Raw genomic sequence first — 543656 nt, forward strand, 5'->3', positions numbered from 1 at the left:
AATTATAAATCATTACTCGTTAAATAAATGTCACTTCATGCATATTACAGAGCTCAACTTCAAAGACAATTAAATGTTAAGTTAAGTGTAATAAAAACTCACTCTCGGTAACAAAATAAGTAATCCAAATATTATTTTATTTTAAAAAGCAAGGTTTTTAATTCAAATAAGGTAACTTTCTATTTAAGCAATTATCTACTAGCTACTTTTAAATTTGAACTTATGGCGATTATTCAAAAATATTCCTCTAATATAAAATAAAATTAAAGCTACTTTGTTGGTATGATGAGAAAGTGTATTTTGACAAGTTAGCAGTAAAAAATCAATCAATTTTTAACTGTCATAAAATACCTACAAAATAACATTCAATAGCTACTATTTATAATTCTATAAATTCAATGCTCTCTCGCTAAAAAAAAGAACTCGAAAATCGTGTTTAACAAACTGGACGTAGGTACTATTATTAATATAATAGCCTATATATAACTCGAATACTCGATATAAGAAATATTCAATAAAATATTATGTGAAATACACATGAGCAATTATTGGTCATATTAATTTAATTAAAAAATTGTAATCTTCGCTTAGTTTGGTTTAAAAACAACAAAGTGGAAACGAATATTACATTATTATCAGACTTTAAATTAAATGTTTATTATCGAGTTATATTATTGGTTTTGTTAATTATTTATAAATGAAGTTGATACAAGATAAAATATAATCGTGTTAAAAATTATATATATTAGCTGCTTATTTCAGTTTATGTGATGTTCGAACTTCGTCTAAATGATTGTTTATTTTATTTCTATAGTAATACTAATAACATTGAAAAATATTTCTATGTTTGATGATTCTGTAGTTGTTGTTTAAAAAATAATCTTTTACTACATTATGTTTTAAATAAATGTTTGTACAATAAAATATATATATTTAATTTTAACAATATTTTAATGTGAGTAAATAAAAAATATTGTTAATTCTTTTAATTGTTATTTTATCAAAATTAATAAATCTATGTAGTGATATTTCTTAAAAGAAATAATCGAATAATATATTGTATATATTAACTAACTGTTGAATGTCGATGTAAATTAAGTTTCCTACAAAAATAATCTGGTTTATATATTCTATCAAGCATATTTTTATATTTATTTTGATAAAAGAAGATTCATCAGAACGGCACATGTGTAACAAGAAACTCAGGATAAAACATTAAAAAATAAATATAAAAAGATTAATTTGACTGCAATTAAAGATATTATTTGAAACACCTAGATAATACTCATAAATATATTTTTATAATAGATAACCGTAGCTTAAGACAGCAATTATTGTACTTTTTTTAAATATATAATTTTTATGAACCTACTATTTTGATACAAATTGGTTTTAGCTAATATGAATAATACACAAAATTATATTTTGTTACAAAGTTGGTACCCATCATATTAATTAATAATTTATGTTGTATAAATCACTCATTGGCAATTTTAGTAAAAAACTGCAAAATATAAACCTTAAAAGTAGATGGTGTTTAAACTGAGTTCTAAATTAGAACCGTTTTTTGTCAGAAATGATTTATCATCCCATTAAAATTAATAATAAATCGTAAACTAATATGCAGAGCTGGTTAGTTCCCAACACCGAGTATTAGTATATATTCATATATTTTGTTTTTATTTAAATAAAATTACACACAGTCGAGTCTCAATAACTCGAATTTCGGGGAACTTAAAAATTAATTTGACTTATGTATTTTTCGAGTTGCAAATATTACATTGAGCGTATAGGAATTCGGAATTCCTTAAGGATAAAAAAAATTGAGTTATTGAGGTAAGTGTTATCGAGACTCGACTACATTTTATATTTTAATTATTATACATTTTTTTCGTACCTTATATTATTACAGGCACATTAGAACCAACAATTAAAGGAATCAAAATTGGAAAATTTATTCATCTATCTTTTGAAACATTTCTTCATGAAATCCATAGAATAAAAAGTAAGCTCGGTTTGTAAACATACTCATAATTGTATATAATATCATGTGTATTAAGTTCCTACGATTAATGCATTCACCAATGTTTGTCAGCTGTTGTGATCTATTTTATATTGAACAATATACCAATGAGATAACTGAACCAGAAACCGCGTTTACCGATTTAACATTATCTTATAGTATCAGAGAAATGGCAGGAGTTTTGGCGTAGGTAATTTAAACATAGATTTATAATATATTAACAGCATTACGAGATTTCCGTGAGGAGCATGAGGAAATAATACTAACGGGACGTGTTTATGCATTCAAGCAATTTAGTACCAAACCGGAAGAATATGAATAGATCGGATATAATATTATATACGCCAACTGGTGACGACTGATATTGAAGTTAAAATACAAATCGACTTCTGTACAAGTACAATTGTAATAACTCCGCATAAAGTTTATTCTAATAAAATGTCACATATTCCCATTTGCAAGTATGCGTAATAGTATTATGATGGATGAAGTAAGTCGAGAAACTGAAATGTTGTACTTACAACAACCGCCCACAAAAAAATACTGTGAGTGATATAGATTTTTGCTTTCAAAATGCTATTTGGGTCATTTTAAATAAACATTTTTCTTTTAAATTTAAACTCCACAAAACTTCATTGGTCTCTTAAAATTCAAAAAATAATAATAATATATATTGTCAATTTTGACACATATAATTTATAAAAAAATATATATTTTTATATTTTTTAATTAACCTAAGCCAGTCAACTTTTTCATTTTGGTTTAATTTATTACCTATTATAGTTTGTATACAACAGTATATCGTAAATTATGAATAATATTTATTATAATACTAAATAGATATCTCAATCAAGCATATTATTTATCAACAAACTGGTAGTTTTAATATTATTAATTATGTCGCGTGTATTATTTATAGAAAACGCATACCTACTACAATAGATTTTTTACGGTTTTCATGTCTCGATAATTCCACCAGTTTCCATTCAGATGCCCATAATAATATATCTAACGTTGACCGGATGTTTGGACATTGTATATTATTGAAAAGAAAACTGAAAACTGATATCATTAGGTAGAGTTATACTATGAAGAGTTTGTGGTGGAAGTGATAAAAATAAACCACGATATCAATAAAAACTGTCATTTGAAAAAGAAAAAAATATTTATCTTTATGACTACAGACATTGTTTACGAGTTCAAATCACGCGTAACTTCTATGTTCTATAAAGAACGTTTATGAGTTCTACATGATCGATTAGATTCGATAGATTACCAGTGACATTTAATCACCAATTGAGTGGAAATTATTATAAGTATAAATTTTACATTCTTTTAAAATAAAAATGATTTCTTTGTATTAATTATTTTTCCAAACAAATTATGAGTATTCAATAAATATTTTTTCTTACTAATCCAAACATTCCTAACTCATTTTAATATCGATTTCTTTATTTAATAAGAAACAAAATTTATGTGACGTTTAATTTTTAACTTTTAATATAGTCTTACATTTTACCAACGTAATTACAAAATATTTCTAATTATATTAGGTATCTAGATTCCTTAAACACATATATGATTATAGAATATAAGTGTATATAGTTATATGATTATTGCATATACGTATGAAAATAAATATAATTAAAAAATTCAACGCTTTAAATCATGTTAAAGTAAGTACCAACCTGTATTAATATCGATGGAATATTAATGCTAATTCTAATACTTAAATAATTATAGTTCTCAAATTAAAAAGTGTGAACCGTTAGGTACTTCATTTTGCAGGTGATCATGATTACATACAATTAAATATGCACACATGAATTTAAATAATTATTTCCCAACAGAATATTTTCAACTACCTAGTACATTATTTATATTTTGTATATGTATATACATCTGGTTAAAAATTGTCAAACATTTATTTTTTTTATTTTTAGAGTAATACAAATAGAATATTTTTTCAAAAAATGTCTATCTATTAAAATATTCATATACGATTCAGTATAATAATAATCGCTTAATAATTGCATGATATTCTATACATCCTATAAGTACTACATAAAAGTATAAATAATTCTCGTCAACAGAATTAACAAGTTCTTTTGTACTGTTTTTTTTTATTTTAAGAATATTTAGATGTACGGCATTGCTCATTTAAAAAAAATTAAAACCTATAATAACCAATTATAATAAAATTGTTATACATTATACATTAGAGTACCTTATAAGTTAGGCATATATTAAAGTATAAAATATTATACGTAATTAATGAGTTTGTCAACAATTTAATTTTAGGTTAGTATATACAACTTCCAATTAAAGATTGTTTTTTTTTAATTATTAAAATTTGGAATATGATAAATTTATATTATTGAGTGAAAAAATCTAAATCGTACAAATATTAAAAATCAAATAAAAGCCTTATACCATTTTATGAACTGAAAAACTTCACTATCTAGTCATAACACTCATAACATACATATATATTACAATTTAAAGTGAATAGAAATGTAACCGAAATCGATCGATAATTTATATTTTAGGTACGTGAAAGCCATAATTTCGGTAAATTTTTCTTTCTTCGAAAGCCATCTACAAAACTTTTTGATATAACGTAAGTATAAGTCACGTGCGCAAGTAAATCACGCAGTAGATAGTCAAAATATTATTATCATCAGTTCTCCAGTGGTAAAAAAAATTGTCGATTTATTCTGAACTTTGAATGAAAAACTCTTCGTAAATACGTTATGAAATCGCCGCATCATTATAGTTATGGCAAACTCTAATGATTGTATTTTTTCTAATTTTAATACTATATAGTATATAATATATATTATTATATCAGATGTATTTATGGTTGTTTGATTTTAATTTTTGTTCACTGATTCTAGGGAAAAAAAACCTTACATTCCTTAATATTTATTATACTAATACAACAGTATAAAGGTACCTATATTGGCTATTTGTGTATTATATTATTACTCATTAAGGGGTTATGAGGGCATGTCATATTATAGGGCATATAGGGGTTTTAAGTTAAAAAATTGTTTTCTAATTTTATTATTAAAATATTGTATAGGTAATTTAGTATACCATACCCAACCACATAATATAACACGAAAACATTTCAGGGGGGGGGGTGAACCCACAAACCCCTTAGATACAGCCTTGATGATTTGTATAAGATAGAAACAGAAAATCAAAAATTGTCAAATTCTAAACAGGATTTTTAACTTAACCTTGGGAAAAAATAAAATATATTTTTAGTTCGCACGTACATCTATTCAAAAGACATAAAAAAATTATCAATGTACATGTTGAAATAACGAGTTGATTATGAATGTACGATCTAAACGTTTAATGAAAATCAGTGTGTCTGAATATAGGTATTATTCGTATTTTATTTTATTTTTTATACTGTAGTCATAATCTCAGACCTATGCCATGAATTAGTTTTAGTCCTGATCGCTATACGTCTTATAAAAACATAAACACTTCATAATCGTTAAAGAACTTTATTACTATATTGTGTATTTGAGAAAGAATATTATAGAAGATATTTGTAGCTAATCGAAATCAATGTCCTCGGTATAGAACACAAAAAACACTCATATTGTTGAACAAAGTACTATATCTTTAAAGGACAATACCAAATCATTAGTAGATCACAATTTATTAGAAAAAAAACCATCAACCTTTAAATAATGAACAGAAATGCATTAAAAAGAAATTGCCAGCGTTTCTTTAAAATTAAATCGAATAATTCCTTGTAAGCCTTATCCCCACAAGGATTTCTGTTCAAGTGGCACTATACATATTGTTCACGTTGAGTAAAACAAAATACATATACTTATATGCCTAATACCGTTATAGATGTTATATTTACAACAATTTCCAAAATAATAGGATAGAACATATTCAATTAATTTAATTGACTTCAATTTCTAAACATGTCGTACTCTTAAATTAATACAGATTAGTACAACGTATTTAAACTATACTCAGAATACAATATTGTTTTTACATACATTTATAATTAAAATAAAAATAATTAATTATTATAAATAATTATCAATAATAATATCTAATCAACTATAATTTTAAATCAAGTGAAAGTCATAGTTTACATACTAGTCCTAAATTTTATGCGACCTTTATAGTTCATATCTTATATAATGTTTTATGTCATTTGTTTAATACACTGCTCAATAAAATAAAAACTAACCAGTGTATAAAGTGTATATAATATTTAATAATAAAGTAATCTCTTTTTTTGGTTCTTAGTTGTGATTTTATAAAACAATCTACAGAAAATTTGAATACTTCATTTTTTTGTTATAAAAATATACACCATCATTATCTGTGATGAAATAATTTATTATATTTGAAAAAAATATTCATTTTCAAGAATTCTAATTTGCTTTAAAAATATGTTATTTTGTACAAAGTGATTCACCAAGCACGCTCCCATTTTTTGATTTATGATAAATTTATTCAAATTCTGATACTTGGATGAACTCAAAGACTATGTTTTTAAATTTTTAAACTTATTTGTACCACTTAAAAAGTGATAATATAATATGTTTATACAAAATTGTATTTTTTCAAATGAGATCCTTACTATTTTTTATAGTTAATTATTTAGTGGATACATTTGTTTAAAACGATATATTAATTAAAAATTAAAACAAAGTTTTTTGTTTATTAAAAAATAATTATTTTTAGGATAATAATCCTTAAAAATAGTTAAAAATTATGTAATTACTATCTGATTTATTTATTATACTTGGACAATTTTTACAATACCTATATGAATGTCCATAGATCAATATTAATCATTGCAGTTTGTCCTTAGTACACAAAGTTAAATAACTCAATGGTTTCTTAAAAAAAAAAAGCGAACTGTAAATTATAAAAATGTGAACTAATTTTCTGCATACTTATCTTTCCTAATAATTGTAATCTTGTCAATATTTATACTTCTCAATAGTCATGCCTACTATGTATGATAACGTGTTCCTCAATAGCCTATGTTACAGTGGGTACTTTAATAATAATAAAATAATAATTTAATAATTGTATAAAAATAAATACGTGAAATCAAGGTAATATAAGTAATTATTGTATACATAGATAGTAATAACTGGCCTAAACCTAACAAGCAACCACGGAAGTAAATCAATTTAAAACAAACGATTTAAAATATAAAATATATTGAATCAATACAAAAATAAGTATAAATATTAGCTATCGGGTAGCGCGCGGTGGGAAAATTTTTTTTTTTAGTAAAAGTCAAAATAATATCATAGTATTATAATTTTTAATTATAAGTATAATTATTTTAACATTATAATTTTTAATTTTTAATCCATTATAAAAATATCAGAAAATACGCGACTTTAGTCTTTAAAACCTTATATAAAAGCATTAAAGTATCTATATTCTATATAACATATATAACTGTCTCTTTATCAAAAACATGATAACTTAGTTCTATATTAATAATTATTGTTTATTGTTAATGAATTTACTATATTTTTAAAAAATGTATTAAATATTTTGACATAATAATATTTTTATTTATTTACCTACCAATTTATTTAGTATAAATTTAAAATGTTCAAAACAAAAAATCATCATTATTATTTAATTTATATGTACATAACTTTTTATCAATAATAGAATATACAATATAATCTCATTAATATGGTCTTAATCAACAAATATTACTTTTTTTCTTCCAGTACAGTAATAATAAAAATTAATTATCGTTGAATATTTGATTAATGTTGAGATAATTAAATTATAAAGTTTGAAGATTAAAAATATTTTGGAACACAACCTTATTACCATATAAATATAATTGTTTTCACAGTAAGTTGGATTTAATAATAAAATAATGCAAAAATAAAAATTATGTTAGGCGTTTAAATGTATACGAAAAATAAATGTATATTTTTCTTTGCATTGTAAATGTGCCTGTATATAATATATATAGGCAACACATTGTACAAATTGAGCTGTAACCTATAAATACAATATACGCATTTTCCGATTCTTTCGCTGATTGTAAACTTTTTATTCGGGACAAACAGACATGTATTCTCGTTCACACTTCAAACCAACTTCGATCTAACGATGCGATAAGAATTTTGTAATCAGATTGAATTCTTCTATGTGCCGTCTTGAAAACGACTTTCCAATTTTACACAAATCTGGATTTATATTTTTCAATATTCAAAAATTTACCAAATATTAACTATTTTTACATTATTTATTTAATACTTGTGATTTACACAAATAAAATATGTCAAAACTGTCGGAGTAAACAATTAATTAAGGTGCGAAAATTCAAGAAATGTCTTTAGTTACAACATGGGGAGGCAGGCTTACAATATCATACCACAAAAAAAAAAAAAAATAATAATAATAAAAATAAAACTATTTCACCTAACAAAAATGATTACAAAAAAAAACGACCATGCTTTATAGAATTATTGGATGTTGGTAATTTTTTTATTAATTGAAAAAAAAATTAATTCAAGTCACGTCAAACTTTAATTTACTTAAAATTACACTAAACAAGTACATTTCAAAATAAGTACTAAATAATTGATATCTATAGATATTTATTAACTTTTTAAATATTAACCCGAGTCTCACACATAATATGGAAAAAATATCGTAATCTAAACATTCCATGAGGTTTAAGACCGTAAGAGTTATTCGTGCGAGGCAAGTTTTTGTACTGAATGCATCATCTCCGATATTCTTGGGACTAATTTTCAATAATAGGGGCATAATAATGTAAATTTAAATATATTTTTAAGAACTCTTGTAGCAATATGCCAATATCATATAACGTGTCACATTATACAATGCATATATAAGATACAAATAATAAAAAAAGGTCATATATAATAAATATAATAACAATAGATATTATAATATAAGAATAACCACAATAGTAATTGGGAGAGTTGTGATTGCTTAAAAAAATTTCGAACGATTGTGTTTTATAATAATATAGTAATCGTACAATTCAAACCATTTGCAGTGGTTGGCATACTATACGAGTATAAATGATAATGAAAAAAACTGTATTCTAAACTACACGTTAAGAACACGGAAATATAATTATTATATTATAGTAATTTATCACTTGTATTTTTTTTTTCTATGAATGGTAAGTACTATGTATTGACATTATCACATAACTTATATTATTATATACAGTATAAACATACATTTTGTAATACATGAAAATAATTTTAGTCGTTTTCTACAACTGGTAAGTAAAATGCATGCAAATACGCAAAAGGGTTAGTTTAGTTATATTGTACTACACTATAAAAATAAATAAATAAAAAACTTTCCGAGTTAATATCAACTGAAGATAATACAAACTATATCCAATAATTTTCCATTTCAATAATCTCTTAGAAAAAGTTGGTAGTAACTAATAACAATAACATATGTTGAATATGAATAAATGATTATAAAACTAACAAAAAGGGACATAATTATAATTTAATTGTAATACAGTATAAATATTATGGAATTTAATTAATTATTAACAAATTACGACTTACGAGTATATTTTAAAAATTTTAATATTTTTAATATTATAATTACCCACTATTTGTTTTAAGTAGTTTAGCTGTGGAATACGCTTTATCATATAGCTCGAATGTTTTGAGACCATTTTTAATTAAATAGAAAGATATTTTTCACGTAAATGATAAATACCAATAATATTATAACTTTCATTACTATGACTTTCCTTTTTTACACACTTATTAATCGCTATTGAACGAGTTTCTACCCTAGTTGCCTAGTCCCTAATAGTAAATAAAAATAAAACTATACTATAGCCGCAAAATCATTTTTAATGATTTATCAATTAATATATTCATTAACATACGATTATTGTCATGATGCTTTCGATATTATGTCTCACACTTTCAAGGAATAATAAAATATTTTTTCTACACATATTTTTATATAATTAAAGTATTTTGGTTGTAATCAATTTTAATGTTTTACCTTAATTGAATATTTTAATAATTGATATTAGATATGTCATTTCTAATAAATCAATGAATTGTTAAATAAATCAAATAACCTACTGAGTTCTACTTTAGATCAACATGAAGCAAATATGAAATAGATAAATACATTAAACTGCATAAAGATACTTAAAGTTGTCAACACTCATTACTCAACAGACAATATTACGCTTTGTTTAATCGTAGGTATAAATATTATATGTAATCAACACTGACATTTTTATGTACACATAATTACATAAATATATTATATAAATACAACAATTTAGACAATACCTCAACAAGTTTGACACTGAGTATAAAATAATAATTTGATTTTTCCCCGTCCAAAGAGTAGGTATAGTAATAATTGTTCTAATGGAATTTTTCAGTTTAGATTTTTGTCAAAAATTATTTTGATTATTATCTATAGAATATGAATAAATTATGTTATGAAACTTTTTCCAGAACTTGCTACTAAAAATTTTAATTGGTATACAAAAAATTATTTTCAAAAATAAAAATATATAATACAACAATAATAATAATATAGAGGTTAAAATAAAATTCACTCAATATAAATAGTTACCGTGTAATAATTTATGTTATAATTTATTTATCATTGCAATCATGAAATCGATCTTAGCAAGCCAATACGTATTGATCGTTATTGTAAATTCCATATAAGTTTGGAAAACTATCTTGGCAACGTCATTTGCTCCGACGCTACCAATATAGGTTCGTTATCAAATGTTCGTTGTTCACGGTTAGGAATCGACGTTGGAAAGGATTATATGAAACTTTAAAAAATCATAATTAACTATATGGAGTGTGGTTGTGGTCGGTTCATTTAGTTACTGTTCCCAAAACTAACACACCTAATAAAAATTCGAAAAGTAGGAATATCGCACTAATATACAAAATGCTTAATCATTTTTAAATTTACTAAAAAAAAAATACAAAACAATTAAAAATTAAAGCGTCTCGTAACAACAAAAACATAATATTAAAGAAAACCTTGATATTGTAACCTTGAATTTGTATTAATGACTATAATTAAGTCCAAATTGACCGAATTACCTAAAAATAAATAATAATTATCAAATTTAAATATGGAGTAGGTGTAGGTAATTACAAAAATCATGTTTACTGTTTAACTCTAAGTTCATTATCATAATACTGACTAATCGAAAAACGATGAACGATGTAAATAAGTTTATGATATAAATTATAAATAGACTTTAACAGTTAGAAATAGCTTAAAATTAATTTAAACATTTTGAAAATGTTATTAGGTATCTATGGTAAAGTATAATAATATTATATACTTAAAATGTATGTACTCATTTAATAAATAATAATGAACATAATGATTAATGGCGAAAGTTTCAATCTCCATGAACAATATTTTTGGTATCTACAAAAAAAAAATAACTGAAATTGTTTTTTAATTTTATTAAAATTTGAAATTCAAACCCATGTTATTGTAAACAAAAATCGTGTATAATTATATTAATTATATTAATTAATAAATTATTAATGTTTTAAATAAAATTTCTATAAGAACAAATAATGTAGGATATTTTGTATAATATAATGCTCCAATTTAAATCATTATAATAAGCTTAAAATTAATCTTAATGTTTGGAAAATTTCATTAGGTTTTATATTAAGAGAAAAATCACCGATCGAATTGTAAACCTATATAGTTAAATACTATTTAATACCATCATGATAATTATATTATGTTGTTATACATATTTTGTATTTTCATTATTTGTAATTTATGAGCGTAGGTATATAATGTATATTAATATAATAACAAACATTTAAAAAATTAAAAAATAGTTATGAAAATCATGAAAATTTGATTATTCCGCGTATAGAAAATATTATATTCAAATGTAGTATCACATAATAATTTCAAAATCGATTTTATTCGGAACCTCGTTTCCCTATTACTTAGAAAAGTATACTGGCAAACGGGGGAATCGTTTACTAACAAAAATACTTTAAATACCAATTATTAGATTCACTTTGATGCGCCCTCAGAAAAAGCGATTGAAGTCGATAGTCAAAGCGTGACACAGCCACACAGGGAGACGAAAAAGAATACGAGAATAATAATAATAAAAAAAAAAAAAACACTGTTTTTGACTACATTTTTAATCCAATAATATTAAATATTTTATCTAAGACACGACGGTAACGAGTCCGTCGTCGGATCGCCGCCGACCGCGGAACACGGACGTAGTCGTAGTCGTACACGCGACCGGAGCCGGTGACCGCGGTCGCGTTTACGATTTCCATTGAACAGGGCCTCATGCCGTTCGCCGAGACGGTTAACCGTCGGCGCTGGCCGTGCGGTTTTTTCCGGCCGCGAACAAAGCGCGTTCGCGTTTCCGACGTACCAGGACGGCATGCGGCCGGACGCGGCGGCGGCACCGTCGTCCGTCCGTGGCGCGTGCGCCACGCGATTTGTGCTGACGCCGGTCGGCCGTCGGACCAGGAGACCATCCGGCCGACAGTCGGCCGTCGACGAAGCGACGAACTGGTGCCGGCGGCTGACGCGTGGGTGGACGTCCGAGAACAATGAAAGCGGCCCGTTCCGCGTCCCGCCGTACCAGGACCTCATGCGAGCTGGTGCGCCGGTCGTCGATGCCGTCCCCTTTCGGTTTCACTTTCGTTTGGCGGTCGGCAACGTCACGACTCGCGGACGCCACTCGCGCTCGTGGCAGTGGCGGGCGGCGGATTTTATCGAAGGCGTGTCGTCGATATTGTATATTATTATACTGCAGCGCTATTACTGTGTACGCGCGAACACTGTATAATAACAATAAAATATTACGACTTGTGAGTGATTTGACGATAATATTTTAGACGGGATTTTTATGTGTTTGTTTACATTTTACATACATTTATTCAGATAACTCTGATAAAATCGAGAAAGATAATATAGTACCTACTATATAATATGTATTATGATGTTATAAAAAAAGCTCATTTTTCGTGTGGAAGAAAATCATTTTGTTTTTTTTTTTACTATACATTACCTATACATAGTATCCGTGTTATTCATTAAACTAACATTATATAATAATTAATATTTTAATCGTATAAAATATAATATGTATTTATATAGTTTTTGATAAACTGTTAAATATCTGTTCTACTCGCTGGCCGTCACGTATACTAGAGTTGTATTAAAAGTAAATCGTAGTTTTTAACTTTTCGCAAGCTATGATATTAACTATGAATTTAATCTTATAAACGATGAATCATATTTTTGTATAATTTATTCAATTGTTTTCAATGATTTAATTTTAAAACAAAATTTAAATGTTATTTGTCTTATTGTCCATTTAATCAATCATCTACTAATGTTTGTTGTCTAAATGTATATCTTAAAACTTATTCCTAACTAAAAACTACATCATATTATTATATTGTACATTTTTGTTAAACAACATGAGTAATAATATAAAAGAGATGATATAAAATATGTAATACAACAATAAAATAAAAAAAATACAATTATATCAAGGCAAACATTACAATCTATAAAAAATTTGTTTGTAGATTATATAATATATTAACATATGTAAAATCAAAAATGTTGAAGCTAAAATAATCTGATTTATAGAAGTATTGTATTATTTATTTAAAGTTGTATATTTATAGTAACCCATTCATAATTTCAATAAAAAAAATATGGTCATCGTAACTCGTAATAGATCATATAATATGTGAAATTTTGAATAAGAAAACTTATTCCTTCGCCAAGTATTATACGTATTTTGTTTTTTTCAAAAAAACGGTTTTTCGCTATTTTTCACTTTAAATTTGGAGATATCTCATAAAATTATTATTCTAAATGATACTGCGACGCTCATTTAAGCTGTTCAATGTGTTTTTATATTAATGGAACTTATTTTACACTGTGAAAAATACATATAAGTAGTTTTTTTAGAAAAAAACTGACAACAAGTGGCTGTGTGCTTAATAAGAAATAAAAATTTTAATTTTTTTACGTTTTTATGCTTATACATTCAATGGTCGTCGTAATAGATCATATTTGTGAAATTTTGAATGTGAAAACTTATTCCTTCGCCAAGTATTATACGTATTTTGATTTTTTCAAAAAAACAGTTTTTCGCTATTTTTCACTTTAAATTTGGAGATATTTCATAAAATTATTATTCTAAATGATACTGCGACGCTCATTTAAGCTGTTCAATGTGTTTTTATATTAATGGAACTTATTTTACCCTGTGAAAAATACGTATAAGTAGTCTTTTTAGAAAAAAACTGACAACAAGTGGCTGTGTGCTTAATAAGAAATAAAAATTTTAATTTTTTTACGTTTTTATGCTTATACATTCAATGGTCGTCGTAATAGATCATATATGTGAAATTTTGAATGTGAAAACTTATTCTTTCGCCAAGTATTATACGTATTTTGATTTTTTCAAAAAAACGGTTTTTCGTGGTTTTTGCATTAGTGTTTTTGAAAATTTATGGGCCCTTTACTATTTACTCTTTATTTTGAAAAGTCCAGATGGAAAATTTTACTTTTGACCTTCCCAAAGTATAATTTGTTACCAAAAATTTCAAATTTTAAAATTGTAGCGCTTTAACCTTTTCTTAAAGTACAACGTTATGTATGTAGAAATATATACATATTATAAATTATCTTAAAGCAATTTATTCATTATTTATCTCAGATTATTTAGCTATAATGGTAGTTATACTAAAAAGTAGTCTAACTACAAAACTAAGAGTTCATTTATTATCAAAATATTGCAATCATTACTTTTTCAAGATTCTTAGTTTTATAGTTACTAGTATTTGAAGATTTGGAGAAATTAATTTTTTCTAACTAGTTTAAAGATTCAATGTGAAACAATACGTAGCTAAAATGACTTACCTAATATGTAGTAATATCTTTTTACAATTTTTATCTTTCACTATCTTGTTTGTTATTTTTATTTATATCATTAGTATTTCTTTTTATTTAAAATTTATTATTATTCAAATGTATTTCTTTCTGTTAATAATAATAATAAATTATAAGAAACGTGTTATACAGTGCACTCTAGTGGTTTAATTTCTTAATGTATAATATTGGATAGTATAGTATTTTGCAAAAAAGATGTTCACTGTTTACAGCCCAACCGAAATTGTCAAGGAGGAACAGAATAGTGTTTTTTAAATAATACGACAGTAAACTTTAATTCAATTGATATTAGAAATACGTCACATATTAGGCTGGTTGATAATTGGGTAAAACTTATTAGGTATTCAAAATTGAATCTTTGAATAACACAAGACGCTAATAGTTCATTCACATAATGTACCTAACTATTATTATTTTTATTTCAGCTTAATAATATTTTATTTATCTAAACGTTTATTACATTAAAAGTTTCGAAAGTTTTAAGTTACCCCTAAATAATATGATTTTTTACAAAAAAAAAAAAAACATTTTTTATGTTAGTTGCACACATTTCAGAATACAAATGAAAAAAAAGTAATTATATATCTATTCAATTTTCATAGCTTTACACTAATGTCGTCTCTAATATTTTATAATGTCATCTTATTGTTTCATATGCTTTAAATTTATTTGTAAATGTAATAAAATAAGTAATACAATTAATCAATAGTTAAATATTTAATATTCTGAACAGAGTGATGAATATTGATTTTACAATAGAGTAAATTTTGTTTATTATCTACTGTACTAATAAAAAATGTTTCAAATTTTCAACTTTAGAGTGATATTTAATATATAATTGCATTTAGTTCATACTTTATAGGTTTAAACACTTAGCAGTATATTATTCCTTATAATCAGGAAAAATTAAAAATAAATGTTTACGGTAAACCAGTTTAAAGCACATTTTACAGTTTGCTGGTATTAACTCAAAAGTTAATAACAATAATATAATTTTTATTAAACATATTATTTTATAATATAATAATTGCAAAGTTTTGGGTTACAATGTAGGTAATTACTTAACCTACTGCAAAGTAATAGGAAAATAAATTACATACATTGACATAAAATAAATAAAAACATATTTTTATAAAATGCACTTAGTGATATAGACTAATAGATCATCTTCACACAGAATCCTTTTTTCTATACTATGATATTATTATCAATTAATTAAAATTTAACTAAGTCGTTATCTACTCGAAATCAAATGTACATCAGACCGTTGCCGACTTGTCCACTTCTTAGTTCTTATCATTTATATAAATAATTTTGTACAATTAATAACGGTCTCATACTTCAACAGACAACAGTTTTTTATTTAACGTGCCAAATTTGCGTTTGATAGATCGTTTATGTATTGTAAAACGCTAACGTAAGAACCTAGTCGACGTTCATGACTTTGAGCCGTATAATTATTGTACAGTTCAATCCAACACTAAAATTCATTGTCGGTTTTACTGAACGCAAATTCGCTATGCTGCGCATGAGTCGGAGAGAGAAAAAAAAATATAAAGCAGATGATCAGCAAAACGAGCGAGACAAAAATAACGTAGGTAATACGTAGTGCTGCGGAGGCTGTTTACCGATCAGCTGGCATTCTCGTCCGCGGTCCGGTAACAGAACTGTGTAACCGTCATCATGGTATCCTGTTGTGTGTGGTTATCGCCGGTCGCGTTTCCCCCGCAAACGGTGTCCGACGGACGCGGCCCGACGCCGGCGCTCGCTCACTGAGGCCCTGGTACTCGAAAATCAAAGCCGTGCAATAACTAAGCGCAGACCCAATCGAACACATATTTTTCCATAAATTATTCATGTCAATAACATATCGATGTCCACCGGAATCGAAAACCCGACCGGACGGGATTCTCATCGCTACGCCGGTCATTAATATTACTATTATTATTATTATTATTTTCACCGTCCGGCGCGCAACCACTACTCTCTCTCGCTCGGCCTGTAAACCTGATCAGCTGACTATATAGCCTGGCTGCCAGTGATCGCGGCGATACCGATCCACGTTTTTTTCCAATATTCGTTTACCCAACGATATTGGACTAATTTTACGCCGATAAAAAATATGTTATTTCTTTCCAACTTGTTCGTTGTCTGAGGTGATTGATTATTGCCCAGAAACATGACCAATATAACAAATTACGCTTTAAACGATGACGTACGAGCAAGACGTACCTATAATAAATCAATAAATATAATATAGCTCGCGCCTCAGACAATATTGTAAATTGTCTAAAATAACCAAATAAAAAATCATTTTTATAATATGCGTTATTTTTAAACTTTCGAAAAAGGCAATTGACATATTTCAGCTGACAATAAATATTATTGACAGTAATACAAAAAATATTATTAATGGATATTTTATTTTACTAAAACCATTTTTTCGAGTATAACAACTTATTATTATAAATTTATATTTAAGATGAAAGAATTTTATGAATATTAATTATGTAAATAATCACGGCTGAATTATATTTTTGGATTTTTGGTAATCTTTTGACGATACATATCTTTATTCATATTTCACATGTAAACCAATAAATTATTAAATTGTACTGTCATACGAGTAAAATTTAATACTCTTATTATTGATTATACCTATTTTCGTACGCATGTTATCTATATACGTCGGACTCTGCGACCCAAAGTAGGTAATTTTTCAAAACTCTAAAGACCAATATTATAAATTATATCTATCATTTGAATTTTTTTTAATTGTAATTGCAATAATCGATTTTAAAATATTTTAATATAATAATGTAAATACAATTTAAAATATAAAAGCAATGCTACATTACTATTATTAAAATACCAACCAATCAATGTTCACCGATATCGTGTAAAGATGGTATAAATATAAAAAAAAACTTTTTAAGATTATATTATAGCAACAAAATCACTTATTTGTCAGAATTTTGTATTTCATGCACTAAACAGGTGTTAACTAAAAATAGGTAAAATGCTTAAAATATTCATTAAGAAATTTCAAATAAACAAAAATATGCACAAAAATAAATCAAAAAAAAAAATGTGCGCTTTATACAATTGTTTTCATTATTTATAATAACAACAATTTATCGAAGATCATCACGTACCTACGTCAGTTATCAAATTACAGTCAAAATAAAGAAATGTTCCATACATTTATAATTTTATCGATCAAAAATAAATAAATATTTTTAAAATGAGAAAAAAAAAATCAATACAAAAACAATTATTGAAATCGTGAATTTATATAATGTCTTATCGTTTTGAATATGCAAAAACATAGTACAAAATAAGATTTCGTATATTTGTTGTATAAAGGACACAAAATACATATTTACCGAAATCAGTTTGTGCTATGCTTGATGCTTATTACCGATTTAAATATTACCTATGTGTACTCTCGAGCAAATCTTCCGATCAAATTATGTGCCCTTAAATCAACAAACATTTTATAATAATTATAATAGTACTTACTTTAAACGTTTCGTTTGCTCCTGCAAGTCAAGTATAAGTCATATATTATGTAGGTATATGACATTATCGTGTATAATAATTAATAAAATAGTTATAGAATAGTTATAATATTAGTTGAAACTCAAAATACCTGGTACAATAAAATTAATACTACGGCGATAACGGCGTCCGTGCACGACCGTTCGTCATGCGGCCCTGATGAACGTGCGGCGCACAAAAGCGTGCCCGACCGCAGGCAACTCGGCGCGGCACGTGTCCCGGCACACGACATCGGGCGCTGACCACCGGAGCTCCCGCGGCGCATGGCCCCCTGGTAAGTGCTCACGGAAATGTACAACTACGGCAAAGACGGTAAACTCGCAAAAAGTTGCGCACGTGACGAAAAGTGCCGAGAAACGACGCCGTGATAGTGCGAATGACGTATACCGTAATATAGTAAATATTATTCGAGTACGATTCGCACTCGACCAATGCCCGTGGTTTGTAAGTTACGTGCGTCACATCGCTGTTTTTTAGAAATTTATCAAAAATATTACTGCTGTTGTTGTGATGCCTTACTAAATATCGAATAATAATATAATATTATAAAATAATAAATATTAATACAATTGAATAAGTTGAAAAAAGTATTGTGTGTCTTTTTTTTGAATTTTTTTTTTTATAATTATATTTTATTAAATTGGATAGTTTTAATGTATTACGTTGAACGTTAATTATTTATCGTATTGTCAAATTTCAAACAAAAATTTAAAAAATTCACATCAAGATTATTATAAATGAATTATATTTTATATCAATGAAATATGAATCGTTGTACCTAAACATTGCTAATTGCTTCTGATGAGTTTGATTAAATTACTTGTAATTTTTTTTTAATTTATTATAATATAACTTACTATGTATAGTATATTGAAGAATTTAAGTTTATGATGGGTAGTAAGGTAACTGCTACAGCTATGTAGTTAAACAGTTTAATTAATGTATAATACACGAAAAATAACATGTCAGAAATTTTAATCTTTTACGTACTATCAATCATACTATAAAATTATCAATTACTATTTTATAATTTCCATTATAACTCATATTCACAGGTAGTTGATGTTGAACAGCCGAGCGTAAGAGTCATTAATAATACTGCTAGAAATAAAGTAATGTGTACACATTGTACTTTTTAACTTATTAATTTATAGATTTGTATTATGTGTACATATAAAATGTATTATTTTATTTATATTATAAAATGGTAGTAGTAATCACTAATCTGTATTGGTGTTTTATTCGCATTATAATAATTACTAATTATTATATTATAGTTATCTAAAGATTTGAATTATGGACCACTGATATTAATAACTTCTCTAAAATATGTGAGTCATGAATCGTAAATTGTTATTTTCGTTTTCATCAAATTCAAGATTTAAACAATTATATTTAAGTACAAAATATTCAATTTAAAATACTTTAGCCTATAAAAATATATTAAACAGATTTTTATCTATTTTTCAATATTTGTGTGACATTTATATCTCAATAATTTGAAATGAAAAATGTGTACACAAAAAGTATATATGTTTTTCATTTTCGTCCCACAATTTACTGATAATAGTAATCAGATTACTAATTTACAATATTACAATATAAGCATTTTAATAAAAACACGATTTTCAATATTAAATTTTGTAATTTTTGAACTTCTGTAATTTTTAAGGAAGTATATAGAACCAAGTACAGTCTAGATCTGATTTTTTTAAAATATTTTTTATCCAGTTTACCATCGATCGCACAGTTACTTTAAATTGTATTTTACAAACTATTATTTTCATATATTTTTTTCTGCGTGCGTCCCTGGGCCGCCGCCTTATGTCATCGCAAACCGATAAACTGATATTATAAGTGTTCCGAGTGTTCGTCCGGGTCCGTAGTAACTCGCCGGATACCGATTTCCGACCAGGATGAAAATATAATAACAATAATAATACGTTATTTCGATACCTATATCGTAATATTATAAACTACGTTATCAAAGGAGTTTTCAAATAATATCCGGCGGAGTCGTGTGTACTTACCTATCGTTATGAAAAACGACTACGAAAACGGCCGCTTACTCGCGTGGACGGCTCGCGGACGACCGTCACCGGTTTATGCGACTCTGGTATTCGGAGCCGTCCGAATTTATGCATTGCCTAAGGTTACTTTGCCCCAGTACTCTGCTCGACGCACACTGACGAGTGGGACGACACCGACGGTTGTCGCGAGCGGGTCACGTCCATCGCGCGCCCCCCGACGAACGCCTCGCGCGCCGCTACGCGGGCATGAAGCCCTGGTACTCGTATGTCCGTATTGCGAGTACTAAGACGTCGTACACACGTATTTGACTCGCACACATAACCTACGTCCGCCGCTACTGAAAATTTCCGACCACGCGAGCGGGACGGCGGCGTTGTGCGGCTGACGGCTAACGGACGCTCGACGGTATTATGTGTTTTTTGATGTTTTGAAAACGTTTAACGAATCGAGGGACGTGGTTTGTGTTAATGTATAAAATAATAAATTATTTATTTTTACGCGTTTTATTATCACGGAAAAACGTATAAGAGCAGCTGCGACGAGATATTGTTTTTTTTTTTTATGACGGTGGTCTATAAGATTTAAGTCCGTGCCCTACTAAAATTAACAAAACACGGGAAGGGATTAATCATCGCGGATTAGGGACTAAAATATTTATGGATAATATTAAAGTTTTATCCGCACGGTTTCAAAAGACTACGACGACGACGACGATGACGATTATACGAGTATAATATTATATCGTATTGTGTTTTATTATTACCACTAGTTTAATAACCGACTTTTTTCTTTTAGGTTATTGTGGGCATCAATTTTTATTATTTCGATTAAAATTACGTTCAAATCCTATTTTATTGTTGTATCACAAATTCTTTTAACTTCGAGTATTTAACTTGTGTTTTTAAAAGAAAATGAAATATACAACAGTTATTAAAAAATTGTTCCAATAATAAATCGTATATTATATTATTATAACAAGCTATAGAAGAAGGTTTATGAGTTCAAATTAAAATCCGATCATTCTATACAGAGAATTTTGTTAGACTTTATAAATTGCCTTAAATTAATTTCTCATGCGGCAACAATTTTTATTTTTATTTTATTGAATAAAAACAATTAATATAATAATTATAATACATTATTTACATGTGTATTCGTGTATGACTAACGTTCTGTATAAATGCAATAGATGCTGGTGACATAAATATTACATTATTTATTTACACAAAATATATATTTTTTTTAAATATACTTATACAAATTATATAAATCACAGCAGCATTACTAAATCGCCCGACCACATATATTATATTAATTAAAAAAATTAAACCTGACTTAATGAATAATAATATGTAGAAAAATTTCTAATTAGTAATTACCTACTTAAAATATTGTCACGTTCGTTAACAGTCATCACAATTTATTAAAGTGTTGTATCAAAAGCGAAGATGTGAAAGACATCATCATTAACACATTGACGGATAGTCGTCAGTCAGATTTAGAGATGAAATAATTTATATAAATAATACAGCATTTATGTGTACAAGGAAATAAAAATAAATAAATAAAACTTAAAAATATCATACTATAATTTAAAATTGTTCTTTTATATTATATATAATACTATATTTGATAAAAGTTTCCAGAATAAAATTTTATAATACTTAAATCATTTGTAAAGTGATCAATTATTTTATTTTATGGAATTAAATTATTAGATTAAATATGTCTTTAAAAAAATTGGAAGGAATTATATTATGAGTGGTGTGTTCTGTGAAGAAGATCCTCCCTTATTTACTCTACCCTCATAGAACCGTCTTTGATACTCTTAATCTTTTTCAAATCTTTTGTTCTCAAATCTGCACAAATAAATATATGATTTAATACAGAAAAAAAATACAAAATCTAATTTTATTATACTAAATATATGTACTCTGTATATAAGTATTATACTAATACATAAAATATAGATAAATTAATGATAATGATAATTATGGAAAAGATCCAAATACATTTCGTAAGTTTTAAAGTATTATTATTCGACATAATATAAAGTATCTACTATTTGACTGTACGGTATTCCCTGTTAAAGTGTTAAATTTTAATATTATAAGAATATTATTTTAGAACGAAGTAGGATATACCGAATTCATCACAATAATTTATTATATCTATGCATGTGAATATTTTTTAATTTTATTTACAATAAACAGAAGTAAGTACCTACACTTTTCTGTGCATTCCATAATCTTTTTGATTTATTTATTATTATAGTTAATTATTCGCTCCTAAACACTATTAACATTTAGAACGTATAAATATATATGTATTCTGACATTCTGTCGTTATAATATTATTCTAATATACTTTTGACAAGTCCACTGGTGTTTTCCGCTTCGGATTATGAAACGTGGCGTGCCAGCATATCACAGCTGTCGTGTACTTATGAATAGTTACTTCTATATAAAGCAATGAATTATAAATTCGACGGAAAACGCCATGTGTAGCCACCCTATCAAAGTTTATGTGTATATAATAAGTAGAATAAGTAATTGAGTAATTAAGAGGACGCGATAGTATGAATGAATGAGAAAAATTGTCTTTATAAATATGTTTGCTCATTTCTAAAGTATGGGTTACTGAATGATTTTATTGTAAAAACACCTATTAAGAAAATTGTAAAGAGGCGTATGAATTCCAATTTTCGATATTTAAAATAACTATATCGAAAAAAGTATAAAACTGACATTATTCATCATGATATCTTTTGCGAAGTTTTAAAGAAATAAAAATCAGTTTTAATGTGGAATCAGGTATAAATTTTTTCTACAATTTTGTTCATAAGTATTTTTACAATAAAAGCACTCAGTATACCATATTCTTACTTCTTAGAACGCGCAAACATGTTTTTAAATGCAACTCGTCGCGTATGTTTTTACGATAGGTAGCGCCTTCTTAACAAGTGAAGCAGTTTCATGGTCACTTTTTTTCAGTTTCACAATTTCGTCGTTTTGAACATATATTTCTGGGACCCTAGTCATTATATTGAAAAACGATCGTCAACAAGTGCAAACGACTGCAAATTGAAGGTCATTTTAATAAACTATATCAATGTGTATGTATGTATTTATATATTTAATAAACAATATATTATATATATATTACTTTTCAAACATCTTTTAATAATTTTTTCAAGAGAGAAGTCAATAAATTGTGTTGACAATAATGTCGGACTTACTTAATAATTGAATAAAAGTACAATATATTTTACAGTTGTTGTAACATAGCAATATAATTTTATTATATACTATCGAACTATTGACGTGCAACTTTATTAGATACACGTACGCCGTACGGGTTATAGTCGTTATAGAAAATTGTGTCCAATTAATTTGTCATTTTATTTTTTGTTTAAGTCATTTCGTTAAATAATTAGTATTGAATAACACTAAAAGAGATTATTTAATCATCGTTGATTAAAGAATGGTCATTTTATTTCTATTAACTTATAAATTGTGCTCTAATTCTAAACTGTAATAGTTTGTTTGACATTAGTTGATTTACTACTATTACTTTGAATGATTAAACATATTAATCTATATTATATTGTTTAATAAATATAACTGATTCGAGTATATTATAGTGTATTATAGTGTACCTTTTAAAAAATAAACGGGTAAAATCTTTAGTTATTCCTGATTATTTTATAACCAAATATGTCAATTTATAATATATGTATTATCTGTTTGAATCATATTGACTAATACCTAACTTATAGCATCAGATTTTAATACAATGATTAATTACCCCCATGTGTGGTTTTTGTTTTACTATTTTACTAATGTAAACCGTAACAAATTGAGCTCAGCAGAATACATTGTATGTTATTTGCTTTAATAGTAAAGTGCATTTATTTATTATTCAACCTAAAGGTAAGAATATTATCTATGGCATCTAGGTTTACGACTTTATGAGTATGAAATATTTGCATGAAATAATATTGAAAACTGTATTATTTTAATTTTCTTTTTTTCTTTTTTTTTTGGTATGTTTCACAAAATCATCACTAGATGATCACATTGATTTTAGCCGTCGGCTGATTAGTAAACATAAAATATTAAATAAACATGAATTAAGAAATTGATATAGGACATAGGTAGAACATAAGTTTTGAAATATTTTTAAGTATGTAAAGTATGTTTGTATGAAATTGTATGTAATTTGTATAATGCATTAGGCATGTAAGAAATATTTCATTAACATTTTTAACTTAAACCTTAAACTGAGTAGAGGTGTTAAGTGTTAACTTTACTTTCTTCTATAGTTTTAAATTAAAATTAGTTTTCATTATTTTTCTTTAAAATGAAATACTCTTTATAAGTTTCATGAAATATATCAAAAAAATTAATTTCATGAAAAATATTAATTCTAAATTAGCATCACTTGCGCTTTTTTATAACCTATCACATACTTGTAAGTTTGATAATAGGTCCTTGGCGCTTATATTAAAGCTAACAACATAAAATTGATTCTTTGGCTGAACCCAAGTTTGCTATAATATTGTATATGTTAGTAAGACGTATACATCAATACACCACATGTGGGTACGACCGCGACGTAAGAAATTATTATAATAGAATATGATGTAGCTCATTGCTTGTAAATTATAATATAAAACCATTAATATTTATAGTATTATTTTAATTAGTAGGAAATTATTAAAATAAGAGTTTTACAACATATTAATTAAAATAACTGCGTTTGTGCATATATTTTATACCAAAACATTAAATTGTATTAGACCGTAAAATAGCAATTATTATGTATTATTATTATGTCCCATGTTTTTAACACTGATTAAATTATTAAAAAATTAAAAAATTGAATATGGTAGCAATATTTTTTGTTGATTTTTTGGAACTATTTAAAGAATTGTCCTGAATCGTGCCGACAGTGGTGTATCCCAGAAAAGTAAAGTATATACTTAAATGTAAAAAAAAACCATTATCTTTAAAAAGTAAAGTATATACTTAAATGTAAAAAAAAACCATTATCTTTATAATATTAAACCTCTTTTAGTGTTTGTAAAATGTAATAAAATAAAATGAATAAGAAAAAAATTGTCTTGAATATTATACATTAGTACAATATAAGGCCGTTTTTTCAATAACATAATTATTATCCAAAGAACAGGGACGCTCACACGCGTGCGCATAATGGAAATACAAATAATATTACAATGAATATAAACACATGCCCACATATGTAGTTGTTGTCGAGTCGTTTATTCTCATTTCCCCACCACATGTATGGCTTTAATTGAAAGGACATTATTAAGGCTTTGTTTTATTTTTACTGAGAATTTAATGATTCGAACATTTCAGCTGTAACAGTTGAATTATTTAAGTCTTGCAGGAATGACAAGTTGTTCTGATGATACCACGTTTGTTACAGTTTAGTGTTTTAATTTTATATGTCTCTGAAATTATTTCCGGCTCAACATATGAGCAACTGGGACCCATCGATGTAGTTCGAATGTCAACAGTCGGAAACATAAGTTACGAATGTTTCGAAAACGAATATGATATGCCACTGGTGTTTTGGCATAAGGCCAATTTAGAGTCGAAATTAGCGTTGATCCGTTCTTTGAATGAACAAGACGTGAGCATTAAACGTGGTAAGTTAAAATCTTATATACACTAAATTAGTAATGATCGTGTTTAAATATGAATTGCGAAATGTTCTCAATCAAATTGTTTTTGTTCACGTTGTTTAGAACTGCTAACAGCTGGTTGCAAGTGGCTCTGGAGTTCGGTACCAGGGTTGATATTACTTGAAGTGTATTTGGGAGACCAACTAATTAAGTCTTTTAAAAAGCGAGGAAATTTATACTCTTCAATTATAACTAAAACCAACAGTACGCAATGGAGGTGTGATAATAGCAGTTTTGTAGAACATGTAGAAGTCAGCTTTGAAAATAAAATCACGTGGGTCACTTACACTATTTATTAATTATAATTATTAAGTATAAATAACAGTTGAGTTTGAATATTTAAAATATTTATCAGGTTTCATATTATTCTACAGAAATTATAATTTATCATAAGTAGATATAATATCTAAAATCTAAATATCTAATATTATTGATTATTTAAAAAATATGTATAAAAAGTAAAGATAACAAATTTAAAACAAAACTCCTCTGAATTTATATTTGAACGTATTGCCTACTTACAAGTTGCAATTTGCTTGAATATATTTTTAAAAATTGAAAAATTTTAAACAAAATGCTCTCGCGTGTTACATAAATATATTTTAATTACAATTATATAGGTACGACAACTCGGCAAGTATATCGTTAACCAAAATTAAAAAGATACATTTACGTATAATATTATATGATATACAGCTGATTTAAATGATATAATACTGTGAGAAATTAGTATTAGATTAGTAGTTATGACTTAAAATTATTGATTTTTTTTTTAATACTTAAAAGTATTTTTTTTTAGAAGTATACATAAGTACACAACCTTATGTTTTTTACTCGAATCTATCAAATATTCAAATATACCTATGACGTAATAATTTTAATTGTATTATGTTGTTTGTTTCATCGCGGACCCTGTAGTACAATGCATGTTCATAATATTATAACGTCACATGTACGCTGAAACATAGGTACCTAATAGGTTTTAAATCAGTGGTAACATGTAAGTCAATAGTTAATAGTGGACGTATTATAATATTTTTAAGAGAAAAATGTTTGTATTATTAATGATTATAGAATTAAAATTTCGAAACATTTCTTATTCGCATGAAAATAAGTGGTACCAAGTAAAAAATATATTTAAATAAATTATATTTGTTTATTTTTTTTGTATTTATATTATATTTTATATACTTAGCGAATTTTGATACGTTTGCGCAGTGTTATAGTTGAAGCCAATTTGTCGGCAGTGACGATCAATCAGTGTGAGAAATCAGAAGAACCAAATCCATTCAATGGGACAAACAGGTGCCATCGTACAACCAACTGTACTTACAGGCCTGGCGATCGGCCGTTTGTTGCTGGAAATTACTGGTGCGTGTGCAAACCGGGATATTATTCGGCACTAGATAAGTTTGATGGGGCACTAGTTGAAAGTGAGTTTTGCCATAATACAATCACAATAATGATCACGATTACTCGGCACAATCGAAGAAAGTTCAACTTCGAGTATTATAATATAGTGTAATATACTAATATGTACATTATTGTATAGTGGCTTCGCCGGAAGAAATCGATAACAAATATTCGTGTCACAAGTGCTGGGAAGGATGTGACGTTTGCGATGGTCCTGAGAGCTGTATGGCCAAATTCATGTGGACTCAAAGGTGAGTAATTAGAGAAAAGAAGAAAAATATTGACAAACATTAACATAATATTAAAATAAACTAAAACTTGCATTCAAATCAATATTTTTAATATAATTTATTATCAATCAAAAAAATCTTAATAATGAAAAATTAATAATAATTTTCGTATTATAAGAAAAAAAGTAATCTATTATAATTTTTTAATCGCATTTGCCAGTTTTTTCTTACACTCTGTATAGTTTATAATATATATTATTATATTTTTTAGTATAATGTTATTTGATGTGTTTCAGAGGCACGTTTCTCGGTATTACAGTTGTCTGTATAATATTTACGGTGATATTGATATGGTTCGTCCACAAAAACCGGAGAATCAAAGTGTTCCGAATAGCAAGTCCGACGTTTCTGATAATCACGTTAATCGGCTGCATTATTATGTATTCAGAAGTAAATATGACAAAAAAATAATGTTCAAATACATTTTGATCTCATATGTAGGTGTATTATGATTGGTGCTTAATGGGAATGGGTTGAGAGGAGTTTTAGAATAATTTATTGTACAATCAATTTAATTTTTCTGAATTAATTCAAAATTACGTAAGTAATCGTAGATACTTGAACCTCTTATTATTTAATTTTTTAAACGATGAAATTTTCATAATATTTATACCTACTACAATTTTAAGCTAGTTATATAGCAAATAGCAATATAATGTATAGAAATTACATATTACAGTATTACATTTTTACATTTATTTTGATTTTTTAATTTATGTTTGATAACATTATAAATTCTCGGTTAATTATACAAAAATGAGAAAACACCATATTAAAACTGAAACATAGAAAATAGTGTTCGGGCCTCAGAAGAAATTAATATTTAGATCATAATCATTAACATACATTTTATAATGTGATAAACCATTATTTATAATGCATTAATGTCAGAAATAAATAAAAGTATTATAAAAACAAATTTTTCTCAATTCCCATGTATAATTTATTATTATTATACTGACCACCATGAGAGGGTACACAATATGTCTCAGATACGCCTGTGTACTAAGTACCACAACATTTATACATATATATTAATAATTATATTATATTGTACAGATGGGAATTATGTTTCCTGAATGCACCCAACAGTTGTGTGTGGCTACAAAGTGGACACGACATTTTGGATTTTGTATAACGTACTCTGCGTTGTTAATGAAGACTTGGAGAGTATCGCTAACATACAGAGTGAAATCAGCACACAAATTGAAGCTCACTGATAAACAGTTGCTGCAGTGGATGACCCCGATATTGGTGATAATATTGGTTTATATGGGAGCTTGGACTCTTAGCGATCCACCCCAAGCGGTATTGGAAAAAGAAACGGAAACTAATCTAAGATTTTGGAGGTGTTCGAACGATTGGTGGGACTATTGTCTGGCAGCTGGTGCGCTAAATTTATTGCTATTAATATTAATAATATAATAATGTGAGTACGCTGAAATTAGGACGTTTTCCTCCTGAGCGATATTTTTGCTATAATCATAATATTAATTGCTTATATCTAACCAAAAGACAGAACATGCATTTTGGAAAATTAAAGAATATTATCCGATTTGGTTATTCATCTCATATTATACTCATTGTGAATAACCACGCTTGTTCAAAATAGTGGGAGGAAAATGTCCATTTTCCAGATCCAGTAAAAAATACGCAGTCGCGCGTATAAAATGACAATGATGACAACAGTAACTGTAATGTGATGTCCATATGACTAATATAGGAGAAGTGCTGTTCTTGGCGTGGGGAGTTCGGGTATGTTACGTCGTGCGGAACGCAGAGTCATTTTACAACGAGGCGCAGTCCATCAACTTTGCTATCTACAACATATGCTTTGTGAACATCATCATGATGACGATACAGTAAGATTAAGTCGGAAATATTAATGGTTTATCAGTGTAAAACTAACATTTAATACTTCAAAAAGAGATTGGCACAAAACTTATAAAAGTTTAGAAATACTATATAAGTACCTACATATATATTATACAATGCATAATTGATTAATGAATATGAACATAATTTATAAGTTATAACTCATTACTATTATTAGATGCATATTTTGTTTGATTGCTAGCATAATATTTAATTAAGAAAATTAATTAAAATTGTTTATGAATAAAATCCCTATATAGATACCAATTAAATTTATTGTGATGGGTCAAACCGAACTTTAAAATATTTTTTAAATCTGAACCAAACCTTCATATCTTTACCGAACCGAACCTAGAAACATTTTAAGTTTAACTCAATATTTTTTATCGAATACAAATTAAATCAACCATAATAATTACAATAAATTATATTTTGAGGTTTTCGTATTACTTATTTAACATTTTAAATCCACGTACCTAATTGTATTTACAATACATTTAGATAATTTCATTTTTTATTTTACATAAGTACACAATAAATAATAAAATAACAAAATAGAAATAATATATATATTTATTTTTTAAATATGTATAATTATAATAATTATAAATTATCATGTTTACTAATATTTTTCTAATAATCCAGAATTATGTCTTTGTCAGGTCTACCCAAAATCAATTTTTCCCATTATAATAAATATGATAAAAACAAAAATAGCAATTAATGCAGTGAAATATAATTTTTTTTAAATTATTTATAAATAATCATTATATTTATAAAAAAATAAATTTTGAAGAATTATACAAATATTTACTATTATCTTCAAATTATCGTAGTCAGAAAGTTTGGTTTGACAAATATTTTCAAGTTCAACTTTCAAATAGTAAGAAATGTTTGATTGTTCGGTTCGAACTTTTTTCATATTGAGTACGAATTTCGAACTGAACAGAACGTTAAGGGTTTGGTTCGTTTCGGCTCAAGATTCGAATAGTTCGACCCATAAATACAAACACTTATATTTTATTCGAGTGTTAAAAATGTTATTTTAAACGTCAATATTTCAATATTATTCAATAACCATAGAACCATAATATATTGTGATTAGTTCTTTAGTAGGCTTTTTTAATGTATTGGTGTTCAGGCACACTGACTAATTAGTAACTATAGTAGGGCTCTGGATGTTGAATTTATTACCTAAAACCTGTCTTAAATAGGTACAAATTAGTAATTTTATTTTTTTATTTATTTAGCTTTTTTCTGTTTCCCGACATCGGTCCCAACTTCAAATACACATTAGGATTTATTCGAACGCAATTGAGCACTTCAGTGACCATAGCTTTGGTGTTCGGTTCAAAAGTTGTGAGAGTATTGAATGGCCAAGGTGACCACTGGGATAACAAACATCAGGCAAAAGGCTTAGTGTCATATGAAATGAGTGATATTTGTGAAGAAACTAACGATTTACAGACAGAAAATGAAGAACTCAAAGAAGAAATATTCAAATTAGCAACGCAAATAGGCGTGTTGAAAAATTCATTATTGCATGTGAACAACAGACACTTGAGGAAGAATGGTTGTCAGAGTTGCAATCCAATTGCTTCGAATCAACAGAGCCCTACAAGTAAAACGGGTAGCTTTTTCAAAAGTTTGGGATCTAATAGCTGTTTAGCGCCTTCAACAAGCTCTTAAAAACTGTATACAATATGTAAAAGGAAATACAGGATTTTTATTATTAATAAAATATTTACTTTACAAATATATTATATATATTAAAAAAAAAAGACTTAAACAATTTGTGTAGATACAATAGGTACATACACGCATATAATACAATTTAATTTATAAATATTATGTTTAAAATATTTAAATACATAACGATCCAATACAATCAATCGCTAATTTTTGTTGAAAAAAAAATAATAATAAATAAATATCAATGGTTCTGGTAAGTTTGATTCTATTGCATACAAATAGTTATATTATTTTACATTTCTGTTTTTATCAGTCTTATGTAGATATTATTTTTAATAGAAAAAATATTTATCCCAAATGTCAGTTTATCATTATGTAAAATACAACTAACAATAAAAAAAAAATCCAATTCAAAGAGTTGAGACAAACAATACCAGATAATGTATAGTTTTAAATTTTGATTGTGATTATATGATGGTTAATTTTGAGTAGTAAAATTATGAATTATGATGACGAACTATATTAATTACTTATTAGCAAGAAAAATATGTATGTTTTTTAGGACTAAACACAAAATACAAAATTGTCAATAAGAAATTCAAACGGTAAAATTACACAATTATTTTTTGACACAATGATACTACAACTACATCAAGGTAAATAGAAAAATGTATAATACATTAATACAACACGGTCAACACGTATAAGTTCTTGTAATCACAGTAAAAGGTTTTATGTGATCTACAGTATTCATTAGTCATTACAAACATCTTAATTACTTTGGATCTGTTTCTATCGTGTCCCGTTGATTTATACCAAATGACATAAAATAAATAAACTATAAACGGGACTCCATAAAGACAGATCTAGAAAAAAAACTATCTGAGGGGACGACATTCATTTGAATGTACGACCCACAAACATTTATTTTGTATATTTTTTAAATATTATCTTATCATCAAATCCATCACTTGCACTTATTGTAAAATTATCATTTAGAGATAGTGTAATATGTAATTTATATTTATATTTATTGATTACTTGTATAGGTAATAAAATTATTAGATAAAATATTTTTTTTAATAATTGTGGAAATGTATAATATATATGTGTGGTGTGAGCTTACACCTTTGGATCCATCAATGGAAAGACTTTAATTAATACTGTATAATATATACAATATTTTTCTTCATAATGGCATTACATTTTATAACCCAGATTTACAAGTACACGATATTTAAAATCAATCAAAATTGACTCATAATCTAAATGATATCATCTATCTTTATAGTTTATATAATATATGATTTAACACATTAATTATTTACATAATAATAAAACCAAACACTCTAATAATAAATTATAAGTTAAGAACACAATTATTTGAACAAAAAATTTACAAAAAAAACATGTCAAAAATATTTAGAGATCTAATGAGCCAAGTTTAATGGCTCCTGTAACTCTTGCACAGGCGCTGGAACACATTGTTCTTCAAAATTTTGAATGTTTGCCACCATTGTCACATCTACGTTGCTGGACGGTGAATCAAACTATAACACACACAAACATATAAATTATTATTAATAAAAAACAGAAATTTGTGCATACGATTAAAAATTGTTTGCACAAGACACTGGAGTTCATTAATTGACCAGTGTCCCAGTATACAGTTTTCAGTATGCTGACCTTTTTTGGTCTACCTCTCTGCTTGGGTCCAGGAAGGTGAGCCATGCTGGAGTGCTGCTGCATAATGTGATATCTTAACTTGTCCGATCTCGAGAAACTCTTTGGACACTCAGTGCACATGAATGGCCGTTCTCCAGTATGCGTCCTGTGGTGACGTTGTAAATGTGATAATCTTAAAAACGACAGATTGCAGAATGAACATTGATGCGGTTTCAGTCCGGAATGGGTTTGCATGTGACGCCTGAGATTTTGTTTATTCAGGAAAGTCCTTTGACATGTTGGACACTCGACAGAGCCGGTTAGGTTAACTTTATTTTGGGCCTCTAAAAAGGCTTGAAAATCTACATGGGTCGGCTGGTACTTGGGTTGCGACAATATTGTGGGTTTGTTTTCGTCTGTATGCTCATCCATCATAACTTGAGGGCTTAACATAGCTGAGTGCTCGAAAGACGTATTATTATCTGACGAATCATCCTCACATGGGACTTGGAATGTCCTGGAATCGGTTTCAATTGAGCTAGTGCTACCATTTGTCTACAAAAAAAAAATATACATATATATTATTTCAATACGTATTAATTCGAAGGCTGTTACTAATATTGTACTATTAAATAATTTACCATTTCAAACTTATTACTGGCATCTGGGTCGGAAGGTTCAGATTTAATTGGTGTATAATTGAATGTTGGTTTGTTTTTAGGTTGATCGTTGGATACAGTTTTTTCTGACAAACCTAAAAATAAATTATTATGTTAAATTATTATTTTTTTAAATTTAAAATTAAATATTTTTTAATTAACCTTTAATTTGCAATTCTCTAGCGACTTTTAAAAGAGAACTCAAACTGTTTTCCTGTACTTCAACAGAACCCACGTACATGTACTGACACAGACTCTGCATCTCATTTAAAGTAACACCTCTCATAATTACCGTAGGATGTTTACACGGATTCTCTTGAAAGATTGTCTCAAAGTATGGACTGCACGCAGACAAGATTAGCTTATGCGCCTAATTATAAAAACCATAAAATATAGTGGTCAAGGATTATTAAGATCATTTAAATTATTAATTTAAAATAATTGTGAAGTACATACCCTCAATAGACCATCTTGACAAGCAATTGTTACATCGACAAGAATTTGTTCGTTAAATAGACATTCGAACAGTGCGCGTAAATTTTCCAAATGATTATTCCACCGGAGATGAAATGATTTATTGCCGACTTCCATATCGTTAGTCATCTAAAAAAAAGTATTTTTATAAGTATATTTTTGTTTTAATTTTATAGAAGTATACATTAATTTTCTATTAAACAAACATTTTATAAATATTTCAGTTTTTTTTGTCGTAAATAAATTCTTTGTGATTTATATAACCTATCATTTTTTTTTATTCTCACACTATTTGTTTTAATTATTATATTAATATTATTATTAAAGATAATACGAATTTGATATCAACTGTAGCATTTTTCGGAGAGAAATTTTCAACTACCTAATTTGTATTATTATTTCTAATAATGTATCTAAGTAATTAAATGTATATATTCCGATGTAAAATACGAATTGAATACAATATAATATGTTTCCCGTTATGAATTTCACCATTATACCAAACAAAATGTTTTTAATGTTAGGATATAAAGATACAAATAATTACCGTTGTGTAGTGTATCTCTACATTTCGTTTTTATATACGCCGAACAAAACGAAACATTGACTAGAATTTTGGTCACCCCTGCGAAGTACCCGAGCATCATGCCGGGGGGCCTTGGATTTAGTATATGTATATATCTGTGTATATATTCACACACATACAACACGCGTACACAAGCGCGACGCACATATACATCGTGTGATGCGGAAAGGGACGGGTGTATGGTTGGGGGCGGGCACGCTACAGGCGGGGGAGCCGGACCTTTTTGGATAGACCTGCTGCATGCACGTCCTGACTATGGGGCAACATTATAAAACCTTAGCGAGGGTCCCGCATGTGCGCACCAACGCAGTATAGCTACAGTGTAAAAACGTTCACGGAATTATACAGCTGAATGAATATAGAAAATCAACCGATTCCCCCCAAAGTTAGACTTAAAACCAAAGAAGTGGAGCTGGTATAATTTTTGTTGGACCGTCAAAGTCGAAATAAAAAGAAATTAAGACCGATGTTAAATTTTGATTTTTACCAATTTTATAATAGAATAATCTTACAATAATTGTAAAATGAATAATTAGTTATTAAATATATATATATATATATATATATACACATATATTATTGTATTAAATTAATATTAATTCCAATGTTATTGATAAAATGTTTTATAGATATTAGATATTTATTTACAATATGATTTATAACAAATAATCAAGTGATTCAGATAATAATATTAACGAGCATTTTCTGTTGTTGAAACGAACGCTTTATTTTATTTATTTACTTTATTAAATTATTATATAATACCTATGTCAATGGTCAATAACATATAAATTAACTATTTTAGATAAGATGATTCTATGCTATAAATTTTAAAATTCTTGAATAATAAATAAATAAGATATGATTCAACTGTTAAAAATAAAATTGGTTATAAATATGGATTAAATGTAAAAGAAAATAACACTTCGAACTTAAGATATTATAGCACGTTAAAGTATATATAATAATAGCACATAGTCTCCCGTTATTCGTTGAATTGCATGACGCTTGATTATCATTATTTTACTAACAAGTGATACTGAACTTGGCTCTTCAATCTAGCAGTTCAGCAACCCTTTTTTAGCTTGAAATAATTTTTTTTTTTTGTTTCATGTGTGTGTAGGGGGTAGAAAGTGGGGGAGAACTGCCACGAGGGAACCGTCGTAGCGATCGTTAAAAGCGCGGTCCCCGTATATATATATATATATATATATATATACGCGAGCGCGCGCGCGTGTGCATGTGCGCGCGCGTGATGTGGGGAGGGGCAGCGTAAAAGGGGGATTAAAACAAGGGGGACAGACCCTTTGCTTGGTGACTCAGTGGGGGTATAGGGGGAATCCACAGTCGATAATATTGCATGAAATAATGCAGGGAGAGCCTACGCCACGGAGGGTGAATTGGAGGGGCGAAAAGGACGCGGACCAAAAGCTATGATGGAAAATTATGATTTTTTTTTTTAGAAAACACTCGACGAAGAATTCTTGGATTTGGTCTTTAGATGGGCAAAACTATTGTGGAGAGCCAGAAAAACTGACCCATTAATCAATTTCAACGTTTCAGTTAAATCGAGAAAAAATAAATAAAAACGTCTGACCTCAGTAGGTGGTGTCTATTGAAGGCAAATCGTGCTGTAGATATCTTATGTCAAAAAAACAGGTATTGGTGTACAATACATGCCTACGTATTTAATTCATGACCTGCGATTGTTATTTTTGTTATGGTTAGGTATCATTAGTGAACAGCGTGCTGTCCCTTACCGGATGTGTAGTAATCACTTCAGACAAGTAGACAAAAAGTAACCAAGAAGAAATACAATTCAAAATCTGTTTAGAAAATATATTTGCAGCGTTGTTCATTTTGATGTACGAGTATGTAATATTTCATTACTTATTTACATTATGTGTTTATGTACGAATAAAATAAATTATTATATTTATTAAATGTTACACGTGCTTTAAATTAAGTTTTCTTATGATTAGTTTATACTTTTTTCTAGATTTAAAAGTCTATATAGTTAACTGCAAGTGCAATTATATATAAAACAATTGGGATAGAAACCAAAGCACAATTCATTCACATATTGATAACGATAATCTAATCAATCATTTTTAGTATAAATATAATTAAAAACTAAGTGGTAAGGTTTTAGACAAAAACTAATCCCAAAAATAGTACGTCCACAATTTTTACGTTGCCTTGGTAACGTCTGGAGTGAAAAAAATAAAAGCTCAAGCATTTTTTTTTACATTAGTGCAGCCGAAGGCCATGTATTTTTAGACCTAGCGTTCGCAGCAGTATTTCGGGGCGGAACAGTTATACGACGTCGCCTGGGGTCGGGCACCACGATGGGGGGTTCCTGATAGTGGATGGGGTTACCGGGCTTGTAAACGAGTGATGGAGTGGCAGGAGGGGGGTTGAATAAGGGACTTCCCTCTAGGGGTCTTGTTTTGTCCGTACCGGCACCCCTGAATGCGTATATATCTCCCCCACGATGTTGTGAAACACAATATCGACCCGGCGACCAAAACGCGCTCGCCGCTCTTATATATAGTGCTGAACGAGAAATAGAAGGGGAGGAGAGAGAAAAACCCTCGAAGGAAGCCCCTATACGCGAGATTCCAGGTATTAAGTTTGCGAGCCGTAAGGAAAGTGCGTGTAGGACGCTCCCTTCGAAGCTATATATAACGCGGTTTTAGAGCTTCATATATCATCAAAGACTTTTAGGATTTCAGAAGAGAAAAAAAATCCCAGACTAAATTTGAATTATAAATAGTAAATATTAAATTATTTGGACAAATCTTTTTAATTCATCTAGAATATCATTATATATAAATACAATTTTTTATGTAGAAAAAATAGCAACTTTATAGATTCTTAGAATAAACATCTATTTAAATTTCAAATAAGGGCATCATTCAGCTGAGTAAATTTTCGATTATGTAAATTATGTACGTCAAATTGTACTGGACGCTCGTACCATACGTTATGTACACCAAAAATATTATTCACAACAAGTTATTCTATTGCAAAATAAATACATAAGTATGTATAGTTAAATAATAACTTTGTGAGATTATTTCAAAAATTATATTCTGAGTTATTTTATATTAGTAACTAATGATTTGATAGTTATCGAGTGATAAAGTAAAAAAGTTAATGATATTTAAAAGTTAGTATTATTAAGACGTGTATAATGTATTGATAATGATCAAACATATAATTTATAAATAATATAAACGTTTTTTGCACATATTTTCTTATTTTATTCAATAAAAATTAATATACTATTAGTAAATATTTTGTTTTAATATTAAATCAATATTAATGTTATACATTGTCTAACAATAAGTAACCGATTAACTATTATTATTAACTATTATTAAATACTGTGGTTAATTTATCAGTAAATTACATACATTATAGGCTATTCGAGCAAAACGATTTCTATCACATTCGACATCTACATAATATATCACAAATTTATAATAATTTATTCAAAAATTAAAACTGAATGGTTGATCCAATTCTTAATATATTTTGGTCCTAATACTACTCAAATGAAATATTTTTCATCAATAAAAATTAAGATATTTTTAATTATAATTTTTAAAAACAATTGAATAAAAAATATTATTGTTTTAGACAATTTTATTATTTATTGTATTATAAATATTATAATTATTATTTATTATACAAGTAACTTTTTAACCATGTATGTTAGACGTAAATATAGATATATAGACATATATGCACGGTATATTTTGTATGTTTATATTATATACATTATGTAAATAAATACTAGCTGTGTTTAATGAAATTTATACATGAATAAGGGTTTTTCCAAGTCTCCGTAGGCATGGATTTACTTTTGCATTTAAACGATCTATGCAGAATTTAAGTTTTCTATTTCTTTTCTTTTTTGTTTAGATAGGTATACATTTTTATGTTAATTAACGAATTTTTCACAGTCGTTACCTACCTAATAACTTACCCAACTAAGTATGTTTTTGAACTCATACACCATACAACATTAAATTATAATAACACCAGGACTCAGAAGACCCTCTAGGAGAACTATAAATACTCAGTTATTGTATAAGTATATTTTAATTATTATTATTTAATAGTTTGTACAAGAAGATATTTTAAAATAAATATAATTAATATAATTGGCTCATGCTGTGTAATATTATAAATATTAAATAATTTAGATAGTGAGAATTTCACTATGAGATAGAAAACACTAATATTTTAGTTTCATATATTATAAAATATGTATATAATTAATAATATTTAGTTGTCTATAAGTGTCATGTACATATTACATTTAAAAAATAGAAAATTGATTATTATTATATATTTTCTTACTAAGAAGCAAGCTAATCTGAATTTCTGATGATACAATAAAAGATTCGAAAAGCTGAACAAATTCTCCGTTGATCTATTTAAGTTTGACTTTCATACTTTGTACGTTTTTTAGTTTATTAGTTTTTCTAAAAGTGGGACTTGTGATAGATAGGTATAGGACTACTAATAATGAAGCAAAAGGTTCATTAGTCCCCAATAATATGAAAATATATTATTACAAATAAAATGTAAATTATAAGTATCCCTTATGATATAATATTTAAAACTCCTTACAATACTACAATATATAGTAGCTGTAGCTGTATGTACATACTATATATTATTATTATTTATTTAATTGTTATTAGTTATTAGTATTTATTATTACCCTTAACGATAATACAATATTAAAGCAATATTAATCCGTTGAGTAACGGTCAACCTATTATGTTATTGATAAATTAGATTATAATAAATACGAGGTGAATATCACAAACGTATAGTATATCGATACTAAACGTGTAAAACCAGTTATATCTGTATAAGATAGAATGTAAAAAAATAAGATTAATGAAAACAAAAAAATTTGCTCTATTTTTAATTTTTGATAATTATACGCGTAGGTATATGTGTTCTGGACACGATTACAAGGTCTCCGTTAAAATTATACCCATTTTACCTTGGGTGTCTATTGCAGTGGATATCGTACATGAATGTCGTGTAGATATACTACTAGGTAGATAGTAAGAATTCCAATGACACGTCGAAGGTATACTCGGACCAAATCCGAGAAAACAAGCACTACTATTTGTATTACTCGTAACGTCAATCGTCTAATTTTGTAGGTATCTGGACAATAATAATATTATTGTTGGGACATTTGCGTGTATCTATATGTATCGTATATTAATATTATTTCGTAAAGATTGTAACGGGTGGCCTACTCGTGTAAATGGAAATTTATTACGATGACAAATGGGTCAGCGACGGTGGATTTGGGTGGCGAAATAGCGCGTCTAAGGCCAACAACTGTATAGCAGTTTAGCATATATCGCTCTCGCTCTCCTCCTTTATTCATAACGAGGATGACACTTAAAATATGGTATATTGTAGACATTGGAAACGGGTTCACGATGTCGTTATCATAACACAGTAAAGTATACACACATACATGTGTATTCAGCAATAAACGGACGGAAGAGAGACCGACGACGATATTATTACCATAAGACGCGTTAGATATGCTAGACTGATGATATGGTGCTCAGAAGTCGGAGCTCACTCGGACAGTAAATTTGTGCGCCGATTTTCACGTCAAAACGCAGCGGTGTTATATAATAGCCAAATCCGAACGTCCTTGTCTCGCGACTTAACATTATATTATTGTTATTAAACGTAACTCGTGGACGTCTCAAAAACCACCTTATAAACATAATACGTGCGATTATGTTTTTATTATTATTATGATTACGGTCTGGGTTCCCCGTCGCCACTGACGGTCGGCGCGGTAAAAAAATAAAATCGAAACCAGTTTTGGGGGGACCGGTCCACCACTGGTGCTAGTTGACTATAGTGATGTTAATATTATGCTTTCCTAGGACAACCACCACGGTGTCGGTGTGCGTATCTTTTATAGACAGAAGTGGTGATAAAATAATAATATAATGTTATAACATAAATATAATGCATCGTGAGGTGATAACGCGCACACGTGTCGACACTACCCGGTTCACCTGTTGTATGGCCGTTCGTCGGACGCAATGATCCGCAAACTTCCGGAATGTGCGCAGTCTCCGCCGGAAATAGCCGGTCTGCCCGGTCTTACGATTCCGTGGGTAAATAATATTACGCCGAGCGTGGGTTTATCCGTCATATCGTACAAGCGCCGTATGTACGACGATAAGCTGTACCCACAATATTTCCCGCTATATATATATATTATTACATAGGAATATTTCCGGATTAGAACGCTACGAATATTATGCTGGTACGACACCGACACACACCACTGACCGTGTGTCGTGTATGTTATTATCGTTTTTAGAGAGTAGGTACTCTAAACACGATATATAAGTACTTATAAACTAAATATAATATAATAGTAAATTGAATAGTAGTATTACCTCTGTTTACAGTTCCTCGGAGACGACGGTGTCGTATGATATAATATCGTTATTTAGAAACGATTAGTATTATTATTATTATTACCGTATACGATATATTTTAATGTTATTGATAACACTTATTATTATTTTATCTCGCGAACGGATCCGATTCAACTGCGGGCTAGTGGCGTTTGCGGTGGCTGGCGGGCTGGTGGGCGGGCAGACGTCGGCGGAACGCGCGTGACACGATTCGCACACGTCGGGAACGTTACTGAATTTCACCACCGCCGCCGCCGCCGCCGAACGTACGTGCACGCCGTAGTGGTTCGGCCGCCGGCAACCCCCTCTAGGGTACGGGTCGGCGGCCGTGACGTCATGTGACGCACGCGGCCGTGTACGCCGCCGTCCCCTCTACCGCCCGCGCCGACGGTCGCACGCACGCACACCCGCCGGAGATCCCCCCTCCCACACCCTCGACGACCGCTGCGGAGGGGACCCCCCCCCAGAATGGACGGCGGAGACTTGGCGCCTGTACACGACGCGCATACAAACGCGCGGGCGCCCGCGCTCAAACACACGCACACGTTTTATACCCACACACCCGCACACACGTACACTCGGACGGTGGCAGGTGCACGCGGCGGCGGCGACGGGTACAAAGGGTCCGGACTCGCCCGAACCCCTCCGACGACGACGACGACCCTAAACGCCCACGCCCCTCCGACCGGTGTTGGAAAGTCGGCGGCGATTTTTTCGGGGCGCGCACGCCAATAACCGGTTTTCCAGTCCGCCGGTTCGGCGTGCCCGACGAGGGGGCGAACGTTTTCCCCCGGGGTCATAATATGCTCGCAGCGCGGACCTGACCTGACCCGGAGGGGGGGGGGGTGATCGCCACGGCCGACCAAAATCCAAAATGCTCGGTAACCGCGTTCTGCGGTGTTGTCGCTGCAGTGAAGACGTCGTCGACGACTAAGATAATAATATAATATTATACACCTACATCGCATATTATATTGTAATAGGTACGTTACGAGTGGCTGACCGATTAGTAGAGCACACTATTATTATAATAGGCTGCACTTATCAATTCGCGGGCAGTGAACAGTCGTTATAATATTAACTAGATAACGATGTGATGAACGTTTATGAATAGTATCGTAGCGCAGCACTGTGCGTGTATATTGATGTTATGTATATTGATAGGTGGTGAAATCACTGATCGACTATACATCGCACGGAAAGTTTAGTAAGCTCGAGCACTTGTACATTATTATTTTGAGTCTCGTGCGAAAGTGAAAACGCCCATAACGCAACACGTTTGGAGTGCAATGTGACAATACGACGAAAGATTAAATTTTTAAAGACATTAATTCATTACGCGTTATTAGCCTTTTCGTATGGGTATGTAGAATAATTTCGCAAATTTAATACCGAACCTCGCCAGCAACAAAAAATACCGTGTAGAGATTCCATCGAGAATATTACTTTTTGTGGCTATGTAATTAACATTTGAACATCTTTTTTCTATAAACGTTTGGATCTCTCAACATTGACAGTCACTTCTCGATAATAATAATATATTATTTAAATGATTCGATCCCCATCTGCGTTCCTGAGTAATGTGACAGACTCTTTTCTAGCGCCACCGGCAACCCTAATAGAAGAGTACTATCATGTGTTAATTTATTTATTATATATATATATATTATATTTATGTTTATTTAAGTCGAGTCGTGATGAGGTTAAGTTAAGTCAAAAACTTTCATTATTTGAATTTTGTTTCACCCCTAGGTGTGTTAATAAATAATATTTGATGTATATATATATATATGTACCTCAAAACATTTTTAAGTATAATTTATTTTCTTTTTTCTCGTGATTCGAAATTCGAATTATCAAGATTCGTGTTTATTATGATTCATTACTATCAATGTGTCGGTATGTTTAAAACTCATTGTTGTACAATACTATTGCAAATTGCAAAGGGATGGTTACTCAGTCTGCTTCGTTGCACAATGGTATATAGACCTAAAATCCCATCAAAGCGTGTTATACCAAAGTGTAATGAGTTATGACCTTAGGTGTAGTTAATCCACAGTCGACATTTCACTGCAATAAATATGTATTGTATTATTACAAAATATATCTATAATATTGTAAACATATTTTACTATGTTTTTACTAAGAGGACAACATACTCGCATATTTTGTCACCGTCATATGTACAACATCGCAGATATGCGTCCGGCAGAATGAAGTTTATGTTGATAGTTTGAACTTTAAGCTTAAAATATCTGAATGAATTTACTTATTACTAAATTTAAAGTTTAAAATATTATTTAGGAAATATTAGGCTTTTATCGATAATTCAATTTTAAAATGAGTTACGAGCATTTGTAATTGTATTATTTAACTTACAGTTAAGACTTACTAATAAAGACATTCAAACTGAAATCTAATAAATTGTAAAAATAAATCAGGAAGTCGAAACTTACTCTATTATATTACAGTAGGCTCAAAGGTACTTTGTCATTGAGAATACATAAAGTTACAGTAATGTGTGTGTTAAATTTTAATTCAACGTTCAAACTTATTAGGAAACTTGAATTACATTTTCAAGCCGAATCTATTCAAATTAAAATGTGTTATACATTTTTAACAACTATAGATAATTTGTGTATTTTAACAAATGTTGTCAAAATTGAACTAAAAAACACTCGTACACTTCATCATAAGTCTAGGCTTTATAATAAACTTTTTTTTTTCCAGTAAATAATTTTAAACTTATTATGAGTTTTATTTTAAATTTTTAAACTTAAGGCATTATTATTGTATAATTAAAAATGTATGTATTTGGAATTTCAAAGTAATTTGTGAATTTTCGTGATTAAAAAATATAACTTTTTATAATAGATATTTTTTAACAATTAGGATGTGAACCACATTTTAGGAACTTACCATATTTAATTTCTAAACTTTGAGTTTAAAAATAAAAAGTTGATCATAGTATATAAATTAAAAATATAATTGTTCCCGATATTTTGTTGTTTTTCTCAATTATTTTGAAAAGTATTTTAAAGTTTTGATTTTTGACCAAATTCTAACATCGTTGTTGATGATCGAAGTATTTTTATTTTTAATATTTCATAAGTTGTTAACAAACATACAAAAAAAATTCACTTATTGTGAATCACTTATTTATGAAACCCATCTAACACTCTAATTTTATTTCTTATCTAACTGCAGTTAATTACATTTTGGAGTTTAGTGAGTTTACTCTCTACGTATATCTTAATTTCATTGCTATATATTTGAAAATTGCTTTGGTTCAAATGGTTCAATGTTTATTTGTTGTGCTCATGTACAAAATAAAATAAATTGCGATTGTACATTTAAAAACTTGGGATAAAATGAATAGGTTTTATCTGAATGCTACAATTGTATCAGTAGACAGTAGTAAGCATTTCAATTATTTTAGAGGAAACTCATGTGTAAAAGTGGGTGCGACTCCCTGTGTTACAACGAAATATTGCTATTAAAATATCAAATACAAAATTTAAAAAAAAAAAACATTATTTCCTGAAAATGAATAATCAAATAATCGTACAAATTAAACTTCAAACTATTCGATTTAATTTTTTACGATAAAGATTTAATAAAAACATGATTTCCAATTATTATTCTTATTATTATATATATTATATATTATTATTAACATAAATATCATTTATATACAGTAAGTAATTGTCTTCTTTGATTTGGCTAAAACAAAAATGCAAATGTCAAACAGGTTTATCTGTATCTGAAATAATAAATAAATAAAATACCTTTTTAAAACAAAGCCAACCGAAGAATTTGATTTAGTATTCAATGTATCTGTTAAAAAAAAATACAAATAATAAATATTTTGTCTTAACCCACATTTTCGATTCAAATACTGCTAAGAAATACTCGTCAAATGTATCAAAAATAACTTATTTTATACTATTTTTGTCAACTTGTTAAATGGTAATAACAATACTATAAAGATTAATATTTGTGATTAATTAGACGTTTATTACAACTTCTGAATAATAATTTTTTTAAGACTGGTTTCAATGTGATCTGTATATAATCTTCATCTTTTATAGAAATACAATTATTAAAATTTGATTATTTTATGAGGTGAGGAATTTTTCTTTTAATTAAGATTTGATATTATGTTTAATGATTATTGTGTAATGTTTATTAATAAAGTAAATTTGTTTTAATTTAATATTTTCATTGATTATAAATACTATTTTATAAACAATGGTGTTATCAAAATTGAATCAGCTGAATAGGTAAGCTACCTTAAAATTGGTTAATTACTGTTAGACATTATCTTATGTCCTAGGCTTTATGCGATAAAAAAAATTATTATATTTAGAATTCTACATGACTAAAGTATGGTTAGTGCTTTAATATCTAGAACCTTCCCAATAACTAAATTATTGCAATAGTTAATATTTATTATCAGGCATTGAGCATATTAAAATTAAATCTCATTTTCGACAGTGGAAAACAGTTATTTTATTCATAATTTGTTAAATCCTAAAATTAAAAAAAAAAATTAGCAATTTTTCTGTTTATACATTATATGAATTAATGAGTTAATTATTTAATTTAGGAATAAGATCTTATAATGAACAATAAATGTACAAGTATTACATAATAAATCATAATAAGCTATAAAATAAATATATATTTTTTTTAAATAAAAGTGAGAATACATTAAATTTTATTTTTGATCTTATATTTTTAAACAAATAATGTAAGGACAAATCCTTGTAATGTGCCCCCCGTATTAACTACTAACCAGTTATTATAGAAGCCGCTCATAATATATAAATAATATTATATAGTACATATATATTTATACGTTTTTTATGTCTTAAAACCACTTTATAATGTTATGTTTTGAGATTTTATACGTAAAAAACTATACATATACACTGTGTATAAATGGTTATGCACACTTATGAATATAAATCTAATAATATTATTGTATATAGTTTACAACACATTTCATCAACTTTCTACAAATATTATCGATTTTGGAATTGTTTAATTACTAAATTTTATTCGATGTAAAATAAAAAAAACTTCTTTGTTTATATTTGTACACTATTAAGAAGTTTATTTTGTAAATCTCTTATTGTGTGATTTACAAATTTTGATTTATAATGCGTTACATTTTATTAAATATTTCTGCTTTAAATTAATTTTTTACGAAAGTAAGTTTGAAATATATTTATTACTTTCCGAAAAAATAAGTAATACTTATTAATAGTATTTACATTATTTAAATTATTTTTCCAATAACTATTTTTAGTATGTTTAAAGATAACATTTTTAAAAAATTATATCTCTACCAATCTGCTTAAAAATGTTTTTTTGTATACTTGAATTATGTCCATTGTTCAACAAAGTTTACCATGCATGTCTAGCCGTGTAGTCTATTTATCTATTATACACATATAGACTAATTAAGTATTGATTAAATCAAACTATATTATTATTATTTTTGAATAAAATGAATTAACTCTGTAAAACGTTTTCGCGTATTTAATGTGAAATATAGGTAATATTGAGTTTTACCAAGATCGTATGTACCAGGTACCCATTAAAAAGAATTGAACAATAGTGATTGCTAAACGGTAAATTTCACTCAAAGAACTCAACGGGATATTCTACGAAATAAATCACGAGAGTCTGTTTCTCGTTCACAAACAAAATTTGTTTCTGCGTGCATTTAAGAAGTTTTTTTTGACATGGAACGAAATGAAAACCCGCGTAATTTCGTAGAATTGATCGTGACAAAGGTGGCCCGGAGATTCTTCTGTAAGACGGGATAAGAGAAAAAAAAATACCGCCCCCTTCGGAGTCAGGACGTGGGTACGAACCCTACAGGTCTATTTGTGTGTATACGAGTATTGTATATGAGTGTGTGTGTGTTTATGTGTGAGTGTATTTTTTCATCACGTATAGTTTTACCCTAGGGTTTTTCTCCATAAGCAGACCCCTCGTTATTATAACAAATCCCGTCGATACTTATTTTTTTCTCATTCTTACCAGTGGGTGTATAAATATATATGTTGTTAATACAGCCGGACAGGCATAGAGGCTGGAGGACCATACGGTCAGTCAGCTAATTCGATATTTTCAAATTAATTTCGTCTTAATGCTTCTCGCCTTACTACTAAACTATTATAAAATAAGTAAACGATGACCGCAATATAGGCATTAGGCATATATGATAAACAACAATATTTTCTAGATACGAGTTTAATACTTTATTTGAAAATATATTAAAAATTAAAATATAGGTAATAATATATAATCTATATAGAGATAAGATAACAACATTGTTACATATACTTATATCTGAAGTATAATATATAATTATAATATTGTGTGATACGATTTTATGACGTTTTTTAAACTATATTATTGTATTATTGCTTATTGCGTATTGGTCAATTGATTGTAATATGTTTTTTATGATTATTGTTGTGCTTGAACCTGAATACCTATCATTGTAAATTAAGCATAACAATGTTTCAGATATAACACCTATGATCTATATATAAATTAAAAACGACTTAATATGGCTCTCTGAAGTGATTTTTTATTTTCGTGCATAATTGACGCATATAATTTAGCGTTCTAAAAAATACATTTCCAACGTTTATAAATGGAAACAATTAACTAACTAAGGGCAATAATTGTGCAAATCCACCCGTGTATTATACGCTTTCTAGATTTGCGTATCCATTTGTTGCCGATAATTTTTTCAACAAGTATTTTATTATACGTTATACTTGTTACGGTCTCCATGCTAATATTATACACCACATGGTGTGGCGACACATTTTATACAAATTTATTATTAACATAAACATGCGATGACAGGACTAAGAGCACGGAACGTCTTATAATAAATAATTTAGCCATTAAAGTAGAATCACACGTCTCTTTTGCAGAAAGTCAAAACTTGATGTCTTGTCGATAAAAATCGACAAGAATACATGAATACATTTTCAAGACCACCTCGTATAACAGAGTCGCTAACCACTCCTCATGACAATCATAAAAAAAGGAGACCGAGACGAGAGTTAGACGGACGGTTTGGAATATTCGAGACATTCAAAGGCTGCAGGTCGTAACGCCACTCACGATCTTGATATCAGTATTTTTAAAGTCGGGTCGTAACACCCTTTGAACCTCGTAATTATAAGCTTAAATATTGTAATTTGTGCAAGTCACTATTATAATAAATGTTTTAATATTCACACTAAAATCACAATGTAATAATTCCCGCGTTGATGCATTTATCGGACGTAACATACGTCTTGCAAATTCAATCCGATCGTTTGTCGTTTGTATTGCGGCCGGCGATATTAACATATTATTTGTATCGCAAAATGGGTTTAGCTCCGATAGGTAGTTGAAAAAAAACCAACGACAGAAAATCAATAGGTCAAATCACTCCTCTCCTAATCTACTTGCAGAAAGAAGAACTTGCAATTATTGAGCGCGCGGGAGATTATAGATTGGACTGGGTCGGCCAATTAGCCGTTTAAAAATCATCCGAAACGTATACATATAATATTATGATAATAATAATAATATTATGGTTATGCGTACGGCCCGACAGCTATGTATATACACACCCCTTCTCTAGCCGTGACACACGGCCTATAGTTCGGATCGTCGCCGCGCGTACGTTTACATAATATTATGTTCAGTTGTCGCATACGGTCAGATGTTTTTTATCTGCTGCACTGAGATCTTGCCGCCATACTGTTATAGGTCTCGTAGAGGATTCTGACTTCCGCATCAGCATATAATAAAAATAATATTGTAGACAACGCACGGTCGCGAGCCGCAGCGTGCGATATCGCTCCGGATTTTTAATATATTAATATAATACTGCAGTTTAGAAGTTCGGTTGTAAGTCACGAACGCGCGTACGACTTGCACGTGAGTTTTGCGTACATTTTGTTAAGCTCAATCGACCGACTACATATTCCGACATCTCGTCTCTTACCGCAGTCCTAAGACGTCAAGCGATGTATACCAATACTCTAAATTAAGGAGTCTAGACGTTTGTTTTCATATGTCAGTAAATGTTTTTTTTTTTTTGTTTTTTTTTTTTTTATATAAACTTGTATTATTTAGTTTTAAAATAACATTATATTACGTACAAAACAGTGTCGAATATTATTAGTGTGAGTTTTTTGATAATATATTTTGATAAATAATTATTATTGATTAGAAACTAAACCGATATTTTGGCTTAAAGGCAAACAATAGTATACTGATTAACATTATAGGTACAGTTTTTATTTTTACTCGCTAAAAACACTAAAATATCTTAATCATACTATATTGTTTACTTACACTTTATAACGCGTAAAAGATCTTTTTACCACAAAAACTAAACACAATCTTAAACCATTTAGATAATGATATTATATCTATACAAATAGTAATATATATATAACATTTTGAATGTAATGATGTTATCGATTAAGGATATTTCAAATGTTTTTTCTTATTCTAAATATGGTAAATTAATAGAAAATGCATTGTTATTAACCAATACTGATATAAAAAGGTTTTATTGTTTGTCAATGCATTCCTTTATAAAAGAGTAGAGAGCGTTTGTTTAACTATGTTTTCTGTAAATTGCCATACTATTTTTTCTAAAACTGTAGTCGTAAAAATACTTTACTTTTATAAAATATTGTAAATATTAATTGTATACGACGTAGTAATCTACACGAGTGTAGTATTATTTTAATTTTACTATACGTTATTATTGCGTGATCGCATTATGAAATACTGAATCAGTCGTCGTGCGTATATATTTACCTAAATGGACGAAAACAGGAAAAGGAAACGCGAGTTTTTCGAAGTTAATGTTCGTGCTGTAACGGACACTTTAGATCTATCTATTCAGCCATTTATGGCGATAAAACGCCGTTCATTATGTTGGATGCAAGGTGCTTGGGGCTTTCGGTCGATACCGCGAAATCACATGAACTTGCCGTACAACATAACCACTTATAAACAATTGGTGGTGTATGGATCTTCGAAAGCATGGCCGTCGTTTCTAGTACAGAACGCCGGTGAAATAGTCGTCAGACCTAGACGGTCCAGGGGACATAAATCACTTTGGAGACGGTCCAAAAAGTTCCTAAGAAACTGCGTCGTAAGCGTCGGATGCCAAGTTTGCTTTTGCCTATGAATTTGTAATATTTTTTTTTTTTTTTTTAATTCTTAGTTTTAATGTTTCGTTTCTAATGCGTGCTTACGTTAGACGACCCATAGGTTAGGTTTAGTGCCCCATGCATAAACTATCTGCTGGTCGCTTTATCGGTTGGTTGAATGACGTGAATGTGTGCATCCGCTGAGCCGTTCTTGTTGCCCAAACACCCGTGTAGCTCAGTCGCAGTCTCGTTAATGATATCTTAATCCATCCCGAGTACATTAGATATACAGTGAGTTAAAAATGTTTGTCAATTAGCTACTAATTTTTTTTTATTTTTATTGTTAAAACTATTTTTAATACTTGTTTTGGAAATAATCGTGTACAATAAAACTCGAGTTTAAATAAATACACTTCATATTTTGTATTTAATTTGTTTGGTTAATGCATAGATTAAAAGTTTTTAAGCGATAGAGATTACCAGAAATCTTATCTGTATTAATAGCTATGGAATTTTTATGGTGAATATAATTAAAACATAAATAGTTAAATTCCTAGCAAATAACATAATGCTATACTTAGTGGCTCTATAATAATTTTGGCTTCCATACTTTGGGGCATTTAAAGAATTCTTAAGCAAACAATAAATGTGATATATTTTACAAATAAAAATAAAAATTAACAATTTATTTATCTTAGAAGTTTATATTAGTAAAACAAAATAATTGGGTAAAACATAAAAAACGTTTATTTGGTAAACAATATTGGAATGAAAAGTAATGCACAGTGTGTACATTCTAATATCGACCTCATAGTGTTGAGCCAATCTTAAGGCATTGAGTAATTATTTAGATAGATGGTAAGGTGGACCATATGTGCTCTAAATAAAAAAAAATATTTAGTTATTTAAATTTTCAGTTAAATTTAAGTAAGAAATCACTTACAAGGTTTAAGTGTAAATAACAACACTACAATACCTTCGACGTGGAACTAATAGGCATGTAAACTATTGACTGCATATTAACAATATTAGTTTTGATCTTAAAAATTATTGTAAGATGAGAATATTACATGTCTAACTATTATTCGTCATTACTTTTATTATAAACCATCACATGTTTGACCGGCATGACATATATTATGCAATAAAATATCACTATTTACACATCTGTATTCTGCACATTTTAAATTAACTCAAAAATTCTTATTCCATATGACATTAGATATATACATTATATTTCTATCCTACATTGTCTTGACTATACAATTTATAGAGTTGTGTTTTATACACTCGTATGTCAAATATTTAAACTTGTTAAAAAAGATACACAATTATTAGGTGCCTATATTATTATCATTTATTAATTGATAATGTCAAAGCTTAATATATATTAATATTATATGCATGGCTTTTAAAAAATACGAAATTCGTAAAACATCAGAGTTTAAACTTTAAATTAAACTATAAATTTTATTATTATTATATCTTAACGTCTATTAGACGTACTTATTTAAAAACATTAGTTTAATTGTATTTGTTTATATGCTTCCTACTTATAGAAGTTTAAAATGTTGTAGTTCAGATTATGGTGAATTCTTTTATCGATGTGCTTGGCCAAGTTTGGCGTTTCTATGAGTAATATTATTATTTGTTTTATGGAATGTCTTACCATATATTGATGTATATTATGCGTAATCACTAATTATACACAATTTATAGGTATCTATTACCTATATAAAAAGTTATTTTGAGGCTTGTCATTAAATGAAATATATTATTGATGTCGTTGTATTGGATTTTTTTTTTTAATTTTAATAGAATATTTTATAGTATTATTTATTTAGTTAACACTTGTCTAAACGTCATGTATTAATACCTGTTTTAAATATTAGCTAGATACCAACAATATATGATTGAAAATCAAATATGAAATTACATCGATGTCATTTAAATATTTAATATTATATTATTATATTTAATATAAATTCTAATTCTAATATACATATTGTTTAATAAATAACAGATGCTATATATTCAATATAGGTATATTAGCTTAAATGATATTAACTTTTTTTTTTTCTAAAATATTTAAACTATTATATTTTAAGTCTGGTGTAATGTACAAAATATTAAAGTTTTACTATTTAAATATAGTTATCTATGTAAAATAAAGCTAATAACTAGAGCAGTTATTAGCTTTTTTTAATTTGTAAAAAAAATTAATTCCAATATTATATAAATGTGAAAGTTGTGTATAAAAAAATTATGATTTATAAATTTTATATCTATGAATATAATTTAAGCGAAAATCAGATATTGCTTTGTGCTGCCATCTCGTGGATTAATAATGAAGTAATAGGTTCATGATAGTTGGATAGGTAGTTTAAATAAATACAAGTGTTGTTAAAATAATAAATAGCAAAAATAATTATTACATTCATCTATTTATAAGTTGTGAGTATATTAAAGTAATTATATAAAAACAGTATAATGCAGACTGAAATGCAACCATTTTTTGATAATAAAAATCATAAAATGAAAACAACAATCTTAGGCTGAAAAAGTTTAATGATAAACAAATAGGTAAACTTAAAATTGAAAAACAAAATCAAAACTTTAAACCACGGTTTTATAATCGTGCTTTAAACTAAAACAATAAATAAATGAAAAAAATTGGAATTTACAAAAGTCTTGTTTCTTTTATTTAGATTTTTGGATCGAGTTATAAATATAAATGTATCGTTTCAAATGCATTTACGGATTTAATGTAAACAATTGGATATATTTTCTATTTAACAAAATAGACTACATAAAAATTAGATACGAATACAGAATGTTAATGTTCACTAATGTATTGTTGCTTATCTTGGCTTAAGATGAAGTGATGTTTTATAAATAAATTGAAAACAGTTACAAGTCTCTGCAATTGAAAAATATTTGAGAGTTTAGGTTTAAGTTAGGTTCCTTTTTAGGTATTATAATATTTTATTAGTATTATTCTATGTATTTCAGTATTTAAAACGTTTGAAATTTTAGAAATATGTTAGAATAAATTATAAAAATATTAACACTGAAACAAGACTGTATTATTAATATCTGAATATCATTTTAAAATTGTTGAAAAAAATTCAATCTTACAGTCATAAAAATACGAATATGTGTGATCAAAAATGTTGGTCATTTAGAAAAAAAATAATGTTTAAATTGATTTTTGGATTTTCAGTTAATTTATGAATATTTTACTTTAACGTAATGGAACGTGGTTTGTTTTTTTGTATCTGAATTCATGCTTCTCACAAGTAGTTTTTACGGTAGTTAAAATACATACTCAATTTTTCTTTTATTATTATTATCATTTTAAAATATTATTTTGACGGAATTCATAAAGTTCATAAAATAAGTATTCTATTGATTATTTTTTTTTTTATTATAATAATTATATTAAGGCCTTGAATACATTGTTCATTACCTACAATAGATTAAAGTTTTAGACAATATTGTAAACATTTTCATAATAACATTATGATTAAATTATACAATAATTTTAGTTACGAATCTTTGGTGAGTTTTTTTTATATAATAATAAGTTTGTTGTAAGATCTTGAGAAAGTTAATAAATCTTGATTCTTGTCCGGAACCGAATCCTTCTTTGGCCGAGATGGTATTGATTGAATTTGTTCAAATCTGTTGGTATATAAAATAGGTAGGTAGTTAATATTTATTTTAATACTTATGGTATAAACTCTTTAAAAATTTAATACAAGATTCTTCATGAATTGCCTTTTCTGGAATTAAAAAACCAAGTTTAGCTAATAGTTATAAATATGAATTATTAATTTATGAGTTTATGAAGTTCAAATTTTGATAGAACTGGGTAAATATATTGAAAAATATCAATTTAATTATTTATTATTAAATTATCTTAAATTACTAATTCATAATACTAGTATAATGTTATATAATTTATTGAAATACAGAACTATTTTTTTTTGTGGATTCATTTATTATATAGTCCATAAAAAGTTAAAAAAACACTATGGCTGGAGTTCGTTGTATTCTAAGAGTGATCAATCAAGATAATTAATTAGTTATTATATTACATACATTAGATACATAGATCATACAATTAAATAATATTATAACAAGTACGTATTTAAATGTTAAGCTTTATTAAAATAGTTGTTTAAATTTTCAAACACTTACCTTTAGTAAAATTACTAAAATGTCTTATTGTCTTATTAAGTAAATGTAAATGACGTTTGTTGTTTTTTTAAGGAATTTTAATTAAATATTAATTTGTAATATATTTTATAAGAGCCATTTAAAAGTATATAAAAGTTTATTTTTTTTGTTATATTTAGTCCTATTGGCAAAGCATATTTTATTTTTATTTTTTGAATCCTGGTTGGTTGAGAATCTAATTTGAGGATTATCCTGACCCAGCACGATAAATATTTTTAATTACCCACCATTTGGTCCTTTAGCTTTGACATGCTGGCATTGAATCTGGGCCGTTAAGGTCTTAAATATTTGCATATGCATGCGAAAAATAATTTGAGATTCTATTAAAAAAAAAAATCAGTAGGTTATTGATGCCTTTTTTTATTTCATTGGTCATATTTGATCAGTGTTTATTAAAAAAATTCACAATATAAACAATATACCTAATTATCAAAGTGTTTTTTATAATATCATACAATTTCTAAAAATATTTGTATAATGACTGCAAAATAATTATTGTATTGTATTATTATAAGAAAAATCATACAGATGTGGTAAATACATGAATTACAAATATAAAAGAACTAAATTATGGTTAAAATAAAAATAATATAAAAACTAGTTAAACGTGATTTAATTAGATAAAAATTAAAAAATAACAAAAAATTAACAACATCTAGTTACTATTTAGTAGGTGTAATTAAGCTTGAACAAATAAATATAAAATATAATTACATGCAAATAAGTTATAGAAGATCTATAATCGCATATATAATAGTTAATATTAATAAAATAAAAAACAAATTATAAAAATAAATTATAAAGCCGGGTTCACAGCTACGTTGTCTGTCGCTTTGTACCGTATATTCTGATTAGTCATTGTAAACATGGTATCACGCATTAACCATAATTTACTGTGAGTTTGGTCAAGTTAAACTTTTTGAGATGACACGCAGACAATGTAACTGAATCCCTGCTTAATGTTTACTTGGTTGCTCATATTATTATATACTTACATGAAATACTAGTATGATATTATTATATTATAACATATTTATAATGTCTGTTCAATAATTTAAATCAATTTCATAATATTTGCTGCTATTAGAAAGTCAATAATGTTTATTTCATTGACGGTTGGTCATAATGAAACAATAAGATATCCAGTTAAAGATAAATAAATTATAAAACATAATTAAGACAAAAAAAAGTTGTTATATTAATATTGGGAGGCCTCAAGTGTGGTTTATTTACTGTTATATAATATATGGCCGTTGGCTGACAGACACCATTAAAAGCGCATAACGAGTATAAAAAATTATTTTCAACTGTATAGATTTCCATTAAAACTTGATGAAAATTACTGATCATGTTCTGAAAAAAATTCGAATGACTGTAGCGATTAATGAAAATGACATTTTGTGTCACTGCTGCTAGAATGGAATATCACACTTTAGCTGAATAAATAGATGCGATTTTCATGACTGGAAATAAAATATAACATTGTCAGAACAGATAATATATTTTATTTATTTTAACATGTTTTTGAAGTTCATAATTTCTACACAATGTATTTATCTTAACAGATTTAAATGATTGATAATGTATATTTTTAAGTATTTTGCTTGTAATAGTGCAGGAACTGATTGTTGTGGTGTGATATTACAGCAATAATTATTTAGTGCAATTGTGGTTACGTCTGTATATGCATGTTGTATTATTTTGATTAATTATTATTAATTATTATTGGATTATAATGGTAAAATGGTATCGTAAACTAATTTGTTTGACATAATATATATTATATATATTTTATTCAAATAATAAAAAAACAAAATAAATAATTATTTTTGGTGTATTTTCAATTATTTTATTATATAATTCGACGTATAACAAAAGTCGTGGGTATATATTCCAATTAGTTGCTATGTATATAAAACACACGTGCATAACATTACAAATTCTGCAGGGAAACCAAGACGTCGATTTAAAAAAAAATTAAACATTGATTAGAAATAAATGAATAATGTAAAATTATACCTGTCAAACTAGTGGAAGACCAAAATAACTTGCGCGGAATAGTATTTAAGAAGTATCGTGAATATCAATATACAAGGGAGAGTATATATATATCATATCTTTGGAGACTATATTTGTATACTAAATGTTTAACCTTGTTAGATTTTCAAGAAAAAATGGTTTTAAATTATTTGCTTTTAGTATAATAATAATTATTAGGTACATAACAAACTTAATTGAAATCTGGAATTATAACAGTAGAAGATAATGTCTAGTTCCATTATGGTAATGTTAATGAATAATTGCATTCACTGGACAGCGTACCTTTTTGTACAGTTGCAGTTATAAAAAAATCATGAATGTATAAGCAGTTATGGTGATTGAGCACGGAATACGTCACTTTATATTTATAAATTATATACAATATATTATAATGTCATATTATATATAACTATTAGCCATTAGGCTATACCACAAAAGTATACAAAAACGGATGAATTAATTTTTTTAAGTGGTAATTATACCTCAGAATTCTGATAAGGCTTAAATATTTCATGAAACAGGAAGGTATATAATATATACTACATAATATGTACAACTATCATTTCATTGATTTGTGGTGGCGTTTATTGGAAGAGAATTTGGAGGAGAAGTCTAATTAATTAGTCGGTTAACATATGGGCATTGTGCGGTAGTTGGGTCAGCCGGCGTGTATCAAACTTAACCATTGACCTGAGACCTGAGGGTGAATTCAACTTATTGAAATAGTTCGAAATGAAGTGGCTTAATTATATGACGTTATAAAGTTCAATTACATTTATAGTAGGGTAATCATGGGGTTTTGTTGGTGGGGTTGCAGCTCCAGTGCCGATAGCCGTCAACGACTCAACATGTACCCCTTCATAAGTTGTCTATCTGCGCAGTTATCAAGATTCAGCACTAAGTAACGTAGTGTGTTCACGACGATTAATGACATTTTGATAAATATAATCGTACTGAGATCAAAGATTCTAAACAAATCGATATTTTTTATATACCTATACTAGCTATAGAGTAATGGACACAACAAATACTGCAATAATCGGCAACAGAATTGATTTGCGAAATCGTTTATCCATAACAATTTCAAAGGAAAATATAAACTTAAATAAACAAAATAGTTTCAAGTTTTTTGAAAAAAGATCCGTATTTTACGCTAAATTATAGCTATAATAATAAACACTACTTGTGTATACATTTTGTTCAATTTATTTTAATTTAAATTTATTTATACATTTTTAACTAATTTACCATTTTCATATGAAAATGTCGATAAAAGCTAGTACATTAATTACTTGTATCTTATTTATTTTTTGGTAATATTTAGTCAAGTTGTAAACCCAAAAATATTATTATATTTAATGTAATTGTGCTTATTTACTAATTATAGTAAAAATTTAATGTTGTATAATAATGATAAATTATGCAGGCTGTATAATTTATGATAACATATAAGCTAGGTATTATTAAGTAATACATGGTGTACGTGTACATTTTTAAAACACGAAAAGCCTAGGTTAAAGCCCAAAGGTGGAAACAACAAGTTATTTGTTTCATTCAAAACAATTCGGCGATAAACTATCACGCCACCATTCGACATTGACAGGAACCGTATAAATACGGGTAGAACACTTAGTGATAAACAGAAGGTATAGTCGAAGCTAATCATAGTGCAGCTGGAATAATTATTCACCCATTTGTAAAGGCCGTCGTCGTGAACTTTGTCACAGCCACATTGTCGCGAGTATTTAGTTTCTCCCGGTATTAGTTGTTTTAAAATTGTTAATCATATTAAAAAATTCAAGTGCTTTATTTTAAACAACTTCCTGCCTTTTCATTATTAACTATTTTAAGTTCACTGGAAATCTGCTATGTTGTTAAACAATTAATGTGATAACAGTCACAAGGACACTGCTATCGTGGTTATCATTATACAGTCGTTACTCATTATAAACAAACACGATAGTATGTATAATATACTAATTTTATCATACTATTATACTACTTATTCACTGATAACATAATATTTGAATGTACTCTATTTATAAAATGCCATTTCAAATCTCCATAAGGTATCGAGAACATGGACTTGCGACATGTTATACCTGAATAGTAAATCCAAACGCTTCATTAGATCATAATTGTGTTATGAAATGTACTATAAAAGTATAAAATGTATATAATATAGTATTATAGTCTCACGGAATACCAAAAAAAAGGGTCACAGTTGTGATACGAAAAAGGTCAATATCGTACGCGGAGTAAAATCTGCGTATAAGTGTATAACGTACAAAATAGGTCAAAATCTCCCTCTTTAAACAAAAAATAAAATAAAATATTATCAGTATATTTTTTATAATAATTTCAATTACTATATAAAGTTGAATAAACTAGTTTTTTTATTATGAGTTATTTCAAATGTATGGACCCTTTCCATTTCTTTTTGTGTTTTTACATTATTTGAGTGGTTAAAACTTATCCAGTTTTTTTAGTACAAAAAAATATGCGAAATTGTATATATCGTGTTTGTTAGTTCTATAACGATTTGTCGGTTCAAAGAATTCATAATACATTAAATAAATATCTTAATTTACTACTCATTATTCTGTATTCAACATGCTTATTTCAAAGTTTGAAGTACTAGGATTTGATTTATTGTATATTTTGTCATTGCGGGTTTCTGAAAATTTAAAAATACAATTTATCGAATATTTGAAGGACATTTCTACATAGAACTAGTTAAAAGTTTCAAAGCCTATTGATTATTATTGCTGAATATAATATCTCGTTTTGAGTCAACAAAAATCATTATTTTAGTAACAAAATTATTATTAGACATTGTTTTGGAACATAAATTATATAGAAACAAAATGATGTGAAAAAACCGCTTGGTCTTTATATTAACATATGAATATAAGGTGTTTATTTAGCACATTAATTACAAGATTTAGCAGCATGGTAAAATTAAAACTGGTAGTACATATCGTTGATTTACCATATAAATAACTGTAACGATTGAATTATGGAATATTGTACAAATTTTTACTTCGCTTTGCATTTGCTAACATAAAAATATAAATCGTAGGAACTTGAAACAATCAATTTTTACTTAAATCGTCATCTTGTGTATACGATGAAAATTTCAAAATATTTAAACGAGTATTGTAAGTTTGTCGTAGTCATTTGAAATTCTCAATACATTATATACTTTTGTACTGTATAAATTGATAAAAATTTCAAGTTCGGTCAAAACTACGTTGACACATTAGGAACACTTCGTTAACATATTATAAGGCGGTGTTATATAATTACTACGGTGGTAACGATGATATTAAAAAAAAAAAAAAAAAAAAAAAAAAAAACAATAAAATTTTATAATAAGATGATGTAACAATATAGAAATGTGCACGACTGAGCACGGAGTACCCGACTGCTGATATAATACGGTTACCTCGTCTGCAAATTCTAGTTGACGGCACACAAAACGGCCGCGACAATTTAGCGCGTACAATATTACTTTACTGACGAACGAGACGGACGACAGCCATTCGGTTCGCCAGCCAGCCGATGTGACGTGATTATCAATTATTATTATAATATCGTCGCCGTGGCCGACACACCCACAATATTTTATAATACCATTATCGTACCGCACGGCGATGTCGGTACGGTTCGCGATCCGGTACGTCTACCGTTCGACTCCGCGGCGGTAGTCTGGTCCACTCGCCACGTCGCTGGTTATCACGGTAATATTTTCGTTTGCGAGGCCCATCGGTGGCTCGATACGGTCATGAAATTATAATAATATCGTCGTACGTACGTGCGAAGAGTTTTAAATCAAGTCTGCTTATTGATACATCGCTGCGGAAGTTCCGTTCGCAGACATGCCGCCGCAGGCCAGCAGGGTCATAATATCGTTATGGGGTGAATTCGGTGTGGTCGTGCCGGTCGGCAGGAGAGTGAATTATATTATACTCGTGCGAGGTGTCGGGAGCAGCAGTGCGTTTTTTAAAAACTTAACTTAGACTTTTGCACGAGTATATTGTGGTACACGTTACAAGGGTAAAAAAAAACTTGACGTCTTTTTCGCCTGACAGGGGATGGCGAACTTCAAAATTATAGGTTCGAACGTTCGCCGGAATGACGTGAACGGCGATGCCTTTGTTCGGCAAAATATATAGATTCCGAAAAAGTCAATTTTTACCATTGTGGTTTACTGGGGAGACTTGATAATTGGCATTTCCGCGAGTTTTAAATAAGACGTCATTTGACGGGGTAACATATGTGGGTGGAGTGTACATTTTACAAAAATAATCATGTTATTTGTACATTCGCACGCACATGGGTAGGTATATCGTGAATTATATTCGCGAAAAAAAAAATTCAAATATTATTTCCGGAAAATTTCTAGAAAAATATGTTTTACGACTTGATATAATTTTATTTGGAAGGGGGAAGGAATTTCTTGTAAATTTTCAAAACTAGGTGTGCATGTTCATATGAAAATTGAAATATTTTTTGAACTGTTTATCGTGAATACAATATAATTGATTTTATGATATTTATAAAAAAACACATAATTATAAAATCTATACATTTATAATTTCGTTCTCGATCTTAAAATGTTACCTTCTTATTAAATACGAGAGACTTACAAACAACATATTCTAGATAGCATTATAAATATCATCTTGATAATATTAATACAGAACCATAGTATTTTTAATTATACCTATTATTCATTTTTTGACCTAGTTAATAAAATGTAAGGAAAAATTTTCAAAGCTTCAAATCAAGTATTTCATTTGATGTGGTTTATTTATTAACTTGTACTCGATGATTTATATAAATAAATAATCGTAAGAGTACTTACACAATTTATTCAATATCTTATAAACAGCTGTTTTGTTAAAAAGGCACTAAAGCAAAATACATGAGTGAAAAAAAATGTATTGTAAAAAATGGCATTTACTCTAAAACATACAAATTAACAACGGTACCACAATACAATTATATTTAATAACGTGTACATAGTATTATGTAAACAATATTATTTATAAATTCATAGATTCGATAAATTAAAAAATAAACTAGGCAGTAACATTATTTCTAAACTAACACTATGAATAACGATTTAACATATCGGTAATAGTTTATCTATGTTAAACAATGAAATTGATTTTATATTTTACAAATTATCATTATAATTGCATAACATATATTAATAACTTTTATTTACATAAGGCATATTATTAAACTGAAGTGTCTCCTTAAAATTATTATATCAATTATAGTGATATAGGTAACATGATGTGAATATAGTTTAGCAGATAGTAAATAAAATATGTTGAGTTGGTAATATTATAATTTATAACCAACAGTTTATATTAGGTAGTTAATGTATGTACAAACAAATACATCTCCTAATAAAAGTATTGAGCGAAAAAAGTGTCACAAAATAATCTAAAAAGTTATAAATATAAATGCTGCCTAATTTTTTTTGGTCATACAAAGACATTCAATTGATTTTATGTATGACAAATTTAAATTTATTGAAATTCAAAAATAACTATGTACAGTAGTTGTTTATAAAATGAAAATAATACTTCAAAGAAACGTAGCTTTTGATTTCATAAATACAATTTTTATATTAAAAAATATTTAACACGATTTTAAGATATTTCATACCAATACAATGAAAGTATTATTATTATTGCAGTATTTGATAACTTGCAAACCATATCAATTGATAATATTATAAATTTTATTTTTGAAAAGTAATAAATAGTTTTTATTGTTCAGCAATGTTGCCATTAACTTAGATATTGATTTATACTTTTTATTATTAATTGTTTTTCTTTATGGTAGTTTTTAGAAAAAGATAGTTCAATATTATATAATTATGTAATAATTATTTGTTATAGAACAACGACTGAGAGTTAATATTTCTGGTTAAATTCATTGAAATAGCTAGCGCTATGAATTAGATTTTATATCATTTTTTAAAATTATTTTATCTATTTAAATTTATAAGTCATATTAAATATCTTTTATAATAGAAAATTATGTAAAACACAGTAATAAAAAAAATTAGCATGATAATAAATAAATCAAACGACGAAAAAATATGTAATTTGATTTAATTTCGATTGTGAAATAATATTATACAGGGCTTGATTTTTATTTATTATGAAATCTTAAAAATGATAACAATTACTGAACAATTTCTAACACTCACTTTCGTATTTTGAAATAATTTTCATACAGTAAAAATAGCTCTTCTAAAAATAACACATTATCTTACTCTTAACTGTTAATATATAAAAAAAGTGAACACGGAAATGATGTATTTCGACACAATTTTCGATATAAATCAATGTAACGCTTAAAAAATAATTACTGTACACGCGAGTAACTCGGAAAACCGTTTGCAGTCATGAGTGTCTTCTCGTTTTTAATCTAATTCAGACTTTTTTCTAACATTTTTTTTTTTTTTAATTTTAACTAATTTAATAATACGCGGGGAAAATTCGTATCCACAACGTTTGGGTACATCCGATCGTTTCGCTCGACGACGGTCGTACAATCACGACGGCGCGCGCATTGTTGAAACAATAAAACGGTAACGGAAAAAATGTTAAAAATAAGAAAGAACAAAAAAAAAAAACGACAACGGTCGTTCCGCGATCACCGGCCCCGGTCGACACGCACATAATAATTTTATTATCACTATAATTATTTTATTATTTTTTTACACAATAATCGTCATCGCCGCATCCGGAAAACACAATTTCCGGATCGTGCTAACAGGATCTGACCAACAGGCTGGGCCCGGGCGTGAGCCGATGGCCGACGGACGACGACTGCGGGTCGGGCGTGAACGTCGTCATGCTGATGGTCACGGAGCTGCTGGTCGTCGGCCGGGACGACAACAACGGTGGCTCGGCGGGACGATGTCCCGTGTACAGCTCTTGTCAGTCTGGGTCGTGATGGCAGTCCAGCCAGGCGATCGCGCCCACCGCTAACAGTACGAGGGACGTCAACGTCAGATGAACGATGGCCATCCAAAACAACGTAGAGCTGAAAAATTAACATCGACGTATCGTTAATGCGATCGTGATTGCGGTTTTGCGCAAACGCGCGTTTCACAAAATGCAGACGAGTAAATCATAAGATAATATAATATTATTATTACTGTTGTGTCACTCACACTACAGGTCAAGCTGGTTAAACGGCGGTACCTATGCCCAAACATAATATCGATAAATTACCTATATTATTGAAAAAAAAAAAAATATTTCGTATTTACTAAATTTAAATTTGCAAAATATTGCACGAAGGCGTGGTGTTGTCGTGAGCGATTTTTATTGTTCGCAAACGATTTGTAAATATTTACTGTTTTTGGTATTTGGAATTACCATAATAATATAATAATATTTCTATATCCTCATCTCTCATTTCGACTCTATATACCTAATCCTTTTCTGCGTGTTATTAAGTTATTTACAATTTTTAACTATAATATAGTAGTCGTCTGGTAGGTACTTTCAGGAGGTTTTATCCTGAGACGTATAATCAGTGGTATTACGCGCCGTATTAAATGAGTGAGGCGATTAATGTAAAACAGCGGAAATATTAAATTCTAGAAAACGGTAAAATTACGTTTAATGCTCTTTTTGTGACATGTAGTCGATGGATTCGGTTACAAATCGTTTTAAAGAAAAACACTTTGAAATAATATAATGACATTATAAAATAAAGCGTGAATAATTTGAAACGGAAACATTTGCGATTTTATGGATATAATATCAAACGTTGTTCAAAAAGATGATTAAATATATTAGACGTATACGTATATAAATCGATATAAAATATAAAAATAAACAAAGATTGTTCTAGATATTTCTGATATTAATATCAGCGATTGCCGATTGACTAAGTTTCAGCCTTTAGCACTTTCATAATATTATACATGTAGTGTTATTGAACAATTTTAACGTCAGAAAAAAACTTGAATTTCCGTTTAAGTGTTTATGTGACTGAAATATTACTACATAAAAATATGTATATCTATTTACCTATTTATGTGTATAAAAAACACATCTACACAAACCAAACGTTTATAGTTCCTGAACTGTGGATAAATCAGAAAAAATCGATGCATAGATCAGAGAGATATTTTAATAAATATTTTAACAAAATCAAAATTTTAAAATGCATATAAAATTACATGATGCTATTCTATTATCAAATAACAAAATAAAAATAAAGAACGTCATTTTTTTTTTTTAAGTACCTATTTAAACCTCCACTGTTTATTTTATATTAACAATGTATCATTTATCTCGTTATTTATAATTACAAATATGTGTAAATAATTTTATTTTGAAAATACATTTATTTTTTAACGATACGCAAGAGAACGCCACCAACCTATAAGTTTCTAAACAACCATTTAGCTTGAAAAAGAACCACTATTCAAGCTTCAGTAATGTACCATAGTTAAAAAACCAAATGAATATACGATATATAAAAAAATATTTGCTGTGTCGTAGGTTTTATATGTTTTTTATCATTAACATAAAAAAGTCATTAATGTTTGAAAATCAGTTATTATTATATTTTTGAGTTTAGGTTAGTTTATTTTTTTTAACAAAATAATGTAAAAACTATGACAGAAAATGATCTTTTATTTTTTGCTTATAAATTTAGTTTCTTAACCATGACTACACTTCTCTCCCTTTAATACAAATGTTGTAAGACTATTTTTCAAGTATTTGTTCTATTAATAAATAAAGGTCGGCCGAATGAACTCGAGTGCTTAAATATGTATATATATATATATATATATTTTTTTTTTTTTTGAATACTGATCATAAATACGAATTTAAACTATAATAATGTATGTTAGTGCGTGTGCGTACTCGTATACCGGTCGGGTGACAAATTATTTTACCGGTCGTTGACCCATTTAATATCTTCCACTTAAATGAGTGATAATATCACGACGTTCAGTAAATCGATAGAATATAATACGAGATAAATTTTTATCTTAACGGTTCATAATTATTAATAAATTTTATAAAATATAAAATTGTGAAATATTATTAATATTTTAATCAAATGTTGGTAAAATTATTTTTTAATTAGTTTCATACTTGCATTTTTACACGTACATTTGTCTTTCTATCGATTATTTTCTTTAATACTATAAAATAAAATAAACTTTTAATATCGATTTAATATTAATAATACGTGATAATGATATATTATTATACAGAAATACAGAATACTCACACTTCAGTATAATATCATAATAATATTATACGTATACTTGAAATAATTATGATGTGTAAGGCATGTGTAGTCAAGTAGGTATTAAATGGGAATATAGTTTGATTTAATACACGTATACTTACACCTGTGTCGCTCATAAAAAATTAATATATAGTGAGTTCATAGAAATCATGACAATATAGTATAATAATATAATCTTATTTGGAAATAGATAGAAATTATAATTTTAAAATCCGACGGGTCACGTGTCTCGTGAAATTATGTTTCGTTGTTTCAGACACAAAACGTTATTTGTAATGCGAACGGACAGTCGTGTCGTGTTGTGTACTGAGATTTCACTCATTCTTATATTATCACATATCTGCCTACAGACCAGCACGACAGTCGTTGGCCCCAACGATTATGAGGCCGCTGTTCTGCAGCGGAACAGTCGTCGTGGATGGGGAATCGTAGGCGCGAACGGACCGTCATCAAGGCGTTTTTTCGCGTCCCAACGGCCGTCCAAGAGGTAGGCAAACACGCATACGTAGATTATCCTTCCGGTCGAATGCTTATAAAACAAATACAATTATTATGACGTGAACTTTTTATCATACCACAATAATTCACCGGTTTAGACTACTGTAAACCGACCAGAAACTCGAAACACGTCTATAATCCACGGTCATCTGATGACAAGGGAGGTACCTAACACCTGCGGCTCTCAATCTGGAAACATCTACTCTGAATGCTATAAGCTCCGACTAGAAAGATAAAAAATACTATTCTTCATCCGCCCTTACGAAATTCTTAGTCTTAGTCAAGTCAATCGAGTAATTCAAATAGGTATTAAATACTATCAACTGTAATGCACCATACATTTTAAAACGATTGTATTTAATGTTTATGAGTTTAAAATTCATTATTTTGTCGATCCTACATTGCCCATCATTGTATTCGAGAATGTTCGCCTTTGTAATAATAAAAAAAAAATCATCGGCTTCTTTTAAAGTGATCACACATCGCGATTGACGCAAAAGAACCCTTAAAATGGCCAACATGCATTCTTGTCCCTTATGTAATATGATTAGAGTAGGTCAATTTTCAGACGTAATTTAAATACATTTCCAGAAAAGCTTGAAAATGGCCAAGAATATCAAACTATCCACGAGAATTAATTATACTATTTGTTAATTAATGACATCTTTCAACTTGATAGGTATTCAATTTTTTTGATCAAACACGATGTGCATTTTTTGTTTGTACACAGAGTAATTTCGTTAGAATGTACAATCAATGCTAGTATAGGTAACTATATTTATAATAAAATAATTTAATTTATTAAATTCAAATTGAATAATTTTTAAATCAAATACCTATTGTCGACTAGATGGGACACCATAACACTCCCTTCTTTCCTTCCTTTCTAATATACTAATGCCAAAGAATAAAAATATCCTTTGTCGAACATTTTAGACGTATTTGCGCATTATTAATCCGTATTTATAACACATGCACAACCGATTTTTTTTTGGCGATTTATTTATTCCAACGAAATATCCTGTTTTCAAAAAAGGTAAATTATATTGATTCTTATGGCTACTATTGATACAATTATATATTGCATCGATTCTATCATGTTTCATTTATGTCAAAACAATTACAAGTTCAGAGTTTTAAGCTACATAAAATGTTAATCAAACACCTATTAATAATCAATCTAACATATTATTCATTAATATTCATTATGTATTTACTAATATGTATTATACATTTATACGTGTAATATGATATATTACTTGTAAAGCATTTTGATACTTATTTATTCAAGATTCGATAAAAATATCGGAGGAATTTATACAGACCAGAGATGGTGAATCTGTGATGCACGCGCACTTTTTTATTGTCAAAATTCGTCAATTAATGTTAAATTTTGTTTACACTTTTTAAATTTAAAAAAGGTCATCAAATTAGTTGATACACAGAGAAAATAAAATCGAATAAAATTTTTTATTTGACATGCGGGCATAGAAAGGTTCGCCATCTAATTTAGACTGTCACTTTATTTTTTAATGAATATACTTAATTTATAAGTTTTAATGGATCAGTAAAATTAAATTTCAAATAAATTATAACTATAGTATCTACCTACAGCAAAGTCAATTTATTTTTTTTATAGTTATTTTGTTTAATCGGTTTTGGTGCCTACTATCTAACGTTTTTTTTTTTAATGTTGATTGTAGAATAATTAATTTTTGTTCACTACTTTATAAAGTAAATTAAATTTTAATTGTATGAAATCACTTATTAACAAAACATTCTTGTTTACCGTTTTATCGATAATGCATCATACTTTCAAGTGAAAACAAATAGTGACAGTTTCGACATCAAATAAATGTAAGTATTGGTTTTAGATAATATTATTTACAATGTTGTAATAGCATGAAATGCAATTCTAAAACTTTAACTTTGGCCAGGTTTTATGGAAATATTGCAGTATGCGTCGATAAGATATGAGGAAGTCATTTTTCTGAGGTGAGTGTTTAAAAAGTTAATTTAGTTCTTAATATGTTGTGCAAATATTGACACAATATTTATTTTGTACCTACCATAATTAAGCGATTTACGACTATGGGTATTGATATATTTTGTGAGTAATTCTGGTGGTGCAGTGTAACCAAGAAATAATCGTATTTTCTTACTTATGGTAGTCCCGTCGGCCAAATTATTTTGTGATGCTGATGAGATAATATAACGTCACACGCCTGCAACTCAACTTCTATGGTTGAAGTCATTATTGTTATAATATTCTGTTGACGGTTATTGTGTGTTGTTAATCCGCGAATATAGATACGTGCAACGTACCACGATGAACCATTATAATAATATAATATTTATAAGTCGACTAAAGTCTGACGGGGTTTATCGTTATGTTATATTTTCCACCGTCGGGTGAAGACGTTTTCAAAATATTTCATTTAAGTTACAATGTAACATTAATATGTCATCACATGGGCCTAATATCCTTGAATTTTTGTGACGAAAAAGCGAAAGTCGCTTAATTATATTATTAAAATATTAGTTACGTAAAATTGAGAACCGTGATTATTTGCATCGATCGTGAACCTACACTGCAGAAGTATTATAATTCATTGTCTCATTATAAACAAAACAATTTGCATTTTTTTTTTTTTTAATACAAAATTTATGTTTCGTTTACGCCATATTCTTGATACTACATATTATTTCACATCTGTCGGACGAGAAAAATAGCACATAGATAAGTACATACTGAACGGCTTCCCGTCTTTGATTCCCAAGCGATTGATGGTAGCTGTTTACTCTTTTTTTAACATGCCTTACACGAATATATGTTTTATTTTATTGCACAATGCGCGTAATATAAGTTATAAGTATACCTATGTTTAGAGCAATATTTTTTGAAATAACTCTTAGTTGACATGTCAAATGTGCGTATGACACATTTACTAATGCAAACGTGAGAGGGAGTTTTTTTTTAATATTTGTACTCACAATATCCAATGGCTTGTTTATGTGAATAATAGGTATACTATGTCCATATTACATAGGGTGGATTACAGTGTTTTTATATTTGTAAATTTTAAAGTATAATACAATGGCCAACCTGTATAATTAGATTAGATAGATTTTATTACATCATAATATCTCGTATTCGATTAAGTTCACGAAGGATTTCAACGATTTTCTTCTTATGTAATCGTTGAACTTAATATTGACAATACATTAATTATTTAATATTATATTAGTACCTACCTACTTATTATGAAAATGCTCTTGATTTAATACGTTAATAAAAACGAATGATTAAAAAATGACGGGAAAGAAGCTAATTCATTTATGTTTCTTTAAAATTAATTAAAATCACTGACTAGATTATGAAGATAATCTGACAAAATAAAAAAATCTTTGACTAATTTAACCTATTTTATCATTACGTTTTAACGTCATCTTCGTATAGAAATTAATTGATGTAAAGACCGATCGCCGTAAATTTTAATATAAGTAGACGAAGTGCTTTTATATGTATCATGTGATATTAATATTAAATAAATAATAACTCTACAACGAAAGATCAATTAATACAAAAGCACTTTATATAAACAATACGTTTGAATTTCGGTCGATAGGATAGGTACTCAGTGTTATTACCTATGTCATGTGAGATAGTAAATAAGTAGACAAGCTAATATGAATATTGGTTAGCTGATAACTTAAAGTCAGTCGAGTATAATAATTATACATAATATTATATTCGTTGAAATTATTAAGGTTAAACTATTTTAACAATTTAGCAATTCGTGGATTTTACATATTATATCAGAAGGGTGACTACATTATAACAGAAAAATAAAGCGTTTTTCTATTATATTTAAATAATGCTTTATCAAAACCATATTATATTCAGTAATCTAAATATTAAACTTGGCAAATAGTTAAAAACTTAATAGAAATCAGATACACGCTGTGTCCGTGCATCTCATCGAATTCAATTATTATTATTTAGCTGTTTTCGTTTAAATATGTATTTATTCATGGCCATCCTTGGTTAGGTTTTATAATTACCAGAGTCCAAGAAAAATTGTGAAAAAGTTATTGAATCGTGTTGATTGATCGGATTTCAAAATATTTCGATAAATATTATAGTGTTAATTTTGTTATGGAATTATTATTCCAATAAGTCATTTAATTTGAACCATATAATATTATGTATTTTATTTATACAGTTGTCCACACCATTAATTTATTTTTGAACCGTTTCGACTATTTCGCAAACCATAGTGGGTAAATTTTATTTTTTTATGTTTTGAATGGTAAATGTAAATACATAAAATTAATGACAATTTATATTATATAAATCACATTATTAATCTTACAAATTATACAATGTTGTTTATTTGTTGCTATTTTCGTTATTTATGAACAATTTCTCTTTAGTATCTAAATAAAATTATGGCCATGAAAATCATATATAATTTCTAACTATTTTGGTACCATACTGTCTTTTGATTCGTGTTTCAGTATGTTTGTGTTGGGAAACATAAACTATTGAAAAAAAACTATCATTTATTAATCGTTATTTGACCAGTATATTATTTATATAATTTTAATTAATTAATAATTTTAAGAAAGTTAAATGCAATTCAATATTTATAAAAAAAGAATTTTATTTTTAAACAGCTATTATAATATCTTATGACTACAAAAGAATCAAGTTAGAAAATTACTGGGAATTTTTTACTTTCATCTCCCTTCCACAAAACTAACTACTTCCAATTAAATACCACCATTTAAGTTGAAAACCAAAGCGTTTTATTTTGTCACAAAAAGTGATGATAAACAAAATAAAAAAATACCCCTCATTGTATTATCAATTTTCGTCGTTCCGCTCATAATTCAAAATATCCCATCTTTGACACTTTGAATAAAGTTATTTTATTACATTTAAAAACAAATGTAAAAAAGATGCAAGTATAAGATGTAATTATTAAAAATTAGAGACGACTTCGGTGCAAAGCGATAGAAATTGAATAGCTACCTATTTACTTTTTTTTCATTAGTATACTTTGAAACGTGCGCAATCAATACTAAAAAAATAAATTTCTATCTCGTTATTAAAAAAAAAAACCGCGGTAACCAATTCACGTTTGTACTTTGATATCATTCAGTGTGGCGTGAATGCATAAATAAAATTCCACTTTTGAATACCAATATTATTAAAATAAATTAAAAAAGTCAGTGGATGACCAATTTGTGGTACAGTTTAAAACTTGAATATTTTAGTGAACGTGTTCTTTGGATCTATTATACAAATATGTTAGGTAGCTTCATGTTTTAACAAAATCAGATAAAAAAATTGTAGGAAATTTAATATGAAAATAAACACACGAAATTAATTATAATTAATAATAAATAAATAATTTATCAAGCTTCTAGTCGGTACAGTGACTGAGATTAAAACGTAAAAATTAAGCTACACGGTTTTTGTAACTAATAATTTATACCTATAGTTACCTACATTATACCTTTGTACCCTAACATTTGTTGTTATTTTAAAATATTAAGCTAAGAAAGTCTTGGAATATTCATTCCAAGACTTTCTTAGCTATAAGTTATTCTACAACCACCGTATTGAACATAATTCTAGATTAAAAGTTTATGACATTTGCATGCATATTACAAATAATGATTTAAAGCTATAAACTATCTTAAGAACATTTTAACGATAATAAACGAGTAACTTATTTTTTTAAAGAACAAAAATAAAACTTTGCTGATTTAAAAACCATGTAACGATTATTTTTCAGTTTAAATTATTTTATTATTAAGTTTATTTAAATAAATACACTATAATTTATGGTATTGCTTTTACACTTATTTAAACTATTATTATTATATTTTATTCGAATATTATTTTCTTTTTAAAAATTATACTAAATGTATTGTTTTATTGCAATATTATTTGAGTATAATAATTATTAAGTATATTGTTTTATTGTATTTGAATTTTGTTTACAATTGTAAATGTTTATATTTGGTACGAATAGAGTATTCAATCGAATCTTTTTGTAGTTTACGATTTAAATAACTTGCAATGTATTATGTTATTACTTTTTTTTTTAAATAAATCATTTTCTAGAACTAAGTTGATAATATAAAAGATAATTTCTAAAAATTTTTTAGACATTTTTAGGAAGTTTTTAATGTTTTCAAAGTTTTGTACAATTTATGATTATAACTTTCATGAAGTGTAGTTTTGTCTTTTTTTTTTAACTATTATTTATAATTTTTTAATTACCTTGGTTCAAGTCATTAAGATTAATATTTTAAATTGTATTATTTAAAGAGTAATACATATATTCTGCAATTTTATTTTAGTACTCAATTTATTATATAGGTACAAATTATTAATATAAATTAGTGATTAATATTGATTAATTTCTTAAAAATAGTATTAAAATAGTTATTTCTATATATTTGAAATACATATTAATATGTATAGCTTAGGTATTATATTATAATACATATTACGTCTAATACGATTTTATTGAATTAATAATATCGTTTGAAAAATTATAAAAATATTAATAATCAAATTAAAAAGTAATATACTATAATGCATTGTGTTAAATTAATATTCTCCCGTCTTAAAAATTCTAATTTATAATGTAAATCTATTTTCAATATTTAGATTACAATATTATGTACTCATCATATTATAATATGTTTTATAAATACGTAAACTAGCTATGATGGATCATTTTTTTCTTTTGCTTAAGTTTATATAAATGTTAATAGACTTTTCTATTTTACACTTAAAATATTGAATATAACATGACTATTAAAAATGTATACATTTTAAATTAAATTAAGTAAGAACAACTTACTAGGGTTATATATATTTGTACAAAACATTAACAAACTAGTTACGTCATACCGTCTTTAAAATATATTAGCATGTTAATGCTATTTGATTCTACTATATGTTTCAATAAATAATAAATAATTAATAAGTTTAAATATTAATAAAATTAAATATTTACATTGAAAAATGCATAAAGAAGATAATGTAATTAATATTTTTAAAAAAGTTTTATTTTTGACAAGGCAATGCGAATTGTTTTTTTTTTTCATTTTTATATTTATCTACGCAGCTTATAGGTACCTAAATATAATATCAAGTGTATAAACATTAGATTTAATACAAAAAAAGGGTATTTCTGTAATGTCTTTATTATCGTGGTATTGTAAGTATTTCAACGAATAGTTTTTCACATCCATTAAATTGTAATGTGATTAAATGATGTATCAAGTGGTCATTGAGGTTGAACTACACAAAGAATTATATTTAATATGTTATAGGTTGTTTTTTTAAGAGTGATACTATTTATATAATTTGATATAATAATTTAATACAAAAATTAATATTTTATAATTTTATTGAAACGATTATTACGACAAAATAATATAGTAAGATAGAAAAAACAAGTTATTTAATTTATAGCCAATCGTACAGCTTAAAGCTTAACCTAAGCTTAACTACCTACATGTATTCGTATTGTATGTATTATTCAGCTGTTACTTACTTAGTGTAATAGTAACATAACCATGAAAATATACTTCATAAGAAAACACTCTTAGTGTGGGAAAGGCTATTGTAAATACACAATTGAATTTTAGTATTGTTATTATCGAGTTCGTAATTGTGCGTATTTTACAAAATAGGAAAATTAAATTTGGTAATAATTACTAATATGACCATACGTATATAGACTATATTATGTAGAAACGATAGAATATTATACCTAATTTTCATTATGACGGATTGTTAGACCTACGGGATTAAAATGTTTATTTTCTGCTCGAATCAAAGTTTTAAAATTAAAAACACCATTTATGGATAAAATAGTGTACTAAAATAATTTAATTCACTTTCTGAATTGTTCAGAGCATACATTTTTATACACAGATCCTTGGGCTATGCATAATACGTGTTTAGTATAATCCTATATGTTTATAACAACAATGTTTTACACAATGCCTTTGCTAATAAAGATATATTATTAATGTAAACAATATGATGATAATTAAATGTAAGTACATATACAATTGATAAAAACAATTAGGAACCCAAAATGAAGTCTAATTTTAACATTGAAAATCTTAAACGTTTTTCTATTTCAATGGTTTTTATTATGTTTTGGGACATAACTCAAAAAATATTAAAATATCGATAAAATCTCAATAGCGTGATTTTAAATACTAGCTCTACTTTTAATCATTTTCAAATGTGAATATTATGCAATGATTGCTTTTTCAATTCATAAGAATAAAACCCTAGTACCTTGAGCCCGGGTTTCATAATATGAAATTGGAAATGTTTTAACGTTTGTTTCAAAAAAAAAATATAGAATAAAGAATTATTTACTGCATAGAAATATCAAATAAATACTAATACCACCAAACACTTACGGTTTAGTAAAAAACAATTATCAGTACATAATATTGATTATTCTTATAAATCATGATTACTGAAATACAGAAATGTGTTAATGAAAAAATTTTATGTAAAGGCGTATCCACAAAAATAAATAATAAACTAATAATAAATCACATTACAATATATAAAAACATTATTTAATTGTTCAGTTTTTTATACATTATTTTGTTGTTATGCCCTTATTTTAATATTAATATGTTAGTTACATAAAAATAGTTTTTTTTTTTAAATTGTACCTCTTGATAACGTTTTGAAATTAATTACATTTTCGAAATACAATGCTTTTATCACAATAATTGGGAAATTAATTTTTAATAACTACAGTATATAACTATGTATAATAAAATAAAGTTTGTAATTAGTATATATCAATCAGTACATGTATATTGTATATATTTGTATATTATATTTTATTTCGTTGAAATTTAGATAATATTTAAACAAAAGCATAATACTATTTCAGGCTTTAGTTGGAAATTTGTTATATATATTATTATAATCCATAATACATAAAAGTTTAAGAAGAATATATTATTACTATACCTTATTGCGAAACCAATTAACGTATATTATGTTTTATGAAAATGTATAATAATATGATTGTAATATAAATAATAAAAATGGTTTTTTTTTTTTTAATATCTCGTAATATCCTCGTAACATCTAAATAAAACTATTATTGTGTCTAACAATTATTTTATTTTATTTTATTTTATTTTAACATATAAAAAGATAGTGATTTGAATATTTGATTATGACCATAACGCCGAGTTGTAAAAACGCACACACTTTTTAGTAGGTAACTATTTTATATTGTGTTCGTATTTAATAATTATGCTACACACATAAAATAAAATTGCAGAATTTTCACATTAAAATAAAAGTAGACCTGTACAAAATTAATTTAATATTAAATTTGTAAACATCTGCAGCTAACTTATATATTTGCCAAGTAGGTTAATAAGTTTATATTAGCAAACAACTTTATGGAGTTTATAATTTCATAAAAAGCCTGCTAAAATATTATTTTCGTTAATAGGTATGTAATACATTTGAACGTGTAGGTTAGTTTAAACAGTGTACAAAAAGTATCTCACTTGTAATCTCATAATGATGATTTAAAATTTTATATTACAGTTATAAGGTAAAGTATTATTATTTATATTAAATGTATGTAGTGATATAGTAAATAACTTGTCTAGAATCTACTTTAAATTACATTTAATGTAAATTATTTTACCCAAGTTTTTATTTTAATATTTAATATTATAATATAACAATTTCATTTTGTAATAAAACTGTTTATATTATAAAATGTTAATATGTATATAGATACACTATGTTTTAGATACAATAAAATTATATCACAATCTCTTTTTATTAAACGAATCATTGTGTGTTTCATCATCACATATTTTTGTGCAACAAAAGTTAAAAAATAAAAATAAAAAGTATAACAAGAAGTAAGAACAGATTTCTAGAAAATATTTTACTTAAAATACCTACTACTTCAACAAAACCAAAGCAATGTTGAATAGTTTTAGTGTTTAAGACTTTAAGTTATTGCTTTTTGAAACTACATAACAAGCCAACTTGAAAAATATACGCAATGTTCTCTAAAGTATGCGAGTTAAACTCTTATCAAATTATTCACAACGCGTGTAGATATGTTGTATATAATAATCACGAGACATACAACTGTACATATTATTATATGGTTATGATGACGTTTTGACACTTATTTTAAAAACACCGTCCTGACATATAATAATTGCTCTAAGGTGAAAATACACCGATTTATGAATAGAAATACCATTTTTTTTCTCTCGGTGATTTCTATGTGTAATTTATTATAATGAGTTGGACGACGACCGGATGCGAAATGTTCGACAATGGCACATGCGAGTCCGGCATACGTGAAATACGGCAATTGGTAAATGGCCGTGAAGGGACTCTCTCCGATCGTTAGTCATCCGGCGGTTGCGTGGGTGTGGTAGCACGAATTGTAAAATCGAGGGGGGAAAGTGAGAAAAGTCGGAGATGGTGCCATTGAATTTATCGCGCGCGATTAAAGACGGCCCGGATGGCTGTTTGATCGGTGTGGATGGGGCGCGGGGTTATCAGTCGAGTGTAGTCCGTCCGGAGAAAAACGCAAGCGTATCCAACAGAGAAATTAAAAGCTCTCTCGCGATGCAGACGATTACTCTGAATAGACAAGGACAACGGGGAAGATTAACTCTACTCAAAATCCGTGCCTCGGCGGTTGCCCAACGCCGCTCGTTTTTGGACGACGAGAGATGTAAAGTCGGTTTGGGTTTGGGATCGTGATTAGAATACCGAAAACCGAGGGCGAGAGCTCACAAGAAAATACACGGTTTGCAAAAAATTATATATATACAAATAAAAACTTAGCCCCATGCGTATAACGTGCATTCAGTGACTGTGTGTATATACCGCAGGGATTTAACAAATTTCGCCTAGCCCGTGGGCTAAATGCGACTTTTATCGCATGCACGTCATACGGACGCCGCCAAAAAAGTGACCCTACGTCAGAGATATATGGACGGGAGAAAGAACCGTTTTGTGTTATGTTAACGGACCTTTTTTTTAACGAGTTCAATAGTGCTACAATAATATTATAATACAAATGTGAGCGTTGTACAAGTGGGCGCGAAGTTTTACGTCATACCTAGGGTGTGAGGAACTTGAATAAGCAATTTTCTACAATAAATATTAAATATTATGGTAAATTATTGCATTTTATCACAGCTTGTATAGAAATAACAATAAGATACAGCATTGTGGGTCTCAATCTTTTTAGGGCCACAATTCAATTTTTTCTTTAAAAATCCATCGTCACCCACATGAGTGTACTTTTACAGAGCCAATAAATAAGTAGCTTTAAAAATTCAAAGTTATTACTTTTATAATACTTATTTATACAATTATACTTTATAGGTTTATAATTATTATAGTTTTTTTTTAAATGTGTTTGGAATAATGAGTAGTATGTGAATTAGTGTATGCTTGTTTCTTGCTGTGGTTCATAACAACACATTGCACAGTTTAATATATCATAAACATATCATAGAATCTATATATAGCTTAAAAAATATTTCCTGACTCACTAAAAATGGACTTGTGACTTGCCAGTGGATCGTAACCCAAAGTTTGAGGAACGCTGCAATATAGATTCTGAAAATAGATTTGAATTTTTCCTTACGTCATTGAATAATTTGTTAATCGTAAATAATTATTTTTTAGAATTCATTTGGTGATTTGTTAATAGCGCAGATGCGTAATCGTTTAATTTCCCTTACCAAATATGGGTCAATCAAACAGTTATATTCTGGGAAAATTCATCGATGAGAAGAGGTTATACTGAATTCAGAACACCAAGAAACGCTCAAACATATAATACCATGCCAAATCTACTGCGGACTTTCGCATAGAAATAAAAAAAATAAAAACACGTCTAATAAATCGAAAAATAATTCGTTTAAAATCCTTTAAATTGTGATTACAGCATTTTTTAATGCTTCCAATCATTGGTCGTATTGGTGCCTGCATGCAAAGTGTTTTATTTTACCTCTACCAACACGTTTTTATATTTCATAACATTTTTTCTTTGCACCCAATTTTTAACACGCGATAATTACAAACACATTTAAGAACTGTAGACTATATCAAAGTGGTTTTTTCAACGAACCCGATTAAAGATAACATACCCGTGTAATTCTAAATTATGTTTTTTGTACCTATGCATGAAAAACTGTTATGGGTTACATACCTATATAAAAACATCGTTTGAGTAGGTAAAAACATATAAATTGACATAATTTAAGTGCACACGAACTCAAGTTTTACCGTGTAAAAATAATACATAAATCAACGCCACTATACTCATTACTCGTGTATCAGTCATATATATATATAATCATGAAATTGACTTCCTTTCCGCACAAAAAACTTTATTTAGCCAAACTCTACTGCCACATTTACGAAGTTTCGTGTTTGGTCTTAAAATACAATACCAAATATATTTCATCTCTTGAATGTTACTTGGTTTATATTTTTCTTAAATTTTTAATGTTTTATTCTCTTAGCCATAAGTCCTCAGGAGAAATAAATGCCTCATAATGGTTATTTTTAATGAACAATTCAAATTCAGAGACAGTTTGCATCGTTAAATTTTGATAATATTTGGTGTTTTGCACGTTGGAGTAATAAAAGATATCTTTTTTATTGTAAAAGTGTAGAAATATTACAATTGTAACTAAATTTACATTCGAATGTTTTTTTTACCGTTTCATTGCATTTATAAATAATATTAAAAATAATTTTAATTTTAATGAAAGCAGAAAATAATGAATTATAAAAAGTTCTTGAAAAATTAATTTAAATAACTATATGTAATTTTAAACGACGTATAAAACCATAATACGGGAATAAAAATAAAATGTTAAATAATTGATCACCGAAGTTATTATTTTTGAATAAATCGTCTAAACTATAAATAATAATTTGGTTTTATAATATAACATACATATTTAAGTGATAAATAAATATATTATAATTTATTTTATTTATCTATGTATTAAATATTTAGTTTGTTATTCTCGATTATAGCGTTCATACTATTAAAAAAATGTATACATATATTTTAATAACCATAAAGGTAGATATTTACATTTTTATTTAATAACAACAATAAAATTGTTTTTAAACTTTAAATTTACCATAATGCAATTAAGATGCAAGATAAAACTGTATAAAAAATTTTTTTTTTTGACACGCACTTTTAATTTTTCTACAATATTAGTTAAATTTTAAAATATGACTATTATATTGATTTATTATTGATACTTATTTTTTTTCAATTTCTAACATTATGAAACTATTTTCCAAGTTGTACATCAAATATATATTTTGATATGACGTATAGTTTTTACATTTTGATTTTTATTATAATCGTGGTATTGCTCAAAATTAGTAGTTACCTATATAAGTAACACATAAATTTTAATTAACTTATTGGAATTTGAGGATAACTGTGATTTAAAATCTATTTTAGTGGTATTATTCATATATAATTACTGAAGTACGATATTAATTTTTCTTTGTTATTTTAAAGCATTTTGAGATATTTTGTTAAGAATTTTTAAAGTTTTGAATATTAAGAACTTTTAAATCGTAGTGTAGAATATATAGGTAGTTATTTTGTAAAATTTAAAATTATATTCTCAATTAATCATTATGAATCGTTTGTTATAAATTAAAAACTTTGTTTTGGTATATAATTAATATTTAATATATGTCATTAAATTTATAGCCATGTTATAAAATAAATACAAGTAAACATAGAGAATACAGAATATTTTTTACTTGAAAATTATAATAGATAGCTTGTTATTAGGTATAGTTCATTACTTAAATTATTATTAATGATGTTTTTAACTAATAAAAATACTAGTTCATAATAACTGAAATAATAAACATTATATAATATTATAGCACCTGTATATTTCTAAACATTATATTATATTGAAATATATTATTCAGCAATTAAAAGCGACGAATGACAATAATTACCTGTAATTAATAAATGTTGATTCATTGAAATTACATGAAAATATGTGTTTTCGCACTTTATACTAACAAAATTATCTCTGTAAAATTATTAAAATTAAAAAAAATGTTCAATGAACTATTATAAATTTCAAAGATTTTCTAAACATATTTTAAATTTGAACTCGTTGGTCTCTTTAAACTATTTTTAGAAGCAGAGAAGTACTTGCTTACTAAATGATTATAAGAATATTTAAAAATAAATAATCAATTTACTTTTTGAGATGATTTGTATAAGATGACTCGATTTATGAGTCACGAAAAAAATATAATTTGTTGTTTCTTAATTATACCAATAATAATAATACTATAGTATAATAATAAAATAGTTAAAGTAAGTTTATTAAAACCTGTTTAGTGTTTATATTTTTTGTTTTAAAATAAGAGCTTTGGTGATTGTTTATTTGAATTAAAAATATATTTTAATACAAATTGTTTATATCTAAATAGTATTTATAAATTTAAATCATATATTATTAAATAAAAATGGTTTTAACTAAAAGTAGAAGTAACTATCTACTATGTTTTATACACAGGTCATAGTACCTAAAAAGAACTCGAAGTTATTAAAAAAAACATATTCTGTAAAAAAAAGTTTCATTGGTTCAAACCCGTAAAATTGATCTTAATATACAATGGTCAGATTATAATACAAGCTGCTAACTATAGAACATAATTAATAAGAAAATTTCAATACATTGTTTGATTAATTAGTTTTGTGTTGTCTGAGATAATATCAAATATATTTTATATAATCTCATCTTGGAGGGGGAACAATATTCTGTAAATCTCATAAATAATGTGTATTGACCATGGTACATTTAACTCTCACTAGTACGCCAACTTTACTGTCATACACACACATATATTTTATTATTAATTACATGACATATGATTGCAGTGACATGTAATAATATTCAAATATTGAAATAATCTCTATAGCTAGAGATTGTTGATCAAGTCATTTGCCTTTGAATTTATGATGAGTACCACGAATTCCATTGTAAAGTTTTTACAAAGTGCATCTATATTAATATTATGTATACTTTGTTGCATTTATTGATATATTATGTTTGATTGCACTTTAAGATTTATAGTTCCGTACACATATGTATCTGTGCCGTAAAGGTTGTTGTCTCTGCTGTGCTGCAGTGTATTAAAATTTTTGAAACTTTATGTTATATTATTTTGTTTTATAACTTTGTTATACTATGTAGTTGAAACAACGCTTATTATCTTAAAATAATATGCATACTAAAACTTTTTAACCGATAAACATATTCGATTTATCAAGATTTTCGCTATTATTTTCGTAATTATTAGATACGTTCTAGTTAGTTATCACTTTTTTATGTCTGAGAAAATTTCCATTAAAAGTTTTTCGATTTGTTTTATCAACGTTTGTTTGTTAGGTAAAGGGTAGTATCTTATCGTATTTCCTGTACCATTTTAACTTATTATGCGAATTGTAACAAAGTCATCGTAAAATATACTCTTCCTAGGTGATTTAATGCAATTTTATATTGTACTCGAATGCTTATTTCATTTGAAAAGAGTGTGCTTTTCATTCAATAAAGTGATTTGTTCGGAATTGGAAAAAGGAACCATTTGGACATTAAATTGCTCTGGAAATGGATGGTGATTTTATTTTAAAAAATTGAACAATGATCCGATAGATTGCATCTGATTTCCGCGTCATATTTTATTGCTATAATGTCGATTTGAAATTGAAATTGATTATTTTACTGCTTAAATTGAAATTGAAATTATATATTTGGTGGTTAGATAGTATGTATATAGCAAAAACAAATTCTTTATAAATTATTCTACATCGTGTTACGGCGTTTGATTTCATTTACTAAATACAAAAAATTATTTTCTAAATTAGTTTAATATCGTAATTACATGACATACAGTGGGTATTTATTTTCTATACCAAACTATTATACTACACCTTTATAATACTTATTGGAGTTGTGTATTTTTAAATTATATTTTTAAAAAGAATCTCATAATTGATAAATAACTGATAAAGTCTGTTCGTCGTGCTAAGATAAATATACGTTAGTAATTGTATGGAATGCGATAATGATTAAAGGATTTTGACACATATAGATCAATAATGTACTTAATCAGTAATCATAATAAAAACAAAAAAAAAAAAAAATAGAAAGGATTTTAACTATATTATATTTTTATATGTAAAAGATGTGTATTCTTACGTGCTTTCGTGTTTCGTGGCACATAATTTCTTAATTCTGTTTATTAATTTACTGTTTAAGATATTTAAAATATTAAATGAGAAAATTATACAAATCTTAAAAACACCATGTTTATCTAAATATGGAAAATACTAAAAATGCATAACTTAACCTGCTGTATAAAAAAATCAATTTATAAATGACAAAAGTTAAATACATTTACATAAAATGTGTATATTAAATTTAATAATTCATAATAATTCGCAAATTTCATTTTATAAATAGTACTTTAAAGTTTAAATTTGCATGACGTATTGTTCAACTTTTATACTAGAGAAAATAGTTTCATATTTTTTATACTCAATTACTACACAATTCCTCATGTATTATATTATATTATATTATATTATATTAATTATATAAAAATATGATATTAAATTAATGTGTCTATTGATTATTGATAATTTTTATAATCATGAAACTTTTCACCATTACGGATTTTAATTATTACCTACTATAAAATATTATACATATCATTACTTCTTATTGGTATTTATTTTATTGTATTATAAATATTAAATAAAACACAGACCACAGTTTAGAACGATTAGATAAATAATTTCCATTATTATATTATTATTACTATGAATTTTAAATATGTAGGTAGTGTTTATTATTCAAGCAATAACCAATCTATTATTAATTAGTGGCTTTTTGAAACAAATAAACCAACAAAATTAAATTAAAAAAAACAACAATATTTTCACCTATTACTAATTGAAATATAATGAAACTTATTTATTAACATCGATTTATAGGAATATAATTATTATATAGAATATAGAATAGAATGAAGATTATCTGCAATCTAAATATTATACAATAAATTATATATTTTGTTATTAAAAGTTTTTAACAATATGAATTATGAATCTTAAACTGAAACATTTTAAAAACATTATATAAATATGAAAGTATTAAAAAGTTCATATTACATTATTAATAATGAAAATTTATCGATGCTACAAACATAGGTCAAACAATAATATACATTCAACGAAATATTAATAATAAATGAATTGAATTGTAATAAATGTATTTGAACACTTTTTCAAAATTGGAATCATTTTTTTTTTCAAATAAATTGAATTGAATTTTGAACTAACATAGATTTCTTTATTTTATCTAAGTTTATGATAAAAATTTAAAAAAAAAAAAAAATGAAACAAAAATAATGTATATTATTTAATTTAAGTTATTAATTGATCGTTTTATTAAATACGTCAAGGGTTTTACAACTATACCTCGTTTTTCACAACTCAAAAGTTGTACCTACTACTGAAATTCAACAACTAAAACATATTAGGTACCTATACTTCATTAAAAACGTATTTTAATTTCTTTGAACCATTTACGACTCGTAATTTCCCATGGTTTGTAGTTACTTTAACGAATTCTTAAATCACTTTGTAGAATAAAACACAAGTCAAAAACCCTGTCCGGTAACAAAATTATTCGGAGTTGCGCGACCTTCCGTAAAGTTTTAATAGGAAGTGTTTGCGGTCGCGTGGTGTAGTTTGAGTGTAAGGTGCTTTAACATTATCGATGCGAGGCTCCGAGCCAAGTTTCACGTAAAATATTCCAAGTACATAGGGTCGAGGGATAATTTATATAACCACACTGTCGGTGGTTTAAAAAAAATGTATAATACATCGTGTATTCGACAGACGGTTGAACGGTAAACACTAATCAATACCTAATCATTTATCACTAACTGAGCGGATAGCCCATCATAGTGAACTGATGTTATGCGCATAAAATATATCGTTCCTTACAGTTATTTGTTCATTTAGAAAAACGGGTAGAAAAAAAATCACAAACGATTACCAACTAATAAACAAATAATTTTTTATTGATATATGTGAATGACAGTAAACCTATGATGTGTTACGAGGGATGAACATTTTTAAATACGCATTAAAATTCAACAACAACGCAACTGCATAAAACAAACAAATAATATAGCAGACACATTATTGACACACGGCAGTATATTTAAAAAATTAAAACTAGTAATAACTCGATAGATTTGGATCTTTGTTTTTTTTCCTCAAATGTAAATAATATTTAATGTCGATAAATTAATCAAATGTCTTTTATAATGATTTATAATTGAATTAAATAAATATGTAAATTTTATTGCGTTAAATAAAATTGTGTATGAGATTTCGTTATTAATTTAAGAGGATTTTTATTTTTTAACTCGTTTCTGTAGGGTTAAAAAAAATAATTTTATAACAGTTTTTTTTCAAAAATAATGACTTCAATACTTTTGAACACTACTTTCATATAAATCGCCCATCAAACATACTTAATATTAAACACATTTTTTTATATATTGAAAGGTTATACTCGTTTGTATATACCTATATATACATTATACATACATTATATAATATGTATTATTATTGTATTTTACCGTACAGTGTTAGGTAGTATTAATATTTTGATATAAAATAGCCTTGACTTTTAAATTAATTAAACCGCGAATAAATTAAATCCAAAGCGTATTATTATATTTAGTTTAAACATTGCACGGTTTTTGAATCGTTTGTTTTGTATATTTTTCGTTTACATACTTTTAACCGTTAGTGAACACTGAACAGCATGTTATTTCAAGGTTCGAAATAATTTTTTTACACATTAACGATTACATAAAAAAAACCGCTACGCGTGCTGAAAACTTAATTACATATTTCATAATAGATAAATATTAAATATTATATTGTTAATAGTTTTAATATATGCTACATGATATAATTTACTACAATTTTTCTGTACGATCGTTCCCGTTGAAATAATAATAATACCTACCTAATAATAATCCAAACATTTTTTTTCACAATAAAATGTCTTAAAATGTTTTAAACTGATGTCTTCTAATCCTACTTTTAATAATTTGGATTGTTGAACACGATACGAATAATACAATTCAAACCGTTGGCGTAAGTTTACGATTTGGTGTTCCGGTCACGTTCTACAATCTTAAGAGAATCGGCACCAAGACATGTACATCTTCAGTGTTTGCCTTCGTGCTTTACGCAAAATTGTTAACGAAAAACTACGACAAGTAGTTATAGTTGGGGTCTAACCTCGCGTGACGTTTTTGTTTTGGCATCGAATTCATCGCTGTGGCGACGTCATGGTCGTTGTCAGTGCGTACATGGAATCAAATTGCCGGGAAACGCGTACATTATATATATACATTATATCCCAAAGTGCATCGCTCACGCTGTCCTGCACCACGTCGACACTGTCTAAGCGGCTCTAAATCATTTCCGAAAGACGCTAATCTCACTTAAGATTCAATTTGCCATAGAATTACGAAACTTTATAGCATTCTGTATTTCTGTATCGATATCGGTAAAGCCTTAAAATAACAAACGTATTGATACAAATATGCCACCACCGCCGTTTCATCGATTTATCATACTTGAATAAGAATTTCAGTGTTTTACTTATACGTAAAAAATATGGTTTTTAAAAATAGATTATAGGGTTCGTTTTAGTTATTTTGGGATTTTCTATGCTTATTTTACTCACAGTATACGTTTATGAAATATCAATAAACAATATAGGTATTATTTTCTTGAAATATTGAATTAAAAGTGCATAGCCATCTTATTCAAACGTTATTTAAAACCGGTTTCGTAATTTTGAAAAAAATTGTAAATGTAATACTGTAGCTATTAATTTTAATTGCCAAAATACACGATATAAACACCAATTATTCATCTTCCTGTAGTTTCGTATAATTTATAATAACATTCCGCTGTGATTTACGAAAACGCTTTTAGTGTAATTTTTTATTTAAGTTTATGTTTTTACTCGTGTTTGAAATATTAAAATATTATAATTCAACAGCCGTTTCACATAAATCACGTCATCCGACGTTTTTTTCGGTAAGTTTATTATTTCATGATATGACGAACTTGATCGATGAGTCACAAAATAATTTGTAACTTTGTTTTAGAATTTTATGTGGGAAATTATTATGTCAAAACTACACATCGTTAAACTTGTCATATTGTTTTCATGCACCAAATCTTAAAGATTTGTGATGAACGAAGAATAAAATCATTCATCATGAATTTGCATGCTTAAGTCTCATCGTTTGTAATTTCGAATCAATCAAAACAAGCGAATACATAATTTAAGCGAACGATTATTAAGAATTTTAGAGATATCTGTTTATCCAAGTGCGACGTATCAAAATGTTTAACTACGAATTGTGGTTATTGTAACTTTTTGAGGCACGATAGACGGTGTATAAACTTATTTGTGATAAATCTAAAAGTTGACAACTGTTCAATAATACACGATACGGGCAAAATATTGATGAAAATAATCGTAGGTATCTGGAAATAAAATCGAAAAACATAATGTATAGTAAACGAAATCCATAACACGACTCAAACTTTCAGTCGGCGTTTGTATATATATATATAGAAGTTTATATAACCGTAATACGTATAATATTACCTACACTGCTGTAGTTGAGCGCAATGGTACAAACATTTATGGAGACAGCGGGTCGAGTATGTTTTAACGAGCGCTTCTAAAGGAATCGTTTCGGTCGTTATAAATCACGGTAAGTATGTGACGCGCACTGTATATCAAACAGGTAAGTATAAGTTTAAGTGTGTCTACGTCTCCGAGAGAAAACTGACGGTGTCGGCGAAGGATAAAATAAAGAAAAACCTGCAGCGGAGAGTGCTGCAGCGTCACACAATAATCATATTATATAAAATAACAATAATAATATTATGATATTATAGTGTGCTGCCAACTCTTCTGAGTGTCCATCATGCGCAATAATAATAATGATATTGTCATATCCGATTGGCAAACGTTATGGTATAACGACTGACCTGGTCGTCGAACTGTCGTAGTTGAGCAGCGTACGTCCGGCCCGCGTGAACAGGACCGCGTTCAGCGCCAGGGCGAGCAGCCAGAAAGTGCCAACGGCGATCGCCGATTGCGTGGTGGGCCCCAAAAGTCGGAGCACGGACACTCTCGGATGTCCGGACGACGACATCAGCGTGTCCCTGTACCCGCTGAACAAACGGCTGGTGTGGATGCTGGACGCTGTGAAAATATAATCATGACGATGATAATAATGCGATATGACCGCAAATAGGATATTATTATGATTATTATAATTATCACGCGATAAAAAGTGCCAAATAATGTCATTATACAATATATTATAATATATTAATATATTATCATGCTACAGGTTGGGTTAGCGTACGTATATAATATATAACCTATAATTCGAGGCGATCGTCGCGGTCAGACCGGAATAGAATAAACACGATGGACGTCCGAGAGGTCCGGTACGGAATATAGATATTTCGCCGTGGACGATTCGATAATATAAATATGTTTTGTTTGACCCGAACGTTTTAAATAAATAATACAGTGGTTTTAATTTCCAAAGCACATCGTGCACTCTCGAAAACAAACATTATTTCATATCGAAATATTTATTTTGTACGAACAAAAAATGCTATTCTTATTACATTATAATACGCGAACAGCAGTAGATCTACGTACGTACTCTATACGTTGCTCATATATGTTGTGCAAAGACAAACATTTTAGTATTCGAAATATAATTCGAATAATAATTGCGTCGTTTATTTGACCATTTTGAATATTGCTATCTCCTCCCCCCCCCGCCCAACCGAAATTCTATAATAGTAATTGAATACGTAAGAAGATACACATTATATTATGCTTAGAGTTTGAAAAATGTAATGGTTAATATGCCTAATAAATTAAGTGTATGCGTTTTTTATATTTTGAAGATAATATGGGAACCCAAAGTGTATAAAATATTATGATGTACTTATATTTTGTACAAATTTAAACATTAAATGCTTTCGGATATTAACTACGGTATGTTTTGAATGCTACAGTGTATAATGTTACTTATAGATCCATTCGCTACAACATATACTTAAATATTTATACCGAGTCTCGATACCGTAAAAGTGGAAAATAATGTTAAGTCACCAACACAATTTATTTTTTGTTTCAGAATCAAGCTGTCGATGGTTAGTTTTATCACGTCGTAATAACACGGTAAAATTTTAAACTATTTTACGCCCTTCCCGTGTCATTGAACAGAATAATAAGGCAATACCACGTATTGGTATCAAGTATAGGGTTGGAAAATTCTTGGATATCGTCAGAAATGACTAGTGATATAGTAAAATCTAAAATGCATGATGATCAATCACTATTTATTAATAATTATGTTAATAAATAATGCATATTTCCAATTATATATATTTACACTTTTTGATTAAATACCACACATAGTGCATGATAAGTGAAAAATAAATTAAGTTCATGTTCAGTGACCCTATAAACTACATTATAAAAGAATTGAAGTTTCATCGTGTGTATAACTTTTAGATGAAAGTATAAAATATCAAGTTAAAATATAACAAAAATTTGTAGATAATTTATTATTTGTTGGGTAAATATTAACATCCACTTAACCTTTATATTATCTTATGTTATATATACCTACTTAATTCTACATGCTATCGCAAAAAAAAACGGTGCGTACGAATTGCGTCCCATATAAAAAGGTATAAAAAGGTATAATACTAATTGCGTCCCGGGTTTTTCTCGAGCACAGCTGAATTGCGTCCTCAGTACCGGTGATATCTAAAATGTATAAAGCCGAAATTATTGATTATTATAAATTATTTTAATATTTCCAATTTAATAAAAACGATTACGTTAAAGCTTTGATAAGTGACTTGTGAGTTACGTTTTGTAGATGACCAACATAATTATTGTCGCAGTATAGACGTATAGTGTTAACAGTCCACACGTGCTACATTTTTAAACCCGATTATGGCGAGTGAAATGAATAGTATTTATAGCGAAAAACAACGTGATTTATTTGTAATTGATCAGTATAAATTTCGTTTCCACAAGTACTTAAAAAACAATATTGAACGGTGGTGTTGTTGTAAAAAAACGTGTAAATCTTACATCCATTTAAACTCCGATAATAACGATGTAGTCAAAAAAGTTATTGATCATAATCACCAAGAAGAAAACGAATTATTAAACCGTCAAATCGTGAGTAATAAATTAAAACGAAAAGCTGTTGACGATATTTGTGAGAAACCAAGTAAAATAATTATAAATGAATTACTTAAACATGATATAGATACTTTAACTACATATGATTTGCAATTGATTAGGAAAAATATGCATTATGCACGTTCTTCTATTTTGCCCAAATTACCAAAAAATTTGGAGGAATTACATACCTCATTAGACAATATGAGTGATTTCTTATTAACTAATCGTAATGAAAACTTTTTGTTTGTAAATGATAAGGATTCAAATATTTTATTATTTTCGACTAAAACTAACTTAATGTTTTTAAGCAATGTTGAAACTATTTTTGTTGATGGTACTTTCAAAAGTTGCCCAAGCCTTTTTACACAAATATTTACAGTTCATGGCTTACAAAATGATAAATATATACCATTATTATTTTTTCTACTTCCTGATAAAGAATCAAAATCTTATGAAAAGGCGTTTTTGCACATTTTGTCTGAATGTAGTAAAATTAATATCATATTTTCTCCAAAAAAAGTGTTCGCAGATTTTGAAAAAGCAATACATTTAGCTATTTTATCAGTTTGGCCTTCAATTACTTTAAAAGGATGTCGCTTTCATTTGGGGCAAAGCTGGTATAGGAAAATACAATCGATTGGCCTAAGTTCTGAATATAAAATTGACAGCGATACAAGTAAATACTTAAAATATTTTTTTGGATTACCGTTTCTGCGTCCTGACGAAGTGATCGACTGTTTCACAGATGATTTAATGTCTGTTAAACCGTTAGATGAAAAAATAGATATATTCACTGATTATATATTAGATACATATATACTACCGGAATCTAGTTTTCCACCTTCATTATGGGCAGAATACTCAGCTACAACCATACGAACGACTAATAGTTGTGAATCTTTTCATTCGAAACTGAACGCGATGTTTTATAATGCCCATCCAAACATTTTTCAATTTATAGATACTCTGAAGAGGTTACAAACTGATATTTATATAAAACAACGTAGCACTCACTTAAAGAACCGTACAACATCAATAATTAACAAAGAACAATTTTTAAAACAAGCAATGGCAGATTATCAATCAAAAAAAATTAGTAGATTCGAATTCATAAAAACGTTATCTTTTAAATTTTTACCAGTACCGTAATACTTTTTATACTACAATTTATATTTTTTAATATTTTTATATAGTTACAATTATACAGTTTTTTTTACTACAGTTTATATTTATATATTTTTTAATATTTTTATACATATACAATTACAAATGTAATAATTAATATAAAAAGCAAAAACAATATTTTTAACCTACCTGTAGTAGTAATTATGTAAATATTATTACAGACAGTCCTAAGTCTGTATAAAAATGGGAAGGAAAATATTGTTTAGTTTTTAAAATATACGAGACGTATTTGCTATGCAGTACTTATGCACAAAAAAAAAATTGGGACGCAACTAGTATGAACCCGAAAAATAACCGGGACGCAATTAGTATGACCCCAAAAAATACTTGGGACGCAATTCGGAAGGAATTGTTGCCGCGGGACGCAATTCGTATGCAGCCAAAAAAAAAATAAGTACGTAAATTCTATTACACGATACATGCACTGTACAGTAACTTCTTAGCTTTTTTAACAACTTAAATATTTGGTTATAATTAAATTATGTAATGCGAGTATTTATATATAGATTTTAGTACGCATACCGTTGCTCTATTTTAGTAAATAATATTTATATTAAATTTGATTTTTATTTTTAATATTATAATTATAATTTTTTTAAATTATAAAGTGCCAATTTTAATCGAGAACCCATTTATTATATTATAATACATACGTAAAATATAGATTATAATACGTGGTAAATGATACAGAACGTGCTTGATCGTTGACAGGGTGTATAGATTCATGAGAAAAAAACCTTTAAATATCACAGGTGTCAAACGACGCGTGGGCATGACTTTTTATACCATGGGAACTATGACGGAGTGGTGGACGTGAAAGCTCATACTCATAATTGAAATAATTTTCTTTATGAATATTGCCAATAGAAAAATACTCACTTATATGATATGTTATTCGTAAAAGTGAGTATTTTAACTGAAAACACGCCTCGATTTCTATAGACTGTATGATTGAACGGAAACCACTTACTATATTTTTTTTTTTTTTTTAATAAATTATAAGAAATATGTTGGAAAAACCACTGTCGATTTTCACGATACATACGTCTGACTACACAATATACCTAACAGACAATAAACATTCGACGAACACGCTTTAAATAATATTCCAATTGCTCTATGAATAATCGAAATAACAATGTGCTATCTCTTCTTTTAACCTTATTTATCAAATATAATATTCTTTTCATATTCCATAATTCTTTTAAAAATAATTTACTTTCCTTCTTAGAACAACCCTTTTTGTATATTATCATCATAAATTACTAAGATTGGATTATTTTACAAATATTCCACGCACATTTTTCCTCAGATAGTATTATATAACATAGCACAATATTCTTTGTGACATGTTTTCTTGAAATTCTAACTAATGTCTTATACTGCAGTCTAAAATATTTTATGCTTTTAATGATGGATTTATATTACTATAATTTTAAAATATATTAGTATTCTTATTATTAAAACAATAAAACTTAAAAGTATATTATTTGTTAGGTACCGTTTATTATTAATATATAGTATTATAAAACATGTTCTATGAATAATTTATTATTATACATAAATGACTACACAAATGACTATACAAAATAATCTTTACAAATATTATATCTAACTCTTCTTTAATATATTTATTATTTAACACTAATATTTATTGTAATAGTTAATTGAAAATGGCGTGGGATGAACTAAATAACTTATTCTATTAATATAAAGTATTATAAAATATAGTAAGACCTTTTTAGGACCAATGTTTTATAATAGTTTGAAATCGGGCGGGGTCTCATGCAGATTCCGTGTGCGTAATAACGCAGTTTTCCAGTTTATCGAATAAACCGAAAAATTACGGTTCATTCAATACATTTTTTCCGTCTTATTAGGTTTTAGTTTTCAACTCAGTAATTTCACTATTACTTTATTCGCGCATTGCTATTCCGGGTACCACTTTGAAATACGCGTCATGCAATTTATTCTTTTAATGAATGACCGCTTTTATATATACTCATAAAATCGATATGAGCTGATTTTTTTACTCCGGTCGAAGTTATCTCTAAAACATGTCCATACATTTATTTCTGAACTGAACGGTTTTCGGCCCGCGGGTGCGCGAGGTATGAACGGGACGGCGGCAGAAACAATAACAATGAGTCAAGACAACCGTCGTCGGCCGAATGTGATTTCGCGGCGTAGACGTCGTTGAAAAATTACGCGATCCCTTTAGGATTACACAACGGATATATCAATCCCAACGTCGCCATCAATGACGGCGACGCGCGGTACGGTATAATGGTTTACGCGTTTCGGAGGCTGCGCTCGCGATTGTATGTAAATCCGTTCGACCCGATGTTACATTGTTCAGGATAAGCGGCCCGAAATCGTACCCCGTAGAAGCGCTATTTTATTACACACACACATATACAATATTGCGGAGAATAGGTTCTTTGATTCCGTTTCTCTGTGAGCAGGCGAAATACCAATCATTTTACGAACGGCGATTATATTATTATACTATTGTTTCAGCGCTGTATACCAGACGATCGCGTGGGACACGGCTGATGGTTAATTGCGACTCATCGATTATGCTCTGTATTCCAAATATCTACAAATAGAAGGCACAATTAATATGATTCCACAGCAATATTATGCGATGCGTGTATTGTCCCTCTCCACACGATACCGCAGAAAACACTGCTAATTAATAAAAATTAACGACACGTGACGATTTTATTATCCGTGTCACCGCTGCTGATCCGAGTGAAAATTGATTGCGATGTAAACAAATTATTTTGTGACTTTACGTTTTGTTCTTGCCCGGCCGTCTGCCTTTAAATAATTCGTACTTAAACATTTAATAAAACTCCTCTGTGGTCAGTGATGGTTTTTTTCGTTTTGAATAGCTAACACGGTGGGAACTGAGTTAGCATCACTTCTCCCAAAGCATTACTGTCTTGCAGTAAAATTTTTTTATAGTTTATGTACTCGTAATATTTGAGTTGACTCTTCTAGGTAATTTTACACCTAAATAAGTTTCAAAGTATTTTCACGCGATAGCTGAATAATTGAAATACAGTATTATGTTATAATATAATTATTATTATTGTGTTAAAAACGTTTGTATGTTGATAATTTATTATCAACGAAAGTTTTAGTTTTCTGATTTTTTTTTTTTTGTCTATATTTTATAAAACAGGAAAATACAAATATAATGGTAATGTGTGTTTTGATGATTTGAAATTTATAAGATTATTCAGTGAAATTTCAAATTAATTATCAGTTATTTGAATCCTAATAATAAATACACACACACACACACACACACACACACACACACACACACACACACACACACACACACACACACACACACACACACACACACACACACACACACACACACACACATAAATATATATATATTTAAGTTGAGCAACCACAATTTTATATTGAAAAGAATTTTTAGTCACCAAGCATACGCCAATAGCGAAATATGTATAATGCATCATAGAGTTACAATAACTAAATATGTTTTTATTGATAATTCCAAAACCTTATTGGAGTACCAAAACCCTAAATCATAACCAATATTATATACTTACACGATACATGCAAAAAAGAAATCAACACAATAAGCTCAAAAACACCATTATGAAACAGCTGTGTTATCTTACAAGAAACTAGTCACAATACTTGATATTGTAGCAAAAGTATCGTAAAAAAAAACGTTGCCCATATACAGTTTATATATATATATATATATCTAATATGATATGTTGTCATGTTAAATTTCGCGTTATGTTGGAAAATATTGTTTAGTGTTTTGGGTTTATCTACAACTAGAACATTTTACTGTTTCAATGTATATCATTTTCAGAACAAAATTAAGAAGCAAAATAAATCCAAAACTTTATACTTATAAGGTTTTTAAACAGGAACGAATTGTTTTGTTTCAGTTAAGACTTAAGAATGAAACAGAATACTGAGTATGATTTCTGTTGTCAAATAAAATAAAAAACGGAATGAATTAGAAACTTTACACAAAACATTTTAACTAAGAAACAGCTTATACTATTCTTATTATGAAACAAAATCAAAAGAAGAGTTAAATATAAAACTTAAAAGCAAAAATGAAAACATTTATAAATTAATTATTTTATTTCATGAAATATCATATTATATTATAATATGTTGGTATTTTAGATTATATTTTACAATTTTACAAATAAATAGTACTGCAATATATACATTTTTTAAAAAAATATAGAATATTTGAAACGTACAGATTTTTATTGTTATAAAAATATAACAATTTGCTTAACTAAACTAAACTAGCAGAAAAAAATAAACAAAACCAAATAATATTATATAATAGCTACCTACTGGTCTGAAAACTATATTTTTTTATTTTTTTTTAGTGAGAGTTTAATTGTAAACACAACAGTTTTATTATAAATATTACATATATTTATGAAAAAAAGTATTTATAAATTGCATCCTGTAAACTTTTAAAAGTTATTCAATAGTTTGTTGTTTCAAATTTTTTTATTACCCAATTTACTATTACCTACCTCTGTACTATGTAGTGTGGTTTGTAAGTTATTTTTCTGTTAACTCTCATTTTAAAATATAACCTTTAAGAAATATTTATGAATAGTTATTTAAAAATGGTAACTACAATTTGTGATAATTAATCATTCTTCTTTCAAATATTTTACTTAATCTTAAATCCAAGCGTGAATAAATTAAAATGCGAGGTTATTAGCTGAATCCCAAAACTTTTAAAAATATATTTTATTTTATAAATGCTTAGTATAATGAATATTATATTTGTAAAAACGTTTTTCACGATTTTTGTTTAGTATTATTATTATTATTTTTTTTTAATAAAACGAGTGCTCAAAAAGTTGCACAAATTTTTGATTGAAAAACATATATGACTAACGGTTTTACAAGAAGGAAATATGTTTTTATTAGTTCTTTAAACGTGTTATAATTATTTATTATACGTTTACTATTTAAATATTTTAAATTGTATGCAAAAAAGCTGATGGCCAAAGTCATTTAAATAGAGTAAAAACTTGAAATGAGAATTGTGTTAAATGAAATAATATGATTTAAATTTACACTTTAAGGCACCCATCTCTATTATAGTTATGCGTGCAAACAATAACTGTGCAAATTTCAATGGTATGTGTAGAATGTGATTAAACATAGGTAATTACGTTTCGTACTATAAATCGATTTTGTGTTTCTTAATTTGTTGCGTATGGGAAAAATTCAAAAAATATTTATTGAAAAAAATCCAGATGAAATTGCTCTGCTTCGTGAAGTACACATTGATATATGCCACTGTAATGAATGTGTTATTTATATTTAATGATAAATTAATCCATACGAAAAACGATTTTAAGCGGAAAAAGAGTGTCAGCCTCAATTTCAAGTTTATCTTAAAATGTATTTATATTAATATTTGTAATTTATTTTTACAGTAGTTTGAACTAATTTTTACCAAAAAAAAAACCTAATTATAGCATTATATATTTTTGTTATTATCTAATATATATACATACCAACGTATTGTATGTCTTAATAGAATACTAGAACTATGTTTATAGGTACTTGCATGGACTTTTTAGAGTAAATACTTATCTTAAAAATAGTCTGTATATTTTTTACACATCGTTGTGCATATGTAATAAAAGTTATGAAAAAGTTTTAAATATCTATGACTAATATCTTTTTTTTTAATTACAAAAAAAAGGTAAAATAATTATTTTACATGTATTTGTCTGGTGTCGTGTTAAATTGAACTTCCAATGTCTATGAAAAAAATAGTGCAAATAATATTTTTAAATTTATATGAAAACCAATTACGAGGAATCTTATATTATGTTTTAAAGTTTTTTCAACTTATAAAATGGAATTTATTACTTTTGATCCTCCCAAAGTACCAATAAATATCCAATTTTCTATCAAAAAAAAAAAAAAAAAACTGTTTCAAAAAGTTATAACAGACACAGGAAAAAACATACACATCATTGTAAAACCATGCAATAGGTACAATGGTAGTTTCATTGCTCAGCTAAAATATACGAGTATATTATAAAATTTAAGAAGAATATATACATTTCGTGTTATTTATTTTTACTTATTATAATAAGAAAATAAATTTAATTTGTACACTTATTGTTTTACGTACTTATAATTATTTTTTTCTCTCAAAAATTCGACTTAAAATTAAAGTGAACAACTGACTTCCAATTTATTCTTGAAAAATTACTTTAAGTAGTAACAATTCATGTTTAATATTGGTAACAAATAAAGATCATAAAATATCAAATTGTTGATGTGAGAATTCTTTACTGAACTTCAAGTATAATTTATTGTTACATTTAGTACAATTAAGTTGTTATGTCCTTAGATTATAATGATAAATTATTCAAGTCGTCAATCTTCGTTGGGTTTACATTATTCACTAGTGACGATCTTAACTCATATTAATTGTTCACTAAATAAGACTAATTTAAATTTGAAGTTCAATGTGCATTGTATTTTTAGTTTATTACAAAATTAGTGAAATAATACAATTAGTGTGATTTATAATATAGATTTGTATTGCTTATTCAAATGAATATTGGTATTTTGAAGTATTAACATTTTTTTTTTACACATTATATAAAAGTTTTAAGAAAATTAATTGAAAGTTTTCTGAATATTCATTTTAAAATTAAATAATGCAGAAATCACATTATTTATTCTTGAAAAACATAGATTGAATCGAACCACAACTTTACCGTTAACTGCTTTTTGAACAAAGTTATTAGAGGAGGAGGGGGGTTCGAATAAATGATAACGACGTGAAAGTTTTTAAATCATTCCGAATAAAATCCATCGTAGAGGAAAGTTATTGATAAGTTATAATTAGTAAATTGGCCTCTACTGATATTGTCATTTTCTTTATTGGATGCCTATATTGCAGTAGATTGAAGAAAAATAAATACATTTAATCTGTGCAGGTATAGTAAAAAAAGATTATTTTTATGATTATCAATTGAATTATAAAAATCGTCAATGATACCAAACATAGTTAGTATATAGAACAAAAAGTATTATGTAAAAATTAATTGTGTTTATACATAGGTAGACATACATAATATATATTAGTTTATATTATAAAGTATAATAACTAGACAATGAATTCCGTCGAAGCTCACAATTATATCATGAAATATATTCATTACATTCTAATATGTGTATAATACCTACACAGGTTATTACACGTAATATTTTATTTTCATCACCACAACCATAGTATATTATTACGGTATAGATTGTCTACACTATAAAATATAGACAGTGCAACCGAGTAACTGTATAGGTACTATAATACGTAAAATTCGTCTACCATTTTTAGACGTCGGCTGGCATAAATTACTGAAAACATTGCGTGTAGACCGACACTTGGACTGAAATGCTATCGAAACGCGTACCTATATACGACTATGTGTCGACAGTGATCATCATAATAGTGCGAAATAATCGTATGGATAAATTATTGTTACTTACAACACCGTTCGAATAATTTTCGAGTTAACGATATCAATGCATAGTTTGGACAATCAATATTTTACGACCGTTGATAGTATGCGTATATATACACACACACGATTATATTAAATTGATATTGTATCCAGTCGACGATTAAAGCTCGGCGCCCACCACCACATCGATATAATATAATATGGCATATGTCCAAACCACACTTTGTTTCGCTCCAACAGTTTATGGCTGTCGTAAATTATTAGACATCGTGTGATCCGAATAACCGATATGAGTACCCGAGGGGGGTTTTTATTTTTTTAAAGCGTCAAAACGATGAGGTACATTATATCGACTCCCCTCCTATATAAACGTACGCTATGAGCGGTGTCCGTTATAATAGTGTAGGTTAGTATTATAGTATAGGTACCTATACACTTACGCACGTGTTTGTGCAATAATAATAATAATAATAATAATAATAGTAATGATAAAAAAAAAACATACTTCGCCCGACTAATGAAATAACGTTGTCCGAGGACGGTGTTAAAACGCAGTTGATCAAACACTAAAAATTAATTTATTACAGTCGGCCAAATAGATTTTAATATAGCTGTGTAATATGTTTAAAACGCATGTATGTTTGTACACGAATTCCGGCGATATCGTTCGTTTAACGGCCATATATAGCTCTACAACGTATCAAAACATTCAAAATAATTAGAGTTTTTTTTTTTTTATTTTTTTACAGCTACAGCGTTTTATAACACTACAAAAGGCGGGTTTTAAGCTGAAAATGCAACACTACATAAATATTTTGTGCTATTAACGGATACATTGTTTTTCGGATATAAAATATAATTTATAACTCGCAAAAAAAAACGTTCAGTATTATCGTGGACGTCGGGGAGACAATTGTGCAGCGATCGTAGCGAGAAAACCATCTATTAATTTCCATTTGATTGATGGTGATTATTGGTTGACGACTATTGTCTCTCGTTCGAGACGTTTCTGTGGCGAGTATTCTACACTCAATAGTTTGATGTCAATAATGGTCGGTATATATTCTCCACGAAATAACGACTAATTTATTGTATCGATAAACATTTAAGTAAGGACACGAATTCGAGTCTTTTTCCTTAAACGCTGTTTTTTCATTTTTTAAGCGAAGAGTTTGTTAAACGTGATAAATCATAATATTATATAATATCTTTGTTGAATATATTTATAATTAATGGTAATCTCGAAAATTATCAGAGACATCATAATTTACTGTAATATGCTATTTTGATATCAGTTGTAAATTAAAACGTGTTAATGTGAAATACTATCGTCTATCGTCCTAATATTATAATCGATTAAAATATTTAAGTATTCACCAACTAACCAAATCAATTGTATACGTTTTCAGTAGAATATCGTAAATCGTAGTTTTTTTTAACAATATTATGAATAATATTAAAACCTTAAAATAAATTAGGCACTTAAAAAAAAAATCAAATATCAATACACGAGACAATTTTAATACGTCTGCTATTAATACATAATTATATTATTTTTAAAATAAATCAGAAAAAACTAGTGCCTTTTAGCATTCAATTTTAATCATAATCTACTATCTTATCAACACTTATGCTCATTGTAAAAATAATATATTTACAGATTGTATAATAAAAAAAATTAAAAACAAAAAAAATATATATATATTATATATACATTATCATTTATCAGTATTAAATATAAAATTAATAAATATATGTGATTTTATACTACACTTCACAATTTCGTTATAAATAATGATTAAATGTTATTTTTGGAGTCATTCATAAATATTTCATCTCAAATGATATGAATAGTATAATGATATATTCAAAAACTTAAAATTAATATGTTATTCAACATACATATATTTATAAACTCTTCTTACATATTTTATCGTTACGATATCAAGGTGACAAGCGATTTAACCTAAATCTAAGTTCTACCACGCATCTTATCGATTAAATACATAATATTAAATATAAATCGAATTTATATAATCTTTCAGTAGCTGAAAAATATGTATTAATTAGTCACATCATATTACTCAGTTAGCTTGTTATTAATTTAGATAAAAATGATACTATATAATATTATGTTGTGATGTAATCTCATAGAAACAAAAATTATTTAATTTTATTTATCAAAGAAACAACAGATGTATCTTAAAATTTAAGACATGCGACCTAGTCACGCATGTTCAAACTATATTTTTCGAATGTTGATTATTTCATGATTATGTTGTATGTATTATATTTATAATTACTATTTTCCAACCAATTAGTTAAAGTAAGTATAATTTTATCATTTATCATTTTTGAATTTCGTCAACAAATATAAAAATAAACAAATCTATAAAATATTATAATTTGTGTGAAGTAAGTAGGTACAAAAAATAAAACATTTTATGTTCTAAAGCAATTTACATTATCGTGAAATTCTATGCAACATGATTTATTTTTTACTTTTACAAAATTAAGAATTATATAATAATAATGTGTTGCGTGATCTACACTCGAAGTATTATTTTCCTGTAAATTTCTTTGGTTCAAAGAATGATTAAATGCTACGAATTTATATTAATATGACACTAAAATATTTTTTAGCAATATTGAGACAACATAATATAATAGTTTTTATTATTTGTAGAGAGACTTGAAACTAATTAAATTCACGATCGTCTGAATTTTAATTTGTGTGTCTAGCCTCCGGATCTTGACATTTTTCCTGTATAATTATTAATATATATATACACACATTAATATTCTAAAAATTAAGACTATAAAAAAAATATATATAAAATATTTGCATAGCTATTTACTACGAAAGAAAAGTTGAAGTGTTATTAATTTCTCAAACGAGATGGAATAATAAGCATGTTTAAGTCAAAGTTAATTTCGTGTATCTTAGAATACTTCTTTTTTATTAAAAAATATTATGAATACTGTTTCAAGAAAATTTAAATATCTAATATTATTATAAAAAATCTTAAAATTGTTTTTAATTTAAATTAGAATTTTTCAAATTTATGATAATTAAATACAAATTTGAAAGAGTTTAGTTCATCAGTACAAAACTTACAATATAATGTATAGAAATTTATAAATAGTATGTTAGATAAATATTTTAAATTACAAGAAATAAATGTCAGAATTATTTTTTGTTAGGTTATTTGTTATTATTTATGACATAAATAAATATACTTCGTAATAATATAGGTATTAGGCAACATACTTATATTTTAAATATAATATAACAAACTATTAAAAGGTTTATACACTACTTATTAATCTAGATAATATTAGTATTTACATAATAATAACTCATGTTTATTTTTTCAAATTCAGTATTTGTTGTTCAATATTTTGAATTTCTATATTAAAAATTATTAATTAAAAAAAAAAAAAACATGAGAATACATTTATTTTATATTTCGTGTGGTAAAACTAATTTCAAAATATATGCAGTGCAAAGTGTAACTAATTTAAGTTGTACGAATGGTATTTAATCTATAACATGGTTAATTTAAAAATAATAAATACCCAGATAGATTATGTAAGTAGTAGTATTCTTTTTCTAGAATGATTTTGTTATGACAATTAAAAATTGTTTCATTAAACAGCCCAGCAATAAATTCAACTTAATTATTAGTGGTATAATCATCAATTTTGGTTCACAACTTTATTAACTATGACCCTTTAATGCTAAGTTAACTTATTAAACTTTTTAAATGTTTAACTAAAGTAAATTAAATTGATTAAAACAAAAACATTTTTTTTTTTTACTTTGACATTTTAGGATAGATACTTACATAAATAATTATTTATTCCAATAGTGTTTTAATTTTAATTGAATTAATTAATTTAATAAACTTTAAAGAGTCGTTGATAATAAAGTAGAAAACAAAAATTGATGATTAGACCATCAATGATCAACATCTTCAGAAAAAAACACTTCCAGAATTCATAAAAATAAATAAATAATTGTCAACACTTAAAATACTTAATGCTTAAAAATTTTAAATTTTTATAAGAAAAACACATTTTTTTTATATAATATAATTGTACCGATCCCGTAATCATTAAAAACACAGGTGTGCAACAAAATACAATACGTCTTAATATATAATATATTTAATATTTTAATTATATTATATTTGTTAAAATTTAAATATATTAAATTAATAATTATTTAAATGTTTCAATCATGTTTTTAATATAAACTTTCATGTAGAACTAACATTAATCCACATAAAATACAATAGTAATATTGAATACAAAATAAAATATAAATTTAATACTAATATTTAATCTCTGTATCCAATTCAAAATAAGAGACAAATTGTTTACATAAAATATTTATAATAATATAAATAAAGCATAATATATGGTTAGTAAAAATATGGACTAATTGTATGTTAAACTTCAATTTGATTAGTCTGAGTATTATTTATTGTGAAAATTGTAACAAAAAATGTATCTAAAATGTCTCACTGTTACATCAACTTTAACTGTACAGGTATGTTGTATAAATATATTTTCATCCTATTTATAAAAAAATATTAATAGAAGTGTAATTCAGTGTCATTAAATAAATTGAAGAACCTTTTTTTTGGACCTGTAAGATACTTTGAATTTGACGTTTTTTTTAAATTTAGTTAATGGTGAATTACATTATACTTTCATATATTTTTGTTAATTAGACAAAGAAAAAGGTATAAAGATAAACTAAAATTAAAACCATTTTTAGTAAAATTATTATTCAAAGAGATATTGGTCTGCATATTAATTGTTTATTAATGGACTCTGAGATTAAAATACATTTAGTACCTAGGTACTAATATAATAGAGAATTGGTTACAGTTTGAGTTTTCGGCCAAGCGCCAACACATGATTTATTCGACACCCTAATCATAACGTTCATTTTAAGCTAAATTCATTATTTCAGATAAAATTATACAATTCATTAAAATGCACAAATTATCAAATATGTATATATAATATATTACATAAAAGTTTGAAGTTCAAGTTGATAAAAAATTTTCTGATTCAATAATATTTTAAACTTGATATTCCTTTAAATATTAATACTCAACTAAATCAATATATTTTCAGACCTTAGTTGACAATAGTTTCGCGATAACAAAAGAATTTCAAAAGTATTTAAGCAGAGCTTAATTTCGGAATATTGAACCTATTATATTTGTTTAATAGCGCAATTAACTTGATCAATGATATCCTAAGCTTTTCGTTTAATATGTTTAATACAATTATTATTCTAATTAACTAAACTATAACATCTAACAAAAATTTGATACTTTGATAGTCCAAAAAGAATTTAGAGTATATTATTTTATATTTTAGACTCTGGGCGGAATTCAGAATAAATTCATTTTTTAAATTGATCTTTATTTTAATTTGATGACTTGACTACTAACTATACATACGTAATTTACATTATTGTAATTAAGTATGTCATGTTTATTTTGTTAACATATTGTACATACATATTATAAACAATAAACATACAATTTTTTCCAAGGTACGCTAATATGTGTTAGATTGTTATTATAGTGCTAAAAGTATGATATTCAGAAGCCAGGATGGGCAGAAATATCAGCATTTTCATCAGACAACCATATATCAGCCTGGTGAATTTATAGTTACCTATATATTTATATAATCTGATAACAATTTTTTTTTAATTTAAAATATCAATAATTGGATTTATTTTCCATCTTATCACTGAAGTTTTATTTTGTTAAATATTGTCGATTATATAAGTAATTTGTATTTTAGTTCAATTAGTTTCCGTTGACAAGCACAGAAATATGTTTAAATGAAAATAAGTCAGGTTAGGATTGATAATTTAGTGTATTGTTTACTATTTCCAAACAAAACTAACTTAAACATTTTATTTGACAATTCTGTAGCCATTTTGCAAATGCTTGTAAATTGGTTTTCAGAACTAACAAAATATTATTTTTCAGGTCAATACCATGAAAATAAAATCAGGACAGTATAATTTAATAGGGGTTCTGTAAATTTGCCCTTTCTGACCTTTTGCAATATTTATAAAGCAGATTGTTGAGATATTAAACAATGTATGTATATAAATTATTACTATGTTTTCTATGTTTTCTTCACTTTTAAAGGCATTTGTGTATAACTCATCGACATTCGTTTGAGATACGAATACACATTTCAATATATATTTATTAAAAAAGTATGTGTATGTTACTGTCCAAATCTAAGTAGAACAATTGTTCATAGTAAGCATTGACCGGAAGCTGTATACAATGCATGTAATATTTGGGGAATGTAAATTATAAACATTTAGTTCCCATATAAACTGGTCATTATAATACTATGACTGGTATGGTCATTGTGTATAACACACAGGTATTAAATGTATAATTTTATTTTAGTACCTTATCATTAGATACGAGACAGTTTCTAAAGATTTGAACTGAGAAAAGAATAATTTAATAATCAGACACGTTATCGAAATTCATATTTTTGGTAAGGAACTAATATATCTAATGTGTAATTATGAAAGCTTGGTTTTTAAAGCATATATGCTTTTTTTAAGTATGAGATAGAAATCTAATTTTTATACATAAATTCGTTTCAGGTCATTCTGATTCCAAATTAACCAATTTATTTTTGATTTTTTGGTTTTTTTTTTTTTATGTAAATGCATTTTTTTTTTTTTGTTTTTTTTTCAGTTATTTCAACTGTATAATTTGTATGTGTTAATTGTGTTACTATAGTAATGATAAAAAATTGAATTAAAAAAAAAACGAAAAAACCCAGAATATGTTATAGGTATTTCGATATCGGCTTGTTTATTAAATGTATTAAACGTATAAATTGTCGATCTACATATTATAGGAAGCAGTATCTATACGGTCAGTATGCCTATAACATCAATATCGACCATTTCAAAAATTTAAAATTTAGTGTTGTAATTTGAAATCTCCTGTATAAAGTATGCACCAATCAATTTAGTCGATGTAGAGAGTCATTTACTATGTATAAAAATATTCCGTCGGATAATATAGAATCAGTTTCTCTACTGTACATTTAGAGAAGCACTTGGTAAGTCATTATTTTTTAATTTAAATTAATTTTTCAAACTTTTTTATTAATTTATATAGCTAGTTCGTGTTATTTTTTAGTCATGTTATTTTTTTTTTGCTTTTTTTAAAAATAAATGTAATTCTTTTGACTTATTATGCTTTAAAATTCGAGCCCTAGTAATTATTAACATTTGTTTGCAGTAGAAAATGGAAACCACAAATTAGGTACAACCAAATGTTAATTACAACATTATTATAGTAAAAATCAATTTACAATTTACAAAGAACGATTTTTTATTATTGACAATGTATATACCGGACATTTAGTTATCAATTAGGATAGTAGCTAGGCTGATTTCCTACTTAGAAGGCTAAGGCTATATAACCACTGCACTTGTGGTCAAAAATGCAAAACAAGGTGACGCAAGTGTAAAGCTGCTGAAATTTTATACATCTCTACATGCCATAATGACAATACGCGTCAAAATAAATAAGTATAATATAATTCATTTCAATATTTGTTTTTATTTAATAATTCAATTTTTTTAAACAAGTGTAAAATACAATAGGCATTACATTTAAATCTAATATTTTTATTATTACACCTTATTATTAACTTTTTCTACTTGGCACTATCATTTTGGTCATTGTATACAATATCTATTCTATGTATATAATTATTATCCACATGGCTTGAAAAGCTCGGGCATTGTATACAACTACCAGTCAGTGTTTACAATGACCATTTTCCCACTTGGACCTTGTAACATATATATTATAGTATAAAGTGTATTTTCTTTTAGCAGTGAGTTTAGAAAGTGTTTATATTAAATGTTCATATTCGCAGAGATATATTTTTTTTTCATTACTTTTTAATATTTTACTTTTTCAGTGTTTCTAAAATTGTATTGTTTAAAGATGCAGGGTTGTTTACGGGTAGATTATTATTTTTGTTGCAATGATATTTCGTGATTTTTAAACTCACAAACTCATCATGCTAACAGTATTTTTTTTTATTACAAAAAAAAAATATTGGTTAATGATTATACAATAATATATATGTATACTATAGTATTAAAATAAATATAATATTTTACAAAATTATCTTAATTTTTGGTAAATTATATTTTTTATATTGTTTTTATTAAAATACAATTTTTTTTTCTATATAATACGTTCTAGTAAATTATACATTAATAGACGTTTTATGTTTGTTTAATCTTATTAAATTTTATAATAAATAATGAACAACGTGAAACATTTTATTGTGGTAACTCGAGCAAAAACATTATTATCGTCAACGTTAGGTAGGTAATCCCTGGAGTATAAATTAAATATTTTTCATTAATATTACACAGGAATAACGTAGAGAATAATGTTTTAAAATGTTTAACAACTAAAAATAATTTTTAAAACAATAATTTAAACTTTAATAATAATTAATTATATTTAACTGTAACATGTAACCTGACGAATTAAGGTTAGTGATAATACTTTATAATGTCCAAGTATAATTTACATACTATTTTATTACTGCTTTAAATGTTCTTGAGTGTTCTCTATCTTAATATTATTATAGTATTTCTTATGAAAAATAGTTCAAAACTTTAAGTCAAATGAACAATTAATACAATTGATAAAAAATGAAGATAAAATAGGTACATTTATAATTTATAATGTCAATGAGTTGTAAAATAAATATAAGAATATAGTTTCTTTATAAGAATTGTTATTAAACTTTTATATTTATTGAGGTTTATTTTTCTGTATAATAATTATGAAAAATACAACAAAGCTAAAAAATAGAAAATGTTACTAATATGAGCGATAAGTTTTTTGTAAGATCAACTGAGTAATTTTTATATTGTGTTTCGTCTTTGTTTAAAATATGATTTCTACTCATTTTTTTTTATTTAAAATGAATTTTTTGTTCCATTTAAAATTAAGGTCTTAGAGTTAACGAAGTTTTCGTATACATTTTATAAGAGTAGAAGTGATGAACCTGATTTATTTTTCGGGGGTTCTTTTTGGGCATATATTTTTAAATAAAAAAAAATATCTTAAAATGTAATATGACACTATTGTTGTGTACCGTATGGCGTATATATGCCAAATATATTGAATTCATAACTATATTATTGTCATAGTATCTAGTTCTAAAAAATTAAATATTTTTATGTCAACTCAAAAACGTCTTACATTGTTTTAAGGATAAAAATGAATATTTTTTTTTATTATTATTCCATGTGCAACCATTTTTAATTTATTATACATATTTTACCTTCAATTATATCTTAAAACTAAGTGAAATAATACTAATTACGAAGTATAATACTATTCATATAATTTTCGAGATTAAAAAAAAAATATATTTTATATTTTATTTATAAAGTAGCTTAAATGTTTTTTTTTTTTTCATAACATTAAAGGGATCATGTAATATAAATAAAATAGTATAAAAATTCGAGTATTAAAATGTAAGTAACCCTACTCTAGTGTTACTTGATAATATTTAATTTTGTATAATTAAAGACAATATCAAAGACCATTGGTTTGCCTGTAGAAAAAAGGATAGCAAAGTTTCAAACTATTATTATAATTCATAACATACACTGATGTGCAATAATAGTTAATGTGTTAACATGTTAATAATGTATTTATATAATTAATATAATATAAATTTATGTAGCACTAATGGCAAAGTTATCGACTCGAAATAAAGATAAATTAGTTCAATGAGTTAAAGTATGATCTGTAGTATTATAGTGTGTTTCAAATATTCCATTATACCCTAATTATCACCATTGTGTAAACCGATATAATATCTTAATGAGATTTTATTCAGCAATAATTTACAAGAAAATGTATGGATTTTAATTTATACAAAAGCTATCTACAATAGAACCTTTAAAAAATATTAAAATTATAATTCAACTAAAATTAAAAACAATTTAATAGCGTACGTATTAGTACAAGACCATTACATAATAATTGGCTAGTCGAGAATTTCCAGATACACGATCATTGATCCAATCTGCTTCAGGATATTAAAGTGGTTAATTGGCATAAAATTAAAATTTAAAACTGCAATATACATACTATAATATGTATATGAGAATTCAATAAAAAAAAAAAAAAAATGATTTTTAGGATGAATAACTTTTCTAAAAATTACTCAATCGAGAAATATTTTGATTACGTGATTTATGACAACACTGTAAAAAAAAGTTTTAAAATTGCAGTTATAGGTACAAAATAAATGTTGTGTAAATATGACACGGTTAGTGTACATACATCTACAATACTCATAAATTTACTTTCGCATAAGAATATATTTACATTTTTTATGATTATACATATTTACTTTATAGTGTATTGGCGTGAATTATGGTTATACAAATATCATACGTGTAAACACATTTTAATTAATGATTCTCTGTTCACATAATATATAGAATATCAATGTGATTAGCTTTAAGTAGACTCACGTAAAAAAATAATTAAATTGTCTGATGCAATAAATGCAAGCGTTATGAATAAACGATACCTACTTGAATATTGATTAATTTAATTCTTTCAATGTGTCTACAATCATACTTGTAAAATGTTATGGATTAAAATATTGTAAGTTTATAATGCAAGTATTTAATGGTCAGTTACAGTTACGCAACAATTTCAAATTATAATAAATTTCAAACAATAAATTGTTTTTAATTTTTCTTTAAAAACATAATAATATACCTATTATTATTTCATTCATTTTTAAATAACAAAGTGTTTAATTCAAAACAATTATTTTGATAAAAACTAAATCTGTCATAGGTACTCACGTCGAATTACATAGAACAAAAAAGAATTCACAGTTACCTATTTTACATTTAAGTTGTTCTCAATTTATAAATTATAGTTGTTACTACAACTGACATGTTGTTAGTTTGAATATTCAAAATCGAGAACAACTGCAGTGAATACTTTGAATTTTTTTCTCGGTGTAGTGTCGTTTCTATTACATTTTTTTTTTTTTTTTTTGTTGAATATAAAACAAAATTCGTTGTCAATAAAATAAGTATAAAAAAACCCTCAAGGACGGTAGTTGCAATGTATTTTTTCTTTTTTTATCTCGTTATACGTGCGCAAAAATTGCCATTTTGTCAACACCCATGGTTGTTATTATTTAGTTTACATCTTACGATCGGCATTTCATCGCAAATGTACTGTCGCTTCATGGACGGATGGTGGAGGTAGAGGAAATACGTCTTTGCGTCCGAGTTACACTCGCTTTGGAAACTCAGATAACCGTATGCGGGCGGACCTAACGAGCCGTACGGATATCGACAACCCCTCCGCTACGTATAGACGTCTTTATATATTACGCCTAACCTAGTTGCTAGATCCTTACACAAACCGTTGTCGTAAACTGAATGCCGATCACCACTTTAGATTACACTTCGGTAAATGGTTTACATAACTCAAAAGATATACTTTCTATATATAGCTGTTTAGTGCTTCGGCATAGAAGACAAATGACGAGTGTGCTTTGGATGATTTTTTTTTTTTTTTAAAAAAGATGAAATTTTCTATAGACAGTAGATAACCTAATAATCTCAAATGGCTGCGGGTCCATATTAGCGCTGCTGAAATAGGAAGCAGCATGGCTGAAAAATTAAATCGTTAAACAAACAAATAGAAGTAATATAAACGAATAAGTATCATGATTTTTTATTCTAATGTCAGTAAATGTCACACAAGAATTAAATAGCTTTTATTTCCCTTTTTTACTTTGTAAATATTTTACCTTTGATTTCGAAATAGAAATGGCAATAAATGTTTTGGATTTAGAAACTACTGACCGGGATGAATTCCTCTAAATTGTCAAATAGCAATAAATTATTATTGCTGTGTGTACTTACTCTGACATAATACCTATATATTATAATGATATATAATGATAGAATATTATAAATTATCGTGCGTTAATATTATTATAATTAATAATAATTTAAAATCATTATTTAATACAGAAATAACAACACTTACAGTAAATGATACAATTTAAAATTAGATTTCTGTTTGATAACTTCTTTTACTTTAATATTTAATTATGAGTAGTAGGTATAATCTACTAGTTCTGTAAGCTGACAGTTTTCAAAATTAAATCAAACAATTTGAAAATTCCATTAAGACTTCAATAACTGAGAGTGAAAACCTAGTAAATAATAATAACGACAACATTGTCTACTTAATACTTCAAAAATAAATGTTAACTAACGTTGTTAAGTATGTAAAATAAGGTATGTTTTTAATAGGTGCAACAAAAACAAAATATTACGTTAAATATAAGACCAATGAGTAGTGATAATATGAATATTAGACTATACGAGAAATCAGTCCAGTTTAAAGTTAAATAACATTGTATATTAGTCCGACAAAAATTAATGTAAGCATAAACTTTTTGGTTAAATCTTTTAATTAGTAATTTTTCAGAGTGATATTTTAGATTCTTAGAGAAGCGATAATAACTGTACCTATTAATTTTACAACGATATTTATTTCTGTTCTGTCTACCATCACTTTTAAGGTAAGGTTCCAAAACAATTTTTTTGGCCTAACTAAAAATCTAATTAACTCAGGTATTTTAAATTAACACCAAATGATAAATGTTTTTTTTTAATTTTCCATACATAATACAATTTTCAAAATATTTAAATTTTTAAAGCTATTTATAGACATTTAAAATTTTTAACTTTTTTTAAATTTTAGTTTTGATTCCATAGAAATCGATGAAAAATTCTTCATGAGGTCAAAAGACTTAAAAATGTAATCAAACTTCAATTTTTTTTTATTCTAATTATTTAAAAAAATTAAAGATACAAGGAACGATTTCTTATAAGCATTTTAAGTTTAAATTTTATTAAAATAACTGAAATTTGCAAATAGTTTTGTAACCCAAGTATTTAAAATACATAGGTATTAACACTGTCAATTAAATTTTAAAGACACTTCAAGTAGAAATTTGGACGAAATTAGATATTTAACAATTTAGTTGTTAAGTTAATTATTTCGTTGTAAGACTTGTAACTTGAAAATGTTATAGGTCATAGGTACTTGAAACATTTAATGTATTATATATAATATTATATTTAATACGTACCATAATATTTTTGTATGCAACGTTATTGGAAAAAATTATACTTCAACCTATTGTATTATTAATAGTAAAATAAATAATAATAATAATAAAAACTTAAATAGCAACATATATAATACATCATAAAAAATTGTTAAATAGACAACAGATAGTCTTTGCACAGAATTTTTATCTTATACAACAATTTATTCTTGAAAACAAATATAGCAAATTAAAAAATTACAGTGATTTATTCAACGATGAAATATACTCGGCATTTACTATATAGCAAAGCCGTTACCTGATTTTATTCTTTTTTACTTATCGGAGGTTAAAATATCTGATAATTAAAATATGACTGACGTTGACCACATTGATTTTATAATAAAAACAATTAATTAATGTTAATATTTTATATTTTTATTTATGTATTACTTATATTGAATTAAGTCTCATTTTTATTTCGAAATCTGGCCAGGGAGTAAAAATAATTAGAAAAAATTAATTTTGTTATTTTTATGATAGGATTGTTTACGACTTTAGATGAAATATTTTAACACATACATTTTATTTTTTTAATACACTTTTCAATTAATTTATGTTATTTAATATTGTTGTATGCTTTATTATCATATCAAATATTTGCAATATAGTAGAATACAAAAAGTATAATATGGCAATTGAAAATTTCGGTCAATCATTTTTCATTAACTTGATGCGAATCTATATAAATGAAATATTAGAAATATTAGAAATGAACATACGTAGGGTTGGATTTTATAACATTTGCATATTTCTTATTAGATTCTCAAGAAATAGCAGAGTAAGCTAAAAATATGTTTCATGATATAGAGAATTTAAATTCAAAATATTATTTTGCATATTTTTGCATATTTCATGATTTTTGGACTTTTTAATATATTTTGTTTTTTTTTTTTACTTGATTATGAATCAAAATTGGTCACATTTTATGACAAATTATTTTAGTAACGTATTTTTGGATTACATATTAATTATGGTAAAACTATATTATATTACCTAACATTTTAAATCGCTTACTTTTTATTTAAAATTAAAGATAATTAATTAGGTAATTTTTTTACAGAACTTCGGGTTCTGATAAGACTATAACAGTGGCTAAATGATTTCAAAACTCAAGAAACTACCTATAATAATCTACTTAGTGATTAATTAAAAAATTTCCGTATTTTTGCATATTTGGTTTTTTTATTGCATATTATAGCGCATAGTTATGCAATTTTAAGAGGTATAAACCAACCAAACTAGAATATAAGTAATTTTCAATATAAAAAGTTATTTTTATAAATAAATTGTTTATTAATTGTATTTAAAATTATAAGTGAAATAAATGTGTGTATAATTGTGTTATGAATGACGTGCCCTTAAAAAATCTAAAAAATCGTTACAATGTTAAAGAATTATATAAGTATTCCTCACGCCTCACGTGATGTTATTTTTTTCGTTTTAATCCACTGATTTGATACTCGAAATTAACTTTTACTGTTTACATTGAAATACGTACATTCCATTGTTTCAGGTGTCAACGTTAAATCCACTAATTGAAATTTTTTAATTTTAACCTTGGAATAAGTATTTGTAACGAAAAACAATATGTTGCTATGTCCTATGTGTATCATATATTATAACATAAAATATCACATTGATCGCACTGGTTATTAGAGCAATTAGTAACATTGGTAAAAATATTTTGGTGATATCAATCTTACATTACCACCACAAACATTCTCGCACCAAGTTTTCAATGGGAATCCTGATGTATATAAATAGTTGGTGTACTGTGGTATGACAATTATTAAACAGTCTCGTTTGGACCAAACTATGTGTCGTATACGTAAGTATGTGTCGTGGCTGTGTAAATAGTTTACGTGTTCTTTAACGAAAAAAAAGAAAATATTTCATTATTTGATATCATAAAAGTATATTACTCGAACAAAAAAAAATAAATCATAATAACTTATTAACTTATTAAACACTAACTACTAGATTGTTCTTACAACTAGATTCTGCGTTAGGTGGAAGTAGTTAATCACCCTGCTATTTGTTCTTTGGGTTGAAATACGTTCAAGTTGATAATATACACAGTCGAACTGAACACATTTTAACAAATTAACTCTAATTTATAATATAACTTTGTGCTAAACATGACTTAACTTAACACATAAATTGATAACTGCCCTGTCCGTTTATAAACATAATTTAAAACTAAATGTATAATAGGTTTTAATAATAATCAACTATAATTATGTAAGTTTAGTATTTTTTTAATATATACTTTTAAAATTGAATTAGTCACAATCATATTTTACGTATTGTATAGCTAAACTTATATCTTACTCATACAGATTTAAAACACTAATATTTATTGTAGTTATTAAAACAAAAAAATCTGCTTAAAATCTAATAATATATTATAATAAACAGAAAAAATAATTTAAAAGAGAATAAAATATTATATTAGTACAGCATCCAAAAAAAGAACATTTAGAGCACGTGACTAATCTTCCATAAATCTTTTTTAAGATATTAGTATGGACCGTAAAATAAATGTATAGTACCAATACAAAAATACTTGCCTAATATTATATATAACACAAGGTTGGATTTATGTTAAATAGTTTGTAATCTGATGTGTATCTTTATTTTGTAAAAAAATTATTCTGTAAATGTTTACATTATCGTTTATTGTTTTCCACTTAATAACAATCTTATAACTCAATAATATATTATGTTAACCATATAAGACATATAGATAATATTTTTATTGTATTATTGTTAAAAATCCTAACACAGCTTTATCATATTTTTGTGTCGATAGAATATAACCATAAATTAAAGCTTATAAATTTTGTATTTTTGCATTTTGTATTTTGTATTCAATATAAATATTTTTTAAGCCAAAATAAATCTTAAATCAATATGTTGATATTTGTAATAACATTTAATTATAACAAAAAAATCACAAACTATCAAATCGTTATAGCAATTTGAGTATAAAACAATATCCGACCAGAACCGCGCCATAAAGATTTAGTACCCGGGGTAAAATTAAAAATATTAGCCCCCTTATATTCTAAAAAAAAATTTTTGGCGCCCCCTTTAAACAGTATAGACCATGCGCCCAGAGCACATGCCCCCCAGCCCCCCCCCCACGGCTCTGTATCCGGCACATGGTTTCGAAACACTCAAACTCGAGTTCAAATTAAGGTAGATTGTTATCCAAAATATTAAAAAGAGTATTGTTTGCCTGTTTTCAAAACAATTTTGGAAAACCTGAAACCAATTCGTAATTCGTTTTGAATTCATTATTTTGGGTGCAAATCCCCGATTAAAATAAACTACAGAGAGACAAAAGCATCGCGGGAATAGCATTTATATTTTATTTATTTATTATTATTATTTTACGTACGAATATGTCTGTGCATAAGCTCATCGATTGTGACCGTGAATCTAAACGAGCTTATGAAAATGTAATACGTGCCGTTTTGTTGTATTTATTTGGAGGCAGGATATGTTTATGTATTAGGTTTTAACACCACATATATACTCGTATTATATAATGTACTGATGACACTATGTTTTATTATTCATGACTGATAAGGATATTATATTTAATTCAATCGTTGAAAATATCCGACTTTCGCTCATGTATTTAAAACAATATTACTAGCTATTATACCATAACCTACTTAATAATATTATCATAATACTTATATAGTTGGATACATGTATAGATACACAATGCTTAACGTAAGAATTCTTTCTTGAAAACATTATATTTGTTGAACTTTATTTTATTTGAAAATAATACGTTGAACTAAACAAAACAATGTAAAAACTCAAGACAAAAATAGTTTAAAACGCCTATTACGGTATCAAAATTACAGTTAATCTTATCCTCGGTTTGATAATATTGCATTATCTCTCCGTGAGATTTAACGTACATTTCTGGTAGATTGATCATTTTTTCATGAATATGTAACTTAGAAGCATAATTTTAATTGGTATCAGGTATCCTATCATAGCAGTACTAACCGAGGGTCGTTCATTTTCTACGGTTAGTATAAAAATAATTAATGGCCTAATATAAGATGTGTACATTGAATTTGGTATAACCGAACTATATTGCTTTTGTTTCCTTTAACAAGAAACTCCCAACTCCTGTCAATACAGTGGAAGCAATTTAACGATTTATCAATGAGATGGTTGCTCTTGAAACAGTGTAAGACCGATAATGGCATAGCGTTCGCGTCAGTGACACGGAATAAGTTGTTTAGTACAGTTGCAACACACGAGTACATTAATAGCAATACGACATCCACTAGGGAATATTGTTGAAAGAGTGTTAACTGCAGAGTAATGATCACGTATATTTGAAAAATGTATACTAGACTAGCACTCTGTTCGGATTAAATATGACATACTAGTGCTATTGAACTATGGAAGAAAAAAAAATAAATTAGAAATACTATACGAATACAACTATACTTGTAGTGATTGAAATCACTTTATACGAATCATAATGTGTACCTGATACTTATGATATACTTAAGTACAAAAATATTAAGTCTCAATAAAAATTTTTTTTTAATTTATTTTCTTTTTAAATGTTATCCTGGTACGAAATATAATAACAGTATAAAATATCTCAAATATAAAGTAATAATTTGTAATAATTATTGTTATGCGATATCTCTTATGTATGATACCTATTGAAATTGAGATTCTTTTCATATTTAGTTTTAAAATAATTGACAATTAACAAATTATCACAACATTAACTTTTAATCAAAACAATGTTTAATGAACAAGATTTAATTTCCATACAGAGAGTTTATAAATTGTGAAAAGGAACACACTTTTGTATATTATACAATCGATAAATAATAAAATATAATATTATTCTTTATTAAAGAATTCATATTCTACGTGAACTACATTATAGTAATTAATTGAATATTTTTATTTTAAAATTATATGAAAACTATTGACCTGTAGTGCATATTATATTATGCAATTGAATGTATGTAACTGCAGTATACTGCAGAATTTTTTACTAAGCTATAATATATATAAAATACTAACTTAAAATTTCTATACAATTGATTAAAAAATAACAAACTACAATATCAATATTTTATATTTAATGTTTAATGTACGAGTAGTCAATAGTTATTCACACTTCAGTTATTTTGATCGTTGATGAATATTTTAGGACTTGTGTTGTGGAATTTCCGATAGTTATAAAGATGATATTATTATATTGTAATAAAAAACAATGAATCCGTGTATCATTTTTACCTATACAATGCGCCGGTGAATTGTAATTTCTTGGTTGTACCTAACTATTAAATAATATTATAATATTATTATAAAATAATACATAAGTTGAATAATAATGTAGTACTTATCACTTTTGCATAATATGCAATGTGTTGGTTAACAAATTGTCTTGTTCTCAGTATTAACATCAGAGATAACTCTCAGCTTCATTATTTAGTTTAGAATTCTAAATGTATTTACCATATCGTATAGTTGTATAGAATATTTTATTATTGTATGCATAATAATATGTAAGTATAATAGAAAGCAAAAATGTGAACAATTTTGCCATACGAAAGTTTTTCATATTTAATTATAAGTATTATTATTATTATTATTATTATTACACTTATATTTTCCATACAAAATTACTAGTGGAAACGAGTAGAATTTTAATCATTTATACAACGGTTGTTGTTGTTAAATTTTTTTTTCTTTTTCCGTGTTTAACTTTTCAACATGAAGTAATTATTTAAAAAAAAATAATTTTTGTCTATTGTGTTTTTCTTTTTTTTATGTTCCACATTAGTTGGCATAAGCATTTGTCTTTTATACAATACCTGCAATACAGTACCTATATAATTAATTACATTATGTATTAATGTATATTTATTAATTTGGTCATACAAGTGTGATTTTTTATACCTAAGTATTATTATATAATTAATATTATTACTTATATTAACTTAAAAATTAAATTATATTAATTTTGTAATGTGCGTATATCATCTTCAAATATGGGGTATTGCAATAAAATATAATTTAAAAAATGCAATTATTTTACAACTCTTTATAATGCATTACGTACAAACATGACGTATTAAAATTAATTGTAACTTTAATATTTTTTGTTCTTGGTGATGTGTTCATTTATTCAAACGGATGATATGTACCAATTAGTTCTAAGTCCATTGTGATTGTTCGTAATCTGTGTCATATTCTATCATGGGTTTACTGAAGTGAATGGGTGACAATAATAATTACGTTAAAATGAAATTAATTTAAAAATATATATATATTTATAATCTATATAATGTGTACAACTTTGATAAATTATATGAAATATAAGTAAATCTCAATACCATTTTTGAAACCTTCTACACTAATACGTAATACTATTTAGAGCAACATATTTTTTTTACACTTGAATAATTAAAAAAAAAAAAAAACTTCTTAATATTATAACATTTTAATAAAATGTTTTTAATAATTTTAAGTACTCTAAACGTCCATACCGTACAGGAGATAAAAAGAAAAAAATTTAAAACTGACATTATAAAAGTATGTAATATATATGTATAGGTAGTCAACTTGAGTTAAATATGTCTATATATTTCATAGTTGTCGTAAGGCGAAAGAAAATACGATTAAACTCTGCTCATGTTATTTCTAGGTATAACTTACATTTACACCTTGTTGAATGCAAATAAAATAATTTCTCTCGTCGAATGGAAAGAAAATATTTTTACATAAAATAATCTTCCACGATACAGACTGATATAGTTTAAAATGTCAGTTGGTATTTTGAGTAAAATTTAATACCCACATTCAGTTAAGAGTTGGTGAATATTTCAACGACCTTTACGTTTTGAGATAAAAAAAAAAAATAAAAAGTGTTCTATGTAGAATTCATTTTTCAGACCTACCTAGAACGATTTATCATCCTATGTTTTTTTTTTGCGTACAACCACAAAACGATGCCACGTAAATGCGTATACTATATTTTTTTATACGTGGTAGACAAACGTATATTTTTTGATAGTTTTGACTGTTATATGAACTGTTTATCCCTTCATTCATCTGGTTCATGGACAGATCACTGTAAGAAATTTTCAGCATTTTCTCGTTGCTGTTTCCATGTCCAGTTATTTTTCCCATATGACGTTTTCCCGTCCAAAAAATTAATATTAGGCTATTTTTTTTATGAACTAATTGTATATATTAATATACAGTTTATATAGTTATTAACATCGCCCTATAAATGTACAAACTGTTTAACATTATCGTTTAATCTATATAATAAATAATAATAATACATGATATTGCAGCTTTAATAAAAAAAATTTGTAAGTTTAATGATACAATTCGTATGATGAGATTTATTAATAGCTTGATATAATAGATGACTATATTTAACAATATCTTTATCTCTATACAAATAAATTTTTTTTAACAATGACTAATGAACTACAAAGATACTAATTAAATCAAGTATAAAATAATTGTTAAAGTATACATTGAAAATATCTTTTGTTCAATTTAATTATTCGAGAAAACTATATCAATAAAACATTTTTGTTAACAATTTTAAAATATCAATGTCAGATTCATTAATTCTATTTGAGTGAAGGTATTGTAAAGTGCTGAGGTGCTGTTTGAATACATGTTTGTCAGACTCTATATATATACTGTAGCGTTCGTATTTGTAGTATTAAATAATACGCTGTTGTTTTTATTTAAAGCTACAATATCAAAGTTAAAAATATAAACAGTATTGATATATTTCGCCAAGTTTTTTGTAATTCTATAATAATATTTGTATTGTAAAAATACGACGAAAAGGTAAGCGAACGACCACAAAGTATAACCATTTAAAACCGTTCATAACATCTCTAAATCTGTAAATACGAGATTATTTCGTTTTATATACTTTTAAAAATACATTGTTAATGTATTCTTTTCTCCAATTTAAAATATATACATTGTAATATTTCAAAACAGCTTTTGACCAATGACCATATTCTATTGATTTGATCATTCGTATTGTTGAATAAAATACTGCAAGATACAATAACTTTTAATCCATATAACAAATACATTCAAAATGCTGTGGATGGAAGATAACATTTTACAGCTTCATTCGGTTTTTTTTAATACTTAGCTTGATAAAAACTTCTAACTTATTGACGTTCTTAAATATTAAAACAAAAAAATAATAACTGTACAAATTACAGTTTCAAAAACTTTGTTTATAATTATTTTCAATATTAAGATTTGCTTAAATTAAAAAATATACTCTTTTGTATACAATATAATAGGTTTCAAAAGATGGTAAACCACTTTTGTATGAACATGAGCATTAAGCATCGTACCTACTATACGTTCTAAGGATGTTTTTTTCAATTAAGATGAACTTAAATGAATGAACATTTTTTTGATTTTAAAAATAATTTAATATCAATTACCATTTAAAAACTTTAATTATTTTTCAGGAAGCACAATTTATGATGTATTTTAATCTTTCAGTGTTAGAATAAAGGCTTTTCAGGCTCACTTAGAAATGTACAGTGGTTGAATTAAATAATATTTAAATCTTTGTATGTATTTGAAATATATATTTAAGTTATATTTATATTAAGAAAAGAAAAATGTTCTAACTATAATACTAAACATTTTTTAACCTTTTTAATAATGAACTATTTTAATATTTACTGTTATTATAATAATATTTACATTTTATTCTATTATAAAACATTAGTTTTGTAACTTTTTCGAATTCTAGATTCATTATTTTTTTCTGAAATATGTTATTTCGTATTTTCTCGAACATCTTTTATTTGACAGAAAACTTAGTCACATTGCAGATAATATATTTAACGTCACCAATTGTACCTATAAACAAAACAAGATGAAAGCATTTTGTTTTGCTCATAAAAATGAAAAATGTTCTATATAAAAAAATAAATTGTTACACTTTATCACAAGACATATTAAATTGAATTATATTATAAATATTAATAACAAATTTATTTTTTAAAAATTCTTTAAAAAAAGTGTTAACAGTTACACTTTTTGTATGTTTATACTAAATAACATCCTATAAGATTGGTAAAAAAAAAACCTTTTATTTCAAACTTTTATTGAACAAAATTGTATATAATTTGTAGCAATTATTTAACAAATTGTTATTCCGATAACTAATATTGTTCAATTCACTATTAAAACTTAACGTTAAACAATAAATTACAACACATTATAGTAATACAAAAAATAAAGTTCACAATAAATTCAATACACATCTAGAAACATTATATAGTTAAGTCAAATGCGTACGATTTCGATCATATATTTTCAGTTTGAAGCTTACATTTTATTTTGAAAATATATTGATACATATTATTAAATAAAATAAAACGTTCAATGGGTCCTTCAACATTGTTAAAGAATTTTAAATTATTTGTCCGCATTGTTATAAAAATTTATTTTGTACATAATATATGTGTTTGTTGTTTTTTCTCGTAGATTTTGTTTATTATTGTATGTAATGTAATGTTTATTTATTTATTTTTTTTTTTAATACCCTTGATTTTACCGAAGTAGAATACCACAAACAATTTTTGATAATATATATATATATATATATATTTATATAAAATATACAAGATCACGAAATAAATAAAAATAACACTTTTATTAAATTCGTAATAACCGTACGTCTACGGTCACACATTGAGCCGCAGCCGCAGTCTTCCTTTAGGATCAGCTAACCACGGTTTTTTTTATGTTTTTTCACATTCTGTTATTTCATCTTATTTGCCTCATTGATCGAGTTTTTACATATATATTGTCTAGTCAACACTACTACAATATATAAGAATTAATACTGAAAAATACATTATTTTCTTTTATTGACTCAACTTTGATGTATCATCAACCAAATGCATCAAATTTACCAATTGAACTAAAATTCTGATATTAACAACATTATTCATACGTATATAACATACATATACAATATACATTATACATCTTATGCTTAGTACAACACTTTATGTTTCTGAAATCATTAGTGTGTACAAACATATTATATTTCCTAACATATTTTTTATTGAAATTATAAAGACCCATAAATAAGTATATTGTTGTCATATTCAATTAATTATATTTCATGTAACATTTTTATACGCGAGTCAAAAAATAACGCGAGGTTTAGTGAAATATTATAATTTCAAGATCCCAACATAAAATTCATGTAGATTTTTGTTCAAGATTCTCAAAAAAAACGCTTTTATTTTATTACTGATACAAGAAGAAGATTTACAAATAATTTTATTATTTTGACAACAGTGAACATTTTTTTAAGAAAAATTAAGATGTTTGTGGAATTTAAACATTTTATTGTATTACCCTTTTTTGAGATCGTAGGATCTTATCCGAAGTGGTATAAGACATTTAATTACTATAAACCTTGTTTTCACGATTCACTCGTTTGAAATACCCTCATTTACTCACTAGCTAAGTTGTGGGCTGGCCATTGGTGTACTCTAGACGTGAGTACTTATACCCATTTTCCAATTTCCGAAAACCACAATGTGACATTTGTAACAATTAACAGTAAGTTACCAACGAACTTCACTAGGAGATTGAGGTTACACACTAAACTATTATTATTATTATAATTAAAATAATTTAACTGTTTAAGAACGTAGTTAGTTTGTATAGTTTGTACAATTTTATATTGGTTTTAAGACATGATTTCTAGACTACTGAGTATAACAAAGTATGTACCTATACCCTAACTATAATAACACATATTCACTGATAAGTTTCCTCCAAACCCGAATCTAAGGAAATCATATTATATGTATTGATTTTCTATTTACACGAATCTAACCTATCGATATCTTGATTTGCCAATCTGTTTCAAGGAATAGAATGTGAGTAACCCATCTACCAGATAGTATTCGATATATTATACAAAACGTATCTGTACGTTTACGAGTATATGTATATTAATCTAATTTGGACAGTAACTTTTCGACAGCCGGACGGAAAAAAAGGTTTTGTTTCCGTTGGACGGAATAAAATTATTTTTCAGTAAGCTTTAACCAAATTAAACTTTCTGCGTAGACGTGATAAAATTTACTATTCCGTGATAATTATATCGTGTAACCAATAATTATTAAACTATGGTATATTATTTAATAAGAAACGGTATAAATTCTATATGATTAATAATTAATAATATAGTACAGGATTTCTTATTTAAAACGTTTAATACATCTAATTACAGTTTTTAAACGAAATTTATTTAGTATATAATCTATTAAAGCATTGATTGACTTATACCTTTATATGTATAGTAACAACATTTTTTTTTTTCATTACTAAGTTTAAATTACATTTTCGATCTGTGCTAGCTAACTACATAGAAACTATCTTAGTAAAAACATTAAACACAAATAATTGTAAAATGTGGTCGTTGCGACATGATAATATACAGTTTGTAGTCACAAAACTGTAACAAATAACTGGCAAAGACCGGACATTTTTTTGTAATTAACTACAGCGGTCGTCGTAAAAATATACGATTACGTGGACCATTATCATTAACCAGTATAATTACGGCAAGAAGTTAATTCCATTCTGATTGGTATTCAAATCGGTGACCAATTGTGCAGTACAAAACCAATTATAATGTTATAACATTTGTGGTAGGTAATTCATTATTGTTTTATAATTTTTATCGTGTCAATAATAATGTTATACGTACAGAATAGACTAATAGTTGAACACATGTCTCGTTTCACATGAGATTTATATCACGTCTTGATACGAAAACAATGTATATATTATGTTTTGTTCGTCCTGGCCAACTATCAAATGTATGGACTTAGAATCACTTACTTATTGTAAACATTTGGTATCTAAAAACCAATGTAAATTTTTAAAACTGTATTGAATCCCAGGTATGTATTTGGTAAAATATATTTTTAAATTTTTAATATCAGTCGAGAAAATGCAACATACTTACACAGCACAGTATAGACGATAAGTTATATTCGATGTATTCTACTTGTTCTTTGCATATTTCATTTCGCTATCTATTATTTTACACTAATCAATATTCAGTAATTAACCAACATTACTTTTATAAAATTAATGTTTGTAGTATGTATAGTACCTACTAAAGAATGAACATTTTCATACTGTTTCTTAGGTACCTACAAGTAAGTTTAACTACAATAGTGTAAATACCGTCAACATATTAAAACTTTGTAAATATTAAAGAATAATATTACACAGTTTAACAAGTTTGTGATTGTCAATAATTCTAATCAAAACAAAAAGTAATTAATTAAGTCGTATTTGCATGCTATGTTAATAGTGAACGCATGGAAAAACCAAATTCTGAAATGCATAGTTTAATTATTGTTATAATTTTTATATTATTATTATTACGATGTATAAAATGAATAATTAAAATAAGTATGTAATTTAGATTTGTTGCAGGTTTTAAAATGATAAACGATTCATCTTTATGAGTACCTAATATGAAAAGCAATTTATGTTATACTCAGGTATGGTAATAATTTGAATACCAGTAATAGTTAAAATGAACACACATTTATTATTAACAAATTATGTTACTCATATAATATCTATAACAACTTACAACAACTTAACGTCATCATGACATCCAGCACATTATTTATCACAAAACAACTAAATGCGTTTTAACATAACCTAAAAACATAATAATAATAATAGTAATAATACTACAAGATAATAAGATAAGGATAAATACTTGCTATAAAATTCTTTCCTACTCTTTTCAATAAATAATAAAAATATGTGTAATCGAATCAGTCGAATCTTATAATGATTAGTAAAAATTGTGTTATTATGTTAAGAAACAATTTAGCAATACATAGATAGTTGTACATTTGATGGATGGCGTTAAGTTATTATTTGCATAGCAGTCTATTTATAATACGTAATTAATGCTTTTGTAAATTTGCCATACTTCACTAAGTATTGTTATATGTTTTAGTAATCATTGTACAATCACAAAAATTTTAAAAATTTAAAAATAAATTGAGTTTTATGTAACGGTAAATTAATATAATAATTCAATAGTTTTAGAGTAAAGAAAAATGTTTTATAATAATAAACCTTTAATTATAAAATGTTATTAAAATACATTATTATTAAGACGGAAAAAAATTATCCCACGCGCACAACTAATAGTGGGCTAATACTACGCGCGTCACTAAAAGTTAATAATTGTTACAATATTAATAAATTATACAGGCATAGAGAGATTTCTAAATGTGATTGGAAGTGTTGAATTTGAAGCTTAAATAATCTATATAATATATACTAATGATAATTACATAAGAACAAGGGCATGTCACAAATCAATATCACAACTGGAGTAAATGTCAAATGTGAGAAAACATTGGTATCCAAAATAGATACTCAATTAGGTACTCTGAAGTTGGTAAAAAAAAAAACTTACTTATATTAATATGACGATGATTTTAATCTTGACCAATCACAAATAACAATACTGTATGTTGGATGAATTAATTCGTCACCCACGCATATAATATATGTATTATGTCTATTTTTAATTTATGATATTATCTTGAAAAAATGTAATTATACTTCATTATTTTAATACTTTAAATTGAGCCAACATATTATTCCTAGATTTCCTAAGGGAAATAGTTGCAGTCCATAGGATATGTGTAATTTGTGGATATAAAAAAAAATGTTGTTGTAATTTCAAAAGAAAGAAAAATAGTTAAACAATTGTCTAATATAGTAAAAAATATTAAAAACATGTTTTATTTAAGACTAAATAACTTAATACTTTAAATAATGTATAATATGATTAATTATTATATCCTAAAATATAATATTATACTAAAATTATAATAAATACTTCACAATATATTGTACGTATAAAAGAATTATCCATTGTTTTATTTTTAACAGCATAAAAGCGATTAACTTATGAAACCTTACATAAACTGATTAACTTAACACAGGATTTTGTGAACAATTTATTTAAATTTATCTATTTACCTATTATGCGCAATGTCTACAAATGTATTAATTATAAATGTAGAATGAATTCAACTGCATTTAATATTAATCTTTTAGCAAACCATTCTCAATAAAATTGTATATTTTTATTTTGGTGATGCCAATATTCTGATGCAAGTATAATGTGGACACAAGCGTATTACGTCTTAATAATATAATACAGTTTTTGGGTTATAGTTCTATATATCTTCAAAAAATTGTGTCAACATTAGTATTTTTTTCATACTCAAATTTAATTATTTCACAAATTTCTGTCAAGAATGTATATTTGTGTACGTTAAATTGAATATTTCAAACACTTTAATACTATTTTAATGGCTATAATTTAATTAAAACTATGGATTCATATCTGCATTGTGTTTTTAGTTAAAATTACAGTTAACATGCAACTGCATTATTTTATCTAAACATTTTAAGTATTTTTATTTCTTTTAACTTTGTTGCTCAGCATAATAGCACAAAATCTTTTTGTTTATTATCAATTACAAAGTTTCCTTGACTTGGCTGACTTTTTCTTCTTCTACCTTAGCTTTTACATTCCTTGAAGAACTTTCGCTGCTTCTACTATGCTGACTTATTCATCTAAATTTAGTGATATACAAGATAAATATATTGTTTAAAAAATCATAGAAAATATAGAAAATTATAATAATATAATAATAATAATAATAAATATACAATAGTATAGTAAAATAATGATATTAATAACTAGTTTTGTTAAATTATAGTATAAATAACTATTGGAATTTAAGAGAGAATACATATATACATATGTAATTTATATAAATAATTGTATTATTAATGAACGAGTGTAGCATGTGAAGGGTTGTTCATATTTGAGCTGAAAATATTTTTTTAAATAACTATATAAAAAGAATATTGACACTTATTTAGATGCCAAATAGTAGTAGACATTTTATTTCACCTATTTAAAGGTTTTATTCTCCCTAGAGATGCTAGCCAGTGAACATCGAGTAGTTTGGATAGTGTTTCACGGTTCACTGATATAACTAATCGGTAGGTCGTTTTATGTTTGTATATCTGTATACTGTATAGGAGTGGAAGAAAATAGCAAAATTATAAACAATATAAACAATATTCCAATTCAATATCACATAAACAGTGACATTTTACAAAACTAATTTTTGTTACCTTTTTGAAAAGTAACATAAAACGTCATACATATTTTGTTTTCAAATTATACTAAATAATATATTGTCATCTCTTAATTATTATTTTTTTTTTACGCAAGTAAGAGGTAAATACGTAAAGTACATTCTAATAATAAAATAATAATTTAGAATATATTATAAACTTTTTGGTTTTTAAAGCTATTAAAGAAACTGTACTAGTCTAAACTTTATACAATTATCACCCTATAAAAGTTAGTACTCACAACGTGAACATTGAAAAATATTATGAAACTGTTAAAAACATTATTGATGTACATCCCATTGTGATAAAGTTCTAAACAGTTTAAGAAAAATTACCTGGATGTTAAACAATTTTAATTATTTAAAAAGTCCCCTTTGTAGTATAACTTTAACTATTATTAACTCCATAGCATAAATTAAATAACAGTGTCTTTGAGCTTAAGATCCAGTCTACGTCTTTTGATGCTTCATATTTTTTTCTTAAAGTTTATATTGTACAGATTATTAAGTATTTGAAAAATTTTGGTTTTCATAGTAAAACTCCACAACCTTAAATCTCAATACATTCTAAATTTTTATTAAATTAATAATTATGCTTACATTTTCAAAATAATTTCTTACTTTTTAGCGTAAAATATTGAATATTATTATTATATTTAAATAACAAATTTACATAGGTACGCATATAAATTACATACTTGATTAATGTAATGTTTATTTTTTTTTATGAAAAACAAATTATTACATAATTAAGTGTATGAATTATAATATAATATTTACAAATATTCGGGAAATAAAATAATTTATTTGAAGTCAACTTAAATTATTTAAATAAATAAACAACCCAAATTATAAAATATTAATAAATTCGTATTATTTTCAAGATTTAATTAAATAAAAACAAACGGTATTATTTTAAGTTTTAAACACTAAGAATTTAACTACTGTTATATATTATTATACTTATATAAATGTCTCATCTTTATAGCATCAAATTAATTCGAGTTTAAGTTATCGCACAAATACGCAAGTAGTTTTATTATTTGTATGTTTTTTGAGTCTAAAATTTATATTTAAGGAAAAAAATGTGACTGTAAGAATAATGAAGATATTATTCCAGGTAACCGTAATGATAGCGTAAGCGTTAATCCCAAAATGGGGTCCTTAGTAAGATGGAAGACATGTCGTCCGTTTTAGATATAAATTAAGATAAATTAGATTAAAATTATATATTTTTAAGTTTATGTTTCTTAACATCGATATATAATGTTTGATTTTCTTAATCCTTACCTGGATATGAAAATAACATTTATAGTGTTATATTAAATATAATTAATTATTTAAAATTCAACTCATGTATTAATTTTATAACAATTTTAAAGCAAGAACAATAATACTAATTTATTATCCATATAATTATTTATTAGTAGTACTAACAATCTAAATTTGATAAATAGGTTTATAATGTTAAAAACTCAACAAAAAAATTCTTAAACGTAACGATATAATAACTCTAATACAGCCGTTAATCGTTAGAAGAACCCCGAACAATATGTCTATTTAATAACAGTCTAAATCTATTAAAAATAACTCAAGAATTTAAACTCAACACAAGTAACTTGGTCAAAACTTTGAAGAATAGTTAACAACTTTTACAATAATAAATGTACGTCTAGTGACTAAGCAACTTAAACTATTATCGTTAAAATATCAATCCTAGTAAGTAACAATCAATCTAGAAGTAAATTTTTATAGATGTTAATAATCAGAACTAATACTCACATTGAGTGCTTTTAACGCACTCAAACTTATGTTTCCAAATATAAAACAAAATGATTGTCATAATTTTAATTCCATACAATCTGAACTACCTAATAAAGTATAAATTAAATCATAATCACTAATAAAATATTTTGAAACTATGTGGATTAGATGTCAAAGAAAAAGAAATTTTAAAAAATCACCATATTTTAATATAATTGTATGGAACTGTTGTAAAATTTCCAAACGCCAAGAAGACAAAACCAATAATTTGATTGAGGATTGACATAGAGATTTCAGCTCATTGATAGTTAAAATTTGTTTGGTTAGAAATTAAAATTAATTAATCATTTTAGTATTACATTATCCATCAATCTGACAATTTATTAAATTCCTTCAAAGATAACAGAATTTGGAAAAAAATTATAAGCAGCATATACTTGGAATGAGCAATTTGAAAAAAAAATACTGAGACTCAGCTCAACGAATTAAAAATATAGTAAATACGTATGACAATAATGAATTTAAATTTTATAAAAAAAATTGCCTATAACTTAACATGTTTGTTTGTTTATGAACTTAATTTTTATATATTTTTTTTTAAATCAAATGATTTTTGCCGTTTTATATTTAATATTTTGTTTTTAGTTTTTTATTTTTGCTTTTAGGAAGTAAACTAATATTAATACCTATAATTATAAACTAAATAATATGTATACATTTCATAAAATCATTTTAATCTTAAGTGATTAAAAATAAATACTTAATTTCGTGTTTGAATATCAAAACCTTTATTATATTATAGATAGATACATCAAACAATTTTTAATAAATATTATTAATATTAGTAAAATACTTATAGCAATCACGAGTAATAAATAATATTAAATAATTTAAATGTAAGTAAAAAGTATTCAAAAAATTAAGCTAAATAGCTTAAGATTGTGTACAAATTAATGGGTAAATTTTGAAACAAAAATCAAGCAGTATACATTTTTACGCTATGATAAATTGATAAAATGTAATTTAAAAAATGTTATAAAATCATTTACACAAATAACGTAACAAACTCTTACATCTAGCAATATTAGTTAAATATGTTAAAATAATAATTTTCATTTAATTTCATTTCCTATGTAATACTATAGTCTAGTGCTAGAAACTATATACCTAAATAAGAAAATTGAATTTCATTAAATTTTTTTTTTTTTTACATATTAAATGAATAAGTTAGTTTCTATTATTATTTTTAAATAACGATTATTCAATATTTTTCAAAATGAAAATAAATTTCAAAGTTTATTGGATATCAAAAAGAATATAAAATAGTTATCTTAATAGAGTTCATGAAAACTTATTATGCTGTTGTTATTCTCATCCTTTTGTTCTTCAATGAAATAAAATCAAAATATTTTGGAATTTTGTAGGATATAAATTCAATTTATGTCTTTTGCACAAACGCCGATGATATAATTCATATTTTACAAAATAATAAATTTAAGAAACATAATTACATTATGCGTTCCTTTCAAACCATAACAGGATTAAAATCATACTATTATTATGGTCCTTTTTTTTTTAAATAAGTGATCGACAAAATGTTTAATCATAAATGTAACTTACGAATATTTTTTTTATAGTAAAGCGTAGAGCTGATACAAAACGTTTAAAGTTATAGTTTCAGATAATTTTGTGAATCAGTCGACCTATAATAAAGAAAAAAATACGGCGGCGTGCTACTGAGACGATAATTAAAATTCAATAGCCAAAACTAATTCAACAGGCGTACGCCACACCGATCGTATATCAGTTTAAATACGTGTCTAATATGTATAATAACGTCATAAATCGTCTAAAAAGGGGGACGGTTTTGAAGGAGGTGTGAGGATATATTTCAACGGAACGAAAATTATAATACGCTGGCGGAGTTATTTTGGCGTGAGACGACCGCAACGTCGATTCGGCGCAGTCGCGTGTCTTGTAGCACGACGAGGCTGAACGCAGTAATTATTGTTAAATCGGTATAAAACCGTATCCCTTACTAAACTATATGATAATAATAATAATAATAATAATAATAATATATTATAATACCTACTCTGCTCGGCCCATAAAACCACCGACCTCAATGTGTATTATTATAGTTATACGCATTAATGCCGATATGCAGCACTATAATACAGTATTATAGGTATAGGTGCATGTACTCTGAAATACACCACCGTTACCGTTGTTCAGAAAATTATTATCGTCTGGTCACACGCACTCGCCCGTATTTTGCTAGTACCTACACTCGACGACGACGTACCAAAATATTTAAGAGGATCATTGAATGTATTTGGCGGGGGGTACCCTTTTTACACAAATCTGTAATATTATAGGCACCTACTACATCATTGTAATCATAATTACGTTATTATATATATATATATATATATATAATGTATGTATGACTAATCATAATTATTACTCGAATGTAATAAAAATATCACATCCTTCTGTTTACTCAAAATGTCTATAAAAAGCACTTTTTTGTTAAGGATATTCAGCGCCGTCAGAAAAATATATTAGGGAATTTGTATTTATATACGTATAAATGATTTCCCTCGAGGGAAAAAAGTTGTTTTCACATTTATTTAGTATCAGCGACAATCAATTAAGAGGACGCCACACGTGTGTGCATTGTCTCCATCAACCAGGCGTAAAACATATCAGATTTGAGTTTCGCAGAACCAATTTTGTGATATTAACTCAAATATGTTAGAATGGATTGATTGATTATTATCAAACTTAAGTTGTCTGTGATCTCTCGTTGGTTTTTACCATATTTTAATTTTTAAACGAGCTACAAGTATATCTAATGTTAAAATTAAATAAAATTAAATACAAAATATTTATAACTCGATTAAAAATTAATTCTTGATTAAAATCAACGAGATGTTAAAACGCAGCTAATGTTCCTCCCTTTAAATTTGATAAAGACTCATTTTAATAATGTGGTGCACCCTTAAAGCTTAGGATAATACAAGTTTTATTTAACCCGAATTGTGCATAACATTTCCTCGGTTTGATTCTTCACTAACCGTTAACATGCATGTGATAAGCCAGTTAGATTATCTAACTCAGATATTATGTAAGGATCACAATATTTTTTCATTACAACAAATGATTGACTTTAAACCACGACATGGATTTAATCACGCTAGAGACGTTCCTAAATAACATGTTAAATCCACGACTCCGCAAACATGACAACTTTAACGCGTCATCACTCAGTAATATAAAAGAAAATATACTACACACAACTAATTCTATTATTTTATTTATTTGTCTTAATTATGTCGAGCCCATCAGATGTGCGATCAGTATAGTAACTATATCAGAAAGTAAGTATTGTCTTATAATTTCTCTCTCGTACGTCATCGCGATATTTTTTTTTTGATAATTTCAAACAAACGTTGTATAATGTTAATATAACTTTGTTGAATAAAATGATTTGATATTTTAATGTGGCACGTAAATAGAAAAATTATTTTGACATTATGAATATCAAATAACGTTATAGCATTGGAAAATAATTGTTTCGTCTATGAAAACATATTTAATTTGTATACAAAACTATAATTTAATAGTTAATATGACAATGTTGAATGAGATAAAAAGTTCAATCTTATCGCATTTAATAAGGTGTCAAATAGTGTTACATTGGATTTTTTCTGACTGGAACACCTCTTTAATTAATTTTTTTTTTTATGAAAAATGTAAAATACAATCTGTCATTTATTTTATGATCGTGTTTAATTTTAAGAGCACGTCTCGTGGCACGAAGAGGAATTTACTCGTAAGTATTACCTCATTAAAACTAACTCTAAATATTTTCGATTAAAAAACACCAAACGGGAGAGTTAGTCTTTAAACGAATATCGATTAATATTCTTAAATTATGTTCATAATAATATTGCTGTAATATTAATAGTTCTAAACTAATAGTTATAACAATTCTAAAAATACGACGTTACCGAAACCTTTTAATGATCATCATACGCAAATTCTATAGATAAAAAAAACATTACAACCAAAATGAACCTCCCGGTAATGTTACTAATGGATAATGGTCTCAGCTCTCAGTTCTTAATTAAGCAAGCGACTGGTCATGCGCATCAGATCGAAATATCTAGTAGCTAACAACCATAGATCTCTTAGTGATCTTCGTTCAAAATCAATGATCACATAAATGTGGGCAGTATAAAAATACAAGAAAATATAAAAGAATAATGTACAAATCTCGAAAATCCACTAAAGCAGAAAATGAGAAGATTTGTCATTTCTACAGTTGTTAATTGTTTTTAATTATTATTTTGATGAAAAATTATTTTCATAGTACATAGTTTCTTATCAATTTAACACACCAAGGTAACCTGAATCGGTCTAAAAATCGACTTATTCATTGTAAACACCTCGGTTCATCTTGAATTCCAAATAATTGATCGTTTCACTTTTCTCTCGAAGGTTAAATGATGATGGTTAAGTGGAATTAGTGATATGCCAAATAAATTTAAAAATATCATATTAAAATAATTTTAACTTTTTATAATTTGTATAAAATATAACAAATAAACACAACATTGTGCTTTACGGTTATTATGTTATAGTGAATCGTTTAAAATTAAATTTACAATTTTTTGAGAATATATTTAAATATTTTTTAACAAATACTTTAACTATTATTTTGAATCAATGATATATTTGATATTATTTTGGTATAAGACTTGGATGAACTTGATGTTCTTAAAAAGTACTAAATATTCATGCCTACCATCTCCTTTATTTATCACACTTAAATCCGTATTTAGCACATTTTTGGTATATGACGAAACATCAGTAACAACATCCATAAATAAACATATGTCTTATTACGCAGGTATACCCCGAGGAAACTTGGAAACATAATAATCACTATCCTCTATGACATTTCACATCAGATATTCCACATTTATCTGATACTTATCTTTCTAACTTCACAGGTTAACCGATGGCACAGCTATAATCTCTTCTCATTTAGAATCTAATCAATTTTCAATACAAGATAATTTATTAAAGCTTCAAAACCGAATCCACCTTTGGACAATGAAAATAAACGAAAACAAATCTAGTCACATAAAATTAACTTAAGACTCAATTATTAATAGTCATCCGTTATAAATCAATACAAATGTAATCTCCTAACAAAACAATGCTAAACTTTTACAATTCATCTTAAAGATAAAAACTGAATACTGGCCATATATAAAAACAAAACAATAATCAATCAATTAATGTCCCCATATACTTTGTGAAACTTATTACGATCTAACCTGCTAATAACTGAAATATTTATGTATAAACAAATTGTAAGACTGAACACATAATGTAATATGTTATGTATGTATAGTATTATATTATAATATGATATCCATATTTGGATTACAGCCAAAAATTAAAATACAAATATCTCTCAATCTTTCCGATCAATAAGTATACAATATACAGTATACGTATTATCACAGTTGCGAATCGATATGTTAACAATAAGCCAATAATATGAAAATACAAACACTTCCTAAACTTGCCAATCAACACAGTTACAAAAAAATCACTGAAATCTGGTTATCTTCAATCTCCAATTCCTATCTAATTAAATAAACTTCTCAAACCGTTTAAAAATCAAGATGACCATGACACATCCTAATAAATACCTAGTATAAAACGAAAAAAAACCTAAATAATGAGTTCTTATATTGGAAGTGGGATCACTAGACATCCCTTTATTCAAACGAACGCGTCCAAAGACCTAACAAAGCTTTATTTATATTACATTTTACCTATATACAGAGTGTAAATAAATCCTATTATATGTAAGCTTAAAAAAATACAAATAATATGCAGTTTTATAATACGTATATTTTTTAAAACTTTAAATAGTTAAGCTTAAATTTCATATTCTTAGAAAATTTAAATTTATTTAATATACCTTTAAATATATACTTTTAAAAAACATGTATGATAATATAAATACTGTTATCATATTTTATGAATTTTCGTTTCATTTTCAATAGTTTTTAAACTTACAAAAAAAAAAAAAAAGTAAGTACCTATATAAATAAATAAGTTTCAACCACTTAGGTTTTGTGGTATGTCTCAAACGAATAACTATTACCTATATAATACAATTATTAGTTTGTTCTAACACTTTGCTACAAGAATATTAATATATATATAATATTATAAATGTAAAGATATGAGAAATTTCCAAATACCCATTACCTGGAAAATAGTGTATTTGTTTACTTACTTCAGTAATCCTTATTGTATACTCTGAAATTCACTCCAAGCTCTTTTGTCTTTCTACGCTATATAGTTTCTTAAATTTAATGTTCACTCGCACATGAACTAAAATGCACAATATGATACACCATACATACGTATACCTACCTAAAATATTATATTACATATACTTAATAGAATAATTTCACATCCAATTCCCATTAAGCTTTTGTAGACATATATTATTTTTTGTTTGTCGTTGGGCAAATATCATATACAAATTACAAGTGTATTGTAACTCGTAATTGCATAGAAAAAGTTACTTTATTTGATTATTTCTCGTTAAAAAAAGATTAATATTAACAAATCAAAAAAAAAAAAAATGTTATGTAATTATTAATTTAAAAAAAATTAACGAATGGATGTATGTAATATTATTACACCAAAAAAGTGATATTACCTATTAAGAGACATGGATCATATCTAAAATTCAGTAAAGATTATCTACACCACGATCTATAGTATGTGTATAATTTTTGCTATACTTAAAATCAACGACTTGTTAATCTTATTTTTATTCTTGTTTTACTTTTCCTACAAGTATTTTATCCACTTAAAATGTATTAAAACCAACTGAAAAATTAAATGATATGAAATAATACTTATTTTTATAACAATGTATAATTTTATGAATAATTTTAATTTTTTTCAAGGTCTTTTCTTTATATATTATATAATATATTGAAAAAAATAACAATAAGAAAAATTAAACATTTAAATATTAAATTAATTCTAGTAAACTGAGTTTTGTACAGATCTTTAATACGATTTTTTTTTTTAATTTAATTTTATAAATATTAAAATATAATATTAATGACAACACTATAAATTATTAAATTTCACAATATGACTAAATACTTTATGTGTTTTACAACTCTAATATTTCTATAACTAATAGATAATTAATATCAAAATGTTTAATAGTAATGTAAATTACTAATTTAACAGTTAACGAATTTTTCGAAGTACACATATCATGTAATCTTCTGTCAGATGGTGCAAATTATAATAGTACTAGAAATAGAAAAAACTACACCCTCTGCAAAGTAAATATATTCCACAATTATTATTTTCCGCTTTCAATAATTATTGAGAAGTAGAAACTTAAATAAAATAACTAAATATTATATGTATTACTAAGAGTAACTTAAATCAAAAAATCAGTGAATAGTTTGAATACGTTCTGTAATATAATTATATGTTTAAGAATAAATATGTTACCAAAATCAAAATCCTATTTCATGGAATATTTCTTGAGTTTTTTTTTATTTTAAATAAACATAATCGTGAAACGGAAAATTACTTCTGCTTCGTTTGTTGCAAATTATATGTGATTATGCACATTGCACATAAATATATAAAAAAAAAACTCAGAAACTAGTGTTATATTTTTAAAATATCAATAATATTTTATACGATCAAATTGAATATTCACTCATATTTACAATGTTTATATTTAAAATAAATAACGTACATTAATTTATATAGTTTATATATGTATATTATATAGTTCTATTTATTGGTTTATATTTTTAGGTACACAAATTGAATTATTTAATTTTGCATTACTGCTAGAGTTTTAAATTGTAATACATCATGTTTTTTTTTTTTTTTTTTTTTTTTTTTTTTTAGTATAATAAATTCGTATATTTTTATGTTTAATAATTAAAAGATCTGACAAGTAATCTATACTATAAAAGCAAGTCCCGATTTTTTGTCACGTATACAAATATACACTGTAATTTTTTTCTCACATTAATATCATTATTCATACACCCGGGAAATATATTATATAATAATATAATGTCGTAATAATAACAATAATAATGATTATTAAACAACAACATTTTGGGCATGGTATTATGTGGGGTTTCACATCATACAGCCAATCAACAAGCTAAAGACTTACTATACTACTTTTTTTATTGGTTATTATTATTATTATTAGATGTGTTTTAACCTATCTTAATTTCTCGAGTCTCAAGATCAAGTTCGTCAGTCGTAGTTAGAACGCAGTGATCAGTACTTCAAACCCCGCAGGATCGTTCAAAGTACCGAGCCATTGTCACATCTCATATACGTCGACAATAATAATTGATTCATCGTGGATTCTATATACACATTCTTAGGTGAGTCATGAGCGATTGCTTAACTATACGCTTTAAACAATTATTTTAATATATTATAATATTAATACATAATACATATACGTCGAAATCAAAATTTTACAGTAGAGACACAAAACTTATTTTGTGCAACTTATTATGTTCTCTTTTCGAAATAAATGAAATAAAGACACACATACTGTTACTATAAAGGAACACATAGGTAGATATGTTTTTTTTTTCACGCCAAATAGTGTGCTTAGATAAAAATAACATATTTTTGTAAAAATCTGAAAATGTCAAAATATTGGACATGTGCCCTAACAAAAGTAGTGCTTAAACCTCCAGCAAATTGTCAGGTATAACAGTGAAAAAATTGGTGACAATACATTATAAACTTTTGTATGCGTGACAAAAATCGGGCTTTGCTTTTATAATATGGATTATTATTGTTATATTTGATTTAAAAAACTTAAGTTATTATTCATATGAAATAATGACTCAATAGGTATATTATTGTAATATAGTATTACCATTAAGATTGAATATCTAATATAAGTTTTTAACTCATGTATTATTTATTAACATACATACATATAATATTTAACTGTTATTAATATTAATGAATTTAAATATATTACATTCTTATAATACAAGTGATGAATTTGTAATTTATTTTTTTAGTGTATAATCATAAACAGAAATAATTATTTTTAGCTGCTTAACAGTTAATTTTATTTTATGTACAAATTAAATTTGTTATTTTACTAAAAGTTTTTTTAAGTAAGCTGTTCACAAGAGATAAGACTTTCTATAGTAAGTAATTTAGGTATTACATTCTTGTAATGCAACATTAGAAACGGAAGTAATTTTCTTTGGTTTGGGGCCAAAAAGTATGCTAGTTGTATAGTGCACTGTACGTATATAGATAAATGTGTATTCTAGAAAATAAACTAAAATGTTGATAAAAAGAGAACTATTTAATTTATTAGAAATAAGAATAAAGTATAATAAAAATAAATAAAATATAATTAATTCTTCATATATAACTTATAATAAGTACAATAAGTAAATACCTAGATAATATGGTTTTAGAATTAATATTAGGTACCTACATTTAAAGAGATTAATCACTGTTTAAATATTAATTTTATTTATTTTGCTCCGCGTTCAAAATTTCAAACTTCATAAAATAAGTCATACAAATTGAACTATTTATAAAAACAATTTTATAATTATATTGTAACCCTTAAAATAGCATAATATGAGATATATATTTCTATATAAAAAGAAAATCAATAAACATAAAATATCACATTTTAGATGAAAACAATTTTTTAGGTTGTTATTATCTTAAAAATACTCGAGGAAATCGTTCTGCTGTATAATAGATTACTAGAAAAAGTCTTCAAAATTTAGTAGATTATAATAATTCATGGATGTTGAATAACATTATAATTTTTTTTAGTAATACCCACAAATGATTGAACTAGTTTTTTTCCAAACAATCAAATAAAAATAATAATATTATATAGGTATTTATTTCAAACTATAGGCGATAAAATTAACTTAAATAGAAAAATCAGCAAATGTTCGTAATTTTGAATATTTTTTTGTTTTTTTTATGTTTTTCTCTGTAAATTTTCACTCCTCGAGCTCTTCTCAAGAGTTTAAAATACTATAATATTGTTTATGAATAAATAATTAAATTTTAAAAATAAGCGCTTTAATAACAAATCTTTAGTACGTAGTCTAATTTAAATTGAACGTGTTTGTAACAAAGAATAACTTTTATTCACCAGATATAAATTTAAATTACAAAAATTCGTGCAGGTTTTCAAAGTCAATTGTAATCAATTTCAAGCAAAGTTACTTTTGTTTTAATTAGTTTAAGACAAGTTAAATAAATAACATAAATTTTTAAAAACTTAAATTCAATGAAACTTGTCACTTGTGACAAAGGCCAGTGGAAATGAAACACCTTTGTTAATACTGCCTATTATTATAGATAAGTTGCAGCTTGCGGACAGTAATTTATTAAAACACGGCCAATTCAGAGAAGACAATTTATATTTAATCGTGGGCGATTTAGATGGAAGAAATCACAGTTATTATAACTCTCTTATAATATTAATTTTGTGAATGAAATGATCGCATTATTTGGTAAGTCGTTATACAATAACATTTAGAACTTTTTTTTATACCATCGAAAAAACACGGTGCATTATTTAAATTCATACTTCAACGTCGAATATTGTGAATTATGAACAATAATATTTTATTAAATAACAATTCGGTATTGATTGAAATAATAAATAACTTCACTTATATTTATGTCAAGTAGTTAATTATCAGTTATTATGACCAATCAATACCGAATATTTTAATGAATACAATATCAACAATGTAAATGCTATATCATTGGAACTACTAAATATTGATACATTAATACTATTGTTGTTTTTTATCATTATTTAAAGTAGTTAAAGTAAATGAGATTCTTTTACGTCAAGCATTTAATATAGGTATTATTTTAGATTTTTTTTTTCAAACAAGAAATTAAGTATACTATAATTGAGTATAATGTATAAATAACCGGGGCTCGTATTACACGCATGATTGTGATACTAAAACATTATAATTTTAATTTTAAATTTATAATTAATGAAAACACTGTAATAACAACCGACTTTGGGTGGTCTGAACGCAAAAACTTATTCGTTTATTCATATAATTTCCAGTTAAGAAACGATTATTTTAAAAATTTGAGTAGAGATATTTCTGTTGGAAAACATAATACGAACCAAAATATATGAATTTATAAAGTATGTGCATCAGTAAATTTGTAGCAATTACATAGGTTTGACAGTCACTTTATAAATTATACTCTTCGTAAAAACAAGAATAGTGAGATGTAACAATAAATTATAAAAAAAGCTTCATGTTTAACCAAAAGAATATCGTAATATAAAAAATGTGCCCATAAAAGTAAAAACAATATTATGAAAATATGAAGTCTTAATTTTTGAAAACAATGATTTAATACAGCTATAATTACACTTTATCTTTTATGAATGATTATTATTATTATTATTATTATAGTACTTGTTTTTATTCAAAAGCCATGACGAATGTTGAGGATGATAATACTGCAATATTTTAATTTCACCATCCAGTAACTAAACTATTTTTATGATATTTTCATTTCCATCGTAATCGATCGATCATCACACACACACGCTCGAGTGTGCACACAGACATACGTGCACACGTTTTACACCCGGAGCGATGAATGTTAGTATGTGACTATTGCTTTTACAATGATGTGTTTTTGTTTATTTTTTTATTGTTTCTGAGGGCACTTTTGTAGTAGAAAAAATTCTTCAATCTTCAACCTTCAACTTTGAGACTAGTTGGTACTTTAGGGGGTCAACTAATACCTAGTATGTACTTTTCAAAATAATTGGGAAAACTAACAAAAAATAACCGGTGAAGTCACTGTGCTGTATTATATACTGTCGAGTGCACTTCGCATTGAATAGGTCTTTGTAAAGGATGTGTTTTAAATTATAATTCAATAATAAATCATTGCATACAAAAAACGATTCTGAGAAATAACCGACTGTCTATATTTCTCGGAAACATTTTATGTCTGTTAATCATTTATTTTCCTATTGGTAGGTACTTAATATGGTATGAGTTTATTTGTCGCCAAAACAATTGCGCTTATTATAGTTATGTATTCTAATTGTATAATATTACAATTTGTTATTAACTTACACGTATCCTGCAACTAACATATTATATATATAACATTACGTACCTAACCTACGTATTGCAAAATAGTAGGTACGAATACAATGTCGCGACTACCGGTGGTGGAAGAGATGTCAATTATCCGCTGTTATCATGGTCATTTAATCGTATCCATTTGATCGGTTTGATTTTAAATCAAATACGTTATTGTTATTATGTTCTACGGATTATAAGGACTCGTATTTAGTACATGGCCAAACCACGTATGTTTTTTATGTATACCAAACTGATTATTTAAAAATTGCGAATTGACTGTGCTACACACGGTTTGTTTACATCACCCATGATATCTATAGTAATATAAACTAACCTATACTTATGTAATCGCAGCACTGTCTAAAAGAGTGTGTGGGAAAAATAGTTTAAAATTAATCTGAGTATTTTTATTAATAATTAATATCCGAGGTAATAAAAATAATTTCGATTCGTATAAAAAAGAAAATATATATTTGTGTAACTGAAATTTTTAGGTTTCTATAAGAACGCATTAAGAGAAACCGTATATTTTAAATTTTCAAAACCTAGCTATAAAAACGTAAAACTTTATACATTTTTAACAACAAAATAATATTTGAATTATGTCAACATTTCAAATAATTAAAAACAAAAAAAACCTATGTATTTTTAATATTTTAAAAATGCTATAAGAACAACTTATCTGAGATCGTGTATAAATTTCCAAGCTTTTTGACCAATCCTATTTTTTTTTATCAATACCTACTAAAAAAACCGATTTAAAATCTTAATAAATAGTTTAAATTTAATTTAACTTATTAGTCAATACAGTAGTTAACATATTTGTTGTATAAATAGCGTAAAATTAATATAAATATTTAAAAAAAAAAAGTTACTGTATAGGTATTTCAAATAATATTTTAATATAGGAAATTAAAAAAGTTTCAATTTTCTATAAATAGTATTTTTTTTTATTTTTATTTGAAACAAATAAGCAACATTGTTATAATTCGTTTAAATAGGTATTCAATTTTCGTAAATATTATAAAATTAATTATTCTATGTAACTATTACATTTTTTTTTTTTTTGGATAGATACATAATAATACTTTCCATCTAAAAATGTATAAACTTATATTGATTAGAAAAATAGTGATAAAATATATTATTATTATTATTATTATTTTATAAATATTTGAACATAATATATATATATACTTGGTCACTTATTATTATTTATTAAAATAATATTTTTTTATTGATTTTTCTTTCGCTAAATTAAATTATTCCGTTCATAAACAAGTAGTTTAATGGGTTATTTAATAACTACCTAACATCGTTATTTTATTTTTAACTAGAGTTAAAGCTTCATACAACAATATTGAATATTGATTTTATTAATATAATACATATTTACCTAACCATTCAGGTCGAATGATTATTCATATATTACAGTACAAATAAATAACTACACTTCTTTTTTTTGTGGTTAACTTTATATTTAGACTTTATAGTACAATATTGTACCTACTTAAAATAAAATAAAAAAAATAAAATAAATTAGTTGTATAAAATAAATAATGAATTATTGTAAAAATTATTTATTTAAAAATAAAAAGTATAAATTAAAAGTAGGTAATTTCCAATTTTTATTTTGATAGACATAAAAATACAATAAAATATAAGGAAACGATTTAACTAACTATTACACCAAAAATTCAGTATTATCTGATATTCATAAACTAAAGTACGTTTCGATTATAGGTTTAAAAAAATACATTATATCCACATTCCGCATACAATATTTGAATAAATTAAAACACAACACTATGAGAAATAAAAAAAATATATACAACCCTTGCATCAATGTAAAACATCAATAAAACAGAAATAATAATAAACTAACTGAGAATCGGCCATATCTGTCTTACACATTTACATCTCATGCAAAATCAACCATCAAGAGAATGCATTTTGAATAGGAAGTACTTTCGGTGTAACAAATATTGAGTGATCACTGATCATAAGTTACAGATTCAACGAAGAAGAATGGAAAGAGCTTACCGGGATCCAAGGAACTTCTATGAAGTAATCAGCTTCTAATCTATTTAAACTAGAGAAATATATTTAATACAAAGAGTTATAATATTATGTTATTTGTTCTTCAACAAAATTGTAAGTACAGATTATTCAAAACTCAAAATCTATTCATTATTTATTATCCTTTATATAATCATCTAATATAACATAAGATGGCTAGGTTGTCAAAGCTTAGATTAGCCAAAGTATAATTATCACAAATCTATAGTGGGGAATTCATTGTGCAACTCTGAAATCTAGTTATACATTTTTACTTATATTTTAAATTTTGAGCAAATTCAATAGTGGATTAGTTAATAATGATGTATTCCTTTATTTTATAAAAAAATATTTTCGGTTTTATTTCAGAGGTCAATATTTGACTTTTTTTTTTTTTAATATTATTCCGTCATGTATGTAAAATTATTACTGAATATAAATAAATTTAGAACTATAACAATCCGAATTTTTATTCATAGGTAATAACTAATAACAATTTTACAAATTTAATTTAAAACAAACATTTATAACTGCTATTAAAATATATATAGAAAGAATTATATTTTATAAAAACAACATAATTAGGAATATTAAATAATGATAATATAATATTAAGTTAATCCCTAATTTTAAATGTTATAATTCATATAGGTATGCAACAACAATAAAACTTTTTTCCTTTTCAAATAATTAAAATAACATTTTTTATAAATTTTATACTTTTTAAACCTGTAGTTACTTACAGAAAAATGACTTGTGGTTAAATTATGTTTAAAATTGTAACTTTTTGATGAATAACAGATTTAATGAAGATTCATTTAAATGTTTAATTCATTTTTTGTATTAAGGTATTCTTTTAAGTTGTATATGTTTACTTTACAAAAGTAAAAGGGTATTCCATTGGAAATTTTCTTGTTAATGACATCGTTCCATTTGTGATTTTTGATTTTTTTCATCTGCGTGATAACTTTTTGCTTGATTTATATTTTAGAAAAGTTTTGCATAATAAAATATTCCCAAAATATCGTAATCGAACATATAAATCCGAAATGAAAATTTTTTTAAGAAGGATAATATAATTAATAGAAATGTCAAATCAAAGAAAACATTATTGTAACGAATCTTCAGAGTTTAACGGCTAACGGTTTAAGAATTGAATACCCTCCTAAGTCGTATCAAAGCTACACTAAACTCTCGTCCATTAGGTGCCTTAAGTTCGGAACTATCTGATTTTGAGACCCTCACCTCAAGTCATAATTATATTTATATAACACACATACTGCCAATGTTGAGTCCAATTTAGGTAATGTAATTATATCTCACTTTCAGCGTTGGAGACTAATCAAGGACCTCTATATCTATTTTTAGAAACGAAGGTAAATTAATACTTGCATACTGTAGAAATTAAATAAGCCACAACGAAAATTTAAAAATTAACAAGTTGGTCCTAATACAATAGCTGAGAACGCCAATATTATGGAAATTCGGATGGATTATCAAGTTGTAACCTAACCAAAATGGGGTTGCACAATTCACCACTGTCCAAACTACAACCGCAATAATAAAGAGACCAGTCGTGAATCTACGTACACTTCCAGTCTATCAAATGCAAGATGTTTACGCCCTTTTTCAGATATTTTCATAATATATATAATATATTATATATGTGTACCTGTATAGACGTTTCAGTGTATACCCGTTGTTATCTGATTGTTATTACTCCGGTCTTTTAACTACGACAAAATTACCATTATATATGATTATCCAATATGCATTTCTCGGCGATCGCAAATGTGTGGTTTTGTTTTATCGAACACATAACCACCAAAGAAAATCGCCGATAACGCGTATAAAGTGCGTAGGTATAAAGGCCGAGTGGCCGACCACCCAACATTTAGTCTTTTATCTAAGCTATAGTAAGACCCAATCGGGCAGACTTGTGCAGCTCAGATAGAAAAGCTTTCCATCCGTTTGTAACGACCAAACGCAAGTTGTGCACGAACCGGACAATGCGTATATACATAACGGTTTGTCTATTTTATGGTCAATAACATCAAACTATTTTATACGTTTTAGATTTCTGATTTGATTTTCAATGTAAAATTATAAAAGTTGTTTTTAAGTTTAGTTTATTATAAAATACATAATTTTTATGAGAAAATTTATTTTTTAGATAAGAAAATTTTTAATTTAGTGATAGCTACGTTTTCAGTAATTATTTCAGTCACTTGAATAACATACGACGGTGACTGGTGGCTCAGGCGGTGTTTTTAGATCACGTGTCTGTATGTTAGCCGACCAGTACCACAGACATTGATTTATGTACTGAAAAATAACATCCCAAAGAGCGTTCAAGTCCAGTATTTTCTCAAAATCATTTTAGCTATTTTGTTGTGATTTAAAAAATATTTTTAGTAAGTACTCTGAACATTCTTGATAGACTACGTATTTTCTATACATGACAATGCAGTTTTAAAAATATTTGGACTAGATTCAAATTATTTCTTATTTTTATCATGAGCCTTCGTATAATTTAATGATACGTTAATATTGACTTAAAACTAATAACATATATTCAATGTTTTCGGCAAAAAAGTTTGTTCGGCCTATTTAATTAGGTAAATACTAATAGTTATATAAAAATAATATAATGACAGCATCCAAATAGATACTTTTCTACTTGTTTATCCTTAGTTTAAAAATGTTTTATTTGTTAAATATGGATATTTTTTGTTTATTTAACAAAAATTAAGTTTAAATTTAACACACCTATTAAATAGCGATCTCTCAATGTTGAGAAACACCCAAAACTCACTTTTATAACAGATGGAGTTTTTCTTGGTTTTTATTTTAAATATTGAATTTAAAAATTTTGAAGTAAGTTCATTTCAGACATTACTGCTGAATCTGCCATTCACATAACCATCGATTTTAAAGCAGTTTAAAACTATGTCATAAATGTTAACTTTTTTCCACTGTTATTAAAATCTTCTCAATTTTATTAATTTTATTTCCACAATTTTAATTAAAAAATATATATTTTATAAAGCTTTATAATATAATATAATATTATATTATATCAGATTAACAAATTTAAAAAAATAATTGGTTTCCTCGAGAATCATTAATTAAGATTTATTTAAAATATATATTAATTAGCTTATTGAGCATATTAAGTATAATACAATTATTGTGTGATAAATAATACTATTGCTATGCAAATTTTAATTTTCTTTAAACTTTAAAAAGCAATAAAATATCCATTATGCTTTTACGGTCAATACAAACTGCGATTGAAATAATTAACAATATTGAATTCTAAATATGTATTAATTTATTTTATTTTATTAAAACAAATGGAAAAATTAGTTAACATACAAAATAATTAACATATAAAATAATACAACAGCAAACATTACAATTACATTTTGTAAGATAATATATTATTATTAATAATTAATGGTAAAATAATGTTAATCACGGAACAACAATATCATTATTTATATGGGAATTAATAAATTAGGTAGGTAGGTATTGTAGAGTGGATTTTATGAAAACCATGAAATTATTACAATATAATGGGTTAATGATTATTACCTCATAGTTGTAACATTTATTAAACATTTAATAATTATTTATTACTTAGGTATTAGTTATAAAATTCTGTACATAATTAAATAAAAAACTTCAATACTTCAAACAAATATCTGTTGAAATAAGACATATAGTATAGAAAGTGATGAGTTTCCTATAAAGATTTTTGTATCCAATGAACTTATATAATACACATTATACAATTTGATTAAAATATAAATTTAAATAAATAGGTTTTTAATTCGTGAAGAAAAATTCTTTTTTATATTACTGAAATGGATAATTCTAAAATATTGTAGGTTTTGTAATTTTGTTGATAATTAAAGGTATACAGTTAAACCTTTTTATAAAGGATACTAAGAAGGAACTTAAACGTGTCCTCTATTAAGACATATCAAGTAAAAAAAAAAGAATTAAATTGATGGAAAATATAACGATTTATTTAACAATTTTCCATAATTTTTTTTTATATTTTTATAATATATAATAATATATATTTATACATGTTTACAATATTATATTGTATGGCAAGAGATGAATGGGAAATGAGCTATCTCAATCAAGGGTACCATATTATGTGACAAGACCTATAAATGAGAGCTTCATTTACACCAACTTCCCAAGACTGAAATTAACAAGTTCATACTATTTATTTATGGCACACCTTTACTACCTTCAAAACTGCCCCTATAAATATTGCGGTAATCCATAAGTAATTACTGTTATAACTGTTCTTGTGTTTCTCCTTAAATAACTGTTCTGATGTTTCTCAGCGTCTAGATTTATCAAACTGTTTCATAGAATAAAATAAGAGTAACCAGCTTATCAGCTAATATTTGATATATTAAACAAATTTTGTAATAGGTGCTTTCATTTATATTAATTTGATTTGGACAGTAATTTTTCAAACTGATTATAGCTGAGCCAACTTAACACTTAAGATTTTTTAAAAATTGAAAATTATTCAATAAAAATACTACTTATAGTAGCGTAAAAAAAAAACAAATTTTTTTTTACATTATTTATTGATAATGCTTATTAATTGTCCACTAGTTAACACCCGTACTAGATTTAAAATTGGAAAAAAAAATTAATTATTTTTGAGAAATGAAAAAATTACGCAAAAGCGTTAAGTAGTAAATTCATATATGTACAATTTTTTACATTTTCTATGAAAAATATAATCAATTCAAACGTGATTTCTTTGTATGAAAATAATATTATTACAAAACATCTAGATGGAAGTATAAAGGTTTTAGTATTCTCGAGTGTGTTTCAAAAGTGGTTTTTATGTGAAAGCTATAAAATATTTAAGGGTCAATAGTTAAAGGATAGGTATAAATAAAAGAAAAAAGTTAAAAAATCTTTGCAGAGGATATAAAATAAAACAAAAAACTAACGTTCTATATTGCTCATCGACTCTTTTTCGTTTGGCCAAGACGTGTATAATGTATTTTACATTGTTAATAAAAGTTTTCAGAGAAGTTAACACAGCTTTTAGTGAACTTAATACGCGGATTGGAGATCTCAATCAAATGTAAAAACGAATGTACGGTACATTAGATTAGACGTGTGTTTTGCGCTCACGTAAAATATATAATAATGAACGTCTAATAACAAGAATATGTAATAATTTCCTATATAATATTATGCATGTAATTATTATTTATATGATGTTTACTGTTTATTCATATTTTAGTTATGCGTTACACATCAACGTTGCAACTTTTCTGACCTACTCCACGGTTTGTTAAAATACACGTTGGTATGTAATAATTCAATACGCATTATACATCCCCTACGTATTATAATCCGCAACCTATTATTCCGCGCAACATAATATGATATAGAAAAAGGTTTAACTTTATCTCTTCCGATCTCATTCGTTTACATAACAATAAGCAATATACTTTTGCCGGAGGTTGTCAAAGAAAAATGATGTGAAAAACATATTTGTTGAAAGTTTAAAACTGTGTGAAATTCAAAGTCTATACATCGATTTTACTCCCAATATGCATCACAACGTACTATTTTATTAGTTATATTGTGGAATGTACCTATTAATTTACGTTATTGACTAATTGACTTTTGATTAAATAATCGGTAATCAATAATGATTATAATAAGTTTATTTTTCTGTGACGTAATTTTATTTTCTGGATATGATAAAAAATATTCTTCACTTCCGATTTTCCTCAACACCGTTCAGGGGTAAATCTATGACATCAAATCAGACTAGCGTAAAATAAATCTATTGTTTTCGACGTTCATTCGAATATTGCCTATTCAATTTAAATAAATAATTATTACGCCATTTTGTGAACAGCAAATTACTGTCTTTTGTTTTTACTATACAGTTCTAGGTATTATAACATACGAATTAAAACTCATTGTTCGGAAACGAAAATCGTGATTCTTTTTTTATCATACAATTTTTTTTTTTCTGTTAATAAGGTGTTATTATTTCATATCAAAATGTTCGCAGTATCAACCCTGAAACAATATTTCAACAAATACCACAAATATGTATTCACATTTTATATATTATTGTGAATTACTATTTCCTCTTCATAAACGACATTTTAAAAGCCCCCCCCCCCCTAATAATTTTCAATAACATTTATTTGACGATACATATGATTCTATTAGCGGGAACAAAAAAACTATAGGCGTATAAAATTCAAATATCTAGTCTAAATAACAAATCGTCTCAGATCATCATTCCCTTTAAAATGACATTATTTAGACTTACGCCGTTCGTTTCGGTATTAGTAAGAGACGAATACGACACGTAATTTTATAGTAATACTGCTTAGATCTATTACACGTAATGGTGTGCCAGATAGCACATTTTTCAGTGTACGTCAATTTCTCGAGAGAGCTTATATAGTTTAAATCTGCGTATTCACGCATAAACTTCACTTATTTTGTTTTTAACACTGGATTTTTTTCAAATCTTCACTCTACCTACAAAAGTCAACGTTACGCAATGCCGCATAAGATTATCCCAACTGAGACACATTTTTTCGATATGGAAATTTCACTGTAAAGCTACCGCCTACGTTTTAACGTACTGTATTAAAATACAATATCATTGAGAATCGATTCCAGCACATTTATCCGATTTCAAAACTATTTCACAAAATTTACTAATTCTTAAATCATTTTTTTTTTTATTTAATAATTCATATAACACCCTTTACTATGCCTTATACTTTTATTCCAGCGATACAAGTCTGAATTTTATTTCTTAGTATAATATAGGTCCGTTTATTGATCGATCTGCCACCAATAATTGTATATTAGTTAATAATCGTTTCTACACGACCGAATCACTTAATCATGCATTTCGTTTCAAGTTTTGAGTAGCTTACCAATTCCACTTATATATTATAATGATCTGTTTTTTTAAACCCAAATTATTTACAAGTTTAACCGTTACAAAATTATTTATTGAAGCAGAATCTAACAATACACGGATTGTTAAGCATTTTTACCACTGATTCATCTTTCAATGAGGAAAAGTCAACAACATTTTTTACACGAGTTTGTATTAAAACTTTCTTATTGTTATATAGCATGTAAATAAACTGGACTAGGACGCATCATATAGTTTATTGCTGTTATTGTTACTCGGAGTTTAATACTGTTCATCAGTAATGACTTAAAATAAAAAACTTTTGTTTAACAGTTAAATTTTTATTTGTATATTGTATCCAATATATATTTCTAATGAAGAATTACAACCATTCTTCATACTGTCCGGATAATGTTGGAATATTATCAAGTTGTATTAGTTTTATCATTGGTTATAGTCTGTAGTTGCACAATTTCAACGAAATTTTTATGTTTATTACTACCCACACGCTTCGTAATATTATATTATTTTAACAAATACAAAATTTTTATCGATTTTACCAATTCTAACACTATTTTGAAATAATATTATTCTTCAAATATATACTTTATTCGGGAAGTGTTCAGTTTCGTTTTATCCGCGCTCGATGATTCTTTAATTGCTACCTGCACTTGTTGAAATTCATCCAATTGTATTCTATCTTCTTTCTTTTAATTTTAATCTGTACGACATTCCATGTATCGTAATGTATATACGTCAAAAAACGTGACATCTACTTTTAACTGATCACACTTTAAAATCGATGTCATTTGGCTCATATATTTTACGACAAAGGTGAAACTTTTTCGCGTTTGATCTCTTTAATAATTTATATCGGTATGCTTTGGCTTTACGAATTTGGCCACATCTTGAGTTCATCTTCAAAAATGTGATACTGATTTACGAATAGTGTTTTTTAAATAAATAAAATAAAATTACCTAATTTTATACGATTTTATTTTGTAAAATATTACTTATTGTTTTTTTTAAAGACATGCGATTCTCAATTTTTATTAAAATTAAATTTCTTAAATAACATTATATATATTCAATATAAATATATTATAATACTTTTTAACACTATACTTATCATTATTTTATATTGTTTAGCTATATTACAATAAAAATTTAAACCTAAAGATAATGACTGAATTATTAAATTCTCGTTTCTCGAAGAGTATTATTACTTTCAATTAGTTAAACGTTAATCCATGCATGTATATACGCTTACTGTTTTTAATTCGACATAAAACTTCACTTAATACTGAAATTATCTATGCCAGCATGCGAAAACTTTAAAATTCATTTTTAAATTTCTGTAGATTTACGCACAGTGATTTTTTAATGTAAATTAAAATTGAACGATAAATAATTTAATAAATCTATTCTATTATAAATCATTAATTAATGAACACGAAAAATAAATTACAAAATATGAAGTTGGATCGACATAATAGGTAAATAGGTACCAACAACCTACAATAAAATAGACACACTTTCATGTAACCAAAATTATTCTATTTATATACTATTTAAATTATCTCAACAAAGAAACACCATAAAAATATAAATGTTTTAAAACTTTTATTAAATACAATAAAATATTTTATTTATTTAAGTTGAAATTCCACACATTAACGTCTATTAATACGTACTATCAATAAAATCAATATATACTTAATATTTTTATTTATTTTATGGATTTTAATTGATTTATTTTGTTTTTGTTTTTAGAAGTGTAAGTAATTTTTACATTTTTTTACATATTAATTAAAACTATATTATATTCCATTTGAAGTTTAAAATTGTATAAATTACGAACAATTTCTGTGTATTATATTTTATTAGCTTTATATTTAACAGAACTTAGCAATCCGTAATTATAATTTAATAATTCATAACATACTATAGTCTTGACACCAATTAAATCGTGATAGTTTATAACTGTATAAATTTTGTGATATTTGTATATGAAAATAATGTAAATGTATATTTAAAAATAAATAGTTTTATAACAAGTCATGTAAAAAATTATTATTTTAAAATTAAAAATAAATAAATAAATCATATAGGTAACATATAATATATTATATAACTATGTGACTAAAATTTATAGCTAACTAAGAAATGTCTTCTATACCCATTATTTCTGCATGTATATTAATATTACGAGTATATTTAATCAAAATATCAGACTGTGGTACTTATAAATACGTTATTAGAGGAAAATATAGATCATAAAAATGTTTATAACACCTACTGTCATAATCATACATACCTGCAGCGAGTACGGTACTGAGTCCGGTCGGTATGCCCAGCCCGAGGTTGCCAAATGAACCTTTCTCTTCTATGCAAGCCACGCTGCCCATGACGACTGCAAGTATGCCGCAAACGATCTGTGGGCAAAGCATAAAGACGACCGATAATGATAATTATTATTAATATGTTACATTTAACTAGTTACGAAATATAACAAGATTATCATCGTTATAAGATACTTTTGTTGAACTTCTCAATAGATGTAAAAGCGTTCATTCGATACATTAAATTGACTGAAATCGACAACTAAAAGAAGTCAATATGAGCTAGTGTTCAAATATTTGCAACTAGTAGTGTGAGGGTTTCATTTGTACATATTTATTCAACAAGAAAATAGAAAGAGAAAAAACGTTTTCTGAAAAGCAATAAATCCATTGGATTTGGATGCAGAGGTCCGAAAATGGTCGGATTTCGGACTGACTATATTGATTACAAATGATTTCGCCGCCCCATGCGTTCAATAAAATGAATAAATAAAAAGTCACAATTATTTTGGTATGTATTGTTCTTTAATCGTATGAAAAAAACCTTTTGAATGTGCAACAAATAAAATAATTAAATTAATTTTATCAATGCCCCTGTAAATTACTACCTACATGATGTACGACATTCTCCAAAAATACTTTTTTTATAATTAATTATCTATAATATTATATTATATTGATGTAGTAAACAATACATATTTAATTTAAATGATTGGCCAATATTCTAAGCGGAGCGATTAAATGTTTGATTTTACAAAAATGTGTTTTTTGTTTGTTTGAATATGATTTTCCGCTTAAAGGGTTGTTTTAGATAGAAACGTGGATCTTGTTTGTACTTTTAAGCATAATTATTGTTGTTGTTTTTTATAACTCATAGGCCATAGTTAAAATATATGTAATTCTTTATTTTCCTAGTTATAGAATGTACTATGTAGCTTGGTACTAAAAATAGTTTTATTTTTTTAAATGTATTTTTTATTAACATTTAACAATATTTATTTGGTATTCCAATATTCTTCAATTTTTATAATTCGTAATTCTTTAATTTCATGAATTGAATATTATTTACACAATTTAATAAATATATTCACTCTCAGCATTGAATTTTAATGGCCTGAAAGAATAATAAATGTTTTTTAAGCGATAAATCATCTAAAATAATATAATTTTGGTAAAATATGATTTATAATAAAACAACTGTTATCAAATAAAGAATAAGTATAATATAATATAATATGTAACACACAATTATTAATATTAATGATAGGTACTTTGTTGCAATTACATGAGAAAACATATTAACAAAATTAAAAAAAAAAATTATTATTAATATATCATGTAGGTATTCTAGGATTTGAAGAATTCCATAGTACAACCCTATTTTCAAATAAATACTCAGTTTTTTGTTAATGAAGTAGTATTTAACGATGAAATTTGTTTTCTCATTTAATAATAATAAACCACCTAGAAGAATGATTTCAATATTTCAGTTTACTTAATCACTTATCTAAACAGTTTAAACTAAAATGATTACTCGATCAATGGAATTCAAACACGTTCCATAACTAAAAGTAGCACAGAATGTATTTCCAAAGTTCAAAACAAGTTTCTAAGTAGTAATATGAACGTGATTAAACTGTTATGCCCAAATTCATGAATCGAAAACAATTACGGAAAATCCACTTACATAATGTTCGTATAACGTAGAAACATATTACACAACAACTTATGAATAAGTCATATAATTTACAACAAACACATACTTGTCTGGATACTACTCTAATTATTAATAAGTAAAATTATTAATAATATCTATATAATATGTTTAATTTTAAAATAATATTAAAACACAGCGATTTTCTCACATGGTAAATCGTTAAAAGTCATATTATATTGTTTTAGATAAAACAATATGTAAATATGAAAGTTTAGTTTTAATGAATTGTTTTCGAAAGATTTATCGTTGCTTAATGCTTACAGATGTTTAATAATAATGGTGGTTGATACAATAGACATAGTAACTAATTATTACATCTATAAGTATGGTTAGTATCACTGTATAACTAAGATGAGTGAATCAACAGAGAACATAATTCTATATTCTAACAAATGTTATAATTGTTAAACCACTAAATTACCATTATTAAACCATTTCATTCGTATAAATAAATAACATCAATTCACAATTTTATTCACTCGATTGACATTCAATGTAAATAAGTAATTAATATATCGTACATTTTATTTTTCATGTATATAGTTTTAATGTTAAGTGGATCAAAGTCATATTAGTTTTTAATAAATATAAATTGTTTTAATAACGTTAAATGGCAATTTTAATTTGGAATAGCATTGGAAAATGATTCCGTAAGAATCCAGTTTTTTCGTTCTTTTGGAAAACTTTCAAAAAGTCATTGTAATTTGGACGCATTTGAATTTCTAAAGACATCTACAATTCACATTTCTATTAAACAATATGCTACATAAAACTTTAAGAACAATTGTATTACTTTGAAAATCGTTTGTTCTTAGATAAACAAATATCATTTAAAACCAATAGATTGGAAATATTCTTCTCTTAATGTTTAACACAATTACAGAATAATAAAAAAAAACTATCAAAATAGCTTAAAAATAATCTATCTTAGATTGCTACAACGATCGCATTCAAATTTAATATGGAAATTTGTGTTTACATACTAGCTCAAGTGATTTACCTGATAGTACACTGTAAAATCTGTACCAATGTTGACATATAAAAGTAAATTCGATTTATTATTATTATGAAAAATATATTTCATTTTATTAAATTGTTTTGGTTGAAATTTATTTTTTTGAAAGATTGGTGTTTGAGTAAATAAATATATATATTCAAATTATTAAATATTCGTTGCAGATTTTATAAAAACATAGTATTCATAAGTCATTACTAATAAATTATTGATTTATGACTTATAAATACATTCAAGAATATTAGTTTTTTAGACTGAATATTTTTGAACATACACATACATAAACGATTATCAACAACAAAAGACATACTGTAGTAAGTACTTATATTTACATACATAATATTCATACCAAAAAAATTAAATCACGATTGGTATTGTTTATTCACCAATAATATATTGCTTTAATAAGCCTATTTACTTCTTTTCATATTTAATATGTACCAGTACTTAATTTACATTCCATAAAATTCAAATTTACAAAACAGCTTTCAATAATATCAGTGAATTGTGAATCAAACAGACACTCTTTTTTTATTATTTTTAAATTTATATAATATACCTACAAATAATTTTTCAAATTACAAAATATTTAAATAGATTAATTTAAAATGAATCTATTTCCCAATAAAAAATTGTAATTGTAAAATAAATTATTTTAGCTGTTCAGCATATTAATTTGTTTTAATTAACTATTTTTAGTAAACTAAGTAATTTATTCATTTCATTTTAGAGATTTTTTTCTAGAAACTTTTGGATAGAAAGAATTTTTAATTGATACAGCCAATTATCGTTCATATCTTTTAATGACAAACCCTATCCTGATAACTATATTCTGATAGGGTTTTAGATTTTGAGCGGAACGATGAATGTATTGTTTTTACAATGATATGTTTTTTTTTCTTTATACACGATAAATAATTAAAAAAATAATTTATTCTTCATTCCATTTTGAGAGTGGTTCTTATAAGCAAATATTTAAACAATAATTAGCGATGTTAATTACTTTGTTATATTTCAAAAATATAATTCATGGGGGACTTAATACTTACATACACTATTAATTTAACTATACGAGATTACATTTTCCAAAAACATAGATTAATTTATACCATAAATCTATTTACATTGTTTTACAGTAAAGTAATATTGACTCTAACATTAAAAACAATAATACAGTATGGTATAAATATATTATACTATTACGACAACTAAATATTAATATTAATAATATTTATAAATTATAATGTTTTCGTAAAAAAATTAAATCTGCCTACCGTACTATTATTAGTAAAATAAATTACTTTAATAGCAATTTATAAAATACAATGTCATAAAATATACTTAATGATAAAGAGTGACAAACTGTCTCTGCTCAGAATCGCTTTTCGTATATAACTATATTATATGATTGAATTCCAATTTAACAATCTACAACAGAGTGATACCCACTTACTCTCATTTTATTTTAATTATTGGATTTTGAAAAAATAATTTTTGTATTAAAATAAATGGCCAATAAAATTTACTATTATTTAAAAGGAAAAATAAAAATAAATGGTTTAAGAAGGTGGTACAACATATAAGTGAAAAATAATAAAGAAACGAAATTCAAACATATAACCAAAACAATAGAGAAGGTACCAATAATAACATTCACACAATAAAATCCAAACAGCTAACATTTTTCTTTGGTTAAATGAAAGTTTCATTAAATATTTGGACGACTTTATCAAATACAACCGAGATGAACATTTTTGTAACATTTCATTTTATTTTTTTCATTTATTTACACAAAAAAAAGACATTGACACAATAGTGGTTGACACTACGTAGCATTTCTTTATAAACATTATTATATACCTAATCATTAAATTATTATCATTATTACTATTATTTGTTGATATTGTTATTATTAATATTAAACGATCAAACATTTCTATAAATCTAATTATCTCCACAATAAAATCAATATATTTGAATGTTTTTTTTTTTTTTTATCATTACTTAGTTTTTAATAAAATGTATGTCATCAAATTTAAATTTTCTTTAAGATTTCTTATAAAAAAATTATTCAAGTATATAAATATGACGTGATCTCACGTAAATTCTTAAATCATTTAGGGTTATACGGTAATTTTGGAACACACGGTATAATAATTTTTCTCATACGAAAATAATGTGCCTAAGTATTCAAATTAATCCTAATCAATTTTGTTTTGTCTTCCAAGAATTTCTTCGCGTTAGAATTAAATTATCATTTAATAAGAACCTAATTTACAGTAAACATTTAATATTATTTTTTTGGTACAAAAAAATACCCAAAAACTACTAATATTTTAAATCTGAATTTGCTTTTGCGATAATTTAATTTCATTCCAGTGATTCAATTTCCAGATTTAAAACCCTTTTATATCGAATTACGAGCCATCATTCGTGATAATCTTCGACACACACGTCATCTGCGCGTATAAATTACATTCGTTTCCATATATGATCAATAAAAGGATTTTATATTAACCCCCGTATAAACATCCCTCTTTTATATGTGACCAAATCCTTGAATATTACCTGTAGGACACGTATTCGTAGTACTTGTGAAAAGGGATAGTAATCAATGTCGTTCTTTTCCGTGCTCGCCAATCTAGTCACGATCACCGGCACGTCATCTGCCGTTTTGGTCACCTGACTGATGAGCGACTCGTGTCGTCGATACATATTACCTGCCTAAAACAAAAATATTAAGTTATAACAACAATACATTGTATTAATGTGATATTTAAATAGATTTTTTTTATATTAAATAGGAATTCATGACATCAGCAGATAACTTTTTGAATTAATAATGCTATTATTAATATATGTTATATTACTTTTCAAAACATGAATAAAAATTATAATAAAATCTTTAATAAACTAGATAATATGTTAACATGCATGTATGCAGCATATACCATCTTATCTGATTTTGTTTCTATCGGGGCATTTTTTTTTTTTTCAAAAACAATTTGATATCTGCGTTTAAAATATTGTACGATTAAACTAAAATTTAATAATAGTTAATTATTATTACTTAGTTTCTAAGTGAAGTTATGAATGTATTGGTTATACAATGGTGTGTATTTTTATATATATTTATGTCTTAGACGCTTTTTATAATACCAAATAATAACTCAATCCTCAAATTTCAGCTTATTTTCTAGTAATAAAATTGAATTTAAATAAGTACTTAAAGAGATCAAAAGAATAATATTCCTAGTAGTTTTCAAAATAATAAATTTATCTAATTGTATAACTCAAGATTTGAAAACATGATACATTATTCTTCATAAGTTTCTTATCTGGAATAAAAATAAAAAGTTTAGTTATCCATAATTTTGTATGACTGATTAGAAGTTTAAATTTTTACGACATTGGACTCAAACTCAATTCTTGTTATTTTATTCTAATCACAAAAAAAAAAAATAATAATAAAACATTAGAATTTGAAAATGTTACTTATATTATTACATTTTACTATACGTATATAATGACATCGTCAAAATATACTCAAAATGAACAACACTATTAAATTATATAAGTATAATAATTATTACGACAGAACAAACTTCTCTCTTTTTTTTTAATTACATATAATTATATTTTTCCTATAAAAACAACAATTTGAGTTAAGATTAATCATATACACATATGGGTAATTTTTAAAAAATTCAAAAAATAATAAATACATAAAAAATTAATCTGTTATAAGAAATGTTTATTTCCTATGATTGAAATTCAAAATGTACAAAGCTGCTACTATTACAAGAACTAAGATTTATATGTAAATTCATTTCTTATTTCTTCTATACGTAATGATTAAATTAATTTACATTAACAAAGAATTTGTGTTTTGTGTTTACAATACCACTTGAATACAATTGTACCATTCAAAGTTCTCGTCATTTTCTAAGCTTCATTGTGCATCACATTTTAAAGCTATAATTGTTACAGCATTAAAAATATTTGATTTAACTGCGTGCGTTTGTTATTTACACGAAAGTATAAAGGTAATCTAACTCATACAATTATACCAATATAATCACTTTTAAAATGAATTACTATCGTTAATTAAATCGTATTATTTAACAGGGAACGAAATTCTATTATTATTTTTATATTATACGATCTAAAGTTTAAAATAATCTGTGTAAGTACTTACAACAAAATGTATATATATATTTATGTTATTGAAAATATTTAATATTATTATTTTTATTTCTCAACTTACGAATAGTAAATTATTGTACGCTATTACGCTAATAATAATTCAACACCAGAATATATAGGTAACTACTCATTTCCTGGTATCACACTATCGAATAGAAGATTTTGTTACTCAAAACCTATACTACAGTCTATAGGCACCTCTCTTGAGTAAATGGATATCTTAAGATGTTGAATTTGAATTCAATAATAAATAAACAGTTTGTTAGCCTTTATGTCGATGGATATTTCATAATTTATTTATATTACTAAAAATAATTATTTTTCTATTTGTCATTCAGTAAGTTGATGTCCACCATTAAATAAATTAATTGTACCAATAGCATCGCATATAGTATTATAATTATTATAATAGAAGAAATATTATATATTATTTATGATATATTAGTATGAAACGATTCATGATAACTTAAAATTAGTTAAAATATTTGGAACATTTCATTAGATTACGTCATACTATAATAAAATATATATACACATAATAATTGCAGAAAGTTTTGAATACCAAAAGTTAGTATATATATTTTTAAATTATAGCATAAAAATAATAGCAGTTGGAAAAAATCACTATAGATAAACAATTTTTAAAAAACCGTGTACATTTAAAAAAATTTTAACAGAGCTTTATATTCTTTATCAATTTTATTATATAAAAGATTCTTAAATTTTAAATTCTTATAAGTAGCTTAAAATTAGTATAAATATTTCAAAATGTTCATTATTTAATAACAATAAAATCATTATTTTAAATTTGAATATAATCAAATTAAATTAATATATTTTGATCATTTTAAAAAGTACTGGAACTATATACTTTTACTCTCCCCCTACAAAAATACCAACTAGATGCAACTTTCTTACAAAAACAATCTTCAAAGTTAAAGTTTAAAACATTTTTACTTTTTTAAAATGTAGTTACGAACAGATACATATTTTTTTTGTTTAAATTAACTAACTAACATATATTGTTGTATAAAATTATAATTAAGAAATTCATCGCTTCGTTTAAGATCTAAAATAATTATAATAATTATATGATTATCATTCATATATTTTATAGCTATGAGAGATGATAATTATTTTTCTACTTAACTTTACACACATATTTATTTTATATCCATGTTTACTTTCAAAATGGTTTAAAATGCATAAGCTTAATATTCCTTAAATTAAAAGCTACTACAAAATTAACATTTTCATTTTAACCAAAGTAATATACAATATATAAGTATCCATAAGTAGATATCTAAATTCTTAATAAGTACTGAAATTACAATTAACATAAATAAATAAATAATTTTGGCTACATATTTTTTTTAACAAATATATTTTTATTTGAAAGACTGTAATTTGTACAATATATATGTTAGCGGTAATATAATATGTAATACGTTATTTTATTAAATAACTAGTAATTCTATAAAATTCCTAAATATGCTCGTTAGTGTATAAATTACATGGTTTTACTAGTTAATAATAAAATACCAGTTGAGTTTTCGCTAATGTATGAAAGTTAGAGTCATCTTTAGGTAGATAATAGGGAATGCAGTACATAACATACAATGTTTGTTGCCTATGTCGTTTTATTATTAAAAATAATAAGATAGGTAGGTATATTAAAACAACTTAACGCAAGGTCACAATCTAGTTTATGTGCAAAAAAGTTTATTACGATCAGTGCCGTCTCAGATGAAGATATTTGTCTTCAAAAGGCATTTGAAACAAAATCACTAGCATATGTGATAATGTATGTGTATATGTTTAAAAAAGAGAGATACTTTGTAACTCTAAATGCCAGCCAAAAAATTATTGTACTAATAAACAAATTATTATTAGTAAAAATAATAACAATTTAATAATTTTAAATAAAAATTGTAACAATAATAATTTAATTATTCTAATAAATTGACATAAAAAAAAAAAAAATTAATATTTATATTTTATTTAATAATTTAGAACGTGTTCGACACAATATTAACATTTTTGGTTTTTGTTCATAATGTGTAATTTTTTAAACATTTTAGTAATTATAATAAACTGAAGTTGTACAAATCAGAATTGACTTTTTCAAAATGAATATTTATATTTTATATAAAAATAGTTTTAAATACAACCGTTATTGTTAGCTTATAAAATATCTAGTTACTATGTAGAATAACTAGTTGAAGTATGTATTTATGGATTCATTCAATACATTAACTCAAAAAACCCATAATTCTATAAAATAACAGAATTTCAAGCATTAACACTAACATATATAAATAAAAATAAAAACTAGTGGTGAATATTGATTTTATGAGAATTTTATAGGTATTAAATAGTAAACACTAAATAAAATAATCTTAAGTCTTAGTTAACTAATATACAAAACCAATATATATAACGAGAAAAATTAATTATGATGAGAGATATTAAAAAGTTACTATTTACAAAATTTAATTTTGTAGATAATTATAAATTTTAATGAAATAATTTTTCGTACTTTTATAAAATTATACGATAAAATATTCATACAAATGTATTAAAATTAAAAATAAGTGTTCAAAGTCATAAGGAATACATAAAATATTATAAATAAATTTTATATAATTAGATAATTTATACAAGGTACATCATATAAAAAGTTCCATAAAAATAAAAGTGTCATATGTATGATACTATTAAATTAATTAATTGTTATCATGATTTAAGTAAATACAGTCAACCATGTTCAATAAAAAAAATAAAAAAAAACAATAAGGTACATTTCATACGATGATTAAAACTAAAACTTTTATTTAATCTTCATTTTTTTTATTTTATTAAGTAAAAGTTTACAGTACAACCATTCGAGACATAAACTTAAACCTTCAAGAACAGTATCCTATACAATTAAAAAGTAAAACTTATCAAAGCTTAAAAAAATACATCTATGTATATTATATAATCATGATTCGTTTTACCTTGTAAATATACATCATTAAACACATTTTAAACACTTCGTGTATTTTAAACCACTTTGTTTGTAGTGGTTTATATAAAAACACAAAGTTTAATGGTAAAAAGAATATAAGGAAACACCTATATATAATTTATTATTGGTTAACTGAATTTTTGGCAATATTCTCACCTTATATTATTATAGTGAATTACTTATATATAGTAAAAGGTTCTTTCTGGATCATTAGTCCAATGGTAAATAAAAAAACAATATATGTAAATCCAGGATGAAATGTAGTTATAGTATAAACGATTCGGTTCGTTAGTATATGATTGCCTGTATATAGAGTTCAATAATGCGAAATGTATTGACAGAACTTTTTAGTTAAATTTAAGACACAAAATAAATAGGACGTTTATTTATTTTTACTTGAAAATTTAAGAATACCTTAAAATATATAGGTAATAGATTCTTGATATTACCTTAGTAATATATGTATATTATGTAAAAACTATTATTATAAAATATTTTTTAAGTTTTTCAAACAAAAAATCATGTATTTACTAATATTCTGTTAGAACTGAATCAAGTACACAACATTTGAAGGAAATTTAGCTATAATGTGACTGCATAAGGTTTTTCATCAATGAGACATATTATTCTTAGTGTTTTTTTAGGTTCTGAGCGAAACGAGAAATATATTTGTTTTAAAATAATATATTTTTTGTTCTTTATAACATTTTTAATCAAAAATTTATTTCGATTTTCAAAATTTAACATGGTTTCTATAATAAAAATGTCCTAGATAATACTCTGGGAGATAAAAAGTAGAAAATTAACAGTAATAATAAATTTGAAATAGTTAACAAACATCTATGTATTTTATAAGTAGGACCTTAACCTGTTTTTGTTAAATAATTATAATAACAATTCTTATATAATATTTAATACATAAATCAGACATTTTTTCCGTTATAAACGATATTATTATTGTTATAAATAATATACAACGGGAAAATTTTCACGCAACGTAATTTTATTTTGTAATTCGACAAGTATTAATTTAGAGACTTGCCATTCAATTAATAAATTACCAATAATAATATTAAACAATATAACATAAATCTTTCTAAAAAAAAATGTATTCATTCACCATTCTCCTTCGTTCAAAATCGTCATTCGTATCATTATTAAAATTTGACACATTTGTTAGAGTGCCCTACTCGGTGACGATGTTTACCAGAACCTACTTCAAAACACAAAGTTCTCTTATTTTTAATAATAATAGATTATATAAATTCATTAACCGGCGTGATGTATAGGCAATTTCGATACACCGCCGTATAGGTGGATCAGCTACAATTTTAATCATTCAAAATTATGTAATATAAATATTTTGTAAAGAAGAAAGTGAAATAGACACATGAACATATTAAAAAATATCAATTTTAACAATTAATAGTACCTTTATTTATTCATTACAACTAGGAATAAAATAACGCTGCTATGATATAAATATGGGTACATTGTTTACTTCTTAAATCTTTGTTAAATCAAAATACTATTTCACTTTACATTCAAAAAATCCACAGGTTTATCTACCTACTAAATTTTTATTTAAGTATTACCTCTGAATATTTCTAGTTTTTTAATTTCTAATTTCTATTCATATAATATAAATTTTTTATAATAGTCTAAGTGTCGACTTTTATGCTATCCAAAAACTAAAAAACCACTTAAGTTTATATGAAAACTTTTAAATGACTATTTCAGATGAGTACCTTTACCAAGACATATTGTAAAAGTTTATACTACATATCGTTGTACTATCTAGTATTAACTTTAAATATTTAATCCTGGATAATTTAATATATACTATAGTGTTTAATAATGTATACGGTTCGATAATATTTAGACATTTCTCAAAGTGACAAAATAAAATATGAGTGACCTAATTATTATTTGGATATTTTTTTTCAGATGAACAGACATTCTAGGGTTTCGGAAACCGATTTCAAACTATTTACTAAATAAAAACCGACCAAGTTTTGATTAACAGACGTCAATCGTAAATAGTTTATTATTTTTATTTTATTAAATTTTATATTTAACACAGTAATAATATTATATTGTGTATAAAATGTTATTTCCTAACATTATGGCACAACACATAAAGTGGAGAGTATTAATATATCATATATATTAAGACAAAATCAAAAATAAATTGCTATGATGGTAGAAAGATAATTTGTAGCTTTACAAATACAGAAAGTATTTTTAATAAAAATTGTTTAGTAAAATTGTTTTATAAGCATGATTAAGTTAACTAATAAACTTCTATACGAAGTGCATATTTTATTTTTATAATACATTATAACTTAGTCAGATGGGCCCCTATGTCTATTAATAGTATTATTTGTTTTACTTTGTCGTATTTTGTGCCAAGTATTTTACCATACATCAAACCGGATTCTGGTGTATGATTGAAGGAGAAATTTTAATCAGCAGGCATGAAGTTTATTTCTGCTTCCGCAGGTCTGATTGTTTTCCAAAACTTTATATTTTTAAATTATTCTAACTCATTTCCTAACATATCATTTCTAACCTTATCTTCTTTTATGAGTTAACTTATAAAAACGCATACATATTACATATATTATAGCACAATCTTTAACCCAAGAGCGATAATAAATATACTTTTTTTTTTTGTACGTAAAGAAAACAATTTTATAGACTATAGGATTTATATATAGACTATATAAAATATATTATAATTAATTTATGTTTGAAATAATGTATTGCTTATTAACATTAGACAACATCGTTAAATCTTGGCAGTTTTTATGTTTGAAATGTATGTTCATAAAATAGGTTAGGTTATCATCTTCGTGGAAAATGTAAAATAATATATGGAACTATAGAAAAGGTGGTTTATCAGACTGACAGTTTAAACTCTAGAACAATTTGTCACGTCACGAGGGTTTTATTACAAAACTGTCCCAATCGAGGAAGCGATTTAATAAAATCAATGAATAGTTTCTCTAACCTAATCTTGTTTACTAATTATACATATAAAAGACTTTAAATGTCGCTTCATTTTGTGTAGAAAAGTTTGATAATAACAATATGATTTACTCGTAACCTTATTATACATATTTTACACTGACATGTTTATGAAAATGGAATAAATTACATAAAACAGAAACCAAGTATTAAAATATATTCGTTTATCTCCTTGATAAAAATATTCTATTTTCATTTAATACAAATATTGTGTTTAAAAAAACGATTGTGAACAACAGCGTCTACTTTTACTAAGATGTATTTAAAATTATTTAAAGTGCTCTTAAAAAATATATATATAATTTTTTAGACATCCGGAAAATTGTTATGCACAGCTATCATAGCTCACTGATTCCCATTTAAATAAACAACTTACACGATCCTCAGAAATGCTCAACTGGATTTTAAAACATGTTGCTAATTTAAAACACATTAAAAAAAAACTTTTGTTTGATCCTTGAAAAAAACTTGATCCGTTGAATTATTTTGTGGTATGACTCATAGTAAACTAAAAATCACATATCAATTTCTACTCCAAATTTAAAGAATTTAAATACTTACAAAATGAAAAAAAAATAACTGTGGATTCAAACTAAATTTTTTTTTAATTCCAGTTTTATTAATTATAAGTTATAACTAACCTTGTATTTTTAAGCTTTTTGACCGAACAAAAAATTTGTATCGACATTAATAGAAAAAAAACGGTCCAGTTTTTGATAATTTAAGTACTTACTAAACTACTATTATTTGAATAATGTTAGTATTAAAATTTTAACCAATGTTAAAAAAAAAATAGTTACTTTTTTAAAGGGTACTGAAATTTATCAATTTTGATCACCCTAGAGTATCAACTAAATCCAAATTTTATATCAGAAATCTCTATCAAAGTTGACGATTCAGAATATTTTTTCTACTATAAAAAAATGTCATCTGACACATAAAAAAATTAATTAACACACATGGTCGTAAAATCATCAATATACTTATCGCTACGCTCAAAATCTAAAAATGTTTTAAAAATTGTACTATAGGTCGTGAAAAAAAAGTCATACGTTATTTCAAAAATATAACAATATAGTTAGTACTACACAATACACGAATAAACTCGTTGTATATGAACTTGTAAATATTTCAAATATATTTTTTAATTGCTACATTTACGAACCGGTTTATTTATAAAAAAAAAAAGGTAACTTAAGTTGTATAAAAAAAAAATCAAGAAGTAGATAAAAAATTTTTCTCAGCGACGAGTAACTGTTGACTGGATATGATTGGATTCTGGTGGTGTCGTGGGTTTTAGTTGCTGTTGACCGCAATATTGCGATCTCCGTAGTACTGCAACACCACGCAATGCGTCATGGCCGCGATGCGACACTGAATAATTTTCATAAACACGTATTTATGTTCGCCTACCATAGTGCATTTCAATATGGGCCTACCGGAAGAATTATACACGTAAGTTCACTCAGAAAAAAATTAGGTTTTTTATTTATCAGTTCAAATATCGCTATTTTTATTGTTAATATATTGTAGCTACACTGTTGTAATGAAATCATTCTTATATTACACCTTTAGGTATCGATCACAAAAGTTTTATGAGATTTTCTATCAAATGTCATCATAGTATTATCATTGCAAAGTAGAGATTTCGACAAGACATTAAAGGCGGAAAAGAGAATTTATAATATTATTTACTGTTAAGAATTTACATAAATATAAGATTTCATACTTAAAATTCACATATTAAAACGAATTAATCAAGTACCTACTGTGGGACAGAGCGATATCCCTCCTCGTTACCACCACTGTATTACGACATCTCATTTGACGATTTTATACGTTTATTTGATTAAACTATATTCAATTCAAACTTGTAAAATGTACAAGGAAGTTATTGTAAAGTAGGTATAACGACTATAACGCATATTTTAATCAATAAATAATATAATATCACAAACGTATGTACATACGTTGTATTATAGGAAAAGGGTATATCAGTGTTAACTTTCAGTCATTTCCATACTGTCATTTCCATTACCACACAATTCCAACACGAATTCGACATTAATAAACACCCTTCCAAACCTTAATTTTATTATAAGAGTACAATGTTCTCGATCGAATGTTTATTACTTTAAGTTAGGACTCGTAAATGCCATAAAACACTTGCACGAAAATTAAGAAAAATAAACTTAACATTTTCAAACCATCCGCTACATATTGTTCAATTCGTTGTTCTATAATATTGTCGCAGCAAACATGCGTGCATAAAATACATATAGTATTGAAAACTGTTCAAAAGTATTATTAAGTCTATAAAGCCCATAGACCAGTGTTGTGATTAATACATTGATCCGAAATATATAACCGTTCAATAATTTTATAACAATATAGTGGCCACCCAAAAGTAAAATTGTCATGCCTAAAATATCTTTTATGCCCGGATTTAATATTTATGTAATAAATATCTACAAATATTTTCAAAATAAATACGAATATAATAAACTAATTAAGTAGACAATTTTTATAATTAGATTGTTATATTAGCAACTACCACACTAAGAAAATGTAATAGAAACGCCAATCATTATATTCGAATTATAAAAAAGCAAGAAAAATTGTACGATTTCTGCAAATTTATAGGTTAGGTAGAGTTGATGGTGAATTAAACGTATATAATATATACTATATATGTAAATTAAGTATGACTACTAAAATCTCCTTAAATTCCTAGCGGCCCTCCAATAATATTAATTGGCGATTTATTGTTTCAATTGAAAATACGTGACTATTATATTATTACAGTTTTTTTGGAAGTTGCTTAACTCTTTAGAAAATCTGAGAATTTATTTAAAGTGATTAATTAGTATAAACTTTATCCCATTGAGTTGTAAATACTGACAGAATAAAAAAGTAAAACTAACATATAAAATTTAATAAAATAACTAACAAAATATATTGTGAAACTAATATCAGTTATAAATTTTTAACTGTATTGATGAAAACTGAAAATACTGTATTATTACGGTTTAAGTTATTTATTATTAATACTGAAATTAAAATATTTTTACTATACATTTCTTCATTTTAAACTCAAAATAATATACATCTCAAAATTGTACAATTGTATCAATATATATCTTAACAATCGTTATTTTTATTTATTCCTTAAAAATAGTAAGTTGTAGCAAATTCAAATTAAAAAAATATAAAATAAATAAAGTTAAATAATGAACATGATTCGATATAATTTTAGAGTTTAATAAAACATAAATTAACAACGGCCTTAAAGTAAACCATAATGAATATTTAGCATCTATTCCATTTGGATTAAACCTGAATTTGTAATCTACAATTACAATTATTTATTACAAGGATTTTGTTTCTCACCGTATCTTGTAAATAGTAAATAAATATATAAATACAATTGGAAGTTAAGATAATTTAAATATGTTATATTTTTTAAATATTTAACAAAAGTTCATTCTAAACTGATTCAAATTATGATATTTTAATAAGCACAATAATTTATTTGGTATTCGAAGTAATTGAACAAAATATAATTGAAATATTACTTATATATTATAATAAAAGTAAAAAAAGTTTCAGACAAAGGTTCTAGTTAAGTTAGTAATCACGTATCCCATTGATGTATTTTTTTAATCGCCATAAAAAATGTTTAATATAAAAAATTTAAAGTTTAATAAAATGTTTAATTATTAATACAAAATGTATTTTTATTACTTCTAAATTTTAATAAAAATTTAAAATACAATAATTGTTTTAATTTAACTAAACAATAAACATATTGTAGAAAAATCAGTTAAATAACTTTTCAAAAATATTTTTGTTTTTTTAATTTTTTTATAAATATATTTGAAAATTACATACTTATAAATTTTTTTTTTTTAATATAGAATCATATTCTAAAAAGTGTAATTTAAGTATATTCTAAAATATTATAATTATGTAAGCTGTATCAAAAACTTCAAATCATACAATATTACAGGTATAACTAATTTAAAAAATCGTATATTTCATTTAACTAAAATCTATAATATTACTATTTATTATTCAGTATAATGAAAAATCAATTTTAATAAAGTGTATCTATTTTTATTTAATTTTTTTTTTTTTTTTTTGGTTTTATTATAATCATTATTTTAATATAATCTTTAAAAGGACGCCTGGACACTCCTTATAGTGGTTATTGAAAAGTATAGTTTCACTATTTATTGTATAAACCTGTAAGCCTCTTTTATATTGGCCATGAGCCAGCCGAAAATACCGCTGAAAATTAAATCAAGAAATGCCAACTAATGAAGACGTGTATGTGTTACATAATTTTACTAAGGGAACTGTATGATAATTAAACAAGAAACATAGATAAACATAAAGGACCCAGACTTGTAAACCGAAAGCTATTTAATTGAAACACACTTGTGAAACTGATAATAACAAAAAGCCGGATAGTCCACTAATTTGAGTGGTCTATTCGCCAACATACTATTTAAACTGATCTATTATAGTTATATTTGTGCACTAATTAAATTTTAAAGCAATGGAGCTTCGCTTGTATACTTATGAGAAAAGAAAGTATCCACAGCAGAGTTTACTTTCCGTAGTTATAGAAATGTGTATTCATTATTTAAATGGTATACTCGTATCTCTACGGATCCATAAATACAGACAAATAATTTACATAATATATATATATATATAATAAATTAAAAATTAAAATTATAAATTATATAATAAATATATACTTTCCGTTGACGAGAATTTCACATTAACCATCGAACAAAATATATTCATTAATTTTTTGCCATGTATATTTTCAAATACTTATAAAATTAAACCATTGTAATATTATTTTAATATGGAAAACGTTCACGTAATTTTCATTAAAAAACTAACCCAAAGATTTTTCTAAATAATTATGTACTGACTAGTATTTTTTATACCCTCGTGCTTTCTTTGTCAAAGATAACACAACAAAGAATAAACGAATACCCCTTCATTTTAAATAGGCAATGATTTATTATTTATCCAAAACTCAAAAGTATGCTGTTCGGGTATAAAGTTTGAAAAATCGATTACAAGTTTTAAGCATAAAAAAAATATTTAAAAACAGGAAAATAAAAAAAACAAAAGAAAACCACAACTCAGAAAACAGAATTGACGTATTATTCAATATTGGTTATATTGAAAACTTAAACAGCTACTAGTCACCCAAATATTATATAACTTAATCTAAATAAGACACTTCGATTCACATTAAATTATATAACATTAATTATTGTATAATATCAATTAAATTAATATCAATAAACAAAATATTAAAATAAATTTTAAATAATATAATCCAGTATGCAACTGTAGGTTTACTATATATAAATAAGGTTGAATTCATATAATTATTTGAAATGTGTTATAATAATGTCATTAGATTATTTAACTTAACACAGATTAATATTTACTTCAAATTTATACTCGAATCTCGTTAAATTTTCATGAGCTCGTTTCAATATCCATATTTCTGTTCTACCATTATTTCTTAAATATATTTTTGTAACGTGAGCCACATACACTGATATCAATCATAAAAAACCATAATGAAAGTATGTTTGTCTTGTCTTACAACAAATACAAAAACCTACCTTATTATTACATTGACAGTATGTCAAGGTTGAAAATCGAGTAAATATTGATACCATTATTATTATTGATACTATGAGTTGGACGATTATTTTTAAACAACTTAGTTTAAATCGTTAATGTTTTTGGCGAGATTGTTTTTTATTCAATATAAGCTTTTGAAATAAATATATTGGGTGACGGAAATTGTTTTATTTTATTGTGAATATCTTATACACTTAACCATAATTTTAAATATATGTAAAAATTGATTAATGCTGTTACATAATATTTTGTATTACCTATTAAAACTTATGTTAATTTATATTATATTAAAATGAATAATAAGTAAATAAATAATATAAGACACTACCTTATGCAACAGGAGGTATATACATATATATTACATCAGAAGTTTTCAAACTGTGGTTCACGATCATATTTTTATATAGGTCACTTAAAATGTAGTGTTATCATTGATTATTATGTATGACAATTACACGTTTACCAAAGTGCAAAATGTATCAAAGATATGTTACCACTACGCTATCAGACAAAAAGTAATTGTAAAAATAGCTATCAACAATGAAACGAAAAAAAAGGTTATTAGTACTTTGTGAAACGCTAAAATTAACACTTTTTCCAAAAGTACCATGCAGTGAAAAGTTTAGGAACCTCTGCATTAGATAAATCTTCAATTATTGTATATTATACGACAAACACCAATACAAATTCGTCGGCTATTATCGTATATCTAATGTGCAGCCAACAAGTGCTACAAACGAAACTGATAAAAATTACCAAGATTATCAAAATAAATTAATCTATGAATAATATTAATCAGTACGATGAAAACAATTTATTTGGTAAAATCATTATACCGTAGGCCTAAAACTGTTTTTCAAAATAGAAACTATAAAAAATTTGTATTTAAGTGAAAATAATAATTAATATTATCTATTGTATACCTATATGTTTAATGTTCGTTCTTTTGAACGTTTTACGACTAATATAAAATTATTACATCGTTCTTGAAAAAAATGCATGCATACAAGTAAATACCGCAGTGCAGTGAAAGATATAACCGACATGACCAATAGGCGTATGTATACTCAACTTACCTACACAGATATAAGAATAAAAATAAGTGTATGTATGTGTATGAGAGAGAGAGAGAGAAAGTTATAGAATGAGAGAGCAGAAAACGTTTGACTCACCCCTCCGTAAAGCCACAAGAGGAAGTGGAAATTTGTGTTGGTGAAAGGTGTCAAAACTGCGGAACCCTTAGATTACGTGTCGTGAGAGGTGGCATGCTAATTTAAAAGAGACCACACCCTCTTGGTAAATATGTGTAACTATAAGTACAATCGGTATCTATATGTGTAGAATAAAAATTACAACTTAAACAGTATAAGTTGATTATCTAAATAAAATAACGAAATGTTATTAATCCTTTAGAAGTTTTATTCTAAATTTTTGAACAGGTTCAATACATATGATGCGATTTTATACGATCATATTACATGAGTATAGTAACAAGTTAAAATTTATAACAACTAATGAAATTATAATATTGTTCTGAGATATTATCATGTATGATGTATCGCATCGTAAAAATATGTCTACAATATTATACCTATATAGTTATGTTTTTATTAATCATGAAATCAAAATAAATAAACATAATAATAATATATTATAATTTAATTATAAATTTAAAATGAAAATATTATTCTTGTTAAATAGATTCCATATTATGTTATCTATAGGTACTTCTTTCATCTATTCGATAATTTCTGAAACCTCTTAATTTTTGAAACCGATTACGGTACCAAAATAAAATATATGTATTTTCACTTTGCTTCACATTACATTTTTTTTTTTGAAAATCTATACCTTTTTAGACTCTGAACGAAGTGATGATGTATTGATTTTTTTACAATGGTGTGAGTTTTTTTTTATGCCAGTCGGTACAGCATAACTTGTCGAAATAATACTTCAATTTCAAACTTTAGGGATGGTTTCCGATAGGAAAATTAATATCCTTGGTGTATAACACAGGTTAAAGACAGTAAAAAAAAAAACAAAAACAAAAAAAAAGTGACAGAAAACGGGAATTTTCACGCAAAACAAGTTTTTGACAAAATTGATTTTTTTATATGGTTTTAACTTGAAAACTAATTACTGTAAATACTTGAAATTTCCCACAAATATTTAGATATATTAGTGTTAACTATACAGTTAAATTTTCAAAATATTTTGATTTTTTTTTTTTTTTTGAGCTTTTTATAAACGATTGAAATTTTCGATTGTTTTAAGTATTTTTTTATTGAAGTGTTGATAAAAAAATTCTGGGTGCCCAAAAAAATTGAAAATTTTAATCAAAGTTTCTTATACGTTGAAAAAATCAAAAAACGTTTGTCACAATTTTTTCTATAAACATTTAAAATTCAAATGTTTACGAAATATTACAAAATTACGAAAATATACAAGTATTTTTGTAGTTGATACTTCATAACATTTTTTGTATTTATATCTTAGATTAAAAAATTCAACACTAAGTTTTCCATACATTTTTACGAAATCGCGTAACGATAACGATTTGTCTTCAAACGGTTTTCAATATTATTACTAGCTATCAGCCCCAGTGGGTAGTTTTTTGCAAATTGTGGAGCTGTTTCTTTGTCTTACAGTTATTTCTATCATGAAATGCTATTAAGTTTACATACCTTATACCAGGGGTGTCCAAACCTTTTTTGGTCACGATCTACTAAAAATATACTTCACCTTTGAGGATCGACTTCCATAGAAATTTTTTTTTATTATTGAATAAATATAATTATTAAGAAACATATAGGGCGCGTGGCCCTAAAAAAAATTCTAACATGATCGAATTTGAAACTGTCCGCTATCGACTGTTAGGCCGCCCCTGCCTTATACCAACACAAAATAAATAATAATAGTAATTTAAGGTGTTTATAAATTCCTTAAATATACTTATAGATAATAAAAACACTTTTTTTATTACATTAATATCATTATTCATACGTCAGGAAAATATATTATATAATAATATTTTAACATCGTTAAATGAATAACAATAATAATGATTATTAAACAACAACATTTGGGCATGGCATTCTGTGGGATTTCGCATCATACAGCCAATCAGCTCGCTGACGACTTACTATACTACTTTTCTATTGGTTATTATTATTATTAAATGTATTTTAACTTATCTTAACTATTCGGGTCTTAAGATTAAGTTCGTCAGTCATAGTTAGAACGCAGTGACCTATACTTCCAATCTCGCAGGACTGTTCAAAGAACTGAACCGTTGCTACAACTCATATTATACGTCGACAATAATAATTGATTCATCGTCGATTCTATACACACATAATGAGGTAGGTACTTAACTATAAGTGCGCTTTAAATAATCATTATATATTATAATAGGTGTGTGTATATTGTATATATACATCGTAATTCAAATTTTACAGAAGAGACACAAAACTTTTTTTGTGTAACTTATTGTGTTCCCTTTTCGAAATAAATGAAATGAAGATATACATACTGTTACTATAATAGGAACACGTAGATATGTTTCGTTTTCACTTATATACAATACATGTACGTCGTTCTTTAGATTGGCATTTTCCTTACATAATTTATTTTTCAAAATATTTCGCTTATTTTAATGCTTTTTATAAACATTTAAAATATTCGTTTTTGTTTAGGTATTTTTTTTTATAAATATCGATAACGATTTTATGGCTGAGTCAAAATACTTACGAATATTTGCAAATTATTCTGTAGGTATAGTTCATAAAGCTTTGTATAAGTAGCTAAGAGTTCAAAATTTAACACAAAATTTTCCATTACAATAATCATAAAATAACTTAAATTTTGTGTATTCAAGTCATTAAAACATAAACCACCTTTTTCACCAACCAATAGAAATTATATCCCAGGGTGACAAATCATCTTCGTTCAGAATCGTTTTTTTCTTATACAATAATATTTATCATTGGATTCAAATTTAATTTTAATTTTAATTTTTAGAATTTAAAATCCAGTAAAAATAGTGTATACTTATACACGAAAGAATAGATAAATATATCAATAAATATAAAAATATTCTGGTAAGATACAAAAACAAATTAACATAGGTAATAACGAACAAACACAGACTAAAAACTATAATAAATCTATAAACTATATCAAACATAATATTGTACGATTAAATTGAAGTTAAATATTAAACAATAACTACAAATTGTTAATTATAAATAGAATGGTCTAATTTATGAAATTGAGATCAGATGAATCGTTTTTTAAAATACAAAATCTGAAAACGATTAAAACCCAAACTTATTCATTAATAATATGGTTATCAATTATGAACTTCCAATTTCCTCATAATTCAAAGTGCAAAGTTTAAATGCTAAAAAAATATTAAAAAAAAAATTAAATATCGTTCAACTACGCTACTATTACTTTTATGTACCAAACAAAAAACTAGATAAAATATATTGTTTAACTAATGACACATTTGTAATGAAATGATAATTAAAATAAATTGAAATTTAAGTTAATATAATACTATCTATAAGCAATATAATTTTAAAAATCACAGTATAGAAAGTCTCAAGATAAATACAAAAATTAAGCTTCATGCGATTAAGCAAACATAAAACATTATAAATGGTATTTTTTTAAAAAGGTCTTTAATTCTGTTATGACTAGAGCTTGAATTTCAAAGCATAATAAGCGACTAAAAAATCACACGATTGTTTTAAAAAAAGCAAAAAAGAAGTATATTTATTTTTTAAAAAAAGCAACAAAAAAAAAAAATTAACACAAACTAGTTATAAAATGAATAAATAATACATTTAATAAACAAGCCGATAACGAAAACAATAATAATCTAATACCCGCATTCTGGGTTTTTACATTTCTTATTAATTATTTTTTTTTTTTTTATTAAAACATCATAATAAACATTTAAAACATTCTGGAATAATTGAAAAAAGCAATAAAAAAGCAAAAAAAAATATTTACATAAAAAAAGCAAAAATAAATTAGTTTATTTGGAATCAGAATGACATAAAATGAATTTATGCATTAAAATTAGATTTCTATCTCATACATAAAAAAAAAGAAGCATATGTTTTAAAACCCGAGCCCTAGTTATGACATATCAAAAATTTGAATACATTAAATGTATCATTAAATGTATTAGTATAATTATAATCTAGTTTTAAAAATGTATGTGTAGAATTATGTAAATTATAATTTAATATTATGAAACTTTCAAAAACTATTTGTATTAAAGACAAAATTATTCAAACTATTTTAATATATAAATCTTAAAATAATAGTTCCTTATGAAAATAAACCTCCATAAACAAAATACAACGATATTACATTTGTTGAAGTTGGCTATTTTTAAAAATAAAATATTCATCATTTAACAGGATTTAAAATAATTACTTTTAATTGTCAATATTATTTTATCTTTCCATTTCGTTAATACCAAATGTCCATTACTCCAAAATAATTACCATTAGGACTCTTAATGGCTAATTATTATGACTAAATTATACCTTTAAGTATTTTAATTTAACGTGTAAACATATACGTGCAATATGAGTTGTATATTTATATTATATGAGCACATGCGAAAAATTACTTATACACATTTGCATAACTTTTTATGTCCAAAATTAACGCATTATTTATTTACCTTAAATTAATGATTTGGATCATTAAAAATATAATAGCATAATATCACCCACGCTTTTTATTTATGATGTTATTCTGATATTTGATTAAAAAAACTAGGTAGTTAAATTATGAAAATGCTTTAACATCAAACACATAACACTGACGTCTAAACAATTTTTACATTTTTAATACGAACGTTTAAAATTAAAATTAAATAAAATAAAAAATAAGGATACTATTAATTATATTTTGACCATTTCACAACACGTGATTATAATTTATAACATTATGATAGTACATTTAATGTTTGTTTTTATTAAGGTCAATACTATACAACTACTTATTTTATGTAAACTAGGTACTTAATTGCAATCGGTACTAATACGTATAATTACGCACAACATTAGTAGTATTATAGTATTTAATACATGATTTTTAAGACACGCGTCATTAGCTTTAGTCTACTCAGCCGTCTCCTGTCTGGCTAAATAGTATATATCTTCTAAAATAGATAATCAAATAAACTCTATTGCTCGTATTTTGCCGGAGCAGTAAAAACTATACCAAACTAATAGCTGACAGTGCTACGTAATATAATCCATCTCTTTGAACTCATACAATTCATTAAGGTATATATATATTTTTTTTTTTTAGGTAAAAATTCATGGCTGTATCATAGCAAAGAAATTTATCAAAATCATTCCGATTAAATCAAATTTGAAGATCGAAATGTGGATATTTTCATACAATGACAATCATCAATCGATCAAAGATCTAATATCTCTGTTCACATTAAACGATGAGAACTAAACAATAAATCAATACTGGACTTGGAAGATGCATAGAAACACTATTCAAATGGGATACAAGAGATTTATTCTGTTTGTGCATCCGTCTCAAACGATGGAACATAACATAAGATCCTGTCCAGTCTGAGCTTTTAACAGACCAATAGAGGAACTTCACAAAATTTCAAGTGCAGCAATAAATTATAACCAGTACACTTGATCAGAAAAACAACACGTTTTTATTAGCCATTTGTGTATTATCAGTTTATGTCTATTTACGCTTGTCTAAACCAAAATATTTTATACATATTTCTCAATTGGAACAATACTATATCAGTTACTGATTAGGATGATAAATTGAATTATAAATAATTTACTTACTCGTTTTAGCTTATTTTTGCATTTGTTTAATTAAGAACCCAATAGATAAATTACCAGTAGACATCTAAAATAAAAATTAAACAAAATATTTATTATTTTACATATTCAAATTTCAACTATTTAAGAAAAAAATTAAATACCATAAATTGTATTAAATATTTTAGTTAAATAAGTGTCCTTTTTTGTGTCAGTATTGGTGAAAAATATTACAAAATATTATTATTTATCCAGTATTTCATAGTTCACATACTATTTGTGTTAAATTTATACCTGATTGATACTTTATTGTTATCATTTGTCAAAAAAATATAATTTAACTTAGAATTTTTATTTTTTATAACAAATTGTAATTTCATTCAAAATATGTAAGCAATATTGAATAATTTATTTGAAAAGTAATTTTATTACAGTAGTAACAGCAATAACAACTAACAGTATTATATACAGTGGTAATCTTTGATTGTACATTTGTACTATATTAGAGACTATACCAATTATAAAAATGAAAATATAAACTAATAAGTGGGTTATTATAAATTATAGCATATATTTCCTATTAAATAATTATGATATTTACAGTAATTCTAAACACTTCTTTATAAAGACCAATTAATTATTGTACACATATGACATAATATTACTATTATGTAGTAACTATAGTAAGTCACTTTATAACGCAATTTGTTTTTGTAAGTTTTGCATCTACCATGATATAAGATGGTTAATTAATGTTCCTATAAAGGGACTTAAGAGTATTCTGTAAGTTTTATAACTCAATTTTAATAACCTTTTAAGATTAAATTTGAATTTATTGATTTATTTGTTTAGTAGAGAACAATTTTTTTACAAAGACACGTAGTAATAAAGCAAAAGTAACACAATATAATATTCAATGCGTCTATTGGTTCAGTTTTCTTATAAGAACAGTACATGTAGCTCAATTCAACCTTGTAAATATTTTCAAACGTTAGCGCCAATATGTGTGTTTATAAGATAGTAAAATCATTTTATTTTTAATTAAAGTTTTTGAATCTTAAATTAAAGATTAAAGAAATTTTTAAATATTACTTATATTGAAACTTTGTCAAGTTTTTTTCTTTATTCAAAGAAATCTTTATTCTAAAGATTTTTAATTTAAAATAAAACTAATACATTGATGTTTCAGCAGTATTATTTTACAAATATAAAAAATTTAGAAATATACAATACGAACTCTAACGAACGAACTAAATTCTCTCACTGCCTATATGAACATATTGTATAATATATTACGAATTAAATATTATTCCGAATTATTAAAAACAATTTTCTTAATTACAAATTTATGATATAAGTGCTTATTACCGGGTTCGATCAAAGGTATACAATTGCCCGTGGTAGAATCGTGCAAACGGTATCTCTTTTATAAACATTTTATTTCGTGTTTTTAAATATATATTATACTCTTCACGAAAATGTGCTTGTAACCCTTAGTCATTATCTGAGGTGGACGTTTGACTATTTGAGAGATGATACTATGGCCCCTTTTTTATTTCAGTCCTAAGATCAATAAATGTAATACCTACACATTTCATCAGATGCAAAACGTCAAAAAAACAACTGCTCAGGTCGGTACTTTTTATAAAGTTACAAAATAATGTAATAATATTTAATATTATACTATATCCATTTATTAGATATTAGCGTACTGACGTAAACATGTAGAAATAATCCAGTATATTATACGCAAATTCGTTCAGATTAATTTTTTTTTTTCTACATAATATTAAGTCTTCCGACGATTTATACATTTCATATATTCGGATCATATAATAACTGACAAAGCGGCATCACACTAAATCCGCGTGCATCTATTTATTAATTGGTTAACTCGCTCCCGCAAAAACTACGTACGATGCACGCAAACGTATACGAACGACCAGTCGTCGTCTAGTGATCCCTTAAAATGTACCTCGTCGAAATGATGATTACGATAATAATAATACAAATATGTAATAGTTGTAAAAAAAAAAAAAAACCATTTTACATAAATGTAAATCAAATCAATGGGGGGAAATCTGCCGTCAAGCGCAGACGAACCCGAAAAACGTGCTCTCACGTGTGTGCCTAATGACAAAGTGTGCGGAGCAAGTATGAATATCGCACACGCCGTTGTGGTTCCTCGCAAGAAATGTCCTATCACAAGCGTGCGGATGGGCTTGCCGCCGTGGGAGAAAAGAAGAACAGCTAAAGCAACCGCCGTCGTCCAAAAGTCACGTGCACCGTGGCAACGTGATGGAGATGTACAATGGTTTTTCAGCGCCAAAGCATTCCGACCCGCAATGATATATATATATATATAAATTATATTATATTAGACTTGCGCCCGTGTAATATATACATATACAACGCCATAACGGCATATTGTGTGTGTGGGTACCTGTGACAGAAAGCGTGGAAATCGATTCGTTTTCTTTTTTTTTTTCCATTTCTTCGTTTTCCACGAGGAATACAAGCGCAGCGGCGGCGGCGGCGGTCGAATTACTGGCGAACGTGAGATATTCTAGCCCCCGAGTTTATGCCAGCGATTTGTATGCAGCACAAACGGCCACAAAATCATACGTTTGTATAATAATACACGCGACGTTCGATTGGGTTTCGGTATACGGTTTCGGCTTGCCCATTGGCCGAAAGGTGACCGCGGTTAAGGTAAAAGGCACCTAAAAGTAACGTTAGGACCGAATACGTTTACGTTTGGCGAGTGCCCGTATAGAATATATACTGCAGTTTTGAATTGCAATTCGATAGTCACCATGCACTCGACGACCAAACGATATTGTTGAGCGCTGAACACTGCTTATTCGTGGAAGAGCTGAAGTCCTGCAGAGGTAATAAGACTATAGCCAATACACTATCTTATACCAATCGGAAAATAACCTGTTTATAATTTTTATACTATATTGTGTGGTTCCATGTTATTTACACGAAACGTGTATACTATTTTTATCGAATAATCCTATCGCCATTGGTTTTAAAATATTTTAATATACTATAATATATTTTGTATGCCTACTTAAAATCAATACTTATCACAGATAAAACACTCGAAAAATTATGTTATTTTCATGATAAATGAAACCCGTTGTTCCAGTAAAAATGATCAAGATTTTTCGTGCAGCTAGTCTCTCTACATAAATTGAAATTATAAATACACTATTGTGTATATACTATAAATATAAATATAAAAACGTCCCCTCCGCCCTAAATACTATAATATTATGATAATATGATGATATTATAACACAACTTTTAATTCTATAATGTATAAGTACGCTATATGGGTTTATTATAATATAATATTTGTAATCAACGATAATGTTTACTTACTCGTTCAGTAAGAAATAATATTTAAGCTCGTTAAATTTGAACTCATACTTGATGCGATAAAAATTTTAAATCCCTGTACCTATGAAAGTTTAAAAGTATCTTAGTTTTTATTTTGTAATAATAAATTACGAAAAACAAAAGTCATCGTGAACAACTTTTTACTCGGATACCTAATACTGATTAAGTTCATAATTTTGCGTTTGTGCGTTTCTCGCTTATGGACGACTCCCAACTTTTTTAATACCCGGAGTTTTTGAGTGTAAAAAATGTGAATAAACAATATCAAAATTTCTCGAATATTTTTATTTTATTGTATTCCACCTTAACCTGGAATGCACTTCAACAATTAATATTCCGCTACTAAAGGTATACATTACCTAACCTAACATTAAAAGAAACCGATCACATAATAACTATTAACTACCATAGTATTGTTTAATTGTAAAAACATTTTATGTTAAAATCATTACAATACGTCAATATAATAATCAATTACAATTTGCAACCAATTAAAATATTCTTCAATGCGTTTTTTTGAATACGTATTAATATAGGTATGCATACTTATTACAGAGGTCAATATTTAAAGTTTGTGTAATGTTGTACAATAAATACGAAAAAAAATTCAGTGAAAAATATGAAGATAAACAATTGTTTTAAAATATACCTATATATTTTGGGTACACCGGGCAAAATATTTGTTTTTCAAGTACAATGATTTTTTTTTTGTACGCTCCTCTGACTTTGGTGGTAGTGTGTATGAAAAAATATATAATAATAAGTATAGTTTATATTATATTATATACTTCTTACGACTTACCTTAATATTATGCGCAGACGGTTATCCCTTCAGGCAAGAGAATTTATCGAATATAGTACTAAAGTGTTTTATAGATTAAATATAATATATCATATTGTAGTTCCTATATCAACCTATTAATCAATTATTTTGTGTTTTCTAACTCTGTCAATGAATCGCGAATATTATCTTCTGTGTGATATATAAGTTGGTAGAAATTTCAGTTGTTTACACAAACTGTTTGTGATGGCGTGGAATTGATTATCGAAGGAGATTCAAACTCGCTGTTTACTTCGCTTAACAGGAAAAATAATAAGTAATATTTACAAATTGGTATAATGGTCGTGTTGAGTTCAGAAAACACACAATGCAATGGATTGTACGCGCGTCCATAACGTAGAATCGTCTACAGTGAAGTTAAAATAATATATTTTTAAGTTTGAGTAGAGTTTTCATTTTCACAATAATGTAACGTTCAGTGTGTGTGCGCGCGCGTCCTAACCTAATCTAATGTTGAACAATATCTATATTATGTTGACAGAAAAGTAATTTCAATAACAGACACTATTATATAGCATTATTTTTACTTTTTAAATATAAACAAAATACGTAGAAACAGTTATTTGAAAAAATTAACTGAAATATTCTCAATTTTACTCGCATATTGTCTCTGAATCTACCAATAATTATTTTACAGCAATAAAATGGAAATTTTCAGTTTTTAAAGAAGTAAAATATATCTATCGATCTTGAAATATTGTTTTTTTGTTTATTTTTTAAAAGTATTTTCTATAAGAAGGAATGTTTTAAAAGTTGTATGTGTGTAAATACCTAGGTATATATAATACAATTACTTATATGTCAGAGATTACTATTAAAAGATAAGATAATAGAAAATATTTCAATCTTCTAAACACATTTTCCCTGAGTATAAATAAACACTAATAAATAATGGATAGAATTAAATTACTTCAAACTAGTTTTAAATTATTTTTTACATAATCAACCAAATACATTTTTAGATAGATCAAAAAATTTGAAGATTAGAGACTAAATCAAAATAAATAAATATTCACTTATAGGTAGTTGATTCACGTTTAGATTTTAAGTTATTTTAAAATTGTTATTATCGATCTCAAATTATTATTAAAACAATAATATTTATTATTATAATATTATTATTCATCTCAGTTTGAGCAAGTATTTTATCTTATTACTAATTTTAAAGCAACGATAAATTGTATATTATCTTGAAGAACGATTATAAACAATTCACTATGTATAATAAAGTTAGCAGAACGTTAATTTAAATTTAAGTGCTTGTAAATTAAATTTATGAGAAGATATAATATTGACAATGCAATATATAATATACTATATTAAATAAATACCTAGAAATATAAATTCCTAATATCCTGCAAAATATAAATTAAATTCTAATAAATTTAAATATATATATATATATATATACTATTATACAAAAATATTATAGGTAAAATAAATTTGAAATAACTTTGTCGTAAAATGAATACATTGTACCAAAATAAAAATTGTGAGAGTTTTAAAAAATTATAAACTGAAAGAATCTCTAGGATATTAAAGATTTAATTAAAATTGTTTTAGATACAATCAACTATGTGGATCAAAATCAGTGGAAAAGCTGTAACACAGTTTCACGTCTTAAATTCTATAAATAAAAGTGAATTCATAAAATACTATAAAAAAAAAATCGTAATAATGATAAAAACATAAATAATAGTACAATATTTTGATATTTTAAAATTTTAAAATTATATTTTGTGTGGAACAATGGAGCTACTTAATGAAGATAAAAATGTATGTCATTTTTTTCCCCCCGGCAGAGTTGACACTTGTAAACACAATATATTTTTAAGTGTTAGAAGTAAATATGAAAAAACTTAATCACGTTTATCTAGAAGAAAATTTACTAAAATTATAAACTAAACACAATACCTACAAAGAATACTTATTGTAAAACATAAAATTATGTTTTCAATTTCCCACTAACATTTAGCCCTCCAAAAACAAAATGAAAATCACACGTCATTGCGGTGATTCGACTATACAAATTTAAACTTGAAGCAGCTCGTTCCGTTCGGAATTTTAAATTTACAACGACATGTACACATACCGACCGGCTACAAAAATAATATATTTCCGGATCAAAAGAGAAGACAGTGATGATTTATTTTATTAGACGCTCTATACGCAAATACCCACACAAACATCTCTGCCGTCGGCATGCTATTCATTGAAGATGCTAGTCGAAAAAAGAAAAACGACATCCACAAACACGTAGGTATTCGGTATTTACAAGATAAAGTGAACGGGATCAATGCAAAAGACCTTCCCTTAACGAAACAGTTTTTTGCGCGCGTGATAGAAGCCTAACCTCGAAAACGACGACGACTGTCTGAGCTCGATTTAAATCAAAATTTCACGTTTTATCCCACGTTATCGCAGCTTTATGTCTCGTCCTAAATACAATTTTCTAAAATTATTCAACTCGAAATCTACTTAACGATGATATTCCAATAGGATAAATTATATAATTTTATTTACCCGCGGTGGTGTGCGTTGGTATTTTAAGTTCTATGAGGAACGATGAATGTATTGATTCTATGTTGTTTTTTTCTGGATGAGTACATAAGTACACAGTTAGTTGTCAATAAAATGATCCGATTTTCAAACATGTAGTTGGTTATAACGAATGTGTATCAAATTGGATCTAATTTGTTCTTAAAAGCAGTAAAATAAAGTGTGCCTTTCTATTCTTAATTTTTTTTAATCGCTATAAGACTAATTTATGAGGAACTTTTTATTAAAATTTCAATTATTTTGACTTGACCGAAAAAATTTTATCGATATTTATAAAAAAAAAACTAAACAAAAACGAATATTTCAAATGTCTATAAATAGCCTTAAAATAAGTGAAATATTTTGAAAATTAAATTATATAAAAAAAAAAATGCCAATCTAAAGAACTATTGAAATTTTCAAGTATCTATAACTTATACTCTTTAAATAATCTATACTATAAAAACAAGTCCCAATTTTTTGTCACGCATACAAATCCACATCGTTCAACGTATCGTCATCAACTTTTTTACTATTATATAAGTACCTGACCAGTTTGCAGGAGGTTTTAGTACTACCATTGTTAGGGAACATGTCCAATATTTTGAAATTTTCAGTTTTTTACAGAAATATATTGTTTATATCTAAACACACTATTTGGTATGAAGGCGATATATTATATCTACGTGTTCCTATAATAACAGTATGTGTATCTTTATTATTTCATTTATTTAGAAAAGGAAAAATAATAAGTTACACAGAATAAGTGTTGTGTATCTCCTATAAAATTTGAATTTCTACGTATATGTATTATAATATATTAAAATAATTGTTTAAAGCATAACTATAGTTAAACAATCGCCTACGACCCACCTCAGTATGCGTAAAATCGACTATGAATCAATTAATTATTATTGTCGACGTATATGAGCTGTGGCAACGGTTCAGTGCTTTGAACAGTCCTGCGGGATTTGAAGTATAGATCACTGCGTTCTAACTACAACTGACAAACTTAATTTTGAGACTCGAATTGTTAAGGTAAATTAAAATACATCCAATAATAATAATAACCAATAGAAAAGTAGTATAGTAAGTCTTCAGCAAGCTGATTGGCTGTATGATGCGAAACCCCACAAAATGCCATATGTTGTTGTTTAATAATCATTATTATTGTTATTCATTTAACGACGTTATAATATTATTATATAATTTATTTTCCTGACGTATGAATAATGATATTAATGTGATAAAAAAAGTGTTTTTATTATCTATAAATATATTTATGAGAATTTATAAACACCTTAAATTACTATTATTTTGCGTAGGTATAAGGTATGTACACTTTATAGCATTTTATGATCGAAATAACTATAAGACAAAGAAACAGCCGCCAAAGAAACCTTTTGGTATCGACACTTCAAAAAAAATACTCTTGTGTTAAATTTTAAATTTTTTTAACGTTTCAAAAAAAAAAAAAAAAAACTCGAAAAAATTTCAGTTTTTTATAAATAGCTCAAAAAAGCTAAATTTTGAAAATTTAACCATGTATAGATAACACTAAAATAAACATTTGGTGAAAATGTCAAGTATTTACAGTGATTAGTTTTTGAGTTACAACCATATAAAAAAATCAATTTTGTCAAAAACTTATTTTGAGTAAATATTCCTATTTTTCCGTCACTTTTTTTTTTTTTGTTCGTACTTTTGACCTTTATAATGCAAAAAAGATTTCACTTTTCCATCGAAAACCACCCACAAAGTTTAAAATTGAAGCATTATTTCGATAAGTTATGCTGTACACAGATCACAGACATAAAAACAAAAAATAACACACATCATTGTAAAATTAATATATTCATCATCTACTCAGAAGTCGGAGTCTAAAATATTAAACACATTTTATTTGTATAAAGTTCTCAAAATAAATTAGAATCGCTTTATTATAAAATATGTAATTTGTAATAATTTTAGTTCATATTAAAATTTATTTTGTAGAAATAACGTGTAAAATATTCTTATTCACAATTAATATGCAAAACTCAACTATACATAATCTAATATTAATAAACCCTTAAGAAGATTTTGCATTTAAAAAAATATATTTTTGTTCCATTAAACGTTGAAAAAAAATTGTTACAATAAAACCAGATTAGACTAAACGAGTACTTTTAATACGTTTCTAATAATAATTTTTTATTGAAATAATATGTATGAAATATTATCGTCTTAGAGTCATTCATGGAAAGTCACCATTATTTTTTATTTCTTATCATAATATACGTTGTACATTTTCTTGTTAATGCCATTAAATTATGTATAGTTTCATAATAGATATACTATTTTTTTTTTTTTTAGGAATGGTTACAGCAGTTAATAATATTTATTATTCCGATTGAAAAAATGTATTATTAATTTAAAATGTTGTTGTATTCGATGATACCGACATCGCAATAGTATATTTATACACAAATAGTAATAATATTTTAATGATTTTAATTTTAAACTTTTAAATATACAAACTAGATTCAATTTTGTGTTTAAAACCATTCTCAAAATTGAAAATCAAACCATTCTTAGGAATACTTTTCGTTATTACCGACATAAAAAAACACACATAATTATTATAAAATTTTTCATCACTCTTTGTAAAATCTAAAAACAAAATCAATTAAAATGTCTATATTTTTTTAATTTTATCATGATAATTTCTCTAGGTATACTAATAAAACATATTCCCAGCATTTATCACTCCGTGTGACTTATAAAACCCTATAACCTCTATTAAATAATCTTTTTTTTTTTAATAATAACATAGGTATTTCATAAACATCGCATACAATTTTTCTCAAGTTTTCACCACAATAACACGCAACAAATATTCTAATAATTATAGCATTAAATAATAATATATAACATTAATTAATATACGAGTATTTCAGTGATAAATCTGATACGCTTTAGTTTTGAATCACATACGAAATACGCAATAAAATAATTTGTATTATTATATTATTTAACACCCGTCGTTCTATATCGGGCTTGGAGACGTCATTCCCATTTCTCAATGGCAATGTTTTCACTGAACGTGCCAAAACAGTCGAACAAATTTAGTCAAATTAAATACAGATGGGTGTGTTTTAGAGACCGGGGGATGGGAATTTTAGGTTCGTATGAGAACATGGTAAAGAATTCTATTAGACTACGGGTGAGTGAGTAAAATAAATGGCACCAGCTGTTAATTGAATTACGTTTGCGGAAATTGTGTCACCGGTAATGATATATATGTATTACACAAATGTGTGTGTGAAGTTCATAAACAAGCGGATATTTTGCTCCCCTGTCTCGCCACGATAATTCTCGGCCACTCCAGTCGACAGCCACGTAAAACCTCTGAAGAGCGAATGAAGTCCGTTATTAAACTTAATATAATGTGATTTACCTACTCAGAAGTGCAATGCTACGATCGATTAAACGATCAATTGAACTCAACATGAGGTAACGTTAAGACCAAGGAATTACAATAATTTATTATAAGATAACACTCCACCAATCAGCTAATAATTAAACAATTATTTAAATAAAAATTTGTATAGTTTCGCAAAGACGTCTCAAGTGTATAAAGTAGATAAATTAAAACAGTATATTTTTTTAATATATATACACAACTACTGCGCATCACATAAATGACACTGAACGAAAGTTAAATCAATTATAGGTACCTACTGCACATTAATTAATTTAATTACGAAACGACCGCAACATATTATCAACAATTTTCTATTCTTTCTACCTATAAGTAACACCTTATGATATTATTAATTTTAATGGTTATAAATTATAATTATACTTATTTTAATAATTTCATACAATATGTTAAGAATACCCATTTAAAGTAAGTAGGTATTTGAATTTTTAAATGCGTATTTGAATATTTTTGTTTTCAAAAATATTTAATTATGTATTGAAAAACAAACACAAATATTTTTTAAAAGTACATATTCAGAATACATAAAACTAATTTAATACATTTTAATGTAACTTTCTTTTCATTTCTTAAATTATATACTATATTACTATTATACCTGTTTAATATATATATTTAGGGGCTAAAATTATTGTAAAGGATTGTTTGGGATTAAACAGCTGCAGCTAGATTAGGTATGCTGTAAACAAATATAGAACAATGTTTCCGAAAGAGCATGCCTTGATAGTATAAAGCGTGTGGTAAAAATTGAAATTTTTTATTTGTTTAACTATTATAAATACAAATATTTTATGAAATATAACTATTTAAAAAAAAATAATCACTATAACAATTAGTACAAAACTAGTAGGTATTTCAATATTTTATGATGAATATTTTTATGTCATTTTGATCCTTGATTTTTGTTTTTCTTAAACCTAAAAGTATTTTTTATGGGAACTAAAAATATTTATCGAAAATGTACCCAACTATTATTATCAAATAATAATAATATGGCACGAGAAAAATACGTGTATTAGGTATAGGTAGACTTGATTATATTGCTCTAAATAGGTAAATTGTTAAAATATAAATTTATAAAAGTGGTGATTAACTACACGTTTATGCTTTACCACAAATAATATAAAATAAATTGTTATTTTTCGGGGCAAACTTGATGACTTAAATAGAATCGAGTCATCGCGAAATACTGCTCGCAACCTGAGCCAACACATCTGTTCCATCGAGCAATAACGCGGCCTGAATAAGTAGGATTCTTCTAGACCTATAAGAAGATTGGCGATAAGACGTCTTAAAAATTTAATATTTCATATAAAACAGGCTCTTACGAAAAATGAGTATTTCAGGTACTACCTTTACCAGATGAAGCGCGCCTCTAACGCGCGACGCTGAGAGCCTGTACTGCTAACACCTATTCGACACTGCTGAATACACAATTTTGAATTGTACGTATTCGTATCCACTGAAAAAGCAGTGAAGGATGTTAGTCAGCAACAACTGAAACATCACCCCGATGGACTTTTAGAATTTTCTGTGTTGGCCCTACTGATGACCCGTTTAGCGATAATACAGACTTCCTTTCAACGTTCCATTAGGACCTTTACGACGTGGTGGAGAACAAATCACGCTCCAAAGAACAGACGAGAAGATAGCTGAGGCTGAAACAAGAGCTAATCTATTGGTAATCGCTGCGACCGACTGACCCTTCCTTGGACAAACAGGATTCAGTAGAACTAAACCATGGTCCGATAGGGCTATCGAGCGACATCGGGCCGGAAATAGACTGGCGGACTACTTTATTTTGTAATGTAATGTAGCACAATCTACAATCACCCCTTGTATTATTTGTATTATGTATATATTATATTTTTTCAAAATTTGTATTCATCAATAAACGACTTCAGCAGAGAAGTAATATTGTTCACACAGAACCTCCTCTGCTGTCGGTTAAATAAAAAGAAAAAAAATTGTTATTTTTAACTAAAATGTATAACTTCAATTTTCAATATAATAAATATTATAAGCGATTATTGTATGCCTATTGAAAATATAGAAATAAATAATAATTAACATTAAATTTTTATTTTAAAGTTTTAACTTCAACATTTCGAACATGATTTTATTTGAACTTTTGAAAGGGTTTAGCATTAATATGTTCGAATTCAAACTTTTGAGCATTTTGAACTTCTTTATATTCAAAAAGTTTAAGAGTGAAGAGTACAAGAACCATCACATCTATTCTAAAATTTCCAAAATAAGACTGGAATAATATAAAAGTAATTATATGGTATGTCTTAGCTATGATGACTACGATTAATTATTTTATCTGGTAAAAGATATTATAATGGTTAATGGAAGTATGGAACGCGATTAATGTTAATTGAATAAAGTAACGATTTTTCCATTACCACAAAACTTAAAGTAATCAATGGCAAAACTAAATATTATTTTTATATAAGTATTGATATTATGTCGTTGTAAGAAAAATAAAGTATTCTAACCACGTTATCAACTGATAGTAAGTTATTTTCAAACAAGCAATAAATTATGAAAGTAAATATATCTATATTAATCAATAATAAATTAAGGTAGAGAAAAGTTATTCTACTCTTTATATTAATTTAATCTATCCGTATTGCATACCAATTTTAATAGTATAATACTATTATTGAAATGGCTTTGATATAAATACAGTATATAGGATATAGGCAGTGAATAGTGACGATTGACGAATATTGATTAATCGATTAAAGGGGTTGTTATAGTACACAAGTAATAATTTAATTATTGATAAATGTTATTTAAATAGAACAATAACATAATTTAAATGAAAGTATATATTTATGCTGATACGTAAAAATTTTATACACCATATTATTATTAATATCAAATAGAATCAATGAAGAAACAACACTAATATAATATCGAATTTTGCGCTAAAAATTCTAATTTATACTAGTGAACTCATTTATCAAATTTCTGTTCCTTTTTTTCATTACTTTTAAATCAGCAAAATCTACGAAATAATAAATCATTTAAAATGTGATATCTAAATGATAGCTACCCTTCTTGTCTGTAGTTTATACCTGGTGTAGTTGAATGACATAACTAAGTAATGTTGTCGTGAAAAATAAATTTAGAGACACCTATATAATAATGAGAAAATCCAGTAAATTACAATTTCCTCATTCGAGGTAACGTACAATTGGAGGTTAAAGGAAGAAGACACAAAGATACTCAGCTTAAAAGGCAAAGGCGTCGACTGCTTTAACTTATTCTTCAAAAGGTACACTGTTACGCTGATGCTTTCAAGTTCAATCAAAATAATTTCTGTTCTATTTAAAAAATAGATGATTATTTATTTTCAAAATGTCATCATTTTAGATTTACCAACACATCTACCTATAGATTTTTTTAGTTAAATAAATAAATAATTTGCTGGCAAATAACCTTGCACAACATCAAGTAAAATAATATTACTTACAAAATAATATTTGGTTTTCAAATTTTTAAAAAAAATTATATTATGTGCAATAAAGTTCTAAAAACATATATAATCAATGTCTCTGTTATATTATACCAATATACCTAATAATTTAGTTACTATAAAAAGTAATATCGTTTTCGATTAAAGTAAAAAAAAATATTTATTTGGTTAATTAATGATTAATCTATTCTTTAACTAATGATTTTGTTTGCAGAACAACACTACCTAGTACCTACATAAAATTCTCAAAATAAAATAGAAATTGCAGTATACCCTTTTCCATTTTGTGTCATATTAAGTAATGCGCCTAACTCAATTATCTTAATCTCAATTAACTGAATTTTTATCATATAGGCATTATAGATATTGTGTAAACACAACATTTGATCTTGTTTAAAAAATTTTAAATACCTACCCTTAACTAAAAATTACCTCCAAATTAAATATTTAAGCTAAAAAGACAATTATAATTAATCAATATAAATTCTATTTTCTAAAAATCAAAGAAAAAATAATATAAATTAACGTTTTAGAAAATACAAAAAATATTATCAAGTTGTATAATTAATTAATAGCTTTAAAATATAATAACTGATATTATTAAAAATATTAATCACAAAACATGATAACCACTAGGATATCTTGAGTTAAATTATGTTGTAATCGAAAATTTATTTAAAAACGTTGTTATTTTCGTATAATTTACAAAAATAACTCGGTATATATTATTATATAAGTATCCCTTTCAAACTGTTTTAAATAAAAACATCACATCACATAAATTAAAATGTTTTAATAAAAGTATACAAAGTATATAGATCAATATTGTTACTTCCGTTTTTATTTAATGCTTAGTCAATTTATTCAAATTTTTACTTTTAGAATTTAAAAAAAAAATATTTTAATTATATATAATCTAAGTATTTATAAAACTTTATAAGTACTTAAGTGTACAAAAAAATTCTAAAATTCAAAATTTGAATAATTACATTATTAAAATATAAAATGAGATTATCATATTTAGTGTACTTACAATATGCTGTATATTTTGTTTCTCAATATACCAAATATTATTTCATTACGATGGCACTCACAATATTGTTGCTGACGCTTTTATTAAACCAATAGCTTCAGAGACTCTTGAGACACATTTTTACTATAATTAAACGACACTAATAAATTGTTCATCCAACACCTTATTCTTAGTATATAATATACCCTGCTGACAGGTCGTAAAAATAGTTTCAATAAAAACATTTTTCAGAACTACTTAAATGAGTTTGAAATACTACAATTTATTAGCTCTATTTTATAGCTGTTTCCTGCATTTATTGATACGAAGCTCAACATTTAATCTATTATTCATCCAATAAAATATAATCTGATGGTTCAATATTGTTTATTACCAGAGTTAAGAAGCATATTTTTATACTTAAGTTATATTAGAATTAGACGATCGATTTTTCACATTTTTCCGCTAATATAACATTTTTATGATTATATATCAATTAAATGTACCATATAATAATAAAATCCCAACAACAGACATATAAATACAATAATCAATTGTTATTTGTTATAATGGTGACACCTTTTGTATAGATTAATTTTCAAACGGGAAATATATTTCTGTGATACATAAATTACAATATGTAAAGAATATTAAATATAATAACAAAACACGAAACAGCTGGTAAGAAGACATTGAAATAAAATTTTTAATTTAATAAATTTTTGGTTCATCCTTTAATTCATTTTTTTTTTTATAGTGTACCTATTCATAAATCATAAAATATATAAATACTAATGAAAATAATGTTTACTCGTTTTTAATAAACTAAATAGTACATGGGAAACAACGCTGCATTCCACAGCTACCTACATAGTACCTACTTACTAATATAATATTCATAAGTCATAACTTGTTGAAGAATAGTAAATAAACTATTTATTCATACACAGTAATTTATTATTAAATAAAAAGTGTCAACTGCTAACCGAATACACAATTATTAAAATATAAGTTTAAAAATAAAATTATTAGCATAAGTACACTAAAGCGTTTTCTTTTTTCAAATACATTATTGAATGATAATATTTTAAGGCACATGTTGTATAATATATACCCATATACCTACGTAGTATGCAAGTAAACAGAACAAATATTTATAACGATTTCACATTAAAATTATATTTAATTAAGTTTGTAATAAAATATAATTAATATTATAATTGTTATTTATTTTACAATATTATTGTAGTGATATATTTATCATTACATAATATTTTATTTATGAAACAATTTTAATCTAAATATAATTACACTTAAGGCGAGAATTATTTACATATGAATCGAAAAATATAATAAGTAAAATGTCGCATTTAACGAATACGAATATACCATAACTATAACAATGTAAAATATACAGATTGTTATACGAAATAATACAAAAAAATAATAGCATTTTTTACCGATTACTATATTAGTTATAAATTCATATTAAAGTCATTTTTTTAAGCCATAATTTTATTTTCATATTAATTCTATACAATATTATTTAATTATTATAAAACTAATGAATTTAAATTTAAAAAATAATTATAATATAACACAACTATAAACTTATATCGTTATAATTGTTTTCAAAAGTCAAAGATCCAAGATATCCTAGATTCTTTTGTCAACAGTCAGCTAGCTGTTTTTTCGAAGTATTACAATTCTTTTAGAACGTTCAAGTATACTATTAAGATCAAATGAATGTTATTTTCTATGCATAAACTAAGATTTCTTAAAACGTTTTAAGAAAGATAGTATTATAGCACTATTCAATAAAATAATTGTCTGTTTGTTCAGAACCTAATATTATACAATTAATATGATAATATTAATTACCGGACACAATCAAGGATAATAAAATACGACAATTATTAGTGAAAATCTCTGAAAATTTAAAATTTAATTACTTATATAGGTACACATAAAAACATGTACAAATTTTATATATGTAACCATTTAGATATACAAAAACCAAAATAAAAATGAAATAAGTACCAGGTACCTATATAGTATATATATATATTATATATATAAATTAGCATTAAACTTAGACAAATTAAGATACCAGTACATTCCTCACACCATATTATACAACTGCAACAAAACAATCTTTACGTATTTTGAGCTATATAATATTATCCCTATAACAGTAGGTTCTATGTTAGTGATGTTAGAAATTTAAGATAATTATATACCTTTTTTGGAAAAAAGATAGCCAAAATAAAAACTACTAAAAATAATAACTAAAACAAAATGTTTTTCAAAATGTTAAAAACCTTGTTTTTATAATAAATAAAAAAATGTTTGTGAGCTACTCTAGAAATATAAAAATAAATACTTCTATAAATTTAACTACTATAACATGTTAACTAATAAATTCAATCAATTAAGCCGCAGATCCAGAGGGGGTGCTAGGGTGCTATAGCACCCCTCTTGGTATGTTGCTTCCTGAAAAAACTCTACACAACACGTATTTTTTAGTAGGCTGGGCACATTTTTAAACAAAATTGGTACCAAAAAAAAAAAAAAAATTGAGAAGTAATGTTTTCCTAGTAATTGATAACTAGATGTAATCGTAAAGAAAATTCAAAAATTTTGACAATGCATTAAAAATCAAACTAACATCTTCCCCATTACCTTCAAATGAAAATCATTTGGCCCACTCTGATCACCGTCATAAAAATAAACTAAATTAAACACATAATATGACCTTTTAAAGTTTATACATTTTTTTTAATGTTAATTATTTGATGAAAGATTCTAATTTTTATAAAAAAAAAAAGGTAACTTAAACATCATGATTCATGACACTTTAAATGCAAATAATTTTATTACAACATAATAAACCTTAAATTATATGTTTTTAAAATGAAAAATAAAATACAGAATAATATTTAACATTTTTCAATGTGCCTTGATTAAATTCCGATACACAAGCCGTGGATAAATAAAATATTCCTTAGTACATATCACAGTATCACACTTTAGATAAATTATGCGTATTCATAATCCATCTATTCATCTATATAGTAAGCTAATGGAATGCTTTATAGTAAGTTTTAACTTCACTTGAAATAATATTATCAATGCATTTGACTCCCTTATAATATGTATGCATATTAAGTGTGAATTAATAAAACATATTGTATAATGTAGATACACGTGGTGAAAGGAGTAAACCTCAAATTTGAATCATTAGTATGTATCTACTCTCTTTAGTATTTAAATACTATTAAAAATTAGTATCTAATTAATGATAATTGTTAAATAAAATACATGATGAAAGTATGATTTTATATAATACTTTAAAGCGATCATACTTCATATCAAATATCCCATCACAATTTTATAATTTACACGTTAAATTAATTTATGAAATTTAAATCAGTTTATTTTTTCCTCAATTCATGACATTTTTTTTTTTATTATTAGCAAAATATATTTTATTTTAACATTCTGACTAAACATAATGAAATGAAATTATAATAAAAATCTTATAAATAAAATTATAACTCTCGTATTGAAAACATAACTCTAGAAGAAATTTTAATACAACAGAAATTAAGACAAAAACAAAAAATAGATAATCAAAATGTATTGTTCTAGACATTTTTGACATGATGCCGAATTTAAATATTTCAACCCCACGTTTTATAACTTACTGAAAGATATAAACCATTATAAAATACCAATAATTAAAAAAAAAAAAAATCAAAGTTAAATATGTTCGGACAATCGTACTTACAATAACAATTTTTCCACGGGCCAACGGTAACACAAATGCCGAAAACACGTCACGAACGGACCCTAACACGCGACTGCCGGGTACCGGAACGTCCGGAACAGAAAATAAAACGCGGTAAAACCCGGTGACGCCGAAGCACAGTCGTAAACTTTCGGGCGTCATCGTAATATTATTACTATTTGCGTATACATAGTATTGTGATATCTATGTCGAATACAACAAAATTAATAATACATTTTCTCTAATCAGTAGGTATATTATAATAATAATAAACTACTGTAACTATCGCTAAAAAAAAATTGTGTACTAAGCTGTATATAGTTTAATGACATTAAAAAAAAATAAATGTACAACGTAAATTATGATCAAAAATAAAAAGTAATGATGCCTTTCCTTCAAATGCTCTAAGACGCTAATATTTCATATGTATTATTGGAAATAATAAAAAATTATGATAATAATATATTTTTTTTAAAGAACCAAATATAAAATAATATAGTTCTATAAACGACAAATCAAAAATCATCTTGAGGGTTTATTAATATTAGATTACGTTAAGTTGAGTTTTGCATATAAATTATGATCAAGAATATTTTACACATTATTTCAACAAAATAAATTTTAATATGAACTAAAATTATTACGTATTAAATGTATTATGATAATGAATTATGCAATCGATTCATAATTTATTTTGAGAACTTCACATAAATAAAAACAATAAATTATAAATTAAATGTGTTCAGCAGTTAGAAGTACAATAAATGTATTGATTTTACAATAATTTGTGTTTTTTTATTTATTTATATTATTTTTTTGTGTCTGTAAACACTTTTTGGAACAGTACAATTCTTCGTTTTTAAAAATGGGAGAGTGATTGGTAAGAAATTGGATCTAGTTAGTTCTTTGAAGGGTCAAGAGTAAAAAATTCTTTTATAATCGGGAAAAAAACAGCTTAAGAAAAACGTGAATTTTTAAACAAATCAAATTTTTCACAAAACCTATAATTTTTTTTTTTTTATAACTCAAAAACGAATAACCGTAGATACTTGAAATTCTCACTAAATATTTATATTATAATTTAAACATTCATAAAAATTGCGATACCTAACATATTACTTTGTAGTTAGATATTCATACGTTTTTTTGTTTTTATACCTGAAATTTGAAAAATTAATACAAGATTCTACCTAAAAGCTAAACGATTTTCAATATTTTATTGTATTTCAAAAAGAAATAATAAAAATTCTTAAAACGTCCATCATATGTTTATAAATATCAATATTTTTTTTAATAAAAATTAAGCCTGAATTGCTTGGTTATTCGCTAAAATTTGGTTTATATTTTATATACTTCATTATGTAATGTTACAAAAATGATTACTTAAATGCTAATGACAATTTTTTTACAATATATATTATCAATATACTCGTAATTAATATTCTTTTACGAATCGAGATGTGTTTTTGTATAGGGACTGGTAGAGGAACTAGGGATAATGTTATGTATATGTTTCTGACTGCTTCTGTTAATCTGTTTGACTGCATTCGATGAGTAGGAGGTTTCACTGTAAGCGGAACTTTACATGTTGTGCAAAAGGTTTGTTCCTCTTTGCTCATTAAGGATCTATGAGTGAGTCGGATGTGCTCTATTATACTCCCATTCTTAGGAGTGTAAAATTTATTTCTTTTCTAGTAGGATTGTTTATATTTTTCCAGCGTTCGATTGTTAGTTCGATTTCATTTAGTTTGGTTTTTTGTCTTTTCCATTTTGTTTGACCTTTTTGTTCTGATTGCTATTTTTATTGATATAATAGTGTATAAGGTACTGTACTTTAACTTTGTTTATATTAGTTCATTATTTGTTATAAATTTTACTCTATCGTATTCCCTTCAATACATCACTATGCCCAGAAACCCGAATTTTATGGTGAATGTTTTTTCGTAATTGTTCACTGTTATTAATATAATTAGGTATTAATATTATTTTCATTGTATTATGATAAACTTTAAGAATTTCTTTTAACTTTTTTTAAGCTATTTCTAAGCATGAGAAATCTTCAATTGTTTTGTTTTTTTTTCATAATAAATGTCAACAAAGAATTATTCGCAAGGTTGAAATTTTTGAAAATCGTATATAAAAAATTTAAAAATACATAGGTATAATTGTTTTATACATATACGTTTGAAATTCATCAAAACGTATATTTACAGAAAGATGAAATTAAATTTCCAGTTATATAAAATACAATACAACATGATATAAGTAAATATTAATATAATAAATTAAATAATAATATTGTCTTTATTATTCACGAAAAAATTATATTTACCTACCGTAATAGCATAAAAGTAAAATAAATGGCTTTAATAGGTATATTAAAAAAAACCTATCACGAAATATATTCAGTTATTCAGTGATATAGGCAAGAGATCGTTTCCACTCAAATTTGTTTTTCATATATACAATGATGTATTAATATATCGTTGAAATCCAAGTTTAACACGACAAAATAGTGACCCGCTCGAAACCTAATGTACAGAAAAGTAGCCAGAGTGGTACTCATTTGCTTATCTTTTTATTTTAAACTTTTAATCATTTATGAATAATATCAATATACATTAGAGCTGTTTGATTAAATTACGAGCAATATTTTACTTTTGAAACACTAGAACATGAATACTACAAAATACAAATATTTATTTAAGTCTTTGGATTGTGATTTAAATTCATTCATCTTTTAGGTACCAACGGGCAACGACGTAGATAATTACAAGTAAAGAGTTTAAACTTACAAAATAAATTTTGCTATAAATTATGGTTTATATTATGTTTCCTATACAAATAAACGTGTTAAAAGTTTTCAATTTCAGAATAAATACATGGTCTCCCCGAAATTGTTTTTTCAAGGGCTCGCGTCTTTTAATTAAATTAATTGTACCCATTTGCCGTCTTATGGACTATGGCGTCCATTTTCCTAACCACATACATGACAATTTCACATTGGCAAATTAATCCAGTTCGAACCCATTTACGATGAAATTGAATTTATGTGGCTCCACCGGAATCCGATCGTAAATTAAACATTAAAAACACCATAGATAATCTATGAGCTATATGAATTAAAAAAATAATGAACTACAATTAATAATAAAAACAACGATAACTTCAATTTATGCGTATTTAATAGTACCGAAAATATTGTATTTTCAATACATCATCTACTGTAATTCAAAATAATTAAATCGTATACTCTTTTAACATTATTGATATTTTTAATTAGGTTGGTCCATCACAATTACAATTTTGAGACTCCGATTGGAAAAAAATATATAAATTAGAGGCGTGTGCTCCGTTTGACCATATGTATGTATAGACTATAGATACATCACTGGTGCAAATAGGATGTATGATTAGTCGACAACAGTTGTATACATAGCATATTATGTTACATTTATATAACACATTTTATAAACATTTATAATAAGTAATAATGATAAGTTTTTATCATTTGTTTTCTACTATTTAAGCATATTATTATTATATTATATTTCAAATCTCATTGTACGTGTCCGTAATAACATTGAGAGTTCCTGAAATTGAAAAATCGATTTCAACCGATATAATATACGCCAACGCCATTACTGAAGCAGCAATACAAAATCCAAGTAAATATGACAAGTAAACGGCACCACAAAATCACCGGGTAGGTACTATATACGAATTACGAATAACAACATTTTGCGAAAGCACAATTTGTTTTCAGTACAGTGGCTTATACAGATAAGCAAGTGGTCAACTCGTCGTTTAAAATTTTCGAGACATCAAAATGGCACTATATTTTTTCTGATTATTTAAATACTTCATGAGCCACATGCCCACATATATTATCATTACTATGTATATCCAGACCGCATCCAAATTATGTTTACAAAAATAAGATCTACGCAAAATAACATGCATTTTGAGTACATTATTTTACATAGATAAATCAAAAACATGCTGTAAAAAATATCTTTTATTTTGAATTTAATGAATTATTTTTTGATTTAAGGTAATTTTAACAACTCTTTTGGGCTAACTTTGACATATATTTGTTTTAATTAAATGAAACTTTTTTAACGGTTAATTTTATTAGTTAATTGTTTGTTTTTTGAAATATTATAGTGAGTATCAATAAGAGAAAAAATATAAATTTTCATTAAAACTATGTGTCTATGACTAAAAAAATCTACACCAATATTACTCCGCTAATGTGAAATACGAATAACTCTTAAAGTATAATTCAAAAAAAATATTATCTGACAACATTGAACATTTACTATCATACCATTTAAATATATGATGTAAAAAAAATAGTAGGTGTCAAAATTACCTTGAAATAAGAGTGATATTATTGATACTTTTAATAATTAAAATGTGTATAGTAAAATTATTTTCTTAGATTATTAAACTTATTAATAGGCAACTTTTATTGCATAGTATAATTACTAATATATTTTAAAAATATTTAAATTAAATAAATAATTTAATATAAAAACCGTCAAATAGGTAACCACTCTGCCGTATAGTTGTAGGTTTCGAGTGTACCTTGTCGTTGATTAGGTCACTGTAGTAATAAATGTATTTAAGTTAATTTCGATGATATATCTATCATATACTATAACGATTTTGAGAGGAAACAGTTTAACATTTTGGTATTTATGGTTATCAAACAATTATTCCAATTTAAATTTTAATAATTTTCCATGTTTTCTTCCTGATTGATTTAAAAAGTACTGTCAAATTTTTACATTTGGCTCACCAAATTACAGACTAGATCTAATTTGTTTTGAGAAATCTTTCTCAAAGATAATTATCGTAGAATTTATTCTACTAGAAAAATTGTCTTCAAACACAAAAATAATTATAAAACACACACCAATGTAAAATCAATACATACTTCACTCCGTTCAGAACTTAAAAGAAAAATATTAAAGTTATCCCATTTCACGGTAATACGACGTTAGCAAATTACTCATGAATGATGACGACCATTTTTTCCAACATCCGATTCATCGTCTGATTCTCGTTGATTTTTGTACTTCTTAACTTCTTTATTTACGGAATAAAACAAACATTTGACCTACGAAAGTTTTTTATTTTTTGGATTAACTAAACTCTGCAGCTAATAATCATTTTTGAATGAAAAGTTTCATTTTCCGTGTCTCTTCGGTCATTATAAGAGTTTACACGAAATGTAATATATTATTTGGTTACATGCCAATCGCGCCAGAAATCACATGTAAAAAAAAAAATATGCAATTCAAAAAGGTTATACGTCCATTGCATCAAAAGATATTGAGCTATCAAAAAGGTTATACATTGATCGCGCTGACGATATTGAAGTCGAAATATGACGAAATATTATGCACTGTTCATTTCTGAGGTTTTCTCAATTTCGATTTTTGCTCGTAATACATGCGTCATGCATGATGATACACGCTCGTATTATACATTGTTAGTGATAATACTATACATCTGTTTGGTATCTACATGAGATAAAATTATGAATTTGTCAAAACGGAATATATAGGTACCAACGAAAATCAGTTAAAATCATGATATTATCCTTAGATTAAAAAAAGTTACACAATTAATTTACTTTTTACCAAATTATTAATATTGTTTCATCGTACGTATAATCGTCTTGTCTCATATAGTCGTACGTGAATGAAATTTAATTTATGATGAATTCTCAGGCGCAATTGATGAGCATCGAATATTTCATGGAAAGACTGTAAAAAAAGCCGAAAGTTCCAAAATATTGAAGACCACGTCATATTGTTATATACTTGTTATAACAATAATTGTATTAAATACACAAAAGTTAAAGCAAATAGCACTGATTGCAGTAACGGTTAGTAGGTACCTACAAGCCATATTCATTTCAAATACTATTGAATATTGGTGGTTCCTTTATTAAAATTAGGACCACGGACACTGAAAGTATGGAGAGGTATACATGTTATACAGGGTGAATTTTTTAAGCATGCTCATCCCATTTTTATGATTAAATCATGCATATTTGAAAATTCTGATTTTTTAGTACACAATACACATCAAATGACAAGAAACAACTTACAAGAATATTATATTATGATAGAATATTATGATATTACTGTTACAACAATAGTCGATTGTATAGATGTTCAATGTCCATCTCCGATGATGTACGATAACACCCATTACCCATACCGTAATAACATTGTAGGTACGTAAAACGTAAATGTAGAACTACGTAACAAATGAACACTTAATAATTCATTGTCAAAGTGATATTGTACAAGACGTTATTATACTCGCATATTATAATATTACATACTCAATACTCACATAGTTACGTATACCTATTAGCAATAATAGCAATTACCAATAAAATATATTATGTATTAATGTATTGTATTCTACAAGACTATAATATTATGTCTCTTGCAGTCTTGCCTATTTAATACTGTACTTTAAACTCTACACTCATAAATAAACAATTGAATGCATAATAAAATGTAATAATTCAACCTTAAAATTATTTACAATTTACATACCTAATGAAATGCCTTATGTAAATAAAATTTAATAATACCAGTTTCAGATTCATTCTGATTGTTTGAAAAAAAACAATGTTCAACAAAAATAATAAAGTTTCTCCGAGTGTGAGGATCAAGTCGTGAATATTGAATATTATATATTTTCTGCCCACTTATTCGTGTATATATTTTAGAATAAAGATTATTTGACATTGTCAGATTGACAACTCAATGGGAATAAAACATTTAAAATCAATATTTTAAATTTTAAAAAATTACAATTTTAATAATACTGTTTATTTTATTTTTAATTCTGAACGAAGTGAGGAATGTATATTATTAATTTTACACTGTGTGTTTTTTTCTGTGGTCTGTGTACAGTATTACTTGTCGAAATAATGTTTCAACTTATAACTTTAGGGTGGTTTCCAATCGCAAATTGAATATCCTTGGTGCATAGGTCAAAAGTAAGAAGTTTTTAGCAGTTTAAAAAAAAAATCAGGAGAAAACAAAAAAAAGTCTTTGGTTTTTATAGTTGTAACTCAAAAACTAATTACTGTAAATACTTGAATTTATCACCCAATATTTATATTAGCGGTATTTATACACGTTTAAATTTTCAACATTTAGCTTTTTTGAGTTATTTATAAAAAACTGAAACTTTCGATTTTTCCGAGTATTTTTTTTTTTTTTTTTGAAACGTTAAAAAAATTTAAAATTTAACACAAGTTTCTAAGTTGCTCTTATTATTATTAAAGAAAATTAAAAGTAATTGGTCACAACTTTTTTTATAAACGTTAAAGATCAATTTTTACCACCAATACCCGTTTCCACCAAATATGTATCCTTCCCTTTTCCACCAATATTCGTTTCCACCAAATAACATTTAAAAAACGGGTAAGTGGGTACCGCTCTGATGTATATTAGGTGCCGTATGGATCACTATTATATACTATAGGAATGTTAAATTTGAATCCAATGATAGGTGTCATATCATTGTATATGAAAAATTAAGATGATTTATCAGTCTAGGATATCGTTTCCAGTGGTTGGTGAGAAAGATAGCTTATGTTTTAATGGTCTGATCGCGAATACACTAAAATGTAAGTTCTTTTATAATTATTTTTATAATTATAAACTTATGGGAAATTTTTTTTTGTTTTGGGGCAAAATACTTTTATTTTTTTATATGTGGCCCACGAGATCATTTGAGTTGGCCACCACTGTTATAAACTATAGAAGTATAGAGTATAAAACTATAGACTGACAAATCATCTCCGTTCAGAATCGTTTTTCGTATACAATGAGACCTATCATTAATTAATTCAAATTTAATACTTATATATATGAGGGTGCCACACGGTACCTGATGTACAGCAGAGCAGTAACCACTTAACCATTTTTATTATATTTATTATGTACTTGTTGATTTTATTTTCAATAATTGTTAGTTTAGTCTGGTAAGATTTATACAAGTCAAACGGTATTCTCAGCAATAAAATGACGCAGTTAAGACACATACATATGTACCGTATACACTATACCTACATATTACACAAACATTGCCATTTGTCAGTTGCAAATTATTTCTAATACTAGTGTGGGTTTATATATTAAACCTTAAATCGACGCTGTCAAGACAAATTTCATTTACGTAAAGCTATTATAATTTATATTATGTGCAGAATTATATTATTGGAGAAAAACTACGCTTTGCGTATTATAGGTGCATTTTCAGGGAAAAATAAACAGTTTCGACACGCGTCTAAAATATTCAAATTCTAAATATTATAATATAATATCTAGGTACTATTATGTTAAAGAATTTGACACAGTTTGACTTTTAGATTCAAACTACCCCACTGTTCCACGTCGTATCATCAGCTCATAACAAATAATTAATAAATTTAAGTTTTACTAGGCTGCGTATACTTTTAAAATAAAAATAATAAAATATTAAAATAGGTATAGTTATAATAACTACCTCAACGACTTGAACAGGACGATTGTAATCCAATATAAATGTATTGACAGCATATTATGTAAATACTAAACTGAATAACATTTAAAATAATGTATTATATTAATAATACATTTTAAAATTAATAATATGAATATGTATTTTATATATGTTCAGCGGAACCCATTCAATTTTCGAAGAAATAAAAAACAATATCAATAATACATATTTATATTTATTAATATTGTGAACAATAGTTGTAGAACACGGTCAAGTCAAGAGGTACGCAAAGTTGCGCATGGTAGTTCTCTCGAAATAAAATAAACCTCTTTATATACCTACCTACAGGGTGTTTCTGAAATATATAAAGTTACTATAATATTGCGTACCTACTCACTGTGATGGCCCAATGAAGATTTTTGAATTTTTCTTCTTTCTTAAAAGTCTCGGTTTATTCAAATAATTTTAGAATATTATCTTAAATACAAAAAATTAAACCCTTTAGTTGTATTTTTTTTTTTTTTTTGAAAAATTATCATACAAATCGACTATCGAGGCGTCACATCATTTTATGCATTTTTCATGCTCGAGCCTTGATCATGGATTAAAAAAAAAAAACAGAAAAACTTTTCTAAAGCTATTTTCGTTTGTTATTTTCAAAATGGATGACGAATGTAAATCGTACAAACTGTACGATTCGAAAAACTGTTATGCAGGTAAAATAAATATCATAACATTATTATCTACTCCAAATAGACACTTAGGATGGCTTGACGGTCCTTATATCTCAAATCTGTTCGTTGGATGCCGAATTCTGTTTAAATTGTGTTTAGCTGAAAAATAAACTTATTATACAATTACCTAGTAAAATTCAAATATTATAAAATTCAAGACAAATATTTACCGTCCGTGTGCCGCTCAATACTATTACATAAAAACAATTTGTTTTATACCTATTACACTAAAGCGGTTTTGCCTCGCGTAAAAAACGCTAGATGAAAACGCACTCCATTTAATAGAGCGCGCCAAATTAATGCGATAAAAACCGTAGAATGCAGCGGTGGCACGCAGTAACGCGCGTTTTAAGTGCGCATCAAAACCGCTCTAATGTGACTCGGCCCAAACTCAACATCAAAAATCGTTATAAAATAATCAAAATTTGAAATTCATTTACTCATAAAAAATAGAGCCAGTGACATTGTATCAATGTAAAACAAACTGTATTACATTATTGTATTACATTTCGACTGTTTAATCTTTGGCTTAAATCAAAAAAAAAAATTCAAATCAGTTTAAATGTCCCCGGAATAACTTTTTTTTTTGTCTGATACTTCTCTGAACTCGAATTCAATGCTGATACTTTGATGTTATGTACATAATATGAAGTTATCAACTTGTTATCATTTAACATGTGCTCGTGCACAATCGTTTGTATCACAGAATAACAATAATAATATTATCTAATATCTACTATCTAGTTTACATTGCCTCAGTTTGTCGGCGTTGTACTGTGAGTTCAGCGTAGTTTAACGTTTATTTTGCGACTGTGACAAAACTTTTCTAAGGCTATTTTACGTTTGTTATTTGCAAAATGGATGACGAATGTGAATCGTACAAACTGTGGCGTATTCGAAAAACTGTTATGCAGGTAATATAAATATCACAACATTATTATCTACACCAAATATACACTTAGGATGGTTTAGGACACACTTTGTACGATCACCCACAAAGAATGAAAAACGCGGTCAATTTGTACTATTTCAGAAAGTAATAAAATGTACATGGCGGACCGTTTTTAATATATAATAAGAATTTGATTTGTTGATTCTCTACTATTAACAGATCGGCTTTTCATATTAGTTAGTGCAAGGTTTTACAGCTTCAATATTTTATCACTTGAATCGTGGTTATGATCAGTCTATTTTGTAAATAATTCATACTATACTGAAACATACATAAGTATTTTAAAAAATATGATAATAATATGATTTATAACTTAAAACTCACCGTTTCTTAAAGGTTTGTAGTTTGTAGTAACTTTCCCCGCACACATCTCTTATGAACACGTCCAACTAATATTGGACTTGTTTTTTCTTAAAATGGTATATTCATACCCATTTTTAAAAACTTTTAGATTCAATTTAGTTGTATAGTTTTTGTTTGTTTTATTTTATTATAGAGTGAATAGGTTATGTAATACTTCTAATACTGTGACACCAAATACATGTCTCCTACTGATTACGATCATGATTCGCAATCTAAAATTTTGAGCAATTAATTTTATCTCATATTTTAAAATATATTGCCCAGTTTATTTATACCTTACAAAATGTCCGCGATCAAATTTTACCAATTTATTATCACCGTACGAAGTGTTTGCGATATGAAACTCAAACAATAAATAGTACAAACCGTCCATTTACCACTTAGGATGGCTTGACAGTCCTAATTATCCAGTGAACGTATTAAAGGGTTACTACTATGTAATTATACGCCTTGTAAACCAAAATTGCCAGATACCAAAATCTCAGTTTTTCCGTGTTGAAAAAAATATTTTTACTTGCTTGCTTGCTTATTGAGATGAAGTGTAAAATATAATCAAATTTTATTATGTTATATAACTTAAAGATTTTGATTAATTTAATTTAATTTGTTGCCAAATTGCTGATCACCTATAATAAAATATTTTATGTGAAATTTTTTAGTATAATAACAAATAAATAAATTGGGTACTTTTCAGTTATTATAATCCAGTGACTAGAAGTTATAATTTTTTGTTATAATGCTCTGTGGCAATTTTAAATAATAAATCTATCTTGTGTTACAATTATACTTTATCTTATAAACCAATGGTTCAATAACATAAATTAACTAATACTATTCAGGTATTACTCACAATATAATAAATATACGATATTAAATTAGTATAGAATAAAAATATTGATCATACACGAGTTTAACAATGTCTTTTATAATTTAAGTAAATTAACAGTTATTAGGTACTTAGATTAGATACTTTTGTTGCCAAAGATTTGAACATGGATCCACCCAATTGTCTTTTTTTTTTGTTACTTATTCGATCTCACTAAACAGTCAAGATTATGACTAAATATGTTCCTTGGTTTACAAAGTTGTATTTATGATAGACCTACATTATTATGTTAAAATGCAATTTTATTCTTTGCAAAGAACGATAAGCTGACAGAATTGAAATATTCACCATATTTTATAAGTACAACAGCACGGGGTATACATTGATATTAAAAATATGGTTAGGCAATCTTATATTTACTAAACATATGTGTTTAGCAGTTAAAGTCTATCATAAACAAGACAAATTATAGTTAAACTTTCATTGAAGCTTCTGTGCAATAGTTGAAAAATAAACATTTAAAGTTTAAACAAGAGATAAAAGAGTTATAATATAATGATATGGTTAACAGTGTTATTAGTTGTATTGGCTTAAATGATTTTTATACAATACCCCTGAATATCAATGGAATACAATAACCAAAAAGTACCATTAATGTTATTTAATAATTGTGTTTTTTTATAGCTTTGTCATGACAGAGGATATTTAGTCACACAAGATGAATTGGATCAAACATTAGAACAGTTTAAAGAACAATTTGGAGATAAACCCAGGTTTGTTAAAATTTTAATATAGTAAAAATATACTTCAATATTATATATTTAATATTATAATATATTCATATTTTTACATATGTATTATTGCATTAATATTCATTTTAGATTTTTAATTATTTTAATTTCTTTTTTTTACAGTGAAAAAAGACCCGGACGTAGTGATTTAATAGTCCTTGTGGCACATAATGATGATCCTACAGGTAAAGAAAGTAGCATATTATACAATTTTAAATATTTTAATAATTCATAATCTATTTTAGATCAAATGTTCGTTTTCTTTCCTGAAGAACCAAAAATTGGTATAAAAACTATTAAAACTTACTGCCAGAGGATGCAAGAAGAAACCATTACTCGTGCTATTATTGTTGTTCAACAAGGAATGACTCCAAGTGCAAAACAAGTATGTTTGATTCTTAATAATCTTAATTTTATAAAAACCTTATAATTTAGTCAATGAAACCATTTTCTATAATAAAATTAATTTTGCAAATAAATAGTACTTATGTAAAGATAATGAGAATCATTAACTTGACAAAGAACTTATAATTTAGTTTTTTTTTTTTTTTAGAAAAAATAAATGGTACTTTGTTATATGTGACAATGTGACATAAAAAAAGTGCATTAAACAATAAAAATTATATTTTTGTTTTATTATTTTTTTTTTAGTCTTTAGTTGATATGGCACCGAAATACATTTTGGAACAGTTTTTGGAATCTGAACTTCTAATTAATATAACTGAACATGAATTAGTACCTGAACACATTGTTTTGACACCAGATGAAAAACAAGAACTTTTGTGCAGATAGTATCCTTTTTTGATTTGCCTATACAATTTGTTTCATAGTATACTGAGAATAGATAGTGGTGAAATACATTATTGTATAAGCATAAATGACTTACTTTATATACTAATATACAATTTGAGAGTATAAATTATAGGTAGAAGGTAAAATGTATTGAAATATTTTATATTTGTATCATTGGTTAACCTTAAAGATTTTGGCACTAATGCCAAAACTTAACTAAGTCATTGTGTTTATTGCTCTTTTGCTAATTCAAAATATAATTCTATGAGAGAAAGAGGCCTAAATCCAATACTAATTGTAGAACTTTTTAGTGGCATGACCTGTTATGGAACAAAATCCCCTTTTATAATAAATACTAATTTAAGCATCATTAACTGGATAAATATTTTATCACTAATAGAACACGCTTGTTATTTACAGAAAAATTTTGAATATGCACTAATTATTTATAAATACCATTTATACATGAATGAGTAAGCGAGAGAGCCGTTGGTAGTGTAGTGTCTACATCTATCAACATAGATTAGTAGTGTGCCACCTCTCTGGGTTTTGCCCGGATAATTTGGTTTTACACATAAATCTACGGGCTACAGGTTTAGTGAATTATTCTCCGAGTCAAATAAAATTTTGGTTGTCATAAGATTAGTACTATAATATCATACGACAAAAGATAAGATAAAATACAATTTACTGACTTGTAATAAAATCAATTTAAACTATTTAAAGGTAACAACCCTATGTATATACCAAACATATCTACTTTTAATCATGTGTGTTATTATGTTGCAATAATTATTAGTTTCATTGTATTATCGAAACCAAGTAGAACAATATTAAGTTAGTTTTAAGTGTGTTTTGCTAATTAATTTCAAAAATAAAAAGTTTCTAATAGACAAGAACTATGTATATACTTGTTGTGAAAATATAACGAGGCACTACATTCTTTATTTGTTTATTGGTGCACAATTACTATAGTACTAGTTACTATGTTAATTAAAAAGATCCAAAACTTTATATCTTATAATATAATTAGAATACTTAACTTTATTGTATATGAGTTATTCTATGTACACATGCTATAATTTTACCATGTTCAATATAGATATAATTATACATTTCTACATTCATTTACAATCATTATAAATAAGTATGCTTGTAATTATATTACACAAATGTTTCATGTTTCAACAAATATTGTAATGCTATTGTTATATACCACATTTACTAGTTCTTGTCTATTTATGTGTTTTTTATAATATTTATTTTTTAAAAACCATATTAGTATATCAATTTTATTTATACCTATGTATGTAATTTTCTTTAATTAAAATAAATCAGCAAATTAAAAGAAAACCAGCTTATGAGAATTCAAGTTGGTGATCCAGTTTCTCGTTACTTTGGCTTAAAAAGAGGACAAGTAAGACTAAATATTATTTATAAATAAATACTTACATTATATTTGATAATTAATTCATGATAATAAATTGTGCCAATCACCTAATTTATCAATGGCGTACAAAATTGTTTAGATGGGAAGGCCCACCATGGGATACTTGGACTAGGCTGTAGATCCATTTTATAGATGAACAGAATCATATTATGAATGCTTAATAATGAATAATGACTAATAAGTAAAATAGTAAATAATTTTCAAATAGTCTTAATTGCTGCTATTACAATGAGATTCAAAAAAATTGAAAAGATGGAGGGCCTTAATATGTGATTTCATAATATTTTTTTTAATGCTTTGGGACTACTAAAAACAGAAAGTGTAACAATACTTATAGTTTAAGTCTGATAATCAATTTAACACATTCACCACAAATAATGTTAATTAACATCATTTGCATAATATGCTTAATGATACCAATTATTTTTATTAAATTGTTATTATTTATTATTAAAAAAAATTATTTGGATTTCATACAATCATATTTCAATTTATAAAAAGTTTGGTATTTATTTTGTAATGGACTAAATATACCATCATTATTATAATGAGTAAAATATGTTTGTCATTGTGTAGCATATTATTAATTATACCTAATATAATATATATCTTAAAAGATATAAACATGCTAATTAATGTTTTCTCTCTAAAACAATCATTTTCACATTAGTATTTGACAGTACGTGAGTCAGAGAGAAAAGACTTATTGTAGAATTCTAAATCCCCTTAAATAATATTATTTGATTTAAGCCAAAAAAAATCTTTACATAGTGTGAAATTAAAAAAAAAATAGTAGGATTATAATTGTATTACTTTGTAACATTTCAAATACTACTATTATTACAAATTGTATTTTATTATATTGTAAATCATTTAAACGAATCTATTTTTTGTTCACAGGTAGTAAAAATTGTACGAAATTCTGAAACTGCTGGTCGTTATATTTCATACAGATTGGTATGCTAAATCTGAATATTAAAAGCTTTTGTAATTTGTTCACTTAAAAAAAATTATACTATAATTATAAATATAAGACATTTTTAATAGGTACATTATGCGTTATTTATTATTGGTACTCGGTATAACTTCCCACAAAGATGCCATTGTATAACCATCTGGCAATGTTTCAATTGCTAAACCTATCGTTGAATCATATTGTGGTAGTCCATCTTCTTTACCTGTTTTACTTACACTATATGCAGCTAAAGTATTCGAAACACCTATTGTACTCTCGTCTTCAAATTCATCATAGTTTGGAAGTGTTGGTGGAGTTAGAACAGGTTCATTACTTTCTATCTAAAAATAATAAGTATAATTTAATAAATGTATATGTTATAACAATGTTTATACAAAAAAAAAACCTGATCAGTTGTAACAAAATGTACTCCAAATTCTGGTGCTTGAGCATGAATACGAAACAATGATGATAGTTCTTTAGTAACTGATCTTAATCGGTCCTTAGGATCTATTCTAAATCCAAGTGTAAAGCCTCCACTGTAACCATTTGTTTCTATCACCAAAACTTCACCAAATTTAGATTCCCTAATTTTTATCTAGTACAGAAATTTATTTATTAATATTAAATTAGATTAAATTTTAATTTTTTAAATTAATTTTAACATACAGAGTTTATATGAATGTATGGAAGCGATATATTGAATGTCTCATTACTTTCTGCATACCACACTAATCGAATATTTGTTACTATAAATGTTCCCAAATTTCCCTGATGATTTATTTTATTTACAAATTATAAGCCAAACAATAATAACCATGATTATTAATTTAAAAAAAAAATAAATGTTTTTATTGATAATAGTTGATTACTTGTTCGCTAGATAAATTCCATACACCATTAACGGCTGAATACATTTTTTCAAACATCAATAGCCTTAAACGTCCGTTCTTCAATATTGCTCCCCTAAGTTTTAATTCTCGGTAAAGTCTACTAGAGTTATAAGCTCTGAAACCAAATTAAATGTACAACTGCTATGAATACTATAAATTGTAAAATAATGTTTGTGTATTAACTGTATACTTAAAAACTCCAATAAATGATGTGAAATGCCTTGTATTACCAGGTATCAAATTTGTAAAAACAAATTCATATCTCAATCCATTGTATTTAGCTTGAATATAAATTGCTTCAGTTATTCCTTTTAATCTCTAAAATATAAATAATTTACATTTTTATTTTTAAGCAATTTACTTTTATGCACATTTCTATAATATTATTAATATTTTATCACTTACCGAGTTAACAATTCTTGTAGAAACATCCTGTATACAATTGTAACCAATAGCTGTATACATTATGCGTATAAAATAATATTAATATAATGATTTACATAATATTTATGAGTAAATTAATTGTATACTATTATGAATTCTACTATGTAATTTTCTCACATAAACTTATTCTTGCTAAAGTCATTGAATGCCAAATTGTTCTCAAATTTGTAATAACAAGTACACCTTTATCGCCACTATTTCCTTTTGTATCTTCAATAAATTCTAAACGATCAATTATTTTTTCTCCATTTCTCATCTTCAATGCTTTGCTAGAATAAAACAATTTTTTAAATAAAATGTCTACATTTTTAAAACGATAGTCGATATAAAGGCTTATAGTACAATTATTGTACAAAGTTATAATGTACAATAATATTGGTTATTTAAGATAAATTATCTTGAATACCAAACAAAATACCTACATGAAGTAATATCGTAAAATAATTAAACTATATTTATGAATAAATTGGAAAAAAATAACTTTAATACTTATGCTTCAACTCATTTAACTATCATAATATTAAGTATTATAGTTAAATAAATAATAATTACATACCTAATACTTAAATCAAATTGGATTTCTTGATCTTCCCATGTCTCAAATAAATCCATGGTGGTATTAGAAATGAGTTGGGTGTGTGGCCAAATGAATAACATTTAATTAGGTATTTTAATCGTTTATCTTTAATTTAAACAATTAGGTAGGTAGGTACCTATTGTTTATAATGACAGTTTTTGGTCTTCAATCTAACACTGTATCATAAAAAATAGAGTTTTGCACTAAATAGTGAATAGTGAGTTAACTATTAGTAAAAAAATTAATTAAAAAAAAATAGCTAGTCGAAAATTGATAAAACCATAATATTATGTAATCGTAATGGTGTATGTACTATGTATAAGCCATCATAAGGTAAAGTCGTGTAGGTCTCTACAGGTTGCCACGCAACGGTTCTCGGACAATACTTGTCAAACAATAAAGAATTGATTCAAAAATTGTACTTCATAATAGGTACCTATACGCGGAACGTATCAATACGAAAATGTTGCCATGTTGGTAAAAAACATGAATAAATATCTTTAATCGTGGTAAAAAAAAAAAAACATCGTGAACTACCGGCTGAATTCACAGATATCTATACAACAATATATAGTAGATTAGTAGTTAGTATAGACCCAGAACAATATAGATGTAGTATATAGATATAATATAGATGAATGATTGCCGACGATTTGATCTGATAAATTAAATATAAATTATGTCGACTTTTGACAAAATATTAACGGCTTACGACTGCACACGTAGGTATGCAGAACATGTTTTGGTAATTCCGTATACAAATTTCAAATACCCCTCAAAATGTTTGGATTCTTTTTATGGTTACTAATTTATTAGTTATAACGAATATGAAATAGGTAGATACTATAAGACAGTCATGTAAGTTTAATGTTTTAGATTGTGAGTGCAGAGATAAATGTATTGATGTTACAAAGAATTGATTTTTTTCATTGTACACGTTAGATAAAAGAAATAATGCTTCGATCTTTCAATATTTCGTAGAAAATTGAATAAAAATCCCAGAATTTTTTAAAGTAATCGGAAAAATAAAAACAATAGAGAAAAACAGAAATGTTGTGCTAATTAAGTTTTCAACAAAATCAAAATGTTTTTAAATTCAAAACTGAATAATTTTTAAAAACACCATCTTCACCTGCAAGTATTCAATATTCATATTGGCATATTTATCAAACATGATTTATAGTTTTCAAATATTTTAAGTTTTTTGTAGTTTTGTATTATTTATAGACATTTAAAAAGCTTGAAAATTAAATATAAGGTTTAAGTTTTTCCTTCTACAGCAATCAAAAAATTTCAGAAGTAGGTATCTACTTCGTTTTTAATTTTTTCATGGGTAGGTAAGCGTTTTAAGTTCAAATTTTTAAACAATTCATCAAGGTAACAAAAATAATATGTAGATATCTAAGTTATTTTTAGTTGAAATTTAAAATTATTAAAATTTTTAATTTTAACACTTAAGGTTTGAAAATGTAATAGCAGTGATTATAAATACCTATTAATATTTACCTACCTACCTATTATCTACCTATAATCAATGGTAGTAGGTAAAATATTCTTCACATTTTGTTTTTCTATGAAAGAAAATAAAAAGTTAAGTGTAAATAAAGCTATCGTGTATATTTGATGTTACTTTTGAGTAAAACAAATTCAAATTGTTATAATATTATATTATGAACTATGATATATAGGTACATATACTTACCTAGTACATGATTTTTATCAAGTTTGATTTTCCTATTTTGTTGTAATTCTAAAAATATTAATTGTAATAGATTGAAACTTTTTATTTGATTATTACTTAAAATTATCAATTTTTTTTTTGCATAGTATAATTTTAAAATGTTCGATTTTTTTAAAATTTTTATGAAAATATTTGGGCTCAGTCAAATATAGCTTAAAATTTGATACAGGATTCCTGATAAATTGATTGTATAGTAAAATAAAATTAATTTTTCAAAAATACATTTATACAATATTTTTGAAGTATGAATAGTTAAGAGGACGCCATACCCATATGTGTTGTCTCCGTCTTACAGCAAGCACGTAGCGTCATAGCAAATTAACGCTTGACGCCTTAATAGATAACGTATCGCTCAATTAATTAAAAATGTGAAATGAGTGAATCGACTTATTATGATAGTTTATAGTAAGAACATTATCTGTGTTCGTATGTTATTGTTTTTTACGATTATTCATTTTTTAGCAAGTTATGCATACCTATTTAATATAGCGTAAATTAAAAATGCTACTCACTAAAAAACTTAAAAACTGAATATTAGTCCTCTAATATAGTTTGTCAAAATACCTTAAAATTTACAAATAATATTGTAGTTAAATTTTATACATTTTTCAATTTTTACAGTTATAACTTTATAAGGATTGAAAAATTAATACAATGTTTGAAATGCTTTAATTTTAAGAAGTTTATTGTAAAAGTCAAAAAATCTAATATTTCTATTTACACCTATAGAAATTTTAAGTTAAAATTTTGAATAAATTATATAATTAAATGAAGAATACTGATTTTAGTTATATTATTGTGAATACCGAATCTAGGGAGGGCAAGTGGATACTCTTACAGTCTTACCCCGGACGTTGTTGGTATATAACGGCGCTCTTAAGTATTGACATTATAGTGATAGGCATAATCGAATGATTAGTAAACATTTTCATAATCGAGATATCACTCGAAATAATCATTCGAAATGATTAAATGATTATTATATTAATGTACCCAATTTCAAAAAATAAATTGATAATATTTATCAATAATCAATTAAAAAAATATCCAGTCAGTTTAATATAGTCAGTACTCGCTTTATTTGCTTTATATGTTTTATTTTTAATAATTTGTTGATGCGAAAACTACTATATATTTTAAACTGTGTAAATATATAAATTATTGCATTTTGATCAAATTTTGGTAAAAATATACACATTAAAAATAGAAAAACGCATAAATATGCTAAATAGTTGAAAAAAACCTCTAAATATGTAAAAATATGCAACATAAAATTTTACATACTTAACCACAGTACCTTGAAATGGATTTTTATGTCATCTAGCATTAAATACGACTTAGCAAGATTGATATGCAAATGCATGAACTCACAAGCCCTGTTTATTAATATACATAGTCACATAGATGTACATTGATAGGGTAGTAATAATTAATAAAATAAAAACTGAATTTAAAAAACCTATTATTAAAAGTATTTATCGAACAATTCGATTCTAACTTGTCGCGCTGTAAATACAAAATTGCAGGTCACCGCCGAAAATATCATTCGAAACAAGTAACAATTATATCATTTGAATTAATATCATTCGAATATTCGATTATAATATAATTGATTTTAATTCAATAATCGATTATGCTCATCACTAATTGACAATTCGCACACTAATACTATATAAGAGCGCTAAATTTGTATTAGCCCCGGGCGTCAAATGTCCTAGATCCGACAATGATTAATAATCAGTGATTATTGTTGTGATTTGAAAATATTATTCGTGGCCCTGTGACTATTTGAATTTGAAACTTTTAACGTATATTTAAAACACAATGAATTTTTCAAATGTAATGTTATTGGCAGAAAATAATACAATCTATACCTTACCATAAACCTAATATTAATAATAAAATTAATTACTTTAAAATAGAAGTATCTATACATTTATCATAAAATATAAGCTGACGCCTATCGTCTTTTAATAAGTAATAATTTGTGATTAAGTTTAAATTTAACACATCCCATACGGTGATTTATTTGCTTTTGTAAAACGGTACACTTCGAACTTATTATACAGCAAACCGAATTCACTGGTTTTTATATTATTTGTATTTTACCGGTATTAATGTTTAATACTTTTACAAGACTTCTACAATTAAAACATATAGGTACAAAAATTGTACATTTATACCTACCCATTAAATTTATTGAAAATTATGATTGGCAAACGCACATATAGTTAACATCTGATAGGTTAAATAATAGTAAAGTAAAAACCTAAGAACACCCTTCGAGATTAACTTTTTTGGCACCTACGTCACTGCGTGACCTTGTGAATCATTGATAATTATGATGTAACGTATAATACTATACGTCTATACAATTTTTTAATATAATATAAGTAGTACAGTGCAAGTGTGTAACACGCCAACACAGAATAAACAAAAACGAGGAATAATAATTTTTTTAAAACTTAATTTGAATTTTTAATGTTTACATTTTGTTTCCGTGCACAGTAATCAATAAGTAAATGTATTTTACCGAATATACAATGGCAGCTGTCGAGTAGTAGCATCAGCGTAATACATAATATTAATATATAGATAATAACTACGTCTGTGTAATATATTGAAGTAATTGAAAGGAAGTTTCAAGTTCTACACTTGAGAACTCGAACGGTTCAATGACATAATATCAAATGCGTTCGAGTTTTCTTTGCCTGATTAGTGAGTAGTGCAACAGGTGTTTTATATTTACCGTAATCAAAAACGCGCATGTGTGCCTGTTATCTACGAAAGTATACAGTCCGCGGCGGCGGCGGTAGATATCACGATACGATATACGTACCATAGAAATTGTTTTTATTCGTTTTATTATTGCCTATTGGCCATTGGGATAATATACATACATATTAATCATAATAATATGTAATGTTTTTGAGAAACGTTTTTGCTATACGGCGAACGTGCGTAATGAGTTCAAACACGTTTAATCGTCGGGCATGAACGTAGCTCAAACCTACCAGCCCAGATGCCCAGTAATTAGTCGGTTTATCTGTTGTTCTGTAGTAGAATATGTGTGTTGTCTGTTGGTGTTTACGACGCGCAGCAATGTAATAAGTCTAATAACGTCGCAGCTGCCGTCGATACAGTTTTTTTTTTTTCATTTTCTTTTGTTTTCACCCAAAAACAATTTGCATTGAAATGACCGACATGGTTTTGCATAATAATTGATAAAATTACGATTTACACTCGTGATTATGTTGTCACAAACGACCGTCGCCATCAAGGAGACCATACACTCGGGACATTTTATGGTTTCGAATTTTGAGGCCGAAGCCCAGGACGACGAGTATCAAGTGGCTGTACCTGTGTCCGAAGAAATACTGACGCGAGCCGACATCAACAATTCAAAAACTTCGTTAAACAATCTGTTTCAATGTATGTCCGTCGCTTACAGGTAAACTATACATGCATACACTCGTGAACTTATTGTAGATAAATTAATAGGTAATATCCAAGCAAACACTAGCATTATTCAGTTGTAAATTTGTTGTACGTGTACTGGTATTTTATAATGCTTTAGAATAATAAATATAAAAAAAAAATAACATCCCTATTTGCAAATTTAATACAATATCAAATACAAATTATAAATATATTTATATTAATGACATGTATCTGGTACAAAATCAAACTTTTTGTAATATGGTAGGCATATTTTACCATGCAAGGCTGAGCTAGTTAAAGGTTTTTTTTTTAACTTGTTAAGTTAAGTTATTTAAAAATAATATAGTTAAGTTAAGTTTGAAGTTACTCATATTTTTTTCGTTAACTCGTTAATTTAAAAGTTAACTTTGAAAAAAAAAGTAACAACTTAGATTAAAGTTAAAATTTCCTGATTTGCAAAATAAAAAGTTTCATATATAATATAATATACCTAGTTAACTAGCTATAAAAAAAACCTCATTAAAAAATTTGTATTATTTTTTGGACAAAAATTAACTTAATTTAGATACTTTTGAATAAAGTTAACTTGAATTTAACACGTTAATCTTAATAAAAAAGTAATTTATTAAGTTAAATGTTAATTTGATAAAAAAGTAATAAGTTAATTAACTTAATTTTAACTTTGACTTTGTTAATGTCCAGTCTTGTTACCATGATTGTTATACTAGGTATATACTTATAGTAATCCAAATAGTGGGTACTAAGTCTACAATTACCATAAGAACATTGTTAAAAAAAAAAAAAAATTAATAGCTATATTTTGTTAGGACTATATCTTATCACATTAGGTCTTTTATAAAACAAATACTTCATTTTATATAATATATATTTATGTATTGAATTTTGATAACTTGTTATATTGAAATTAATATATTCCAGTGCTAACTAGGTATTTTTATTTGATAGTTATTTAAATTAGACCTTTAATTTTTATTTTGTTTATCATGTTTCATGCGGAACCATACTTTGTGAAAGGTGAATGAGGCCTTTGTTCTGAAACATACGCTTAACAAAACAGGCCTTATTGACATATGTATATGCAATGTAATATTAACTAATTTTCAACCATGTATTTTTTTTTTTTTTGATAATTATTTAGGGATTCCTAATTTAGGGATCCTAGATAATATTTTTACTTTAAAATTGAATAATAGGTCAACTAAACGAATAATAAGATAATATAAAAATAATACCATATATAAGACTGGATTCAACTTTGGCGGTTATCAATAAATTACATTTTTTGAGCCCCCTTATTTTCCTTAGGGTTAAGGCCTAGTTTTTAAAAGAAAAATTTGTCTTATATACAAAAACTAATAATAATTTATTTATAATAATTCGCAGACACAATATAAATAAATGAATAAATTTAAAAAAAAAATGGTTGAGTTCATTACCTATGTTACAGCCAGAACCCATAAGAATAAATTTTTTTGTAAGCACGAGTCCCTTAAAAATAAGCCTATATAGGATTGAGCCCTGAACTATTGACTTGAAAAAACGGCGGCGTGAACAGGGTTAATCTGACATAGCTGTGTCACGAGAAAAAATAGTGGGTGGGTGTTAAAAGTTGATGTTTGTAGTTGAGTAAAAGTTAGAAACTTATTCTAACATCATCAATTAAATATAAAATACATCAAATACATTTTAATATTTCGGTGTTAATATAAAACGTGGGTGGATTAGGTTTTAAAGTTTTTATTGGGTCATTGAAATAATAAGTTCATACCCCCACTGAGTTTGAGTATAACCCTGCCTATATAATAATGTTTACTGTTTTTCATATCCATAATTGTATTTCTCAGGTGGGAAATATATGTTTCTATACCCTTTTTATTTTGCTAATATATTTACTAATTATTCTTTTATAAATAATTATCTAAATTATTTAGTTAATCCACTACAGTTAAGCACTTAATTATTTTTAATTTTTTTAATTTTGGAAAACAATTTATAACCTTTTACTTTTATGCATAAAAAAACAAATAGTTTTTGTTCTATCAAGGTACTTTTACTTAATTGTTTTTACTATGACCAAAAAACTCACTGATACCAATAAAAATTAATTCTATTCAATTTAAATTAAACTTAATTGTAATTAAAAATAAGTATATTAAATTTATTTGGTACATTATTTTTAATGATTAAAGTATTCTAATTCTATTCACCTAATTTAAAAAAATTGTACTTTACAAAATTAACATTTAATTTTAGAAATAATTCATGTATTAGCATAGTATTTAAAACTTAAAAATTATAACTATTTAAATTTATTTTAAGTCAATTTTTCTTCTTATAATATTTAAAATAAAACTGGTATAATTGCTGATTGGTATACTAAATATTTTAGCCATTAACTAGTAATGCGCTTAATTGATTAATTAACATACTATACTGAAAGCATTTCAATTGTGATTTTTGCATTTTAGACACAAACTAACTTCCCCTAAATGGAATCGTTTCAAAGGAGTTCGCTTAAGGTGGAAAGACAAAATTCGTTTAAACAACTTAATATGGAGGTGTTGGCATATGCAATGTGAGTTATTTTTGAGATTACATGCTTTTGTAGAGACTTATCACAATTTATACTATTTAAATGACGGTTAAACATTTTCTTATCTTGCTTTCAATGTCTGATTATAAAGGTCTTAACATTTGACATTGTAGTCTTAGACAAACTCTTTATTGTGTTAAATCCTTCATAAATACAAAATAGTATAACCCATCACACTTCATAATATTGTATTATAATAGCCATACATTTCATTTACCTCATATTTAGTAACCTGATTGTAATATAATACTGTATAATTATAATAATTAAACAAATATTTTACTTTTGCTCAAAGTAAAAGTAAAAAATATTTTTAATTTCAAATATCAATCAATAAGTACTATACATGAAATTTGTATTACAATGTATTTTATATAAAATACAATACTTAATTTAAAACTAATTAATTTAACATGTTTAAATTACAAAAATAAAACTTTCATATGATACTGGATGAATCGAGTTTATTGTGTCATAGAGTAATATTATTTAAAACTCGTTTAAAAATGTACATTTCTATACAATTTAGCTATTTATGTTGAACAATAAAACTGTTCAACATAATATGCACTATTATATTATTAAATTAATTGATTTTAAAACATGTTTACCAAGTATAATAATTTTATTTTAAATATGTTAATATTGTGTGGAAATATCTATAAATGTTTATATGTATATGTTTTATACATTCCATTCACACATTTAGAATACTGGTTTTTTGTTTTAGCTAAAATAAGTTGAAAAAATATTCTACTCTTAATTTATATGAATTTGACCACTCACCCAAACTTGTAACCTATATTCTATATTAATATAATAAATAAATAATTATTCACAAAACTTGTTTTAGAATAAAATATAAACTAATAATGAATAGGTATACAAAAATTAAATTATTTGTTAGACCATATTGCTTGTAGGCATTACAAGCATTAATATATTAGGTATTTAGAATATTTTTAAATATAAACTTTTATTATTGTTATTTAGGTATTGAATTTTGCATTGTATTAAAATATTATTTTGTGATGCTTAAGGCTTAGCTGATAATGACCTAAAATGCATTTATGACATAATAACACAAAAAATATAATAATTACAATTAACAAACATAATATATATTATACAAAGAAAAATTATTTTGATAACACTTTAATACTTGTTATTTGATTTTTGTACCTAATTTTAAATTGTTATAAAAATATCAATAAGGTACCTATATTAGTAAGATTTAAAACACAAAAAATTTTATCTATATTTCTGCAAGAGTATTTTATGTACCTATACATAAATAATATCTTAACAAACTCATTATTAATTAAAAATAGTAAATTCTTACAAAATATGATCCTAATTTGTTGAAAACTCAATATAAGATTTAGTTGCTTTAATTTTTATGTTATTATTGAAACATATTTTTAGCTAAGAAAGCAAAGTAGGATGTTCTAAAAAAAATGGAAGTCATCAACTATCTAGCTCTATTGACTATTGATAATGCACATATTAGACTCACCTCTTTCACAAAGTTAACACCCTCCTCCCAACATAAATTTATTCATTAATACTAATTATAGAACATTTAAAACTGATTAAATGATAATTATGTTATTGCTTACTTTAATTTATTTATCCACCCACCAAAAAGCATCATAAAACCCTTTTACCACACACCATTGATCGGTGATCACAGATATGGGCAGATTAAAAATGAATAAAGTTGTACACACACTACTGAATAAACATATTATATATTTTAACAATTGATTTTTAGAATAAAATATGAATAATTTTTTTTTAATAAATAGGATAACAATTATTTTATTTATTATTAACAGTTATTAAGAAAAGTAATTATATGATCTGTCAGTTTGCATCACCAGTGGAAATTGTAGACATTCATAAACAACCTGAGGTATATAAAATAAATAACAGTATTGCTTTGATTCTATTTAAAAAACACAATTTAATTTGTTTTATTTTCAGGCTGTTGTTTTGGAAGGAAAGTATTGGAAAAGAAAATTTAATGCAGTAACTGCAGAATATAAGAAATGGAGGCTATTTTATCGAAGTTTACTACAAAATGGATTCAAAGAAAGACAAAAATTAGTAATTATTAAATTATCATAACAATATAATCATTATTAAGTATTGACTAAATATTAACTTGAAAATCTATTATTCAAATTAATATGTACATTAGTATAGTTCAAAATACATTTTAATTATTTTTTTTATTAACATTATATTTTAAAACATTAATTTAATTAATCAATATTCATGGCATGACTTACTTTTTTTATCTAATTTTATATAATACTCACTTCAAAAAAAAAAAAAAAACTATTTACTTTCTAAATAATAGATAAATAAAAAATAAAAATGTGCTTAAATATTCATTGTTAATTATCGTATTTGATAATGATGTTATATAAACCTTTTGTTTAGGTACAGTTTTTTCTATAAAACAGTTTATCACTAAAATAAAATAATTTTATTAATAACTGTACATGTTGATAATATTCATATAGATATTATTTAGTGTTATTATATTTTATTAGATAGAAAAATAAAGAATGATGAAACCCGTATTTAATCAATAAAGTAAAAATACTAAACATACTAATAAAAGTATAAATTTTATTTTATTTAATAAATTTAGTAAATGTAAAATAAAATATTTTCTTTAAAAATATCGAAATGATTTGTTTTATATTTTATTTTACAATTTGTTTAGATATTTATGAGTACCTACAATTTTTAAATGCATACACTCATAGAACCTATTTACCCAATATAGGCTTAATTTGTTAATATTACCTATTTTATTATTTTATTATAATATAAAGTTTTAATGCCTTTTTTCCTGATAGAGATTTAAATATGGATACACATTGAAGATGTAATTGTCTGCATTATCTAGTAGATTCATGAAAAATAATAATTCAATTTAAACATATTTTCATATCAATATCTATTTTTAAGAAAATCTTAACACAATATGCACTTTTAACGCTTTTAATAATTATAAACATGTTATGTTTTAGTTAAATGAATTTTTAGAATGGCAACAAAAAAACTGTGATATAAGAATTGATGATGATTATATGAATTTCATAAGTGATACACTTTTTTCAACGGTGACCTCAAATTCTCGCATATTTGAATTTCCAAATGCCAGAGAAGGTATGTAATTATTTAATAACAAACTAATATAGTATATTCATATAGTGTAGTAATATTAAAGACTTTTACAACTAATTTAATAGAATTATTTAGATTTCAAAGTATTCATAATTATTTTAAATATATTTTGCATAGGTACCTACACTCATATAATATTATACAATAATTTTCTTTACTTCATTTAAATAAAAAATATTAAAAAGTTTCATAATCTTTAAATATGTTTTGTATACAGCTAAATATTTAATGAGGTTATGTTGTGTCATCTATAATATTATATACACAGTTAATTAATTTTGTGATGTTTTAAATGTTTATTATAAAGATAAGTTTCTAAATATAAGAGCTGTTAGGATAAGCCATAGCTATAGTTATTAGATAAGAGTTATATTATTAGGGATTTATGTATTACATTATATAAGTGTTGATTGACTGATCTAGCAAACATATTAATTTGTAGTTTATTTGTTTAATAAACCATTATTTTCCATGTACAATTCTTGATAAAAATATGTTTTTAAAAAAATTATTATTATTTCATATAAGATACTTAAAAAAATACTAATTATTTTATCAAATACAGTAGGTGTTAAATGCAACATAATATTATTTTTTCCTTTAAAACTAATTTAATAAATAATTAATAAAATTAAAATTAAATAAAAATAATAGTTGATGAATTCAACAGTTTTGAGATACTAATAGATAAAAACTTGTTTCGAAATTTCCTGGTTTTAATTAAATTAAATAATATACTCAAAAATAACCATTTCTTGTTTAAAATATTAAATCATATTATGCTAATTAAAATGTAATCTTTGACATTGGTGATATTTTTATTTTTGTTTATGTCTCAGAACCTTTGTGCCTCTGAAAAGGGGCAAAGGTGATGCTGTGAATCAAATATTAAACTTTTACATCATAGTACTTATACTATAATAAAATAAAAAATGTATTGTGATAATGATTGTATATAATCATTTAGTTAGGTAATTTTTTTAATACCAATTTATGTATTATAAGATAAATTAATATGATAATGTTTATGATTTATTCAGAATATACCTTAATTTATTTGAGGTTGATAAGTTAATTTAGAATGTGGTTTTTGCCGATTCCTTGTATTTTTTTTAATATACAATATATTTATAAATATTTAATGTATAAAATAGAAAATTATCTAAATTAAATATTTAACTCACTTAACAAAATAATGGTTTCTTGTATAATAATTACTATTAACTGTTTATCACTTAAATTATATTTAGAGAGGTTCAATTTTTCATTTTATTTATTTAATTCCGAATAGGGTACTATTTGGTTATTTACCACCAATTTTTTTTTATAAATTTTATGATGTATCGCCAAATCAAAATAATTGTTTAGTTTTCTATTTTTTTAAACACTTAAGATTTTGATTGGCATGGTAACGAAACGTAGACAATTTTTGTTTTTTTGACAAAAAAAATTACCTGAAGACTAAAATTAAACTTTCTGAGAAGTTAGCCGCGATTTAATATTTTATGATTTATCAGTCAAAACTCAGTACTTACAAATTATGTTTTTGTGTATACAAATACTTACTAAAAACTAAATCAAAATTTTAGTATGAATTTGGATAGACAATATAGGACAAAACATGTCAACTTCATAGACATCATCTAAAAAAGTAAAAAAATTAAGTCAAAAATCATTTGTAATAAAGCAATTCACTGTTCTGGTTAAAGACCTAAAAAATTATTTTTATTACAGTATACATGTATACTGGAAATTGAAACCATACTGACATACAAAAAACTGAAAATATTTTTTAGTAGGGATTTTAATGTCATACTTGCCTTAATTGAAACAATATTTTCCAGACCTTATTAATAAACCAAACCAATCTTAAAAGTTTTATAGTTGATTCTGAATGTACATTAATTAAAATTAAAATATGATATATTTATATACAATAATTAGGTGGCTCTACCTACCCTCTATTCGCTTCGCTCACCTATCCCCCAAAGGGTTAAGACCATTGTATTGGACAATGTTGACTCGACTCCCATTAGGGTTCTGCTTTTACAATCCAATAGGTGTCCTCTCTACATCGTGAAATTTAATATCTGTAAATAAAATATTTGGAAGATGAAATATACAATACTCTTTTATAATAAAGATTTTAAATTAATAATAATAAATTCATTATTCATTATTTTGTATTTATTACATTTTACTTAATAATAAGTAATAAAAAAAATAGGTATCTGTTATTACTTATTAGCTAGGTACTATATTATTATTAGTAAATAGTTACAAACTCACATAAATTAAATAAATAAAATATCACTGTAAGACGGTAAACGGATTACTGATTAGTACTTATAGTAAGTAGTACATACTACATAATATTATACAATAGTTAATAGTTATAAATTTTATAACGCATAATAAATTCATATAATTGATGAACCCATGCCTCTTGTTGCTTTTATTCGAAGAAGATCATTATAATTTATAGCTACAAAATTATTATATTTATAATATGTCTCAATTTCCAATGTTGATTATTATAATATGATGATTCAAGTTTTAAACTTGGATGCATTTAATATTATTGTAGTAACTGCTATAATTTTCCTTAACTCTTAAGTATTATTAGTATTCGTCATTTGGCATCTGTAACTATTATAGTATTATGATAATATTATTGATACATTTGCAAATGGGTAATTACTAATTATTATAATATAATGTCACTAAATTAAAATGGTCTCAATTATATATGATAATGTAATATATCAATATCTTATAATTAAACCCACTTGTTCACGAAAAGTGGATACCAATTTTTATTATTATTAGCTGTAGTATTGTTATTAAATTCGTTAAATTATTTTTATCATTTATAAATAGAACTTATAATATATTAGATTTCATTATTTTAAAATTTATTGGTATTATTTAATAATAGTACTATACTTCCTAGTTCCTATGATCATTATGGCTTAAGTATACAGAGAGTTTAGTCATAGGTAGTTTATAAACAAAACTTTTTAAGTTATAAATAAAATAAAATTATATAAGTCCATTAAAATACACGAATACGTGTAGGTAACTGTGTAAACTATTGTCGAAAACTTGAATTTTCTAAATTATCTTCTATGAACTCTATCGGCTAGGTATGGAGATGATTTGGTACTGCCTCACGTTTGTATTTGGACCGCCTATAAATAACTTGAAATTAGTCTTATAATAAATATATAGATTATTATCATATATTTGTATTGTATTGTCCAACAGGTGAAACTTGATGGATATTAGATTCGATTTAAATGTATGGCACTAGCCACTATAATGTACTTGCGCTCGACTTAAAGTCTATCTCTATACTTTTTCCTACAAGAAAACGCGCCACAGCCCCACGAAAATCCATTGCCCAGACTAGTTTCACTATGACAGTAAGGAATCACGCGGATACGCAAGACCGGCGTGTTCCGTTAGACAGGATATTGTAGTGTGATTTGAAACTATTTCATCTTTGTAGTGAGATCTCAGAATGAATCATTTTTCTATAGCGATATGACGCGTGACGTCATGATTTTTCTGCATTTATTTAGATTTCCCTTTAGAAGAGGATCAGAATTTAATTTATTTTATGTGATTTTGTTTGTGGGGTCCTTATTATAAATACCATTATTATTGATAAACTAATTGGAAGATTGTAGGTATTTGTTCATGAGAATGTCTGTCTGGTGACTGTTACATATTATGTTACTATAGGATGTATCTATGATGTATTATGTGTTTATGCAGCATTGTATTTCAACCGAAAATATCAATCTAAAATTTTCTGTTTTTAAGTCAACGAGAAAAAATAACTTGAATACCTATATAATAATATAAATACTATAAATATAATTTTTTTCTAATTTGGGAAACCAAAAAATACAAAAATCAATAAGTAAATAAAATGTTGATATAATTTTTAAGAAAATTGTATTTAATTTTCCCTATGCAATTAATCAGAGAACAATAACCGTATCAATAAGTTAGGAAATGTTATTGAGAGATTTTATTTTCTGTTATTCAAGATTTCACAACACACTCTGTTCACTTAATACTTTATGGCCATCATACAATGTTTTTGTTTTTTACTTGATTTATATTATTTTGTATTGTATTTTGTGTAATATCTATACGATTATATATGCAAGACTTGGCAATAATGCATTAAATTCACTGACTACTAAGAATCACTGTCTAAATAGTAAATTACAGTAATAATTTATAATTAGATATTATTTACTTATTTAATTGTTCTTATCGGCTTACCAGTATGTCCCAAATACTACTTGAAAAACCAATTAAAGTGTTTATCGTTCGAAAAACATATATTCGTTGATTAGATTACGAGAAGCTCCCGCTCCTCTCTCTGCCGTCACGAAGAACTTAATACCATCGTTTTATGCCATCATCCTACCGTCGCCATATCATAACCGTACAAATTGATACTGTTCCGTATACATCGTTTTTAATAACACTTGTAAACCTCCTATAGTTGCGCTATTTCTCGACATTCGAGATTTTTCTAATCAGCTCGTAGGTTATAGTCCAATATGCCAACGTCAAGTTTTATGTATACAAAACGTACGTATGTATATTATTATTGCTATAAATGTGTATATAATATATCGAAATATTTACATTTAATAATTCGTTGCGCCAACACGTGTCTTTTTATGCGTTCGTCGCGTACGCGCGTTTTTCTAGTACTATGTACTTCTATATCATAAACTGTTAAAGTACACCTGCTCAGAATTCAGTCCATGTTCGATTACCGTTACACTCCTTAGCGTCCGTTTTTAATTTTGGATCGATCGAACCCGGAAACAAATTGCGAATGAAATACATATCAAAATGTTATATAATAATAATATTAATCAGTCGTAGAAATGAAGCTACCGTATTTATCTATTAAAACAACAAAGCTATCATTTTAGAGACATTTTTTTCGGGTTAATCTAATGCAGAGGTTTAGTTTTGCCAAAAAATATTGTAATATAAGTTACAATATTCTACTGTGGCATTCAATTGTCTGTGGTTAATTAGTTTTTTTTTTTTTTAATAAAACGGAGCGAAATTGATTGTTTTTGTGGATTAATAAGCCGTACTGGCAAACTATAACAATATAAGTGTATCATAATTTGTAATATTATGTGCTGTACGCGTGTACTGTACTGCTGAATAGTATAATATTATAGATTTTATTATAATTACGGTCGTGTATGTGTTTCAAGGAAGAAAAAAATATATCTCAAAATACACGGCTGACGGCTTTATCGAAATTATTATTATTATTATTATTATAATGCGGTCTAGTTGTGATAAGATTATAGTCTTTAAAATGTGGTATTTTTAAAGAGGTCTTACTCAGTGGCAGTAAATCCGTTATCACCAACCAGTAATGCCAGTATTGAAATCGAACGTTTGATATTTTATTGACTCACGCCCAGAACTCCTCTCCGATGTATTTATAATATTTATTATTGTTTAATTACCTACATCTAGCTACACGCGCGTTCGTGTCTTTTTAATATGCATTTTTATACATAATGTCCCTCTTATGACATTATGCAGTATGCACTTATATTAATATATAATACTTATTTATATTTGATATATTTAATAATATAATTGTAAAAAGTTGGAGGTGTGACGTCCGCGGTGAATTATAATAAATTGTAATACAATTTTTTGACGTAAGTTAATAATCGATTTTTTTAACCGTCGAGTGATTCCTGGGGTGGGGGTAAATCAATTTAATTATAAACAAAACTATGTATGTTGTCTTTTTGTGTACGTTCTATTTTTACTTGATGTGATTAATTAATTTTTTTTTCTTTTGTTTTTAGACAAATCGACTACAACTAATATAGCCGATTTTATACAACCGAGTTTAGGACAACTGCAGCCAAATTTAGATGAATTCATGGATACCATAGAACCTTTGCAAGGTACCTACAATACAGTTTTTATTATGATAAGTGTAATAATGAATAATATGGTACTACCTACATATTTACTAATGTGTTCACACGTTTTCGGTTTTCTCTACTTTTGGGCTTATTTTAAATATTCTATTATTAATAGATTTTATTAGACAAAAATAAAGCTATTTATTGCTTTGATCATTTATCATACACAAGTTATTGTTCACTTACAGATATTACAACCTGTAAAATTGTTTAACAATCTACTAGTCGATCCAGTTAATCACTAATTAATCATATTATTGTACTATATTATATTAATTATAGATATAAAAGATGGAAACAAATTTATTTCATACTTTCATTTATTAGCTGGTATCAAACCTTTTACAACTCAATAAACACAATTATTGCATCATTATTAGTGTCAGTTACATTTTTTATTTTAAAAAGAAGTTGTATGTTATGTAGTTCCTAACCAATAACATAGTAAATTTTACGTTCAAATTTAGAAGAATCTATTTTGCTCTGTAATATTTGTGAATTTGATTTAAGTAAATTGACAATTGATATTGGTTTGTTATCAAATTTAAATTTAAATATAAGAATGTTATCACTGGGCCCCTATTAAAATATATTAATCTTACCAAGACCCTGTATAAAATTTGATAACAGGTTAATTCAACACGCAAAGTGACAATACCACAATAATACCATATTATTATATTATACTAATATACTGTAAAATTGTAGTAATATACTAATTGTAGGTTTATGATAAATCTTTATGCTTTTTAATGTTAAATCAAAATAATAAGCAATTCATAATTTGAGAAGTTTTTTATTACTGAACATCATAAAAATACTTAATCAATATTAATATCTATGTTAATTTATAAATTTTGTTCAAATGTGTACATGGACCATGGTCACTTGGGACTTGTGGTACATAAAATTGTAAAATATTACAAAAAATTAAAATTAAAATAATTAACTGAATAATATACATTCTAAAAATTCAAGTTATTGTATAAGCACAAAAACTTAGTAAATACATTAATTTTTAACAAACTAAATATTATGTAAGTCGACAGAGTAATGTATTTTACTCAAAAAAAAAAATTATAAAAATTTCGACAATAACTGTTAAGTTTCCATATAATTTAGGTTATGTATGCTTATTAATGATGATTTAGGAAAACCTTTAAAATATGGCATGAATAATTATTTAATGGTTGTGTATCATTGGAAAATAATTTTTATTAAATAAATCTGATCACCTTACTTAGAATCTAGCTTAGAATATTATAGTACTATATACTAATATTGCTGTATTGTCACTGATTGAATTGATCTATTAATACATTTTAAGGTAAAATCATTATCTAGGAACCCATACAAGTTTTATTTGATGTTCACATTTTGTCTTAATATTTTATAATTGTAATTTTTTTGTGGGTATGTACTGGGGTGTGTACATTTATTTTTAAAATACTCAAAACTTACAACAAAATTAAAACAACAAAAAAGCATCATATGATAAAGCTATTTAATATTTTTACTGTTAATTTAATTTTTTGCCATACTTCTGGGCTGACCTTAGACAATAGCAAAATAAAGCAGCACTAGTTTAGGAATGTCAAGTTTTGAATGAACCAAATTGATTTAATTATTATATTATTTAGTGTACAGAAATGTTAACATTGCTTGGGCTGGCAAAACATCTATAAGACCCTGTACACTGATGTAAAAAATAATTATAAAGTAAAATTTACTATGTTATTTATTAGACTAAGTAATACTCTGTCAATACATATAGTTAGTTACTAAATAATACATCTTAATTAATGTAAATAAGTTAGTTGGTTAATATTAAATTTAAAAATGAATTTAACAAATATTACTTACATATGCTTAATAAATTAAACTGTTGTCCATGTGAAATATAATATTATATTTACACTGCCTAATTAAAAAAAAGAAAATATAAGAAAGTTAACTATACTAAAATAACTAAATGGATAATTAATCAATAATAATTTTATCTATCATTTTTCTATGAAAAAAAAATATTGATTTTTAGATCGTTAAATAATTATGTTTTTTTTTTATTATTTATTTATTTTTTAGTTTTGTCACCACTCTTTTACATAGAAAAAGTGCTTCCAAAGTATTGTGTTTAAAGATCATTTAAAGATTGGAAATTCAACGCAGATGGTATTTAGAGTGTTCATTTTTGAATTTTTCAATAATTCTCCTAAAAATACCTATGAAAAAATGTTAAGAATGTCTGTTTTTATTGATTTTGGTTGTAATTCAGAAAATATGATAAATGATATTCAAAACTTTCAATGATCAATTTTTGTATCTTTTTATAAACATAGTTTTCAATATGTAGAATATTTATAGGTGATAGGTGTATTGAAAAATTTGAATATTTATTATAATTTTTCTATTTAATAGTTGGAAATTTTAATTTTAAACATTTTAGCAATATCATACTTCATTACAATTGTAGTCTTATATCTATAACATCTTCACATCAATATTTTATAAATTTCAATCTCTACGATGATTTATTTTTGTGACACGTTTGTTAAAAGAAAATTAATTTTGAATAAAATATATTTTTAGAAGTTCTTGTTAAATTATATTAAGAAATGATCAACAGATTAAATTTTAAATTAGAAATTATTCATGTTCATAACAATAGTATTTATGCTACTATGATTTGTCATTATTATTTAGTTATTATATCATTAGAACTGTTTTTATATGAAGAAAATGAATGGAGGTAAAAATATTAATGTAAAAAAAATTGTATGTACCTATTTTCTGTCTAGTGTAAGAAAATCCTATGACTTAATGAAAATCTGTTCTACGTATTCCATGTGACACATTGGTATGGTGAAATGAGTGAAAGATGGTGATGTGCAGAATTAGTATATTTGTTCATTAAACAGAGTTAATTCAATGTGATAGATGTTAAATTTTAAACCAAGGTTACCAATTATTTTAAAAAGTAATGGGAAAATTTTACTTTTAACTCACTTAAGTACTAATTCCAATTTGCTACTAAAACCTACCATTATAGCATTAATGATTAAATCATTTATTCAACTGTAATCAGGCTAAAATTTAAAATAAAACATAAAAACTCAGTATACTTATTCACTCAGAATCTAAAAATTACTAAAATTATTTAATTATGAAAAAAAATAACTATAAATTATAAGTACCTATTCATAATTAAGAATTCCTTCATCTTGAAATATTTATTATTAAATATATATGTGCATGTATATCTTTTTTTTTTTAATTTAAACAAGAAAGTAATATATTAAAAAATTAATTAGAAGATTGTTCATTTTTCAATTATTTATTTTAAAATGTTTGTAAATCATTTATTATAAATACATTTACAAGTAATAACATATTTTAATACGGGTGTTAGATATTGACCTATTGCGAAACAGATAAATTTTTCTTATTATTTTGCACACTTTAAATATGTATTTTAAATATTTTAATCTTTGTTAATGGTCAGAAAAATTATCAGTAAATTAAATTTTTTAATTTGAACCATTTACTGACTTATTTCATGAAAAACATTATTAAATAATTTAATTTTTTAATATGTTTAGAAGATTCTTAATTATTATGTACCTAATTAAATACATACTTATGATTAACAAAGTATTTAAACTGTTGAGTATGAGTGGAAAACAAATTAAACTATTATTATTTGTCTTGTTTGGTGCAAGTAGTTATACTAAAATCATTAATATTTATAATTATATATAATATAAATATTAAATATGGAAATTAGATTTTGTTTAATATAAAAGAGATTTAGAATTTTTTACGTAGGATAATATTTATCTAATTTTTTTAGCAGAAAATTTTTCTTTTGTAATTATTAAAATGTTGAGCCATAGCCAAAAAAAAGTGTTTTAATACATTTTTATTTGTGTTATTATTGTATTATATTAAAAACTAAGTACCAAAATTGTATTATAAAATATTTAATATAATATGAATCCTTAATTAAATATATATTTAGATTTTAGTAAAAAGAAATGTATTGTTGGTATTCAACCAGAATATAACTGAAACAACTAAATCTCAATAACTTAATACTATAATGTTCAAAGGCACAATTTTAATAAATAAATTGAAGTTGCTGAAGCCCCCTATTATTTTAGTTAGTCTTATGATTATGAATTATGCAATATGCAAATCCACCTTCAGTCATAAAAGTATAATCAAATATTTAATAGTAGTTTCAATAATAGCTTCAATAATCTTATTAATAAAATAAGAATTAATTAATCATGAATGATATGTGTTTTGATTACTTGGCTTAGTACCCTTTTCAGATTTCAAGTATTTTATTACTTTGTCTATTTAAGTAAATTAACAAATTATAATATAACTTTTTGTATATTCTGCATTTTTAGATCTATTTAGTCCTCCTAAATTACCACCAGTACCAGAAGAATGTCAAATGTCAACCGAATCTTCAAACACTTTATACAGTCAACCTTATGGAAACGTGAACACTTGTTATCAGACAAATCAACAACACGCATTATCTTTACATTCAGAACTGAACCAACTTAAAATGACAAATATGCGACAAGAAACCACTGATTCATCATGTCCATTGCATGCTAGTAATTATTCAACGGGAGAAAACTATCAATCTAATTTTCCAACTATCTTTCATCAATCTTCAAATGGTAGTTATCAATCTAATAATCTCTCATATAACAGTATTCCTACGGGAACTACACAATCTCACCACAATGAAATGCAGATACCACCTCCACCACCTGTATATTCATTTGAATTCAACACACCCAATATTAGCCATGAGCCAGTAATTAATTCTAATAGTTATAATCAACATCAAGATATATCTGGAACTAGTAGCTCTGTGATGAATTATGGCAATGGATCATCAACTAATGATTTTAAAAATAGAACTTCACAAGTACAAACATATAGCAAGTTTCCTTCAGTTGTGAGAAACTCTCAAGATCACTTTGTTACACCATCGCCAAAAGTAATGATTAGTTTATAATCCAGAATTGAACGTTTATAATTTATTTTGTATTTATAGATTAGACAAAGGCCACGTGTTAGACAAACTCAACCAAAGCAAAAAGTTATGCAATCGAGTATAAATTCTTCAAATGATAACAACCAAAGTGTTCTACTTGCTCAGCTTCTCTCATCAAGTAAATTTTCACTTAAATACTTTTATATTTTCTAATTTTATTTTAAACAAAAATCATATTTTTGTTAGACAACATGTTTTCAACACCAAGTTCAACTGTAGTTCCTTCCAACATGACCAAGTTTCGAAATACAAATGGATCTTATCAAACATACCAGCAAGTACCACAGAATTCACAAATTCCACAGATACCATATCAATTAATACAAAGAAGAGCAAGAACGCCAGACCACGTTTTAACTTCATACACCGATCATCTTGTTTATCGAAAACCAAGTCCTGTGTTTATGAACCAAAGGTATTGTACAATTTAAAGTATAATTTATCTATATTATTAGGTATATACATTTTTAAAAAAATATATTTTTAGTGACTGTAATGTATATAATTTAACACCTAATACTCGTGGACTTATCGATGCAGTTGGAACACCTGGTGGTATTCATCAACTTCCACAAATTCAACCTAGATTTGATATACCACACGGAAACACCCAAGGTTACTCAAACTATAGGCTCCCTCAACCTCAAGAGTATGTCAATCATTCTGTCATAGACAAACCATCACCTACGAGCAATCAACCATCACCTACAAATAACTATAGTCAAACCTTAAATACTCCAATTCCTCAATCTGTAACAACATCACCTATGTCATGTAGTACAGATCTCTGTCAAAAAAATCATTCTCCAAATCAATCTAATGAGTCAGTGAATTTGTCTCAAAGGAACGGTCAATGCCAATGCCATCACATGTCATGATTGCTGGTCCATCAAGAACTCCATATAAGGTAATATAACACACTGATTTGTTTTAAATCATAAACATTTCTATATTTTTAGTCATTTAAATAAATATTAGTGTGAACTGCTCATGAGCTTAAGGCCTAGGTTAAAATATGTGCAGGAACATAGGAGAGTTTGTCATATAAATGCTGAACAAAAGCGAAGGTGCAACATTAAGAACGGATTCGATATGTTGAATATGTTAATTCCACAAATCAACCAAAATCCAAACACAAAAATGAGTAAAGCAGCAATGTTACAAAAAGGAGCTGACTATATACTTCAACTAAGGTCAGAACGAGCACGGCTTTATGAAGAGAGACAAAGTTTACAACAACAAGTTGAATCTCTTAATTTAGCTATTAGGTTCGTAAATATGCTTATTTTTTTCTAATTGATTATCATTTATCAACAATTCTTTAATTTTATTGAATTAATTGATTTAAATTTTATTTTACAGTAATTGTCAAGCAATGTTACCCGCTACAGGAGCCCCATTTTCTAGACAACGAACAACTAAAATGAAAGAAATGTTTGATGAATATGTTAAGAAACGAACTCAAGAAAATTGGAAATTTTATATTGTATCCTTGACATAATTTTAATTTAGGTTAATGTAACTTTTATCCTATATTTTTTACTAAATTTCATCAAGCTTAGTAATTAATATTAAAAAAAAAAAGATGCTTAAAAACTTAAAATAATAAAAATATTCTCATTTATACATTTGAATAAATTGTATAACATCTTTATTTATTTTAATTTATTAACTCATATAAATAGTATAAGAGGACATTGACTGATGTGTGGTTTCCGCCTTAAAAAGGTTAGATATACCAAATTTGCTTTCAACAGAATCAATTTTATGTTATTAACTTAAATGTTAAATCCAATTAACTTATTTTAAACTTATAAGTAATAATATTATCTAGGATATCAATAAAAGCTTATGAGATTCCCAAGATAATATTATTACTTTAAAGTTTGATAATAGGTTTCTAATATTAAAATTAATAGCATAAAATTGATTCCGCTGAATTCAAATTTGTTATAATTTACATTTTTAAGTCAGAGACAGCACATGGAGGTATAACGTTCTATTAACAAAAATATTTACATTTTTTTAACTCAAATCACAAACAATTAACTCTTTTATAATACACACATACTTCATACACTTTTTGTTTTTTGAGTAATTATGTTAAAAAGTTCACCAAATTCGTATTTTGATTCTTTAAATTCATATTATTTAGCTGAGTTTAATTGCAGAGCCATTATTAAATTCATTTAACTCTAGTGTGTCTACATCAAGTTATGATGAAATGTACCGTACTACTCTTCAGTGGGTAGAACAACACTGTACATTGGGTGATCTCAGGCCAAGTAAGTATCTTATGACTAGTATGATTCAATAATATCTATGTATATAAGAAAAAAGGATCCATTATTTTTGTCCTTCAGACTAAAGTTTTAGGCATAGGTGATAATATTTTAGTGTTAGTATGATAATAAATTATTTAAAAAAATAAGTCTCTTGGGGAAAAATTTGGTTAAATTTGAATTTTTTTATTTATGAATACAATTTAATATTAATTATATTGTATCCCTTATCTTAAAAAAATGTTTGTTTCGTGTACATCAACAATGCCTGCATAATAATATAATATTTTTATTAGTGACTTAACGATATGTTTTGTACAAAATTATAGTTAAGAACATATTTTACTTTTTTTCATTGTAAATTCTAACACATATTACCAAGTATATATATAATATATATTTACTATTAAGTATAATGTATTGTATGGTAACAAAAATTGTATATTTTTAGTTGCTTTAAACGCATTGCGAAATCTGTGCACATCAACTGAAATACTATCAGATCCTAGTAATTTACCTGAAGAAATAAATAACATCATTCAAAAAAGTCAAACAAAACACCAACCACAAGGAAACCGAAACTAAAAATATATAATATAATCGTTATAATTGTATGTGCCATTTTTGTTTCTTTAATTATTATATAATTGTTTATGTTTTTTGTTTTTGTTTTTATGTTAAACATTGTTAAGTTTTCAATATATATGTAACTTTTGAGGCTTAATTTGTTGATTAATTATTTAAACGAATCTTATATGTATAACTTTTTATGAAAATACAGATAACTTTTTCTATGATAAGTACATAAAATATTTTTTGTCTTATAGAAAAACATATTTTCTTAAAATTCTATTTTATAAATAATGTTATATTAACTTATCTATCTTTATTATTATATTCTTAAAATGTTTTTATTATTTTTAAGTAAAGAGCATGTATTATAAGTTAATACATGTATATATATAATATATTATAACAAAACATCAATGAAAATATTCTGAATTTACAAATTACTCAAACATTATAAATTATACATAAATATAGTTATTAGTAATTACTAATTATATAAATTATTGTAAATATTACGTTTGTGAGGTCTCTACAAAGGCAACAAAATTAAAACAAAACAGTGCTTGTGTTTTCAAAAACAATAAAATAAAATAGTCCTATTTGTGTCAAAAAAGGTGATTTATTAATTTTTACTATCTTTGGATCCGGTGTTATAACTTAGCAGATTTTTCAGAGTATAGTTTTATAATTCATAGGATTTTTAATGAGATCTTAATATTGTTTTATAATCCCCATACTGGCCTGCTACCAGTAAAAGCAGTAATGTTAAATTAATTCTAAATGATCAAAGGTCCTTTTTTTTTTTTGGACTGTATAATACAATTATTAGATATACCTATAGTTACTACACTTAACTCTGAATAATATTTTATAGGTGTACACTACTACTGTGGTAGGTACCGCACTGCTGTCACTGGACGACTTCCCACTCACTATTATGGCATTACTTATTGTACGTATTGTATTTATTTTATATAAATACTATAAATAGTATAAATTGTAAATTAACATATTTTAAATAAAAAAAAATATACATTACGATAAACATATTATTATGTTTATACAGATAAGTGATTGTATATACTTACAGCATGGGTGTAGACACGTGGGGTATGGGGGATGGATCCACCCATGGCCTTTATTGTTATATAATTATTATACTCCTACCTTATTCATTATACTAATAATAGAAAAAAGAAAAATAGTTATTTTTTTTTATAAAACCCCCTACCCAGTGAAAATTCCTGTCTACGCCTCTGATTTTCAGACTAGGTAATATAAGAATCAAAAAGTACAGAATACCTAGTTGATCATTAACGAATTCAAAGAAATCCTTGAGGTACAAGTGTTTATACTGTGATAATAATATATTTAATCTGTGGTTTAAAGTATAATGAACAAGGACAAAAAAACTTAAAAGTTGAAAAAACTAGAATTGTTTATTTGGATTTTAACTCAATATTAACTAATTTTAACTCAGTTGTAAATTGTGCTGCAGTAAATTTGTAATGTTTATTCGTGAATGAAACATCTCTGAAGGCCTGAACTCTATGGACAACATACTACATTTTACGAACCATAAAACCTAACTTGAGTCATCAGCTTATAGAGCAACTAATACTATAATTCGATTCGGGTTTCTGGTAGAAAATTGCATATTTGATTTTGATGTAATTGCTACTTAGAAGTTCGAAAATTCGAATTGTTCACTAATTATGTGCATCATCATTTTTTAAACATCATATTATAAGTACCTATATTCAAAGTATGTTGGCTTTTTCGTGCTATAATTTTTATTTGAAATTTTCTACGTATTTTTTTTTTCGATTTGTGTAATAGAAATATATGATAGCCACCTTCAATAGCCAATAGATAAAAAGAGTGTCATCGATATTCATCAGAATATTAGTATAAACATCTTATTGTACATGTAGCCACACAAATGCCTGTATTATAATAATATAGATATCTAAGTAATTTTTTTTATACTTATAAACAAACTATTCCAGACTCGGACAATACTCATCGACCATTGGATTCTCCTTGTGTATTTCGCCTCCTGCTGAGGTCATGTATACGAGTCACATATATACAGTCTTCAGGGTAGTATTTTATATTTTCAAATAATAAAAATATTCTTTCAAGATTTCCAATTTATTAATTTTTTTTTTAGTTAATATTATTAAAACATATTTCTTATTCATTGGTTCAGCTAATAAATAATAATCCACCGATAATTAGTCCAATTGGATTAAGATTAAGTTAATTTACTATGTAATTAAATTGTCATAGCCCATAAGTATATATGGTGGTGTATATATAAAAAAAATTACAAAAATGTAATTTATGCGTTGATGGTCTAATAAATATATTACATAATATATCGAATTCGTAATTCCTGTCGAAAAGTATATACTTACACGGTGCAAGATTTGTTTGATAGGTACGCTATATAACAGCAGTATATAACTTAAAGTATTGATATAGGTACCTACCTACTATTCATTATTGCTTTCGTCCTCTACTTGTTGCTCGCCGGTAGCCACTATCACCGTAACAACTGCGAAATAAACTTTTCACGTCACAATCGCATCGTCATTACTTATTTATTACCTATTATATTTTAAACATCAAACGGGTAGGTACTTTATTTCACATTCTTATAATACCTACACATAAGCATAGGTACAGGCGGTACAGCAACAACAAATGCGAATGCCGAACGAGTATTTCGAGTATTTCGTATAAATTATTGACTATATTAGGTATATAGTGTCCGTAGAAAGAAAATTATAAATTGTGTCTACCCCAATTTAAACGTACAACTTTTGAAAGTTTCAAATTGTTTTAAACGCGAAAATCCACCAATGAGAGGAGACTTGTAATATATGCGCGTACTGTACACGGGAGTGGTTCGCCGTAGTGGGTGCGAGCATATTGATTTTTTTATATAACCGTCGAGTCTCGTATCACAGAACAATAATGATGAGTGGCACCGTGTCATTTCGCAAAACTATACACGAACAACGTATGATCACAGAATAAAATAATGGATAATTAATAATAATATGATATTGCCAAATATGTATATTTCGGTTTATATAGCAATAGATATCAATAATGCATCGATAGATTGGCAGCTATAATAGCTATTAAACCACTGCGCAGATTGCCGGTTTGCATATGATCGCACGTTTTGCAGCACGAGAAGATGAGCAAATTGCAATGCGTGTTAGCTATTAATAACTATGGGAAGATTTTCACACTGTCTGCGTTCGACGATCAATGGAAACCATTTCCCCATGTTGGCATGGACTTGAAACACATTTCCGCCATCGAGAATTACATGTGGTCCATCGGAGGCGACAATCAAACGTATCTGTTGGTGCACAACTTGGACAAAGCGATACGGATCAAGGAAGAAGTGTATGAAAACGAGGTAGGTACCTACTACCTAAGCGGCGACGATTGACCATAGTCCATAAATTTAATTTGTAATATTAATATTAAATAATATTGAATAATCATGATACAATTAATAAAAAAAGAATAATTTAATCTATATTCTATATTTCTATTGTAAAGTTGTACCTAACTTGTTATGACTTCGAAATTCGAATCATTGATTATAGAATACATTTGAATATAGTCTGTTCCTCTATAGTCTATTCTATAATCAATGCTTCGAAAAGTTCGAATTATGCGTAAAATAAAATTTAAGCCAAACCACAAAAACATTACTGAAATCGTCCTGTAGGTACGTTATTATAAATACGAGTACCTACCTAAATACTTATTTTAAATTTATGCATTTATGATAAATGTTTATATACCAGTCGAACGTATATAATAGTTTTGTATGTTATTGATAGCGATGGATGCCTGGCGGAAATTTTTCAAAAAGACTTTTGCCCACCGACAGGTATTGTTGGTCATCGGAAAACGGCAGAGAAGAAAAATTTAAAGAGAATATAAAGTTGCCCTCTTTCGTCTGGCAATGGGAACACGAGTGGAAGTTGGAGACTAAGTTCGAAGAAATGGATTTAGATGACGACGTGAGATATATTATATATAATTACAAATTACAACAATAATTATTATATACCTATTATCTATATACGTACCTATAATAATATTTTGTGTGAATTGTATTTAAAATTAAAATTTGTATTTATTGTATCTTAGGGATGGACATATGCAGTTGATTTTTTTGCAAAATTTTATCCAACCAAACGCTGGAATTCATGTGTCAGAAGGAGAAAATGGTACAGGAATCGAATATACACGGGCACAAATTCCTGGTGTATAATTTCTCCTCTGCACAAAGATTTTACTAAGGTCTTGGAACCGAACGAATTCGCCATGTACCTATAGACGAAAGAACGTGTGTAAATAATAATTTTCATTTTACCACTGTACAGGAACCATTCATTTGTGTGAGCATTGGAGGGCATAAAATACTTGGAGCCAAACTTGGTGTCATTATGGTGTGGGCTGTGACAGCGCAAGGAAGGGTAAAAATAAATTCTTAAAATTTTTCATAGGTTCTTAAATTTATATAAAAATAAAAAAACTTATAATTTTTGTTCTAAAAGATCTTAAATTACAGATTTTCTACCGTAAAAACGTAAACAAAACATGGCCAGAAGGATGTTTGTGGGTCTGTGTTCCGACAAAAGAGGGTAGTGAATCTAGGTACATTGACTGTGGTCCATCGGGTTCTGTTTGGGTTGTTTTATGGAGTGGTCTCATATTAGTCAGAAAAGAAATCAGTGCTGAAACACCACAAGGTTAATATAACTATACTTGAATAGGTTAAAAATTAATTTATTGGTTCCTATTTTATTTTTTTTTTTACTAATGTTTTAAATATTTTATAGGTAAAAAATGGATTATTGTTGAATCTCCAGAAGAGGATTCAAAAATAACCCAATTATCAGTTGGGTTACAGTCGGTGTGGGCAGTAACTAATGATTCTAGAGTATGGTATAGAAAAGGAATTGATCAAAACCTTAACGAAGGAACTTGTTGGGTGAAATTAAATACTTTTATGTTTTCTGTCTCTGTCACTCCAAACGACCAAGTAAATTCTGCAAATTATTTCATAGTTTTATGAATAAAAAATAATTTTTTTATTTTAATATTAACAGGTATTTTCAGTGGGTTTAGATAGGCATTTATATTTTAGGAGTGAGATATCTAAAAATTATCCTACTGGAAAAAAGTGGATTCATATACAGGCATCTATTGAAATTGAACAACCTAAAGAACAAGAGGTATTGTTTTAATTTTTCTTATTTCACGCTAATTTTAAATTGTGGAACTAAATTTTATAGTTGCAAATAGAAAATAGATCAGAATTTCACTCAAATGTTCCATTTTAGATATATTTCTTATCAACTGAAAAATTGTATGTAATGATATTTTATTTATTTTTTCAAGACAAAATTGGAAGGTATAGAATCATGGATATCATCATCATTTACTGAGCCTTCACATTCTGCTCCAACACGTCTGGTTGGAAATGATTCAAAAAATAATTTAAACTTGAAGTACACCTAGCTTATTATTACTTATTAGTTATTAATTGAAAAAGATTTTAAATGTTAGTTGTTTGTTTTTAGTGCTAAAGAAATTAATCCTTCTCAACGCAGAGTGTCTGCTTGGAGTCCTAAACTTAGTGTTGGTTCTTTAATTGGTATGGAAGCTAAACCAGATTCATTCATGGAAATTCAAAGTAATATTTCAATTCAAAAATCAAAAACATTTTGGAGTTCTATAGTGGGAGGTTCAATTGAACCAGATGTCTGTTTCATATCACAATGGTAATTATATTTATTTGAAACTTTAAACAATTTTTTATACAATATAAAATCAAATTAGGTATGTACTTATCATTAATTATTCATTTTCAATTATTTGGTATTAAATTTAATTAATTATTATATTATGTTGTAGGTTTAATTCTCCAAAAGATAGAGAAAATATTTTTAAAAGTGAATGGAGACAAAAAATATTGGACAAATTAATAGAATTAAGATTAAAAGAAAAAGAATTACAACAAATCACCTCTTTTGCTTTATGAATGATGATCATGTTCATACAAGTAAATCGATTCTATTTTTCATTCATAAGCATTCTAGATTCTAAAAGGAGTGATGAATGTATTTTTAATTAAGTATTTACAGATCAAATAAATATAGATCTGTTATCGTTTATAAATTATAAAACAATAACCATTTCATAGTTTTAATCTTCAATCCAAAGACCTAAGGAAAAATAAAGACTATATTTGCTTGTTAGGATTTTGATGTTTTTTTTTTAAATAATTTTTTTATGTAACATTTGTATAAATAAAAAAACAATATCAATTTAATATACCTAGTGTTTTTTATAATTAATATTTCAATCTACTAAAAATAACAATAAAATTATTATACTGTTCTAAAATTCAAATGCGTGATAATCTTTAAATACAGTACTCTAATAATCTAACATAAATTTTAGTTGGTTTATGATTAACAAATCTCACTTTTAACTATCAGAATATAATATTAGTACATAACACCTATGACCTTATATAAGATATTCTTTTTCCTTAGTCCTTAAAAACATAAAAAATAAAAAATATGCATTTAACAGAACTAGTTAGCTATGAATTGTTACCATTAATAAAGTATTAAAGTATTAAATATTATTAATTATTATTATTATTATTAATATTAATATTATTTAAGTATATTTATTAATATTAAAGTGAATTTACCAATTATCAAACTTAAAATTTAGAATATTATCCTGACATTTGGTTAGTTAAAATTTATAATTACATTTCAAAGCAAGTAATGTACAACATGCACAATTTTAAAATTAAAATATCAACATAAACTTACGAGATGCCAAGGATAATAATCTTACTTTTAAAATTAATAAAGCTAATAATACAAAACTAATTCTGCTGAATGTAAATTTACTGAGTAATATGTTTTTAGGATAGAAATAGCACATGTTGGTGTAAAGTCTCTTAAGTTAAATAATATATTACTAAAAATGTTGAGATAATTGATAACAGTTATTAATAATTCTCTATAGATGAGAAATTATTAATGCATTTAAGACATATTTCTGGATTTGTAAAAATATTAATTGCTTACTACCTCCATTAAAAATATAAAATAGATTTCTATGATAAATATGTATGTGATTTATTCAAATGAACAAGCAATAATTGAACACATTTTTTTGTTATTTAAACCAATTTACTCAGGCGTACAAACACTTACTTCATATAGTAATCAGTTATTTTTTTTATAAGTAATAAATAGATTAGATAATACTTAACTTATTCATATAGTATTATTTAATTATGTCATAATAGCATATTGTCAGACTCAGAAGATTTTTTTTATTTGTTATATAATGAAATTTAAATAATCTATACATACGCTATATCTGACAATGTTTGATTTATAATATAATATACCACTTGAATATAGTATATTATAATTATACTATATTGACATTTTGTTAATATGTTGCTTATTTTAGACAAACACAACCATGCATAAAATTGCAAAATTATATTTCTCCTAACTAAACAAATACAAAAATTTAAAGACCTCATCACTGATGGTCACCAATCATTAAATATAAACAAATTTGTAGTATTTTATAATTAGAAATTATAACAAAATTAATTGTTATACTGTAAAAATATAATAAAACATAAAATTTATATCAATAGTTTACAGAACACTGAAACCACGCACAATAAAATTTACATATTGAATATTAAACAAAATCATTTGTTTAAATTAAAAAATATACTTTGGATTACATTTTTAGTTAAATTTATACATATTTGAGATACTAAAAAGTCACTTATCTCATTTATGCTATCTTCAGGAAAACTATATCTATAATTTGTTGTATACAGTGTACTGTGCTAATGCTATCTAAAAATATAAAAAAATTACCTGAACTGTTTTTCAACATTTTCAATGGTTTCATAATCTACTATATGTAGGATTATTTAATTTCTTGAAGAAAATTTTCAAATATGTTGTTATTCTAATGTGATTTCTATCCAGATTTCATAATATATTATTTAAATTGTACATTTGTACATGTATCCAAATTTATAAAATTGTTTAACTGTTAACTATTGTTTATTACAACACAGACTGTTGAATTAGTCGTATTTTCCACTGTTAGTTGACCGCTGTAATTGTAAATAACAATATTATTAATTATAATGGTAATTATTGTAGATATCATTTTATTTATAGATAGCACAATACACAGTAATGTGCAGTCAATAGTATATGAGACAAGTACCAAAAAATAATTTATCTCAGGTAACTAAGTCCTAAAATTTGTCACTAATATATAAAAGACAATAATTATATTGAGAAAATAGGACAACAATAAATCATATATCATATTATATTATGCTAAATTGATTTTTTTACATTATAAACAAACTTTTATAAAACAAATTAAGTAACTTGCACACCATTTAATGCTCTATTTTTTAATATACATTTAAAAAATACCAATGACCTATAAGCAGCATCCTGTTGAGCTTCTTCATAGCTGATAGTGGATTCACCATGAAAAGCCACAGTAATGGGAGTAGATACTTGAAGAGAAGTTTGATATTTACCAGTACTTGAAAGTTCTTCAAAATCAATAAATTCTGCTTTAAGTCCTTGTTCAGCAGTAAAACTGTCTAACACCAGTTTGGCATTACACGAATACATTTGTTCGTCATCCATTTGTTTGAGATCATTATAGCACGGGCCATCAGTTAACGGTAAATGTCTATGAATTTCAGGTAACCTATAAAATTGAGAAGTGGATTTTGAATTTTTCAAACCACTTAGATTACTGGATTGTTGACGAACAAAGTCATCTACATTTTCTGCTGCTTTAGAGTTTAGACTGAGATCTGCCTGAATGCTAATGACAAGAAATAAAATATAAATTAAAAACTTATATGAGACACAACTCAACAATGTGTATTATATAAGTTAAATACCTTTTTAACATTAAATAAAGATTATTAGCTGCAAGTCGTTTAGCAATTTTTTTAGATTTTCCTATACCAGTCTCCTTGTAGTCAGAAACATTACATGAAACAGTAAATAAACGCTGATGAGGAAGACCATCTTCACATTCTGTTATGTAAACTGGAGGAGGAAGATGGAGAGATGTGCAAAGTTCCTGGAGCATACCAATTGGATTACGTTCATCATTGTCTCCAAAATTCATTGTCTCAAAAGTATCATTTAAGTCTGAGGTAACATCAATTTGTGATACAAATAAAGGATCGGAACATAATTCAGGAAATTCTTTAAGAATAATACGTAGTAAAGCCTTTGCTGCATGTTGTTTAGCTTCTTTTTTTGATTTTCCTAAAATAATATATACACATGAAAAATAAATAAAAACCTCTTTATTATAATAAAGATTAACCTTGACCATAAGCCACAAATCGTCCATCTGTGACACGATACTGAAATGATGGTGCACTAACAGCTCCTTCAATTTGTAGTAATTCATACTGAACAGTACGTACCCCTTGTTTATTTAATATATCTTGTAATAAAGTAACTGATGTTTTATCGGTATCAAATTTAACATTATTTATAAAACAGTCCATTTAAGTAATACTAATATTTTTATAAATACTTTTGTTATAAATAAGTATTAAATAAATCTTAGATTTATGACGTTCATAAAATGGCACCTTAAGTGAATTTATTATATTTTGTATTTATTGAATTATATGAGATTTAAGGCACCCACCACAATTAATTATAATTATTAATGTTGAATGTTGATTAAATAAATAAAAATAACAGGCACTCATAAAAACAAGTGGCATAATATCTACAACTGAGTATGAAAAATTAATACTTATTTTTCCTCTCTTAACTCTATTATAATATAGATAAAATGATTTGTTTACAATTATTTGGAACAACCAACAATATTTCAAACTAATTCAAATGGACGATTAAAATTAAACATTAACTGTATTATATTGACTATTTCATTGTATGTTAAAGTTAAGCATTAAATTTTAAAATTTTAAAACTAAAAAGTTTATACTTGATAATTTTGTATTCGTTATAATAATTGTTATCAATAAACATTAAACATGTATTTATTTTTGTATTGTGTTATCACAATAGATTTTATATTATCACAGTCATCTATTATTCGTTGTTTTCCTTTTCTTGGATCAGTTTTTATGTAGGTACGTTACTAATTTATTTATTTAAGAAAGTAAAAATAAATATTACTTTTTCATACTCAGCTATAGATATGCCACTTGTTTTTATGGGTGCCTATTATTTTTATTTATTTAATCAACATAAATAATTATAATAAATTGTAGCGCTTTAATTTAATTAATTGTACACCAGTTTTTTTTTAATCAAGGCTAATGAATACAATTGTTTTATATTATGAATTATGATATATACTAAATACTAAATTGTGATAACAATTCATTAAAATGTATTAAAGTATAAATCATTTTAAAAATCATCAATAAGCAATATTTTAATTTAATGATATGTTATTATTACATAAATTTAGGTTAAAAATTAAGAATAAGTATCCAATGAAAAACAAAAATTAATAAATCACATCCAAAATGTAAAAATATGATTTTGATACCAACATGGATTTCTTTGTCCATTTATGAGGATTATCTTATGGTTATTGGTACTTTTCATTATTATATATTAAATTTTACTATGTATACTATCGGAAAAGCTATTTTTTCATAAATATATTATATATATTTAGATATGGCTAGGAGTGCCCTAGGCTAGGATATATGTAGACAATGTAGTCACATAAAAATATTCATTAAAAAATATTGTAAAGAATATTACTAATAGATGGTACAATAAAATATTTATAAATTAAAAAGAATAATTAAAGGAGAATATTACAATAAAAAACAAAACATTTTATATTCAAGTATTGTAATTATTTACATAACAAATAATTCAAATTCTTTATAAAACAAATATTTACTTTTTTTGTCGAGAAGAAAAGTTGTTATACCTGCAAAAAAAAAAATACAAACATGAAAGATAATGAAAGATTTGTAATAGTAAAATTAAATTAACATTTTAAGCAATTTATTACAGGTGATTTTAGTAAGTGTAAAATGCTTAATTTGTGTGTAAAAGAAATAGTAGAGTGCTCTCAGACACATATGTCAATAACTTGCTGCACATAGCACATATAATAGTTGGTTTTTTATTTTTTATTATAAGTATCAATATTTTGCAAATTGTAAGTAACTATATAGTATTATCTAACTAATAAGTTCAATATTTTTTTTGAAAACAGCATGTATAACTATAATTTTTTATAGTTTAAAAACCAAAAGTAATCTAATGTATGTAAGGTTGCAAATTTCTTTTTGTTGCAACTTTATAATAATTACCTATTTTTTTAAGATAATCATTAACTTCAATCAAACAAATTATTGTATGTTTGCCTATCTTAATTGTATTTAGATCAAAGATACATTTTTAGTAGACAAAGTTATTGATTTACCTTCATAAGTGATAAAATAATCATATTTTAGCAAAATTATAATAAAAGTTTATGTTTTTGTCAAATATATCCTAACCTAGATACAGCTTTAAAAGTTTCTATTTATTTTAAAATTAGAAAAATTTTTTATAATTTAAATACTTCTTGCAAAAATATTTTAAATTATATTTTAAGTATTTGCTTACACATTACAATATTAATCAAATAATATTTATTTGCACATTATAATCTAATAACATTGATCAGAGACGCCCGGAAGGGGGGCCATTGCCCCCCCCCCTCTGAGATTTTTTTGAGTCAGCTATAAAATTGGAAGTTTTTTACATAAAGCCTTGGGTATTTAGTGACTACGACAATCCTTGTATCTAAAGTCATACTGGAGGTATTTTTTAATTGTAAAAAACAAACATAACAATAATTTTTAATCACTAAGTCACTTTTTTTTGGTTCCTACAGATTTCCTGTTAAAATAAAATTAATTTATAGCAAAATTTAAAACTTAGCTTTTTATGAAATACTTTATATTATATTATAAATTTAAAATTCTACATATTTAATACAACTATACTTGCCATAAGATTTGCTCTTCAGATAATGATGGTTTAACATTAGCTAATGCATCCTCAAAATGTTCTTTTTTAACTGTTGTAAATGTCTTAAGGCCATCTTTAGTCAAACAAGAAAGACCAGCCTAAAAAAAAAAATTAAAACAATTATTTATTTAATTTTTAAGTAATATTTTAATATTTACTTCTTTCACAACACTTGTAAGATCAGCTGCTGAAAATCTATCAGTCATTAAAGCAACTTCGTTTAAAATTGACGAATCCGAAAGTGGCATACTAAAATTAAAATTTAATGTCAAGTTAGTTAACAAGGAATATAAAACTTGTATACTGGTTAAACTGTATACATACCTTTGTTCAGGATTGTTAACAATAGTATGAAGTATGTTAAAACGTTCTTCGATTGTTTGTGGAGGAGGCACATAAATTTGACGATCAAATCTTCCAGGTCTTAATAAGGCAGTATCTATATTATCTGGACGATTAGTAGCTGCCACAACTACAACTCCTTGTCCATGCTATCAATATTTAATAAGATTTAAATAATTGTACATATGTTAAAAATGTTGATTATTTCTAATATAAAATACTTCTGTATCATTTGTGATACCATCCATTTCAATCAAAAATGTTGATAGAACTCGGTCATCAAATCCAGATGATCCTTTTTTTTCTTCGGAACGACAGCTAACTAATGAATCTTATAAAAGAAATAATAATAATAATAAATAAAATTTTAATTTCTAAGACTAAAAAAATAAAATGTTAAGGAAACATTGAAATATTCTATTTATTACCTATTTCATCTATAAATAATACAGCAGGAACATTAGCTCTAGCTCTTTGAAACAATTGTGAAATATTTGCTTCTGTTACACCTAAATAAGGAGAATATAATTCGGCAGCCATTGCTGTAAGAACATTTAAATTAGCTGATGAAGCTATAGAACGTACAAGGCTTGTTTTTCCACATCCCGGAGGACCATACAGTAAAACACCTAAATAATAAATATCACAAAACAATTAAAAATGAAAAATATTGAAATACACAATAAGTACATCACTATATCTGTAGATTGAATTTCTTACCTTTAGGAGGTGGAACTGCAAAATATTTAAAAGCTTTTGGATGAACGAGAGGCCATTTAATACAAATATCAAGCATTAGTTTCACATTTGTTAAGCCGCCCAAAGTTGTAGCTGAACAAGATTCTGACTTAGTAATGACTTGACCAATTCCTGATCTCAAAGATGAAGCTGGGTACTTGGCAATCAGTAAAATAGTACCAGACAATACACCCATTTCTCTGAAATTTGTATATTTATAAATTTTTAATTTAACAATAACTTAAACTAGAAATTAACATACAATTCAGAAATTAAATTAGATTCATTATGAATTTCTTTGAAAATTAATTCTAAATCTGCTGCAGTGTATCCTGGAGTTAATTTTGCTAAATATGACACAATATTAGATTTAATATTTATGTTTAAAATTCCACAAAAGCCTTGTATTAATTTTATTCGCTCTTTTTCTGAAGGAACACCAATATAAATCTAAAAAAAAAAAAAATAAGTTATAAATTTAACTAAAACAATTATTAATATAACTACTTACTTCATACGAAAATCTTGACCCTTGTTTAAAAGATGCATCAATTAAATGCGGCATGCTAGTAGTTGCAATGACTATAAGTCGACAACAATTTTTAACAGATGTTAAGCAATCTTGTATCTGAGCACAAATTCTTTTAGCATTAGAACTTTTACCATTTAGCATACTTTCAGCTTTCTCCAACGTTATTATACACACGACTATAAAATATCAATTAAATAAATTTGAAAATGTATTTATATTAAAACTATTATTCACTTTTGCTATCCTGCTCTAATAATAACTGTACTCTTTTAAATAAATCACGAATAACCGACTCTGTAGAACCTGGATCCGCATTTACCAAATCTGTAGATATTATGTCAAAATGTATGCACTTCAATGATGCAGCAACATGAGTAACTAACCTTGTTTTTCCACTACCAGATGGACCAATCAATAATATCTAAAAAATGAAAAATAATAATTATTAATTGTATTAAATAAATATGTGCTTACATAAATTTTCCATAATATACATACCATATTACACAAAGAACTACTGCCATTTCTTGCAGCCTTAATGATACTTTTCAGACATTTCACTTGAGATTCCATACCAAATAAAGGTAGCACTTCTAATCCAACTTCTGCCTGATAAAATTGTATGGTAGACATTGTTTTAATAACCATTATGGTAGTATCTGAATTAATACGTGCAGCATTGTTTTTGCAATCAGTTTTGTGTATAAGTATAAAATCAATATTAAAGTTTTGATTTGACTTAAGTCTTTTTAAATTCACTATACAATCATTATGTACTACAAATAACCGTAGTAAATGTCTGATGGCATCAGCCAACTTGAAAAGATTCTTGGACCAAATATTTTGATGTTTCACATCTTTAAATACAACACTGACTACCATACGTTTCGAATTGGTAACACAAATTGGTTCTACGTGCTCTTTGTTGATAGGTATTTCAAGCTTCACTGTCAATGGATTGATTAGTTTTTGAGGTGCATGCTTAATAACGCTTGGATCACAACTAGCAAATGCATTTGTACAGATCACTCGAGGAATTATTTTACACAATATTTTGGCTTTGTCTGATATTTTTAATAAGACATATTGGTTGAACTGACTATTGTCCAATATAGTATCGGATGCATACAATTTTTGAATCATAGTCGTACCTTTTGAATTAGGTATGTTGGATAAAAATATTGTTTCCATAATTATAATAATTAATAATGAAATAAAATAATATTCAAATCGCAATGAAAATTATAGTTACATTTTAAAAAACTCGAACATTACCTAGATCAACAACCAAACAAAAATAACATCTTCAATTTTCGAATGATTTAAACTAAATAAACAATAGGTATACCCGTATAAATACAAAATTCTCACCAAATAACTATTAAAACTATTCTTATAACCGATTAAAAGCCATTATTTAAACAACTGTCAAAAAAATTTAAAAGGATTGAAGTACTGGACTACAGGAGTACTGAACTACGGGGCTACTACAGTTCGACCCCGAGATAACAGGCAGAATTATTTTCATGGAATTGTCATGGAATAAATGTATAAAACCGAGCCGAACTAAAATGCAACTGTACCAACATTGAAATACAAAAACTCCCAATGCATTTCCCAAATTAATGTATTTTCAACTTCAAAAATTATTATATAATTCAAAGTTTTGTATTTTTAAATTCAAATATTATTATATAATTCGTAAATAGAAAAATATACTTACGAGCTGTTTTCTGGGAAAACCGTGAGAGTTAGAACGAAAAGCATAAAACATTAAATTGATCCACGTAACTAGCTACGTAAGTTGTATAATTTTGATTTGTCGAAAACGTGTTATTTAAGCGACATATTGCAGCGTGGGCGAATAGTAAAATTAATTGGTAAATGTAATTAAAAAATAAATGTAAATATTAGCTACTTATAACCTACCATTCATGACATCAATTCAATTGAATTTACTAAGTTTTATGTTAATTTGGTTTTCTTGCACATCTGCAGCTGCATCAATGTTTATGTCGCGAATTTGATGTTGTTATCTTATTCGCGTTTGTTTTTAATTAAAATTATGTAAATTTGTCATCGAGTTGTTTTGCAGCAATGAAAACATAATTTTAAATTTATTGCAAAAGGAAAAAAACAAATAAAACAATACTCTTGAATCTTGACCAACGAATTGAAAAGAATAATGAGAATACAAACTGTCGTTGTATGAGGGGGTAAATTGCATATTACATAATATGCGTCATTTATACACTAGAATATTGCGATAGCTCAATAGCTGTTTGCGTTCTCTTGTGGCACAAGTACATATTCTTTTTGACTTCAAATAATATTTATTGAAATAATTGTTTGTTTGTATTATTTTTATGTTCTTTATGAATTTTAAAATAAAAATTATACAAGGATAGGGTTGTAATACGTCCCAGTATATCGGGACATTTCACCAGTTTATGACTTCGGTTCCGATCGTCCCGTTAGACTCGAAAGTCTAAAAAGTCCCGGTTAAGTCTTAACCGATAAGTGTAAATAAAAAAAGTATAATAAATTATATATTCAAATTTATGTTCTAAGTTCTATTATAAATTAATGAGTGAAAATGCCAGAAAAACATAAATTATAAATAATTAGGTAATCAAATGTTAATATAATCATTAATTTATTTTTAATCTATTTCTGTAAAAATTTATGTTTAAACTTTAAATTCAAAAAATGCTGTAAAATCAATAATATGTAGCTATGTGTACTGTACAAACTAAATTCAACGCTATTATTATTAATTTCTATATAATACACATGTATTACATTGTGTTCTACATTTTATAATTTAAAAGGTTGTTAAAATTATTTGTGAAAAAAAAAAGGTCTCGGTCAGTACTTAAACTTTTATGGCAACCATATACAAGGAAGAACTTTTAGAATATAGAGTATTGATTTGATTGACATAAATCGGTTGATAAGTTACACGTGAGATACTAGTAAAATAACTTTACCAATTTTCAAGCTTTAGAGTCAGTATGTATCAATGCATATAAAATTTCTTCTGTCGAAAATTGTTTTATTATTAAAAACACGATGTAGACATCGTGATTAAAAAGGTAAAAACAAAATATTTTAACTTTAAACTGATAGGTTACATAACTCGCGAGTCGCGACTTGTGGCTAACACGTACATAAAAATATTGAGCTTTGGCTCCATCACGAATTAAAATGTATCTTAAATCGTGGGCTCTATCCATTGTATAATATGATCTAAGAAAAGTAAGTACGCTGGCATAGAAATTACCGCGCATATACTTAATTATTATTGGCTCCCTTTGTGCTGCCATTTTTGTTTTTATCATTAAATATTAAATAGAGAAGCGGTATATATGCGGTATATATGGTATATATATAACCTTGTGTATATTTTCAACCATGACATCTAGATAAAGATAATCTTGAGAAAATCAAAAAACTAAATTTGAATAAAAATTAAAAATGGATAATAAGAAAAATTCTAAAACTAAAAGGTAATTTGTAGTTTGTACAGTTGTACCATTGATTATATTACCTAACTATATTACTATAATATTTTATTCTTACTTTATATATTAATTAATATACACATTATTTATCAATTATCTTAGCATAATATATAAAGTATTTTACTGAAAAAATCTATTGTTTGTGTTAAAAATATTGTTTTCTATAATTTTGTATTAAAACATGGATTATCGATTTAAGCTTGCTAACATGCATCAACATTTGGCCTAAACTTTTTATTATTTTAAAATAAATTAAATCAATTGAACTTAATTTGAAATAAAATATAAATTAGATAGAATATTTTTGTGTAACAGAATTTTTTTAATTTTTATATTATTTTAATTTATTTAGCTACTTAATAAATAAATAATATTGTTCATTATAATTTATAAATATTCTTTGTATTGTGCTTAAATTGTTAATTTTACTTTTTAAAATGAGAAATATGGTCATAGGTAATTTGGGAGAAGTTTTATTGCAAGATCAAAAATAAATTAAAACAGTAGTTTTAAGCTATTTAAGAGTTAAATGATTTTACGAAATTATACACTGTACTATAAGAGAACGCGTACAATGGCTGATCATAACTCATCTATCATTGTGCATTCTCATACAAAACTGTTGCTGTATGGGGGAGGGGAAAGAAATTGCATACATTATGTCATTAAAATGCGAGAGCTGTTTGCGTTCTCTTGTGGCACAAATATATATTCTTGTTGATTTTAAATAATGTTTATTGAAACAATAGTTTGTTATTTACTGCATTTGTATTATTTTAATGATTTTTATAAATTGTAAAATTGAAATTATACAAGGAAGAACTTTTAGAGTATTGATATGATTCAGTTAATAAGTTACAAGTGAGATACTATTGAAATAACCTTGCCAGTTTTCAAGCTTTAGAGTCAGTATGTATCAATGCATTTAAAATTTCTTCTCTCGAAAATTGTTTTATTATTACAAAGGTAAAAACAAAATATTTTAACTTTGAACTAGTAGACTGAGCTAGGCAATGTAGACTTAAAAAATCATTAATAAACATTATTCTACTATAATAAGATAAGTATAAATAGAAATTAAATTAAATAAAAAAAGTTAATTCATAGTTAATTGTCCTTAGTCAATATCCCGGAATATGTAAGATATAATTCACATTTCCAAAATGTATTTAATATTTATATTTTAGATTAATATATAAATAGGTTCTTCTAATTGCCTTGTATTTTATTATTAATATTATTTTTAATTTACAGCAACTAATAATGTTAATTATTATTTTTTTGGTTGCATAATAACCTACTTATAATAATAATCTATATATATATATATTTAAATTTGCAATAAATGTATTTAGGAGTATAGTAGAATCAAAAAATAACATTAAGAATGATGTAAAAAAGAACCATGTTGAAGACAAGGAACAAGGCAAAAAATCTTTAAAGGAGAAGTATGTTTTAGAAACCAATGGATACATTATTTTAGAATAATTTTTCTTTTTAACTATCATATTTAATTACTACTGATTTACATTTTAAGTATCTAATTGATTTTTGCTGTTAAAATAAAGCCTTTAGCATTACTCTTTATATATTATTTGTGAGCAATAATATATAAGATATTTACTGAACATTTTTTCTTTAATGGTGTATCAATGAATACATCAAATTGTTGTTCCATTAATTAATGTTGATAGAAAAAAAAAACTATTCTAATGAACTAACTATAAACATTATTGTGCTATCAAGTTCACATTATTTTTTAAAATGCATCTTTTATAATTAAAATATAAATTTTTTTAGAAAGAATGTAATATACATTGGTGATAATATGGAAAAATATAAAGCGCAAGAAATAACAACATTGATTTACACGAAAAATCATTAAATCATGGAGACGGGTATGTTTAACATTTGTTATTATTGTCTGAAAATGAAAAACTTCTTTCATAGTTGTATCAATAATTAACTTCTTTTAAATAATATTTTTCTTTATACTCTATGAATTTAAATTTAACATTACACCACCTAATATATATAGCTTATAATGTATTTATAAATTTTTTTTATTGTTGTTCAATAAGTATGATAGAAGAAATTGATGAAGACCTTTTCAAATTATCAAAAGATTATTGTCTTGCTCATTGTGTTGCTGAAGATTTACGAATGGGAGCCGGTATAGCTGTTGATTTCAAGTAAAAATATCTTATATTAATTATAACTTAATATATTCAGTTGTAAATAATTAGTTTTATTTTCTAGGCGCATCTTTGGTGGTGTTGGTAGACTAGTTGATCAGAAATTAAAAATAGGAGAAGTAGGTATAGTTCAACACTATGGTCAATTTGCATTTTATTTGATAACAAAAAAATATAGTAATGGTAAACCAACAATGAATACAATGGAAAAAGCTCTTCGTTCACTTTTCATCATAATGAAAAAATTAAATTTAACAAAATTAGGAATTCCCAAAATTGGATGTGGATTAGATAAACTTGATTGGTCTGATACAAGATCTCTCATTGTTGATATATTTTCTGGATCTGGCATTAACGTAACTGTATGTGTACTTTCAAAAGTGAGTTTTAGAAATTAATAAACACAAATTACTAAATAATTGGATATGTATATCATCATAAAAAATTTGTAAGTTAATAGATTCAAATATACCACAGAGATTAAATGTTCGTATTACACCATCTAATTTATGGGAGATGGCAGCCAAAACCATCATTGTTTTATTTATAGATTTAAAACAAGTATGTAAAGAGAATTGGAAAGACCATATAGTTGATAAAGTGGACATTAAATATCCATTCAAAAAAAAGTATTTATATTTTAATTTAATTTATTTCATCTATTTATTAACTTTTAAAATTTCATAAAACATAAATGAATGTAATTTAGTTGTCACTTAGTAAGGTCTATCTTATTATAAAGAAAAATATTATTGCCATATTATAAAATTAAATTTTATGTATATATAATTCTATATGAATAGTAGTTAGATTCTTCAAATTATTATTTATAACAATACATTATAAATTAGACATTTGGTCATTACTGCAGTGCCCATGATAAGTCAAACATTTTTAATAAAAAAATTTGTTTAAAATAATGATATTCTATGCATATGATGAACATCTATGTCATGAAAATTGTTCACTGTATAACAATTCATTTCATGAAAAGTTCTATGTATACTGTAAAAAAAAAATGTTCTTAACTGTAAAAAGTAAAATGAACAAAAACGTTGTTTCATGTTATATAATATATATATTTTTTTCCAATAAAATTAATACATTAATAAATAAATCTGACATATTCGTGGGTAAAAATAATAAAAAAAACCAAAAGTATCACTTTGTATTTGGCATAATATAATTGAAAGCATATGGTTCCTATAAACATACACTGTATATGTTTGATGTGTATTTAAGATGCATTTTGATATAAAAAATGAAATAAGCTCTAATATATTAAAATCCTCACTCTCTTTTCTGTCAAAAAATTTTATTGTCATAGCAGTATTTTCTCGTCAATGATAGATTGTTTACTGTAATGATGCAGTGTATGTGTGACTAATGCAGTAGTTAACAAATTTTATTACTGATTGCAATTTTTTAATTTTTCATAGTTATATATTAGTTACATCGTTTTAAAAACAGTTAGCATTATATTTTCAATGTTTTTTCTCTGACGACGACAACTATCTTTCAACTCATACAACCACTTATCATATCTCATTATTTTTTTATTAATTGATTTTTGGATTTTAAAATATAAATAAATAACAACCACTATTAAACATATTGTTGTATATTAAATTAAACGTATTTAATTTTTTTTTTTATAGTTTATCAAAAGACGTTAAAAATAAGAAGTTTGACCCTGGTGCCATAGCAAAATACATTGTTAATAACGAAGTGATAGTTTGTATATTTGTCACACAAAAGGCATTATACAGTTCTTTAGAAGATGGATTCAAATCCATAGATCAAACATTAAAATATTATAAGTATTTGGCTATTCAGAGTGGCCCTATTGAACCTAGCGATAACTTTGAACGTATATCATGGATAGTATTAATATTACGCTCAATTAGTCACTCTTGTGAATTATGGTTATGTGGTGATGTCAATCAAACAAGTGTCACATATTATGATCAATATTGTAAAAATGTACTAAGCTCTATGAATCATTCATTTAAAATGAGTTCTCTAGCTCAAAACAACTACAAATATAATGATAATCGGCATAGTTTAAACATGAGAGAAACAAGTTATCAAAATCGAAGATCTGGATCATTTCGGGAATATGTTGATCAAAATAGAAGATCTGAACCATTTCGGAAATATGTTAATCAAAGTAGAAAATCTGAATCATTTTGGGAATATGTTCAAAATAGTTCTACAAAAACTGATACATGATTTTACTATGGCATGTAAAAAAAATATTTAATATTTGTTTTAATAAATAAATATGTATAATAAATAATCATAATATCAAATTAATAAACATAATCTTATACATGAAGACTGCAGTTGTAATTTATATTTAAGTTTCAAATGTTCAATAATCCTATAGTAAAACTTAATATATTTATTGATAAATATTCGTATTTACAAACATTAGAGGCGTGAACGCTATAAGGTATAAAATATAACAATATCTTTAAATATATATATGTATATATTATAATATTTAATTATTATATTGATTTCTAATTACAAAGATGTTGTGAGTGGTCTGAACCTAAGTATTAAGAGAGACAAGTGGCAACCTTGTTTAAATGGATAGTTGTCAATAAGTGTAAGGTGAGCAATGTGTTGGTTGAAGGTTGATTGTTGAATGTAGATTTGCATTGTATAATATTTACGTTTGAATTTTACTGGTATTTTAGAATTTATTATTACCTACTAATATACTTAATATATTCTATAGCACTTAAAGTATAGTAATATAACTATTACCTAAGTATATAAATGATTAACGGTAAAACGCCACTAAAACTACCAACATTATAATTTATAATTGAACGCTGGGTCGCTGGATGTTTTGAATTCTATTCAATGTTTTAAAATATTGAAAATACTATAATTTTTTTTTTATATAATTTTTTTTGTAGACTGAACTAGAGTCTAGAGAGCCTTTATAATATATTATAATATAGGCTCTTTAAACTATAGATTTATAATATTATTATAATTATATGTAATTATATTATAAGTTCAGTGGCATAGTTATGGGGGGGGATATGGGGATAAATCCCCCCCAGAGCCTTTTTTTTAATGTTTAAATCATTGACTTATTGAGTCCCCCACTTTATGTTTAACCAATAAATTATATATCCTCCAGAACAAAATCATAACTATGCCACTGTATAAGTTTATGCTTTAAACTGGACTTTAGACAGATAAAAATGAAGAGGCTTACTAGTGGCAGCGCAGGTCCTTAATGGACTGTTAAGCTGTTGTTGGTGATTAGTGATTATGATTTAGTTTTATCCACAGATATATCTATATACATATAGGAGGCTGCCCCTATTCATCAACGCCCAGACCAAATCGCCGGGTCTAGAGACTTGAAATAAATTTTGTACAGAGGTTCTTTAAGCAATGTAAGGGCACACTAAGAAAGAATTTTTCAAAATTCGACCTCTAGGGAGTAAAAGGGGGGGGGCTTTTAAAAGTTAGTATAGATTCTATTTAGCTATATAATATAGTAGCTAGAGTAACTATAGTAACAATATAATGGAAAGTGTTTATAATGTATTTGGAATCGACACCTAAACATAATACAATGTCTAAAAACAATATTAATCACAGAATACAGATATTTATCCATTTTTATTTTTTGATTCGTATAAATTGACCGAGCAATAAGTATTTTATGATGTATAATTCAAACTTTCGAATACTCTCGAAATTCAATACATATACTTCATACGTCATACCTTTACAATAAATAGTAAATACTAACATATGGCCTACGAAAATGCCAAAAAATAAACTAATACAAAGTCGTGTCGGGATAGCTAGTATTAAAATAGTATATACCTAATATAGTATCCATGACAAAATTTTGTCATGATATTATCTAAATTTTTTTTTTTCTAATTAATCAATTTAATTTAAATTTTTATAATTTCTTATATCCATAGACCAAATTATTCGATTGTTCATGCCATAGATTTAAAGAATATGTCACGGTTAAATAGTCCATGATTGTGTCTGTGATTTTATGGTTTTACACTTTTAGTTAGTCCACGGTAAATATTAAACCGTGCGCTCCACCACCACCGCCCATTATAGGTAAATATTTACGTACGAAAAAGCACCGGCTGAGCTGGTGATTTTACCACAGGTCTTACCCACGTGTACTGATAAGGAATAAGGTGTTATCAATGTTATTGTTTTTGTTATTGTTACTCTTTTTCTGAAATTCTAAATTCTAAGTTTTTTAAGTTTATTAAAAATAAAATTGTTATACTTATTTAATTATTATTGAAAAATTAGCAGTTCTTAATCATTAGATTGTAAGGGTTTTCTATTAGTATTCAGTAAACAATAGTTGATCACTATTATTATTATTTAAATAAAAGAAAAATAAACAACTTTTAATTAACATAGATTTTCTCTCGATTTTTCAAATGTTAAAGAGATTTTATTTAGTTAAAATTGTCTATACTCTAAGCATTGGAGTTTAAAGTTGACTGTTTAATAATATTTTAAAATATTTAAACAATTTGAAAATAATATTGAATTAAAATTCAACCTTGTATAATATATTAATAAGTATATACCTTAAAATTTATATTATTAAAAATATAACAAAATTTTTCTTACAGAAGTATGAACATTATACGTATCTTAGGAAATGTTACATTGGCCTGCTGTAGTGCATCATTGTCAACTATTTTATACAATTACTTCCACAAAGAAGAAACAGAAGTACTATTTTTCTACGGAATCGTGCCAATTTGTAATCTTCATCACAATATACCAACTATAACACTCCCAATCCAAAACAATGAGTGTTTTGAGTGCAAAGTAAACATAATTATTGGATACCTTAATAAAGCAAAAACTACTTTGGACATCTGCATGTATATGTTAAATCATGAATTATTAGCAAATGCAATTATTGGTGCTTATAAACGCGGAGTTAATGTTAGGTTAATTCTAAATGAAGATAATTCAAAATCCACATGGAAAATTGGTAATATTGGTATTTTAAAAAAAATTAAGAAAGATAAGCATAAGGAGTATTTAATGCACCACAAGTTTGTTATTATTGATAACAAAAAAGTGATCTTGGGCTCTATGAATTGGACTCAAATATCAGTTAGAGCAAATTTTGAAAATGTATTTATTACAAACAATAATGAATTGGTTTATTCTTTCAGCCAAGAATTCCAAAGGTTATGGAAACAATTTAATTAGTTTTAGAACTGTTTCATTATAAATTGTAATGTATAAAATGTAAAATTTGCTATTTTAAGAAATATGTAATACAGTTGCATTATATATATTTTAACTTTTAATCATTTGGTGTTCAATATATTATGTATTATAAACCATTATTTACACTAATATAATGATTTTTTATTTCTTTAGTTTTTTATACGAATCATAGTCTCTTTATCTCGTCAGATCTGTCTATATTAGTAATTTAAAATGATGTCTATAGTATAATAGTCCATCATTTACAAAAAGAAAAACATGTTATATTTGATTTATTTTATACATATATATATAATATATTGTTGCTGTCGTGCTATGTCTAAGTAAAATTTGATTTTTGTTGGGAAACCACAATTGAATATTCACAATGATCTTTAAATTCATTAACTCGTTCAATCTTTATGATTTTTATCTTAAAAAATTCCTAAAGAAGTATAGAGTTTAAACATATTTTATACTAATTATCTGAATACTTGTAAAACACAAAAAAAAAAAATAGATGAAAAAATGACTAACTTCTTAATCACTTGATAATATTAAGAAATGATTAACTGATTTACTTAAATCACTTGATAAAAAAATATTTTATTGGAAAAAATAACTAAAAATTATTTATAATTTTATGCTATAAAAAAATACAATTGGTTCATTGGTCAGATGTCCATTTGAACATATTTTTTTATTAATATTGTATTGTAAATTTGTAACCAAACTGTCCAAGTGCACTTGGTCATAATTAAATGATATGTAAAAAATGATCAGGTACACACTAGGACAATTGTTGTATGTAGAAAACTTGGTCAAAATATAACAGCTCATAACTTGGTATATATTTAGAATTTTCACTTAGTCTTTTTTTCTACAATTGAAGAAAGACTAATAAAACTATTTGGTTATATTACTGCACTTAGTCACTTTTTGCACGATGGCAACATTAAATATGTTTTATACTCTAAATTAATTAATGATGGCCAATAGATAAAAACAGAACTGTATTCTAGTTTCCAATTGGGATTTTTTTTTTATTAATAATTTATCAATATGCCAAGACTACAGTTAACAATGGAAAGTTAAATTAAAAGAAACAATTGGCAATAAGTTGAAAAGGAAGATGGCATTCCAAGCAATTCAAAAACAGAAAACCATTAAGAGCAGCGTGCAAACTAAAAATTGAACATTAATAAATAAATAAATCCAATAATAGAAAATGAAATGTTGGCATGTTGTGTGTGTATACTTAGTGTTAATCAAATTTGACTGAAAGTAAAATTAACCAAATAAAAACATTAAGTATATATACCCATATTTAGTATAATATAATACACTATATTATAATGTTAATTATGGAACATAATTAAAATAACAAAGAATTTTAACAATTACTTTTTAAAAATTAGTTTATTATTTCGACATTTATATAATATATTGTAAACCAATTTAGTTTAGATTTATAGAATAATCAAATCATGATTATTTTCATTTTAATAAACACAAAAACTAATCGCTCAAAAATGGATATCTATTAAAAAAATATATTGATATGATTAAGTTTAATTCAAAATTAATTATTACTTGATAGGAACAAAAAAAAAAATTAGTTGAATAATATGTAAAAATGAATGATTTGTTAATGTAAATAAAAATTATTCAGATTCACTGCAGGAAAAATCATTGTTGCTGTTTGGTTGCATTGAGCCGATTGACAAATTGCCATCATCAACATCATCTTCAGTTGGTTTAATATCTTCATTTAGTACATCCTATATTTATATAAAAATAATTAAATTATTGTGTATGTATTTAAAGATAACATATTTTTGTATAAATACTGGATTTTCATAAAAGTAACTAAAAATAGAAAAATTAGTTAATTCTTAGATAGAACTCAAATAAAAATATTTTGTTTCAGTTTTCATTCACAGAATATTTTATGAATAAATTACTTTATGTATACCTTTAATGTGTTAACGAGATCAGTTGTTTGCTCCAGTAACTTTTTACAAGATGCGTTTTCGTCTTCTAATGTCAAAACTAAATTATGTAGTTTACGATTTTGTTCAAGAACTTCTTCCAAAGCCTTTCTGCGCCGTTCTGCAATAACTTGCCAATATTTTTCACTAGGACCAGCTAAAATGGCAAGTTCATAATAATTTTTGTACTCAGTATAATATCAACTGTAAAAAAATATCAAATATAAAATACAATTAAGAAATTCATACCAGTGCTAGTGAGATCTTCAACAATTAACTTATTGTAGAGGGATGGATTTATTTTTGCAAGACCAGACTTTTTTTCTTTGGATTTAACTTCTACTTCAGTCTTAATCTGTGGCTTCAATATTTTAGGATCAGGACTAATGTAACATATTAATAAAAACATATATTAATATAAATGATATAAAATATATCTAAAAATGAATTCATACTTGGTTTCATGAAATCTGCCAGTTCCAACCAAATTTTCTTTGTCGACGCCTGATGGCTGCAATGTTTGCAATAACTTTCTGGTACCTTTTATGCTAGACATCTGAAAAATCCGTGTGTTAAGTTCAACATTATATCTAAGTGCCAAACACTAGTAAGTTGGTCAGTTGATTTGATATTATGATTTATTATATTATAAAATAACATTTACCTTGTCTTGTCCTAAAATGTTTCGGTTATTTTCAGAAACAGTTTTCATGGTTTAATTGTTGCACGAATCAACAATATGAAATGAAAAATTAAAAGTTAACGATTAGTAAATACTGACAAACAAGATAAATTTTCCAGTCAATTTCGACGGTGATAATTGAAAATTCGAAATCAAAAAAACGTTTGATAAATAATTTGAAGTGTGTACTGTGTACTTGCTACTTCACACGGTACCCGGCGAATCTTAAGTGGGGGAATCAGTAACAGTATGAGTAGTTTTTAGATACGGAAAAATAATTTCTGTGATCAGCTGGACACACTGGTGAACGGTTTTTGTTATTGGGACGGGTACAGATTTCTCGATTTTCATAACAACAAAAAAAAAAAGTTAATGCCAACCTCCAAAACGTAAATAAAATACCAATTCCCGTTTTATTTTCAAGCAAATAAATAAATAATCGATATCATACTAACAATAATATTTTGAAAAATATTAATTATTGCAATTGGCTAATTAGTAATTATATAATAATGGACAAAGGTCATTAATCCATAGTCAGTCGTGCCGGAATGGTCCATGTTATTACTTATTCCATGATCCACAAACATTATGAACACTCTTTGCCATTTATTTGTATTTGAACTCCTTGCAACGGAATAATGACTCGGCAGTTTTGAAAGAGAGCTGTTTTTAGCCCGCTCTGTGCGCTGTAGTCGTTTGGACAATTTACCACCCTCCCACCCCGCATGTGATGGTATACCACACATTAAACAGTGTAAACTTCAGCCTAACTGTACGAGATTTTTCCTACGACTCACGCGTGGTGGTCACTGTTCACCACGGCTTTAGACTGTGATCATAATACAATTGTGGAGTTTTAAGACATTTTCGGCTGGCTGTACGAATTAACGCAATACAAAGCGTCTTGTAAGTATCTATTTAAAACAATAATAGTTTAGTCTCTAATATCGGTAAATACCTGGCATTGGGCTGGGAACACAAGGGCGTTACTTTAACGCGTGGCATTTATAATGCGCTGTAATTTTACGGCGCGTTTTGTTAATATAAAAATGTAAATAGATATTTATTTATTATAAATAAAAGAATAAAGCACAACACGTGAGTGTCGCGATATTTCGTAAACAATCGCGTGCACCTTGACTTTACCGTGCGGTAAAATAACGCCCGTGTGTTACTAGTGTCATACTAGTTTAATAAAAGAGATTTCCATCCGTTATTTATTTTGTTTATTTGTCTAAGATTAATATTTATTGAGTTTATCTAAATGCGTATTACATGTATATATTTAAGTCACGCATTCATGATAAATCGTAATTTTTTAATTCTGTAACAAAAACTGACAAGAGTAAGTGTTTTGTGTGTCATAGCAATACTTTATTTACTTTTCTTATAACAATAATATGCTTGTTGTCGTGTAGAACTCGCGTTGTATGTCATCTAGTATCAACATTAAAAATGTCTATCACAATAATATTGTTTATTGGTGTTGTATCTTGTAAGTCATCTACAATTTTTCATCCCGCAACAATAATCGTGTAGAATGTAAATTGTAGGCTTCGTCTACCATCTGGGCTTTATTAGGTACATTAGAGAATATTTTTTTAATGTTTTCAAAAACTGTTTGAAAAGGTTCTTTGATGCTTAAAGTGAGCGCCACCACGTGTTTTTACTTTTTGTATCATATTTTACTTTGACATGTCTTCATGTAAAGTAAGCTCTATCACTCTTTTCAACTATAAAACATCTACTGTCAATAACACCGGAGGGGCTAGGTTAGAATACGGATCAGCTGATATATCTTCGGCTATTATATTAAATGATATTCGAAAAAGTATTACTATCGAGATGTATATACCACAGTGTGGTATAGACTAGCCTTGATTGCTTCAGCATAGTAATCACCATTGATAGTTTTTAAAGAATCAACTACTCTAATAGCTCTTCTAATTTTGTTATCAGCTTCTATTAAAGTTGTTTCACGACTTTGTAAATCTAAAGACAGTTGAGATAATTCAGACAACACATCACACATAAATGCCAAGCCTGAAAGAAATTGTAAGCTTTCCAATCGTTTACAAAGACCTATATACTTTGATCTAGTTTTTTGATTGCGATACTTATCCTCAGAAGCTTCTTTAAAGTGTTTGTATAAAGCTGAATACATCTTCCAAACTACTTTTACGGTTCTATAGCTACTAGCAACCCAACGAACATCGAGTGCTCTACCAATTTTTAAAAATATTTCATTTAAACTTACACAGTGCAATTTTAATCCGTTTTGATTCTTAGGTGATCGACTATACAAAGAATTTAATGTATCAAGAAAATGTTTAAAATTATATGTAGCTGTAATATCTTTTAACACATTATTAACTGCCAATTCCAACCTATGATTAATGCAATGCCAACTAAATATTATTGGAAATTTTTCTTTAAAACGTGCAGCAACTCCAGGGACGCCCGGAAGGGGGGGCCAGTAGGGGCAATTGCCCTCCCTGAGATTTTTCGTGTTAGTTACAAAAATGGAAATTTTTTACTTAAAGCTGGTCTTAGGTATTTAGCGACTATTGGACAATCCTTGTATCTAACAAGTCATAAAGGAGGTATTCAATTGTAAAAAAAAACATTATACGATAGTCGACGGAAATTGAAACTTTTTGAACAGATATTATTACTTTATTATTTTTATAGGTAGGTACATTTATCGTTAATTTTTAATCAACAAATTGATGATTCATTTAATTTATTTGCTTCAAACAAAAGGAGATTGTGATTACTTTTTGAATAAAATAATAAAATATGATGTAATATGTAAATTCATTCTCAAAAATTTGTTTTTAGTTTAAACTTTATTTTATATTTTCTAATAAATATAAGAACTAATAGTGTAATTTTATATAAACTGAAATTAGTTAAGCTTTTTAAACAATTATTAATGATACTGTAATATTGATACTATAACAAAGTATTAGTAGATGAAAGATGAAGCAGTAAATCTTTCCACAAGTACCTATTTAGGTACTTGCAATTTTTTTGCCCCCCCTGAGTTACATTTCTGCGGGCATCCCTGAACAACTCCATTAGTTTTTCCTTAAAGAACACTGGCTCCATCTGTGACAAATGATATCCAATGTTTCTTTAAATAAATGTCAGTAAATCCATGTTTATGTAAACATTTCAAGGACTTTTTAGTTCAATTAAATCCAAAAATATAAAAACAGGTGAATCATATATGATATGGAGGCTTTGAGATAAATAATCATACCAGGTAATGAACTATTTGTTGTTGATTCATCTATTAATATAGACATCTTTGAATTGGTTTCTATAATATTTTGAACAATTTTATTTCTCATTTTAGTAGGAATCACCGACAAAATATCGCAACTAAAATATTGCGAAACCATTATATTGCATGAAATAAATATCGCCAGTATGAAATAAAGCAGTAATTTAATTATAAATAAATAATATACTTCAAGCATATAATATTATTAGATTAAATATATAGTAAAATTGATAAAAATGATAAAAATATGTATTATTTAATAAAATTGATATATAAAATAAATAGGTACCTATGTATATTAATGGAAGTATATATTCAATGAAATACCTTGAAGATAATCTTCAAACTCTCGATTATGATAATCTGCTACTACTTTCTTTACTCGTTCAGCCCAACTGACTGTCTTGTTCCTTTTATTTGGCGTATTTGGATTTCCTACTATACTTTGACTTATTTTCATTTCCATTAGATTTTGTTGACGCCTCAAACCATTTATAAATTTATAGATTGAAGGATGTTGAGCAGAAAGTAAATGAGCAAATCCGTTGTTAAATCCTTCACATATGTTGTTTGTTTTATCCCAGTCACTTTGTATTGCCTCATATACATTCCATAGAGGTATAGGAAATAACGGAGGATATCTTCGCCCTCGTTTTTTAGTACCAATCCAAGTCTCCTCAAAGTATGTTAGGAAAGGAAAAATAATTTGATTATTTTTAACAAAAAAATCTAATTTTAATATTTTTTCATAAGCATCACAAACATCTGATGGTGGTATAAAAGCCAGAGAAGCAAAATAACGAATTTTCGAAGAGAAAATTATATTTTCCTTGTACAACTTTTGCATTTCTGAAATTGTTTGTATTTTTTTCCAAATAGCTTTCATTAGATGAAAGTAGCAACCCCGTTGTTTTGTAGATGGAAAACACTTATTGAATGATTTTCTAGAAGCTATTTCAAAATCTGTCATGATAGATTCTGGTTCGAACTCTCCAAGTTCATCGGCTAGAAAATTAAACAAAATATCGTAAGCTTGTTCTGTTCTGTGAGTCATTAAACTGTATATCAATGGGAATATGGATCCGTCATTTAATTTTCCGTGAATTACAAAAAACTGATTAAAAAGTGGCGGAGCAGATTTAAATGTTCCATCCGCATACCATTGTGAACATTTTTTTAATATTTTCAAATTATCCTCAGTACAAAATACTAAAACACGCATGTTTTTACTTCCAGAGTCAAAATATAAAAATTTTTCTTTTTTATCTGTTATTTGATATATATATCAGGAATTGTTAGTTCTTCTACACAATTAGGGCGTAAAGTTGGAAATTGCTTCTTCCGTACTCGTTGAATTGTTCTTTTTAAGGAGTCAATTTTTGGAATATAAGAAATTATTTCACGAGGTAGTTCTTTTGAAGCTGAAGCTAAAACCTACGCTGAAGTACTAGAAGAAGTTATTGCATTTTCTTTTATTTCTGAGATAAATTGGATTGCAGTCAATCTGGATGCCTCTGGTAAATGAGTGTGATTGTCAGAGTCCCAAACAACGTTATTTGATTGTGTATGACACCTTCCACGGCATTTTTTACTGGCATATTGACTGCACTTCCAAATAATCTGAAATTAATAAATAATTGTAAATAAATGTGGCAACACACAAATAAAAATAAAAATAAAAACTGATATAATAATAATTAAAGACCGAATTTTGCATAAAATGCATGTTGCTATTATACATGCAGTCAATTAGTGTCCACAAATTATTACAAATTCATTAAATATCAACATTTTATAGTGCATATTTGTTATATGTATTATACATCTTACATTTTGTTTACAAAAATTTTAATAAAATCAATAAATAACTATCACTGTAAAATTAAAATTAAAATTTTAAATGCATATAAATCCAGCCTTTATAATTAACGAACAACATAGATTATTCTAACACGGACCACCCCGGCTCGAAAACGACGGACGACTAATTACGGCGGCCGTGTTATTCCGGGTACCCACTATTATAGACACGACCATAGAATGTTATAAACAGTAATATTATTTATCTTACCTTGGAATCAGCACCATCTTTTTTTTTTGTAAAAGTATATCCGTTATGAACTAATAAATTTTTGCCTTTTGCAGTTTTTAAAAAATTCAACTCCATTTAAAATTAAAATAAATAAAAAAAACTCTGTAAAACTGTAAAATCGTCAGTCACAGTGACACAGTGACAGTACAAAGTATTACTAAATAGAAATTATAAAATGAAAAACCAGTATACTTCAATGCATTGCTAGCTAAAAGGTGAATACGATTAGATAAGATTAAGTCAAATGCAATTTACAGACGCGATAATAATGTACGGACGATGTATTATTTCTTTACGATAAATGGTTTCACGATATTTTAGTTGCGATATTTTGGTCACGCGATATTTTGTCGGGGTACCTTTTAGTAGCTATATGATCAATAATAGAAGTACTTGAATATCTTGAATGTAATGTTTGGCCTAATAAAACCCCATTCATTTGTTGTAATTCGACAAGATCTGAATGGTCATCAAATGGTCGGTTATTTTTTGCAATAAAATAAACAGTACAAAAAATTTTTATTGTAGATTGATAATTTTTAGATGTAGAAGTTTCAATTAATGTACTTAATTGATTATGCATTTTGTCTTTAGAAATATTTAAAGCTAATTTGTGTGCTTTAGATCTATTGTGTCTTGATATTTTATGTCTTAAAATACTTAAACGAGTAACTAATTTTGAATTTGTACCACCATCGACATTTATTTGATTCCATTCAGATGAGATTTCAACACCCTGACTTTTACATGTTTTTAATTCACCAACATTTTTACAGTATAAAGTATAAACATCCAATTTACCATTATCACAAATGAGCCATGGATACCTATCTTTTTTCTGAATCCATTGATTATAAGTTCATTCAGAAGGCCAAAGATCAACTTCATTAGATGCATTTGAGTTAGAATTTTTCTCTGAAGTGTCTTTAATTAGTTTCTGATCCTAAAATATTATAATAAAAATTAACATTCAAATATTGAAAATATTTTCTAAAAAAATATATATAAAGTATTAAACAAATATTACCAATTTGAAAATTTTAGCTGATGTCTTAGATGATGATCTACATGTTTCCTCTGAAGACATTAAATCATCCAGATCTGATTTTTTTTTTCTATGCATAGTTGCTTATCCTACAATACAGTATACTAAAAAGTTTTATATGGGTACACTTATATTAATAAAACTTATTGTAATTTATATATTGTGAATTGTAATTTTTTATGATACATTATTATCAATTTAAAATGTCAGACTTATAACTATTTTTATGTATAACAACAATACTTTATATAATTTAAAATTGTTTGTATAAATATATTATATAGAATATATTGTTTTTGTATGCAAAAGTATACCAATACCTATTCTTTTCTGAAAGTGTTAAAAGAAAATAGAATTGCATAATTCATTTCAAATGGTGTTTATAATATAAAAACATCAATATATTATGTATATTATTTATTATTTAATTTTTAAATTATAATAAAATTAATAGCCATCTACTGAATCATTTTACTTCAATTAATATTTAATTCACTATTTATATAAAATATTTATTTATTTATTTTATTAATTAACATCCATCAGATCATTATACATTACATTTATAGAAAAAAAAATATGAATAAATTAAAGTTATATTTGTAATATGTAGGTACCATACAAATTCTCAAATCACATGTATGATTCAGAGGGCTAAAGAGCTATAATGCACCAATTATGAATTAATCGTATGTTTATTTCTACTAATAAAATTTGGTAACTTTGTTTTCGATTTAAAAAGTAATAATTTAAAATAATAGTTATTTATTGAGTATTGACTTACCTTTTTAGATCGTATAACAAATTTATCCATAATGAATAGTGAAATGGAACACAGTGAACACACTATTTGTCAGGTTGTCGAAAGACGAATAAGTAAATCTTTTGTATTATATAAAATAAGTTTCAATAACTGATAAAATGATATTATAGTTTATTATTGACAAATCTTTAACGCACTGTACAAACAAAATACGTCATTTTTTTATTTCTTATTTTATCATGTTATCGATTCTCAATACCCATAGCGGCTAATCTAAAAATAGACTATCTATATTTTAATGTACCTATACAAAAATTCATAGAATACAGATATGAGATAATAATATCATGTTATATGCTGGGCACGGGCATTCCGCAACCCGCATTTCACGACAGTAAAGTTGAACCATAATCTATTGATTATCTATTAAATAATAATAATAATTTCTGCCTGCTAGATTGAAAAACAATTTTTGTGAAGTGGGTATACGTGTGTTTTTCAGCGCATACTTCCGGTCTCCACTTTTTTTCTTTAGTATGCTTTCTTTTAAAAATTTGAAAAGTGGGTATGCAGTATGCACCGCATACTCGCGCATACCCTACACTACATCCCTGTACCACACTATGTATTAGGCCCGTTTTACTTGGACGCGTATCGTACCAATTCGTACGCGTGTGTTTTTAGCTTACAACGATTAAGTTCATAGGTCATACGCGATGGCGCGTTTCGCTCGTCGATATGGCGCGTATGATTTTAAACGATGTAAACTAAAACGCTCGCACGATACACGTCCACGTGAAACAAGCCTAATGGTATTAGTATATAAACTGGATGAGTATTGTTGACTGTTAGCAAAATTATGGGCATCGTACCATCATGAAATAAATGCATAAATCGCGGAGGACGAACGAAATTGCAAGTGTATAACTTTGAAGTATAAAAACTCTCATTATGTAATTATTTATTCCGAAAATGTGCTTTTAACCCTGTGATTTCAGATGGCATAGCAAATCTAGAGATATTTTCGTTTTGAATGTCCTAGCTAGCAAATTAGTACCTACATATTTCTGTAGATATATAATTATAATGTGTATTCTATATTACTATAATTAATACGAAGGAGCATTACCTATATTATAAATTTAAGGTCTGGATTTATATGTTTTTATATATTGTTTCAGACTATATGCAGTCTCACTAGAGTAAAGAACATAGTTTACAGAAAAATGTTTTTTTAATATTTAAAAATATTTAGCATATTTTGGAACATTTGGTTCATTTTGAGAAAAAAATCCGATTTCTTATAATTTCAATAAAAAGATATCTGGAAAAAATTGTTGTGTCAACAAATGGATTTAATAATTACCACAATTTTTTTTTATATTATTTTGATAAAAAAAACATGCAATAATAATATTTTTTTCATAAAAGTTTTATGTAGCCAAGCTGTTCATTAAACATGTTGGCTAACATGTAATGCTGGCTGTTATTCATCCATACTGATAAGAACAAACTATTTATCAATTTTCAACAGTTTTCTGTGGTTTCATGTAATAAATTTTTTGATTATATTGTTTTTACATTATTTAGCCTCATTTGAGTATAATTAATAATCTAAAATAAAAAAGAAAAACTTTTTTTACATAATTTTGCATATTGAGAGAATATAAACAGAATATTTGCAGTTTTTTTAGAGAATGTATGTATCATGTTTTAAACATTTAGAAAATATAAATCTGGACTCTAATTAAAATATTGTTTGTATATTATGTATTAAATTATATATATGTATTAACAACTAAATTATACTTCAATATTCAATCTACAAATATCACAAAAGGTTAGATTACTTTTCAACTTATATAATAACAACACCATTATGGCATTGTAACCCTGCATTTTTTAAATAAGCTATATATTAGTATACATTTAATACTCATTACATCATGCATTTAAATTTGTATGATATTCAAAATTATCAACAAAAAAAATTATACAATATTCCAGGGGAACATTGATTTTATTTATTTATCTCATTGCTAGATATTTATAAATTACTATTTGGGGGTTTGGATTAACAGGAATCAAAAAAAAACATAGTATATTATTAATAAAATAATGAAAGTATAGAATACAGTTTTTAAGTTATTAACTTCAATAGTAGTAAGATATAACAATAGTAGATTTTAAAATAAATAAAAGTTTATTTACATATAAATATTTGAATCCTAGTTATTAGAGTTATTGTGGTAGTCAGAAAAAAAAGCCACAGAAAAAAGTCAAATTAAAATAATTAAATATACCTATAGGTAACAATTTAAATTAAAATATTAAATTGAATATTATTCAAGGTATTACCTATTAAAAATTAATATATTTCAGTCATATTGTATAAATATATATGTATATATCTTTACTCTATGTATAAGTAAATAATAACTAATAAGCAATAAATGGCTATATAGCTATTATTAAATATTTAATAAAATAATTTACTACAATTAATATAACTATTTTAAATAATCAAATTTTTCCCGTGGCTTTTTTTCCTACATTCAATATTTGTAAACAACACTGGTACCTAAATAAAAATGAATCCATTTGTATTTAATGTGATAATGCAAGAAATAATATTAAAATTTTGGAAATTTTACCGATATCTAAGTATTTTATTCTAAATACATTAAATCGATTTTATTGATGGTTATCATTTTTAGTTTTACATTTTAAAATCCAATTAAAGCAAATAATGTATCTATTGATTTTATAATAGGTATTAGGTACCTAATTTTTTTTTTTGTCAAACACCAGTTTTTTTTTAGATAATATAATATTATGATTAATTGGTACTTATAAAGTCTTAACTTTTTTAACAGAATTTCTTTACCTACTATAAAGATGTCAAAAAATCCATTTGTAAACTGTAAGTCGCGTAAACGAAGGAAAAATCGAGGCCCAATCCCAAGACCTCAAGAAAAGTTATACTGTCCTCGTACCATGGTAAGGTATGATAACTCGCAATGTGGTTATAGCCCTGTATGGGCTTGTAAGATGTGCTTATGTTGTCTGCTCAGTGAAAAGGCCGTTAAGGAGCATTTAATTAAATGCAATGCCTCAAGTAAAAAAGACGGACCATCACCAACTCAATCAAAGAAGTAACTGTTCATCTAGTTTTATTTTTTTATTAAATATTATCAAACTTGATGTTAAATTCAAATTATTTTTATTTTGTTCAGGAAAGACAACGAGAATGAGGATGTACATTATACTTGTGATACTTGTCACAAAGTTTTTTCTAGACGGGTAACGCTAAAAAAACATCTCGAAGTTCATGAAAGTGTATCAAGTGGTTTGGAATCAGAGCAATCTGATAATGAAATAGCTGAAGTAGTCAATGACGTCGAGATTACTGAGGCTGATCTTATAAGTGACAACGAATCTGAGGGATCAAATGCCAGTGATCTCGCCAATAATTTAATCTAATTTTATTTCATTGTATTCATATTATTTTAAATTCAATTAACTACCCATCATGTTAATTAATTTTTTTTTTAATTAACTATGAGTTATCTTGTACTTTTTTTTTTATAGAATTACAATATTTTGGTAGTTATAACTAAACATTTAACTTTGATTTATGAAATAAGTTGATTCCCAATAAATAATAAATTTTGGTACTCGTCAAATATGCTACCTACCGCTACTTCGTTGGTGTAGTATGCTACCGTAAAATAATACCTACCAAAAAACGTTTACTGATTAGTAACAAATTAACAACAATATTAATAACAATTTATTACTAAATAATTAAATTTATTAATTTACCGTTGTCAAGTACTTTATAATATTTCAATACGTCATTATATTATATTATTATACATTATATACTATTTTTACATCATTCTAGAAAACTTCTAATAAATCTTGTTGGGTATTAATGGACCGCCACCATTCTTTTATTAATTGTCGGACTAAAAAATCTGTCGCTCTTCGGGTTTTAATTCCGTATTTAGTTTTAACATGTCTCCATATACACTCCATTGTTTGTGTTTGGGTGTCCATTGTAGGATCAACAAAAAACTTGGAATTATTGACGGTTTCGTGTTGATGAACTATATCTTTTAGGGTACTATATGCTCCCCATTGATCTGAAAAAATAATTGATCCTAGTTCTATTGATTTTGTATTATTGGTAATAAATTTGCCTTATCTCTTTTTTTCACTTTAAAAATCTTCTTTCTATAACTCCATTAATATTTTTACAACACATACCAAAAATCCATGGACCTTGAATGCGAGTACCATAATTTTTTTGTGTCGAATGATCATCAATATTGTCAGTATCACTTGATAAATTGTCATTTACATTTGGAATTATATCTCCATTTCTCAATCATCCTCTATTACAGTGGTGAGTGGTGGCCAAACTACGGCCCGCCATCATTTAATATCTGGCCCACAAAAGAAGTATAATATAACAATTTTCCCTGGACCACCCATTTTCTTATGTTTATCAAACATTGCAACTGCTACATCTCTACTTAAATTATTCCAATCTACAATTGTATTACGAGTTTTTGTTGTAAATTTTTCGATTATTGAAACTGGTATTTGATACACCCAATACCAAATTAATTTAACAATTTCATTTAATGCTAAATCACTATTACTTTTATCATTTTTATCGTAATATGTAAAAAAAAGGATTTTTTTTTCTTAAAAAATGATAAGTTTGACAATCTTTTTTTGACATCGTAAATAAGTAGTTTTTAATAAATCACCATTTGAGTCTCTTTTTTGATATTCTTTTAACGTGCCTCCACAAATAACACCATCTTTTAATTTGGAACAACTACCAAGTTCTAGGATCAAGTTTTTCTCTTGAAGATAATTAACACATGTTTCCTCATTACATATTAAATGTCAGTACAAATAGATTAATTTTTGTTTATTTTAAAATAAAAAATCAAACAGTAAAACTCACAACGAATAGGACACAACATAGACCAAAATAATATATTATCTAAAAGTAAGTTATCATGGGTCTTGGTGGATCAGATATCATAATGGCTATTAAGCTATAACTTTGTACAACTGTTAAATGTTATTTATCTTAATGAGTCAAATGTACTTTCCTGTAATAAAATGAAATAAAATAAAAATAACTACGGTAGGTAGCATATTAGATAAGTTCCTAAATTTTAGGTTAGATTAAGGCAGTGGCGTAACTAGGACTACTCTGTGGGGGGGGGGGTTGATTTAGATATTTTTCATTTGTAAAAAAAAATAAAAACATTTATAGGTTTATTTCACAAATTATAATTCATTATAATATGAAAAAAAAGGTTTAGGGGGTGATATATCACCTGCCTCACTTCCCGTAGTTACGCCACTGGATTAGGTACTTAGATTTTTTATTTTCTTCAGTGCCAGGGTTTGTGACTTATATTTCTAGAAAAAGATCTTGATAAACACTTACAATGCTGAAGTATAAAAATGATTTAATGTAATTAAAAAACATAATTGTTTTTATTAATAAATAATGAGGTTATACCTTAATCTAATTTATGAATTTTATACATTTAAGTTTTTTTATAATATAAGTACCTAATTCTTTTGTGAATTTTTTTCAAATAAAACGTATTCAAAATAAAAACTTGATTTAAATAAGAAATATCCATTTCCTATCTTCGCTGAGTAGACAAAACTGGTCCTAGGAGCCTCAATATTTTATTCCAATGTTAAATCAGTACAGACGTGTACACATTTCTGTACACGAAAAGAAAAATTGTAAGTAAAGGAGTGTACACCATTTTCTACACACGGCACCGGGTAAAAAGTATCAAAAATCATTGTGGCAGTCAACCTGTTAATTAGATATTTCAAAATGATGATAAATTAAAATTTTAAAAATATTTACAGCTGGTATTAATAAAAAAATGAAATAGGTATTAATAATACCTATTTATATTATAGTATTTGTATGTTATTATGATGGTATCCCCACATACAAGAGATGAATTTAAAATGTAACTACATTTTAATTTTTAATATTTAAAAATGTAAATATTTTTTAAAATACCAATTTTAGAATTCAGATTTACCAAATTAACGTATTATTAAAGAAAAAATTAGGGTGTCGTGCTTGGTGAATCACCTTGTATTGTGACATAATAATATTATATTGATATTGATATAATATATTCATATCAGTTTTTCAGTAGTTTGTGCAGGCATATACTCAGTGAACTGTAATTTTATTAATAATAATAGTGTTTAAGACGATCGATAAATATGTATCCTTATGATAAAATAACATTTTATATTATGGTTTTAAGATAAAAGATTTGGTATTTTGTCATGGTATGTTCAATCAACCACTATAATAAATCAAGATTTAAAATTGGATTTTTAGTTTCTAACAAAATGAGTTATTAACAGACAAACAAAAATAGTGAAAAAATAATTTATATAAAACTCTTGAGTGGAATATTTATCTGTAAACAATTACAGTATAATAAAAATTGGGCATTTTTATTAATGTTGAACATCAGTTCAAATATTGATGAAAGATCAATAGTTTGGTGAAGAACAACCTGTCAACAACAAGTAGCTACATACATTTTATCAGTATTATAGGTCTCTATCAAATCTTTTGTTTTTTGATTTAATTTTTCTAACATAATAGGTGTCTAATTTAAATCAATTGGTCTATGGTATTAGATTTAAAATAATCACTGTTATGGCATCAGTATTTTGGGTCAAAAACTATATTTTCTGATTAGAGTTAAAAGCCATAATTGATTTTGATTACTGATATAGCTATTTTAGCACATCATTACAATATTACTACATAAAAATATTAAAAAGTATGAAAAAATAAAAACTAGTATAAACACAATAATAATACTAATATAGAAAATAGAAAAAATAGTTGTGTGAAATTAAATAATTAATAAAGTTTATGATCTACACAACACCTTTAAATTAAGTTAGGTATTATTATATTAGACATGTATAATATTCTAAAAAAGTAAAATTATAATTCAATTGATTTATTGTATGAAAAGATATAATAATTATATTTGCAGAATTGCAGATATTTAAAATGAATGCTGTGGATAATTTAAACGATAGTATTAATGTTCAAACTAATATGATATTTTCATTAATAATAATAAAAAAAGACAATTGTATGTACATATAAATAAATGTATATTATGTAAATACAAAAAAAAGTTAAAAATAAAAATGCGTAATATTTATACAATGTTAATACTGGACAATTATTATTATAAGTGAATCGAGAAATTAGGTACATAAACCTGTTGTATGGATATAAGGCAAAATATTAATAATTCATTTTTTTTCTCACGCATATTTAATGAGTTCTCCGATTACAAATGCTCAGGCAAAATCAGTCGCGTCAGTCAACACTGACTGAATTAATATTAAAAAAAAAAAAAAATAATAATAATAATAAAACAATATAATATACCACTTAAAATTACATTTAAGAAAGAAAAAAACAAAATAGTTATCGTGTAAAAATATTAACACATGATAGTAACGAGGATATGGACCGCGTTTGTCTCGGTGTAGTGTAGGCGAAAATATTATTGACTAGATAAATTCCACGAGAAAGTTGAACGACGACCAAGTTTTCAAGTTTCCACTTTAATAGAGCTCGACGGCGCTACAGAATCTTTTGAGACGGGAGTGTGTAAATTCTCAGTTGCCTGAAAACAATAAAAAAAACGGTCGAACGGTTAAAGCAAAGCGTACCTTACTATACCTATATAGACTTTTGAACGCGATAAACTTACCTCTATGAGATGGTCGAGGCCAAACAAGAAGCCCTCCTCGTGGTTTCCCGGGACCCATGGTCGTCTGTGGGTAAGTACTGTATTTTCGGGTACTTGTCTCGTCTTGGCAAAGTCAATCAGCCAAGCACCGATCTTAGTATCGTCGTATATGATCAAGATACTGCTGCCCACGATCTTTAATAGAAACACATCGGTTTAGCATAATGGTAATCGACCGAAAAAGCGAATACGTCTTTGAAACACACAGTGCGTCTCCGGTCAACTTACCTCATGGGTTTTGAAATAATGAGAACGATCCAATTTTGACCGTATTTCATTCAGTCTGACGACCAGCCTCTGTTTGATGTCATGGCGGTCGCCCAGGAACAAAGCGAGAGTGTTATTCACTTCTTCGTCGCTTTTCACAGTCTTCAAATCCGTAACGGGCGGAGAACCTCGAAACTGTAATGTTATTACACGACGGTTAAAAAACATTTGAAATATAGTACTACGTAGGAAGTATAAAAATTATAAAACGTAAAAGCAAATTTACCTTCATGGCTTCAATTCTAAAACCGTGGCTGCACGTCGAACTCTGTTCTTCTCTGAACTGCATGTACCGCAGTTTTGTGACCGCTTGCAACTTGCGTTCTTCGGCATTCGGCGCTTCGGGGTCCACGGCAATCATCTTGATTAGAAAAACAAAACACTCGTTAAAGCATAATATATTTTTCGCATTTTCGACGTTATTGCGGGCACATAATGTATCGTAACATACATAAACATATATTTGCAGCGCGAATAACTTGACTATTATACAGATCAATCGCTCACCTTGAGGTACAGGTCCTGTCGCGCCGAGGAGTTTTTCACCTCAGACTCCAGGAACGTGCGCGTGCCCATTTTGATGTCCATGACGTTAGGGTCTCGGAAGCCGTACAGCAAGTCTTGTAGCTCGATGAAAGTCTGTCCGTTGTACTCGACTTCTCTGTAATACTTGGGAACGATGTCTTGAAGACTGGGCTCGTTGGAAAGCGCCTCGTACACGTCCCTCTCGGTGCCGCCGCTGCACTTTTTCCATATCGTACCCAGGCCGGCGGGCGCGAAACAGTCCGGATGTCCGGACAGCTGGAACCACGACTGCTGTTGTGTGGCCGACCTACAAGTGGTCGACTGCACGCTGCCAGTCGCTGTTTCTTGAGATTTGACTGCGTTTCGCACTTCGGAATCCGTCGCTGTACCGGTTGTGGTCGTGCTGTTGTTGCGCAGCAAAACATCGCTGGCGGGCGCACTCAACTCCAGAGCGTTCTAAAAAGAATAAAATAAAATCCTCGTTATATTTTTTTTATCCATCCGATAATATTTAGAGATTTTAAACGGTTTTATCTCATGGCTATCTAAATATAATGTGTCAAACGATATATTATATTTATATCTATATGATAATATACATACCAACGCCAAGAATTTCAACAGTGAGTTTTCTTTCTTGTGGTTCTTTTTAGTTGACGAAGTCACAGAGTTGCACTGCGAGCTTTTCCATTCGTTTTCGGTTTGCTGAAAAATAAAAATAAAAATTCCAATTATTTTACTGTCGTTTGTCACAATGATTATTGCAATATTTAAGACCTAGAGAATAAACGATTTAGTGAAGTAACAAAATAAATTTATTTATCATTATTTATTTTACAATATACGCCTAACACGATCGATTACTTTAGCGAATAGTGAATATATTTTATATATAGGTATACACCGAAACGGCTGGCACTATATCGATTCTAGACACTGTCGATTTCCGCTTTTTCTCAACCAAAATATACATAAATACACACAAAGCAATACATTTATATATAATATAATGTCACCTCCATACTAATGAACACACATTGCGAAGCCCTTGGAAATCTAAAAACAAAATGCATATACGTTTTACCGACAAGATTCATACGGTCAAGGTAAACCTCATATTATTTATATGTTTATTAAATAGAAGCGAATTGGATTCACTTTATATAATTAATGTTATATATTTATTGTTACTTTTTTTGTTTTTTACAATTTTGTGCGTCATTAAATCTATCTGAATTATGCGCAAATATACCTATACCTGCGCGCAGATTCAAATAATAATAATACTCCAATCAACACTGAAATTTTTATTTTCGTTGCCCGTTGGCACGTAAACCGACGAGTTTTCAACGAGGTGGTCGTCAGTCACGTGGTGATTTGGTGTTTAATGTGCACATATTCGTGTTATTGTTATTGTTACTGTTCTCAAGACTCCTCGGAATGCTCGACGAAAATGATGTTACGCCAAGAATAATAATTTAACTTTTTAAAATCTATTTATAAACTTATTTGCAATCACGATTCATCCGAATGGATACTCCGTACTCGTGGGTTTTCATCAATGAACGTGATCGAATTACAAATGGTCATAGAAAGGTGTCATCTCTGTTGATTTATAGAGATTTGGTACCTAGCGTGAATACTATTAAATTTTAGTATTATAAAAGTCGAAATAATTTTCTGTCTTGAACCGTAAAATGAAATAACGTTTAAAATTAACTTATTAAAGACATTATTTATTACTTAATGACTTTCGTAAATCTACATTAGAGGACAATTATTGTCGTAACAGGCAACAGCTAATATTGTTTAATAACTCCAGGTGCGATTACACTTATTTTTCAACTAATACCTAACCACGACTATTATGATTTAAGCAATTTAGTGACTGGAGTTTATTAGGTCTGTAGTTTTGTACGTATAGTATACTTGCTAGTCGCCGATGCAAATTAATGTAGGTAATCATAACCCAAAATGTTTATTATACTTACAACAAATAAATGGATAACTTATGGTGTTATGTAAAATTTAAAGCGTTAACAAATATATACAAAGCTGCGAGCATATTGGAATAGAGATTGGTATGATTATAAATGAAAATAAGTGACACTATAATTATAATATATTGAGACAATGATGGATACTAGTCAAAATATACCAGCTGTAACACTGATTAATCACATTATAATTTAGTATAGCCCGGTGGTACAGAATAAATATATGGAAAATGCTTTGAGTCAGGCGTTAAAATACCAAGTCTGGATATAAAGTACTTATCAAGATTCACGGGGTACACCTTTGTAGACTATGTGTTAAAAATACATAATAAATCATAAAATATGAGATATTAACTTAGCAAATATGATTATACAAGCAACAAAACTATTTGAAAGTGGTCGTTAAAATGTTATTATTTCATTAACATCCCATTATCATTACGATAAACATGTTCGTGGTCAATTCTTTGTAGAACTTTCGATATTCGAACCCACAAATAATTCTAATATATTATAATATTATAATATCAATATATCATGCGATTAAAACAAACGAATCCAAAATGTATTATCATTTATCATACATACAGCATTTAGTTTTTACAATAAATACTGTATATTCTATAAAATCATAGTAAAATAACTATGTCCATGCATATATACAAATAATATGATACTTTATATTATATATTAAAATACAATAATATACTTGACAACAATACAATGATTAATTACCATAACCAAATATCTCGAAGAAATATTAATTTAAAAAAAAAAAATGTAAAATCCAATAAAAATATTACCTTGTAAATAATTACATTTTTGAACAAACTATATATATATTATATACTAACAACCATACTAAATTAGCTATGATAGTACTGTACAAACTGCATTACTACAGATGCATAATTTTAAATATACAACCAATTATAAATTAAAGCCGAAAGCTAAACCTTAGATCTATTTATTTGAGTACAAAATACATTTATTTAGTTTATTAAATACATATCTATAAGCGTTAGAGAAAATATTAACCAAAATTGAGTACTTGTAACCAAAAAAAAAAGTAATAAATATATAGGTAGATTGAAAAGTGTCATTTGCACGTATCTCGGTGAGATTATTTTTAGCTTACAATAACGAATAATACCTATCTATGCGTTGTGCGAATATCAGCAGTCGGAAGTATATAATACGATTGCAAGCTGCGAAGAAACAAACAATAAAGTGGCGACTGGCGTTGTTTCACGTTTTCGAAGACTAGGCTTAACTATATGTAGAATAATACGAAATATACAATGAGGAAATCATCAGTATGCCATAGGGCAGCAGCATGTGTGTTATATCAATCTCATTTCGAATGAACGTACCTGAAATCTGAAATACAATGATAATAACAACACTTGCGTATTCGGCAAACGATAGATTTCAAAAGAAATTAATTAAAAAAAATTTACAACGTTATACACGTGTAGTGTGAATATTAATAAATAATAATAGTAATAAATAGCGCCGCTGCAGTGTTTTATATATATATATATATATCGTAATAATATATACAGTGTATAATACAAATTATTATAGCGTACCGGGGAATACTGTGATACATAGGGACCAACGACAATGATATAATAACCAAGGCTGAAAATAGTGTAACGGAAAAATGTTTGACGATAACGGAAATGATTTAAATGCACTTTTAGGTTTGCGGTCAAACGAAGGAAACGAAAACAAATAGGTAAATTGGAGGTGAACAATATTATTATTAAATCACATCACGTGGGTAACACGTTCATGTGGAAAGATAAATAAATAAATATATCAATACATAATATAGTGTGATAAGGAAAGCCGCTTTGGTTATAAAAATATTATGTATACCTATATAAATTTAAAAAAAAATGATTATTACAATAATAAATGCTGATATTGTGCCGATCGAGTTATATTATCCGGACCAGACTACAGGTGTCAAATGTCAATATAATATAATACTAGATTAATGCCTTTAAATCTTTATTGAAACTGAATGAATTAATTCTTTACAGCCAACGTGTTTGAATGTATACAGTAAAAGAATATTAACATTTTAAATATCAAAGGATCCGTTCAACCCTAACGGTCTTTGTAGGTACATACATTTATTATGGTTTTCTGTTAACACTTAATAGGATAATAATTATAATTATAATTTGTAATTTATATAGGCAATTAAAAACTATCAGTATTCAACATTAAATCTTATTTTTATAAAGGTACAATTTTATATTATATTATATTCCCAACAAACTTGGGAGTTGGAGATAAAATATGCAACTATGTTTACTCGACACTGTATGACATTTACAGTTTATAAACCTTCATATGCAAATATGCAACCAATAAATCACAACCTATATATTTTTAAATGTATTTATTCATTTTAGCGTGTTAATAAGACGAGTTTTATTTACATTTTCACGCCGGGAAGCTACATTTCCGTAACAATCTTTATTTTAATTTAATAAAATTAAATATTTATTTTAAATTCATTCAGTTCAATACTTTCATTCATATTTCATATATTTAAATTTAATATTATGCTAAATAACCTTAATATGCAAGTCTCTATATTTATACTTTTATGTACCTATAAAAAACATTACATATAAAAATAAAATCAATAGCTATTGTAAACACTACCTTAGCCGAAATAAATTATCAGTATTATTATTATTAACAGTGCTATAAATGAACGAAATGTATGTAAATGGTATGAGTATCGTTTAATGAGAAGTACGTCAGAAACGGTTCTATTATTTAAAGTTGGCATGTTTTTGACTTTATTATATAAATAGTAAATATTAAATACTAAATAATAGTAAATAGTAATACCAAGATGACCCCAAGTGTTTACACATACATGACGGTTAATCGTTAAATGTGATTATTGTATTAATAAGGGTTCTATAGAGTATATAGAACAATAATACGCAAACGCTGATAACTAATAATCATTCTTCTCTTTCGAAATGTTTTTTTCGAAACACAATGATGTACACTGCATGTATAAAGTTTCTACGAAAACTATTTTAAATGCAACTATGCAAAATGCATCATAAATTCATAAATAAAGGATCGATGTTTTGACGTCACAAGAAATTTTAGACTTAATATACTTGTTTTATTTTTAGACATTTTTGCGTTTTGCGTATGCTATTTTATAGTGTCAAACAAAACTTTTATAATAAAATACATTAAATAAATATTTTTTTAATTTTCATATTCTTTATTTTCTGTAATAGTTATATTTTATTATACATTACACCTAAAAAGGGATATTGGAGTGAATTCAAATACATTAAAAGAATGAAAAAGTGGTGCAATTCCATTATTTGCAGAGGCCACTGACCTCAATGGACTTTCTCTTTATCATCTGATTGAAGACGAGTTTCTTTAACTCTATATAGTTTTCTATCAATACCAACGATATTTATAATATTCTTATTAATGACAATTTTTATAGAAAAAGAAAGTACATTTCGTCAAGTGACATCAGTAGTATTGCTTCACGCCTTCACATAGAAAGACTTACTATGAAGTATTTATATGACGTTAAAAATTTAAAAAGTTTAAAAACATTCACATAATTGATGACATTTATTAATTAAAGTTACTAAATATTTTAATATATCAATTAATAGTTATAAATAAAATTGCTCAAATACACCAACAAAACCATTAATTGTTTAATGTTTTTTAGATTTTCAAAACGTACTAGAATAAGTCGACAGTATTATAGGTATAATAACATAAGTACTTATATAAAGTTTGTGTAAACTATGTTATACAAAAAAATAACATTATTATCTAGCCTCATTACTAAATTTATAACTTATAAGTACAACATACAAAAACTAATAATAATATACAAAAAATGCAAGTTGCAAAAAAAATTATTATAGTCATATTGATTTACTGTACAGGCATCCGCAATAAACATTAAAAATCGAATTGAATTTTGTTTTTTAAACATTAATGATTAAAATAGGTTAACGTATTGAGTAATGGCCAAAATTAACGAATCAAACAAAAATAAAATATTGGTATATTTTGTAAATATTTTCTTTTTTTTTCTTTGATGAACATACTGTACATACTATTGCATGTTTTAATGTTTAACTTAACACATTACTATTATTAATTATTATATATATGTACCTAATTGGCTGTATTCAAAATAAATAAATTATTTATAAGTTAGGAATAGGTAAATAGTTTTAAATAGTTAAATAGTTAAATTCACGAATTTAAGTAAAACACTAAAAAAAACAATTGTTGATGTCTACCGAGTAATTAAAAATAATCAATTAACGATAGAAAAAAATTGATTTGATATAATTAATATAAATACATATATATAAATAGCATAGATACTATTATCAATTATAATTTTTTTTTAAATTATAAATAAATATTTAAAAAATATAAATGTAGGTACAGAAATATTATTTAAATACATAAAATATGCAGACACAAATAATGAAGTAAAAGAAATAGATTAATGATGTGTTAAAATTTTAAGATAACAAAGCAGCATTTATCAATGTATATATATAAAAAAATGGCAAAAGAAAAAATAGGTACTTTTCAAGTTTAAAAGTTAATTTATATGAAATATTGTTTCATATTATCTGTAATAAGAAGTAGTGAAATTGCACGTATAAAAAGATTTATTTCACTGACTATAATTATAATTATACTTGAAATAACGTTCGTACTTTCGTAGTACAATCATTTAAAAAAAAAAGTATGAATACTTAACATTCATAATTTGAAAATAATAAAATTCGAAGCTTGGAAATTTAAGTATAGAATGGTAAATAATTTTCAAATCAAACGTTTTTGAAAAAAGTATAAGATTTTTAAATAGTATAAGTTGAACATCAAGTCATACTCAAAGTAATACAAACAGAATAAAAAATCAGCCTTTGCTTATAACGTATACCGCTGTATTACATACCTATCAAGGAACTATGTGTTTCTAAATTAGGTACCTATAGATCTATTGTAACTCACCTGTTGTAGCCTGTAGATATATTAGGTATATATTTGTATTCAGTTTTATCATTTGTTAATAGAAAATGCCATTAATTTGTGAGTTATTAAATTTAATTATCTATGGAAATTTCCAATATATCATACTAGTAAATAGGCATTATAGAGTTTGTGACGTCATGCCGCATAATGAGTATACTTAAAAGTTAAAATAATTAAAAACTGTTTTTAAAATTGATGTGCGTTTGTTTTCAAAGAAATAAACGTCTACAAAATGTTCTTTTGTTCGTGCGAATATTAAAGATCGGTATTAAGATACATTTTCTTTACTGTTATTTCGTTAGTGTTAATAGGTACATTATCCTTCGTGCCACTGTGCCAGTTATGATATCAAAGTATCAACATTTAAGATAGTCAATACAGAGTATACTGCTGTATTATTATGAATAAAAATAGTCGAGACACTGCATTGCACAGTTATAAATTATAATTAACTCATGTTACATAATATATTATAAGCCAATGATCATAAACTATGGTATGAATGCATATGATTCGAATGATTAAAGCCTTTATGGCTTTATATAACATACATCATTACCTTTTTTTTTACCAACTATTTAAGAGCACGTGACATTTTTTTAGCGTACATGCATACAAACGACAATGAACCGTAGCAGTAAATAAAATCCACCGTAACCAAAATTTAAAATATGATGTATTAAAAATAAATAATTATTTAAGTAAAATACCTAAGTTAATATAGAAACTTAATAGATATTATAATATTAGAAAATTGTATTTAGAAAATTTTAAAATATCATTATCGTATTCACAATCAATTACACGACATACGATTTCATGGGCGTATGTAAGGGGGGAGTGGGGTATTAAAACACCCCCCGAAATTTAAGATGATAAATATTGTGAATTAAATTTAATGTATATTTGGACCAAAACCACTTCCGAAAATATTTCCTGCCTACGCCCAGGTACGAGTTTATAGCTTAGGTATATACGAAATAGATATTTAAATATACTGCATATACATAACATTTGCAAAGGATGTATTCATTCGAATTTAAAAAATAATATCCACCCAATTATTAGACATAGGTATGTCATAATTTTAAGTTAAAAAAATTATATTAAACAAAAATATATCATAACTAAGGATGGTTTTTCTTTAGGCGTACGGATTTACATCAATACCTTATATTTTATAAGGAAAATAATATAAATAGTACAAATGTGAAACTTAAATATTGGTAAAAAAAATAAAATGAAACATATCTTTTGACCAAATAGATTAATTAATAATAGGAACCAACACTGAATAGGTTTTAATAATCAACTTAATAATGTAAAATTTATTGACAAATTACTAAGTGGTAATTAAGAATTATAGTTAAATCGGTCAGTAACTCAATATAAAACCAACCACATACTTGTCCCAAAAAGCACCTAGGGTGATAATATGTAAATTTTCAACCGACAATCAAAAGTAGTATAAGCTTATGATTTACGGAAAAGTCAAATTATTTATCATGTAGGAACAATGTATATTGTACATAATAAGTACTATGCGGTAATGCGTACTTATAAAGACATAATACATAAAAAATTAATTAAAAGTCAAGGTTTTCGTCATCCGATTAGTCTATTGTTTTAAGTAAAAACAGTAAAAAAAATTAAAATTAAAATACAAACGTCTACTTTATTATCACAGTTTAAAAACTAACGGCTGTCTCGGGTCGACGAGTCCTTGTAAAAACGTGCAGTAGCAATGAACACCGTTTGGTGTTAGGTATACATAGGAGAAATGGCTATTACATACCTATATAATTATTAAAATAGATACGTATGTATCATGCGATTGAAATTCAAGGGAACACCCGACGACTAAACGGATAGGATGCACGTGCATCGCTGACATCACTGCCGACTCGACCGGATGTGTTTTTCAAACAACGTTTGACCTGGGTCAAAATACCAAATTGTGTACTTTGAAATTAAAGAGGCCCCCATAGATGTGCATTTTTATGTAAATAATCGTTTTATTGTACTGATCGCGAAAAACATTAAAAATACACACCGACACCGTTACATTGATAAGGTGCAGTGGCGTTAACATTTTCGATCGACTAACGGACAAAATATAATTGTATCTATACAATAGTATGAAATATATCACAAACTCGGAACACACATACCGTATGTAAGAAATATCACTAATTTAAGTTGAAAAATTTGCGCGCGTAATAATAGGTATACATAAATTGTTAAGGAAAACAACCAAATAATCGTATCGCTGTGTAAATTTTTAGTTTATAAATAGGTACACTGTTTTAGTATAGGTACATATAATATATTATACTTGTATATTTATTTAAAAAACATGCGAATATGATTAAATTAACATATATACCTAGTCTATATTATCAGATTAGCACGCGCGTTATGCAAGAACCAAGGCTAAAATGTGTATATTTTACTGTATAATCACGTTATAATCTAAAGGCGTTTTATAACGCATCGTTTTTTATTTATTTATTTTTAAAAAAACATTATTTCGGGCACGTCGGTTTAGCGGCGGATAGTACCGAAAATATGGTCGGCGTTATTTTCTGTTTAAACGTCACATACCTGTTGAACAAGGTTACCCATCGCTGCAGCCAGGGGACTAGTGCGTACATCAATACTTGTCAATTATAAAAAGCACATGGAAATAATATCTATCTATATAGTATACCTACTAACTCTACAACTGTTTACTTAACACTACAGCGTTCAGCACATCACAACGCGTTATATCATACATTAAAATAAAATATTATTATACGGTTGCCGGCGACGGGAGAGGGTGTTTTAAAATAAGCATTTTTGGGAATTTTCCGCGATAATTCAGTTCACCTGCACGCAATCGTATATTGATAACGTAATAATAATAATTAGGTATTGATCATTCACCACGATTGCTGTGCAGTTGTATCACGCTCCCGAAATAAATTAGAATTAAGTGCAATTTGGGGTACAATCCAACAAATTTACGAGCAATAATAATATTATAATATTGTCACAGTAGGTAATGAAATCGTGTCAACTCACTTTGCCGGACATAAGTTTTTCTAACTGTCCGATGGCTTTGGAGACGACGGTAAACGAGTCGAAGAAAGATTGTCTGCTGGCCACAGGGCACACGGTCATGTCGCTCATTCTCATATTATATTTCTACGTTTGATTAATTGTGTCTTGACGACGCAAACAGCAGTAAAACGCGATACAAAATCGCATCGGCGGAAACAATCGCAATAAATAATGATAATAATTGATAATAATATTATGATAGCGGAACGTGTTTTCGAACTACACCACGGTTATCGCGCGACGAACAAACAATCGACACTCAGGGATGATGAATCGAGGGAAAAATGACCGTTATATCGTTATAAAAATTGTTAAGACCGCGCAAACGCACTGCAGCTGATCAAGGTGAACGACGCCGGTTGTAAGCAAGTGCACAAATGTGATATTTTACGATAATAATAACCACAGTTTAATTATTATGCTAAAAAAAATAAAAACAATATTATTGTAAAAAAACACAAAAAAACTGACGGACGCGCGTCGTCAACGGACTGTGTTCGTGGCGGACGCGTACGAGAATGGAAGACATATCAAACACAATCCAGTGGTGGCAGACTTCGTGACCAGCGTTGCCTCACACACACACGCCTGTAAAGGTGAAAATACGGACGATCGTAGCGTGTGGGGCGAACCGAGTTCCCCTTCCACGACTAGCGAATGACTACTATATATATATATAATATTATTGTACGTGTATATATATATATATACATTATACACATAAATATAATAAAATATACTCATTATTACTGGCGTATTTTAGGTCATCTAAAAAAAAGCGTGCGAACAGTAGCGGAATATTTATATCTATCAATATTCAATATTATTATATTATAAGGACATGTTATACAGCGTATATAATATACATATATATATATATATTATTTATATCGATATACGTTTAATTCATAAATATACACTATAATAGTGTTGGCAGTTGTATACTACGTGTTGTATATAATATAAAAGTATATCGTCGTTTGTTATTGTTATTGGTCGACATAATATTTACTATATGGTTATTGAAAGCAACGAATTTTTGAGCCAGACAAGTAACGTGTGTTATTATAATTTGTTCGTGTGCGTGTCTTATGGATGAAGTATGATGCGTGAAACTCCAGAAGAAAATTTAACGAGGTTGTAAAATATCGTTTGTTTAGAAACAAGTGTGTGAAAGTAGTGTTATAATATGTGGAATACGTGTGATATCTAGATAGGTGCGACGACGAAGATCCGGCGACTGTATAGTATACAGTAGTATATCTGTACATAGTAAGTGTAAGATATTGTTTGAACTCGATAATAATTAACATTCCAACTTAAAATAATATATTATGTATTATTGTATCTTAAATGCTTATTATTGGATGCAAGGTTCGATTAGTCGATTGGTAAGTGCGAATAAATGATAAGTCAAAGGACTAAGATGCGATGGGAACCTTGTTTTAGTCAATTTAGATAATTTAATATACAATTTATGATTCAATTATAAACGAAAAATGATAAATACTATAGTCGGAGGAAAATAAAGCCTTGAATTTGTAACAAGTACAATTATTAGACATTTAGACGCTTATCGTAGTATGGCAATTTTCTATTTTACATATTTTTTAATACTTGACATAATGATATATACGTAATAATAAATATCAGTTAAATTTAATAAAAACAAATTGTATCTAGAAGATATTTTGAAGGGAATAGTAAAAAAAATATTGAAATTCAACAAATCATAAAAATAATTTAACTATTTTGTAGTTTAAATCTTTTTTTTATTTTAACATTTAAGGGTTGTAAATGTAGTGCATTTTTTTTGATGGAATTAAAAAAACATTTTTAGCGTAATGCTATATAAATTTTACAAGTAATTATACTAACATTTTGTTGACATTGGACATTTACAACTTTATAATAACGATTATTGTTATTTTGTTATTATTCAAATATGAAATAATATACATTAAGAAGCTCAAAACATTCCGCTAGCACTTAAATTATCACGTTCCACACAATAAAATTTAAAAATATTGAAACAAATTTTTGCTATTTAGATGTATTTAAAAATGTCGATTTATATCTTTATTTTTCAAATTTAATATAAATAATAAATAATTTATAATTTATAAATTGTTTGGTTAAAGAGTTTGAAAATATAAAATAAGTTTACTCATAAGTTACACTGCTTAATGAAATTTAAAATAATAATAATAATACATATTATGCACAATCAGTTTTGAAAATTAGACATCTATATTTTGAGACATTAAGATATTATTATTTTAAAAATACGTAGTTCTAATCTTTCATTATACTACATAGACGTTTAAAAATGACCATTCTTAGGTAGTTCATAGTTTTTTTAATACGCATAAATCTTTAGCGATTAATTTAATTTGTACTACTCAACTAATTAAAATATTAAAATTATAACTACTTAAAAATGTCATATCATTAGAACTTTAAATAATCCTATTAAGATTCAATATTATTCAATTAAAACAGTATTAAAATTAAAATTAAACATAATAGATGAGCGTATTATGCCATAAAGAATTAAACGATAAATAAATTTAAGTAGTTATTAAATAATATAAAGTATTAAACATTAAAACAAAAAAATACTAGACTCATATAGATTGTATATGTTGACTGTTCAGTATTTATCTCACTTTACTAAACTTGGAAAAAGTTAGTGTTGTGTATCGTATAATGTTATATTATATGTTAGATAAGTATATTTTTATATATATTTAATTAATAATATCGATAATAGATAAATAAAAATTAATATTATAGATGTTTGGAATGATTGAGCCATACAAATTGAAAATAACGAGGTAAAAGATTTGATTACGTTTTCATGAAATTGATGTAAATGTGATATTAGCATAGTAATATGCTATATGTATAGGTAATGACACAATCCAAATTTTCAAGGTTATACACTTTTTATTTTTGCAAGGTTATAATTAAAACAATTAATTATTTTTTCTAATTGTGATGAGCAGATGGACAACATAAGTATCAATTATATTTTTTTAAAGATTTCGTAATAAATAAATTACATTATAGTTTTGAAATAATCATAAGAACAAGACAAATAAAATACAAAATACTTTTAATACAAAAAAATAGGTAGGTAAGTATAAAATAATATCTTAATTTTAAACATATTACTATTTTCATAATCACTTTTAAAACTTTATAATGTGGGATAAATTAATAGTATGCACTGCAGTAGGTTAAAACACGATGCACGTGTACATAAAATAAAATTCAAGTTAATAACTTGATATTAATTTTATGTGAAATACTTTTATATAACAAATAAAAATTAAAGAGTAAGATTACTAACCAAACTATAAAATTGTATTATTAAACTTTCTATAAAAAGTCAAAAATAAAATCATTTTTGAGAAGAGGAAGGCTAAGATACTATATGTATTTAATTTTATTACAAAAAACGAGTGTTAGTTTATTTCATACAGATTTTTAGGAAGATTTTGAGTGTTTTGAGTCACTTATAGGCTTACATTATAAAGACCTCCAACATTTATGCCTATAAAATATCAAGCATATATTAGTAACAATGATTTATAGTTCTGTGAGATAAATAATCAAATCATTCTAGTAGTTATAAATCGACTACATATTATATTATTTCCAAGACATTACAATATTTGCACCTAGGTACTTCATAAAATAAAAATTAAAAACAAATATTTAATTATAGTGAAGACGAATATACTTTTATAGTATAAAATACCTCTATACTTTACAATTAATTGTTAGCTATATTGATTGTATTATAACTTATAAGTACTGTATTTTAAATACTTATTAAATGCCTTTTACTGATTAATAATTGTTCATCATTAAAAACAAATTAAATACATACTTATCCATTTAGATGGATAGTATACCTATTTTTTAAATATCCTATATAATAATCGAAACTACAAAAGTTGGTTTATGAAATTATAGGAACATAGTTTGTATGGGTACATATTTTAACTATATTTTATATTTTACAAGTTTATGGACTCATGCATTTTTGCTGATAAGTGGTTTGATCTAGTTATTTATATTTTAAAGCGTTACTTGTCTAATAAAGTTTATTTATTACTTAATATATCGTTAAAAACGTATATAGACTTTAAACAGCGACTAAACTATAAATAGTTTTCGAAAATAATTTCATTATTATAATTTATGGCTGGTTTCCCTAAGACGTTAAAAATTGAATTATGCTAAAATATTAGATAAAAATAGCTAAGAAGTATTCTTACTTAATGCGCGGCCGGCAGGTATATAATATTTTTTAAAACACCCAAGAAGAAATTACGCCGAGGGGATGCATTTATGCAACCCTGTACTGAACACAGTGATACTTATTGATTAAAATTAAAAATAATACAAGATATTGTACATCGCGTATTAAGTTTTAATCACCTCCTCTTTTGAAACACAGTCTTAATTGTATGTACCTAAGCCAATAGTTGTATATTTAATATGAGCAAAATAAATTCTAAAGGGAAAAAAATAAATTAGTAAGTTATATTATAATTATATTACAAAATAATAAAATCCCTTATAATAAATCCTTTTAGTTTTTAGTATCTGTATATAGTGTGGGAAGTATGAACGAGTGGTATACGGGTATACCTACCTGCTTTATATTCATATTAATATAATACTTATAAGGATAATTAGTTATTGAAAATGTGTGTGTACTGTGTATCATAACAAAATTAAAGGACTTCCTATCCTTGCCAAATCATAGAAACATGGCAGACACGCGTTACTGAACGAGCCACTGCCCACTGTTATCATTGAATATAGGTATATTTTGCGAAGATTATACTACTTGTATATAGTTGCTCGTGTCAATCAATATGATGACGATAAAATTTACAGAAGACTACGCTTAGATTATTTATAAAATATTAGACGAGATAATATATATTTATATACATTATACTGTGTATCCGAGTAGGTGAATAAATGTGTTGACAACATCAAAATATTAGCATGACTAAATTATTTATTTACTTATAAATTATAACTGTATACTAAATATTCAATTAGTATATACATTTTATCAAAGTACATATAATTAGGTACACTAATATAATAAGTAATAACTAATGGTATAAATCGTTGTGTATACTATAGCTAAAGATTCAATAATTAAGGATGCTAGGAAAAATAAAAAATAAAAATATAAGTACCTACCTAATATATGTCGTTTATTCAAATTTATCAATATTTTGAAGTTTAAAGATAAGTTTAAATGCGTTTATAATTTTTACGAAGGAACTTCATTTTTAGTATTTATATCTATCAATAATTATAATTTATAATATTATATATTAATGTAAATCATACTATATTTTAATTATCACTGTACAAATATTGCATAAAAGACAAATTGGACGTTGAATTCACTTTAGTTAATTTAAATATGTTTTTATTTACAAATCATCATTTATAATTATTACAAATGACGTAATAACTCATAATACGAATGAAAAAATAGTATCTTATTATTTTTCTACGATTTCCTATAATAGTATATTTCTAAGTGGTAAAATTATATATTTTATTGAGTAATTATTTCAAAAATGTGTTTTGTTTTAATTTTTATAATTATTATTATGTGATTATTCGCTATAGCTATATTAAAAACTAAAACTAAAAAAAAAATCGCTATCCATAAGAATTATTATTATCAGCATTAAGTGTTTAAAGTTTGTATTAAACAATACGTGAAGTTTATTAATTAGAAGAAACACGGCACCAAAGCGTTGAAAATATTTATTTTGATATAATAAATATTTAAATGAGACATTCTATATTTTAGCTTTGAAATTTTAAAAACGTCAAATATAAAACCAAGCTTAGCTAAAATGTGATAATTTATCATTGCCTTTTTAGCATTATAATAAAGCACAATACGTGCCGAATTATATGAAGTCAGCTTGAAATCCTGTAGTTCATAAATAGGTATAACGTACTTATAACTATTCGTTATAAGTTATAATATACAATATAGATTTTTAAAAAACAAAAATAAATAATTAAGAAAAAATAATAATTAGCTATAATATTAGAAAGACAGGAAGTGTTTTTGTACTGATTAAGCATGCATAAACTGATAATGTTTCAAAAAAGTTTATCTTTTTTTAAGCCTCTACCATTTTTGCGTGTTTGTATATTTATTCAGTATAAAGATTTGATAAAAATAATTATACTATATTATGTTGACCTACAAACAAAAACTAAATATTTATACTTGGCACTATATAGCAGTAGTTGGCGCACAATTTTGTATGTCGATTACAATTCACGGACCTATAAAAAGGCGCAAATTATATGAAAAATTTGAGAATTTTATACATCATCTCACTTGAAAAACGATTCGCAGAAATTATAAAATTATATATCAACCGACTAAATAACGAGTAATGACTAATGACTATAATATAATGACTAATAATAAGACAATGAGCGGTATTTTAAGTATTTTAAATAATAATTATAAGCGCCTATTCTACATTCATACAATATTTTATCGTATAATAATTAGTTTGTTCTTTATTTAAACATTTTGAACATAGTAAAAATACTTTCGATTTGTTAATAAAAATAACAAATGTCTATATAACATAAACTACTGTTCGATCATTTTTTCGAAACATTTGAAAATCAACTGTTAATGGATCGAATTTTGTTAATTTTACTTATTCTTTGGAAAATCACATCATGAGAAAATCGAAAATTAGTCTAACCAGAGTAGCATTGTGTATATATATATACAATTTTCAATATGTAGGTATGTATAATAAGTAATAACGCATTGTAGTACTGTTTTTTTTAAGTTTTAATTAAATCCAAGGGGTGAATATACAAAATATACTAACATAAGACCTAGCCGGTAAAAAAAAAATACATATATTTGTAGAAACTTCAGTAAAAAAAAATACTAATGTTATAGTTACTATGCATTAATCGTTTAATCATTAATGTTAATCGCTATTATCTGCTTGAGTATGACTATAGCATGTATTAGGTATTAATATTTATTATATCATATTATCTATACTTAAAAATATTAAATTATTAAATAATTATAAAAACAAAATGTTTGATAATACACATAATAATACTTAATGCATAAAAATATAGTCAAACGGATGCTAGTACATTAAAATTTTAATTATTTTTAAAATGTACTACTATTACTACTTATATTATATTTTGTTTGGGTTATTTTGGAAACCTAAATATTTAACGTAATTGTATTCATTAACTTTGTTTGTTATACAATTTAAAATGTTTACTTATTCAGCGTATTGTTTATAGATTTTTTTTTTTTAATGCGGGAACAGTAATTTTTATAACAAACAAAATAAATCAATACGAATATAGTTTAGGAATGACTTTTTAGTTTTTTACTAGAACTTACACGTATCATTTGTAAGAATTGACGTATATATGTAGTTTTTTTATATTTGCTATACTCTTATATGTAAGAACTTAGACTATTACTCAGTTCCAAGTACACGATTCTTCATTGATCGGAACGTATCTCCTGCGAATACCACTCATTAATATAACAAGCTTATATTAAATTAAAAAATATACACACTATCACCCCAGAGTGCCATTGCACTTGGTCGTCACCGACGTCATTATAATATTATCAAGTAGATTCGAAGTCGTATAGAGTACTTGGAACTGTGTGCCTTGGATACATAAATTATACGTTTGTTTAAGTGCAACGTAAATGGATAATTGTTATTCTCGAATGTCATCTATACAGTAACAAGATCGGTATTTATGCAGTGCCGACCATAAACAATATGATACACAACAGAATAGGTTTGTCCGTTGTCGTCAGTCGTATATATAATGACGAATGAACACTATATGGTTTATTATTCTAGTACTTCTGGCTCACCCACAAAACGCATCATCGTTTGACGCGCAATAATTCATTTTAACAATTATATTGTTATATAGGATTTGCCGGTCTAGTATATATGGAAAACTATAATGTATACGATATACCCCTTTAAACATATGCATATATTGATGTATCGTCGTTTAGTCACCTAACGCATATTCAACTACTCGTGAACCAATCCAACTCATGAACCGATGACACTCGTCAAGGTATATTGTATATAATATTTGACAATTATTATTGTACAAACTTATTATTATATAATATATTATATTATATTATATGCGGCACTGCTATGTTCAAACACGACAAAGCAATACGTTTAAATCATCATATACATAATATAAATTTCTGTGTTATAAGGTATAACCTCGTTTTTAAACAGAACTTGTTTTTCTCACGTAAATAAATTGAAGAGTATAGACCAAAACTAGGTAACTAATCTGACATCGGAAACGTGCGACAGAAAAATGCCTGCGAAAACAAACAAAAGATCACTCTTTATTTTTTTGGAAGAATTAGAGTATTCTGATAGAAAAGATAGCATATATATTTATAATGATAACATCAACCATCATTCTATATACACAATATACACACTATAAACATACACCATACGTCATATTGTTATTTGTTATTATTTAATGTTATTTATATATATTATAATGACATAATATCAATACCTACATTAACACATATTAGATATTATTATTATTACTTAAAAAAAACTATTTGTAGTGTAGGTACAGTCCTGTTGCAGACAAGGAGTGTTGTCACATGCATTGACGTCATAGATTTCAATAATCTACGAGTATAACATAATATATTCTCTTACTGAACAACATGAATCGAGTGGACTCTACACATACAAAGGATTAAAACTACTGAACAATAGTCTACAAGTATACAATCAAATATATATACATATATTATAATTTATAGTATGCAGGTATAGGTAAGGTTACCTGGTTTTATATATTTTTTATATAGATTACAACGTCGATGCACGCTTAAGTTGATATATTTTTAAATATTATTTTTATACTACTAAATGGACTGCAAAATTGTTTTTTATTTTTTGAAAAATATACAATTAATAGGGTCATTATCTAGTATCTTTAGTGTAGGTTACATAAAAAATTACTATTATTATCATAAAAACGTACAATATTCTAATCACTCAATGTTTAAACAAATAATTTATAACTATCCTGATTTCAATATTTTCGTGCATGGTGGTTCCTATTTTTTCTATAATATATATAACACAATTCTATTTACTCAGTACAAAGCCCACAACTGTACCTAATAAGCAAACAATATTTTTTGTTTTTACTTTTTTAAACTCCGCATACGTCCTAAAGAATAAAGATACTAATATATGCATCGAAGTCTATTATTATTGATTGCGATTCATTATACTTAAATATTTTATTTCACAATTTTGATTTATAATAGATTACATATGTTTACGAGAAAATTATTAGTTTAATAATATTAACAATATACAATATAAATATAAACTATATAAGTATCAAAATATCGGCCTTGAATACATATTTTGAATCGTTACCAAATCTCAAATATACTAAGTTGTTGATACTTCAACCGCACAAATATCTCGTTTATTACAGTCAAAACAGTTTTATTGAAGTAATATTATTTGTACTTGGTTTAAGTGTTGGTTTAGATATAGATTTATAAAAACCAAATAAATCATTAATTTTTTTAAGGTTGTATCATATATTGTGGAACTGAAATATTGTTATCTTATTATTACTCGTATATGAAATATTAATAATTGTTCTTATATTTTGACGTAAGGATTTAAAATAAATGTATATAGTTTTAAATTATTAATAACGAACTTACAAATAATATACTTAATATAATAATGTATTACTGTATTAGTAGTAATTCAATAGAAAAATAAAAACCTGAGTAAAATAAATGACTTAATAGTTTCTCATTGCGATGCTTTTGCTTTTTTATTGCTACTGATTCACTAAACATGATCAGTGATCAAACTCTCGTGATAATCTTAACAATACATTTTTATACTTCTGATTTTTAGAATTTGAAAGTATATTTATTTAAAAATACTTCATTTTCAAATGTTTATTTATCACATTATGATTCACAATATGTGATATCACATATCATTTTGGATTATAAGCTTAATGCTGTATTTTACATGAATGCATCGAGACTGCGACGAGTCCATGCGATTTTTATTTTGACCATATGCTGTTTTACCGCAAGGCGATACCATCCAACGCGGCGAAATATAAGTCGTTATGTTTTTTTACAGCACTCATCACATTCATATAAAATACAGCATTTAGTACAATCGTACTTCAAGTTTAGTAACAGAAACTGTTCGTTGGAATTTTGATTTAGATATCTCAACATTTTTGTAAAAGTAAGATGCATATTAATTTAAAAAAGGGATAGTTTCCATTTCAAGATGTTATTTATCGCCACAGATACTCTTTAAACTGTATAACGAATTTAAATAATTTAAAATATGGTCTCAAGTATGTATTGAAATTACAAAAATTCGAAGAATTTTAATAAATGTATAATTTAAGGGGAAAAATTGGGGTTGTTAATGTTTCGTAAAACAAATCCATGTTGTTGGTAATTAGTATTTACCTACTATGATTTGAATAGACTTCATCAAAATATAATCTTGTAAGAAATGACTGAAAATATATACCTAATAATAATGATTAAAATATCGAATATACGAAGTAAATGAATTAATGATCATTGTTATAGAAATATAGAATCAATATAATATATAAGTTATATATTTAGTTTTATGTTATACGTTTACACATTTTATGTCTATTATTTTCATTTTAAGAAAATAGCAAAGTAAATTAATTAATTATTATTTGTATTGGATTGTACACATATATATAAATAAACTTCAACGTATGTCTTTGACCTGTCAATCACGGAGAATCGGTAAATAAGGTTATTGTGGTTAGGTTAAAATTGATATAAGAGCAGATATCTTACGAAGGTCTCGTTGACTAGACCTTACCATGATGGATTAATACGGGCAAAGTTTACGATATTCTTAACACGTTTTATATAGATCAAAAATATCTCCTATTTCAGTCATCAATTCATACATCATCAATACATAAAACCGCACTTACGATATTCCATTTTAACGTTTATTTCAAACGACACGTAAACCATCATAAAATTATTGTTCTAAAAAATTTTATCACATGATTTTTATTGATTATTACAAAACTATTTTAGGCTTTAGCACCTATTAGAATAAGACGTATTCATTAGAATGAACGCATTAAAATAACATATTTAACTTTTTGGATTAAACACTGAAGTGGTTCGTTGTTGTTACTTATTGGTATTATACATGATTTTCAAGTTCTTATTTTCTTAATAATAATAATTTTAATTTATGATGTGTTTAAATAAACTACGTATTATATTTTCAATTTTTATTGCTCTATATATAGTTAATAGAAATTATCCTAGAAAAGCAACAACGGATTGTGAACAACTACATTTAATGATACATTTTGTAAAAACATTTGATAACCTTGGTAAGTAGTTAATTATACTTGTAATTTGGCAGACATTATTTTAAAAAAATTTGCAGAACAGCTGTATACTGTATACAGTAGCAAAAGTTTGTTTTGTCGTGAAAATCAAACGAATGGCGCAAAATATGTTTAAGTACCATTATGATACTACAATATACATCAAACGATATGATAAACATGCTATAAAATATTATAATAATCGAAATTAAAAAAAGTTGCCCATGATGCAGACTAATTAATATGTGTCTAAAAATAGAAGTTTAATATTGTATATTTGATCAGAGTATGAACGAACGTCCGTTGTGAATTTATAATAATTAATATGAATTTATAATGATAATTATGTGTAGAGGTCAAAAGGTAATACAAATACGTTTATAGATTAAAATTACTTTGCAAAAGCTTATACCATATAGCATTAATCGTTTTATTAGAGTGACACGATTTGTTTATAATATCCTACATTTCGAGAATCCAATATTATCGTAAATATTTGCAGTACAAAAGTTAAACTTTTCAAATGTGTCTCTTGTGAAATCGGCACATTTGAATATATTCGAGTTTTTATTTTATTTTTTTTTAAATTCCAGTCATTGATATAATAATTATAATATAATGCTAAATACAGTGTATTAAATATAAAAATATAATAATAAAATTAATATGATTAAAATACAAGTATTATACCATATCGTCATATCGATGATTGTGGTAAAGCCGAAATGTGTCTAATGTCTGCTATATTTTAATGTAGACAAAACAGTAGGTATACCGACTATACCGTATACCGGGTATACCCGTATATGATTTACAATTTACAATTTACTATGTAATTTCAGACCGAACTAAATAATTTGAATATCTTTATCAAGCTATACTTAACCTGTAATCTTTATCTAAATAGTCAATACAAGATTAGAAAAACAAATCCAAATAATTCAATATAATTTTTTGATATAGGTAATAGTGATTATATTATTGTATATATAAAAAAAAAACATATCTAATGGCCCGCTCAAAATTAATTGTTAGCTAAAGTAGTCCGCTGAAGAAAAACGGTTATGCATCACTGGTTTATATGGATAGTACGAAACAAAAATCGGTCTAGATTAAAAGGATTCAAATGTATAAGTGGAATTGAGAATTAAATGAATCATTTATTTGCTCAGAGCGATTGTTATGTGTTAAAGAGCCAAGCGATCATTTTAGCCATTGCATAATATAATTACTGTATTATTAGAGGAAAGACAAATGTACATACGTCACAAACATAAGTACAGATAACTATATTAAGTATAATGTTTGCGTATAACTCAATATATAGGATAAGGCAAAGTGATTTCCTATAATGATTATTCGAAGAAGATTTTAGAGTTAATTTTATGTATAGATAACACATATAATGTACGTTAGAAAAATGATTTAACTTAAATGTCTTTAATTGTCAACGACCTATGACTCGTTAGATTCGTTAATTTAATTTTACAGAACCACCATTAATTCTTTGAAAATTAGTTTGTTTAAAAAAATTAAATAAAAAAATGAAAAGATAATTTTATACTCTGGTGAATAAGTATGATGATGTATTATCAAACGAAATATTAATGATTTATTATAATTTTATGATTAAATAATAGAAAAAGTTATATAATTTATTATTTTTAATCATCCGTTTAAAACGATTGTTGGTTGATAATGATTACTTTTTTTTTTATAAATTTGTAAAGTTTATTTTATGTTTTTGTTTGTTTAAATGGAATTTATAATAATATCTACGATAGTACTCAAATTGAAAAAAAATAAGAGAGGCCCAAATTTAAATTTTAAAACAATGAACGTATATGATTTAACTTGTCCAAAATTGAACAGTTCCTTTTTTTTAAAATTATTTAGTAGAAATAATGACGTATTAAAATCAAAATTCAAACGACTAATTTTTAAGTTAGGTAGGTATTTAATTTTGTAAACTGCGAATAAAAGGTCCATGATGAAAATGAATTGGGAAGGTATGAAGACAGTGGTGTGTTGAAAATTATACAGTGTAATCAATACATTAATCTAAATGTATATTTATAATTCGTAAAAGTAAATTCATTTAAGGACTATTATCCTTAGTATAAACATTTTAATAACTGAGAAAATACTTGTTTGAATTTTAAATTAGATACATAACAATTTTCAACAAAAAAAATATCTACTAAATAGTTTATAATAATAAAGGAGAGTTTTTATTTAAATAACAGAAGTTTGAATCACCACAAGCAGGGTTGAAATGTGTTTTATACTAGTGATTTTGTTTAAAACATACTTTACATAAACGTTTAAAACATTTTATTCCATGTTTAAAGAAAAAATATTAAATTATATCCTAATTTTTTTCTATGAAATATGCATTCTATTTTGTAGATTACAGTGTATACAACCATGGTGTAGACAATATGAGAATGATGTTACCTAAAAATGTGCCTATATATGTTATACATAGCATGCACTATGACGATTTAATTTTTCACCCCAAAACACAAGGAAATATATTGATATGCTCCAGCCTTATGGTAATTATCTGACAGTCAACGATCGACGTGAGCATTTATTTATTTAAATCATGCTGCCTTGGTACTTAGTAGAAAACAGGAGAACAGTGAACACACAGATTCATTGTCAGTCGTATAAATAAAAGACTAGCGGCACACATAATATTATACTCACTGTATATACAGAAAAGATACGCATCACACTGGTCGTATTATATTGGGCTTTAGGTCACTATTATTTTACAGATAATTGACGCTGTTATCAAATTTGAATACCTACAAGAACAATATCGACGATTAGTTATTTTTTTATGTTTGTTTTATTGCTTAATTTAAATGTCGGTCAATAAACAGCTTATCATATTTCATAAATCATCCAGGCCCATAGAATATTATTTTTAAATATTTTTCAAATCTGACTATACTTATCTATAAATATTTCTGTAATTAAGTTGCAATATATGCACAAGGTACTCAAAATATAATAATATTACACTATACGTGTAAGTCAACTGCAATAATGTCTGTGCAATATATATTGATACTTTAATAGTCGGTTTGAAATATCTCGAAAAAGAGCACAACAAAGACACACGTTTATGTCTTTTTTGATAATAGTTCATAGCACTATTGACCTGTAGACCCCACGGTACAATTAATTATCTAAACGAAAAAACAAATCTGAGCGCATCCTTTTAATGGATACCGTGTAACATTGTAATCTCGGTAGTCGGTATACGCACGTATATTGTTATCTATTATCCTGATAACATCTATCTTTTGTATCATAAGTTATTATTTGGTCGTCATCGATTTGAAAGTTCAGTGGTCCGAAAACGCATTGATATATCACACGACTTAATATTATGTACTGAAGGGAACGATTAACAATATAATTACGATTACAGGAGTACGAGACAAAGGGCCAAGAAAAATGTAACAAATCATAAGTAATTATACATATACATATTGTGGAATTTTCATTAGGAAAACCTCTGGGGCAAAGATACGTAGTATAATGACGACAATACATACGATAATATTGTAATAATGTTAATTTTTAATGGGAAAAAATCTCCGGGAGATATACGTAATGACGACAATGGAAATGATATAATTATGTAATTGTTATCGGCCCATTGAAAACATTTTAATACTATAAATAGTTACGTAATTATTATTTTCGTATTTCATGTCAAAGTTCGTTCAAATTATAACATATAAATATATGAATAATTGAATAACAAAGTGATTGCCGATCTCGCGACTTTTACGTCATCGAATATACAGTTATATTATAATATTTTGTGTGAATCATATTAAAGTATATAGTTAAATAAAAATAAAAAAATTAAAATCGGGGAAACTCGCTTTGTTGTATGGTAAATATCGATTATACCTCGTTATTGCAGCCTGTAGGTCACTGACCACTGTAAATAAAATCACTATTATTAGTTTAAATTTGAATTCAATAATAAATCATTTTATACGAAAAACAATTCTGAATTTTTTAATTCTAATTAGACTGGTGGATCAGCATCTAATTCTAGGGATAGTATATATTAAAATTTTATTTCTATAACTGTATTACTTGACTTTGGGCGGGAAAACAATTAACAAATATAAAATAACGCAGATTCAAAACAACAACAAAAACGATTTGATCGAAATTTGTGTGTAAATATTCCTGTTTTTCGCTGGTTTATGCTAGTTTTTCTTTTAAATATTATTTATTAAAATAAGATTAAACTTAGTTCAACCTAATGCTTAATTTTTTAGCAATAAACATAATATATGAATGATAAAAATTAAAATGTCCCTTACGAATATAAACTGACAGACCGGTCCCACTCAGAATCGTTTTTTGAAATTTCATTTGAAATCAAATTCAGCTCATCCAAGATCCATTATAGTAACCTACGCAATGACGAATTATACTCATCGCAACCTGCAATAAAGGAAATATTCTATGGGATAGAAGGATAAAAGGGGAGTGAAAGAGCACATTTGTAGTATACAGGCCTAGACGTAGAAGTTCAGGCGTTCAACTATTAAGTAAATATACTGTATAGTGACAAATACACCTATATAGTTAACTTTTAATAGCATTCACACTTTTATACAGTTAATAAATCATTTTTAAACTATTTTTATGTGATATTTTAATATATTTAAACTGTCATCAAGATAATATTACTTAGTTTATATTATGCGTTTGATAGTAAAAGTGATAGTTATTATTTAAAACATGTTACACTCTTGGTTTTTTTCGAATAGTTGGAATAGAATTTAGTTTAAACGCCAATACTTGTATTATCTATGACTATCCACCGATAACGTCTTCGCACGTTTATGCACGTATATTATATACATCGCTGTAACAACAGAAGGTTAATGCATCCAATGCATTTGATTGTTCTACGAACAACGCACGTTGCATAATCCGTCGAACGATTTAACAAGTCTTCGCGATTAATTTAAAAAGCTTGATGATGATAATATAATGACATGTTCGCTCACATGTATCATACAGAGTGATGACGTTACGCGACGGTAACAAATTCAAACGAAGTTATTGTAAATGTAAATTATAATTAGTAATTATACATAATGACGATATTCTTGTCACGTTTATAATATTATGTACTTTGGAAACACACACAAAAAAAAAATTGAATTAACTAATTTTAAATACATTGGTGATCATAGTGTTTTTTTTTTTTTAAAGAAATATACAACACAACTATACAAATATTTACAATAAGTAAAAGTGATAATAGTGATAAAAAAAGAACAAACAATGATATGAATAACATGATATAGAGGAACACCCAGAGCTACCTACTTTAATTAACCGCGGGAAGAAGAGTATAGAAGTTTGGGAAAATTAGAAGAGGTTTATATACCATTTTCTTTTTAGCTTTTTTAGTGGGTCAGAGATATCATTTGAAGAGAAATGTTTTATATTGGGGTTGGTGTAGAAATTAAATTTACTATGAAATTTTTGATAAGCGGTTTTGAGGAGTTGGTAACGTTTTTTACCATGAAATTTTAAAGTATTTAAACTTTATGATATTAAGTTTAATGGTATAATCAAATATCAATGATACTATATGCATTGTAAATATGTTACATAGTCAAAAATATTGTGATGAGCCGAGTCATTCTATCTCCCGTCTAAATATAATTAATCAAAATGTAATAAAATTAAAGGATTTAGACGGATGGACGAATCTAGATTTTAGTATAACTACATTTCCTTAAATTAGTCTTAGTTACAACTTTACAAGTAAAATCAGAGATAAGTCGATAATAGTAATAATAATATGTATTTAATATAATAAAGTGACTTGATCAATATTTCATCAATATTATTACCTACAACTGTATAGTTCATGCTTTTAAAAAATTATAAAAATCAACAAAGTTACTATCTATTGAATTAAAATATTATATCAAGCTTAAAGAAAAAAAGGAAACCACTTTATTTATGTTTTTTTTTTTTTATAAAATAATAACAATGTATATTACAGTTAATTCATTTAAAATAATATAATATAATATTAATATGTAGTTAAAAACAATACGCACGTTGCAAAATCGCCAGTAATTGTCCAAGTTAAAAACATTAAACAAATTACTATAACATTAATTATTTTATTTTCATAATAAATCATTTTAAGTTATTATTTTAAACGCCAAGTGTAATCTTGTATAAACGTTGACATTAATTAACACATTATGGGTATAATAACAAATAATTGGTACCTAACCCATTTATTTTATTTACTGATCAGTTTTGGCGTCAGTCTCTTCCGACAGAGTCTTAATTAAAACATACAAATCGATGTCATACAGTATCCGCTATTAAACGATTAATACACCTGTTTATTATATGTATATCTATCAATAAATTTGTAGATTGATTAAGATTGAAATAAGCATCTCGTTAACGAACAGGGCATACACATTATATTAATATTGTCTATTATATTATGTATAGGTTGTTATCAGTGCAAGAAGTATTAACGCGAAGCAATTATATTCAATTAAATATGATGAGTCCGACCTAGACGTGTGGTTGTGCATTGATATTAGAAACAATAAAAACAATAATTTCAATGGAATAATCGTCAGGAAAATAGACTCATAATATTATAAGTTTATGTTAATAATTACTACACGAGTTCCAAAAATTAAGTACTACTGTACACAGAGCCATATAATTATATCTGAACATCATAATCATAGGACAACTTAGTTAGGGTCATTACTAGCAGGATCCAAGGAGGATCATATTCTTGCGTACAAAATTAAATTTTTATACCAGAAAATAAATAATATCGTTAATTATCCTTATTATAGTATTTGTATTGAAATCTTGCTTAGTTATGAGTAACCTTACATGAAATGGTTATAACTCAAAATATGAAAATAACATTGTGTACTTATAATTATAACAAAATAATTTACTAATATTAAGGTAAAAAAAATATAAAATGAGTAGGTAATTAGTTTTTTTCATTAATAAATGCATATTAATCACAACTACAGTATTAAAAAAGGAAACGCAACTGTAAAAAATTGATAATTACTGATAATATGTATTAAACTGTACCACCATTATATAACAAATATATTAAGGTATACAATACACAATATACATATTACATTGCACATATATGATATGAAATGGGTAAGTATTAAGAATAATACAGAATTTTAAGAAACACAAATTCCACCCACATATTATTTTTACAAACACGTTAATATATTTGTGATTCCACCTGATATTTAATCTCTATACGGGTGTATACTTATGTATAAGTAGATTTTAGTACCTATACGTATTATTATACACCCGTCTACTACAGTTACAACATATATTAGTCATTACGGGTCAACATAAAACGAGTAGGTAATATAATACGTTACATGTAAGCTGTAACTGTAGGTAAGTAACGCAGACACGGTATAAGTGAACGTCTTATATATTATACGTATCACGCATTGGTAGGTAGTGGAGTCGGGTACTTGGTCAACGTAAACCTACATCAGATGTAGTCTACACATAAGCATTCGTCGTAGACGTTTTGCTTCAAGTTTACTTTATCGTTCTTTTTTATATACAGAGTGATTCACCAAGTATGCTCACCCCTATTTATATGTATATATATATTTTGTTATTATTAAGTAGCTACAATACAATCTGTAGATATATACATTTTTACAATAAGTATTGAGGAGCTTGCTTATAAGTATCATAGAATATATAGACAATAGAGTGAACAGAGAAATTATTCATTTATAATATTGTTTGAGAAGATAGGTTTTAATTAGTCAAAAGATCTCTACACCATTGACGCTCACACTGTTTGGAGGTGGAGGGGGTGGGAGTTACCAATCATTCATTAGCGGATTTTTGTGATTGAGCAGACAAGAGTGAAATATTTTATAATGTGCATATGCCACATCAGCAATAAAGGGTAGAATAGGGGAATATGAGTAGAGCTTTAGTGATTTGTCTTTGAATTTTTAATTGACAGTTTGGTATTCTGCTATAATATTATTAGATTTTGCTGACCTTAAATTTTTATATTTAATGGATAATGAATTAATTCAAATTCTGATTTTTACAATTTTTAAATATACTTATAAAACCATATTTTTTAATTCTTGATAGTTTTTGTTCTACTTAAAGAATGTCTTGTGTTATGGGCGTAGCTAGAATTTCAATCAGGAGGGGGTAAATAGTAAATAAAAACTCGATTTTTTTTTAAGTACTTATTTATATTATTATTTTTAAATCTAGAATTTTAAGTCTAAAGTTTTCGTAAAACCAAGTTATTATACCAATTGATAAAGTGATTTTAATGTAGGTACAATTTAACAATTTGGATAAAGAAATAGAATTCAATTTGAGGTCTGTAAGAGTTTGTATCACCATACATATTTTTAAACAGTACAAAAAATCTCAAGAACTAGAAAATACGATCTTAAAGAATAATTGAAAATTCCAAAAATCCAAAAATTCAAATTCAAATAAATTACTCTTTATTATGTTTTTCTATGAGCAATTATGGAATTGTAACTTATATAGTACTTATAAAATGAATAAAGATTATAAATGATTAATTTTCCACATTCCTACGTAGAAAAATTTCTTTTGAAAGTTTGTTACTATAGTATTGAGTTTATTGAGTGTTGTTCAAATATTTCGTTATCAGCAGAATATTACGAGTATATATCTATTAATTGTTATCTAATAATTTAAAAACTTAAAAACATATAGAGGACTTTAGGGTGATACTTGAATAATTGTAAATTATAATACATAAAATAGTATTGAGTTAAAAAAAAATGGTTCATTTTAAATGGTACTTGTTAATAATCACATGCCTATATTATAAATGGTTTTATGTTGGGTAAACAAAAAAAAACGAATACATTTTATCATTTATCAGCGTGGTTCTCAAAGGTATAATTTTATTCCTAGGAATGCTAGTTTTCAAACTAATCCGATCTATTACACTAGTAATCAATCAATACATAATAAGAAACTACATTTTTGTCAATAGTAAGACGTAAATTTTCTTAAAAAAAAAAATAATAAATATCATAACCAATTAGGCATTATTAGGTAAATAACTTATAATTATAAATTATAACAAAAACGTATGATTGCATTATTTACTTAAATCGTACGATTTAAATATTCCATTTGTGTAGGCTTATAAAAATTAATAAATGCTGAATATATAGTTATTATTTTAAATAAATCCGAACAGAATAAAATAGAAGTAGATTATCTCCTATATGATCGTATGTATTGATAATGAAAATAAGGAACTAAGTAAACTATATCGAGTAATATTTTAATAATTTGACCTAACCCAAATTATATATATTATAAATATTTATGAGTGTAGTTGGTTTTTACCATGACTTCGTAACATCATTTAAGCATAGATATAACGTATATTATTTTATTATAATGGACGGTTAGTTCAGTACGAATTCTTAGAATGTATGATGCTGTAAACATTAATATTAGTCACCCTAAAGTAACAATTTTTTTAATAAATCATACTACTCTTGATTGACGCGAGAAAGTATTGTACGAAAACTGAGAATCATAAAAATACGTACCTATTCAATAATGAGTGGCAAGTCGACACGTTGAGTCGTTAAAATCACTGTTGTTGCGCAGTTTGAAATAACTTATTGTCTTTTAATTTCTTTCATTATTTAAACGAATCTCTGGGGAACGCTCTTTTCATTAATTGTCTGCAATTGGAGAAGATGGTATTTTGCACTTATTTTATTACTTGTAATTTATCCCACCAATAGGTGGGTACATTTAAGTGCGTATTTAACGCTTACATATGTGGGATAAATGCAAGTGGGGCATTGTCAATTTGAAGTAATACCATTTGAACCATCCCCGAGGAACGCAGGATGCAAATTATTATATGGTAATTGACATAAAAGAAATACTAGAATCGTCTAAGGAATAATTAACGATTTTTCCGAGAAACACAGATTACTAACTCGCGTGCACATAACATTTATTTCTCCTACCGAACACCTAACCTCGTATACTAATATTTTTTCAACTAAAGTGGAACATCTTTACAAGTAATTTTTAAAGAAATGCAGCCGTTACGTGAGCGTATATTAACCCTGCTGAACGAAAAATCTTCAATACCTAAAATTCTTTGAACTTAAAGAATTTTAAGAATAGACTTGTAAATTTTTTAATTATTTAAGTGCTTAGGACATACCTAATTTACAAAATCTTTAAATAGAGTCACGTTAATAAACGGTCACTCATGAATTTTTATTATCTTCTCTCTGTCAATGAAAATATCTTTCCCATCTGTTCTAGGAAGATCAATTTCTCGAGGTTTTCTCTCTCTTGGTATTCCAACTTGCTACCTTTCAAGACTTATTATATAGTGGTTGCCTTGACAACATTTCCCTTTGAATTAAATGCAGTGATTTAAATTTCCGCTCACGTGCAAATTCTATAATTATAATTTATAACTTTCCTCATTTTTCACAAATACATATCTAATAAACCTAAAGCTATCATAAAAAATACAAATGATCTAAATTTATAAATATGCCAATGTTGTATGTATATTAAATTGATTAAAAAAATCTTATGCGTACATGACTTAAAAGGGCTCAACGAGACTTTACCTTCTAAACTACGTCAATGCTATATCTATATTAATGCTTTATAAATGATTTTATTTCATTTGCACATTTTTTTAAAGCTGAGCTAGCATTATTGAATTTTAAATAAACGCATAACGTGCTGCACTTCTTTGGAATAAAATATAATAATGTACATTGGTATTAACATAATATTATATTCTTAATTTAGAATTTATTCATATTGCACAAAACGTCTAAATCTAATTTTTAATCTGACGTAATTATAATACAGGAATAATATTTCATACATTTAAATTTAACGCGTGCGTCAAGAAAATCGTGTTCTGATAGTGTTGGGTTACACAAATGGATAATATAATGTTAATTTTTTTTTTTTAATTTCAAAATCACAAGTTACAATATACAAACAAGCAAATATTTAAGTAAATTTTTTATTTTTAATATACGCACTATTTTCCGGATCATCAACCTCTCTCCGTTTCAAAATTTTAGTATTTTTATTTTTTAATAGCCAATAAAACCGTTACGAATCGTTTTAATGACATGACCATTAAATAACTACCTAACGCCTATCAACAATGTTTAACGATTATCATTGTGATTTACAAAAATGTTACACGCGTAGGAATCTATACTGCAAGATGTTGTACATGCATATGATGCCCACCGACAATATTATTAAACAGCCATGTTTTATGTAAAATGTTGGTATCGGCGAAATATAATTAAAAATCCTGAATATTACGCTGCAAGGACTTAGCATAGTAGCACGCACAATGCACGTATTATATATTATTATCATTATTATATATATTTAAAATATTACATATTATATAACAATATATTGTGTATTTACCGATGCGATAAAACTTATGAAATATCTTTAAACTGGTTTAACATAATTTATTATATTACTATATTATTTATACACAGATATTCGTAATACATAGCAGGTAGGTAGATACTGTATTCAACGCAGTAACAACCGACAAGTCGTGATTGACGTCATCGACGTCGCTAGAATATACGAATTATTATACGATTATTATACGGCTATAATATTATATACCATTAATATGATAACAATAAATTAAATACGCACGATTAGCTAACTATACATATATTTTTTAACACCTTTTACCTCTATGTTATACCTACAATACTGGTGCGTTTTAATTTTTTTTTCAATTTTATTGGGTCCTGGCAAGAATAATAATTAATGTAATTAATATTTAATATACATATAGATAGGTTAACTCTGTGGGTCTGAATACATTACAATGCATTTAGCTTAAACTTTAAAGACATGATATTATGCATAATATTATCGTATGTTGATTAATACATTGAATTTTCAAAGGTTTTTCCACCATAAAGTCAAACGCGCGCGATTTACACAAAAAAGTAATAAGCAAAAACAATTTATTACAAATAAATAGTCATGGTAAGTTTATAGAAAAGAAACCATACATTAAAATTTATAATAAATCTATATAACTATGTGATTCAGATTTAAAAGTAAATATTCGCTTTCTGGAAAGTCAATTATATGTTCAGCTATATTTTTTTTACAAAATTAAAAGTCAATATACAAAACAACATATTTCACTAACTATTATCCTTATAATTTCTAATCAATAGTCGTACATTTTTAATATTTAGAATCTTTAATTAATAAAGACAGTGGAGTATTAATCGATATTTTGTAAATTGTGAAGGTACGCTGTTTTTGAACCTCCAAACTTAGAAAAACTTCAACATTTTATTACAAACAAAAAATAACTTGCTTGAAATTTGATTTAAAATTCTATATGGAATATTATAATAAAGCGATAATACGAATTTATATTGAATTTAAAATGAAGTATGTTTTATTTATTATTTTTTGTTATGAATTAGGGGTATAATCAAAATATTTAAAGGAAATCGGTCAAAAAACTTGAAAAATTAAAATTATACTGTTTTGGAGTATAAAATAAAAAATTATTATAGCCAATTAAAAAAAAAAAAAAAAAAACATTGAAACTATATATTTTTTTCAAAAATTTAAAATTTAAATACTTCCAAAATATAATAATTTTCAAGAAAATGCAAGTGTTGGACTTTAAAAATAATCACCTTGTGATTTGTATAAAATATAAATGTATAACTATAAACTACCGTCTGTGATGTAAATTTGTTGTTGGTTTTGAAACATCTGCCCCATAACGCAATATTAATTTTTAAATTTTTATTTATCTAAACGCGACTTCCGGGTCACAACAAGTGAAACGAGGTAAACCGGACGCTACAAACGACATACATTTTTTTTACTAAATATTCCAATTATATTATACACCGCATTGTGATAGTCGATAAGCCAAAAAGAATATTGTTCACCATCGCTTGGCTGAATATTCGGTATCGGATTTTAGGATAAACATTTACTGTGCATTTTGAACACCGTTACGACTCGCTATAAGTATATAATATATTATAATAAATAGGTGACAACAGTCGCATCAATAAATTCAATAGGCTACGCTTTTCGTCTTGGGAGGGACATACTATATAATAGACACGTTCAAGCTTATATGTATAATGTATATTGTATATATAATAATATCGACCACCGGGTAGACTGTAAAGTGTATAATTTTGGATTGTTTTTGGTCGTGCGATATTCAAAAATCAACTCACGCCCATATAATGGCACGTAATATATAATTTATATAAGACAACACGCGAAATTGGGACGGCACATCGTACATATCCATTATCCATATATATAAATACTTATACTTTTATATATTATACACGAGGATATAATCAATAGGTATACCATACATCCAAAAACGAAGTATAAAATATTTGTACACATTTAATATATATATTTTAAGCAATGCACGCCAATCAATTTTACAACCACTGTTCACTACATCGTCAAAGCGATATTAAAACAAAATTCCGATAATGATCATGGGTTGAATGTAATTAATATCACAGGACGTATATACACTACGGTTTGCTTAAAACGATCATTTGTAGTACATACGACGAAGAAGAAATTCATACCTTAGTGAGGTATATAGAGTTTATTGTTCAAATAGTACAGTTTGTTTAAAATTTTGATGTTCAGTTATTCAGTTATTGAAAATACGTTATTAGAGCGTACCCGTTAAATATTTTAAGCAGTTAATAACTATGTATAACGTATGCACTGAGTATAATAATCTAGCAATAAATAAACATAAAGTAGTATATTTAATAATATACAATATACATATAATATTTAGTCTATTAGATAAGTACCTACCTACTTATATTATTTTATTAATTGTTAACATTTCAAAATCAATGTTTATCAGTATACTTTTGCTATAGTACCTACCTACTTTTTACAAATGATAATATGTTAATAGATTAATAATATAGTTTTCAAATCATCGTAGATCAGAATTTTAAAAATATATAATTGAAAGGAATATTGGAAGATGGTAAATGAGAACCGAACCTCTTTTACTGCAAATTGTTTAGCAGATTTGAAATAATAATAATTTTAAAAAGGTTATGTATTGTACAAAAATAGAAATTAGAATGAGTATTTTTTAAATTATTACATTTTATGAATATTATATTTTGTAAAAAAACCATTGTTAAATGGTTTAACTATTCTATATTTTCTTTTCTTTACATACGATTTAGTTACTTAAAAACTACTGTTTTTAAATTTGATTTAAGTTTAAGTATTTAAAATGTGCTAAATAATTATCCAATACTTAGAAATTCAATTTAGATACATTATTAAAAGATAAAATGGTGGGTTGAGCATACTTGGTGACGTTGGTGTCTGGTGAATCAGGCTGTACATATTATAATGAATACATAGGTCCGTGTAGGAGTTTATCGTAGTCCCTCCTCTGTTAATGAAAATGATCTCACGACACCTACGCGCATTAACCGATAGTAAAACATGAAATTTCCATCGTGTATCGTCTGTGGGAATTCAATGGATGTTATCCATATTGTGGTCGGTCTGAAAATATAACTACAGTTACAACGCGCGCTCGTAATAATATAATATATAACACATGTGACAGTACGGATAATTATAATACTCATAAATCATAAATCTATAATACACGAATTATAATGATGAATTTGGAAAAATTGGAAGAAACGTTTGATTACTCGAATACAAGAGTACCTGCTACAATATATTTTGCAGTTGCAATGATAGATTGGTAGATAATGATTAATGACACGCATCTAAAGTCACTGCATATTCAAGAGACTATTATTCTATATTATTTGGCTGTAGAAAAAATTCGCAAAATAATTCTGTATTCATCATATTATTAAAATCTCTAAAATAAGAACTGTGAAATCGAAAATATAACCGAAACGGTTAATTCTGTTCGACAATCGGCGATTTTGTGTGTCAAAATAACGAGAAAAGAAGAATGATGATTTTTTTTTTTAAATTTGTGAAACGAGAAAACTAAAATATCAATACATGCGCATACCAATCTATTTATCTATAGATGATTTCTTATACAAATAACATCTAATTATATGTAAAGTAGCGCCTCACGATCTCCTGAGAAAAAAATAAAATCGATTAGACTAATACAGGACTTAAAAATATAAATAAGCATAAAATAAGGTAATTTATTGAAATATATGCATAACAAAATAAATAAATAAACTTAACCGATTAAAAAAAATCTACGGACATATTACCATTAAATGTCAAAGAAAAGTCAAGAACTTTTATTCAAAATATCACACTTTAAAATTAAATTTTATACACACACATTTTTTTAAATCCAGATTTGTCTACCCTGAGAATTATACTTTACGGGTGGAGGGTGCCCTTGGATAGTATAGTTATACAACTCGCATTTTAATTCATTAAAACATGTTGAAAATTATTTAATACTACTACAACACGTATTATTAATTATTATAATAAATATATATATACAATATACATATATATATATATAATAATTATATTTTATAAATACGTTCAGTTTTTATAATATAGAGTCAAATAGTTTTCAATCTTAATAAATATTGTTTGGTTTTATCAATGTTTATATAGGCGATAAAAAATAAATAGGTATTAAAGAATTGTTAACTAAAAATTATTTAAAACCTGTTTACAATTATTTATACCTAAACTGTACATACTACATACGTACAGTTCTATCATACTTGAATGATATTAAGTAATAAAAGTAATAATTTGAAATTAATTAAAAATTTAAAAATACCTGAATTGTTTTTTTTTAAATTTTTATTTAATTTATTTAAAAAAAAATAATAAGAATAGTCAATTTACAGTACATTTTAATGCCAATAACTAGTTCCGGCAATATTTTTCATGCATATTATTATTATTATGTATTTTATATAACATTGTTTTTTGCTAAGTACACTTGTATAATTATCATATACATACATTATACTATAAAATATGTTTTGTATTGCTTGGTTGGTTAATAATTGCTTTTAATTTAGATAAAAATCGATTCGGACCATGTTATTAATTCAAATGATGAAAAACACCTAACGACTATATTATATGCTCAAATTCGCTTTGCATATTTAATTCGACGGAAAATACGTACAGACCGTACAACTTTCCTCTGTATATTATAGTATAATAGATCATCGAAGAATTACCATTCAATATTAGTATTATAATGGAAATTAGACGGTAATTTTATGTACCTCCTTAAAAAAAATCAGCGTTAACTGTTTGTTATAACTTTATAAGTATATATAGGTATATATACATATATATATATGTTTAATGTTTATATAGTTATAAGAGTAATTGTTAGAGGCCGTGTGGTTGTATTATTGCGCGCTTATACTTCCAGGGCAGGATTAAGATTTTTTACGCCAATATATATAGCAGTTACGTTACCACAATAACTTTTTTATCTACCACTTTTTTTAACACTGTAGTGTCAAAAAACAGTCGATAGCTTAAACAGTAAGCCTGATCGGCATACACGTCACACATTCATTTATATCTGCGGATGAGATCATCGGATTGAATGACAGACAATAACCTAATAAAAAATACAAAATATTATTGAACATTATATTTTATTGAAACAATACCGCGAAGTGCGCTCATTTAAAGCGCATAATAGAACTTATCATCAAAAATATTATCGATGAATATACGTCAATGGTTCGCGTAAATGGTCATGCTGCACTATAGCATGCACAATACAAGTAGTGTATCACCGATCGCGATCTGCAATTAACTGGACCATTTGACATGTACATTGTACTGTTATAAATACTAGTCACGTACAAGGATCACGTGCACAGAAACATATGTAACCTATTTTTTGTTGGAACAGATATTGAATCATGAACATGTCTTTGGAATGGCGAGGAATTAAAAAAAAAATTTGTTTAGGATTATGTACCAGTATATTATTTATACACGTTATTGATATAGTTGATGGTTCGTCATAGTAACGAATGATGCAACTAATGCAAAATAAATAACAAAAAAAGTGTCTTACGAATTTCAGATAGACTCTCATACAAAAAAATATGTTAGTGTTACAAAAATCAAGTGGGAGGAAGATCAATAAATTTAATTTATCTTTATAATACATATATAATTCCTCGGTCTATTTGTTGTAATCGTATAACTTCTAGACGACTTAACCGTTTTAAATAATAGTTATGTTAGTACATTCCTTGATGGCTTGATACTCAAAGAGTGTTGATGACTTTTATCAACCCCTATAGGTTAAGATAATATATGATTATAACTTTCACAACATTAACTTAATTTTGACTCACAAAAATCGAATATTTTTTATTTGTTTTTTGTTCATTCTAATGGTTACCATTAATTACAGACAGTGGTATACCGACGAGGGGGAGGTGAAGGTAAATATTTTAATTAGTAGAAATTTTGTATACAATAACTTTAACAAATACATTTTTAAAAAACAAAACTTAAAATCAAATACTTATGAACAAAATTAAGCAATGACTTACTTTTTTAATTTTGGATATATTTTTATTGTAAACATCTAAAGGCGAATGGCAATCTTATATGAATATTACATTCATTCTACGAATCCGTCTCCAGTTTTTACATAAAAAATATGTTCACTGAACATTGTTTATATTTAATAAGTGGATAATAATAAATGCAATGTTTGTATTATATATTTCAGCTAACAAAAAAATATAGAGAAATAGATTAATTTTAACCCGATCAGTCAGGTAGTACACGTAGTAATAAATAGGTAAAAAATGTGTTCGTATAACACTTCTGGGAGGTATGTCTGAACTGGCGGGAGGGGGCCTACTGTATATATGGAGACTGCAATGCGTATGTTATACGGGATCACAAATTCACAACATAGTCAACAATGCTATAATTGTTTACTATACACTTATTCGGATACTATCTATTTACGAATAGTTGTTTTAGAACAAGGCCTAGAACAGAATGTAATAACATGTATATAGTATATACTATATACCCATTATAATAAAAATAATGATCTATAAACAATTACTGTAAACACCTAGAGAGACCAATGACGGGGTTTTATATCATTTTTTTTTAACACGTTCAAATAAGCCGAATAATTTAAAATACTTACAAGACACATTCGTCACTGAAATAGGTGTTTTAGTGTTTATCTTCTAATTAATGAAATGATTTAATTTTTTTTATTATTCTAACTTTAACTCGTATTGTTTTTGAAACGGAAACTAAAACATATTTTCAAGGACCAAGATTACAGAATTTTAACTACAATATTTGCTAATTGCTACTTACAAAAATAAGTAATTAAATAATTTATGTATACAGTTTTAATCCATAAAATACAGGTATATTATAAATTATTAAATACACTACATAACTATATTGACTCCATCAAGTCTACATATAAGTAATAAGTAGTAGCCTATCCAGTTTTTTCAGGGGAGGGGAGCTATTAAAAAAAAATTTTGTTAGCACTTTATTCTTTTGAATTTTTTCAAACTATAAGTATTTTTTTTTTGAAGACATTTCGGAGAAACCCCCCTGGATACGCCACTAATAATACTTAGTATTATAGGTACGATACACGTACCCCTACATCGCAAATTTCAATTCAAAAACTACATGCATATTTTGTTCATTGTTTTATACTAGGGGTATGTTATAAATTTGCTCCTTTTCTAATTTCTCTATTACTAATTACAATTCCTTCTTAAAAGCTTACTTTATTGTTTTTATACACCTGTATTGTACTTAATTTAGTAGATGCCGTTAATAATGTTAAGTCTATTTGTTAATCTGATTTAAATCAAATCAAAAAACAAGTAAATATTGCTAAGTAATACAAGTATATCTTATTATATATACTTACTATTATAACAAAATTGTTTACTAAACCTATATGTGGTATACTATAATGTTACGTGTCTTCAATTTTGAGAGAAATTAGAAAAGGAGCAAATGTATAACCTACCCCTAGTATAAAACAATGGACAAAATATATATGTAGTTTTTGAATTGAAATTCACGATGCTGGGGTACGTGGATCGTACCTATAATACTAATTACTATACTATAAAATAATTTATGCATTTAATATTACGTTTAGATAATGAAAAAATTATAATTCTATCATCAACAATTTAAATTTATATTCAAATGTTTGTTTTGACGAATAAAGTAAAAAATAAATGGTTTAATTAATCATTTTTTAATTCTTATATAGGTATAATAATAAAAATTTCAAAATCATTTTTATTTTACCTAATTTATTTCTTTGTCTTGTAGCGTCTAGACACTATAATATAGATAACACCGTAGATATCTCGCACTATACAAAAAAGCCACTGAATTGTCATTAGACTCTATACATTATAGAAATTGACTTATATATTATGGTACAATATGACACAGTTTTAAATTAGGTAAATATAAAAATAACAACGATTATAGTACACATTAAAATAATCTTTAGCACCGAACCCTACTGCGATATTGATGAACAAATTACGCAAATATATCAAAATAGCCAACGTCTACCATAAAATGTAAAAAAAAATAATATTATATAATCTACTATTTGAATTTTAAGCATATCTTTGTACATTTTCTGATACCTCTAATTATCGATGATTTGTCTACTACGCATGTATATTTATTTAACGAAAAACAAATAAACAAATAACAATATTTATCATAATACATACACATGTCCGAGGTTGGATGGGGATGAGTCAAACCTTTCGAATTTCAATCGTATATTTTCTATACAAAAACCCGTTTCTTCGGGCAAATATAAGCACATAGCCGATGCCACTATGGCAGTTAATTTTTTGTTAATTATATTTTATCATGTTGGGCTGAATCTAAGAGTTTGCGCGTCGTTCACCCTGCAGATTATCAATTATTTTATAGACTGTAATGCGAATATAACATCAAAGTTTTCATTCATTTTAACGACTATATTATTATTTATTAATTCTTACTAATGCATTCTCGTAATATACGCAAGTTTGGTAAACAAGACTAAATACTTATGGTGACTACAGACTAGACGATGTTGTATATTATGTGTTGGAATGCGACAAAAATAATAAGTGCCATATTGCCATAATATCATAATGCGTAGGTACGCGTATAGAACAAATTATAAGTAGTACAATAATAATATTTAGTCCAATATAACTCGGGAGTTTTATAAAAATTTTAATCGGTTTTCAACCGTCGATGATCTTATAACTGTATTTATATATTTTTATACCTACTAATATTATACAGTTAATGGCACGCGGTAAGTGAACGCTGTGGTGCAAGACGTGTGACGTACGAAATGGCCTAGGCCTATATATATATTATAAATTATAAAGTAGTGTTATAATAAGACCACACCAGTCACGAGATAACTTTGAACAAGTTGTAATACGGTACCTGTAGAAGGACGTAGGCTTTACTTTAATACCTATACCACACCGATACTAGGTTATAATTTTGGATTAGTAAAAACATAATCTTATTTTAAATTATTACATGCAAGTGCAGCGCTACTGCACCATGGCGGGGAGAGGAGAGGTGAGAAAGGAGACAAGTGACGCCCTTATATAATTTCACATATTTACCTATAATATTATAATATGCCTATTATATATGAGCTTATAATACGAATTAAAATTTATTATTATAATAACACAAATCATGATAGGTATATAATCAAGGTAATATTAAATATCATAGAACATTTTTTTTAATAATATAGTATATAGTCTGTGATCTATATTTTTTATGTTTTGTAGACTTACAGAATAAGAAAATATATAAATAATAAATTAAGGGGAAGGGTATCGATAAAATTTAAATACGGTAATCCCATAATGACTATTGAAAAAACAAATATTGCCACCCTAGAAAAAAAGCACTGTTACTGAGGACACCGTACGTACAGTTAATTTATTTTACATATCCAAGGCGCAACCGTAGTGTAATATTTCAAAACTTTTGCCTTCTGTTACGTTGCTATCATTAAAAATAATTTAGATATTAAATTTGAAAGTATTACAAAATCTTCAAAGATACCTAAATATTATGATAATCGCAGATATATCATTATCATTATATAGTCTTTATTATAGTTGATGCGTTGTGTAACGAGAAAGAGCCATCAACCATTATATATGTAAGCATAATCGAATAATATAGAGTGTGTGAAAGCAAGGCATTTATTTTAAAGTGTTAGGTATATATGTTACGTCTTGAATGTCTACAGTTAGGGTCATAATTATGATGCAATTTTTGCTGAAAAGATAAATTTAATGTCAGATAAGATGAAGTTATGAATATATTGTAGAATTTTTTAGTCTTCGAACAAACGCTCTAAATTAGTTACTGAAATAAAATAAATGCTTGCAACTGATATAAAATATGACTAAAACGTATTCTGATTTATTCACTTCATTACATTAAGTAGTAAATACTTCAAAACATACAATAACCATAATTTTGACCATATCATATAATAATTAATAAATAAATAGGTATGTAATATATTTTTTTAAGTATACCTATATATAATGTATAGTGTAATATAATATTATAATGTGTATACAAGGTGATCTATTTAAATGTGACTACAGTACTACACTTATTATTTCGAAACTCTTTAACTTTTTTGAAAATCTTAATTTTATAAAATTGTATGTAATTTCAAAACAATATTTAAAAAAAAAAATTAAGCTCTGAAATGATGTGGACACTTAAATGTATTACCTGATATATTGATGAAATTTAATGCAATTCAAAGAATTGAATTTTAAATCAGATATAACAAATAATAAATCTTCAAAATGAATATATTATCTGTACGGTATTTGATAATTTATATGGTTTATACCTATAAGTACAATGTATAAATTAAATTTAAACGAAATATTTTAAGTTGTCTAATTTGGCGTAATCGGTTTGATAAGATGAAATTCTCGTCTTAGATTGAGTTCAACAAATTCAATAGTTAACGTTCAGCATATACGAATTAGGAAGTTAGAAAATATACAAATAAAAACATACAAAAAGTCCTACATTTTTGTTGTGTTTCCATAATTGAATAAGATATAGATAGTGGATTATGAATTATAATGCAGATGCTTACACATTTTAGAAACAGTTACGCCAGAGAAGTATAATAACACTTAACATCGCAATAATTCCTAATCTTAAGATATACTCGTATTATTCTCGTAATATTATATTATAAATATTGACGAATTTTTACTTGAGATAAGTAATACGAAATATTGTATAATCGTAATAGTATTGACTGAAACGGGGATTTTTAAAGTGTTTAATTGTATAAAAATTCATTTTTGAACACAGATAAAATTGTATACTTATATACCATAACTGGATACTGTATTATTTGTTAAGTAACATTTGTGTTAGTAAAATAATAATGCTCATAATCTTAAATAAAAATATAATTATTATGGTTTCATAAATAATTTATGGCTGTATATTTATCCTCGGAGACACTTTTATTTCCCACGCTAAATTATATAAAGAGAACTGAAAATGTATAATCATGCAACAATCAAAAGTGGCACCGATAAGAAATCCAATTCACGTGTTCAACTGCATTTCTTTAAAAAAATGTGTTAAAATTGGTCGTACCGACACATTTTTCAAAATAGTTCAATAAAATTTACTTTATAATGTGACCACAATTAAGTCATATATCCCGTACCAAGTGTAGGTACCTATTATATAATTATATTCGACGGCGAGAATAAAAAATAAACTTAAAATAAGTTATTTTTAAAATTCGATAAAAAAAAAAAAACGTTATACCTATATATTTTAATTATAGGTACCTATTATTCTATTGTAATATAAAATTTTAAAAAAGATGAATCACTAAATAGGTATTCAGCGAAGTTGGGCTGGCCAATTTTTCCATAATATTTATTGTACAATTTAAAAAAAAACATATATCCATTAAGTATCCGTGTCAAATTTCTAATTTAAAAAATGATTGCATTTGTATTACTTACTTCTTGAGACTTCTATATTGCCACGAAAAATAGTGTCCTTGTAATTAAAATATCAAGGAGACTTAAGTACCCAATACGTTATTACTTTGAGTTATGTTCGTATGAATAATTTTTAAACTAAAAGCCTATGAAAGAAAAAATGTAGTACATTTTTTAAGTATGTCTAAATGGCTAAATAATAATATTGTAAGAATTAACAAGAAATAATTAGCATTTTTAATGAACTAAGTCAAACATTTTGAATGATAGGTGATTTCCGTAACTAATTATTTTGGACACTTGTTGATAATTTTACAAAAAACAAATACTAAATACTCGTTGTATAGAACAGGAATTGACAAAGCTTTAAAATGTCATACATTCCACGTATATGTATTTCAATATAATACGATATCACTTATTATACCAGCTTCTATAAGTTGCATATTGCACATAATATATGATCCTATAATATAATAACATAACACTTAATCAATTTTCGAACATAGTTATACATACACTTTTGTCTGAACGGACAAAACCATCACAAATCAATTAGCCCAGATTAATTTATTAATTAATGTTTTCGAGCTAAAAAAATTACTTTTTATCCAGACCCGTTATAAATATAAACCTATAATCATACTATTCATACTGTCTACTACCTAATAAATTTATTTTTAAATGAAATGATTAAAATATATTGAATCTTAATTCTATTGTTTACTTAAAAACCAAAGTTTTTCGTCTGGTTTCGTCTATCTTAGGTCATCCTATTAGGCTATAGCTAACCTTACGTCTCTAAGCTACTGCTTAAAAATAACAACATTATATGACATCAGACTATATATCGGTGTTCCATAAACTCTAGAAATAACTTGATCGTAGACGTCATATGATCGAATAAATGAATAATATGATTAACATATATATATATATAAACCTGGTTATGCAAAATGATAATTGTTAAATGTATGTGTTTAATATCTATCTCTATATATAATATGAACTGATATAGGTATACTCATTCCTGACGTTATAATCACTTAAGTTTAACCGGTATTTTAAAACAGTAATTATACTTAATACATATTTTGAAATTTGATATCAAATGGAAAAAAAAATTGCAACTCCGATTAATAAGCATTAACCAAATAGTTTAAAATATATGACGTGCGGATGGATATGCGAATATGGTATATGCGCGTAAGTATACAATACGAATATTTAAGAAATCGTGGTAGGTAATTGTGTAACTCGTACACAGCTAAAAATAATTATTGATATATAGATAGTAACTCATTCGAAATAATATATTTATTAATAATATAATAACACATATAATATGTATATATATATCGAGTAAAAATACATAATTATATCGTAAGGTAGCATAATATATAATAAATAATAATTATAAAAATGTGATGTGTTCTTATAATATATACATATACATTATACACTTTATAGCTATAAATTCATTATATTATGCTCTTCTTAGTAACTTATCTACCTCTTACCTTTTTTAAGACACAACGCTATTGCCTATTTGTATACATTATGCAAATACATACTCATATTATTATACAATATAACCATAAACCATTATATTATTTTAAATAACCTACATTTGCATGAAATCTATTTAATATTTAAAAACAAAAAGATGTGTATAAATAACTGTACGAGTATAATTTATACTTATAAATTATAATATTTAATTTTTTTTTTTTTTTTGCTTCATTTTTACTAAAATGATTTTACTTCAGGAAAAAATCTATTCTTTATTTTCACAACACCCATAACTTTTTAGCGGACTAGCCGACTATTCAAAAACGCTAATTTTTGATTTTTCGCACATTATCGTATATTAGCGGAACAAAGCAAGAAAAATGTTAAACTAACATGCTATCCATTCGTTTGAATGTGTTTGTTATAACTATTATCATAATTTTTTTTTTTTTTTTAACAAATCTTGCTTGTTGGTCACACAACGAGATCTCGCGTACTATTATTAATTTATTTATTGTGTAGGTATTATGTATATACATACGAACGGTAGTTTCCGCGTTTGCACGTAATTTTCCTGTTCAGCCAATGGCATGCCTAGTTTCATATTATACTTAATTTTTATGTGTCGTACCTACGGCTTTATACGTCATGTATAGGTACGCGATTTAACTTACTGATCTAAAAACCTCGATAGAAAAACAAGGAAATTAAAAGGAGGATATCTTTTAAAATTTAATGTTGTTATATAATATATCTATATATTATATATATTGTTATTGTTTTTATATTATATATATGTACATAGTATATGTATGTATATAAAGCTCTTTAAACAGTTTTCTTCATAAATTAAAATTCTTTCATTTGTTTACCTTACTAGCAGTTTATCTTGTAAAATGTTATAATTTTTTCCATTCATAAGACAATTTATTATTTTTTATATCACCTTGGGTATTTACTGCTAAGCAATATTTTTTTTTATTACGTAGGTAGCTTATAATCATATTTTTTATACTAGCAACAGCTATTATTATTCTTAAAAAAATAAATTATAATTATTATTATTTAAAAAATTATTAAATGATAAAAAATTGAGAACGATCATTTTTTCACACGAAATCGAACAATTAAGCTTATGTTTACATTGAAAAATCAACAAATAATATTATGTACGTAACTTATAACATCATTTAAAACATTAATATTATAATTGTTATATTATTCAAAATGCTACTATGGTATATCGAATGGTTATTAACATACAATTATCAAAAGAATAAAAATAGATAAGAAGAACAAAAAAACATATGATTATTTACTAATGAGAGATATTATTAAAAAAAGCCCATGTTATTTTAGTTCATATAAATAGATTTTTTTGTACAATTTAAAAAAGGTTAAACTATAGAAAGCTCGATTAAGTAAAATCATTTTATTTTAATTTCACAATATTAACTTTATAGTGACGTAGGAAAACTATATTATTTCATCACAATCTAATGGAAACATTCTTATCGGTACATTTTGAATTTTAATTTATTGGAAACTGATACAGACTTACAAGTTACGACTGACTAGAAAAACTGCGGTACAATAATACAGAGATATAATTTTCCAAAATAAGTGTTGATAGGGTTAAATAACATATTTCAATGTACGTACTACAAAGTAGATAGTCGAGTCGAAGACATTTAATATCATTATATACACGTAACCTACATAATGTATAAATACATACAATATACATACGAGTACATAACTTTAAGAAGACTACAAACAAAATAATAAAATTAAATATTTTAAACAGCATCACCTCTGAGTATAGAAAAATATTACGTTCATAAATCCTTATATAATTGTTAATACGTTAAATCTTAAATAGACAATAGTATATAGAATACTATAATCATTAAACATATAAATTAATTGGTCATACATTATACACGACGAACATCTAATGAACAAAAAGCAACAACGTATATAAGCACCTCATGCAACACTATAACTACTGTTAAACAACTGATAACCGAATGCCTCCTGACAAAAGACTATAGAGACAAACGAATGCTCCCCTACAATCTATGTGAAATACTAGCATCAAACACAGAAAAAACATCATCGCTTCTGGAACTCCTCAAAGAGTCGAACCTATTTCAGAAAATATAACATGAACACTTAGATAGTTAGATGTATCACATATAATTACATAAACTTAAAATTTATTGTACCATATTAAATTTTTTATACAACAGTAAATGTAATTTATTGTAAATACTATAAAATGTAATTTGTTATTTTTTCAGAAACGCCAATAACCCAGGTAGTTAAGCAGGCGTATTTATAAATATATAATAAAAATATAAATTAATTTTTGAACCTACATATTATTATATATTTATTGTTAACACATTAATATACTAGTAATATCCAATATTATCAATATCATAATTTGTAACATTTAAGTTTTTTATTCTTCAATTATTGTACAGAACTATATTTTATAACAATAATTACACACATTTAAATTACTACTCTCCTAAAGTGAAGTGCATTATCTAAAATAAAGTAAATAGTTTTTCTGATTTTTAAATTTCTTTGCTTGTTACTAACATAATATATTAATAATATACATATTATACAGTATACTTCTTAAATTATTATTTCAACTCCTAACATATTTTTATGTTATGAATGATATACGTGGCCTTTTTTGTTTGTCCTATTACCGATTAGGTAATGACAATATATTACAAAATTTCAATTTAGAAAATTGACTAGACCAAAAATAGTTTATTCTACTTAAAAGTTAAGATATTCTAAGGATTTTATAACTTTAAAGTATGAAGATGAAAATTTATCTATGTTTACGTAATTGAATTAACCGTAGAAAATAAATAGTAAACAATAACATATGACAAGTCTGCATTTTTATAAGCTATAAGGGTTTCGAATGTAAGCATAAAGGTACTGCATTTTTTCAAGGATATAGTACAAAGTGTTTACTGTTTATACCTACTACTTATTTAACTATAGTATACATTACTAGTGTACTCATAGGGTGATATTTTGATAAGTTCTTTGTATCAAAAACTATTTTTGAGGGTACAAATTTTTAAATCTAAATTATGTTTAAGTTCATTTAAAACAGTGTTACCCAACCTTGGGGGGGGGGCGTATGTAAACATTGCAGGAGAGACGCAAGTAGTGAATAGTTATTACGAAGATGACATTTTATTTATCAAATTATTTTTGTTTTACAATGTAGGGAAAAAATGAAAAATTATAATAGAAGGGAGGCGAGAGATTTTTTACAACCTACAATAAAGGGGGCGTAAAATAGAAGAGGATGGAAACCACTGATTAAAAAATATAAAAAAAAAACGATATAGTATAAGCTAAAAGCAATAATCTGGAAGGTAATCTATAGCTTTTAAAAATGTTCAGTTATTTACTGCACTTCAGTTTTAAAGTATAAAACTGCACAGTATACATAACAAAATACAATAAATATTATAGAGTATAGAATATAGATAATCAATATTGTAAAATTGATCTAAACAGAAAATATTGCCATTAATAAGAATTTTTATTTTTTAATATTTGTAAGTTACAAATTGTAACCATTGTGCTGAAATCAAAACATAATTATTTGTATGTTTGTTTTGCTTATTTAAATGTGTTTACAAGTATATTTATCTATCATACGTTTTTATTTTCGTTGAACACCAAACACAATATAGACTATATTATACTTCGTTGTTATATTTAAAATTAATTATAATGAAATTTAAATATTAATAATTAATAATTATTGTTGACTGTTGACTATATGTACTTGGAAATAACTACTTATCGTCATTATCATTAAATAATAGTATTACTATGACGTAAAACGAATACATGTTAAAATATACCATATATTACGTATTAAAATAAAGTAAATCAGAAAAATATTAAATTAATAACAATTAATTGCAGTAATCGTGGTATGTTGAAATTCGACCGAAAACCCAAATTCACGAGATATATAAGCTCAAGTATAAGGTTATCAAAATTATAATTACTTAAACTTAGGTAGACTTTGGGACGTTATAAAGCAGTTATTCCCAACCTCTTCTATCCTACGCTCCCTTAGAAGGTTTTCATATTTCTCGCACCCTATACTATGAATTGAAAAAAATTATCACCTTTTTTTTAAGTATCTAACAAATAAACTATCCAATATTTGAAATTACTACTTTTTTATTGATGATAATAATTATAAAATATGAATAATAATAAATAATATGATGGAATAATAATTAATTCAAATAATTATAGTAATAAATTAGTACAAAATATAAATAATAGTAAAAAATATAATATATTAATATAATATAATGATTAAGTATCCCAGAGAAGATTATGAGTGTGCAATTGCTTAATATATCCAATCTTTATCGATAAGTAATCGATAACCAGTAGTTATTAATTTTTCATTTTATTAATTATTGTTTTTTAAATATTTTCCAAAAAAAAAAAAAGAAGAAAAAAGACGTGATATTGAACAACCGGAAAAGGTCCAATTTATAATTTAACTAATAAAATTTACTTCGTAATGACTGCTTACGCCTTCCCATCAATGTTTAAACGCCCCCCCCCCCAAGTTGGGATACAGTGTTATAAAATATAGATATGTATTATACATGTGAAAACGCACGGGTAATAATCTGAAATCCAGTTTTAAAAAATAGTGTTGTCGACTGGGAAGAATGGAAGAGTATATATTTAATATCTATATTATAACAATATGTGTGGTTCACTGAAAAACCATCATGAGCGGAAACAAAATAATAATTTTATCGTAAACTATTCTAATAACTCAATGATATGCGGAGATTAACACTAAGTTATATTGAAGAAATATATTACTATAAGAATAGTTGGACAAAATCTTAAAGTACCGAGTACCAAAGTGAAAATGAAATCGGCACGTGTAAGAAATCCGTAATACGCACGACTATAGATAGAATCTATCAATAAATTAGTTTAGAATAAAAAAAAAATACCATAATCTCATATCATAATATAATAATAATATATTACACAATGCAATTTACCAAAGTATGCTTACCCCCATTTCAGCTAAATAATTTACAATACGACAAAGGGGATTCTGATTTTTAAAAAAAAAACGATGTTTGCATCTTCACAGAATACAGCACACTCCGGGTAGTATATTATAGAAAATCTCAAGAACTTGAAAATATAGTCTTCAAGTATATTATTTAAAAATATCAAGAATCAGATTTCGAATGATTGTATTGTTGAAGAATAAAAAGAACGGCGTATAAGCATGCTCGATATATCAGTATTCAGTAAATCGTCTTATGTATTTTAAGTAATACCACCGCCGTCATACAAAACGAAATCGTTGAGCACATAGGTACAGGATTACAAGCAATAATATTATAATATTGTAGGTACCTATATAATATCATATAATATGTATATATATCTATTATGAAACAACAAAGTACGAATATCACACACTCACAAGCACGTGCGTGATATAGGTAGCGATGGCATAAACGTCGTAACACATTTGCACTCACACACACACACATAAGTATACCCGCACACACGCAAACGCGAAAGTATGCCCCTCGGCCGGTATTATATTATACACACCGCGACGACGACGACGACCACCACAGGACAGACGGATGGAGAAGGAGACTCCTATGTCGACCGCATATGTCATTTAAGGTCACCATTGACGTCATTCGCCGAGAGTGTCTTTATAACAAATGTCTATATATCCGCCGCCATAATATTGTTATTATTATATTATACGTATATAGATAGTGTATATACGCAAACTATTACCTATATATAATAAATACAATAATACACGATAATATTATAATATATACGATCGACCGATATTAATTATTATTATATATACCTATATATATATATTATACGGCGTGCGCGTAATATACTAAGTGTTTATGATGTTAAATTGTAAAAAATGTGCATATTATATTACAATATTTATGTCTATTTGCATCGAATACGAATAAGACTTCGGGAGGACACGGCCCACGGCCGGCGGCATTAAAATTTCTGAAAGAGAAGAAATAACAAAACGTCCAATATCCTATGTACCTACAACTATACTTCAATATTGCTACACTGTTAAGTACTTATTGCGTGCGCGTCATCGAAAGTGTTTTTGCATGTGCAATAACTGGTATAGTAAGTATTATATAGGTATGCAACGCGCAGTAAAAATAAATTGTGCGCGGTTTTCCGAAAAAAAAAACGTGTTTATAATACCGACAGATCAAGAGGCGTACTTATACGCACCCATTTACGTTTTAATATTACAGTTTTTAAATCATAAGTGCGGTTCGTTTTTATTAAATATATCATTATAAATCAATAAACAATAATGCATATATAATAATATTACCTATACATGCGCCGGATGGCGGATGTAGAAGGTATAAAGTTTGATCTCTACCGCACTAGTATGCGGACGACGGACTGCACTCCATCATGATCAATCGTTAGCCGTTAATCGCCAACATGTGTATACATTAAGTGTCGGGCACCGGGGTATTTACATAAAACATTCACATAATCATATTATACCGTTAAGTTAAATAACATAATACACCATTCTATATGATATATACACTCGTCTCATTATAAACACTCACGCATTATATAAAACAAAAATTATCGGCTAAGAGACTCGAAATTGGAAAACTAGGCTGGTGTTGTTCCATTTGTCCTAATATGGTAAATCAGAGAATATTGTATCACGTGCGCTTAGAGCATAAACAAACAAAAATTGTTTGCTTAGTGTTTGGTTAAAAATGGGTAATTTCAGTAAATCATTATAAAAAATATAATATATGTATGACGTAGTAAAAAAATCTTCAAATAAATTGGAGAAGAAGTTTAAAAACAAAGTTTTCCATAACACAAAATGTCTGAAATTATCTCAAAACACATAATACGCTGGACGCTAGACACAATACTTCAATTTAGATTACACGTAGTACGATGTATAATAGATCTAAAGTAAATATAGTTTTACATGGTATTATATCTTACATAACCAATATAATATTCAAAAAATTCTACAGTTGCAAGAGCGCACAAAGTAACTAATTCAAATAATCGTGTATTCGTGTGTGTATAAATAATTGCGATGCATATCGAATGGAATCAAAAATATAAATTAACTACTAAGAATTAATTTGGAGGACTAATAAGTTACGTGCTCATAAATGCAATAAAACAGAAAATTCTGTATTATATAATATATATAATATGTATTCTAATTGTTTATATTGAAATTTATAGTTGCTATAGAATAAATCTATAATCATGTATTAAAATATAACTTTAGTCTTTAATAATCTATATTACAAAATAATATTTTATACGATCAATAAGATTTTGAGTTGAGTCTACATAATATGCTGTCCATCACTAGTCTTTACTAATCATTTAAAACAAACATTACTTTTAATATTTTTTATAATGATTATAAAAAATCTATAAAAATGTATGGAAATACCTCAATATTGAAATATGCGAGCTTAAAATTTTAAATAACAAAATCAGTAAAAAATCTAAGAAAACTTTAAAAAATATATCTTTTCACCAGTCATTTACTCATTTACGTGCACGTAATAACTGATGAATATTACATCATCAACGATTAATGATGTGTTAAAACTTTAAATGCCTGTAGAATATTTATCAGGGAGAGACACCAAAACGACACCAAAAAGTGCATTAACATAAAAGTTTATTCTTTACTAAAATAAAGACAAAAAGCAAATTAAAAATTATATTTTAAGTCTACGGGAAGGGTAAATATCTTGTTTTACTCCCTAACGGGCGTCTATGTTTAACACTATAGATTACTTAAGTACAAAATCGACATCTTTTGACGTTAAAACACTCCATGTATAGAGTACATGAAATATTCAGTAAGAATATAACTTTCAATATCTTAAGTAATTTAAACGTCATTTTAAATAAGGTATATACTATATAATATATTAAGTATAATTATGAACATTTAAAAAATGTTAACATGATGAAAAACGTTGTATGATGTAAGTAGCTATGTAATAAATGCTGACATCTGTTTCATAATTCGAATAGTTAATAGACTAGTTTATAATTATTTTTTATACGCTTTATACTTTTAAGTTTAAAATAACATATTTGTTTTTCTATATTTATAAATGCAAAATAAAGGGTTATTTCACCAATAGTCTTCAAGTAGGTAGTTAAATAATCCTTCTTATAATAATTCTTTAACTTAAGAAAGGGAGATGTATTTTTACCATCTAATATACTGATGTATTATTATACTTTTTAAATACTAATAAGTTGTATAAATAAGTTGGAAAAATATGACTAAAGCCACAACGAAAATGATCAATTTTCTATCCAGAACTAATTTTTTTCATTCAATAATAAACTGTAAACGATCATTTGAATATAACAATTGTATAGTCTTCTACAAAACTATTAACAACTAAAATGTATACTAATCAATAAATTAAAATTAGCCCAATTAAATGAAAAAATTTAATTAATCATTCATTTAATATAAAATTACTATAGAAATCGAAATACATAATTTCAAATTATATAACTGTGTTTTTATATAAACCAATAATCGATAATCAAAAAAAATTCAGTTTAATTTGGCACTCAATTATAGCCTGCAAAAGTGACGGGCCCGATGAAATTCAATTAACAGCTGACGTAACGTCAAAGTATAGTATAGAGAATCAAAAAAAGGTCACGAGCAACAGAGATATTAAGTCTAAATATACTTTAACGTTTCTACTACAGACTGCCGTTATATAATGTGAATATAAAAAAAATAATATGAAATGAATTACAACGCATAAATCACAAGGTTCATACAAATAACATTTTAGGAAACAATGTTTCTATGATCAATAAGCCTAAATTCAGTACAAAAGGTTAAAAAAAATACTTGAAATGTAAAAAAAATGGTAGCTTAATGAACAATAAATTAAATTAATAGATGTTTTATTATTATTTTATACTTCTAACAAATATTAATAATCGCGAGGTTTTAGAAAAACATACCTGTATATTATATTTAAATGAAAATCCCTACCAATTCATAAGCACTAAAACCTATAGTGTAACTCGTACTCGTATAAAAATTAAAAATTACCCTGTATTAATAATTAGTACTATAAAGACAATGGTCAAACACTGAATAGATTTAATAGATTTAATCTATTATCTGGCTTTAGCATCGTGTAAATATCGCATATTATACATTAGGCGGAAGGGTCATGGAAATATAAAATATATTATAAATAGATAATATTATATTACACATATTATAATATTAATAAATATTTAGACGGGTATGCACAGCGGTGTGTAATAAATAAGTATCCACTACCTATAAGTACGAAATTGGAGATAGTTAAGAACCTTATCGTCAATGGTAGTAGAGAAGTGAACGAAAATAGTAAAATAAAGTTAATAATATAACGATAATATAACAATAAATCAATCGTAGGTTAGGATATTACCTATACGTTCTGCTCTTGAAAAATTGTAGTATCATATTTTTACGTTACAACAGATTAATACTATAATATGTCCTAAATATTAACAAATTTAATATTTATACCTATAATAATACTTGTAGCCGTTGTAGGCCGTAAAATATAACATAGTATTTCATTATTATCGAATAGATAACAGTTATTTAATTGCGTACCACATTAAGATAAATCCATATAATCCGGATAATTGTGTACACAAGCGGAGGATTATTATATTATTTTAAGACAACGAAATGAACCTATAATAACCTAACCCATATATACTGTAATACTTATAATATATTAATTTTATTATGTAAACATTTTACCGATTTAATTCTGTGCCGTATAAAAGGTTAAATTTATTTGTTATTTTTTACCTGCTGATGTAGAGCGATTTCGTCGCCGTCGCTTCCCGCACAGTCGTGTCGCTGGCGTTTCGTTTCACAGAATCGCTGCCATTGTCGTCGGGGCCCCATGGTCACCAGGTTCCAAAAGCACATGGTACCATCTTTTTGCGCGTGTCTGTTATAAGGTTTTGACGTGTTATTGCAAGACAATATTTTTTATTATGTAAACGGGATTTATTGACACTATACGACTGATTGTTATTTATTAGTCAACAGATTATTGATAGTATATAAAAATATAATTCATAATTCATAATATCATTATCATTCATAGGGTTTACACGAAAAGATTAATTTATAAAATGGTTATACGAAGCCAAATATAAGTTCAGAATACCATGGGGGGGGGATAAATATGAAACAATATGGTTGTATAGAAAATTGCTTGACCAACTGCCAAAACCATCATAAGGATGTCAACATATTTTTTGGGGAAGGAAAGACTTATATTTGAGTAAAAAAACATTGACTTATAAACTAATACGTCATAAAACAAAACCATGGCAAACTGCAGAAAATTTAGTATATTTAGTTTATAGGTTTTACATTAAAAATAATGCCACTAACGACAAACCAATACGCAATAATTGCATTCAACATTTAATAAATAAAATATAGATTTAAAAAGTGGCCAAGTAAATAATCACTCTGCTGTAAATTTGATAGCGATGTACCTTGTCATTGAGTAAACCACTGTATTGACTAATGAGTGCATTTAATCAAGAAATTCAAATACTTACGAAAACCATAAAAAAAGTCAAAACGTTTTGAAAATTATATAATAACTACTAAATGCTAATATGAATATTTAATGAACATTTCATGATTCTACGGTGATTTTTTTTAATTACAATACTAAATCAAAATAGAATAAATTTATTAAAAAACTGGAATTAAGTGAAAATTCCCGTATTCACCAATTTTTTTTGTCCCAATTTTATTGAAAATTACTGAAAATTGTTGTTTTCGACCAACAAAAGTACTAATTAGATCCAATTTATTATCAGAGAGTTTCCCACCTTTAAAGTTGAACATCAATGCGTTTTATTTCTATTATAAAAAGTGTGGGTACGCAGACATAAACAAAAAATTGAGGATAATTAAAATGAAATATAATCAAAATTTCGATATACCTATTCAAAAAAAATTACGAAAACAGCAAAGTTCTGACAAAAATTCTTACAATGAATAATTTTCCAAACAAAGACTTGACAAACAGGATTTGCGTGTTCAAAACATGTTTTTATTTTTTATGGTATCAATCGTTTCTTTTATTGCTTATAATCATAACAACTAGAATTTTAGTAAGTCTGTTTAAATAAAATTCTAACATTTGACTTAATCTAATTCATAAGTACTATTATTTGTACTTTTAAACATAATGATTTTTTTTTACGATAAAAATTTTAAGTTCAAATTTTAACAAAATTGGATATTTTAATAAAAAGTAAAATTATACTTAATAATTTTGTTATGCAATATATAATATAAAACAACTTTTTGTGTACTTTTATTCTAACATGCAGTATTAAAATATTTAGATTAATTAATTAAGGTATTAATTTCATTTTCCAAATTTAAAATTATTATAATCATATTCTATCGTTGAATTTTGTTCTAAATCATTAAGAAATTATGAATTAATTAGCTAAGCCCAGCTACTAGCTTATCATCAATGAAATATCTTGTTAGTTATAAATTTATTTATTTGTAACCCCGTATATGATTAAGTAAAAGTACATTTTTATTTTACTTAAGACACTTATCTGTGTAAATATACTCAAATGTCTAATAGATCAATCTCAAAAAATTCATGATACAAAATTTATTACTCGTATATCATTTTTATATTTTATAACAGAATAATTATAAAGTTATAAATAATCATAGTGGTCTGTGGATATGCATTTACACAGATATTTATGAAAGCATTCAATAATTCATAAAATATACAAATATAATTCAAAAGAAAATTTAATAGGTATATAAAATGAATTTGATTACCTAACTGTGCACTGTATACAATTTTATTTTTAATTTAATTTCTAGATAACTTCTTAAGAATCTCTAAAGTATTTTTATAAAAACCATGAAAATAATAGGCGACCCATATAGTATCTACAAAATTAAAGAAGACCAACTAAAAATTAACAAAGTTTTAACACGAAATTAAAAATTAATTTTTAAGTTCTGTGGTCTAAATATGTATATGTTATAATCTAAATTACTCATCCATTCATTCATGTTAAATAACAACTAAATGGGTTTATACAGTAAATATTATTTTATATTCTATAAATATAATTATTTGCATATTTCAAAATAGTATTCACCCCACATTATGCAATCACATATACATAAATATATAATTGATTAACATTTAATTGATTTCATAATAAGTTTTTAAAAAATCAAATTATATTGTTGTAGTACATTTGTTCTATAATAATGTGTAAAGTATACTTAATAACAACTTATTTTAAATTGCAAGAGCTTTTGTAATGTAAAATTATCTGATTCAAAGAACAAATATAATTTTAATTCTATTGCAATTGTTTCAAAGGAAGGTATTATACTAGCTCACATTAAAATATTCAATATTAATAATTCTAGGAATAAATTAATTATATCCATAGCTAATTTTATGATTTAATTAATTGATGATTGACTATTCAAATTTAATATGAAAATTATGACATTGTTATTTATACCTATTACAAAGATGTACTATGAATATGTACTATTTTTATTCAAAACATTTCTTTTATTATTTTTTTGAATTTATAAAATTAAATTAGAAATAAAAAAATTTTATAGTTAAAGTTTATAATTTTAGAATATTTTTAAATATTGCAATGCACTTATAGGCCATAATAGTTATTAATAATTATAAATGTGAAATATATATATAATTATTATAAGCATGCCATTTTTGATTTTGGATGGAACAATAAATATACTATTTTTACAATGCAATCAATTTTTTATTATTTTATTTTTATTGTAAAAGAGAAACAAAACAATTTGTATGAGAAATGAGTCAAGTATAAAAAATACTGTAATATATTTTATTGCAAGAGTGACCAAACTTTTTTTGGTCACGATCTACTAAAAATATACTGTATCTTTGAGGATCGACTTCCATAGAAAATTTTTTTATTATTGAATAACTATAATTATTAAGAAACATTTAGGGCACGTGGCGTTAAAAATAAATTCTAACATGATCGACATTGAAATTGTCCGAGATCGACCGTTTAGCCACCCCTGTTTTATAGTAATAGTAATTTCTGATAGCGATTAATTATGATGTACCTATAGTTACTAATTTTGAGTGGTGACGGGAAAAAAAAAAGAGGATTTTCGCGGGGGACCGAATTTTTTTTGTTACGCTACTAAATTTATAAAAGTAAAAATATATTCGGTTAGATATCTTAAACCGATAGGAAGGTGTACAGTGGAACAATACCTATAGTATGTGTGTATTAATGAATTTAAAAGCATTAATAAACAGAAGATTTTTAGAAAAATAAAAATGATTTTGAGCAAATTCCATATCAATATTTTTAGAGCTTTAATATTTCAGTAGATTTTCATATACTTATACTTTTAACCATAAGTATTTAAACTTGTGGAAGTTTTTCATATTAATTAACAAAGTGCCTTATAAAGACGAAAATTATAGTAAAACCAATGCATTTCTTAAATAATCTAAGAAATATCAAATAATAATAACAGTTTATACAGACAGACAAAAATATGAATTTCAGAACATGAGCATTTTGTACACCCACATATTATATACTACACGGTACTTATAGTGTGACATTTACAAGATTAAATCGTCAATGATTAAAATTGTCTTTCTTATATGAAATGTTAGTTACAAAACAAGAAATAATGTTACTAAATTTCATTGAACTTAATTATAACATTTTGAATATAATTTTTCATGAATTGTTTAATAAGCTCGAGTTTAGCATTTTTAACTATCGGTTCCAAGTATCTAAGTACCCATTCACATTTGTGGAAGACATTTTTTTTTCAAAAATATAAAATTAATTTGAGTGCAAAGTTTTAAGGATGTTGGTGGGTTTAATTACAAATTTTTATTTCTATGTGATGAAATGATAGGGTATAGGTGAGTTGCGACCCGGCATGTTATTAACGATGTTGGAGACCGGTGAATTGCGTCTCGGTAATATTTTAGCACTAAGTTAGTTATGGCCTAAGAAACTTTTCCATCTAATCTAATATTACTATTTTTAACTACATATCTTCGAACGCCATACTTCTCCTTAAATATTTAGGCACAATTGTCTGCTAGCTGCAACCGTACCACTAACAGCTGTGAAAGTTTTCATTCAAAACTAAATTTATCGTTCTACTCAGGCCATCTTATTATCTATTATTATTATTATTTTATTAATGTATTAATATGTATTACTGGAAGTTCAATGTGAGACGTATATAAAATATAGAAGCAAGCAATAGAATAAAAATGAAGAACATATATGAAAAGAAGCATTTATAAGACAAAAGATGACAAAGCTAGCACAAAAAGAAATAGAGCAGTTTGATTTCAATAAATCATTAGGTTTTTGCCCAACCAATAATCTCAAAAAATTCATTTTACCTATTAATCAGTTAAAAGAAATAGTAAAAAATGAATACAATTTTTGGAAAACAACTTGGCCAACCTCCTCGTGGTGTCTCCTGGGTAACGCTGATAGGCTGATATGAAGTGATAAATAAAATGTGGCCGCAACTCGTACGTCTGTTTCATAAACATGGACCGAAATTAGTACTTAATTTAGGGATCGGACCGCAACTCACCAACAACGAAATGATAAAATCGATTTGTCATACCACAATAGACAAATTGCTTTCGGCGTGGTCACACCTTAATTTTTACTACCTGTAGTAAATCAGTAATAATAGTTATACACTTGTATAGCAACCAGTGGGTGCAGCATATAACTTTGGTATGATCTCAGTAATAGTAATAGAGTTTAATTTTGTGTTTTAAATGATGAGCAGTGCGATAAATCTTTTGGTTTTAAAATTGTGTAAGTATGACATACTTATTACTTAGTGTATGTTAGTTTTTTTTGTGTTCGATGACTTTTTGTTTAACAAAATTTGTAGGTAGTTTTAATATTGAGCGTGATTTCTTGTTTTTACTAAGGGAGACAAAATTAAAAAATTCCCAGTATTTAAAAAAAAGAAAAATATCTAATTGCAAACAACACCAGTTGTCGACAAATCAATTTTGTTTTTGTTTTGTAGTTTCAAAATAAATAAAAATAGATACTTATTGATATTTTCACTAAATATTAATTACACTACATTTTTCTGACATCATTTTCAAAATAATTTGGCTCCTATTGAGCCTATATATGTAGTGTGTAACACATTTAAAATGTTCGTCCTATTTTAGTTTCAACCAGATAATAAGGTTTCTCATAAATGGTTCTTACAGCAGTTAAAACATTTCAAAAATAGATAGACAAATACTTTTTTTTAAACGTTTGAAATTAAAATGTTAGCGAGATTGGATATTCAAAGTTCAAACACAAAATAATCATTTATTTTTCATTTAACGGTACCAACTGTAGAAACTTGAAACTTTTCACTATTACTTAATTGCTTTTTTATATGAAAAAAAAAATAAATATTCCGAATAATTTTAGACTGTCAGTACAATAATACATAAACTTATTTACACCAATATAAAAGTTATAAATTAATAACAATATTATATAAAATAATAATTATAAAATACCCAAGTTCAAATCTATAATTATGTTAAAAGTTATTTATTTTTGAATAGCAACAAATTAAGTACTTATTAAATCTAATTTGCCATCATCAACTACCTTTAAAGTTGAAAGAAAAACATTTTTATTGTTTACCACTCCAAAATCAAAATTTGATGAAAAACGCAAAACATTATTAAAAATACAAATCATTGTTAAACCAATATTATATTGATTGGTCCACTCAAAATCTAAAATTTATATACTACTTTGTTGTCTAATTTTAAACTTATTTATAAAAGATTCTTAAAATATAAATGTCCAACTTCAAACATTTTTTTATTACACAGCTAAAATCTTTTATTTTTAGTACCTACTACCTAGTTATACATTAATATAATATATACATTTATAATAGTTAATAGTTCATTGTATGTTAATATCCAAATGAATATATGTAAAAATGTTTACCTTTGCCTCAACATTTTTTTTTTTTTTTTAATTATCATCTTGTTTTTACTTCAAGGTATAACTAGGTACATACGTCATAATGAAGAACAAAAAGATTAATTTGTTCACTATAGATATGAGAATATAATGAAGAAAAATAGGTATTTAAATACAGTTATCACAGTAACTAGAAACGGTAATTAATAAACTAATATAAACTAGATTGATTAAAAAAAAAAAAAAAACCACAATATAGTAATTTATATTGATTTGTTGATAAAAAGGTATGTCAAGAATCGTCAATTCCAGTATTCTTAGTTTTAATAATATGCATAAATAGTTAAATATGATGATTCTATAAGAAATAATTTATTTAGGTACATATGTTTATATGTTTATGACTTAATGAGTAAAACATCTAACAAGAGAGCTATATTGTATATAACTAATCATTTTTATCATATAGATAATTAAAATAAAATAAAATTAGCAAGTGGCTATTTGCCTATTTATTTTAATCAAATTGAACTCATTTTACAATAATTATGTAATGATTGTGACTAAATTTAAAACATAAATAAAAAAGCACAAGGTAGTAATCAGGCTATTTAAATTTGTTTATCGGTTATCACTAATAATAATAATACATACATTGTATATATTTTCATATTAATTTAGTTGTTTATTTAATTATTAGTAAGTCCATTTTATATGAAATTTTACCACTGCAATGACATTTAAGAAAGATTTGATATAAATTGTACTATTAGTATTTATAATCAATGGTATTACCCTCTTCCAAAGCCAATAGTATCTATACAAAATACATGCATATTGCATATTACATATTAGTAGGTATATTGTACATTATGCACTCCTTTAATAATTGAACATGCATCAAAGAACCTCTATTTCAAAATGAATAATAACAAAACTAACTAAGTAAAATAATTATTTTAACATACATCAAATTTTCAGATATCTATATATAACGTTTTAAGAAATTTACAATTTACTTGATTAACAAAATGTAAATTAGTAAGTTTATTTAATTTTTAAAAATAATTTAATTTCTCTAAAATAACTTAATGGTTTTCTTTTCAAATATTATATAATTTGTATATAAATGTAAATTTCACATATTTAACAGAGATTAATTAAAAATGTTCTTCACAGTGTTAACGATGCACAATACATATATTCTACTATGGTCAGGAACCTACCTTTTAATTATATTGATTTAAGTAAACAATTTAGCAAACTAAAAGATAAAAAAAAATTTCTTCAAGTTTTTTATAGCTTTTTCTATACATGAAAAAATATGTAGTGATATAGGTTAGTACTCCATAATATTTTGAATAATGTATGCTTAACTATTAAAAGGATTACTAAATAGATTAGAGTAACAATAATGTTTTTATAATTGATAATAAACCAAATTAACATTATTGCAGTAGAACAACAAGCTATAAAGTAGGTAAGGTAGGAATTAGGTATTCAGAACTTAGTTAGACTTAAGCAAGGTGTCAGTAAATTAAGAAAAAAACCATTTTTTAGTGAAAAACATTTGATTGTATGCCAATCAGTAAATTCAAAATTTTAAAAAATATAACAGATACCTATATACAATTCTTTATTTTTAATCTATACATAGACACTAATCATAAAGTATTCAAAACAAATATGTATAATTGTACATGAATATATTGTTCAATAAAATCATCATGCATCATTGTAAATCCAATAAATCTTTAGACGATTTATAATTGACATTTTAGTTTTAATTTGAATAAAAATGAATTTAATAAAAAAAAAAAAAAAACAACAAAACAAATAAAAATTATTCACTGCAGAAGATTAAAAATTTAAAATGTAATACACTAATACATTATAACATCTTATTAATATTAAGCTAATATTTATAAAATTTATAAAAAGCACATATTATTTTCTTAAATAGTTTTTAAATTATTATAATGATTAAATAACAAAAATTAAACAGCCGTAAACAAACACAATGGCAGCGTATAACCGTTAAATAAAATAATTTATAAGTTTAAAAGTAAAGAAAAATTATATACATAAGCTATTTTGAAAGTACCTACCAACACCGAATACCCTACATATTATTCTAGAAAGTATTAATTTAACACGACAACACCTATCTTAAACTTAATCTAATCTAATAAACATTACACTATTAATGAAACCCAAAATTTGATATAAGTGGAAAATGGACACTATAATATATTTAAATGATGCTTTTTGAATTCATATTGAATACTATTCATAGTTTGTAATATAATTTCTATTCAAGGACAATAGCTTATAAATTCACCTATACTATACGTATAAATATGTGACTAAAATCATTAAGTAGGTACTATTTAAATAAAATATAGTATGTAATTAGGAGTAGAACAAATATTTAATCTTAAATTATACTTAAATATATTTAACAGAACAAAACTTTTACAAATATTAAACATGTACCTTTGTTTCTAAAATTTGAGTCAGTATATGACAATACTTTCAAAATATTAATCCCAACATGAATAAAACTAAAATATGATAAAATTTAAGATCCAAAAATTAAAATCACATAAAATAATATAAATTAGAGCTAATTATACTTATTACTTTGAGATAATATTTTAAAATGTTAAACAAATAAAATAAAATTAACTATTTAAAGAGATTTTATCTGAAATGTAATACCTAATTGGATTGATAATTATGTATAGTAGAACGGCCGTAACCATTGCAAAATGTGATCCTAACCATATATACTCTATTTTTGTAATACGGAACGCAACACTACAACACTGGCTAAAATATTGGAGAAAAGTGGAAACCAACCTTTTTTTTTTGGAGAAAAATAGACAGTGGAAGAAAACGGTAACTCGTTTTTGGAGGAATATGGTCCCACCCAGTAAAACCCCTCTATCCGCCACCTTCGGGACTGAGAATGTGATGAGAACGCGAAAAAGGTCGGATTATCAAAATATATAGAAAGATTCGAAGAAAAAATTTTATCCAAATTTATTTATTAAATTATTTTAAATTACAAACATATATTAAATTACTTACTTCATAATATATGTAACACAAAAAAATTGAATGAGAGTTTTACATATATAGGTACATAAATGTTTGATCCAAATGCACATATTTTCAAAGTATTCATATTGATAATACTATGGTCGGATCAACCGGAGTGGCGAACTATATAGCCAAGGGCGGACAAGAGGGGTTCTACTGTAAATGATTACCATCGCCTTCATTTGACTACTTTGAAATACCAAATGAGTACATGAATTGAACAGTATATATTAAACGAATTTTTATACAAAAATTTTACGACAATTCATATTGAATTCCAGTAAATAAAAACAATTTTAAATATATGTAATTCATCTCCTAATTTTAACTATTTTGATTTGAAATAAAAAAGAAATATCAGAACTTCTATTTCAAAATACAATTTAATAGATTAAGATTTAAATGAAAACGTAAAATAAAAAAAAATAATAATAGTTATACTGTGTTTTTCATGAAACTAATCGCATTACTTTCTTAATATAAAATATACCCAAAAATATATTAGAACTCACCCTGCATTTTAAAACATAATAATATCCAACATTTTTCCAAACACACTTAACACAATAATGCTGATACTTTTCACCATAAAATAGTTATAATAGACTAAGTTTTAGAATATTTATTATTTTTGTGAAATTTCTAAAAATAAAAAACAAATGAATTTTTGTTGCACGATGGGCACATTTTAAACAACGATAATACACGGTGCGCACGTATGACTGTTCGCTATGAAACTGAGGTGCTAGCTATGACCAAAGACAGTTTAAAGGTGCGTTCAGTATAGAAAATAAAAATATATACATATGTAGGTCTATTGGTATGTACGAATGTGTGTGTGTGAGCATATGCTATATAGTATAATATGGACATACACTCGTATATAGGCACACATTAAATTGGTCTTTTTTAATTTTCACCGGTATTTTTGTTTACATAGTCGTCGGGAAATTGACAAAATGTAACAACACACAGTCGCCCACACGCAAATACTATATAGTACTAACAATAAAATGTATACGTATTACGTATATTATACACATTACACATACACATATAGGTAATATGTACAAGCAAATCGTTAGTTGAAATTTAATATTTAGGTAAGCTCCATCATTTGTGTACTCAAGTGTGCGATCTTTACCACCGATAAAAAGTAATACCTGTGCATAATAATTGCTCAGCAAAACTAAAACACAATCCACATTTACCTCGAAAAACGTACATCGTTTGATGTAGGTAGCCTGTGAGCATTGTGAGCAGTATTAGTAACAGTTTATAATGAATATAATTTAGACATTTAAAAAAAATACTCAATACAGGTTATAATTATTTAACGAATCGAAAATGAATATCAATGATTTGCAATGAATGTAACACAGCTGAAAAAATAATGGAGTAAGTACCTACTACCTACATAGCTATACCTAAAAAGTATAAGTTGAATTAGTAACATACACGCACTATGGTAGTGTAGTCTGTGCGACGGGTATTATAGTACAAAATATAAATGATGACGACAGTTAGAATTGAAGTCATCACAATAAATTTATATGGAAATAATTTACGTAAGCCATGTGAATTAAACACAATACACATAGGTTTTAATTATATACTACATAAAAATACGAAATGTATAGTAACAAATTTAGAAATTCTAAGTTAGACTTGTATAAAAAAAAAACAACAATAATACCAAAGGCGACAACCAACAAGTAGGTGCAGCGATCAATAAACTCAACCAACTCATTTGTTATTAGAAACATCATTGTATACGTTAATACGTTATTAATCTAAACATAATTTTAATATTCGAATTTATTTTGCTTAAGAATGGTAATTAATAAACTAAATTCCGTAAAAGTGATTAATTTATTTAAAAAATAAATATGTGGCATTGAAAACAGACATTTTAAAAAGCACGACATTTCAAAAGATTGTGTTATTGATTTAATCAAGAAAAAAAATCAATGATTTCAAGGTTAGGCCTTGTTTAAAAACAGTTATTTAAATGTTTAGCATTAAAGGTGAATTATATTTCAATATCATTATTTGTATTAACTATTAGCTTTGCAATCGTTTTATAATGAACAAGATTGATAGATTGATTATGAATTTAGTATTCATTAAGTTAGGTACCTATAGGCTATACTATACTTATACTAGAATCATAAAAACAGGCTACACTTTTTGACAGAGTCTAAACATTTAATCAATATATTTTAGAAATGTTAAAATTGAACCAAATATTTTTAATAACTTATTGTGTAATATACATGGGAAATTATATTTTAAGAAATAATATCTGTTTCAAAGAAAAACATTTTTTTAATTGATAATTCCAAACAAACTTTTGAGGATAAATTATTATTAATAAAATGCAAAATTGGGTTTGCATGAAAATTCCTGTTATTCCTTAGTTTTATTATTGATTATAAATACTAAAAAAAAGTATTAGTTTTATTTTTATTTTACTGATCGTTTTAAAAAGTAATGAGATTTTTTTCTTTCGGGTTCGTCATCAAATACTGAAATACATTGTACTAACAATTATCATATTAAGTCTACAATATTTTTTTAATTTTAATCAGTAGTGGTTAAAATGAACGATTTATATTTTAATTCGAAAATCATGTTAAATGTAAGTAATAAATATCCTTTAGAATTTACAATTTAGTTATATCTTACAATTTATTTTTTAATAATAATAATAATATAATAAAATAAGTTAATTTTAAAATAAAGTGTTCACTGTAGAGGGTACCATGAATAATATATTTAATATTTCCTAAATGAATAATAAGACTAGTTTGTTCATTGAGAAAATAATCACCATAACAATCATTTATTTATTTATATTTTACAGTCCTGAGACAGGTCAAACCAAATTATACAAAAAATGATAAATAGGTGATTTAGACAATATTATTAAAATTATTATCCATAAATCTAAGAAAAAAAATCTAAAACATTTAGTCAGTTTAATAAAAAATGAACTTGACATAGATTTGCAATAAATTATTAGATATGTATTTCAGTATCTGCGTCTGTAATACAACTATGAACTATAATACTTGTATATTATGTTAACTACCAAGGTAAAACAGCAGCTAACAAAAACTAACAGATGTAATAATTTGTATTATTTAATAAATGTTTATAAAATATGTTTCGGTACAATTGCTGAATCGGCGTAGGTAGGCAAAAAATAAACACTTAGATAGACATTTTTTCAAATACCTCTCTGGAAAAAATAGTTGTTTAAAATTGAATAGTAAATTTTAATAATCATAATAATGCATTTTAAGACACCAGAACCATTTTGTGTTTGAAAGCATTAGAATTTTTTTTTTAAATACGCAAGTATACAATATATTTATATTAAAATTACAATTTTTAAGTGGTTCAATAAAAGCAATTAAAACTGAAGAACATAATAATATGCTTTAATCGACTTTTCAAGAAATTTAACAATAGTCTCATATTAATATTTTATTAACCGTTTGAATTGTTTTACAATCATAACATCTTTCGAAAATATTTTCTTATACATCATTACTGAGAAAACGTGCTTAAAGTACATGTTAAATAGAACCTGATACTCGAAAAATGTAATTAAAATTTGTATGAGTTTTTATTCGGAATACAGTTTAACCTACATTACCTCATGAACAATATGAACATATTATATATATTATTATTATTTTCCTTTAATTATAATAAGAAATACTTTACATGTATAATATATATACCTATCTATTTTTAATAGCTAAAATGGGAAAATAGAAAACATAGCTGCAGTCCTTAATCATAGACTGGTATAATGACCATTTTTCCAGTGGCGTGGCGAAGGGAAAATATTCCAGAGGCAAGTAACATACAGCCCGAGGACCCACCCACCCCTTTACTATGGACTCAAATAGGGGTTTTTTACCCAACCCTTCAAAACTTAAAAAATCTCAGAGATAATTGCTTCTGAAATTACCTTTCGCCACGCCATTGCATTCATTCATATGTGTTATAAAACCATTAACGTAATACAAATTACAAACATTGAATTATCTAAAATATATAGTCATATAGATCGCAATATTTTATTTAATATATTATTTTTTTAAGTTGTTTTGTGTATGTATGCACGATAGTATATATAGTTAGGTATTTCTCAAAAAATATTTTATCGTCTAAAATGGTAAATAATTCAGATTTTTCCTAGTAAATTTTTTTTTAATTATTACGAAAATTAATAAAGACTGTTTGGTAAATAGTAATATATTAATAACACTTATAACTTATAAGTTATAAGTAATAACTAATAGCAGATACCTTAGTGTTGCACTGTTGCCATATCAACAATAAATTAAAATAGAATCCAAACAAATTTAAAAATAACATGCATTTCCTAAGGGCTAAAAGGTATAATGATATTATTATATTATAATTTTTACCTATATGGCTATATTAAATACTAAACAATATAATATTTCTTATAAAATTATAACTTCGATAGTTCGATACATTTTGTTATAAAACACGCTTAAAAGCGTGTTTGATAATAGTCAATAGACAATGGTCTAAGTCAATACGCGTATGGCATACAATAGACACAAGACAGATCGTTAAAATTAATACAAATATTCAGTATTTTATAAAATTACCTACTTATTTGTTATATATTTGTTTTTCAAAAATCGTCTCTATAATATAAAATGTAATAATATTCTTCCCGGGTTTTTACAATTTAAGAAAATGTATAATTTATACATAAATAGTACAAATACAAAACTAGTAAAAATGATTGAATTATAACTTTGTAAATCTATATAACATACATGATAGTATGATACATCCTTGTCTTGAGGAAAAGGTGTGTCCAGTGACACCACCTGCTTAAAAATAAGACGTTTAGATACGCAATGTATTATAGCTAGGTACCTAATTATTTCAATAATGAATTGTAAATTAAATAATATCATTACGTAAAAAATAATGAAGTATGTCAAGCACATATAATATATTTAAATACAAAGTTGAGTACATTCTTTTCCTCTCTGTAGTCTCCACACATAGGTAATATACATACAAGTTGACATACCTACCAAAGAAAACATAACACCATGGAGATAGACGGATAGTACTCATTTACTTAATATGTTTAATTTACTTATAAAATATACCTAGAATAAATATAGTTTGAATTAAGGTTTGAATACGATATAATAAACCTAGTTGTAAAAGTGTATTATACAAATATCTTAATTCAAAATAATTAAAAAGAAAATATTTTACATAATCTACATAACACAAAAATAGTATTTAGAATTTTTCAAATGTATTACGAATAAATTTAATTTATTTTCTCTTTTTCTTTTTAATTTTTACAATCAATTATTAAAATATTATTTTAGTTTTCGAATAATTATAAACAACTTTCAACTTGCTTAGTTAAAGATAACAAGTTCTTTACTATCAAGCAATAACATTTAGATTCATCAAAAATTATTATACTTTACATTGTATTTTTTTTAATTTATAGTTAAACTAAAATAATTATAAACCATCAAGACAAAAAACACTGTCTATAATCTACTAATAGAAAATTAAATTCAAGCATTAAGATAATTAGGTATATCCTTTAGTGTAAAATATTGTTACACTACGTAGGTACTTTTAAATGTAAATATGTAGCATTAAGTGTTAAAATATAGGATCTACCAGTTCTACCAGAAGTTTATATTAAAATACTTAATAATTATAAATTATTTATATTTTTTCAGTAAATTGTATTCATTAATATTGAAGATACATATAAGTAAACGGCCTACCTACTATAAATCTTTATAAGGTTAACTAACCTTATGGAATGTTAAAAAAATGTAATCAGTTTCTTAAAGTATTGACACAGTTTTCCTTCGTAATTAAATAAAATTCCTAAACAAACTAAATATGTGGCAAAATCAATGCCAATATTAAATCAATTAAGACCTATGTATAAATAATTAAACTGTCTACAATAGTCAATAGTTTAATAACATTTATATTAAATTATAATAATAAATATTTATTTACAAACAGGGTTATAATTTTTTTTTTATATTTACTTTAACTTTAAAGAGCCATATATAATATTGGATAGATTTTATAGATTCATATACCTATAAAACATTTTATATATATATAAAATGAAAAGTTCTTAAAAAGAAATTTGGAGTAAAATCAAAATGTATTAAAAAATCGTAATATAGATTAATAATTAATTTTTCTAATATTGTAGCTGTTGTAGGTACCTATATAGTATTAATATACTAAAATTCTCATATTGCCCTCTTACAAATCTTATTTCTTTAGTAATGAGTAATATTATATATATATAAATATATATATGTAATTTGTGGTATCTGTAATAGGATAAAATATAGTTATTAGGTAGGCAACTACTTTAAAATCATTATCTTCAATTTATATTGACTCAGATATTGAATTATTGATATTTATTTTGTATTTTTAACATTTAGTACGAGGAAATCAATGGCACTATCACAAATTACAATTTTGACAAATACAACATTTTTTAAATATAAAAAATGATCATGATCATACTTGTCTTAAGAGCCCTTTGCCTTAAAATAATCTTAATCCAGAGCCTACATGTAAAGCATACTCTTTATAATCACTTTTTCCATTTGAGACTTAAGCGTACCTACATAATCATTATGGACGTACCTTATTCACGATGGTTTCAGAACAATAATTTGGTGGTGGAAATTCTCTTAATGGGTGCGTCATGATTATTATGCTTCAACAAAGTGGTCTCACAACTATATCCATTGATCTTTCACGGTTCACACTATAGGACTTCACTTATTACATCCAACGAAAACAAGGAGGAGAGATTAAACAAATAAACAACACTAGAAACTGGCATTGTTTGAAGTTGACGTTTCATCATCGTTATTCACTAATCATAACTAACTCTATCACTCAAAATATTCAATGGTATATTAATATTAGTCGCTGGCTACAGTATTTGCGCATAGCCTACGTTATCTTACATTTCTTCATATCTGATAGCGTTATCGGTGTTATCATATAAATATAAACAATAATATTTTATTTACATTTTTCATTGAATGATAATTTATTATCATAATCATAAACCATAATAGTATATTATTAGAATGATACAATCAATTATAAAACGATAATATAGTATTATGTAATATGTATATTATAGTACTCACGAAATAAGATATACTATATATTTATATAATATGCATATGTATTATATGTATATCTTAATTCGTGATTGTACTAATACTTTATACTTAATAGAAATGCAATATAGTTTATTTGATTTACTGATTATGTGTAGTGTCATGTGAATATTATTATATTAACTTATACAGTTTTTCATCAACTATATGTTTAAATTTATTTAATCTTCACTTATGAGTAAAAAAGTAATCAAATAGTTAAATTAACGATTAACTATTTGAAAAAAAATTAGGTTCATTATACATGGTCACATTAGTTTACCCGTAACTATCTGTAAATCACAAATTTTAATATATATCAGCTAAACAGGCTGTACATAATTTGATACCACAGTGTGTGTTCAAGTCAGAACAGTCCCTCATGTGTCATATCGAACTGTGGTGATGAAATTAATAACTTCTATAATTAACTACATCTATATTAAGTTTATTATGCTAAGACAAAGATACAAAAAATCAAAAAATGGGTTCACTAAAGTCTGATGATCTGACTTATTATTAAACTATTAAAATAAATTTAAAATAAGTAATTACCCGTCTCAAATTTAAATATTGTTAGTAAAATGTTACTCAAAACAAATTATTTTATTCCAATTAAAACTAAAAATTCTTATTTACTTATGTTATAAAAATAAATTTATATTTATATTTTTCGGATGTGAGACTAACCTGATAATTTTTTTTTTTAAATATTTGCTCATTTAATATCACTGTTCATTCAAAATTAATGTCCATATTGAATACTTATACTTTTCAATTACCAGTATTAAATTACTATTTATAAATAAATGATTATAGTTTAAGTACAATGCATATTATATTTTGTTATTTATGAGTACAGAAGTCCACTAACTCTTAACCTTCTTATAACTTTTAAGTTTAAAAAAGAGACTACAGTTATTATCAGTAATTAACAGTTTATTAACCATTGAAAAATATGATAAAATGTAGTATAATTTCTTACAAGGCGTTTTAGATAGGCAACTGGTAAACTTTTACCGTTCCGTCGAACGTTACTCATAAGTCATAAATGATATAATTTATAATATAGATATAACTTACCTGTAAGGCTATAAACTATATTATTCACTTTATATATTCAATAGGTACTATATAATTTGTGATTACGGGAAGTTATGTTCTAAGGAAAGTTGAATAAGCAATCGGTCATAGGATTTGTTATTGTTGCAGGCCTCCGTTTTTGCAAGACCTCTCGGCCAACTCATGGGTAATAAAGTCAAAGTCCTGCTCTTGTATGAAGCATAGGGGTTATACAATATTTTCTACACAAGTCTTTTGAAGAAATTCTTACACTTTAAAAAGGAGAAGAGAAGGCCAAAGGATAATAAATCTTACTGCTTTGTGACGAGTTCTTCCAAGCTTTTGAAGGTAACTCATTCTCACTTCCTCAAAATGGAAAATCACAAATTAAACTTGAAGTTTTAGATGGTCGGCTCGAAAAAACATTATGAAATTAACCAGTACTAAAACAGAAAAATACATTTTCAAGTTTAACATTCATAAATCGAAAAAAACCTAAAAAAAAGTAGAAAAAGTTTGTAAAAGTAAAAAAGTTTCTTTTATTTAATATTTAACATAGAAAATGAACTCTCTACATCCACTGAAGTGATCGGTGCATACTTCATAGTACATATAAGAGGTTTCAAATTATAACACTAAATCTTCAATTTTTAAATGGTCGATATGGATGTTGCACTGATGTAGCAAACTGACCATATAAATACTGCAGGCTGTAATAATATGTAGACTGACACTATACGTTTAATACCTACATTAATTAATAAACAACCCAAAAATGAAAAAAATAATAATCCAATATAAGCACCATTTAATCCGCATTCTGGGTTTTTACATTTATTATTAATTCAATTTTTTATTATTACTATAACAGCAAAATTCTACAGCTGAAATAACTATAAAAGCCACAAAAAAGCATTTACATAAAATAAAAAAACCTAAAAGAACAAAAATAAATCGGTTTATTTGGAATCAGAATGACGTGAAACGAATTTATGTATACAAATTAGATTTCCATCTCATATAAAAAAGAAGCACATGCTTTAAAATCCGAGCCCTACTTATTAGTAGGCCAGTAGGGCTCGGTTTTTAAATAGGGTAATAGGGTATCGTAATATTATTAGATAGTAGGTACCTGTTATGAAATCATGTTATGCTGCAAAGGGCAACGTTTTACTTCATTACCTATCTATAATATAAGAGTGAATTTACTTATAATGAGATTTAAAGGAAAGAATCTTATTCGATGATCCATGAAAGCTGAGCATTTTAGAATAGGTAGAAAATAAAAATTGTGTTATTTGTTGACTGGCTGCTTGAATATATGATATAGGCAAACAATACAGTAAAATGTCAATAGATGTTAACTGTCAGTAATGTATAAATTTATAACAATTGTATAATAATATTTGTATCTTATAGGAAGATATCTAGAGCAAAGCATAAATAATGGCATTTAATACAAATGCAAAACTCCAATTAATACTATGAACTTGTATAGTATGTATGATACACGTATCAAGTGTGTATAAATACGTGATTTTACCACTTAAAAAATATATTAGACTATAATCAAAACCTAAAATAATAGTTAATAATTAATTCTTATATTATGCATAAAAAGAAAATTGTACAGTTCAGTTTCTAGGCAAACACCTGACGTGTTAGATTAAATCGTACGGATATTCTCAGGACTCGGGACATATTTTTTCAATATAATATTATTGTGGCGCTGTTAGATTGGTATCCTCATCGACCTTATCACTAAACTTCGTGGTTCTATGGCGGTAATGCGGTATTAAAAAGTTATCAGCTATTTCACAAGCTGCAGCGGCCTGCGAGTAATCGAGAATCATCAATGACTAACCGTTTCTTATATTTTGTACTTTGTTGGTTAGATCTTTATTAATAAAATAATAAGTAATATATTAAATATTTTTTACATTTTTTTTTTCATTTACTTTACTGTCTAGTGTTTTATAAATATGAATCATCAAGAAAATCAATTGTCCGACATGTTAGAAGTTTTCATATGTACAAAATTGTCAGAACCTGAAATAAACACGAGGAGATACAGAAAAGGTATGACGATTAGCGATCTGAAGAATAAATTGGAAATGATCACGGGGCGATCGGCTGGTACGATGATACTGTCAGCTTATGATAAAGATAAGTTAATAGCCAAATTGGACGATGACGATTCCCAATTGGGATCATATCCGGTTGAAAACGGTATGTTTTTGTTGGTTGATGATCCAGCTTATGAGGCATCTGATCAGGATTCTATTGATGGCTACAAAATGACCGAGGAAGAATATAATGCTAAACAAGTATGTACTTAAGCTTGTAATCGTACTGGTAGATTAAAACTGTGTTTATGTTTAATTTAATTTCAACACAACTTTTTTTTTAGGAAACATTGAAGAGCTTTTTAAAAAATAACAAGCTGGGTAAATACAATCCAGAATATCTGAAACAACGAGAACAAGAAAACTTAGAAAAAGAACAACAGGAGAATATTGAAAAAGAACAAATCGACAAGATGGAAATTGGTCAGAGGTGTTGTATTCGTCTACCAAACAAACCTGTTCAACATGGCACAGTTATGTACAAAGGACGTTTAGATGACAAAAATGGCTATTGGGTTGGAGTCAAATATGATGAACCATACGGCAAGCACAATGGAACTTTAAATGGAAAAAAATATTTTGAAACACTTCCCAAGTATGGATCCTTTGTTTCTCCTTCAGCGGTTGAAATTGGTGATTTTCCAGTACTTGACGATGAACTTTAAACATTCCTTTTACTATATATTACTATTGTTGTCTTTACTATTAGCTAACATCAATGAATTACTATTAATTGTGCAATGTATTAATACATATTTTTTTACACTTTTTTTATTATTATATTAATACCTACTATTTAACAACACTAGAGGTGATTTAGATTCATATTTTTTTTTAATCTTAATCACTTATTATAACTTTTTTAAGAAATGTCCATGAATATTTCTAGCATTGCTTGTGATAAATAAATAATATTTAAATTAATACTGTGATATTCATACTTATTTATAATATAAAAACATAAGTTGATAAAAATTCCATTGGTTAATTAATAATTTTAAAAATAGGTATATGTTTAAACTAATTCCTAAGTGCTCAGAAAATAATTTTAGATTTTATTGCTTTGTTATATAATGTATTGATAGCAAAAAAACTATTATGTCTTGCATATAATTTACATTATTTTATAAGTCACCTTACTTAATTATTATTATTGAACGGGTAAACACCTTTTAGAATAATAAAAAATAGTACAGTAAGTAGTAATAATTACATGATAATTGAAAATTTATAACAATAACAAAATATATGATACTAAGATACTTACAAAATATTTTGAGTTTTAACACGTTCACAGCCACAGCATATTTTGGAAAGTCGGTTAAAAGAACCACAAAAAAAAAAATGATTTTTTTAGTTACTAAATGACATTTATGGTAATTTGATACACACTTGTGTATTTTGAAGTTCTTTTAAGTTATGTCAACTGTAGTTGACACGAAGATTGTTTGCATCAATCGTCAAATGAATTATAGCAAATACAATGAAATCTCCCCGGAATCCTGATGGAAACTTCTAAATATCGGACATTTATTTGGGGACAAAATAAAAGCTTTTTATAAACTTATCCCGCTGAATAAATAGCGAACACTTACGAATAGCTAATAAAATATCAGCAACCGAACAATGAGCATAGTTGCCTTGAGGGGGGGGGGATGCAAAAATTAAATGGTATTATTATACTTGTTTTATTATCTAGTAAGTATTTTGTCAAAGGTATATTATTATAATAATTGTCTGTATATAATGTATGGTCTTTTCCAAGATAGGGTGACATTAATTTATCGACAATCCCAAAAGTAAATGTGTGTTGTTTTCAATTATTGTTCCTTTGCTTTTATAAATTACCAGATCTAATACAAACCCGTCGTTAGTATATGATTCAAAACATTTTATGCCATATTTGTGGTCCTTACTAGGTATTTATTGGTGGATATTCAGTCTCCCCTCAACATCAATTCGTTTAGCGAAAGGTGTTGACTTAGGTAATATTTTTATTTGTATATTTGTTGTTATATACTTATATGTTTTGCGATCTTATTTATTTTATGTTAACGGTCAAACCTATCAACCGAATTTGGGTTGTAAAAACATAAGCAACGCAAAATATTTTCATATCGGTGATGACTCATTGTATTCCCGAAAATTGGATGATAACCTATTTCATTCTTAGACCAGTAGGAATGAAATGTTGGAAATTTTAAAAAGCCTATGACAATTGTTAACCCTAGAAATTTTTTTAATTCATCTACATCAATATTTTTCCATCTTCGTAGGTTTGAATTTTGTTTTAGACCATTAGATCGTTACTTATAATATTATTTACTCTCATATTTATACATATAACTATAAAATTATATTAAAGGCAAGTCATTTAGTAAATTACAGTATTCCACTGAAGACCTAGATTGCCACTTGCCAGTAAACTCAAAAATATGAGGATTATTTGTTATCATAGTAATGCATTAACCATGAATATTAGAGATATCTCTAATCTTCATGGCATTAACCAAAGACCGTGGTTCTGATAAATCGTCCTTATCAAATGTGTTGTTAACTCAGAATGGATAAGGAAATAGGAATTTCAATGACCGGGTGTCGAGAATTACTAAGTTGGGTTATTTAATAGTTTGTATTTTGTTTGAAAACTTGAAATAAACATGAATTTTACAATTTCCAAGTGTTTTTGTAATGCCGTACGTACCTTGTCTCGCTCCAATTACACGAGCGCAATAAGCTTGAAAAATCTACACCCAAAGAGTTCGTTGAAAATTACCACACCATCACATGAACAGGTACATATTATCTATTAGCATTAATTTAACATAAAATTCAATACTTCGATACTAATAACAAATAGCTGACAAGTACATCAACAGTAACATCTGAACGCTGAAACTTACTTATTTGATTTATATTAAATTTGTTATACCTAGACTGTTTTATTACTGAATGATTTTATTTTCTTTACCAGTTATCGGCTGACGATAAAATTTTTACGGGATTTATACCAATAGAAGAACTGGAAATCACATATAGCACTTCTAGTGGTCCAGGTGGTCAGAATGTAAACAAGGTCAATACCAAAGTTGATTTGAGGTTTAAGGTGGAATCCGCTAAATGGCTTAATGAAGAAGTCCGCCAAAAATTAATCAATATTGTAAGTTAATATTACTAGTGAAAACAAACTAGTGTGGTGTTAATAAGGGAAAAAATATATACCATGATTATGATACACAGTTATTTTTCTTTAGCACCAAAATAAACTGACTAAAGAGGGATATTTGGTAATTCGGTCGGAGAAGACACGCTCACAACAACTGAATCTTGCAGATGCCATGGAACGATTGCGTTCTCTTGTATGGAAAGCTGCTGAACCTGAGCCAAAGCAATCTGAGGAAACCATTGAGAAAATAAGACGCAGGTGACAATATTATATTGATTAAAAATATATAACATTTAATAAACTGAATTTGAATTAATAATTATTTTAACATTAGGATTGAGAAAGCAAATCGCACAAGATTGATAGAAAAGAAAATGAAATCCTTGACCAAGAGCAATCGTCAAGCACCTACAGTGTTCTAAATAAATTTAGTATGATACGTTGCATAGTATGTATTTTACATTGATTTGACTGGGCAACAAGATAATTATTCACATTGTTTTCAAATTTTTATCTTATATTAATATTTAATACAAAATGTTATTTGTACATAATATTTAAATAGTTATTTATTTTGTTTCAATGGTCGTTTCTAGTATCTAATATAATCAATTTTAATAAATTCAATCATAAAAAAGTCACTGTTATAAATCAGGTTTGAATGTACATTATCAGAGGGCAAGGTACTGTAATGAATATATATGTTCAGTTAATATCTTTTGAACAACAAAAATTGTTTATTGATATCATACTTTTATTATGCATACCTATTGGCTATTAAATACTTTTTAAAACTATCATTGCGGTGCTTGTGTTGATACTTGATATAGCTGCTTAAACCATTACTCACACACCTTATGCAAATGTATGATTATAATTAGTATTATCATTGATTATATACTACGGCCATCATAAGAACGTACTGGGTGGCGACCAGAATTCATCCAATCTCACACATTCCCACCACTAAACCTTCCTGAACGCTGATCGCCACTGTTACCGTCTCTGCCACTTGATGGTAGATTGGGAGAAATTTGGGTACGAAACTGCAGAACTCAGTCATTTTGGTGTGCAAACGAGTAACGTTCTTCGAGTGGCAATAGTATAAAAAAGAATCTACTCTACAGTTAATGGTGTTGTTTTATAAAATTTGATGTAACTGTGTCTGTAAAATATAGCCATATAGATTATTGAACAAAATTTAACCGAGACAAAACATAGATAATAACAGGGACCAAAAATACTGTAAATACTATAAATCATAAGCATGATGATAATTATTATTACCTCTGAATCAGCAGACAACATTTAAAAAAGTATCATAGAATAAAATTTTTATACGAGCGAAAGCACAGCTCAAATTCTTTTAATTTAACACTGTCAGCTGTATAGTTCCAAAATATTATATAAAATATTATTAGGGTTCAGAAGTTGTAGAAACTGAAAAAAGCAAAATATGCACAAAAAAATTGTAAAATATGCATGAAAAAATGTTAAATATGCAAACAAAATTAACCAACTTGATCAAGTCTATGACAGAAAAGACGAGTGATGCAAATATGCAATAGTTGGAATATTCCGGCATTGCACTGATAGTCAATCCGTTTGACCCGGGCTTTTAGTTCCCGACTACAGTGTGTTTGTCGCAAGTAATTTTATTAGAAGAAAACATCAATTTTTTAAGAAAATATTTAACAAGTATAGAAATCTCACGAAAATTGAGAAATATGCATTTTTTTTCTAAAATTGACAAATATGCAAAAAAATGCATTTTTTATTTTTGTATTTAAACTCATCAATGTATAGAACGAATTTTTAGCTTGGTCTGCTATAGATTGAGAGCATACAGAAAAATATGCAACTCCTACAACTTCTGAGCCCTACTAATTATATATTAATGAAATAATAAGCATTTTAAGTGCTCACTACTTCTCTTTCTTTAATAATAGTTATTCAAAATCTGATTTTTAGAATATTTCAATATACTATATTTTCAACTGTTTGTACTACTTAAGGTTTTTAGGAGTGTCCTAAATATTAAAACTTCGATGTAAAAATCCATCCTACCATAAATTATTTAATGTATAATATATATGTTTGAAGTACAATAATTAATTATTAATACAATAGATCCAATAATACATCCATTTTATACTTTGGTAAATTTTAAAAGAGTTACATCAAAGTTTTAATAAATAATAGATAGTATTATAAAATACAATATTAATATCTAATATCTATAAAGAATAAATCGTTGGTAAATAGATGAACTACGATAAAATGTTTTTTGTTTTAAGGAGTGAAGTGTCAAGTAGCTAGTAACTTGTGTATTGAATTTAAAAAACTTTTAAAAAATGCTTTTAATTATCAAAAATGAACCATTAAAGAAAATTAAACATTAAAAGATTTGAAAATTCGTAAAAGTACTTACTCTATTGATGATAATTGATCAATCATTTTAATATGTTGTTTATTACATATTTGATATTATTGACATATTATTTCTTCTCAATTTATATACTATTTCATAGTATTTTTGTCATCCATCATAAATATAATATTATATTATAGATAGACAATAGGTGAGTTATGGATAAAAGGATAGTAATTCAAATGAAATAAAATTTATACAATAATTGTTTGGCTTCAGTCAACAAATACATCTTTATTTATTTCAGCTAGTGCTAAAAATAATTACATTATACAGAATAAATTATTTTATCAGCTAATACAATGCCACGGTTGATTTTACATGTTAAAAGTATAACCATTAGCACTTTACTATTAGTATACAATTTTTCAACCTAAAAAAAAGAGGATGTCACAGGTTGAAAAATTTTTTGCCTAACATAACTAATTAAAAATATAGTAAATTTAATTTACATAATTTGGTTGAATACTAGCTCAGTCTCGTCAAAAAATTTTTTTTTATATATATATCGAACCTTGGGGCTCCATCGCTTAATAAACAACATTCATAACTAAAAGAAATGTTTTATTTTTCTCTTACGCTAACAGAAAATATGTCCATATGCGTATGAGAAACATTAACACAGAAATACTTATTTTGCAACTATTACGGCAAGGTAATGCGCAACATAATAATAAATAAATAAAAATGTATATACAATGTAGGTACGTATAACGCATTCTAAAATCTGCCACTTTGAGTGAGTAGTATGGAAGATACCATATAAAAAAAACAATTTCAAAACAAAATAATTGGGTTTGATATAAACTTAAAGCAAACTAAAAGGAAAATTTTTGTAAAACTATCTGCTTGTTCAGTTTTCATTTTTATTCTATAAACAATAACAATATTGTATTACATTTTTAAAAGTAATATTGATCGAATGGTTTTTTTGATCTTTAAAGAAATGAAAACCGGACAAACTTAACAAAAAAAAAAAAAAAAAATGAAAAAATTTGGTAAGAGAATTAATTGGTAAAAGGAAAAATAAACTTAATTATCATAAAATTAATAGTAAAAACTTATCTAAAAAAAATAAATAAATAAAAATAATAAAGATATAAATAATCGCACCAATAATTTTTTTTGGTTGAGATGAAAATAACTAATTACGTACATTAATTTAATTAAAATGATAATAATAATAAAAAAAAATAATGACTGATTATTTAATGATTTTAACTTTAAATGCAATAATAGATAATTATTATTGAATACTTTGTGCGACTTAATGAACAATTTTAGAAAACTCAAATTTAAATAAGAGATTAAATGTGTATTCATGGATATTAATGGATATTATACATTGAAAAAATAATAATATTGTTAGGTTTTATAGAATAATGTTTGACCACAGACAGAATAAGAAAAATAAAAATGAGAAATTAAATAATAGTTACAATCTAAGTAATATTTGCCTAAAAGCATAAGTCCTTTATGTAAAAGCTACACAAATTGAAATGACCAATATGATGTAGTCTCAAAAGACTCATTTAAATAAGAAGTAAAACAATAAATACTATATATACATATACATACATACATATATATATATATATAAATTAAATTATATAGCACCTTAAAGCATTTCAAATACGTTATTTGCGTATTTTAGGCATGAGCAAAGCATGACTATTAAATAATTAATATACATAACATTTTAATGGTTACTATTTATGTAATAAATAATATGCGAAAATAGTTTGAGTTACTACTGGTTAAATCTGAAAAAAAAAATTGTCTATCATTTGAAAAAAAAGTAAAGTGTTGTTATGATGAATTTTTTTAGAAATACTTAATACATTAATATTTTGAAAATTAGAATAAACTAAAAGGTTTGTAAGGAAATCATATTTAATGATTAAAAAAAAACCTATGCAATTGTGTTTGATTCTTAAATATGGTCAATTGAGTAGGATATAAACCAGCAAATACATTTGATTGCTTTGGGTTTCTACAGTAACTTATTAAAAATAAAATTATACATTAACATTGCACCGTTGTACATTTAAGGCGAACTAGGTTTAAATAATTTTTTTTTTATAGTAACCCTCCTTTACGAGCAAAAAACATGGAACTGATGAGTGTCCCCCGCGGAGGCTGAGGATCATTTGTTGAAGAACCTACAGTACCCAAATCCATACGAAGCCTGGGCCCGCCACTATCATTGCCACTATCCAATTGTTTTAGTCGTCGTTGCAATGCACCATTTTCAGGCTTAGGGGGAATACAGTCTCCAATGTCGAATACAGGATGACCTTCTGGAGGAACAGTTGGTATATAGTGTTTCATCGTCTCCACAAGTCGTATACCAGCCAATGTCTATAAGATTTTTAAATGTGAAAAAAAAATACAATAGAGAGATATTAATGTTAATTGCTTACCTTTTTGTCTGGCCTAACAAGTGATTTTGATTTGCGAGCCTTATGATGTTCAGTTCCTCTTTCAGTGCCAGTCAACGTTTTCCTCAATAATTTTGCGCCACTGTGCATTAAATAACCTAAACAACAAGGATATTGTTTTAATAATAGATAATTAAAAAACTGTCAATGAGCTAATAAAACTCACCAGGTAATCCAAATGGATGGGAGTATGGAGAGTCTGATGGGGAAGGTGAACGAGAACGATCAGGGGATCCACCAGGTGATCCATATGGACTGTTACAAGGTGTAGCTGTTGCAGAAAACATAGGAGTTGCTAGGGCAGAAGGAGTAATTGCCCTAATACCCCTTTCATTTAACATAGCTGCTAATCCACAATTAGTAGAAAATGTTGTAGTCGAATTTCTCCTAGATAACATGGGTGTAGACTCTCTAGTAGGTACTCGACTATTGACACAGCTATTTACTGCAGTTGACATAGCACTACCTCGAATACTGAAAAATAAAATAAAATATTAATTTCTCCAAACAAAAACATTAAGTTATATTATGTTACCTGGTTGTTAGACTTGTACCATCATCTGGATGCATGACCCTGGAATTGGTAATAGTAGTGATGTGGGTGGACATTTGAAACATTTTTCCAGGGTGTGTTCTAGGTTCATCCTCTTCGATTTCATCAAGTCTAAACGTTTGAGGAAGCCCTGCTATGGGAGCGGTCGAATCACATTTTTTGATAACGCCTTGAGGTTGTTCTTCCAAAATAGAGCTCAGAGATGGAACTGATTGAGCATTCCACTGTTGTAGTGTAAATGAACCTTGCATGGGTTTAACCAACTATACACCAGATATAAAGTCACATAAAAATTATAGGTGATGAAGAATAAATTAAGATTATATATAAATCACCTGTAGTTTATTTGGTGTTTTCCAAGTTGTCAAACTTATGCTACCAGTAGACATAATCGAATCAGGGGTTCTTGTATCGGCCGAGTCATAAGGATCAGCAAACATGAAACCAGATCCTAACGCTGCACGTCGAGCTTTGATCGATGCTGGGGTCAGACGTTTTAAGGCATTAGCTAAATCTTCAGATCCAGGAGCACCAGGTATACCAGGTTGTTCACTTTAACCATTCATATAAAAAATTAATGCCATGCCAATAATTAAAAAAATTAAAATTAAAATTTTACATAATAAACGAATCGGTGTCGGAGAAATCATCACAATCACTTTGGGTAGGAGATTCCTCAGTAAGATCATTGTAAGCTGTTTGCCTAGACAAATTTCTAGTGCTTGTTTCCATAGATGACGTTAGCTTCATCATTCCGATAGACTTTTTATAACTACTTGCTCCAGACCTGAATAAAATGATAAAATTGATATGTACATTATATATTTGTGTGTTTTGTGTATCTACAGCTGAAACAGTTCACTTACATTCGTCCTGTACATATTCCTGAATCAAGACTAAGTTCAGAAAATAATGAGCTCTCCAAAGAACTATGACCATGACTATGCAGCCCATTTGAGTTCAAGTATGGTGGAAGAGATGTGAATAGAGGTCCGGCTCGAGCTAGTGGTATATGTTTGTCCCTATACCCTTTGAGTTCGGTTTGACATTCATGAAGCATTGTAAGCACTTCTTCATATTGTTTTTTCACCTCGACAATCTCAGATGCTAACTCATTTTGTGTATCTCTTGCCAACATTAACATGGCCATAAGTTCTTCATTCTCATCATTTTTCTGAAAAATTATATAACTTTAAAACCACGAAAAATGTATACTGACAAAGCCATAACTAAAAATAAATAAAATTCCTTTCTGGCTAACATACAGTACTATGTAGTATAATACAAAACATAGAAATTTTATTTAAGTATTTTAAATTTTAATGAAAATATAAAATGTTTCTTAATACAATAGTCAAAATTTACTGCTAAACTTTCAAATATTTTAATAAAAGTGCAACTAACTAGAAATCTTTAACATTAAATGAGCTATTAATTATTATTTAGTTATTTGATAAGTATAAGCCTCATAAATTAGGTATTATAATTACTAATTAGTTTTTTGAATAATATGAAATTTATTTTTAAATACTTAACAAACTTAAATGAACTTTTCAGTTATTTAAAAATATCACTACAGACTTCAGCTTAAAAATTAGTGTTTATGACATCAGTAGACAACAAATATCGAATATGAATAAAATTACATACGATTTTTAACGATGCTTCGACGCTAGACAATTTTGAGCGTAGAAACTCGCAGTTGTTGTGTAGTGTTACGTTCTCGTCCCTGTGCTTGTCCGCTTGTTCCATGATGACGGATAGATCAGACTTCGTGACACTGAGTTGAGATGCAAAGTCAGACATTAGTTGTGCTTCTTTGGCTTCTACCTCGTCGGTTTCCATTGCAAGTCTATTGGCCTCACCACGTAAAGTGCGGTTTTCGTCTTCGAGATTTTTGAGGCGCGTTTGCAAATAACCGACACTGACTCCGTAATACTTTTCATTTTCAACCTCATCATCATCTAACAAACAAATAACGATAGAAACAACATCATTAACAATATTATAAAACGTAAATCCTTTGGCGTAGACTAAAGATTTTTTTTTAATTAACGATCACCGTATAACGGTTGTCTTTCAATTTAAAACTATACTCACTCGCTTCGTAGCCGGTTTCGTCGGCATCGTTGCTAAGTATTTTGATGAGGTCGTTTTTTTTCTGTAGCTCGTACGAAGCCTGTGTGTAACGCTCGTTGACAGTCTTCAACTCTGTCTCAAGCAATCCCACTCTGGCTTCAAGAGTTTGATTGCCGGTCAAAAGTTCTTTGCCAATACGCGCTGTTAGCTCCAAATCTTTTTCTTTCTGATAAATGAAGAAAAAAATGAAATTGCAAAACGTTAACAACATGATCCAGAAATTGCAAAAAAATCAAAACAATAAAACAATTTATTTTCATAATTATTATTATTGTTATAGAAAACAATAATAACAATTGTATAATAATGTATGATATGAGTTTACTCACTTCTGCTAATAGTTGCGTTACTGCTTCGATATCATTATAGGTTTTTGTCATTTGGCTTACGCGGTTGCTGCATAGAACTGAAACACATATCACAATAACATATTATATATACTATAAACACGAGTTTAACGAAAAACGACAATTAATCAAAATGTTTTTGTAAACTGAAAAGACACTTCGATGTTTTTGATAGTTTGATAAGCGCCCGGAATTGCTATATTTATTCGTATGTGACGCAATTGATATTTTAAAAGGGGGTGGTGCTCAAACGAGGAATAGGGTGGTGGTTAAAGGGGAGTAGATATGTTTATTGATCCGCACGCGCTGTCCCTTCAGCAGGCGTCTGTACACTCGGAGTCTGTTTGTTTATTTTTTGAAACTGCATTTTCCATCTGTACGAGGTAATGTTTATAACGAGACAAACTCGTTACGATGGTCAATTATTGTTTTTGAAAATTAAGTATTTTTTTATTACAGGAAGCTTTGTACATTTTATTTAAACAATAATCCATATTTTTTTTTAAATTACGATTCTTGAACAAAATATTTTTCTCAAAATGTTGATGCAAATAATACATTCTTTTTAAGAATAAAAGTTAAGATGAGCAAAGTAGTGGGAACTAATAATTAAATTGTATTTAACATGTCTGCAATATAAACTATTAAATATAGATTCCATTTCTAACCCGTGAACTTTAAAAGCTGATGGATAAATAGCTAAAATGTAACTTACACGATAAAGTAATACCAACATTTTTAAAAGAATAGCTACTTAAAATTAAAATGAGTATTTTGAAATTGGGGTGACAGGTTAAGAAGTCACATCAATACATCATGCAATCTATAAAATCGCTGCAGCAGATTAATTGGTACATTATAACTTTCGATATTTACCAGAATGCGGAAACATTTAAAATAATTCCCTGCATTCTGTCCATCTCAATTGTTGAAAAAATCACACTTTAAACATGTATTTAATAACCATCATATGACTTTTTATGAACACCCATTCAAATAAAACAATTGAAATTTTACTAAATTGGGGTCATTATTAACGTAATTCATATATAAGATATACCTTAATTATTATAACAGTAGAAAATATACAAAACATGAAATGTCATAACTACGAAATTAAATAATACTGTGTCAAAACAATAGAATAATTACGAGGGTTTGGCATTCAAATTTTACTCATACGATAATGAAAATATAAAATAATGGTTCATAATTTTCAAGTTTATAATAAATGTGCGTATAAACGCGTGTCACATTTTTTACAAGGTTAGCTATTAAGTACAATAAGTATAATATAATCAAATAATAAGTATAAAAATAAATAACTACGATTAAATACTAATAAATAAATTATTATCAGAAACCCTATGAAGTGAACTATTACACAATCGTATCATAAAATAAATACAGTACACTGTATAGACGTAAGAAATAAATAACAATTTTAATCCACTATAATGTTTATAATACAATTGTTTAGTGTGTATGAAAAAGAAATTCGATTTGGGTTAAATGTAATTTTCTACCAGTGATAATATATTAGTATATGATCTGAAAATTAATATCAAATATATTTTCATACTTCAGTTTTTGATGAAATAATAATAGAAATTATTTTTGGTCTTAGAAATTAAAGAGTAATTAACTAGCGATAATGTATTCAATTATAATTTAAAATATCTATAAGTAAATACCTATAATACCTATAAATTGAATAAATGACGTTAATAATTACACAGATATTGATGGTATAGTGATGATTAAAATATGAATTTAATAATATTATTATTGTCATTATAATAAATATTGAATTAGACAATTCGTTGAGCACAAATTTAAACAGACCGAGAATCCAAGGCTATAAATATATAGGTAAACGATATACACGAATGAACATTATGTATGTGCGTATTTCCTCATTTAAAACAATAGTTTGAAAATAATTATACAGTGGTACATTGATATAATATAGACCATGATATAGATATAATATAGTATAATATAATACATTTTATTATACATTGTACATAGCATATACAGAAAGCATGAAAAGTTCTTTTAGTTCTTAATGAATACTCTGGGCAAAAGAAATTGTATAGATCTATGTAAGGTGTTGTGCTATAATAAATAGTAAAGTATAGTATTAAAGTATAATAATAAACAATCGAAACACACAACTTATTGTAGTTGTACACATGTACCGCATGCACTATCATTATAAGAAACAACAATAAACAAAGCTGTGCATAAGTCTTGAAATTACACAAAGGAATGGTACATATTAATCCATAGTTAAACTAATCACCGATATACGTAGGTAATTGAAGACAATCCATACATACAACCATCACTATTATAAGATTTTTATAATGATATACCGGAAAACAGATTACGTAAATAATAAAAATTAGTTATAATGTCTACATAAAAAAAAACTTTAATTAGCATACACCATGTACTTGAGTAATATGTACAGATATAGGCCATAAGGCTAAATGTATTATGGATAGTAGCAGTTAGGACACGCGCAACTGGTGAATTGTTATAAAAGTAAAAAAAATTCAACTTTATATCTAGATATTATTTGGCAGTTATAATATGTAGTACAAGTACATTGTATGTTAACAAACTAACCCAAATACGCAATGATGTAACATGAGACGTATGATAACAGAAACATATGTGCAATATGTGTATTGTGTATATACCTAAAGTATGGGCCACTTAATTTCCCATTTTCTGGCATCAAGTAAATTATTATTATTATTTAATATGAAAAAAAAATGGAAAAACACCCTTTTACATTCTAAAGTAAATACGCAGAAAAAATTTAACTTAAGTATTAAAAATATTTTAAATAAAAGTAATAAACTAGTATAATTATAAATTACACAATGCGAAACAAAATAATATACTTCGTTAAGTATTATTAAATTTAAATATGAAAGTTATTAAAACATGGAAAAGAAAATAAAGCTTTTATTCTATCTAATACATGGTAGGTAATTATATATTAGCAAGAATTCCGTAGATAACTAACTACATCCCACACTCTGGCTATTCGGTTAGTTATACTGCAGCCTACACTATTTCAGCGCATTTACATAATACAGGATGACATACTGCAAGTCTCTAATGATAGACACTCATTGATTATTATTTATTTTGTAATGTCTTCAAATTATCCAACTATCAATCTACTTATGAGTTTTTTTATTAATAAAACGTATTTATTATCAGACATTAAAAATAACTAAAAAGTATACCTATATTACGTACTTTTTTTCTTACACTCGTATTTTGTATGATACAATTTATTTATTTATGCATAAAATACGAAATCGAGTTAAAATTAATTAGAGGCGAAAGTAATAAATTGTAATATATATACGTCGGTAATTGATAACATTTAACCACCAATTTAGTTTTTTCATATTTAAATTGAATAGGTACCTACGTAATTAAGTATTTTTTCCGTGAGTTAATTATAACTAAAGAGTTAATAATAATTATATAAAAAAAGTTTTATACACTATGAAGACAATTATTTAAAAACTCTTCTATACACTTTTCTATATAATTTTATAAAGCATACATTTTATCAGGTAAATATAATAAATAACCATATCTTTTAAGTTTTAAAAATAAAATAAAACATGTTCTTCTAGCTGTTAAAGCAATAATATTTTATTTAATAATTTTAAACTATTTAAGTCTACTTACATTGTATTCATTATTAATAAATTAAGGTAAATATAAATGTCATATTTTTGTAAGTAAAATTAACTTAAACAATTCGCCAAAGACTGAATTAGAAATAGTATGAGATGTATAGGATATTTTACACATAGTGATAGTCTGAACTGTACAATTTGACAGTCGATTACCAAGAAACAGCCAACATGAACATCAATATTTCTATATTGATTGTTAAAAAGTGCGAGAAACTATGTATAGATGCGCTAATGCCAAATTATACTTTAGTGTTTGAAACTTAATACGCACGTCACACGAATGTCAACCCACAATAATGAATGAGAAAAGTTGTCAATTTTATACTATCTAGAAGGTATTTTTCAGAAAAACATTGGCATTGTTGTCCCGTCATTTAATGTTATACATACGTTATCATCTAGTATACTTTAATGTGTTAAATTACATAAAAAAAGTAATTCGTAAATAATTTCCTAAAGTATGCGGTGAATTATAAAAATTGTATATACTGTACAGCGATAGCAGAACTTGAAAGTATTATAATAGTTATAGGAAATACATTTTTATTGTATTAATCATCAACTTAAAATCGAAAATAATGAATACAATACATTGTACTAATTAATTTATACCTAATTCATAAAGTTAACACTTTATTAATCTTTTAAATATTATATAAATATATAATATAGTAAAAAATAATAATAATACAAATATTCTCTTATAGGTTATAACTTATAATAAACAATCTTTTGTTTGTCTTATTATTTTGTAGAAATGCTATAGTTACCACCTAAAATAATAACTATTATGCTGTTATAGTTGAGAAATGGTTAATTGTTTTGTTTACAAAGGGAAAGGATAAGGAACTTTGTGAGTGAAAAAACACATCATAACAAAATGATTTATTACTTTTCATTGCCTTAGTAATGAAAAACAGAAACATAATAGTACCTAAATCGATACTTGTTAGATATATCCTACGATACAATATAATATTATTAAATTTCTTGACAAGTTTTTGTCGCTGAAAATGACCAGTGTAGTGTCCGCTTAAATTAAAAAGACAAATATTTATTTCGTGTCAAATTTTCAAAGAATGGGATAGGATTTTTTATTACTTACTACTAGGCGTGTCGATTAAATAACATTCCTTGCTAAGCGAAATCCGGTAACACCGCCGTGTTGGTTAGCAGTTAAGTAGTAACCATATATAGTATACCTATACCTACTCTATTTGACAATAAGCTATTAAAAGTTCTGTTATAGATACATGGAATCTAACATATTATTATACAACACTAATGATGAAGAATAGTGAGCGATTTTTAATTATAACATCATTAATAACCCACATCAATATTTAAAGAAAAAACAACATTAAGAACGTAAGTTCAATAAAATAATCTATCTACACAATTTGTAAAATTATATCCGATATTTGCATTGTTAAACATGTGGCTAAAAACGGTACATCTGTAACATCGGTTTCCGCGGTGATTGTCATAATACATATTATAGAAATACTAATACGTAAAGTATAACTACCCACGATTAGGTCGATTGGCGTCGGAATTCAGATTAAATAGGTTGGAATACCGTTGCATAATATACCTAGGTAGCGAAATCGTTCAGGTATACGACCGTTAAATCGCAATAAGTGGTTTTGGCCGATGAACTTTTTTTTCTGAAACAAAAGAACCTCTTACAAACTTCCTGTAGTTGAAATGTGTATCAGTCGATACTACACTAAGAAATCTTATATCATCACATTTCTCGGGTATACATATAAGACTGTACTGTACCGGTATTGCTTCAGGCACAGAAAGTAAAAGCTCCAGAGATGTCGAAAGAATTAAATCGTGTATAAACGCGCGAAAGTGGTATTTGAATGCCAAAACACAAACGATTGTTCTGAAGAAAAAAATTATAACGTAATATCATCTGCACATGGCATTATTAACATTAGTCGGGTAAATTTGATGATAATGATAATAATAATAATAACAAGTAATAACCCTATACATATTATATTATATTATATAGAAAATAGTTTCATGAAAAAAAATTGTATCACAAATCACAATGAAAACGTGACACGACCGGTCGGTCAGGTGAAAGGCTTTTTTCTCGCGTGTGGCGGCTGTTGCGAGTATTATTTGATCGGAAATACATTCTCACTAATGTTGACAGTATGGAATATTATTTTCATACACAAATAATCGAATTAAAATGTTGACTTCCGTTCATAGCAAAATCGAAATGATGAAATCATCACCAAATGGTCATAATAAATAATGAAATGCGGCAAAGATAAAACTCCCACGCACACACAGTTTAACGGTTTGGTCACTATTTTTAAATGTGCAAAAAAAAATACGTGGCTCAACACCAAACCATAAATATGAATTGTACATTTTCAAGCAAATTTCAATAAACTAGAATAATAGACCTAAGTCGAACACCATATTATATTAAAAAAACGTGGGAAAAACTTTTTTCACTCTTATACTTACTAATAATACTTACTATAATAAATTTAGGTTTGATTACAAGAAACACTACATAAATAGAATAAACTTAAGACATGAACGATTTCGTGTTATTTTTTACATAAAACTACATTATTATTGGCATAACTAAACGTTATTTACAAAGTATATACATAATATAGAATACTCTATAAATAGACCACATTACATTTTAAGGTAAAAAAAGGAAGAAATAGGAAATGTTTTAAAGAAAATTATTATGTTAGAAAAATGATCTATTAAACAGAATTATCATAATCAATGGTCTGTATAATTCAGCTAACGAGAAAATGTGGAAATGATACGAATACAATATAATATAAGATTAGTAACAGCTACAGATGTTGCGTATTATGATAGATGGTTCAAAAATAAAATAAGGACAAAAACAAAAATGGGTTTATTTAAGTGTATGTTATACACACAATTTAAACCGACGGTTATTGCAGGAAAAAATTATAAAACAGAAAATATCGCATTAAAAAAAAATATATAATTAACCTATATATTATTTTGAAACACACACATTTTCAGGTTATGATTGTATAGTTAATCTAGGTATACAACAATAATTTACTAAATTGAATTTCATAACAAACCTAAATTAAAATTATTAATTTAAAAACCTGCTATTTTAAAAATTGAGTTGGGATTATTTTGACATATTTTTCTTTTACAAACTAGTCATAGAGTATAAGTACGTAAATTATATTTAAAATTTTTATTAATTGATACTGATAATGAATAATACATACTATTTTATTGATTAATCTAAGCATTAGTAATTAAGTAATGATAATATACTTTAAATTAGCAAGGTTTATACTGATCACACATTTAAAATTATAATACACAATAACAATTATTGTCAATCGCATCATACTTACAAAAAAATAGATTTGATGGCAATAAGAAACTGATCAATAAAATAAAATAAAAAGAAATAATATATCAATACTGTATAGAATTAGGTAAAAAGTTGAAACATACTTATTGGTACTAAAATTAAAATATAAATAGTATATTATTATATACTATTAAAGTATATTACTATCTAAAGGTATGTGATTTAATATTTTGAACATCACCCAATGGCCACTGATTCCGCGGGTTTATTCAATAATAAAAATTTATTTTAAAACATATGTATAGTTTGTTCAAATTTAATTGTTGACACTTATAATCTAACTTGAGAAAATACAAGAATATAATATAAAACTTATAATTCATTTATAGAACTAAATTATTTGTACAGTGGTGTACTGCTGTAATTTTGGATATATTATGCATTTAAATATTTACTTGTAGGTATATTGACCCAGTAATGACTAATTTGAGATTTAACTACAATATTTAATTAGAAAAATTGTATTAGCTTATATTTTTTTTATACCGTATAACATGAACATTTTATAAATAAATTAATCTAAATATAAAAACCACAAAAAACAGCTATTAAGAGTATTTATTTCATTTATGTACTGTAATTAATCATTTATTGATAACAGTGTTATTAAAAAGATTAATAATTGTTGATAAGATAAAACTAGGATAAGTAGGATATTAAAATAAGATCATCAAAATAGTAGAATTAAATTATTTATAAAGACGTTTTTTAAATGCCTTCGATTTAAAAGACGTTTTAAATTAATTATATTTACCTATATTCAATAATAAAATTAAATATATATTGGTTTTGTTACCACAAAAACAAGTAAAACAAGATTATTGATTAATGCTACAATACCCCTAAGTCATTTTTAATTCAAAGAGTTAAATAATTCAAACAACTACAAATTGCATAATAATAAGCAATACAATATTTTTGTAAGTTGTTAATGATAATAACGAGATATAATATTTATGCATTTGTATGTAGAACTACAATAATTTTATAATTATTGTATTGAATCAAAATGTTCATAAATCAAATAAAACTAGGTTCATTTTATTAGTATGAACTTATCTTAAACCATTTAATATTTATATCACCAAATTGTCTAAATCGTACAACGGTATATCGGTATTGAATTTTGAATTAATAAATAAATTATAATATTTTAAAACTAACGATAAAGTAGTATACAATAAATGTTTTAGAAAAAAATAGTTCAATTTATGGCCAGTATTATTAATTGAAAAATAAATAACTGATAATAATAAAAACAAATACTAAAATATTCTTAGAAATGAGAGGCTGCAGACACACTGTCTTCGTTCAATTTTTTTTCACATGCAATTGATGATTTATAAATTGTTGTATTATATTAGTAATTCAGTGACTATTTTTTTTTATTTTCCGTAGTGTACATGTTTAAAATTGAGCTTATAGTTACTATCAATTCGTCCAAGGTATGGTTGCAGAATGTAATACAGTAGTACAGTACTATAAAGGTGGTGCACATTTTTATCTTTCGTAGTACACACAAAAATAGCCACCGATTAGTATAATTAAAATTTAACACACTTATTATCCTGATCTACGGCGAGGTAAACTCGAACTTAAACTATCAGTAGAACTACTTCTCCGGTTGTTAAAACCTGTCACAAATCATATAGAAATACAGTGATAAATGCTTTATAATGTGAATACAATTTTTAAATGAAACACATTTTATTAAAAACTACCCAATAACCAAAAATAATATAGTATATACAGAAAATGGGAATCTTTTCTTTGTTTTTTTAATAATATAAAAACTGCAAGGATATATTATAATATATACATACAAATTATATATATATATATATATAAAGATATGATCTATAAAAACATAATTATAAAAACCAACAGTAAAAAGGCTTACAGAAGAGGTTCAATGTAACGTTATTAGTTATTATAATATTCTTCTATAATTTGGTTGTGATGTAGGCTTCCACCGCAAAAGCAGTTTTAAAATTGCACAGTTGACTTAACAGTTATTAACGTGTACGAATAACTTGCCTCAAATCAGCTATTACCTATTATTAACATCAATTACAATGAGTCTTTATCATTGATTTGACTAATTGATCCTAGTGTTTTGACCTCGTAACAAATAATAATAATGAATAAATGAATAAGATTTTAAGATTTTAATTTGTAAGAAGCTGATCAATGTGCGTATACGACAACTGAATCATCAGTCGTACTTGTACACGGCGCTTTACATACATGCACAATAATAATATATAATAACTAACAAATAATACGTCTTCGATATTATCTAATACTTATACTGTCGAAGGAATTTTAAAACAAGTACAATTCGATCACGCAGATCGATTGCGATGTCGGTAAGTTCTTATTAATAGGTAATATCTGGATAAGAAAGGACACGGATTATATTACGATTGAATTGACAATAAAATCTGTTATATAATAAATTATTGTTTTAAGTACAGGGGCATAGTACCTTCGACGAGCAACTGTTCGTCGTCGTCCCGGACAGAGTGCCGCGGCGGTTGAGGTGCATCGCGACGACCAAAATGCAACCATCGGGCTAGCGGCCGGTCATCGTCATCACTACTGCAGCAAAACTCGTCGTCGTACTCCAAACATTCAACCGAGTCACGTTCAATTTGGCCCTCCACGATAGACCGGTTTAGCGGATGACCAACGGGACCCGGACCGAAAACGCCACTGGGCGGCTGCAATGACGGTTAAAGACAGACTACGGCACACCATCACACGCGACAGACGACGACGTGCACAAGGACGTGGTCGACCTATACTATTATTATTTAAGAGTAATGACTTGGTTGAAGGACCGCAAACACAATAAAATTATGATATTTTTGAAAAGCTCCAAATAGAAAAACGAGGAAGAAACTCAGGCTACTGATGACATTTATAATATACTAACAAACTAACGTTGTAAAAGAGATTCCATAAGGTTTTTTTTTAGAAACTACCCAGTAAGGCAGTAACTAATATAAACGGGTGATGCACTGGTGCTAGTGGTGATCGATTATTTAAGCACTTTAATTATTCAAAGCAATAAATAACCAAAACATATGTCATTAACTGTAAGTATTGGAATGCGTAATAGTAATACAAGTAATTTAATTTTAAATTTAAGATAAAATATAAGACAAATTCGAAAGGACATATAAAATCATTATTGCACGAATAATTAGTTCAATACGCTGAACTGCATAGAATTATGTAAAGAAACACGTGAAATCGCTTTGGATTTGAGTAAAAACCGTGTCAATAAGTCACTGGGGTCGCCATTATAATTGAACACTGTTGCTGAAAGTGGAATTTTTAACAATTCGAGTAATATATGTAAGGTTTATTATTTTTTATTTTCAAACCCATACGTATAACCTATATATTTGTGAGATTCAATTAAATCAAGATGAAAATTTAAAAAATTACATGTTAACAGCCGATTAATTCACCAACACTTGCAAGGAAACACTATGGACGTTTAATTGCATTTACGGATTACTGCACTTAAGATATAATGTATATAAGAACATGTACCATTATAGGAAACGATGGCTCTGGGTCACAAAATTCGATGTTATTATTATAAGGCAAAATCATGGCAAGAAATGAAAAAAAGAACTCGAGCGTTTAATTTAATAAGCGTAAAATTGACGTTTGAAACGTCTCTATTATCGTGTCCTTGATAGTGCGAAAAAAAGCGCCCTTGAAGGAAAAACAGGAAAACTTTTTTTCGATCTTAATCCTTATCGATATATCACCACACAAGGTTTCGCACTATACACAAAAATATAGAAAAACGTTATTGTATTATATTATTGTTAAGATGATGACGGCGATGCCACAGCTCATATAGGACACATCAGCTGTCACAGATTTATAAAGATGAAAAAAAAACACAATAAACGTGGAAAGGTAATTTTTTAACTATAAATGGCGTCGAAAAATAAAGATTTAATAAAAAAAAATATTGATTCAAACTGTTTAGATGAAAAACAATTATTTTTTCAACACGCAGCAAGAAAATTTTAAACGATATTAGGACAAGGTTTTTAATGATCCGCATGATCGAAAAAATTGTAATGGAATATATTAATGACAGTTCAAGTACTACAATTTTTAGAACAAACAAATCGTGGAAAAACTTAAAAGCATATTTTTTCTTTTAAAGATTAATATTTTTTAATAGGCATTTTTATACCTTGAATACTTACAGTAACAGTATTATTATTACTGATAGAACAAAAATTAGTAATTCAATTTACTTAAAAAATAATTCATTTAACATTTACAGTAATATATTTACTACTGTCTGCAAAAAAACCTAAGATTATTAACGGATATTATGATGAGTGATAACTATTCATACAGGTCTAATGAACAAACTTTTATATTTATTATAATAATTAAAATTACTACTACGCTGTAGACTTGTCTTTAAAACAAAGTTAGCTTTAACTATTTATTTATTTTTAACAGAAAACAGTGGACTACGTAGTTAATAATACATATTCAATTAACATTATATTATAAATCTTATGTTAATGAATAATAAAAAACAACCAAAAATACAATTTTATAATACTAAATTTCATGTAAATTGAAGAAATCGAAGTAAAAACAAAATGAAAACAATATTAGAGCTTTTCAAAGTATATCATTAATTTATCATTATAACGCCGACACATTATTAAAATTTATATAAACGCGGTTGATACTTGATCAACTTTACATATTTTAAATAATATTTATAACATACTAGAGACGTCTTTGAAGAGATTACGCTTGATGAGCACATACACAACTATTATACGCAAATCAATAATACTAAGTAAGTAATAACACTAGTTTATATATTGCTGAGTAGAAATATAAAAAAGTACTCCAAACATAAAATGTAGTTAGAAGGAATTGCTTACATAGACGTCAACAAAATATTGCAATATGCATAAAAAAAAAAACAATAACGCAGATATGAAAATAAACAAGATATAATAACTAAAAAACGAAACCGATATGAAAAAATAACACGGCGAATGGGCGTGCAAGACTGAACATTGTATCACACCGCATACGCCGAGTGTTGAGTGTGACACAACGGCGCAACTCTCTGGGAAAAGCGCTGTAGTTGCGGTGCGCCCGAACTATTTTCAATATCAAACAGTGGTAAAATATTATATGACTCTGTTATCAATTTTATAGTTATATATGTGATATGTAATATAGTTCGTGTTTCATAAATTAATTATAATACCGCGAACATTAATGGTATTCACTAAACACATAACAGTCGATTGGACAGTAAAAAGAAAATTTCAAATTAACATGATATCCGACACGGTTTATTTAAGTGCAGTTGATACGCCAATACAAAACAACAGAAAAAATATTAGTGAACAAATAGCCATCGAAAAAGTCAAATCACAATCATATTGATTTATTTATTGTATCAATATACAGGCAGTAGGAATATTGTCCTGCGAATATTGTACCTAGTAACTATTTAAAAACTATTTGATAACTCAACATTTAAGAAATAGCTTTTTTTATAACTACAATAAATACATTTTACTTATACTAGAATAATCCATTCGTGTTGTGTTAAATTTAATCAATCAATCAGCAATATTGTATTATACACTAGGATTTAAATAATAAAATTGAAATAAATTCTATTAGTATCTATTAGTTTTCAATAAATCAATTTTTGAGTAATTATTATCATTAAAATCCATACGTACAAGTATATTAATATAACACTAGGCGTACAAAAATCTCACCCAAAATAAAGAAAATCAATATTTTATTAAAATTATTCATAACCTTAAGTCATTAGTACATACTATATATTATGAGGACATACCAAATATTATTATAGTATACTATATGTCTGATATTCGGTTGGAGAATGCGGAGTTGAGAACCTACAAGAGATCCTCCCTTTATCTTCCCTAAGAGAAAGTTCGGAGGAAAGCTCGAGGACATTTTTAACACTATCCCTGAAGTTATCGAATGAATGAAAAGCCTGGACATTATGCTATAGTCATTATACTTTTATACTTTTATAGTGTTGTTTATACCACTTGTCATCATATTCTGTTTTGCTACCTACTTATTATTATACTTAAATTATATATAATATATTGTTACATTGTCTATGCCATACGAATAAATAAATAAATATATCTGATATTATAATTTACATGGAGTATGAAAAAACCACAGGGGATAACAACCCCATTTGCATATTTCTGCAACCGGGTTAACTAAACATTGGTTTGCTATGAAGTCAATGTAGATTGTAGAGAATCGAGTGCATAATACTTTAAAGAAAATTTTCAATTTTAAAAATTTCGCAGTCAAAAAAAAACAGTAATAATAATAATGTTAACTTTAGAAAATCTAAGGATAACAATTTAACTTATTATCAATATATGAATTTAATTCTTTAATTGTTAATGAGTTTCTATAATAATATTGAGTGTTTTACCTAGATGACTAGGCATTTAATAAACAATTAAAAATACTCATACTAAAACTATTAATTAAACGTATGAGAACCGTAACTAATTAATTACAAATTAACTTAAATTTATAATTAGCCATGATTAAACGAGGAAATTATTGATATAAGAATTTACGAAAATCAGGTTTAATATTTAAATTTAAATAATATTTTTAATAATATTATTTACATAATTAAATGAAAAAAACCTAAAGTTATTAAACCGATAACTTTTTCATTTAACTATTAAAAATTATTGGTTACCACTATCAAACAAATTAAAATACTACATCACAGGTAAAGTTCTTCTCAATGCGATTTAAAATTTTGGTGATTTTGATATGAATATCGAGGGAATTAAGTTATCTCGCGCAAAACACTTTTTGACTATGATGCGCGTGTATAAGACAGAGACAACACATGCGGGTATCACGTCCTCTTAAAGTCATACACTGAAATAATATAAAATTTCATATACTAATTCATACATATTATGTGTATAATAGGCTAGTACAATTGTATTCGTAGTTATGTCATACGATAATAATAATTATCTTTAACGAACTTTATTGACAAAGTAACGAAATATTAATGAAGTTATTGTTCAAAACAACAATAAACTAAAATCGAACACTAATGTTCAATCATATTTCAAACCAATCAACTCTATTAGGTTAAGCTAAAGAATAAAATACAGTAGATTTGAGTAAAACTTAAAAACAAAATTAGTAAATTTAATATTTTTAATTTTATTATACATACTATATACCGTCTATACCAGTATCATGTTTCAGAAAACTACTCAAAATAACGCTTTCAACATTAATTTAATTTATATATTATACAAAGATATTTATTTAAGATATATTTATTGTTTTTAAACAATAGATTTGTGGCGTATTTAAAGACAAAAATTCAAATTAAAACTTTTAGTTATATAATCAAATTGAATTATATATCACTATATCAGTATTAAAAAAATATTTTTTTACTATTTCCCTAATTATATATGGTCTATATTAACTAGGTGCTAAATTTTCTCACGAGTCGCATTAACTAAGTAATATTCTCATAATATATGTAGTAAATATGCCAACTAAATATTGTTGTAATTATAATATTACATTTATCTTTATAGTATATATATTACTATAATAATGTTTAAGACGCGAACAGAGATAACATATTATAACGGTCATTCTCACATAGTAATAACAAATTTAAGTAGGCAATTCACTAGATTTTATTATAACAGTATTCGAGTATTTGACTACAATCTAAAAAACTAAAGGAACAAATGGAACATGGGTTAATATAGTTTCACATACATTTTTCATTCTTCCAAATTATTTGTATACTAAATTTTAGTGCGCGTGTAGATCTGGGACAATTAAATTGTTTTTTTAAAAGCAACCTTTTTACAGTCGCGGAAACTTGAAGTTAAATTGACACAGAACACGAAACTGATGAAATAAAATAACATCTACTAAATAGTAAATACTATTTAATACAAGTTTTTTGTATAATTTATTTTAAAGAATATACCTATATTATGTATAATTTATTATAAACAATATACATTATATAAAAATATATATCATAATTCATATTTCCATCAAAATCGATACTATAAAGGTGAAGGTTAAAACGTACTTTGCTATTGCCTATTTTACTATTGAAATTAAATGGAACAATAAGTATAAAGCTTACACAATAAATACAATTTTAATTTTAAATTTGGTAAATGCCATCTAACATACAAGTTTTAAGTCGTATTTTTATTAAATAAATAATTTTAAAAAAAGTTGTTTTCATTTTAATAACAAGTGAAAGATATAATTATAATATAACTAATATTTTTAGTCTAGTTAAATTTTAAGTATAAATTAATTTTTAGCAAGTAAAAATAAATTTTTCTCGTAGGATGTAGGAAGTATATAACCGTTAATAAATATCGAAATCAAGTTCATATTTTTAAGTCCTTGAGCAATTGAGCGTATGGATGGAAAGTACACAAAATAATTTTGACATTGAAAATATTTATAATGATTCATGAATTATGATGTTGTCCAGTTACTATAAAATTAACCTTATCGAGTGCAGTGAAATCATAAACTTTTTCGTTTTTAACACTCTACACTAAGAGTAAAGGTTGCTGTACACTTTTTAAAACTCATGATAACGATGTTGTTATGAAATTTCAACTTGATTATTATTAATTCAATATATTTTCTTTTTAAAACTAAGGATTTATTTTATTTTTAATTAGTTAAGTCCACAATAAACGTTAAATAATGGGAATTTGTACCGTAGTAATTTTTACCTCTATTAAGCTCGGGCAATATCATTCGTATCCGCGGTGGTTTGTCCGAAGAAAATCTAGGGTCTACAGGTGTCTTGGCCGGTATAGTCGGCGACAATAAGTGATACATGCATTTAGGCGATTCGCCTTGTGTTTCCAGCGTACTCGAGCTAACCACCAGCCGGTTTCTGCAAACGTCTTCACTGCCGTCACACCGGAATTCGGAACTTGTCGGGCTGACATTTTCAAAATCACTCGTATGTCCATCATCTTTGCAGGTCGCTAGCTGTATGCGGTTGACATCTTCATGGTCATCACGGATACTCATTTCATTATAAGTTACGAATATTTATCACATTTCGTCACAATAATTAAAAGTCCTAAATTAAAATACATGGGTTTGTAAAAATGCACGACACACGCAATCGAGTACAAAAAAAACGAAAACCAATTTCCATTATAACGAGCATTATAAACAGTAGATACCTATTACACCTATATGTACTTAATTTTAGATTATTTTGTGAATAATTCATATCTATGAAATATGTCTGATAACTGTTACGGTTCAAAAGCAAAGTCTAAACTACTGATAATTACACATTGTTGAAAATTTCTATTTAAAACCTTATACCTTTGACAATATCTCAAAAACATTCCTTGTAAACAATAATTGTTACATCATTATACTTCATTCAAGTAAAAAAACCATTAGAACAGATTCTAACGCTATATAGTTTTCTACTCACGTGTTACAAAATTACTATGCATGACTAACCAATTCTAATACGCTCGTGCTTCATTCAATATGTATTCGTCTTTTTATACATGTATAATTAACACATGGGTCAGGACGTCATCGTCGTCTCGCTATCAAACGAGACGTACACGCCATGAAACTACGCAACTCCAATACATAACTGAAAACGATCACACATACTTTCTTGATGTTTTAAAATGGTTATAGGTAGGTCAAACAATGACTTAATCGATTGAATGATTGTGGTTGTTTTTTTCGGAAAATACAGTAAATTATTATAGCAGAAAATAATAATTAATATTTAGGATTTAATACTACTCTATATTTCTGACATACTGATAGGTTGACGGGTTATAAGTTTTTAACTTAATAAAATTTTGTTTGTAATTCTAAGTCGATTTTATGCTCGAGTACGTGTACGTTTATCAAAATGGTTCAAAAACAATTAAATCAGCAATAACAAACTAACACACTTCTTATATAAAATTTATAAATACACATAAAATTACCTATATACTTAAAATGTTAAACAAAATAATTATAATATCACAAAACTTTCATAACCGATATAATGAACAACACGAAATAGTTTATAATTTTATATAACTTATCGTAATGAATACTTAAAAAAAAAACACTCAAGTATTTAAACACCGGAACTCGGGACGCACTCCGAGCACACTACATAACATATCACACACGAAGCAATATTACGCGGTCGACTAAGGTGCCGGAAAAAATTGCGGTGGCACAGAGCCATCACAGAGAGTAAAGCCCAGCCCATAACATAGCAGTGTTGCAGACGGCACGGTAATTATTGTACGTCCACCAATAATGTTTAATAATAACCTAAAGGGTAATTTAGTAAGACGTGCTAACCAACCAGCACAACAAATAAATTTATAATATCAGTGAACAATAATGTACCTATACAAATAACAATTTTAGATAATTTGTCGAAAGTTACAAGTTATAAACATGAATTAATATTGCAATACATATTATAATGTATTATGTTATATGTCATTCTACCCACAACAATAAATTACACACATGTGAATGTGGAACAATCTATCGTTCATATTGCATTATTTCAATCACGTTTTGTTTTATTTGCCAATCATGTGGTCATTTAGTCATTACCCATTTTTGAAAAACATACGTAATACTCTAAACTAGTATAATATTTTGATAGCTTTCATTCAATTATCTTTAAATTATGTTATTATACTATGAGTTATCTAAATTGCTACTAGATTATACAGATAACACTTGTTTTTCACAAATAAAATTTTAAATATTTAGTATAAATAAAAAAGTTGTACACTTTAATTTATACGTGAATATACTTATTAAAAAAAGAAAATAAGCATAACGGCAAATTATATACAAGTGAATTGGTAACTTTTTAATTACCTTCTTATATTATTATATCAATATACTAGGTAACTAATGTTATCAGATATCATATATCAATACGCACTTCAAGCATATTTAGGAAATATCTTTCACGCGTGAAAATTAAAATAATTACGTTTTAAATTATATAATATATTCTTGTGAACCATACAATTCGTATTTTTAGACTTTTAATGCTAATTGTTGTAGCACTATATAACTTTATATTAGAAAACTACTATCTACTGGCACAATCCAAAACAAAAATGCAATTTCATAAGATATTGGATATGTCCAAGTGTCCAACGCGCATAAAAATACGTAATATGAAAAACAAAATATACTAACATTTGAACCAACGCGTTATTATGTATATAATACATATTATTAATTATTATACACAAACTAAGAAAAAAAATAAAATAGCATGCATTTTGACAAAAAAAGATCACTTGACTAAAAAATACATCGTACCTACATAAAACAATATGTGTAACGGCTACTTTAGTATCGAATTTCATCAACCTGTTTAATAGGAAATACGAGAAAAGGATAACCATAGGACCATTATTTGGGGTGAACATTTGACAAGGAAAAAAACACGATTCACAAATTTGAATTCCTTCATTTGTACGGCTTCTTACAACGAAATATATATGTAGAACATTACAGTACTGTAGTACTGAACGTCTGCACCTATTCAATATTCATGCTTGTCAGTTGTCACCCGAATGTATAGAAAAATGATTCCTTTTTTATAATTATAATAAAATATATTGAAAATATTATTAAAATTGATTTCATTAACTCCAAGTTAAAAATATGATGAAACATATAAACTTTATAACATGAAAAATACTACTATGTTTTTCAAGAAAAAAATATATTATTTATTTATAGCCTTTTTGTCACCTTATAAGTTGCAATCAATGAAAAACACACCAAGTTATTAAATTATTAAGTATAAAAGAAATGTTATGATAGATAGTTAGTCCGGTATATATGATAAATAAATGGTGGTCAGAAAAGAGAACTAAACAAAAAATACTGTAGATAAAGACTTAAAACTACTAAAGATGAATAATTGTTAGCTTCTAATAAATTTATACTTATATTAAAAAAATTATGAACCACTACACATTCATATATGTTCTAAGGTTACAAATTATTGAAATTATATTATTTTTTTACGAGTAAAATTATATTTAATATTTTAAAAGGTTAAAAACAAAACTTTTAAAACATAGTTTTTAATTACTTACTATAATAAAAGCAAAATATAAATATTTGCTACTCTATATAATACATGATTTAAATTAATTTTAAAAAATTAATATTTTTAATCTTTTGCTATATAAAACACTAATGAGTATTTTATCTTTAAGTTCCATTTAATACATCTAATTGCATACTTAGTAATTTTAATGGAGAAGTAATTAAATAATAGAATTGAAACAATTACACATACATGTAGTTAGACCTATTATTTAAATTAGTTATTAACATGAGCAATATTCATCAAACTATCTTTTCAGATTTAATTAAGTTATAGGTACTTTATAATTCTATATACTTACGAAAATAGTTTAATGTTTCACGAATATATTCTTTTGAAAGACTGGCTGTATCAACTTCGTCTTCATTTAATGCTGGACTAGGAATATACCAATCTTTATTTTCATAACCTAAAATTGTACAAAATATTCATTAAAATAAATTGGCTTATTTAATAGTGGTAAATAAAACATAATAGGTATATTATTTTAGGTTCTTTTTTAAAAATGTAAAATAATGTAAGACATTAACAAAATTAAATAATTGTATGGGAATTTAATGTAAACATTAACAAAGAATTTTTAGTTAATATACATTAATATATATTAACAAAAATAAAAGATTTCATTTTTACCAGTAAATTGTGTTAAAGTGTCTGCTCTCAATTTGTATTGTGGTATGGTTTCTTCCAGCAAACTGATTAACTCAACTTCTGGAAGTTCATCATTACTGCATATTTCTAAAAACAAAATAGTTATAACTAGGTATGTATAATTATAGTAGGTATAGTTAAACTTATTTCTACAATACATGAAACAAGAAGATTTTGAATATTATATATTTTTTTAAGTGTTTAGTAAATTCATTCATTTTAGTTAGTAACTTATTTGAAAACAAAACAGTTTTCTAATTCAAACCAGAGAAACATTTGAGATAGTATTCAAAGCAATAAGCAGTAATAATAAATCATTTAAAATTATGAGCTGAGTAGACACTAAATTGGTGTTTATCCAAATTCTGTGACGTATTGCTGCTACCTAGTACAAATGACTTTTTCATAAATTATTCAACGTAAGATTATAAGTCATCATATTTCCTAAACAAAAGGTGTTAATATAAATCAAAAAATCAAAAAAGTTTAGAGTTTAGACACTGAACACATGATTTTTTTAGTTAACAGACCTACCTGATTCCCAAGTATTTAAAATGTCTTGTTGTCTTTGATCAAATCGGTTCCCTTTGTTTTTAAATCGTGGTCGACATATACGATCATCAGGACAAGGAAACATTGCCTCAAATAATTAAAAACCTACCAAATTCTTTTAAGTTAATATATATATATATTTTTAATATCAAACTAAAACAAGCCTAAGTTGATAGATATTGTAAACGTAAAAATCTCACAATTTGTAAACATTTAAAAAACATAAAATGTAAATTTGTTTATGCGCACCTTGATTACGACCACACAATCTGGTAAAACATAAAGGAAGCATGATGTCTTTTAAAGTACTACAAATTATTTCTTAAATTAACTGAATAGGTAATAATATGAAAGAACACATAAACTTAACTACCATTCCATATGGCTGTGATAGAGAAAATACGGTTATGAAGTCAATGAAGTGGAAATTTTTGATGAGAATTAGTTCCAGTTACAAAATGCAGGCAGTTTTCTTTTGTGCACTAGATATTTAAAAATTGATCAACATTCATGGTATTGCTATTGTTATTATTATTTTTTCCCCAGCTCTTATGTATGAGTTTACACAGTTTTAAATATGTATTACATACTTTGATTAACAAAAATGTTTAATTTAATTTAAAGTAGCCAATTAAATTCTATTAAACATGTAAATGAAACTGTTTAGACACCGTCAATCGCTGACAGACTGTGACGTTGTTGCTTAAAAATACCGGCACAAAATGCACTAGATATTTGGCACTTGTACATTTGGACATGAACCAAACAGCAACAGAATCAAAATGGTTTGTGATAGGATATTTGAATATAAAAGCATAATAATTACTATATACTACTTTTATATATAATTAATATGTCTACACCCATAAAGTAATTCTTATAAAATTAATATATATTACCAGTTAAAGTATAAACGCTACAAGTTTTTTTCGAGGCTTGTCTACTCAAATGAGATGACTCACGAAGCAGCTTTTTTACCCCGGACGCCTCCAGCTTGATTAAAATGTAACTCAGTTGGCCTCAATTTTGCTAATAACTGAAATCAAAATCAACAATAAGTACTATTATTGTAATAAAGTTATTAAAAATTACACATTAATATGTAAACAGGTAATATTATTATAATTTATACAAAAAGTATACAGATGTTTATAGGTGTAATAGGTTTAATGTTAGACTCTCAGAAAATTGTAAGTACAATATTATTCATGAATTAAAATTAAAAAAAATATTTAATAAAACCTAATATGACTACTTGGTTATTATACCTATTACATGACAATAAAAACTTATATATCTAATAATTATAATTTATAACAAACTATCCTATTGTAACTTATAACTGTTTATAACAATATCAAAAATTGTTAAATATTTTTAGAAATTAAAGAAACAAGATTACATTAAAAAACATTTTGATTATTATGCCATCATAAAAATGAAAAATTTAGACACTTAGCATTTAAATGAATAAAATTAAAAAATGTAATTATTATAATTATTTGTCTATGTAATCTTGAATTATAGTTTATTTGTATTTTATTTAACTAGAACATTATACTTAAAACATTTCAACTTTAGCAGATTAAACTCAATATATTGATATATATATTATATTGAGGATGGGGACAATAAAATCCCCCTCACATCTAATTGCTACAGCTATTAAACTAACAAAACCCAAAAGTAAATAACTTTTCCCGAAATGACACACCTAATCATTATTACATAAATAAAATACATTAAATTTTTATATTTTTAATAACTTTAAATCTTACTTAAGTTATAAAAAATAATATTATCAATTTAAGAAATATAATAGAGAATAAAACAATAAGATAATAAACCTAAGATAATATATTTAGATGGTGCTTAGAAAGTTCTATAATATTTAGATTGTAATAATATTGTACAAAAAAAAAATTGAGGAAAAATATGAGCCATTTTTATTTTAGTTAAGCTACTTAACCAGAGATTTAATTATTGAATAAATAGCTAAATAAAAGTAACTTCTGAATAATTTTTCACTTTTAAACATCTATAGATAAAAGATATTTACAAGGATATTCGTAAATAGAAATAATAACAAACATTGATATATCTTAACAAATTTAATATTGACCATTTGACCAAGACCCAAAATTTTTTAACAAATAGGTTAAAATGGAGATAGTTTTTATTTAACCTTGAAAATATTAAATTAGTAGCCAAGTTTATTTAAGTTATTTTTTACTACCTATTTCTATGAAAATTAATCATTATTTTCTAAGTACAACAAGTACTTATTTTATAAAGCAATAAATATAAAATGTATTGCTAAGTAATATTTTAAGCTCAAAGATCACTTATCAATACATCTATAGTTGTTATTTTTAATAATAAAACTATTATTCACAAATACATTTCTTAAATAATAAGTCATAAATATCATATTAGAACTTATAACAATATGATTCATATACTTATTTAAACCTTGAAAATGTTATGAACATACATGGATTTTATACAGAAAAATTTAGAAAAATAAATTATACACAATGAATTACTACATGCATACATATTAATTTATTGATACGTAGTATTTATTAGTTTATAACATTGTAACGCGTGAAACTAAGAAAATGTTGATCGAGATGTTGGTATTATACATATTTTATTAATTAATTATTTAAAATAAACAAGTATGATTCACATCTATAGCCTATAGGAGTGGCTATTGAAATTAAAATAATCAATAAATCTAAGATTCAATACGTATATAATTAAATAATATTGTCTCAAAATGTGGTCTTTTAAAATTGCCATCTAAAGCTACAAAAGAGAAACTGTATCCAACTTATTTTACTTGCATCCAATATTTATGTGCATATATAGACATTCCAAAACAAAGAGGGACAAAAAGAAACTACTCATCATAAAAATGTTATGGGAAATTAATGGATCTGTTTGAAATTAAAATAGGGAATATGAAAAGTGAAAAAAAAGTTATCTAAAAAGGTTAAAATATAATAAGACAAATATCAGTTTTTCTGAGAGCCAAATAATTTATTGGTGTATACTGACTATATATAGGAGCTGGTAAAAATCTCAAAGGCAATGTTTTTATCAGAAAACTTACAATAAAATTACCAAAGAGAAGACCTTGTCAGCTATGATTAGATAGAATGAAGAATATTTCAGATATTGATAAGTCAATGTGATTCGACAACATAGTGCACCAGAATGGATGGAAAAGTTTAGTAGATGCATGCAATAGGCTTCAATAACTTGAGGATACAAGTAAAATATGTTAATTAGTCAATTTATTTTCAATTTTTAATTAAGAACAATGAAAAAACTTTTTTCATAAACATTTTTCTTTACATTATCTGCAACTGCCAATTTTTAATTAAGCACTCCCAATAAATATATTTTTTAAATGTTTCGTGCATAGTTTTATTGATAATTTATTTGTTTTTAACAAAACTAATTATTTTAACAGTATAAAACTATAAATACATAAAACAACATAATGACGTCATTATCTTTGATATTTAAAGCTATTGTATAGACCTAATATTTGTAATTTAATATAATATTTAATCTAATTTAATTTAATCAACATTGTCATAATTTTATAACTGTACATCATTCAATAGTTAATCATAATTACATGCACAAGTCATTTATAACATACATAATTCATTACACAATTTTTATATGTGTAGGTAATTGACATATATTTTACATGCCTAAATGTAAATATAAACTTATTATATAGGTAAGTACCTAATCATTATATCACAACCTAATAGTAATTATAAGTATATATATCATATTAACTTTTTATAAGTAAAAACCTGTTTCTCTACCTACACAATTATAATAAGGTTAAATATTAAATCATAAGTATTTTTTATTAATTTAACGTTTGGCCACAAGTTAGGCATATGAATGTCCATTGATTACACTCAGATAGCACAACAGATATAATCAGTTATTGTAGCTGGTATGTGCGATTCTTTTGTAAACAATCAACAGTATCTATGACTTATTAAGCGGCCATCAGATTGCAAACAAAACAAGCAAAATGAAGCAAATCAAACAAGAAAAAAAAGATAAATACAAATCAGGAGAGAAATGAATAACTTATCCGAGTTTTAACACCCTTTGAAGACCATCGCTTTGGGTGTACTGTTTTACCTCCTATCGCACATGAAATTAGAGGGTTTTGTTAAGTACTCACATGAACGGTCGTGTCCCCAAACCTCAATAACAAAGAACTCAACTGGTAATCGCGAACCCCGACGGCGGACTACTTTGCATGGTTTATGTTATAAAACAAGAGCACAACGACATCGTAGACGGCGAGATGAACGAATAACGAATGCGTTCGCGAACAATAAAAACGACCGATGATGATAATCGTAACGGATTTAATTCAGACGACAAACGATTGTCGACGGCTAAATACTAACGATTAAAGAATCATTTCCCGAGAGCTGATAGTCAATGCTGTTGGTGACTTTCCAACTCTGAGGGGACATCCACAGATCAGTAATCAGTAGATTAACTAGCGGTCGGATGGTGGAAGAGAGGTGCAAACTGTAAGAGTGCAAAAATAATAGACAGGAGCGCGAAAACAAAATAAACAGTATATTGTACTGGTCACGGGGGGTTTGCAGCTGTTTCAAAGGTTGGGCTCACTATTATCACACACTGATAACGGTTATTGCGCAGTGTCGCCGAGAAAAAAAGAAATACATTATCCGCTAAATCTTTTATTATCGAAATATTATTATTTAACTTCATCTTAGTTCATAGTGTTCGTACTTATGTTTTATTAATAAAAAAAAAATACTATAAAATATGATACTCAATGATGAGTATCATCAGAGAACAATTCAATATCATTGACATTATCCCTAAAAAAAGAGAACTTGTTTCTCCAAGATATCCAATCTTGTAAGTTTCATGTTATGATCTATTATGTTACTTTATATAATAAAAAATATTATTTAATCAAAAAATTACTATCCACACTTGTCTGATAGCCGATAGGTATCTTGCTACCTTCGTTATAATAACACAGTTATAATTTTTCCAACACGGGAGGGTTTATGGAGTTTAAACGTCCAACCATTGGCTGTATTTTTTTAGATTCTGAAGTGATGAATGACGTATTGATTTTAACTTCGGGGGTAGTTTCCGATAGCAAAGTGAATATCCTTGGTGCATTATAGAGGTCAAAAGTAAACATTTTCCAACAGTTTAAAAAAAAAAATCCAAAAAAAAAGTGACGGAAAAACTGGAATTTTTATGCAAAACTAATTTTCAACTAAATCGATTTTTTATATGGTTGTAACTCAAAAAATAAACACTGTAAGTACTTGAAATTGTCACTAAATCTTTGTATTAGTGTCATCTATGTACAGTAAAATTATCAAAATATTTAGAATTTTTTTGAGCTATTTAAAGACAACTGAAATTTTCGATTTTTCTGAGAATTTTTTTTTGAAGTGTCAATAAAAAATTTTGGATGTTCAAAATAACTTGAAAATTTAATACATGGTTCCTAATAAATATTGTTCTAATTGTAATTAAAAAAAAATCAAAAATCATTGGTCACAATTTTTTTTTTTATAAGCTTTTATAGTTTAAAATTTTACAAAATATGTCGAAATCGCGAAAATTGGCAAGTAATTTTGTAGTTGAAAAATCATAAAAATTTTAGTGTTTATTTCTAAGGTTAAGAAATTCAACCCTACGTTTTCCTTCAAATAGCTATAGAGAAAACTCTAAATATCATTATAGGAAAAATTTTATGAACGTTTGAATTTTAAATTTTTACGAAATCGCGTAACGATTATTATGATTACGGGGGTATTTTAGTAAATTTTCAGAGCCCCCTCCCCAATTGAAAATACCTGAGAACGTCACTTAGAACAAGACCAAGACAAGACAAACAACCTCCAAAACTGATTTTATAACTTGAGAATAAATATATAATGTAACCGAATGTCTAAATCTATTCACAAAATATCTTTACATCAAACTTTGTTAAAAATTATCCCTTATATTTATGTATCAAACTTTGGGTAAGGTTAAAAATTCAAGTATAAAAAATATCCTTAAATCCGGTCATGAAATTTACGCATTATTACAATACTCAGGTGCACCTACTGCACCTTATGTTATGTATTATCACTATTATCAATACCTAAATCTCCAAGACCATGTTCTCTATTATACGATCACGGCTTCCAATTACTTCCTTAACTTGCTTCTCAATATAACAAAAAAAATGTTTTCCACAAAAAGCAGAAATCGCCCAATCCATCATTCAATCACTATCTTACCAAAACAACTCCTCACGCCTTTTAAAAACCAAAAACGCAACTGGCCAAGACACTATCTAATTAAATACCCAGAGACATACACGTATAATATCTTTGATCTTTTTCTAACAATGTTGGTCTCCCGGTTACATAAGCGGGGTGTGTGGGAGGCGCAGTCCATTTATTATTATGTCTATGTAATTACCACATACGTAAGTACTAGAAAAATTATTAAGAAAAAACTGTTTTGACGAATGTATTAATCGTTGAGCTATCGCATTATATGTGGATCAAAACGCTAATAAAAAAAATAATAATTCATAGTATTTAAATAATGAAATTTAAAATTTGAAGCGATATTACTGGATAAGCCATTCACTTAAACCGAAATGTCTAGGTACTACCTAATAACAAATTAAATCATAACTTTTAATTTTTAATTATTGTGTTGTACCCACATGCAAATTCTAAATATATTCCATTATAATAACAAAAAATATTATTATTTTAATCACCATATTAATTATTAAATGTTAATCAGTAAACTGCCACACTAATATAATATTAATTAATAGATATAGATTGTAATCATAATAATGTGTATAGGTATGTATTAATTAGTAAAAGTATTTTTTTATACTTATTCACATTTTATTTTTATTTAATTAGTTTTATTTGTTTTCGATAGAAATTTTTTTAAGCTTAGATATAAATATTTTGTTAAATAATTAAAATACTAAACGTGTACACTCAAATAGTCAAATTGATTATATTATAATTATATATGTGTGACGTATAGAAATTAAAAAATAAAGGACAAAATTATGTTAGGTACCTATGTTGTAAGTACATACATGACAATTATTTACAGGTAAAACAAGGTTTTGAATGAAACATTTAGAAACCAACGATGTATAATTTTAAATACCTATATTTATAATGATATGCAAATTATAAATTCAATACGTAGGTACCAAATAATTTAAATTTTTTTTTTTAAAACTACACAGGCGAAGCCTGGACGTAATAAGTGTCACTACTCACTGGCCTGAGTAATCATTTTATTTTTTAGTTAGTAGATTACCTACTACATTAAAATATATATAAATTGATGGAAAATTTAAATATTAAATATCAATGAATGTACTAGTCATTTCCTGGATAGGTTTTTTTTTAATATATCTAGTTAAAATTAATAATACAAACAAAATATTACAATATAGTATTATAGTAATATATGGTTTCTAAATAAAATTCTTTTATGTAGGTAGTTATTATTTTATTTCTCGATTTGAGTTACTGGATATTGCCTCGGCTAAATTGTTTTTTGTATACAATCATCATTAAATTTAAAAAATTCAAAAAATAACACCTCTTTTCCACTTTAAGTTTGAAATGTACACGAAAATGCACTAAATAACACCGAGCGTACAAATAACCAAATTGAAGGTTTCAAGTTTCAATAATAGATTCTCTAAGTTAGCACCCTTTTATTTGGAACCTTATTAAAAAAAATGATATTGGTAGTTGCAGCTGATGAAATGAAACATAAACAGCGGTTATTAGGCACTGTTCAACCAAAAAAAAAAAAAAAAACTTAAGAAGTATGATATAAGCAGTATTGATATAAGCAACGTAATCTACCGAATTTTTTATTAGCTAGGTATCTCACACCATAAGATTAAAATTATAAATTCTATGATAATTTGTGTTTTATATTGATGCAAATGAATTATGCATTTAATATTATCATATTTTTATATTTTAAAAAGATATTCTAAATTATTTGAATTATATTATTTTAAGTCTAGTGTTAGAAAAAAAATTAACTACCTAATTAATTAAGTTTTTGAAAAAAAAAAACAAAAATATGTCAATTGTTTTTTCCCTAGATTTGTTCGCTTAGGGGACATTAAGATAGTAATAGCTAGGAACCTAATTAGTATATTGTTGTTCTTTTATTTATAATAAACTACCAAACCATTAACTTTTTTTATATTTCTAAATTAATACAATTTTTAACTAACAAAATGTATAATATTTTTATAACATGTATAAAATGATAATAGGGAAATGAATGCATCTCTCTTCAATCCTTCTTCTAAGGTATCTCACTTTAAGTGTATGGTTGAAAACAGCCTCCAAATTTTTAGTTGAGTCACTGCTTTAAGTGTTACGAGTTGATGATTTTAAAAAAATATTAAGTTGTACAAATATAATATACCTTAATACTGTCTTAAGAACAATGAAGTCTATGTCCAATGCAACATGATTGTATTAGGTTGTCTAGGTCTAAAATATTTGGCGGTCATTATAAGTTTATCAATTACCTTTTTATTAATTTTATTTCAGATCTATGATCTTAATTTGCATATTTTCATGTTATTCCGTATTACAATTTAAAATAGGTTAAGTTATTTAAAATATGACTTTTAAATTCATTTTGTATTATTAATTATGATTAATAAATAATAATTGTTTTAAATTATATTAAAATTGGTTTTTTTTTTTGTTTTAAAAATTTTATCATGTGTTACTTGTATACATATATTATAAATGTAAAAGTTTTTTTTTTTTAGTGGACATATTTAAAAGTATTAATCTTTAGTTTTTCCACGCTTGTATATTGACTTCTATTTATTCAATAAAATTACTGAAAACATGATTAGATTTCACAAACACCTAATATATTTAAATTCATTTTTTCGCCTCAATATTATTAACATTTAATTATTTATAATTATAAAAATTTGATTTTGAAGAATTTAGGAATTTAAATTAAAATTATTTCAAGTAAACTTCATGAAAAAATTAAAAAATGACCAAGTGCAATTGGTAAAGTAGCCACTAAGTCTATGTTGATAGATAACAGAGACTGGGACGTCTAGATCGAATTAAATAAATTACAATGATTTACTCAACATGACTAAGTACACCAAGTATTTACTATAAAGTAAAGCAGATTCCCAGTTTTTCTGTAGTAATCTGTATGAAACCTCTAATTTCTTCTATCATGATTAAATTTATAAATGTATAATCAGTTTTGAACAAATATAAAACACAATTTATTAATTTAAATTATATTGTAATAGTTTTTTTTTTTAAAAAAAATTACATAATATTCTCGATATAATTAAAGAAAACATTTTTAACTATTCATTATTTAATAAATATAATATGTTTAGGATACCATCAGGTATACGGACAGTCAAATAATTTTTAAAAAGGTTACACTTAACATAGATATTATTGTACCTTTGTTTTAACAATGTACTATCATTTATTTATTACCTTTTAAGATACATTTGTCATAAATGTTTATGTATAACAGTAGTTGCCAGATAAATTGAGACGGCAGCGGTGGCACTTTTCAGTAGGTGTATCCCTAACTAGTCACGATGTGTAAAATCTATATATAATTTATAATATATCTATGGATAAATACAAATATATATATATTAATGTATTTTTGGTAGTAACCTTAGATCTAAAGTAGTAACATTGAAATGCCGCTCCTACTGCCTCAATTTATCTGGAAATGACTGTAAAATGGTATGTTTTCCCAAGATTAATTCTTATTGTGTTATGCAATATAATAATCCAACCAACATGCAATATTTTATTTTTATTCTTTCACTGAAATTATAATTCGATTATAATTTTTAAAAACTGAATTGGTTTTTATTTAAATGTATAGAGAAAATACATTTATAAAAGATTACACACTTAATAATAAAAGGATCATTATTAATTCATTGAATACTGTACAGTATTAGATTAAATACCTACCAAATAATAAAAACACCATTTTTTTAAATTTTTTTTTTTTTATTTATTCACATGTTGAAATAGAATAAATTCATAACTTTAGTTATCCTAGAAATTCCTGAAAAAAAAACAAGAACAGATAATTAAGTTTGTGTATATTTATATAGACTAAAGAATATTTACTTACTTAGCTACAATTCCGTGTTCTTTTGCTAACCTCGTTATGCAGTCATCTGACTCTCCCTAAAAAATAAATCAATGAATTAGTATGAAATAAATTCTTTGTTAATAACTAAATTAGGTATGTCTTTAAAAATATACTACAAATAGGATATTCTAGTTTAATTTAAGTTTATTTAACTGCTAACAAAATTTAACAGTGAAGCATGTTAAAAAATAAGGCCTAAAATGAATAAAGTTTGAAAATTTGTACATAAACTAAACAATTTAATACATTATTTACAGGCATACACTTGTTATACGCATTGGCTATCAGATGAATAATTTATTTTCATTACAATTAGTTAACATTTTCTATTATAAAAAACTGCAAAACACACGACTTGTGTTTGGTAAAATGTATTCAAAACACTGACAAACATTACAAGTTCATTACTATTTACTACCCAACACTGGCGGAATTACAACTAATTGAAAGAATACAGGGTATTGACAGAAATACACGTAAGCAAATATATTGAATAAATTAAATAAATAAACCATAAGCTAAAATAAAAGTTAAGAAGCACAAAATATGAACATATATACATTCACAACAGAACTGATAAAAAAATAAATATAAGAGGAATTTATTCTTTTCATTCATTGTTGATCGTGTTAGCGTCATATACCTATTTAAGCCGTTCAACATAATAATTTTTTATAACTATAGCGCAATATAAATTTTAATAATAGAAATCATCAATCATTATTTAAGATGATGAAGTTTTATAATAGTGATAAGTTGAGTATTAGTCGATATGACAGTAATATTATGTATATTAAACTTTAATTTTGTTTTTTTGTGAATAACTTAGGTATGAAAATATATTTAATATAATACATTAATTAGATTAGAATTTGCCTACTATCATTTAAGTCAATATCAACGGCTTAAATTTGTCAATTAAACAACTAAGAACATTTTATAGTAAATTAACTAATAAACACATATTTAACTACTTTTGTTTAATAGAAATTGTATAAATAAAATTAATTAAATATAATATATATTGTACATTAAATATACTAACCATACGACGAATAGCTCCACTAATGGTTAAGATTTTGTGATTTCCAGTAATGCGACCAGTGGACGAGTCGATTTCAGCTAAATTGATCTGAATAGAAGCGTGATCTTTAGCAGGAATGATACGGTTGCTGGCAGAGCTATTAAAAAATTACAAAATGTCAATAAAACGTGAATATTAAAAAATGCCATGTGGCTTGAGACATTTTAGATGTCATGATTATAAACAAATTTGCCATCATCCGAAAAATGCTTACCATTTCCTTGGGCAGTACAAGTCAACAAATTCACCGGCGTCGTTTTGCATTTTGAATTTTGTAAGTTTCTGAATTTACAATTCAAAAATCCTAGATCGTAAGAAATCTAAAAAGATTTTATGGAAGTAAATACATTAAAGAAAATCAAGAGCTCGAGAATGATATGGTATACATAACCTCAAATTGATCGTACACAATTATATTGTCTTTGGTGGTTAATAATGTGTAGTGTGGACTGGAACAAAAAAAACGCACGTCGTGTCGCTTACTCCATGAAATATTCATAGATTTAAAATATTTATTTTCCCGGCTTCATACTGCCAAAGAATATTCTACTATAATGAAGTCCAATAAATTATTAAATTAACTAGCCATCATAACTGAACTTTGGTGGCTCGGTGCCCGTGCAAAATAATTCTTTCTTAAATTTGGTTAACTAGTGCTAACATTTAGTGTAATGCGTGTGGATAAATAATATTTTTGGTTTTCCGATTTTGTGTAGGTATAAATAATATTTTCAACTGTCTTGCCCAGCGTTGCTTTTTTATACCATTTAATAGCAGCATTTTTTAAATTAATTTTTTGTTGAATGATACAAATTTGATTTTCCTTTCATTTTTAACCTAACCAAAAATTAATAACTCATTAAGTGTCAATAGTGTGAAACAAAAACAACGAAAAAGTTTTGTAGGTACTATTATAAAACATCAACTATTCATTAAAATAGTAATTTCTAATAATAACTAATATAAATATTAATGATGTTATAGCAGATCAATTATACACCAGAAATAAAGAAAAATTAATATCATTCACAGTTGTACTAAGCCACTAAGGTATCAACAAATTTCCTTAAGCAAGCTTCAAAATTCAACCAATCCAACAATTGATGGACAAAACCATAAGGGTATGCGAGATAAATTACAAAATAAAGTAAACTACAAAAAAGTGTGGTTATAGAAATATTGGTATTTCATGTAATACGAAATGCTATGGCAGTTGATCATGTTACAATAGGTAATAAGTAGGTAGTTCCCAGTTTTTTTTAAAAAACAATAATTTTTGTAGGGTAAATAAATCATTATTTAAATTAATAAACCAAGTATAATATTGTTTACCAACTGTGGAAATCCAGAATTACATACATATAATCGTATCGTTAAAGTCAGAAGAAAATTAAATCAATTGCTAATTAATAATTTAGTAGTATCATAACAAAACATTATTTCTCGCCAATTTTAAGTAAATACTTACGTCTTACGTAGTACGTGTATGGTTTATCAAATACGACACTTTCATTTTTCCATTTGTGTTGATTGTATTGCCTATGTTCTGTCTTACACACGGCTCACACACGTATTTTCTGATTTATATTATAATATTATATGAGTTTTATTAATTATTACGCTGTTCTTATGAAAATCGTTGTAGATTGTGATTAGTGAGACGGTATGTATAAAATATGTGCATTATTGTAGTTAAATATTTGCTAATAAATTAGGAGAGAGCATTTTTTTGGTATAGCTGATTTTTTTATTCAGAATGGAATAAAGCATAGAACGGTGCTTGTAAGTTAGTTGAATTTAGGTTGAAATGTAAGGCCGCTACGTATGTCGTTTGTCTTGAGTTATGCCAAGGACCAAGGTATTTGACTGTCAGTTGTCAAGGTATATTTTCGTTGTCACAACTAAGAGGTGTTAAGTTAATAAACTTTAATATAGTAAGGATTATTTAAAATCTGAGTTTGAAAAAAATGTTCAAACTTGGTTAAATTGATTCACGTGCCTTACACTAGATTCAAATACTTATATATACATTAGTCATCACTCGTCATAAATGGAACATTAATATAAGAAAATAAACCTTTGGAGGACCCCCTTACCTGAACGGCACCTTAGTAATTAAATCCACTATAGGAGGGTGCTTGGTTATATAACTTATACTGTACAGTACATTCTAATTTAATAAATTATACTTAGCAACACTAGCTAACTACTAACAAGTATCACGGTGTAATTATAAGAAAAATTATTTTCATTACCTACTTCATCGATTATAATTTGTTATTAAAAATTAAAATAGTACCTATATGAAATCCAATATAATAACAATTGAGTTATACAAATATTTAGGATTATACCGAATTCATGTGTAAATAATATAATATGTACGTATCTACCTACCTAATAGCCAATAGGTAATAATAAATAATATACTAACTGTATTTTTTGAAGAATAAATGATGTAGTTTTTATTTGCCTCTATATTTTCTATAAATAATTATAGTAATATATGATTGGTTAATATTCCTGTCGACTTATTTTGTTGTTTTTAATTTTGTATTCATTTATATAGGCAGCAGCCAGCAAGTTATCTACTACGGAATTGTGATCTACCAATATTTAATATAAGCAGTCTAGTATAGTAGTATCGCTAGTATCCACCGCAAACTTCAAATAGGTAGGTACGTTTATACCAATTTATTATTTTTATTACTTATAGTTATTAAGAACTCTAAAAATAAATAAATTTGTAAAATAGTTATTGCAGTGTCAATAAAACTATAATATTTGTAGATATGAATTGACGCTTTTTTTTATATATATAATAGGCTTTATTTTTGACATTCTACAATATTAATTATTATGGCTTATGACTAATAACTTATGAGTACTATTGCAGTAGGTTTTCAGTTCTAACAATGATAGTATTAAGTATACTTGATAATACCTAATTAATAATTATTATCAAGTGATGTGCGATGTGTTACATTATCGTTGTTTGTAGAATCGTCATCTACACAAAATATTAAATTTATAAAATATTACCCTGTATTTAGGATTAGAAACCTGGCTATATGTACTCGGTATTCGTTTTAGTTAGAAGTTATATAATAATCTAATAATTTAAAAGTTTTACAACTTACTTATATAATGTCTTTTTTAAAAAAATTAAAAGAAACACTCTTTAACTTTGAATTTCACCATTAACCTTATAATATAATTATGAATATAAAATATATTTTTTTAAGTCAATTAAATACATGCATTTACTTACAAAATAAATTAAAAATGTAACACTGCCTATTAAATTTAGTTTTAATGTAAAAATAAGAAAAAAAAGATCGATAAAAATACAAAAATAAATTATACAGGTTAGGTAATAATAATTATATAATCAATGTAATCAAGCTCTTAAAAAATATATCTACATGAATCGTGATGACGTAATTAAAACAAATATAAGTACATCAATGAGCAGTTGCTTTTATAATAGTATTCGCTAAACGGTGACCTGTTCCTTAAAGGCTTAAAAATAATAAAAATCAACGGTTATGATCTCTGAGACACCATTTTTGCTGAACTGATATTGGTCGACACTAAAAATTTGAACAGTCCATAATCCATAGTCCATATTAACCGGGTGGATTTGTCCCCGTTTGAAATAACCCACAATTACACCACTGGTTTAATACACTATAGGTTATAGGTATTATATGTGAATTAAATCCTGTACATTATAGATTATTATCTACAGAGAACCTCATCGCCAGTAGAATTAATAAGATAATAAATACTATAATTATAAGAAATTTTTGATAATGCAGTCTGAAAGTTAAACTAGATTTTATGAAAAAAAAAAATACTACGAAGATTGACAATTACCGACTTGCACCCACCTACCTAGTGTATAAATAGAAGTATATTATATAGGTATAAAACTTAGTAGAACCACCATCTACTAGGTATGTTACTATTTATTTGCAATTTTTATTATTTAACATCTTTCTATCAAAATAACCAACAAAACATTTAACTATAATATATTATGTTACACACTTTCGGCGCTTCTGGTCACCATAATAGGTATACTATAAATGTATATACATATTATCAAAATAACTAGATAAGTATTAAAGTAGTATACGCCATGAATAATATCGTGTAAAACTATAAACTGTTTATACTTAAAATCACCAGGCTAATATTGACCATAACTTTACTTTCTCCTTATAATACCATTTAAACGTTAAACTTTAAACTAATAATATACATATCTATAATATTATGCTATTTTTATTTTTATTTAAGAATTATTTCATAAGTATTTTTTACATTTTTTTATGTACAGTACTACAATAGATATTGAAGACTTTAATATCAAATAAATGAACTATATTTTCAAGGTTGGAGTCTGCGGGATATTTGGGTAAAGAAACTATCGATTGATGATACTTTATAATGTGGATGAGTAATACAGCGGGAGCTTGTCGATTAAAATAGGTTATGAAATCATGATCGTTTTAGGCGTCTTCTAAGGTTAAGGGGTTGTAATTGTTGATAATTGCGAAGATTGAAATGGAGATATTTATAAAATATCTTTGCAAAATTTTGTACTGTTAGAATAGCATAAAGATCTTTATGGAGAGTGTTATAATATATTTGAATCACAGTATGGGGCTTTGTTTATTTGACTGAGACATTTGGATTGAAATATTGGTACGTTCTAGGTCTAGGGTATAGTCCAGATTATATTATACTCAATGAGTGTTTATTTATCATCTATGTGTAACAGTGGCGTAACAAAAAATTTTGCCCCCCCCCCGCAAAAATAAAAAGTGGGCCCCTAAAATATTGCTATACCAAATATAATCCTATAACCAAAAGCTCCAAATAACCGTGCCCCCCTGCAACGCGGGGTCCGCGGGCCATCAGTTACGCCACTGATGTATAAAAGTGCGTTTAGTGCAAATTAGTTCTTAGTTAAACTCTATACGCGTAGATATAAATGCAGAAGTAAAGAGGTTATCAATTTCAATTATCATTATTACATAGATTTCTATAACGCATATCCCTATTGGCTATAATATATAATGTATAATAAACGGTACACATCGTGTATCTTGAAATTCTTGACATGCACTCGAATAATAATAAAGTTATTCTCCGGACTTCGAGTACGCAGGTAATATTGTAATAAACGTTTACCTATTTGTTGATCTTTTTATAACAACGAATCATTTTTAAATATAGATTATTTTATTAGGTATAGGTACCTAGTTTAAAAATACATAATAATTAACATTCAGCTTACCTAATAATTATTTTAGTCAATAATAGTAGGTACTGATGTAATATACATACATTATGTATGATACATATTTATAGGTATATATCTATATATAAACACATAAATAATAATATATATATATAGTTGTACAAATATCACAGAATTTCACCTAACAGTTACAATTTATTATATAAAAAAAAAATTATGGAGATGTCAGGTTTCGGTAGTTTCATCATTTCCGAAAAAACTTGAGTACAACCACGCTACCATGCATAAGACCACACAGATGCAAATCATTATGAAGACAATTTTTTTCTGCAATTAATAAAATTTTGTAACTTAAAAAATCAATTGTATTATAAGACATAAGTATTGATTTGTATTTTGTTTATCATATAAATTCGTTTCCTAATTAAACAATTTAATATTGTTATTTATACCATTCTCGCTTTGCTAGTGTATATGACCGCTTTTTTGGTTTCAATTTTGGCATTTTCAGCAGCTTCTCCGGCCCTTAACACATGTTGTTCTATACTATTAAGTATGTCACCCTTTAAAAAATAGTAACAAGTTTAAAATTAATACTTAATTATTAATACCATTTTTTTAAATAAAGTAATTACCAAGGTACAGAGTACAGGGCTACAGATTAAAGCAATTAGAAATGAAAATGTAATTAAAATATAAAATTAAATAACAAAAATATATTTAGATCTATTAATATGAAACATCTACTTAGTGTATATTAATGTATTGTATAGGTATTCAATAAATTAATATTCACATCATAAAACTGTTATATCAGTTTTACTTTTTAGTTTTTACATTAATTCTTATGAAATGCACGAGCTAATCAAAAATTACACGTGAATAGATTTTAATGATTTTCTAAAATTCTTGTTTATACTTAACTACGTGAAATCCATATCTTATTAGATAATATTTTAATCAAATTTCGTAAGCATCAAATGAAGACTTGGAAATAAATATAGTATAATATACTTATTACGTCTATTTAATTCTCATATCTGAGCACTGCGAATTACGAGTTAAATAATATTAAAGTTACATAGACAAATAATATACATATAATATTAAATGTAATTAATTGTAATTATTAATAACAAAATTGATTTGTACAAAGAAATAGATTGAGCTAGGAACGACAAACAATAAATAATTAAGACGAGTTTCTGACTAAATACCAGTAATTAACATTTTAACAATTTAACTGTTTTAATAGCGTGATTGTAATACAATTATAAGTAATATTATGTGATATAAAGATATAAAGATATAATATTATATATTATGTACTTAAATAGGTTTATTTTGACTTTGTTTATACATTATAAGAATAAAAACCGTGAGGCACTCAATACAATATATTATTGCAGCGTAGTATAAGTACGCACGTGTACCTATCAGCAACTTGATATTGAAAAATCAGATATAGAAAAATATAATGATAGTACCTAATAAACAATAAGGTAAACGTTTATACGTATTACGCGTTAAGAATCACATTTTTTTGTTATTCGTTCTTGTTTTTGACACGTCCGTGGTTTTTAAATACATACATAACGTTTTATAGATAGATGTACTTATTATTGCATTCAGTCGACAAATGATACGACAATAATAAAAATTAATTTATGATAACCACATAACCAGAGATGGATCCATAAGTTATCGGGTATAGGGATTTAAAGTGAAATTAATGTATCTATATAATATGTATACCTATACGACACTGTCACCACTGCTACAAACTTGGATTATATTTGGACTATATATACGTACCTATATAGGTACGCAAAGGAGAGGTAATGAGATATGTATAGAACTATAATATTTAATGTTTATAATTTATATTATTATCATACTTGCTTTTCGACCAGCAACGCCATCTCAACAAACATGTCTCGGAGCTCCTGGATGCTCTTTTCTAGTTTCATTAGTTCTATGTGTCTGTCTTGAACTTCTTGTAACGTGCTCCTAGCTTCCAGTGTTTCGGCAATTATCTGGAATCATTAATTTCTATTAACATATACATGTATTATATACACGACTAAATAGTTTTTATATTTTGTAAAACGTAAGGTACATGCAAAAATCAAAAATAGCCTTACATTGCCATTGAACACGGCGGAATAGTTGCCTTGACTGACTAGTTCGTCGAACTGATCGTTGGATATCTCGGCTTTCGCTGCAGAAAATATACGACAATAACATATCATAATCGGATTGACGATGAATCGTGTATTAAGATTTATACCTATTATCTTAATATATGTTCTATTTTTAAAAAAATGTAATCACTCACCTATATTCACGACTTTTTGCATGCGTTCCTCGCATTTTTCTTTGTATACGATCTGCTCTGCGTTGAATTCGGCTAGGGCTTCGACCAACATGTGTATCGTGGTAGCATGTTGGGTTTTTCGTATCCGCAACGCGGCGCTCACTTGTTCGTTGTCACCGGAAAACTCGTCTTCTTCCTGGTTAATCTGTTTTTCTAGGCCTAAAAAGAAAACTCCATCAATATTTTAAACGCTCCGACAAGCACGACTATATACATTCGGTTTTCTTTTAGTATCACGGATTCTATAGGTACCTATTGGTTTTGACAAAGCTCAATATAAAACTAAAATATTATTTTTATGTACGGCTTTATTATATATATATTTTATTATAATATTATTATTTCCACGTGTTATACACGTGGCTGATTTTAATCCTATTAAATATATAAGATATAGTTTTGGATAATATATTGTAATACTGCATTATTTTATTTACCGCGAGATTTTTACGTTTTTCCTTTGTCACTAAATTATTTCCTGTCGCGTGATTAAATGATTATTATATATATATATTTTTAATGTTTTAACAATGGTTTCAATTAATTCTAAATTCAGTCATCACAAAGTGATTTAGCAATTATTTTTATAGTTAGTATTAAGTATAATTTCATTTCGGTGAAATTAGTCGAATGATTATGCAAACTTTATTTAGAAATGTAGAAATCTGTAGTTAGTATAATTTCATATTTAAAAAAACTATCATCACCGCCTTTTGGTTTTTAATAAGCATTTATATAGAAATAGAACTTGGATTAATATTTGATTATCTATACTCGTCCTATCGAGATAAGTACATAAATACTTTTTGTATAATATATATACACATATACACAAGTGTATGATATATACATATAATATGTGTTGTTTAAAATAATATTAACTAGTAAGTCAAGATGTCCGGTATATCATTTAATGAATCGCCGATAAGGGCCTTGGCGGTGTTCAAGAATATTTTTTATTATTTATATATATATATGTATATGTACAGAAAATATGACATTTCCGAAGTCCACTGTTGTTCGAGACCTTGATACCCGTGAATCCGTTCTGGACAGCCTACAGATTACCATTTACGATTTTTTTTATTAAGGATATTACCTCGTCCATATTAAGTGAATATATATATATAATGTACATCGTACATGTATGCGATAAAAACATTATCAAGCGTTTATTATTACCGTGTCATTTCTATGGAATATTCATGAAAAAACTGTTTAATAATAATAATAGTAGTGCGAAGTATATATATTATATATGAAAAATAAAGTTCAAACTAAATATTGTACATCATTATTATTATTATTATTATTAGTAATACTCACATGCTCTATTATCTATAGATACCTATTCTATATTCTAAATATTTATATCTAACATTTAAGGTCTTAGTTTAATAACTTGATAAATTCACTTTATAACCTAGGTAAAAATAATTTATCACTATTTTATACCTCAAATAACAGTATTTACATTATTCTGTTTTTTTTTTTTTGGTATTTTAGACTTTAATAACTTAGTTGAAAATAATTTTAAACATTATGGAGTTAAAACTTATCTGGTTATACTGACATTTTTTATTTTTATAAATATTACGAATTCAATTTTAAACATTAAAATAAGTATCATTAAAAATCTATATGAGTTATAAAACGAATGCCCATTACAAATGTTCAATACTGCGCAATAAAATGTCTTAATGAAACCATCACCATTACAATTTCGTAGAACATGTTTAGATATTAAATTCTAAATAAAAATTACCACAGTGCTCACTGCTCATTGCATCGAGATATTATAAAGCATTTGTTTCGGTATCATATATCCTACAAAAACTCATTTTTCGAAAAAGATGATATTATATTTTGGTTGTTACCTACTGCACTCAATCATATAATTAACATAAAAATTACATCCAAATCGAACACGATTTTGTAATTATTATAAATGTATTATAATATCAAAATATATGTAAATATGTATAACCTTTCAATGTGGTGCTGACTTGTTTCCCCATTTTTTTTACATTTTCTGTTTTTATATCTACATCTCGTTTCATATCTGAAAAATAAATAAAATAACGGAAATATTATAAACTTTGTTAATCTTTTATTGTCAAAGGCGCAGCTGTTACTTTATATATTATTATTATTTATTATAATATTATATAAATATTTTTTACGACAATATCATACTTTCATCTTGCCTGGGTAGAAGTAGTAACTTTCCGTGTAATGTTCTCATCAACACTACATGCTCTTTGATTTGTCTTATTTTCAGCCGACACTGTTCGATCTGTAATATTGATGGAGTATTATGATTTATTTTATACAACAGTTTAAAAACAGTTCGTTTTTCAAACGAAATAATAATCGTAGTATATTATATATTTATATATATTATTATCGCCATATATTACTTATTTATATTATTATATTTTATCATAGGTATGATATTATAGGTGTTTCAAAGAAAATTAAAGCAAAAATCAGGCATTGGACGAAACATTATCATTATCATCAAAACATTATCTCATATACTATACGAGTACATAGTAATTTACAATTATTATTTTTTCGAGATGCCTTCACAATAGGTACATAGGTTTATATTATAATACAAATATAAGTAGGTAGTACTCATTGTCACAATAGATATTTGGTTTTATTAACTTTCTATTACACAAACCAATAAACCATAAAAACGCTCACGTCATAATCATTAATCAAACTTCGATTAAATAATACAATTTTTGTTTTTAATGTCGAACTCTGGGCATAATTATATATTATAACGTATCAACATAAATTTATTTTAGATTTTATGATGTACTTGATTGAAAAAATGTTCCATGTAACCATACTCAGAGTCTTGAATGTCTAGAGCTATGTTGTCCACTCCTCTCATGTTATTTCGGGAATCCATTCTGTTGACGTGATTTGGAAATACATCTTCAACGATCTTTAAAAAAAATAAATAAGATAACCATAAATAAACGATGTGCACATAATATATATTTACAACTAGAGCGTCAGTGGAGTATTAAGCACAGACGTAATATTTGTAAAATGAGCTTAGATGGGTCAGGTATAGGGCTAAACGACATTATTTTAAAACAAATATAAATAAGCCCACTGAGCACCGAGATATAGGTTAGGTCTAGAGGATGCCAAACCATGTACTACTCTTATATTATACATGAATTTTATAGTCAAACAATAAATTATATTATATAGTTCACTTTTATTAATCACGCATTAAAGTGAATTGAACAAATTTTGCTTATGGAAGACTTATTTTATAAATTATTCAAATAATTACAACCTTGTATACATAATTTTTTAATGTTTAATTCAGAAAAATAATTAATATTTATCATACTTAACTGGCTACTTAATATTTTTAATAATTAAAACTATCTAATAAAATATTTTTTCATTCATTTAGTCGTATAATGGTTTATGTATGATTGATGTCGTTACTAAATTGTTATTTGGGCATAATTAAGTAATTAATAAATAATCTTAAAACGATAAATCTAAATATATGTATATTGTATATACCTAGTAATTAGTATATATATATACTTATGCGTATGTGTGTGTGTGTGTGTGTGTGTGTATTTTTTACTTGTTATATTAATTAATTGATATGAATTTTAATACATATTATTATATATAATATTTCAGAAATGAGAGGCTTCTAATTTAAGATTTTTTTAAATGTGTGCCTCAAATAATCAGTTATTAGAATATTACACAAATTTAATGATTTAACCTAACTGGGCTAACCAAACTGCATTTATAATTTTATAATTTGTTTATAAATAAGATATTATTATTAACAGTATTTAACTAGGTACCTATATAATAGTATTTTTATATTTCTACTTCCTATTAAAAAAAAATAATTAAGATATTATTTTTAAATAATTGTATAATATAAATAAACATTATTTTACTTTGGTACCTAGTTAATATTTAAATTCAAAAGAATTATGATAAACATTTTTTTTTTAGACCCAGGATGTCGTGGAAGAAAAGCTTAACAAAGTGGGATAAATGGTATAGGATTGGAGGAAATTAGTTCAGGACTGAGAAAAATTGAGGGATATTGTGATGGCGGCCAAAACTCATAAATTAGGTATATAGATTGTATATTCTCTAATAAATTAAATAATAACCACGTGTGTTTTCCATTTATAATCATAATCTCTATATTTTATCTCAACTTCCAACACGTTTTAGATTTAAAACATAACAACGTACATATCATTAATCACTAAATTATTAAAAAATAACCTTTTTCGTGACAGTTTTAAATTGATCTGTTGTTTTATCTATCTATAATTCTATAATTACATTGAGATTTCAATATCGTTCTATTTTTTAATTAGTTCAATTTAATCTTGACATTATTATTTATAATTATATTTAAAATAATAGCTAAGTACTTCTTAAGTAATATCTGGTATTCTAACCTATCCAGACTATGACTCGTGAATTATGATAATTTAGAATTAGATATTACTTTGTTTTATTATTATTATTATTGAAAAATCAACGGTCTGTGATTTTTATGTTTTAATGAGATTTTTATACAGACGGTTTTCTTATCTTACATTATTATTTATTATATTCAATCATATACATCTAATTATCTGTACAAATTATGTAGATAAACATAATTATTATAGATAGGATTAATGTTTTGGGTGTATTAATTTAGATAATAATAAATTATGTATTTATACTTTATAGTTCAATGACATGTTAAATATAACTTTTTAACCCAAATTATTGTACTGACTATTGTTTTGTACGTGGTAATAGATCAATATGTATTAAGAATATAATACATACCTACATAATTGCAGATAAATTGCAATATGAAAAAAATAGAAATCAAAATGTATAGTATATTATTTAATATTGTATTTACAAAAATACGAAATAACAATTCCAATTTTTATGTCTACCCGGGTAAACAAATATCGTTTCGAGTAATATAATCACTATAATTAACTAAAAAATGTAATATATTACTACATACATGGTACCTAATATATATATATATATATATTTTATATTTCCTTCGTTTTTATTTATCAATGTTTTTTAACTAATGAATTCAACATATATTATATGTATATACTAACACGAATATTAAAATAAATTTACGTTGTTTTTTGGCATATTTAAAACTGCATCAATTTTATCATCTGTAAAATATATTTATATATAAGTAGTAATATATGTTGACGGCGTACTATATCCTGTCCTTCTACATAATAATATGTTGCTTATTGATCTAAAAAACATATATTATATTTTATACAAGTATAATATAACTATAGTCGTATATGTATAATAGATACTCGGTTAATCGTTTTTCTCTTTCCAGTATTTTGTATTTGACTAATACGGCCTTTTATTCGCTATAAATTATTATTATATTATGAATACAATAAAAATAATGTTCCTTATGGTTCCGCACTACCGAATATTAACTACAGCGGCACTCACCTAATGCAGGCCTTGAAGTCATTGTGTTAGGGAAAATTAATTGGTGCCATTTTCAACAGATAGATCAGAACTGCAGTTGGCACAACAATAAACCAATTGTGTATGTATGATGTTTGTGGTAAAAAAAATATATATTTATATACCTACCTCTATATACGTAGTATATATAATATAGTATAAATAATAATTTAAAATATATGCGTGATCTACGGAAAAATTTAAATTTTTATTTATAGTCAATTTACACAGGTAGGTATAAAAATTCTATTGTTGATGCGTAGATACACCAAAATAATATTATAATGAGCATAACATATAGGATGTGTATGTCCCACGTTTTATTTAATCGTGGAGACTGCAGAATTGTTTCAAAACAACTTATATAGGTACTGGCGCATACTGCAACGAGGATCACCTATTCATTAAACAATATACTGTAAGTAGTATTTAAGATACCTACCTACGACACAATCAACTTTTATGAACGGCCACTATACTTGCACGCTCCATATCACGAGTATAGATTTATTATCTATTTAACCATGCTCTGTATACACAAAACAAATTATAGAATGTTGAAGATTGTAGTATTTTGTTCGGCCTGTCAAAACGAATATTTACATAGTTAATCAACTGAAAATCGACGAGAACAAAAATACTATCCTAAAAATGACATATCTCCGACCTAAGATGCACCTTTTGTAACCGTATTACATTTTTCAGCCTAATACAATATTTATGTAATTTTAATTTAAAACGTCTTTGTTTCATCTATATCAACTAAACGAAATATTTTTAATTGTGTTTTGTCAGTCAGATTTTTTTTTTGTTGTAGATAAGACAAGTGTAATTAAGTCACAATTATTATATATATGTCTCAATCAAATATTTAAAATCCAAGGTTATACTTTGTTACTAAATACTGATATTAATTTAGTTATACAATGGGCAATTAAATGTCAATGATTGTGTATTAAATATGTGGAAAATACTAAATCTAAGTGACTAAGTATAATAATAATAATAATAATAGTAATAATAATAATAATAAAATATAATATTGAAGATTTGGTAAATGAAGTACATTTTTAAAATTACTACACAAGCAATTGACGTAGATATTTTGTAATTAAACATAGAGTAAAAAGTTAATTTTCTTACTTATGTGTAGGTACCTGCCATTATTTTCTGCTGTTATTTAATAATTACTTATATACTATAATAAAATCTAACAACTATAACATTAAATTATTTTTATATATTATATTGAGTATTGATATAGTCATAATATTGTACATTGATAAGTACCTACTATACTAATATTAAAAATAGGTATGTTAAATCTTAATGCAATATTGACTTTGTATGTAGCTAGGTATTTAAATTATTTATACTGTAGGTTTATGAAAAATTTATGCTACCTTATTAAAAAATATTCGAATAAGTTATTAATATCCATTTATACATTTTGTACAATTAATTTAATGACGAAAATACAAATAGGTATACTTACATTATATTTTATAAGAGAGGTTGGATATACAATATATTAAAATATTTTAGTATTATACATATTTTATACTATGCTCCTGCATAGTTATTGTTTCATATTGTTTAAAAATATTCATATCGTCTATAAATAATATTTTTAAAAAAATACTACTTACAGCTTGTAACTCTTTCAGTCTGTCTTTAATCATAATTGGAATAAATAAATTAATTCTATTCACTTTTGCAGCATAAACATGTTAAACAATAAAGATTACACTAGAGTAAATAGGTATTAAATACATTATTATTGTGACACTGTACATTCGGCGCCAACAAAATCGAAACTGAAACGACGATACACGAGTTTTCAACAGTACCTAACAACTTTATGTAACTCCCACTACGTACCTACTACACTATAAGATTATTACGAACAATATTACGCTTTTAATTTTATAGGTATCCATGATTCATGCATAAACAATAAAGCATGAATCGTATAAATTAACTATATTGTAATCATTACAGTTTGATTAGTTATCTGAATAAAATATTATTATTACAATTAATATAAATTAATATTTTTAATGCCATATCTCGTATAATTATATGATAATTAACTTAGTTCAAACAATTTATAAAAGACATTTTTCTTAATTTTCATATGCTCAATAATGTATACTACTTCAATTTTATAGTTGAATGAAAATACTAAAATATCATACCTATTTATACGGTAGTCATAGGTGGCAATCTATCACAGCGAGTCGTTACCAGACAATGTTTTCGATTAATGCGTTTTTAAGCTGCATCTGAATTCCATCCCATATAAATAGATACTATAAAAATTGAATTTAAAGATGTATATAGGTACTATTGTTCCGTCCCGGATTTTTTAATGGATATACTAATTCCATCCTGACCATCCTGCATGTGCCAAGTCTTTTTATATTATGCTATAGGTGTATAAAATAATGTACAAATTAATAACGTCGACCATCGAGTTTAATAATAATATATTATTTAGAAATATAATAACATGATTTCAGTTATCGCACTAAATAATTGTATTTCACAATATCAACATTTTATTTTATTTTTATTTTTGAGTTTGACTTAACCAATTTAATATTTATTGAATTTTGAATTTCGTTTTATTATATATATATTATTACGATTAATTATGATTAATTACGATTAAATTATGAAGAAGTATAGGTACTAATATAATGAAGGTACCTAGGTAGGTATGCATTTTATAACAACAATATTGATACATATAATTTATTATTAGGTATTAAAATTGTACGTTTTTTTTAACCGGGACGAAATTGGTATAAAAAAAATGTCTCGGGACTGAATAACTCGGATGCAGCAGTTTTTAGAAAATGTATACTATTTTATTATAGGTATAAACGATGAAAATATTAATACATAGTTATAAAATATATTGTATATTTTATATTTTGAGCTGAGTGACGAATGTATAAAACATTTATGTTTAACTTTTTTTTATTTTTGTGTCTGTCAACACATCAGTAATCACCTATTTAGCAATAAAACCAATTTATAATATTTAATTTCGGTGTCTAATATCTGATAAAAAAACTAAAATTGTGAATTAAGTTTGTACTTATAAATAGGATATTAATAAAAATACCTAGTAACAAAATAGACTACAGAAAATTAAGAGCAATAATATGAAACACACGAAGAGGAGACCATTCAGCGACAGAACTTCTTTAAAATTTAGATTTTTTTTACTCATATATACAGGTATATTAATTTATAAATTTATTAAAAAAAAACTCATTAGCCCAGTTTCTTTTTAAATGACAGGGAATATTTCGTGGTAATATTTTAAAGGATAGGTATATTTTTAATGAAAGTGTTGTATGGTTGATTCATTTTGAATGAAATCTTTTGAACTGGTTTTAGCAGATGAGTTAACTGTTTATAATTTAAGTCGTTATGACTAATGGAGTGCTGCATTTTGTTATGTATAACACGGATCACCTCTTAATGTGATTGGTTGACTATAGTAAGTTTAATTAGGGTGAATTTTCATGGGCTTATTAAGTTTATAAAATTTTAATGCCGTATGACTATATACTGGTTAGTGTTCCAAGTGTTTGTAAAAGTAATATATTATTAAGATTTAAGACGTACGCGTTAGATTATAGTATAGGACATAGGTCGATATTGATGTAGGTGTGAGTTGAGTTATTTTAGTTTAGTGTGATTCGATTATGTAAACCTTTTATCCAGATTCCGAAGTAATACCAAAATATACTTAGGTATTTTATTGATATGATTTTAAAAATATTTGGCTCTTTTTTAGCTATTAATATAAATATTTAATAATAATATATTTTTTTTTACACATTGTAAGATTCTTAGTTATAAGGCACAAATCCAATGCCATATTTAACTACTGTGCCCGCTGTAAGCACTGAACTGTCGCCCTTTTATATTATAATTGTTACTGAAAGATAATTCATTATAAAACATTTTTTTCCCAATTGTGAACTGATTAATATTATTAAAATAATAAAAACTCTAAATACGCTTTTGTTTTCTTCGCAATTTTTGATTGGAGAATTTATTAATAATAGCTTTTAGCTATATATATATCAATGTTCAGAAAAACTATTTTTAAATTTTTACCCTTAAGTAGGTACCAATAGTAATTTAATTACTTCAAAATTATTTTCAACATTTTAAATTACATTTTGAAGATTTGATTGAAAATAAAGACACTCGTTTGAAAATGATTACCCCAAATCCAAATAACAAAATGCTTGAAGTTTATTAATTTTTGGAATGATTTCTTCCAATAAAAATTGATTTAAATATTTTTCCAAACTTATAATTAGTTTACGAGAAAAACACTTAAATGGCTATATATTAGAAATTTGCTTCTGTTAGCAAGTGTTTACCAAGAAGTATAGCACTGCACCGAACTTAAAGATATAGGTTGAGCGAAAGTCAGTTATAAGTAAGGCTAGAATTTATATACAATAAAAAATTGTAAAATATGCATTTTATTTACCAAAATATGCAAAAATAAATTTTTATTATTTCTAGAGTATTATTATTTATCATATTCAAAATTTAAGTTAAAAAAAATCAAAATCCCAAAAATCTATAAATTTGCAATTATATGCATTGTGTTCAAAATATGCAAAAAAAAATTAGTTCTATTTAAACGAGAATAAGCCAAATCTTGGATAAATCTGACAACCTAAAATTTGGACTTAAGGAAAAAAACATGCGAATGCATATAAATCCTAGCCTTAGTTATAAGTACATTCTTGGTCTTGCTAACTTTGTTAATTTATATGTTTATAATTGTTTAATTTAAATCTAATCTAGAAAAAAGATTCTATTTAATATACTTTCATTTAAAACAAAAATACAAAATAAGAACTTATATGTAAAAATAATATTTAGTATATTATTAAGATATAGAACATATTTTTTTTCAGAATTCTAAGTAACTTATTGAAACTTTAAATATTAATCTAGAGATTCTTACACAGATAATTAAAAATTAAAAGAACAGAATAAAATGGTAAGTTAATAAAAAATGTATATAATTCCAAATAATTGAATATATTATAAAATTGAAAAATTAATAACTAAATTATTTTGTTAACATTATTTGATCATTAGTCTTAAGATTAACTAGTTTAAACTTTAAATACAAATAACATTCAATATAAAATTTTTTTTTTAAATAATTAAAATACAAATACAAATACAATACACATTAAACAATATACCTGTATGAATTTAAAATAATGGTTAAACAAGTTTAATTAGGTATCTTATTACCTTAAGATGTTATACACTTAAGTTAGTGTAACATATTATATCAAATTCTATTTTTGCGTTTGTGTGGGGGTGGGCAAATATTTACATCATCAGGTGAAATTAATTCCGCTGGTTGAATCAATAAATGATCATATTGTCCATCCCTGGCTGTGGTTTCCTTAGCATGATTTGCATATTTTTTTATAAAATCTGTTGCTAGTTTTGTATCCACATCATTCATGTATAGTCTGTTACCCCAAGTAACAAGCACTATCGGCTGAAAATAAAAATAAAATAAAATATAAATAGGTACAATTTTAAATATAATTTATAATCTTACAAAATCACACACTTGGAGGAAGACTAGGGATATATCGATTTTAGAAAATTAAAAAAACTTAGTGACCAAACCACTTAACTAATATATTTTAAAAGATCTAATTCGAAAAATAGGCTATGGTTCCATACAATTTTTTAAAATAATAGATTTATTTAATTTTTCATCCAATTAGTTTTAAGCAAATGTTGAAGAATTTATTGTACAAATGGCAAAGTTATGATTACATAAAATAAAAAAATATGTTTAACAAATGCATTTTAATATAACTATGTGTAAACCTAATTATTTTATATAGATGTAAAAAATACCTTTCGTTATGATCACCTCTACACAAATTTGTAGTTTTTGTTCACAACAAAAAAGCCATAACTTGGTAAATTGTTAGTTATATAAAGGTATGATCTATAATATTATTATCACCAGCCCCCAAAGGTATATATCTCTTTCACTCCCTTGTACAGTCTATCTCTGCACACTCGGTATACATAATACGAACCCGATCTTCAGGCACCAAAGTGTATGGAGTAATAATATGTCTGAAAAGACAAGCTTTTAAAGCTGCCTGCATACGAACAATCATAACTGGATGAGTGCATGGATGATACAACATAACTACTGCTCCATGCTGAAAAAAAAAATATAAAAATATTAGGTATGTTATATTAAGTAATACCTAAAATAACTTAAAAGTATCTAGACAGGTAGAAGCCATTAGTAAGATACAGACCTCTAAATTGTGTAACCATCTTTGTTTTGGTAAAAATGTATATTCTCCGTATCTGGCCCAAGCAGGACGATGTGGACCACTATCAAAAAATTAAAAACAAATATTATTATATCATAAAATTATACTTAATATTAAAATTTTTAATACGTCAATAACATAAGTTCTTAGTTTATCAACTTTTGTATTGTTTAGTCAATTGGTAAAATATTAAAAAAATATGAAGTATTAAGATTTAGAGCGGAAAAAAATATTAAAACCATGAACTTGAAAATGTATTTAAAAATGTAAATAATACCCAAATTTTATTAATTTATAATATCTCTTAAAGCGAATTTATTTTTCAAGATGTTGAATAATTAATGTAATGTATTATATGAAATGCTATTTTGAAAAATACTTAGAAAACATTATCTATAAAATTATTTATAGATATTTATAATTTCACATACAAGTAGATAAAAATTTAAATATACAAATGAATACTTACAATGAAGGAATATCATGGTTATAAGATATCGATTCTTTCATACACACGTGATTAGCCTACAAAAGAAAAAATGTTGGTTAAATTCTTAGTAGTATGTAATACATACTATGTATTGAATAAAAGAGTAAGGTAATTAGAAATTAAATTTATAATTTAATAATGTAATATTGTATTATAAATGTCTATGTTATACACTAAATACGTAATATATCTAACCCTCTTTCAACAAGCATCAGTGGTTCAGTGGTAGAATGCTCGCCTGCCACGCGGGCGGCCCGGGTTCGATTCCCGGCTGATGCATAAATTTTTTTGCTTTTTTTTTAATCATTTTTTTCAAGCTAAAATATTTTAAGTTAAAATTTTTTTTATACTGATAAATCGGAAATGAAAAAAAAAAATAATACAAATCATCAAATTTTATATGACTGAATAACTTTCTCATTTTCTCAAGATTTATAATTAAAAATAAAAACATCAAGGAGATAACTGTTCTGCTTTAGAGTAGATGTCAAGTGAACATAGGCATTAACTATTAAGTACTGCCAGTACTGGGGAGGGGGATTGAGCAATATATGCTCATTACACCTACATGCACTGCTGTAATAAAGCAGCTGGTATCTTAAACTTCTGGTAGGGAGGCATATTCCCCTTAAGCCCCTCAATTTCCACCTACGATTTAAAATTATTTAAAATGGTTAATACAATAAAATTTTAACATAGTATTAAATCTATGAATTGTATTATATTTTATAATAGTAAATGTATGAAGTAAATATGCTACCTAATAGATATCTATTAAAATAATCAAGGTTACGGTTATTATTATTAGGTAATTAGGTTTAACTGGTATAAGCAAAAATGCCCAAAGCTAGCATTAGGCAATTTTGGGGTATAATTTATAAATGTGAAAAATATTGTAATATAATGGGAACAAATATTGATATTATGTAAACACAGTATAACTTTAATAACAATTACCACATAATATTTAGGCACAAGATCTCTCTCCAATAATGGTTCAATATCAGTTACTGGTAAAAATTGACTTTGCATGCATGTATAATTGTACACTGATCCATCCCAATCTCTGGTCAAATTTGTCTAAAATTATAAATATAAATAATCATGAATTATTAAACTATAGAATATAACATTTATATGAAGAAATAGTAGTTAATCATTAGCATTAGGATATCAAATATCCTTTAATACTAAATTTTGAATTTTTTTTTGACAATATTTAAACTTATTTACTCTTTTAGTTTGTAATTCATTTACAATTTCACAACCAAAAGTACAAACAAATAAAAAAACCGTAAATATTGATAGGTAACTAATTATAAATGCAATATTATATTTATATAAATTATAGAAAAACCTTTCCATCATCACATGTAGAATTGATATCCATGGATCCCATTGTTACCATGTTTTTCTTTTGTTTTGGGGCACTATATACAGCAAAATCTTCATTTTCTGTAACAATTTTTGAGATACTACCATAATTTTCTCCATTTGAACGGTCAGGTAAATATCTACCAGGCCAACTGTAATTAAAAAAAATTATATTCATCATACTAAATAGAAAATTTTAAACTAACTTTTCATACTTAAAAAATATATATTTTAATGTATTCAATTACAAATAGAGTTGTACAGTTATCACAAGAATTAATTAAGCAAGGTTTAACTATTTTTATTTTAAAAAAATGAATACATTTTACTAGTATATTTAAATGAATTTATATTTCAAATTGTGAACTTATGGGACTCAACACAAACATGTTCAGTTAAGGATTCATTATTCTCTTGAAGAATAAATAAAAATGTATACTAGTAACAAAATTAAATCAACAAATATCATTTTTTTAAAAATATATTCATTTTTGTCAATTAAAGACATAACTCAACAGTTATTCTGGCATTCACACTCCGATTATGTCATTGTTTTTGATATACTTATGATTATATAAATAATTTAAATGATAAATATAACTAACTTGTTGTGCTTATTGGAGTTATCAGTAGGCTTTAAATTAATAACATCAACTGACATAGGTACATCTGAAAATAAAATGTTATCATCAATATTTAATATCCAATGTACTCAAAAAATTATAAATTACTAATTTTAAATTCTGGGATATTTATATAGGTCGTTATTATTTTATTATACCTAGTATTATTTTACTAATTCATTACTTATGTATTATCTATGATAATATATCATTATTCTTTAATCAGAACAATAAGTAATTAATCAGGTATTTTATGTTTTCATTGAAAATATTAATTTTTATTTATCCGAACATACAAGAATTAAACATTATACACTATAATTTATATAAACAGGTATAACAGAATGATAATTCTTATTTTACATAGATCTATTTTAATATGTACCTATATTATTTACTGTAAGTGAGTAAATATTTTAGTATTTAAAATGTTTAATACCTACTACATATAACAAAATTTCTTAATTTTACAATAATTCACAAATGCCAATAATAGTGTTAAATGTCAATTATTCATTGATATTATGTTTTGAATTACTCACTATGTTGTTGTAATTGAAATGAAGTTTCTTTTTCATTCGCTAAAGTTGATGCCCACAAGAACACTAAATGTAGAACACAAAAACCCGTTCTTAAAGAAAACATAATGTTCAAATTTCAAATACCAATAACTAAACACTGAAAAACTAAAATAAAATATGCAATGTTAAGACATCTTCACCGATGATTCGATGACGCTCAACTAATTGAAATTGCTCGTTAATGCTCAATTAAGCATGAAATTAATGAGATTGAAAATAATTACTTTCTCAAATAATTCAAACTAATTATTTGGTTGTTTTGAAATCATTAATATACCTTATCACTACGAAATTTGATAAAATCATTGATAGCAAGGTAGATGATATGAAAATCATCAAAGCATTTATAAAAATAATTAGAATTTAGAATTATAATTAAATTTATTATTTAACGGAATAATGTAACTAAAAAATATAATTAATTTAATTTAATCCATTAATTATATTTTATTTTGGTAAAATTACTTTTATTTTCGTATTATAGAAATTCAGTTTGTTACCTCCTTGAAGTATCTGCGCGTCACCGATCACCATCAATTGAGGTTATAAACAAATCGACTATTTCTCTTTCCTTGATTCTTTCACTGAAAAGTTGTGTTCGCGTTACTTCTTTTAGTTACATTAACATCTTTTTATATTTTATAATCCGGTAAAATGCCACCAAAAGGTGAAAAAAAAGGTAATTATACACGTATTTATATTATTACTACTGTACTAAAGCAGCAATAAATATTTTGTATGACATTTTGACGGTCCATTTTGTGCCGTCACTATAAGCACATGGCCTGTCGCTGAATTCCAATCTCGGTTTTCATTGAATAATATTTTATAAATTTGTTCAGAATGTCCGTCGCATGCTTACATAAATACCAAATCTCATTGATGTATAGTACTTATTACATGTATTTACTATTTGTCGTAATTTAATGTTGCTCGATGCAATTGTGGCAGCGATTAATGTCTGAATAAATAATTTTAATTTCCTATTCAAATACACCATTTTTACTATTATCTACACGTAATACGTATACTACCTATAAGGTATTAAATTGATTTTAACGATTTCTATAGTTTATTTTGCCCTTCCGCAACAGTTATAATTTAGAAAGTATTAATTATCTTTTACTTATGAATTTTAATTTTACTGCTCTTACCTACTCAACAACTACATTATTAATTATTAAGATAGTAAAAAATATATTTAAATACCTTCCTTCATAGTAGTGTTCAATTTCTTTAATCATTATGTGTGATTAATTTTCCATTACAACCATGCTTGAACCTGAAAAACGTTATACTTATTAGAAGATAAGATTAAAGATACTAATTAAACCATTGTAATATTAAAGATTTTCAATTAAGATATTTGAGTATATCGAATTAAATCAATTTTATATTCTTTTGTTAAGAGTTACACATGGTGATGTACCTTTGAATTGTACTAACTTCATATCGAATGTTAAAAAAAAAAAATAATAAATTTTTTATATACAAGTTAAAAAAAATTATAGGAAATTAAATACCTATGTTTTAGTAGATCATTATTATAATGCAACAGCTATGATCTAATTAAAAATAAAAACATACTATTGTATGCCTAGTATTGTGTACCTAGGAGTTATTGCAAAAATCTAACCTTAGGTAATTAATTTAATTTTTATAATTTTTTATCTTCATTTTCAAAAATTAAAAAGTATTTTTTAACTATAGGTATTTTTAGTTAATATATATGTATACATTTATAATTAGGTATTTTAATTTGTTATAAATACCTAAGTATTCTATAATTGTATTTTTAATCAAAACCTAGTATATTTGCATGTGCTTGTCATATGTAATTAGGCTAAACATTTGATTTCACCCATAGTTTTTTTGATTTATTTCTCATCCTAGTTAAAAGTATATTATTTCAATTTTCAATAGTATAAAAATATTTTTATTGATAAGTATAATCTGACTAAACTACATTATTTAGTTATGTAATAAGAAAATGCATTACAAGAAGTTAGTTGTATATTTTTTTAATGTTTAATATGCTTAAAGATGTTTTATTTCATAATTTATTTATTTATACTGCCTAATCCTATTTAAATATATTTATAATATTCTTTTATAATTTATTTATTTATCTAATTTCTTTCATTTTGTTATTTATTTTAGCTAAACCCGCTGCTTCGGGCAGTGGTGGTGGAGATAAGAAACCATCAGGTAGTGAAAAGAAGCCTGCAGCTGCTTCATCTGAAAAGAAACCAGAAAAGAAGCAACCTGCACCAGCTCCTTTACTTGATACCAAAAAGCCCGCTGAAAAGAAATCTGCAGACAAAAAACCTGCAGCTGATAAAAAACCAGCTCCCGAAAAGAAATCTGCCCCTGAAAAGAAGGCAGCACCTGAAAAGAAAGCTGCCCCAGAAAAGAAAGCTCCGGCTGATAAGAAACCCGCAGACAAGAAATCTGCACCAGCAGCTGCTGAAAAGAAACCCGCTGATAAGAAGAAGGATGATTCTAAAGCTAAGGCTGAATCTTCCAAGAAAGCTGATCAATCTAAACAGGGTAAGAGTGCAGACAAAGGTACCAAACGACCATCTACCGAAACTGAAAAGCCTGGACCAGCTCCTAAGAAATCTACAGCTAGCAAAGCTACTGATAGCAAATCTAAGAAGGAGCCAGAAAAGGCCAAAAAGGAAGCAACCAAGAAGAAGGCTGCTGATGCACCAAAATCTGCCCCAGCGGCCAAGAAAGCAGCAGTTGATCCAGCTGCTCCTAAAGCAGCTAAAAAAACTGTTGCTAAAAAGGACAAGCCCAAGTCAGCAACCAAATCTAAAACAGGAGATAAGAAAGAAACTAAAGCTGCTGATAAAACCAAGAAACCACTTAAAGGTAAATCAGCCGCAGCTAAGAAATTAATTAAGGGAGCTGCTGCTGCTGCTGCCGCTAAGCTCAGGAAAGAAAAGAAAGCTGATAGTGCCAAGGGTGTTAAAGGAGTAAAAGTTGGATCAAAACGTGATGCTGTTAAGAAAGCACTGAAGTCTAAAATCAGGGTAAATTAAAATCTAACATCATAAGTAATATTATGATGGAAAACTATTAGTTAGGGGATGTTGGCATATTATTTGTTTTACTTTGATTCATGCACAACAAAGCAAATTGTTCTTAGGAAAACAAATTTTATGTTAAGTTGAGTGAATTGACCTTAATTAATTTTAAAGTTGGGTTAATTATTTATGGTAACAATATGGTTTAATATTTTTAATAACAGTTCAATTTTTTAGTAAGTTATGAGCTTATAGCATCTTACAATTTAAGTGCTTATACATATATTGCATAAAAATTGAAATATTATAAACAGATGGGTCAATTAACTTAAAAGCTAACAGTAGAAGATTGGTTTTCTTAATCTTAAATTGTTCATGTCGATTGTGAGTCAGATGGAAAATGCAAATAGTGCAATGACATGCTCTTATCTTAATATGATCATCAAAAAATAAAATTTTATTAATTTTTAGACTCTGAAAGGGCCCCATGGTACTAGAATTCGCAAGATCAGGTATTCCGTCCATTTCCGTCGCCCCAAGACTTTCCAACCACCAAGGAACCCCAAATACCCAAGGAAATCAGTTCCCAAGAGAAATAGGTAAATTAATAATTAAGTTAACTATTTGTGTTATATGGTTTAAAAATATATATGACAAATATAATCTAATACATATTACAATTCAATAGGATGGATGCTTTCAATATAATCAAATTCCCCTTGACAACTGAATCTGCTATGAAAAAAATTGAAGACAACAACACCTTAGTCTTTATTGTACATTTACGTGCCAATAAGCACCATGTAAAAGCTGCAGTTAAAAAGATGTACGATATCAATGTGGCCAAAGTCAACACTTTGATCAGGTAATTAATAAAATATATAGGGTTAATAGTTTATATGTTACTTTTTGTAATATTTATTTATCATATTATATTTAGAGATTGTGTGATGATCTAATGAGAATCTCTCAGAGGAATTAAAATTAATCTTATGATTGATACAATTATTAACTGATAATTTCTAAATATACTATTATTACTTAAATATTGCATTATTTACTATTCATTATTATTTAATGTTAAAACATAAAATCATTTAACCACCACAATTCATATGATGACTTATTGAGAATCTCTCAGATATTAAAAATAATGTGATTGACATGTTTATGTCTGATGTAACAAATATTGATTAGGTACTGTTAATAATGTGTAGATTCACACACAAGAAAGATCATAAAAAACTAAATAAAGTGATGACTTTGAGAATATCAGATATTATTTATAATAAATGTTTGAAAAAATTGTACTGATAGTTTTTGATCAAATTTAAGTATTATATTATTGGTAATTACTACCTTATTACTATAATTTTTTATGAATTAACCGTGTATAATATTCAATGTATTTTGTTTATAAAAAAAAAAAACGTTAGGTTAGATTAAGTTGTTATATGATGACTTATTGAGAATCTCTCAGATATTCTAAATTATATGATTGACAAAATATTTGTCTGATAATTTAAGTTTTTATTCAATAATTAAATTATATACATAAGTGCCTATTTTATGCAAACTATTGTTTTAATTAAATGATGACTTTGAGAATATCAGATATTACTTGTAATAAATGATTGAACACTTGTTCTGATAGTTCTTATTAAAATATAGCTTGAGGATATCGTAAAGTTTAATGTGCTATTGAAAATATATTCTGTCCCTACTTGATATGTATTTACCTGACAACGAATATTTCATTTTCAGGCCCGACGGCAAAAAGAAGGCGTATGTACGATTAGCACGGGATTATGATGCATTGGACGTTGCGAACAAAATTGGTATCATATAAACGCCTGATTGTTTCATATTTACTTTTATTTTAATAAAATAAAAAAAAAAAATAAAAAATCCAAATCTGTATTCCTTTTTTTTTTTTTTTGATCGTATCTTTCACCACAAGAGGAGGAGGAGGTTACACGTTATAATATCGTGAAAAAAAATCCTCTGGTTCCATAGCAACTCGTTATAACAATAATGCATAAAATCATATAGCGATGTCGGCGACCTAATCGCGAATTTCGTGCGGTCTTTAACGCGTACGCCAAGTCTGACGGCTTTAGCGGTGTCATGGCGGCGGCGGCGGCGGTACTGCTGTTCGTCCTAGTGTCGCGGATCGCGGCGACCACCGACAAGTACGGTACGTTTCTGTTGTCCGGCTCCAACCTCGAGTGGCCGTCGGTGGCCGAGGAGAGCGGCGACATACTGTACGGCCGGTACGAACCTCGCAAGATCCTCGTGCACGGGTTCCAGATGGACGGCGACCGCGCCTTCGTGACCATGCCGAGGTTCACGAAGACCGGCGTGCCGTGGTCGCTGGGCGTGTTCCGGTTGGACGCGTCGGACTTCGAGCCGGACATCCGGCCGTATCCCGATTACGGTCATTACGACGGGAAGTCGTGCGGCGGCGGCGCCGGTCGAGCTTGTATCGTCAACGTGGTCGACGCGTACGCGGAGGCCGGCGTGCTTTGGGCCCTGGACACGGGCACCGTCAACGTGCTGTGGAAGCCGTTGCGACTGGGCCCGGCCCGGTTGATCGCCGTCGACCTGGCCACGGACGCGGTGATCCGGGCCGCCGACCTGTCGCCGGTCACGTGGCCGGACAGCGTGCTCGAGCACGTGGTCGCGGTGCGCACGTCCTGCGGCCGGCTGTACGTGTACGTGTCGGACGTGGCCCGGCACAGGATCGTCGTGTACGACGCGGCCGCGGACAGGCTGCACACGATCCGGCTGCCCGAGACCGCGGCGGCGGACGGCCACCGGCGGCCGGCCGTCCTGTACCTGGTGCCCGTCAGCGTGGCCGGCCGCTCGTACGTGTACTTCACGTACCGGCACAGCGGCTACGTGTTCTCGCTGGACGCGTGGTCCCGGGACAGCGTCGCTCACGGCGCCGTGTCCGAGGTGGGCGTCAAGCCGGTGGGCATGCACGTGCTGGGCTCGGACGGCGGCACCAACGTGTACTTCCGGACGTCCGGCGGCGGCGGCGGCGGCACCGACGTGTGGGCGTGGGACGTGAACCGGCCGCTGGACGTGCGCAGCTTCGTGCTCGTCCACCGCAGCTACCTGTACCTGACGCCGACCGCCGTGGTGGCCGGCTGGCGGAACACCGTGTGGACGGTCGAGTCCAACTACGACGAGTACGCCGCCGGCGACGTCGACTGCACCGGTGCCAGGACGCTGTTGCGACCCCTGAACGGCGGCGTCGACGACTGCAACGGGTTCTTGTAGGTCTCTTCTCGTGTGCTCGATCGTCGTCGACTCGTGTATTGCATACTGTGTGCAGGTTTCTACTCTTAATTTTCCAGTTTTGCACCGGTCTTCTTTCCTAAAGCTTTAAGTTTGATTTCTCCTGACGATCGCTTTTTTTTTTTTGTAAAATAATAAGTTTATCAGTATCCAAAGTGCCAACTCGACCACAAGGTTACACACTATCGTTTGTGCGGTTACGAGTGAGTTACATATTGTTATTTTGCCAATTTAATAAACAGATTATAATGAAATACTATGTTTTTTCGATAATTTTGAATAAATTGTATATAATTAAATATGCTTTAACGAGTTTGGTCTTTCGTTCTTCACTATAGAATATAGATTCTAAGAATTCGACTTCAATGCCTTCCATTCGTGTCTATTGATAACATTTCAGTGATTTAAAAAAAAAAATCTCCGGTCAGGTCTTAGACTATAAGTACTGTCTAAGATATAAGAATAAAGAAAGTATATACCGTATACTATAGTATACTACTTGACGTTTATAGACTATAGTACTGTATTGAAACAATACTATTAAATTCTTTAATTTGCCTACTTTGAATTAAATACATTCGATTATAATAATTTGTATTAATTATTCTAAGTCATTCTTTATTTACAATAGGTATAAATGGTGTAATAAGCCTCTACTTTTAACGACAAATCAAAAATAAAATAATTTCTTTTGTCATGCTTGCAACGAAAAATTATTTTTGGTACTGTTTGAAGTTGAAAAATGACTATAATCCATTAATAAAAAAGTGTGTACACTTGGTGAATAACTTTAAGTATAAGAGTTATTTTATCAATAGAAATAGAACAAAAAGTTACTTTAACTATTTGTAATTTAAATTAATTAATAAAATTATCAAAGAAGAATGCAGATTTTGGAAATTATAACATGAAGTCATACTTATTGAGGTTCTTCTGTGTTAAATATTTAATATTGAATCATTTTGAATTTTTATTTCTAAATAAACACATAAATTCCCTAATGAATCAAAGTATATTAGTTATAAACTTAAGAGTAAATTAAGGTAAGAATTAAACTAATAATAACTAATATTATGAAGTCCAAATTTTTTTATAAATTAAAAATTGTGTATTATTCATAAGAATCTAGTAATTTATATAGAATTATTATATACTCCAATAATCATTGTAATAAATATAATATAAAAAAAATATTAATAATTATTATTATTTAAATATATAAATATATTATAAAATAATATTTTAAAGGGGAATAATAAAAAAATCTCATTAAGATAAATAATGGTGTAATGTTATTTCAACATAAAATATAAATATGCTATTATTTACTTAATTAATGCGTGTATTGGTATATTATAGTTAATTACGTTTTTTTAATGAATATAGTAAAAAAATATAAAATAAAATATACATATTAATATATTCAATTGTAAGTTAGTATTATTTTCCAGGGGTTGGAGGGGGACAAATGTTTTTCTTTCTGCTCAACCCATTAATGAGTGCCCATGCCAATAATTTATTTAAAGACTAATGATTTTGGTAGAAGTGGATAGGATTATAGGAATAAAAACATAAACATATTTGGAAATGGGTGGAAAAGTTAATTTAATTAGAATAAACACAACAACAATAATAGTCACAGAGTAATAATTATAATAAACCTTTCTTTTTTTAATACATTTTTTATTTATGACCTCGTCGTGTTTTAACTAATGGCTTAGCTCTAGCACCCTTTTTATTTGATTTCTTTTTGTCCATTCGCATTTTAGCACGCATATCTTTCTTCATTCTCGGATCTACTACTTTGTATGGTCCTTTCACGCCAGCCGGACGTTTCGCTCGTTTGGCAGCCGTGTGTTTTTTGGATACAACATATTTTATTTCTTGTTTAGGCTGTTTCAATTTTTTGTAAATCCTAATTGAAAAAACATTTTGTAAATTAAATTGTATTACTGGAAAAAATTATAAAAGCACTTACTGTCTGACTTGTCGAGCTTTTTCGGCATCTGTAACATCAGTATTTTCCACAACACCTTCCAACTTCTTCTTTGCCTTTTCCATTTGACGTAGTGCACGCTTCTTCTTTCTAGCTTAGCTTCACCAACTTTCTTAATAGGTCTTATATTTATATCTTCATGTCTTTTACCAAATTCGTCCACTAGTTCCTAAAAAGAGGAATATTATACAATTAATATTATATTTATAAATAATGATAGTAGGAATTCAATGTAGTCTGTTTCTGTTTATAATTTCTTTAAAAACTGAAATTTGACAATTTTTTAATTTTTAATATTACAAATGTATAAAATTTGTTCTCCGGAAAACGCAGCGACAAATTCAAATATGTTTTTAAAATTATAGCTTTACTAGATTATAGTAAAGAATATTCCAAAATTTTATGTTGCAAGTGTGTTAGACAAAAAAATTAACTACATTGAATCTTATTAACAAAGTATTTTCAAATATACCTTAGGTACAGGCACGTGTTTGCGCATGTGTTTTGCTTCATCATCTACAAACCAATCAGGTAGATCTTCATCATTGAACGCAAACCTATTCCAGGCAGCATCAATAATGTCTCTTTTCATTTTTTTTGAAGAAGCCATCATTGTACCCAAAGCAAGACCGTCATCATCCAAAACTTTAGCATTCCTCTTTTTCTTTTTTTTACCTATAATAAAAATTGCATTTAATTATTTAATACAAACAAATAATATATTTAGGTTCTTTACCTGCTGGTGTAAGTACAGGTTTATCATCCCATTCATTTATAGGTATTGCAGCACTTTGATCTTCAGCTTCACTGATTTCAGATTCAGAATCGGAGTCTGTAGTTTCGTCATCATCAGCATCATCTTTTTGGTTTACTTTTATATTTTTGTTGGGTTTTTTTAAATTACCCTTTTCACTTTCATCATCATCATCATCGTCATCATCTAAATTGTTTCTATACAATTTCCCACCTTTAGATTTAATTACAGCAGCCATTTTTTCTAACTCGTAATCTTCATCTTCTTCTCTTTCTACATCTTTAAATATGTCCTATACAAAATTTAAATTATTTAACTATTCATAATTTCAACCATTTTATAATAATGCTATTAAATATATTATATTATAGTCATTTACTTTGTCAAACCAAAGTTCAGCTTTAGAAGTACGCTTGTCCTTTACATCTCGATAATCAAGATCAGTAAGTAGAGGATGGTTTTCATTTGGATCAGCAAAAGTGACTTTTTTTTTGGGTAATGCCTTTGATGATAGATTTTTATCTGAAAAACCTATTAAAACAAATGACATTTAAATGAATGCATTTTTTATAAAAACAAACAACAATTAAAATACCTAATCCTTCAGTATCACTATCAACTTCATCTGATGAATCATGTTCTGATGCACTTTCATCTGAACGGTAAAACCTACACAAATAAAATATATGATAAAATTAAATTAAAAATAATAAATTAATATTTTTCATTATTACATTCCAGATTTGTCGAGGTATGTATTGTTTGGATCATATTTCACTTTTTTAGGTTTAATCTCAACATCAGAATCCTCAGACTCAACTATATCTGGTTCTTGATCAATTACAGTGTCTAAAGCTTTTTTTGTTTTTATATTAGACAGTTGAAATACACCAGTTTCACGTTCTTCAGTTGGCCCCAAATCGTCTTTATGCACCATTTTTAAATTCATTTTAGTCTGTAACTTTGTTCTTTCTTTGTTGGTTTTCTTCTTCTTGCGTTTTAATTCTCTCCTTTCTTCATCCTATATTACAACCAACATTCATTTTAGAGTTATAAATTAAAAATAAATAACAATAAAATTTATTAGATATACAAACCTGCAACTCTTTGATTTCTTTATCAACTTCATCCAATTCTTTTTCGTCTTCTGATAGCTCAACATTATTTTCTTTGTTTTCATCACCAGAATCCACAGTTTCAACCTTCTCTTCTTTATCTTGGAACACTTTCCACCAGTTCATAAGTGATCTTATATCTTTTCGGCCTAAAACTTTAATATCTTTACAACACTCTTTTATTTCATTTGTTGTACTTGGATGGTTAGCTATTACTGGATCATCTAAAACAATCTAAAAAAGAATAAAACAATTAAATAATTTAATATATTGAGTGTCAAGTTGCCACAAGTTGGTGCATAAGCATATTTTGTAACAACAATATTTTTTTTTTCATAAATGTTAACTGTAATATTTAGGATAGAATATTTTATACTCTGACCTACAAGAAAAGTAAAATGTGTTCTAATAAAAACATGTTGATGCATCCTACTTATTAAACATACTAAAAATGTTAGACTTGGTCAACATTGGTTTCTATAGTTTGTCTTGGTGTGCAAAATGCTTTACTTCTTTCGTGGACGAGTATAAAAAAACAAAACTGATATCACTATAATATTTTTATATCTTCCTTTGTATAGTTTTATACTTATAGTATATGACAAATAGTAGTTTTGATAATGTCAGCATTATTTATTTGCCTTTAGACAGGGTGGTATTTATAGTTTGTATAACTTTTAGAACATATAAAATTAAATAATTCTTTACTACCTGTAAGACCTTGTGATTAATTTGACATTGGTTGAGAAGTGGGGACATACTTTGATATATTAACAATAATAATCGAACAAATAATATTTTATATTTTTAAATATGGTTCAATTTTTACTTTTAGAATGACTGTATAATTGAACCATTAGAAGAGTTGATCACTGTATTGATATACGTATTATTTTAAGATTAAAGTTGGTATTTTTGTGTTTAACAGTGGATCTAAGAGTTAAAATTAATAAAAGATTTAAAACTTTATCTAAATTATATCGGTTTATGTAAAAATTATACATATTTAAGGTGGATAATTTATATATTAATTAATTACTTTGATTGTATTGATATGAATTACATCACATGAGTAAAATGTACACTATTCGTTTGGATCTCAACTATAACAGTGTAATATATACATATCTAATGCTATTAAATTTTTAAGTTATAATAATTATATATCAAACTACAAGGAAAAATGAAAAATATCATTTACAAATACTTAAATGAATCAGTCAACATTAATAAACACTTTTAAAGTTAATAAATTATGATACTAAAAAAAAAAACCCCTAACAAAAATATTTAATATTGCACAAATATACTCCTAGTATATTATTAATAATTAATGATAATTTACTTCATATGCATCTTGTAGTGCTATGGCTGGGTTTTTAGCTTGAATATAAGTTGATACTGGTAATTGTTTAAATAATATAGTTGTGTTATCCGGATAACCTTCAGCCTTTGGTTTCTTTTGAGTTTTGCTTTCAGAATCCAATTTTACCTAAAAAAATACATATAAGCAATAAATAAAATATTTATTGACTTGAGAAGTTAAAAATTGTTAAACATAAAAATATATAATTATCAATTACTTGTGGATTGACTTCTAAGTCTTTGAAAACATAATTTGGATTAAAGAAACGCATATCTAGTTTTGACGGTTTCAAGTAATATTGACAAACAACAAATATTTCAGCAGACTCGCTACGTGATGCTTGGGGTTTGGTAGCATGTACTTTTTTGAAAAGTTGTTTAAATACCCACATAAGAGCATTGTAATCTTTTGATCTGAAAACTTTAGTAATGAACCATCCACCTTCCCTGAGATTATGACAACATAACTTCAGAGCACTCAAAGTGAGACAAGATTGAGAATAAGCATCATAAATCCAATTTTGACCTAAATATAGATGTAATTTAATATACAAGATTGTAATTAAAAATTTAAACTTATAGAAGACAAAAGTATTTACTGACCAACATTGGGAGCTCCATCGTTTAACACAACGTCCGCTTTGTAGGTCTGAAGCTCTTTACTGAGAGCTGACTGACATTGAGGTGTTGTAATATCTTCTGTTAAACATATACAACCAGGTACTGGTTTTATAGGGTACAAATCGATTCCAATAACAATGCTGGAAACCGGCATATTCTGTTTGGCCACTTGCATCCATCCTCCCGGAGCAGCGCAAAGATCAATGAGAACACGGGCTTTCTGCAGAAACTCGAATTTTCTATTCAACTGGAGTAATTTGAAAGCAGCACGAGATCGAAATCCTATTTAAATATCACACGGAATTTAGAAATGATCGTTATTAGAGAGGTTTATAATAATAAAAAAAAAATCACTCACCGGTTTCCTTAGCTAAATGGTAGAACTTATCTTTACGCTGTTTTCCAATTTTACTTTTTTTACCCATTTTGATGTGAACGAGTACAGAATGCTATAAATTTAATACAATAAGTGACAAAGTCACTAATAATAATTTAAATTATATTTTACACATCGTACCTAGTAATTAGGTATTTTAAATTTCGAATAAGTAATGTTTTTGAATAACTAAGTAAAGTGATAAGTTATCTTGTTAGGTTATGTATACACGTGATACACGGCCAATGTGCGTGCGCGGATATCAAGGAGGTTATGAATAGACATTACGCGGGTTTACGCTTGCATTTGAATGATTACAATTACGACTGGCACAACTGCTGTTTTTGGCCAAAAAGATAAATAATGCGAATAAAAGAAAATAATTAAATTTGTCGATAAACTAAAGGATTAAGCTCATGATATATAAATACAGCTAATGTAGGTATATATTTTACAGTTTTTATGATATTTTTTATAATGTGCCTGTGTCTGTAATTTTAAATTATTGTTTCCAGTAAAACCACATTATGTTACTTTATACGATAATAATAATATGTGTACTGAATAAACGCATAAAATCGTAATAATTGTGGCCTATTTTGTGAGTGAATTATTAGTATTATGACTTTTTACTAAAATTGTATACATTTGTGTTGTGTTAGGTTCTTTGCTTAATAGTTCGATGGTATGCGATATCTTACAGTTGTGACGAGCAACGACATCATTTACAAATTACGTTTAAAATATTTCAATACAACATAGAATTGATAGTGTTATGCATTTTCAAAATTTCTTTTTACGTTTGCTATACTGATAATAAAAAAATCGAAATGCAATTTTGTGATAACATATATCAAATGCACGCGGCACAATCAATAATAATAAATAATATTGTTCACCCAACACCCGCAGTAATAAACTAATAAATTGTAGTCAAATGTATCTACACAAAATACAAATCCACAACACATTTACACATGTAAGTTTGAGATACTACAAAATAATTGTATAGACTATCTATTTCGTTAATTTATGTAAATATATATATATATATACGTATATATTTTTTTTTATGCAGTGGCGTCCGTATAATATTGTATAAGAAAATCGTCTTTCCATTTTTCCGATTCGAGCTTTGTAACACGAATATAGCCGTGTAAGTATACTCGAAACTCGAATATATGTTTTTGATGAATGATCATAATTCTGCACAGCAAGTCCGATGAAAATTCAGGTATTTATATACTGATATTATGCATACTTATATAGTCATATAGAAGTTATGAAAAATAAATCATAATGATTTATTATATAGGTATTTATACATTTTTATAAGTACCTTTATGTTTTATATACAACTGTAGAGTTTCGGTTATTTGATAGTTCACATTTAACTGCTATTGTTTTATTATAAAGGTTAAAAATGTTTAAATAACTATTAACTACTACTTATAAATTTATAATAGTGTTCGGTTGTTAAGTAAAGTTATTATTATTAAGTATAAAGTTGTTTGTCTTGACTGATTGTTTGCGCACGGGAACTGAATGGATTTGGATTTGTTATAATACTTACTAGGTATACTTTGTATATGGGTACACATAAGACGGTACTTAAAATCCGGCCTTGGAAGTTTCCACGAACACATTTCGGCAAACAAGCTAGAAATAAAAACCTTTATGTTTCGCTGGTTTATCACTGCGCCAACTGTAAGTAATGTAATATTGTATAACTCTTATAAGTATGCCACATCCCACACGGGCTATTGCCAATTCGCCACAACATATTTTTATTACATTTATTGAATATTATATTATTTTTGTACACGCGTTATTATTTATTGTACCTACGATAAATATATAACGATTTTATAATGTTTTTATTCATTTGAAATGTACATTATGTGAAACCTTTGACCTCTATACTTACATAGTTATATTCAGGATGATCCACCAGCTTATAGCTATATATATATATATATATACTGGCCATGGAAGTATGGAACATGAGTACTTGGCACTGATCGAGCTTCACTCCTCTTTCGACGAAAGGGCGAAATATCTGTTGGTATCTAGATAGCACAAAATATAACAAATGATATGTCATAATAGTTATCATAATTACAACTTAAAACAGTTACATTAGTTACAATCAACAATTAACTATATATCATAGGTGATGATTTGCCAGTGGGGCATTTCTCCTCAATATTTTTAACTTTTGTCATTACTTACTTAATGTAATGTAACTACTAACTACCTACATGATTTTTTTTTGAACTTAGCTTATTTTTATATGAAATAATTACGAATGAGTTTTTGGTATGATAATATTTTACATAAATTGCCAAGATTTCAAAATCTAACAACACATTTTTTTTTAGATTTTATTAATACTTCAATAGCTATTTTAAATTTTAATTAATTATTTTAATAATTTTTTTTAAGTTTTGAATTTATATTACGGACTATGGTTCGTAATATTAACTATGAAGTTTATTTATACACAATCATGCGATTTCCTTGAATGAGTAATATTTAATATTTGTTCAATAATAGACGTCATAATAATAATGTGATGGAGTTAATCCTCTCTCCATGGACGGTGAATGATATTTTTAAATGTCATTATATGATTAGATATGGCCAATGTAAAAAAAAAATATAATATCTATAATAATTGGGAATTAATAAAAATATAATAAATTATGATATTTTAAAGACAATAAGTAAAAATAATATGTTTCCTAATTTACTTGAGATTTTACAAGTAACCAAATGGGTCATAGTTTTGGAAATAAGCACTGCAGTTTGCGAACACAGTTTCACTGTTTTGAGTAAAATTTTGGCAGATAACACAAGTTTGCCAAATAACAGGTTTAATAATTCATTTAAATTATACACGGAAAGATATTTACAAATAATTGATATCGTAAGAACTTAGAATTATAGATACCTTTGCTTTTTTCTAAAAGTAAATTTGTTAAATTAAAATAGATTTAGTACTTAGGTATTAAAATATTTACTAAATTACTATTTGATTGAAAAGAGTGGTGTTATTTCTTGAAAAAAAAATCAAAGATTTATATACCTATACTTATCAATAAAATCAAAATTATTATTCATTTAAATGTTTTTAATCTTTGATAGTATATTTGAGGGTGCGTGGGACAAAGCCCCTGGTGGTTACTTTATTTTGCCGTAAAATACTATATAATAGATAGCCCCCCCCCAAAAAAAAAATTCTATGAAATCTTTGATTATGCTAACTATAACATAATAATGCCAAGGTATTAACAAGAGTATAACGCAATAACGTCGGAGTTCGACGATAAAAATATTCGTTCGATTTTACGCACGCGGTGGCCTTGCATATTGTATAGTCGTGTCGGGCCGTCGGGCAGTTAACCTACATAATATTTTATATTATACAGCAATATTTCCAACAGGAAATCGGCAACACTCGTCTGCGTTCATTTGCGAGCTGTCGGGATTTATTATGTCGTGCGGGTGCGACCGTGCAGGGTATCTGCGTCGCGATTTTTTCAATCACTTCCGCACTGAATTCGGCGACTTGCGTAAACAACGACATGCCAACGAACTCGTTTAATTTGATGTCATAACCTATTGTCTTATTATAATATAATACGTCAATATATCACGATTATAATAATATATTCTGTACCCAACATTAAAACCATGTTTGTATAAACAATATATTGCAAACAGTTATCGGGCAATCGCCAAACACATATATAAATTGTCGCATTTTGCAGTTTTGGTTAGCAGCCTGGGTAGACGATATACTATTGTGATTATATTATTTATAAATTTATTGTAGGTACAATACTTTTAAAAACGATTATGAATAAGTAATAATAAATTAAAATGTGTAGTAAGTTTAGACCTACTATATATAGGTACTACTAGGTTATCTACTATAGTAGTCAGTATTAAAGTATACAAACAAATACATATTTTGATCTTATTTAATAATCGAATGGGAAGTATAATAACTACTAATAAGTAACATCTAATGACTTTCATTTTATATATACCTAAAAAAACCTAAGTAAACATTACATACCTACATAATTTTAATAACTATAAAAACAGCAAAAACGAATACAAATCATTTAAAACGTAATAATATTTTCAATCAGTGGATGTGAAGGTTGTAAATACATTTTAAAATCGTTATACATAAGACAACGAGCACGCATCGATAAAGCAATATCGCTTAATAAAAACATGTCTTATTATGAAGGTACTTATAAGGTAGGTTGGTGAAATTTTGAATTGGAAAACTTACTCCTTCGCTATATTAAATTGTATATTTTGTACATAATGTGATTTTTTTTAAAAAAAAAAACGGTGTATCGTGGCCTTTTACATTAAGTTCGCAGATATTCCATATAATTGTTGTTCTAAATGATACTGTGACGTTCGTTTAATGTGTACAGTGTACAGTGTGTTTGTAAAATGATGGCAGTTATTTTACACTGTGAAAAATACGTAAAAATAGTTTGTTTAGGAAAAACTGTCAATCAGTGGTTGTAAGCCTAATATAAGAATTATAATTTTGACATTTTTTACGGTTTTATGCATGTGTATTCATTAGTCATCGTAATAGATCATATACTATTATTTTATACAACACGCCAACACGGTGGCATTGCGCTTTTACATTTGATTATTAAACTCAACTTTAATATCAACAGTGGTAATTTATCATATATTATGTATTTATGTGTATGAGTGTCATGGCCTCATGTATATAATGTAAGAAATAGACCTCCATCTCCGTGTTGCTTCATTGCTCTTAGAGAAGTAATCTGCATATTGTTGGTATCGACTTGTTAGTTAATAGTTACCCAGTCAATATATGCTATTATTTAGTTATTATTTATTAATGTGTCTATTAGTGTTTTGAAACAATTTTTTGTATTAGTAAAAATATTGCTAACCAATTACCAGCCGGCCATGTTATCTAATCGTTAATATTACATATTATGCTAATTTACTGAAAAATAACTAAATAATTTTCATTTCCGAAAATAGTGTGTAGTGGCCAATGATATTGACTATGATGTGATGTGCTATGCAACATTTGTTTCTAGTTTATTTTTTGGTAATCGTGATTGTTTATACTAAAGTCATATTAAGTTATTTTTAATTATGTTATAAAGTTATAAAAACAAATATACATATAATAGCCATAAAATTATAAAAGTGAATTCCATGTAAAAGCCTTTGTTGTGATTTTTCTCATGGATTATCATTCTTTCTTTATATTATGCTTTCATATTTCAATAAATGAATAATACAATTATAATAATATCCAATAGTTATGGGTTGATTTGTATTTATTATAAGTTTTTACAAAAATAAGAAGAATTAAAAAGACACGGAGGTGCTTCTGGTAATTCATCTGCGTGGTGATTCAAATTAAAACCTTCGTTTTAGTCTGAATATATTATAATATAGTGGTGACCTTTGCTAACCTATCATGATGATGTGATGATATATAAATTATAAACCAATGCATGTGTTTTGCGTAGTTTTCTGTAATTTAGCAATACATGAATATTCTGTAAAAAAAAAATAGATAAATGCATAACCTTGCAATAGATTATCGAAATATTCCGTTTTTTATAAGTAATAGCCAATAGGTAATGCATGCGAATATTATTATTATAATATATTCTTAATTTAAGGTTTTTAAGAGATATCTATAATATACTTATTACTTATTATATGCAACACTAGTTCTATTTAGAAATTGTAGTATTTTTTATTTTTTGTTAAAATTGCCTTTCTTTGTGCATAGTATAATTAAAATAATTATTGTACTTCTACATGATATAATTTAAACATTTTCATAAGTTTTATAATACATCTAAGCAAAGAGTATTGTTTTTTTAATATTTTCAAACTAATAAAGTGACTTTATTATTTAATGTATTTTTTACATCCTAATAAGTCAACTTCTATGACTCTATTTAACATTTCTTTTATAGGCGCAATTAGGTAGGGGCTTGGGGGATCTTAGCCCCCCCAAATATTTGACTAGCCCCCTCAAATATTATTATTATTTCCGATATTATCAATGTTGCACATTCCATAAGCAAAATATACACGCATTGCATTTGTTCTAGCCCCCCCCCCAAAAAAAAAATTGACCCTAGTTGGGCCTATGCTTTTATAATACTAATTTTAATATTTTTCTTTATTCATGTAATTATACAATTTTTCAAAATGTTTAATAAAAATATAAGAATTTATATTTTGAACAAAACCTAAACCGTTAATTAATTTTACAAGACATAACATTACAACTTAAAAAAATTTTAATTTATAAAAATATTCTTGTAAATAAAGCCAAATAAAATCAAGCAATATAATATTATAATTCAACGATTCTACTGATTTTAGTTTTTGTATAAAGGGTCTCGGGTCCATCCATTCAGACTTTAAAGATTAGAAATTAGAATATTAATTTTATGTATATGCATTACATAGTGCACACCCTTCTTACTTAATACTTAGTTTAATAAATATCTCGACATTTTTAGTCAACCGATGAGTGATAATGTAGATAATGATGATTATAGAAATAGAAAAATCTCAGGTTCTTCACATTCACAATTCTTTATACTATTATATTAGCAGCGATTAAATCGAGGAAGACGTCCTAGTCATCTTACCGCTGACTGCGTTTAAAAGCCGCACACTTAAACTGATTCTTCAAACGGTATGCTAAAGTTTTTAAGTTTAATCAAAACAATTTTTCTTCCAATATAAGTAATTATTTATTTAAAAAATTTATCATTTTAAATTTTTGAATATATAAGGGGGTACATAACTTTTAGTTTGTTAAAAATAAATTGATCAGTGAGCTATACGAGTATTGCAACTCACGTGCAACATCCTACATACCGTTTAGTATAAGCGGTTATACAATAGACGCATTAAAAGGCTACGATACCAACTGATCCAAAGCGTCCAAGATGCATAATGTAAATATAATTAATGCGTCTATAGTGATATTTGTATTTGATTATATTTAATATTTAGGTAGGTATTATGTAATGATATTTTTGCTACGTATTAAATTCTTAAAGAAAGGATATTTCGAGCGAAGGGAAACGAGAACAAATCTTAAAATGCTGAATTTAAAATATGAATCACGGTATCCTATGCCATTTTGTACCATTTTAAGCCCTGCTATTAAAGTAGGTATAACTCTGTCGTATATTTATATTATATACAATAATGAGGACTACGATTACTGGTTTTATATCACGGTCGAGATGACTGCCGACTATATTGCAGACTACAGTTAATGTTACTCATAAGCGGGTTTATGCGAAATTTTCCCTTTATCTGTTAAGTTAAGTTAGGTCTCTGATAAAATATAATCGAATGACACAACATGAAATACATTCAAGAAATGTGATTTTATGTGATCGTGGTTTCTTGATAATTTTGACATTTATAAATATGGGAAGGTGTGAAAACTCTGAATTCGTCTCAGAAAACGTGTATATTCAATATACAAACAGTCCATATCAAAAGGTATAATGAATATAACATAAGTTTAATAAGTACATTCAAGTAGGTTAAGGTACTTTTTTGAGGTTAGATTTTTATATATTCGATAATCATATAAAATATTATATTATTATTATGTTTTGATTCAATTATCATTGATTAAACGGTGGTACGAATTACGAAAAATGCAGCCAACAGGTACTACGACTTATGAACTTAAGTATGAAAGTACTACATATAGTCTATAAGCGTTCTGTTGGTCCTCAGTATTTATAAGCTGTACGTGGTTTATCAACACTCAAATGGCTTCAAATCACGTAAATATCTTTTACATCACACATCAATTTTTAACATAAAGTTGTAAAACTTATATATTCATAAATAATTATAAAGAATTGTTTATTTAAAATATAAAAATCTTAAATGTATTGCATTATTTTCAAATAAAAAGCTATCTTACTTTTTCTAGATGTTGAGTTTCGTCTATAAATGCCTCATTTTCTATGCTAAAATATAATTTCTAAAATCGATATTTTTCTATATAAATTCAAAAGTATTTGAATTAAGATTTTAAATTACAGTTATGAACGTATTATGAAATATATTATTATTTGAATTTTATGTATAAAATATCAAATTATTTTAATATCTTAAATTAAAAAAAATAGGTTAACTTCCTTTTTTTAGATCTAGAATTTCAACCATAATATGCTTCATTTTCAGAAATATTGACAGATTTAACAGACACAAGATTAAAATAAATCCAGAATTTGGTGAAAAATAAAGGTATTTATAGTTGTTCGTTTTAAATTACAATAAAATAACAAAATTATTTTGAAAGAAAATAGTTATTTTATATTATGCAATATCGTAAAAATTTAAACATTAAACGATCATAAAAAATTAATTTTACTTAAGTAATTTTTTTAGTACAGCTTAAAAAACTTATAAATAACCTTGTATTAAATTTTTAAATCTTAGATTTAATTGATATAAATTATAAATATTAAAAAATGATTAAATTTTAACTATAAAACAATTTGATAATTTTTAAGTTAAATTTCAAGGTTCAACAGCTATGGGTTATAACAAAATTAATTAATTAATTTTGTCAAAACCTGGTTTAGCATTAAAATTCGTATTTTTTCTTACTTTTTTTGCTTTTCCAGAAGTAGATACTGGGTGTTTTTTTACCTCCCCCCAAGGGTATCAAGTAGATTTAATTTGCCATCAGAAACCACTCCTAAAGTTGAAAATCAAAATATTTTTACATTTTTTTTAAAAAAAGCAATACATTCACCTCCGCTAAGAATCTAAAACAACAGACAGGTAAAACAGTTATTGAATAGTATAAGTATTGTACAATTACGATTCAAATAGTGAAACGAAAAACAATACAATATTGGCAGTTAATGTAAAATTGATAGGTACACACTACTGCAAATATGTCGAAAAATAACAATAAAAATTATTATCGTTCTTCAAGGTTGCAAGCCGGACGACAAACACACGAGAATCCGACAGAAAAAGCACCGATATCGTATTATCGACACCATTCGTTACGTAACGACAAAGCAGATTAAATGTATTCCGTTACATATAATGAGATACAATATATATGAGTATTTAGTTATGTATAAATATCACCGCTTTGATCGGAATCATTAATAAGATTTAAAATTTAATTATTTTAACGCATTCGTATTACTTGTCTTATTAAATAAATAGGTACTCACCCGTAAATGCACGTTAATTACGTTATAGCTGGACCAGCTGGAGTAATTGGGTGTAGGGTGGTAGGAGAATTAGTGTAAGTTATTACCTCGTGCAGCACTTTATAGGAATTGATTTACATGGGTAGTAAATTCTTGCGATTTTCGAATTGTGAATGTCCTATAAAAAGTCTTTTACATTATTTTTACAAATCTCTTTAAATTTTGTCAGTTTTTTAATTTATGTGAATATATTTAATATTTAGAAATAATTTTTATCAACAATTTATGTGATCTAATTCTTAAATGTCGTGGTCGGCGAACCCTTGACGACCGATAGGTTGAGAAAAGCAGGAGGTCCTTTATAAGTAGAGTAATCTATAATAATTAATAGTGCACCTAAAATTTAACAACTGTAATGTGGTAGAATACACGTTTTAGAAATATTGCTACATTGTTTTCCTATCACAAATGTACGTAGATTTCAATTTTCCGGTCAAAAGTCGATTGTGTCAAAGCAGATACCAAAAATACTAAATAATTAAAAATTATAACAAATGCTTCTTTTTACTTCATTATTGGGGGTAAAAGTGCACGCCTAATGGGGTAATAGGGCGCACGATAAATTAAAATCTATTTTATTTAGAAATTATATTTAAATAAATCGAAAATTGGAAAATTTCTTTTCATTTTTTCCAAGTTCAAAACGGACGGTAGTTTGTACCTATATATACCGTTTAATATCGTCTATAAAAAAATCGCATGAACCAAAAGTGAGTCAGTTCATCCCTCGGGCATTTCAATATGAGATATTTGCCGACTAAACGATACGTCTTGTCGTGCGCCGGTCGCCACCCGCGATTGGCGTGGGCAATTTTACGTCTCCGCGTCGTTAAATATCTATCGCGCGTCTGGCGTGAGAAAGCCAATAAACAATATATTTTTTGCTTTAATAGCGCGTGCGTTACTCGGCTAAAACTAAACGTTCGGCCTTGAAACGACGTGCAAAAAGTAAATAATATGTTCTATTTTCCGCTGGCGTCGTAAAATCGAACTATACAGCTAAACCCACGCGTGATCTAGTCGATCTGCAGGCGTACAGATGGCGGGACGGAATTCACTCGGCGATCAAATTTATGCGTTATTCTCGTTCAAATATCCGAATTAGAATATATTTTATAATATCGTATTATTACACGTTCGCCGTTCGTTATCATAAATACAATATTATTGACACGTCGTCGCTTGTTCTTATTACATATATTATTGTCAGTGTACTATATTGGGTATAGTTCACACCTTATTGCTTGTAGCTCACTATCTGTTAAAATACACACTAACACAATGTGCATTGTGAAAACTACTGTAAACGGACGATACAAACTGCAGGCAACGCTGTCCATTGCGTTTGTCGGAGTTACTTGGGTTTTCACCTTGGGCGCGTATACAAAGAACTAAAAAATGAGAATAACAAACTACGTAAATATTTATATTTAAAACAATAGAATCGTAAAAACACATAGTATTTCGATTTCTAACTGCAATATTATTTATAGTAAATTATTTATTCGCATAAATACATTTATTTAACACCTTGGAAGTCATACCGAAACGGATAGATTCAACTTAAGCGCCAGATGTCGTTTTTCCACACCGCAAGTCCGTAAACTTCTGCGACCTTGAAAAAAACTTGTGTATAAAAGTCGTTTATTTACAGACGTTGCATTTTTCTTCACATTTACATATAGGTGAGTAAGTATACATATATTTTTGTATATATTTTATGTATGTATATAATTTATATTAAGTATATCTCATATTTAATACTGATCAGAAGACGTAAACAACGAAATGAGTTAAAAGAGTTCAGCAAATTTTAATATATGTATTGGCTATAAACTCGTATACTACATAATAATGTATACAGATAAATTATTTTACTCGAATTTGAGGAAAACTCAATTATGAATATACGTATAGCAGTAGCTTTTGACTAACACGAGTAGGGGATGAAAATTGCTATTATTATTTTAATGCTAATTTCGAAAAACAACCTTGGTAACTATGATAGGTATGGTTTTTAGACGAATTGTATTAATGAATAACGGTAACTAATATAAGGGTGCGCGTGTGGCGCATATACATAGTTTATTCGTGAAAATATTATGTTATATTTACAGTCCAACGTCCTTATAAAGTACTAACGTAGAAGAGGGACCACTTTTAAATGGGTCTAGGTCATACTCATACACATATGTATAATATCTATATTCTATAAATATATACATGTATAATGTTCAATGTACATGTGTATTACCTATATGTATACCCTTTCGACCTTGCCGTGATTTTCCATTTTCCCAATTATTGCAATACCTATACATACTCAATACTCATACATAATAAATAATAAAAATGTAACATATAAATGTGTACCTACACGGGGTCACGCTCATAAACAAAATGCCATGTCTACTATATTTCATCAATGATAGGTCGCCTTATGTAGGACATATTATATTTTAATATTGTCTTCGAAAAAATTTCCAAGACGATTGTTAATATTTTATTAGAACATCAGATATGAAACTGAAAACTACAGACGGTTCACTTTCATCGACCATAATTTTCACAGACAGAGAGAAAAAAGTAAAACACAATAAATGAAATTCACTAGCCCACTTCTTAACTGTCGCGTTCGACTGCTTTAATAGTAAACAATTAATGTATTGTATAATAAATGCTTATAATTTAAGATACATTTATTTTTATTCATAAAATAAATATTCAAATTTCTAGGAGGTAATTTGAAGAAATTGATAAATAGAGAGAGTGAGAGAGTAGGGAGAGAGGAAAGAAAGTTTCTTAGTTGTCATATGTTTAATGTCTGAATATAGTCCTAAAATAATATAATTTAACTATGATTTTTACGCTAAATTAAATTAATAAGAATTATTTTTTTTTTTATACTCCAAAATTAGGAAATTTAGTAAAAAGCTATTTATAAATATGTTTTTGTTAAAACTAAGTTTGAATTATGGAAAACTGACTATTATCTTTGTAATTTATTAGGTTTTATATAAGATTATCTTTTTTTACTACATTTTTTTATGAACACTGGAAAAATACGGAATAGTCAACCAGTTAAATGAAATAATTATTTCACCTAAATCTAAGTGATCTATAGGCTATAAGACTAAATTGGATTGTATTTTCAAAAGATCAATTTCATATTTCTCAGTTCTTTTACTATAGGCTATAGGAATAATTTCCTCACACTGCTCAGGATCATTTTTTGGTTATGACGTTTTATCATACCTTCTAAATTTAATACAACAACAATGCATAACATAGGTATTAAACTATTATAGTTTTAACTAGATATTTAGTATTATAACTACTTACATTTATTTTTTGATGTGCAATTTTTATTTTTATTAAGTCCTTATTTTAGTTTAAAATAAACTAATAAACACTTTTGAATTGCTACAAACATTTTTTGTGGCAGTATTTTGTAGTATAAATTGTACATAGTTGGTAATTTAAAATTTTTTATTTACTTAATAGTTTTTGCTTGAAGGTATAAGTACTGAAAAAAAGTTGAAAACTTTAAAAATGTACAACGATACAACGTTTTTCCACAAAATTGATTTTTTCTTTTACTTTGTCACGAGTTCAGAACAACTTTTAGGTAGGTATTCATAACCTTTGACTTATCTACATTAATGTATTAAAAATAAAAATAATATCAACCAACGTTCTATATATTTTAATATTCTTCATAATTAATTATTTCAATATTAAAATTTGTATTATACATTTCTGCTGAAATCATCATTTTTTAAATTTTGTTCTTATCATTTCGATTTTATTTTACATAAAAGTACTACATTTTTAAAGGATTTCAACAAGAAATTATTGTTTTTCTTGCTTCAACAATTATTTTATTATCATTCACGATGCATTTATAGCTATATACACCGATGTATTTGAGTCATGAGGTATGACTTCCTATAACCTAAATTATTATATATACAATTTGCGTTGTATATTATCTTGTCTATAGAATATAACAATACAAGTTTTATTTTCCGCAGTTCTCATACAAACACATACAGAAATATCTGTAGAACATGTACGTATAATACTTATTGTCTGCGGCTTCATCGAAGTTATATATTTATATACTTATAATGTAGGTATTATGTAGGTAATATATTGATTTTTGTGTTAGTCCAACAGATATACATAGTTGTTACTCGTTCTCGTAACTCTGACAGTGGCGAGATGAAAGACACATCAGATTTTACAGTCGTTCATACTAGAAGCCTGAAGCATAAGCACAAATCCCATACATCCTAGTGTATAATATTAGAAAATTATAATGTGAGTGATATTAGTATACGTGAAAAAGTATTTGATCGTCCCAGGCTTGTGATGTACGCGTACGCGTAAAATTCGTAAGTTTCAAATCTTACGGGAAATCTTGTGATAATTTGCGGTTGTCGAGTACCTATATATCATATTGTCATATGCGACGATATAATGAAACTAATTAGTTTGCTAGTATAATTTATGTAATAATATATCATAATTATAGGTACCTTCGTTTAAGTGTATTACACACAACACCTAATACTATTGTAATTTGTCACACGAGGAATATATTTTGCAATTTTTTTTTAATAATAATTTATTTACTCATGCATATTAGCTTGTAAGCTATATATACGTATTATGTAGGACATAAAACGAGGTTTATATTAAAATAAATATTATCACTGCAACCTAAAGATAAGTATAACAGAATAAAACACATGATAATATTTCAGGTAGTTATAAGCTGATCGGTAAATATATTATTTTTTTATTATATAATTTGAGATGGGAACAATATAAAAACAATATAACATAATAGTATATTAAAATAATTATACACATTGACACATATTGTATTATATACTCGGCAAACAATATCAAACTGTATTACGTGGTAATTATGTACATGTATATGCGCATTACATTATACATATTGTTTATTTATGTATATACTATGCATAATATTATATGTAATATAATGATTGCGATTGAAAAAATAAGCTTACAAGTATACAAATGACGTAACTGAACCAAAATGTCTGTAATAGTTTGACAATGATGGTATAATATTATATATTATATACATATATCAGATACTTTCACACTATTAAGCAGTCGATTTTTCGCGAAAATGTCTCGATGATGACACAGTTTAATGTCTTTTTACATACAATAATGATAATAATAATAATAATACGCGCGTTACACTCATTATATTAGCTGGAGCATAGATATTTTCATTTATAACCCGATTAAAATAACGTAAAATTATTATTGATATAATCGTTTAGAATTTCGCGTTTTACAATCAAACTACATATTATATTATTATATAGTGATACCGAGGCATTCATAAACATGCATATTATAATATAAAGTATGTACAATATATTAATTAGAATTTGGCCTAATGTGTATAGCAATTAAAACACGTGTGTCATTGAAGATGACGTGTTTATTAATGTTTTAGTATAGGTAAGTGTTTAAAATTTTCGATAAGTATGTTATACACTGCATGCGATTTCTATAGATAAATGGTAAAAACGAAGATCGGGAGACTTAAATATTTGAAAAATAGCGTTGATGAAATTAAACATAGACACTCGTCGTTCGTTATCGATGAATATTTTTTACAAATGGGTGACCGCTTTAAACACTATTCGAACAGTACAATTACGAGATGCAATTTTCCCGAAAATACTATTATTATGAATATATATGTGATATATATATAGGACATATTATATATTATACTTGTACTTGTTAGTTACAATTTTATTATGTCTAATCACTTTTTTATCATTATTTGTTCCACGTTGAACGATTAATTATACTTTGGAAAATAAAAATGAAAAGTGGTCACGACATCACGTTTCACTGTGATGAAGTCAGAGATGTGCAGTGAACCATTTCAAGTGTTGAGCGTACCTACAGCATAAATAAAATAGTTGTACACCTAGATTTATAACACAAAGATAAATATTTAATATACGAATTAGGCCACGTTTGCTATTTATTATCAACATTAGTCATAATGTATAGCTAGTTTATATTACATTATAATATTATACATTTATATTTGTAATTTTCTATTCACGAGTATAATAATATTAAGTGAGTGATATAAAGTCAACATGTATTATTTTTAATTATTATTATTGGTTTTATGTATATATTTATATCGCCTATTGTAGTTTTTAATCAGCTAATGACATTGTAATTGAATAGTGACACGATAGTAGTAGTTTTTCATTAAATTACTTGTAGGAATAATATCTCATCGTTTTTCGATGTAAACAGAAACATATAGTATTTTTTAAACAATTATTATAAACCACTTATGATTTGTACCAAAGTTAAAACTTTTAAAGCGTAATAACTAATAAGTATTATACCCAAAAGTTGAAAAATTGAAAATGTATAATAGTTAAAGTATCGAGTGTTTTCTTGGTAAAAAGAAACAGAAACAATAAACTTTTATGGAAAATGTTATTACTTTAACTTGGCAGTCAAATTCTTTTTTCCAAGGCTCGTCAGACTAACTTGATTACTGACAGTCACGTCATTTCGTTTTTGTTTTAAAAGTGTATACTATTACTATTATACTATACTATACATATAATAATATACATAAACATAAATACGAACTAATTTTACTAATTCTAATGAAAATAAACATTATATTAAATTCGAAAATTGGTATAGTTGTGACTAGAGTCGTGTGTATTGTTACGTGACGAACACACGCCGAATTTAAAAATGTTTGATTGCGTCATTACATACTATAAAGTAAATTTGAAGAATAAAACCTATCGCAATCGTTTTAAATTGGATTGTTGAGTTGTAGAGGTTATACATACATATATATATATATATTATTATTATAATCAGGGATTACTCTAGTATAGTATAATAATTATTATTAACGTCAAATATAATCTAAAACACGTATAATATTACAGATACATATGGATTTTTGTTTACTATGTAAGTGAGGTGCTGAAGTGAAAAATAGTTAGGTAATTATTCAAAAAATTACCAATTCATATTTTAACGGTGGCTTGCTCTCATTGATCCATGTGAAAGAGAAATACAAATAAGTGTGATGGGCGATAGCTTTCTTGTGAAAAACAATATCCTTCTAAGTTTAAAGATTTAGGTTACAAATTAAATTATACTATTACAATGACAAAGCTTATAAGAATAATATGAGGGTTCCAATGTTGATTCATTTAATTAAATATTTGTGGACTGTTTAATACGTCGTATTATGTTTACTTGAACAAAATGCGTCATTCGGCAATACAATATATATATATACATATATATTGAAGTCATGAGGATAGCACAATTTATTGTTCGTTTAAGTATAAGCGTGAAGGTATGTCTTACTTCTCTAAACTATACAATATAACCTAATCAATTTTATGTACATATACTAGAAGAAAAAATATTATTCATAAACATTTAAATGTAACAAATAATATAATTTTTTATATTTATGTAAAAAAAAAAGAATGAATCGTAAAATATTTATTGTTTCGAGTTCGTAAATTGTACATTATTTTATAATATAGACAATTTATATAAGGTCATATTATCGAAAAATGTTTTCGTTTATTAAATTTGTTTACAAAAAAAAAAAAAAAAACCGTAGATCCCCCAGAGACAACTCGCAGGGTGGCCCAAAAAATATAATTGCTGTTCAAAAAAAAAAAAAAAAACAATATCGAACTCTGGGTGGTTTCTTTTTTACACTTGGACGATTTAAAGTATGCATAATTATTATTGGAATGATTCGACCGAAATTAAATACAAAATAACTCGGGTCATTCTCTCGCGATGATGGCTACGTCTCGAATAATTAAAGAAAATCGAGAAAGTACGTATAATTTAACAGACGTTAAAAGTACTTTACAGACTGAACAGAGGCGTTTTGTGCTATCTAATGTCTACGTTTCACTTTAACGCGTGTATACTTCACGGTACTGTCAATTTCATAATTTACGCACACGGGTCGCTGTCTACACTCGGAAGGTATAATAGGTACCTAAATTTTAATGCGCTATTCGAAAAATCAGAAAAAGGGTAAGTATAATGTTTCTTTTTTCCTAGAATTGCGTAGTAGTTTGGACATGGGAGATACTACATAATATAATATGCTGCTTTTAAATGCGCTATCCTGAAATCCTTTCTGCAAAGTCGACTGGTTTATACGCGCACGACGTATAATGCGCTGTATTTATTATACTATATATTATCTCGTTTAAGCGTAGTCCAAAACTTATTTGACACAAAGTCTTCGTGTATATGTACGGGCAAATGTAACACAAAATCACGTAGGTTGTGTAAACTTTATTTTACTGATGCTGTTATCCTGTATAGGCTTGTAAGGAACAATAGCAACAATTCCATGTACGTATATTATTATCCTGCCGGCTACCGTGTGTATGACGGGATGCAGGTTTATTATAATAGATGTATATACGTATTTAGAATGCTGTAACACATGGATAAGGTACATATTATAACAATAGTCGTGGCGTTTAAATTTTGTACACATAACGCAGAAGATACGATGTACGAATGAACTTTTTAATGAACAAAACTAATTTAATATTTTGATATTTATTACATGAAAAAATAAACAACGGCGTTTTATTGATCACGATTCATAAAACCTGGAAAATACGCACACACACATAATTATTCATATATTATTATATTATAGTTTTAATACAACCGATTTCGATTTCATTATTATCACATGGAATATCATGGATTATGCTTAAATAATATGACGAGTGGTTATTATCTATTCGTGATAGCGAAAACAATATTCATAAATCGTTCGCTCTAAAACGTATCTTATTGGATATTATACTAATTTTTTTTTCAAAAAAAAAGTACTTTGTTTGTTATATACAATATTCACAAAATTGTGTACACAAAGTTACAAAAATAAGTTATGAAATATTATGGCGCGTGGGTAGAAGAAATCAAACGCGTGTAATGTATATAGGTACCTATATCATCAACGAATTTTGAAAAATACCATATAATATGTCAATATAGGTTTATCGTAGTTATCGTAATATATACACATATGTATATCTACAGAACATACACTGCGCGCGGTTCGAGATATATTAAAACAAAATATTATTAATAGGTAGGGACAACGGATGTCAGCACTTTGCGAACAGCGTCACGCGCGTTTCTCGTTTGGCGCGGTTTAGATCGCTCACGCGAGTCTTCCGACATTAGTATACCAAACACTTTCTCCGAATTTATATTGAATGGGCGAGATTAACACTGATTTTAATATTGTGTTATTTTACTATAATTGTCGTCGGTTTAAATCTTAAGGGTCTCAGATCGTGGAAACAATGTAATTCTCCACTGGTCGAGTTAAAAACGTTTTGTACTTGAAAGCGAGCTAGCAGGTTTGGGCGTTTGTACCGACTCCTGTGGCAACGACGAGTGACGACACAAATTTTTATAAATAATATGGTTTGAATACTGCAGTCTTCTCGCCACGATGGGTAAAGACAAAAAATGATCACCAGTGACGCGATTTGAGTTTTTTTCAATATGGGTGCCAACGTATCAGGCCATTTTTTGTTCATCGTAGTAAATAGGAGTTAGATCGTAGGAGTTTTATGTATGCTTTGAATTTTTTATGTATTTAATAATTAAATGAATTGGAAAGTTTAAAATTTGGAAAAGGTAACCATAATAACATACTAATTCATAATTAATAATAAATATACATTGTTAGTTATTACATCAATTCGTCATTTACTCTACGAATTGCAGTAGTTTTCATATAGTGTAGTATATTTTAAATTGTATTCGTTGGCCAAAAGGATTAAGGAAGCAATAAAAATAGAAACGAGGGGTGCCAAAGCACACCACCCTTTCACCCTCCAAAGTGGCGCCTCAGTTGACCATATAGGGATACCTATTTTCGCCCAAGTAGACTATCTGCGGTCGTGTTTACCGACCGACGCATCCGGTCGATCCCCACAAGCCGATAAAGTACGTTTTTCTCGCTTTTTTTGTCGGTCGAGTAGTAGCGGTTACGCCTATCCCGCAACACGTGCGCATATGAATTAAAAAAAAAAAAAAAACAATATAATGCAGGTATATTGAGGAGGTATATCATATTATATATGATCAAATAAGTGTTAAGTAAGCCGACGGGGTGTACGGCATGTCCAAAAAGGATTTGTTTTCGTTTTTTTCGACGTTTCGTCGAGCAACAGTCGTGTTGGTACCGGTGGCGGCCGCATCATCTCGTCATCATCGCCACTCCCACGACGACGACGACGACGAGAATGTGTCCCAAATCCGTGTGAATGTCCCGGACACACAAAAGCGTCTTTGTTATAATAACGTACCACGGCGGTCGGTCGCGAACCGTACCGTCTACAACTCTATATATTATACAGCATATACGCGCTCAAAAACGGACGGTAGTTTCAGATTTATCATTTTGTTTTCCTTCCTTTTCTCTTTTACTCTCTCTCGCTCTCTTTATTTTTTCGTTCTTTCTGCTGTGTTCCGATCGTTTCTTTTATTTCTCCTGCACACCGCGTACATTATAAATACGTATTGTACAGGCGTAGGTATACGCCCGCGCAACACACTCTCCTGACGCGCACACCTCGGCCGTAGATCCTGCAGACGCGTCGACGATCATTCCCTTGACCCAGAAACGCGTGTGCGCCATTAGATCCGACGACCAAGACCCCGGCCGTCCACTCTCTTATAATAATATAATATAAATCGTTGCCGACGATCGTGCCGCCGCCGTATAGCCGTAGTATCGCTGCTCCGTTTATACGCTCCGTTTAACGCACGCGGGCCGACGATATCCGATCGACTGGATCCGCGGGGGGGTACGAGCGGAGCGCGCGACGAGACGCTTTCGAAAAAAAAAATATTATAAGAAATTATAAAATAGGAACAGAAAAATTCGTCGGCCCAAGGTCTTCGACGACACGCACACGAACGATGTTTATATTGTATGCGTTATTATTATTATTATTATTGTATACGTACACCGCCGCCGATGAGAATATTTATACTTAATATAATATTATAATAAAATACATATAATATTGTCAAGTCGAAAATCGAGAAACCTGCAAAGTACACGCACGCTATACGCGTTATTTATGACAATATATAATAAATAACAGCACGTTTTAAACGAGGAAAAGTCCGACATCATCATCGCGTTGACGTTAATAAAATAATACGCGCGTCATTAATAATATAATATTTTTTAAAATAATATGACATTAAAAGTATAATATAATGATTGCGACCAATACTGTTGACATTTTCAACAATATTTCTTTTCAACTAGAAAAGAAATTTTCATAGTGGAACAACTCGATGTAATATATTTCGTGTATTCGCGAGTGAATATATTATTATCGCGATAACGTCATTGTAAAACAAACAGAATACAATATGACGTAATGATCGGCAAGTCCGGACTGCCGATACTGACCATTTAAAATTTGTAATATAGAATATGATTAGAATAATATATAGTACGATATGATCCTATTTTTATATACGAATGATGCAATACAACCGTAAAAGCATAACGCGGATAAAAACAATATACTCGTATTTATATATTGATTATTGAATTTGTGTGTATAATTTGTGATTGGTAATAATGTTACACCTTGACCTTAAACGCCACACTTATTTCAATGTCATAGTGTATTATGTTATGTTCACACGTATCGAGTGCCCCGCCGTGTTTGTGAGACAAGTAGAATGAATTTTATACATAATATATAGCTGCAGTCGGTATCTATATATATGCGATATATAAATATATAATATGTGTTTGGCACTATACGGACACCATATACACAATAATAATATATTCGTGCTTATAATCTGTTTGTGTTTATTATTATTATTTTTTTTTTTTAAAAAAAAAAACAAAGTTTATACTGTTTATAGTATATATATATATTATAAAATAAACCGATACGTTTTCGAGTTGAAGTGTTGAAAATACTATTTATTCGACATTATTATACTAAAGATTAAAGAATAATATACCCCACGTCGACGGCCATTAAATTATAATGAGTCGTGTACGTACGTCATCTCCTCCGACTAATGTATTAAATATTTAAACGACTTATAAGTTATAACTAATCACTCTACTAAATTTTTAGTCCAGTAACTATACATCATAATATCGTGTAGAAAAGTTTACCTGTCCCGTGGCAAATACCGATATATATATATATTATGTATGGCTGGATTCGACGTCGAGTCTTCGGGTCCAGTTTACAAACAATCGTCCTATAACAAAAACAGGGAAGTGTCTACACAATGCACGTACACACTCGCAAGTCGTACTATTATCTTGTTGTGAAATTTGTATTTAGACGCATATGAGCAGCAGTGACCTATACCTTATACGTGAAACGTTTTATTTGTTTTTATTTATCAAACGATTACCAAAATGTCTCGAAATGATAAAACTATATGTACAAAACATTCGGTGACTTATAATAAATAATATTGTACGCATGTATTTTGGAAAAGCTTCGGACATAATATTATGACGACTGATTTTGTTAAACAATTTCATCAACAACACTACAAACTATAAAACGTACATTTTTTAATTGTATAGTACTAATTTAATTATCATTATATTGTTCTTATCATTTTTTTTTTTTTTTTTTTGATATACTTGATTATTGAACAGTAAACTAATTATTGTAACACGATTTCATCAATACAATAAACTTTAATTTATTCTATTTATAGTTATTAATTTTATGATCACTATTACTTTTATTATTAAATGCTTCTCATTATTATTTATTACAGACTCGACTCTTGTTTATAAAAACAAGGATTTAATCCTTAGTGATAGATGATGCAGTGCGATATACGTAACCCATTCTTATAAATAAATAAGTAATAACCATTAAATTAAAAGATCGGTCATCGTGTCGTATGCCAAATGTCATGAACTATTGGGGATGCGTAAAGAGTAATAGGGAAACTATAATAGTTGTCTCATAGCTAAAATATATAGTGGTGGATACTGGTTAAACTAAGAAAATATTGTCAATATTTTGTATTCATATACAAAATAGGTAGATATTAATACAATTTAATGTAGGTTAGAATATTAGAATTTAAACAATAAGTAATATCAATTTATTTATATTTATTTATTTACACAGATAACAAGTAATTTTAACAATACAACTATTACCCAATACTGAATTTGGTTCAGACTTTAGTTGGTTGTTATCAAGACTACTGCCTAATGTCCACAGAAGGACTACTATTTAACTATTATATGAGACATTTGGCATAAAGAGACAAACTATTAAGCTAAAAACGTCTTAAAAAAGTTACACGATTAAACGGTTATACCGCGGTTAATAGCAGTTGCTACTTTAACCCTGTAATGTATAATAGGAAAATTATTCATGTATTTTACGTTTTTTAGAAAATATATGCAATATCTTTAACCATGAAACTTTTTGAATAGAATAGTGTGTAAAATTATGCATTCATACACATATAATGCACTTCATAAGAATTGAATTATTATAATGTATATTGCACATAAATAATTCAATTAAACAACGCGTTATCACTGCAGTCAAGGGGCACCGGTAAAATGCATTTAAAAACGCTATTAATTATTAAGCGATGTTATATAACCTAGAAGACGACGACTACAGTCTATTCTGAGTTTTTTTTCCTAATAAATGAATAGCTATTAAATGCATTAATAATTACTATATTGTATTGGACGTTTGAGACTGCATCAGTCTATGTCAAATAAGAATACGGAGCATTTATCTGAATTTGTTATTATTATAAATTACAATTGATGTTATATTATGTTTTATACAAAATGTTCGAAATTCGATACGTCAGCGATCATTTTGTTTGCACATCGCTTAAACACGACTACAATATATCTTCATAAATATTTTAAATTGTGAAAACTATACGATGATAACGATATAATATGTAGCTGTAACACCCATTCGTTTATAATGTCCCTACATTATTATTTACGTAACGTTTTGATTTTACATAATCAATAAGTATAAAATATGTCTATCTTATATAATTATACTATAGGTATTTAAAATCGTGCAATAAGTTTAAATACGGTAAGTAACGTTGTAATAAATTGTGACCACAAAATAATGACATCGAGACTTATTGCTATTATATAGGGCTCTGAACTGAAATATATAGGTGGGTTTATAGATTAAAGAGTGTACTGCAGTACTTGTATAGTGAATTTACGATTTATTTGCGTTTTAAATTAACACGTAACCCTAACCTTATATTGGAATGAAAAAAAAAAAAAAGGAAGAAAAGAAACGTTGACGTGTCCGATATACAGTAGTGCGCATATCGTAATAAATATACGTCGTACACGTGTAACGTGTATATAGGTATAGAGGAAATAATAACGCGTACACGTCAGTGCCCTGTTTTTGAATAACATGTTGGTTTATAGGAATTTCGGACCTCCCTCAGCTCTCTCATTCAAGTATAACGGTTTACCCGTTCCCAACCCTTTGGTCTCGAATGTATAAATAATAATACGTAATCCTTTTTTCAAGGTCCGCCTATACGCCAGGGTTACTTCCTTGAACAAACTGAGGTCAGCAACGTCGCTTCACCGGGAGGTCCTACGAGGTATGAAAAAAAGAAGAAAAAAACCGACAATAAATAACCGAATGGCTGCTGCCTGTACGCGATTCAAAGTACGACGCATTATTATATTCTATATTATAATAGTACGGAAATACAATCGATCGTGTACATCATAGTACCTTCGAGAAAAGAATCCTTTTATAGGCGTATATGATGACCACCGTTATGCGGAACAACCGTCGGGGACGAACATTTCCAAACCCGAGTGGCGCATATATGTATATATATATATATGCTTAGGTGTAAAATATAATGGTATCGAAGGGTAGCACATTGGATGGTAAGAAAAAAACGTATCGTCACACACATCAGGTATTATGGTGACGTAAGACACGTATACGTACAGTGGCTGACCATGCCGGCGGGATATCGGTACTTTTTCCGTAATGCAGCGGCTGTATATAATAGTGAGCATCGAGCTGTTATTTATTATAAATGATTATATTAGAAGCATCATTGCTTTATGATTTCCAGAGGATAAGATATTAAACAATATTGACGTTGTTAAAAATAAAAGTGGTTTATTAGGTACGGTATATAAATATAAGAATATATATGTATAATGTATATATATATTTAATGAAATATTATATTCTGTTTTTACGTATTAAATGCTAAGTATGAGTTATTTAGTTAAGTAATTACTAATTCGAGAGCTTTTAACATTCTATACGACTTTAAAACAAGCGTGTATTTATATCATAGTAAAATCACATATTCAGGACGAAATAAATTTGAGGGTCGGTCAAACAGTTTTCGTTTTCCCATGCCAAATTTTTTTCATAGTTCGCCACTGCATACGTACCTAGATGCTATGTATAGATTATAGGTAGATACGTCTACCAAATTCAATTCGTTCATAATTTACGAGGTCGTATAATACATAGCAAAATTGAGAAACTTAAAATTACTAGAGAACTATTTTTTAGAAATTTAAAATCTAGTTGACAAGAGAGTGTAGATAGTAAACAAAGGTCAATAAAATGTAAAATGTACAGTCATTGTCGGCCAACGTTTACTTTTTATATTTATAACAAGTTTTAACGTTAAAAAACATAATAAAAAACATACAGATAAACGCTAAAATTGTACTAAGTAATTTGAAAATTTAGCACAGGCCAAATAAAAAAGGTACGGAGGCCAGATGCGGCCCGCAAGCCATCAATTACCCATCATCTCTGGTATATAATAGTGCTACTGTATATTTATAATAAATAATAATTAGTTGTCTGTAGAAATGGTATTGTATCAACATGATATTATTATGCCAATGGGCAATGTTGTTATGACCTCGCCGAAAACCGTAAGTAAGTAAACGCACAACAATATGAAACACATAATATAAACGCGTACACTATTACAGGTATTATATTATAGTATACCAGATTGTTTAACAGTAGGGCGTTCTCCGAGTGTTTACGTTAACTACCGCAAACTACCGAAATATCAAACTGAGGTTTACGTTAGTCGATTAATTGAATAACAAAAATGTTGAACTTGGAACCAACTGGAATCCAAAATATCAGTCTTTTTCTGAAATAATTAATAATCCTTAAAAAAAAATGTATTCTGTATACGACTCGTAGTTATGTATTTGTACTCGTTTAGTATTCTAGTTCTATTGATACATAAGTACATAATTGATTTCTATAATATATAAGATACAAACAACTTGAAACTTTAAAATTATCTATACTGTTAAAATGATATAAAAATACTGTGCGTAATTCATATTGTTGTTAGTTTGATATTAATTAGCCAATTTTATATTTACTTGCAGCTTTTCAATAAGAAAAAAAAATAAAAGTTTAGTTATTAGTTACCATTAAGTATCCATATAAAATATAAATCTATTTAAATTCTAAAACATATAAAGTTATACAGAGCAGCTCAAAGTTTAAAGTGAATACGCAAGTAACTTATAATGTCTTTGGGAAATTGAAGCTGTGAATAGTTAAATGAACAAATTTAGTTCATCGTAAGTAATAATTATTTTTTAAACAGCATGTGTTATACTGTTTACACTGGAAAATAGTATTGATGAACAGTGTAGAAACCCATCGATGTTTAATCATACTTACAACACTCTTATAAGTTTTAAAAAAAGATCATATGAAATCACACGGAACTTAAAAATTGTAAAATATGTTATGTTAAAAAATACGATTATCTAACATACCTACATAAATCGAAACTTAAATTAATTTTTAATAATTTAATTTTTAAATAGAAAAAAAAACTTTATAAATTAAGTTGCTTAAAAATTTTTTATTCAAATTCAAAATCAAAAAAAGAGGCCGTAAACATTTTTTGTTTTAATGGCCATGCGTAAAAACTTTTTTTAAATTTAATTTTTTCACAAGTAAGTATAATATTAAGCGCTTTATGCAGTAAAAAAAAACCTCAAAATTAACCTGAAAAAATTCAGGGTCATGTATTTGAAATATTTTGTATTACTATTTTATCGTCGAACACGCACCTACCACAAAATACATATATTACGTATACATCATGTCGTTTTTATCAACAAAACGTCCTTGATCCCCAAAAGGGTCTAATACATTTCACGTCATTCGATACGTATTTTTATATGGTCGATTACACATCGAAAGTTGTGCATGTGTAATGCATTCGATAACATTTTAAAATTGAGAATTCAGTTTTAAAAGGTTAGGTATAGCATCATATGATAGCTTAATATAATAACATAGATATAAATACATATGCTTACCGGCTGAGAAAATAGTGTGTTATTCAGTACGATTCAAATCAGTAAATCGTTATTATTTTTATACATTTAAAAAACAAAAACAACTTATTTATACACACTTAGGTATGACGTGTAAATCGAGTTTCATAGGTTGTAATATGTTTAGTACCTATATAATGTACATTACATTTTATATGTAAGTTTTTCTTGATGTAGCTGGACGTTACGCTTTATTCTCGTCATCCATTATTATAATAATTATTTTTTACTGTAGTGAATTGTATATTTATTTATTTTTAATAAATGTAAAATTTTTCGCAAATTTTGAACAATTTATGAAAATATATAGTCAACTTTAATATAATAAATCGGGACAAATAATGTTTATTAAACGTCATATGTAAAGATTTGATAAAACTATAGTGGTTTGAAGAAGACTCCTATTGCATTTTATTGGATAAAGACTCGCAAGAGCTTTGTCCCTTTTCAAAACCATGAATATTTTACTATAAGTATTATAGGTATTAAAAAAATAAACATGAATAATAATTTATATATAATTAATAGGTACCTTGAAAGGAGTACCCGAGAACGTAATCTGTGTTTGTCTCACTTTCTAGTTTTTCAAAATTAGACTTAATACGTAGAACATTTTTTAATTTAACTCCCAACATTTAAAGAAAGTAAATCGTTCAATAAATTATTATTTTTTAATTAGAAAATACCGAAAGTATAGTAAATGTAGTAAAATAATAATAATAAAATTAATTTTATAATTAATATCATACTAATATAAAAAAATTATAAAAGAAAATGGATTCATAAAAAAAATACTGAAATTAATAAGGACAAAGTAGAATAAGATACTGCTTTGCTTCCTATAGTCATAGAAAGAATTAGATAGATTATATTTAAATAGAATTAGAATTATTGCATTGTTTTGTACAAGATTCCCCATCCCAACCATCCCTTACATTAATTTCTAATAATAAAATACGGGATAAGTTTTGTGTATATTTCTCTAATATCTACAACTTGTCACTTGTGTACTTATACCCTACGAATGACCATAATCTGCTACGAAATTACCCACCTAAACTAAGTATTGAAGTATTGTATTCGCAATACTTTTACATTATAGTGGTTGACGACACTGATTAAAGTACCAAACAAATGTTAAATTTATAAAATTTATTAAGCACTTGAAAAACAATTTAGAAAATATGATACGATATGCCAATGAACAAGAAGTGCTCCCGAAGATGAATTTAGAATGTGTCGTATTAGGAAATTTGAAATTCCTAATTTCCAAAGTCATAACGTACTAAATACGTACTTACATAAAAAATTGTGCAAAAAATTATTTTTAGATTTTGGTAAGTCTGGGGAAATGCCAAATGTTAAAAAAACGTACTTCAAATAGATGAGATTTCGTTAACGTTTTGTGAATAGTTGTACAAATTCGTACAAATTAATTATTAAAGATTTGTATTAAAAAAAATGTAAAAAGATTATTTTTGAATTGTAAGAATACTAAGGAAATGTCGAATGTTTAAAAGAAATAAACATAACGTTTTTAGATTGAAAGAAATTTTTCGAAAAGTTTGAAAGTGATCGTATAAATTACTTATAGATATTCTAAATAAGTACTCGCATAAAAAATTGCGCAAAATGTAATTTTAGTTTTTAAAGGGGCTGTGGAAATGATTTTCAGAGTCTGTGTCTACCAATCAATTACGAATGATGTCCTACATCTATACACAATATATAGATAATCAAAGTCGCGTTCAAGAATGGCGATCGTAGTACACGGCTGGCTCGTCCCGATATATAGAAGTACAACTAACCTCCCACCTCGTGATACGATACTTAAAAAAAGTTCAATTAGTCGCGGACGACAAAAACGTCCGATTATGAACAGTACCATTTATTATTAAAATTGTAATAGTTTTTTTTTTATCTCTCTGGGCTCTACGTAGTGTACCAAAATTTCCAACTCGTTTATTTGAACGGAAATCCACTTGCTATAGACGAATATGGAGCCTCGATGCTGTCCTGTTTTTTTCTTAATTCAAAAAGTAGAAATTTTAAAGCTGTACTCGAATGTCAAGTGATCAGTCATATACTATATTTGGTGTAAATCAGACCTAGCTGGGTGAACAACTCAACTGCGTTGAATTGAATATGATGCTTTGATGCATGTTTATAGATGTACTTTTGTAAACCAAAAAGTTGAAAATTGACCTAACCGTAATTTAAAGTCAACTTTTCAGTCATATTTGGTGTAATTTGGACCTAGGTTAGGAAATGCACATCACGAAGCATTGGATATGGCAGTTGGTGAATTTCGGTTTGAACAAATCAAGTTCATGTGCGTAAATCGCTCGTATAGTCGATTTGATTAAAGTTTGATAATAATGTGCGTATTATTCTAAGGATTTTGAACAAACAATTTATCATATTTTGCGGTAAATTTTTAACTGACGATCATTCTTTAGCTTTTATTATAATTTTATACCTACGCATTTACTTATATTGTACATTTGTTTTGTAATATTTATATGTAATAATACCGTTTAATATGGGGAAATATGTGAATAAAATAGGTTAATAATATTATTAGCTAATCCTAATACATTTTGATAAACAATATCTCGATGTTACACACGCAGTTAAGAAATTTAGATGGAAAAATGTGTTATGAAACTTGAAAGAAAGTTTTTATTGAAAACTATTAAAAAAGTTATTTTTATCCTTTATCGGCTTCGTAGGCCTAAATGATGTTGTATATTTTTCTGTTTGAACCAACTCATTAAATATAAATGTAAATAAAAACATTTGATGCTATAATAGTAAAATATATTACTATATAATATATGTATAATACTATAATATTGTAATCATTGCTTATGCTGCGAAGCCCTAGATTGCCTATATAAAATATTTAAGAGGGTCCTGATCATAACTTTTAAGAAATTTTAATTATTTTATTTTGTCTTTTTATAGTATTTTTTGGAGGAATTGCATTAATAAAACTCCTATAAGCTATGAATTTACTAGTTGCTATTTTTCCAAAACAAATGTACCTAACTATAACTATTATGGTACCTATGCAATTTGTTAAAATTCTGAATTAAAATTTACTTTTCATATTTTAACAAACATAGTATTATTTGAACGTTACATGAACATTGATAAATAAAATATAATCATCATTTAAAATTAATTTTCTTGCATTTTGAGAAATGGGTCAGATTTTAAGATCGCTTCTACCCATCTCAAATAAATTGTTTTAGTACCTAAACTAAAGTTTTTTAGATATTTAGCTCAATTATTCCACGTTATTTCGGAAAGAGTGTACTAAAATAATTACTAAATAAAATAGATACACTTTAAAGTTTAAATTGAAAATTTTAAATTCAATAATCATATAGTTATAGTACGCATTCAAATATTTCTTTATTTGGATAAACTACTCCATTGTCCCACTTAAACATGATTTTGATTACCTAAATTATAAATTAATAAATATAACGTTATGAATATTGTGTTATAAATTAATTATTTAAATAAAAAGTTCAGTAAAATAAAAATAAATTGTAGTTGGTTTCTACTATTTCTATAACTTTAAAACTGTGTGAAATCGATATGTAGGAAGTAATATATTATGGACAGTAGTCGGCGCCGATGGTATCAATAATATATATCATTTTTCAATTAGCCATCAGGATGTTTCGGCAAAGTCAATTAATTCGTATTTTATATCAAAAATGCTTTAAATAGTTAAATATGTATACCTAATACGTACATGTCTTATCCGTACGTCTATCGTAAATTTCAACACAAATTTGTTATTTTTATAAAGTATATATATTATATAATGACACTCTAATTGACAATTATGATTCATTAAATATTTAATTAATATCTACCTATATTATATAATATACCTTACAAATTTTATTATAATAAATTATTCTATAGAAATGTGCAAAACTAATATTCAAAAAAAAATGTTCATTTTACCTATTAAGAATTATTATTATTACGATATTACTGTTGTTAGGTTATAGTGCCCCTTGTTCTGTTCTGTATATTGTATAGTATAAAAATCGAATACTTAGTATGATTTTAACATTATAAAAATAAATTTATATATTTAAATGTTTAGACTATTGTAGGTATAATTACACCATTACTACGCATGATCTCATGATCTACATAATTTCTACATCATATTTATTCTTACTTGATGTAATAATATTATCAGTGTACTATGCTCATCGGTCATCATAGACCATCGTCATGGAATATGGATCATATATAATGCGTGGTCAAAAATGGTCATAACTAAAAAAAAAAAAAACAAATTCAATAATAATATTTTTAAAATATTAAAAAATACTTGGTTACCTTTAAAATCTTCAAACACCGTTTTTCCGTCGTGTGATTAGAACGCTATGGTTATTCTTGAATCTGTTGTTAATAAAATTGAGATGTACACCATTTGTATCTACATCTTTTCCAAAAGACTTGTTTTTGTTTGTATACGTGCTTCAGTATCATATTTATATTACGTCATGTCCCAGTGGTAACTATAAATAATAAATATCTCCATAGTAGATCACTAACGTTATACCGTAAAATAGATCACAGTGATCACGCGAAATAATGATGGTGTAAAAATATTATTCTATAAATTGAACATTAATAGTATTTCAATCAAATTTCAAAATCCAAATACCAGTTATTGTCTATTGAAAGTGTTTTGATGTTTATATACTATAAGTTAAACCGATTATTAGATAATTCGTTTTTAATTAAAGTACTTGTACTTAGTGGATAAATAGGTAGTTAATATTTATTAAGTCTCGAGTATTTAAAATGTGTGATAAATTATTTCTAAATAGGGAACATGTAACCAACGTATTTCAAATTATTTCATAACATCATAAAATTACTAAATTGCAATAGTAAACACAATTGTATCATCAATCACAATTAAATATTTACCTATACGTACTATTAAAAGTGTACCATTTACAATTTGATAAAATAATAATCATATACTTATAAAGAAAAACGAATATTTTAATAATTTTTTAAGGTCATCTAATTTGTTTTTTATATGATATTTTATAGTATAAGACTTAAGAAATAGGTGAGTTTCGAAATAACGTAAAATCCATTTAAGAACCATGATTATTGAATTATGCATCAGATATTATATACCTACTACAAAAATATTATGATTGCAATACAATTCACAAATATATAGTTGTATCGTTTCAAATTAAAATACAATTCTATATAATATGTATAAATAATTTGGAGAAGTGTGTTAATTCGTTTCATAACTACTGCAGGTCACGAAATCAACAAGTATTATAATATATATGTGAATAAATAAATAAATTTTGGCGTATATTAATATGCCATAACTGTACTAGATTATTTATTATAATAATTGTTACACTATGATAGCTTTAAATATCAAATTCATAATAATTGTTGGTTTTTTATTTTTGAAATAAAAACTATTTTAAAACAATAATGTATTATAGATTTATAAATCAGTTAATGTACCTTTATTTAAATTATTATTATTTATCTTTGTATGTGCTAGGTATGTTAAATGTTTTTGTTGCAATGGTTATGTTTTTCTATGAATATAGATACCTACAATTAACACTTTGTTGAATGTACAGTATTTAACGTCAAATCTAAATTACCTATCTAATAAATTGCATTTAATTGCACTTCGTAGTGTATTCATTTCAGTGGTCAAACTGTTACTGTTATGCTTTCCTTTTAAATTACAATTTTTGTTTTTTGTTTTTAGATTATTGAACATTAAAATCATTCAGAAGTAACCAAAGTTTACTTTTCTTTACTAAGTAGTGACTAGTGAGTACTTGTAAAATGATTCATATTTTGTAACGTCTGACGAATACCTAATAAATAACAAGGTATGTTTTTAATAGTATACTTTTTGATTGTCAAATTTCTATAAATGAACGTAATTATATACGTGGTGTATTAAAAATAAATAACAATTTTACACATTAAAATATTTGAAGTCATTATTGTATTACCTCATTTATAATATAAGCATTGACTGATGTATGCAATGAAACCATAAATTCGATAAAATATACCTAACGACAATGAAAACTTTTCGTGTCTATCATTAAGATTCGTACATTGATAATAACGTTTCATAGAAGTTATTTGTACCACTTGTACCGGTAGTTGTGCCACTGCGGGACATCCGATCACTGCATCATTGGTCCAGTACACGTGATTAGGTAGTTGAGATCGAATGACTAGATATATGTAATTAGTTATTCATACTGTTCTCTGTTAAATATTGGTTACTGGTTTTAATATGACAATTTAACTATTATTATTACCTATTTATTTATTCAGATAATTCAATAATATATTATTATCATGGTACTAAATTTTAGTAATAAGAACTAATAAGTATACCAATTGAGCTATGCTTTTAGGTATTCGATATACACGAGGACTGAGGTGATCCTAAATAAGCTCGTGTACATAAATTTATTATGTAATTCAATATATATATATATATTGAAATGATGACATCATTTTTAAATTCATACAAATACATTTAAAATAATAAATTATCTTTAATTAACATCAATTTACAAATGATTTCCAATGCTTTAATACAAAACAGGCAACAGCGTTTTCTATAAGGACATAACTATACGTCTTCACTCTTCAGTATAATTTTCCACGGATCACTTATATTTTTAATGATTCGATTTTCAGCTTTCTTCTAGTATATATTATACTCGTAGCTGAAGATAATTAAGTTAAAGCGATTCATTTTATTGTAATTCGTTTTAGAAAATTAGTTGTAAGACCATGTGTAATTATACGATTAAAATATATATTTTTGATAACGTGTCAAATAATTCCAATAATTCGACAAAATATAAGTATAGGTACACTAGGTAAAAATAACAAATTAAATCAGGCGAAAAATCAGGGATCAGTGGTGGTAATGTTGGGGTTAAAGGGTCGAGAAAGTGAAATAAGATTATCGTCTCCGCAACGAACTCCGAATAAATGTGTGTAATAAAATCGGACGTGTCTCTCGCCGACATAAATATATATATATATAGGCCACTGACGTAAGACGTCGGTCGTCTCGTTTCGGGTGAACGTTAATCAATAAAATCAGCAAACATAATACCATATAGGTAACGATATATTATTATAACGTATATGCGTGCGTATACACATATCGGTAGAAAAATTCTTCTAGATAAACGCCAAAACATTAAACATATATATTATATACGATCAGAAAATATCTATGAAAATATGTAATAACGACGTACAAAATTTAATAACTAGATACTTTTTTTTTCACGTTCAAACGAACTTTACCTCGCGGTTAATAATATCATTTTACTAGGTACGTTCAGTACGTTCAGCGGAAACCCTTTGTGCGTGTTTGTAGGTAGGTATATTATATAGTATGCGTATTTAGAGCAAATTGTACGTCATACATAAGTATATTAAATTATAATTTATATTGTGTAAAATGCGATAGTTTGACCAAAATCTACTGCATATATGTATACAAACTCGACGACGATGAACTGGGGGGAGGATGTGTCCTGCAGGGGCGAGAGGTTATATATATACCTATATACACGACAGTAGATTTATGTGCACGCTGTTATAGGTTAGAACACTGCGGTACATATAGGTTAGCCAACGTACACGTCTATAGGTATTGCACGTACATCGCGACAATAATACACATATACGCGAAGTTCAGTGTATTATATATATATATAAATTGGCGAGGGCGCACGCGCTTTCGCGTGTCTGTGTGTGCGTAATAGGTATGATGGGATGCGAAGAGCTATATAGCCAGGCGCGTGGCAAGTATATATATGTTTTTCGCGGGGAGGGCGAGTGAGAGAGAGTGTGTGTGTCAAAGCGTGGCAGGGAACAACAAAAGGGGCGGAAGGAGAGAAGTAGACGGAGGGAGAGGGAGAGAGAATGGTCTTTCCCTTGGACGCATTCTTCGTGTGCCCGGGATAGGGCATAATGTATAGAGTTTTCCTCTATACACGCGGCCGGAGCTGCTGCAGAGGGAGTTTTCCGTGGGTTCCGGATGGTTAGCGGTCGAGAACGGTGAGGGACATCGGTAGGCGGAAGGTGCGAGCGAGTCAGGGGAGGGCTCGTCGAGCTCGTTACCCGGGTGACAGCCTTGGCACGCATCCTGCACACCCACAGCCACCGCCGCCGTCATGGTTTTTCGCCCCCGTCGTCCGCGGTCGAGCGCGGCGGCCGTGACCTGAGTCGACCCCGGAAAACAATCAGACCCATCAACGTGCGCATCATCCCTACGACGACGGCGGCGGCGGCGGCGACGACGACCCCATTACGACGCTCACATCCACCAAATCCTCAACACCCTCTACGTCTATTATCATCCGTACTTTACGATTCTTTTTCACCGCCATCATTATAAAATATATATTCCACGTGTATACACTTTAAAAATATTATACGCGTATTGTTCATTATTTGTTTACTACAATATGATTCACTCTTGGTGAATTATAATAGATTTTATAATTTTATAAAATATATATAATATGGATTTACTGTATACTATGTATATTGTATATATTTTACTAGTACATATATATATATCTGCACAGTGACCTTTTATTCAATTACAACACGACTCGCATTTTATGCGTTATACTGTTTTCTTTTAAAAAAGATTTCAGATGTACACTGTAGTATGCAGCTATTCAACATAATATCATTACTTTATAATTTAAATACAGGATTTTTATTGAAAAATTATAATAAATTGTATTATAGACTATAGTACTTAATTATAGTAATTATACTATGAAGAGAACTTTACCCGTTCAAACCAAATCATGTAATAGAATAACAGAATGCGTTTCTCTAAGTGTTAATAATTCAATAAAATAGTTACCTAATAAAAGTATCATGGCATTTTCGTACAATCCCCAATTTTTACAATTTAAAAAAGAATACATTATCTGTATTATTATATATTATCTATGTATACAGCAAGTATAAAAGTTAGATAAATTAAGCAACTCAATTTTTAATGACCTAAATAAAAAATACGAAAAAATAAATAATTTTTAAAATTCACAGAAAAAAATTATTTAATCTAACGTAAAATTGCTACTCATAAATAATATTCTACTCTATTTTATTATGAAAATTTGGTATTATTAGATTAAATTTGACTTCACATAAACCCTTTTTTAATACTACAAATGACAGGTGGGTAGCGTACTTTTATAAGTATAATTAGATTAAATATTTTTATAAAGTTATGAATTTTAAGTACAAAGTTATAGCAAAATTCAGAGGTCAAAGGGAGTATTCAATTTTAAATTTAATCTCGGTATTGAATATTTTATGCATTTAAAGAAATTAAAGTATTTTAATTTATGAATCTCATAAATACTAATAAATAATGAGTAGTTATAATATGTATACAGATTATATTATAAACACTTTAAGATATTGATTGTAAACTTTTTAATTAAATAAATAAGCAGCTTCTACTTTCTTTTTTTAGTAACTTTATTACTAGAAACCATAAAATAAAACATAATAAAAAAAATTAATTCTTAGAAATTAAGTGGGTACCTATAATGATAAAAGTAAAAAGACAATAAATGTTTTACTTTATTTTAATTTAAAATATAACGTTTCTAGAAAATAAATGTACAAGCAAATAAGTTCATAAGAATAGAAAGACTTAGAAAACTGCGAGTAGGAAGTTATCTAGTGATAGAACCCTTAATAAAAGTATTAATTTTGACATTTAACGATTTAAGTTTAATTTAATTATGTACCAAAATTACGGTAATTAATCATAGATCATAAAATTTGTAATTACATGGTAAAACCATGGTTGAGTTCTTGTTCAGTTATTTTTATTATTGTTTATAGTTCTAATATTTCTATCATAGAATAGTAGTATAATTGTATAGCACTAAATCAATCACTTATTGTGGTTTTAATACCATAAACTATTGACAAATTATGTCCGAATATTTTAGCTTAAAATAATTTATTCGTATAAAAAAAAAATTCAGTGTTAGTGTTTTGAGACTGTAAAATATTTCAAAAAAATACTTAGTTAGACTTTGGCACACTTCAAAATTGTTACTATAACTATTTACATTTTTAAATTTAAAATTAAAAACTATGTATGATCACACAAAAATACCCTCTTGGCTATAAGGTAAATATACATAAGTCGAGTTTTAGACTTTTAAATTGATTATTTCATTTATTATTATTTTTATTTATATTATAACTTAAAAATGTCCTTTATAATCCATTAGAACTAGATGTATATATGATGTCGGATGTTAAGCGTTAGCTTTTATTACATATTAAAATACATATTAATGTATTCGTTGAATTAATTTTTTTTATAAGTAAAATAAGTAATAACACATGTTGTTTATACCTAAGTGTAAATGTAGTTACAGATGTTGTATAATATGCATCGAATTTACATTTTAAGAATAAATAAAAAAATAAAAAAATAATAATTTAATTATTACAGTATTAAATTTTTCCGTGAAAATTAAACTAACCGTGAAAATGTAGTCAACATGACATACAATATTTGGTCAAATATTTTCTTCTAAAACGTGACAACTAATGTTTACCGAACGTCCGAAAGATTAATGAGCGTGGTTGTGATAAAATAATCGTCTGTATATACACCGCGCCCTCGTGTTTTTAGGGCATTCAGTTCTTTTATGTAATAACAACCCTGCAAGCGTTTTCTAAGAATCCGCTAGAACCTTTTTACCGACAGCGTTTATTGATTCGAATACAACACTACGCACAACAGTTTTTGTTCACCCTCTTCACGAAAATCCCTGCAGTGACGAAATAATAATATCAAGAACAATAAAATCAGAACCTTGGCTAAATCTTCTCTGTAAAAACGAGTTTTGAGACCTTCATTCCCTCCGTGTTTTTAAAACGTATTGTTCCCACTTCTTGCATCAAACTTTTAATGCACGTGTGTACAAAAAGATTTTTTGTGGAATTCAAATAATAATAATAATAATAAAAAATTCTTAAAATTCCTATAGAATATACTGTATAAATTACACAAAACTGTGATTTTCTTTATAAAATGTTCTCTTTGACATAAGGATTAATTTAGTTGAACAGCTAACATTGGATTCACGTTACTAATTAGTAATTACAAACAAAATACAGATAAACATTAAGGGAAAAGATTAAATTAATATTATATTATTTAAATAAAATATAATGCTCGATACGTTTGCGGAATAATACTAGCCATACGTAAATCTTGTATAAGTACTAGATAATAATGATTTTATTTTTTTATACATATTATCATAATTTATTATTAATGTATTATAAAATAATGATATTCTTATACTAAATTGAAAATGTTTTATTTCCATAGTTTTAATAGCAAGCAATTTAAATTAGAAAATTATTTCTAGAGTTATTTACAAAATAAAGAATATCAATAAACAAGAATTAATGAAAACAAAAAAAATATATATTTATTTGTTATATTTATAACAAACATTATATAAGGCGTAAATTAGTGTAATAAATTAGTCATATTTAATAAATATACTATAATTTGATTTTTGTATTTTTTTTTTTAGAAGGAAAAGCTTTAATTTAAACTATTTTAATAAATAAGTAGATAGAAGATATTTTAAATACGCATTCTGGTTTATTTATCAATACACAATTAAGTATATAATTCATTAACATAATACTGCTCGACTTGGATTAATAAAATACAGAGAAAATAATGGTGTGTAATCTGTAGTGGATGATACTATTTATTCGTAATTACTTAATCTATTTATGAATTAACTCAAACGTTAAATAATTTAGATAAAACACAGAGTTGAACCTTCAAATAAACTATTTACGAGATGAGTCCAAGGTCAAGGACTAGTCGGGAGAGCTTATGATCGAAGTTCAGGATCTGTCTATAGTCCATTCTTGGCTATATTTCAAATGGTTTAAATGAACGTTGTTCCGGAACATTATTTTGTTATACATAATATTATAAATACCTATATATACTCACAAGGATACCTATTAAATATTATTATATTTATAATACCTATGAGTGTGTTTATATTTCAAACGATAACCCCCAAAGAAAACAATATTGCTATTAAGTTTAAATTTAAGTTTAGAAATCTGATAAGTGTGGAATTTTAAAACATTAAACATTCATTTCTTTGCTTTTAATTTGATTATTTAAATATTTGGCACGGACCTACTTAACATTTTTTTTTTTGCAATTTGCAATGGGAATCTACATTAAACGAGGAAAGTGAATAATTGATAGTTATTATGAAATGGAATCTAAAAGCAGCGTACTATACAACAGATCTTTAAGTATACCTACTAAACACTATAAGAATAATAATATGATTTATGATTGAAAATAATATTATAATTATTTTTATAGGGCAACCGATACGTATGGGTTTATAAATATAAAGATTTATTCGTGTCAAACTGCGGTATCGAAGTAATTTAATACATATGTATGGGTATATAATTCATTATCCAGTATCGAAAGAGCTTCGTGGAGCTCACGCTGTATATAATAATAATCGTGTGCACAGCACACTATATTAATATATTATTATATACACGCTTGTTTACGGTTTATCAATGAGGTCAAATTGGGCATTGGATAACATAAAACAATACGTTGTTAACGTTCATTTGTTTCATTAATACGAGAAGGCGTTGACTTTTTAAATGCTCATTAATGACCCTGAATAAAGTATAAAACTGTAATAATAATAATAATAATAATAATAATCCTTGGTTAAATTAAAGGATATAAAGACATTTTGTTTTCGATTTGTTAGCCACCGTCGAAGACCCGAAATGCGCGTTACATAATTTCGTTCAATATAATATTATTATTATGTTTTATGAAATTATATAAGAATCAAAACGTGAATTCCTACTAAACGGTTATCAAGGTCAACCACTAATTTCCGTTCTTATGCACCGATATATTATTATGATATAATATAACTTACTATACATACAGCTACCTGCAATGACTACACGCACCTGTCTTATTGTATGACGTCGACGAAAGTCCGACTGCAGTGTGGGAAATCGGAGTTAAAAAAAAAGAGAAACAAGTATAAAAGCTCAATAGTTCAATATTGACCCGGCTAACGCGTTTAGCCCCGAAACTGTGCTACAGTATCAAACTATATACACGTGCAATACCGTACACATAATATATATTATTATTATATTATACTGTTTCGGGTTTCTCGGCGATGTTTTTGAAAATCGTCACGTAAAGCAAACCGTCTGTTGCCTTTACAGTGTCACCCAAGCAAATGCAATTACCACGAGTAAACAAATTATAAACTATGGACTAGTATAAATTATATACTCGACTGTATTATAATAATCGTTTACGTTGGCCTGCTGCGTATAGCTTATATAGTTTGTCAACTACTATGCATTTGCCCTATACGAGTGTGTACTAATATAATATGTCATGAATGATATTATATTGATATTATAATATCTGTATACGGTCGTAGAAATAATTCCAATCAAAAAAACGTTTGAATTATTTTCCCGTTAGTATTTATGAAAACATGGTACTTATATCTAGATGGCTCTTTATGTGATATTAAAATTTTATCGTTCGCCCTAATAAAAAAAAAAAAACGGACAAAAATACACAATTAATAGGCGATTACTGATTTTCGACTCGTTAAAATTCATCGATCTGAAAATATCGAGTGGAATCACGCGTTCGTATACTCCGATTGTGTTACATTTAAGCAACGTTTATTATAATATTTTGTGTATAATGACACACGAATACAATCACTAATTAAATGTAAGAGGGAATAGTCGTGTACGCCTCACGCACACACACGTTACGAGTACATACATTTAATTATTAAATTTACAAATATTACATGGCGGTGGGGCGGTGGAACGTGTGTAATATTATTTGTTAAATGATTAACTCATTTATTTCTGACCTTCAAATTTAAAATAATTATCGTTTTGTGGTTATTTGTTGGCATATATTAATTACTCGTGCGGTTGCGCATATACAATGTGATCAAAATTTGTTGTAAATCGCACGATTTGCCATTATTTTTGTGACACAATTTTCTGATCGTTTTATATATACTAAAAAGTATAAAGTTTGTATTATATAATGTGACATATCGAACTATTATTATAAGTCGATTGAATTCGACACCTACATAAATATTATATATAGTATCCACACGTATATAATATAATATACTACGAACACTGTATTCGGTACTTTTAATAAGTCGATCATAAAAAAACAAATAAAATACTGTAATGTCAACACTCTAAAATACGTATTAGTGTGATATTATCGCAAACAATAATGGCCAACGGGTAAAATGAAAACAGGAAGAAAACAGCATTATTATTCTGCTAGCACGCCACACCCGCAAGTGTTGTCTTCATCTTATAAACATAAAAGTATAAAACAGTTCATTTGTATTCAGCGGAACTTATTTTGTGTTGTTAGATTTAACAATATATTGAATTGATCGATTATCAAACTTCAATGTAAGCATATTATCTACCAAGTACCATATTATGTACCTTTAGGGTGGTCCTTATTTATGAACTATTTGTACCGTTTTATATAAAATATTATAGTTTAAAAATGTTCAAAACTTGCTTGAAAATTATAATATAATTATATTCAACATATAAACACAGATTATACTACATTGTCACCCTTAAATTATATTATAGGTGGATTCCCAAAAATATCAAATTTAAAACCAAATTACATTTTTAAATGGTTCTGCTGAATGCAATTGTGCTGTTTGGTAATGACAGACAGTGGTAGATAATTCATATACTAGGAAAAAATCCCCAGAATAAAAATTAAGGAAGCAATACTATGAACATGTTAAAATTAATGAAGCATAAATAATTTATAAGAATGATTGTAATATCATAAATATTGATGACTATGTATAAATTATATAAAAATATTAATAAAGATGTAACATTAAATGTATGTTAAAAAATGTCTAAGAAATTTAAATTATAAATTCAATAGTTTGATGGGCTCGTTAAATTAAATTAAATCTTGTGCGTGCCAAAGTTCGCTTATTTTGTTTTTGTGTTATTATAAGTTTAGATTAAGATAAAAAAGTGTAAAAATTATGAAAATTAAACCATCGTTTTTCTCTCACTCGCGTGCATGCGAAAAAATGTGGGTCATTTATAAGGGCATTATTAAGTTGAATTTGCATTTTTAGTGCATTTAAATATATAGGTAGGCCTTAACTATCATTAAAAAAGTTTTCAAACCGATTAACTTTCGTTTTGGAGATTTTTTTCCAAGGATTTGTTTTACGAGATTCACGCATACAAGTGTAGAAATAGCATTATTAGGTAGATATTTAACTATAAGCTGCATTTATTAACTGATTAAAGATACAAATATTTGTACTATACATACATACTTATACATAAATACATAAACGCATACATACTCGTACATAAATAGATGTATAATATCATAATGGATATTATTAATAATTATTATGGTGTGTATACATATTATAGTTCACCATTCTCGATATTTCCTCAGTAGGCACAAATATAGGAGAAATTATCAGATATAGTAATTCTCGATAGCTTATAATAATTTAATGTTAAGACTTTCAGTTAATTGTTAAGTTTTTGGAAGGATCTTCATTCAACACTACTCAGTCATTGTTATAAGTCAAACAATTTCGACTCGGACTTTTTTTAGGGTGCTCGTTATAACATTTACGCCTCCGAGTTACTCCTCTCCCCTTCAACACCTAATTACATCACCTAATTACGCACACATTGCGTACTACCTAATATGTAATTATTATAATATTCAACACAATAATTCTAACTGTCTACACGCGAATATATTAAACACACGACTCCGACCAAACACAGCTGATATATCTACGATAAGTAGGTCAATAAAAAAAGAAGTAAAACCATGGAAGCCGCTCTGCTGTATAGTTGTAGGATTCGACTGAACCTCGTCATTGAGACTGGTCATTGTAATGGATGCGTTGAGTTTAAATTCAATGATAAATCGATGCATGAACGAAAAATGACTCTTCACCGGAAACGGCGAAGCAACACTCAGCCTCGATATTATACTATTATTTTGTAACTCGGTTTAAAATTAAATCCCATAAAATATTATGTAATAATTATGATAATATTATATCAAATATATTATAATTGTAATCAACTAAAAAATCAAAACTGACCTTAGAATGGAATATGTGATTTGAACCGTGATGTTCGAGTATAGATAGCTTAAAGTGAATTTAAATACTTTGAAAAATTCATTGCACAGCTTGGAAAATATAGTAATATACGTAGTGCAGAAAAAATTAAACTACAACTAAATAAATACACATGTGATTCGAAAAGAGCGGAGTTTTGAAAAAAAAAATAAAAATTTAATAAATTAACAGCCGTCGGTATAAACGCATAAACACAATATAGGTATATATTATATGTATAACGTATCAATACTCAGTTATATATTACGTAGGTATACTCAGAATTCAGATGTATATAGGTGCACATACAATAGGTTAGGCTGCATTGTATGGTCGGGAGAAACGGCAATAATAATTTTAAAGGGCCTTACAAATTTTACGACCGTTGTAAAACGGCACCTGTTTTTCGAGAAAACAACGAAACTGGGTCAATGCTGTGCTACGGCCGTCGGCGGCGGTGCGCGTATATTATAAAATTTGCGACGTTTACATTATGTGTTTTTTTTATGTTACTTGTCTTCACAGTATACGCAATTCCATATTTTCATACACACATTACACGTATTATATACAAATTTATCTGGTATGTTCATATAATTTTATATCAATGACGCTTGACCGTCAGCAGTATAATAAACGAGTAGGTAAATGGTTTTGCGTACTTCTGAGAAAATCAAATACGACTCCGTCCTATATAATATTATAATAACGGGTTGAATTTCATCGACCACACAATATAAGTGGGTTTGTCATTGTATATATATATAAATAATTATACATTTATACTCGGAGAACGGGGAAGATTGCAAGAAAGTTTATTATAAATCAGTACTTCACTAGATACTTTATCACCAGTTCACCAAGAAGTTAGTTATAGTATAGTAAATTATATACATAGATGTCTTGTCTCCGTCTTATTAACGTATAATATACTACGTTCAGTCCGAACAAGAAAAACGATTAGAGTGAACTTACTTACTATAGTAAATTTAAAGTTAACAATCCAGGGCCACAAATAGACTTTTTTTTTTAAATGCTCATATAACTCACTTTAAAACTATAAACAAGCTTATAGAAAACTTCCAATTTCTAGGATTTGATTGACAAATAATATCAATATAGAATTTAAAGATGATTTTATCATTTTTAGAGGCTATGTATGTATATAATATTATAATGGGTAGCCAGAAATTGCCTTCAACAACATCATATTATGTGCATTTATGATCTGAAACGACTGAAACAATAGAGAAATAAATTGATATACCTATTTTGTTAGTCTAATTTAACATTTGAAAATTTTTTTCTTTTCATCTTTTTTTCTTTTGATCAGATAATCAAATAAATAAATAATTTTAGATTCTGAGCGGAGCGAGGAATGTATTGGTTTTACAATGATGTTTATTTCTTTTTTATTCTGTGCACACTTTTTCTCCACCTAAACTTGCTCAAAAGTACAAGTGTATCATATTTTCTGAAAGATAATGTTCTTGAGCTGGTACTTTAGAGAGGTCATTTTTCGATTTTTGAAATGATACTCGTAATAAAAGCAGTTAAAGGAGAAAACATGTACAACTTCACGATTATGTAATATAAAATAATTACGGCTTTGTTATCACCATAGAAACGAATAAAATTAAATAAAAAAGATCCCCTCGTCCGCTCAGAATCGTTTTTTATCGAATGCAAATTGCAATCATATTGCATTCAAATCGAATACCTACAGTACAATTACACTATCCTGTCCGAGAACCGAAGGGATGATGGACAAACATCCACCACCGAAATGCGCTGACCTACTTATTAATATTATAAAAACATTTCATATTATACATTCAAATATTCGAATTTAACAAGCACGATATATTGTTTTGTTAGAAATGATACTTTACACTACTAAAGTAGGCATCTATATGGCTATATGGTTATATATATATAATACAGACATGGCTTTGTACATTATAATATATTAATTCACTATATCTACACACATTATTAGTACGATTCGTGAGAAATAGAGATCATAAGCACTTTATGTGTCATAGTGCATCTTCTTTATTTAAAAGTAAAATCTAAAATATTTATGATTTATAACACTGTTTAATGCTTATGTATATTGTATTTTGTTAACCGTTTATAGTTCGATTATATTGGTAGATTAAAACTAAATCGTATTTTAGCCTTTAGGGATGTTATAATTTGATTCAATAGAAAATGAAATGAATCATAAATTAATTAATCACTAATCAGTAATTATTGCATAGTAATTTATTTGTATAATTGTGACGCATTTAATAAAAAAATTATAAAATAAATTTTATATAAATTATACAAGTAAAAGTTTATATTTAGAGTTAAGATTTAGAAATGTAGTGAATCAGACTTTTACGAAATCCATCCTTATTGCTAAAAAATAACTTTAAACTTGTAGTAAGAATTCTTATTGGATAAAAAATAACTTTTAAATGACCACGTGCGTCGCAGAGCCCGTATGTGTTTTTTCTATCTCATAATAAACGTATAACACGGTAAATTTGTGTGTCAGCAGGACAAATTTTCTGTTGTTGTTTTAATGCTAGAGAAACTTAATAAACTTAAAAGTAATGCTATTATCTGACTTTATTGATATTTTAATTCTGAACTTCTGAAGCGAAGTATGAGTACGTAATATTTTACATAAATACATAATAAGTCTAGGTCATTTTGCTTATATATTAAAGAAAATAATATAAAATTGATTGTCCCGAACAAAAATTTACTATGTTGTACATAATGTTAGTAAAATAGATCAATATACTACGGTGTTCTCTTAATAAAGACAAAATTATTTTTATTTATATTCTCAATAACAGAGATTTTTATAAATTTTTAAAAGCTCTTGTAAGGAACGAATCTAATAGTCAAATAATAATAGTTCTAAATAATATTTAGACCTTATCTCTGTACGTAGGTATAACAACTTTGTTGGCGTAGCTCCTAAGATTAGAGTGTGAACAAGGAAATAACAACTATTTGGTAATCAGAGAGTTATCCTTCCATCGATGGACGATGACAAAAACTAGACAAACTAATATACCTATTACCTACAAAAATATTAATACAAAGTTAAAACAAAAATTAAGAATATTACATAAACAATTTTACAATATATTCAAGGTAAGAACGAAAATATAAAGAAGATCCGGGTTACTGTCTACATAAATATTGGAGATCAAATAAAGTATTAAAAAAATTAGAAAAATACTAGTACCTAATATAAGTAAATCAAAAAATATCTTTAGAAATAATAGTCAATTAGTCTGAAACTAACATATAATGTATTTGCTCAGAATAATATCTTATAATATGCAATGATTTATTATTTTATTTAAATTTAATAAACTCATTGTAATAGCCTATTGAAATCTACTATACAGTAGGTATAACGACTTCTCTGGTTTTTAAAAATATACATATAATTACAAATTGTTTGTAAAGTTTAAAGTATTATGAAAATAATATTTTGTGAAAGGTCAAATTAAATAGAAAAAATTAAACTATTATTACAATGATAATTGAATTACATATTTTGATGAAGTTTGATTTTAAACATTGTTAATAAATATACCTATATAATAATTAATTTGAATTAACGTTTAAAAACAATTTAAAAATCACATAATGTTATTTAATAACATTGAGTATATATTTATTATACTATCTTATGGAATGGTATTAGTTAGAAATCAAACTAAAAATTATTTTTACAAAGTTCATGCATAGAGTATGCATTAATATTATAATAAATTGTTTGATGATAACATCAATAAGTTTTGTGGAGTGATTTGTATTATATATCTGTGGTATTATTAAAAATAGTTTTCAAATTTTCGTGTTTTTAAGAATAACGAGTTTTGTGTAAATTTTCTGATTTTAACCCGATTATTTTTAAAAATATGGGCATATTTCTACTTTTGGTAAAGCACAAGTACAATTAGTTTACTACCAGGTGGTAGACACCGGTGCACACTCTTGATATTGAAGACGGAAATATTTTTAATATTCTAAATAACGATGACAAACATAAAAATAAAAAAACACACGTCATTGAAAAACCAAGACATTCATTAACTAGCTCATTAAATAGAAAAATAGTTAGCAGGCGCCTCTTTTTGTAGCTCAAAATCTAAATTGGACAAAAACTTTGTAATATGATTTGGTTTATGAGAATTATTGCAAATACGATCATTTTCAGCGTTAAAAGTATAATATATAGTTCGATAAGAATAGATTTACAGTAGGTATCATTATTACAGCTACTCCTAAACGTTAGATTTATTCTCCAATCTCAAATGTCAAAGCGAGATACGCTTAAATTGGATACTTATAAACCTATTAACTATTAAGGTACATACAAGAGGTGTGCATTATTAATACTACTCAATTACTCAACTTGATGTCGTTTGACACAGGAAATAAAATAATGACACTTACAAATTAGTAATTACAATATTTACAATATCAATGTGTAAACGAGAGGTTGTTTTAAATAAATATGAGCTCTTATTTTAATATATTAAATTCACGTTAGTGTGTTACTTTATTAAATTATATAGGTTAGTTCTGTACTTAAATAAACAATGATATAACCAATGAAAATTGTTAACTAACGTAATCTACTTTTTTTTTTTAACTATATACAATTACATATTCACGCCTGTATCATTTGAGCGGAGCTCCATTTTTGAAGTTGAAATATTACATTTTATATTTTAATAGACAATACAATAATATTTATTTTAATTTTTAACTAAAACTGATATTATATTGTTATTAATCTAGGATTTAAATAGTTTTTACTATAATCTCTTTCTTTTTTTGGGTGTATCAAAATATGTGTTATAAAGGTATAGTCAGCGATATTAAACATTTAATTGCTAAATCAAATTTACTTACATAAACATCTATATATTAATTTAATTGAAAAAATATACTAACTTATTATTCAATGTAATTTAACTGTTTATATAAAAAATAGAACAGTAAATAAATACACATTTAAAAAAGGTCCTTCTTTACTGAAATCTCTCGTACTCATAAAAATTCCAAAAATTACCTATCATTAATAATATTAATAGATTAAAATTGTTTTTTACATTAGCCGCAGGGATCTTCATTTGTGTGGAATAAGACATGCATACTTGTATTATTATACAAAACATGTATGTATTTGTACTTACAATAATCTGTAAATAATCAAACATTTTGATTGGTAACTATTATACTATAGGTACTATACTATACTATTATACTATACTGGTAACTATATTACATTGGTAACTTTACTAGTGCATAGCACGTGAGCGAGTTCTACTCATGAATGATCATTAGTACGTGGACATATATGATCAAGACTCGCAAGTACCTACTTGTAGATTTTGATTGGTTTTATGATGCTTTTTTTTTACTTTAAATAAATATTCCAAACTACATAATCACTACTCCTATACATCTCAATAATCAGGCCATTGAAATCCTTCGCCTATCCAACATGGGCCGCTGCTTCACCCATTAAAATAAACAGGATCTAAATTCTTAAAAATAAATTTCTAAGGATACGCCTTAAAGCCATGTGATTCGTTAGAAATTGTCAAATCCACAATGATACATGATCATTAATACAATATAGATATTAAAATACAATTCAGAAACTTTCATGTCAAGCTAAAAGACTTGGACGGAGACCAGCATTACAACATAGGAAAACAAAACACTCAATAAACGTCTGCGGCCTCGACTTCTTCAAGACACTCTTAACGGATACTGAAGATATTGCCAGAAAATCACTATTATAATACACTTATTATACTATTAGGTACTATAATTTATCAATTGTATCATATATTTTTCTATGCTTCTGTTAATATATATTTATACTATCACTCACTAACAATTCCTGTCTCTAATATAATTTGATTTGTTTTAAAAAAATTACGGCTGTAAATACTTGTAATAGAACCAGCCACCAGATGTGCAAAAACATTTTAAAATTATAAAAATAATAATAAAAAAAATTACGTACTACAACAGAAAACTTTATTAGATCTTCAAAAATAAGGGTAGTTTTTGATAGAAAATATTATTTAGATGGTATTTTGAATCATATGTAGAAAATGCCAGTGTTTTTTTTTTTGTTAAAGGATATTGTTCTACCCGCATGAGTCTCTATCTTACAATACGCTCAGCAGTTTCAACTTTATGTTTTTAGCTTAAATATAAGAGTGAATTGGCTTATTACAAAACTTGAAGAACATTATTTTAGCTCTATTGTTGGATTTTTACGATACTTAAGATTTTAGGCAAGTTATGAGTACTCGTATATAAAATATTAATACTTAAAATTGCTCATAACTTAGTCTAAAATTAAAATGTTTTTAAAAAAACCCCGCTATATCATGGCGATAATGTTCTTATATTTTTATTATAATAAGTCAATACACTAATATTAAAGCCACAGTAACGCAAAATTTTGAACTGCTGAAGGTTTATTTTAATATGTTATGCGTTAGTCAGGTGTAGACTACACATGCGGATACGACGTCCTTATAATATATACGAATTGGTAAAAACAAAAAGCAGTGGGAAAACGAATTTATGTATAACACCAGTATTTTTAACTGAATCGATTTTGTTATTTTTTTTGTTGTGCAGAAAAGTACAATCGTAGAGACAATTTTAAGATAAGAATTTTAAAAACATGATATAAATTTCAAAACATTTTGATTCTTTAAGCTATTATAACTTTTATTTGTAATTTTTTTTTACTTTTTTTAGGTAAATATTTTGAATTTATGTTGATTTTATTAGTCTTATTTCTCAGTTAAAAAGCTTGAATATTTTATTCATTTTTCATTAGTTGTTCTCACAGCAGTTAAAAAATATGAAAATAAATGGTTACGGTTTTTATGTGTTCTACGGTAAACTGCGATATATCTGCGGCAACTTTACGAATGCTATATGATGTGATATACAATTTTATTATGTTTATATTATTAAGTATACTAATTTTGTCAATGTTATTCACAGAAAGTTAAAAAAAAATATTGTAATATACTGATATCCAGTAAAAATGATTGAATACCATGTGCCAAGTACAATGTTGATTTAAACTTCTCAACTTTATACTTTCTTCAAATTCCATAAACATTAATTAGTGATTTTATAATATTCATAGTAAATTTGATTATAAGTGTTCGTTATATCACCTAGGAAGACGCTTTGGAGTTGTTTCACAAATAATAATCGTAAAATGTTTACGATTTTCAACTTAAAAAGCCTCCACACACTTTATACGTATAATATACAGTATACATATATATCGCAGGTGGAAAACTATTAACCGCATATGGATAAAGCATTTGTCGAGTCGACGGTATAGGCTAAATACAGTATAATAGTTATTTTGTTTTTAAGTGTTTAAAATTTAAATATTGATAAAATTGTAAACTTATTAACTGTAAAATGACATTTATATAACTTGACGATTTCGATGTATTTAATTGTTGAACTGTCATAGTTTTTTACAATAACCTAACCCAATAATAATAATAATAATAAAAAAATGTATTGTTTTTTTTCTATATCTATATGTCTATAGATTGTACTACTGTATGTTCGAATATAGCTTAAATGCTTAATATAATCATATGTAGCATCTAGCAACTAATTTAATTTTTATTACATAAGTAACTACGATAAATACATAACGGTATTTAAAACAAGCCTCACGTTAAAAAAAAATAATAGCAACTGATTTTATTATAAGGTTGTTTTATTAATTATATCATCCTACATTAATATTTTTGTTATTTCGTTATTATTGATCAAAGAAGTAATTTTAAGATGAATAAATACCTACTATAATTTTAGAATTATTGTTAAAAGTTTTGCTCGCTCATTCAGACTATCTTTTTTAATATTATACTACTCTACTTCCTACACAAAACATCGATTTATTTTCGCCTTTGGCTTTGAATTTATTAAGAAAAATATAATTAATGTAACTTGGTAGGTATTCAATTTAAACTTTTTATTTCATTGAAACTTTTTATTTCATTGTTACAGTTGAAATTCTCTTAATTCTATTTCTATGTAGGTATATATAATATGTTAGTGTATATCCAATATAATTAAAGTATACAATATTATTGTATATTATACATAAAATTATGCATAATAATAAAGGCCATATTAAAAGCTATGTTTATTTAATATGTGCATATTTATAAATTTATTAATAATTTTGGAATTTGACACCAACTGGTTAATATTTACAGGGAATTGTTTCGATATTCTATAGAATTCGAAAATTTGTAAACCATTTTATAAGGCACCGTAATATACGAATATTTTTATATATAATAATATGAGTATATGCACTATGCGTGTTCTTATTATTTCAATAATGATTTTCTGTCGTCCAAACAATTTTTTTTTATCTACACTATTGGTCAATGATCTCATATGTGCGTGTGCGTGTGCGATATGATCCCATAAAATGTTGAAGGCCATTTAATGGTGTTCCAGCACTACTAACTTAAAAAAAAAATTTAATTACAATAATTATAATAAAGCTGATAAAAAAAAACCGATAAAATTGAAAAAAACATTATTTGGCAATCACTGTAACATTGTAATAACTAATAAGTGTACAAAATTATAATTTTAAATGATTTATGAGTTATGAAGAACAAAAATATTATATAGTTTAACATTTTTATATTGTACTATGTTATACAAATATTAAATATATAATGATTATAATATCGCAGCCTTATTCTAGTGGCTATAATTATATTAGCATATAACCTAAATATATAACTGGTAACAAAAAAAAAAGGTGATTTTTAATATAGCATAGAATGATGTGACAATTAGGTATGCGTTTGAATTTTAAAAGATTATAATTTATAATAGAATTATTATACGGTTTATGATAATGTCGATGTATTCGAGGGACGAATTCTTGACCTAATCAATGATTTTTCGGCGTGCGCCTGTTTTGCCTGCCATTTATTTGATTTTTATTGGTGCACATATTTTTTCTACATGACGACGTGCAGTGTATTATAATGATAATGAATAATGATCAACATCGATCGAATTCACTCGCAGACCTAGAACCTACCTATATAATATAGATGATGTTTCTAGAGGTCGAAATAGTTAGCCGAAACTGGTCTCGAAAACGACGATGATAGCGTAATATATATATATATATATGCTTAACACCAATCGCTAAATAGTGTTTTTTTTTTTTTTAATATAGAATAGATTTAAAATATATTTTAAGCATTTAGTAACTGCCGATTCTTATAAGTGACCGACGGGATGCGATATAATATTATGCCAATAGTTGTTTATTTTTTTTTTATACATTTCAATTATAATACGATAATGTACAAACATGCATTTAAATTTTATTTATATTCGTTCTACTTATTTGAAAAAAAAATATATATATTTTAGTTCAAGGTCTACATGAATTATGGTATTTTTGTTTTCACTGCTATTCCGTTTATTTTTGAAAGATAATGGGTATACTACGTTACATTATGTATTCAATGAAAAAATGCATCAATCTACGAATAATATTAATTATACTATCATTTAAAGATAATTAGTCTATTTCAATAAATTACTGTGAAAAATAATCAATGCATTGGATGCCTAATACACAATATATGCGTAACGCAGAATACGTTTTTATTATATTATTGTTTTTATTATTTTTCTCTGTTATTTATGTTTTTTATTTGATTATAATACATAAAAATATTATTGGTGGACAAATAAAGTTTGTTTTTCAGTTCTATGTCAAATGATGATACTCTGAATAAACATTTTATTTATACTGTTATAATTATAAATGAATAATATAAATTATAATTAACACGGGCTTCAAGTATAGTATTGAAATTTTTAAAATACTATTAAAAAAAAAAAAAAAAAAATAAATCAAAACAATGATACACAAATATGAATATGCGGTACAATTTAAATAAAAAAAATATATAGGTACGCAGACAAGTATTTTAAAATACAGTTTTACAATATAGAAAATTGAAGTCGTAAAAACATCAATTTTAATTTAAAAACAGTTTTGGTTTCAGAAAACCTTTAGTAGGATTTAGTGGATTGCGTCTAAACCTTTTGCACTAACGCAAACTAGGTCATTCCAACATGTACGACTTACGTTTAAAAAAACACAACTTGTTGCTGTTCTATATAATAACGACCTTCTTTTAATAATTTTTCCTCTTCAATAATTATGTCAAAAGCAAAAAAAAAAAAAATACATAAAAACCGAATGAAAAAATATATTAAAAGTATAATTTTAATCAAGGTGAATGGTGATAAATACATCCTGATAAAATAATAACATTAAAATATTTAACGTAAATAATCATATGAATAAAAACCGAATAAAAATGAGTGTACCTAAGTATATTATAAATCGTAAATAATTTTTTTTTTTTATATAATTTTCAGGCTTTAATTTTCCGTGTTTAATAATGACAAATATATCTATATTATAATAAATTATACATTATATTATATATTATATAAGTGTATGTCTGGTACGACAGATGAGACGATGCTTATTGCTTACGCAGAAATATTCATTAAAAATAATCAACAAAAAAATATTATAGTGATTTGACAACGATTAATTTAAAACGCATTTCGTAAATTTAAATTGTGTGGCTTGACTATAGGTTATTTTCACTTACGTTTACCGACAAAATGATTATAACTGAATACCTATAACGCACAATTCATTAAATATTATGGCCTTCGGAAAAAAATAAACATCTCTACAATTACTAGTAAACAAGTTAATTTATAATATAATATATAGAATACAAGTTACTTAGTTACATTGTATTGTTTCAAGACACATTATGTTTTTCAATCAAGACACGTAAATCTGCGAACCGCTAAAAACTATTAGGTTACAAGTTTACAATTACATTATAGTTTTTTTACTATCTATTTTATTATTTATTATCATTATTATATATTTTATTTGATATTATACCTATTAGTAAATACAGGGTGATTCATCAAGTTCGCTCACCTACCCCTTCCCATCATAAGAAAAAAAATAATGATTCAATGAATTATTTATTGTTTATTTCAATTTTTATTTTTTTTTTTGTTTATGTTATTTTACTAGACAAAATAAGTCATTTACTTTATACTTTATGTAAGATCATTTAAACGATTTAAGGACTAAAATGAATAATTACTAATAATCCATATACATTTACAACTTAAAAACTACTCAATATAATTTAGATGCATTACAATTTTCTAAAAATCATTTTATTTATAAATCAAAGTAAAAAATTGTTATTTTAATTTTAAAAAAGTAGGAAACTCTCTGCAACGTAGTAAGTGTCAAAAGCACCTTAGTAGAATAGAAAAAAATATAATGGATGCGTTAAATTTGAATTCAATGATACATCGTTGTACACGAAAAACCATTTTCTACTAAGGTGATCTGTCAGTCTATATTTTATAGTTCGTGATATAAATAGGTAATACTACCTTCAAATTTATTCAAATAATTTAGAAATTTCATTGAGAATAGAGAACGATAATTACAGTGGAATTCTTTACTTTTGATACCTCCATTCCGACTAGGTACGCACACTATAAAAAATATACCAACTAGATTCATTTTCATACTAGAAAAAATATTAGCATATGCGTTTTTATTATTCCTCTGCTGAGTGAATATTTTATCGAATAACAATCATTATTTTAAAGTCTATTAAAAAATATTTTGATTTTTTTTTTTTAACATAATTTTCAACAAATAAAACAAAGTTTTAATATATTTTTTTTAAGTTTTTTACTTTTTTAAATGACAATATACTTTATAAATTTAATATTCAGGAGCAGAATATTTTCTGTGTATTTTGGAACATACAAATCAAAATTCAACGAATAGCTTATGAGTTATTAGTATTTAAAGCTTAGGTAGGCAAAATAGTAAACCAACATTACGTGGGGTAGCCTCGTACCACTCTACTCAGTTCACTTAGAAACTTTAAATACCTACTTATAACTCATAAATTACTCGTCGAAATTCGATTATTAACTAAATAGTAAATACAGTTTTCCCGCTGCAGGTCACTAAACTTCATACGAATTTTAACTAGCCTATATAGGAACCGATAATATAATTTATAATTATATCAACAATTATTTCATAATGTTGAAGGAAATCCAAAAATGTGATTAAGTCAGGTTATGTGTTAGTTAATTGTTTATTATATTAGGAAACCAGAATAAGTATATCATGTTGATCAATTATAATAATGTTGAACTGTTCATAAAAATATGGCTCCTATATTGGATTTTAAAAAAATTTTCTTTAAGAGTAACGGATACTAGGCTATACTTTATATAAATAAGCATTACCACAGCTATCTAATGTAGATAATATACCAAGTGGCAATTTGACAAAATTTAAATAGACTTCCTCCACCCTTTTACTGCATACATATTCCGGCAGTGCTAATGAACTCTTCTTTTTTCAATTCAGTCACTATTCACAATTTTTTTATCCCTCTGTTTTTTTTTATCCATGTATCAAACGCTTGTATAATATTTCGATTTTTGATTTATCTGTTCATTGTTCTATATACATACGTGTGACAACATCGCTCAAAAAATAACCAATTTTGCTGACTATAATAGTGTCTCCGAATTTCGATATTTTTTTACAACAATATAATAATATAGACTATAGTACACGCATTATTGTATAATATTGCGTATCATTATTGGTGTCCGGGTAGGATTAGAAAACATACGTCATAATATTAGCGTCTGAATTAAGTATATAATTGCAAGAGACGCACTTCTGACGGCATCAAATATTTTCAAGGTGTTGCAAAACGATACTTCTGCAACACCTTGAAAATATTCAAATAAGTATTGTTCATGTTTAAAGTTTAAATATTTTATCAAATCAGTCATTTGTTATCGAGTTCATTTTTATAAACGATAGCGCACGTGTACCAAACCATTGATTATAATTTATAAAATATAGCTGCAGTGAAGAATTTAAAATGGGGGTCAGGATATATCATTGTCATTTGGGTGTTTCGAAATCATTTTGATTTAACTCATATATTTTTATAATAAATTTTTTTTTGTGATCATAAGCATTCGATGTATACCTATATAGGTTTATTTGAGGAAAAAATTGCTATGCCAAAAATTTAAACAAAATTACAATACTATTTCATAACATTTTGCAGATAAACTTACACTTAAACGGTGTTGGGTATACATTGTACTTATATTTGTATGGTTTTCATTTTTATTTATTCCTATACGTTTTCAATTTAGCGTTTCAAATAGGTATTTATGTACTTACATAATATATTTTATTATATTAATTACATATTACATATTTTACATCTTGTAAACACGTGTTTGGCGCTTTTTGACACGGATTACATAATAATAATAAATTATGCTTCGTAAAATGTATGTATTATAAGTTACATTAAAGCACAAACATAATAATAAATAATTCTCGTAAACACGAAATTAAGAAAAAAGTGTTCTAAGTATTGATTGTGGAGCAATATAGGTATTGCGAGTAATCGATAATTGAGTTTTACTTGCCTAGGTACTTTTTAGTTTTAGGACTGAAACTATACAAACGAATTCTAGAAAGAATTGATAGCTGGTAATTGGTATCTATACCAATATTGTTTTGTCAGATACAAACGGTTTCGTGAGTTTTTTATTGAAACTTCTTCAGGGGCATCCTTATCAAAAATCGAAACTTAACCTTGAAAATGTAGTGTATTATTAATATTACAACAATTAACGATCTATACTAGAGTATAGTATTGTAAATCGCAACAGTGTTATGTGTTTTACTGTTTGAATGTATATTGTACAACAACTTGTTAACTCAACTTAACCTAACTTAAAATAAATTAACATCGTAGGCACCTATATGAAACGTTTAGTATCGATTGTCTCGACACAAAAATAAAAATCAAGTAAAATATTATAACACATCGTAACATTGAATAGCAAAATATTAGTAGATCGTAAGAAATGAAAAAATATTTTTCTATACACATTACACACGTATTGTTATTACACACTACACATTGCATATTATTATAATAATTTATAAATTATAATCATTATCAGCTTTAATACTTAATGATGAGGCACTGAGGTGTACGGTAGCGGTGGCACGCGGTAGTGTCAATGACTCGAGTAAGGTTTTTCTAGTCGCACGTTGATAAGGTGACCTTGGCTCGAGTGCAGCGGTTGACGCGTTATCATAATATAATAGTATAATACGTTTGTGTGTAATAACAGCTATGTACAGACATACATAAACACATATTAATATATACATATATATAACTGTATAGGACAGGAGGTATATAATATGTATTACGATATACCGACGCACGCCAAACACACACACACACACATACGCACAGGAAGTGCTAGTGAAAAACAACATGTAATATTTTATATTTATGATTTATGTACGCACTTGTGACTAAATCTGTTTTCGTGAGTTGTATTCTCAAAAAATTTAATCGATATGTACTATAAAAGTATAGACCGTTCGTTTCGAATGTGCACGTTTTAATCGTCGAACGCAATGACGATATTTTATAATTTATAATAATATAATAATATGTAGTATAATATTACACGCGTCAAGCTAATAATTGCTGTAAAAATGACAAAAAATTGATTTTGATTTAAATGATTTCGCTCAATATTCGTGTGAAATCTTGATCAATATTCCCTAAAAGTTGTAAGTAGGTAATTACGATTTCTGGTGGAAGGTGTAGAGGATGATTTTCACCACAAGTGATAATATTGTAACGTGAATATTCGAGATGAGTATTTCCTGTATTATTATAGGTGTATATAGATATGATAAGCATTGAAAAATAATTTAATAAAACAAATTTAAATAAGTATGATGATATTTTTCACGGAGTTATTCATGTTGTTATATATCAACCAGAAACGACGTCTTTGAGCATCTAAAAAGGCATGTGATGATGACTATATGGTGTATAGGTTATATCAGTTATATGTGTTTATTTTAATATTTTCTAGATCGAGTGGCTGATCGCGATATTCTGATATATTACATCTAATAACATATTATCTTCAACAAAAATAATAACGATAAATAATATCGTAAATCTTGCTCGTAACGTTATCAGTGCCAATATTGCAATTAATCTATTTATATTAAAAGTCATCTACTCACCAATAACTATGTTATACATTTTACGAGACAGCGAAACCGAAGTGTTTAATTTTTATGCGTTTTCTAAGTTTTCTAATATTATGCAGATTATAAACTACCATAAATTATACTTGGTTTTTTCAAGTACATAACTTTCCATTTAATCAGTGTAAAGTTAAAAAAATAAATTCGGTGTTTTTATGAAACTTTTTTGAAAACTAATTTTTTAGAAACCTTATATATTTATAATCTATATAAAATAAATACAATTCATACATTATTTATATATGTTATATAAGTATAATATTATAATATAATAGTAAGATGTAAAATTAATTTTATTGTTATATTTGTCTATAAAAAACAAGTTTGTACATTAAAAATATGTCAATATATTTATAATTATATAAAACACAGTCGCGCAATATCGATCGTGTCGTCAAATAAAAATAATTATTTTATTTTATGCGTTGTACTATATTGCTTATTATAATGAGTTTAATGCACATTATTGGGACTTGTGTCAATAACCACGTTAAATTTTGCTTTTTGACGAGGGTGCTGCCATGAAGTCCGTAGTATAGTAATTAATAATTATATTGGAAATATATTCAACAAACGTCATAATGCAATATACAATACACAGTTTCTACTGTACTTATTTATGTCATATGACATATATGTATGCATCTAGCAAACATTATGATTATTTGATAACTAAATAATTATTAATTTATTAGTTACATTTAACTGAAAGTTCCATATTAATATTAATTGTATTTGTTAATAATTTCTATGGTTAATAATTTGTTGTCAAGTTTTTTTTTAATGAAAATTTTACACTAACACACTTTATACTAAGTACTTATTATTAATTTTTGTGTTTCGTACATATTATATACAAAATGTAATTTAGATCAATGCATATTTTACTAAATGTTTCATTGGTTTTAATTTCGTGCATTATAAATTAAATTTAAATAATATATTACTATAGTTGGTATTAGTTATTTAGTTATTGATAGGTACTCAACAGTTTTTGTTAGGTCTTCGCGTTTAAGTATTACTTATGGTTTAATAACTTATTAAGCGTTTATTATTATTTATGCAATGATGTATGGTATATTGGTATATTGATTTATATTGTATAGGTATATGCGCTTCCTCGCAGGAAATTTCTGGCTATACTAATTTCAGGCTATTTTTGTAATTTCTTTGATTCGGACGATAGTTTGAAAATAACATATTCAAAAAACGATTTATATACACGATCAGAAACCAAAGAAAACTTACAATGTTATAATAAAATATCCATTGTAAAAATAAATACTAGGTATAAAGAGTAATACGTAAATCGTACGTGCTCGCGTTTTGACATTTCGGCAAAGTAACGCTGAACCAATAAAAACCACTTACTCAGAATTTTCCATGTTTTTAAATTGAGATGGAATTATATACATACACATAGGAATACTAGTATTGATTTAAGTTTTAACAATATGTTGTGTATAGTGCAGTTGTTAAATTTTACACATTTTGTTTTTGAGTTAATACCAAAGGGAGTATATTCAAACTATATTGTTTGACTATAATTAAAATTATAATTAAAATAATAATATATATATATTGTTATTTCAACTTATTAATTTACTAAATTTGAATTTAATCTTGTTAATATAAAACCTTTATATCTTGAAAATACCATGAAATTTAATTATTTTAGCAATTCTAGTTTGTTCATTTTAATTACCTAGCTAATAAAATGCTCATTTTGACTTATTTCAACTTGAATGGTTTTGTTTTAATCAGCTAATATTAACAATGATTATGGAATAGTGTTAATATTTTTAGCGTGATAGAAGAAAACCACGAAATCGATACTGGATAATCTGTATACCTAGTACCTATTATACATACTTAGGTATACTTTAGAGTTCAATAAATATTATTATTTTTATTTTATAAAACAGTAAATAATGAACTAGGTATATAATTTGTATTTTATTTATTTGAATAAATTGTATTTATATAATATATTATCTATTGAAACATGAAGATAAAAAAAAAATGGTATGAAAAATGAAATTGTATCGCGTATCAAGTTAAATAAATTTAAACTTAGTAAAAACGCCACTAGGCAACAAGGTGATGGAAAAAGCTTCGTATTTTACCATATTTTTTTTTAATTTACACACCGGAAAATGTGGTGTAACTACTCTATACCTGCTTTAGTATAGTTTCAGCCCAAGGACAGTACAATACAATTTTAAGTAAAATATAAAAAATAAAAAAAATAATTTAATTTCTATATTTTATATTTTATATATAATATATACATATATTATTTAAATTTATATCTGATTCAATTTCAGAGTGATATACTGATATATTATATTATATTATGCAGGCACATGAGCATTTATTTTATTACCATACCATAACACACCACAGAGACAAAATATTTTTAATATTACTTCAATACATAGATATTAAATTATATACAATTGTTTTCTTTAGCATATGATTGAGTATATAAATCGTTAATAATGCATTTATACATATTAGTATAAAATAATATTTTGTCTGGGCGGATAAAAAGCAATAATTGTAATGTTGGTAGTAGCTATTTCTTCCAAAAATGATATATAATGATCAAAATAAGAAATATTCATCTCTTAATAAATAAAAACCTATCATTTTCTGACCAACAATACCGATCTAAATATTTTCTATGTACAGGTAGTTAAACATAAAATATGAAATAGATTAAGGCTAAAAATAATTATGATAAAATATTAATTTTAATTATAATTTAGAATTATTAAAATACATTAGAAAGTTACCCAAGTCAAAATGCCTGGAATAAGCTGGTCATGTTTGACGAGTTAACGAGAATTTTATTTGAAATTTACTGGTTAAGAACTCATTCAAAAAACAACCAAAAGGAAAACCACGTCAATGATTATTGAATAGAATAGTTAAATACGCAAAATAATAATAAGATGACGCGGTCGATGAGATGACAAAAAAATTGACAAGGAATCGTGAATTCGAGACAGATGATGAAGAACCTGGTAGAAGCATACGTAGTAAGGCTTGTTGGTTTTGAGTATGAAAAAAATATATATTTAGGTAGGTATATATATATTATATCTTAACAATTGACCTTGGTCGTATTTTCAGCTTAATACTGGCTAACATTGTCATTAGTTAGTAGCTGAATAATTAAACAGTCCAAAAATAATGTAAAATATACATGAGAGGAGAATGTCCTTTTAGCAATTAATGTATTCTATAATGAGAAACATTCGTCAAGTCAACTTAACTATTGTAAGGTACATTTTTTTTCAATGTTCATATATTTTGGTATGTGTGCATTGGCAGAGTTAGTTACAGACTTATACGGGTACAACAATAATGGTTCACATTTTTCAAGTGAGAAAGCACTAAATAAAAAAAAATTGATTTTTTCACTAACAATCAACTAGCTAAATTAATTAAAACACAATAGCTAATAAAAAACTTGAATCTATTTAGACTCATTATTTTATCATGATATATTGTGTAATTTATTTTTTTTATAATTTTTTTTTTTTTTTGCTATTTCGCTGAATATTTTTACGAAAAAAGTTATCATTTTATACAATTTATTAATATATTGGATTATAGATTTAAAAATACATATTACACAAGCCCCCCGATGAATTGTGTCCGGGTGAATCGATAAAAAATTGACGGAATCGATTTGCGCCCAAATTGTTTGGTCATTAAGTAGTAAGTACCTACCTAATCATTAAAAACTTCCAGTAATCCGAACGGTTATTGATCTAAATTCGTCCGAACTATTACATTTATATATATTTTTTTATATTTAATTATTTATTTATTTAATTGCATTACACAGAAATACTGAACAGTGAACCTCACTGATAAAACTCGCGTAGATGATTATATGTTAAGCTCAATAGCTATTGCATTGACGGACAGTATTCAAAAAGCACACTAAAAACCGTGCGTGTGTGTGACTTGTGTGAGTATATATAAATATTCGCAAGGTCGAGGCCGACGCCGCGCCGTCGAGTTTTTTTCCCGTTGCGTTTTCGTCGGAAATTAAATAGGCACAATATATTCGCGGCCAAGATCAAGGTCTACTCGCCGGTTAAACGCCATTTGCATTTTTATGACTATATATTCAACGATCTGACCTCGTCGATTCGCATGTCATGTACAATTATTATAATATAATAGATATTATTATAACAAAAATAATTTAAAAATCGATTAACAATAATAATGTTTAAATTCTGCTGTAAAACGAAAGACATATTTGGACTTAACCGTAGGGTAAAACTTTTTCGATGACCAACGAAACGCAAAATATGAAAAATAACGACGATTTGTGCTATCATACTTATCGTTTTCCTTAGCAGACGTGTAATAAATTATTATAAAAATTACAAAAATACTACAACGATTTACCACCACCCGACTGCTTCCGTTCGTATCAAATAAGTTCATGCCCAGATCGAGATCACGATTAGACGAATTTAATAAAAGATATTACCGTAGGTTTTTTATTATTTTTTTAACCTAACGAGCTTTTTTTTTTTTATTAAAATATCAACTCGCAGTTCAATATTCTGAACGTGATATTTGGTATGATGCGTGTTATTAGACGTAAACAGTCAGGACACAGAGGGATAAAGGAACCTAATATTAATTTTCATAAATAACAATTTCGTGTCGTAAAACTTTTTATTAATAACAATAATAAAAAAAATAACAATTATTTTATTTTATTAATACGACTATAATATTGTTGTATAATATTATATTAAATTATTATTAAAACCATTCACGTCTTACGAGTTTACTGTTGAGTTGACCTTGTCTATTCGACTTAGTATATTTATTGTTATTATTATTATCATGTATTAATATACATTATACAAATCGCGTTTAATAGATTTATTTCGATAATAATTAAATATTTTCCCTGCAGACACTGCAGAATGCGGATTATGCGTTTTATGTCATGCCATTATATTGTCTGATTTAAGAAAAAAAAATGGCACAGAAATGAAATATACTTATATCGTATTATTATTATATAAAATAAGTGTACGGCTAGTGATAAAATAGAACAAGAAGAATACGCAGCGCAGTATAGTGTATAATATATTATTACTATGTATTGGACACGTGTGTGGGTGTAGACGCAATGGACGTATTTTCAATGAGTAGATATAATTCCTTCCCAGAAAATCCTTTTTACCAGACTCCAGACACGGTAATATAATATCTCACGAATACCGCCCGATAGCTTGTTAAAATCTAATGTGACGACCGACGATAGATCGCAGCTGGTCGGTTGGCGGTTCGATGGTACACAAGGACAGATAGTAACATACTGTCGTTCTGTTCGTCAACAATAAACGATAAGATTTGCATGTGAACCACACATATTATTTAAAACAACAGACAGCAATATTACAACGTCCATATTAAAAAAAAATAAAAAATAAAAAAATCACATTTTCTTCTGTTTCGCCATACATTATTATATAATGTATTCCCCGAACACGCGATAACAATAATATAATACATGTACACAAACACATACAAGTACGACATACTTATAGGTATCGCGCGTGTGCACATACTTATCATATATTATCGTAAAACAGTAAAATTTCCAAATCGAACAATGTGCGATAGGTGCGTTTTGTTGATAAACGTTTCGTTTTTGCAAAATAAACGAAAAAAAAAACGTTTTCAAATGCATTTATTATAAAATGTCAGCTGAAAAATTATATTATAAGTAGATTAAAGTAATAAGTATAATAGGGTCGTAAATATTAAATTATTATAACTTTATAAGTATCTTACCTATTATAAAAATTTTTTCATTTGAATACGACCTGTGATGTTTACACAAAGAATGGTTAATTAACGTTTCTTCAGAATTCACTAATAACCAGGAAGGTAGTTTTTAATAGTTTTTAATCCTCAATTCTCATAACACATACATTTTAGGCATCAGGTACATTAGTTATTGGCTTATTGACTTATATAAATTACTTATTAACGTAAAATTACAAGTACCAAAGGTTAGAGCTTTTAGCATTCATATATGTTAAGCAAATAGTGACAATATTATTAGTAAAATAATGGATTGAAAATTCAAAAAATATTATTTTCTTTGCAAAAAAAAAAATTTATATTATGTTTTACAAAATTTAAACGTTATCGCACACGTCTACTTCTATCCAAGTTTACGCAACGATTAACACCGTCCGGTCCTCTAAATTTAGCACGTATGGGTACCTCGGAGGTGCACCGAAAACTATACGACACGAAGGTTTCCGGTCTATTCTCAAACACATATTCGTCACTCACCAACACATCTTATGACAAGAATTCGGGGTATTCTTATTATTACTATTAGGATGTACGCGTATGATATGATTTATATTGTATTATATATGTATCATATGTGTATGTTCATGTAAGTATACTTTAACAGCGCTATAAACACGTGAAGCAAACGCCGCAGACCGAACAACCGTTTTGCCAAAAACATTTTACAACTGCGTTTTGGCGTAGATAGCTAAGTATATATATATATATACATATATGTCCAAGTGTGAATATTATGTTGTATCTCTTATATTAGTCATTATATTATATTAAATTATGTCGTTGCTCGTTTCAAGGGCACCTTAAAAATAAACGCTATTTCGTCACGGAGTAAGTAATAATTACAGTTAGCATTAAACTTCATTGAATAACTACGTATATTATCCGATACAGAGTATAGAGACACAGGCATCCATATAAATGCGTGCGCATAATACGAACATTTGTGGTGAAAACAATTCAGACACCGTAAATTTATTCTACCCTTATAATAGTATAGTCCTGACTACGCTCGTATAATACTTACAAGACCCGGCACTAGCTAAGACAAATTTCCCTTCTTCGTCGCAGAAACATTTTTAATTAAATAAATTCAAGTACAGTGGTGGTTGTCGTAAGTAGTACTGCGTGTAGTCGATTGAGTCGGAAGACTAATTGGAGGTCGCCAGTCACGCAAGAGTTTCATTTAAAATCATCCAATCCATATAATGTCGAGAATACAGCTAGTACATATAAAAACGCGCATATCACCTGGCCACGAATATAGTTATTGCATTGTACAGCATTGTGGGTGTTCAAATGAATAATATGGTATAATATAACGCCATTATAATATTATATTACATTATTATTTTTTTTTTCATATTTGGCCACCAACGAATGGTCAAAGGTTAGCGAGTCGGCACAGAAATAACCAAATTTAATCGGAAGTATATTATTATAATGGCGTGTCGTAAGTGTATAATACAATTCACGAATTCAAGTGGTAACGTATTTTATACATAGGTTCCTACTGGGTTCGATTGACCGATTGTCATCATCCGCCGCTGATGTCTATCGGAACAAGATATTTAGTACGACGTCGTTGATAGTTTATTTTTTATTTTTTTAATCTCCTATAAAAACCTGACCTTGTAAGTTTTAAGTGTCCACATTTTTCATCCGGCCATGCATATCCCTCTAACAATTATTCTACACGTATATAAGACCCCCGGGTATATAATGTATACACATATTGTATATGTTTATATATTATATATATATATATATATATACATATATGTCCAAGTGTGAATATTATGTTGTATCTCTTATATTAGTCATTATATTATATTAAATTATGTCGTTGCTCGTTTCAAGGGCACCTTAAAAATAAACGCTATTTCGTCACGGACTAAGTAATAATTACAGTTAGCATTAAACTTCATTGAATAACTACGTATATTATCCGATACAGAGTATAGAGACACAGGCATCCATATAAATGCGTGCATAATACGAACATTTGTGGTGAAAACAATTCGAACACCGTAAATTTATTCGACCCTTATAATAGTATAGTCCTGACTACGCTCGTATAATACTTACAAGACCCGGCACTAGCTAAGACAAATTTCCCTTCTTCGTCGCAGAAACATTTTTAATTAAATAAATTCAAGTACAGTGGTGGTTGTCGTAAGTAGTACTGCATGTAGTCGATTGAGTCGGACGACTAATTGGAGGTCGCCAGTCACGCAAGAGTTTCATTTAAAATCGCCCAATCCATATAATGTCGAGAATACAGCTAGTACGTATAAAAACGCACATGTCACCGTGTGAATATAGTTATTGCATTGTACAGCATTGTGGGTGTTCAAATGAATAATATGGTATAATATAACGCCATTATAATATTATATTACATTATTATTTTTTTTTCATATTTGGCCACCAACGAATGGTCAAAGGTTAGCGAGTCGGCACAGAAATAACCAAATTTAATCGGAAGTATATTGTTATAATGGTGTGTCGTAAGTGTATAATACAATTCACGAATTCACGTGGTAACGTATTTTATACATAGGTTCCTACTGAGTTCAATTGACCGATTGTCATCATCCGCCGCTGATGTCTATCGGAACAAGATATTTAGTACGACGTCGTTGATAGTTTATTTTTTATTTTTTTAATCTCCTATAAAAACCTGACCTTGTAAGTTTTAAGTGTCCACATTTTTCATCCGGCCATGCATATCCCTCTAACAATTATTCTACACGTATATAAGGCCTCCGGGTATATAACGTATACACATATTGTATGTTTATATATTATATACATATATATATGTACACGACCGTTTCGGGGCGCAAACTATGCCCAGAGCTGGAAGTCTACTTTCTACGTCCTTCAATCAGTGTAATATAATATATTATTATTATATTCCAGTGTGATCTGTGTAGTGCGCATACATCGTACGGCTGCTTCGTAGCATCTTCGACGAATTTTGGTTTCTTTTTATCGTTCACGTATTATAATATATTTTGTCCAACACGAAAGTCACATGCGCGTGTGTATGTATGGTTTTTTTTTTGAGATTATAAAAACTTATAATAAAAGGATCACATTTTCAGCGGTGACGTACACGCATATAGGCTTTATATTACATTTTTGGCATTAGGTCGGAAGCAAGGATTTCGGGTTCACCGGGTCCAAAAGTAGGACGATTCGTTGACGGCGGCGGCGGTCAGTCTGACCGCTCGTAGACGAGCAGTGGTCGTATATTTGGATTTGCACGAGACCAAATAAGCTTATCGCATCAAAGTTTCCGCAGGGCAAATAAGATGCTATTTAATAGCTCAGCAAATGTTGTTTTCGAGTCATCTATAATGCGTTGTCGACAGCTTTATATTAGATACGCCATGTACAGAAGACTTGCATAATCAGTTTATTTTTATTGCCACGCGTGCGTCTTCGTGCTTTTTGTATTGTAGATTTGTAGAGGAAACGAACGAAACATTGACATGACGTATAATGTACGTACTTACTTATATGTTGTATATATAAATATTGAATACACAGTAGCTGACGACCCTCCTAATGCGATGAATAATAATAATAATAATATAATATTTAAATATCGTAAACAGATATTGTGCAATTTGCGCGTGTGCACCATCATTGTTGTATTCAAAAAATAAATAGCGAAATGTATGTGTACATGTTATTATTAAATTTGAAAGCATTTTGTTACTTTGTTGTAGTGATGTTTGAATGTTTTGAACGCGGGCGAAGATTACACGATTCGATTACTTTTCGCGCCTAAGATATTATACTGCAGATTAGGTATGACTTTGTATGTCACTATGTCAGTATAGTTTAAAATGTTTAAATAGTATATTTTTTGAAAACGTAAATTTATTGTCAAGTTTAGGTTTAGACGTTACAAATATTATATCAACAGTTGATTTGAATAGATTTATATACTTTTGATTAGTCTTCGATGGGGTCAGCCGCGTTTATAAATCGGTGATCATTCGGGTCCTCACGTCGTCACGAGAGTAAAAATAATCTCGGGCGAGAGAGAAAGTGTATATAGTTCAATGGCGCTACAATGTACAATATTTGATTCGTAAAAAAGTAAAATGAAAGTTCACGTTTGAAAATAAAAATAAAGAATCAACGAGGTCAATCAAAGTCGATCCCGAATATCGTTACATAGTATAATATAATATCGTTAACTTTCTACGGCATCTAAACATTATTTGTATTATATATATATATGTTTTTAATGTTTACAATATACGTTTTTTCGACATAAGTAGTGTATTATAATATTATTATGCTCTTCGAATTTATAATATCTCAATAAACAAAGCTTATGTACGTGTAAAATACACGTATAGATGCATATACCATATAGATGATACGGAAAATGAAAGTCAGACGACGTATGGTTTTGAGTGCGCGTGCCGGTTCGATCTCCGAAAATACATTAATATTCATCAAGCGCGCAAACAATAGTTTAATAGGTATATACATGTATACACATATTATACTATACGCATACGGTTTGATTAATGGAGTAGAATTTTCGAACCGGTTTATAGAAACGGTCCTTTGTTTCTCCGTTTTCTTTTCGACAAGGTCTCGTGGACTGACCGATGTCGTTCAATTTTCACACGCTTACCAATATACCATACGTATAGGACCAAAAATAATAGTCGCCTAAATTACCTAAGCTGAGTTTTCGTCGAAAAACTTCAACGGTGCGCTCATTTCACTCGGTACGCGCCCTCCTCCCTCCGCTGGCGGAAGCTCCAGGGATTGAGCGTACACAACACGAAGTAAACATCATTGCGTAACCGCAAACGCGGTATAGGTGTATAGCTGCAGGTATTCGTAATATCGTGTACTCATACTTAATACAATATAGGCCAGTTGTCACAAGGTTTGTATTATAATAAAATTACACCGGATCCACGCTCGATCGCGCGCGGCGGTTACATTACGCGCGCGATGCAGCCACGTAGACGCGTTTAAAAACCCGCGGAAAAAAGAATATAATATACGTATAGTACAACACAGATATCGTAAAAATATATCGTATTCGAAACACAAAGAAAGAAAACGTATACGAGGCGTATAGGATGTTGCAGCAGTGAAATAAGAAGATCTGGACGAGGAGAAGAGCCGGTCGTCCTTGCACCGCCGACGGTTTATGTTCTTGTATACGATATTATTGTAACGACCAGCGGTACATGTGTATAATATATTTATCATAATCCATAATATATATATATATAATGTGTGTGTGTGCTCAGCGGCGTGATTAGTACACGACCTGCAGCACCGCGGACTCTCGCGCGAGAGAAAAACATATTTAAATTTTAAACGACTTTCGTCTTCGTTTGGACCGAGTATAGATAATCGCATACGTATATATTATTATCGTATATATATATATATATATATATATATATGTTGAGATGGTCATCTATGTTTATAATTCAATAATATGGGTTACGGCCCGTGCATCTCTGCGAGTGTGACGATATGTACGCACACAAATATACTATATTACATTTATACGCGCGTTGCAGCGCTCGAGAGTTCGTGAAAAACGGAAAATTATAATAACGAAAAATAAAAAATATATTTATGCATCACACGGGTATAATATTATTATACCTAATATACGCGCGACCTCGTTTTCACCCGCCGCCAGTTTATATACCTTTCCCCTTTCTCCCGACGTCTGTGCTGCAGCAGCGGCTGTGATGTGTATACACATTATTGTGTATATTATTGTACACGCGTCGTATATATACGTTTTATTGTGGAGCGGACGACCCCGCCACGCGTTTCGCCCACGACACCTAAATACGAGATAAATACGCGCGTACGGCGTGTGACTTTTTATCTGTCTTCGGGACGGCCGGTAAGGTTCAACGGGGGCGTCGAGAAAGTATTTTCGAGATCGTCCGCGGAGATCGTTTCTTTTACAATATAATATACCTATCTAACCTACCTACATAATATGCACGCACACATTTACCTACATATAATAATAATATATTAATATACGTCACCGTGTTTATGTGTATTATGTATATATAGGCGCCTTTATGTACTGTACATTTATATATATATGTATATATGTATCGCACACGCATTATACCCATTTACATTATAATAGGTAGGTATTCCTTTTCTCTGCTCGCATATCCGTTTTTTTTCGTCCGTCCGACCCGAATATTATGCTAAATATTCGTACAGATTATAGGTATCCGCCGCCGCCGCCGCCCATCCGGTACGAATTTAGCCCCGATCGTTATAATTATATTAAATCGAGTATAACTACGGTGTGTCAGTGTCTAAACGGATTACGGTGTACGCGTATATACAATAGTATAATGGAATATGGAATCTGGCCAGTGTATTAGGTATAGCTAAGTTTTGATGCACCACTGCAGACTATATGCGTGGCATACCGTGGCCTTATCCTGACCCTTGGCATGTCTGATATTTATTTTTGTCCTTTGAAGGCGACGACTACATTCTCAGTCGTTCAGACGTATTTAAGAAAAATAATAAGAAAAAAGCTAAAATATTTGAAAGAAAAAGTCTCGCCTCCCTCTCTTCAATTACAATTTGAGCTAATTTAGATAGAGGCGGGTTAACGCGTTTGTTTTTAATAAAAACCACTAAATACTACCTACGGAATAGTTGTATCGTTATCCTGACTAAATGAGAATATGTTTTGCAACACACGTCCAATATATTATAGTGCAGATACCAATGTACCCATTGTACAAGATCTGTCAGAGCTGTCTATATCTAATATTAATACCTATTATTTAATATACTTTATTGTTTTCAACACAAGGCAACTTAAGCAGTTTTATTTTTGAACCACAATGTACGATTTATTTATTTTTATGAACGATTTAGTTGTTATTAAATCGTTTGAAAACATGTTTTATTTATTATGCGTGCTCGTTTAGTATATCGCGACATCGGGCTCTGTTATACAGACATTTCTGATACTTTATTATTAACTATAAAGTTGTGCATTGTTATCTAATACATGTTTGCATTAAAATGAAACATTATTGGCAGGATCATTTTTCACAAAATTGAAATACCTACTGATATCTACTATTAATTTTCGCCAAACAAAAGGATAAAGGTAGTTTTCATTTTTCTCCTCAGATTTCTTTTAAACTAGAATTATTGTATCTATAGTCTATACTACTCCAAATATTATAACCAATAATCATATATTAATATTTTAATTATTAAAATTATTTATTTTATGTACAAAATGATGGCACAAATTATTTAAATTGTAGTCTTATACATAAGTAAGTATTTATATAAGTAATATATTTATATATTATAATAATATGTATAACACTAGTAATATTAATAATGAATTGCTAATTAAAAAATTGACGATAATTTATTATTTATCTATTTGTTAATTGTAGAAACCTTGAAAAGCATTCGTTATATAAGTTAATAATATTAATAAAAATAGTAAATGTAAGAGATAGGTAAAATGTCATAAAATTTAGGTTTGGTTAACCAGGCATAACATTCGTTATAGTGGTGGGTTATGTACAAGTTAAAGAAAATAGATAATGTTTATCGAAGAGTGGGAAAAAATAAGGAATAGAAATTGAGTATTGTTTTTTTAATAATACATTATTACACTTCAGAGCTCTAAATTATTATAAATTTAATATTTTACTATATTTATTATGGTAATTTTTAACTTTAATTTATTTCATATATTCGAAGTTTAGCTACTATTGTACATAGAAAATATTTAGGACAGTATTATTGGTCAGAAAATGATAGTTTTTTTATTTATTAAGAAATTAATATTTATTATTTTGATCATTATATCTCATTTTTGGAATAAAATTATTAAGACCAATATTATAATTACTTTATTTATCCGTCCAGACAACATTTCATTCTATACTAATATGTATAAAATGTATTATTAACGATTTATAAACTCAATCATACACCAAAGAAAACAATTTTAAATAATAGATATCTATATTAAATTGATATTTAATCACTTTTATCTCTTTGATAATATACGCATGTGACTGTACAAAATATATCGTTGTATCATTATGCAATCGAAACAGATATAAATTTAAATAATATTTTTACATAATTTGAATTATAAGCTATATATAAATATATTATAGAAATTGATTTAATTTATTTTTTATTTGACTTTACTTAAGACTTTATTTACTTGCCCTTAGACTGAGGCTACACTATCACCGAGTCTTTGACCTCGTAAATGATATACAGTAGCGTATATATATATATGGTATTAACGCGTCGTTTTCCATCATTTGTATCGCCCATCGCAATTTAATTATTATGTTATTTTCAAGTTATCGCCGGATCGATGAGTACAAGAGTATTTTAATAAATAAAAATGTATTTCCAAGAATTTAGTTCGACAGTCAATAAACGATTAATTCTAAGCGTTAATACAAAATACACATTCCTTGTTATTATGATGTCTTACCATCATAGTATCATTGGATATTTTTTATTAAACGCTTATCGAAATGATAAACAGGAATAACAACACTATGTTTTCCCAGCTACGGGATATCAAGTATAGCTTTAGAGTTATGCAGTATAGTGTTTAAAAATATGCACTGCTTTCGAGAACAATGTTACGAACATTATATACAAACACTGTATAGGTATATCAAATATCATAGTTAAATAGTTTAGTGTACTTTTACTTTATAGATATTTTACTAGCAAGTATTATCAGACAGAGTTTTTAAAAGACAGTGTTTTATTTTTTTTATAATAGGCATTATCACTGGATGTCATAAAGAAGCAGAAATGTAATACGCATTTTAAACGGGTTTAAGTAACTTTAAAACAGTTTTAAAACCTCACTTGAATGTTACGCGTGGTCTACCGAAAATAAAAATGAAGTACAATGACTGACCTTGAACTGCGCCGTTTGTCGTTTCATTGGACAAATGAAATAATTCCGACGTTCTATAAAAAACGTTGTTGATAACAAATGAAATGTATACCTACACATTTTTAAGTGTGAATCAATAATTAAAATAAATCTTGTGTCTTACGTCGAAGGACAATACCAATTTCATAAATTATATGATTGAAAAACACGATTCCGATAAAGTTGGATGTACAGTCAAATCAATTTTCAGCTTAGGTACATTGCAGTTTACATTTTAACAATGTAAATTTATATCGTTCACGATAGAGAAAATTATTTCTGCTTCAATTTAATTATTCAAAAACAATTTATCTTATTATTTCATTTTTTTTTTGCAAACCACCAATACTTTTGATTGAGAGAAAGAAGATATTTTGATAGAAAAGTTATTGAGTTAACCATATACGATTTATTTTTAATTAATAGGTTCTAATATACCATTAAACTAAAAAAATTATATAGACCACAAGTAATATAATTGTATACCACTGATACATACGAGTATATCATTTATCTCTATAATACCTATCAGCTAGTGGTGTATAAAACAATATGCGTGCATTGGATATATATTTATTAAAATTTTCTATAAAGGTATTTTAATAAATTAATACAATAAATTAAAAAAAGGTTATTTGATGGGAGAAAAAAAATCTCGTATGTCAATTAAGTGAAAACCCCGTCATTCTCACTATATTCGGCTCAGCGATGTTTTCGATTCATCCAAAGAACCACTCATTAATTCGATTTATGCTCCCGCCTAGTTATGGTTTCTATTTTAAAATAGAAATATCAAATAAGACCCACTTTTGAGTTTAATTATTCAATGTATGGGACGAGTTAGCTCTCTTAAATTATATTTTACACTTTTGCGATGAACGAGTGAGATGAAATTCCGTGAACTCGTTTGACAAAAAGGCACGTGCGTGACCACTGACGTAATGACGTGACACTAACTGCACTTGCAACTAGCAACTTTGATCAATCGTGGAGATTTCTGAAGCCCTATTTGAACTTGGTTGTTTTACAATAATAATAGCACCACCGTTGAATGCATAATAACAGTAATATATCACCATTCACTACGGAACGAAACTTTCTCTTGTCCTACGACGCGAATGAATTTAACATATTAAGCTACAACATGTAACTGTGGCAATTATTCGGATATAGATTACCAATTCAGTATATACAGATATATTACACTGCTATTTTACTCATCCTGTACATTTATATATATATACAATATACATTTATATGATATGAAGATTTTAACAAAAACTACAAACAGAAATAAATCATATTTTGGTAGTTATCGTATTATAATGTTATTATTGCCTGCAGTCCGTTAAAATATGATTGCATTTGTCTGCTGCAGCTTCCGTAAAATGATAAGCACACTCCGTAGACGGTTGCGATGCTTCAATGAGAGAGTTTCCCGCCGAAATATACGCATACCGGAAGTCGTGTATAGCCAGTTATTATTACTAAATAAAGGACGTAAAATGTAGAGAAAAAACCGTTATCGTGGGGTTCAAACTCGCAGCTGTTAAAACAAAAAAAAAAAAAAACAATTTAAAAGCCGTCACTACAACCGACTATATTTTATTATTATATTAATATATGTATTTTACTTTAAACTGGCATATCCGTACCATCAACCACAGCTCGGCGACTCTCGTCTAACACTATCACCATACTCTACGTACTGCAATGATCAATATACTATATTATACTCATAATAATATATTCATATTTTTATTATTTCGTATTTAAATCTCAATATAACACATACATAATTTAATTTATTATTTAGTATATCTAGTGAGGATTTTAATTGAATTATATACTTAGCATCCTTAAACCTATTTCTTGGCTGTAAGCACCCTATAAGAAGTACTTTATCTTTTAACTATTATAATTAAATATTAAGCAATAATACGATTTAATTTGAGACTTAAATGTATTATAAGTTTAAGTGTTAGTATTTACGTTTTCGTATTTCAACACCTTCTTTCTTCATCGGATCAAACTGAAATGGAAATTTATGTTCTACGTGACTATATTGGCTAAGTATACTGTGAAGCAATATTGGCAAAAATGTTTGTCTGTATTAAGCGAATTCTGAAAAGTGTTTCGGCACGTGTTTTACCTCGAACAATTGAATTTATAAACCATTCTTAAATGTGAAAGGGGTTGGCTGTACTAATAAATATCTAGTTAATTTTGTTTTTTATTTGATAATTAAACCTTCAACAGCAATGATTATTAGCTATTATCTATTACAAAATATTATATAGATTAAGTTAAATTTAAAATTACAATTTAATAATAATATATTTTGTGATATTTAAAAATGAGATAATTATTTATAAGTTTGGTTTTCATCAAGAGCTTCTATTATTATGCTGGGTGCCGTGTTCAGATCAATGCGTATTGAAGTGAATTGTGTACACTTCTCTACTATAATATGCGTTTTATGGTTAATACTATGTGGCATATGTAGCATATTTTTTGAGGTTGTTTTTTCTTTATTTATGTCATTTTCATATACTCTACTTTATAATCTATGTGGTATTTAACATAACCGTATCCATTGTATTTAGTTTCCAAATCTCGAAACTGTGCTAATAAGTTACCGATTTTACGGTTAATGGTAGATATTAAATAGCACATTTGAAATACCACGGTGAGCCAATCCAATAAATCTATCTTAACACCATAATTATTAGAAGAAATTTCAACGATTTAATTCGGAGATGGAATTAATATGTCAAGGCCAAAACGTTTTCATTTGAAAACTTACCAGCCAGAAAGGGCTTAAATCCAGTTCTGTTCACGATTCACTTCAAAATAATTTTTTATTCAGATCCATTCTTCCAAGAATATCAATACGCTCTCTGTTTAGTAACGTAGTTTCGATGAGTTTATCAATATAATATATTTGACACCAATTGAACGGTCATAAACGTTATCTAGACATGATAAAATGTTTTTAGTACCAAAGAACTATGTTTATCACCAATTAAGGTTGTAGTTTGAATATTTGATTCAAATTATAGTCGGCGAATAGAGAGAATTAGTCGTGTATAGATAATAGTTTCATAATTGTTTTCTAAATCAATTTTGCTCAAACGCAATGGATCGAGTCGCGTGGTATAATAATGTTTACGTATTTGATACGCCCTAGTGACATGGTTGTACTGCAAAATATTCGTTGATACGTTTTTAATTTATATTATCAATCTCAAGACTATCACATACTATTATTACTTTATTTTACTTGACGGAGTAAATAATCATATAAGAAGTGATCCCGGAGACACCATTGGTTTTCCACGGGAAATTTCCATTAGTACCGCCGTCTCTTTCACTCAATAAGTCTGTATGTAACCATAATGATTGATGATAACTTTATTTACTGATTTACAATATAACTTAATACGTACGTATATTATAGTCGTATACTATACGTTGTATTATGTTGTACCTTGTACACGCCGTGTACGTATCTTAATTATGTTTAACTACATAAGCCTTAATATAACGTTAGTAGGTATATGTTATCGACTGTTACTCGCTCACTTTATAAAACGCAGTCCATATTAATATAATAATTAATATTTGGAATAAAATTAAATAAAACCTTTTTTTTTTTAGAGAAAAACGGATAATTTATGAAAACGTTACCTCATTTTTGGAGGAAAATTGAACAAATGTTCCCACAATACATTTAAAATTTTAGGATTCATAGCATTTATAGTTAGTATAGGTACTTTTTATTTTATTCTTTTTTTTATTTTTACATAATTGTTAAAAAAACTTAAATTTAAAAATATATCTATTTGCAAGCATTTATAACCAGTGTTAGATATTTATGTACAATATATTATATGAAACCATTTCATTTCACGACAGTAGTTATAAACCTACATATTTTAATATATATATATAAATTAAATGTGAAAATATTTCTACTTGTACCCACTACGCCGTCGTCGTATTTAAACTTTCTTTCTATTCACGTGACACACTGTATATTGTATATTATAATATTATTATGTTCAAATGTATATATACATATACGCGTATGATAAAAACGTAATTTTGCGTACGTATACAAATATAATATATATTACATTAAGTAGGCATACTTGCGTTAACATTTTTATGAGTATCCCTTTTTTTCATGCATCCACACTCTCACTGTTTTTTATTTTTTTATAAATCATAAGTTCGCAACAAACTTGACTTTTGAACAAAAATAATAAACAAACAAACCATAAACACAACGACGGCGGCGGCGGCTGCACGCACTAGCGAATGTGTTTTGTTTAACCGGATTTTATGTATAAACGTTGTTGACACACTTTACATATACATTATAATACACAGTAGTTGCACGTGCCATCGTCGGTTATAATTGCACTTTACAATCGTTGACCGTATTGTCGACGACGAGTGACGCTTGTTCGTTGTTAAGCTTTCCAAGTGGTCGTCGTTTCTTATACGCCGATAGTGCGAGAAAAATTCACACAACCCCGTCGGTCATTACAATATAGATAATATGCGTGGATAAAAGAATGAATAAAAATCGAAAGCTGACGACAAAAAAAAAAACAGAGTATATACATATATATACATAGCATTACATACGTTGTACACATTGTATTTAACGATTCAACGTTAAACCGCTTTAAACGAGTATATCGTGACAAGTTTTGGCTTGTGTATAATATTATATACCAGCTACCTATTATAATATATGATTGTGACCCCGAAAGATGATTTGTTTTCAAAGAATTTTTTCTATTTCTCGTGCAAAAAAAAAAGCCCGCAATTTTTATATATATTGCCAGAAATTTAAACAGATATGCTTGACACAGGTGGTTGGTGAAAATAGATTTTTAAGTATTAGGTAGACGGGTAGTACCTTTATACCTAATATATTACTAGGTACTATTATTATGTTTACAACTCGCGATTAACCTAGAGAATTGTGTAGCTACGTTAATTGTTTTAAATTGCAGGAAATTAACAATTGTTAATCTATTTATTATCCACGTGTTATTTAGTAGTATAGAAATTTCAAAACGTGTGTATTATTGTGGTAGGAAAATGAAATTAAAGCATTTTCGCTTATATACCTATATCAAGAACAGCAAAACGAAACTGTGTATTTTGCTATTCCTCCTATGTATAATTAGTATTGTTTTACGTAGATAATATTATATTATGTTTTATATTATATACTTGATGTATAATAAGAACCATAGGTAAGTACACATAAAATATTCTCTACACTTGTTGAATATAATTTCTACAATTTCTAAAGATATGTATATATATTATATACCTATTGTATACTATACAAAAATTATTGACACTTCTACACTCGATAGGTACTGCATAAATGTGCTAATTAAATGACCATCGAGTGTGTATCGTCAATAATTATGTTATTTTAAAAGTGAGAAAATAATGCGAATGTGTGTTTGTGTGTGAAAGAGAGAGAGAGAGAGAGTTGTAGTTAGAAACGATAAAAAGACAATCGTTAAAAATATCTACGACCGACGATGCACAACGACTTGTGCCGCGTGCGATTTGCATAATATTATATACGCTAGGTATAGGTTAGGTATATTATATACCTCCCACAAACGAGTCATGTATTTAGGACAGTAAATGAGATCGAATGGGTATCATATTCATGTATATATAATTACCGGAGTAAAAGCTGATAAGAAAGTATAAGGTATGATTTGTGATTGAGAAATTATAATCTTTTTAAATGTGTTCGTGAGCTTTATTAACACGTGAATGTAGTGTGTCGTGTGCGTATATAATATGAACATGGAAGTTAGAACATAGAGATATACACACAACATACACGTTTAATACAATTAGAATGCAGTTTGGATTCGAAAGCAAATGCTTTTTTAAAATTTTATAGAGATAATTCTTGTGTAGGTATATATATATGTATTTTATTTTATTTCTATCCAAATGGAATAACCTTTATACTTTCTTTTAATTTTTTTTTTTTTTTTTTGATATTTTATGTTAGAATATCATTTCATTGCAATATTTTTATACGAATTTACGGTAAAAATCGATAAGAGGATGTAAAAAAGATATGTTGTCGATGATAACATAAAATAAAATAAAATAATAATTAATATACAAGAAAGTAAATTCATTTAATAGTGACATGTATATCATTATTGCACCGATAACTTCGATGGATGTTGAAAGTACATTTTGTTAATAATTTAAATGTCTAAATTATTTTAAAGACAGTAGATTTGTCAAAATATATAGTGGTTGTTTGTGTGTACTTTACTTCTCATAATAATTAATATGGTAAAAACATAATAATAATATTAATTTTCAATAAATTATGTTTATTTTGCAAACAAATTAATACTTATTTGTGATTTTTATTACGTTTAAAGTGATTTTAATATTTTCTTTAAACACTTGTTATAACTTCACTAATTCACAAAAAATAAAATATAACAATTAATTACTAACACAAGCCAAATTATTCTAAGCAAGCTATAACTATAGTTTACCGTTATGGGGTTGTATAATTTATGACAAAAATTACTTGAAAATATAATGTACAATAAATTATAACATATATTTATTAAAACGTATGTTAAATTTGTTGAATAGTGTATATATATCCTCGTATATATTATACATAGATACTTCAAACTTTCTTTAATTTAGTTTTCGGATAAAAACAAATATAACGAGACGCAACTTTATATTTATATATATATACTTATTATATGTAATATATATACCTATATTCAGTTATACTAAAAATTTCAATTTACAGCAACGATATACTGTACTCTTTTTCTTAGCAGCTTGAATGGTAATAATAATGACTTATAAAGTTATACATTTGAAACTTCTCAAGTTCTTTTTGTATTGTTACAGTAAATTCTCAAAAATAATAAACATGAAGGTTTATATTATTTATTACAGGTAATACTTTAAGTTATTATTCTCAGTATCTGTCTTTTCAGAAATAGTATTATTTTTATATTTTTTCATTTCAATAGTTTCAAACGAATTTAGGTAATTTAATTATTAAGTAAATAATTACAAAATGAGCTTTCTTCGTTAGTATAATATTGATATTAAAATTTAATTGCACAGCTAATTACGATTTTTAATCAACTTTATTATTATAGATTAGTTATATTTTTTATAAACACCGTACATTATACAATATTCGAGTAATTCATGACGTTTTTAGTAATAATTGAAACGTTAATCGTTACTATTGTTTATAAATTCATAAAGTAGCAGTAATAATATAATATGTATCCAATTCAGTTCTACACACCGAGGAGATTAGCTACATAAAACGATGTGAATGTTTATACATTAAATATTTAAATTTTAAACTTTTTTTCACAATATAAACAGTTTTTAAAATTAAAAAAACACGTATTTTATCCCCAACGAACACTAAATAAATTTACGAAAATACTCGTAGTACAGAAAGAATATTAATTATTTCCGCATTATGAGTATATATATACTGTATTATTAAAATATTTCCGTAGTTTGCAAGGTTATTGTAGTAGAGCTGTTTACATACGTATTATACTGCTGCAAATCGAGTCATTGCACTCGGTGCGATTATAGTAATATGCGCTGATTTTTATTGAATACTGCATAAATCATACTTTATAATGATAAATATATTACAGTCTATATACTCTATACAGACTACAAGTAAATCGACCGTATTTTATTGTGATACATTCTAATATACATATATAACTGGACATTAAATAAAAAAATCATACTTAATGTCTACTGGATGTACGACATATATACAATACGAGTGTACAACTTGTCTGTGTTCAACATGGATGTATGTATTGTGTATTATATAGGGTGAACACTTTTACCCATTCGCACGTAAGTTGTGACACCAAAAATAATACTTGTGGGTATTGTCTCTATTGTATCTTTGTAAAAGCATGAACATGAGTGAAACACTCATGATGAATTTATAACAAGTTTAATACCAAGTGGTTAATTCGATGATAAAAAAAAAATGTATTTTTAAAAACTAAAAAAAAAAATAACCTATGCAGTATAAATTTTGTAAAAATATAAAAAAAAAATATGCAATCAACGCTTAACGAATTCAAACATATGTTAAATCTCCAGTATAACTGCTTTTATGTGATTCCAAACGGTTTTATAATTTGGTTTGCAGTTTGTAGTGTATGTACGTTTAAAAGAAAAAATGTGTTCGAGTCATTAAAACTCTAATCCTAATAATAATTTTCTAGCCGAGTATAATATGTTGCGATGACCATGTGGGATAAGTATCAAGCGAGATATGCTTATTAAACTCTTGTGTAGTTTTAAAATTTAATTCAATCCTCGAAATCCAAAATAGATTACTTACTTTAGCCTTTAGAGGAGATTAAATAAGAATATTTGAAAATTTATTAATTATTTTCATAAAATTATAATAAAACTATCGAATATTGTATTTCCGCCCAACCCCAAAAGCCGTTTAAAATATTAATATGTGTAGCTACACAATATAATAAAATGATCATATAATATTCTACTGTCATTACGCTTAACATCGATTCTAAAACAATTTAAGTATAATAATAAATAATAAATATTTCAAATTTTATGATATTATACACTTAAAGCCTTTCAATTTCAACAGTCTCATAATTTCCATTCATTAATATGGTTATAGCTGTTATAAACTATAACCTATATAAGTATCAAAGTAATAAGTACTTATTAATCTTAATAATTGTCTCAATTAGTTATTACTTATTACCCATAATTAGATACTATCAGATATTAATAACTTTCTAATTTGGGTTGTAGAAAAAATGGATGTACCTAGATACATAATAATAATAATATGCACATTATTTTGGTAATCCATCTGTTTCGGAACTAATTGTCATAGACTCGCAGATTGAACGTCAGATTATTATCACCTATCCGAAAATATAAGAAATAAGTAACGTATTACAATTACCGAAGAAAATAAAAATTATATTACAATTTTGTTTAATTACAAAATTGTTATTAAAAAAAAAAACGAACCTGCAGTTATCTTCTGAAAATTTTGGACAGCCATAAAAAAGACGGAAATATATTAAAATATTACTAATCAGTGATCACTTTTTCGTATTATGTAGCTACGAGCTGTAGCAGTAAGTGTACAGTTCAGTTAAGCCGATTGTGTATAAGACCTGACGATATTGTTCGAACAGTGAAAATATAGTAAAACCTCTATTATCCTTTACTCTCTCATCCGTCAACTTTTGTTATATGCATCGCATTATCCTCAGTCATAATGGTATCTTGAATTTTAAATAAAATATTGCACACACATAATTTAGGTATATACATTGTACTTGTAGATAAATAAAAGTATTATTTATGAAAAAAGTTCGGGATTCATAATATAATATAATATAATATAATCAATCTAAAATAACTAACATTTTTAAACTATTTTATTCCATCGTCATATATATATATATATATTGTATATATTAATACTTATAATATTAAAATTAAAAAAGAATAATAATTATAGATATAAAACTTAATTTTTTCTTTCATCCGTTAGGTACTCTTTTGGACCCGTTTAAGATGATTAATAGAGGTTTTAACAAGAAGAAGAATAATAGTGGTAAATGCATAACTTTTTATGAATCAAAAATCCCATATTCACATAATAATATTATTTGTTTGAAAAATACACTAAGTGTATTTATCAAGTCCGATGGCCGGTGGGGTCAGTGTATGCTTTAATTTTATTGACTGCAGCGTTGTTTTATAAATTATTGTTCATTATTTGTCTGTTATAATATAAAAAGATAACCTATTTATATTATAATATACATGTTATTTTATTTACACACTGAATTATGTGTTGATTAAACGACCCCATAGGCCATGTGTAGAAATGAACGCGACAATGTCAAATAATTAGGTATTTAATCATTATCCTACAAAAAATGATTGACAATAATTATATTTTATCAAAAAGGACAGAAACACGGTCTCTGCACCATATATAATTATTATACTCGTTTAAAACAAAATTTCACACTCCATTCGCATTTGCATTATAAGGAATATTTGCATACCCTATGTCTTAAAGTATCATCCCTTTACATGTTTTTTTTTTTGTGAAAGATGTGAAGTTCGTTATAATATTATATTTTGTTCAAATATTTATAATATTTTTTTAAACGGTGAATAAATAATGTAATGTTAAATACTTTTACTGATTTCAACTAAGAATTATTCATGATACAAAATAATATGATATTATGTATAGGTAGGTATTATAATAATGTATCTACCTCATATTATTTTGTAATACCTATACAAAATTTATATGTTACATTAATTATCTACATTAGGTATATAATATTAATTTAGTTATATTACAATTGTTCGAGAGCTTGCTGTATAAAACATCATATATATTTATTAGATGTTTTGTGCACACTGAAAAAACACAATTTCGTAATTTCCATGCAAGTACCTATAGTTGTTTTTTTCAATGAAAAAGTTCTATTATTAATTTTAATTTCATGCCAATTTTATTTTGGCGACAGAACTTGTCTACATTGTCTGAGTTTAACACATCACTTAAGCACGCAAATACATGTTTTCTAAACAGAAAACCAATTAACTTCTATTTTTTTCAGAACAAATTATTTCTGTTTTAAAAATGAGCGTGGGCACAATAATGACAACGACTTTTATGGTTTTTAGTAAAACGCTAATTAATCTTGGTATATTTTATAGAAAATGAATATTTTGTCATCATTACGTGCACTAAATCAAAATATTATAATATTCTTCTACTGTGGCATTGACATTTTGACAAAAGTATATCTCACCTAAAGTAATAGGTAGTGTTATAATTTATATAGACGCATATCTAAAACCTACAATTATTAGGAGTAAGCATATTGTACGTGTACGATTTATTAGATGACTTTATAAAACTGAGATAAATATGGTGTATGTTTTATTCCAGACTTTTTTAACCCCTTCAAATCTTTCGGCACTACACCGAAAAAAGACATTTGACTGCACCTGTTATTATAATTACACTGAATCAATATTTTAATAAAGTTTACTGTCCAACCTATAGGTATATATTCGAATCCACGGATGTTTAGTGTCGCAAAACGCCGAGCAGTGAATTATTCACATATTATATTAATATAAGTATATTGCACATAAACCGATAAACAAAAAAAAACCCCCCTCTTCGATAAACGCAATAATAATAAAATAAGAAGTGTGTTTATGGTGTGCAGTGCAATCAATCAAATTTTGTACACGCGAACTGACATATTTAATTTATGTCCTTCCAGTGGTGGTTTATAGGGAAATAAATATCGTACACGGACTGTGGATTGTGGTTGGCACAGATACACCACTTGATGACACTATAAATATGTTTATTCTACGTAATCCTTACCTACATATATTTTACACCGTATAATTTTTATTGACGATTACAAGCCGAGTTCCCAAATAGAATATATTGTTCCATCAAACAATATAATACAAGCGTAAGTGCGTAAATGTACGTTTAAAAAACGTCCGCGGTGGTACCTAACGAGTATAATAAATTAAATCCTGGGGGTGATAATTGGGTGATTTTAATGATCATTCATTATTCCTACAAATAATTTATAGAGCATGCGATTTTAATGCGTAATATATCACCCATATTTTTTTTTACTCTATAAAATATTATTGTCTGTGAAACCAGTAGTGGCAAATTTTCATTTTTGAACGGTGACCTATATATATTATTATATTTATAGTTTATTCGCCCGATCGGCAATCCGTTTTTATGCCATAGTGTGGGCTGACCAGCACTTACACATGGCTGTGTCACGAGAGCCTATACAGCGAAGGTGGTGCGGTTAACTCAATACCGCCAATACCGTCTCATCCGGTCGAATCGCGTGATCGTAGCGTAACAGCTGCAGCTGTAGCTACGAAAGCATCACACTCGGATATTCTCATATATAAATTACACAATATACGCGTACTTACAAGCCACAGCCGGCTATTTTATATTTTATTTTATTTTACGATAAACCGGCGCCGTTACAACATTATAAAGCATGGTTTGGACGGGAAAAAAATTGTCGCCCGGACAAGTAGGCCGCAATCGCGATCGCATGTACGAGAAAAAAGTGTAAAAACTGCCAATAACAGCGCGATCGGTAGACACGTGTCGACCCGAGTCATAATGAACGTTGTCGAAGGGACCATAGTTACTAGATTTTTTTTTTAATCGTCTATGGATGAGGTTTAATCGCACACAATATATTATTATTACATATTATATGTGTTTATGTACGCGAACAACACACGACAGCCGTTGTGCCGTTCTGCAGGTGTCACCTTGCCCGTGCATCGAGACGTCTGTCCCTGTTTTGTTCGTGTGCGTCTCTCTCTTTCTGTCATTATTAGCACACATATCGAATAGGTCGTATACTATATACGCATAATAATACTATTACAGTGTAGGTACTACGTATATATGTAAAATCGCCCGGCAAAGTGGAAATTGGTCGACCGCATCCCGAGGACGTTTATTATAATATTATTATTGTCCGCTGCAGATCTTGTGTTATTATATATACGCATATCATATCCGATCTGTGCTAAATAAACGTATACATTATTGCGTTATGCAAATCAAAACGTCTGCGTAGGCGTGAACCGACAGTTAACTAGCACAACTCTATAATCGCGTACAGAGATCGATACGAATTCGTTTGAACGCGACAAACAAAATTTATTTTTATGACCACACACTTCGAGTTTTGTGTAAATATATGACATTACACAGTATTGGTTTTTTGCGAGTTTGAAATACTGGTACAGTCATATACGCGCAGTAATTCAATACCGTATATATATGGGTATATTATAAAGCTTACGACTTAAAAAAAAAAATAAATACACAACTACAAATTTATACACAGGCCCCCTGTGGCCAACTCGACATTTGTTAAGTTTCGGTATACGCCATAATACAAGTGTATATATGTGCACTGTGTATAAAAACAATAAAAAACAGAATTTGACATGTGACGTAAATGCTCTGTGATTTAATTACAGTAACTTTTATATAGTTGAATATGTGTCATGAATCATGATCTCAATTATTGTCGAAATTATATAGTCATTACTCATTACAATATATATAATATCATTATACTGCTTAGCTGTGTGAGAACGACGGTTATGGTTTGCGACAGATCTGAAATATAGATAAAGAGAGGGAGAGAGAGTAATATAATCATAATTATAAAATGTGTGTACCTAATCGAAGTTGACGGTTTCGAATACATTAATTCTGCACTGCAGCATTATTTAAGAAAACGTCACACCAACGACAATTTGTTATCTCTGATTGTCTGACACGTGGAGTATGGATAACAATGAGTTAAATCTGTCAAAACGCAAAATCGGTTTTTAGAGGTTTAAAGCCAATAACAGCTAAATCGCACGCATAAATGAAAACACTATTTTTGAAATCATCTCACAGTGATTTTTTCCTAAAATCGTTCTTACTTGTTAGTAAAAATCTATATTATTATAGATGTCTTAAATCTATAAAATTAACCTTTTCATCATGTGCGACATGATTCTACAAAAAATACTTTATTAGTGACGTCCTATTAGTCATGCCAATGTTATTATATACTTAATCTGAGTTTATATATCTGGTGAGAATCAGTTATAAGTATAGAATTAAGTCGACCGCTTAGAGTACAATATGTAATATTATAATATGACCCGTGCATCGCCGTTCATGAAACAAAATAAAAATATTCAGTTACATAGCTATGCAGGTTATAACCTCGATCTACGGGCAACAGTGAACACAATAACGTCGTTTGTTTAGCAGAGCGGCGCGTTTTTGAATTTTCGAAGGGCATCCGTCTCCGCCGTTGTCATCTATACAACCGCCGCCGTATATTATACGAAGTATATATACACTAAAGTGTCAGGAAAATATTCACGGTGACGTCATTGCACGCGGACGACAGCCCCTGATGATCGAATATAATATTCCACAAAACATCACTCGAGTTGATTTATTATACCACGCCGCCCTGAGCCGCGAACCGTCGCCACCGCGGTAATCGTATCATATTATTATAAATATATAAACGCAACGACCGAGTGTGTACTTAAAGATAAAGGGTATATGGATTAGGATAGGAGTTGGCGTATTATATGCACACAAAATGATATGATGATGTGTGCTCAAAATTTCAAGGGCAGAAAAAGCTTTTTTTGCCTCGTAAAAATGTTGAGTATAAAATTCAATCGGACGCAGTAGATCCAGGTGGTTCGGATTTTTTTTTTTTTTTAATCGTTAAAAGACTCCTAATTGCCAAATTACTTTTCGATGACTTGTGACGTTCGACCATATTTTTTTTCAAATAGTGACAAAAACTAGCAGGACACACGCACACACACACACACACATATACACACACAGAAAAGCGCGATTCCTATTATACTGGTGATATAATATATTATTATCATCATCATGTGTGCGTATGTGTATTTTATTGCAGACATGTGTGTCGAGTGTCGCATGAGAAAACCCGATAGTGCATGGGTGGCGGAGTTCGGCAGACCTTGTAAAAACTAATGATCTGAATTATATAATAACACATATTATACTCGGGGTACTGAATTGTAGTCTGGAAAAAAAAACACGCGTCGTGTGGAGATAACATTTCTGACAGGACCCTGCAGTGTGTTGAGGGGTATAAGAGTAAATACATACGCTCGTTTCGCTACGCTTACAGAAAATCTGGGAGCATTATTATCGTAAATAATTAGAAACCGACGATAAACAATATCTCGAGCGGAGCTATTGCTGTAATGCGTTCTAATAAGGGTCATAGTATGTGTGCTGACGAAGAAGGTTTTTACAATATTTTTCGCACCGGTCATCGTCGATGATGTTTATTTGACAATATTGCTCAAATTCAAGAAACTTAACAGAGAAAACGACTTCTTCGCTGATCGAGTGAATTCGATTTCCGATCAATAATAAAAAATGTATACATATGGTATTATACATAAAGATGACGAGTCTATGCAATATTCTTGGAGGTTTATTTATTTCAATGCATCTGAGAAAAGAAGGAGAACAGAAAAACAGAATCGCTAGACCAATAAATAATAATTTTACATTGGTATACAATTCTCAGCGCGCGTTCTTAACGTATAAAATAACTAACACTAACTCTGCGGTGTATATACAATATACTCAGTGATATATTACCAAAAATATACGTTTATTATCATTAGTATCCTTTTCACGTAATAACAACAATAAAAAATAAGTATCTTATCATAGTAAAAAAAAATGTTTCCAGCCTTCTCTCGAATTAATATTTTCTCTTAAGACTCGTTATATAAATGAAATAGAAGTATAGTTTTGTAATTGAACAAGGTTATTTTTGAATATTTCTTGAAGTAATTGTCAACAATTCAAAAATTTTGAAAATTATATCGTAATTTCAATTGACTTTTACTTATAATTTAAATTTAGTTAATTTAAATTATTTGGTGTTAAAAATGTTCTTTATAGTGTTACACCTAATTATTTGAAAGAGTATAATATAAACAATATTTATATTATGATAGATATTTTTTAAATGAATAAAAAATAATGGTTGGTAACTATGGAGTTTATGAATTCTCAACTTTGATTTGCTTATTGATTCTCAAGATATATTTTCAAGAATCACATGCTATTTATTAAGTAGGTTTCGTCTGGGAATACAAAAATTACCAATAATGACAGACTATATTTTTTATTTAACTAAAAATATAATATAATATAATATATTATGTAACGTATATTTCGTTCATATTTCATGTTTTTTAATAGATATTTTGACAAAAATAAGAAGGAATATAAGTATTTACATATTTTGAATTTTTTATTACCTAAAAATCTGTGACTTAATAATAAGTATAATAGGTATACTATGTGGTCATACTACACTATGCCTACTAGTCGCCACTGAATAGATTACTTACATAATTACAACGGATACTAAACCGGAAGAAAAGACTATACGATTGTCGAAAATTATAAATAAATGTATACTCGAGATGACCGATCTCCCTACAGTTGTGTATCCAACTCAATTCGTACCGTTTTTCGACCGCATTATAATATATTTACTCCCATCATATTGTAATATTATTGTCACCCTTAATTCCGTACAAGTCACGCCATCAAAAACAAAAAGGTCACACAACAACAGTGTAATCAGTCGAGGTCGTAGGTGGGATTGGTTTTTTAATTTTTAATTTTGTTCTTTAGCGGACGAACGTCGCCGTCGCGGTCATCGCGTAAAACATCATCATAATATACACACGTCACACATATACATATCGTAACCACTTCCTGAAATCGATATTTTCATGAAGATTTTTCCATTTAATGAAATAGAAACGGTCTTTTCACAGTTTGTCAATTACAAAAAAATTTGCGAAATGTCACTTTTACATTAATAGTTACTCTAATTATTTGACATCATAAAAATTAATTTTTTCTGAATGACTAACATTGGTTTTGTAAAACAAAACATTTACATACCATCATACAGAACATTTTGTGCTTACTTATTATTATTTTATAATTTATTATTCTTGTTTGTCTACTACATAAGGTTGTGTACATAATATTATATTAAAGATAAGTTTTATTATACATACTATATTTAATAATTATTGAAGTCATACTTACAAAAATAAAATTTACTTTTAAACTTTTTCTATAACTAATTTTTATTTAACAAAGTATTAAAATAAAGCTATTTTTATTTTATGAAATGGATAACTTTTTACGAAAAGACTGCTTTTATAAATTACCTATGACATAAACTTATTTTAAATTGTACTCGAATACCCATATGAATGCAGTGATGTACGATGATATTATTTTATTTAACAAGCGTTAAATAAAACCTTTAGTAATCAAGTTACTTAAATCTTAAAAAAAGTACATAATTTTAATGATAACAATTACAATATATTAAAATGTATTTATAAAATAAAAATGTATTGTAATAAGATAATAATTCGATATGCCCAAAACATGTGCATATCCTTTTAAACCGCAACCGATCATTCCTTTAATAACTATATGGGCCGGACCATCTAAAATACGAGTGCTTTTGTTAAAAACAAAAAAAAATAATAAAATTTTTACGAAAAAAACCTGATAAATCGTTTTAGATTGAGTACTTAATTTTAAAAATTAATATCTAGTACTCATTTAATGTACAAGACATATTATTGTCATTTAACACGATAAATGTTAAATTTTTTATTTTTTGATCGGCATGTGCCGCTTACCTATAGCTTACGCCGACCAGTGATTTGACTGATTGTATATCCCGTGTATGATGTCATATACGGATAATTAAACCCGTAACTGATTATATTATGATATATGTATATGACTAAAGGTAAATATTGTGATTACAATGATACTTGTCGCACTGCACATACGAAAACTCTAAAAAAAAGCATTTGTTGTTTTCGGCGGGGCCCGTCGAATAACATAATAAAATATATCATAATATTTTATACTCTCCATTAAATTAAACGTTTCGTCGTTTAGGAGTATTCGTCGAATCACAATTTCATATAGATAATTGTGATATGACTGTTAAAATATATACCTATGAATATATAACACATGTTTATCGTACTCGGTATATGTCGTTGCAATATTGAATATAAAATACGAACATTAATACATAATGATATATATAGATAGAATATTTTAGTGAAATCAGTAAAATAACAAAATCACGTACTTGGAATTAACCATTACTATATAATATGTGTAACGGAATAGTAAAGGGTATATAGTATGACCCCTCCCCCCCCATCAAAGCGCCATGCCACTGCAGATAAAACGAAAACGCGCGAGGAATTATATTGATAATAATATTTTATAATTGTTAGTATAGGTAGGTAATTTTTATGAAAACTATACTTTTTACCCGTGAAAACACTGCAAACAACGTTATACTATATTCTCGTGCGTACGCCTATATAATATTTTACATATTTTACAATAATATGTTTACGCGAAAATCGTTCAGAGTTACGTAACATCAGTAAGTTTAGTTCTATATAGCTCCCCTACACCGCTCGCACCGACGCAAACCTATAAAATGCGTTATAATAATAACATATGACAGTGCATATTATTTACACTATATTGGTAAACTTTGACGCACGCGCGATGTCGTCGAGAATTGATTAGATTTTTCGAGGTATTATCGCATCGGCAGGCCGTCCAAGGTCGCTAAGCTCAAAAATTCAATGTTATACTCATGATTTCGTCACCGGCGTGAATAATAAAAGTATATTACGACCGATTCTACAAAACCAATGAATACATGACGTTTATTATTGTCCAAATCGTATATATATATATACGTAATATACGATACAAAGGTGTTACTATCGTATTATATAGGTATTGTGTTATTTATTTATTTATTTTTCTAGTTTTTGGCAAACACGCACGTCGCGTGTCATTCTCAGGTACGACTCGAATTAACTACTGTTTGCTTTAAATTGCTCAAGGGCAGTCTTTTCCCATAAAAGTCCAAGGTTACATGAAGCCAAAGTTTATTCGAACCAATACCCGACGAAATCGTAATAGCTAAAACCTCATTTGACACGATAGTAAAATAAAAAAAAAATATCTGATTTCATTGTGAAAACAACATAATATAATATTTTATATATACGAAGTTCACCAGTCCGAATCGGTTTTACACGATGATTTTTTTTTGTTTTTTTTTTTTGCGTCCACTAAAAAAATAATATAATATAACCAAACGTGAATAAAATTCTTTTTCCTCCTATAATATACCCTATTCTTAAGTCCTCCGTTAAAAAAGGAAAACTCCCGAGAATTCAGCAGGGAAGAGTGTTGGGACTGTAAAAACACAGTTGTATCATAAAGTAGAAAACTATTTAATTGGCTCTGGCTATATATACTATGGACATAATAATAACGGAGGTGCTCTAATAGGGTATTATATCTACGAAAAAATAAATTCATGAATGAACTTGCCGGGGAGCCAGCTGGTTTTAATTATCGATTTAAGGATAAAAATATTATTGACATTTTTTACGTTACTATAATATATATATATAACTTAACGACATACGTATTATTATATAATACTATATATGTATATACACATTATACATATGCAATGTAATAATACGATAAAATTATACGCAGCCGGTCGATTTGTTTTGTGCGTATATAAATAGAGGAAGCTGTGAATAGAAATAAAAAAAATTTACCCGAAATACATTGCTGCCGACCGTCGCACAGGTGTTTGAACTGTGTTTAATTCGTTGCTGGTGCCACAGCATAGGGACAGTGGACCAGAGCCAACGTCACTGCCGTTTTTAAACGGCCGCCACGCCGTACATCGACCGGCGGAGACGATGTCGTTGAACTTTTTTCCATTTTTTATTTTTGGCGTGAAATGTAACACCGCAGTCACCGGATGGACGCGCATATTATAAAGCGCCACACGCGTATATATACTTATTGGTGGAAATTTGGGACCCATGCAACAATATTATTATTATTTTACTTCAATCGTTCTTTTTTTTCTACATTTGTACTTAAACTTCGGTTTTTAAGTTTCTACATAATGTACCCGCTGTACTTCAAAACATGGTAATTAGTATATGTTATACTATTATTATATGATCTTGAAACAAGAGGAAAAAAGGCTGAGGTATTTTTTTTTTCGTGCACAACTATTTTATTGTTTTCAACGTTTTCACTTTTACAACTGCAGAGTCCTTGTTTTGATAACACGGGTTATTACGAGATGCAGCAAAACACAATAAAATTATACAAAGAACATTAAAATCGTGCCAAACAGTGATCTATAACATTTGTTTGGTTGCAAATTAACGGTTTCGATAGTAATTCGACGTAAAAATTAAAATTAGCAAACACAACCACATTTTCATTTTTAAGGCTAGACTTTTGTATTTTTTCTATAGGCAACCACCAGCTTTTCATTGCATCAAACCATGTAAGAAAATGTGTCCGGTTATTATTGATATTAAAATTTAATAACATAATATATAGCACTGATCACTGATGTTACAATCAAGCATGTCAGTATCACCAATAAATACTAAATAGATACTCGAGTAGAAATTAATTTTTATAAAAATATTATCTGAAAATATGTTTTGGCTTTGAAAGCGTTGATGCTCTTAATAAAATGTAATAAACTATATGTCTTTAAACTTATAATTTTATGTAGCTACTCAATAGTTACCCGTACGTACAGTATAAAAATATTAAAATTAACTAGTTAGATTAATAAAGAGCTTGTAGTAGCGTGATTTTCAACCAACCAATATAAGCAAACCTGGACAAGTTTTTTCATTTTTGACAACTAGTTCAAGTTACTTCAAAAATTAATAAAGGTAGAATACAAATTAGTTTTTGACATTTTCCAAATTTTTAATTTAGTTAGAAGTCAGTTTGTTTAAAATAATAACTTAAGTTAGAGTAAAAGTTAGAAATTAATTATTTTTCTTTTGTTTAAAATATAAATTTAAAAACTTGTTTGTTCAAATGTAAATAATAAGTTATTATTTAACTTGAATTATTGATAACGATTGAAAAATAAAACTAAACTACTAATAATTGGATCAAAAGCTCCAAGTAGGCAAGTAATAATTAAAGATATAAACTATATTTACAGGGTAAAGTCGTGGTTATCATGTTTGCATTATTATATATAAAATGTCAAGAATACTGAACATTTGTTAGATATTTTAAAAAAAAAAATAACTAAAACAATAATAAATTAATTTTGTTTTTAACGAGTTAGATTAGAATTATTTTACAGATTCAATTAAACTAGTTAAGTTAAGTTAGAAAGTTATTATGAATTAAGATTAACTAGTTAGTGGCATAGTTAAAGTGGCTGAGTGCCCAGCTTTGAATATAAGTATATTACATACTATTTAGCTAGTATATTGAATAATAGTAAATATAAAGCCATTATTCCAGAACATATTATTTATTTTATCAATAATATTATACATTTTATATTTCCATACGTGTCCTTTCTGCTACAAATGACTGCTCTTCGTGGTAACAATGTATTTAAATCCTCGAGATTACGAAACGCTCGCCTTGATATAATAGCTCCTTTATTTGTTATCATAAATCCATAAACTATGTATACACTAGACGTCTATTTTATTTTGTTAAGTCCGTAGAAAAATTTTTTGTTGAGCAAAATTACATTTTAGTATATTAGAGAATAGATATTATTATTTTAAAATAGGTACATGTTTGATTTCAAAGTAATAACAAATATACTCCGTTGACATATATATTACAGATTTTGTGTGTGTATGTGATTACGTAACGATATTTTTTATAGTCGAAAAATAAATAAATGTATATTGTAAATATAACAATAAAATACATATTTTTTTCATCCATGCCAAAATTAAATTTGATTTATGATCGGAACGAACACGAATAGCTATTTATTTTGACAATTTGTTATTACTATTAAAATCATATTTTGATATTACTTATTACTCTATTGAATAAATTAAAAATTTTCTGTGAAAAAATATCACAAATTCTATATCATATAATAATCGTCTTTTTAAGCTCTTTGTGGTCTTTAATACTTTGATACAGCCACCCTGTAGGTACGCATAAATAAATAGGTAATGTTGTTGATATGTAAAATTTATATATATTTAAAACAAAAATTGAATTTCGTAATAACTTGAGTTCTGAAATTAATCGGAGCAAATGTCTATTTATAAAATTAATTTTATAATTTTCTATCTGCTGGTATACAGTGTTAAATTGTAGCGTAATCACATATAATTTTTTTTTTAAATTAATTGATAAATCTAATGTTAGAATACCAATTAAAGTTTATTTGAAGGACACTTTTTTAGTATTATTTCTTAACTCATACTCATTACAGTTGTAAATGCGTACAATACTAAATGTTTACTGGCACGAAATTTAGCATTAAATCGACTAGTCCTGGGTAAAATCAATTTAAGATTTAATTAGGTTGCATTAATAGGTGTAGGTATAGAAATTAATTTAATTTATATTATTATGCAGCGTTTATATTGTTTATATAATAATTTTAAATAGGTCATAGGACCTTAAGAAGCCTGATATGTTTATTTACTTGGATTTATTTTTATAAACGTTCGTCACGTATTTCATTTCAATTCGATTTTTGTACAAACATATGTGAAATTAATTCGAAATTGTAAGTGTATTTATTTAAGGTACGTGTTCCGCGTATAATTTTCATAGTCATTTCAATTTTGACGTCAATTTATTTTTTATCTAAAACCATACCGCTTATAAAAATTTAATATCAGGTTTTTCTACAAAAATAACAGTGTAGTGAGTTACCTTTCCAGTGAGATCTACGAATTGCATGTTATTCTCGAGAAGACTAAATACGGGAAAATATGAATAGTATATATCTATTACCAACAGGGTAAAAGTGCTAGTATTAATTTTTGACGATTTTTAAATTTTTATAAAAGCCATTTGTTTGGAACCTTAACAAAAAAATAAATAATGTTTCCTCATGAATAAAAGAAAACTACAAAAATTAAAAAATTTTAAATGTTGATAAATATTAATGTTATTATTATTATTATTATTAGGTAGGTATGTTTAATTAATAAATACCAAATTATTTTAAAAAGTACTAGAAATATTACACTTTTTTACCTTACAAACAATAAATTAGATATAATTTGGAAAAAAATCACTGATGAGAATCCCGTCTAAATGTGAATTTGTGCTTTTTCAATAATAATAGTATATCATTATATATGGCAATTTTTCTATCTTAAATTTAGAATATAATTTTAGAAGTGATAAATGCAGGTTATTATATTATAATTATAGTTTAAACTGTTTAAATACTAAAGACAAAAATAATATGTGTATATTGTAGTTTAATGTAGGTAGTATAAATAGTAATAACTAATAAAATAAGTAAAGTTTTCCTTACAAATTGTCGATAATACAACGTAACGTAATAAGTATTGATGTAATGAACATTAATACAGTATATATATATTATTCATAGGTACCTATGATAATGTATTTAATATTATGTAAATAATGTAATAATTAATATACACCTCGGCGTGAACGCGTACATCAATAAAATAATAATATTTTTTATGTGAAACGCATACATGAAGAATAAAACAAAAGTAATATTCCGAAATACTTAACATGAAAAAGAGTAACCTTGATATTATATGTTTAAATTTACTTCGAGACCGTGAAGATCAGACCCTTGCGGGGGCGCAGTAATAATATTATAGTATAAGCGCTGTAATACAGGGTTTTTTCTCGGTAATATTTAAATCAACTTTTACTATTCAATGACAACGTTTGTTTAAATCGTTATATGATGTACATTCAAATAATATATTTCTGCACATTTTTTTTATCGTAGTATGTAGATATAGTCCCGGATCTGAAGATGATCGTCTTTCAGTCGTTATCAGACGCGTGTGCACCTCATATACTATGTAATATAATATTATGATGAGTAGATGAGCACGTGTCCGAAAACGTAAAACGATTACAAAATTGAGTCGAAGATGAGTAAAATAAAACACCACAAAATCGTTTGATTTGCCCTTTGTTAGTTCGACGCTTATTAAAGATAAATCTGACCGCACACTAGTGTGCGCATCGCGATAACCACGTGACGGCAGATTACGTGATATATTATAATATTATGTAATATACAGCGGATGTATTCGTTTTCATAGAACTCTTAGCCACAATCGCGGATGACGAGTACGTTATTTACACATAATATTATAATAATCACAATTACAATATAAATAAGATATAACAGCAGTTTAAACGTCTCACGCGATGCCTATTTATAAATTTAATTTCAATATCTAGAAGTCCAAAAATTACCCGCCGACGGTTTTTCACCAAGAGTGTAGGTGTAGCTCTTTACGCCTCCCTCATTTTTTATCTTCAATTTTGGATTCTGTTCAAAACCATTAACATAATAAATTGGAAGCGTTTATAACCATTTTTCGCTCATATTCACTACGCCGATAAAATAAATTGTTAGCACAAATAGATGATTTCGAAGATTGCAAGTACCGCCGCGTCTGTTGCGATCAAATTACAGTACTGGTGGTAAAGTTCGATTCGTTTCACGTTATCATTATATTTAGCAGCTTCCGGTAGCGACGGCATTACAACTAAATCCTGACCCTGCTCGTGTCAATATTATATAATCCTCCCCTGAATATATTAAAATGTCATCATCGTTAAACCTTTTCTCTATAATAAATCTTGTGTTATTTCAGAATCTAATCCGGTAGTCGTTATCATTATATTGTTTTAATAAAGGCAGTATTGGTACTAGCAAATAATAAATGCATATTAGACGATATACGTGAATAGTATACATCGCAATAATAATTCTTTCGATTGACTATCGTATTATTGTGACATAAAAACAATATTTGCACACTGTGGGAACTGAGAATATCGTTTACCGGTCATAAAGGACGAAATAATCAAATAATTTATTGCTTTATTGAACATCATATTTCGCACGACACCGCACAATATCGTTATTATCACTATTATCACTATCGTTTTTAAAATATTATGTATTATTGTTGTACATAACACATAATATTGTAATAAAACCGCTATAATAATAAGCGCGAGACATTCTAAATTATCCTGCAGTGTTTTGGATCATCAATCCGTTTAATATGCACTTAAAATACATGTTTTATATTATTTTATAACATGTATATGATATTATAGTGTGTAAATTATTATTGTTTTTGTTTTGAGTTCATAACGCCGAAAATGACCTGAAATGTTTCGATAAAACTTGTTTTTTTTTCTCAGGAAAAAATAATTTTATAGCCGTTCGATAATTCACAACGCATACATTTTTTTCTTTTAAATAAAATTTACGCTTATATATACATCAAAAATGTATAAGTTCAAATTTTTCTGTAATCAACGCATAGTATAGACGTATTTATATACATACATTATGTCATTATGAAAACAATTCGTACGTAAACATAATATTGGTAGATATTCTACTGGATACTGCGTAATTGAGAACCCATAGATGCTTTGGTAAATAAATGATATATTGTGATGTACACTTTTAAATGCAGAGACGAGTTTGAAATTTCAAAACAACTTACACATCATGACGAAACGCCGGATATGATAGTTCCTTCAAGTCCCGTTTGAGGATACGAATAGCGTATATAATATAGTAATACTATAACGACTATATAACACTATACATACCTATATACAAAGACGTGTATAATAGTACTCTTGTGTGTGCGCGTAAGACAAATAAAGACGGTATATATTTAGCTAGGCTGGGGTCTTGAGCTGTGGCACGCGAATAAAAAATTCATCGCAAGTTCAAGGTTGGCGCCATCGTAAAAACGTGACGAGAAACGCTGCTACCGTACACATATAATAATATACTCAATGATATAATTTACTAAATATTATTTAATGTTATCGTAGATGATGCGGACGAGATGGTAAAATACACAAATTTTGATAGAGCCATATCAAAGTGTCGTCGGCCAGTCAAAAAGTTGACAAAACAGTGATGTGAAGAGACAGTCGAATAAGCGCTTACGCGACGTGTGTGCAAAACGTCAAAAAAATTACAATTTTAATATTATTATGCATAAATAATAATAATATGATGTATGCTTAACAGGCAAGTGTGGGGCCGCCGTGTGCGCACGAGCTTTAAAACACTTCTATAAAATATGTGTAATGTGTATAGGACAATATTATTACGACGATTATTATTTTAAACGCGAACGGCCTTGCATGCACATTTCGCACATGAGAAAAATTATTTTTGACATGCAGGCACTCGGCAGTGGCGACGGCGGCGACCCCGAAGTAATAACACGAAATTATATTATTATTGTTATTATCGAGTCGACCGGATGCGTTTTTAGTTCTGCCACATACAGGACTTGGCTTATAATATTATTATAAACCGAGCGACGATCGACTAAACGTGTTTGAATAATATTATATTTTTAGAAACGTATAAGAGGTGTCGCGTTACAGCTTTTTGTGTGTATCCATTTAAAATAATTTATTAAAATTAATTATTATTTATAATAAATACGAAGATGATTTATTTCCAAGCGTTATACTGTGTAAGACACCTACAGGATCGGTGGTGAAGGGCTTATAATATATTTTATCCACATTTATAATAGATGTACGTACGCTTGTCGCCTGGGCCGAAGGCTTTGGATGAAAACAAGAGTTTGACCTTCCGGTGCAAGCACACTAACGCAGTTTAATCGCGGACAGTTCTGTGTATGTGTTAGCCAAAGTCATTTTTTTTATCTTTAAAAAAAAAACGGACATCCGAACTTGAATTATAAATATTGTGTCACCGCGCATAAACACACACACACACACACATGTATATGCTTCGTGTATAAAAATAATTAGAGACCTTGAAAATAACATTTATTATATTATTACTAAAATATATCAGTGGCAGCCGAGGGAGGGACCTTCGAACATTGACCGATTGACGGGGCGGCGGGCCATATATATACCTAAATCTATATACCGTATTATATTGACCATGCTACGCGGTATATAGGTGTATACCTACGCAAAGAATAATATAAATGTGATGTTTATATTATACTTGTGCACGTGTGCAATAGAAAAATTTGCTGTATAAATTAAAATATATAAATATAATAACGATTTCGCGTGGGGATAAGAAACAAACAAACGAAAAAAAAAAAAAACTCACGGTTCCGATATCTGTGCGAAATATAAATAAGCGCGCGCATGGCAGCCCACCCGCCAAGACCGCGTCCGCTATCAATCCGTCAAAAAATCTATACGACCGCATATACCCATGTAATTATAATACCATAAACGGGCACACGCGAACACAATATAGTCGGTGCGTGTGTGTGTGATAAGGAAAATGCTCTTATGACAAATTTTCCGACCTTCGCGAATCATCATCGCCGTGTGCCAGCCGCGCGGTATATCTCATTACAATTATTGAGTAATTGACAAGATATATATAATATACCTACGCCCCAAATTCTAAAGTAATGTTTTAAACATATATAATATAAAATGTATAATATTATGTACATTATGTAGCTCCACCACCACCTCCGTCATCAGTCATCACCTAAGGTATAAAGAAACATCAGTGAAAACAAAATTTAAAAAAAAAACGCGCCGTATCGACACGTGTCGTATATATATAATATTATTATATCGACACGCACGCCCTGTTTGCACACTTTTATAGATAAGCCACGCGCCCTCGTGTTATATAATATAATATAACGTTGTGTACAAGATAAATCACAGCGTACAAGTACGCACACGGGGCACATTTTTTTCTCGACTCGTTTCAATCGCAGCAGACTTATTTCCTATGCACATGCCAACACAATCGGTCCTAGAGACTATTGCAAAATATGAAATTCAAATATTACAATCGTTTGCTATATAATATATGTATACCTATATAACGACCATATCCAAAAGACAAATAACTCGTTGGTCGTTTTAGTATTTATAATTTTTGTGCACACAATATAAATCACTATATTTGCATATTGTGTGTATACATGCAATATTGTGCACAATAAGTTCACGTGTCAATGTCGCACGTGGTTATCTCTGGCTGTCGCTGTCAGTCGCAAAATAAGGACGCGTTTATCATAACATGTATATAATCGAGAACTGCAATAACTGACGAATTAACTTCAGCTTTATGTCCTCATCGATAATGAACGTTTTAATATAATACATATAGGTATGGCAATAGCAGTGCAATAATAGGTACACGCGCGGGGTCGTGCTAATTTTGAGTTGAAAAATCGTCGGTTTCTGTCTGTTACCGCTCGGTCTGCACAACGTAAGTAAGTATATGTGTATCTATTGTTTATTTTTACTCGGCGCGCGATTTTAAATTAATTGTTTTCCGGTCGGCGAGCGTCCCTCTAAGCGCCGCCGCTGCAGCCTGCGAGACCTTCGGGGCGAATAAAAACATATCGCAGCAGTAATAACCTATCTAAATAAATAAATAAATAAAATATAAATCGACGACGACGACGACGACGACGACGACCATGAAATAAAAAAATATATACAAACGAAAAATCATAAACGACGAAATAATAATGACGAAAAAGATGGTTTGCGCGCGCATCATGTACGCGTAATTCTGCGAATATTGCGCGAATGTTAAGGTTAATTCAAGATCAAGGCCACGGCTCCTTTCCACTCTCTTCCCGTCCAACACGACATTCGGCACTCGCACATGCGCCATCGCTTTGCAAATAGTGGAGGTGCTATAGAATATATATATATATGACGTATAAGTGTATAATATACATCACAATATTATTCATATTAAAGTATATATGATATTAATTTATTGTAAGTGTATACTTTCGCGCGTGCACCGGTGTCGTCCGTTTGCCCGTCCGCCTAGTGACCTCCAACCTATACGTATACGATGTACAGATATAATAACTATACTCGATGGCCAGTCACACGTATTATATATTTTAATACGACACGATGGACGATAGAGACCCTTTTGTTTTCAACTTCCTCTATACGACCACCTGTGTACAAGATATGCACGCATAATTTATACGCCGAGAAACGAGTATTTTCGTACATATTACGTCATATATTGTAATTTTGTATCACACGGGTAATATAGGTGTATAGGTGTTGGGTTTCGCCTGTGAGATTTTTATTTTCCACCCACCGAATTTTCAAAAAGAGCACACTCGCGTATAAGAAAAAATATATATTACACAGATAGGCTATACATAATAAACAATACCGTTACATATTATGTATATATATATTTTTTCTGTATGACATCCTGTTGAATTGGTATTTTGTCACTTACGATGCTGTACGTGTTTTGACTTTTGTGCCTATTTCACACTCGCACGCGTCTCTTGGCTATATAATACGCTTATATAAAGTATGCGAATATTGCATACGTTGGTAAACGCGCATATAAACGACTTGGGCGTATTTCAGTTTGACCCAGCAACAACCAGACACATAGACTGCGACTAGACGCTGAGACACGGTAAAATATTATGACAAGGACGTGCTTATTATTTGTTAAATTACAAGATTAATATTATTATTATTAACACATTCCTACAAATTAATATTATATACCTATGTTGTATCAGAAACTGTTCTCGAAGACCTGTGACAGTCGACATCTACAGGAACGCGATTTCAATAAAAAAATTAATAAGTTATTATAAAGAATAATTTATTTTGCAGCTTACGCCTCCGCCCCCCCCCCTGGGTTGGAAAACACTACTTTAAATGATCCGAGATTTGTAAGTAATCACGGGGTTGGTTAGAATGACTCGGTTATAGGCTCGCATCCATATTATCTTATCAGTAAATGAAAATAACAATAATAGACGTCAAAATCATAGTTATGCTTGTCAATGTGATGAACACAGGACTATATAATATATTACACGAGTAGGTAACTATTGACTCGTCTAGCTGGTGATACTCGGAAACTCGAAAACTGGAGAGCATTTTGTCGGATCGTTGATAAACGTATAATAATCGTCGGATCAATGGGATCTCAATATCATGCAGTGAGTAAATCAATAAGGATGAGACAAATAAGCATTAACAAACTTAAAACCAATGGGATTGCTGTTTTGGGCTAAAAATATGTTTTATAAACTTATAACTCTAAATCCATACAGTTGATATGTTTTTAAACCTTTTTAATTAAATTTGAAGATAATTCCTAAAGTACTAGAGTATCTATTAGTGTTCGAGAAATGGTCTAGAATATCAAAAGCAAACTACTAATGAACATGACTTATTTGAAATTTCAAAATTTTAATTTACAGGCTTATATATAGCTTCATTGATTCAAACTACCCTTACTATAAAGATTTCCTGTAGTTTATTAGAGATTGGACAAATAAAACTTATTTCGATTGAACGCACTCGGCACTTTCAAGTCGGTACATGCTAATTGTGAAATAGTTCAAGTATCAAAATATCAAAGATGTACATGAAATTGTATAATGTACAACTACTGTTTAGGATTAGGACGTCATCATGATGTCAGTCAACTTAGATAATTGAGAACATGCCACTATTAAACAAATCATAACCTAACCTAACAAAATTATTTTGTACCTATTTTAAATTTCTCTTATTTGTTGAACTGACAGAAGTGTTGCTAAAATTAACGAAAATCTTTTTTTTCTTCTTTTATTCGATTTTTCAAAAGTAATTTAAAATGTAGTTCGTGGATATGCAAAGAATGATCTCACGAGTCTTAATAATCACAACTTTGCAAGAGTCCCAGGATCGTCGATTAATAACAGATATGAGTACAATACGGTATAAACAAACGATAAGTAATACATTATATTATATAATCTATAGACTATATTATACTGATTAGATAAAAAAATGAATAAAATTCTTATATTGTGGTGTTATGTATTATTACTAAATACTAATCATTGTTAAAGCGCTTATATGATTATCGTTGTTATTGTGCAAAACGATTTCTTGTAAAATCGAGAAGCAAAATAATAATTGTAACAAGTTCAAAATATCAGTTTATAAAATAGGTAGGTACGTGATAAAACGCACAATTAATATAGTTATATATCAACATTCAACGTATTCATACATGTATGGTAAAGGCAATATAATATGACATATGTATGTATAATATTATAACTGACACTCGAACTGCAGCAGGTGCCGTTATCTCAAGGACGTAAGCCCCTCCATGTATGTATATAATTAATTTTAAATAATGTATTATAATAATATCGTTAAGCATTTTATGTGTGTATAATAATATAGGTGTAAAACATAAATTTTTTGCAGTCCTGTGCTGATCGGTGATGATTTCATATAGACTGACACCGAATTTAACTAAGGCCATATAGTATACGCATAATTTACTATTTTAATATATTACTGTAATATATATACATAGGTTGCAGTCATAATATATGTCAACTAAAAAATTATTATACAAATTGGCCATGTGTATATGTATATAGTGCGTGTGCGTGCAATCTAACGCCGAGGGAAATAATAATTAATTGCGACCGAAATGATAATTAATTTTGCCTTCGAATCGAATAATTTTAAAATAAATCACGTCGCGTATCATATATATTATAAAAGATTTATTGTTGTAGGTATTCTGGCATACTTGATAAACGTTCCGTTCGACAAAGCAACCACGTAAAAATCGAAAAAAAAAGACTTTGGACGAGCGAAAAGACGCTATATATAGGTTATATAATATAATAGATTTTAAAACTTTGGTTGACAAGATCACAGCGCCAACACGTCATTATAATGTTGTTATAAACTGCAGTAGCTCTTCGAAAAATAAAACCTATAATAAGAACTTTTGAAAAAAAGTATAAAAAAAAAAACAACAAACAAAGACTATAGAAATAACAATCGAAATGTTTAGTTATTTTTTTAGCTAATCAGTATTATTCAGTAAAATTATTTATTTATTTATTTAATTATTTCAATTTATTCGTTAACTATATAAGATACGTCGTATACATTTCAACAAACATATATATTTTAGTGTTTGTATACTATTGTATATATATATTATTATATATACTTTCAGCTTTAGCAACGGCCAGTTAAAATTATGAAGTGAAATAGGACAACGTGGGACGTATCGATAACAAACGACGCGTAGGTAGGTACACGTAATTTTATTACGGATTTTATTATACGGATTTATAATGAAGTAATTATTCTTTTTTAAATGTTCTAAAAGCATTCTTTTCACTGAAGAAAAAATGCTCTTATCTTAAATTTTAAGTTGGGTTTTCGGATGATAACCACGTCTACTTTAGTATTTTTGGGGTCCAAAAGTTCCCAAAAGTTTTTTAGAATTGGAGAAAACTGGTTCCGGTACCGATTGAAAGTCTTATCGTCGAAATCGCATAACCAAAACCGAAATTTTTGTTTTCCAAGAACCCGAATTGACATTTTTCGAAGGTTCCGGAATGAGCGTGCACCTGCAGTCTCCATGCCAATTTTATATAACATACTTCCATTGTCTCCTAGCCAGTCTACTTTCATATTTATTTAATAACATTATAATAATTTATGTGTACAGCTGCCTGTAACTATTATAATACCATCAATTCAGTTAAACCATCGCGTACACGTGCGTTATATAGGAGGCACGCGCTCGTATATAATATTATATTATATGAGTGCACAAAAGTCTTGGTTGGACGATAACTATATTTTTATATTGGTAAGCGCGGAGTAGTAGTCCAACATTTTGAGGAGTATCCCGTACTAATCCACTCAGCTCATCCAAACCTTAAATACTCAGACTATTTATCCAAATTTGATTTTTATATGTATATAAAAATACTCGAAAAAATATTTCGCTTCAGAGTACGAAATTAAAAAAGTACGTTGTAATTCAAAATAGTAAAAAAATTACAAAGACAAATACTTGTATTAAATAATAATACATCTTTTTTTGGTTAAATGTTGTCTAATTTCGACTGGAAATTATGTAAAAAAATAAAATATTTTCATAAACATTAATTGATTTTGTACATTTTGTCGTACTGTTGTTTGATAAAAGATTCACCCTGTATACAGTGCAGACGGTTTTAAGCTGCAGCCAGAGTGAGAGCAGCATAATATTAAAATGATATAGTCAGAACCGAATTTCTATATATATATATATTATATAATATTATTATATTTGCAGCGAATATGTTTTAATCTACACC

At 26.7% G+C, this 543656-nt stretch overlaps 24 protein-coding genes, 5 long non-coding RNA genes and 1 other non-coding gene across 52 annotated transcripts; 16 read left to right on the forward strand and 14 right to left on the reverse strand.

Annotated features, from left to right (window-relative positions):
* Positions 1 to 1906: 1906 nt before the first annotated feature.
* LOC126549234 (uncharacterized) lies at positions 1907 to 3306 on the forward strand. The gene is made up of 4 exons (XR_007603381.1): positions 1907 to 2005; positions 2096 to 2213; positions 2313 to 2568; positions 2943 to 3306. It is a non-coding gene; the product is annotated as an uncharacterized LOC126549234 (long non-coding RNA).
* A 22629-nt stretch (positions 3307 to 25935) lies between these two features.
* On the forward strand, positions 25936 to 31677 carry LOC114132014 (probable G-protein coupled receptor CG31760). The gene is made up of 8 exons (XM_027997383.2): positions 25936 to 26303; positions 26403 to 26613; positions 27558 to 27772; positions 27892 to 28003; positions 28279 to 28432; positions 29102 to 29429; positions 29766 to 29904; positions 31168 to 31677. Exons 1-8 carry the CDS (start codon positions 26060 to 26062, stop codon positions 31604 to 31606), a joined length of 1842 nt encoding a protein of 613 aa, XP_027853184.2. The 5' UTR covers positions 25936 to 26059; the 3' UTR covers positions 31607 to 31677.
* Positions 31678 to 32875: 1198 nt separating this feature from the next.
* Positions 32876 to 41728, reverse strand: LOC114132015 (sex determination protein fruitless-like). 2 transcript variants are annotated; one of them, XM_027997384.2, is made up of 6 exons: positions 41467 to 41728; positions 34390 to 34536; positions 34096 to 34303; positions 33916 to 34028; positions 33296 to 33829; positions 32876 to 33159 (listed from the first exon to the last, which is right to left on the reverse strand). In XM_027997384.2, the coding sequence occupies exons 2-6, from the start codon at positions 34534 to 34536 to the stop codon at positions 33040 to 33042; spliced, it is 1122 nt and encodes a 373-aa protein (XP_027853185.1). In that variant the 5' UTR covers positions 41467 to 41728; the 3' UTR covers positions 32876 to 33039. The 2 variants fall into 2 exon arrangements, with proteins under 2 accessions (XP_027853185.1, XP_027853187.1); XM_027997386.2 differs by having other exon boundaries at positions 33020 to 33159; positions 33310 to 33829.
* On the forward strand, positions 36386 to 36942 carry LOC126554520 (uncharacterized). Its single transcript, XR_007606687.1, has 2 exons — positions 36386 to 36652; positions 36722 to 36942. It is a non-coding gene; the product is annotated as an uncharacterized LOC126554520 (long non-coding RNA).
* Positions 41729 to 63517: 21789 nt separating the features above from the next.
* Positions 63518 to 197184, reverse strand: LOC114132032 (uncharacterized). The gene is made up of 5 exons (XM_050207855.1): positions 197023 to 197184; positions 158273 to 158428; positions 152948 to 153065; positions 88040 to 88256; positions 63518 to 64043 (listed from the first exon to the last, which is right to left on the reverse strand). The coding sequence occupies exons 1-5, from the start codon at positions 197182 to 197184 to the stop codon at positions 63938 to 63940; spliced, it is 759 nt and encodes a 252-aa protein (XP_050063812.1). The 3' UTR covers positions 63518 to 63937.
* A 9026-nt stretch (positions 197185 to 206210) lies between these two features.
* Positions 206211 to 212506, forward strand: LOC114132029 (DNA-directed RNA polymerases I, II, and III subunit RPABC1). Of its 2 annotated transcripts, none has more exons than XM_027997403.2 (7): positions 206211 to 206264; positions 209108 to 209196; positions 209338 to 209399; positions 209460 to 209599; positions 209866 to 210005; positions 211345 to 211423; positions 212357 to 212506. In XM_027997403.2, the coding sequence occupies exons 1-7, from the start codon at positions 206214 to 206216 to the stop codon at positions 212420 to 212422; spliced, it is 627 nt and encodes a 208-aa protein (XP_027853204.2). In that variant the 5' UTR covers positions 206211 to 206213; the 3' UTR covers positions 212423 to 212506. The 2 variants fall into 2 exon arrangements, with proteins under 2 accessions (XP_027853204.2, XP_027853203.1); XM_027997402.2 differs by lacking the exon at positions 206211 to 206264 and adding an exon at positions 207024 to 207196.
* On the reverse strand, positions 212494 to 227746 carry LOC114132027 (Bardet-Biedl syndrome 5 protein homolog). Of its 5 annotated transcripts, XM_050198240.1 has the most exons (10): positions 227615 to 227746; positions 227284 to 227415; positions 226892 to 226968; positions 213866 to 214017; positions 213710 to 213759; positions 213495 to 213622; positions 213284 to 213419; positions 213081 to 213182; positions 212818 to 213009; positions 212494 to 212752 (listed from the first exon to the last, which is right to left on the reverse strand). In XM_050198240.1, exons 4-10 carry the CDS (start codon positions 214002 to 214004, stop codon positions 212516 to 212518), a joined length of 984 nt encoding a protein of 327 aa, XP_050054197.1. In that variant the 5' UTR covers positions 214005 to 214017; positions 226892 to 226968; positions 227284 to 227415; positions 227615 to 227746; the 3' UTR covers positions 212494 to 212515. The 5 variants fall into 5 exon arrangements, with proteins under 5 accessions (XP_050054197.1, XP_050054196.1, XP_050054198.1 ...); XM_050198239.1 differs by lacking the exons at positions 226892 to 226968; positions 227284 to 227415; positions 227615 to 227746 and adding an exon at positions 218600 to 218734; XM_050198241.1 differs by lacking the exons at positions 226892 to 226968; positions 227284 to 227415; positions 227615 to 227746 and adding an exon at positions 218254 to 218329.
* LOC114132025 (MLX-interacting protein) lies at positions 218748 to 239489 on the forward strand. Its single transcript, XM_027997397.2, is given in 15 exon segments — positions 218748 to 219517; positions 221997 to 222103; positions 223960 to 224036; positions 224108 to 224230; positions 225169 to 225307; positions 231205 to 231306; positions 235743 to 236350; positions 236408 to 236525; positions 236594 to 236822; positions 236895 to 237256; positions 237259 to 237314; positions 237431 to 237675; positions 237770 to 237893; positions 238563 to 238692; positions 239141 to 239489. Coding segments are annotated over 15 exon segments (2754 nt in total). The 5' UTR covers positions 218748 to 219317; the 3' UTR covers positions 239275 to 239489.
* Positions 239490 to 241458: 1969 nt separating this feature from the next.
* Positions 241459 to 245637, forward strand: LOC114132026 (tectonin beta-propeller repeat-containing protein). Its single transcript, XM_027997398.2, has 10 exons — positions 241459 to 242698; positions 243132 to 243314; positions 243445 to 243597; positions 243681 to 243773; positions 243869 to 244049; positions 244140 to 244342; positions 244410 to 244535; positions 244702 to 244811; positions 244884 to 245084; positions 245218 to 245637. The coding sequence occupies exons 1-10, from the start codon at positions 242471 to 242473 to the stop codon at positions 245342 to 245344; spliced, it is 1605 nt and encodes a 534-aa protein (XP_027853199.2). The 5' UTR covers positions 241459 to 242470; the 3' UTR covers positions 245345 to 245637.
* Positions 245638 to 247757: 2120 nt separating this feature from the next.
* On the reverse strand, positions 247758 to 248532 carry LOC114132031 (RISC-loading complex subunit TARBP2-like). Its single transcript, XM_050207927.1, has 2 exons — positions 248309 to 248532; positions 247758 to 248220 (listed from the first exon to the last, which is right to left on the reverse strand). Exons 1-2 carry the CDS (start codon positions 248530 to 248532, stop codon positions 247758 to 247760), a joined length of 687 nt encoding a protein of 228 aa, XP_050063884.1.
* On the reverse strand, positions 248515 to 254555 carry LOC114132022 (ribosome biogenesis protein SPATA5L1-like). The gene is made up of 13 exons (XM_027997394.2): positions 254422 to 254555; positions 253549 to 254325; positions 253285 to 253471; positions 253030 to 253226; positions 252781 to 252968; positions 252501 to 252718; positions 252209 to 252409; positions 252002 to 252111; positions 251763 to 251929; positions 251597 to 251687; positions 251418 to 251536; positions 250315 to 250344; positions 248515 to 248675 (listed from the first exon to the last, which is right to left on the reverse strand). The coding sequence occupies exons 2-13, from the start codon at positions 254239 to 254241 to the stop codon at positions 248654 to 248656; spliced, it is 2223 nt and encodes a 740-aa protein (XP_027853195.2). The 5' UTR covers positions 254242 to 254325; positions 254422 to 254555; the 3' UTR covers positions 248515 to 248653.
* A 2857-nt stretch (positions 254556 to 257412) lies between these two features.
* Positions 257413 to 261107, forward strand: LOC114132023 (uncharacterized). Its single transcript, XM_050208003.1, has 7 exons — positions 257413 to 257435; positions 257930 to 258022; positions 258419 to 258472; positions 258656 to 258766; positions 258834 to 259149; positions 259223 to 259398; positions 260428 to 261107. Exons 1-7 carry the CDS (start codon positions 257413 to 257415, stop codon positions 260999 to 261001), a joined length of 1347 nt encoding a protein of 448 aa, XP_050063960.1. The 3' UTR covers positions 261002 to 261107.
* Positions 261108 to 263190: 2083 nt separating this feature from the next.
* LOC114132019 (mitochondrial cardiolipin hydrolase-like) lies at positions 263191 to 264117 on the forward strand. The gene has a single exon (XM_027997391.2). It carries the CDS (start codon positions 263426 to 263428, stop codon positions 264014 to 264016), a length of 591 nt encoding a protein of 196 aa, XP_027853192.1. The 5' UTR covers positions 263191 to 263425; the 3' UTR covers positions 264017 to 264117.
* A 1299-nt stretch (positions 264118 to 265416) lies between these two features.
* On the reverse strand, positions 265417 to 266866 carry LOC114132017 (geminin-like). Its single transcript, XM_027997388.2, has 5 exons — positions 266672 to 266866; positions 266463 to 266563; positions 266257 to 266390; positions 265992 to 266164; positions 265417 to 265797 (listed from the first exon to the last, which is right to left on the reverse strand). The coding sequence occupies exons 1-5, from the start codon at positions 266717 to 266719 to the stop codon at positions 265681 to 265683; spliced, it is 573 nt and encodes a 190-aa protein (XP_027853189.2). The 5' UTR covers positions 266720 to 266866; the 3' UTR covers positions 265417 to 265680.
* Positions 266867 to 267410: 544 nt separating this feature from the next.
* LOC114132035 (uncharacterized) lies at positions 267411 to 279537 on the forward strand. Of its 3 annotated transcripts, none has more exons than XM_027997407.2 (3): positions 267411 to 267598; positions 276758 to 277036; positions 277118 to 279537. In XM_027997407.2, exons 2-3 carry the CDS (start codon positions 276780 to 276782, stop codon positions 277362 to 277364), a joined length of 504 nt encoding a protein of 167 aa, XP_027853208.1. In that variant the 5' UTR covers positions 267411 to 267598; positions 276758 to 276779; the 3' UTR covers positions 277365 to 279537. The 3 variants fall into 3 exon arrangements, with proteins under 3 accessions (XP_027853208.1, XP_027853209.1, XP_027853210.1); XM_027997408.2 differs by lacking the exon at positions 267411 to 267598 and adding an exon at positions 275412 to 275580; XM_027997409.2 differs by lacking the exon at positions 267411 to 267598 and adding an exon at positions 275574 to 275721.
* LOC126549324 (uncharacterized) lies at positions 270280 to 274098 on the reverse strand. Of its 3 annotated transcripts, XM_050198152.1 has the most exons (4): positions 273903 to 274098; positions 273101 to 273207; positions 272875 to 273016; positions 270280 to 271601 (listed from the first exon to the last, which is right to left on the reverse strand). In XM_050198152.1, the coding sequence occupies exon 4, from the start codon at positions 271201 to 271203 to the stop codon at positions 270280 to 270282; it is 924 nt and encodes a 307-aa protein (XP_050054109.1). In that variant the 5' UTR covers positions 271204 to 271601; positions 272875 to 273016; positions 273101 to 273207; positions 273903 to 274098. The 3 variants fall into 3 exon arrangements, 2 of the variants coding, with proteins under 2 accessions (XP_050054109.1, XP_050054110.1); XM_050198153.1 differs by lacking the exon at positions 273903 to 274098 and having other exon boundaries at positions 273101 to 273329; XR_007603472.1 differs by lacking the exon at positions 270280 to 271601 and having other exon boundaries at positions 272761 to 273016.
* A 1535-nt stretch (positions 279538 to 281072) lies between the features above and the next one.
* Positions 281073 to 355390, reverse strand: LOC114132011 (inositol-trisphosphate 3-kinase homolog). Of its 5 annotated transcripts, none has more exons than XM_027997371.2 (8): positions 355104 to 355390; positions 339040 to 339184; positions 283142 to 283243; positions 282521 to 282994; positions 282240 to 282374; positions 281975 to 282148; positions 281708 to 281881; positions 281073 to 281620 (listed from the first exon to the last, which is right to left on the reverse strand). In XM_027997371.2, the coding sequence occupies exons 2-8, from the start codon at positions 339160 to 339162 to the stop codon at positions 281546 to 281548; spliced, it is 1257 nt and encodes a 418-aa protein (XP_027853172.1). In that variant the 5' UTR covers positions 339163 to 339184; positions 355104 to 355390; the 3' UTR covers positions 281073 to 281545. The 5 variants fall into 5 exon arrangements, with proteins under 5 accessions (XP_027853172.1, XP_027853174.1, XP_027853176.1 ...); XM_027997373.2 differs by lacking the exon at positions 355104 to 355390 and adding an exon at positions 348893 to 349081; XM_027997375.2 differs by lacking the exon at positions 339040 to 339184 and having other exon boundaries at positions 355104 to 355388.
* A 3001-nt stretch (positions 355391 to 358391) lies between these two features.
* Positions 358392 to 359745, forward strand: LOC114132012 (tubulin-folding cofactor B). The gene is made up of 3 exons (XM_027997378.2): positions 358392 to 358585; positions 358666 to 359022; positions 359106 to 359745. The coding sequence occupies exons 2-3, from the start codon at positions 358678 to 358680 to the stop codon at positions 359484 to 359486; spliced, it is 726 nt and encodes a 241-aa protein (XP_027853179.1). The 5' UTR covers positions 358392 to 358585; positions 358666 to 358677; the 3' UTR covers positions 359487 to 359745.
* A 1642-nt stretch (positions 359746 to 361387) lies between these two features.
* LOC114132016 (peptidyl-tRNA hydrolase ICT1, mitochondrial) lies at positions 361388 to 362543 on the forward strand. Its single transcript, XM_027997387.2, has 4 exons — positions 361388 to 361616; positions 361796 to 361981; positions 362076 to 362245; positions 362322 to 362543. The coding sequence occupies exons 1-4, from the start codon at positions 361482 to 361484 to the stop codon at positions 362407 to 362409; spliced, it is 579 nt and encodes a 192-aa protein (XP_027853188.1). The 5' UTR covers positions 361388 to 361481; the 3' UTR covers positions 362410 to 362543.
* A 2080-nt stretch (positions 362544 to 364623) lies between these two features.
* On the reverse strand, positions 364624 to 391535 carry LOC114132010 (trafficking kinesin-binding protein milt). 7 transcript variants are annotated; one of them, XM_050199272.1, is made up of 13 exons: positions 391421 to 391535; positions 389952 to 390056; positions 389620 to 389727; positions 369881 to 369957; positions 369513 to 369717; positions 369063 to 369376; positions 368279 to 368586; positions 368032 to 368199; positions 367748 to 367964; positions 367395 to 367675; positions 367026 to 367333; positions 366842 to 366957; positions 364624 to 366779 (listed from the first exon to the last, which is right to left on the reverse strand). In XM_050199272.1, exons 4-13 carry the CDS (start codon positions 369929 to 369931, stop codon positions 366498 to 366500), a joined length of 2250 nt encoding a protein of 749 aa, XP_050055229.1. In that variant the 5' UTR covers positions 369932 to 369957; positions 389620 to 389727; positions 389952 to 390056; positions 391421 to 391535; the 3' UTR covers positions 364624 to 366497. The 7 variants fall into 7 exon arrangements, with proteins under 7 accessions (XP_050055229.1, XP_027853171.2, XP_050055208.1 ...); XM_027997370.2 differs by lacking the exon at positions 391421 to 391535 and adding an exon at positions 390504 to 390525; XM_050199251.1 differs by lacking the exons at positions 389952 to 390056; positions 391421 to 391535 and adding an exon at positions 385906 to 386264.
* LOC126549618 (uncharacterized) lies at positions 374682 to 375955 on the forward strand. Its single transcript, XR_007603716.1, has 5 exons — positions 374682 to 374807; positions 374882 to 375000; positions 375432 to 375585; positions 375659 to 375804; positions 375865 to 375955. It is a non-coding gene; the product is annotated as an uncharacterized LOC126549618 (long non-coding RNA).
* Positions 391536 to 400645: 9110 nt separating the features above from the next.
* On the reverse strand, positions 400646 to 402281 carry LOC126549042 (40S ribosomal protein S21). Its single transcript, XM_050197396.1, has 4 exons — positions 402113 to 402281; positions 401860 to 401995; positions 400794 to 400849; positions 400646 to 400724 (listed from the first exon to the last, which is right to left on the reverse strand). The coding sequence occupies exons 1-4, from the start codon at positions 402160 to 402162 to the stop codon at positions 400715 to 400717; spliced, it is 252 nt and encodes an 83-aa protein (XP_050053353.1). The 5' UTR covers positions 402163 to 402281; the 3' UTR covers positions 400646 to 400714.
* A 4851-nt stretch (positions 402282 to 407132) lies between these two features.
* Positions 407133 to 416927, reverse strand: LOC114132942 (syntaxin-like). 2 transcript variants are annotated; one of them, XM_050197341.1, is made up of 10 exons: positions 416741 to 416926; positions 415534 to 415674; positions 412381 to 412509; positions 411744 to 411843; positions 411535 to 411609; positions 409509 to 409706; positions 409315 to 409391; positions 409069 to 409206; positions 407623 to 407733; positions 407133 to 407497 (listed from the first exon to the last, which is right to left on the reverse strand). In XM_050197341.1, the coding sequence occupies exons 3-10, from the start codon at positions 412471 to 412473 to the stop codon at positions 407396 to 407398; spliced, it is 894 nt and encodes a 297-aa protein (XP_050053298.1). In that variant the 5' UTR covers positions 412474 to 412509; positions 415534 to 415674; positions 416741 to 416926; the 3' UTR covers positions 407133 to 407395. The 2 variants fall into 2 exon arrangements, with proteins under 2 accessions (XP_050053298.1, XP_027854353.1); XM_027998552.2 differs by lacking the exon at positions 415534 to 415674 and having other exon boundaries at positions 416741 to 416927.
* Positions 416928 to 420143: 3216 nt separating this feature from the next.
* On the reverse strand, positions 420144 to 424804 carry LOC114132941 (uncharacterized). The gene is made up of 8 exons (XM_050197472.1): positions 424495 to 424804; positions 423935 to 423998; positions 423313 to 423481; positions 422913 to 423035; positions 421935 to 421990; positions 421448 to 421526; positions 421217 to 421345; positions 420144 to 420657 (listed from the first exon to the last, which is right to left on the reverse strand). Exons 1-8 carry the CDS (start codon positions 424595 to 424597, stop codon positions 420442 to 420444), a joined length of 939 nt encoding a protein of 312 aa, XP_050053429.1. The 5' UTR covers positions 424598 to 424804; the 3' UTR covers positions 420144 to 420441.
* Trnag-gcc (transfer RNA glycine (anticodon GCC)) lies at positions 422164 to 422234 on the forward strand. The gene has a single exon. It is a non-coding gene; the product is annotated as a tRNA-Gly (tRNA).
* A 242-nt stretch (positions 424805 to 425046) lies between the features above and the next one.
* On the forward strand, positions 425047 to 429479 carry LOC114131739 (uncharacterized). The gene is made up of 5 exons (XM_050198516.1): positions 425047 to 425212; positions 426694 to 427571; positions 428037 to 428164; positions 428254 to 428430; positions 429330 to 429479. Exons 1-5 carry the CDS (start codon positions 425188 to 425190, stop codon positions 429412 to 429414), a joined length of 1293 nt encoding a protein of 430 aa, XP_050054473.1. The 5' UTR covers positions 425047 to 425187; the 3' UTR covers positions 429415 to 429479.
* Positions 429480 to 429509: 30 nt separating this feature from the next.
* Positions 429510 to 431167, forward strand: LOC114131740 (protein yellow-like). Its single transcript, XM_050198518.1, has one exon. It carries the CDS (start codon positions 429693 to 429695, stop codon positions 430848 to 430850), a length of 1158 nt encoding a protein of 385 aa, XP_050054475.1. The 5' UTR covers positions 429510 to 429692; the 3' UTR covers positions 430851 to 431167.
* Positions 431168 to 432448: 1281 nt separating this feature from the next.
* On the reverse strand, positions 432449 to 437287 carry LOC114131741 (pre-rRNA 2'-O-ribose RNA methyltransferase FTSJ3). Its single transcript, XM_027997043.2, is given in 13 exon segments — positions 432449 to 432783; positions 432847 to 432961; positions 432964 to 433033; positions 433337 to 433539; positions 433601 to 433910; positions 433998 to 434149; positions 434214 to 434287; positions 434353 to 434639; positions 434716 to 434967; positions 436079 to 436225; positions 436317 to 436624; positions 436702 to 437001; positions 437078 to 437287. Coding segments are annotated over 13 exon segments (2517 nt in total). The 5' UTR covers positions 437145 to 437287; the 3' UTR covers positions 432449 to 432551.
* A 381-nt stretch (positions 437288 to 437668) lies between these two features.
* On the forward strand, positions 437669 to 440943 carry LOC126549431 (uncharacterized). 2 transcript variants are annotated; one of them, XR_007603540.1, is made up of 3 exons: positions 437669 to 438074; positions 438174 to 438329; positions 440542 to 440943. It is a non-coding gene; the product is annotated as an uncharacterized LOC126549431 (long non-coding RNA). The 2 variants fall into 2 exon arrangements; XR_007603539.1 differs by lacking the exon at positions 440542 to 440943 and adding an exon at positions 438672 to 438798.
* LOC126549426 (uncharacterized) lies at positions 439078 to 468644 on the reverse strand. The gene is made up of 3 exons (XR_007603537.1): positions 468332 to 468644; positions 468168 to 468268; positions 439078 to 439164 (listed from the first exon to the last, which is right to left on the reverse strand). It is a non-coding gene; the product is annotated as an uncharacterized LOC126549426 (long non-coding RNA).
* Positions 468645 to 543656: the final 75012 nt, after the last annotated feature.

Source organism: Aphis gossypii, chromosome 1 (assembly GCF_020184175.1).
Source record: "Aphis gossypii isolate Hap1 chromosome 1, ASM2018417v2, whole genome shotgun sequence".
Taxonomy (NCBI): domain Eukaryota; kingdom Metazoa; phylum Arthropoda; class Insecta; order Hemiptera; family Aphididae; genus Aphis; species Aphis gossypii.

Excerpts from the sequence above, each read along its gene's own strand:
- LOC126549324 (XM_050198152.1), bottom strand. The coding sequence starts at position 271,203 with ATGCGTGTTTTAGTATTTTGTACTGAGGATAATTTGAAAATATTAAAA.
- LOC114132010 (XM_050199251.1), bottom strand. The coding sequence starts at position 386,212 with ATGAGTATCCGTGATGACCATGAAGATGTCAACCGCATACAGCTAGCG. Across the intron at positions 369,958-385,905 it reads ATTGCCCGAGCTTAATAGAG|TTCTATGCAGCAACCGCGTA; the intron begins GTAAAAATTACT and ends TATGTGTTTCAG. Across the intron at positions 367,334-367,394 it reads GGTACAAGTCTAACAACCAG|TATTCGAGGTAGTGCTATGT; the intron begins GTAACATAATAT and ends TTTATTTTTCAG.
- LOC114131740 (XM_050198518.1), top strand. The coding sequence starts at position 429,693 with ATGGCGGCGGCGGCGGCGGTACTGCTGTTCGTCCTAGTGTCGCGGATC.
- LOC114132035 (XM_027997407.2), top strand. The coding sequence starts at position 276,780 with ATGTCAAAAAATCCATTTGTAAACTGTAAGTCGCGTAAACGAAGGAAA. Across the intron at positions 277,037-277,117 it reads TCACCAACTCAATCAAAGAA|GAAAGACAACGAGAATGAGG; the intron begins GTAACTGTTCAT and ends TATTTTGTTCAG.
- LOC114132011 (XM_027997371.2), bottom strand. The coding sequence starts at position 339,162 with ATGTGCTTTTGGAACCTGGTGACCATGGGGCCCCGACGACAATGGCAG. Across the intron at positions 282,149-282,239 it reads TTAGAATTGAAGCCATGAAG|TTTCGAGGTTCTCCGCCCGT; the intron begins GTAAATTTGCTT and ends ATAACATTACAG. Across the intron at positions 281,621-281,707 it reads GCCTCGACCATCTCATAGAG|GCAACTGAGAATTTACACAC; the intron begins GTAAGTTTATCG and ends TATTGTTTTCAG.
- LOC114132019 (XM_027997391.2), top strand. The coding sequence starts at position 263,426 with ATGAACATTATACGTATCTTAGGAAATGTTACATTGGCCTGCTGTAGT.
- LOC114132014 (XM_027997383.2), top strand. The coding sequence starts at position 26,060 with ATGATACCACGTTTGTTACAGTTTAGTGTTTTAATTTTATATGTCTCT. Across the intron at positions 27,773-27,891 it reads TGATGGGGCACTAGTTGAAA|TGGCTTCGCCGGAAGAAATC; the intron begins GTGAGTTTTGCC and ends ATTATTGTATAG. Across the intron at positions 29,430-29,765 it reads GGACTATTGTCTGGCAGCTG|GAGAAGTGCTGTTCTTGGCG; the intron begins GTGCGCTAAATT and ends TGACTAATATAG.
- LOC114132016 (XM_027997387.2), top strand. The coding sequence starts at position 361,482 with ATGAATTTTACAATTTCCAAGTGTTTTTGTAATGCCGTACGTACCTTG. Across the intron at positions 361,982-362,075 it reads GCCAAAAATTAATCAATATT|CACCAAAATAAACTGACTAA; the intron begins GTAAGTTAATAT and ends ATTTTTCTTTAG. Across the intron at positions 362,246-362,321 it reads ATTGAGAAAATAAGACGCAG|GATTGAGAAAGCAAATCGCA; the intron begins GTGACAATATTA and ends TTTTAACATTAG.
- LOC114132029 (XM_027997402.2), top strand. The coding sequence starts at position 207,140 with ATGGATGACGAATGTGAATCGTACAAACTGTGGCGTATTCGAAAAACT. Across the intron at positions 209,400-209,459 it reads ACATAATGATGATCCTACAG|ATCAAATGTTCGTTTTCTTT; the intron begins GTAAAGAAAGTA and ends AATCTATTTTAG. Across the intron at positions 210,006-211,344 it reads CAAGAACTTTTGTGCAGATA|CAAATTAAAAGAAAACCAGC; the intron begins GTATCCTTTTTT and ends AAAATAAATCAG.
- LOC114132026 (XM_027997398.2), top strand. The coding sequence starts at position 242,471 with ATGAGCAAATTGCAATGCGTGTTAGCTATTAATAACTATGGGAAGATT. Across the intron at positions 243,774-243,868 it reads CTGTGACAGCGCAAGGAAGG|ATTTTCTACCGTAAAAACGT; the intron begins GTAAAAATAAAT and ends CTTAAATTACAG. Across the intron at positions 244,812-244,883 it reads AAAAATAATTTAAACTTGAA|TGCTAAAGAAATTAATCCTT; the intron begins GTACACCTAGCT and ends GTTTGTTTTTAG.
- LOC114132015 (XM_027997384.2), bottom strand. The coding sequence starts at position 34,536 with ATGACTAACGATATGGAAGTCGGCAATAAATCATTTCATCTCCGGTGG. Across the intron at positions 34,304-34,389 it reads GTCAAGATGGTCTATTGAGG|GCGCATAAGCTAATCTTGTC; the intron begins GTATGTACTTCA and ends TTTTATAATTAG. Across the intron at positions 33,160-33,295 it reads AGAGAGGTAGACCAAAAAAG|TTTGATTCACCGTCCAGCAA; the intron begins GTCAGCATACTG and ends TGTGTGTTATAG.
- LOC114132012 (XM_027997378.2), top strand. The coding sequence starts at position 358,678 with ATGAATCATCAAGAAAATCAATTGTCCGACATGTTAGAAGTTTTCATA. Across the intron at positions 359,023-359,105 it reads AAGAATATAATGCTAAACAA|GAAACATTGAAGAGCTTTTT; the intron begins GTATGTACTTAA and ends CTTTTTTTTTAG.
- LOC114132022 (XM_027997394.2), bottom strand. The coding sequence starts at position 254,241 with ATGGAAACAATATTTTTATCCAACATACCTAATTCAAAAGGTACGACT. Across the intron at positions 252,719-252,780 it reads TCTAATTTAATTTCTGAATT|AGAAATGGGTGTATTGTCTG; the intron begins GTATGTTAATTT and ends TACAAATTTCAG. Across the intron at positions 252,410-252,500 it reads TGCAGTTCCACCTCCTAAAG|GTGTTTTACTGTATGGTCCT; the intron begins GTAAGAAATTCA and ends TTTATTATTTAG.
- LOC114132027 (XM_027997400.2), bottom strand. The coding sequence starts at position 214,405 with ATGTTATTCATTTGGCCACACACCCAACTCATTTCTAATACCACCATG. Across the intron at positions 213,760-213,865 it reads TTTAGCAAGAATAAGTTTAT|CTATTGGTTACAATTGTATA; the intron begins GTGAGAAAATTA and ends TAATGTATACAG. Across the intron at positions 213,420-213,494 it reads TCATTTATTGGAGTTTTTAA|AGCTTATAACTCTAGTAGAC; the intron begins GTATACAGTTAA and ends ATTTGGTTTCAG.
- LOC114132017 (XM_027997388.2), bottom strand. The coding sequence starts at position 266,719 with ATGAAAACTGTTTCTGAAAATAACCGAAACATTTTAGGACAAGACAAG. Across the intron at positions 266,564-266,671 it reads ACATTTTAGGACAAGACAAG|ATGTCTAGCATAAAAGGTAC; the intron begins GTAAATGTTATT and ends CGGATTTTTCAG. Across the intron at positions 266,165-266,256 it reads TGAAGATCTCACTAGCACTG|CTGGTCCTAGTGAAAAATAT; the intron begins GTATGAATTTCT and ends TTGCCATTTTAG.
- LOC114132032 (XM_050207855.1), bottom strand. The coding sequence starts at position 197,184 with ATGACGCCCGAAAGTTTACGACTGTGCTTCGGCGTCACCGGGTTTTAC. Across the intron at positions 158,429-197,022 it reads CCCGTGGAAAAATTGTTATT|GCAGGTAATATGTATCGACG; the intron begins GTAAGTACGATT and ends TTTTTGTTTTAG. Across the intron at positions 88,257-152,947 it reads CAGTACCGTACTCGCTGCAG|CGTCCAGCATCCACACCAGC; the intron begins GTATGTATGATT and ends ATATTTTCACAG.
- LOC114132031 (XM_050207927.1), bottom strand. The coding sequence starts at position 248,532 with ATGAATTTTGGAGACAATGATGAACGTAATCCAATTGGTATGCTCCAG. Across the intron at positions 248,221-248,308 it reads GCTAATAATCTTTATTTAAT|CATTCAGGCAGATCTCAGTC; the intron begins GTTAAAAAGGTA and ends TCTTGTCATTAG.
- LOC126549042 (XM_050197396.1), bottom strand. The coding sequence starts at position 402,162 with ATGCAAAACGACGCCGGTGAATTTGTTGACTTGTACTGCCCAAGGAAA. Across the intron at positions 401,996-402,112 it reads TTGTACTGCCCAAGGAAATG|CTCTGCCAGCAACCGTATCA; the intron begins GTAAGCATTTTT and ends ATTTTTTAATAG. Across the intron at positions 400,850-401,859 it reads GTGGAGCTATTCGTCGTATG|GGAGAGTCAGATGACTGCAT; the intron begins GTTAGTATATTT and ends TTTATTTTTTAG.
- LOC114132023 (XM_050208003.1), top strand. The coding sequence starts at position 257,413 with ATGATTCAGTTAATAAGTTACAA. Across the intron at positions 257,436-257,929 it reads ATTCAGTTAATAAGTTACAA|GAGTATAGTAGAATCAAAAA; the intron begins GTGAGATACTAT and ends AAATGTATTTAG. Across the intron at positions 259,399-260,427 it reads AAATATCCATTCAAAAAAAA|TTTATCAAAAGACGTTAAAA; the intron begins GTATTTATATTT and ends TTTTTTTTATAG.
- LOC114132942 (XM_027998552.2), bottom strand. The coding sequence starts at position 416,773 with ATGATTAAAGACAGACTGAAAGAGTTACAAGCT. Across the intron at positions 412,510-416,740 it reads GACTGAAAGAGTTACAAGCT|ATCGTTGAAGATGTATTTCC; the intron begins GTAAGTAGTATT and ends TTTTTTTTAAAG. Across the intron at positions 409,207-409,314 it reads CCGCCGTGTTCAATGGCAAT|ATAATTGCCGAAACACTGGA; the intron begins GTAAGGCTATTT and ends TAATGATTCCAG.
- LOC114132941 (XM_050197472.1), bottom strand. The coding sequence starts at position 424,597 with ATGTTTTCTTTAAGAACGGGTTTTTGTGTTCTACATTTAGTGTTCTTG. Across the intron at positions 423,999-424,494 it reads ATTTCAATTACAACAACATA|ATGTACCTATGTCAGTTGAT; the intron begins GTGAGTAATTCA and ends TTTTATTTTCAG. Across the intron at positions 421,346-421,447 it reads GATGGTTACACAATTTAGAG|CATGGAGCAGTAGTTATGTT; the intron begins GTCTGTATCTTA and ends TTTTTTTTTCAG.
- LOC114131739 (XM_050198516.1), top strand. The coding sequence starts at position 425,188 with ATGCCACCAAAAGGTGAAAAAAAAG. Across the intron at positions 427,572-428,036 it reads CACTGAAGTCTAAAATCAGG|ACTCTGAAAGGGCCCCATGG; the intron begins GTAAATTAAAAT and ends ATTAATTTTTAG. Across the intron at positions 428,431-429,329 it reads AAAGTCAACACTTTGATCAG|GCCCGACGGCAAAAAGAAGG; the intron begins GTAATTAATAAA and ends TTTCATTTTCAG.